This window comes from Staurois parvus, unplaced genomic scaffold (genome assembly GCF_062004578.1).
Source record: "Staurois parvus isolate SC_StPar_1 unplaced genomic scaffold, SC_StPar_1.0 ptg000354l, whole genome shotgun sequence".
In the NCBI taxonomy this organism is placed as follows: Eukaryota; Metazoa; Chordata; class Amphibia; order Anura; family Ranidae; genus Staurois; species Staurois parvus.
In genome coordinates this window covers 3115422-3692137 of record NW_028318150.1, presented here as the reverse complement: position 1 = coordinate 3692137, position 576716 = coordinate 3115422, and the positions used below count along the sequence as shown (strand labels likewise).

General features: G+C 42.1%; 1 protein-coding gene, 1 long non-coding RNA gene and 1 other non-coding gene across 6 annotated transcripts; 2 read left to right on the top strand and 1 right to left on the bottom strand.

Annotated features, from left to right (window-relative positions):
- Positions 1 to 202107: 202107 nt before the first annotated feature.
- LOC149456614 (uncharacterized) lies at positions 202108 to 210120 on the top strand. Of its 3 annotated transcripts, none has more exons than XR_016313845.1 (4): positions 202108 to 202265; positions 206857 to 206927; positions 208448 to 208563; positions 209926 to 210120. It is a non-coding gene; the product is annotated as an uncharacterized LOC149456614 (long non-coding RNA). The 3 variants fall into 3 exon arrangements; XR_016313846.1 differs by having other exon boundaries at positions 202109 to 202333; XR_016313844.1 differs by lacking the exon at positions 202108 to 202265 and adding an exon at positions 202328 to 202351.
- On the top strand, positions 207951 to 208081 carry LOC149456615 (small nucleolar RNA SNORA13). Its single transcript, XR_016313850.1, has one exon. It is a non-coding gene; the product is annotated as a small nucleolar RNA SNORA13 (small nucleolar RNA).
- Positions 210121 to 220655: 10535 nt separating the features above from the next.
- Positions 220656 to 571053, bottom strand: EPB41L4A (erythrocyte membrane protein band 4.1 like 4A). Of its 2 annotated transcripts, XM_089684738.1 has the most exons (23): positions 570804 to 571053; positions 463551 to 463655; positions 422298 to 422349; positions 419486 to 419564; positions 416938 to 417035; positions 396435 to 396555; positions 357326 to 357413; positions 345094 to 345182; positions 339546 to 339609; positions 300427 to 300518; positions 296939 to 297016; positions 295984 to 296105; positions 291288 to 291378; positions 283284 to 283367; positions 272997 to 273104; positions 271110 to 271160; positions 260895 to 260972; positions 243408 to 243527; positions 239621 to 239668; positions 237100 to 237168; positions 236638 to 236748; positions 222736 to 222817; positions 220656 to 221617 (listed from the first exon to the last, which is right to left on the bottom strand). In XM_089684738.1, the coding sequence occupies exons 1-23, from the start codon at positions 570900 to 570902 to the stop codon at positions 221495 to 221497; spliced, it is 2052 nt and encodes a 683-aa protein (XP_089540864.1). In that variant the 5' UTR covers positions 570903 to 571053; the 3' UTR covers positions 220656 to 221494. The 2 variants fall into 2 exon arrangements, with proteins under 2 accessions (XP_089540864.1, XP_089540865.1); XM_089684739.1 differs by lacking the exon at positions 463551 to 463655.
- Between the last annotated feature and the right edge of the window lie 5663 nt (positions 571054 to 576716).

The following is a 576716-nucleotide window of genomic DNA, read 5'->3' as shown; positions in this document are numbered from 1 at the left end:
TGTCCTAAATGGATACTAGTAACATGGGCTGTATATGGATAACACATGTGAGATAAAGCTTACTGAGCAAACTTGTACATCATTCATGAGGTTCTACCGCACAAAAAAGTAACTGCAGACATCATTCCAAACGCACATGTAATATTATCAGAAAAAAAAACCAGGTGCATATTAGAGTTACAATGTTAGGTAAGGGTACTGAGGTATCATTTTCACTTAATACTCCACTATGGATCGATTTACAGTTCAAAACTCAAGTATGCAGATGCACTGTGGTGGGCCTGAAGAGGGATTAAATACTGTATGTCTGTCATTTTAATGAACGTTGTAAACTTGTCTCTTTCAAACACCTGAAAAAAAATTTTGCATTGATACCTCACTGTGCTGCCACGCAGCTTTACTGTTTAGCAGTTGTTATTTACATGTTATGTTATAATGTTATTTGGTATCATCCACACACCCCTGCTGTTTCTGACTAGTTGGTTGCTTCCACTCTCCATTTCCTGTTGTACCTTCATTTTGTTTAGTGGTTATCAAGATGCTGTAGAGAGAGGAGGCTATGTGACATCACTGGAAATTTACCTATGAAAACACCTTTATGTTCATACCTTTGTTACCTTGAAGCATAAAGAAGCATTGGAAAATACCTCTGAAGTTGTTATTCATTGAGTAAACTATCTGTTAAGGCGATCATTCAACTTGCTGCACACATTCTGACAGACTGGGTCTAAACGAATCTCACCACAAGTACAACCGATGCCAAGACAAAACAGTAAATTTCCAGTAAATCTCCATGAGAATTCATCACACAGCCATCTCTGCAGCTTCAGAACTGTGAGTAACCATTCTCCTGTATGAAGAACAGTAATCTTGTCTGTGCACTGAGTGAAGCATCCAGTGTGAGCCAGGCTGCTGCTCTAGCTGCCTCATTGATACAAATATTCAGCTCCCCAGCTCAGCCTGCTTGCAAATAAAAGTAACTACCTACAGAGCTGAGCTTCTGCAGATTTCCAACAAGACACTAAAACTACAGCACTTGTCATTATGTCTGACAGAGACCCCACTTATGAGTCACCTGCATGTAATCAAGATAAAACAGACACCATGCTGCATTCTGCTCGTCCTGTTAGAGCCCCTCATCCATCTTTGAAGGCAAGGGAGGCTTATGATGCAAGTAAGGAAGAGACATACAGTAACCTGACTGCATTATGGGAGAAAACCTTAAGTTGTATAACAGCCAGTAATGAAACTAGCAGCAATTCTGAGCAGTTGAACACTGACCTCTCAAGGGTTAAGAAGGCATTTGAGAATTATAAAAGACTTTCTGAAAAGTACTCTTCCCTTTTGTCACATTCCAATGTAGAGGAAGCTTCACTAGAGTTAAAGAACTTTATTGCTACTGACAAGCAGAGACATATCACTTATATTGAAGCAAAGACACAGATAGAGGGTAGATTAGCACAACTACATGAAACTACATCCTGTATATCTGCTTCTTCCAGACACTCAGGAAAATCAAATAGATCTGCCCGCTCATATCATAAATCATCTTCTAAGTCATTGCGGTCCTGCTCTGTAAGGTCAACATTGAGCGACCAAATACTCAAAGCTCGCCAAAAGGTTGCAGTAGCCCAGGTTCAAGCCACCTGTTCTGAAAGAGAAGCAGCCTTCAAGGCAGAAGCTAAATGCAAGGAAGCAGAAGCTAAATGCAAGGAAGCAGCCTTCAAGGCAGAAGCTAAAAGCAAGGAAGCAGCCTTCAAGGCAGAAGCTAAACGAATACAAGCAGAATCAGAGGCCCAGCTAGAAATCCTTCAGAAGAATAGAGAAAAGGAAGTAGCCTTAGCAGACTTATCCGTCTTGGAACAAGCCCTTTTAGAAGAAGAAGGAACATATTGTCCCAGCTTGGCTGCTTGTCAAGACCCTGTTGAAAGGACCCTACAGTTTGTCTTAACCCAGAACCACGATGATACAGTTCCACCTACAGTTGGAGATTCTTCCCATAATCATCCAGCAAGTCAATCGGAAGGCAACAAGTCGTCAAAGCAAGCTGACCAACCAGACGCACCTTCCAACAGAGACACTCCACAACTACCGCGTGTCACAAATTTAAGTGTACCAACCTATCCAGCTCATGTGCCACCACAACCATATGTGAATAGAGATTACAAGGGCACAACAGAAGACTACGGAGTGAACTCTATACCTCCTTTAATACAGTTAACTTCAACTTCAAACGCACAGAGATCTTCAGACACCAGACCCTTACCTGGATTGAACCCATCTGCAATACCTTTCTCTCCACCTATCAGCCAGCATCAGATACCAACCATGATCCAAGATGGTGCACCATCAGTATCACCTGTGGATGTAAAAACTGAAAGGGTTGATATTGCAGAGTTCAGTAAGTACATGATTCGGCGAGAGTTAATTACTACTGGACTGTCTAGATTCGACGACCACCCAGAGAACTATAGGAGTTGGAGATCTACATTTAAGGCGGTAACCAAGAACTTGGACATTGAACCTCAAGCAGAACTTGACTTACTAATAAGGTGGTTGGGGCATCAATCTTCAGAACAAGTAAAGAGACTTAAATCCGTCTACATTTACAACTTTGAAGCAGGCCTCAATGCTGCCTGGGAACGTCTGGAACAAGACTATGGGAGCCCCAAAGTCATTGAATCTGCCTTATTCCAGAGACTAAAAGACTTTCCTAAGATTTCTGTTAAGGACAATCATAGGCTTAGAGAGTTAGGTGACCTCCTTCATGAACTTGAAATTGCTAAGTCAGATCCTAGTTTGCCAGGTCTTAGCTATTTAGACACTGCTCAGGGCGTAAATCCTATTGTAGCAAAGTTGCCTAGTTATCTCCAGGGAGAGTGGACTAGCGTAGGATCGAAGTATAAATATGAACACCATGTTTCTTTTCCCCCCTTTTCCTATTTTGCAGGGTTCGTGAGGAATATCGCAAGAACCAAGAATGACCCAAGCTTCCTGTATCCAGATACAACCATCTTTCCTTCAACTACTTCAAAGGGTATTGCCACCAACAGTAAATTCAGGGACTTCCTATTGCCGTGAGGAAGACCGCTATCACGTCCAACGTCTTGGCTACAGACACTAAATTACAAGATACCAAGGCAAGTAATCTTGATCAATAGTGTCCCATTCATGATGCACCACATTCTCTCTCCAAATGTCATGCATTTAAGGACAAGCCTATTGAAGAACGCAAGACATTTCTCAAAGAACATAATATCTGTTTCAAGTGTTGTGCATCTTCTGATCATTTCGCTAGAGACTGTAAGATCGCCATCAGATGTTCCCTGTGTAACAGTGCGAGGCATGTGGACGCACTCCATGCAGACCTGTTCAAAAGGAAACCTTCACCCGGCAGCAACCCCAAGACCACCTCAGATGATGGCGGGGAGAGAACTGAGCAACATGCCAACCCCGTAACCACAAGATGTACAGAGGTGTGTGGAGAAGGGCTTCATAGCAAGTCTTGCAGCAAGATATGTCTTGTAAGGGTTTTTCCTGAAGGATGTCCACAAAATGCCATAAAAATGTATGCCATACTCGACGATCAGAGCAATCGCTCGTTGGCAAGTACAGAATTCTTTGACTTATTCAACATTCATGGAGAGGCCTGGTCCTATACCTTGCAGACATGGGCAGGAAGGGTCAATACTTCTGGAAGAAGGGCCCATGGCTTCATAGTGGCATCAGAATATGAGAACATAGAGTTTCCTCTTCCTACTCTAATCGAATGTGATCAATTACCGAACAACAGAGAAGAGATCCCCACACCTGAGGTTGCACGTCATCACCCTCATTTGAGCCACATTGCTAAATGCATTCCTACACTTAGCAAGGATACGAAGATCTTGATTCTTCTAGGGAGAGACATTCCTAGAGTTCATAAAATAAGAGAGTTATGTAACGGTCCAGATGATGCTCCTTATGCCCAGAAACTTGATCTTGGATGGGTGATAATAGGAGAAGTTTGTTTAGATCGATCTCACAAGCTCTTGGATGTAGCTTCTTACAAAACTAATGTGGAGGGATCATACACCTATCGATCGATGAAATGTCCATTGCACTATTATGTGAAGGAAAGACTTGATTTCAATCCTGAAGTTCCATATCAAGTACTCCAAGGCATTACTTGCAAGCTCACTTCTCACAAGGATCTTGGTGATGCAGTGTACCAGACTACTTGTGATGACAACAAGATTGCTCCTTCGGTCGAAGACAAGGAGTTTATCAAGATTATGAATGAAGAGTTCTTCAAGGACAACTCCAACAGTTGGGTAGCTCCATTACCCTTTTGTGTACCAAGGCTTACTCTCCCTAACAATCGAGAACAAGCTTTAGCCAGATTTGCTGCACTTAAGAGAACTCTACGCAACAAACCTGAGATGCAAGAGCACTTTCTAGCATTCATGCAGAAGATTCTAGATAACCATCATGCCGAGCCAGCACCAGACCTTGAAGAAGGTGAAGAATGCTGGTACCTTCCATCCTTTGGAGTCTACCATCCTCGTAAACCGGAGCAAATCAGAATCGTCTTCGACTCAAGCGCTCAGTTCAAGGGAACTTCTTTAAACAACGTTCTTCTAACGGGTCCAAATCTAACGAACAACCTTGTAGGAGTGTTGATACGGTTCAGGAAGGAACCCATTGCCGTGACAGCTGACATCCAACAGATGTTCCACTGTTTCGTAGTCAAAGAAGACCACAGAAATTATCTCAGATTCTTGTGGCACCGCAACAATGACATTAATGATCAGGTGATAGATTATCGAATGAGAGTCCATGTCTTTGGCAATAGTCCATCTCCTGCCATGGCAACTTATGGACTGAGAAGAACAGCACAGGAAGGTGAAAAGGAATTTGGATTTGCCACCAGGCAATTCATTGAGAGAGATTTCTATGTAGATGATGGTCTGAAATCCTTCCCAACACCTGAAGAAGCCATCAATCTGATAAAAGGAACTCAACAGCTCCTGTTGACTGCTAACTTAAGGCTTCATAAGATCGCATCTAATAGCAGTGAAGTAATGAAGGCTTTTAATCCAGAAGATCATGCTAAAGATTTGAAGGAGTTGGATTTGGGAGTAGATGCCCTACCCACGCAAAGGAGTCTCGGTCTTCTCTGGAATGTAACTTCAGATGCATTCACCTTTCAGGTCTCTGACACCAAGAAGCCATTCACCAGACGAGGAGTCCTGTCAACTGTCAATAGCTTTTACGATCCACTAGGCTTTGTGACTCCAGTTACCGTCCAAGGGAGATCCATACTTCGTCAGCTTACTGAGAGAGTGACAGATTGGGATGCCCCTCTGCCAGTAGACTTACTACCTAAATGGGAGAAATAGAGAGACTCCTTGAAAGTATTGGAAGAACTTAATATCCCACGCTGCTATTCACCTACTTCAACTTCAAGAAGTCAGAGGAAAGAGATTCATATCTTTTGTGATGCGTCCACCGAGGCTATAGTGGCCGTGGCTTATCTCAAGATCATAGATCCCTCCGGGAGATCCCATGTCGGATTTCTTCTAGGAAGAGCCAAGTTAGCTCCAAAACCGGCTCACACTATTCCAAGATTAGAATTGTGTAGAGCAACCCTAGCTGTCGAAGTTGCAGAATTCCTGCAAAATGAAATGGACACTGAAATTGATCAGGTTAAGTACTACACTGACAGCAAGGTCATACTTGGCTACATATGCAACAGTGTAAGAAGGTTCTATGTGTACGTGGCTAACAGGGTAGAACGAATAAGAAAAATCAGTAGACCTGAACAATGGAACTATGTCCCGACTGGTTTGAATCCCGCCGACATTGCCACGAGGTCAGTGCCAGCAGTTGTCCTCACGCAAACCATTTGGTTTACAGGACCCAAGTTTTTAACAGATCAGTCTTCTACAAACTCAGAAGAAGATATCGATTTCTACCTGGTGGATCCAGACACTGATCAAGAAATCCACCCTGAAGTTATAACATTGAGTTCTAACATCTGCTCAAGAAGAAACTTGGAGGTAAGACAGTTTGAACGTTTCTCTTCTTGGAAAAGATTGGTGAAGACTATAGCAAGATTGAGTCATATTGCACAGATTTTCCACAAGTCCAACCAGACATCGTCTTGTCATGGATGGCACACTTGCAAGGAGTCACCCAATGCATTAGAGTATGAGAAGGCAGAGTTAGTCATCATACATCGTGTGCAAGAAGAAGTCTTTGCAGAAGAGATTAAGTGTTTGAGAGGCAATAGACCAGTCTCAAGGGGTAGCCCACTATTCAAACTGAACCCAATAATCGACAATGAAGGCATGCTTAGAGTTGGGGGACGACTGAATAAGTCAAACCTGCTAAGAAGGGAACAGAACCCTTTGATAGTACCAAGAAACTACCATTTGGCAACCTTGATTATCCGGCATTACCATGAGAGAGTCAGACATCAAGGAAGACACTATACCGAAGGTGCCATCAGAGTTGCAGGGTTCTGGATAATTGGAGTGAAAAGACAAATAACCACGATTATTCATAACTGTGTCAAATGTCAGAAGTTAAGAGGTAGACAGCAGTGTCAACAGATGGCTGACCTACCTGCAGACAGACTGAGTGAAGATGCACCCTTTACATATGTTGGAATCGATGTGTTTGGACCATGGATAGTAATGGCCAGAAGAACTCGTGGTGGTGAAGTCAACAGCAAAAGATGGGCTGTAATGTTCACTTGCTTAAGTGTAAGAGCTGTACATATCGAAGTGATTGAGTCAATGGACACTTCAAGTTTTATCAACGCTCTAAGGAGATTTCTTGCTCTAAGAGGTCCTGTGAAGTTGTTGAGATCAGATTGTGGAACTAATTTCATTGGTGCTTGCAGAGAGTTACAGATACACCAACAACAAGTTGGAAATTATTTGAGTGATCAAGGCTGCGTATGGAAATTCAACCCACCACACTCTTGGCACATGGGCGGAGCATGGGAACGCATGATTGGGATGGCAAGGCGCATACTGGACTCAATGTTGCTTGACGTGAGTTCTTCACGCCTTACTCATGAGGTGCTCACCACATTCCTTGCTGAGGTTGCAGCAATAATCAACTCAAGACCATTGACTGCCGTATCTACAGACCCAGAATTTCCGACTATCTTAACTCCAGCTACATTATTGAGCCGGAAGATTGGACAGATTCCAGCGCCAAAAGGTATTTTCTATGAAAAGGACATATATAAACGTCAGTGGAGATACGCTCAATACCTTGCAGATCGTTTCTGGGACAGATGGAGGAAGGAATACCTCACACTTCTCCAAGGACATAAAAAGTGGCAAACCCAGAAGCCCAACTTAAAGGAAGGGGACCTAGTCCTGCTAAAAGACCAGCAAACTCACCGGATCCAGTGGCCAGTTGGACTTATTAAAAAGCCATTGCCAGTGATGATGGAAGAGTCCGAAGTGTGGAAGTTAGGATCGTTAAGGACGGAGACTCAAAAACCTTTCTCAGACCAGTCACTGAGATTGTCCTAATTATGCCTGCTTCTAGTAATTCTGATTCAGTGTTATGTGAGGGAGTCACTTAAGACCTCTAATATAGCTAACTTGCAGATATGAGAAGGTTAGATAGTATTTTACTGTATGCAATGTTAATAGTATTTTATAAGAAAAAAAAATAATTGTGTAGTGGTATCTCTCGATACCAGACGGGGAGTGTGCTGCCACGCAGCTTTACTGTTTAGCAGTTGTTATTTACATGTTATGTTATAATGTTATTTGGTATCATCCACACACCCCTGCTGTTTCTGACTAGTTGGTTGCTTCCACTCTCCATTTCCTGTTGTACCTTCATTTTGTTTAGTGGTTATCAAGATGCTGTAGAGAGAGGAGGCTATGTGACATCACTGGAAATTTACCTATGAAAACACCTTTATGTTCATACCTTTGTTACCTTGAAGCATAAAGAAGCATTGGAAAATACCTCTGAAGTTGTTATTCATTGAGTAAACTATCTGTTAAGGCGATCATTCAACTTGCTGCACACATTCTGACAGACTGGGTCTAAACGAATCTCGCCACAAGTACAACCGATGCCAAGACAGAACACTCACTCTTAGACATGCTGTTCAGGCTACAATGGGATCATGGACTATGACTATACAAATTTTTTGTGAAAGTCTACTGTGTAATGAGCATAGATGCAGACTCAACAACAGACTCCCGCTCCCTTTGCAAAGCCTAATCATAGTGGTCCAGAAACTTCCCTTCCTAACTGAAGAAGGCTTTGAGGAAATGGAGGACAATTTTTTTCTATAGTTGTCAGCACACAGGATCTTCATTCACGATTCTACTTCATGCAAGGACTATATTATACCACCCTACAAAATGCATGGGGCTCAGCCCAATGCCACTGCTGCAGATGTTCTCTATGTTTATTGATATCTAAACTTTCACATTTATTGGCAACACATACTCTGCATGTTAACAAAAACTCTGGGCTTTGATCTATCATATCTCCTAGAACTCTACCTGCTCTCAATATTACTGAACCATATTATGAACAACTAGAAATGCTTTTCTTATACAGCTAATAAGGTTTTTGGTGTTCTATGCCAGAACGGTGATCTTACTGAAATGGAAGTACACTTCTCATCCCAGCATAAAGATGTTCATTAAATAGGAATTCCAGGTATAAAAATTATATGTTTACATATGTTACACATCTAGCTTGGATCAATGTAACTATACATATACCATACTTGGCTGATCCCTCTGGAAGCTGTAAATCACTATAGTTGACACAGATATTATAATAATCTCCACTAGCTTCTGGGTCCCATGCCGAATGGCTACTCTGCTGCATTGTGAACACAGGAGTTCACCCCTCTCCCCCCCCAGAGATCACTGTGCATGTTCCCAATGAATGAAAAGCATTCTGTGATTGGAGGAAGTAAAGAATATGATGTCACCACCCACCTCTCCACCTCATCCAATCATTCATTGATAAAATGCAAAGCAATCTTTGAATGACCCAATGGCGAGCTAGTGATCTCCTTTGTTTAGAATGCAGCGGGGCAGCCATTTGGCACGGGACCCAGAAGCAAGTAGAGATCACTGGAGTAGCAGTTACTGCCACTATGATTTCCAGCTTCCAGAGCAACCGGCCAGGTATAGTATATGTATAGTTACATATAACTATGTAAAAATATACCAAGTACATGAAATAAAAGCAAACTGGAATGTGTTGCAACGATGCTAAACTTTATTGCTGAGTTTATCTGTCTGGTACTGCAAAATAAATAAAACACCTTAAAAAAAAAAGGGTCTGTGTCAGAAAAGGATGGATGATGGGGTTATGTCTGCATATTCTTCCATGCAGTGTAATGACATTTCTACTTCTGAACAACCAAAGGTGCAAAAACCAGTAAATTTGTCCTGACTGCTTGGAAAGGACAGTGTCAAAGACCATTATGTTGCTAGGAGACAAGGAGCAATGTGTATTTTTTCCTAATTATACTTTCCAATCCCGTGGACATTTAACCCTCTTGGTGTGTCAACTCCGATATTGCAGCAGAATGAGCATATCACAGAAAACAGAACTAAACAAAGCTATCACCAACTGCCTGCTGTATTATTAAAATGTCCCTGAAATGCTTGGTGCTGGACAAGAACTTATCAGACTTGAGACAGAAAAAGGTTTTAAAGTGTTAGGCAAATAACGAATATTATGGAACCTAATTAGCTCAACATTTTTGTATGTGCAGTTTGCCTTTTCCCTGCAGAATTTCTGAAAACTTCTAAGCCTATAAAGTCCAGAAAATATACTGTAAGTCTGAGGCCCATCCCTGAACCCATCATCTTCTCCTAGAGACAATTCAATGTTAGCTTATGCAACACTACTCATCTTTCAGAATCTCTATTCTGAGGAACATAGCTTCCTTATGTGCATAAACACCAGCAGCCAGCAATAGAATGATGTCATTTAATGCCTTGCTGCCAGTTGGTACAATTTACATCCTTCTGGACTGTGTGTGATTGACATGTTTATAGCTGGTTTATATGGTGGGGCACAAATCCCAATCTCAGGCACATCCTGCTGTCAAGCAAAGTTTTTGAAAGCGACATTTATTGCTTTGTGTCAAAATTATGTATGAGAGGACTTGGGTTTACCAATCTGTAAATTATTCAGCTGAGGATAGTAGGCAAACATTAAAAGTGAGCAGACTCTTGTAGAGTTCCCTTTGGATTCATGGGTGGAGGAGGGACCTAATTGTGGCAGGACAGTGCTGAATTTTGGGTTAGGCAAGTATTGATAGGGGAGAACGTTTTACTTTTGAATAGTTAAGGGTGTAGAAGGGCATGAGAGAATAGTATAGGTGAACTAAAGGTGAGGGGTGGAGTAAAGGGTGAGCCATCTTTTGGCACCATTTAAGGTGGGAAAACAAAGCAAATTATCCCACCCGTTAGGCCTGTTCATCTTTTAGTTAATTTCCAAAAGTGTAGGTTTGGGGAGGAGCAGGGACGTATTTACTACAAGGCAAACAAGGCATTTGCCTAGGGCAGCATTTTTTCAGGGGGCAGCAGAATATTTCAGGGGGGCAGCGCTGTCCCCCAAAAGAAGTAATGAAAGAAAGGACACATGCAGCATGGGGACCAGGTGGGATCTGTGAGAGGCTGCGGGCTGCTTGATGGTGTATGCAGAGCATGACTCTTGTTCCAGGGCATGTCCGGAGCTGTGAAGGAGGATTGTCAGTGTATGGGGGGCGATTGTAATGTAAGGCTCTCTCGGGTGGGGGGGGGATGGGGGGGTGTTGTTGGTCAATGTCAGGCTCTTATTGTGGGGGAAGGGGGTGTTTGTCAATGTCAGGGTCTCTCCAAGGGGGCAGGGAGGGGGGGGAGCTGATTTTTGGGTTGCCTAGGGCAGCATGAAAGCTAAATACACCACTGGGGAGGAGTGATACACATGTTCAAGTTAGGGGTTAGATGATGCAACTTGGACAGTTCTTGCTATATTTGAAGTAAGACATAACTAACATTTTTATTTCAGTTAGTTTTTCTGGATGGTCAGGTCCCTGACAGTGCTATATGGCTACGATGAAGATCTGTCTCTCTGCAAAAGCAAAGGGTTGGAGTGGATAGAATAGAGACAGTTATTGAATGTATCCAGTCTGTACAGTTTTAATAGGTCATTGTACACCTTCATAAGCACTGACTGGTGTTTTTGGCACTTGTCAGGGACCTAGGTGACTATACTTGCTGTTATATATATTGTTGTCCAATTGTTATTAGCAGTTAACCGAATATTAGAAATTAACTGCTTAGAGATGGATAATGTTATTTACTATGTATTTTCTCTTATTAAAGTGTTACTAAACCCAGAACCCTGCATTCACTATATCTGGTCACCCACAGTACACAGAACATGGAAATGAAATTATTTTACTAAATACAGTGCCTTGAAAAAGTATTCATACCCCTTGAAATTTTCCACATTTTGTCATGTTAAAACCAAAAACATAACTTGATTTTATGGGGCGGAGGTTCACCTTCCAGCAGGACAACGACCCTAAATATACAGCCAGAGCTACAATGGAATGGTTTAGATCAGGGGTATTGAATTAAAATTCAAAATTCAAGGAGGTCTGGTCACTAAAAGTTTCTTCTGGCCGAGGTCCGAATGGGGTGTGCCCATCAGTGTGTGCCCTTACATTAGGTGTCACCATCAGAGTGCAACTTTACATCATGTATTCCCATCACATCAGGTGTGCCCATCAGAGTGCTCCTTTACATCAGGTATCCCCATCATAGTGCCACCTTACATCAGGTATTCCTGTCAGAGTGCCCCATACACTCAAAGTACCCCTTTCCATCATATTTCTCCATCAGAGTGCCCCTTTACATCATATTCCCCATCAGAGTGCCCCTTTCTATCACATGTGCCAATTAGACTGCCCCTTTCCATCATATGTGCCCATCAGAGTGCCCCTTTCCACAGCATGTGCCCATTTGTGCCCCCTTAACATAAACGATGCCCATCAGAGTGCCCCTTAACATAAAATGTGCCCATCAGAGTGCCCCTTAATATAAAATGGGCCCATCTGAGTGCCCCTTAACATAACATGGGCCCATCTGAGGGCCCCTTAACATAAAATGTGCCCATCAGAGTGACCCTTAATATAAAATGTGCCCATCAGAGTTCCCCTTAACATAAAATAAGGGGCATGCTGATGGGCACATTTAATGTTAAGGGACACTGTGATGAGAACATTTATATTAAGGGGCACTCTGATGGGTACATTTTATGCTAAGGGACACTCTGATGGGCACATTCTGTGTTGTGCTCATCAGAATGCACCTTAACATTAAATGTGCCCATCAGCATGACCCTTTAACATTAAATGTGCCCATCAGAGTTCCCCTTTAAGACCACACCCTACCTTGAGGGCAGACAGGGGCTGTGCCGGGATCCTTGCTGAATGATGCTTATGTACAGGCAGGGAGCGGGAGGTGGAGAGGCAGTGAGCTGCAAGGGGGAGGACGCACATGCGATGTCATGTTGCCGTGATGCCCACCCTGCTCAGCGGCAGATCTGTTATTGCAGGCTGGCGGTCCAGAAAGGTTCGCTGCTGGGGCCGTTCTCAGACCGCGGTCCGCCAATTAGTGATTGCTGGTTTAGATCAAAGCATATTCATGTGTTAGAATGGCCCAGTCAAAGTCCAGACCTAAATTCAATTGAGAATGTGTGGCAAGACTTGAAAATTGCTGTTCACAGACGCTCTAAATCCAATCTGACAGAGCTTGAGCTATTTTGCAAAGATGTCACTCTCTAGATGTGCAAAGCTGGTAGAGACATCTCCAAAAAGACTTACAGCTGTAATTGCAGCGAAAGATAGTTCTACAAGGTATTGACTCAGGAGGGATGAATACAAACGCACGCCACACTTTTCAGATATTTATTTGTAAACAATTTTGAAAACCATTTATCATTTCCCTTCCACTCCACAATTATGTGTCACTTTGTGTTGGTCTATCACATAAAATTCCAATAAAATAAATTTCCATTTTTGGTTGTAACATGACAAAATGTGTAAAATTTCAAGGGGTATGAATACGTTTACAAGGCAATCTATAAACTGCTAAATGCCTTTTCTCATCAGCAGTTAGAGTAGTTTTGTGACTTCTATCAGTGTCCAGCAGAGCACTGATTAAAGCTTGTAGGAGGAGTTTTCATTCTGCTCTAGGAGGATACAGGACCCCTGTCCTCTGTCTGGACAGTGCTGATTGGCCCTGTGCTGATTACATGCACTCTCCCAAGGAAAAAAAAAAAACCTCGCTAGCAATACACACCAAACTGAGCATGTGCAGAGTGACTCCACACACTATGTCCTATCAGGAGATAAGAAGGGAAGGATCAGAGAAGTCAGGATCAAACAGAATTTTTACACAATGTGGAGGATTAACCCCTTAGGTTCCACAATGAGTATAACAAGCATGCTTTACTGCATAGACAGACTGATTTTACTGTTGTGGGTTTAGTAACATTTTAAAGTATAACTAAAAGCAAAACTTGTTTTTTTTTAGTTTTGGATAGAGTGGAGAGGGATTAGTACATCTGAAAGTTTTTTTTGCTGTCTGTATCCCCGTTAAACAGATTCACCCTCTCTATTTGACCTGTTTACCATTATCATTGAAAGCGAAAGTAAAAGAAACTCCCAAATTTTTGGTTGTCCCTAGAAAAGTAATAGAGGGGGCATCTTCCAATGAGTACACTAGTTCTGGTGACCTGGAGAGGGCGTCCTCTTACCACTCCCATTCGGGACCCCTGATAGGGTAGATAGGAAGTAACGAGCTGGGAGGGGCATGAGTGCCTGACAGGTCTGCGGTGACAGCTGGCAGGGGAAGACCAGGATGCAGGTAGCAGTTTGCAGGTGAGCAGGTGCAGCAGCAGAGAGGTGTAGCTGAGATGCGGATGACCGTGGCAGCTCGTAGCCAGGGATAGTCACAGGCAGGAAAGGTAGAATAGTCAGGCAGGCTGGGTCAGGATCAATCAGACAGATCAAGCACAGAGGTGTAGGCAAGCGGATAGTCAAAGGGACAGCCGAGTCGGTGCAGGCGGAGTTCAGTCGTAGTCAGAGTCAACCAAGTGGATCACAGGAGTCAGGATACAGGAAGTAGTAGATCAGAAGGCACCTTTTTTTTTTGTAGCAGGGGTTTAAATAGCCCGCCTGTGCATGTCAGCGCGTGCACGTGTACGCACTCCGGTGCGCGCAACCATGTGCGCACCAGCATGGCCATCAAGGTCCCGGCGTTGGCGCACAGATGTGCGCAGTTGCGACATTCTTCCCTGACAGATTTTCTCTCACTTCCTTTTTAGTTATCAGACATAACGTGAAGGAAAATCTCCACAATTATAACCCTCCCTTGCTCTATCCAAAATGGAAAAAAAAATGTTTTGCCTATAGTTCTACTTTAACGTAAAATTAGTATACAGCTGGGGCCATTAAATTCCAATAATCTTACTTAAAATTTGTTATTGAAAATTGCCAGTTGTATTGTCTATTTAGGTGGGTAGGGACTTGGCCTTGCACTTGCTCAGCATATTTATGTCATTTGGCATGCGATCAAATTCAAAATGGAAAGTGTTTTTAGGAATTTTGTTTCAATAAGGCCATAGTGGCATCACTTAAAGGTGACCTCATTAAAATCACTGTCATTCTTATGTTTTCAGTACACTGATGTAGTTACTATTTAATTTCTCAGAAATAAGAGATAAACTTGGCTGCAGTTGTTATATAGCTAATTAGCAGGTAAGAGAGAGGAAGTCCTGTGATACAAACCAATCACTCAACTAACTTTGCTGAAACGGTGCACACTATTCTCAAAACTTCACATTCCTCAGCTGATAACACCAGAAAATCACCCTAATACAGTGGGAAAAATAATTATTTGATCCACTGCAGATTTTGTAAGTTCGCCCACTTACGAAGAAATGAAGCCTGGAATGGACTCTCTATCAGCAAGAAGCTTGGTGAGAAGGAGACAACTGTTGGACCAATTATTCGCAAATGGAAGAAATACAAAATAACCATCAATCACCCCCGGCCTGAAGCTCCATGCAAGATTTCACCTCATGGGGTAAGGATGACCATGAGAAAAGTGAGGGATCAGCCCAGAACTACATGGCAGGAGCTTGTGAATGATCTCAAGGCAATGGGGACCACAGTCATCAAACAAACCATTGGTAACACAATACGCCATCATGGATTGAAATCCTGCAGCATCCACAAGGTCCCCCTCCTCAAGAAGGCACATGTACAGGCCCGTCTGAAGTTTGCCAATGAACATCTAAATGACTCAGAGAAGGACTCAGAGAAAGTGCTGTGGTCAGATGAGAGCTCTTTGGCATTAACTCGGCTTGCCATGCTTGGAGGAAGAAAAATGCTGACTATGACCCTAAGAACATCATCCTTAAAGTCAAGCACAGAGGTGGAAACATTATCCTTTGGGGCTGTTTCTCTGCTAAAGGTACAGGCTGACTTTGCTGCATTGAGGGGCCAATGGACGGGGTCATGTATTTGAAAATCATGGATGAGACCCTTCTTCCCTTAGCCAGAACACTGAAGATGAGTCATGGATGGGTGTTCCAGCATGAAAATGACCCACAACATACCACCAAGGCTAAAGGGAGTGGCTCAAAAAGAAGCACTTGGCCTAGCCAGTCTCCAGACCCTAACCCTATAGAAAGTTTATGGAGGGAGCTGAAACTTTGAGTTGCCAAGTGACAGCTATGAAACCCTAAGGATTTAGAGAAGATCTGTAAAGAAGAATGGACCAAAATCCCTCCTGAAGATGTGTGCAAACCTGGTAACCAACTACAAGAAATGTCTTAGATCTGCACTTGTCAGCAAGCGTTTCTCCACCAAGTACTAAGTTATGTTTTGTTTGGAGATCAAATACTTATTTTACTCACGGAACTGCAACTCGATTTATAACATTTGTATTGTGTTTTTTCTGGATCTTTGGTTGAAATTCTGTTTCTATCATTTAACCGTTTCAATACCGTGCAATTTTACACATTCCTGCCCAGGCCATTTTTCAGGTTTCAGCGCTCTCACACTTTGAATGACAATTGCGCGGTCATACAACATTGTACCCAAACTAAAATTTTATAATTTTCTTCACACAACTAGAGCTTTCTTTTGGTGGTATTTAATCACCGCTGGGGTTTTTATTTTTTGCTAAATTAACAAAAAAAGACCAAAGATTTTGAAAAAAAAACACATTTTTCTTTGTTTCTGTTATAAAAGTTTACAAATAAATAATTGTTCTTCATAAATTTAGGCCGAGATGTATTCTGCTACATGTCTTTGGTGACAATAACCCAAATTAGGATGTATTTTTTAGTTTGTAGGAAGGTTATAGAGTTCACAAACTATGGTATAGATCGAATATTGATCAATCCTGAAGTACTGACAGCCAATCTAATTTCTTGAGGTCCAAGAATGTCAGAACAGTACAGATATCCCACAAATGACCCCTTTTTGCAGAGTAGACAGTCTGACGTACTGCATAAGAGGCATGGCGAGTTTTTTGAAGTTGTATTTTTTTGTCATAATTTTTCGGAAAATTAAAAAATTAAAAAAATTATTTTCACTATTTTTTTTTTACATACTGTCACCAGTGCAGTACAGCGTCATCATATAACTGGTATGGCGGTTAACAGGGACACTGACTGGTGACAGTATGGAAAAAATATATATATATATTTTTTTTTTTAATTATATTTAATTTTTTATTACATTTTTCTTTATTTTTTTTAAGATTTTTTTTCATATTTTACTATGACCAAAGTAGTACAATGTTACCATAGTAACATTGTACTACTTTGGGTAAGTGATCAGTATTTTTTTTTTTTTTTTTTACACAATTTGCTTATAGCAAAGAATTACTTTGCTATAAGCAAGCATTTACCTGAATGAAATTGATTCATTCAGCTTTTTTTTTTTTTTTTTTTTCTTGTGCTTAGCTGTGATTTTGTCACAGCTAATCACATGACATGTGCATGTGATTAGCTGTGACCATTCACAGCTAGGCACTAGTATACAGTGGATGGCATCATGAATGAAGCCATCCATTGTATACAACTGTCATGTGACCTGCTGTGATTGGTCACAGCAGGTCACATGGTACCAGCAACGGGAGCCGGTACTCGGATCTGTCATCGGCCGTGTCCGAGGTGCACGGCCGGTGACAGATCGCAATGCTGCGCCGCTCTGCATTAGCGCAAACTGCGCATGTGCGGGAGTGAGGAGACACATCTGAAGCCGCCAAATGGCCATTGGCCAGGCGGCTAATGGTTAAAATACACCTATGATAAAAAAAATTATAGACCCTTCATTTCTTTGTAAGTGGGCAAACTTACAAAATCTGCAGGGGCTCAAATAATTATTTTCCCCACTGTACATATTTTGAACCAGTGAAATACTGTCATACAGTGTGGGAAATTATTTCCTAGTTCTGTCTCTGCATTATGCATGCAGCTAGAGGAAGGGTGTTGAGGTATTTTTTCTTTTAATTAACTGAAGGAAGGGGTGTGGGGTGATGGGAGTGGAGTAGAGAAAGATAGAGGTAAGAGTAGGGGCACCACAACATCTTCCCTGTAGCAGATTTGATGATTTCTTTATTCTCAACACATTCTCCTCTCAGTATATTTGTGGACAGATTCCTTTTTACCTGAATATTTTGCATTTGTTATTCACTCATTTAGAGAATCATGCAGTCCTCACCAGACAAGATGGTACTTAAGGCAGGCATTATTACAGTCAGAAAGTTAATTGGTTTGCTGCTGTCATTTAAATCATTATTAGTCTTCCTTTAGCCTCTTCTTTTTTTAGTTATTGTGAAGCAAATGTAATTAGCTTGAACATGGAGTGCGGGTGGTGTTTATTATTTCAATGCTGGCACAAAGATAATAACTATAATAAAAGTATGTGCACAGATTCATTATCAAGTTTAAACTAAAGATCTAGAGCCATTTAATCATAGTCTCCTTTTTTTTGTGCCTAGAGATTTACTTTTCGTTAGGGAAAAGGGTGTGCAAGCCCATGTGTAGAGGGATTTAACAAGATTACTAGAGGGCAAAACTCTCGAAAACAAAACTTGTAAATAAACCATTTTGTGATTTAAAGCCTAATTCCAGATTTATGTTTCTTGATTAAAGTTGATCTCCTGGCTCCCCCCTTCCAAAACCTAACCAATCAAAATGCCTTTATTACTCAACTAAAGCTGCAGCCACGTGACACTCCAGTCCAAAATCTTTTTCTTCTTTTATTTATCCTTTTTAGGTGTCATAGACACTTCCTACTGGTAGCCCAGTGATAGAGTCCTAGGATCCAGAGGAGGAGTATGGAGTTGTGATGCTAGTGTTAAGGGACAGTTTGGGGCACATCTGCAACACTTGATTACCGGTCCTGAGTACCTGCAAGCGCTTCTGGTGAAGAACTCGGAAGGTGGACTTAGATGAGTATATTATTTTACAAGGTAAGAAAAAGAAAACAGACAGGATATCTTTTGGGGGGCGAGAGAGGTTTTATATTTGCCTAGAGATAAGCCTTAAATCTGTCTTCTATCAAGAACACAGTTGGTCATTGGGTTAAGCCACAGATCAGTAGAAAAGTAGATTTGCAGGACTGAAAGGTGCTGATTAATATAGCACCTGCTGATTAATATAGCAGCTACACAGCCAATCCCCACCCAGCCCGTCAATTAACCTCACTAGTTAGCTGTGCTCAGCCCAACTCCCATCTGAGAAATATGTTTGTTCCAGGCAATGTTCAGTTTGTATTGATTATGCTTGTTTGCTGCCTGCCCTGACATTTAGGGAAAATGGGCACTACAACCTCCCCACACAACAGCTCCATCCGGTGGTCAGACCCTGAGGTTGCCGACACCTCCAACATACCAGAATAAGAAAAGGGATGGTTGGCACTCAGGATGACATCCATAAAATAGTATTTCTGTATTGAAAAGACATATACAACGCAATAAAAACATACGCATTTCAGACATTATTCCTTAGTCATGGCCATGACTAAGGACTAATGTCTGAAATGCATAGGATGTTTTTACAGCATTGTACATGTCTTTTCAATAAAGGAATACTACTTTTTGGGTGATATCCAGCGTGCCAACCATCCCTTTTCTTCCCCTGACGTTTGGTCTGTTCCTGTTTCTGTATCTGCCTGTAGACTCTCTACCACGATCTGGTTCCATTCCCTAAGAAAGCTGCACAGATGTGCCCAAGGGCAACCTGGTACCCGCTCCAGTAAAGCAATCCCTTGCAAGGTTCTCTGGTGAAGACCTGGTAGACTCTTTGTCACAGCCCAATTTATGGCACACAAGCTCTCCAGCGTGCACATAGAGTCCACTATTCAATATTGCTAGAGGGTCAGTTATTGGTCAGGCAGCCTTCATCATCAGATCCTTAAGCTGGCCTTTCTTTGGTGCTGGTGCCAAGGCCTGCTCTAGGTCCTCCAGTTCACCTGTTGCTACTGGTCCCTCTATTTTTGTTGCTTCCTCTATCTAAATGGTATATGTTATATCAACTATTTTAATAACAGTGGTGTTTTCCTTTACTGAAACAACTTCAGTGGCAATAGCAAAACGATAAAAAACCTCATTCATCCTCCTTTATTTCCTTTGTGGAAAATTAGTGTAAATGTCTTGTGACATTTTCATTTAGGTATAGTAGTACATCAAAAAATATAGTTTTTTTTTTTTTAAAGTATTACTAAGCTTTTTTCACACTAGGCTGTTTCTCTGGTAACTGGCTTTCAACCATATAATTCCATATCCTATGCTTACTGTTTTTATGCTTATTTTAAATTGCCTTTGTATTCTAAACAGTGCATTACAGAGCTATGTAAGAATATCTGAAAATATAAGCACATTAAATACAATCATACAAAAGAAGACTGTTTAAAGTGAATATTGTGATTATAATAAAAACAACTGTTCATATACAGTACAGAAAAAAATCTGAAATTCTTGACAAACTATTAAGTAGCTTCCGTGAAATATGGCATGTAGTACTAGAGGTTTATCACTGTACCATTGTGTCTGCTGATCAGGATTGGACACAGCTCAGTAAGCATGTGCTTAGGGTTGTGAGAAGGTTTTTTTTCCACCATGCTGAACATTTTCTGCAATTGAAAATAATCAATTCAAAGAATTGTAATAAAAATATTTATTCTACTTTTAGGTAGAATTACAATGACTATAAAATGTGGAGCATATACTGTATGTGCTTACAAAACTGGGAGGAAGGGGTGGTAAACTCCCCCTATAGTAATAGGGTATTAGGCTCCCATTGTTAATCACTTAGCCAGTGGTTCTCTCTTTCCATTAAATGTCCCCACCTGTCCTTTTTTCATCTGTGAGGGGATGTTCCTATGCTGCACTCTGGGAGCTCAACACTGGACTAAAGCGTCCATAGACACATAGATTGTAAGCTCTAATGAGCAGGGCCTTCTGTCACAAGGGGGACTTCTCTCAGCAGGATAGGCCCTGAGAGGAGGCATCCTTTTCATTCAGAGGAAAGATTAGACAGCAACCATTTGAGTTTTTTCAAGACTTGTGCTCCCCCTGGGGGGAAACAATGCTGCCTTGACTTGGGGAAGAGGGCTAAGAGTACAGAGTTTCCTCCAGAATAGAGTACCTTGCTGATGACAAAAAATGTGTCAGCTCCATGGAAGCAAAGTTTAATGCTTGATGAACTCCTGTTTAACTAAGGATATTCATCCTTGTTGTTGTTGAAGATATATACCTTAGTAAAGATTTGTTATATACACAACTACATTTCAGTTGTGAGGGAGAATTCAAATAACCTGCCTGAATATTGGTCAGGACCTAGCCAGTCTCTGGTGAGGTGTGCCCAGATGGTGGCTGGGAAGCTGATACTGTAAATAGCGTGGAGCCCTGGAGAGAAGGTCTTTCCCCAACAAGTAGAGTTCCAAAACTCAGGGGGCTATTGCCCCTGAGGTAGCCCATGGACTGTGTTGCTGTTCTGTGAGGTCTCAGCAGTGGCAGGGCTGGGACCTGAAAATGATGTGAAACTGACTGCAGGACTTCACCAAAGGGATTTGGTCTAGAGTCAGACTGTCTCACTCACTGGATTGTGTCTGGAGGAGGCTGGAAGGTGGCAGCTGTCCTGGGTACTTGTCAGTAATGATCTGGAATTGATTCCTGTTGAATGTGTGCTTTTAGGATGTACGTGCCAGAGGTTGCTTGAACTTGAACCTTCTCATAGGGTTTCAGATACTGGCCAACTCCTATCTGTTTATTGGAGATGGAGTGAATGGACTGCTTGCTTGGGTGACTGGCAGCCTCTGTGCTGTTTGGGAAAGAACTGGTTAATATCAGCGGTCCCAGCGTTGTTAGTGCTACCTAATGACAGCCCAATAGGAAACTGTATGGATGGGGCTTTGTGCCATGTTATGGCACTACCTGGAAATAGAAGATCCTTACCTTTCCGAATGGATTGTCATTTGGCTGTGACAAGAATATAACTTAACTTTAACTCAGAACGAGTATGCCGAAAAGTCCTGACTTTGGAAAACTGCTGGCAAACTGACAATAAACTGAAAGGTTAATGTGTTTCTTGCCTTTTAAAAATTGAACTGTTGGTACTGCACATACGTGACCTAGAAAGAAAAAACTGACAAAAAACTGATTCATTTATGTCTACTGAACGAGTCATCATTTGAATTTTGGTCATTACATGATGGCAATATCATTTACTCTTACGACCATGTGTTTGTTTTTCGAAAACCCTTTGTCCTGCCTTCTCTGCAGTTATGAAAGGGTTACAGAGGGTAGCAGGCAGTATACCCTTTGATGTCCACACAGTAAAGAGTCGATGATTGATAACCGATGATCTTTTACTGATAACATGTGATCATAGTACATGAAATGTGAATGAATGTAAATGCGCGGTAAAACTGGAATACAAACAGAATAAACAGACATAAGTACATATCTAACTACCTAGCAATATGCACAACATTCCTCAGTACATAGGAGGGGTACTTACAGACTTTGGGGGTCTAATCAAGCCCATATATGAAGAGAGAACAGCATCCCACATCTACTTGCATAGTAGAATTTCTTCAGTCTGAAGAGATGAGGTCACTTCCTCCCAAGTTAGCAAATAGGTTGTCCCTAGCCTTAAAGGGGACAGACACTGCTGAATGCTAAAGAATGCCTTGTGTAATACAAGGCATCACACTCCCCACCTGGCATAATAATGATATGCCACTATTAAACTCTTGGAAGGAGTAAAACGACTTCCGTGATGGGTCTAAGGTACACCTTAGGGGTGCCCCGTTTTACTACTCTGACCTCTACTTTCTTGACTCTGCTATCACTACTAGCATCAGTCCCCACAATGAGTCCAATTGGCCACTCGTTCCTGTGGGCCTGAGAGTCTTTTAGTAGAACAACATCTCCAACTTGTAAGTTGGGCTTGTCAGCTTGCCATTTGTTGCGTGGTTGGAGGGTCGTCAGGTACTCCTGTCTCCATCTCTTCCAGAAGATATCACATCTGATAATGGTGACATTGGCTTGCTCAAGATAGTCATTGTTACCCTGGTCAACACTGGCTGTTTTGCTGAAGGATCTGGCCAAGCAGATGAGTTTCCCTATGGCACGGATGAGTGACTTCCAGCTGGAAAACCTTTCGAACCTACATGAGCCAAGACCTTCTCTGGTGGTTAGAGTCTTGTAAACTGCAACTAGAGGTCTTACCTCTTTGTCTTTGTCTGGTTCTACAAGCTGAAAAGTTCCTTTCTGATCAGTCTCTTCAGTTTCTGGTCCAGTCAAGAAGGATGGACCTGTGAACCAGTTAGTCTGTTTGAGGACAGCAGCTGGTACCAGTCTAGTCCCATGGTCAGCAGGGTTCTTGTCTGTACTGATGTGATGCCACTGTTCTGGACTTGTACACTTTCTGATACGTGTTACTCTGTTTGACACGTATGTGTAGAATCTTCTTGAAGCGTTGTGGATATAACCTAAAACAATCTTGCTGTCTGTGTAGAAGTTCACTGCATGGATCTCGATGTCCAGTTCTGCAATGAGTAAGTCTGCTATCTCCACAGCTAGGACAGCAGCACAAAGTTCTAAGCGTGGGACCGTGTGAGCAGGTCTTGGAGCCAGTTTGGACTTTCCCAAGATGAATCCTGCATGGCTTTGTCCCTGAGTGTCTATGACTCTAAGGTAGGCTACAGCTGCTATAGCCACGGTGGATGCATCTGAAAACACGTGTATCTCTCTTCGTTTTGTAACAGACAAAGAAACAGAGACGTATGGTCTTTGGATGCTAAATCGCTCAAGCTCCAGCAAAGAGTCTTTCCACAACTTCCACTGCATTTCTTTCTTTTCAGGTAGAGGTGTGTCACAATCACTTTGTTCTAGCTCAGTTGTAATCTCTCTCAAAAGAGCTTTGCCTTGCATGGTGATGGGTGCTACGAACCCCAAGGGATCGTAAAGACTGTTGACCGTAGACAAGACACCTCGCTTTGTGAAAGGCTTCTCTTCCCTGGATACTCGGAAGGTGAAGCTGTCAGTTTTCAAGTCCCAACTAAGCCCTAAGCTTCTTTGAAGGAGTGGTGAATCTGTACCTAGATCTAGGTCTTTGAGGTCTTTTGTACGGTCTTCTGCTGGGAATGCTTCCATTACTTTGCTGTTGTTGGAAGCCACTTTGTGCAGTCTTATGTTAGAGTCTGCTAGCAAGTCTCTAGTGCTTTTCAAAATGTCAATGGCTTCTCCACTACTGGAGAAGGAAGCAAGTCCATCATCTACATAAAAGTTTTTCATAACAAATTGTTTGGCTTCAGGGTTGTGTCTGTCACCTTGCTGCGCTGCTCGTCTCAAGTTGTAGATCGCGACAGCTGGTGAGGGACTGTTCCCAAACACAGGTACTTTCATCCTATACTCTATGATACCTTTGTTGAGGTCGTTGTCTTCATACCATAGGAACCTCAGGTAGTCTCTGTGGTCTTCAAGGAAACAGTAGAACATCTGCTGTACATCTGCTGTTACTGCAACAAGTTCTCTTCGGAATCTGATAAGGACTCCAAGAAGTGTGTTGTTCAGGTCTGGTCCGCTGAGAAGTACATCATTAAGGGAAATACCTTCATGCTTTGCACTGGAATCAAATACTACACGTATCTGACCTGGTTTTTGAGGATGGTACACTCCGAATATTGGCAAGTACCAGCGTTCTTGTTTTTCATGCAGTGCTGGTGCTTTTTCAGCTTGATCTTTGTCAAAGATTTTCCGCATGAATTCTTGGAAGTGTTCTTTCATGTCTGGCTTTCTTTCAAGAGTGCGCTGCAATAGCGCAAGGCGTTTCTCTGCTTGCACTCTGTTGTTGGGAAGACGATGCCGTGGTGTACGGAATGGTAGTGGGGCTACCCAACTGCCTGCTTTGTCTTTGAAGACTTCTCTGTCCATGATCTCAAGGAAGAGGTTATCTTCAACAGATGGTGCTAGTTTGTCATCATCTTGAGTTCTCTCAAACACTTTGTGGCCTAGCTGATCTGAATCTTCAGCTGAGCCTGTATCTTCCAGGAACCTCTGGATGTTCTGGGGATGTGTTGGGTTAGATAGTTTCTCTTTAATCTCCATGCTCTTGTTACATGGGCAAAGACATGATGTGCGACCGTTCTGCAGCAGATTTGTTCTGTAGACATTCACCTTTGCGGGTTTGTGAAGTCCGTCCAGACATACATTTCCAACGATAACCCATCCAAGATCAAGACGTTGAGCAAATGGTGCATTGTGCGGCCCATTGTATTGTTCTCTGACCTTGTGCACTCTCAGTATGTCTCTTCCTAGTAGAAGGACGATTGCAGCATCTGGGTTGAGTGTTGGGATCTTGTCTGCTATTCGCACGAGATGAGGGTAGTGACGTGCCACTTCAGGTGTGGGAATCTCTGACCTGTCATCTGGTATCATGTCACATTCTATGAGGGTAGGAAGAGTCAGCTGCGTCTTTCCATCTAATGACTCGATGGTGTAGTTGTTTGCTCTTCTCCCTGATGTCTCTATAACTCCAGAACATGTCTTCAAGGTGTATGGAGTTGAACTTCCTTTGTCACCGAAGAGGTCGAAGAACTCTGTCTTTGCTAGAGACCTGTTGCTTTGTTCGTCTAGGACTGTATACATCTTCACTGCCTTTTCTCTGAGACCGTTGGGATACACTTTGACTAAGCATATCTTAGAGCATGATCTAGAGAGTCCTGGTTCTGTACAGATCTCAGTACACTTTGAAGTTATCGCTGGTGTTGCACTTTCTTTTTGCTCCCCACCATGATCTTCTTGAGTTGCTGGAACTTCTGATCTCCATGGTAGTGGTCCTGGGTGCAGTGCTGACAGATGTCGGTCATTGTTGCATTCTGTGCACCGTATTTCTCTCTTACAGTCTTTTGCAAGATGTTGCATTGAGGCGCAGCATCTGAAACAAATGTGATTGTCTTTAAGGTAAGCCTTGCGCTCCTCTAATGTCTTACTTCAGAAACTGCGACATTTTCTTAGTGGATGAGGCTTGTTGTGTATTGGGCACTGTTTCTCTGGATCCTCAACTTCCTTTCTTGTGTTGTCTTCCTAATTGGCTGCAGCCTCAGGCGGGACTTCTGTCTTCCGCACAGACACTGTTGCTCTGCGTTCTTTGTAGTGTACTGGTGGCTGCTTCTCTGTCCTTGGGGAGCTTGCAACTCTCTTGTTCAGGAAGGCGAAGCTTGGGTCATTGCGTGTCTTAGCTTGGTCTACAACTAGAGATGAGCGAAGAAATGAAAAATTCGATTCGACTGATTCGGCGAATTCGTGGACAATATTCGATTCGAGTCGAATAAATTCGCTGTGAATTTAACTTAAAAAAGGGTGTTTCTAGGCTTCAGAGAGACTTAATATTAGTGCAGAACACTGTACCTTTAATTTAAATGCCCTTGGAGTCTGCTGGGGAAGAGAAATAATACTGTCTGTCAGTATGACATGCAGATGAGTGCCGTCGATCTTAGAATCACTGCACACTTCACTCCTTTGGCCAGTCACGGGGCCAAAACCAGTGTTTGGAGCCACAGTGTGGCGGTGGAGGCAGCAGCAATGGGAGGCCATACAGCAACCTATGACAAAATGGAAACCAGCAGGAGCGTGAGGAGACCTGAAAGTGGCACATGGCAGAGTGGGAGCAATGGGAGGCGGTACAGGGACCCAGGTCACACTGTGGGCCCAGCAGCAGCGTGACCAGGCGGTACGGGGGCCCATGGCCGATATGGGGCTTGGTGGCACCTATGGAAGGCCTGTAATCTGCCAGCAACCTATGACAAAATGGACAACCGCAGGAGTGTGAGGAGATTTCAAAGTGGCACATGGCAGAGTGGAAGCAATGGGAGGCCGTACAGGGACCCAGGTCACACTGTGGGACCAGCATCAGCGTGAACAGGCGGTACGGGGGCCCATGGCCGATTTGACCTCATTCATCCCATAGTCCTGCCGACTCACGAATAGCGTGGCCTCCTCAAAGGGCCTGAGCAAGCGCAGGTGTCACACATGAGCTGACAATGGCTGACATCTAAGTTACACAGGGAGTACCTTTATCCGCTTTTAACATCAGGAAATCTGTGATGGCCTTTAGCTGTTCGTAAAGGCGGTCTAACATATGTAGGGTTGAATTACACCTTGTTGCAACGTCACAGCATGAGGAGTCGGTACGGGGGCCCATGGCAGATTACATGTCTGGCAGCAGCAATGGGAGGCCCGTAATCTGCCAGCACCCTATGTCAAAAAATTTAACACACCAGCAGTGTGAAGAGACCTGAAAGTGGCACATGGCAGCAGAGTGTGGCGATGGAGACAGCAGCAATGGGAGGCCGTACAGGGACCCATGAGAGACTCTGGACTTGGCAGCAGCATGAGGAGGCGGTATATAGGGGCCCATGGCAGATTAGGGGCCTGGCAGCAGCTATGTGAGGCCCGTAATCTGCCTGCACCCTATGTCAAAAAATTAAACACACCAGCAGTGTGAAGAGACCTGAAAGTGGCACATGGCAGAGTGTGGCGATGGAGACAGCAGCAATGGGAGGCCGTACAGGGACCCATGAGAGACTCTAGACTTGGCAGCAGCATGAGGAGGCGGTATATAGGGGCCCATGGCAGATTAGGGGCCTGGCAGCAGCTATGTGAGGCCCGTAATCTGCCTGCACCCTATGTCAAAAAATTTAACACACCAGCAGTGTGAAGAGACCTGAAAGTGGCACATGGCAGCAGAGTGTGGCGATGGAGACAGCAGCAATGGGAGGCCGTACAGGGACCCATGAGAGACTCTGGACTTGGCAGCAGCATGAGGAGGCGGTATATAGGGGCCCATGGCAGATTAGGGGCCTGGCAGCAGCTATGTGAGGCCCGTAATCTGCCTGCACCCTATGTCAAAAAATTTAACACACCAGCAGTGTGAAGAGACCTGAAAGTGGCACATGGCAGCAGAGTGTGGCGATGGAGACAGCAGCAATGGGAGGCCGTACAGGGACCCATGAGAGACTCTGGACTTGGCAGCAGCATGAGGAGGCGGTATATAGGGGCCCATGGCAGATTAGGGGCCTGGCAGCAGCTATGTGAGGCCCGTAATCTGCCTGCACCCTATGTCAAAAAATTTAACACACCAGCAGTGTGAAGAGACCTGAAAGTGGCACATGGCAGCAGAGTGTGGCGATGGAGACAGCAGCAATGGGAGGCCGTACAGGGACCCATGAGAGACTCTGGACTTGGCAGCAGCATGAGGAGGCGGTATATAGGGGCCCATGGCAGATTAGGGGCCTGGCAGCAGCTATGTGAGGCCCGTAATCTGCCTGCACCCTATGTCAAAAAATTAAACACACCAGCAGTGTGAAGAGACCTGAAAGTGGCACATGGCAGAGTGTGGCGATGGAGACAGCAGCAATGGGAGGCCGTACAGGGACCCATGAGAGACTCTAGACTTGGCAGCAGCATGAGGAGGCGGTATATAGGGGCCCATGGCAGATTAGGGGCCTGGCAGCAGCTATGTGAGGCCCGTAATCTGCCTGCACCCTATGTCAAAAAATTTAACACACCAGCAGTGTGAAGAGACCTGAAAGTGGCACATGGCAGCAGAGTGTGGCGATGGAGACAGCAGCAATGGGAGGCCGTACAGAGACCCATGAGAGACTCTGGACTTGGCAGCAGCATGAGGAGGCGGTATATAGGGGCCCATGGCAGATTAGGGGCCTGGCAGCAGCTATGTGAGGCCCGTAATCTGCCTGCACCCTATGTCAAAAAATTTAACACACCAGCAGTGTGAAGAGACCTGAAAGTGGCACATGGCAGCAGAGTGTGGCGATGGAGACAGCAGCAATGGGAGGCCGTACAGGGACCCATGAGAGACTCTGGACTTGGCAGCAGCATGAGGAGGCGGTATATAGGGGCCCATGGCAGATTAGGGGCCTGGCAGCAGCTATGTGAGGCCCGTAATCTGCCTGCACCCTATGTCAAAAAATTTAACACACCAGCAGTGTGAAGAGACCTGAAAGTGGCACATGGCAGCAGAGTGTGGCGATGGAGACAGCAGCAATGGGAGGCCGTACAGGGACCCATGAGAGACTCTGGACTTGGCAGCAGCATGAGGAGGCGGTATATAGGGGCCCATGGCAGATTAGGGGCCTGGCAGCAGCTATGTGAGGCCCGTAATCTGCCTGCACCCTATGTCAAAAAATTAAACACACCAGCAGTGTGAAGAGACCTGAAAGTGGCACATGGCAGAGTGTGGCGATGGAGACAGCAGCAATGGGAGGCCGTACAGGGACCCATGACAGACTCTAGACTTGGCAGCAGCATGAGGAGGCGGTATATAGGGGCCCATGGCAGATTAGGGGCCTGGCAGCAGCTATGTGAGGCCCGTAATCTGCCTGCACCCTATGTCAAAAAATTAAACACACCAGCAGTGTGAAGAGACCTGAAAGTGGCACATGGCAGAGTGTGGCGATGGAGACAGCAGCAATGGGAGGCCGTACAGGGACCCATGAGAGACTCTAGACTTGGCAGCAGCATGAGGAGGCGGATTTTAGGAACCGCTTGACAACCAGATTGAACACGTGAGCCATGCATGGCGCATGGCACAACCTTCCTTGACGCAGAGCAGACACCATGTTCTTTCCGTTGTCAGTCAACATGGTTCCGATTTTTAGTTTGCGCGGAGACAGCCATCTGTCGATTTCTCTGTTCATTACACTCAGCAGTTCCTCCCCTGTGTGACTACGTTCGCCAAGGCATACCAGGTGCAGCACAGCGTGACACCGTTGCGCCCTGCACATGTGATATGCCGGTCGGGTAATGGGACTTGGCACGGGGGTGGCGGCTGAGGACACGGCGGAAAAAGAGGTGGTAGAGGCGGACATGCTTGCTGGACCAAGGACGTGCAAACGTGGAGGCAAAAGCGTCGTGACCTGTCCAAGTTGCTGGTGCGGCTGTGCCGGCACCACGTTCACCCAGTGGGCCGTAAATGACATGTACTGTCCCTGACCGTAGTTACAGCTCCACACGTCGGCGCTGCCGTGCACTTTGGCAGAGACCGACATGCTCAAAGACTGGCCCACCATCTCTTCTACATGTGAATGCAGGGCTGGCACTGCCTTTTGGGCAAAGAAATGACGGCTTGGCACTCTCCACCGCGGCGCGGCACAAGCCATCATTTCTCGGAAAGGTGCTGAGTCCACCAGTTGGAAAGGGAGGGACTGCAGCACCAGCAACTTGGACAGGAGGACGTTCAGCTTTTGCACCGTCGGGTGCGTGCTCGCAAACTGTTGTCTCTTGGATACGGATTCCAAGAAAGACTGTTGACGGAATCCGAGAAGAGGAGTAGCAGGAGAAGGAGCATCTGAACGAGCGGAAGATGCCAATGAGCGACAACTCCCCTCAGCAGAGGTGTTGGAGCCTTGACTGGCTGATAGAGGGCGATTGACGACGTCGGGTGACGGAGCAAGTAACGGAGCGGGTGATGGAGCGGGGGCTGGGGCAGGCAGAACCGCCGTATGTTTATCACGGTTTTCCCAGGCCACCGAATGGTGACGCTGCATATGCTGACGCAACGCTGTAGTCCCAACATGGGCCCCCTGGCCACGCTTGCATTTCTGGCCACATAGTCGACATACGGCTACGTTTACTTCCTCGGGCGGCTTGAGGAAAAATTGCCACACCACCGAGTAGGAAACTTTGCCCCCGCTACTCTTCACTGGCTGACTGCTACTTCCTCCGTGCGCACCGGCACCACTACTGGCCGTGGTGGTAGGCTGCAGTGGAGCTGGTGCTCTACTCCGTGGACGTTTGGCTCCACTGACACTGATGCGACCCTGCTGCTGTCTCCTGGGCAACCCACCGACTGTTTTGCTCGCTGCCAAGCTGCCACCCTCTTCTCCTGATGATGCGGAAGAAATTGCCTGATGACGACGAGGCTGCCAAGTGCGATCAACCTCCTCATCATCAAGTAGGGTCTCCGCCTCACTACTAGCCCCCTCGGCTGCGTCTGGGTCAGGAGACAGACCTGTCTCTAGACCGGCTACCGAGCCACTCTCCTCGCCAGTACTTGTTCGCTTGGCTGCTGAAAAGGCCGATGTCTCCCCCCGTTCCTGACCGCCCTCTGTTAGCTCTTCCTCACTGTACAGTGGGGCTGAGCCCACAGCATGCGATACTTCGCTTGGTGAGGGAACAGCAAAGGACAGGGGCAGGTAGAGGACACGTGATTTCAGTGGGCTTGGTCCCGGGCCATGCCAACTAACGGTTGTGTCTGACGTACCCACCGACCGTTGGCTGTAGGTGTCAGAGGTGACCTGGGAAGAGGAAGACGACCGAGCCAACCAATCAATGACGGCAGGGTTGTCGGTGGAGACACGACCGCTGGATGACACCGGGAGCACTGGCCTCTGGCTGCGAATACTGCTGCCTCGACCCCTTCCTCTGCTGCCACGTCTGCTCGCTCCTAAAACATTGCCTCCTCTGCCACTCCTCTGCATGTTGTCTGACATACTATTTAATTCAACGATTAGGTGTCCCTGAGTAACAATTCTCTGGCACTCAGTAACAATTCTGTCTGTCCCTGAGTATGAATTCTGTGGCCCTGAGTAACAATTCTGTGTCTGTGCGAGTAACAATTCTGTGTCTGTGCGAGTAACAATTCTGTGTCTGTGCAAGTAACAATTTTGTGTCTGTGCGAGTAACAATTCTCTGGCACTCAGTAACAATTCTGTCTGTCCCTGAGTAACAATTCTCTGGCACTCAGTAACAATTCTGTCTGTCCCTGAGTAACAATTCTCTGGCACTCAGTAACAATTCTGTCTGTCCCTGAGTAACAATTCTCTGGCACTCAGTAACAATTCTGTCTGTCCCTGAGTAACAATTCTCTGGCACTCAGTAACAATTCTGTCTGTCCCTGAGTATGAATTCTGTGGCCCTGAGTAACAATTCTGTGTCTGTGCGAGTAACAATTCTGTGTCTGTGCAAGTAACAATTTTGTGTCTGTGCGAGTAACAATTCTCTGGCACTCAGTAACAATTCTGTCTGTCCCTGAGTAACAATTCTCTGGCACTCAGTAACAATTCTGTCTGTCCCTGAGTATGAATTCTGTGGCCCTGAGTAACAATTCTGTGTCTGTGCGAGTAACAATTCTGTGTCTGTGCAAGTAACAATTTTGTGTCTGTGCGAGTAACAATTCTCTGGCACTCAGTAACAATTCTGTCTGTCCCTGAGTAACAATTCTCTGGCACTCAGTAACAATTCTGTCTGTCCCTGAGTAACAATTCTCTGGCACTCAGTAACAATTCTGTCTGTCCCTGAGTAACAATTCTCTGGCACTCAGTAACAATTCTGTGTCTGTGCGAGTAACAATTCTGTGTCTGTGCAAGTAACAATTTTGTGTCTGTGCGAGTAACAATTCTCTGGCACTCAGTAACAATTCTGTCTGTCCCTGAGTAACAATTCTCTGGCACTCAGTAACAATTCTGTCTGTCCCTGAGTAACAATTCTCTGGCACTCAGTAACAATTCTGTCTGTCCCTGAGTATGAATTCTGTGGCCCTGAGTAACAATTCTGTGTCTGTGCGAGTAACAATTCTGTGTCTGTGCAAGTAACAATTTTGTGTCTGTGCGAGTAACAATTCTCTGGCACTCAGTAACAATTCTGTCTGTCCCTGAGTAACAATTCTCTGGCACTCAGTAACAATTCTGTCTGTCCCTGAGTAACAATTCTCTGGCACTCAGTAACAATTCTGTCTGTCCCTGAGTAACAATTCTCTGGCACTCAGTAACAATTCTGTCTGTCCCTGAGTAAAAATTCTCTGGCACTCAGTAACAATTCTGTCTGTCCCTGAGTATGAATTCTGTGGCCCTGAGTAACAATTCTGTGTCTGTGCAAGTAACAATTTTGTGTCTGTGCGAGTAACAATTCTCTGGCACTCAGTAACAATTCTGTCTGTCCCTGAGTAACAATTCTCTGGCACTCAGTAACAATTCTGTCTGTCCCTGAGTATGAATTCTGTGGCCCTGAGTAACAATTCTGTGTCTGTGCGAGTAACAATTCTGTGTCTGTGCAAGTAACAATTTTGTGTCTGTGCGAGTAACAATTCTCTGGCACTCAGTAACAATTCTGTCTGTCCCTGAGTAACAATTCTCTGGCACTCAGTAACAATTCTGTCTGTCCCTGAGTAACAATTCTCTGGCACTCAGTAACAATTCTGTCTGTCCCTGAGTAACAATTCTCTGGCACTCAGTAACAATTCTGTCTGTCCCTGAGTAAAAATTCTCTGGCACTCAGTAACAATTCTGTCTGTCCCTGAGTATGAATTCTGTGGCCCTGAGTAACAATTCTGTGTCTGTGCGAGTAACAATTCTGTGTCTGTGCAAGTAACAATTTTGTGTCTGTGCGAGTAACAATTCTCTGGCACTCAGTAACAATTCTGTCTGTCCCTGAGTAACAATTCTCTGGCACTCAGTAACAATTCTGTCTGTCCCTAAGTAACAATTCTCTGGCACTCAGTAACAATTCTGTCTGTCCCTGAGTATGAATTCTGTGGCCCTGAGTAACAATTCTGTGTCTGTGCGAGTAACAATTCTGTGTCTGTGCAAGTAACAATTTTGTGTCTGTGCGAGTAACAATTCTCTGGCACTCAGTAACAATTCTGTCTGTCCCTGAGTAACAATTCTCTGGCACTCAGTAACAATTCTGTCTGTCCCTGAGTAACAATTCTCTGGCACTCAGTAACAATTCTGTCTGTCCCTGAGTATGAATTCTGTGGCCCTGAGTAACAATTCTGTGTCTGTGCGAGTAACAATTCTGTGTCTGTGCAAGTAACAATTTTGTGTCTGTGCGAATAACAATTCTCTGGCACTCAGTAACAATTCTGTCTGTCCCTGAGTAACAATTCTCTGGCACTCAGTAACAATTCTGTCTGTCCCTGAGTAACAATTCTCTGGCACTCAGTAACAATTCTGTCTGTCCCTGAGTAACAATTCTCTGGCACTCAGTAACAATTCTGTCTGTCCCTGAGTAACAATTCTCTGGCACTCAGTAACAATTCTGTCTGTCCCTGAGTAACAATTCTCTGGCACTCAGTAACAATTCTGTCTGTCCCTGAGTATGAATTCTGTGGCCCTGAGTAACAATTTTGTGTCTGTGCGAGTAACAATTCTCTGGCACTCAGTAACAATTCTGTCTGTCCCTGAGTAACAATTCTCTGGCACTCAGTAACAATTCTGTCTGTCCCTGAGTATGAATTCTGTGGCCCTGAGTAACAATTCTGTGTCTGTGCGAGTAACAATTCTGTGTCTGTGCAAGTAACAATTTTGTGTCTGTGCGAGTAACAATTCTCTGGCACTCAGTAACAATTCTGTCTGTCCCTGAGTAACAATTCTCTGGCACTCAGTAACAATTCTGTCTGTCCCTGAGTAACAATTCTCTGGCACTCAGTAACAATTCTGTCTGTCCCTGAGTAACAATTCTCTGGCACTCAGTAACAATTCTGTCTGTCCCTGAGTAACAATTCTCTGGCACTCAGTAACAATTCTGTCTGTCCCTGAGTATGAATTCTGTGGCCCTGAGTAACAATTCTGTGTCTGTGCGAGTAACAATTCTGTGTCTGTGCAAGTAACAATTTTGTGTCTGTGCGAGTAACAATTCTCTGGCACTCAGTAACAATTCTGTCTGTCCCTGAGTAACAATTCTCTGGCACTCAGTAACAATTCTGTCTGTCCCTAAGTAACAATTCTCTGGCACTCAGTAACAATTCTGTCTGTCCCTGAGTATGAATTCTGTGGCCCTGAGTAACAATTCTGTGTCTGTGCGAGTAACAATTCTGTGTCTGTGCAAGTAACAATTTTGTGTCTGTGCGAGTAACAATTCTCTGGCACTCAGTAACAATTCTGTCTGTCCCTGAGTAACAATTCTCTGGCACTCAGTAACAATTCTGTCTGTCCCTGAGTAACAATTCTCTGGCACTCAGTAACAATTCTGTCTGTCCCTGAGTAACAATTCTCTGGCACTCAGTAACAATTCTGTCTGTCCCTGAGTAACAATTCTCTGGCACTCAGTAACAATTCTGTCTGTCCCTGAGTAACAATTCTGTCTGTCCCTGAGAATGAATTCTGTGGCCCTGAGTAAGAATTCTCTGGCACTCAGTAACAATTCTGTCTGTCCCTGAGTAACAATTCTCTGGCACTCAGTAACAATTCTGTCTGTCCCTGAGTAAAAATTCTGTGGCCCTAATAACGTTTCTGTGGCCCTAAGTAACAATTCTCTGGCACTGAGTGAAAATTCTGTCTGTCCCTGAGTATGAATTCTGTGGCCCTAACTAGCGTTTCTTTGTCCCTAAATAACGATTCTGTGGCCCTCATTAACAAGTCTGTGTCCCTGAGTAATGGTTCTCTGTCCCTAAGTAACTTCTCTCTGTCCCCAATTCTCGTTTCTGTGGCCCTAACTCTGTCCCTGTCCCTAGTACAGAGCGGTCTGCCTCTGTTCAATGACTGCAGGCAAATGAAGATTTCCAAAATGGCCGCTATATATACCTCGACCATTACACAGTGCTGGCTGGCTGGCTGCTGATTGGCTGATGCGATCACATGTCGTTGAGGAATGCATTATGGGGCAGCGCGCCTTGTCTGCGCGCCTTCCCCGACATCCCCGCTCCGTCGCCGCACATGTCAGCCGCCATTTTCGGAAAAATTTCGATTCGCGCGTCCGAATTAGGCTGTTTTTCGGATTCGGCACGAATCGAAATTTTTCCGATATTCGACTCGAATTCCACTTCGGATACTTCGATTCGCTCATCTCTATCTACAACGAATTCAGCGAGGAAGACAAACGGTGGAAATGCAACTCGATAGTCTTTCTTGTATCTGGATGCTTGAGAGACCCACCTTTCTTGCAGGTTGAAAGGGAGCTTCTCGATTATGGGCTCTACTCCACGTGCTGTGTCTAAGTATAAGAGACCTTGCAGAGTTCCACTAGTCTTTGCTGCTTCTATCTCTAGGAGTAGGTCTCCAAGCTCTCTCAGCTTCTGATTGTCTTTGTTTGTCATTTTTGGGCAAGTTTCAATTTTCTTTAAAAGTGCTTCTTCTATTACTTCAGGTGACCCATAGCAGTCTTCCATTCTCTGCCAGACCATCGCAAGTCCTGCTGTTGCATCATGGACATGCACTGACCTGATTCTTTTGGCCTGCTCTGAGGACTCTGGTCCTAGGTATTTGGCGAGTAGATCGAGCTTCTCTCTGTCTGTCAGCTCTAAGTTTTGGGTGCTGCTTAGGAAGGATGACCTCCAGGCCCAGTAGTTTTCAGGACGATCGTCGAACTTCAAGAGACCAGTGCTCACCATCTCACGGCGCATCAGGTATTTCGACACGTCTGTAACCCTTGCTGTGTCAGGTGCGTTTGTTCTGGGTACAAACGCGGGACTACTGGCTGATAGTGACTGATGGGTTCGTTGAGGTATTTGACTAAGTCTATTTTGGTCAGATGGTTGCTCTCCTCTATTGTAGTCTAGATCTGGTTTTGCACGAGGAGAGGTTATATCGCCATCTACTTGGTTTCTTAGCGTGTTGGCGGTTTGGTATCTGAGCCCGTGATTGGTTGACTTATCACGTGGCAGTTCAGGTTCAGTCTTGTAGTGATGCGTAACATCAAAGCTGTCTGCTCCCAACTGGGTCCTTGATGGTTTCGGTGCATCACTAGGCTGTTTATCAGGGTACAGGGTTGCTTGTGATTGCACATACTCAAGGGTGCGTTGGAATGTACTGAGAGGTGTTATCAGGGTTTCCAGTACATCGCTCTCTACAAACTGAATATCTGCAGCTCTCGCGAGAACTTCGGCTTCAGCTATGGCTGCTGCAGCTATTTTCTGTTGCTTAAGTATGTGTAAAGAGGCTTGTACTTCTGCCTTTCTCCTAAGCATTTCTGCTTCCCCTTCGGCTTGCCTCTTTTTTATTTCAGCTTCCCCTTCGGCTTGTCTCTTCTTCTGCTCTTCATCTAGGTAGCCTTGCTCTTTCATAAGCTCTGCTTCCTGTATGGCATAGGAGGCCATGGCGCATGCGGCCTCGGCCTTGGCTTGTGCCCTGGCGGCGATAGCGCTGACTGAAGACAAGTTTGTGACGCTAGAATGTCTGGAACTTGTATGCTTACTCCTGGCTGCCCCAGCACTGACTGACGATAGGTCTGTGACGTTTGAATGCCTGGAACTTGAACGCTTAGATCTGGCGGTTTCTGCTTTGGATGACGACAGATCCGATTTGTTATAAGTTCTCGGCGTGCTGCATTGTGACCTAGTTTCCAGCGTACTGTGCATATTTTCTTCCTGTTTGCACGAGATTTTAGGAAGGGTTAATTTAGTGATATCTTTCATAAAGCGGAGTTAGTTTCACTTTGCTATGCCTTAGACTGGCTGTGCTGTGGGGATTTCACACACACGTGCTGCTGTATTAACAGTTAAGAGTCTTTTATGTGTTGTGGGGCTTGCTGTAGATTTTTCACACAATGTGCTCTGAAGTAACCGTGTAAGTCTTTTTACTGTCCTGCCTTCTCTGCAGTTATGAAAGGGTTACAGAGGGTAACAGGCAGTATAACCTTTGATGTCCACACAGTAAAGAGTCGATGATTGATAACCGATGATCTTTTACTGATAACATGTGATCATAGTACATGAAATGTGAATGAATGTAAATGCGCGGTAAAACTGGAATACAAACAGAATAAACAGACATAAGTACATATCTAACTACCTAGCAATATGCACAACATTCCTCAGTACATAGGAGGGGTACTTACAGACTTTGGGGGTCTAATCAAGCCCATATATGAAGAGAGAATAGCATCCCACATCTACTTGCATAGTAGAATTTCTTCAGTCTGAAGAGATGAGGTCACTTCCTCCCAAGTTAGCAAACAGGACGTCCCTAACCTTAAAGGGGACAGACACTGCTGAATGCTAAAGAATGCCTTGTGTAATACAAGGCATCACACCCTTTCTAATGATTTTTCGGCTAGTGTATGGCTAGCATAATAAGCCAGAAGGCCAGGGATTTTTCATGTCATTGGAATGCCAGTAATGGCAGTGTTCCACAAACACTGTATATATCAGCACTGGTGGGAGAGAGTTATTTTCCTGTCAAGTATAGGCAAGCTGTGCAATGGTGTAAGTTCTTCAGTGGTGTGAGGTCAACATGAGATCCCTCCTACATTTTATGGTAAACTGCTCAGTAAAAGTGTGTGAACCTGTTATTAAAGTGTATGTAAACCCTAACAATGAACTTATTTGTTCCCTTTGGTCTGTGAAATATACAATTTAACTTTTTTTTTCATATCTGCGATACCTGGTTGCTTCTGCCAGAAATCCAGTGAGCAAATAACTTCTCTGCCTATGCTGTATTTTTAACAGTTAGCATTGTTCTCCACTATCTCTGCAGACTATGTTACTGGCAGGTTCAACAGGAGAATATAAACAAAGACTAAAAAAGAAAGCAAATGCATCCACTACATCTAAGGACTGATAACATGCAATATATTTAATTTTTCCTTCAGGTACTATTCACAATATTGTGTTGCGGTAATGCATGTATTACCATAATGCATGGCAGTGCATGATACATGCATTTGTGTGATGTGGTGGCATCCGTTCTTAATAACACACCCGATACACCCTACGGATAGATGTCTAACAGTATAGAGGTACGTTGTAGTTTTCTGCCCGAAATGGTACATGGGCAAATGCAAGACACATTAAGACACACATAACAGTGTGAATGGGTCCTTCTGATTAGATACATTCTAATATTTATTGTGCCAGCCCACATATGCACCCACGCTCAAAGCTAAATCAGATTTTTAAATGCATTCTTTGAATTTGAAATAAAATGATAAGCAGAAATAAAGCTGCCATTGTTCAGGGAGATTCTGCACATCTGTCAAGACCATTAATGACCAACCGCTCTGCTGATATTGCTTTACTGAAGTCAATTACCATTCACACTTTTTAAAGATTAGTCTGTATCTAGTTTAAAATCCTGTTACTGCACCAGCATTTATTGTATTATGACTGATAAAATTATATACTAAAATTAGAGTAAATACACAGAGTAAGTCCAGGTTCACAGTTGTGCATGCGTGTTTGCGTGCACACATTGTAGGTTCAATTGAATGGGCTGCTGTACCCGTGAGAAGTGGTAGAAGCTGAGAGTATTAACAAACCTTCAGATATTTTTCTTAGGAAGCAGAATATAAAGAGCTATGAGAATTGTTACAGAATAAAAATCACACAGATAGGTTGAACTGAATGGACTGGTGTTTTTTTTCCAACCTTATAAACAGCAGATTGTTTTCTAATTTCAATATTCTGTATTAGGCTAGGTTCGCATACAGTCATGCCAAAAAATATTGGCATCCCTGCATTTCTGTCAGATAATTTACCACTTTGCCCATAAAATTGTTGCAATTACAATTGTTTAGGCATTCTTATGTTTATTTCTTTTGTTTGTTTTGGCATAACATAAAAAGTGGAGAAACAAAAAGCCAAATCTGACACATTCCACCCAAAACTTTAAAAATGGACTGGATAAAATTATTATGAGTATCTTACACCTCTCTACTGGAAATATTGACCACTCTTCTTTCACCAACTGCTCCAGGTCTCTCAGATTAGAAGGGTTCCTTTTCCCAACTGCTATTTTGAGATCTCTCCACAGGTGTTCTATGGGATTTCGATCTGGATTCATTGCTGGCCAGTTCAGTACTCTCCAGGGTTTTGTCTGAAACCATATCTGAGTGCTTTTTGATGTGTACTTTGGGTCATTGTCCTTCTGTAAGACATATGACCTCTGACAGAGACCCAACTTCCTGACACTGGGCCCTACATTGTACCCCAGATTCTTTGGTAGTCTTCAGATTTCATTGGAAACTGGAGAAACCTCTAACCATCAAAGAATGGATCTCCAACATTAATAAGGCTAAAAATTGGTATTTCTTACAAGATTACAAGTCTACAAGATTTGGACAGTGATTGAATTTGGGGCTGAAAGGACACATAAGAGTCTAGGATTACACCTAGTACCCTGGCATGAGGAGAGGGACTGATAATTGTATTATTAATCTTGATGGAGACGTCAGGGTAGGGGGCACGGGCTGGAGGGAATAGTATGAGATCCATTTTGGAAAGATTTAGTTTGAGGAAGTGGAGTGACATCCATGCTAATATGTCACTTAGTAGGTTAGTAATGCGAGAGGAGACTGAAGGGGTGAGGGGTAGAAAGATAGATTTGTGTGTCATCAGCATAGAGATGGTACTTAAAGCCATGGGAGTTTATCAAGTGACCAAGGGAGGAGGTGTAGATGGAGAAGAGAAGGGGTCCAAGGACAGAACCTTGAGGGACCCCTACAGAAAGAGGAAGTGGAGAGGAGGAGACAAAGTTATAGAGAACACTGAAGGAGCACTGCAATAGGTAGGAGGAGAACCAGGAGAGAGCAGAGTCTCGGAGACAAAGAGAGTGGAGTTTTTTGACGAGGAGGGGATGGTCAACAGTATCAAAAGCTGCAGAGAGGTCAAGTAGTAAGAGTATGGGGTAGTGGCCATTGGTTTTAGCAGTTAGTAAATCATTAGTGAGTTTTAGTAGGGCAGTTTCAGTGGAGTGTAGTGAGCGAAAGCCATACTGTAAATGGTTAAGAAGGTTGTTTTCAGTGAGACGATTGTAGAACTAAGCGTTCTAAGAGTTTAGAGGTAAATGGGAGTAGGGAGATGGGTCTTAGGTTGTTCAGGTTGGTGGTGTCCAGCGAGGGCTTTTTAAGTATGGGAGTGATCTGTGCATGCTTTAGAGGGGTGGGGAAGGCACAATTAGAGAGGGAGGGATTTAAAATGTGAGTTGGGGAGCATAGGACAGAAGAAGAGGGTGACCGTAGTATTGGAGAGGGGACAGGATCCAGGGGGCACATGGTGAGACGGGCTTCTGAGAAAACGTTAGTGACCTCTTCAGTAGTAGCAAGGTCAAAAGAGGAAAGTGTTGAGGGAGGTTTAGTATAAGGTATGCTAAGCGGGATAGATTTCTGTGTAGCAGAGATGCCCCTACGAATTGCATCAATCTTGTTTTTAAAATGATTTGCAATCTCAGTGAGTTACTGGGTGGAGGTGGAGAAAGTAGAGAGTTAAAAGTACAGAAGAGACGATGAGAACTGGATGACAAGGTATTAATAAGAGTGACAAAGTAGGCTTGTTTGGCATCATGGAGGAAAGAATTGTATGTCAAGAAAGCAAATTTATATAGGGTGAATGTTTGCTGAAATTTGGTTTTATGCCACAATCACTCCAGAGGGAGGGATTTAAAATGTGAGTTGGGGAGCATAGGACAGAAGAAGAGGGTGACCGTAGTATTGGAGAGGGGACAGGATCCAGGGGGCACATGGTGAGACGGGCTTCTGAGAAAACGTTAGTGACCTCTTCAGTAGTAGCAAGGTCAAAAGAGGAAAGTGTTGAGGGAGGTTTAGTATAAGGTATGCTAAGCGGGATAGATTTCTGTGTAGCAGAGATGCCCCTACGAATTGCATCAATCTTGTTTTTAAAATGATTTGCAATCTCAGTGAGTTACTGGGTGGAGGTGGAGAAAGTAGAGAGTTAAAAGTACAGAAGAGACGATGAGAACTGGATGACAAGGTATTAATAAGAGTGACAAAGTAGGCTTGTTTGGCATCATGGAGGAAAGAATTGTATGTCAAGAAAGCAAATTTATATAGGGTGAATGTTTGCTGAAATTTGGTTTTATGCCACAATCACTCCAGTGCACGATTATTTTGCTTAAGAAGTCTGGTGTCGTCAGTCTGCCACGGGTGTATTGGTCGGGGCCTCATACTTCGTGTAGTTAAAGCAGCAAGTGAGTCTAGTGTGGATGAAAGTGAACTGTTGTAGAGAGCAGTGGCCAGGTCAGGGCAGGACAGGGGAGAGATTCTGTCATAGAGGCGGTCAGTTGCAGAGTGGAAAATAGAAGGGTTTAAGTTGTGAAGGTTTCTGCAGGTAATTGTTTGCTGCTTGGAGGGATAGGTGTTTGAAGACAAGGACACTGTGAAGGTAATGAGATTGTGATCAGAGAGAGGAAAGGGGGTGATTGTGAGGTTGTAGGGAGTGCAAAGATGAGAGAAAACAAGGTCTAATGTATTCCCATCAGAGTGAGTGGAGGACTGCATCCATTGTGTTAAGGCAAAGGATGAGGTTAAGTTGAAGAGTTGGAATGTAGCTGGGTTGTTCACATTAATGGGGATGTTAAAATCTTCAAGAATGATAGTGGGTATATCAGAGGAGATAAAGTAGGGTAGCCAAGCAAAGAAATCATCAAGAAAGTGTGACACCGGTCCAGGAGTCCAGTAGATCACTGCAATCCTCAGAGAAATGGAAGAAAACAGCCGAATGCAGTCAGTCTAAGATGAGTGAGTCCAGAGAAGGCCTCCATTGGAAAGTTCTGCGGGAGAAGCAGAATCTGCTGCTTGAAGCCAGGTTTCTCTAATTGCTAGTAGGTTAAGGGAGTGGGAGACAAAAAGATCATGGACAGAGATGAGCTTATTACAGACATAGCGGGTATTCCAGAGTGCACATGAAAAAGGGAGGGTGGTTTTTAGGAGCATGGGGATTGAGATTAAATTGAGTGAATTGCAGCTATTCCTGGAGGAAGGAGAGTGCCTGATGTGGGGGTAAGATACTGGAGGACCAGGGTTTGGGAAGATATCTCCAGAGGTTGGGAGAAGAAGGAGGGTGAGGAAAGTAAGATGGGAGAGGGATGTATAGGAGTACACATGCCTTCCTGTCCTGGTGTTTGGGTCAGCAGGTGAGTAAAGTATTAGCAGGAGGTGATGAGAGCAGTAGTAGGGAGATGGTAGAAGTGAGGGTGATATGTATAAGCTTTGGGGTAGAGAGGTAAAGAAATTCGATTTTGAGAACAGAGGATAGTAATATGAAAATAAGGAGTAGAGGGGGCATATTAAAAGGTACATGGAGTGAGAATCAAACTTGTAGGAGATGTTTCCCAGAGTATTTGCTTGCAGTCCATCCAGCGTGCAGTAGAGTTCTTTGTTGTATCTTCCTGCTGCTTGAGTTATCCTGCTTTATTTAAACTGTTGTGTTCAACTGCTGTTTTGCACTCCAGCAGAAAATGCACTGCAAAGCAGAGAGGACATGATCAGGGGAATGTGTTCAACTGCTGTTTTGTACTCAAGCAGAAAATGCACTCACGCAGGACAATGCCCCGCCTGCAACTGTACCCCCCATCTGGGGGTGCTAGCAGTGATTCTGTTCTGCTCGCCTAGTCTGCCACTGACAGCAACCCTTCTTTCCCTGCATGACAGGTGATATCAGTTCTGGATGACTGGTCCAATCCTGATATATAAAAGACCAGGCCACTTGCAAAAATAATGACATTATTACATTGTTGTACTGAGTACTACATGTGCGTCAGCATTAGCATTAATATTTTGCTTATGTGAAAAAATATTTGCTATGAGCCCTCCACCCTCACCAATAAACTTAGGGAGTAACTTCACTTTTAAGAAAAAACAATCCCCTCTTGAGAAAAATCAACCCCCTTTTGGTGATCTGTGTACATTGCGGGAATTTTAACAAACTCTGTAGCGAATTCCTACCCTTTGTTGTTCTAAAGTTATAACTATTTGTATTCTGTTTAACCAGGCTGACTGCACCCTGATTCTAAATAGGAGGATCTGGTTCATTATATTCAGCTGGTGCACTCTCATTCCAATTCCTATTGCAGGGGGTACCTAAAATTTGATCAATATCTTATGCAGGCCATACGTGAGTTGAAATCCGTAATAATTTTATTTCATAAATCGTAACTAAGAATTTTTGTTTGAATTTCACACCATTAATGGGCTGCAGCATCAGCCAATTTTCGTAAGGTCATTAAATTTCAGTGATCGGGCATGTTAGAAATTTTATGAAAAACAAATGAATTTTTTAACCAATGATGGGAGAATCATGTGAGAAATATAATCAAAAAAGAAATGATTGTGAGCTGTGACCTGAAAAGAAAAGAAGATTCACAGCCATGAAAATTCTTTTTTGTAGCAACATGAGGTGAAATTGAAGGCTTAGTTGGTCAAATTTCGAAATCAATGATGGCACCATCGGATTACAAAATGCACAAATTTTCCAACTTTCTAAAGAAAATTTGTTCAGAATTTGAACCATGTGAGGCCTGCATTAGTGCAGACTTAACTATAACCATTGAGCCAATCAAACAAGGAGGAAATTACATTTTATGGGGATTTCTGCACACCAACAGTTGCCATGTTGCACTAAAAACTGAAAAGGACAGGAAATTTTTAATAACACTAAATTACAACATTCCTGTGTGGCAATTGTATTTTATATTTGTTTATTTGCTGTTTTTTTCCATGAATGTGGAGTTAACCTTTATATATAATAATATAAATACTTTAATCATAGCACAAAGCAGGTTCTCTATTTCATTCAGCAATAAGTGCAACTAAGTGTGGAGGGTGTTATTGCAGGTTAGAGATCTAAAGCCTGGAGCTCCTATGCAATATAAGCAGCTCTCTTATTAGATTTGATTAGATGTAGCATGAAAAATGGTAGTGTGTAATATGTTGTAAATGGCTTTCTTATATTGTTGTGCTTTAGCCTTTTCAATGTAATTTCTTTATCAGCTTAAAATGTTGCAGCTATCTGTTTTTTCCTGGCATTGTCACTATGTTATTATCATGATGAAAGGTAGTTTTGCCAATTTTCACTTTTTAACTTGTCAACCTTTATTAGATGAACAAGGTAAATTGCAGCACAACAAATATAACTATTTTGTCAATCTTTATACATTTTCCCCTTTACTGTATATCTTTCATAGCAGATTAGTGAGCATGTAATCTCACAAAAGACCATGCATACCAACAAACCTTGTAACAGACCAAATACAGTTCAGTAGGAAACGAATCCAGGTTGTCTAATGATGTTAATGTTGTTAAAAGAAGTCACCAGGATACCATAAGCCAGTGTTTCTCAAACTTTTTTCAGTCAAGGCACCCTTTAAAATTATGGACAGTCTTGAGGCACCCCATTCTAAAATAGGGTGCCTCAAGACTGTCCATCATTTTAAAAGGTCACCCCATTCTACACTGTGAAAAATTATTCTAATAGTTTTATATAATGCAGCAACATCCACACATGCAGGACACCCAACACTTTTCTTTCAAAACAAATACACTTTTGCACACTGGTACTGAGTAGTCTTCCAATGTTTCTCTTCTTGTCAGTTTTTCTCCATCACTGAGCTAATGTGACCCCAACACTGATGGAGAGGGGCAGGGGAGGGTCAAACCAGGATGCTGTGCAGGCAGCTGACATCCTTCTTATCAACCGATAATGTCATTGGTTGTCAGGACACCAGTGACTAGAAGGTCGTAATGGTGCACAGTAGAAACTCATGGCTTTGTGTAACTAAAAGGCAGTCTTGTTCCACCCGCTTCCTTGTATTTAGGTTTTGGGCAATTTTTAGACATTTTGCCAAGGCACCCCTGAAGAAACCTCAAGGCACCCCAGGGTGTCTGGGCACCCTGGTTGAGGTTTAATACTTAACCTGGACCTTTCTTTATACAGTGTTGAGCTGACAATCCTTATTTGAAATTTGCATATAACTGCCCAATCATATAGCTCATGTTTTCCAGGCTCTGGTCCCAAATCACATTTCTTCATCCTTTAAAACATCCACTAGAACCAGACCTCTTAGCAGACCTGTCTGTTGTACCAAAATTACGATACAATGAAAGAAATATTAGTCAAGTGTTCCTTAATGGTTCTTTAGTGATAAAAGGAGAGGGGAAAACAAGTACAACCAATGCAAATGCATAGTTCCTGCTTAAAGTATATGTAAACCCTCACCTTGTAAAACAACTCATTTAGTTTAAAATAGAAATGAAAGGCCAAACATATTAAAAAATATGTAAATATATTTTTCCCTTTTTTATAAGTGATCACATATCCTCTGTTCTCAGCTCAGCTCAGAGAGGTGGGTGATGAGAAACAGCAGAGCACTAGTCTTCCCAGTGAAAGGCTGTGCAGGGGGGGCATGTCAGCAAAAGTCTGATCATTGGAGGAGAGCAGGCTGAGTTCTCAGCTAGAACCTATGCTCCCATGCCTAGAGTGGTTAGTTTTTAATAGGAAAGCAGAGGGACTGGCAATTACGCCTGGTATTTCACACAAAGGAAGCAATACAAAGGGAGCAGAATGCTTTTTCATACAAGTAAATGGTGCAGCAGGCGCATATCAGGAATATGAACGTTTGGCTTGGTATATTCTTAAATAAACTGATGCTACAGTCTACTGCTAATTTTCACATAACTGCAATACAGGAGCAGTTTATTTCTATATGGTCTATCTAATATGGCTAATACTATCGCTCAGAAATACGATACTGCATCACAGATCACAGGACCACATTTCTTATAGTGTACTCTGTCATTGGTGTTACTGGTCTGATCTGAGCAGGGTTTGAATATGAAATCTGACTAATATATGGTAGAGTAAATGTAGGCTGTATAGGAAATACAGGCAGTTAATAAAAAATATTGTGCTGCAAATCATATAGGTTACTGTCGGTATGGTGGGAAACCTGCACATTCATTATCCTTGAGCCTTGGGATAATTAGCCTGTATGACTAGCATGGGCTCATATTGTTAAGGAGAGGAGTTGCACTGTTTTCTTTTGGTATTTTTGCACTGTTTTCAAACATTTAGGTAAGAATTGAAAAATAAATTCAATGCTGAACTATGCAACTTTGTACTTAAATCAAGTTACAAAAGAAGCCTCTCAATACTCTACTGTCTTCAAGCCTCTGGCACAAATTCCTCATCTGGCACACTTTTGGATGTGTCGGTTCCTTGTCCCCCACCCCACTGTGGCCACTAGTTTCTCCCAGTGGTCTCTACATCACTATTGTTTTCAGGAATGATGTAGGGACTGCAGACAGATCCAATATACACAATGGGGGTGACAGTGTTGGCTGCCTGCCAGAGAGGTTAGTATTGAGGGACTTCTATTGCAGGAACATTTTATTACATTTGTATATTTAAGTGATATAGTTGATTTAATGGCACTTTGGGCACATTTTTTCTGCATTAATTCCACTCTATTCTAATTATATTTAGGTCTTCAATTTTGTAAATATGTACCTTTATGTTTTAAACAAGTGCATTAGGATTTGCAATGCCATGATGAGGGTCTTAAGGACCTTTCCCCTTCATCACAGTGTTCAGGCCTGATAATTGGTAATTTAGCCGTAAATGTTGCCTTCTGGGAGGAAGATTAAATTACTTCCCAATACCTGGAAGCACCAAATAGTTCCAAGGACCCTGAGAAAGGAATGGAGTGAAGGTGGGGGTAGGGGCAGCAAAGATGAGTAACAGTTTGTGGGGAGGTAGACGTTTAAGTGTACTTTTCACTGTCAGGTTGTGCGAAAAACATATAATCTAATTTAATGTATTAATGAAATAAGTTATGTCCTTTTTAATAATTATGGGCTGAGCAACAGCATATTGTGGTGAGCAAGTTGCATAGTAATGAAGAGAACTTCTACATTATACACACTTTTTTCTATACAGCAAATTCAGTGATTTACAGCAGAACAACCAACACAGTCTCTAGAGATGAGCGAAGAAATGAAAAATTCGATTCGACTGATTCGGCGAATTCGTGGACAATATTCGATTCGAGTCGAATAAATTCGCTGTGAATTTAACTTAAAAAAGGGTGTTTCTAGGCTTCAGAGAGACTTAATATTAGTGCAGAACACTGTACCTTTAATTTAAATGCCCTTGGAGTCTGCTGGGGAAGAGAAATAATACTGTCTGTCAGTATGACATGCAGATGAGTGCCGTCGATCTTAGAATCACTGCACACTTCACTCCTTTGGCCAGTCACGGGGCCAAAACCAGTGTTTGGAGCCACAGTGTGGCGGTGGAGGCAGCAGCAATGGGAGGCCATACAGCAACCTATGACAAAATGGAAACCAGCAGGAGCGTGAGGAGACCTGAAAGTGGCACATGGCAGAGTGGGAGCAATGGGAGGCGGTACAGGGACCCAGGTCACACTATGGGCCCAGCAGCAGCGTGACCAGGCGGTACGGGGGCCCATGGCCGATATGGGGCTTGGTGGCACCTATGGAAGGCCTGTAATCTGCCAGCAACCTATGACAAAATGGACAACCGCAGGAGTGTGAGGAGATTTCAAAGTGGCACATGGCAGAGTGGAAGCAATGGAAGGCCGTACAGGGACCCAGGTCACACTGTGGGACCAGCATCAGCGTGAACAGGCGGTACGGGGGCCCATGGCCGATTTGACCTCATTCTTCCCATAGTCCTGCCGACTCACGAATAGCGTGGCCTCCTCAAAGGGCCTGAGCAAGCGCAGGTGTCACACATGAGCTGCCAATGGCTGACATCTAAGTTACACAGGGAGTACCTTTATCCGCTTTTAACATCAGGAAATCTGTGATGGCCTTTAGCTGTTCGTAAAGGCGGTCTAACATATGTAGGGTTGAATTCCACCTTGTTGCAACGTCACAGCATGAGGAGTCGGTACGGGGGCCCATGGCAGATTACATGTCTGGCAGCAGCTATGTGAGGCCCGTAATCTGCCTGCACCCTATGTCAAAAAATTTAACACACCAGCAGTGTGAAGAGACCTGAAAGTGGCACATGGCAGCAGAGTGTGGCGATGGAGACAGCAGCAATGGGAGGCCGTACAGGGACCCATGAGAGACTCTAGACTTGGCAGCAGCATGAGGAGGCGGTATATAGGGGCCCATGGCAGATTAGGGGCCTGGCAGCAGCTATGTGAGGCCCGTAATCTGCCTGCACCCTATGTCAAAAAATTTAACACACCAGCAGTGTGTGAGGAGACCTGAAAGTGGCACATGGCAGAGTGTGGCGATGGAGACAGCAGCAATGGGAGGCCGTACAGGGACCCATGAGAGACTCTGGACCTGGCAGCAGCATGAGGAAGCGGTATATAGGGGCCTATGGCAGATTAGGGGCCTGGCAGCAGCTATAGGAGGCCCATAATCTGCCAGCACCCTATGTCAAAAAATTCTACACACCAGCAGTGTGTGAGGAGACCTGAAAGTGGCACATGGCAGAGTGTGGCGATGGAGACAGCAGCAATGGGAGGCCGTACAGGGACCCATGAGAGACTCTGGACCTGGCAGCAGCATGAGGAGGCGGTATATAGGGGCCTATGGCAGATTAGGGGCCTGGCAGCAGCTATAGGAGGCCCATAATCTGCCAGCACCCTATGTCAAAAAATTCTACACACCAGCAGTGTGAGGAGACCTGAAAGTGGCACATGGCAGCAGAGTGTGGCGATGGAGACAGCAGCAATGGGAGGCCGTACAGGGACCCATGACAGACTCTAGACTTGGCAGCAGCATGAGGAGGCGGTATATAGGGGCCCATGGCAGATTAGGGGCCTGGCAGCAGCTATGTGAGGCCCGTAATCTGCCTGCACCCTATGTCAAAAAATTTAACACACCAGCAGTGTGAAGAGACCTGAAAGTGGCACATGGCAGCAGAGTGTGGCGATGGAGACAGCAGCAATGGGAGGCCATACAGGGACCCATGACAGACTCTGGACTTGGCAGCAGCATGAGGAGGCGGTATATAGGGGCCCATGGCAGATTAGGGGCCTGGCAGCAGCTATGTGAGGCCCGTAATCTGCCTGCACCCTATGTCAAAAAATTTAACACACCAGCAGTGTGTGAGGAGACCTGAAAGTGGCACATGGCAGAGTGTGGCGATGGAGACAGCAGCAATGGGAGGCCGTACAGGGACCCATGAGAGACTCTGGACCTGGCAGCAGCATGAGGAAGCGGTATATAGGGGCCTATGGCAGATTAGGGGCCTGGCAGCAGCTATAGGAGGCCCATAATCTGCCAGCACCCTATGTCAAAAAATTCTACACACCAGCAGTGTGTGAGGAGACCTGAAAGTGGCACATGGCAGAGTGTGGCGATGGAGACAGCAGCAATGGGAGGCCGTACAGGGACCCATGAGAGACTCTGGACCTGGCAGCAGCATGAGGAGGCGGTATATAGGGGCCTATGGCAGATTAGGGGCCTGGCAGCAGCTATAGGAGGCCCATAATCTGCCAGCACCCTATGTCAAAAAATTCTACACACCAGCAGTGTGAGGAGACCTGAAAGTGGCACATGGCAGCAGAGTGTGGCGATGGAGACAGCAGCAATGGGAGGCCGTACAGGGACCCATGACAGACTCTAGACTTGGCAGCAGCATGAGGAGGCGGTATATAGGGGCCCATGGCAGATTAGGGGCCTGGCAGCAGCTATGTGAGGCCCGTAATCTGCCTGCACCCTATGTCAAAAAATTTAACACACCAGCAGTGTGAAGAGACCTGAAAGTGGCACATGGCAGCAGAGTGTGGCGATGGAGACAGCAGCAATGGGAGGCCGTACAGGGACCCATGAGAGACTCTAGACTTGGCAGCAGCATGAGGAGGCGGTATATAGGGGCCCATGGCAGATTAGGGGCCTGGCAGCAGCTATAGGAGGCCCATAATCTGCCAGCACCCTATGTCAAAAAATTCTACACACCAGCAGTGTGAGGAGACCTGAAAGTGGCACATGGCAGCAGAGTGTGGCGATGGAGACAGCAGCAATGGGAGGCCGTACAGGGACCCATGACAGACTCTAGACTTGGCAGCAGCATGAGGAGGCGGTATATAGGGGCCCATGGCAGATTAGGGGCCTGGCAGCAGCTATGTGAGGCCCGTAATCTGCCTGCACCCTATGTCAAAAAATTTAACACACCAGCAGTGTGAAGAGACCTGAAAGTGGCACATGGCAGCAGAGTGTGGCGATGGAGACAGCAGCAATGGGAGGCCGTACAGGGACCCATGACAGACTCTGGACTTGGCAGCAGCATGAGGAGGCGGTATATAGGGGCCCATGGCAGATTAGGGGCCTGGCAGCAGCTATGTGAGGCCCGTAATCTGCCTGCACCCTATGTCAAAAAATTTAACACACCAGCAGTGTGAAGAGACCTGAAAGTGGCACATGGCAGCAGAGTGTGGCGATGGAGACAGCAGCAATGGGAGGCCGTACAGGGACCCATGACAGACTCTGGACTTGGCAGCAGCATGATTAGGCGGTATATAGGGGCCCATGGCAGATTAGGGGCCTGGCAGCAGCTATGTGAGGCCCGTAATCTGCCTGCACCCTATGTCAAAAAATTTAACACACCAGCAGTGTGAAGAGACCTGAAAGTGGCACATGGCAGCAGAGTGTGGCGATGGAGACAGCAGCAATGGGAGGCCGTACAGGGACCCATGACAGACTCTAGACTTGGCAGCAGCATGAGGAGGCGGTATATAGGGGCCCATGGCAGATTAGGGGCCTGGCAGCAGCTATGTGAGGCCCGTAATCTGCCTGCACCCTATGTCAAAAAATTTAACACACCAGCAGTGTGAAGAGACCTGAAAGTGGCACATGGCAGCAGAGTGTGGCGATGGAGACAGCAGCAATGGGAGGCCGTACAGGGACCCATGAGAGACTCTAGACTTGGCAGCAGCATGAGGAGGCGGTATATAGGGGCCCATGGCAGATTAGGGGCCTGGCAGCAGCTATAGGAGGCCCATAATCTGCCAGCACCCTATGTCAAAAAATTCTACACACCAGCAGTGTGAGGAGACCTGAAAGTGGCACATGGCAGCAGAGTGTGGCGATGGAGACAGCAGCAATGGGAGGCCGTACAGGGACCCATGACAGACTCTAGACTTGGCAGCAGCATGAGGAGGCGGTATATAGGGGCCCATGGCAGATTAGGGGCCTGGCAGCAGCTATGTGAGGCCCGTAATCTGCCTGCACCCTATGTCAAAAAATTAAACACACCAGCAGTGTGAAGAGACCTGAAAGTGGCACATGGCAGCAGAGTGTGGCGATGGAGACAGCAGCAATGGGAGGCCATACAGGGACCCATGACAGACTCTGGACTTGGCAGCAGCATGAGGAGGCGGTATATAGGGGCCCATGGCAGATTAGGGGCCTGGCAGCAGCTATAGGAGGCCCGTAATCTGCCAGCACCCTATGTCAAAAAATTAAACACACCAGCAGTGTGAGGAGACCTGAAAGTGGCACATGTTTGAGGCATGATTCATGGCGGATTTAGTCAGTTGTGTCAGGAACTGGTGGTTTGAAATCCAGACTAATCCACGCCTGATTCATTTTCACAAACGTGAGTCTCTCCACACTTTGGGTGGACAGTCGTGTCCTCCGCGGAGTTACAATACCTCCTGCCGCACTAAACACGCGCTCCGATGCCACGCTACTGGCCGGGCATGACAGCCTTTCAAGGGCAAATTCAGCTAGTTGGGGCCAAAGGTCAAGTTTCGTTGCCCAGTAGTCAAGGGGATTGTCTACCTCGGTTGGCAGGGTGCTGTCCAAGTAGGCCCAAGCCTGTTGTTTGAGCTCCTGCTCCAGGTCCACCTGATGCTGCTGCTGCTGCTGCGGCTGGTTAGTAGTTTCCTCACTGCGCTGGTGAAGAAAGCTACTCATCATCGACTGCAGACTGAGGCAGCCACTGCTGGTGGAGCTGCCACTGCTCCTACCACCCCACCCCTCCCCTGCTGCCATGCCAGCGGAACGCGAGCGCACAGGGCCCACAGTGTCTGAGGATGGACGTTGGCGCACAAAGGCAGAGACCAACTGACTACATAGGTGGTTTTTATAGTACGTAATTTTGGCCTCCCTCTCAGCAGGTGTGAAAAAGGCCACCATTTTGGACCGGTAGCGAGGGTCCAACAAGGTGGACAGCCAAAAGTCATCCCTCTGTCTGATGGTTATTATTCGGCTGTCGCTACGCAAGCAACCGAGCATGCTATGGGCCATTTGTGCCAAGGAATGCGAGGGACTCCCTGCCTCCATCTCCACAGCATACTGCCACGGTGCGTCTGGGTCCTCTGTCTCCTCCTCCTCCTCCTCTACCAGATGCTCCTGCTCCTCCACTCCTGTCCGCTGAGTGGAAAAACCACCCATTTCACTCAATAATTCCTGAGCACAAATGTCCTCCTCTACCTCCTCCTCTTCTTCCTGTCCTGCCCCCACAGGGGTCATGTGGCGTTGAGATCTGTGCGCCACGTCTACCGCACCCTGACCAGCCATTGTTAACAGCATTTGTTCCAGGACGTGCAACAGAGGAATGACGTCGTTCATCCCATAGTCCTGCCGACTCACGAATAGCGTGGCCTCCTCAAAGGGCCTGAGCAAGCGGCAGGTGTCACGCATGAGCTGCCAATGGCTGACATCTAAGTTACACAGGGGAGTACCTTTATCCGCTTGTAACATCAGGAAATCGGTGATGGCCTTTCGCTGCTCGTAAAGGCGGTCTAACATGTGTAGGGTTGAATTCCACCTTGTTGCAACGTCGCAGATCAGGCGATGCTGTGGAATTCCGTTCTGCCGCTGCAGCTCAATGAGGGTGTTCTTTGCGGTGTAGGAATGGCTGAAATGCATGCACAGTTTACGTGACATTTTAAGGATGTCTTGCAGTGGGATGGTGGATTTTAGGAACCGCTTGACAACCAGATTGAACACGTGAGCCATGCATGGCGCATGGCACAACCTTCCTTGACGCAGAGCAGACACCATGTTCTTTCCGTTGTCAGTCAACATGGTTCCGATTTTTAGTTTGCGCGGAGACAGCCATCTGTCGATTTCTCTGTTCATTACACTCAGCAGTTCCTCCCCTGTGTGACTACGTTCGCCAAGGCATACCAGGTGCAGCACAGCGTGACACCGTTGCGCCCTGCACATGTGATATGCCGGTCGGGTAATGGGACTTGGCACGGGGGTGGCGGCTGAGGACACGGCGGAAAAAGAGGTGGTAGAGGCGGACATGCTTGCTGGACCAAGGACGTGCAAACGTGGAGGCAAAAGCGTCGTGACCTGTCCAAGTTGCTGGTGCGGCTGTGCCGGCACCACGTTCACCCAGTGGGCCGTAAATGACATGTACTGTCCCTGACCGTAGTTACAGCTCCACACGTCGGCGCTGCCGTGCACTTTGGCAGAGACCGACATGCTCAAAGACTGGCCCACCATCTCTTCTACATGTGAATGCAGGGCTGGCACTGCCTTTTGGGCAAAGAAATGACGGCTTGGCACTCTCCACCGCGGCGCGGCACAAGCCATCATTTCTCGGAAAGGTGCTGAGTCCACCAGTTGGAAAGGGAGGGACTGCAGCACCAGCAACTTGGACAGGAGGACGTTCAGCTTTTGCACCGTCGGGTGCGTGCTCGCAAACTGTTGTCTCTTGGATACGGATTCCAAGAAAGACTGTTGACGGAATCCGAGAAGAGGAGTAGCAGGAGAAGGAGCATCTGAACGAGCGGAAGATGCCAATGAGCGACAACTCCCCTCAGCAGAGGTGTTGGAGCCTTGACTGGCTGATAGAGGGCGATTGACGACGTCGGGTGACGGAGCAAGTAACGGAGCGGGTGATGGAGCGGGGGCTGGGGCAGGCAGAACCGCCGTATGTTTATCACGGTTTTCCCAGGCCACCGAATGGTGACGCTGCATATGCTGACGCAACGCTGTAGTCCCAACATGGGCCCCCTGGCCACGCTTGCATTTCTGGCCACATAGTCGACATACGGCTATGTTTACTTCCTCGGGCGGCTTGAGGAAAAATTGCCACACCACCGAGTAGGAAACTTTGCCCCCGCTACTCTTCACTGGCTGACTGCTACTTCCTCCGTGCGCAACGGCACCACTACTGGCCGTGGTGGTAGGCTGCAGTGGAGCTGGTGCTCTACTCCGTGGACGTTTGGCTCCACTGACACTGATGCGACCCTGCTGCTGTCTCCTGGGCAACCCACCGACTGTTTTGCTCGCTGCCAAGCTGCCACCCTCTTCTCCTGATGATGCGGAAGAAATTGCCTGATGACGACGAGGCTGCCAAGTGCGATCAACCTCCTCATCATCAAGTAGGGTCTCCGCCTCACTACTAGCCCCCTCGGCTGCGTCTGGGTCAGGAGACAGACCTGTCTCTAGACCGGCTACCGAGCCACTCTCCTCGCCAGTACTTGTTCGCTTGGCTGCTGAAAAGGCCGATGTCTCCCCCCGTTCCTGACCGCCCTCTGTTAGCTCTTCCTCACTGTACAGTGGGGCTGAGCCCACAGCATGCGATACTTCGCTTGGTGAGGGAACAGCAAAGGACAGGGGCAGGTAGAGGACACGTGATTTCAGTGGGCTTGGTCCCGGGCCATGCCAACTAACGGTTGTGTCTGACGTACCCACCGACCGTTGGCTGTAGGTGTCAGAGGTGACCTGGGAAGAGGAAGACGACCGAGCCAACCAATCAATGACGGCAGGGTTGTCGGTGGAGACACGACCGCTGGATGACACCGGGAGCACTGGCCTCTGGCTGCGAATACTGCTGCCTCGACCCCTTCCTCTGCTGCCACGTCTGCTCGCTCCTAAAACATTGCCTCCTCTGCCACTCCTCTGCATGTTGTCTGACATACTATTTAATTCAACGATTAGGTGTCCCTGAGTAACAATTCTCTGGCACTCAGTAACAATTCTGTCTGTCCCTGAGTATGAATTCTGTGGCCCTGAGTAACAATTATGTGTCTGTGCGAGTAACAATTCTGTGTCTGTGCGAGTAACAATTCTGTGTCTGTGCAAGTAACAATTTTGTGTCTGTGCGAGTAACAATTCTCTGGCACTCAGTAACAATTCTGTCTGTCCCTGAGTAACAATTCTCTGGCACTCAGTAACAATTCTGTCTGTCCCTGAGTATGAATTCTGTGGCCCTGAGTAACAATTCTGTGTCTGTGCGAGTAACAATTCTGTGTCTGTGCAAGTAACAATTTTGTGTCTGTGCGAGTAACAATTCTCTGGCACTCAGTAACAATTCTGTCTGTCCCTGAGTAACAATTCTCTGGCACTCAGTAACAATTCTGTCTGTCCCTGAGTATGAATTCTGTGGCCCTGAGTAACAATTCTGTGTCTGTGCGAGTAACAATTCTGTGTCTGTGCAAGTAACAATTTTGTGTCTGTGCGAGTAACAATTCTCTGGCACTCAGTAACAATTCTGTCTGTCCCTGAGTAACAATTCTCTGGCACTCAGTAACAATTCTGTCTGTCCCTGAGTAACAATTCTCTGGCACTCAGTAACAATTCTGTCTATCCCTGAGTATGAATTCTGTGGCCCTGAGTAACAATTCTGTGTCTGTGCGAGTAACAATTCTGTGTCTGTGCAAGTAACAATTTTGTGTCTGTGCGAGTAACAATTCTCTGGCACTCAGTAACAATTCTGTCTGTCCCTGAGTAACAATTCTCTGGCACTCAGTAACAATTCTGTCTGTCCCTGAGTAACAATTCTCTGGCACTCAGTAACAATTCTGTCTGTCCCTGAGTATGAATTCTGTGGCCCTGAGTAACAATTCTGTGTCTGTGCGAGTAACAATTCTGTGTCTGTGCAAGTAACAATTTTGTGTCTGTGCGAGTAACAATTCTCTGGCACTCAGTAACAATTCTGTCTGTCCCTGAGTAACAATTCTCTGGCACTCAGTAACAATTCTGTCTGTCCCTGAGTAACAATTCTCTGGCACTCAGTAACAATTCTGTCTATCCCTGAGTATGAATTCTGTGGCCCTGAGTAACAATTCTGTGTCTGTGCGAGTAACAATTCTGTGTCTGTGCAAGTAACAATTTTGTGTCTGTGCGAGTAACAATTCTCTGGCACTCAGTAACAATTCTGTCTGTCCCTGAGTAACAATTCTCTGGCACTCAGTAACAATTCTGTCTGTCCCTGAGTAACAATTCTCTGGCACTCAGTAACAATTCTGTCTATCCCTGAGTATGAATTCTGTGGCCCTGAGTAACAATTCTGTGTCTGTGCGAGTAACAATTCTGTGTCTGTGCAAGTAACAATTTTGTGTCTGTGCGAGTAACAATTCTCTGGCACTCAGTAACAATTCTGTCTGTCCCTGAGTAACAATTCTCTGGCACTCAGTAACAATTCTGTCTGTCCCTGAGTAACAATTCTCTGGCACTCAGTAACAATTCTGTCTGTCCCTGAGTAACAATTCTCTGGCACTCAGTAACAATTCTGTCTGTCCCTGAGTAACAATTCTCTGGCACTCAGTAACAATTCTGTCTGTCCCTGAGTATGAATTCTGTGGCCCTGAGTAACAATTCTGTGTCTGTGCGAGTAACAATTCTGTGTCTGTGCAAGTAACAATTTTGTGTCTGTGCGAGTAACAAATCTCTGGCACTCAGTAACAATTCTGTCTGTCCCTGAGTAACAATTCTCTGGCACTCAGTAACAATTCTGTCTGTCCCTGAGTAACAATTCTCTGGCACTCAGTAACAATTCTGTCTGTCCCTGAGTATGAATTCTGTGGCCCTGAGTAACAATTCTGTGTCTGTGCGAGTAACAATTCTGTGTCTGTGCAAGTAACAATTTTGTGTCTGTGCGAGTAACAATTCTCTGGCACTCAGTAACAATTCTGTCTGTCCCTGAGTAACAATTCTCTGGCACTCAGTAACAATTCTGTCTGTCCCTGAGTAACAATTCTCTGGCACTCAGTAACAATTCTGTCTGTCCCTGAGTAACAATTCTCTGGCACTCAGTAACAATTCTGTCTGTCCCTGAGTAACAATTCTCTGGCACTCAGTAACAATTCTGTCTGTCCCTGAGTAACAATTCTCTGGCACTCAGTAACAATTCTGTCTGTCCCTGAGTAACAATTCTCTGGCACTCAGTAACAATTCTGTCTGTCCCTGAGTAACAATTCTCTGGCACTCAGTAACAATTCTGTCTGTCCCTGAGTAACAATTCTGTCTGTCCCTGAGAATGAATTCTGTGGCCCTAAGAATTCTCTGGCACTCAGTAACAATTCTGTCTGTCCCTGAGTAACAATTCTCTGGCACTCAGTAACAATTCTGTCTGTCCCTGAGTAAAAATTCTGTGGCCCTAATAACGTTTCTGTGGCCCTAAGTAACAATTCTCTGGCACTGAGTAACAATTCTGTCTGTCCCTGAGTATGAATTCTGTGGCCCTAACTAGCGTTTCTTTGTCCCTAAATAACGATTCTGTGGCCCTCATTAACAAGTCTGTGTCCCTGAGTAATGGTTCTCTGTCCCTAAGTAACTTCTCTCTGTCCCCAATTCTCGTTTCTGTGGCCCTAACTCTGTCCCTGTCCCTAGTACAGAGCGGTCTGCCTCTGTTCAATGACTGCAGGCAAATGAAGATTTCCAAAATGGCCGCTATATATACCTCGACCATTACACAGTGCTGGCTGGCTGGCTGCTGATTGGCTGATGCGATCACATGTCGTTGAGGAATGCATTATGGGGCAGCGCGCCTTGTCTGCGCGCCTTCCCCGACATCCCCGCTCCGTCGCCGCACATGTCAGCCGCCATTTTCGGAAAAATTTCGATTCGCGCGTCCGAATTAGGCTGTTTTTCGGATTCGGCACGAATCGAAATTTTTCCGATATTCGACTCGAATTCCACTTCGGATACTTCGATTCGCTCATCTCTAACAGTCTCCTTTGGGGAAATCCTTTTGCAACAGGGATCATTTTTTTACAGCAAGCAAAAAGTACTATATGTACAAAGCATTCATTCCAAATTTAGTATCTCCACCTTACTCTTAAAATTTAATTTGCCACTAATAAACTGCACGGCAGTTGGAATATTCTGTTAGTTAAGTTCTATTGTTCTCATTGACAGAGGCTGGCCCTATTCCATATGCATTGCTTGTCTGGCTACTGAAAATGATACTACACTGTTTATTTTAAAATCAATTTCTAATCCCATTTTCCCTGATGCCTTTGCCCTACTGAGCTTATTCATTTTAATTTTAACAAGTTACCATAACATTCATCAGGAGGGTTAATGGTCTGATTTAGTAGGTCACTGGCATATAAAGATTAGGTGTCACAAATCAGTGCCCCTTGTGCTAAAAGGTTTACTGCTTATAAGATATGCTGTATATACAGGGATACCTTGGTTTATGAATTTAATGCATTCTGCGGAAAGTTTCGTATTGCGAAACATTCGTAAACCGAAACGTGGTTTCCCATAGTAATGCACTGAAAACCCAATTAATCCGTTCCGGAGGTCAGAAAAAAGTAAAACAAAAGTCTTTTACCTGTTCAAAACGCTTTATAAAGTGCACTTTAAAGGCATAAATACTGTACAGGGACATGATTAAAAATTAATTTGTGAATGCACTGAAAATCAATTAATCCATTCCAGAGGTCAGAAAAAAGTAAAAAAAAAAGTCTTATCTGTTCAAAACTCTTTATAAAGTGCACTTTAAAGGCATAAATACTGTACAGGGACATGATTAAAAAAATTTATAAATACATTGAAACCCAATTAATCTATACCGGAGGTCAGAAAATAAAAAAAAAGTAAAAAAAAGACTTATCTGTTCAAAACTCTTTATAAAGTGCACTTTAACCACTAGCCTACCGGGCACTTATACCCCCTTCCTGCCCAGGCCAATTTCCAGCTTTCAGTGCTGTCACACTTTGAATGACAATTGCGCAGTCAAACAACACTGTACCCATATGAAATTTTTATAATTTTTTTTGTGACAGATAGAGCTTTCCTTTGTGGTATTTAATCACCTCTGGGTTTTTTATTTCTTCTTAAACCAAAAACCACTGAAAAGTTTGAAAAAAAAAGTTTTAGTTTTTGTTATAAAATTTTGTAAATAAGTGATTTTTCTCCTTCATGATGTGTGCTAATGAGGCTGCACTGATGGGCACTGATAGGCTGCACTGATGGACACTGATAGGTGGCATTGATGGGCACTGATGAGGAGGCACTGGTAGGTGGCACTGATGGGCATTGACAGGTGTCACTGATGGGCACTGAAAGGCAGCACTGATACATGGCACTGATATATGGCACTGATAGGCAACACTGATAGGCGGCACTGACTGGCACTAATAGGTGGCACTGACTGGCACTAATAGGTGGCACTGACTGGCACTGATAGGCGGCACTGATGCGCACTGATAGGCAGCAATGACTGGCACTGATAGGCGGCACTGACTGGCACTGATAGGCGGCACTGACTGGCACTGATTGCCAGCACTGATAGGTGGCACTGATTGGCATTGATAGGTGGCACTGAAAGGCAGCTCAGATGGGCACTGATATGTGGCATTGATGTGCACTGGTAGGCACTGATGTGGCACTGATGGGCACTGGCATGAGGCACTGGCATGAGGCACTGATGGACACTGACAGGTGGCACTGCTGGGGCTACACTGATCATCAGGGCACACTGATCATCAGTGCCCTGATAATCAGTGTACATGTCCCCTCCACGGAAAGCCTATTACCTGCTCTCCTCTCCTCTCGAGCTGTCAGTGTGACAGCTCGAGAGGAGAGAAATGCCGATGACCGGCATTTCCCTGTTTACATGTGATCACCTGTGATTGGACACAGCTGATCACTTGACATCTTCAGCTCTTTCCGTGATCGGTGATCCGCTGTGTCCGATGGACACAGCGCAATGCCGATCGCCGTGCTGCACGCTCCCTGAGCCGCGCATGCGCAGTGAAAATGGGAGGACGTCATATGACGTCCTCCCAGAACGAGAGAACCACCTTGCGCCCTTCATATTACTATATGGCGGGCAGGAGGTGGTTAAAGGCATGGGGCCGGAGCTGTAAATGCTTCATATTGCAAAAAAAATTTGTAAACTGAGGCATTATTTTCAATGGATTTTCATTCGTAAACAGAAAATTCCGTTAACCAAGACGTTCGTAAACCAAGGTACGCCTGTATATTAGTGAACTACACAGCACCTGTTGTTATGTGTCACATCCCTGTATGTGGAGCATGAGATGATGAGGATGGCCTCTTGCAGAGTGCTCATCTGAGCATCCCTGGAAGTTGAGGCAGGCTTTGTAGGGGTGATGGAAAAGCACAAGTGCAAGGGCGCTGACACTGCAGGCTGGGACTTGAGCGCACTGGTGTCAGGCGAGCAGGGGTATAGCTGGTAGTACATTGTGCATACACCAAATTCAACTAAAAGTGGAGTCATATCACAAGCCTGGTTCAGTAACAGCTGAGCGAGAAGGCTCCAAATTGTAGGCCGGGTCAGAGTGGGATGCAAGCAGAGATTGTCAATGTGCAGGCAGTGTGGTACAAAGGCAATGGGCAGACTCTTGGTCAAAAGTCTAGGCCAAGGTTGGTAACCCAGAGAGGCAGCAAATATAGGCAATCCAAAAGCCCATCTGGCAGAAGCCAGGTCAATAAAAAGGCCAGTATGAATATCAGGATCAGAAACAAAGGAGCAAAGACTGAAAGACCATTCAACAATGATCCAGTGCAGAGCTTGGATTTGAATATCCCACTTGGTGCCAGAGGACATGTCCGCACATCTGGGCCTATGCTATAAAGTGTGCATGAGCAACATTGCTTGCGTACTTAGGGATCTATGCACGCAAATTTGCACACTTATGCACACGTGCATTAGCCTGACAGTTGGCACAATATTCCTGACATCATGGCAGATTCTATTTAGTTCTTTGTTGAAATATACTGGATGTTATAAGTTTGTGTTCCCCAAACTTTCAATATTCTTGTAACACTCTCAGAGTTTTTGGAATGCCTGAGTAACCCCTGTAATCTTGTTGCTATTATAATTTCCCAGCTTGTTATATATATCACTTATCTTCATTCAGACAGCTGGATGTTTCAGCTCCATCTCCCTCCTGTTCCATTAGGTCTCAGGTGCAGGTCCCATTCTTTTGTGTGCTCAGCCACTGATGGCTATTATGCTGCAATAGCAGCCTGCATCTTATTAGTACACAGGTGTCTCCAAACTGGCTATAACCCTAATTGAATACAACAATTGTGGTGTGTGGTTTAACCCATCTTACTGCCTCTTGTGTTTGGTAGATGGCATTTGAATGAGCATATACTTTCAAAGCAATGGCTGTCAGACAGTGAAGGAAGAATATGCCTACATATACTCTTCATCACAGTGCTTGAAAATCTTATGGGGATAGACCATGCACAATTTGGATTTTTACCTCCACTGGTATGTGTCCTACACTCAGGTAAACACTGCTTTAACTAAACAATAAATTACACACCATGGAATCAATTGTTCTTCAAAACTGTATCTTTGGAACATGACTCTTATTAGCTCATTTTATCCAAGTGTAATCTGGACTATAGCTAATAACTGCTGTGGAACTTCTTACTTTGTTGCTGATATATTATCTTTATGCAGTGTGGACAGGGTTAAACTGAATATGTACTAGTGCAGAAGTGCAGCAGCCATTTTTATGGAGACCACTTTGCAGTGCTCGTATATGGAGTTTCCCCAGTGCAGGGGGCAGCTATCTTGACTGGTTCTGGGTCAATCCTGAAAGGACAGTGATTGGCTGCTGCAATAAAACAAGTAGAAAAGGGTCTACAGGCTGCTGAGAGGACGGGAGAGGAGTGTCTTAAAGAAGATAAAGTGAGAAAAAAAGAGACTGGATTGCTGGCTGCACATAGAGACTGGACTGGACTGAATGGAACCTTCCATAGCTGAACACAATTTAATGCGGTCTCAGAGAGACTGAAATCTTGGACCTTTTCTCAGAGATGGGAACTTTCTCCCTGGGAAGGTATGAGGTGTGATTTGGATGCCTGGTGAGATTAAAATGTACTAAAGAGCACTCCCACTGCTTGTAAAAAGTGTGACTGTCTCAGTAGAACTGAAAAAGAGAAATCACAGCAACTCCTATTTCTATATGAAGCCTTGAACTGAATCCAAGCACATGTCCTGAAACCCAGGAGAGGGCATCCTGGGCTTGGTAAGAGACTAACATTACACAAGTTAATCTGTTGTCTGATGAAAACTATTATACTATCTTCAAGGGCCCCAACTTTGCCAGCCAACATTTTTTTGTTTTCATTTACCGGTCAGTGGGATAAAACATGGACTGTTATAACAAGTTAGGACTGTCTTCATACACCGTTGCTAGGAAAAAGCAATTCAGTTCTCTCAGAGTAACATTATTGTCTTATTGACTATTTGCATAAGTACACTCTTACTCTTACACTCTTAAAATCCTCTCTTCATTTAGGCTATGCTTGGCCTAGTGAATTCTTTGAACTATATCAAGGTGTGTCAGTAAGTGCTGGGTGAGTGAGGTGTGTCTGCAGACAGTATAGTGGCTCCTCTGGGGTTAATTAAACTTTTTTTTTATGCTGGTAAACTAATTTAGATCTATTAGTTGTGCTATAGCCCTGGATAGATGATAGTTGAGATTTGCTCACTTGATTGTTTGTCTTGTTTGGGATGAACCCAAGCAAGAAGGGTGATGTGTAGGGTTGTGTTGTGGTCCTAGGCTGCTCAACCTCTGGTATTAGTGGTGAGGATGTAATTCATCACACAATCAATATGTGGGTATGTGATCAGGAGCTCCTAGTACAGAACATCAATATTGCTGGCACTGGAAGCTGTCAACTCAGCTACCCATACCTACACGCCAGTCTCTACAGGTGCACAGTGTGAGTCAAACTACAACATTCTACCCAAGATGAAGAAAATCCACATCTACCAAAATGTAAAGGCTGTATATTATTCTCCTAACCAATAAATACTTAAAACAAATAACAAATCAGCCATCAGCTTTGTATTAAAGTGTTACTAAACCCACAACAATAAAATCAGTCTGTATATGCAGTAAAGCATGCTTGTTATACTCACTGTGGCAGCTAAGGGGTTAATCCTCGCATTGTATAAAAAAAATGTTTGATCCTGTCTTCTCTGGTCCTCCCCTTCTTCCACAGTTCCCAGTCCATCTCCTGATAGAAAAGAGCCTTGGGAAAGCTACACATGATCAGTTTGGTGTGCACTGCTAGAGAGTTTTTTTTTGGGAGAGTGCAGACAGAGGCTCAGGTGTCCTGCAGCCTCATAGGGCAATCAAAGGAGAATGAAAACTCCTGCTACAAGCTTTAACCAGTGTTCTGCTGGACACTGATAGTAGTCACACAACTGCTCTGACTACTGATGAAAAAAGATATTTAGCAGTTTATATTTACCAAAATAATTGCATTTCCATGTTCTTTGTACTGTGGGAGCCCAAATATAGTGAATGTGGGGTCATGGGTTTAGTAACACTTTAAGCACTTCTCACCAAACTTTCATAAATAAAATGAATTGTCTAAAGTGATAAACTGTACCTTCCTGATACAACCAAAAAATAGTTATGTAAGTGGAGAAGGGAGATGGGGAGGCCATAATGAAAAACGCTGTCATTACCATTTATCTCATTCTATTCCATCAGACAAATAGTAGTAGAAGGTATTGAGGGCCTCCTATGAAAACAAGATGAGTCTCTGTCGTTTTATGTCTACGTATGTCATCTTATTGAGTACTCAATTGATTTTATCAAAGAAGAACAATATGCAAAACACAGTTACTCCTGTAAATAGTTTTTACTGTTTTACTAAACCTTCATATAACAAGACAGAAATATATATCATACAAATATTAGGAAAATAGCTGACTTCTAATTTAATCTGAGATTTGCAGCAAAGAATTTAGTTTACAAATTATAATAGAATTACTTAATGCTGTTTAGAATCTTTTCAGCACAGCAGCTAAATCAGCCTATAATAATGTCCTCCTACTTCTGTTTGAAGGTTTTCATCAATAAAACACAAAAGCTGTGTCCGTGGGTTTGGATTAGCAGTCCTTACAGGTTTTTAACTAAAAAGAAAAAAGTTAGATAATTTGCTGCTTTGTTGCTTGCACTGAAATGCCAGGAGCATCAATATCTATTTATGGTTTTAGTATTCTTTTTACTAGAGTTGAAAATCATTAATATTTTAGAAAATGTGCAAATTCTGCCACTTCAGTTGAACTTGATTTCCCATAATGCTTAGCTAGCTTGCCCGGGACACAGTAGAATATATTTACATGAAGTTAAAGGAATTTTTTTTTCAACAGATTTTGTGACATTCAGCTCCTGAAAAGAGACATAAAGGTATTTAAAGAGAACCTCTGAGCATAGAAATTATGATTCTTTTATTGCTGATATGATTCTAAAGGAGCAGATTCTGTTATCCAGATCCTGATTTCAATACTTAATGAGGTTGATTTACTAAAGGCAAATACACTGTTCACTTTGCAAGTGAAGTTGAACCCTTCAAGGGAAGAGAACATTTTTAAAAAACAGAATTTTATGTTTGCACTTGATTGGTTGATGGAAGGCAGCAGAGCTTCACTTTATTCAGTGGTTCTGAAGCCTAAACATTTTTTACCTTAATGCATTCCTTGTATTAATGTGAAAAATGTTTAGGCATCGATTTTGGCCCCTCACACACCCCTTCCCCCCCTTACACTTACCTGAGCCCTCATTTGATCCAGCGCTGTGCATATCTGCATGTCGCTTCACTTCCATGTCTCACTTGCTTTGCTCTGGCGCCAGGAGCCATTGGCTCCCAGTGATGTCAATCAAACCCAGTGAAGAGGCAGCAAAGCTGAGTCCCGCTGTCTGTGTCAATGGACGCAGCGGCACAGCAAGCGGCTTCCCATGGGAGCACTGGACTGAGAGGAAGAGCCAAGGACCCAAGAAGAGAAAGTTCAGGGTCGCTTTTTGCAATTCCATTGCAGGTAATTTTTTTTTATTTTTTTTTAACTTCTTCAGAGGATTTACCCCCCTTCCTGACCAGGCCTTTTTTTTTTTTTTGCGATACGGCGCTGCGTTACTTTAACTGACAATTGACGGTCATGCAACGCCGCACCCAAATTAACTTTACGTCCTTTTTTTCCACAAATAGAGCTTTTTTCCAGTGGTATTTGATTGCCTCTGCGTTTTTTATTTTTTGCGCTATAAATAAAAAAAGACCGACAATTTTGAGACAAAAACAATATTTTTTACTTTTTGCTTTTAAACATGTCCAGTAAATAAAAACAAAAAATCAAATGTTGTCATAAATTTTGGCCAAAATGTATTCTGCTACATGTCTTTGCTAAAAAAAATCCCAATACGTGTAAATTAATTGGTTTGCGTGAAAGTTATAGTGTTTGCAAATGGTGGTATATATACTGGGATTTTTTTTTTTTACTAGTTAGCTGTGTGCTGTTTCACTATGGGGGTTGTGTGTGTACTTCACTGTAAGCACACTGCTTTGTATGGCTCTGCTATGCACCCGCATCAGCAGAGAGATCCCCGCTGAGCAAACAGATGACAGCTCTATGTCCTCTCCGCTGCTGCAGAGCGGACACAGAGCAGCTTGCTCTCCTCAATGGGCAGTCTAATGAAAACGGACTGCCTGTCCGTTTCCATCTGACCCAATCTGACATACAGATGGGGAATTGGATCCCCATCCATCCCTTTTTTGCGGGTCAGATCGGATTGGATGTAGGCAGGTGTAAACGAACACATCTTCCATCTTCACCCGATCTTGCTTCTGAGTCTGTGGGCTGAGGCCGCTTGAATGGCCAAGCCCCAATGACGTCACTCCAGTGCATGCGTGCCGGAGTCATGGCCAAGTCACCGGCTGCCAAGCAAGTGAATATCTCCTAAATTTAAGGATACAGTTTCTGCTATTGTGACCTGGTTGATTGCTCAGATGCAGTGTTGTTCCACTTTAAAGAAGTTCCTCTTTAAGGTAGCTTCAGAATAAATGTTACTCCACTATTTTTATTGTGCACTAATGCAGGCCATAGATGGGTTGTTTATCGGCTGAATTTTCATCCGCACGAAAAATCGGCCGATAATCACGCCGTTAGTGGGGCCGGCCCGTCTGCCGTTTTTCGCAGATCTCCTCATTTATTTTTATTGGTCATGCTGGAAAATCTGTGAAAAACAGCCGTTTTTCGTGGACATGGGTGGCAGCATCGGCAGCGGGGCCGACCGATTTTTCGTTTATCGGCCAAAAATTCGGCCAATAAACGGCCCATCTATGGCCTGCCTAAATCATATGAAATTGCAGTATTTCTTTTTTTTTTTTAATTATTGTGCTGAGGCTTATATGTGAGAAAGGGTGTACAGGGGAAAAAGGGGCCAGTATGTACAGGAGAGGTTCAGTGTGTGAACAGTGGGTGAATTTAATTTGGGATAATTCCAAGATTGTGTTCTTTTGTTGTTTATAATAAGACTATTAAGCCATGCCTAATAGTGTAAATTAACCACACCCACTTTTTGCCAAGGCGCATGTACCCAATGTGACCCTCATTCTCAAGTTCTAAAGTTGCGAGGTAAGGTTGAGGATATATTGAAAAGGACAATGACAGTGTACTCATTCTTTAAATGCCCCCAAAGAACATATTGTGGCAGAGAGTGAAGCTGGCCATACGCTAGTAGAGTTTTCTTTGAAATGCTTTATTTTAAGAATGTTTTATTGATTTATTAATCATTAGAGGAGGATAAAATGGAAAAATTCAGGAAAATGTGGTGTAGTTGGGTGAAATTTAAAACCTCTGAAAGCTACATGGAACTGGGGGTAAGGGAGGAGATATTAGAAACCAGGAGAGAGTTCTAATTTTGATTTTGAGGGAGAGTAATGCTGGAGAAATAGAGAAAGTAGAGAAATAAAAGAGGGCATAGATTAGGAAGAGGATGTGGATGGGGAAAAAGGAGAAGGGTTCAGGGGGAGGAGGTTTTAGGGGGATGAGAATTGGGTATATGTGAATAAGTTTTGTAAATTTGTTGTTTTTGTATTGAAATATCAAATAAAAGTTAAATAAAAAAAAAAAAAGAAAGCTTTTCTCAAACCAAATAATTTTTAACAGAGAATGTAGTTTTCACTCAGGAAAGCTTATTCCCCCAAAACCAAATATTAAAAGTCAATGTACTTTGGAACGTTATTTGTGTGGTGGTTTTTCACAAAGCAGCCCTGATCCTCCTCTTCTCGGGTCCCCTGCGCTCCTGGCCCCTCCCTCCTGCCAAGTGCCCCCAGAGCAAGCAGATTGTTTTGGGGGCACCCAAGCAAGCTCGCTCCTGAGCTACTGCTCTCGATTCATACACAGAGCTGTAGCTTGGCCACTCCTCCCCCTCTCTCCTCATTGGCTCATTGGCTGTGATTGACAGTAGTGAGACCAACAGCTCCTGCTGCTATCTTAGCCAATGAGGAGGGAGACTCACTGACAGCTGAGGCTCTTGTGTATATCGCTGGATCGTGATGTGGCTCAGGTAAGTATTTGGGGGGCTGGGGGAGCTGCTGCACATGGAAGGTTTTTTACCTTCACGCATAGAATGCATGAAGGTAAAAAACCTTCAACCTTTACAACCATTTTAATGACAATGAGAATTTTTGTACGAATGTTTGCACAAATGTTCGTTTGAAAATCTACTTGTGTATAGCCAGCTTAAGGAGGATTATTGTTATCCATATAGAGGGACTTATGTTTTAGGTGCCAATAGATATCCCCACACTTGCATGTTTAAGTGCCACCTATGTATGCCTGCTTTTATGCCCTCCACTTCTTATTTTGACACTTTTGGTTTGGGGGGCGAACGGGTGCCTTGTTTTGACAGGCACCGAGACTCACTTCTGATCAGATTGCCATGGCAATTCCACCAAAATTTCTCTGGCTCTCTAGCCTTTAGCCACAGCGTCTTGCTGCACGGCCCACCTCTGGCCTATGGATTGGGGTTCTCCTGACACCCGATAGGAGCTGACCTGACTCCTGGAACTGAGACCTGAGACCTCTGTCTCTTGGCTTCCAGCTGGGCCGTCTGACCCCTCAATGAGGCCTTCCAGACCTCCACTGGAAGAGGTCTGCAAACTGGGAGCTCTGATCCATCCTCAGACCTGAGTATATAACGACACTGCACACCTGCATAGTCTGGCAAGTTGCAGGACTCAAGATTGAATGTTCCATTCCAGAACTGCAAAATCCAGAGAAAGCCACACACACAAGCTTTCTCTGCCCTGAAAAACGTGTCTGAAATATCGCATTCACCCTAACCATGAATCCTGCGTCACATTTTCCTATCTTCTCACAGTGACAGAGTATCGTCCTGTCACACTATGTAAAAATATCCATACCTGGAATTCTTCTATAAATATGGATTGAGACCTTGTGGATTTGGAGGATGGATTGGAAGCCATCTTTTTAAAGATCTCTTTATGCATGTGCCTTGAAGTGGGAAGTTTCACAGAGATCTCTAAAGAATGGTTTTGCAAGGAGTAACGGCTTCCTGAAACTACTTATTTTTAAAGGTGTAATAACTTATTGGATATGCAGCACACTACACCATGACTGTGCTATGTCCTAAGTGGTGCTAACTGTTATTACTTTCTTTGACAGTTAGAGAGCTGTAAATGTAACTTGTAAGTGTCTTCTAAGCAGTTTATGTCCAAATAAGCATGCATTTAGTGTGATAATTACTACCTATTAATTGCTAAGAAAACTCTTGTGTCTGTTGAGACTGTAAGAAACAAGCTCATTCAAAGGGTTTCAGAGGCAAGGTTATTAAATAAGAATAGTGAATAAGAAATAAAAGCACAGGAGAAATAGTGGTCTCACAGAAACTCTTGTTCATGATATTATCTGTGATAGTGCTGAAAAAATATGACCATACAGTACAGTATGAAATAAAGTGCTGTACTAGATGTCTGGTTTATGCACCAGAATAGTCTGTAGTTTGCAGTACAATATAGATAATGCTGAAATGCTTTTATTGTTTATTCACAGGTTACAGCTAAACTCCAAGCAGATATACAGTAAAAATGCCATTTAATGCAGTCATTTTCTAATAAAATAGATTTAAACCTTAAGTGGGGTTCCAGTCTCCTAGTCAAAATTATACTAATCACACCATTGAGGTTGTTGTAATTCATCATAACCGCAATGGATATTGCTGCCGATGTGCACATTATAATTACTTACTAAATGATCATTTCTCTTTTCTCCCTTGATTCTGGCTACAATCATGGAGGATGTGGGCAGCTGAAGCTGGCCTGGCTTCATTTCCTGGACTTCGTGCAGCTGGCTACCCAGCATGCAACTCCTGATCTCTCGCCTGCGCAGTAACGACGCTACGAGGTGTGCTTTGTTCCGGTCAGGAGATCGCTCGATGGTACACACATTAGATACCCAAAGAATCCTGGGATTAATGACGCAGAAATCCCAGGAGTCAACAGGCAAGGCTGATCACGTAGTCACCTAGGCGGCCGCAACTGGAAGCCTACTGAAAAAAAGGTACTTTCTTAAGAAATTGCACCATATAGGTATCCAAACATTACATCACTATGGGTGCACAAAGGCTGAAGGTTTTTTACCTTCATGCATTCTATCCATGTATGATCCCAATCCAGAGATGTGCACGAGAGCAGCGGCTCTCCCAGGTCTCCCCCTCCCCATTGGCTAAGACACAGCAGTGGAAGTCATTGTCAATCACAGCCAGTGAGGAGGGAGCGGGGGGCAGGGCCAAGGACCACCAACGGGGGACCAGAGAAAAGGAGGATCGGGCAGCTTTGTGCAATACCCTTGCACAAAGCAGGTAAGTATAACATGTTTTTTTTTTTTGTTTTTTGTTTTTTTAAAGCTGAAACTCTATATCACTTTAGGGCCAAAACCAAACATGTAATATTTCAAATATCATCAATAACAAATAAATACATGAAAAATAACAATCTCCATGTGTTGTCAATCAATCAGTCCATATAAAAATAAATATAGCATATATCATTAAAATCTTAAAGTGCTATTGTGCAATTTGTGCCATAAGTGAAGGTAAAAAGTCTGTCATCATTATATATACTCCAAGGAGAGTATGAACAAATAAACTGGAATATCAGAAAGAATTGTCCATTTAAAACGATAAATCCTTTGTCAAAGTGCAGTAGTGCATGTGCCTTTAAGAACATCCACCACTTCTTATGGGTGCGCACTCACCAGAACTCTGATGTATACAGGCATTGGTTACAATTCTCTCACATCTGGGTGCAGGGGTAGTGGGGGTTAATCCAGCATCCTCTCAGAACCAGTGGTGCCTGCCTCTTTAAATCTGCAGAAGATTTGCTCAACCACAGGAGCCAAAGGGATTTCTCATATAGTGTAGTATTTATTAGTAATCCATGGTAAGTAACATAAATCAATATAAAAACAGAATTCTACGTGAAGAAATAAAACAAGTACCAAAATGGCTGCCGTTCCTTGCCCAGGAGTCGACGGCATGACGTCAGCAATGTGGCTCCAGAATAATTGACCAAAGATTGCAAAAAAGGATCATTTGAATGATGGCTAAAGAACCTCGATCAACTTCCAGACAAATTCAAGCTAACTTTAAGGTACAGGGTACAACTCGTCAGGTCAGTGTCAGGTCACACTATATGTCACCCTCTGAATAAAAAGGGATGCTATGGTAAGAGACCCAGGAGGACCCCACTGCTACACAGAAACATAAAAAAGCCAGATCGGAGTTTGCCAAAACTTACCTAAGGAAGCCAAAATTGTTTTGGGATAATGTGATGTGGACAGACAAAACAGAATTACAGCGTTTTGGTACAGCCCATCATTCTACTGTTTTCAGAAAAAGCAATAAGGACTTTGAAGAAAAGAATACAGTCCCTACAGTCAAACATGGTGGAGGTTCACTGATTTTTTGAGGTTGCTTTGCTGCTTCAGGCACTGGATGTCTTGACTGTGTGCATACCAGTGTGCAGTCTGAAGACTGCCAAAAAATTCTGGTGTACAATATAGGGCCCAGTGTCAGAAAGTTTGGTTTTCACCAGAGCTCATGGGTCTTACAGCAGGATAATGACCCAAAGCACAAGTCAAAAAGCACCCAGAAATGGTTTCAGACAAAGCGCTGGAGAGTACTGAACTAGCCAGCAATGAGTCCAGATCTCAATCCCATAGAGCACCTGTGGAGAGATTTCAAAACAGCAGTTGGGAAAAGTAACCCTTCCAATCTGAGAGACCTGGAGCTGTTGGTGAAAGAAGAGTGGTCCAGAATTCCAGGAGAGAGGTGTAAGAAACTCATTGATGGTTACAGGAAGCGACTGATTTCAGTTATATGTTCCAAGGGATGTGCTATCAAATATTAAATTGAGGGTGCCAATAATTTTGTTGAATCCATTTTGGGGGGTTCGCATGGAATGTGTCAGATTTGGCTTTTTGTTTCTCCACTTTTTTGTGTCATACCAATACAAACAAAAGAAATAGACATGAGAATGCCTAAACATTTGTAATCATAACAATTGTCTGGGCGAAGTGGCGCATTATCTGACAGAAATGCAGGGGTGCCAATATTTTTGGCCATGACTGTACTTGCCTATCCTATATATGCAGCCATCAAAATTACACTGGCAAACGAAATTCAGCAAATGAGATTCACACTCTGAACTGTTTCTTTGTTGTCAATTTAACATACTTTCAATGTATATATATTTATACACTGGCAACTCTGCACTATTCACTAACAACCTCATTAAATTATTATAGCCAAAGCCTGTCAGATGTGTAACATACAATTTTATTTCACTGTCTAATGCAAATTGTATTCATAGGCCCATACTGACTCCAGAAGCCATTACAAGTATCTTTATGTTAGACATCTTGTGATGCCATTGATTTCACTAATAAAACACATGTAACCCCATATATGTGAGCATTTCCCTGTAGTTTTGATTAACTGATTTTTTTTTTAATGTGGTGCACCACTATGATAAAAGGAGACTGTATAGCAGTGTTTCTCAACTGCAGTCCTCATGGACCCCCAACAGGTCTTGTTTTCAGGATTTCCATTATTTTGCACAGGTGATTTGATCAGTTTCACTGCCTTAGTAATTACCACAGCTGTTTCATCTGAGGGAAATCCTGAAAACATGACCTGTTGGGGGTCCATGAGGACTGGAGTTGAGAAACACTGCTGTATAGTCATAGAACATAGCTTCACCACCTTTGCCTGTGTCTTCGGCCTCTTCTCACTCTCTGGAAATGAAAAATGACCTGTGAATGGAAGAGGAAGACCTTTTTTTCATCCAACTGTACACCATTCACAGATCATTCATGGAAGGCTCTTCTGTGATGACAGAAATACCTCAAGGTTCACACATGGGAACTCTTGAAAAACTGAATTTGAACTTTATATGGCTTTATCATCAACTGTTGTTTATTTAGCCACACCCAGCATACACGTCATGCCCCAAGGCTCCTTCCCAGCCCAAGAGTGCTGTTTGCTATGAGAGGAACCTACAGGTTGCTGGGGATAGAATTTAGGATGTGAAAAAGGGGATACTGCTGAGTCTTATTCAACACACTAAATCACTCATCACCTGTTAGCAGATCGATTTATGCACCTAGTCCATGCCTAAAGATTCTGCTTCTTGCCTCTGGTGATTAAGCCTAGGTTCATTTAGCTTTTATAAACCAGCCCTTATGTAGCCCCCTCCTAGGTAGGCTGCTAGGTCAATTTAGTGTTCAGCTTGCTCTGTAGTTAGAGAACCTAGAGTTGATTGCTTGGGTCTGTTCCTGGATTCCCAGGTGTCGAGATTGATTATTTTCCCCTGTCTTCATTGAGAAACTTCCAGAATTTAGGGAGGGAAATGCAAATTTCTCACCTGAATATTTGCTACCCTCTGGCTAAGCCCTGGGGAGGTGTGCCCAGTAAGTGGTTGAGGAGAGCTGGGGGGAAATAGGCTGGAAATTGTTCAGACTTGTTTTTTCTCTGGAGGAAGGGGAACTGTGTGGTTTTTACCCTGGAGGAAAGGGAACCGTGTTCTTCAGGAGGCTGCTAAGCGCTAAGGTTTTCCTGACTCGCTTCTGGACTACTCCCTCCCTTGGATTGAGCCCATTGCATTGCTTCTACCGGGATTCACGAGTAAAGCTCCTTCTCCTGAGCTGCAGTTTATCTATGGTCCCCAGCTGTGGATGTTATAAACTGCTTAAGAAGGTATATGGTAGATATGGTAACTATTACCAAGGTTAGAACAAGTTATAAGGCAGTCTGACTGCTTTGTTGCTCCAGGATTTCTTTGGCATGCCCAGATATGTGAAAACCAGTCCCTGGAAATGTCCCTGGTTTTTAGTACTAAACTATGTACTGCGACTCATAGCGGGCAGTTATGAACCTATGAATCGATTTTTGACTAGTAAGAGGATGTTGCATCTTCGAACATTGTGTACTTCTGCCACAAAGACAAATCACACTTGTGGTGATCCAGTTTCTAGGTTTCTACTCTGATACGTCTTTTTACATGTAGCAATCATTTGTGATGGAACTGCAAATGGCGCTCAAAAATAGCATAATAATTGCAGCCGCAAACCTTCTGTGTGTGAATTAAATCCCTGATAAACAATATCAAATGTTAGAAGGGCTTCTTAGCCAAGTCAATTTAATCACTTCGGCACTAGAGCAATTTTTTTATTTTTTGCACACATGTAAAAATCTGAATTGTGGTACAAATTACTTACTTCCCAGAACATTATATATTTTCTTAAAGGAGAGACTTTGTAGAATAAAAAGAGATAGTAGTTGCAAATTCTTGCACAATATTTGCACAAAAACATATTTTCAGGAAATAAATACAATAAAAAAAATTTTAGTGCATACATACACATTATAATACTCAATTTTGTGGTAAAATATAAAAGATGGGGTTGCATCAAGTAAACAGATACCAAACATGCCAAGTCTTAAAATTGCATGCATCCATGATATCATGAAAAAATACAGTACTCAAAAATCTCCATAGATGATGCTGTAACCACTTGAGCTCCAGGAGGTTTCACCCCTTTCATGATCAGAGCAAATTTTGGACTATTCAGCACTGTGCTACTTTAACTGGCAATTGCACAGTCATGCAACACTGTATGAATATTACATTTATATCATTTTTTTTTCACACAAATAGAGCTTTCTTTTGGAGGTATTTAATCACCACTGGTTTTTAATAATTTTTCTTATAAAAAAGACTAAACAACTTTAGAAAAAAAACAATATTTTCTACTTTCTGTTATAAAACATATCCAATAAAAAAGTCAATAATTTCCTCATAAATGTAGGTTAAAATGTATTCTGCTACATGTCTTTGGTAAAAAAAGAAAACAACCCACAATAAGTGTATAATATTTCATTTTTGTGAAAGTTTTTTAGCTTCTACAAACTATGGTATTTATACTGAAATTTACACAGCTATGTCTCTTAGATTGTAAGCTTTCATGAGCAGGGCCCTCTGTTTCTTCTTGTACCAAAATGTATTGTAACTGTAATGTCTACCTTCATCTTGCAAAGTGCTGCGCAAACTGTTGGCATTATATAAATCCTGTAAAATAATAATAATATTAAAAATAATAATGACGCTATACTGATAATGGTGGTGATCAGCAACTTATAGTGGGACTGTGATAGTGTGGGGGGAAATCTGGCACTAGCTGATGCTGGCTGGGAGGTACATTAACCTCTCTAGTGGTCTGATTATGTCAGTATTTCTGTGCTCAAAGCGGTACATTTTTTTGCATGGAAATATGTTGTTTTTTTATTGTAGGCCTGTAATTCTTAGATATAACTCACTGAAATCTGTTCAAACAAGAGTCTAGTAAACATCCCGGGTATGATAAAATTTTAAACACAAAATCATAAATTATAATATAATAAATAATCATAAAAAATAATAATATAATAAAAATACACAGCAAAATATCCCAATACAATATCCCAGAAAAGTTATCCACCTCCACCCTTGAAGGCCAAACAAACGAAAATATAAAACTTTTCTTTTTAACAAAAAAATAAAAATAGATATATCAATATATCCAACCGTACAAAAAAGTGTCCAAAATATCAAAATTGTCAAAATTAGTCCCCACAAATGTAAACCATTGTATTCTTTCTTCTTCAAACTTTCTTTCTCAACACCCGCAAATCCTGATGACAATAAAGCTCAAAAGAAAAAAACTTGACATAGTGTCATACCTTTTAAATAATAAAAACACACGTGCCACTCTCTGTGAAACATGCAAAATCTATATAAGCGTGTATACTCTATAGGTGAGTATCTATATACATACAAATAATCTAATGTGTACCTAAAATAAATATATAAATGAAAGACACTCACATAAAGTGTCAGCTGCACAATAAGTGAAAACAAACTAAAAATTGTCACTGCAAAAATGTGTATCACCACACTCTGTATACGTCAGTGTACACCTTAAACCCAAGCCAGCAATCTCCAACTCAAGTGCTGATGGATAATTACCCTATATAAGAAATGACAGGGCATAACACCACTCTGGGTTAACATCTCATCATTCAGGTTTCAGGTTTCATCCAATGTTAGGGTTATTCCTCCATTTCCCTCATGAGAAAATCCACAATTACCAATGGTAGATCAAACACAATCTTCCTTTATTTAGCAAGGGACCCTTCTGAAAAAGTCATAGGAAGTGACGAAACGCGTCAGAAAACACGTGACGTCAGACATATCGACACTGACCGGAAGTGCGATCGCGGCCATCTTGGAAGTGGGAACATGCGGCCAATGTTTCCCTAACTTGTCTGCACCTGTATCCCTGTGAGGAGGAGCTGCTTCACCCATATCTTAATGTAAGTTGCTAAATAAAGGAAGATTGTGTTTGATCTACCATTGGTAATTGTGGATTTTAAACCCAAGCCAGCAATCTCCAACTCATGTGCTGATGGATAATTACCCTATATAAGAAATGACAGGGCATAACACCACTCTGGGTTAACATCTCATCATTCAGGTTTCATCCAATGTTAGGGTTATTCCTCCATTTCCCTCATGAGAAAATCCACAATTACCAATGGTAGATCAAACACAATCTTCCTTTATTTAGCAACTTACATTAAGATATGGGTGAAGCAGCTCCTCCTCACAGGGATACAGGTGCAGACAAGTTAGGGAAACATTGGCCGCATGTTCCCACTTCCAAGATGGCCGCGATCGCACTTCCGGTCAGTGTCGATATGTCTGACGTCACGTGTCCCTGACGCGTTTCGTCACTTCCTATGACTTTTTCAGAAGGGTCCCTTGCTAAATAAAGGAAGATTGTGTTTGATCTACCATTGGTAATTGGATTTTCTCATGAGGGAAATGGAGGAATAACCCTAACATTGGATGAAACCTGAAACCTGAATGATGAGATGTTAACCCAGAGTGGTGTTATGCCCTGTCATTTCTTATATAGGGTAATTATCCATCAGCACTTGAGTTGGAGATTGCTGGCTTGGGTTTAAGGTGTACACTGACGTATACAGAGTGTGGTGATACACATTTTTGCAGTGACAATTTTTAGTTTGTTTTCACTTATTGTGCAGCTGACACTTTATGTGAGTGTCTTTCATTTATATATTTATTTTAGGTACACATTAGATTATTTGCATGTATATAGATACTCACCTATAGAGTATACACGCTTATATAGATTTTGCATGTTGCACAGAGAGTGGCACGTGTGTTTTTATTATTTAAAAGGTATGACACTATGTCGAGTTTTTTTCTTTTGAGGTTTATTGTCATCAGGATTTGCGGGTGTTGAGAAAGAAAGTTTGAAGAAGAAAGAATACAATGGTTTACATTTGTGGGGACTAATTTTGACAATTTTGATATTTTGGACACTTTTTTGTACGGTTGGATATATTGATATATCTATTTTTATTTTTTTGTTAAAAAGAAAAGTTTTATATTTTCGTTTATAATAAAAATACATTTAATTCAATAATGTAATCAAACCAAAAACACTGAAATTTGAAATATAGCACCAAGTTCCCACATCACTGAGCAAAGTCGCAAAATTGTTTTCAGTGTCTGATGACGAATTTCCCCACAAATCATTATCACTCAATTCTGCAAGTGGTTCTAATTTACTATCATTGTTCTCTAGCTGGTCTAAAACCGCTTTTGACCTAAAGGGACACTTTTTGGACACCATGGACATTTCTCAGTTTCCAGGCAGAAAGAATGGTAAAAATGCAGGCAGGGCACAGGACAAAGCACCAGGGACAAAATGTATGTGAAATCGTTTGATACAGTAATGTAATACTATGAGATTTTAGTGTATTGAGTGAATGTCACATTTTTGCATCTTTGAATTTCCCGCCGGTTTCGTCCCTCGTACGTCCCGTACGTCCTGATGCTTGCAGGGAATGGAACCCGGAAGACGGACATCGGCATTGACCGGAGGACATGGCCGGGGACGCTGCTGGGGGGACATCGCGGGAGCGCAGGACAAGGTAAGTGCTGGAGGGATCCCTGAGCAACACTGCAGGGTAATCCTGAGTGTAGCTTGGGGTTACCACTTCTGGTACTGAAAGTTAACCCCGAGCTACACTCGGGAATACCACCAGGGGGGTTAACTGACTAACTGACACTGACATTAATGCTCTGATCAGTGCTAATTCTGTACTAATGACACTGGCTGGTAAGGGGTTAACATCTAGGGAAAATCAAAGGGTTAACTGTGTGCCTAACCATGGGTAATGTGTGTAATATATGCTGTTTTAACTTTACTATATGGTTGATTTTTCTCACTAAGATAAAACAGCCAGATTGCTGTTCCCAGTACGCAGAGTTCTGTGTTCTGTGTGCGACTGAACACAGCCAACAGCTGACGTCAGCCAAAATTAGCTGCCAAACTCGTGCTGTGTCCAATCCCAGCACGGGTCGGCAGGGGACGCTCATGCTCATACCCGAAGACCCGTAAGAAGGCAGGCACGGTTATATATGTGACTGTGCCTGCCCAAGTCTCCCTGCTGCAGTAAATGTACTGTGTCGGGGCAGAAGTTAGAAGCCTTTACAGCACATCAGTTTAGAGTTAAGTGTGAACACTTGTATTAGAATTATTGCTCTCACTCTTTGTGAGTTTTTACATGTACGTTATTTTTTTTAATGCAAGGGGCACTATTTTGCTAAATATGTTGCAATTTCCGACAGTTTTTTACACTGCAACTGAATAGTCTCAAAAGATGGAACAAGATTGATAAATGACCTCTATAACACAAATGCATGATCACACAATCACATTGTTACGAATCACGGCTGAAGATCCGAGCGACTATATTCTTTTCAGCTGAAAGGATATATTAATTTCAATTTAATCAGCTAGAGTGTATGTAGAAACAAGTGTGGTCTTTGCCCTTTCTCTGATCTGTGCTGCGTTATTTGTTTCCATGGTAATTGTAACTTCGCCTAATAAGTCTATGTTGCAACTAAAAATATATGAACACGAAAACAGCCGTCCTACAGATCTGGAATAGTCATCGTTTAAAGTCTTTACAGCGATGAATGAAGCAATTCATAGTATTATTTTTCTTAGGAACCCACTAAGATAACAAAAATGCACTCAAACATATCAAGATATAGGACAAAAGACATCCTTGTTATAAGGAGTGTCTTCATCAATGTTTCACTATGCCACTAGTAGTATTCCCCTCCAGAGGCGGACTAACCATTTGGAAACTCGGGCACTGCCCGAGGGCCCGGGGTCAGTAGGGGGCCCCATGAGATGCCCCTGGTACCTTTTTCATAGGCTTTTTTGAGTTTGGGCAAGGACACAGGGGCCCCATGATCCCTTATTGCCCGGGGGCCCCATGAGTTGTCAGTCTGCCCCGTTCCCCTCACACTAAGGCCAGCCATAAATGGGTAAATTTTTGAACGATGTTTCATTCAAAAATCAGACCTAAGAATAATCAGCCAATTTTTGATCTATTAGTGGGGCAATGACACCGGCTGATTTTTGTGGTTCCTCTCCATTTTGTTTATCGGGCATGCTGGAAAATTCATGAAAATTGACCAATTTTTTAAATCATTAATGGCACCATCGGATTACAGAACAATTTTTTCCATTTTCAATCGAAAAATCGTTTAGAATTCGACCCATATATGGCTTGCTTAACCCCTTGATGCCGAGCGCACGCAAATATGTGGCCTCTCGGCGCCTGGACCTTGACGCCGAGCGGCCGCATATTTGCGTGCAATTAAAAAATACATATATGTTGTGAGCGCTTGCCCTGCGCGCTCCCAGCTCATATGTCTGTGACTCACGGAAAGGTCCGAATCTCTCCGATCGGGACCTTTTCCGATCATGTGACTGCCGTGACGGCGAATCATGGCGATCACATAACCCTAAAACCCCCCGCCTCCCAGCTTCTGAAACTCTTAAAGGATCAGGAGGTGCCGGCGCTAAGAGGTTAAGGTGGACTCTGCACACCTTTAGGCCCCTTTCACATGGGCATGAGCCATCCCTGCAGAAATGGAGCAGGATAGAACCGATGTCACTTTTGATGTTGCATTTATCAGAGCTTTTGGGACCCATGTTATATCCAAAGCTGTAAATATTTTATTTTTTTATTTTCTTGGGGTGGGGTCAGCTTCAAGCATGCAGAGAACAACTGGACAGCATGAGCAACACACCGCAAAGTATTGCAGATGTGGCAAAATTTTGCTAACAGTGAGAGGGGCCTAAAACTTGAGCCCACTTGCAGTGTACACACATAGCACTGTTCTTTTACCCCCCCCCCCCCAAAAAAAAAATATTCTGTATTTACTCTGCCACATTCCAAGATACACAGACAAACCTCAGCACAATCAAAGTTGCAGAAATTGACACTCTAGCATTCTATATGGTTTTTTGCATACCTACTTTGAAGAAGAACTTTGTTAACATAATCAGTGACTACTTAGCAACTAGCAAGTGATGTACAATTCAAATAGTGTAGTGGTCAGGTGTTTATAATGTATTTAGAATACAGTGCAGTGGTCAGGAGTATGTCATATATTGCCGATCGTATGGAGTGCAGGGCTGCATACTGCGTAGGGCTCAGGAGTGCATATTGCACAGGGCATTTGGATTTCTATCCAGTACAGAAGTCCCCCCCAGGACAGTTTTTTTTCCTTCTCTTTGCCAGTGTAGCTATCCCCCCTCCATAACACACTCACCAGACTAGGCAGTTCAGAGTGACTGGAGCTGTGGAGGAGTTAAGGAGAGCTTTCCTCACTCTGTGCTACCTTTCCCTGAGATCTGACAGGTGTCAGGAGCTGCTCCTGTTTCAGATGCTCAGCGGCTGTCGGCAATAGCTATCTGCAGACAATCTGGGGGAGATTTGGACCCCTTAGCTCCCCCTTATCTATTCCCCTGATTAGATCTATGGGCGTCCGGATGTAAATAGATATGTGTCCATTTGGATCAGACTGCCTCAAATCTATCACATTTAGGTCCAAAAATTGTTGAAATTCAGAGTTCGTGTATTTTGTGCAACAACTACATCAGTATTCAGTAGATAAATTCTTCAACCAGTAGATGGCAGTGTTTATAGGTTTGTAGCTGCATCTATGGGAAACTCTATGTAAATGTATGCTGGCCTTTTCTTTTTTTTAAATTCACAGGTAATTGGATGTAACTGGTTGCAAGTCCATTTAAATCCAACTACCTATAGACTAACGTGGAACTTTTATTCAGGTCTGCTTGAAAAACTGTGAAAGGGGACATAGGCTCCATTCACACCAATGCTTTTTGTTAATGCTTTTTGCTTTTTCAGAAATGCATTACAGTCCATGTAACATGGAACATGTTGACGTTATGCTTTTTTGAGCTGCTGCATTTTTGGAAAGGGTCAGGGACTTTTTTAAAAGCAAAAAGCAGCTTTTTTTCTACAATAGTATTCAATGGAGAAGCTGATGAAATGCATGGTAGTAAGTTTTTGCCGCGTTTTGCATTTTTATTCTGCCCAGCAACAAAAAAAATTCCACTTTAACAAAAAAAAAAGAGCTGAACAAAACGGAAAATGCAGTAAATACACATCAAAAATGCGTGTAGAAAAATGCAAAATGAACTGCAAAAAGCATTGTAACACACAAAAAGCAAACTGCATAAGTGTTAACGGAGCTTTAAAGTGGTTCTAAAGGCTCAGGGTTTTTATCTTTATGCATTCTATGTATGAAGGTAAAAAATATTCTGTGTGCAGCGGCCTCCCCAGCCCCCCCAATCCTTACCTGAGCCATGTCCCCTCTGAAACAGCGATGTTCACAATAGCCTTGGCTCTATGGGGACTCTCCCTTCTTGTTGGATGAAACAGCAGCGGGAGATCGCTGCAGTCAATCACAGCTAGTGAGCTAATGTGATAGCGGGGGGGGGGGGGTGTCCCAGCAGCAGCTCTGTTTCTTATGGACACATAGAGCAGCCGCTTGGGAGCAAGCATGTAGGGCAAGCAGCTTTCTCTGGGGGCACTGCTTGAGGAGGGAGGAGCCAGAGCGCTGGCGGGGGACCTGAAAAGAAGAGGATCGGGGCAGTTGAGTGCAAACCTACTGTACAGAGCAGGTAAGTATGAAATGTTTGTTATTTTATGGAAAAAAATGAAGGTTTAGTATCAGTTTAAGATTTCTATGCAGAACTTCCTTGTGAAAAGAATACTTGCTCAACTGTCAACTACCAGCAGCCGACAATAAGCATACAATACAGTGCATATATAGTAAGTGTGGGCTTGTATGTGTTCCAGTTTGGATCATTTTGGAAAGGACAGGACATGATTCTACGTGGATGCTGGCAATGTAAGAGGAAGGTGCAGAAAATAAAATGAAATGGTATGTGTGGTACTTAGACACTGCGAAGGTTGTGACTGTGGTACACAGTTGATAAAAGTTTGCGAATCTCTGATCTGTATGAGTTTAATATACAAGAGCAGTAGTATATAGTAAAGTATAGTAATCCATGGTAACCCAACAGAAATGACTTTCACTGATCGTTCACTAAAATTGAACTTTATTGATTACTACAGGTTACAACCAGAGGTGTATTTAGGTTTTGTGCTGCCCTAAGCAACATAAAAATTGGTGCACCCATGCCCTTTACCCGAGCCTTCCACTACCACTTCCCCCCATACACCAGCCACCATCCCCCATGGCGAGAGAGAGAAAGACCCTCACCTTCACAGCTCTGGACATCCCCAAGAATGAGAGTTGGGCTGTGCGTACACCGTCATGAACCCACAGCATCTCTCGGAACCCATGCCGTGTGTGTCCCTTCTTCTGTCCCTTCTTCCAAGGGGCAGTGCTGCCCCCCCCCCAGAAAAATGCCACCCTAGGCAAATGCCTTGTTTACCTTGTGGTATATACACCCCTGGTTACAACACCAGGTCTACATTTATACTCCCTGACACATTAATCCAATTTTTTTTGCCACCCCCTCCTTCCTCAGATGGCTGGCTAACTAATCCCATTTAACATACATGAAGATTATTTAGTGAAGAGTTTAGATTGATGGAGAAATTCTCAATTTACATTTTTCTGCTTTTTATTTCATTATCAAAATGTATACACTTCTCTGTGTTTTAAGGTACACATTCCTACACATCTGTAACATCTGACCATCAATAAACAATACCTAACTAAACAAATTTTCCTTTTTTCCCACTTAACTTTAGTACTGCTTAATGCTGTATTTGCACAGATCGACTTTGGGGAAGCAAATGCACAGACTTTGTAATAAAAACGATAAATACTATGAAGTGTTGACACGGGGAATGTACAGTATGTACGATAAGCATATCTCTCAGGATTCCATCTTTAAAAGTCATTAGATCGTCTGTTCTACCCTAGAGTTTTAACAGACAACTGGGCAGCTCTTAGACATCCGCTGAGGAAAAATGTCAATTTCCAGAGGTTACAAGCAAGATTCAGTGAATGTGAATCCCAATCCAAGGAAAAGTATACTGTGATTTGTATAAGCAAATATTATAGTTATTATGCATTTTACCTCCAGGCAGATATAAAAGACACAAATTAAAGCAGCCCTGTAATCAATAATACATCAACAAAAGTATTTTAATGTAAGCAGTGTAAATAACTGAATTTGACTTGGTGTCAGTCCCTTGCTGCCTATTGTACGGTCTGTACAGCAACTGCAGCCACTGCTCGGTGTATTATGACAGCAGCGGGCGCCGCTTTCAGAATACCATATCCTGGCGTGGGGGATTCCTCCATCCACCTCATTTGTGTGGAGGAAGGCATCTGTTAGTCTTTTTTGTTCGGCCCACTAAGGACTCATGTACACGTGGCATTTGGAAAACTCTTCTGAACGATGGAAACTGACTGCTGAAAAACGTAGGTTTAAAAATGTCAGTTTAGCTGCGTTTGCATACCATGTTGCAAATGCCCAGAATGCACTGAAAAATAGTAAAAAATTAACTATTTCAGACATTTTAAGAGGAATAGAGAGAGCAGAAGCAGAGAGAGCAGTATGTGTTGAGATTACCTGTCTTTTCTGGTTGTATTCACTATGGATCCCATCATGAGCATAATGCAGCACGTTCTATCATTTTTTCCTTCACGCAAAACCTGGAACTGACTGCGCTGGTGTACCAGGTCCATTTGAATACATGGAAAATGCTTTGCATGCATTTCTGATGATGAAAAAAGGCTCTGGACAGCATCTGGACATGGAACAGTTAAAAAACACTTCTTATTATTATTATACAGGATTTATATAGCACCAACAGTTTGCGCAGTGCTTTAAAATATACAGGGAGACAGTAGAATTACAATACATTTCAGTACAGAAGGAATGTGAGGGCCCTGCTCGTGGAGATTACAATCTAAAGGAAGGGGGAGATGATACAAAAGGTGATAGCTGCGGTGGATGATCTGTTGGAGGTGATTCAAGTACAGTTCTTAGGTGGAGGTGGGGTAGGCTTCCCTGAAGAAGTGAGTTTGCAAAGATCGCCTAAAGGCAGACAGGGTGGGGGCTGACCGGACATGCTGTGGTAGGGAGTTCCAGAGGATGGGAGAGGCTCTGGAGAAGTCCTGGAGGCGAGCGTGGGAGGGGGTGATGAGGGAGCTAGAGAGGAAGATATCTTGGGAGGAGCGGAGTGGGCGATTTGGACGATATCTGTGGATGAGGTTGTGATGTAGCTAGGGGCAGTGTTGTGGATGGCTTTGTAAGCTGTGGTTAGTATTTTTAATTTTATACGTTGGGTTAGTGGAAGCCAAATGAAGGGATTGGCAGAGAGGGGCAGCAGTCGCTGATCATTTGGTAAGGTGTATGAGTCTGACAGCAGCATTCATAATAGATTGAAGGGGGGATAGCCTGTGTAACTGTAGACCAGTGAGGAGGGAGTTGCAGTAATCGAGGCGGGATATAACCAAGGCATGGATAAGTTGTTTTATGGTGTTATTGGTCAGGAAGGGGCGGATTTTGGAAATGTTCCGGAGGTTGAGGCGGCAGGATTTAGCCAGTGAGTGGATGTGGGGCCCAAAGGAGAGGTCAGAGTCTAGGATTAGACCTAGCACCCTGGCATGAGGGGAAGGACCAATGGTTGTGCTGTTGATCTCAATGGTAAAGTCATGAGTGGGGGATCGGGGAGGAGGAAATATTACAAGCTCAGTTTTTGAAAGATTGAGTTTGAGGTAGTGAAGTGACATCCATGCTGATATGTCGCTTAGTAGATTTGTGATACGTGAGAAGATTGAGGGGGTGAGCTGGGGAGTGGAGAGATAGATCTGGGTGTCGTCAGCATAGAGGTGGTATTGGAAGCCAAGGGAGATTATCAGTTGGCCCAGAGAGGAGGTATAGAGAGAAAAGGAGGGGCCCAAGAACAGAACCTTGGGTACCCCAACAAAAAGGGCAAGAGGAGTGGAGGAGGAGGAGTTGTATGTGACACTGAAAGTGCGCTGAGAAAGGTAAGAGGAGAACCAGGAGAGAGCAGAGTCACGGAGGCCGATGGAGTGGAGGTTACTGAGGAGGAGCAGGTGGTCGACTGTGTCGAAGGCAGCAGAAAGGTCAAGGAGTATGAGTATAGAGTAATGGCCATTGGTTTTAGCAGTTAGTAGGTCATTAGTGAGTTTTAGTAGGGCAGTTTCTGTGAAATGTTGTCGGCGGAAGCCAGACTGTCGGGGATCAAGAAGGTTGTTGTCGGTCAGGTAGCAGTTCATACGGTTGTGAACAAAGCGCTCAAAAATCTTGGAGGCAAACGGGAGCAGGAAGATGGGTCTTAAGTTGTGCAAACAGGTGGAGTCCAGCGAGGGTTTTTTGAGAATGGGGGTAACCAATGCATGTTTGAGTGGGGAGGGAAAGGTGCCCATGGAGAGTGAGAGGTTGAAGTTTCTAAATGCAAACGCTTATAAATGCGGTTAACCGAGTTTACAAGCGTTTACAAGCGTTTGGCGTCTGAAAAGCCAGTAAAATCTACTCCTGAATGCAAGTTTGGTGCGTTCAAAAAAACGACTGTAAACTCAACTGCCTGTAAATGACTGTAAACGACTATGTGTACATGGACACATAGGAAAACATTAGAGAGAGTTCAGAGGGCTGCTGAAAAAAATTGCTGAACAGATCCTGAACGTCAGTTTAGGAGTTGCAGTGTACATGAGCCCTAATAGTCTGTGGACAACTTTACTTTACTTTTACCTACTTTTACCTACTGTTTTTTTACCTCCTGGCTGAAAGAGGCACTGGGGATGTAACCGGGGCCTCACAGATGCATTCTGGGAATGCTACATAACCAGTGCCAGGAGGCAAACCCAAAGTTCCAAGACGTAAAGGAAGATGAAAATGGCTATGATGAAAAGAATAGGGAGTAAAAGAAAAATAATATGCAAAGAATAGAAAGCCTGCAATTATCCATAAGTATCTGCTTGTAGTTTATCATTACTAAACATTTGTAAAGGTGCCTTTGCCTTGATTTTTTTTAGAATAAAGGTGATGTTGCTCTTTAAGGTAAACCCACATGCCTAAACCAAACATGTTGTTGTACATGTTCATGTAATGCCAAAATGTTGTTTTTTTTACATTTCCTGGTTCCAGGTAAATGATCCCTAGTGACACTATGAAAAAAAGTTATAGCCACAGGTAGTTCCTTTCCAGGGTTGACAATGGTTACTCAGGTCAGCTGTGGCATTGTCACGCTGTCCTACACTCTCTCCTGAGCTGGAGTACCCGTGGTCACATAGCCTACATATACAACGATAAAAATGAGCTGCTTCATGTACATTTATCATTTAACATTTGCTATACTAATATCTGCATATTCATTGATAAGACTATACTTTCACTTTAAATTAACATTTATGTAGCCACTTATTAAATTGTAGGTTCTGTTTAATGAAAAATGAATGATCTATTAAAGACTGCCTATGAATATTTAGATAGTTGCATAATATAAATCTACTGGATATAGTAGTGTATATATACATTATACTGTATATACAGTATGTTGAGAATGATTAGAGGATATTAGAACATACACAGCTGAGGACAGTCTCTAATCATTTCAGTTAGCCATGCTAGATCCTGTGAAAGAAAGATTAAAGAAAAGAAATGTTGGGGTTGTTAGCATTACATATATCAAAATTCATATTAACCGCCTATCTATCACACGAAAATCCTTGTTCAATGCTTGCAGAATGTCCAAGTTGCCCTTTTAGTCACCTCAGTGCACATTTAAACATCAAGAAGACATTCAGGATTAAAGAGCTCTTCAACCCCTTGAGAATGTGAGAACAGCATGAGCTCCAATTGAAAGAGAACCGCAGGATATGCAGAACTATGGATAAGAGTACGTGAGTGTAACACTTATATTAACACTTCTATGTACCCCCAATTTTCTGATTTTATGCATGAAATGTTTTAACTCATATTTGTATCCATATGCCCATGATCTAATGACATGTACTCTCTTTTTGTAAAACGCTGCGCAAACTATTGGCACTATATAAATCCTGTATAATAATAATAATATATTAAATCATCTCTGTATCCACAATCTTCTGATTTTATGATGTAAATCACCATTGTTAGGCAAGACATTCCCCCAATCCTCTTATATTATAATGTAATGTATTAATGTTCACCTTTGGAACATGTTACATGTTCAACCCATATTTAGGTTGAAACACATAACATGTTCCAGATTCTCCAGCCTCTCCCCCCATTCCCTCCTCCCTGTAGCCCTCTGTCACAATTTAAAAGCAGCACAGCCGTGTGGGGCTCCACTAGGGTTGCCACATCATCCCTTTAAAACTGAACACATATTAATTACACAGGTTTTCTGGCTAATTAATGTGGTAAATAAGCTCACTTAGTGCCTTATCTGCAATAAATTAGCCCCAGAACCTGTATAATTAATATGTGGTCAGTTTTAAAGGGATGAGGTAGCAACCCTTGGCTCCACCCACACAGTCACATCATTCATTCACACAAGGTACAGGCAGACAGGGTACTGAGAGGCTGCAGGATCCAGGCCATCAGCAATCTGCTGATCGTGGGTACAATGCCTTACAGGCTGCAGTGAAAAAAATAATAATAAATGCATATTGTTATACCTGCAAAATGATGTGCATTTATTATTTTTTTTTGTAAAAGGTTAACTTCGCCTTTAACTCATGTCTGTACCCCCAGTACTCTTTATTATGATGCAATGTATTAACTTCTTTCTCTACCCCCAGGCCTCTGATGGAAATGTAAAGCCGGCCCGTAACTGACCTCTAATGTTGATGGACAGAATTTTTCATACCGTTTATAACTCTATGGGACATACTAAAACTGGAGAGTACAAAATCTGGTGCAGCTGCGCATAGAAAGCAATCAGCTTCCAGCTTTTTGTTTTTTTTGTCAAAGCTTATTTGAACAAGCTGAAGTTAGAAACTGATTGGCTACCATGCACAGCTGCACCAAATTTTGCACTCTCCAATTTTAGAAAATCAACCCCTCTGTCCCTCTATGCTGATAAATGGGGTGCATGGTCTTCTTATTGACATTTATTTTTGAACGGATTCAGTATATTTTATTCTATAAAAAATCTAATTTTTAAATTTAGGCCAAAATGTATTCTGCTACATGTCTTTGGTAAAAAAAATCCCAATAGGTGTATATTCATTTGTTTGTGTGAAACTTATAGCATCTACAAACGATGATATATACAATACACTGGAATTTAGGCAGCTATGACACTATACTGGTAATGGCAGTGATCAGCGACTTATAGTGGGACTGTGATAGTGTGGTGGGCAATCTGGTACTAGCCGATGTGATAATTGTGCATATAGATATAGACGCTGACAACCATATTTGTATCATACTCTACAAATATCATTCTCACTCCGTCCAGTCCCCCCCCTCTTTGAATGGAATGTGGTCTCTGTGTGTGCACTGGGGTCACAAGTGCATAAGGCACAGCTGGATAAGCTTCATGGTTGTAACCCCAATTAAGCCTGGTGCCAGAGGGTCTGACCAACACTTTCATCTGCCCGTTTGTAAAACTATAACTCAGTCGGTCACTTGACATGTAAGCTTTACCTCAGAGTGGCCATAATAAGTACATTCCACATGAGTCACTTTTCATACAAATTCATAAACTTCAAAAGGAACAGGGCACATTAAAATAAAGCATATATTCAGATAGGTAATTTTAATACGAGTCACCCGACACCTTACACCCCTAGGTAGCGTCTCCAAGAGAGTAGAAAGCAATATATTTTTATCCGGAATGGTAGGATATGCCATATTTGGTGTCTGGACGTTCAGAATATGATTCTGCATATTAATCTGCCAGTGGCTAGGATGCTACATGCACCTATTGAAGGTTATTGACCATGGTATAAACTTGTGAGGGATTTGGTCAAAGCCTGGGTCCCCACCAAACACCCCTCCCCAAATGAGGCGATTGGCCCTTGGCTTCAGGAGACACCCGCAGTTGGGAGACTAGAAAAAAGGCTGACCTGCCTGCAGTACAAAAAAGAAGAGCTTCTTCCTTTTAACACCAGGAACCATCTTTGGGAGCAAAGGCAACCTTTTGTTCGGACACTTGGACTCTGCTTAAACCAAGGACTTCTGCAAGTATCCTACCTTCTGAAACTTCTTTCTTTTATTTCTCTGTTGTTTTATTGCTCTCTCTATATTTATATATATATATATTTGTTACATCTTTTTCTGTAAATATTTTATTTGCACCATTTTGACCTTTTTAGTAATAAACCCTATTTTCTGAAAAGTGTTGAAACTGTCTCTAAAGCTTTTAATGCAAACTAAAAGAATCCCTGTCTCTGAAGAGTGCTACTGTATGTTTAACCCTCTGCATACATCTGCCTGCGGTGGCAGTGTGTATACAGACGCTTATTCAAACATCATAGTGTTACTGCTAAGATTTTTGAGTTTCCTCCTTCTCTGTAAAAAGGTGGCGGTGGCAGTGTGAAGGGTTAATTGCGAAATTAACCTGATTCAGTATCAATCGCTCTCAGGCTGCTGGCACATAGATTGTGGTCCAGCGAGCTGGAAAATCTTTATGTAGGGTGCAGCTGAGAGTGGCATTGTTACACAAGTGGCAGCGTGGCCTCAGATTGGCTGGCCCTTCGGTCACAAGTTGGTGAGAAGGGCTGGGGTCTGACGCTGTGCCCGTCACAGCCGATGCTGGCCGGGAGGGACACTAACTGACTAACTGATACTGACATCAATATTGACACTAATACAGTGATCAGTGCTAGTACTGTACACTGTCAGTATACTAATGACACTGGCTGGAAAGGGGTTAACATCTAGGGACAATCAAGGAGTTAATTGTGTGTCTAACAAGTGTAATGTGTGCTGCTGTTACTTGCAGATCTTGCTGTTTTTTCTTTCTATTTTTCAGGGACAAGAAACAGCAAGATCGCTCCTCTGTTTACACAGAGTCCTGTATGTTTGTCGTCACAGGACTCTAGGTTGTGAGTGGACACAGCCAATCAGCAGGTTTCAGACAAAGTCATTGGCTAAAAAAATCCCACTGTGTCCAATCACAGCATCGGTTGGCAGGGGGCGCACATGCGCACCCACAGACCTGGAAGAAGCCAATCATGGGTATATACGTGACTGAGCCTGCCCGCACCACCCCGCTGTCAAAAATGTACAGCAGGAGGGTGTCAAGTGGTTATTACAGGTACTTATTAATAAATAACATAATTAGGGTTTATTTTCCTAAAAATTGGCAGAATGATACTTCTCTTTTCACTTTTTTGTTTGCTTTGTCTTAATACTGATTTTATTCTGAGGTATATGCATATGCAGTCTACACCATGTTTTGTGACACTGTTTTGCCTATTTATATATTTTCTATAAGCTTTATCACAGCTATATCACCAGCTGTTTTGTTTTTTGTTTTGTTTTTTCACTTTTCTATGTATTTGGATTATCACTATTGTTTCAATGTTGTCACCAAAAAAAAGGTCTGTAAAAGTTTCAAAGATGCAGCCCCAATGTGCTTCCAGCAGTGTTACTCTTAAACTTCCCAGGAATTCACAAAGTCCTACTTGGAAATTTTTTGGGGCCCAGTAATTGCAGTGGCATATACCAACTCATAGGGGGGCCCCAGCAGTGGGGCTGTTGAAGCAATTTAAACATAGGAACACTCTGTGTATGTGAAGGTAATGTTTAATTAAAGGTAAGAGAAATTGCAGTTGACCCTGACCTAAGGGAAGTCTTTAGTCTAAGCCCCGGTTCACATATATGTGGCCTTGCGGGCCATGTTTTGCATGGACACGAGAGCCCATTCATTTGAATGGACTCCCGTGCCCCGTGACATGCAGGGAAGAAGTCCCTGCACTTCTTCCGAAAACGCAGCCCGCACGGGAACCTTGGTTCCCAGTACGGTTGCTTTTTCCAGTGTGGGCGGCGTGCCATTAGAACTAATGGCACCTTCCCAGCGGATCTGCATTTCTTTGTACGGGTGCTGCGGCTACATGGATTTTAGTGCGGATCCGCAGCGGTACCACCCGCACAGATGTGAACCTAGCTTTAAGCAGCTGTCATTAGGTCCACAATAAGGCTAGGTTCACATCTGTGCGGATGGTGCTGCTGCGGATCCGCAGGAAAATCCGTGCAGCCGCACCACCCGCACGGAGGAATGCGGATCCGTGGGTAGGTGCCATTAATTCTAATGGCATGCCGCCCGCACTGGAAAATGCAACCGTACTGGGAACCGAGGTTCCTGTGTGGGCTGTGTTTTCAGAACAAGTGCTGGGACTTCTTCCTTGTGTGTCATGGGGCACGGGAGTCCATTCAAATGAATGGGCTCTTGTGCTTGCGCAAAACGTGGCCTGCACAGCTGCCTATATGTGAACTGGGGCTAAGAGTCTTCAGGATTGTCACTAGTCACAGGTCCTCTGATGGTCACAGATGTCTCTTGCTTTTTCTGTGCAGCAAACAGCATGTCCTCTTGCCTATCTACCTGCGGTCCCTTATCAATGCCTCCAGGTTTGGGACATCTTCCCCCTTTCCTGATCTTTCAGGTTCTACAGAAGAGTACTGAGGTCAATTGAACAATTGAACGATAGGCTATTCCTGGCGTCAGTCAGATTGTCAAGTCAGGTGGTGCCAACTGGGCCCACCCATGGCTAAAGTGTCAGTCAATTCAGCAGGAATCAGTTGCATTTCAAGCTGTGTATGGATAACTTTACACAGACTTCATATGACTGCAGAAAATCCCAGCGTGTCTCCTCAGACAGATGTGGTTTCTATTTCTGCTACAAAAACCTAGAGTAGTTTATAATAGGGTTATGCAGAAATTGTGTGATGAATCACTAATAAACATGTAATGATATAAAATAGGAATATGACTGTTGATGTTATTATTATCCTCGCCACCGCAATGCATATATGTGGTGGCCTTAAAGCCCATCCCCCTCACATATGCGTACATGGGTTCCAACATGTACTGAGAGAGCGCTCACTGCACAATTCCAGCACACAGATCAAGCTATTACCAACAGCTCTCAGTCTTTGTGAGTGGGAACCAACAAGAAGGGGCTGCTGGGAGGTGGCAGGTAGAGGTTTATATTATTACTACTACTAAAGCTGTTGCTGAATAAAAGGGGGAGCTAATGAGGAGAGAGTAGGCTAAACTACGACTTTTATACTACTTATCTTCAGGGCAACTATGCAATGTCTGCAAGCTTCCTCGCCGTCAGATTCTCCCTGATTGGGGCCTTGAGAGAACTTGATTGGTGTGTGAGATGACACAACTCCTGCCCATTTGTTTGGTAATTAATTCATCCCAGCACCCGACAGATGCTGGTAAAGAAGTTGGTGAGGAGGAAGGTAAGAAACCTTTATTGAAGAGAAACATATAGTAGTATTTCCCTTCTGTAATTAAAAAAATAAAACCTTCCTGTTTGCGATTTTTTCCATTTCAGGCCACGGGAATAAAAATGAACACATGCAACAGGTCCCCCTCGACACCGTAAGGGTCAAATGCTTGTTTTTGTAGTCAGAAAATACCCACCTTATTCCTCACTCCCACAAGCTTTCTCTCTGCTGCCTGACTGGTCCCTTGATGCCACTTCTCCTCGCCACTCCGCTGCTCACAGGCTCTCCAATGTTATCAAGTACAATGCTGGACTCGTCAAATGTTAGGATGTTAAGGGTCTCACCCACAACCTGCAGCAGAGAAGGGCACTGGCTGCCAGAGAATGGGGAAATAGGCAAGTATTGATATTTGTTCCTTTACCCCTAAACCAAACAAGCATTTAACTCTTCCAGTGCATGGGGGGGGACACTGCAAGGGTTAATATTTTTCCCCTGAAGTATGACTGCCGATTGTGCCCCATCAGAAAGATTTCCCTAACCCGCAACAGCCCTCCATGCCCTTCATGTTCCCTTTCCCTTTGCCCTCATTGTGATGGTGCGTGCCGTCAGACCCCAGCCCCTCTCACCAACTCGTGACTGAAGGACCAGCCGATCTCGCACTGCGCTGTCACTTGCGTAACAATGCCACTCTCAGCTGCACCCTGCACAAAGATTTTCCAGCTCGTGGGACCACAGTCTATGTGCCAGCAGCCTGAGAGGGATTGTTACTGGGTCAGGTTAATTACGCAATTAACCCTTCACACTGCCACCACCACCTTTTTACAGAGAAGGAGGAAACTCACAAATCTTAGCAGTAACACTGTGATATTAGCATAAGCGTCTGTAATACACACTGTCACCACAGACAGATGTATTCAGAGGATTATTACATACAGGAGCACTCTTCAGAGACAGGGATTCTTTAGTTTGCATTACAAGCTTTAGAGACAGTTCAACACTTTTCAGAAAATAGGATTTATTACTAAAAAGGTCAAAATGGTGCAATTAAATACTTGCAAGAGTCCTTGGTTTGAGCAGAGTCCAAGTGTCTGAACAAAAGGCTGCTTTGGCCCTCAAGGCTCTTAGGTGGTTCCTGATCGATGTTAAAAGGAGAGCTCTTTCTTCCCCAGGCTGTTAGTCTTTTTCTATCATCTCAAAGGGGTGTCTCCTGAGAACAAATGACCAATCATCCAGTTTGGGGATGGGTGTGAGGCAGTAACCAAGGTTATGAACAAATCCCTTACAATTTCATACTACGGTCAATAACCTTCAATAGGTACATGTAGCATCCTAGCAACTGGCAGATTAATATTTAGAATTATATTCTAAATGCACAGATACCAAACTTAGCATATCTTTGCCACTGTGGATAAAAGAGACTGCTTTATTTTCTTTTGTAGGTACTGATATAGTCATGCAAGGTCTCATTTGATTAATATTAAAATGACCTATCCGAATATCTACTTTATATTAATGTGCCCAGTTCCTGCTGAAGTGTATAAATTTGTATAAAAAATGACTGTGGAATGTACGTGTTATGGCATGCTTTAGCTCTAATGGCCTAACAGGTCATGACTGACTGAGTTATTGTTTTACTATCGGGCAGAGGAAAGTGGTTTTTCAAGGAAGATCCACTGGGACCAGACTAATTAGTGGTTTACAGCCATGCAGCTCATGTAGCTGTGTTTATTTAAGATAAAAGGCACTTTTGAACTTCGTTCACTTACAGCCTCACATTCCATTCAAAAAGGAGGGAGGACAGGACAGACAACATGGCCGTGACCTAACAAGATGGCTGTCAGTGTCCATGTCTCTATTTCTGTCAAGGTCCTACCTTTCCTCAGGGCTTGTGCTGCTCCATGTGCTGGCATCCATCTTAGGTGTCTGCAAAGCATTGTGGGATCCTTTATGCTTTCAGCCTCTGAGGCTCCTCCCCCGGGAGGTGGCGGCTTATCACATATAAGTCTGCTGTTTGTAGCTGTCCATTGCATTTGTGTCCTGTCTGTTGCACAGCAGCAAGCTCCTGTTTAGTTTCTCATTGCTCTCCTGGATACCGACTCGGCTTTGGCAAGACTCCTTCCTGGCTTCTGACCCCGGCTCTGGCAACCATCCTTCCTGGCTTCTGACCCCGGCTCTGGTGATTATCCTTCCTGGCTTCTGACCTCGGCTCTGGCGACCATCCTTTCTGGCTACTGTCCTACCAAGTCATCCGCTGTTGCTGTTGGACTTGCATAGACGCTGTCTTGTTTTTCTATAATAAACCTACTTTTTATTGCACCTCCTTGTGTGTCTGGCTCCTCGCTCCCTGACAATTTCGCACAATCGTCACACTCATAACCTTCCATATCCCCCTCCTCCTAACGCATACCTCACAACCTGATCAATTTTCTATCCCCACATAATCCCTTTCCCCCTATTTTTCTTATTTCAAGTGTTACTAAACCCAGTGTAAGGGACCACCCGGCGGTACCACTAGCACTCCACTGAATAGGCGTTCCCAGCGCACGGAATCTAAGTCCCAGGGTGCTTGTTCACCAGGGCCCCTGATGGTGGGGATGGACTTGGAGCACCCCGAGACCAGGTCGTGGCTACTGGGTAAACCCGTCAGTGGTAGTGGTATACGCCGAGGGCTCCCACGGGGAAGAGCCTGATATGAGGAGGTCTGAAGACCCCACTGGGAGGGACGGATGGATGGCTGAGCAGGTGCAAAGTCAGACAAGCCGGGTCGATAACAGAGAGGACGGTACGGTACAAGGCAGCGGGCAGAGAATAGTCGGGTCACACGCCAGGTCAGCAACAGCAGGTCAGATCCAATAGGGGGCATTCAAGAGAGAGGTCAGGCAAAGCAAGGGTCTGGGCAGGAGAATACAACAAGGTCAGAGCACAATCCGGGTCAGCAACTTACAGTTCACAGGTTCACAGGTTCAGGATACAGAGGAGACCAGAAGGCACTGAATGACAGCTCAGGGCCATTTAAATAGCGTGGGTGCACTAGGGCCCTGGTTGCCATTGTGCTACATGCTGGGGTCCAGTGCACTCCTTTGCCTTTAAGAGGGGTGGCTCCCTCAGGTCCACCTGCCCTTGATCTATCCATTAAATGCATGTGCCTCTACTATGGGGACTCATAAATTTTAGAGTTAGGACCACAGATGATCAGGGTGCCGTGTCGTGGCTCTGTGGCTTACGTATGTATTTGCAAATGTGTGCTAACTAAACCCCTGTTATAAACGCATACTGTTAGACAGGTTAATTCGGTTGTTAGCAAGCTGGCTGGCAAGTTGTCCAAGAACATTGTTCTCTCCCCCTTTTTTTCACTATGTGATGCCTGTTTATGTGTCCTTGCTTCATAAGCCAGTTATAGACTTGGGCGGGTGGCCACTTTTATGCATGTTTGAGTTTTTGGTACGTGGGTGCACTAGGGCCCTGGTTGCCATTGTGCTACATGCTGGGGTCCAGTGCACTCCTTTGCCTTTAAGAGGGGTGGCTCCCTCAGGTCCACCTGCCCTTGATCTATCCATTAAATGCATGTGCCTCTACTATGGGGACTCATAAATTTTAGAGTTAGGACCACAGATGATCAGGGTGCCGTGTCGTGGCTCTGTGGCTTACGTATGTATTTGCAAATGTGTGCTAACTAAACCCCTGTTATAAACGCATACTGTTAGACAGGTTAATTCGGTTGTTAGCAAGCTGGCTGGCAAGTTGTCCAAGAACATTGTTCTCTCCCCCTTTTTTTCACTATGTGATGCCTGTTTATGTGTCCTTGCTTCATAAGTCAGTTATAGACTTGGGCGGGTGGCCACTTTTATGCACATTTAAATATCCCGCCCTGCGCTGTCATTGGTGCCACGCGCGCGCGCGCGGTCCCTACTGCGCATGCGCGAACTCACTCGCCGCGGCCGGCCAGGTCCCAGTGCCCGCATTCCAACACAGGGCGGTGCACTGCGCCGAGCCCATCGCGGCGGCAATCCCCGACATTGCCTCCCCCCTACGGGCAACCTCTGGGTGCCCACCCGATCTCTCCACCACGGGTGGTCACGAAGAAACCTCCGGACAAGTCTGGGTGCATGGACATTATGGGCTGTGTGGCAGGCGCAGCACCCTTTGTTGCCTTGTGCGCTGTGGCATTAGAAAAATTATGCAATTCCTGTTTCTTTGTTTGATTAGACTGATTTTACTCTGTAATTCCTCTAATGCCTCTCTATGGATGCAGTAGGTTTAAAGAACACAACGAGTACTTTAGTTAACTTCTTTAATAACTTCAATCTTCTTCATATAACTGCTTACAATGGCTTGTTTCATTTATCATACAGTAGCTTATTTCTTTCATATTACAATGGTTTGATTCGATAGCTTATCTCGATAGATTCATTAGATTCGATAAATTCGTTCTGTATATTTCGATAGATTGATAAATTCACTTCGATTTATAAATTCGTTAGATTACTCTACAGTGACTTGATTCGTAAGTTCGGTGGAACTACAAGTAAACACATACAACAGTTTTTAGACACAGATCTACCTGCACTGTTAAACAACAGAGGAACACACAAGTGCATTAAATACCTATTTGGCCTTCTCTACTTCCATGGAGCTTCACTGATTGGAACTTTGTCTGTTTCCTCCTCTGTCTGGTGAGCATGTGTCTCTAGAAAATCCTAGCAGGGAGTTTTACACAGGCACAAATGTGAAACTGGCTGGGATTGGTTAAAGCTCTGTACAGTGTGAGGCTGTCTGTGATTGGCTCACCTTTAACTAACTCTTAAAGGCATATTTTCCTTTTCTGCTTCTGCTAACACAATTAATATAAAAATGTCATATAACAATCAATGACATAAATCACAGCAATGATTCTGCTTTTGGCTTTAACATATGCACATATACACTGTACTGAGGTTATTGGCAGGTTTGGTATACACATATATGTGAACCATATTAACAACCTAGGACTGGTCTTAGCTGGCCAGCTACAGGCTGGTTCCCAAGAATTGTCCTCAGGGCCATAGCCCTTCCATTTAATTAAAAATTGGGTCTGGCCCCCCTCCTTCGGCACTTCAGGATTGTTTCAACCTCGAATTCTTCTTGTCCTTCGACCGTTATGGCCTCTGGAGGTCGGGATTCCCGTTCTGGGAAAGCATCTGGGATCACTGGTTTCAGCAAGGACACATGGAAGACCGGGTATCTCTTGAGTGTGTCAGGGAGGACAAGTTCGTATGCTACCTCGTTGACCATCCGCTTCATGCAAAAGGGGCCTATAAATTTAGGCCTTAATTTCTTTGAGGGGCAAAGCATCTTTAAGTTGGATGTAGACAACCAAACCTTCTCTCCGGGCCGCAACACCAGATCTCCTCTTCGTTTCTTGTTAAATGCCTTCTTGTAGTCTTCTTGGGCCCGAACGATGGCTTCCTGTAGCTTCTTGTTGTTCGAGGAGAAGAATGTCAATGTATCCTGTGTTGCTGGAACTGGGCATTCAGGGACCAAGTCCGGGAGGAAGATAGGGTGAAACCCATAATTGTAAAAGAACGGGGACTGCCCCGTTGCTGAATGGCATGCGTTGTTGTACGCGAATTCCGCCAAGGGTAGAAGTGGTATCCAGTCATCCTGAGCAAAGGATGTATAGCAGCGCAGGTATTGCTCCAGAGTCTGGTTGGTTCTTTCGGTCTGTCCGTTGGACTGAGGGTGGAATGCAGAAGAGAGGGACAATTGGATGTCCAGGGCTTTACACAGAGCCCTCCAAAATCTTGAGGTAAACTGAACCCTTCAGTCTGAGACAATGTCTTCAGGAACCCCGTGCAGTCTTACAATCTCTTGAATAAATACTCGCGCAGTTTCGGCTGCCGATGGAGTCTTCCTTAATGGTATGAAGTGGGCCATCTTAGATAAACGGTCCACGACCACAAGGATTGCTGTGTGGTCTAGTGACGGTGGAAGCTCGACTATAAAATCCATCAAAATTTTCTGCCAAGGCCGTTCGGGAATCGGTAAAGGCCGCAGTAGACCCCAAGCTTTGTTCCTTGATGGTTTGTTCCTCTGGCAGGTGATGCAGGATTTTACATAGTGCTTGCAATCTTTAGCCATGTCAGGCCACCAGAAGGAGCGTCGGAGGAGCTCTAGGGTCTTGGCTGGGCCAAAGTGCCCTGCCATCGGGTGGTCATGGCAATGTCCCAAGACCAGGGTTCGGGTTTCCTCTGGCACCATAATCCAATCTTCCTTCCATAGGAGTCCCCCCTTGTTCTGGAGGAGCACCCCGGCTGGGATGGATATGGCCGTGGATGCCTCCATTATCTTGGAACGAAGGTCCATCTGGAGCGCCAAGAAGTTTCCCGAAGACAGGATAGTGTCGGGCACTGGGACCTCCTTGGCGTCCTCGTACATGCGTGATAACGCATCTGGCTTCGTATTCTTTGATCCAGGCCTGTACGTAATGTGGAAATTAAATCTTGAGAAGAATAATGCCCATCTCACCTGTCGTGGGCGTAAGCGTTTGGCGGTCCTCAGGTACTCCAGATTCTTGTGATCTGTAAATATCAAGATGGGGTGTGAGGCACCTTCCAGCAGGTACCTCCATTCCTCTAACGCTGTCTTAATAGCCAGAAGTTCACGATCGCCGATATCGTAGTTCCTATCCGCCTGGGTGAGTTTCTGTGAGAAGAATGCTACAGGATGGAGCAATTCCCTGGTGCCCTTTCGCTGGGATAGAATGGAACCGACTGCATTCTCTGATGCATCCACCTCCAAGATGTAGGGTAAGGCGGCATCAGGGTGGCCCAGGATGGGTGCCGAGGTGAATAGCTTCTTCAAAGCTTCAAAAGCTTCCTGCGCCTCTGGCGTCCATCTGAACCGAGTTCCAAGCTTGGTTAGCTGAGTAATGGGGGAGACCAGACCCGAGAAGTTCTTGATGAACTTGCGGTAAAAGTTTGCGAACCCGACAAACCGTTGGACGCCTTTCCTGTCTGTGGGTTCAGGCCAATCCAGTATTGCAGAGACTTTCTGAGGGTCCATCGCGACCCCCGCGGTGGAGATAATCAGGCCCAGAAAAGTAATGCTGGATTGTTCAAAGCAACATTTGTCAGCCTTGGCGTACAACTCATGCTGCCGCAACCGCCCCAATACCCTTGCTACATGTACTCTGTGCTCCCCCAGAGAAGGTGAAAAAATCAAAATATCGTCTAAGTAGACGATAACAAAGACATCCAGGAAGTCCCTAAAAATGTCGTTCACAAAGTGTTCAAAAGTGGCCGGTGCATTGCACAGACCGAACGGCATGACCAGATATTCAAAGTGGCCAAAACGGGTGCGGAATGCCGTTTTCCACTCATCCCCCTCCCTTATGCGAACCAGGTTGTATGCTCCCCTTAAATCCAGCTTTGTGAACACCACTGCAGCCTTTAAACTCTGGAATAACTCTGGTACCAATGGCAGGGGGTAACGATTTTTGATTGTGACTCTATTCAACTCCCGGTAATCAATACACGGTCTCAAGGTCTTGTCCTTTTTTTCTACAAAGAAAATCCCCGCCCCTGCCGGATAGGTAGAGGGGCGGATGAATCCCTTCTGGAGGCTGTCCTCGATGTATTCCTTCAGGGCCCCCAATTCGAGCTCCGAGAGGGGGAAGATCCGCCCAAAAGCAATCTCTGAGCCAGGTAACAGGTCAATAGGACAGTCATACGGGCGGTGGGGGGGTAGAGTATCTGCTCCCCGTTTACTGAATACATCAAGGAATTCATGGTAGGCTGCAGGAATGACCTGCCTCAAGTCGGCATCCCCTTCTGAGCACACGAGGACCTGGGGAACCCCCGGGCCCGAAGTGCGGCAGTGTTCCCGACAGTATGAGGAAGGGAACGAGACTACCCTGGTTTCCCAGTCAATCTGGGGGTTATGAGCCCGTAACCACGGGAGCCCCAGAATGACTGGGAAAAGGGGTGATGCGATGGCATCCAGGCGGAGGAGTTCCTGGTGTTGGCTGGCAATGGTGGTGGTAATGAAAGGGGTCTCCTGGTTAACCACCCCTGATCTTATCCGGGACCCATCGGCCAAAAATATGTTGAACCCTTTTTCTTTTGGTTGGAGGGGAATACCTTGCTGGTGAGCAAAGTTAATATCTAAAAAACAGCTGCATGCCCCCGAGTCAGTTATGGCTGTCACTTCCACGGTCCTTTCTGGAAGCTGAAAGGAGAGGGGCACAACTAAGTATTGGGAAGAATTAACATCGCCAACAGTCAAGGAAGAAGAGGTGCACTTACTCAGTTTCTGCGGGCAGGATCGTACCATGTGACCAGCTTCACCACAGTAGAGGCACAGGTTCTGGGAGCGTTTGCGCTGGCGTTCCTCTGGAGATAACTTAGGTCGTGCCAGGCCTAGCTGCATGGGTTCAGAAGTATCTTCAGGCGGCGGGTTCTGGAAAGGTGACCTAGTGGATTGGCTAGGACCCTGGAAAGACCCCCAGGTACTTCCACGACCCTGACCGGACCTCTCAAACCTGCGTTCCCGCAGTCTACGGTCAATCTTGATGGTTAGTGCAATTAAGTCTTCTAGTGCCTCAGGCATTTCTACCCAGGCGAGCTCATCTTTCAGGGCCTCTGACAGGCCCATACGGAACTGATGCACTAGAGCAAACTCGTTCCAGCGGGTGTCCCCCATCCAACACCTAAAATCGGAGGCGTATTCCTCTGCCGCTCATCGGCCCTGCCGAAGCGTGTACAAGGTCGCTTCGGCCGAGGCTGCCCGCTGTGGGTCATCGTATAAGATGGCCATTGCGTCAAAAAAAATGTTAACTGAGCCTAGGTGGGGGTCATTGTTCCCTCTCAGTCGGTGGGCCCAGTCTTGGGGTTCACCCTGCAGGAGGGAGATGACAAACCCCACCTTCACTGATTCCGTCAAAAAGGTACGAGGTTGCAACTCGAAATAGAGAAGGCAGGAGTCACGGAACGACCTGAAGCGTGTGCGGTCCCCATGAAAACGCTCTGGTAAGGTTACTCAGGGTTCTGCCATAGGAAGTGGTGCGGGAGCCCCTGCAGCGGGCTCATGGGCCGCTACGGGCGGGGGTGCGGGGACCGGGGCCTGTGGTGCAGGGACAGATATAGTGCAGGCCTGGAACCGATTTTCAATCTGTAAACATCTGTCCTATAATACGTTTACGGCTTGTGTCAGGGTAGCCAGGTGCCTGCAGACTTCCTCCAGCGGTGAGGGTCCTCCTTGAGGCTCCGTCATGGCCTTCTGGTACTGTAAGGGACCACCCGGCGGTACCACTAGCACTCCACTGAATAGGCGTTCCCAGCGCACGGAATCTAAGTCCCAGGGTGCTTGTTCACCAGGGCCCCTGATGGTGGGGATGGACTTGGAGCACCCCGAGACCAGGTCGTGGCTACTGGGTAAACCCGTCAGTGGTAGTGGTATACGCTGAGGGCTCCCACGGGGAAGAGCCTGATATGAGGAGGTCTGAAGACCCCACTGGGAGGGACGGATGGATGGATGGATGGGTGGCTGAGCAGGTGCAAAGTCAGACAAGCCGGGTCAATAACAGAGAGGACGGTATGGTACAAGGCAGCGGGCAGAGAATAGTCGGGTCACACGCCAGGTCAGCAACAGCAGGTCAGATCCAATAGGGGGCATTCAAGAGAGAGGTCAGGCAAAGCAAGGGTCTGGGCAGGAGAATACAACAAGGTCAGAGCACAATCCGGGTCAGCAACTTACAGTTCACAGGTTCAGGATACAGAGGAGACCAGAAGACACTGAATGACAGCTCAGGGCCATTTAAATATCCCGCCCTGTGCTGTCATTGGCGCCACGCGCGCCCGCGGTCCCTACTGCGCATGTGCGAACTCACTCGCCGCGGCCGGCCAGGTCCCAGTGCCCGCATTCCAACACAGGGCGGTGCACTGCGCCTGCGCCGAGCCCATCGCGGCGGCAATCCCCGACACCCAGGACCCTGCACTCACTATTTCTGGTCTCCCACAGTAAACAGAACAAGTGCAATTATTTTAGTAAATATAAACTGCTAAATACCTTTTCTCATCAGCAGTTACAGCAGTCTTGTGACTTTTATCAGTGTCCAGCAGAGCACTGGTTAAAGATTATAGGAGGAGTTTTCATTCTTCTCTAGGAGGATGCAGAACCTCTGACCTCTGTCTGGACAGTGCTGATTGGCCCTGTGCTGATCACATGTACTCTCCCAAGAAAAAAAAAAAAAGCTCTCTAACAATACACACCAACCTGGGCATATGCAGAGTGACTCCACCTCATGTCTTATCAGGAGATAAGAGGGGGACACTGGAAGAAAGGGAGGATCAGAGAAGCAGAGAAGTCAGGATCAAACAGACTTTTTACACATTGCAGAGGATTAACCCCTTAGGCTCCACAGTGAGTATAACAAGCATGCTTTACTGCATATACAGACTGTTATTGTTTATTGTTGTGGGTTTAGTAACACTTTAACTCTTTCCTTATTCACTACACCTCTGTTGCACATACAGTCTCACTCCACAACAAAATTTTCATTCACCATGCTACACCCTCTCCCATACATGAGACTTCACACAAACGTATACCTTGAAGATTAACAAAAAAGGTTCCTGTAGTCAAACACAATGACTGCTGCATTGAGAATGTCTTCAAGTGATATAATGCTTACTGTTAGAACTCCATACAATTACCTTCAATTGTATGCGGTGCAGTAAATTATCTCATTTTCTGATCTCTCATGCCAGGACTTATGAGACATCTCATTACTTACAGTACAAGACTCATATTGTACCTCATTAAAGCTTTTATAAACACAATGTAAAAAAAGCTTTCCCTTGGATCTTGTATCGGGGACAGTAATCACCTAGATTTGAAGGGTCGAGAACAGTACCGAAAACCCTACAGAGCCTCTAAACCAAAAAGGAAAAAAACAATTTTTTCTGGAATTACACTTTAAACATAGCTTGTGAGGACAGAAACATGGGAGACGCCATTGGCAATTTATTTATTTATTTAAGGTGTCAATTTTACGCAGCGCTTTATATATATACAGTTGCAAGAAAAAGTATGTGAACCCTTTGGGATTACGTGGAGTTTTGCATGAATTGGGCATAAAATGTGCTCTGAACGTTATCTAAGTCACAACAATAGAAGAACACAGTCTGCTGAACATAATACTACACAAACATTAGATGTTGCCATGGTTTAATTGCACATAACATGTAAACATTCACAGTGCAGGGAGGAAAAAGTATGTGAACCTTTGGACTTAATAACTGGTTGACCCTCCTTTGGCAGCAATAACCTCAACCAAACATTTCCTGTAGTTGCAGATCAGACCTGCACAACGATCTGGAGTAATTTTGGACCACTCCTCTTCACAAAACTGTTTCAGTGTAGCAATATTCTTGGGATATCTGGTGTGAATCGCTCTCTTAAGGTCATGCCACAGCATTTCAATCGGGTTGAGGTCAGGACTCTGACTGGGCCACTCCAGAAGGCGTATTCTGTGCTGTTGCAGCCATTGTTTTGTTGAATTACTTGTATGCTTTGGGTCATTGTCCTGTTGCATCACCCATCCTCTGCGGAGCTTCAGTTGGCGGACAGATGGTCGTACGTTTTCCTGCAAAATGTCTTGATAAACTCTGGAATTCATTTTCCCATCAATGACAACAATCCGTCCAGGCGCTGAGGCAGCAAAGCAGCCCCAATTCATGATGCTCCCTCCGCCATGTTTTACAGTGGGGATGAGGTTTTGATGTTGGTGTGCTGTGCCTTTTTTTCTCCACACATAGTGTTGTGTGTTCTTCCCAAACAACTCAATCTTGGTTTCATCTGTCCACAGTATATTTTGCCAGTAGTGCTGTGGAACATCCAGGTGCTCTTTTGCAAACTTCAAACGTGCTGCAATATTCTTTTTGGACAGCAATGGCTTCCTCCGTGGTGTCCTCCCATGTACTTCATTCTTGTTTAATGTTTTCCTTATTGTAGATGTGTCAACAAAAATGTTAGCATGTGCCAGAGATTTCTGTAGGTCTTTAGCTGACACTCTGGGATTCTTCTTTACCTCATGCAGCATTCTGCGCTGTGCTCTTGCAGTCATTTTTACAGGACGACCATGCCTAGGGAGAGTAGCAACAGTGCTAAACTTTCTCCATTTGTAGACAGTCTGTCTTACCGTGGACACATGAACATCAAGGCTTTTGGAGATACTTTTGTAACCCTTTCCAGCTTCATGCAAGTCAACAATTCTTGATCGTAGGTCTTCTGAGAGCTCTTTTCTGCGAGGCATGGTTCACATCAGACAGTGCTTCTTGAAACCAGTAAACCCAAAACAGGTGTGTGTTTTTTAAGGGCAGGACAGCTGTCAGCAACACATCCAATATCATCACACTGATTGGAGTCAAGGTTGGCTCACTCCTGGCTCCAATTAGCTCTGGGAGAAGTCATTAAGCTAGGGCCTCACATACTTTTTCCTCCCTGCACTGTGAATGTTTACATGTTATGTGCAATTAAACCATGGCAACATCTAATGTTTGTGTAGTATTATGTTCAGCAGACTGTGTTCTTCTATTGTTGTGACTTAGATGACGTTCAGAGCACATTTTATGTCCAATTCATGCAAAACTCCACGTAATCCCAAGGGGTTCACATACTTTTTCTTGCAACTGTATATGGATATATATATATATATATAGTACATTCACATCAGTCCCTAACCCCCAAGGGGTGTATAATCTAAGGTCACATTCACATTCATCCATATACTATGGACAATTTAGACAGGATCCAATTAACCTACCTGCATGTCTTTGGAGTGTGGGAGGAAACCAGAGTACCTGGAGGAAACTCACACAGGCACAGGGAGAATATGCAAACTCCACACAGGTGGTGCCGTCGTTGGGATACGAACTAACGACCCTAGTACTGCCAGGCGGAAGTGCTAACCACAAGCCACTGTGCCGCCCTATTTGCAAGTTGTGTGCCTGTTGTCTTGATAATTCACTACCTAGGCAGTTACTAACCTGGACCATACTTATGGGTCAATATTTCAGCATTTTCTTCAGATCAGGGGGTTTACAGGAGGCTGAAATCAAGACAGATTCATGTAAATATACTCGTAAACAAAAATACAGTTATTGATTTTCAAATAACTCAGAACTGAAAAAATAAGGACATTTCAGAGTTACTCAGCATCACCCCATTAATAAATGTGATTATTATAAGCTTACAACCTATAGTAATTATATTGTGGATCATTTTGCAACAATTCTTATTTTATACACACAATAAACAAAGGAAATGGCATAATCAAGAGTTTGTTATTTATGCCAGTGTATGTAGTTTCCATATACACGGGATTTATGAGGAATATTTGTGCAGTGAGAAATCCTGTTTGTAAGCGGGTTAGAATGTTAGTTAGGTGCTGCCCCAGACTGAAGGATTATGGCTAACTCTGCTCCTGGGTTTTTGGTTTTGGCAGAATATTTGGGTTCGACCCACTGATCCTGTGTGTATAAAAGGGGACAGTGGTCTGGAGCCCAGGGTCCAAGATCCAAACCCTGAGTCCTGGTGTCGTGGAGCGTGAACCTGCAGCTAAACTGGGAGCCGTTGCAATGTAGAAAGTCATCGGGACCTGGGGTTCGCCCTGAAGACACCAGCCACTGGGGAATTTCACTAATGGACCTTTATTCTGGTGGACTCTACCTTTGCAGGTATGCCGGGCAGCACTTCAGCCTGAGTTAGGATTAGGGAATAGGGATTTAAGAAGATAACTCTTCTCATTTTGGACTTTATATTGTTTGCACTTTATTCAGTAAAGCATTGAAACTTTGCCTTCTGCCTTGTCTGAAGTAATTTAAAAGAAGTGTATTGCAAGTAACCAGCACATTTAAAGTCATCTTAGTGCAAGTTCTACATGTGGTTGCCATGAGCAACAAAGATAGATTCAGCAAGCAGCCTGTTGATAGCGTGTACCTGTTATAGGTGGAACTGCCTCTAGCTGTGAGGAAGATGTCGGCACTCCCGGTGTCAGGGGCTGCCGCGGCTTGTGGCTCGGCGCAGGCGCAGTGTGCTGGCTCGTGCTGGTGTGCGGGCAGTAGGTCCTGGCCGGCCACAGCGGAGACGGAACTCGCGCATGCGCACTCGGGGCCGCAGGTGCGCGCCTGGCACCAGACGACAGCGCAGGGCGCAGTATTTAAATCCGCCCTGCGCTGACACTGATTGCCGTTTGGTCTATCCTGTGTTCCTGCTCCTGTACTCCTTGCTATTTGATCGTTGCTGACCCGGATTGTCCCTGACTGTGCTGTATTCTCCTGCTTTGACCCCTGGCTTACCTGACCTCTCTCTTGGATGCCCCCCATTGGATCTGATCTTCTGTTACTGACCCGGCGTGTGACCCGACTATTCTCTGCCTGCTGCCTTGTACCTCGCTGCTCCCACAGTTACCGACTCAGCCTGTCTGACCACGCTTCTGCTCATCCATCCATCCATCCATCCGTCCTGCTCGGGCCCATCCGCCTCTTCACATCAGGCTCTCATCTTGCAGATACTTCTGGTGGACCCCTCTACCACAGGTGGGTGTACTCAGGGGCCGCGACCTGGTCTCAGGCTGCTCCAAGTCCATCCCCACCATCAGGGGCCCTGGTGAACAAGCAGACCGGGACTTAGACTCCGCGCTATGGGAAATCCTATCCTGTGGGTTGCTAGAGGTCCCGCCAGGTGGTTCATTACACTCGGAGTGGAACTGCATTGTAGAGGTTCCCATCCTGTACAGAGGTACGGAAGTCCATGAGTTAAAGTCAAGTGCACGTGTGGAGACCACGCAGGGTGTACCTCGGGGTTCTCTCTGCTGCTGGGGCATAGTAGTGGAAAACGCTGGACAGGTGGCTGTGGTCTGTGTTTGGCACGGCTCGCCTAATTACAAGCTACAGTGGGAAGATGTACAGTTACATATGTCACGGATCCCAAGATCACCGCCACCAACATGCGATGATCCCACGATCGCGACGTCTAATATGTCACGATCGCAGCGTCAGACCCCAGACCTTCTCACCAAACTCGTGACTGAAGGACTAGCCAATCTAAAACCACGGTGTGACGTGCGTAAAACAATGCCACACCCTGCTGCACCCTGCACAATGATTTTCCAGCTAATGGATACGGATCGACGTGCCAGCAGCCTGGATCAATTGTTACTGGGTCAGGTTAATTAGGCAATTAACCATTCACACTGCCACCACCTCCTTTTTATTCAGAGAAAGAGGAAACTCGACATTCAACTATAACACTATAATGGTTGATATAATCAACTGCATAACCCGGTCATAATACAGGCCTGTTATACAGAGGGTTAAAACAAACAGTAGCGTCTCTTTAAAGGCAGGGATTCGTAAATTGCAATTAAGAGCTATAGAAACAGTTCAACACCTTCAGAAAGAGAGATTAATTATTAAAAGGGTCAAACAGGTGCAATAAAAATATTTACAGAAAAAAGATGTAACTAAGATATATATATAAATATACAGAGCATAACAGCACAGCAAAGAGATAACAGAGAGAGGTTAAAGAGTTAAGGTACTTGCCATTAAGCCTTGGGTGTAAGCAGATCACGTTTCTGAGCAGAAGGGTGCTTTTTGATCTCCCTATGTTACAATGGTAAAGATGGGAGAATTCTTCAACTACCTACTCTTAGGTTTGACAGCCTGTTTTAAAGTTTCCCAGCAGGGGGTGGTACTGAAGTAAAAGACCAATCCCCTGTTTAGGGAAGGATCATCAGACGGAACCCTAAACTGGAGTCAACACCTTTCATAATTCATATTCTGGTCCATAACTTCCCATCTGCACAAGCGACAGTCCACCCGTGGGTATATTATCATGCAGACAAGCCTGGGGATTATTTAGATATGAATTATGAAATTATATATTGCACGGTTCACGAGTTCTATGTTTCGGCTTCCCTGATGGCCCGAGATAAGCGAGTGACCCATCAAACTGTTTGCCTGCTGATTGGCCATCTGACGAGGTGTCCGGTTTTTATGTAAGCCTCTCATATTCCAAGATATGAGACATAGGGGAAAAATTGCTTTGAGAAGTCTTCATCTAATTCTGTCACCTACGATGAGCTAGGTTATTAGCTCAGAGTCCCTTTGAACTCTTGGGAAGGCTCCATTATCTTGTTACGAGGTGTGAAATTACAGAGGTACTTTGGTCAGTGAGACTCCAATTCTCTTGAGAAAGGTGGCCTTATCTTTTCCTAGGTGAGAAAGGATACAGCTTTCACAGACAGCTTGGCACCTAGCTGGAGATGCCTTGGCTGGCCAGTGACCCATAAACAGTACACATACACACACATACTGCCATATGTCACTGTGCCTCTCACAGAGGGTGGGGGTAGGAAGAATAAGGGAGAAATAGCTACTCTTAGCAAGATGGGCATTGGAGAAAATGGCATGAGAGTAAAGGTACCCTATATGTGTGAAGTAAAGTGATCTTGTTACAGGTGTCTAGCATAGTGCAGAAGAACCCACCCTGGGGGGTAGTCCTCGCATGTTACCCACACTTGTCGCCCAACGAGTTAATGGGGAACATGAAGGAAGGTGTGTCATTAGCTACCCCTGCCCTACCGACATGTTTATCTGAATTCTGAAAGTAAATATGTTTTTGCCCAAAAGAACTCATTGGATTAGCCTATTTCTTTTCTGTTATGTTCAGTTTAAGTACTGTATCTTAACAAGGGCTGTATTATGATGTTATACCTGTATATAATATATATACTGTATATATATTTGTTATACCTGTATTATGCTGCTACACAAAACAATTTTCTGTAATCTGTCATATACCATTACCATGTATTAGAAGAGTACATAGCTATCTAAACAACTGTATTTCAAATTTAAAACATAACATTTTATAGTGAACCTGTGCTTTGACCATGCAGTGAAAAATGACGGGATCGCTTTAATAGCGACCCATCAGCAGCTTAGTTATACCTTAATTTTGCTCCTCTTTCAGCTGCCTGGAGCTTATATAAGGCTGAGGGGTCTCCTCTATGTGACAGCACTGGCTGCCTAAGTGCCCAATTGTCAGCTACCAACATATACCAATGCAAAAAAAAAGTTCAACGGGGAGTGGGTCTTTCAAAGAGTCTTAATGGGCAATAATAAAACTACACCATTCTTTTAAATAATATGCTTGGAGGATTCCTTAAACCTGCACATAAAGTGGCACACCTGTAGGATGTACTCTCACAAAAGTGACATTTAATAAAAAAAAAACCAAAACATTGCCATTAAATGGCAGTTCCTTCACCAGCTTGCTTTTAGAAGACCTGCAGCTGGAGACAGTACTGGACTGATTTTAGGAGCCAGGTAAGTGTTTAGGGGCTAGGAAGAACAGGTAGTTAAACTTTTTTTACCCTAATGAAAGGAATGCATGAAAGTAAAAAAACAAAAACAAAATTAGACCTTAAAACCACTGTAGGCCCTGTAGTAAAATTACAATGTCACCTTTGGAGTGGTGTGATCCAATTGTGAAGTCCATAGAGTTGAATGTAAATTGTAAAATACTTATTTTTACATCACATGCAATTCCAGTGTGTTTTTGCCAAGTCTCCTATGTGTTACTGAGCTGATTGAAAGAGAGAGATCTGTAGCTGAAATGCACTGCAGGTGCTCCTTGAATCCTACTTGAAAACTTAAAGAATTTGCACTGCTTCAATGTGTACCTAGGCTTATCTCGCACACAACCCTTTTTCAAAACGCACTGCATGTGGACTGCATAGGTGTGAATGGCCTCCATAGGAAATCATTTTATTTTCAATGTCATGCAAATCACTGTGGTCTATAAGTAATCCAAAACCACATCAGTGTGAACCAGGGCTAACAGGCTCTAATTCATCCTGTTTGTAGTTGGGTTTCTTTGTTCCTGAATATCTAACATCATGTTCACAGCAACTGAAGGGCTGTGTCTGACACAAGAAAAGGTTTTTAAAGCAAAAGATAAGTTTAAATTAGCCTTCCTTACTGACTCCCAAAGTGATAACATCTGCAAATGTTTTGCAGGTGAAGCAAAATCTAATTTTGCTAATGCCTGTAAATGACAATTATCATTCAAATTATGGGATAACCTTCTCATGTCCATGGGCATCATAAATGCAACAGTGGGCAATCTGATATTTCTGCATAAAACAAAAAGTGAAATATCACTTTCTGGCGAAATTACCATTTGAATACAGTTTTTACCTTTTTACTAACGTTGAAATCATCTGGATCAAACAGCTTTTATGAGGAAATAACCTTCCACCCTTAATATGAAGACTCATGTATTCCTGTGACCTCAAGGGGTTGAAATATAATAATAGTTGTCAAGATCTTTGTTCATGATCTAATATAATGTAATGTGAACAATCGCTCTTCATGTCAGCCAGATTACAACACCCAAGTGAATGGTTCTTTGCATGTTATACAGTGCTGCATTACATGTCAACACTGTACACATACAGAAAATAAATGATGGATAAATCAGTAATTTTTCTTATCACTCTGAAATTTTATGTAAAGGTACACGTCTGAAAGAAAACCCCATAATAAACCCAAAATACATAGATACAGCATGGCCTGCCTGCTCAATATGTTTGTTCTTACCTAAGCCTTGCATTAATGCACTAATACAAAGTTTTTTTGTTTTGTGATCAAGTGATTTGAGAACCCTTATTTGTCATATAGAAGAGCCACTTCCAAACACTTGTGGCACTACCTCCTTAGGAGTTGTAAGAGATTTGGGTCCCCCTATAGTCCTGCACAGCCAGGCAACACGCATTTCCTTCACTCAGACTTGCATTAGAAGACAGCAACCATCCTTGAACTTTGGTTTGAGGTTTTATTAGGGCGTTTAGAACTTGGATAGGGTAAGGGGTGTATGGGATGCCCAAGGGAAATGGTAAACTGCTGCATGGTACCATATACACACACACATATACACACTATATTGCCAAAAGAATTGGGACACCCTTCCAAAACTTCCAAATCATTGGATTCAGGTGTTTCAATCCCCTCCATGGCCACAGGTGTATAAAATCAAGCACCCAGGTATGGAGACTGTTTCTACAAACATCTGTGAAAGAATGGGTCGCTCTTAGGAGCTCAGTGAATTCAAGTGTGGCACTGTGATAGGTTGCCACCTGTGCAATAAGTCCATCTGTGAAATTTCCTTGCTACTAAATATTCCACAGTCAACTGTTAGTGGTATTGTAACAAAGTGTAAGCAACTGGGAACAACAGCAACTCAGCCACAAAGTGGTAGGCCACATAAAATGACAGAGTGGGATCAGCGCATGCTGAAGAGCACAGTGTGCAGAAGTCACCGTCTGCAGAGTCAGTAGCTAAAGACCTCCAAACTTTGTGTGGCCTTCAGATTAGCATAACAACAGTGCATAGAGGAGATGCATCCAAGCCTTACATCACCAAGTGCAATGCAAAACATCGGATGCAGTGGTGTAAAACACGCCTCTAGAACTCTAGAGCAGTGGAGACCTGTTCTCTGGAGTGACAAATCACGCTTCTCTGTCTGGCAATCTGATGGACATGTCTGGCAGTTGCCAGGAGAACGGTACTTGCCTGACTGCATTGTGGTAAGTGTAAAGTTTGGTGGAGGGGGTATTATGGTGTGGGGTTGTTTTTCAGGGGTTGGGCTTGGCCCCTTACTTTTAGTGAAGGGAACTCTTAAGGCATCAGCATACCAAGACATTTTGGACACTTTCATGCTCCCAACTTTGTGAGAACGGTTTGGGGATGGCCCCTTCCTGTTCCAACATGACTGCGCACCAGTGCACAAAGCAAGGTCCATAAAGACATGAATGAGTGAGTTTGGGGTGGAGGAACTTGACTGGCCTGCACAGAGTCCTGACCTCAACCCATTAGAACACATTTGGTATGAATTAGAGCGGAGACTGCAAGCCAGGACTTATCGTCCGAAATCAGTGCCTGACTTCACAAATGTACTTCTGAAAGAATGGTCAAACATTCCCATAGACTCACTCCTAAACCTTGTGGGCAGCCTTCCCTGAAGAATTAAAGCTGTTATAGCTGCAGAGGATGGGCCAACTCAATATTGAACCCTGCAGACTAAGACTGGGATGCTATTGATGTTCATGTGAGTGTAAAGGCAGGTGTCTCAATACTTTTGGCAATATAGTGTATGTACAAGACTTTACAGCAAAGTTTCTCTTCTGGAGAGCTAGCCAGCATCTCCTGTAGTACCCCCCCAGACCGCAGATGACTCCTCTCCTCTTCTAGCTAGGCCGCTCCTCCCCTGCCACACAGGTGGTCCTCTCTCAAGTGGCCTGTAAAGTCCCATGTTTTTAGCCTTCCAAGGTCCCCTGCCTGCAAGTGAGCCCCTCTCCCATCTCACAGGCTTTAGCCTCCAGCCTTACATCCTTCTCTCTTCCACCCGCACTCTTCTCTTGCTGAGCAGGTTGAGCTACTCTTAAAGGTTGTCCTGGCCCCTTGCCAAGTCTCCTGTTGGGGATTGGCCAGAATCCCCTAAGAGTACAAGCCAGCCACTCCTCAGATCTGCTCACTGCTTCTAGACCTTTCTACAAAGTTCTAGAGCAGGGGGGAATTCCAGGGGGGCTGGCCTGCAGAGCTTTTTAGCCCTGACCACAAATTGACCTCCCTCTGACTGTTGCATCAGGTTGCTACTTAGCCTCTGCCTAACAATTAGTATCTAGCTCCCCTTAGCTATCTAGGAGGGTGCTACACACTATTACTGAAACTTCTTGCTGTCTCTGACAAACAGAAATCCTGCCTTAAAAATGAAGATACTAAAATGTTTCTCACAGCCACCAACTTATAACTAAACTCACCTTTAAAGTGTGAGTGAGACTGGTGATGCAGGAAGAAAAGAGGCCTGGGGTAAACATATGGGCTCCGTAAATCTCCCCATGTGACAAGGAGCTGGGAACCCTATCACAATTATGGTGGTACAGTCCATTGATAAAAGAATACTGTAGAAAAATCCTTAAATTCTTAAATTTAATTAATTTAATTTCTTCTGTGTCTCTCTCAAACCCATGGAAAAGTCTATTGAATATGACTAATGCCCATATCATAAAACACTAGAAAAAGATGTTATCCCACTTGTGTAAGAGTCTAATACTGGGGCACTAGAAGTCAACCAAACCTCAGTGCCAATAAAATAGGCTTGGTTGGCCTTCAAGGACTTAGACACGTATAGACATAAAACCTAATATTTAATGTTTCCTCGGACTTATTGTCCTCCAAGTGACATTTAGCATATATAAAGACAACAAACATATTGTGGCATACGTATTTGTTACATAGGAATATAAGGTGGTGAATGAACCTCCCTAATCATTCCTTCCCCTCTACATTTGTCTGCATGTTTCTGTCCGTTTGAGAACTCAAAGATGTTTTACATAGTTTTCATATTCTATCTTGCCATTGCTTCAAGGGATGTATGCACAACTGTAAACTTTTCTCCAAAACAGAGTTCTGAAAATGTGTCATATTTTACATGATAAAGGTGGAAAAATTCAATAAAAACTTTATTGAAAAAAAAATATAGCTAGTATTGTGTGTTTTTAATTGAAAATGCAAACATATTGTTTTTTTTATTGCGTGAAAGAGCATCTACTCCTTAATATTTACAACAAATCTGTTGCAAAGTAATGGTCCACATCACATCTTTGCAAAACCTTAATGTCTCCCTGATGGACTCTAGAGCCCTTTCAAATTTAGATCTTCAGGTTAAGCAGCAAATATCCATGCTCCCCCTCCCATCCCACTATATATTTCTCAGTGCATAAGCCAATTCTCAGGCTTGTTCATATGTGAACGATGTAAACATGCGTTGCTTCGACATGCATTTTTGAAAGACTGAGTTGACTTGAACGGCAAAATTCAGTAAAACACATACTTCAAGGCAATGCTTTGGTGTGAATATGCCCCCTTGAAAGCAATCAATTTTATTAATGACAATGCATAGGGTATTAGCCATGGAGACTAAAAGGCTGTACATATATACTGACTTTAAGGGCCAGTTCACACTACATGCGTTTCAGTTGCATTTTTTCTGCATCCAAAATGCACAAAAGGTAGGTTATATGGTTGTCAGTGTCATAGTTCACATCAGTGCTTGAAGTTCCAGTGTGTTCTGGTTGCAGAAAAAAAAGTAGAACATGCTGCATCTTTTCTGCACAGAACTGCACTGGAATGAGTAAAATGCATCAAAAAAGCACTGGAACGCACAAGTCCCTATTTAAATTGAAGAAAAAGAGAGGGGAAAATTAACTGGACTGTATAAAAAAATGCACTGGAATGAGACAAAAACACATCAAAAACGGACCGGAACATGTAAAAAATGTGCATATGAATGTATCTGGACCAGGGGCGGACTGACCATTTGGAAACTCAGGCACTGCCCGAGGGCCCAGGGTCAGTAGGGGGCCCCATGAGATGCCCCTGGTACCTTTTTCATAGGCTTTTTTGAGCTTGGGCAAGGACACAGGGGCCCCATGATCCCCTATTGCCCGGGAGCCCCATGAGTTGTCAGTCCACCCCTGTCTGTCAGTATATCTGTTTGCCTGTTCGGGGTGTATGAGCAAGCAGATATACTGACAGGAAGTTTCAATAAATTCAATGACCATTTCCAAATGGTCAGTCTGCCCCTGCTGACAGATCTACAGGAGACCTGCATGGCACCAGCGATCTGATTACCACTGGTGCAATGCTTTACAGGCTCCTGCAACAAAAAATAATAAATGCACATTTTTTTTACCTGCAAAAAAATTGCATTTTTTTATTTTTAATTAAAAGGTTAATTTTTTTTTTTTACATTTCTTGTTTCAGTTGCTTCCTGGTTTCTGGGCTAGGCCGAAACTATGTCATACATTCCAGGATTCTTCATGGACATTCTTTTCTGTCACCTGCAGTTTTCTCAGCTAAGCGCACCCTCCTGTCTTCATGCCTGGGCTAAGGGCAGGTGAAGTCCAGGAAGTAAATGCTACATGAATTATCTGTCCATATTCAAGATGGCCTTGGATAGGGGGTTGTTTTTCAGAGTGATTTCTCAACAAAATAAAGCATACAGACATGGATGGACAGGTGATTATGGTTTGAATATTAAAAATGAATTAAATAGCATTTTCAGTTAGTGGTGCTCAGATACAGTTATTTTACACTTTAACATCCGTGAACGTAAATATCAGTAAAGGTTGTATTAGGTCCCTTTGGTTGGCTGATGGGGCTGAGTTTATTGAATATATTTAAAGGAAATCTGATGCTGATAGAAATACATGGACAGGTTTTTTTGGGCAGGAATTTTAATTTCACATGTTGCATGCTTGTTCTAGGCAATTTGTTGACATTTCTTCTCTGTAAAATTATTCCTAAAACAAACAGCTCTGGATGTTTATTTCATTTTTTCTTTTTGTCTTTGTATTTTCATTTTTGCTTCTGCATAATTTTAAATGCACATGCTTTAGTGTTTCTACCATTCTATGCCGCTAATGGATCAAATGTTCTTCTGCTAAGTGGAGTGATCATTATCATATTATCAACACAGCATAGCCATATGATGTACAAATGTGAACAGTTCTGATAGTACCATAAAAATATCATTTTTCTAACCTGAAATGCAAACACGATGTAGTGTTTGTACTGGGCCATGGTCTTGAACACATACAATATTGCAAATTTCCCATCCAGTTAAAGTGCTGCTTAAGAGCAAAAAAAAAAAAAGAACTAGATCTAGGTACCCAAGTGTTGCTCCATAACCTAGAAACCAAGAGAAAACAAAAATTAATTAGCTATGTACCTTTAAAAGTTAGTTTAACATATAACTTGTGTAAGATAAATGTATATTTTTTATTAATAATATGATTATTATAGGCAAAAGTGCTTTAGAACAGCATCCAGACCTGTTTTGCTTCTTCTCAGCAAAAACTAACTGGGATGCTGTTTTAAAGCTCTTTTGCCTATCTGAAGTATGAGAGGCAATATGATCTGGTGAGTTACACTGGATTGGGGTGATTGGTGGTAGTTGCAATGTAATAGCTGTAACTGCGTATTAAGTTGTAATAGTTGCAACTGCATATTTGTAAGTTGTAATAGTTGTAACTGCGTATTAGGCACATGAAAGCTGTAGGCGACATCCATCTTGCCCAGGTCTCAGCCATTTTTGTCATGAGAAGAGGCATAGCCCAGTGATCTACCCCCTCCATCCTCCTGCAATCCATGGAATACATAGCCTTAACTTTTAACACACTTCAGAGAGCCTGTTATCTCAAGTTAGGGACAGCAGACACCAGCACACAGGCCAGAGCTGTAACCTGCAAAAAAATGTACATTTATTATTTTTTTTGTAAAGGTAAATTTATCCTTTAAATATGAGATATCCTCCTTGCAGCTCACAAAACCAATAAAGAAAATATACAGCAAATAGCACTCGTCTCACAGATATTATAAAAATTCTAAACACACACATGTCAATAAAAACGCCAATATACTCCAATCCACAGGGCTCATTCATAAAATATATAATGTTCCATAAACTATAAATGATAAAATGATAGCTGTTTTAGCTCTTCCATTTATTTCTGTAGCACTTTTTCCACTGGAAAAAGTGCCCAGTGGAAAAACGTACAGACTAATGCAGGCCATAGATGGGTCGAAAATCAGCTGATTTTTCGGCCGGAAAAAAAATCGGATGATTTTTGCACCGTTAATGGGTTAATTGGTCGGCTGTATTTCTGGATTTTGTCAGATTTTTTTGATCGGTAAAGTTGGAAAAAAATCGGCCAATCTTTTCACTGATAAAAAATCTGCGCTTGAGCCGTGACCTGCAAGAAAAAGCAGAAAAAGAAGAAGAGGAAGAAGGCGAAGAAGAAGAAGAGAAGGAGGAAGAAGAAGAGGAATAAGAAGAGGAAGAAGAAGAGAAAGAAGGAGGAAGAAGAAGAAGAAAAAGTAGAAGAAGAAGAGAAAGTAGAAGAAGAAGAGAAAGAAGAAGAAAAGAAAGAAGAAGAGAGAGAAGAAGAATTCCAGTCCACTATTATGCAGGCCATAGACGGGGAGAAAACCGTATGGTTTTATAACAAAAAAACAAAAAATTGGTCGTTGAATAGGCCGACGTTACCACCAACAGTAAAACAAAATTGGCCGATTTTCTTCCTGTCTACGGCCGGCATTTAATTACTTCTGTCCCTGCAGAGAGCCCCGCTATTATATTTGACATTAAAAAGTATTGCGGTTGCAACAATGTATCTATTTGTATCCATTTCGGATACAGATGGGTTTTTCGGATACAAATAGATACATTGTTGCAACCGCAATACTTTTTAAAGTCAAATATAATAGGGGACTGGAATTCTTCTTCTGCTTCTTCTTCTTCCTCTTCTTCTTCATCTTCCTCTTCTTCTTTTTCTTTTTCTTGCAGGTCACGGCTCATGCGCAGATTTTTTATCGGTAAAAAGATCAACCAATTTGCCCATCATTGTCGCGAAAATCAGCTCATCGGCAAAATCGGCCGATTTTCTTCCAACTTTACTGATCAAAAAAATCTGACAAAATCCAGAAAAACGGCCAACCAATTAACCCATTAATGGTGCGAAAATCTGCCGATTTTTTTTTTCGGATGAAAAATCGGCCGATTTTGCGACCCATCTATGGCCTGCATTACTTTACTAAAACTGGAAAGTGTAAAATCTGGTGCAGCTGTGCATGGTAGTTAATCAGCTTCTAACTTCAGCTTGTTCAGTTAAGTTTTGAGAAAAAAAATGAAAGCTGATTGGTTTCTCTTCAGAGCTGCACCAGATTTTCCACTGCATGATGCACCAGAGAGCAGGTTGGTGTGGTGGCAAAACAGACAGTGGTGGTGGTGGTGGTGGTGGGGGGGGGACCCATACAGAATTTGAAAGCTAAAATTCAGGCAAAATCAATATTTTCCAAATACAAGAGCTATGTGTATTGTTACTTGAATCCTGGTGTCCTTTCTGTATTTCTCCTAATATGTACATAAATTTCCTGTTATAAAGGCCATTCAGTGCCACTCTTGCCTTGTGCAGGATGGCATCATGACAGCATGTAGCATACTGTAAAGTATTGGAAAAGTAATAATAGTATAGAGTAGCATCAGTATAGTTTGGAAGGCAAAAATATCATTTTAAAACTAGTGATTGGCAAATGTGTGAAATGGATGACTGGTTGAAAAATAGAAAATAACAACATGCATTAAAGGAGTGGGGTTTTTTTTTTGTTTTTTTTTTAAATAAGAGTCATCCATTGCATGGCATTTTAAATCATTTTCATTAGTCACTAAACCAAATGACCCATACCTGGGATGCCAGTGTCCATCAGTGTGAGTGAAATGACAAAACCTAAAAGCAAAAAAAAAAATACTATGTTAATGTAAATGTTTTGCCAAATGATTCCACATGCAAATTGGACATAAATGTTTAATCTGATTTTTTGATTAAGTGCAGAGAAGTTAAAGAAACATAGATAATGCTAAGCCATTTTAAATTATTTAGTTCTTACTTTTCTGTTAAACGGAATTCCATTTACACATCAAAAACAAAGTTGTTCTTCTCATCCACCATACGGAACAGAAAAAAAGGCAAAAACTGTGTGAGTGTGATTATGTCAAAAGCCTTTTAGGAGTTAGCAAAATGTTACTTAATGTAGAATGATGGAAAATGAACAAAAATGTAGAAATATTAAATCATCTTTTTCATCTCCATATTTTTTTATCTAATGTGTGTTCCAAAGCAAGGAAGGCGTTGTTTATATAATAAGCGGACTTTGCCAAATAGTTAATTATTTATTAGAAGAATCCACACAACCCTGTTTTGTGTGTTAGTCCAGATTTTCAAACAGTTGAGCTTAAAAAAGAAGGAACTCTGTGTGAGCTGAAGGTGAAACCTTAAAACTACCAACAACCAAACTGTCCCCCGTAGAATGACCTCATTAAACACTGTTACCTGCATGCTATTAACAGAAACCCAACCAAGACCAACATTTATCATTTATTTTTAAACTTCCGTATAGTATTTTCCCTCACTGTGCGATCTCCTCCTCCTTTTCTGAAAGTGTATTTCCACTTTTGCAACCAAATTGAGATAACACCTATTTTATATTTGTTACATGTTCACATTCATATACCATAACTTAAAATTAAAAATAATTGTAAAAATCAGCTTTTTTTTAGATGCTCTTTTCTGATAACTCCAGCAGTTAAAAATTCCTACTAAAGCAGTAGATGGTTCGAATTGCGGACGGATCAGCAGTGACCGCTTGAGATTTGAATCATCTATGGGCAGGCTGATTGTACCCAAATCGATTGTTGTACGGTTCTGGTACAACCAGCCTGTCAGATTCTTTCATACAAATTTGCCATCGGCTATAACCGCTAGGAATAATCACTATGGGGGATGCCCCCCGCCGCTGAGAGAACACAAAAGCTCTGTGGAAGGGATTACCCCGTCAACACTGACTACGTTGTTTGGGGGAATAGAGCAATTTTCTTTTCTGCAACCCATCTATGGCCGGTTTAGTCTTCTTAGTATATGAGGGAGCTGGGGAACTGTGTTTACTATAAATAACGGTGTCTGAACTGTGCTGGCAGATCTCATTATTAGTTGTAAAGATTTTAGCACTATCTGACATGACAAAGGGTTAAAGATTTAGAAGCTGGACTTCTCTATTGTCTGTTAATAAGAGGAAACTCAGCCTTTCTATTGAGACAGGAATACTCTGAACTTGCAGTAGGTCATAAGGCAATAGAAATATATATTTTTTAATTATTTTAGATATGCAGTGTGAATGAGAACACATAACAAATACTGTATATAGTGGGGATTTTCCCAAATTAACTGCAAAAGTGGAGATATACTTTAAACCAATATAATATTCCAAAATATTATATTGCAAATACTAATTGTTAGATGTAATGGCTACATTAGTTTTCCTTTATTTTCACCTGTTGATCCAGCCAGTAAATTTGCTATTTTTTCAACAGTCCAAGCTGTCGAGAAAAAATGTCAGTTAGAGGGTTGAGACAAACCAGTTCGCACTGTCAGGTGTGCTTACAATGGTTTATCTTTTATTCATTTATATATAATATATTGCAGCTTACCAATCCTTGGATGTGGTGACTTCATTCATTTTTCTTTTTTATGATTTTTTTCTTTCACTTTCACATTTCACATTTGGTTCAATGTTAACACACATTAATGTGCTTACCACTTCAATATGCTTTTTGGTGTGTTTTTGATGCTTCTGTGATACTTCTGTCATGGTTTTGTGAAGCTTTAACCACTTGCCTTCCAGAGGATTACCCCCCTTCCTGACCAGGCCATTTTTTGTGTTACAGCGCTGCGTTACTTTAACTGACAATTGCACAAAATTGCACCCAAATGACATTTACATCCTTTTTTTCCTGCAAATAGAGCTTTCTCTCGGTGGTATTTGATTGCCTGGACATTTTTTTTTTTTTGCACTATAGAAAAGAAAGACCAACAATTTTGATAAAAAAAACTATTTTTTACTTTCTGCTATTAAACATTCCAGTAAAAGAAAAATTAAAAAATCTAATTTTGCATAAATTCAGGCCAAAATGTATTCTGCTACATGTCTTTGCTAAAAAAAAATCCCAATACGTGTAAATTAATTGGTTTACGTGAAAGTTATAGTGTTTACAGATAGTGGTATATAAACTGGAATTTTTTTAGATATTTGTTGTATATATTAGTAATGGCGGTGATCAACAATTTATAGCGGGACTGCGGCGGGCTTTCTGAAATGGGTAGGTAATGACTTGGTGTCACTGACATCCCCAGTGACACCAATACAGTGATCAGTGCTAAAAAAAAGCACTGACACTGTACTAATAGCACTGGGCAGGAAGGGGTTAACATGTGGGGCGATCAAAGTGTTAACTGTGTGCTGTGTGCTTAACAGTAAGCTGTGTGTGTGCTTTCAACTGTAAGCACACAGCTTTGTATGGCTCTGCTATGCAGAGCCATGCAAAGCAGTGTGCAGGAGCTGACAGGAGAGAGAACTTTATTGTTTACATACAATTCTCTCCCTCCATCGGTAATGCTCAGCGATCACTGGGTGCCAGTGGGTAATCACCGGACGGGACCCCGTGATTGACAGCTGAGAGCACGAATGGCGCGGGTAGGATGCGCGGCTCTCACTCACCCTTTACCCAGAAATGCAAAATCATGTATATATAAGTGATTTTGTGCACCCCTGCCACTCTGTAGCAGTATATCTTCTATAGGGCGGCGGGAAAGCGGTTAATGAAGCTTGGCAAATGCCCTGTGTTTTGATTTTATATGTGTTTTAAAAGGTCCCAGTAGAACCCCAGCTCAGTAGTACCCCCACTCAGCAGATCCCCAGCTTTTTAGTACCCCCATTTAGCAGATTCCCAGCTTATTAGTGTCCTTGTTCAGCAGATCCACTGCTCAGTAGTACCCCCAGCTCTGTTGATGCCCCACTCAGTAGTACCCCAAGGTTTGCTGATCCCCCCTCAGTAGTATCCCAAGCTTTGCTGATTCCACCCCCTTACTAGTAACTCCCAGCTCTGCTGATCCCCCTCACAGTAGTAACCTCCAGGTCTGTTGATCTCCCACTCAGTAGTAACCCCCAGCTCTGCTGATCTCCCATTCACTAGTAACCCCCAGCATGCTGATCCCCCACTCAGTAGTAACCCCCAGCTCTGCTGATCCCCCACTCAGTAGTAACCCCCAGCTCTGTGATCTTCTGATTTGCTGATCCTCCTCTCTGTCAGGGATCCGGGTATGACCAGAAGTGTGTGGACTGACACAGGGAAACGCAGGCTTCAGGTATAGTAAATAATATAATTTATTAAGACTAACAATACAAACGCAGTGCAAAACTAAACATAAACACAGTGCAAACAAACTAAACCAAACCTCCAACAGATAACAAGCATACAAGAGTAGTCAGGCAGGCCGGGTCAGTAGCAAATGGAGTACCAGGAGCAGGCGGGAGAGTGGTCAGCAATAGCCGAAGTCAGTACAGGCAGAGTTCAAGCAGAGTCAGGACAGGAGTAACAGGATCAGGAAACCAGGGCCAAGCGAACAGTACAACAAGGCACTGACTGCAGGTCTGGCCATCCTTTAAATACACCACCTGCAATCAGCCCAGGCGATGGCTAATTGCAGGAGTGAGCCTCTGGTTGTTGAGAGCACCCGCTGGCCAGCCCTGGTACTGCAGCCCACAAGGCAGGTGAGTCCCACCACTATTGGCAAGTCCATTCCTGACACTCTCTCTCCAGTCCCCTCTCACTATATTACTCCTATGCTGTGCATCATGTGTGACTTCTGCTAGTTTCTCCTGCTCCGGTCCCTCAGCTCTGCTGATCTTCTGATGCTCAGTCCTCTCTCTCCGGTCTCAGCTTATCTTCCATTATAGCCTTCCCATGTTGCGAGTGTGCTGTCTGTTAGTTGCTCCGTTTGAGTGTAGACCCCATTCACCTTCCTTCTGCTCCACGCTGCATACCATGTGTGAAATCTGCACCAGACACTTCCAGCATATGTACACATGAACCGGTAGTGACTGCTGATGATGTATTTCTGCTTTGCTTGTTGGTTTTCCAGGGCATTCTATGATATTTTATACCTGCAATACCTCCAAAACAAAGCAACTTTGAATAAAAGCCTCTTAATAGCTGCAGGTGTTGTTAGCGAGCATTGCGAGCGAGTGTTCTATAGTGGTTTTGGAGATGCTTTGAAGGGCCAAGAAAGCAACACAGGGTATCATTTTTGAAACAAAGAAAATACAACAGTGTGAACAGGACTTTAAGGTAACCATTTTTTTTAGTGACAGGTGTTTTGATTGGCATTCAGAGTGCATTAATCTAAACACCAACCTACCCATGCCCTTCGCTCCTCACAGGACCTCCTACTCTCTAGCTCCCTGGTCTCCTCCTCCCATGCCCGATTGCAAGACTTCTCCAGGACTTCCCCCATCCTCTGGAACTCCCTACCCCAATCCATCAGACTGTCACCTACCCTCCTCACCTTCAGGCTCACCCTGAAAACCCACCTCTTCAGGGAAGTCTACCCCACCCTCACCTAACAACTGACCTCCTCCACTCCTCCCACCACTCCATCCCCTACAGCCATTTCCTCCTGTACCACTTTCCCCTCCCTCCTAGATTGTAAGCTCGAAAGAGCAGGGCCCTCGAACCCCTCGTGTATTGTATTGTTACTGTTTTGTCTCATGTTCTGTCCCCCTTGCTATTGTACAGTGCTGAGCAAACCCTTTGGCACTATATAAATACTGTATAATAATAATACTAATACTAATAATTAAAAAAGTGTGTCCAAAGCCACAGTTTGAAGCAAGTGTAAACAAGGCCTTATTTAACCTGGTGATCCTGTCAGTAACACACTTCCTGTCTTAAACTGGGTATATAGGGATCTAAATTTGTCTGCCTTCCAGAAGCCAGATCATTTGACCAGCTTCAGTTTTTTCCTTTTGGGATAAAGGTTATACAGAAATGAATAAAAGCTGACCATTGTAAGCACCCCTGTCATTGGTAAATGGTTTCATTTGGAATATGCAGTTCAGTTTTGGGCACCAATTCACAAAAAGAACATTGGGGAACTGGAGAAAGTACAGAGAAGGGCAACCAAACTGATAAGAGGCATGGAGGAGATCAGCTATGAGGAAAGATTAGAGGAACTGAATTTATTCTCTCTTGAGAAGAGGAGATTAAGGGGGGATATGATTAACATGTATAAATACATCAGTGGTTCATATAGTGAACTCGGTGTAAAGTTATTCACCCTGAGGTCATCACAGAGGATAAGGGGGTACTCTTTACATCTGGAGGAAGAGAAATTTAATCTCCAAACACGGAAATGTTTCTTCACAGTGAGAGCTGTGAAAATGTGGAATAGATTCCCTCAAGAGTTGGTTCTGGCCAGCTCAGTGGATTGCTTTAAAAAAGGCCTGGATTCTTTCTTAGATACACAGAATATAACTGGATACTAACATTTATAGGTAAAGTTGATCCAGGGAATACAGGTGAAACTCGAAAAATTTGAATATCATGCAAAAGTTAATTTATTTCAGTAATGCAACTTAAAAGGTGAAACTAATATATGAGATAGACTCCTTACATACAAAGCAAGATAGTTCAAGCTGTGATTTGTCATAAATGTGATGATTATGGCTTACAGCTCATGAAAACCCCAAATCCACAATCTCAGAAAATTAGAATATTACATGCAATCAATAACACAAGGATTGTACATAGAACAATATCGGACCTCTGAAAAGTAGAAGCATGCATATGTACTCAGTACTTGGTTTGGGCCCCCTTTGCAGCAATTACTGCCTCAATGCGGCTTGGCATGGAAGCTATCAGTCTGTGGCACTGCTGAGGTGTTATGGAAGACCAGGATGCTTCAATAGCGGCCTTCAGCTCTTCTGCATTGTTCGGTCTCATGTCTCTCATCTTTCTCTTGGCAATGCCCCATAGATTCTCTATGGGGTTCAGGTCAGGCGAGTTTGCTGGCCAATCAAGCACAGTAATCCCACGGTCATTGAACCAGGTTTTGGTGCTTTTGGCAGTGTGGGCAGGTGCCAAGTCCTGCTGGAAAATGAAGTCAGCATCCCCATAAAGCTCGTGTGCGGAAGGAAGTATGAAGTGCTCCAAAATCTCCTGATAGACGGCTGCATTGACCCTGGACTTAATGAAGCACAGTGGACCAACACCAGCAGATGACATGGCTCCCCAAATCAACACAGACTGTGGAAACTTCACACTGGACTTCAAGCATCTTGCAGTGTGTGCCTCTCCATTCTTTCTCCATACTCTGGGTCCTTGGTTTCCAAATGAGATGGAAAAGTTGCTCTCATCAGAAAAGAGGACTTTGGACCACTGAGCAAAAGACCAGGTCTGTTTTTCTTTAGCCCAAGTAAGACGCTTCTGACGTTTTTTGTTGTTCAGGAGTGGCTTGACAAGAGGAATACGACATTTGAAGCCCATGTCCAGGATGGTGTGGTGGCTCTTGATGCACTGACTCCAGCCTCAGTCCACTCCTTGTTAAAGTCCCCAACACTTTTGAATGGCCTTTTCCTGACAATCCTCATCCCTGCTGCTTGTGTACCTTTTTCTTTCACACTTTTCCCTTCCAAATAACTTTCTATTAATGTGCTTTGATACAGCGCTTTGGGAACATCCAACTTCTTTTGCAATTACCTTTTGATGCTTTCCCTCCTTATGGAGGGTGTCAATGATGGTTTTCTGCACAACTGTCAGGTCAGCAGTCTTTCCCATGATTGTGATTCCTACTGAACTAGACTGAGAGACCATTTAAAGGCTCAGGAACCCTTTGCAGGTGTTATGGCTTAATTAGCTGATTAGAGTGGGACACTTTGAGCCGAGAATATTGCACCTTTTCACAATATTCTAATTTTCTGAGATTGTGGATTTGAGGTTTTCATGAGCTGTAAGCCATAATCATCACAATTATGACAAATCACAGCTTGAACTATCTTGCTTTGCATGTAATGAGTCTATCTCATATATTAGTTTCACCTTATAAGTTGCATTACCGAAATAAATTAACTTTTGCACGATATTCAAATTTTTTGAGTTTCACCTGTATCTGATTGCCTCTCGGGGGATCAGGAAGGAATTTTTTTCCCTGCAGGAGCAAATTAGATCATGCTTTGCTGGGGGGGGGGGGGGGGGGGGGTTGCCTTCCTCTGGATCAACTGTGGGTGTAGGATTATAACTTTTTTTTTTTTTTTTTTAATGGTTGAACTGGATGGACTTTTGTCTTTTTTCAGCCAGACTAACTATGTAACTATGTAACCTTCCAACTGCTACTTTGTCTGTTAAAATAAGTTGAAAAATACCAGACTTGCTGGCTAGATCACCAGGTGAAAATAAAGGAAAGAAAGACAAAAAAGAAAATTAATAAACTCACCACATCTAATGATTGATAAAATTCAATTTAATATTTTTTTGTTCTTGGGTTTAATACCACTGTAGGTCACATTAATATACATATACAGTATAGTGCAACACTCTTTCCCCAGATTAACAATGCTGCTGTCCAAAGAAGCTCTGTTTATTCTCCAACCAGAGTGGAGACACCATAAAGGTTTAGTTCACCTTTTCAGAAAGAAATTAACTAATGAACTAACACCCTACCCACCCCTCAGGGTCCTGCTGCATTTATCTCTGTGGGTTATTAGCACCATGCACCCGTGTAGCAGTTTGAGTATTTGAAATCCCATGCTAGAAGACAGAAAATCAAAAAATTCCATTCCTTTTCACTGCAGTCAGGTGACTGAAAAGTTCTTTTAAATGCTTTGTATAGGTGTATCCACTTTGCTGACCGAATACGCCTGTTAGGTTTATAGCCACCTTTATCCTTTATTCTGAGGAACTATTCCCATGTCCATGGGCACAGTATTTTGCATCCCAGAAGGTACTGAAAAAACATGCTGTCTGCTTTGATTGTAGTTTTTAAGTGAAAGCAGCACATGGCACTTTGTCCGTTTTGGCACCCCGTGCCTGCAAAGTGATTATGGTGCCAAAGTTCACAGCCTGTGAGGAGCTTTTCTGATGTTCACTGAGCAAAGTATGTGCCTGTCCAGTGGAGAAAATCTTTCAAGAGGCTGATTTCTCCAAGAAGTCATAACAAACCCAATATGTGGGCAACACTACCCTGTTCTTTGTGTGCCTTATGACCTATCCTCTAGTTCATCTTCATCTATCCTCACACATCCTAGTCAAAGCCAAAATAGACAGCATCAGCATTCCATATACTTCCTCTGTAGTTTAGCTACTAAAGTGACTACAATGGCCACTGTTAAAGAATACACAAACCCAACATGAGAGCATGAGAGCACAGTAAGGTCAGTTTTCTGGCAGTGCTGGGACCTAATCCAAAGATCAAGCTTGTGTTGACATGCCCCCCCCCCCCCCCCCGCACAGCCATTCACTGGGAAAGTCAGTGTACAGCTGTTTCTCCTCCCTGAGCTCATTATGCAGCTGAGAACAGAGGGTATGTGATCACTTATAAAAAAGGGAAAAGGGTAATTAGAATGTTTTTTATATGTATACACAAATGTATTGCCTTTCATTTCTTTTTTAAACTGAATAAGTTATTTTACAAGGTTAGGGTTTACATATACACTCACCAGCCACTTTATTAGGTACGCTTTGCTAGTGTCAATAAAATATCCCCACACCATTACACCACCACCACCAGCCTGAACCGTTAATACAAGGCAGGATGGATCCATGCTTTCATGTTGTTTACGCCACATTCTAACCCTATCGTCTGAATGTCACAGCAACCAGTCTGCCCATTCTCCTCTGACATCAACAAGGCATTTTCCTCCACACAACTGTAAATTTTCTCTTTTTTGGACCATTATCTGTAAACTCTAGAGATGGTTGTGTGTAAAAATCCCAGTAGATCAGCAGTTTTTTAAATACTCAGATCAGCCCATCTGGCACCAACAACCATCACTTGTTATTTAAATCCCCTTTATTGCCCATTCTAATGCTCGGTTTGAACTTGAGCAAGTCGTCTTCACTACGTCTAGATGCCTAAATGCATTGAGTTGCTGCCATGTGATTGGCTGATTAGCAACTTGTGTTACCAAGCAATTAAACAGGTGTACCTAATAAAGTGGCTGGTGAGTGTACTTTAACCATTTAACGCCCGGCCTATGGCCAAATGGCATACGCAAAAATGTATTAGCTTTCCGGGGGGCTGCCATATGGCTTCCTGCCGCACATGCGCAGTTCGTGCGCTTGCAGAGCCGCGCAGCGGCGCGATCTGTCACCGGGCGTGTACCTCGGCCACGGCCGATGACAGATCTGAGTACCGGCCCCCGTTGCCGGTACCATGTGACCTGCTGTGACCAATCACAGCAGGTCACATGACAGTTGTATACAATGGATGGCTTCATTCATGCCATCCATTGTATACTAGTGTCTAGCTGTGAATAGTCACAGCTAACCACATGCACATGTCATGTGATTAGCTGTGGCCAAATCACAGCTAAGCACAAAAAAAAACCCTGAATGAATCGATGTCATTCAGGTAAATGCTTGCTTATAGCAAAGTAATTAAAAAAATTATAACAAAAAAAATACAACTTCAAAAAACTCACCATGCCTCTTATGAAGTACGTCGGACTGTCTACTTTGCAAAAAGTGGTCATTTGGGGGATATCTGTACTGTTCTGACATTCTTGGACCTCAAGAAATTAGATTGGCTGTCAGTACTTCAGGATTGATCAATATTCAGATCTATACCATAGTTTGTGAACTCTATAACTTTCCTACAAACTAAAAAATACATCCTAATTTGGGTTATTTTCACCAAAGACATGTAGCAGAATACATCTCGGCCTAAATTTATGAAGAACAATTATTTATTTGCAAACTTTTATAACAGAAACAAAGAAAAACGTGTTTTTTTTTCAAAATTTTCGGTCTTTTTTGTTAATTTAGCAAAAAATAAAAACCCCAACGATGATTAAATATCACCAAAAAAAAGCTCTAGTTGTGTGAAGAAAATTATAAAATTTTAGTTTGGGTACAATGTTGTATGACTGCGCAATTGTCATTCAAAGTGTGAGAGCGCTGAAACCAGAAAAATGGCCTGGGCAGGAAGGTGTAAAATTGCCCGGTATTGAATTGGTTAAGGACACTTAGAGACTAAAGTGATTTTAACATCTGAAACTATCTTTTTTACCAAGAGAAAAAGATTTGAGATTCATTGTTAGAATCACAAATTTAAAAAAATTTAGGCTTAAAGCATATCTATAGTAAAACTTTTTTTTTACAAGTTTTGGATAGAATGAGGGATGGTTGGAACTTCTGTCAGCTTTTGCTGTTTCTGTTTTGTTAGGGATATTTCCCTTCATTTTCTGCCCTGAAAAGACATCAGGAAGTGAGAGGAAATCTTTGCAAAGTGAGGGGAAATCTCTTCTTAAACAGTTGTCACCAGAACATAAAACGATAAAATTTTGGATTTCCCCTCACTTTCTGCCCAGATGACAATGGTCACTGGGACAAATAAAGAAGGCGAATCTTCCCAGTAGGAACATCAACAAAAATCTAAGTATAGATGATAGCCAGGACATCCAAAAATAAAAGCGTAGTCCTTGTTGGACTTTTGCCCAGGCCATCAGTACAGGACAGTCTAAGGCACAGGTGTCAAACTGGCGGCCCTCCAGCTGTTGCCAAACTACAAGTTCCATGAGGCATTGCAAGATTGACAGTTACAAGCATTACTCCCAAAGGCAGTTTCACAACAGCTGAAGGGCTGCCATTTTGACACCCCTGGTCTAAGGTCACCCTCAAATATTTCCCCCTAAAGAATGCCCTGCACTCATTTTTTTTCTCTTTACCTTGTTCCTGTAGTGAGAACAGTGAGCTTATTACTTTGTGTGATCTCCTCTGCTTTGAAGAAGTCTTGCAGGGGAAGCTGCTGGGAATTCAGTACTTCATTGATGTAGGCACACCTTCCCACTCCAGGTTTACTACTCCCAAGAGCTCTTTCAAACAAAGTGAACAGAAATCAATTTATGCATGTGGATTGAGAAATAGAAGCTGGCAGAGCTGACAATGTTGGTTTGCAGTTACAGTCAAACTGCATTTCTGGCAGATCAACCAGAAATTTCCAGTACTTGCAACATTTTTGAAAGGATAATGGGGAACATGGGGAAATGTGCATGTATTGCAGTGATATATCGATTATGTTTTTTTCTCTGACTTGCAGTAGAAGTATAATAAATAAAAACAACGCGATAAAAGTACCGAATAAATGCTCTCCCTAAGCAAAGATGGGAAAGCTGATAAAGATGAAAAATGGTCTGTATGTTGTATTGTATTTCAATTAACCTTTGAGTATTTGACTTTAATAAGATTGCATCTCTTCTGTTTCTAGGCTTTTGCTTGGTGAATTTTGGCAGCAGATGTAGGCTTTATCTTGGCAGGCCTGCATACCAACTGTTCATTGTGGTATATTGTGACAGATGGAGGGCATTGAACTGAGATCTATCCACTCCAGGTGCCCAACTCTACGGATATTTAAAAAACCAGTGATCCATGAACTAAGCTGATTGCATGTCACACAGGATAAGGAAAGAGAAGTCTGTTTGGAGCCTAGTATTGAAACTGAGCCATTGTGTTAAAATGAAAAATGCTTATAAAAAATAAAATAGAAAACACTATGATTCTGAAACTCATGTCAGATTGATGTCACAAAGTCATTGCTGATCATAGGAAACTCCAAGTACAATGCCAGCTTTATTCAAATAGAAATATGGCAATCTTCAGATAACACCACAGAATGCTCCATTGCCATGTTCCTGAAGCTGCTTTTAAAATACACTAGACATGAGAGAAATATGGGCTAATGGCATTGCTGACTTTTATCTGAAAATGTTACTAGTATTTTCAAATGGAGAGGTTAGAATTTGCAGACTTCATGTTTCCTCATGAGGAGTTGTCGACAACATTTCAGGGCCTGTAAGATGAAGCTTTTTCCAAAAAGTAAAGTAATTGTTTGTTATTTCATAGGGAAAATTGTTTATAGGCTTACAACAGCTATAGAAATACAAAAAAGAACCCCCATAACTTTTATTTTCAGGAGACCTATAGTATATCTCTATCCAAAACTTAGTTTTGGATGGATTAGGGAAGAGATTATAATCCTATCAGATTTTTAATTCTGCGTGTGTCTCCACTGAGGATATAAATCCTATTTGTCCTAAACAAAAAGTGATGGGAGATCTAATATCTTCTTCTATTCCTATTTCTGTCATCAGAATAGGAATAGAAGGTAAATCTTCCAATGGGGACACTTGTACTAGTGACAACTGGTTAAGCCACACGTTCCACTAATTTTGAGATGTTTATTTTCACTTCCTGTTGCATCTTCAGGACAAGAAATGAAGGGAAATCCCCCAACAGGCACAGCAAAAAAATAGACAAGCAGGGGTTTTGACTCCTCTCTACTCAAAAACTTAACAAATTGAAAACTATAAGTGTAACACCCTCTTAGATAGGTGCTAGGATTAGTTAGATTTAGTGCTGGCTCACTGTTCAGTGGAGTTGAGTGTGTTTTGTTAGGTAAATTTAGCTTGCCTCACTCTGCCCAGTGTGGCTGTAATTAGTGTGTTAGGCAAATCTAGCTGTGCTCACTGTATCCAGCACAGATGATTACTTAGGTCAGTTCAGTGTTCTCAGCTGTTAGTCTGATGGCTCCCTCTGCTTCCAGAGAGTGGTAGAATTCTAGGTGAGAAGCTATACAGATGGCAGTAGGAATATTTATGCAGCCCTGGCCAATACCAGGGAGCAGGGCCCTGAAGATTCTGGGTAACTGCATAAATCGACTTCTGTGTCTCTTTCTGCAGAGAATCAGTCCATCCTGGAGGGCTGCTCCAAGGCAACACTGCCATGGGGTTGCTGCTTGTGATGCCTCAGGTGGGTGACCTGAGGGCGGCCTGGAATCTGAAGCTACAGAAAGCTGACTGAGAGGCTGTCTGCTGAAGATCTAGTCTGGTATCAGTGGAGAAAGGTGTTACTTGGAAGTTGGATGAAAGCAAGCAACTTTCCCTGGACACTTTGTGAGTACAGACTGTTGTGAGAGATCTTGGCTTTTGGGCTTTTTGTGCTACAAAGTCAGCTGTGAGTTGTGAAAAGGGAACATCGGTTGATGTTCTGAAGAGCTTAGTCTATCTAGTTCTCTGTGAAGAAATTCTGCTCTTGTTGCGCTAAAGGAAGAAGCTTGTGTGCTTTTACTGATTCTATTACAAAGCCAAGTCCACAGTTTGCTATATTCAAGGACTTCTGCTTCAGCTCTGCATTTTACTGTTTCTGCTTCAAGCCAAGTCCACAGTTTGCTAAATGCAAAGACATCTGCTTCAGCTTTATAAAAAAGTGATCACTGTCCTCAACTTGTACATAGTTTCTGTTTATGGAGTATCCCACTCAATTCCCTCAACCCTATCCAAGTTCTCCAAAAATAAAAACAACAAAAACAACACCCCTAAACTGGTTATTGTGGTAAAGAGTGACAGTGTTCATGTAGATGGCTGCAGGGCAATCTACTGGTAAAGATCCTTGGCAAATTTACAATGGTTCCTAAGGGAGTAAGCTCTATGTAATGAAAAAATTGGCAATGCAAACTCTTTAATACCAGGAATTGTCCAAGTGACAACATTATGACCACAACAGCAAGTGAGGGGAAATCTCCCCACTGTGCAGCAAATGGCTTTAACACCTGTCAGAGGTTCTAAGTTTTCTCTAGAGCTGACTGTACTTAAGTTCAAAATACATTCTCTCAACTTCATTAAATTTGGGAGAATAGGTTTAGTTCTCTCATATGGTAAGTTAGAAATTAATTTCATTTTACCTAGGGATATTATGGAATAAACATCAAAATGAATGAGGGCAATAATAGTTCCAAAGTGCCTTCCTCCTAGAGACATTAATCTGAAACAAGTTAGCAGCATTCATTCAGGTCTGGTGCAGAAGGAAGAAATCGGAATTCTTTAATCGCATCTATGTGTTTACTTTAGTAATTTACTGCTTAATAAACACATTTGATCTGCTGTAGATATGTTGTATTAGCATATGTAATCAACAAGCCTCTTTGTGAGCTGTGTATTTTAACGGATCAAGAGCAAATACCCTTTTCCCTTTAATAAACTACCCCTGATTTTCGACAGGGAACTAGCTAAACTTTACGTAAACTCTGATGCAATGCAAAGCCCTCTGGTAACTCTAAATATAAATGTTTCACACAATATTATGAGTGTTTTCTAGATATCAAGCAAATCATAATGGTATTTTTCTTGGGAAAGTGACCAAGGACTTAATCTGGGAGTAAAGCTGGACCCTCAGAGCCCATGGTCCTAATGACATCTAGATATGATGATGTTTGGTGTTATAAGATGGAAAGTAACAAGGACTCTTAAACTGGGGTTAGAGCTACTATAAGTCCTTAGAGTCCATGATCTTAGTAGTTTTAGTGCTTTAAGTAAAAATCCCCTAGTTGTGAGGTTACAGATAAAAGTATTCCTTACATAAAGCTTGGTACTTGGCAGACAGCCCAGTAGACACACAATGTTTGCTTTTCATCTACAAATAAGTAGAATTTTAGTATCACCATTTATTTTTAGATTACAGATTTCAAATAGGTTTTAGTTAAATCTGTTAAACGTATCTGACATTTCTGTAATATCTGGATTGTATAAATGGTTTCGACTTTATTGCCATCATTTTTGGTAACGCTCTGAGTGTCCATTGTAGAGGGACACCATCTGCATGAGATTTGTTTGTTGACCCTCTGAGTTCATGGGCTTTACCCACAATCCAAACAAATATTGATAGGTTAGTTGTTTTTATCCAGAAGTGTGTTTGTATCATGGTTGTAGAGACATTAGGTTGCAAATTATTGGTCTATGTCCTGTGGAATATGTCTGAACTATCCAAATTAGCAAAATAAATAATACACTGTCAATACAGGTTACACAGAGGGAAATAAAACCTCTCCAACCTCCGTGCAAAATAAATTCAAAATTCTGGGCAGATATTGTGGTCAGATAATGATTGGACATGAGGAGATCAGATTGCCAACTCACTTCTTTTCTCCAGCTAACCTCTGCAGTCACTGCTTCCTACTAAACCCTAGCAATAAAAATCTATATTTTGCTCTGTTTTGGTCAGGTAAATATATAAGTGAAAATGTTTTGTTATATTTGCTTGATGCAAAAAAAAACCTGTTGACCAGAAATTCAGAATTGTCCTATGTTTTGTGCAATTTTCCTGTGTAAACAGTTCTCCCATTCCTCATATTGGATTACAAAACAATTAGTCCCTAGGTTGTAAAGATGAGGAGAAGGGGAATTTCACTGTTAGCTAAAGGCAACAGTGCAGGGTTAACACTTTTTCTTTTTTTTCTACATTACAGGACACAGAACAGGCTATAGATCATGACTACCTGGGTTTTGTGCCACTTATAGGTGAATTGCCACTGCCAGAAAAAAAACAGACAGGAGGTCCCCCCTATATAAACCCTCCCACTCAGTTATTTTGCCAGTGTCTAAAAGATGATGGTCTATGACAGGCCTTGAAATTTCTACTCGCCTGCTTGCATTGGCGAGTGGAAATTATGGTGGGGGCGAGTATGTCCCCAGGGACGTCTTGCTGAGCAGGCTCGGAACTCCGTGCCGGATCTGTCACTCGTACTGGGAGCCGTCAGACTGCTCAATAGTTGAGCAGAGTGAAAGCAAAGGAAGGAGTGTGTGCTGTGCTCTCTGCCTCCCCCTAGAGTGCAGTACTCGGCTCTGTGAGTGAAGGTAACGAAATACTGCAACTTTTTATAGGGCTGTATGTTTGTTTGTATGTGTGTGTGTGTGTATTTGTATGTTTGTGTGTGCATTTGTATACGTGTGTACGTGTGTGCGTGTATTTGTATGTGTGTGTATGTACTTGTATCTGTGTGTGTTTGTGTGTGTCTGTGTATGCATGTACATGTGTCTGTGTGTATGTACATGTGTGTATCAGTACATGTTTCTGCATGTATGTACATGTGTCTGTGTGTGTGTACATGTGTCTGTGTGCGTGTACATGTGTCTGTGTGCATGTACATGTGTATGTGTGTGTGTTTGTGTGTATGTATATACATGTGTCTGTGTGTACATGTGTCTGTGTATGTATGTACATGTGTCTGTGCGTATGTACATGTGTCTGTGCGTGTGTATTTCTGTATATGTACGTGTGTCTGTGTGTATGTCCATGTATGTTTGTCTGTACATGTGTTTGTGTGTGTATACATATGTCTGTATGTGTGTTTGTGTACACGTGTCTCTGTGCGTGAGTGTAAATGTTTTTTTGTGTATATGTACATGTCTGTGTGTGTGTACAGGTGTCTCTGTTTGTGTGTGTGTATGTACATACAGTTGCAAGAAAAAGTATGTGAACCCCTTGGGATTACGTGGAGTTTTGCATGAATTGGGCATAAAATGTGCTCTGAACGTCATCTAAGTCACAACAATAGAAGAACACAGTCTGCTGAACATAATACTACACAAACATTAGATGTTGCCATGGTTTAATTGCACATAACATGTAAACATTCACAGTGCAGGGAGGAAAAGGTATGTGAACCTTTGGACTTAATAACTGGTTGACCCTCCTTTGGCAGCAATAACCTCAACCAAACGTTTCCTGTAGTTGCAGATCAGACCTGCACAATGATCTGGAGTGATTTTGGACCACTCCTCTTCACAAAACTGTTTCAGTGTAGCAATATTCTTGGGATGTCTAGTGTGAATCGCTCTCTTAAGGTCATGCCACAGCATTTCAATCGGGTTGAGGTCAGGACTCTGACTGGGCCACTCCAGAAGGCGTATTCTGTGCTGTTGCAGCCATTGTTTTGTTGAATTACTTGTATGCTTTGGGTCATTGTCCTGTTGCATCACCCATCCTCTGCGGAGCTTCAGTTGGCGGACAGATGGTCGTACGTTTTCCTGCAAAATGTCTTGATAAACTCTGGAATTCATTTTCCCATCAATGACAACAATCCGTCCAGGCCCTGAGGCAGCAAAGCAGCCCCAAACCATGATGCTCCCTCCGCCATGTTTTGCAGTGGGGATGAGGTTTTGATGTTGGTGTGCTGTGCCTTTTTTTCTCCACACATAGTGTTGTGTGTTCTTCCCAAACAACTCAATCTTGGTTTCATCTGTCCACAGTATATTTTGCCAGTAGTGCTGTGGAACATCCAGGTGCTCTTTTGCAAACTTCAAACGTGCTGCAATATTCTTTTTGGATAGCAATGGCTTCCTCCGTGGTGTCCTCCCATGTACTACATTCTTGTTTAATGTTTTCCTTATTGTAGATGTGTCAACAAAAATGTTAGCATGTGCCAGAGATTTCTGTAGGTCTTTAGCTGACACTCTGGGATTCTTCTTTACCTCATGCAGCATTCTGCGCTGTGCTCTTGCAGTCATTTTTACAGGACGACCACGCCTAGGGAGAGTAGCAACAGTGCTAAACTTTCTCCATTTGTAGACAGTCTGTCTTACCGTGGACACATGAACATCAAGGCTTTTGGAGATACTTTTGTAACCCTTTCCAGCTTCATGCAAGTCAACAATTTTTGATCGTAGGTCTTCAGAGAGCTCTTTTCTGCGAGGCATGGTTCACATCAGACAGTGCTTCTTGAAACCGGTAAACCCAAAACAGGTGTGTGTTTTTTAAGGGCAGGACAGCTGTCAGCAACACATCCAATATACTGATTGGAGTCAAGGTTGGCTCACTCCTGGCTCCAATTAGCTCTGGGAGAAGTCATTAAGCTAGGGCCTCACATACTTTTTCCTCCCTGCACTGTGAATGTTTACATGTTATGTGCAATTAAACCATGGCAACATCTAATGTTTGTGTAGTATTATGTTCAGCAGACTGTGTTCTTCTATTGTTGTGACTTAGATGACGTTCAGAGCACATTTTATGCCCAATTTATGCAAAACTCCATGTAATCCCAAGGGGTTCACATACTTTTTCTTGCAACTGTATGTCTGTATGTAAAGCTACATGTATGGGTGGTTTGGTTAGGTTCAGGATTATGTGGTTATTATGGATGGTAGAGTATGAGGCATTTCAGGCACTGCTGGGTTGGATAGAAGGTAGGATATGCTTGGTAGAGTTATGGTTTTGTAAGTGAAAGATTATGGGGGGTTATGGTTATATGCGGTGCATGGTCTGAGTATGATGGAGTGTTTAGGGGGACATTGGAGGCCCTGATGTAATGTGGGGGGACTCTGGGGACCCTGATGTAATGTGGGTAACATTTAACAGTGTTATTTCATGAGGGCGTGTTTAGGGGCGGAATTAGGGGTGTAGCAGGGTAGGGGTTGGGTGGGGAAACTGATGGCGAGTAACTCTTAAGGCCTGGCTAGTAGCTCAGGACTTGAAATTTTAAGCCATGAACTATGAAATGCAGCTCTCTGCATAGTAATACCAGTTTCTCAGGTGATTCCAGCAGGGATCAGGAGATTGGTAGGTCAGATCTATTTCTATAGCTTGAAGGCTGAGATGGATGGTTCCCCTGGGATCCCCATAGTCTGTTATTACCTAATAGATCCTCTGAGCTGGGGAGGGTAGCCAGGTAGACGCAGTCATGTTACTTAGCCAGTACAGTTGTAAGATGTCTTCCATAAAGTGAGGAAAGGACAACAAATCTGGGAGGGTCCAGAGGACTCTCTGATGTAATCCTGCTGAGTCTTCTGATAGACCAGATGTGGCAGATACATCAGAGACACTGCATCTGTTTGGTATTGTGGCCACTGCAGAGGCATACTGTGTGTCACTAAGGAAAACTTGGCATCTGCCTTGGTTGGCTTGGAGGAGAAGATTGGTAGCATGCTTGCCTCTATAAGGCAGGGTGGTAAGATGTGACAGCATTCCACTTACCTAGATCCTCCTTTAGTGGTGGATGAGGAATGGTTAGATAGATGAGAAGGAATTAGGGGCAGAGATTGAGGAGGGTCAGATAGTAGAACCCTAAGGAAAGATTCAGTGATTGTCTGACTCTCAAGCTTAGAGGATGATGGTGCATTCACTTTCTGAGATAATTTGCCTTTGTATGAGACTGCTGGGAAAGATGGTCACCACATTAGTAGAGGTTCTGTATGCTCAGTTCCATTCCAGGCCATTACAGAGGAATGGCCCATTGCAGTACAACAAGAGGATTCAGTCTCTGGATTGTTGAATGTTCATAAGTCCCAGTACAATTCCAGCATTGAGCTCGTGGATGGCTCCTCACAGGCTGGAAGCGGGGAAATTGTTTCTTTCAGTTGCCTGGATGGTGGTGACTACCGATGCAAGTCTGACAGGTTGGGGAGCCATTCTGGGGTATATTTTGGTGCAGAGGATGTGGTCTCCCCAGGAAAGGATTTCACCCATCAAATTTACAATTTATTTCAGATTCATTGACATTCATTACTATCGTGATTCAGAAATTCAGATACATCAAAATTTCTGAATAATGAAAATTTAGTCCAAATTTCAATTTGTAACGAAACAAATTGCAGATGCCTACCACTCTGTGGATCAGCACCGGTCCTCTTCAGATCATTCAATTTGAACTCAGGGGGTCAAGGATATTTAAAGAGTAACTCCACTGTTGTTAAGAAAAAACATTCCCCTTGGGTTATCTATGTACATTGCAAGGATTTTAACAAACTTTGTTGCAGATTCCTACCTTTTGTTATTCTGAAGAAATAGCTGTTTGTTTGCCTGTGTCCATGTGCAGATTGAATCTGTATGGGAGTGATTTTGTAATTCTCAATCAGCTGCTGCACCTGCGGGCTCTAATGAAGAAAGTGGCAAGGTATGCATTTCTTTAGACGCCATTTCCCTTTGAAAGCATCTCACCCAAAATTCCATTTTTTTTTTTTTGCAGGGGATGCCAAAAATCTAACTTGTATCCTAATTTAGACTTCTGGGAGTGTGGATGGGATTTTCAGGATGCATTCTGTACACCATCTGTAGCCATATTGCATTGTTACAGAGAATGACAGCGCTGAAAATTGCAAAGGAAAGGTAAGCTATATTATTTTATTTTTTTTTAGCCATTTTTTTCTCACAAAAGTTGAGTTACCCTTTAAGATTTGTAACTGTGTTTACCAGCTGCAAATGCACTCATCTCTAACAATATTTCTTATACTGTTCTTTGTTCATTAGAATTTTAATAAAAAGATGATGTATCTTTTATCTAATAAAAAGATGATGTATCTACGCAGGCACAGGGAGAACATGCAAAAACCAGGCAGGTGGTGCTGTGGTTGGGATTTGATCTAGTGACTCTGGTACTGCCAGGTGGAAGTGCTAACCATTTAGCCACTGTGGTGCTGTATTATCCTTACATTTTACAGCAAGTGCTACATTATTCCTGATATATATCCCAGCTATTATTCCTCTGTGCTGGCTATGCTTAAGACATCACAGACAGTTACCCTGGATACTCAATGTCAATTGTGAGAAATCACTTGTCCCTATCCCTATTGTTCCCGTTGGCTGTTTGGGTATGACAACACAGACAACGAAGGCTAAATATGCTTCACAAGGTGCCAGTGTATGCTGGCATAGCACATGCTGCATAGAAATCATGCATAAAATAGCAGCCCACAGCACTCTGCAGCTAGAATAATCAATAAAACACGGATGCCAGACGGAAGAGAATTTACTGAATGTGCTTCAGCAGCATGCCAGAAACAATCAACCCAGTAAAGAATGATGTGTCCTCATTTGACCTGTTCTGTACTTCAGTCGTCTTCCCCCTAAGGAATCTCTCTCTCTTTCTAATCTGCCACATTGATAGAACAATCACTATTGAAAAAATGTCCTGTCCTTATCTGACCTGTAATATTGCATATATTGCATAGTTCTTTCCATTCAACCTATAAAGGTATTTGTTTAGCCAATCTCTTTATCTCTCTGATTCTTTCTTTTCATGTTGGTAATACTCTTTATAGCTCTTTCACCATCCTCTCGTCACTCAATATCCTTTTTCTTCATCGCCCTGTTACATCCATCTGCTTCTGCTATTGGACTAGAGCTGTCCTCAAATGACCCGTCTCTGTCAGCCGTACTAAAGAGAGACTTGTGGCTGGGAATTCTAATGATGGGAATTATGCAGCAGGAAAGCACTATGCTTTCTTATTCTGATAACCTTCATTGCAGGCTTCACACAGGCTGCTGGAGTTCTTTTGTTTCATGCCCGCTTACACTTAAATGCTTGCTAGAAACCCTGGCATAGACATATAGCTGCAGAATTAAAGTGCGCCCAGTCACCTGCACTCTGCGGCACAGCATGGCACTATTATGCCTTGTCAGCTTCCTATGGCGGTTTTATTCCCAGCCTCTGCTAATGTTTGTGCACATTGTTTGGCATTGTAGCAGATTAGGAGATTATAAGCATATGGGTTTGGAATGGAATTATAGTGAATTAAAACGCATTAGAAGTTATTTTGCATAAGCTCTGAAGGAGGTAATACTAGATGTAAATGAGGCAGTGAATGTGTTAAAAGACAAGTGGTGATGTATATGCAGTGAATCCTTATCTCAATTAATTTATGCAACTGTAGGAGGAAGAAGAGAAGGAAGAAGAAATATGACATGTACAGTAATCCATAGCAACCAATCAGAAAGCATCTTTCGTTTTGCTGTCCTAGATTGTTAGGAAGGGTCAAATGAAGCATTACTATTTGCAATGCATTATTAGGCCTCTTTCACACGGGCGGTTGTTCTGCCGCTTGTAAATGCATATTTTTTTATTTTGACATTCCAACACTCCTGGCACAGAGATCACTTGCGTCTACATGCAGCTGCGGTAGTAAATTCCTGCCTTTTCTATAGCAACTGTTAGCTTATTTTTTTCTTTGTACTGCAATTAACTGCATTTATGTACAGATAGCTGCGGTAGATCACTCCTGGACACAGTCAACTGTATTTTTCCTAAATGCATAAAACTGAAGGTTATTTTCTTTATTTGTTACAGGTACTTATATAGCACTGTCAATTTACTCAGTGCTTTACATATATATTGCACATTCACATCAGTCTCTAACCCTCAAGGGGTATACAATCTAAGGTCCCTAATTTGCATCCATATATACACATACTGGGGCCAATGTAGACAGGATCCAATTGACCTACCATCATGTCTTTGGAGTGTGGAAGGAAACTGGAGTACCTGGAGGAAACCCATGCAGGCACATGGAGAACATGCAAACTCCAGGCAGGTGGTGCTGTGGTTGGGATTTGAACCAACGACCCTAGTACTGCCAAGCAGAAGGGCTAACCATTTAGCCACTGTGCTGCCCACACTGTATGTTATGAAAACATTGCTAAATGCAGTGTGTGAATGGAGCCATAGGGATGCATTGCCTGCATTTAGCAGCAGTAAATAAGTTCCTCTAACCACAGCTAAAAGCTGAAATTGTGGAAGGGGCCTTAAAATGTATCTATGCTCCAAATATAAAATCAGATGTTCATTTCCACATTGGATTTCAATTATTTCTAGCCTACGCCTAATAATCTCAATGATGGGCGCGCACAGTGGCTTAGTGGTTAGCATGTCTGCCTTGCAGTAAGATGGGTCATGGGTTTGATTCCTGAGTGGAGTTTGCATGTTCTCCCTGTGCCTGCGTGGGTTTCCTTCGGGTGCTCTGGTTTCCTCCCACACTCCAAAGACATGCTGGTAGGTTAATTGGATCCTGTCTAAATTGGCCCTAATATGTGTATGTATGAATGTAAGTTAGGGACCTTAGATTGTACACCCCTTGAGGGTTAGGGACTGATGTGAATGTTCAATATATATGTGTAAAGCGCTGCGTAAATTGACAGCGCTATATAAGTACCTGAAATAAATAAATTGTGAAGTTCCCCACACAATTACTTCCTTGAATGCAGCAACACATTCACCATGCCCAGGAGGCACTGCTGTGTCACACATTTCACAGAGCCTGCTATCTGAACTACGGAGGTACTGAGAGGAGGAGTTTCAGGTGGTGGAGTCACTAGTGACAGGCAGCAAAGTACCATGGGATATATAGTTCTTACAAATTGAAAGTTAACAGCAGGAGAAGCTGCAAAGCATGCAGGAAATCAAGGAAGTTGTGGAAAGGGATTCTCAGCAGACAGGCTGAACTCACAACATAAAAGCAGTTTTTTTCAAGTAAGCTTATATTGAAATGGCAAAAATAACTATTTTTGTATTGATAAAACAATGCTGATGTTATAAAATGAAAGTGTATCCTGTGATCATAGAACTCCTTTGAAGAACTATTTGCATCTAAAATATTCCCGTATGATAAAAACATTATAATTTTACAAAACCAAATGCAACTCCAGTAAAGGAATGATGACCACATGGCTTTAATTGTCAGAAAATTTGTTTTAAAAGCTTCAATATTTTTTCCTGTGTATGATCACTCCTCCTCCTCCTCACCATGAGAAAGGTTCAAGTTTATGGAAGGGTCATATTGACTGACTCTGGATAGTATCCAGTCACATATTGTTATACTGACACATGCATAATGGGTGTGTGGGGAGGTGTAGCGGCAGTAAAAACAAAGGGGATTATTTACAAAAACTGGAGGGTGCAAAATCTGGAGCTGCTCTGCATAGAAACCAATCAGCTTCCAGGTTTTATTGTCAATGCATAATTGAACAGACTCAAGATAGAAGGTGATTGGCTATCATGTACAGCTGTATGTGATTCTGAGTGCTCCACTTTTAGTAAATCTCCCCCAAAGAGTCTGGTTGCAATAAAACTGGGAACTTGCATTGAAGAGAATGCCAAACTAAAAACACTCCAGTGGGTAGGCGCCGCTTTGGAGAAACACTCACAGTTCAGTTGAAAATCAAGGCAGCAGCGGGAAGAGATGCACAGATAGCATCTCTGTCCGAGGGCAGAGTGTGACCTGGATGGTCAGGTCCCAAAGGGGAGGCCTACAAGAAGATAGCAAACCCATAGACTGTCCCTACTCGTCAGGAACCTTTCCCTGCCACTAATCACTTTCCCTGTTAGACAGGGTCTCTCTCCCTATTCTACCCATGTTGCAAAAATGTGCATCAAAACCCAGGGGTAGGGACTTTTAAATACCCTATTGACCCAAAATGGCCACCAGGGTTCACATAAATGCAGTGTAGGCAACCAGAATGCTGCTCCATGACCCAGGAAACCATAGAGAAGCCAGGTTTCCCTTGACTTCCTCTCCAGGCTGTAGCATCACTCTGTTGAGTGCCACCTACAGTAAACATGCTAAGAGTCACCTACAGTAGAGAAAACAGACTGCACCTGCCTACATGTGTATTTCTTACTCCCAAAGAAGCTGCTGGATAGTTGTGTTCTCTAGCCCTTCCCAGTGGTAATCTGCCCTTAACTGGACCCAACAACTTTCCAACACACCAGTAGTAATGCAAAGGGTTTTTGTGGGGCCAGAACTATCACACTACACCCTGAGGCTCCTCTCTCAAGGTTGTGCCTGTATTTTGTGTTTTCTGGGGTCCTCTAGCTCAAAACAGGAACTCTTTCTGCACCCTGGTTCTCTTTCTAGGCTCTCTGCAGCTCTCTCTTTACCCTGTATAGTCCCTTGCTCTCTGTCCCGGCAGCTCAGTCTACAGCACAGTTTCTCCAGGCTCTGCCCACTCTGTCTACGGCAGTCATAGTCACTCTGCTGTTCAGCTCTGCGGCCGCACAGTCTCTCCTCCTTAGGTCAGGCTGCCCTGCTTTCCCCCTTTTTTACCAGCACAGAATCTGGCTAAATTCCAACCTCATAAAGGCCAATTCCAGTCCTCCTTTGGTCTTCAGCAAAATGGCTAGCATCCCCTTTCCTTCCTCCTTTACTGAGGACAGTTCCCCATCACACCTGACACTGGGTTAAAGTCCAGCTGGGATACATGTGCAAGACATTCCTGCCATCTGCCTATTTCTGAAGCGTGGCTGTCTGGATTATTCAAATAAGCCTCATTACTGCTGGCATAGAATTACATGTTGGCATATTTAAAGTGAACTGCTACCAATACATCTCACCTGTACTTTGCTAGTGGCCTGTTTTGAATGGTGGAAACTTGAGCTAGAAGACAAACCGTCATTACCATATCTAATTCAAACAAAATTATTGTGCCCCTATGTGATCTGTATTACTCCTAGACTGCTCTACAGACCTCTAAACAAGCATCTATCTATTTTAAACCTACTACATATAACAGTCAAAGAAGGAGGAAACAATACAACTGAAACGTCCAGTGTGCCACCACTGTAAACCTTCTGCATGGGGCTCCTCATAGTTTCTGCTTCTGACAAGGTCAGAACACCTAGACATAGTACAGACAGCAGCAAGAGAAAGCATATTGATGCGACTGGGCTTACAGGTGGTTGTGGACAGCTGAGACCATATAGCCTGTAAAGCAATGATAGGTTGAGAGGAGCTACAGCTGTCCACATGTATCCACACATCGAACAGTGAACCGTGGTTAAGGACAGATGTCTGACTCCGGGTGCACACCGATGCATTCAGAGATGGACATTTAAACCCTTGCCAACCCAGTGACAGCAATGCAATTTCTCTTGCTGCTATCCATACCTGTTCATCTGTGTGAAGGAGACCTTACTCCCCCTCCTTGCAAATAATGACAGTCAAGGCTGGAATTACATATTAACAAGATGAATTCTTCATTGTAGCTCTTCAACATCTACAGAGACATCTGTTACTTCTCAGTTACTTCTATTGCACATACTCTAGTAACATTTTAAACAGCCAAGCTCTAATGTCCACACCTATGTCCACACATTTGCATGGTTCCTCTGGTCCATACTCTGCTCAGCTAAGGAGGGTAAAGTTCAGCACTCCGCCCCATTCCCGTCCTTGTCATAAGAAGAAGGGGTCCTCTCTCTGTCTCCTTTGTAGAGCCACACCACTGCACAAACTCCCTATGGCTCCTCTCACCTGTGCTTAAAGTGTATTTCCATTTTTTGCAGTAAAATTTGAAAAAACCCCACTGTATGTTTGTTAAAGTAAATTTTTTTTTATACAGGCGTACCTCGGTTTACGAATGCCTCAGTTAACTTAATTTTCGGTTTACGAATGAAAATCCAATTAAAATAATGCCTCGGTTTACATCCATAGGATGCTTTTTTTTTTTTACTTTTTTCTGACCTCCGGAATGGATTAATTGGTTTTCAATGCATTTACAAATTAATTTTTAATCATGTCCCTGTACAGTATTTATGCCTTTAAAGTGCACTTTATAAAGAATTTTGAACAGATAAAGGCTTTTTTTTTACTTTTCTCTGACCCCCAGAACAGATTAATTGGTTTTCAATGCATTCCTATGGGAAATCGCATTTCGATTTATGAATTTTTTGCAATACGAAACGTTCCGGACAACGCATTATATTCATAAACCGAGGTGCGCCTGTATTTCTAACCATTTAGAGGTTTCTCAAGAGGAGGACTCGTGGCTGACTGCAAGGTTTCTTGAACAATATTACAGTAACCCAGTACCAGATCTGTCCTCATTGACATACAATGCAAGGAGACCAGTCCAGACCAGGGGCGGACTGACCATTTGGAAACTCGGGCACTACCCGAGGGCCCGGGGTCAGTAGGGGGCCCCATGAGATGCCCCTGGTACCTTTTTCATAGGCTTTTTTGAGTTTGGGCAAGGACCAGGGGCCCCATGATCCCCTATTGCCCGGGAGCCCCATGAGTTGTCAGTCCGCCCCTGGTCCAGACTCTATATTTAATTATTTGCTAGGACAGACAGGATTCAAATCTAGTTACAACTGATAATGAAGTTCAGCCTGCACAGTACAGACTGGGTTAATTATGGCAAACACAGCTGCCTAGCTTCCTCAAAAACAAAAAGAATTACCTAGTATTTTCCTTGCTTGGAAGGCCCTACATAGATCATCTAAGCTGCAATTTTTATTTTTTTTAAATTATGCTATGTGAGAGGGGACATGTAGCAAATATTAAGTAAGTGTTAATCCCAATTTGCCTGCAAATGTAGAAATACACTTTAACCACCTTCCGCCCGGCATATAGTACAATGACAAGCTCAAGGTGGTTCTCTCATTCTGATAGGTCATCATATGACATCCTTCCATTCTCACCGCACATGCGCGGCTCAGGGATCGCCGGAGTGCTGTGTCCCTCGGACACAGCGGATCACGGAAAGAGCCAAAGATGTCGGCTCGGTCATGTGATCAGCTGTGTCCAATCACAGCTGATCACAAGTAAACACGGAAATGCCGGTTATCGGCATTTTTCTCCTCTCGAGCTGTCACGCTGACAGCTCGAGAGTAGAGCCGGTAATCGGCTTTCCGCAGAGGGGACATGTACACTGATCATCAGGGCACTACTGTGAAGGGGGTGGGGGGGTAATGTGAAGGGGGCCTGAGAACACTGCTCTGAAGGGAAAACTGTGATGTGAAGTGGGGGACTGTGATGTGCGGGGAACTGAGGACACTGATATAAGAATAGGATTGTGATATATAAGGGGGGCTGTGATGGGAAGGATCTGAGTCTTCACACAAACATGTGATTCGGACCTCTTACTGATCAGACCTCTGTAAATTTTAATTTAATACCCCTGTTCTAGACAAAGGGTACTCAACCTTTGGCCCTCCAGTTGTTGAAGAACTACAAGTTGTAGTTCTGCAACAGCTGGAGGGCCATAGGTTGAGTACCCTTTGTCTAGACTATAGAGTGGAATGGACTGCAGCACTGAATTAGCAGTCTCCACTCTTGGAAAGCATGCTGGAAAGAGTCACGTGATATCAGATTTAGCTAGATGAAAAAAAGGTTTGCTAAAGTTTGTTTTAAAGAAACTTTAGAGTTGATTTACTAAAACTGGAGAATGCCAAATAGGATGCAGCTCTGCATAGAAACCAATCAGCTTCCAGGTTTATTGTCAAAGCTTAACTGAACAAGCTGAAGTTAGAAACTGATTGGCTACTATGCACAGCTGCACCAGATTCTGAGTGCACCAGTTTTAGTAAATCAATCCCAATGTGAGAATGGGTGTGAGCATTTTGGGGAGGGGGTGTGTGGTTGCATTTGTCTGAAGTTGGACCATGGGAAGTGATTTCACAAATTCTAGATTTAAAACAACCTGCTTTCCAGTATGGTCTAAACTCTTACCTAGAGGGAATGTATAGATTGTTTGGATTTGCTTCCCTTTTTTTTTTTGCTGTTTCTTTTGACAATGTAAGTCAGTTGGTTGGTTTATGAAATGTCTAGAGACTGTAAACTTAGTAAAATGAAAGTTCATATTGCAAAGTGAACGTTCATTGAGCTTAGTACTTACGGTGAAGCAGTGTTCACTTGAAATACCCAGGATGTCCAAAGAAAAAACTGTAGATTTGATTGCACATGATGGGCTGATTAAAATGAACCTGGTTTTACCTTACTTACTAAGCCTTTAGTTCAGGATCAGAGAAAAATGCCATGCAAGTCAGTAGCACCTCTGAGAAGAGCTACAGATAGTGTGGGTTAAAATTTCTTCTGAGTATCTTCACTAACTAGATAGACAGTTGGAATGTCAAAGGTCTGCAAAGCTGTGTTCGCTCCAAATAGAGTATTCTCTGAGAAAAGTAGCATTTCATAACTAAAAAGGTTATTTGAAGTAGGAAGAATGTTAGGCCATTGTCAATGCATTGGCTCTAATTTCTGATCAGTTCATTCCAAGCCAAAGCTCTTGGAAGATCTCGAGCCTCTGTCATCTTTGTTTTAATTTTTGTGTGCCTAATGGGGACTTTCATTTACCTCCCTGTGACAGAAAATGATGGGGAATCTCACCAAGGGGAACAAAGGCAATAAAAAAAAATACTAGACTAGGGAAGGGTTAGGACTTCTGAAAATGTGTGAGCCTTCTTGTCCAAGTGACAGCCGCAATCCCAGTACTGATATTAGCATGTAAGACACAGGACAGCAAATTCCTATTGACTTCAATGAAGTAGTGTAGATGACAGTTCAGAGGCTGCATTAAACCTGCTTTGTGCTGATTGCCTTTCTATAAATACACCAGGTTCTACTGAGGTGCGTTTGGAGGCAAATCAGGTGTGATATTTTGGGGGCCCAGATCACTAGCCAACTGTGTCCTTGTAAAAACAAACAGTTTTTATTTCTCAAAAAAGGCAACAAAACAGCTTGTTTTTATCTATAGACAAACAAAATTGTCCATAAACTCTGGTACAAAACAAAACTTCGGTTTCCAGCATAAACCTGTCCTACAACAGGGTTTAAAATCCCCAACTTTCCAGGGGTCCAGGAATGGTCACAATACCACAGCAGCATCTCAGCAATCTAACAGTCTGCAGCTTCCTCACCATTGTGTCCTGGTCCAAAAACACCTAATGGATATCTGCTAGCTGCTTCCTCCCTTTTCAGACCTCTCTTGCAGGCAGTTTTACCTCTTCAGGTCCAGGGTACCCATAGTCAGAGTTGGAGGCTCTTTCCTACCCAAGATCTCTCCAAGCCTCCAGATTCTGGGACCCAGGATTTAATAATCCTGGGAAAACTGCAGCTGAGCTCTAACTGATCACCCTGAAACACCTCACCCTGCACAGGCCAGAGTCCCTGAGCACTGAAAAACTGCTTCTTTTGTCATCCCACCTAAAGTGACCACAATCCAAACAATGGTGAAACATATCTATCATCCAGGACCCATCTTTGACATCCTGTACACAGGTCAAACACAGCCTTTGCATGTAAAATGTTGCATTTTGCATTCAAACACATGCATTTGACTGGCGCATCATTTGAAAGGAAAGGATGTTTGTCCACGTAAGCCTTAATGAGTGCTAACTGGAATTGAGCCTCAATTTCTTTGTCTCTTACTTAGTTATCTTTCAATTTAATGATGGCCATACATGCCTAAGTTTTATTGTCTGGTCGATGTGTGATTCGACTAAATCGGTACACAAACGAATGGGCATAACTTACCTTCCAATCAATTTAGACTTGACCTAGATCAAATTGAGTTGATCGTCCAGGGTAGAAAATTATCGATTGTTTTGCATTGGATACTTTGTTCATGAACACAATCATATTTTGATTAAGCAGATTATGAGATTACATGGTGGAAACAGAGATGAGATTGATAAATTATTATTGTACCTTATGATCTTATCTTGAATATTGATTAAAATCCACTTCCCCATGTGTGGCATATTGATCAAATTGGTTGTTGAGTATAGATCAATTATTCCTATCAAAAGAGATTGATCAGAGAAGAACCTGGTCATCACTCAAAGCATGTATGGCTACCATGTCTACAAGGTGACAACACTGCTGTGCTATTTCACTGCACTGGCGTCCTATTACAGGAAATGGAACAATGGTGGATCTACTTACAGGATCGACAGGCAATAAAACAATGTTATAGGAGGGACTCCGAAAAACAAATATGCTTTATTAATGCTATTGATACATCAATATATGAAATTTTTTATTTTGTCTATAATTACACTTTAATGAAAACACTGTAATAATAAATTAAAATATGCACTTACTAAAAATACACTATAATCTCTCTTAAATGAGGTTTACATACAGTGCATTCAAAAAGTATTCACAGAGCCTAACTTTTGCCACATTTTATGTTACAGCCTTATTCTAAAATGGAATAAATTCATATTTTTTCTCAACATTCTACAAACAATACCCCATAATGACAATGTGAAAGACGTTTGTTTTGAAATCTTTGCAATTTATTAAACATAAAAAGCGGAGAAAACCACATGTACATAAGCATTCACAGCCTTTGCCATGACACTCAAAATTGAGCTCTGCTGCATCCTGTTTCAAATGATTATTCTTGAGATGTTTCCACAACTTGATTGAAGTCCACCTGTGGGAAATTCAGTTGATTGGATATGATTAGGAAAGGCATAAACCTGTCTATATAAGGTCCCACAGTTAACAGTGCATGTCAGAGCACAAACCAAGCCATGAAGTCCAAGGAATTGTGCATAGACCTACAAGACAGGATTGTATCAAGGCACAGATCTGGGGAAGGGTACAGAAAAATTTCTGCAGCATTGAAGCACAGTGGCCTCCATCATCTGTAAATAGAAGAAGTTTGGAGCCACCAGGAATCTTCCTAGAGTGGGCCAAAATGAGCGATCGAGGGAGAAGAACCTTAGCCAGGGAGGTAACCAAGCACCCAATGGTCACTCTGAAAGAGCTCCAGCATTTCTCTGTGGACAAAGGAGAACCTTCCAGAAGAACAGCCATCTCTGCAGCACTCCACCAATCAGGCCTGTATGGTAGAGTGGCCAGACGGAAGCCACTCCTCAGTAAAAGGCAAATAGCAGCCCGCCTGGAGTTTGCCAAAAGGTACCTGAGGAACTCTCAGACCATGAGAAAAAAAACTGTCTGGTCTGATGTAGAAAAGATTGAACTCTTTGGCCTGAATGCCAAGCGTCATGTCTGGAGGAAACCGGGCACCGCTCACCACCTGGCTAATACATCCCTACAGCAAAGCATGGTGGTGGCAGCATCATGCTGTGGGGATGTTTTTCAGTGGCAGGAACTGGGAGACTAGTCAGGCTTGAAGGAAAGATGAATGCAGCAATGTACAGAGACATCCTTGATGAAACCAGTTCCAGAGCGCTCTAGACCTTAGACTGGAGGGACGGTTCATCTTTCAACAGGACAACGACCCGAAGCAACAACCCACATAAAGGAGTGGCTACAGGCCAACTTTGTGAATGTCCTGGAGTGGCCCAGCCAGAGCCCAGACTTTAACCAAATTGAACATCTCTGGAGATATCAGAAAATGGCTGTGTACCGACACTCCCCATCCTGATGGAGCTTGAGAGGTACTGCAAAGAAGAATGGGAGAAACTACCCAAAAATAGGTGTGCCAAGCTTGTAGCATCATACTCAAAATGACTTGAGGCTGTAATTGGTGCTAAAGGTGCTTCAACAAAGTATAGAGGAAAGGCTATGAGTTCTTATGTACACCGGATTTTTTTGTTTTTTATTTTTAATAAATTTCAAAAGATTTCAAAATTAACTTCTTTCACGTTGTTATTATGGGGTATTGTTTGTAGAATATTGAGGAAAAAAATTAATTTACTTCATTTTGGAATAGGGCTGTAACATAACAAAATGTTGCAAAAGTTAAGCACTGTGAATACTTTCTGGATGCACTGTATATATGTATATATTTACTTTTATAAAAAAAAAAAAAAATCAAAACAATCTGTATGGATTTATGTCTCTTTTCTATTTTTTTCTATGCAGTTTCATTATATGTTTGAAGCCGGATAATGCAATTTGATTCTCACTACACAATTTATTTCCCTTCAATTCATCTGAATCACAAGAATATTATATGCATTGTGGATGCAGAATGCGTTATCACATCTTCTACTACATGTAATTACATGAGTTAACCATACAGAAATAATCCTAGACCTATCTGAAAATGAACAGCAATACAATACAGTGAGCGTGCACTGGATATTTCTTGTTTGTACTACCAGTAAATGGAAAAAAAAGCATCAAAAAAGGAATTTCACCAGTATACATTATATATTATAGAACTAACGCTAAGTATAGCCTATATTTAGATTTTTGCTCCAGTCTGATTAAAAATATTGCTGAATTAGATGCAGACTAATGCCCCGTACACAAGATAAGAAAATTGTACGAAAAATTTCGCAGAACCACTGATCGAGCGATTTTCTCTTCGTTGATGAGCAGGATGTTTTAACCGATAACGATATTGTGAACGAAAAAATCAGGTTTAACAACAGGGAAAAATGTTGTCGTTTTGCATATGAACGACTGATTTTCTATGCGGTGGTATGACGGTCGTACAAAAAAAATCTATCAAGCGCTATCAAGCATGAGCGAAAACAGAAGATGACTCGGATAATTATGGCCAAAGAATCTTCGTAAACACGAATGAAAAATCCAAATGTTAAAGTAGATTGGCCTAATAAGATAATGAAACCAGAATTCTGCATATTATATTTTATGTATCACTATTTATGTATATAGATAATGTGATAAACTGTATTATACTCATTGCTGTTAATTGTTGTGTATATCGTTCGTTCTGGTCGGAATGGCATGGCTACAAGGTCACACGCACACTGCATCACTTCCACTTGTACGGAAGACTTCAACACTACGTATTGCCTGACGAACGATTCTTTTAGATTGGTTAATGTGCGCCATGATTTTGATCATCGAACGCCTCTAGGTCATCGGATGACCAATCGGTTGATATTCTAATCATGTATTCCCACCTTAGGACAGCCCATAAATAAGTCATTTTTTTTCATTCAACCAACGGGTTGAATGAAAAAAAAAATGACTCATTTCCCCCTTCCACACATTCAGTGTAAGTGGGGGAATCCCCCCACTGAGCTATAGTATTCTGACAGTGGAGAGACTTCCCTGCCGATAGAATACTCTGATCAGCACTGCTGGCTATAGCCGGCAGCACTGATCGATCATGGAAAATCCAAAAGGGCAGTTGTACAGAAGTCAATCGGTATATCGACTTCTGTACAAGCAGCCGGCCCATATATGTATTGAAATTCGACCATTCCCTGATGAACTGGACAAATTTCGATTCATGGATGGCCAGCTTTGCAATGGACAGGCTATTATGTGCTCCAGATATAGTAGGTAAGCCCCATGGCACTAAATATTTCTGTTTGTGCCATGAAAAATGTTCAGAGGTAGAAATATGATACAGCTTTCCATACAGTTTATGGATCTGGGATCATTCCAGCCCAAACTGAGCAAAATATTTATTTTACAGTAAAACAATGTTGGAAATCTTATGTGGAGGACAAGACTGGCTTTAGTTAGCATTCACTTTAAGCCATGATGCCACTTTCATTCAGACTCAGCTAGTTTGTCAGCTGTGATCCAGTATTGTCCCTGTCTCTCTTGCTTTCAGCTGCAGTGTTAGGATTTTTTCCGCTGCACAGACTCAGCCCCTGGGGTGACTGAAATAGAGACATGCTAATACTCAACCAGCAGCTCATGTCATGTCAGGGGAGGAGAGATTACAGCGTTTAGACTATGCTGGTTTACATGGCATATGAAGCAGTTGTCAGAAAACAGAAGCCATTTCTTCTTTAAAGTGACCGTGAATTCTGTGGAATACAAAAATCCTCCCTTACAGTGAGGCTGCCCCCTTACTGCAGCATGCTAAATGCTCCTTTAGGTCTAGGAAAAAGCAAGTTTACTTACCTGATCCCCTCTCACATAGGTTCCCTCATGCTGCTACATCAGTGCTTGCAGCCTCTTCCCTCCTACGGTCCAGCAGTCTCATGCTCCTTGACATCATTCGGCACAATGCAGGGCCCCTAGCCGTGCATTGGACTCGAGGATGCCAAGGTACAGGCTACATGCTGGAGTGTAGGGAGTAGAGGAGAGCACTGGCTGCTGGGAAAGTGGAGGATAAGATAAGTAAAACTGCATTTTCAGTACCCTAGACGTAATTGAGCATTTAAAGTGTTACTTAACCTAGGACCCTGCATTCACTCTATCTGGTCTCCCATAGTACAGTACACAGAACATGGAAATGCAATTATTTTAGTAAATAAAAACTGCTAAATACCTTTTATCATCATCAATTAGAGCAGTCTTGGGACTTATATCAGTGTCCAGCAGAGCACTGGTTAAAGCTTGTAGGAGGAGTTTTCTTTCTGCTCTAGGAGGATGCCGAACCCCTGACCTCTGTTTGGACAATGCTGATTGGCCCTGTGCTGATCACATGCACTCTCCCAAGAAAGAAAAAAAAAACCTCTCTGGCAGTACACACCAAACTGAGCATGTGCAGAGTGTCTCCACAAATATATCTTATCAGGAGATAAGAGGGGGGCACTGGAAGAAGGGAAGGATCAGAGAAGTCAGGATCAAACAGCAGTTTTACACAATGCAGAGGATTAACCCCTTTCGGTTCCACAGTGAGTATAATAAGCATGCTTTACTGCATATACAGACTGATTTTACTGTTGTGGTTTTAGTAACACTTCAACTCTTGCAGTGAGGGCAGCCGCAATGCAAGGGGGAATTAAAAAAGCAAAATGTTGCCTGGAAAGAAAAGGTTTTACCACCTATCTGTTCCTCTGTCCATGCTGCAAAGAGATACCACTGGCTGAAGAATGTTTGGAATCAAAGACACTTTTGGGTGTTTTAGATGCCTGATCCTCCACTGTACTTTGTGGTTTATCCGCTGGCATCTATGTCACTACTATATTCTGAAAAATAATGGATGCACTTCAGCTAAAAACTGGACCTCTTTATTAACTGTAACCCATAAAGAAGGTACAAAAGGAAGGATGAGATCCCTTATGTGTTTTATGTTAAGCGCTTAATCATCTCTCTACCTAATGATTAAGTGCTTGTTATCGTGCAGCATATAAAAGGTCTCATTCTTCCTTTTGTACCCTGCTATATGGATTTCAATTACTTAAGATACCCAGAGATACTTGCCCCTGATGATCAATATACTCTTAGGAAGCTGATATGGCCGGTTCAGTTAATATGCTATCCTGGAATGTGAGGAGTCTCAACTCCAAGATAAAAGGTTTGCTCTTCTTTATTATATTAGGCAATATAAACCACATATTATTATGTTGCAAGAAAGTCAACTTAATGGTTCCAGGGTTCTGGAACTGAAATACCCAACTATTGCTCAGGCATAGCTTGCTGTGTACTCTAACTATATAAGAGGGGTCTTCATCCTACTCACTAAATCCCTAAACAGTCACATTCACACAATCAAATCTGGCCCAATGGGTAGATGTGTAAATTTAGTGTTGGAATTCTCTAGCACTAGTTTTGACATTGGTAAATGTATACAGTGAGTAACATAAGTATTGAACATTTTTCTCAGTAAATATATTTCTAAAGGTGCAATTGACATGAAATTTTCACCACATGTCGTTAACAATCCATGCAATCCATACATACAAAAAAAACCAAAACAAATAAGTTCAGAAATTACAGTTGTGTCCAAAATTATTCAACCCCCACTGAAATTGAGTGTTTTGGCCAGTTTGACATTGCTTTTGATCATTCAGTCATCTTGCTTACATTTACATTAAAGAGGCACTTGTAGGTCAGACAAATATAACATAACAGTTATAATGAAATAACCACAAATGTCTTTTCTGTGCTCACAGCATTATCAGTTTTATTCAACCCCCAAGTGACATTCAATCTTAGTACTTAGTACAGCATCCTTTTACAGTTATAACAGCTTTTAAACGTGAAGCATAGCTTGACACAAGTGTCTTGCAGCGATCTACGGGTATCTTCGCCCATTCTTCATGGGCAAAGGCCTCCAGTTCAGTCACATTCTTAGGCTTGCGCACTGCAACTGCTTTCTTTAAGTCCCACCAGAGGTTCTCAATCGGATTTAAGTCTGGTGACTGCGATGGCCACTCCAAAATGTTCCAGCCTTTCCTCTGCAACCATGCTCTAGTGGACTTGGAGGTATGCTTGGGATCATTGTCCTGTTGAAAGGTCCAACGTCTCCCAAGCCTCAGGTGTGTGACGGACTGCATCACGTTTCCATCCAATATCTCCTGGTACTGAAGAGAATTCATGGTACCTTGCACACGCTGAAGCTTCCCTGTACCTGCAGAAGCAAAACAGCCCCAAAGCATGATTGACCCTCCACCATGCTTCACAGTAGGCAAGGTGTTCTTTTCATCATAGGCCTTGTTCTTCCTCCTCCAAACATAGCGTTGATCCATGGGCCCAAACAGTTCTAATTTTGTTTCATCAGTCCACAGAACACTATCCCACAACTTTTGTGGTTTGTCCACATGGCTTTTGGCATACTGCAGTCGACTCTTCTTATTCTTTGGAGACAGCAAGGGGGTACGCCTGGGAGTTCTGGCACGGAGGCCTTCATTACGCAGTGTGCGTCTTATTGTCTGGGCTGAAACTTCTGTACCCACATCTGAGAAATCTTTTCTCAGTTCCTCAGCAGTCACACGGGGACTTCTCTCCACTCTACGCTTCAGGTAGCGCACAGCAGTCGAAGTCAGCATCTTCTTTCTGCCACGACCAGGTAGCGTTTCAACAGTGCCCTTTGCCTTGAATTTGCGAATGATGCTTCCTAAGGTGTCTCTTGGTATGTTTAACATCTTTGCAATCTTCTTATAGCCATTGCCCTTCCTGTGAAGAGAAATCACCTCTTCTCTTGTCTTCCTGGACCATTCTCTTGCCTTCACCATGTTTGTAACCACACCAGTAAATGTCTAGAAGGAGCTGAGTATCACAGTCATTTTAAAGCTGCCTAATTGGTGCTTATTATGCTTGATTGCTGCTCGGTGACATCCACAGGTGTTTTCAATACCTGATGGAAAGCACCTGTATGAACCTCTGTTCTTCAGAGTGGTAGTCTTTAAGGGGTTGAATAATTGTGGCAATGAAGAAACCACATAAGAACCATTTACTACTGTATTACATAAACAATTGATGTCATTTTAGTTGCATTTGGGTAGTTACAACGTCCTTGTAGGATTTGATTCTGAATACAATTCCAAATGTACACTATAGTCCCTAAACCCCTTTACAGCATTGGGGGTTGAATAATTTTGGACACAACTGTAAGTTATGTGTAATAAACGAGAATGACACAGGGAAAAAATTTTGAACACTAACTGAAATTTATTTAATATTTGGTACAAAATCCTTTGTTGATAATGACAGCTTCAAGATACCTGCTGTATGTAGAAACTAGTCGCATGCATTGCTCAGGTATGATTTCGACCAATTCTTCCTCACAGTCTTCAAATCTTGGAGATTCAGTGGGCATCTTCTATGAACTGAGATCTTTAGTTCTTTCCATACATTTTCTGTTGGATTCAACTCAGGAGATTGGCTGGGCCATTCTATCAGCTTTATTTTCTTTCTTTGCTTGAGGTGATTGTAGCCGTATTAGTGCATTTGCAACAGAAACAATTGAGTACTGTCCGTGATACTTTTTTTATTTGCACTAACATACAATTTTGAGGACAAGCTTTCGGGGTATGTCCCCTTCTTCAAGGTCCAAGCAGTACTAGTCACAAAGTTTCAGCAGAATGTTAGAAGAAATATATGAAAGAAATATTCCAGCAACCACCAATACTGGCCTTCAGACAACCCCCCAACCTCAGAAATAAACTGATCAGTTGGAAACTTCCTCCTGATTATGAGGTCACAAATAATGGAAGCAAACCCTGCAATAAAAAACGCTGCAAACTGTGCAACCAAATCAATCCATCAAAAAGTGTCACACGCTCAAAAGGATCTTCAATATCTCCGGATCATACAGCTGCACCTCCAGTAATGGTGTGTACCTTATCCAGTGCAGAAAATGTAGCAAAGGATCTTATGTTGGCGAAACAGGACAGAAGTTGCAAACAAGGATAAATTTGCACACACATACCATCAAGGAACATAAAGAATATGACTTTTGCACACCTGTGGGACACCATTTCGCACAACAAGACCACACAATGGAAGACCTCAATATTTTAGTTCTTAAAAGGAAATTTCAAATCCATTCAGGAAAGAAAAACTTTTGAACTAAGAATGATAATTCTATTTGACACAAGAGATAAGGGCCTGAATTTGGACATGGGATTCCTCAATCATTATCTAACAGTTTTATGACTATCACCTCAAGCATGACTCCCTCTGTAGTGCTGTCTCCCCCCCAGTCTTTGCTTTTGCTGTGTGTTATCTCTAGTCTCTTTTTTTTTTTTTCATCCCCCACATCTCTTCTAACATTCTGCTGAAACTTTGTGACTTGTACTGCTTGGACCTTGAAGAAGGGGACATACCCCAAAAGCTTGTCCTTAAAAATTGTATGTTAGTGCAAATAAAAAAAGTATCACGGATAGTACTCAATTGTTTCTGTATTCTTTCTTTGAAACCAATTGAGAGTTTCCTTGGCTTTGTGTTTGGGATCATTGTCTTACTGAAATGTCCACCCTCGTTTCATCTTCATCATCATGGTAGAATACCAAGAATGTCTTGGTATATTTTTCCATTCATCCTTCCTTCAATGAAATGAAGTTTGGCAGTACCATATTGCTGAAAAACAGACCCACACCTTGATGTTTCCACCTCCAAACTTCACTGTTGGTATGGTGTTTTTGGGGTGATGTGCAGTGCCATACTGGTGCCAAACATGGTGTGTATTATGGCATCCAAAGAGTTCAAATTTGGTCTCATCTGACCAGACTATATTCTCCCAGTATTTCACAGGCTTGTCTAAATGTTTTGCAGCAAACTTTAAACGAGCTTCAACATGCTTTTTCTTCAGCAACGGAGTCTTGTGTGGTGAGTGTGCATACAGGCCATGGCGGTTGAGTGCATTGCTTATTGTTTATTTTAAACAATTATACCTGCCAATTGCAGGTCTTTCTGAAGCTCTCCACAAGTGGTCCTTGGCTTTTGGACAACTCTTCTGATAATTCTTTTCACTCCTCTGTCAGAAATCTTGCGAGGAGCACCTGGTCACTGCTTTATGGTGAAATTATGTTTTTTCCACTTCCGGATTATGCTCACTGGAACATTCAGAAGTTTAGAAATCCTTCTGTAACCAATGCCATCAATATGTTTTGCAACAATAAGGTTGCTAAGGTCTTGAGAGAGAGATCTTTCTTTTGCCCATCATGAGATGTTCCTTGTGTGACACCTTGGTAATGAGACACCTTTTTATAGGCCATCAGTTGAGACTGAACCAGTTTATATTAATTTGCACTGACAAGGGGCAGGATTGCTTTCTAATTACTGATAGATTTCAACTGGTTCTTTGCTTTCCATGCCTTTTTGCACCTCCCTTACCTTATGTGTTCACTACTTTTTCCCTGTGTTATTCCATTTTATTACACATAAGTTCTGAACTTATTTGTTTTGGTTTCTTTGTATGTACGTTGTAACCGACATGTGGTGGAAACTTCATGTCTATAGCAGCTTTAGAAATATCAGTTTACTAGGAAAACTGGTGGCATGTTCAATATTTATTTTACCCACTGTATATGCCCCTCAATTCTGCATTGTGCTTTTGAATGTTATTATGTCTATAGCTATGATTGAGGCAGAGGGTGTATTGCTTGTGGCTGGAGTCTTTAATACAGTGCTGGATCTAGCTTCCACGAGGTTTCCACAGGTATTGCGTACTGTGACAACAGTGAGTCAGATGTCACCAAGCTGCCACTGATATATGATGAACAAAGGATAAACCCACACCATGCTGCCACTAATATGAGACTATGACACTTTCAACCTCACTCTACACAAAGATTTTCCATCTCACAGGATCCCAATCTAGGTGCCAGCAGACTGAGAGTTATCAACCTTGGGTTTAGTGAACTACGCATTTAACCTGCCAAACACCAAACCACTGCCACCGTGTTTTATCGAAAACATAAACGATTCCCAATATCTGCAAATAATTATGCCTTTTAAGAAATGTCTGCAATACACACTGCCACAACAAACGGATATTTCAGAAATGTATAATATAGTATTGCTCTTCAAAGAGACATAACTTTAACTATTTAAAAAATATTTAACAAGAGAAGAGGTAAATAACTTGATTGCAGAACATTATTAAAGAGCTTTCAGAATAGCCAAATTGCAGCTACATCTAATTGGACGCAAGCGCTGTTCTGCCGACAATTTTCTATTTTTCAATTAAAGAATGTTGGATGGGAGATTGCCAACAAAGCCACCTACAGTTTTGCTGCATGCATGGCCAGCTTTAATCTAAGAGACGTCTGTTTGATTGAAGTCAATAGTCCATGCAACCTCCAACCACATAAGTCGCTTTCAGTGTTCCTGGTACCCAGAAAGTGAATGGCTTTGCCTAGACCGGAGACTTAAAGAGCAGCAGACTTTATTTAAGGCAAAAATACCTACAAAAAAAGGTACCTTTTTAACTCAAAATCATGGTGTGATTTGGCACATTTCGTGTAAAACAGTTCCCAGTGCAGGAGACAAAGGTAGGTGTCAGAAGCAGTCGTCAGAATTAAATTTAGACTGCACAATGTTTTTGTAACAAGGAAAGGCTATGAACTGTTAACTGTACATATCTGTCACTGCCATTATAGATCAGTGCTTGCTTCTTTAAAGTGTATCTGTGGTCAAGATTTAAAATCATATATTTATTTTTACATTTTATTTAATTTATTTCTAGCCTACTCCTATGGTCTTGACGTCTGTAAACTTACTTTGTGAGGAATCCCACACATTTCGTGCTTGAATTCTGTGAAACGTATTGTCTGTTGATAGACACTTTTGTGTCATACATTTCACAGAGCCTGCCTTCTAACCTGCAGAGGTGCGGAGAGGAGGAGTTCCAGGAGGTGGAGTGCTGATTTCCGACAGCAAGGTACCATGGGATATGTAGTCCTTAGAAATTGAAATTTAGCAGCAGAGGAGAAGCTGCAGAGCTTGCAGGAAATCCAGAAAGATGTGGAAAGAGACGGCCAGTAGACAGGCACCAATCCCAGCATAGTACCTCCCAACTTTTGAACTTGACAAAGAGGGACATGATATAAAGGGCCAAAAAGTGGCATGCATAGCACACCATGGTGAAAAGTGGGTAGGAAAAAATGGGCATGGCCATATGGGTGTGGTTTAAAGGTATACCTGCAACAGCTTTGAAAAGAATCCCTTTCGGTTGATTTATCATAATAAAATCAGAAACCCATCCAAGAAGGTATTTGTAGTTGATTTACTAAAACTGGAGAGGACAAAATATGGAGCAGCTCTGCAAAGAAACCAGCTTCCAGGTTTTTTTTTGTGTCAAAGCTTAAAGTGGAAGTTTAGCCAAAACCTAACTAACTCTGAACCAGGGGTGGACTGACAACTCATGGGGCCCCCAGGAAATAGGGGATCATGGGGCCCCTGTGTCCTTGCCCAAACTCAAAAAAGCCTATGAAAAAGGTACCAGGGGCATCTCATGGGGCCCCCTACTGACCCCGGGCCCTCGGGCAGAGCCCGAGTTTCCAAATGGTCAGTCCACCCCTGCTCTGAACCTACATGCAGCCACATTTCTAAACCTGATGTCTCTAGCCCTGTAATGAAGAAATTGATGTACTTCCCTTTTTTGCATCCGCTCCGCTCCAATCCCATGCTGAGCTGTCAGTGGTGGCTTCAGTGTGTGGGAGTGTGCAGGAGAGGCAGCCAACAACAGAAGCTCCATAGTAACTCTACGGGTGACGTCACTTCCCAGGCAATTCCCAGCCGTTGTCTGTTCTCTCCTGTACACAGCATCTACTGCATAAGATCGGACCGGATCGCCTTCAGAAACGGTATGTATAGCGATTTCTTCTTTACAAGGCTAGATTTAAAAAGTAGCAGCAAATATTTATGGCTTTGGCAAACCTTCCATTTTTATTGAACAAGCTGAAGTTATAAGCTGATTGACTACTGTGTACAGCTGCACCAGATTTTGCACTCTCCAGTTTTAGTAAATAAACCCCATTGCTCATTATTATAATTATTTATTTATTTTTTAGCTAGCTACAACTTTTAGTAGAGTCTGTTTATAGTGCAACAACCCAACAGCTCATGAAGAGAATATAGTTATAAACACTAATTACACTGAAAACACATTTAGGATAAAATATATCTGAAACATTATTTGACACTGACCTTTCTGCTGAGTACTGCATCACATGTTGGGTCTACTCATTGTATACTCCACACACATATGCCACAGTCCTTTTACCCACAAAATATACCAACAGCCTACCTTAGAGTGCAGTGGTCATGAGTATGAATTACACAACGTAGTGTCTATCATGCATGACTTAGGAGTGCATAAAGCCGTAGAATACATAGGTCAGTAGTAGGTGCTGCAGAGTGTGAAGGGGGTAGGAGTATATAATCAGTGGTGTATTTACTGCAAATGCTGCCCTAGGCTCCCTGCCGTCAATCACCCCCAATCCCCCGCCGCCGCCACCCACCATGTCGGGGATGTAGCTGTAGTGTGTGTAGTTCTATATATACGCTGTTTGGGGTGTAGTATCAGTCCAGTAGTGTGATTATCTCTCTCTCTCGCTATATATATATATATACAGTTGTGTCCAAAATTATTCAACCCCCAATGCTGTAAAGGGGTTTAGGGACTATAGTGTACATTTGGAATTGTATTCAGAATCAAATCCTACAAGGACGTTGTAACTACCCAAATGCAACTAAAATGACATCAATTGTTTATGTAATACAGTAGTAAATGGTTCTTATGTGGTTTCTTCATTGCCACAATTATTCAACCCCTTAAAGACTACCACTCTGAAGAACAGAGGTTCATACAGGTGCTTTCCATCAGGTATTGAAAACACCTGTGGATGTCACCGAGCAGCAATCAAGCATAATAAGCACCAATTAGGCAGCTTTAAAATGACTGTGATACTCAGCTCCTTCTAGACATTTACTGGTGTGGTTACAAACATGGTGAAGGCAAGAGAATGGTCCAGGAAGACAAGAGAAGAGGTGATTTCTCTTCACAGGAAGGGCAATGGCTATAAGAAGATTGCAAAGATGTTAAACATACCAAGAGACACCTTAGGAAGCATCATTCGCAAATTCAAGGCAAAGGGCACTGTTGAAACGCTACCTGGTCGTGGCAGAAAGAAGATGCTGACTTCGACTGCTGTGCGCTACCTGAAGCGTAGAGTGGAGAGAAGTCCCCGTGTGACTGCTGAGGAACTGAGAAAAGATTTGTCAGATGTGGGTACAGAAGTTTCAGCCCAGACAATAAGACGCACACTGCGTAATGAAGGCCTCCGTGCCAGAACTCCCAGGCGTACCCCCTTGCTGTCTCCAAAGAATAAGAAGAGTCGACTGCAGTATGCCAAAAGCCATGTGGACAAACCACAAAAGTTGTGGGATAGTGTTCTGTGGACTGATGAAACAAAATTAGAACTGTTTGGGCCCATGGATCAACGCTATGTTTGGAGGAGGAAGAACAAGGCCTATGATGAAAAGAACACCTTGCCTACTGTGAAGCATGGTGGAGGGTCAATCATGCTTTGGGGCTGTTTTGCTTCTGCAGGTACAGGGAAGCTTCAGCGTGTGCAAGGTACCATGAATTCTCTTCAGTACCAGGAGATATTGGATGGAAACGTGATGCAGTCCGTCACACACCTGAGGCTTGGGAGACGTTGGACCTTTCAACAGGACAATGATCCCAAGCATACCTCCAAGTCCACTAGAGCATGGTTGCAGAGGAAAGGCTGGAACATTTTGGAGTGGCCATCGCAGTCACCAGACTTAAATCCGATTGAGAACCTCTGGTGGGACTTAAAGAAAGCAGTTGCAGTGCGCAAGCCTAAGAATGTGACTGAACTGGAGGCCTTTGCCCATGAAGAATGGGCGAAGATACCCGTAGATCGCTGCAAGACACTTGTGTCAAGCTATGCTTCACGTTTAAAAGCTGTTATAACTGTAAAAGGATGCTGTACTAAGTACTAAGATTGAATGTCACTTGGGGGTTGAATAAAACTGATAATGCTGTGAGCACAGAAAAGACATTTGTGGTTATTTCATTATAACTGTTATGTTATATTTGTCTGACCTACAAGTGCCTCTTTAATGTAAATGTAAGCAAGATGACTGAATGATCAAAAGCAATGTCAAACTGGCCAAAACACTCAATTTCAGTGGGGGTTGAATAATTTTGGACACAACTGTATATATATACATACACACACACACATACACACTTGCTGGGGTGTAGTAGCAGTCCAGTAGTGTGGTGTTGGGTATCTCCTGTGGTGTTGGTGTGATGAGGGGGGTAAAGAGGAGATCTCGGTAGACTTTTATGGTTGGGTTGCTCAGGAACCTTCAGAGCGGTGGAATGAAAAGTAATTTAGCGGGTACACACTGAGCATGGTAGCTGGGGCGGCTTTATCTGGGGTGTGGGTGAATGTGCGGATCGGGGAGGAGGAGGACTTGTAGATGGAAGAATACATGGCACTACAGTCCACCACCCGATTCAAGTAACCTTACCTTCCGGAATGAAAGAAGCATCCGGCCATCCAGCACCCTACAGCAGCACTCCATCTCCTTAGGTCCTCACCAGGTCTCCAACTCTGCCACTTGCGTCCCTTATTCCAGGGGGCAGCGCCGCCCCCCCCATGGAAAATTGCCACCCTAGACAAAGGCCTTGTTTGCCTAGCAGTAAATACACCGCTGTGAGTGCATAGAGTGTAGGGGACGGGTGTGTAGTACACAGACTACAGCGCTCAGAATTATGTTAGTATAGAGTACAGAGATCAGGAGTGCGTAATGCATAGAATGTAGTAGTCAGGAGCGCATGACACATTGATTGTAGGGACAAAAATACATAAAGTACAGACCCCTTCCCCACCCTCACTCACTAGCTGTAAAAGAGAGATGCAGCTGCAGCAAGAAGTACTACCCTTGGCTGTGTAATGTTACTGGAGTGAAGGAGGAACTTCCCTCAGCTTTGTATTTGAATAAACTGGTCAAGCTCAATCATATGCAAATCCCACCACTGGCTCATTCATATGCAAATCATACACCTCTTCAATTGTATGCAAGCACCATGAATGAGCTGTGGCCACAATGTACAGGGTAGAGATTTTGAGCGATATTCTGCACAATCTGTGACTGTTGGGAGGTAAATACAATATGAAAGGAGATTTTTCAATTAGGTTTATATTGGGTTGCCAAAAACAACCATTGTTTATATTATTATTTCAATGCTGATGTTATAGAATGAAAGTGTATAAAGTCAAGTCCTCCAAATTTGCTCACACATCATCGTTCTTACATTGTTACCATCCTCCTCATAACCTCCCTGATTTTAGTGCACCGCTGTATAATTCATAATACTCCAGCTGATCTGATATCTGTTGTTTTGAATACCACGGATGGTTAGGCAAAAGTCAGTCCTTGGTTTCAATGCTAAATTTGTTTTGTTGTTAGGTTCAACCATGAACTATTTTGTTATCATTTTGTAAAATATCCAGGAGAGAAAACTACTGCAATGAAATACATATACAGACCTGAGATTCTACATTGGCTTGCAGATGTTGCTTAGACAAAACAGTGTGATTAAGTGAAAATGGCACAGGCTGATACCATTAAAGAATTAATTAAGGGAGAGAATGGAGATAAGACCATTCCACGGCTAAAATAACATTTTGTTTTTCACCAACCTGACTATAAAAATTATTATCGTTAAAATCATTTTGTTTCCCGCCCATCTTTCCACCTCTGTATCACTGTGGCTAGATTCAACCAAATGAATTATAGGGCAAAGTGTATGAGGGGTGTTAAGAGGAGACAGTGGACTCACTATAGTTCAGAAAACAACCAAGAAATCCAAGAAAACCATCTCTCATTTCTCTTGTTTTTTTTGTCTCTAGAAAAGTAGCCGTGGCTATAAAGCAGATATCATCCTTCCTCCAAAAGAACATTCTATTCCTTCATATTTTCTGTACCCACTTCAAGTTTGGACACTTTCACCCGCTTCTAGTCCAGGCCAATCTTCAACTTTCAGCACTGTTGCACTTTCAATGACAATTGTACAGTCATGCAACATTGTACCCAAGTGAATTTTTTTTTCACACAAATAGAGCTCTCTTTTGATGGTATTTGATCACCACTGAGTTTTTTATATAAATGAAAAAATACCAAGAATTTTGAAAAAAAAAAAATTTTTTTTGCTTCGTTTTTGTTATGTTAAATAATCTTTCTTCACAAATTTAGGCCAACATGTATTTTGCTAATTTGTTTGAGTAAAATAACCCAAAACAGTGTATAATAATTACCTTGTGTGAAAGTTATAGAGTCTACAAACTATGGGATATATACATCTGAAAATTGACCAGTTGAGACCCTAAAATGCTGGACGCTGGTATGACATATGGCAGTGATCAGTTCGTTGGTATGAGGTATGGTGATGACCAGGACGCTGGTATGGTGGTGATCAGCATGCTGGTATAAGGTACAGCATTGATCAGTACACTGGTATGGGTTATGGAGGTGATCAGGATGTTGGTACGGTGCATGGCAGTGGTCTGGGCATGGGTGTGACACATGGGGTGATCAGAACACTGGTATGGGCTATGGCAGTGATCAGGATGCTGGTATGGCATATGTGGTGATCTGAACATTGGTATGGAGTATGGCAGTAATCAGGATGCTGGTATGGGGTATGGGGTATGGCAATGATCAGGGTGCTGGTATGGTGTATGGCAGTGATCAGGGCGCTGGTATGGTGTATGTAGGTGATCAGGGCGCTGGTATGGTGTATGGCGGTGATCAGGGCGCTGGTATGGTGTATGGCAGTGATCAGGGCGCTGGTATGACGTATGGCGGTGATCATGGTGCTGGCATGGGGTATGGGGTGTTTTTGTGCGCACAGGTGCTGGTAGCATGTTTAATTAGGACTATACTCCAAACACCTACCAACCTTTATATAAGACCCCTGGACACATACCGACCTCTATATAAGACCCCTTGACGCCTATCGACCACTATATAAGACCCTCCAATACCTACCTACTTCTAAATAAGACTCCAGACACCTACTTACCTTTATATAAGACCCCCTGACTCCCCCTCTATATTTAGAGACCCCCATCCCTCAGGAGAAGAAGACTTCTGAACAAGAGGAGTGCATGGGGGCAGTTAAAAAAGCCCTCTCACATCCACCCAGGAATACATCCATCCTGGAGTTAAAGAAGACTCTCAGCTAAACAGACTGCAGGGGGGTTGTCATAGAGGAACCCGACACAGACCCCCTGTCCAGGAGAAAGAGACCACCAGCAGGGGCTGATAAGAGGGTACCCCCACACAAACCCCCCTTCTCTAGTAAACTGAGACCCTCAGCAAGGAGGACTGCAAGGGCCAATCAGAGGGAACCCCTACACATACCTACCCCCCTGCTCACACTTCTCCAAAAAAAAAGGAGACCCCCAGCTAGAAGGATTGCAGGGGGGTGATCAGAGGGGACCCCCACACAAACTGCCCTACCCCCCCCCCCCAGGAGCAGGAGGTCCCTAGCTGTGAGGATTACAGATAGGTGATCAGAGGGGACCACAACACAGACCTCCCCACCCATCCTTCTCCAGTAAAAGGAAGACACCCAGCTAGGAAGATTGCAGCCAGCTGCTTCAATCCACCTGCCCCCAGCCGCACAATGGAGAATGCACATAGACAGTATGCTGTGAGCAGACACTGTACGGACATTGGAGCCGATGGCAATGCGAATGGGAGAGAGGAATCTGTCAGTCCCGGAGCAGGAGGAAATCCCAGCCACACTGTCCTGCTGCTGCTGTTCCTGCTTCTCGCATCCACTATTCCATCCCGGCGGCTAGTGGGTCTAGAGCAAAAGCAGGGAAGAAGGAAAGCCTGTGCAGTGAAGCTCAAGTGTGCTCCCCCCAACTCCTCCATATAATAATGTTCCACCCAGGGTAAGTGCCACTTCTGGCCACCACTAGTCATCAGCAACAACTCACTGGTGGGGGCCCAGGCCCCTCAGAATGCCTGGGCCCCCTACATGTGTATGAGCTGTCCCTCCCTGATGGTGGCTGACACAGGCATGTTAGCTCGCATCGGCGCTGCTTCCAGTCCGCCATTTATAGGCAATGGGCGGATGGGAAGCAGTTAAACAGTTACATGAAAATAAGCAGAGCTTGTTAAAAAGGAGTCATTATATAAATGCACCTAGGCCAGCTTGATGTCTAAATATAGCCCTGCACATACTTCGGATTATTTATTTTGGATGGGTATTGGCACAGAGTTCAGCTTTTTACACTTCCTCCTCTTCTTGTTATTGACTTTCTTCCATTCTGACCTACTACAGTCCTGAAATCTCTTCTCCTATACATGTTATGCTGTCCTAAATGGTTAGCCGACAGCTAGCTAACAAACTGACAGAAGCAGCATTGTGGGTCATTCCAAAACTGAATTTACGTCTGTAAATAGTTCTGTTAAAAAGGCATGTGTGTATCAAAGGGGGGAAAGAGGTGTTTTTCTGTAAGCTAAACTGGAACTGCTTCCTGTTTCAGGATTTCAATAGACTGCAATTGCAGTGAATGCCCAATAGATGGCTCCCTGCTCAACACAATGATGTGAATACAGAACACTCCCCGCCTGGTATAGATATATAACACTACTATATATCTTTGGATTACTGTAACATTTATCTAGGTAGCTCTTTATTCTGGTAAAGGACTACTAAATCTGAGACAGGACAGAGGTATGCGTTAACAGTCCCCTCATTGATGATTTTTGTCTTCTACTTTGTGAACTTTACCATCACCACTGGGCATTATTTTCATATTGAGACCAATTGGCCATACTTTGAGGGTTTTTCAACAAAACAAGGTCTCAATTTTGAACATTTTGGTTTCTTCTTATTCTTGTTTGGAGGGATGACAAATACTCTTGCTTCCAGCATTTCCAGAAGGTATCAGCAAGGTTCTGAACCTGCTTCCACTGGCACTTGTAAAGATCTTTTAATGTGAACTCGCCAGTTGGTGCTAATAATGCACAAGCCTTCTGAGTCAAGAGTTTTGCTGGTATAAGAATTACTAGTCTCTCGGGCTCTGTTAAAATGGAAACCGATGGCCTACCATTCATTATGACTGTAACTTCGACCATCAATGTAGTGAAGACTTCATACGACAATCGAGGGTTTTTGTTTTGCATCAACATTGAGTCTAGAATATGTCTAGCTATGGCTCTCATTAAAGACTTCCAACTTGAGAATCTGAGAAACCTGTGAATGGTTGTTCATGCACTTTAGTTGCCAAAGCTGTCATTTCAGATCTGATCTCACAATCAGAATTTGGTTCTAAAAGGTTAAATACCTCGGCTTCAGGTGGCTCTCTTGTATCTTCATGATGTAATAAATCTACGCCTGAGAACCAGTTGGTATGTTTCAAGTGAGCTGCTTGAAATAGTCTGCTACTGTGACTTGCTGGGTTCTGACGAGTAGCAAAATAACACCACTGACCAAGCTCAGTGGATTTTCTAATGCGAATTACCCTGTTTGAGACATACACATAAAATCTTCTGGAGGTATTGTGAATATAGCCTAACCCAATTTTGCTGTCAGTGTAGCATTTAACTACATCAGGCTCAAAGTCCATTTCTGCAGGAATCAGTTCTGCTAGCTCAACTGACAAAATGGCTGCAAATAACTCTAAGTGCCGGTTGACATATATGCAGATTGGATGCGTTTTGAACCACATCCAATCCACATGACATAGGAAAATCATTGCTTCCTATGGTGCCTGTTCACATATGTCCATTGCACTGGCGGTGCGGATTCAGTTCGGTTTTAAAAAGAGCCATGTATGATTTCTGAGCAGTGCGGTCCGGTTCAGGTGCCTATTACAGGCTATTGTCTTCTATGGGAAACATTTCTAAACCGCATATGTGTGAACAGGATAAGATCCTGAGCTAATCCTGTCCTGAACCTGATGTAAACCTGATGTGAACAATTTCTGTATCAATTAGCTGTGAAACCTGAGCTTCAATCCGCACCGCACATGTGTGAATCATCTCTAAATGTGGCACTGTGTGGGCTGGTCTTGGAGCTAGTTTAGATTTGCTCATAATAAAGCTTACATGACATTTACTATTACTGTGTATGACTTTGAGATACACTACAGCTGCTATCTGTAGATGTTAGCAACAGTGGCACATAGGGTCTGGAAATACTGAGATCTTCAAGATGAATCAAATCTTCTGCCCATATTGTCCATAGTAATTGAGCATGTTTTAGTAGGTAAGAAAACATTTTACCACTAATGGTAAACACATTAAAGAACTATGGTTTGGCAAATGAGCGATTACTTTGATCATCTAACACTGCATATATTTTCCCAGAACAGTCAGGTTTGTTGAAGGGGTATACAGTCACTAAACAAATCTTGGAACATGATCTGGGCCTTGTCCCTTTCTCCGTACACTTGGATACAACAGTTGATGGGGTATGTTCATCTTCCTCCCCACCTTTCAGTTTGTTGGTTACTGGAGTCTTTGCTGCCCAAGGGGCTGGACCTGGATGCAGTGCCGAGGTATACTGGTCACTACTGTGCTCTCTGCATCTTATATTGACCTTGCAGTCTTTAGCAATGTGTTTGGTGGACGCACAACATCTGAAGCAGATAGCATTTTCCTTCAAGTAAGCTTTACATTCATTAATGTGCTTGCTTCTGAATTCATGACACTTTGACAGTTGTGTGTTTTTTTTATGGATTAGGCATGAACTGTCTGGGTCCATGGACTTCTTTTCAGAGTTGTTAAGATGTAAAACTGCATCAGTGGCTGACACCTCTGATGGTCTGCTGCCATGCTTCGCTGCTATCTTCTCTGTGTTCGCAGACATATAGTTACTGCATATTGAGAATATGAAGTTTGGATCATTTCTAGTCTTTGCTTGGTTGACGATAAACTTGTAGAAGAAACTGAATGGTGGGAAGGAGACATGGCAATATTCCTTGTACTTGGAGCCTTGAGAAATCCAGTTATATTGCAGACTGTATGGAAGCTTTTGAATTATTGGAATAATCCCACATGCTGTGTATAGGTAACCCAATCCTAGTAAGTGGCCTTCGGTCTTGACTGCATTGACCTATAACAACATGTCACCAAGTTCTCTTAACTTTAGGTTGTCTTTGTTAGAGATTTTAGGGAAGTCTTCCAGTTTCTTCAACAGAGCGTTCTGAATACCTTTAGGGCTGCCATAACAGTCCTCTAATCTCTGCCATACAATGTTAACTCCAGCAGCTGGATCATGAATTCTACAGACCTGATTCTCTTGGTCTGTTGAGATGACTCTGGTCCGATCCACTTTGCTAAAAGATCTAACGTCTCTCTAGCTGTAAGACTGAGCTCTATGACGATGCCTTGGAAAGATGCCTTCCATGCCTGATAGTTCTCTGGGCGATCATCAAATCTTAGTAGCCTGGTACTCACTAACTCTAGCCAAATTAGATGCTTTACTAGGTCAGTTGTCCCTGAGGATCCTAACAGGCCATTTCCGAAGGAGGATACATGATAACCCATGTCACATGATGGATACTGAGGATTAACATCATCTTTGCTTTCTTGAAGGTGTACCCTTGGTGCTGGGACAGTTTCAGAGTTAATGTGAAAAGTGGGAGACAGTACAGCCAGGTTCAGCAGGTAGCAAGCAGCGTAGTACAGAGGGTCAGGCAGAGGGATGGTCAGGGTCACAAGCCAGGGATCAGAACAGGTAGCAAGCAGCGTGGTACAGAGGGTCAGACAGAGGGATGGTCAGGAGCGAGCCGGGATCAGAGCAGGAGAAGTCAGCAGCGGTTCAGAAACAGGATGCAGGACAGAAACAGGATACAGGGCCCAGGACAAACACACCACCAAGGCAGAGTCTGCAAGTCTGGCCATCCCTTAAATACACCAGTATCATCAGTTCCAGGTGTTAGCTGGCTGAAAGGTTGAGTCTCTGATTGCTGGGAGCACCCGCTGGCCATCCCTGGTACTGCAGATCAAAAGGCAGGTGAGTCCCACCATTGCTGGCCAGTCCATTCCTGACAGTACCCCCCCCCTCAAGGAGCGGCCTCAGGACGCTCCAAACAGTCCTAGCTGGGCAAAATGTTCCACCGCCCGGGTCTGGTAACTGGCGGGATATCAAAGACTGGCACACCGGGCAGCGGCAAACCGGGCTGGACTCCGGGCAGAGGCACACCGGGCTGGACTCTGGGCAGAGGCACACCGGGCTGGACTCTGGGCAGAGGCACACCGGGCTGGACTCCGGGCAGAGGCACACCGGGCTGGACTCCGGGCAGAGGCACACCGGGCTGGACTCCGGGCAGAGGCACATCGGGCTGGACTCCGGGCAGAGGCACATCGGGCTGGACTCCGGGCAGAGGCACATCGGGCTGGACTCCGGGCAGAGGCACATCGGGCTGGACTCCGGGCAGAGGCACATCGGGCAGGACTCCGGGCAGAGGCACATCGGATTACCAGGCGAAGCAGCAGGCAGCGGGCCACCAGGCGGAGCGGCGGGCGCCGGGCCCCCAGGCGGGGCGACAGGCATCGGGCCCCCAGGCGGAGCGGCGGGCGCCGTGCCCCCAGGCGGGGCGACGGGCATCGGGCCCCCAGGCGGGGCGACGGGCATCGGGCCCCCACGCGTCATCTGGCAAGGCAGTGGGCTCCGAGTCAACAGGCACGACAGTGGGCACCGGGTCATCAGGTACCGGATTGTCTGGCTCGACAGCGGGCATCGGGTCACCAGGTATGACAGCGGGCACTGGGTCACCAGGCATCAGGTCATTTGGCTCGACAGCGGGCACCGCGTCAACTGGCAAGGCAGTGGGCTCCGAGTCAACTGGTATGACCGCGGGCACTGGGTCAGACATTGGATCGTCTGACAGGACAGCGGGCATTGGGTCACCAGGCATCAGGTCATTTGGCTCGACAGCGGGCACCGCGTCATCTGGCAAGGCAGTGGGCTCCGAGTCAACAGGCACGACAGTGGGCACCGGGTCACCAGGCATCGGATTGTCTGGCTCGACAGCGGGCATCGGGTCACCAGGTATGACAGCGGGCACTGGGTCACCAGGGATCAGGTCATTTGGCTTGCCAGCGGGCACCGCGTCATCTGGCAAGGCAGTGGGCACCGGGTCACCAGGTATGACAGCGGGCTCTGAGTCAACTGGCACGACAGCGGGCACCGGATCAGGCACCGGATCATCTGGATCAACAGCGGGCACCGAGTCAACTGGCCCAATAGGATCGCCGGGCTGGATCAGTCCATCACGCTGAGCAGCGGCATCAGGCTGAATGCAGGCATCAGGCTGAGTAGAGGCATCAGGCTGAGTAGAGGCATCAGGCTGAGTAGAGGCATCAGGCTGAGTAGAGGCATCAGGCTGAGTAGAGGCATCATCCGGCTGAAGAGAGGCTTCAGGCTGAAGAGAGGCTTCAGGCTGAAGAGAGGCTTCAGGCTGAAGAGAGGCTTCAGGCTGAAGAGAGGCTTCAGGCTGAAGAGAGGCTTCAGGCTGAAGAGAGGCTTCAGGCTGAACCACGGAAGGCAGGTTCACCGGTTTAGATACTGGCAGGATGGTATTGGTTGGAAAGAATTTTCGCTTTTTTCTGGTTTTAACTACTGGAGCACTGCAAGTAAATGCAGGTCTGCAAACGAATGGAGCAGCTGAAAACAGAGAAAAACTGGAGGATGGAACAGGAGAGGGAGCAGTTGCTACAGAGGGCTTTTTTACAGGGTTAAAGGCAGGATAGGTGCAGCGAGTGGGAACAGGGTACTGACATGCGGTAGATAGCCAAGTATACTGGGCTGTAACTGGAGGAGCTGGTGGGAATACAGGAGTAGAGTTAGAAGCAGGACTGGGTTTTTGTAAGCTGACTGAGGCTGGGTGCAACAAGTCTGTCCATGTCTGCAGTAGGGGTTGAACAAAGCTGAGCTTACACAAAGCCTGTCTGGTCAATGACTGCACTGCGTTTATACAATCTCTTAGTGTCTGTGGTGAACATGCAGAATAACGCTCCAGAAAGTAATCCACATCATCCTCTAATAACCACACCAGGGACTCTACCTGGTCTGCACTAAATGGTGGCAAAAATTCATCCCTGCATTCGGGGGAACCAGATGAAACCAACTCAGCACAAACCTCAATCAAAGGCTGCACCTCAGAGAACTCTGTGCCCTGATCTACTAGAACATGAGCGAGCCGTATACATTCTAGTAGTTGATCCCGGGGATACTCCTTCAGAGTTTGATAAGCAAACTCCCTGTCATCAAACACTAGCAGAGATAAATACACAACCTCATCCAGATCCATCCTTCCCAGCAACAAGCCAAGATGGCTTCCCTGTGCAGCCACTTCTGGTCAGGAATGGCCTTGGTGTAATGTCAGGGCTCCCAGGTGTGACCAGAGGTGTGTGACTGACGCAGGGAAACGCAGACCTCAGATATGTTATAAACAATATAATTTATTAACACTAACCATACAAACATAAACGCAGTGCAATACTAAAACATAATACAGTGCAACCAAACCAACCACCCACAGATAACAGTACATACAAGCAAGCGTCGTCAGGCAGGCCGGGTCAATATCAATAGGGCAGGTAGGTACAGGGGGAGCAAGCGGAGATTGGTCGGGGTCACAGGCCAGGTTCAGCAGGTAGCAAGCAGCGTAGTACAGAGGGTCAGGCAGAGGGATGGTCAGGGTCACAAGCCAGGGATCAGAACAGGTAGCAAGCAGCGTGGTACAGAGGGTCAGACAGAGGGATGGTCAGGAGCGAGCCGGGATCAGAGCAGGAGAAGTCAGCAGCGGTTCAGAAACAGGATGCAGGACAGAAACAGGATACAGGGCCCAGGACAAACACAACACCAAGGCAGAGTCTGTGGGTCTGGCCATCCCTTAAATACACCAGTATCATCAGTTCCAGGTGTTAGCTGGCTGAAAGGTTGAGTCTCTGATTGCTGGGAGCACCCGCTGGCCAGCCCTGGTACTGCAGATCAAAAGGCAGGTGAGTCCCACCATTGCTGGCCAGTCCATTCCTGACACATACTGTGTCATTAACTTGGTCTGGAGCATGTTTCTGTACATATTCCTGAGTCCCTTGCACTGAATTGTAATTTGCTATTTTTTCAAGATCTTGGAGTGGATCTCCTTTGCAAACTAATCACAGTTTTGTATACCACAGCTTCTGCCGATGATGCTGCTGCTGCTGTCTGCCTTTGAGTCTTCAGAACAAGCATACTAGCTTCTAGCTCTTCTTTCTGCCTCAAGGAGTTGGCTTCTAACTTGGTTTTCTGCCTCAAGGAGGTGGCTTCTAACTCTGCTTTCTGACTCAAGTCAGCTTCTTTTTTGAGCATATAAGGATTTTGCTTGCTCTGCTTATGCCTTTTCTCTTGCTCTGAGGCCCGGAGAACTGGATGATGATCTGCTGGAATGTACTGAATATCTGGCGCTAGACATGTGAGACCTGGTGTCAGGGCTCCCAGGTATGACCAGAGGTGTGTGACTGAAGCAGGGAAACGCAGACCTCAGATATGTTATAAACAATATAATTTATTAACACTAACAGTACAAACATAAACGCAGTGCAATACTAAAACATAATACAGTGCAAACAAACCAAACCAAACCACCCACAGATAACAGTATATACAAGCAAGCGTCGTCAGGCAGGCCGGGTCAATATCAATTGGGCAGGTAGGTACAGGGGGAGCAAGCGGAGAATAGTCGGGGTCACAGGCCAGGTTCAGCAGGTAGCAAGCAGCATAGTACAGAGGGTCAGACAGAGGGATGGTCCGGGTCACAAGCCAGGGATCAGAACAGGTAGCAAGCAGCGTAGTACAGAGGGTCAGACAGAGGAATGGTCAGGGTCACAAGCCAGGATCAGAGCAGGAGAAGTCAGCAAAGGAGCAGAAACAGGATGCAGGACAGATACAGGGCCCAGGACAAACACAACACCAAGGCAGAGTCTGCAAGTCTGGCCATCCCTTAAATACCCCAGCATCATCAGTTCCAGGTGTTAGCTGGCTGAAAGGTTGAGTCTCTGATTGCTGGGAGCACCCGCTGGCCAGCCCTGGTACTGCAGATCAAAAGGCAGGTGAGTCCCACCATTGCTGGCCAGTCCATTCCTAACAGTACCCCCCCCTCAAGGAGCGGCCTCAGGACGCTCCAAACAGTCCTAGCTGGGCAAAATGTTCCACCGCCCGGGTCTGGCAACTGGTGGGATATCAAAGACTGGCACACCGGGCAGGACTGGCACTCCGGGCAGCGGCACACCGGGCTGGACTCCGGGCAGAGGCACATCGAGCAGAGGCACACCGGGCAGAGGCACATCGGGCAGGACTCCGGGCAGAGGCACATCGGGCAGAGGCACATCGAGCAGAGGCACATCGGGCAGAGGCACATCGGGCAGGACTCCGGGCAGAGGCACATCGGGCAGGACTCCAGGCAGAGGCACATCGGGCAGGACTCCAGGCAGAGGCACATCGGGCAGGACTCCAGGCAGAGGCACATCGGGCAGGACTCCAGGCAGAGGCACATCGGATTACCAGGCGAAGCGGCAGGCAGCGGGCCACCAGGCAGAGCGGCAGGCACCGGGCCCCCAGGCGGGGCGACAGGCCTCGGGCCCCCAGGCGGGGCGACAGGCCTCGGGCCCCCAGGCGGGGCGACAGGCATCGGGCCCCCAGGCGGGGCGACAGGCATCGGGCCCCCAGGCGGGGCGACAGGCATCGGGCCCCCAGGCGGGGCGACAGGCATCGGGCCCCCAGGCGGAGCGGCGGGCGCCGGACCCCCAGGCGGAGCGACAGGTCTCGGGCCCTCAGGCGGAGCGGCGGGCGCCGGACCTCCAGATGGAGCGATAGGTCTCGGGCCCTCAGGCGGAGCGGCGGGCGCCGGACCCCCAGCTGGAGCGACAGGTCTCGGGCCCTCAGGCGGAGCGGCGGGCGCCGGACCCCCAGGTGGAGCGACAGGTCTCGGGCCCCCAGGCGGAGCGGCGGGCGCCGGACCCCCAGGCGGAGCGACAGGTCTCGGGCCCTCAGGCGGAGCGGCGGGCGCCGGACCCCCAGATGGAGCGATAGGTCTCGGGCCCTCAGGCGGAGCGGCGGGCGCCGGACCCCCAGCTGGAGCGACAGGTCTCGGGCCCTCAGGCGGAGCGGCGGGCGCCGGACCCCCAGGTGGAGCGACAGGTCTCGGGCCCTCAGGCGGAGCGGCAGGCGCCGGACCCCCAGGAGGAGCGACAGGTCTCGGGCCCTCAGGCGGAGCGGCGGGCGCCGGACCCCCAGATGGAGCGACAGGTCTCGGGCCCTCAGGCGGAGCGGCGGGCGCCGGACCCCCAGGTGGAGCGACAGGTCTCGGGCCCTCAGGCGGAGCGGCGGGCGCCGGACCCCCAGATGGAGCGACAGGTCTCGGGCCCTCAAGCGGAGTGGCAGGTGCCGGACCCCCAGACGGAGCGACAGGTCTCGGGCCCTTAGGCGGAACGACAGGTCTCGGGCCCCCAGGCGGGGCGGCGGGCACCGAGTCACCAGGCAGAACAGTGGGCTCCGAGTCAACTGGGATGACCGCTGGCACTGGGTCAGACATTGGATCGTCTGGCTGGACAGCGGGCATCGGGTCACCAGGCATCAGGTCATTTGGCTCGACAGCGGGCACCGCGTCATCTGGCAAGGCAGTGGGCTCCGAGTCAGCTGGTATGACCGCGGGCACTGGGTCAGACATTGGATCGTCTGACTGGACAGCGGGCACTGGGTCACCAGGCATCAGGTCATTTGGCTCGACAGCGGGCACCGCGTCATCTGGCAAGGCAGTGGGCTCCGAGTCAACAGGCACGACAGTGAGCACCGGGGCATCAGGTACCGGATTGTCTGGCTCGACAGCGGGCATCGGGTCACCAGGTATGACAGCGGGCACTGGGTCACCAGGCATCAGGTCATTTGGCTTGTCAGCGGGCACCGCGTCATCTGGCAAGGCAGTGGGCTCCGAGTCAACTGGTATGACCGCGGGCACTGGGTCAGACATTGGATCGTCTGACTGGACAGCGGGCACTGGGTCACCAGGCATCAGGTCATTTGGCTCGACAGCGGGCACTGCGTCATCTGGCAAGGCAGTGGGCTCCGAGTCAACAGGCACGACAGTGAGCACCGGGGCATCAGGTACCGGATTGTCTGGCTCGACAGCGGGCATCGGGTCACCAGGTATGACAGCGGGCACTGGGTCGCCAGGCATCAGGTCATCTGGCAAGGCAGTGGGCACCGCGTCACCAGGCATTGGATCGTCTGGCTCGACAGCGGGCATCGGGTCACCAGGTATGACAGCGGGCACTGGGTCACCAGGCATCAGGTCATTTGGCTTGCCAGCGGGCACCGCGTCATCTGGCAAGGCAGTGGGCACCGGGTCACCAGGTATGACAGCGGGCTCTGAGTCAATTGGCACGACAGCGGGCACTGGATCAGGTACCGGATCATCTGGATCAACAGCGGGCATCGAGTCAACTGGCCTAATAGGATCGTCGGGCTGGATCAGTTCATCCTGCTGAGTAGCGGCATCAGGCTGAATGCAGGCATCAGGCCGAGTAGAGGCTTCAGGCCGAGTAGAGGCATCAGGCCGAGTAGAGGCTTCAGGCCGAGTAGAGGCTTCAGGCCGAGTAGAGGCATCAGGCCGAGTACAGGCATCAGGCCGAGTACAGGCATCAGGCCGAGTACAGGCATCAGGCCGAGTACAGGCATCAGGCCGAGTACAGGCATCAGGCCGAGGAGAGGCTTCAGGCCGCGTAGAGGCTTCAGGCCGCGTAGAGGCTTCAGGCCGAGTACAGGCATCAGGCCGAGTAGAGGCTTCAGGCCGAGGAGAGGCTTCAGGCTGAGGAGAGGCTTCAGGCCGCGTAGAGGCTTCAGGCCGAGTAGAGGCTTCAGGCTGAACCACGGAAGGCAGGTTCACCGGTTTGGATACTGGCAGGATGGTATTGGTTGGAAAGAATTTTCGCTTTTTTCTGGTTTTAACTACTGGAGCACTGCAAGTAAACGCAGGTCTGCAAACGAATGGAGCAGCTGGAGACAGAGAAGAACTGGAGGATGGAACAGGAGAGGGAGCAGTTGCTACAGAGGGCTTTTTTACAGGGTTAAAGGCAGGGTAGGTGCAGCGAGTGGGAACAGGGTACTGACATGCGGTAGATAGCCAAGTATACTGGGCTGTAACTGGAGGAGCTGGTGGGAATACAGGAGTAGAGTTAGAAGCAGGACTGGGTCTTTGTAAGCTGACTGAGGCTGGGTGCAACAAGTCTGTCCATGTCTGCAGTATGGGTTGAACAAAGCTGAGTTTACACAAAGTCTGTCTGGTCAATGACTGCACTGCGTTTATACAATCTCTCAGTGTCTGTGGTGAACATGTGGAATAACGCTCCAGAAAGTAACCCACATCATCCTCTAATAACCACACCAGGGACTCTACCTGGTCTGCACTAAAAGGTGGCAAAAATTCATCCCTGCATTCGGGGAAACCAGATGAAACCAACTCAACACAAACCTGAATCAATGGCTGCACCATAGAGAAAACTGTGCCCTGATCTACTAGAACATGAGCGAGCCGTATACATTCTAGCAGTTCATCCCGGGGATACTCCTTCAGAGTCTGATAAGCATACTCTCTGTCATCAAGCACTAGCAGAGATAAATACTCAACCTCATCTAGATCCATCCTTCCCATCAACAAGCCAAGATGGCTTCCCTGTGCAGCCACTTCTGGTCAGGATTGGCCTTGGTGTAATGTCAGGGCTCCCAGGTATGACCAGAGGTGTGTGACTGAAGCAGGGAAACGCAGACCTCAGATATGTTATAAACAATATAATTTATTAACACTAACAGTACAAACATAAACGCAGTGCAATACTAAAACATAATACAGTGCAAACAAACCAAACCAAACCACCCACAGATAACAGTATATACAAGCAAGCGTCGTCAGGCAGGCCGGGTCAATATCAATTGGGCAGGTAGGTACAGGGGGAGCAAGCGGAGAATAGTCGGGGTCACAGGCCAGGTTCAGCAGGTAGCAAGCAGCATAGTACAGAGGGTCAGACAGAGGGATGGTCCGGGTCACAAGCCAGGGATCAGAACAGGTAGCAAGCAGCGTAGTACAGAGGGTCAGACAGAGGAATGGTCAGGGTCACAAGCCAGGATCAGAGCAGGAGAAGTCAGCAAAGGAACAGAAACAGGATGCAGGACAGATACAGGGCCCAGGACAAACACAACACCAAGGCAGAGTCTGCAAGTCTGGCCATCCCTTAAATACCCCAGCATCATCAGTTCCAGGTGTTAGCTGGCTGAAAGGTTGAGTCTCTGATTGCTGGGAGCACCCGCTGGCCAGCCCTGGTACTGCAGATCAAAAGGCAGGTGAGTCCCACCATTGCTGGCCAGTCCATTCCTAACACCTGGTCTCTGAAGTTTGATGTGCAATGTCCACACTCATATCTGGATCCATAATGTATGAATTAAAGTGGAGTACAGTCCTAAGTACAGTTTTCATGTGGATTCTTTCACTTTTAAATGAAGCTCCTTATCTTTGTCTGTATACATATGCTTTTTTACTGTGGAGCTCCTCTATCTTCGTCTGTATACAGATGATTTTTATTGTGAAGATTCTCTATCTTCTCCTGTATACAGATGCCTTCTTACTGTGAAGCTCCTATCTTTGCCTGTATACAGATATCTTTTTACTGACATCTAATGGGCATTCACTGCAATTGCGGTCTATTTGAATCCTGAAACAGGAAACAGGAAGATTCAGTCGCACATCAGTCCAGTTCCAATTCAGAAGAACCCCAGTGAAGGCCTCCTTCCTCCCTTTGATACTTCCTGTTTCCTGTTTCAGGATTTCAATAGACTGCAACTGCAGTGAATGTCCAATAGTTGGCTCCCTACTCAACACCATGATGTGAATACAAAACAGATATCTTTATCTATATAATCCATATCTCTTTTCCAAGCATGTTAGCAAACAGCATGATCAAGGCATGCAAATGTTATTAATGACATTTTAAGGATAACTTACAAAATAAAGAATATTAAAAATTAACAATCAGATTTAATAATTATAAGAAGTATTATCATATGAAGGTTGTATTGTTGTGTTGTGTTGTGTGCTAGGCATTTGGAGCAGTGTTTCTCAACTCCAGTCCTCATGGACCCCCACCAGGTCATGTTTTCAGGATTTTCCTCAGATGAAACAGCTGTGGTAATTACTAAGGCAGTGAAACTGATCAAATCACCTGTGCAAAATAATGGAAATCCTGAAAACATGACCTGTTGGGGGTCCATGAGGACTGGAGTTGAGAAACACTGATTTGGAGACAAAACACAGGAGACATGCTTGCTGCACCCAAACTATATAATCAAACACCAACAGAATTAACATGGCCCAGGCTCACACCAAATCAACAACTGCAGACTGTACACATCATGTAATGTCTTCTGGTGTTCATCACATTAGGTTATCTGGTCCTCTCTAAAGGGATTGTGCTTCTCTGAGCCCAAGCTGCAGGCTGTGCCATTAGCGTTCATGTACACTAGCATTACGCCTCGATCATACAATGTGAATATCGGACAAATGATCATCTTTTTTTTTTGTATGCTAGTCTATTGAAAATGAAGAGGTTATTACATATTGTAATGCATTCTTTCACTTCCAAGCATGTGTGGTCTTGGTCACTCTATTTAGTTACAGCTAGATTGCTTTTCTTATCTGGATAAATAAATGTAAATTTACTCTCAGCACCTGCTGCATAACATATGAAGCTGCATGTTACATGTTCAAAGCACACATGAAATGGCATAAACACATTTTAATAATGCATGCAATAAATGGCACTTTTGTAAACATTTTTTTTCATAAAATCCATTGCCATTACTTCAGAATCTCAAGATTGGAGTGGAATGCAGATGCAAAATTTAGAACACTGCCCTCTGTCAAGATATTGTAGTCAACTACACATTGGTTGTCATACAATGAAGCTGCAATCCATCAGTCAAAACGACTCCTACTAACAGTATATTATATTCATTCATCAATGGCTGGATGTTAAATAGCACTCATTTGAGTATGGTTTGTATAATAACCTCATCTTTTAGTGTATATGATTCATGCAGTTCAGGTGCCTAGAGTATGAACCAGATTTAGGCTATCCATACACATACACTCACCAGCCACTTTATTAGGTACACATGTTCAATTACTTTGTTATACAAATTTCTAATCAGCCAATCACATGGCATCAGAATGGTGAAGAAAGGAGATTTAAGTGACTTTGAATGTGGCATGGTTGTTGGTGCCAGATGGGCTGTTCTGCTTATTTCAAAAACTTCTGATCTACTGGGATTTTCATGCACAACCATCTCTAGGGTTTACTCATATGGCCCATAAAAGAGAAAATATCCAGTGAGCAGCAGTTGTGTGGATGAAAATGCCTTGTTAATGTCAGAGGTCATAGGACAATGGGCAGACTGAATGAAAGGCAGCAATAACTCAAATAGCCACACGTACAAACCAAGGTATGCAGAATACCATCTGTGAATGCACAGCACGTCAAACCGTAAAGCACAAGGGCTACAGCAGCAGAAGACCACTCCGGGTGCCACTCCTGTCAGCTAAGAACAGGAAAGGGAGGCTACAATTCGCACAGGCTCACCAAAATTGGACAATAGAAGAGTGGAAAAACGTTGCCTGGTCTGATGAGGCTCAATTTCAGCTGTGACATTCAGGTGGTAGGGTCAGAACTTAGCGTAAACAACATGAAAGTATGGATCCATCCTGCCTTGTATCAACGGTTCATGGATGTGCAGCTGACAAATCTGCAATGACTGCATGGGACTATTATGTCAATATGGACCAAAATCTTGGAGGAATGTTTCCAACACCTTGTTGAATCTATGCCACAAATAATTAAGGCAGTTCTGAAGGCAAAGGGGGGTCCAACCCAGTACTAGCAAGGTGTAACTTATAACGTGTCCAGTGAGTGTACATATTAGCATAAATCTGCTAATACCTGGTGCCAGTGTAACACTCATTCCTTGTACACAATTTTAGTACATACATAGTTTAAGGATCATTTACCTTTTTCATGGACAATGTCAAAATCGATTCAACATAGAAAATCCTTTTTGGACCTGGCCTCTAGCCATGCTCAGGTTGATTTGCATTGGTAGCAAATACTGGATGTTGTACTTCCAGCCTGAGCTTCATTATATGATCCAGTCTGATTTTATCATCTTCTTTAGATTTACCAACAACTGTTGATTGAGAAGGCCTAACTCACTGGGTAATTAAAGTATATCGCAGGGATTTTGTCAAACTTTGTAGCAGATTCCTACATTTTGTTGCTCTGAAGAAACAGCTGTTTGCTTGTCCTTTGCAGACTGAATCTGAATTGGATGGCCTAGTTTATTATAGTCACCTGGTGCACCCTTGATGTTATAATGAGAAAAGCTGCAGTGTCTCCATCTCTTTGGAAGTATTTAACTATTAACCATTGCAGACTTACGGGAAAATAAGTGTGCCAAACACACAAGCAAGAGATGACATTTCTGGGGAAGTTCTGTACACCAACCATGTACAGTCTGCCTCCAGGTTGCCACGCTACATAGAGTTTTACAGAAAATTACAGTGCTGCAGATTGAAAAGGTACTTTAAAATGCAACATGGCGTTTGTAGCAACAGTATATAACATATATTTTTTTATTTTTGCGATATTTGTTTCCACAAAAGTGGAGTTACCTTTTAAGTTTGCTAATCAGTTATCTAACTTCTGGGTCAAGTTGTGGAATCTTTTATCAACATCTTTACTGTAAATGATTGTCCAGCCATGTGTTAATGTAATAGATATGCTGATATGCAGAGGCAGTTCAAGATGTAAAAAAAAATGGTAGTTCATTATCATCTTAAATAGTCAAAGTCTACTTATTACTTCTACATAATTATTCTTCTACTGTACATGGCCACACAAGAGAGAGATGTTTGAAATACATGACCTGTAAATAACTTCTATACACCCACTCATAAAAAGTGTTGCATTCCATTCAGTGAAGATTCTGGTTAAGTCAGCAGATATCGCTGTGTATCTCAGCTGATAGCTGTGTTTTCTAGGAATTCACATAAACGTATTTCCTCTTACTATGGATAATGGAAAAGTACTCCTCACCTTCTCACAACAGAGTGGTAGTTATGTTGGTGGTTATGCCTATGTAAAATGCCTTGTCACTAGAACAAAGGTTTTGCCCTTGCTAACTAGAAAAGTGTACATTTTTGTTTATTAAAAATCTTACAAACAAACAACATAATAAAAAAACATATTTACATATATACAGAATAAATAAAATATAAATATATATATTTAAACAAAAATAGCTTACTTCAGCATAGAAAACAGGAAATGGCTTTTTTGCCTTGAAAAAACATAATCAGAACCAATCATATTTTATTATTATTATTATCTTTATATTGCATCTCTATTGTATCATACCCAAACTTTAACTAAACACGCTCTCAAGCTAAGAAACGAATAAACATTTATCCCATGCATGCACCCTTTTTTCAGAAATCTGATCTTACAAAAATCTAAGGGATGTGAAAGGACAGAAAGAGAAGCCATGCACCCAAAGACTGACAGACAGCAATTACGGGGACCTGACATTCCTCTACGTCTTTGTCCAGGCTACCAGCCACCACTTGTCCTTCTCAAGACCCTGAATCTTCCCAACCTCACCCAGAATGTTCTCCACCACCACCTTGACAGGAAGGACTTTTTTGTGAATGGAAACCTAACACCATGCATTCCACATGCAGTAACGGACTACTAAGTTAACTAGAAAAAGAGTCTCAAAATCAAAGTCCGGGTGAGTTTGAAAGGCTCAGTAAGACCATTCCGCATAACTCAAACGGTAAAGGAAAGGGATAGCCAGATCCCCACCCATCCGCATATAGACTTCTATTTTGAAGGGGCACTGATGCAAGAAATTATTATTATTATACAGGACTTATAGCACCGACAGTTTGCTCAGCGCTTTACATTATGGATGGTCCATCGTCTCCTCCACCTCACCACACTCCACTCTTGGACACTTTGGTTCTCCACAGAGCGATGCTTCAGGTTGCCTTTCACATAGAGTCTGCCATGGAATGAGAACCAGGTCAAATCCAGAAACTTTAAAGGGATTCTCTCCAATACAGCATTTTTTGAGAGTATTTATGATGTGGGTTTAGTGACACTTTAAGTGGTACATTTGCATATATATCTGTACAGACCACAAAAAGAGGGTCAAGGAGGAGACAAAGGGGAAAAAGGGATTTGGTTCCAAAAGAGGGACAGTTGGAGGTATGTATTTAAGTAGGCTCCTACTGCCTCACTGTTGTCTGTTCAAAACTGACATTTCTTTAATCCCTGGAATACCTAATACGTTGTCTGTTTCAACTAATGTATTAGATAAAAGCAGAATCTCTTGACTTTATGTGGAATTTTTTTTTTTTTGGCTAGAACAATGAAATTCAAGAACCTCATACCTTTTAACATCTTTTTCAGTACCCTTACAGACCTGAAGGTGCATCTATACCACTTTTAGGCCAGTGTTGAGAGCACCTCATCTCACCTTGTGCACTTCCTTATTTCAATAACCAAATGTGACAACAAGGACTCACATGTGCAATCCTCTTCAAACAATTATGTCACAGGGTTACAGCACTAAAATTGGGCATTTGTTGCCCCCAGATGTCATAAAAGATAATTGTGGTGCCATGTACTTTCAATATTCCCACTCACCGGATGACCTCATAAGATGAAATGGTCATAAAACACAAATAGTAAGAAACATCTCTTCAAGAAGCAAATCATACTGTGTTGTTTTCGAATCATCACCTCCACCATGAATCAAGATGTACACTCATCGGAAAAACAGACCTCACAGCATTCATAGAAGTCAATTTGTGCTTAGTTAACTCAACAAATACAGACACAGGGTTTTCTATGGTTGGAAGAAACTACCATTGGTAATATGCCTTCTCGCCTAAAAGGTTGAATCAGTTAACTCATCAAGACATAACTTGCATCAAGTTTCTTATTTGCCCATAAAGCATGACCAATAGAAAGTACTGGTGTACTTCAAGTTCAGTTGTTGAGCCAATCAAGAAGAACAGTAACCACATGCATTCACCCTGAACAAATATAAATAATGCTTGTTCATGCCAATGTACGTATTATACAATAGCTGATGCCCATTTCAGATCTTTATGTAGCACTACCCTGTTAGCAGTCGCTAAAGTTTGGGTCCCCATATAATCCTGCACAGCCAGGCAACAAACATTTCCTTCACACAGACTTCCATCATTCCATCAGGAGACAGTAACCCATGATTCCGGCCCAAAACATGACTCCACCACTGCCTTGCTGATATCGCAGCCTTGTTGGAACAGGGTAGCCGTCCACCAACCATCCACTACTCCATCCATCTGGACCATCCAGGGTTGCACGGCACTCATCAGTGAACAGGACTGTTTGAAAATTATTTTTCATGTATTTTTTTTGCCCAATGCAGCCATTTCTGCTTGTGAGCATTGGTTAGTGGTGGCCGAATAGAAGGTTTATGCACAGTTGCAAGACTCTGGAGAACTCTACACCTTGATGTCCGTGGGACTCCAGAAGCACCAGCAGCTTCAAATATCTCTTTGCTGCTACGTAATGGTATTTTAGCAGCTGCTCTCTTGATCCGATGCATGGATCTGGCAGAAATCTTCCTCAATGTGCCTTTATCTGCACAATCCCATCTGTGCTCTGAATCAGCCACAAATCTCTTAAAAGTGCGATGATCACACTTAAGTTTTCATGAAATATCTAATGTTTTCATACCTCGTCCAAGGCATTGAACTATTTCACTCTTTTTGGCAGCAGAGAGATCCTTTTTTTTCCCCATATTGCTTGAAAATGGTGCTCTGCTTAATAATGTGGAACACCCTCCTTTAGTAGTTTTTCCTTAAATTGGGCTCACCGGCCAATCTAATTATCACAGGTGTCCGAGATTGTTTTCAGTGATCAAAAGAGCCCTGACACACAATGACATCCATGAGTTAAACTAAAAAACAAAATGTTTAATCTTTGTGACACTTAAATAGAATTTGCATAATAATTTGGAACACGGTGTATAACTCCCCCTAACTAACTAAGAGGGTGCTACATTTATTATTACTATAGCCATACACCTCTTTCTGTGAATTGGGCCTCTGAACTATGTTGTCAGAGTTAATAGCACTTACTGATGTGTAAGGGATTTATCACTTCTTAAAACATATACTCAACTTTAGTCAGTACTTTGGGTACAGATGCAGGATCCCTGCCATTTAAATGTACAGCTGAGGTGGTTTGGAAAAAGCCTCCCTCCCTAGCCTCACCTAACTGTAAATAGACACCCTGCAATCCTACAGAATGGGGTGAAACACATCAGAAGAGGGTCTGGTGGAAGGAATTGTGCTTGTATCTGTTATACCATCTACAGCTGAATAAAGTTTATGGAGAAAAATAAAATGGATATGATGGAAGTGGGACTAATTTGAATTTCACAGACAGATGAGGATGTGGTGGCTAGACAAAAAGTTTAGGAAGTCTTATTGGCTTCCCTCCCCAAAGATCACAAGGAAAATAATTACTGAATTAAAATCTGCTTCTGATTTGGAAATATGCTCTCCTTTAAAAAATGTGTTGCGTTTCTTTGACATGGATATACAAGGCACCTTATAAAAATTGTTTCATTTGCACAAAACATAAAAGCTTGCTGTCATTTTTTTTTTCTTTGCTACGCCAAGTAAATTTGCTTTAGTGGGAACAGCAAATTAAAAACAGATAACACTACTTACGGAAAAGGCAGGATAAATAAATACACTTGTAATAATTATGACTACTTCCCCACAGACAGATGTGTTCTGTATACTTCCTTCTTTACCACACACAAATGAGTTCTGTATACTTGTCTCTGTGCAGAGACAACACTAAACATTTTTGTGTGTCCAGGCACTGCCAAGTCTATATCTGTTCAAAAAAGCTGAAGTCACTGTCAATGGGTGGATCATATTCTCTGGCCTCTACTGCCATCTATTGGAAAGAGGAAAGGGACGAAAGGAAAAAGTTACATGAATACGTGCAATGATTTCCATGTTTTCTTATCACTATAACAATTGACGCTCCTGAATTTTTTATCAATCATTTTTGTTTTACATGTTATGCATTTAACTACATTTTATCATATTACTGTGATCAAGCCCAAAGCTTCAGTATACGTTTTTTTTCTACCCTTAAAGCAATGTCACAGAAATTAATTTTTGCTAAGAAATCATTCAAGTATCTTGTGGGATTCTCAGCATTGTGCAGAGGAATTGTATTTGGTCACATCCTTAAGTTTAGGGAAGATGCATTTATGGTATGGTGATGTTATGAATATACCATCTCAGCTCGCTATGGAGATTGGAGTTACATAGTTACAAAGCTAGTCTGGCTGAAAAAAGACAAAAGTCCATCCAGTTCAACCTTTAGAAAAAAAAAAGTTATAATCCTATACCCACAGCTGATCCAGAGGAAGGCAAAAAAACCCAGCAAAGCATTATTCAATTTGCTCCTGCTGGGAATAAATTCCTTCCTGATCCCCCGAGAGGCAATCAGATATTCCCTGGATCAACTTGTACGGGGGTAAAATTATATCTCCCTCTCTGGAGTCTATAAATGTTAGTATTCAGTTATATTCTGTGAATCCAAGAAAGAATCCAGGCCTTTTTTAAAGCAATCCACTGAGCTGGCCAGAACCAACTCTTGAGGGAGTCTATTTCACATTTTCACAGCTCTCACTGTGAAGAAACCTTTCCGTGTTTGGAGATTACATTTCTTTTCCTCCAGATGTAAAGAGTACCCCCTTGTCCTCTGTGATGACCTCAGGGTGGATAGCTCTACACCGAGTTCCCTATATGAACCACTGATGTATTTATACATGTTGATCATATCCCCCCTTAATCTCCTCTTCTCAAGAGAGAATAAATTCAGTTCCTCTAATCTTTCCCCATAGCTGATCTCCTCCATGCCTCTTATCAGTCTGGTTGGCCTTCTCTGTACTTTCTCCAGTTCCCCCATCTTCTTTTTGTGAATTGGTGCCCAAAACTGGACTGCATATTCCAGATGACATCTTACTAATGATTTGTACAGGAGGAAAATTATATCTCTCTCTCTGGAGAATATACCTCTTTTAATACAAGAGAAGATTTTGCTCGCTCTAGAAGCCGCAGCTTGGCATTGCATTTAGATTCTGATCTACCAGAACTACCAGATCCTTCTCCACCATTGATTCCCCCAGTTGTACCCCCCCCCCCCCTACTATGATGCATGCATATTCTTAGCCTCCAAGTGCATAACCTTACATTTATCAACATTAAACCTCATTTGCCACATAGTTGCCCAATTAAACAGTGCATTGAGGTCGGCTTGTAAATTGGAGACATCCTGTAAGGACGATATTCCACTGCACAGCTTGGTGTCATCTGCAAAGACTGACATGGGATTTATAATCCCAGACCCTATATTGTTTATAAATATATTAAAAAGTAAGGGTCCCAACACTGAACCTTGGGGTACACAACTGATGACCCCAGACCATTCAGAGTATGAATCATTAACCATTACTCTCTGAATACGATCTTTTAGCCAGTTTTCTATCCATTTACATACATATTTTTCCAAGCCTGTAGACTTTACATTGCACATTAGCCATGTGTGGGGAACTCTGACAAACACTTTTGCAAAATCCAAGTATACCACGTCCAACACCACCCCTCTGTCCAAGGTTTTGCTCACCTCCTCATAAAAAGAGATTTGTTTGACAATTCTGTCTTTCATGAATCCATGCTGTCTGTTGCTTAAAATATTTTCTCCCAGCAAGAACTCATCTATGTGGTCTTTTATTAAACTCTCCAGTATCTTCCCAACTATAGAAGTTAAGCTAACAGGTCTATAATTACTTGGTAAAGATTTTGGCCCCTTTTTAAATATTGGCACCACATTGGCCTTACGGCAATCCAGTGGTACTATGCCAGACATTAAAGAGTCCCTAAAAATTAGAAACAATGGCTTTGAAATGACAGAGCTCAATTCTTTAACGACCCATGGGTGTATGTCATCCAGTCCAGGTGCTTTATTCACCTGTATTCTGTCTAAATATTTTTGGATCATATCAATTGTGAGCCAATGTGGATCATCTGGAGCTGTGTCAATACCATGCCCATTATGGACAAGAGTTCCCCCATACTCCTTTGTATACACAGAGCTGAAGAAGGTATTTAATAAATTTGCCTTTTCTTTGTCCCCAGTCACCCACTCTAGATTATTTTTTAAAATGTCTACATGCTCGGACCGGACCTATTATTAATATATTTGAAGAATTTTGGGGGGTTAGTCCTGCTATCTTTTGCAATCTGTCGTTCGTTTTCAGTTTTAGTGGCCTTTATATTCTTTTTCATATTCTGTTATATTCTTTGTAATGTTTAAATGATGATAGAGTTCCTTCATTTTAATATTTAATAAAATCTCTTTTCTTATTATCTATAGCTTTTTTCACTTTGGCCGTAAGCCACATAGGTTTAGCCTTTTAAACTTGTTGCCAATGGGCATATATTTTGCAGTGTGTTCACATACAGTCTTTTTGAAGAACTCCAATTTCTGTGTTTTGCTCATTGGTGCCAATATTCCCTCCCAGTCTAAGTCTTGGAGAGCAACTCTCAGCCTTGGAAAATTAGCTCTCTTAAAATTGAGCGTTTTTATTTTTCCTATATGTGCTTGCTGTTTACAGCTAACAATAAATGAAATCATGTTATGGTCACTGCTACCCAGATGTTCTTTTATATGGACATTTGTAATAAGCTCTGCATGGTTTGAGATTAACAGGTCCAGCAGAGCATCATTCCTAGTTGGGGCCTCTATGAACTGTACCATAAAATTGTCCTGTAGTAGGTTTAAACATTTTTGCCTTTTAACTGTTCCTGCAGTGCCATTACTCCAGTCAATTTCCGGGTAGTTAAAATCCCCCATTATTATCACTGTCACAGCCTTTGCAGCCCTTTTGATCTGTGCAAGGAGCTGAGTCTCCACCTCCTCATTAACACTGGGAGGCTTATAACAAACTCCAATGATTACCTTTGTAGTAAGCACCCCACTTCAGCCTCATCACACTCTCCATCAACTAGGTCCTCTTTCACACTTGCTCTGAGATCACTTCTCACATAGAGACAGACACCATCACCTTTCCTTTTAACCCTGTCTCTTCGAAAGAGAACATAGCCAGGAATATTAATGGCCCAGTCATGTGAAGAATGAAGCCAAGATTCAGAAATACCAAGTAAATCATAGTTCTGTTCATATACCAAAGCTTCCAACTCCACCTATTTTGCTTGGCAGACTTCTGGCATTGGTGAACAAACGCTTTAATTCATTGACTCCTTGTGCACATGTATTTTGCATATTTTTTATTTTTATACAAATGGTACCAATTCCACTGGATGTTTTTAACATGGGAACCTTCTTTTCATCTGCCATAGCCCTCCCCCCATCTTTCCCTATTCCACCCACCAAAAGGTACTGACCCTTGTCTGATCTAACTACCCCGTTATAATCTAATTCTCCCTCCCCCCTCGATCCTAGTTTAAATACTCCTCCTGATTTTCCATAAACATCTCCCCCAGCACAGCAGTCCCCCTTCCATTTAGGTGCAAACAATCTCTAGCATATAGGCTGCACCCCAATGAAAAGTCGGCCCAGTGCTTTAGAAACCCAAATCCTTCCCTTTTACACCAAGTCTTTAGCCATGCATTGAGTTCTCTAATTTCCCCCTGTCTTTCCTGAGTTGCGCATGGCATAGGTAGTATTTCAGAGAATATCACCTTGGAGGTCCTTCCCTTCTTCTTGCAGCCTAGTTCTTTAAATTGATTCCTAAGGAGTCTCCACCTTCCATGTATTCTGTCATTGGTTCCAACATGGACCAAGACAGCTGGGTCATGCCCAGCCCCTTCCAGTAATTTATCAACCCAATCCACCACATGCCAAACCCTGGCACCAGGAAAACAGCAAACCATTCGGTTGAGGTGACCCTGGCGACAAATTATTCTATCAGTCCTTCTGATTATAGAATCCCTTACTACCACCAGCTGTCTAGGCCATTCTGCACTACCCTCACCACCCCTCCCAGATGGTCTGTCCACCTGGCTGTTAAGGATAGCAGTGACATCCAGGGCAGCCACCCCTGAGCTTGCCACCCCCACATCTTCAGCCAACTTGGCAAATCTGTTTGGGTGCACAAACCCAGGGCCAGCCTTCCTTTTCTGTGAGCCCTACCACTCCCTCTCGTTACAGTAACCGATCTTCCTACCTGATAATCCTGATTAGGCCCTCCACATCAATCCCATTAGCTACCTGCTCAGAGAGCAGAAGACCCCTTTCAAGGTTGTTGGTTCTGTCCAGGGTTGCAACTTGCTCCTCCAGATGTCTAACGCAAGTTTCCAGAAGGGCAACCTGCTCACATCAGTTGCAGTGGTATCCATCCTGGAGCTGTTGCTCCATTGTTGCATACCATGGAGTGCCCTGGTTGTTTTTTACGTTGATCTGTGTGTTGTTGCTTATGTATCAGGGTATGCCCAATGGACTCTGTTTTGTATACTTATACGAAAACTTAAATAAATAGAAGTTTGGGAAAAAAAGAAATCGTTAAAGTGAAAATAAAATATCTACGGGCAATTATAATGTAATTGAAAACTGGCTTATTTTTGTAGTTTTTAGCAATTAAGTTGTTTGCTATATATTTATTTTTACATTCCGGAAGACTGAAAAAGAGAAAGATAAAATTCGGTCTAGGTCACTAAGGCGTACATATCATTATTTTATTATTTGAAAAACGACATTGTTGATGCTAGATTCACCTGCAAGTGGCTAAATTTAATTTACTCTTTCTTCTATAGTACTTTGGGCACCCCAGTCCCAGCAAATAGTTTCTTGTCAGTTACATGGAAAGTGTTTCCACTCTCCATGTTGGATTTCTAATTTATATCATGGGGCTACAAGGTGGGCAAAAACAGGCCAGGCAATCTTCTACTACAATCCCTCAAGTCCATGTGAATGCAGTAGCTGCACAGAAAAAGCAGCTCATTCTAATGTGACAGGCATGTGGACACAGGTGAGCAACCCTGATGTCAGGAATGGACTCAGCACTGGTGGTGGGACTCTCCTGCCGTGTGGGCTGCAGTACCAGAGCTGACCAGCGGGTGCTCTCAGCACTGGTGGTGGGACTCGCCTGCCGTGTGGGCTGCAGTACCAGAGCTGACCAGCGGGTGCTCTCAGCACTGGTGGTGGAACTCACCTGCCGTGTGGGCTGCAGTACCAGAGCTGACCAGCGGGTGCTCTTAGCAGCCAGAAGCTCACAATCAGCCAAACCTGGGGCTGATTGTAGAAAGGTGTATATAAGGCATGACCAGGCCTGTGCTCTGGGCCTTGGTGTATGGTTTCCCATGAGCCTCTGTACCTGTATCCTGTGTTCCTGCTTCGTTGCTGACCCGGCTTGATCCTGATCTCTGTTGACCGTCTCCTGTTCTGACTACTGGCTCATCCCTGACTATTCTTCTGCCTACTCCTATGCTGTTTGACCTCCTGTTGCTGTACCTTGGCTTGTGACCCGTTTACTCTTTGCCTGCTGCTCTGTACTGATCTGCCTCCACCGTTACCGACCCGGCTTGTCTGACCACGCTAACTACTCTGCCATCCATCCATCCTGCACTGATCCAGCCGTACCTGCACATACCTCTGGCGGATCCCTCTACCACTAGCAGGTGTACTCAGGGGCCGCGACCTGGTCTCAGTCCTGCGCCAAGTCCATCCCCACCATCAGGGGCTCTGGTGAAAAGGCAGACTGGGGCTTAGACTCCGCGCCCTGGGGAATCCTGCCCTGAGAGGTACCACCAAACGGTCATTACAGAACCCTACGGCCGGCCTGACCGTTCCACCTCTCCAGCCCTGACTACGCCTGTGTTCCTGCACCTCCTAAAGATTAGTGGAAGGTTGGTTTGTTCACTGTGCGTTTATATAGATATATATCTGGGTGGCTAATAATAAACTGTATTATATTACCTGCGTTTCCCTGTGTCAGTCCACACCTTTCTGGTCACTCCTTGATTCCTGACATCACACCAAGGCCTTTCCCGACCAGAAGTGGCTGCACAGGGAAGCCATCTTGACTTGTTGTGAAGGATGCATCCTGATGAGGTTATATATTTGTCTATGCTAGTCTTTGATGACAGGGAATATGCCTATCAGACTCTGCGGGAGTATCCCAGGGATCAGCTGCTAGAGTGCATACGGGTCGCTCATTCCCTAGTAGGTCAGGACCTAGAGCTCTCTGAGGTGCAACCATTGATTCAGGCTTGTGTTGAGTTGGCTTCATCTAGTACCCCTGAAAGCAGGGATGAATTTCTTCCTCCATTCAGGGCGAGTCAAATAATATTACTGGTATGGTTGTTGGAAGATGATTCGGATTGCTTCTTGGAGCATTATTCAGCATGTTCACCACATGTGCTAGAGAAGTGTATAAACGCAGTGCAATCTTTGACCAGACAGGCCTTGTGTAAGCTGAGCGTTGTCCAACCCTTACTGCAGACATGGTCAGACTTGTTACACCCAGCCTCAATCAGCTTGCAACGAACCAGTCCTGTTTCTCATCTGTCCTCTGCTCAAAGCTCTTTTCCTGCATTCCCAACAGCACCCCCAGTGACAGCCCAGTATACCCAGCAATCTACCACATGTCAGTACCCTGCTCCCACTCACTGTACCATCCTGCCAGTTGACTCGGTGCCCGCTGTCGTGCCAGTTGACTCGGTGCCCGCTGTCGTGCCAGTTGACTCGGTGCCCGCTGTCGTGCCAGTTGACTCGGTGCCCGCTGTCGTGCCAGTTGACTCGGTGCCTGTTGACTTGGTGCCCGCTGTCGAGCCAGATGACTTGATGCCAGTTGACTTGGTGCCCGCCGTCGTGCCAGTTGACTTGGTGCCTGCCGTCGTGCCAGTTGACTTGGTGCCTGCCGTCGTACCCAGCAATCTACCACATGTCAGTACCCTGCTCCCACTCACTGTACCATCCTGCCAGTTGACTCGGTGCCCGCTGTCGTACCAGTTGACTCGGTGCCCGCTGTCAAGCCAGATGACTCGATGCCTGATGATTCGGTGCCTGCTGTCGTACCAGTTGACTCGGTGCCCGCTGTCGTACCAGTTGACTCGGTGCCAGTTGACTCGGTGCCCGCTGTCGAGCCAGATGACTTGATGCCTGATGATTCGGTGCCAGTTGACTTGGTGCCCGCTGTCGTACCAGTTGACTCGGTGCCAGTTGACTCGGTGCCCGCTGTTGAGCCGGATGACTTGATGCCTGATGACTCGGTGCCCGCTGTCATGCCAGTTGACTCGGTGCCCGCTGTCGAGCCAGATGACCTGATGCCTGAGGACCCAGTGCCCGCTGTTGAGCCACATAACCTGATGACTTGGTGCCCGCTGTCGTGCCAGTTGATTCAGTGCCCACTGTTGTGCCAGTTAATTTGGTGCCTGCTGTCGAGCTTGGTGACCCGGTACCCGCGGTTCTGCTAGATGGCTTGGTGCCCGCTGACGTGCCTCTGCCCGCTGCACAGCCCGACATGCCAGCCCCTGATGTCCAGTTAAACTGGCCCATAACTGATACCCAGCCTGCTCCTGGAAATCCTGTGCCCAGTGACCTGCCTTCCTGGGTTCTCCTACACAAAGAGAAGTCTACCAGCAGGAAACCCAGCCAGCCGGTTTACTCCGGCAGTAGGATATTCAGCCAGTTACCTGACCCGGGCGGTGGAACATTTTGCCCACTAAGGACTGTTTGGAGCGTCCTGAGGCCGCTCCTTGAGGGGGGGGTACTGTCAGGAATGGACTCAGCACTGGTGGTGGGACTCGCCTGCCGTGTGGGCTGCAGTACCAGAGCTGACCAGCGGGTGCTCTCAGCACTGGTGGTGGAACTCACCTGCCGTGTGGGCTGCAGTACCAGAGCTGACCAGCAGGTGCTCTTAGCAGCCAGAAGCTCACAATCAGCCAAACCTGGGGCTGATTGTAGAAAGGTGTATATAAGGCATGACCAGGCCTGTGCTCTGGGCCTTGGTGTATGGTTTCCCATGAGCCTCTGTACCTGTATCCTGTGTTCCTGCTTCGTTGCTGACCCGGCTTGATCCTGATCTCTGTTGACCGTCTCCTGTTCTGACTACTGGCTCATCCCTGACTATTCTTCTGCCTACTCCTATGCTGTTTGACCTCCTGTTGCTGTACCTTGGCTTGTGACCCGTTTACTCTTTGCCTGCTGCTCTGTACTGATCTGCCTCCACCGTTACCGACCCGGCTTGTCTGACCACGCTAACTACTCTGCAATCCATCCATCCTGCACGGATCCAGCCGTACCTGCACATACCTCTGGCGGATCCCTCTACCACTAGCAGGTGTACTCAGGGGCCGAAACCTGGTCTCAGTCCTGCGCCAAGTCCATCCCCACCATCAGGGGCTCTGGTGAAAAGGCAGACTGGGGCTTAGACTCCGCGCCCTGGGGAATCCTGCCCTGAGGACCGCTAGAGGTACCACCAAACGGTCATTACAGAACCCTACGGCCGGCCTGACCGTTCCACCTCTCCAGCCCTGACTACGCCTGTGTTCCTGCACCTTCTAAAGATTAGTGGAAGGTTGGTTTGTTCACTGTGCGTTTATATAGATATATATCTGGGTGGCTAATAATAAACTGTATTATATTACCTGCGTTTCCCTGTGTCAGTCCACACCTTTCTGGTCACTCCTTGATTCCTGACACCTGAACACAGACAGAAGCGTTCAAGGGCTGCTCACTTGAACCTGCAAACCTGTTACATAAGGATGAGCTGAAATGTGAGTTTTGAAATGCAAGAAGAGTTGAAATTGAAACGCTACACCACCCCTAAGAGGTCCAGATACAACTTTATTCCATTAAAGGTCAGTTGTATAATGCGAGGAGTAGCCAATGTGTTCATATTGTGGGTTCATATTTATCAAACAATAGTTTAAGCACAGAATTTACTGGTTATTTTAATAATTTAAATATCACTTTTTCTTGGATTGAACGTGTAGAATGATATTATCAGAATCATCTACACCATCAAAATTCAACCACACTGTAGAACAGCCAAATCACTCAGGTGTACTGTATCTTTAAAAGCTCTACAGTTTTGCTATAGGCTGGTTATCTTGTAATGTGTCCTACAACTGTCATGGTCTCTGACCACTTGCTGCTCTCTTCTCAAGGTCTTCTCTTGTACTCTCCCTTACAGAAAGGTCATTACCACAGCTGGGAATCTGTCATTTAGCAATGGAATTGTGACATGCACATTGGAAGGCATCAGGTCATCATCACAGATACTGGATTTACATCACTGGATGCCATTATTGACATGTTGATACTTCTGGGGACATTAATACATTTTATTTTGAAAGCAGGTAAGTATTGTATGCATTTTGTTTCAATTAAAGGACTTTTTCATAGTGTGTGTTTATTTCCTTTTAACTTTTTGTGGAAATGGGCAATGAGTACTAATATACCGCTCTAGTCATTCCTCTGGGAAGGGGCAGATATCTAGTTGCTACCTTCCTATAAAAGGGTTGCAGATTACAACATAAGTCTCTTTCATGTTACCCTCACCTCCTTTGTGGGGTAACTGATGTGGGGATGAGGTCCTTTTGCCTCAACAAATACCTTGCAGGATGGGATACTTTGTCCTTTTCCCCTGCAAGGCTCTCCCCAATGTTGTAAGGCATGTGGCCTGGCCTGGTACAGGAAGAGGGGAGTGCATGCTTGATGCCCTCCATTGCTTGGCCACCCAGGCTGCATTTCTGGATATAGATCTGGCATAATGTAGTCAATGTCAAAATTAACAATGGTGACTTGGTGTCTTTTATCCATTACCACCTGTCTGATATATGGCAACATATTAACATAAAAGAGAGAGAATCATTCACAATCAGGGGTGGACTGACAACTCATGGGGCCCCCAGCCAATAGGGGATCATGGGGCCCCTGTGTCCTTGCCCACACTCAAACCACACCCAAAAATGCCTATGAAAGGTACCAGGGATATCTCATGGGGCCCCCTACTAACTCCGGGCCCTTGGGCAGAGCCCGAGTTCCCCAATGGTCAGTCCGCCCCTGTTCACAATGCAATTGCTATTAAAAGGTTATGGTAGGTAAACATAAGACACTGTGATTTATTGTAATAAGAGGCAACAGTGAATGTAATTTGGAATATTAGTGTTTTCTCCACTGGCACTGTAATATCATATCAGGGTTAAAAGAGAATAGATGTTTGCAAATCTCGCTGTCATCACCTGTGTATTCTGTAAAAGCAACTTTGCAGGATTTGGAGTAATTGTTAGGCATCTTGGCTGATCAAGTGTTTTCTATTCTAATATGGATCAATGCAGAACGCTTCCTGTTAAGGGTCTCATCAGTGCATAAAATGTCCGATGTAATGTGCTTACATCAGCTGATTTTGTTTTATTTTACACTTTCCCCATCTTCAGTACTGTATTCAGAGCTGGCGTCTTAAGCCCTTGGTAGAACATAATCAATGACTTAATGATGAATAATACATGAGAACAAAAATAACAGCTATTTTCCACTTGTAATGTCCTTGCAACATGCCAAGTGCACTAATTTCAATGGTTTCTGACTCCTGAGATACTTTGTAATGTCTGATTGACTTAGCATTAGAGCAAACATAGGCAGTATATGTAGAGGTTTTTCTGTGCACCCATCTGAACGCATAAAAACGTGTGATTGTGCCCAGTCTTGTGGTGTGGTATGTGAATTATGGCAACTGGCCTTTAGCTGCATGAAAATGGCAATATCTTACAATGCAAGTTAAATTGTTATACAAACCATGTTATAAAGGTTGGCTCCCATTTCTAGTAACACCTCCTATTGAACTATAGAAAAAACAGACCTTACTGGTACCAAGAAGGACATACACCATTTAAAAACAATGTAACATCGATTTATTAGTTAAGAAAATATACATATTAACCATTTCAATACCGTGCAATTTTACACCTTCCTGCCCAGGCCAGTTTTCAGGTTTCAGCGCTCTCACACTTTGAATGACAATTGCGCGGTCATACAACATTGTACCCAAACTAAAATTTTATCATTTTCTTCACACAACTAGAGCTTTCTTTTGGTGGTATTTAATCACCGCTGGGGTTTTTATTTTTTGCTAAATTAACAAAAAAAGACCAAAAATTTTGAAAAAAAAACACATTTTTCTTTGTTTCTGTTATAAAAGTTTACAAATAAATAATTGTTCTTCATAAATTTAGGCCGAGATGTATTCTGCTACATGTCTTTGGTGAAAATAACCCAAATTAGGATGTATTTTTTAGTTTGTAGGAAAGTTATAGAGTTCACAAACTATGGTATAGATCTGAATATTGATCAATCCTGAAGTACTGACAGCCAATCTAATATCTTGAGGTCCAAGAATGTCAGAACAGTACAGATATCCCCCAAATGACCCCTTTTTGCAGAGTAGACAGTCCGACGTACTTCATAAGAGGCATGGCGAGTTTTTTGAAGTTGTATTTTTTTGTCATAATTTTTCGGAAAATGAAAAAATGAAAAAAATTATTTTCACTATTTTTTTTTTTTACATACTGTCACCAGTGCAGTACAGCGTCATCATATAACTGGCATGGCGGTGAACAGCGACACTGACTGGTGACAGTATGAAAAAAATTTTTTTTTTTTTTTTTTTAATTTTTTTATTATATTTAATTTTTTATTACATTTTTTTTTATTTTTTTTAAGATTTTTTTTCATATTTTACTATGACCAAAATAGTACAATGTTACCATAGTAACACTGTACTACTTTGGGGAAGTGATCAGTATTTTTTTTTTTTTTTTTTACACAATTTGCTTATAGCAAAGAATTACTTTGCTATAAGCAAGCATTTACCTGAATGAAATCGATTCATTCAGCTTTTTTTTTTTTTTTTTTTTGTGCTTAGCTGTGATTTGGTCACAGCTAATCACATGACATGTGCATGTGATTAGCTGTGACCATTCACAGCTAGGCACTAGTATACAATGGATGGCATCATGAATGAAGCCATCCATTGTATACAACTGTCATGTGACCTGCTGTGATTGGTCACAGCAGGTCACATGGTACGAGCAACGGGAGCCGGTACTCGGATCTGTCATCGGCCGTGTCCGAGGTGCACGGGCGGTGACAGATTGCACTGCTGCGTCGCTCTGCAACCGCGCAAACCGCGCATGTGCGGGAGCACGCCAAATGGCGTGCACCCGGAAAGCTGCAGCGCTTTTCAAGCCGCCAAACGGCCATTGGCCGGGCGGCTAACGGTTAAAGTCTGTATCGGGGATATTTTACCCCTTCTAAACAAATGACTACAACAGAATCATGACATGCATGACACTCCTGAATATATTTCCTGAGGTCGACACCTTTCACAAAGATAGCTTCTTTAGGACCTCTTTTCTTGAAAGGAGTGAGCAATTTACTTAGAAAGATATCACTTTTACAGTCTCAACCATAATTAAAGTGTTACTAAACCCAGTACCCTGCATTCACTACATCTGGTCTTCCAGAGTAAACGCAATATAGAGATGCAATTATTTTAGTAAATATAAACTGCTAAATACCTTTTCTCATCAGCAGTTAGAGCAGTCTTGTGACTTCTATCATTGTTCAACAGAGAAATGGTTAAAGTATGTAGGAGGAGTTTTCGTTCTGCTCTAGGAGGATGCAGAACCCCTGACCTCTGTCTGGACAGTGCTGATTGGCCCTGTGCTAATCACATGCACTCTAACAAGAAAAAAAAAACCTCTCTAGCAATACACACCAAACTGAGCATGTGCAGAGTGACTCCACACGATATGTCAATATATCAAGCATGCTTTACTGCATATACAGACTGAATTTACTGTTGTGGGTTAATAACACTTGAACACAAATGTAAAATGTAAAGTGTTACAAAACCCACAACAGTGAAATCCATCTGTATACACAATAAAGCATGCTTGTTATACTCACTGTGGAACCTAAGGGCTTAATCCTCCACGCTGTGTAAAAAAGATGTTTTATCCTGTCTCCTCTGATCCTCCCCTTCTTCCAGTGCCCTCTTCTTATCTCCTGAAAAACATAGTGTGTGGAGTCACTCTGCACATGCTCAGTTTGGTGTGTATTGCTACACAGTATTTTTTTTTCTTGGGAGAGTGCATATGATCAGCACATTTAGGAGATATTCATTTTTCCTACAGGTGAGCTTTATTATAAGCTTACCTATAGGTGAAATTTTAAAAAATGAGTTTACTACCACTTTAACTTGCAGGGGCAAGTTTTTTCTAGATTTTTGTTTTGTTTTTGTTTTTTGCAGTTTACTACCACTTTAAACACAGTTTAGTGAAGTTATAAACAAGTTTAGTTACTGTCTGAACACATATTCCTGTCTCAGTAAATGTTGTTACTGCATGAGCTGGATGCATTTGGAGTGGCCGTAATTACATGTCACATAAATTGTATGTAATGCCATCTGTTGGATTACTAGTTTATGTATGTTACATACATTTAATAATAAAACATAGTACTAGTGAGCAGCTGCTGGTTTAGAAGACACCCATGGTCATGTCTATGCAAACTCTAACAGTAGATTCAGGGGTGGACTGACCATGTGGGAACTCGGGCACTGTCCGAGGGCCCGGGGTCACAAGGGGGCCCCATGAGATGCCTCTGGTACCTTTTTCATAGGCTTTTTTGGGTGTGGGAAAGGACACAAGGGCCCCATGGTCCCCTATTGCCCGGGGGCCCCATGAGTTGTCAGACCACCTGAGTAGATTGCTTTTGGGTATTAAATAGATCATCAAAGAATCAGAACTTAGAAATAAAATGGTTTTGTAAATGAAAGTGCACAGGCACCACCTGCTGAAGAGTCCCAAGTACTGCACTCTACATTCACTTCAAATGAAATTCCACTTTATGGTAGGTTCAAACAGAAAAAGCAGTATCTGTGTGCAGAACAACATGTAGAATGAAAATGTTCATTTAAAAAAAATGCATCCTAGATCTAAGGTTTATTTCCACAGCTGTACAGCCACTACGGACATTTTATTCATTTACACGTCTCCTCAGCTCGCTGCTCTCTAATTGGCTCAGTCTTGTATAGCCCGCCCTCCCACATGGTACCGCCTATTATCCCCGTCCGCAGCTCACATGGTACAGTCCAAGACGCGTAGTATTGGCGTTTGCTCGTTTCCTCTTCCTTTTAGCTGGGATCGGTCGCGGAGCTGCACGTGGTTTTGTTCTCGGAGACTCCTGGTCGGATAATGGCGGTCGGCTCCCGGTACCGGTGTTCCCGGCCTGTGAGGGCCCCTGCCCGGTGAATTCCTGTGTTACCTCCCGGCGCAAGTGAGTCTGTGTGCGGGCTTCCGACCTGTTACGTGGTGTTCAGCCTGGGAGCCCTCACCCTGAGCTCGGTATGCTCCATGTGCAGTGTACGTGGGGTGCCGCAGGGGTGCATGCAGTAAGAGGGCTCTTCCTCTCTCATCGGCCCATAGACAGGACCTCTGGGTTGGGAATGGTTATTGGAGACGGTTACAAATATTTGCAGGGTCTCTGAATTGATTTTGATTTGTAATTCTCGCTGGTTCTCTTAGGTGACCTCACTCCGGAGCAGGGGCGGACTGGCAACTCGTGGGGCCCCCGGGCAATAGGGGATCATGGGGCCCCTGTGTCCTTGCCCAAACTCAAAAAAGCCTATGAAAAAGGTACCAGGGGCATCTCATGGGGCCCCCTACTGACCCAGGCCCTCGGGCAGTGCCCGAGTTTCCAAATGGTCAGTCCGCCCCTGCTCCGGAGTGTTCTGTGAAACAAGCTTTGGATGTGCCGTGCCAGGAATTGATACCGGCGCCTCAGAACGTGGCTCAGAGACAAGGGGTCTTGTGCACCAAAACCCACGAGAAGGTGCCGGGGGCTTCGTCCTGCGTCTGTCACATGTAGGGCAGCCCATTCACGTGAAAGCACTGCGTCGTGTAATAAACACCAGGAAAGTGTGAGTGAGGTCTTAGGCTACATTCTCACGTGTGATTGGCAGCGCGTCTTCAGTAACACACCGATGCAGGGGCGGACTGACCATTTGGAAACCCGGGCACTGCCCGATGGCCCGGGGTCAGTAGGGGGCCCCATGAGATGCCCCTGATACCTTTTTCATAGGCTTTTTGAGTTTGGGCAAGGACACAGGGGCTCCATGATCCCCTATTGCCCGGGGGCCCCATGAGTTGTCAGTCCGCCCCTGCACCGATGTCTAACATGATTTCCTATGGGTCACGTTCACATGTGCGCCTTCCACCTGTGCTCAGGGACTCTTGCCCTCAGCATGGTCTTCTTGGTTCAATATTATTATTATACAGGATTTATACAGCGCCAACAGTTTGCTCAGCACTTTACAATATAATGGGAGACAATACGATTCAAGAGGGCCCTGCTCCTTGGAGCTTACAATCTAACACTTCAAACGGAAATGCATGTAGGTGCATTTTCCTAAATGACAATAGATACCTCCTGGCAGTGTTAACACATCCCAAAAAATGCTTGTGAAAAAACAGCTGCAAAGGTATGACTGTGTGCCCCCTCTGATCCAGCGATGTTCTCGACAGCCTCTGCTGTCTGGGGACTCTTTCTTCTCATTGGCTGAGAAAGCAGCAGGAGCCCATTAGCTCCTGCTGCTCTCAATCACAGCCAATGAGCATGGGGGGAGCAGGGCCAAGCCATGGCTCTGTCTTATGGACGCATAGAGTAGCAGCTTGGGGGCAAGCACACAGTGTCGCATCCAGGGTGAGCGGCTTTCTCTAGTGGGCACCGCCGAAGGGGGAGGAGCCAGGAGTTCCGGTGAGGACCCAAAGAGGAGGTTCGGTGTTGCTCTGTGCAAAATCACTGCACAGAGCAAGTAGGTATAGACATGTTTAAAAAAAAAAATAAAAAAGCTTTAGTGTCACTTTAACCTCTTGCCCTCCCCAGGATTTACCCCTCTTGCTTACCAGGCCATTTTTGCGATACAGTGCTGCGTTATCTTAACTGACAATTTCGCGGGCATGCAACACTGCACCCAAATTAAATTTACATACTTTTTTGTTCCCCCCACTAATAGAGCTTTCTTTCGGTGGTATTTGATCATCTGTGTGTGTTTTAATTTTTTGCACTATAAACAGACAATTTGGGGGGAAAAAAACCCTATTTTTGACTTTGCGTTAAAACATATCAGTAAAAGAATTTAAAATATTGAAATTCGGTATAAATTTAGGCCAAAATGTATTCTGCTAAATGTCTTTATTAAAAAAAAAATCCCAATACGTGTAAATGATTTGGTTTATGTGAAAATGATAGCGTTTACAAACGGTAATGTATATATACTGGAATTTTATTTATTCTACTAGTAATGGCGGCGATCAGCGACGATTCATAGCGGGACTGCGGCAGGCATTCTGACACTGGGGGGGGGGGGGGGGGTGGCGGTGGCGACAGACTGCCACTGACATCCTCAATGACACTAATAGTGATCAGTGCTAAAAAAGGGGGGGTTATCATCTGGGGCGATCAAAGGGTTAGCTGTGTGCCACTTTAGTGTATGCGGTTTGTTTTACTAGGGGAACATACTGCTTTGTATTGCTCTGCAGAGCAGTGTAAAGCAGCATGTCTGTGCTGACGGTAGAGATCTTTGGTTTTTACACACAGACCTCTCTCCTTTTACTGTTCTTCTGCGGGTGTCGACGGGGAATCTCTGGCCGGACCCGGTGATCAACAGCTGTAGCCGCCAATGGCGGCATGCGCACACACCCCACAGGTGATTTTGCACAGCCCTGCAGCAGTAGTTCTGCTATAGGGCGGAGGGGAATGGGTTTTCTCCTGCCAGGAGGCACAGGAGCAGAGCAAACTCCCAATGTGCATGAGACCTAAAGCATCTGCACAATCTTCATCAACTATATAGCACAAGGACCAGCCTGCCTTGATACAAACAATGGATGCCCGCCATCAGAATGCACTGGTCATGTGGGGAAAATGACGGGGTGGTTGTGCAGAAGTCAGTTCTAAGACTACTTCATTACAGACTTCTGTACAGTCATAGTGCCCATACGTGGATCAAAATTTGGCCAGTTCAGCAGGGACCAGTCAAATTTTGATCCATGTATGGTCAGCTTTATTCCTTGCACGCGCTATGAGTTAACCACTTGCCTACGGGGCACTTATACCCCCTTCCTGACCAGGCCAATTTCCAGCTTTCAGCGCTGTTGCACTTTGACAATTGCGCGGTCATGCAACACTGTACCATATGAAATTTTTATCATTTTTTGGTGACGGAGCTTTATTTTGGTGGTATTTAATCACCTCTGGGTTTTTTATTTTTCCTTAAACCAAAAACCACTGAAAATTTTGAAAAGTTTTTTCTTAGTTTTTGTTACAAAATTTTGTAAGTGATTTTTCTCCTTCACTGATGTGCGTTAATGAGGCGGCACTGATGGACACTGACAGGCATCACTGAAAGGCAGCACTCATATATGGCACTGTTAGGTGGCACTGATGGGTAACACTGAAAGGTGGCTCAGATGGGCACTGATATGTGGCACTCTGGGGCACTGGCAGGTGGCATGGATGAGCACTGAGCTGGCACTGGTGGACACTGTCAGGTTGCACTGCTAGGGCTATACAGATCATTAGGGCACACTGATGATCAGTGTACATGTCCCATCCTAGGAATGCCGATTACAGGCTCTCCTCTCCTCACGAGTTGTCAGAACGACAGCTTGTGGGAAGAGAAATGCCAATAATCGGCATTTATGTTTACATGTGATCGGCTGTGTCCGAGGGATGCATCGTACCGCCGATCGCCGCGCATGCGCGGTTAGAATGGGAGGATGTCATATGACGTCCTCCCAGAACGAGAGAACCGCCTTGCGTCCGTCATTTTACTATATGGCGGGTGGGAGGCGGTTAACCTCCCTAGCGGTATTCCCGAGTGTAGCTCGGGGTAGAGTTTCAGTACCAAAAGCAAGAACCCCGAGCTACACTCAGGCTTACCATGCAGCGTTGCTCAGGGATTCCCTGCAGCACTTACCTTGTCCTTCGCTCCCGCGATGCGTCCTCTTCAGCGTCCCCGGCCATCTCCTCCGGCCGATGCCGGCATCCGGTCCCTGTGACGTCGGGACGTACGGGCGCTGGAACTGGCGGCAAATTTGAAAATTTTAAAAACTGACTTTTTTTTTTAAAACGATTATTGCATAGTAAAACATTGCTGTTTCAAAACATTTCACATACATTTTGTCCCTAGTGCTTTGTCCTGTGCCCTGCCTGCATTTTGACTGTTCTTTCTGCCTGGAAACTTAGAAAAGTCCGTGGCGTCCAAAAAGCGTCCCTTTAGGTCAAAATTGGTTTTAGACCAGCTAGAGAACAGCGATAGTAAATTAGAACCACTGATGATCAGTTATGATTCGTGGGAAAATTTATCAGACACTGAAAACGATTCTGCGACTTTGCTCAGCGATGTGCGAACTTGGTGTTATAATAAATTTAATTCAATAATAATCAAACCGAAAACACTGAAATTTGAAATATATTTTTTTATGAGTATTAAATTAGAATTTATGATTTCTTGTTTCAAGTTTTATCATATTCAGAATGTTTACTAGACTCTTGTTCGGACAGATTTCAGTGAGTTATTCCTAAATTGCAGGCCTACAATAAAAAAACTACATATTTGCATGCAAAAAAAAATGGTACCACTTTCAGCACCAAAAATCTGAAATAATCGTACCGCTAGGGAGGTTAAAGTGCAACTTCAATCAAAGTATGTTTCTGGTCTCCCCTCTCCCTTTATCACCTTTCAGTGCCTTAGGAACTATGCTAGGGTGTTCCCATTCAGTTACATCCAGGGCCATTCTCCTGATTGTATGAATGCTGCTTTTGTTGTCCCAGACCAGAAATCTGATTTTTATGCTTTCTTTTTTAGGATGACGATAGAAGATATGGTTCTGTGGATGAGGCCGATGTGGAAAATTGTCCCTGTAGTTTGTGCTGCATGTAAGTTTATGGTAAAGCTAAATAGAACTTGAGACAACACTGTACCTGGCATATGCGGTCTTCTCATACTGCAGGTCCAGCATCACCAGAGACCACATAAATTACCAGTGCAATTACAGACTGATAGTTGAAGGAAAGGCGGGGGGGGGGGGGGGGGGGGGGTACAGGGAATATGTACCTATGCTCAGGCAGCTCAAGTGTGTTCAGACAAAATGGAGTCATATTTTGTGAAGTCACTGGTTCTTATTATACATAATGGCACAGCGTAGACTATATAGCAATATATGTGCTGTACATGCACATCATTACATTGTAAGGAGGTTACAATCTAAGGTCACTATCTCGCATGCTTACATACCCACACATAGTAGGGCCAATTAACTTACCTGCATGTTTTTGAGTAGTGGTGCACCAAAATAAAAATTCAGGTGCTGAAACTGAAAATTCAGGATGTACTTGGCTGAAAACCGAAATGTCTGTGTATTTGGGGAGGTTCAAATAATTTTTTTTTATTTTTTTATTTTTTTGTACTTTGTTTACTTTAGTAAATTATTGCATTTAAAAACCAGCCATGACATTTAGCAGCGGCAAGTGAGGGATTCTGTCCGTATGCACTGTTACCTCACTGTATACACTGCTTACCGCCTCTCCTGCCTTTCTTCGTCCTTCCCAACCCCCATCCCCTCCCCTGTCTGCAGTACACCAGGGCAAATAGTCTGCCCCTCATTGGGGTTGGGTCCCTTTATCTGCACCTGTATCGGCTCGTTTTTTTTTCCTATCTCCAAAATGCCTATAGGGCTATTTTCGTACAAAATTTTTCAGCTGCTGAAATTTCGGTGCATCCCTAATTTTGAAGTGTGGAAGAAATCCAACATAAACACATGGAGAAAATGTACATAGTGTCTTGAATAGAACTTAAAGTGGTGTTTCCAGTCCTGCAAGTCAGTAGTGCTAACCACTAAGCCACAGTAATGTTTTGTGACATTTGTGTACCATATGTTTTACAGAAATGTTTGGTTCTTTTGCCTTTGTGTTGCACATTTACTTTGAAAGTAGTAAATGAGGTGTCAGAAAAGGCAAACATAAAACCCACCATAGCCTGCTACACCTTGTGATATCTCAGCACTCGGTTGTTTGGCTCTGCTGGAATAACTTTTTAAGGCATGAACAGCACAGTGTTGTAAATGCATCTGTCCCAAGTTTGTCACACTACACAAAAGTAAATTCTAAAATCTGCCTTGCTATGGCTTGATGTAACAAGTGTTTTTTGATATTTTTTTTTTTTTTTTTTGGTGTGCAGTGTGACTAATTTTAGAGTCTGCTTCACTCCTTTCCCTGTAGAAAGGTCTTTCCAGACATGTTGCGAGTCTCACATTGCTTAGACACGCTGCTTTCCCTGCAGTTCGAGGTTACTTGAAGCATGGGAACTGCTGGTGAGACTTGGACGTATTTGGGAAACATGAATAGTAGACTCATTGTCATTATTGTGATCATCATGTGTATGTGTGTTTATTGAACAGGAAACATACTGAAGAGGCCCCAGACTGGCACAGCACACAATGTCTTTGGATAATGGCACCTCAATGGATTGAAGATTATTGGATTGGAAAATTCAGTGAACAGAGACTTTGGACAGGTCATTAGTTCTTAATGTTCTCCTGTTTTCTTCATTTAATGCCTGTGCTCCTAAAGTAGAATTCTAGTCAGATCCTAACTATACCTAAACCTAACTATACCTAAACCTGCTCCCACCCCCATTCTAAGTCTATTCTAACTACCCTGTAAAGGAGAGGTTTATACTTGCCTATTCTGAGGGCACTCCAGTATAGTCATATGATCTCTATAGTGACTGGCTTCTGTAGAGAGGAGAGATCGCTGACAGTGGTTGCAGAGCCTGGGCCGTGACCTCACCCATAGGCCACTATGGGGCATGTGTTGTCTGCTGTCCCCCCTCCACACCAAAGCCAGTGCTGGGACCCAATCATGTAACCGGAGAGTCTTCAGAAAGTATGGGAAAGTAAGCAAGTATAGACCCCTTTCCTTTACAGGGTTGATAGACTACACCTAGATTGAGGGTGGGAGCATGTTTATGTGTAGTTCAGGATTTAACTGGAATTCTACTTCAAAGAAAATTAAGTATTGAACCTTCTATGTATTACATAAGTACAGTGTATGACCACAATGAAACTGTTACTGGGCAGTGTTGCATGGAATCCTAGCAAACACCAGGAGTTTTATATTCATGATTCTGTCAGTGCACTTGTTGCTTCATAACTGTACTATTTCCCAACAAGCCATGTCTTCATGTCCTAACAGCAGAACATGTGCTGTATGAAGAGATGGTTTATTTGGCAATGTCATTTTATCTGCCTTGTGTGGATATACACCAGACTACTGGTGGGACATGAACAAATTTGGAAACCGTTTTTGCAGACACAGCTGCAAAACATGCCAGATACCCTCTGGTTTTGGAGTGTTAGATGGACAGCTTTTATTTGAAATACAATTACCGCTACATTTGTTGGCATGTATATGTCGTCTGTGTTCCAGGGATCCTCTGGCATTCTGCTCTGTTGCAGAATAAACCCTGAACTAGCAGATGTTGATTTCTTGCCGGGTTTCCCTTTTGGTCCCTGAATGAGTCTCTTGCAGGATTGTCATTGCATATGTCATCTTGGTGTCTGAAAAAATGTTATAAGCAAAGCAGTTAACAGCGTGATTGTGTACGTTGTATCATAAAGGCTGTAATAAAAGACCTTGCACTTGCTGTGAAGTTGTAATGCAAAGCTTTAGTTGAAATGTTCCATGTTAAACATTTCACATTGAACAATGTGTAAAACTGCTGCTCAAGCAAGGGAAGTTCCAAAACTGATTTTGGTGTTACTAAATATTGTACCCATGCTAGCAGTTGTTTTGTGTTCAAGAGCTTTTATTTTTACTAGTGAGATCCATGTTCTGAATTCTTAAACTCTCCTGACACTTTCCTTCTTTTCCACAGGATTCTGGATCCTTCTTCTGATGACACTATTGCTTTAACATCCACGGGGTACACTGCAGTATATACTGGTTTGCCACAACCAAGTTGATGGACCAAACTGTACAGTGACATGTCTTTAAATGGTGGCAGAGAAATATGTGGTTTCATCAATGTTTTTTTTGTTTTAAAGTATAACAAATAAAACAAACAAATATACCTTTTTGAGTACTTTATTAATGTAGAAAGCTATAGAACACAAGTAGCTGTTTTCATTTATATGGCTGATTTTATTTCTGATTCTACATGACCAGGAGTTTGTTAACCTTCCTGTAAAGCACCAGGTTCACATTACAGCCTGTCGCTTTGCCCACTGAGGGGAAATAATCAGTTGTCTTGTGACGCACACGCCTTTGCCAGTCAGTGGTTGGGGTACCAATTCATTTCTTGGTTAGCAGTGAAGTTTCATGTTCCTATATAAAGTGATGTCTTCCTGTGCACCTGGATGACCAGAATTACAATTTCTTTGCCAGATAAAGGGGTGCACTTTTATTTCAACTCTATTTAGAAGTTTGCCTGGAGTGTCACTTTAATTTACTTACCACTTAAAGAATTCCCATATGCTTATTTACAGTAGTTGGAGCTTAGAAGCCTTTTGGCTGGAGCACAGAAGTATACTCTACATTTACCTCGTCTTATACATTTATTTTTGAACCCAAGTGATCTTGAGAAACAACCCAGATGTAAGTTTTTGAGCTTTAAAAAGTATTCAGTCTCTAAGGTTTACAGTGTGTGAACCAAAACGACACCACTGTAAAAAAAAAAAAAAAAAATCTGAGTAGAGATGGAGAATAAGTGTGGGAAATCTTGTGTAGTTAAGCTGTAATATAAAATGTTTAACATGTCTGCAAAAGTGGCAGTTTTTGTTTATTACCCTGCCCCTGCAAGTGCAGAAAAATACCTATTCTGTTAGAAGTGAACTTAGCGGTTAATTCTCGTTCACATAGGGGCATGTAAAATAGGCAGTTGAGCTGTGCTTTACTGCCCCTTGATCTTAAGTTGCAGCAGCGGCCAGATGGAGTTGTTATACATGGCACAGTGGGATGCTTTGCAGTTAAAATACCCTATGTTGTGTTCAGCAGGCAATACTGAACGTGACCTATTCAAGTGGATGGAGCTGTGCTGCAACTGTGTAATACATGGTGGTGCAGCTTTAGGATTAAAATGGGTGGCGAGGTCAATTTATTGCTTGTCAACCGCCCTCTTAAAAGTGGTTTGCCACAGATTGCTTTTCACAGGGACCAGCCATTTTTAAAGCCTGTTGTGGACTGAGTTATGTTGGCCCTTCCAGTGCTTTTGTTTGACTATTCAATAATTCCTACTCTCCTCTCATAAAGGCTAATTCTGTATTCCAAGATGAGAGCTAGGATGACTAAAATAGCCTTGTCGAGATGACGCAGGAAGTAAACACAGGCCACCTGAAGTTTGTGGCTCAAGAGTGCGTGAACTCTTGCACAAGGGGTTAGTGGAAGAACACGTTTTGTGGACTTGGTGGAACAGCTGCTACAGGATTTGAAGTACATCTGTGATGAGGCTGGATTTAGGATCCTTTGTCTAGGCTTGATGCTTTCTGTGGCCATCTGACAGGTTGCCTGACCAAACATTTAAGAAACCACTTATGGATCTGCCATGCACAGGGGTTTGACCATTTGGTGCAACGCTGTACTAGATCAATAACCTCAGAGGACAAAAGGGAACTTTTTGCACCTCAGCTAAGGAAGACTAAGGATTCTTGTTGGAATCTGGGGCTAACCTTTTCTGGTACCAAAACTTTTATTGGAAAAGTTTTAGAGCATACAATCTGTACACTATGACAAACATATTTCAAAATGTTTCCCTTGCACACGGGTAATTGAATAATAGCAAAAGTAAAATATCAAAAAGTTGCTTGGAGCCAAAATACTACACTGAAGTTCAATAAGGATCACATACAAATCAAGGTTAGAAAACATGGCATGGGTCAGGCATCCTAACCCCTATTAATATGACCGTGTGCATATACAGGTGGGGTGCCAAGAGCCCCATGAGAGTTCTGTCACCCACCTTGGCTGGGGGGAGGCATGCAGTTTCTAGATGACATAGAAGGTAAATAGTGGAAAGAGAAGAGAGGGGAATAGTGATAAGGAAAGGTTTGTGGGGGGGGGGGGGGGGTCAAGGAGCAGTTGCCACAAGGGACAAACCAGAAAGCATGCCGTCGACCACCTGGGAGAGGCAATAAGTGTCCAATTAAAGATGGAGCAGCCTGGTAGTAAACGAGACAGGCCGGTAGTCAAGCCCCGGCTGCCAAGTGGAGAGAAATTTGTTTGTCCTCCAGCACTGCCGTCAATTTTTCATTTATAAAGAATCCTTGGATTCTGCACTTGATTTCTAAGCTGTAATAAGCTTTAGTCTGTTTTGTTGCCATAAAGAACAAAATGAGGGTGTGTGACCACTGCCATATGTCTTTGAGTGGTCTATTGAGAAGGGCTTCACCTGGATTTTTCTGGATATTAAGTTGTGAGAATAGATAATGTTATATACTCTGGACCATAAGCTGTGAGCTACTGGGCAAGACCACCAGATATAAAGCATGGTCCCTTCAGCCTTGCAGCCTCTAAAGCAAAGTGGGCTATAGCTGCAAATGTATTTCGCTATACGCACCGGGCTGAAATACCACTTTGTTAGGACCCCATTCTCTAGAGTTTGCATTTTCTGGGAGCATTTTGAGATCGTCTGCCAAATCGGCGCCCAATCCGCTTCAGTTAAGAGACTTGCACAGGTTCCTTACCCAAACAATACACTGATTGTAAAGGTGCAGATGCGTGACCTTGAACAGAGGCATAAATCGAGGACAAAGTTCCCTTTGGTGCAGATTTCGATCTGCAGATGGACTCTAAGATTGTCAGACTTGGGTGACGTGAGGTTTTGGACCAGAGGAGTGAGAAAATGGTGCAATTGCAAGTAGCAGAAGAGTTTATTGGGGGGGAGTGGTGGTTTTCCCTAAATTGTTAAAGTGCGGAGGCCTTTCACACGCCTTTTAAAACTGTTAGAGATCCACCATGAGAAAGCAGGTTTATCCATTATCCCTAGAGGGAATAAGGGGCAAACAGCTGTAATAATGGCAAATGAGGGGACATCAAACCCACAGAAAATTTGAAGCTGTCCCAAAGTGTGGACGAAAACCGGATTAAGAAGTTTGGGACATGAAGCCAGGGAAGGGAAGTTAAAGGTACAGAAAGAGCGTCCATAATATCAATCAGCCCAAAGGGGCAACAAGGCCTCCCTCAAATTTTAGGGTGGTACAGTAAGTGGCAGGCCAAGCATGGACAGGCTGAAGCCCTGGTAAAGATTAAGATATCCCGTTGTATAATGCGCAGGATGTGAAGTGGTATACAAATGGGAAGGGTGCAGAAAGGATACAGCAGTTTCGTCAAATAGGTAATCTTGATGGCGTGGGTCCGGCCAAACCAGGAGAGGGACATATGGCTCCATGAGTTTAACAGATGTCGTAGGTTTTGGAGCACAGGTGGAATGTTAGCTAGAGAGAGTGTCCTAGTATGGTTTGACAGATGCCCAAGTAAGGAAGCGCTGTAACCCACTGAAATGGGAATTGAGATTGGATCTGCGTCTGAGTAGCTGCTGGAGGAGTCACATTTAGTGCAGTAGATTTTAACGTGTAAGCCTGAAAGTGGCAAAATGTGAGAAGCATTGTCAGGGTCGGGAGAGCGTTCAGGTGAGGTATAGCAGGATATCATCTGCAAACGATGTTTTATGGTGGATATCGGCTAGTTCTAGACCCTTAATATCGGGATGGTTGTGAATGTGGATGGCCAGAGGTTCGAGTGAGTGTGAAAAGGATTGGTGAAAGTGGACAGCCTTGTCAAATGCCCCCTTATATAGGAAATGGGGGGCGTGACCAACTTGATATCGGTCCATCGCCGAAAGGGTGCTGTAAAGAGTAGAAACACATTTCAAAAAGTCTTCCCCTAACCCCCATCACAAAACTAAGCTGAGGTACGACCAGGACATGTTATCAAAAGCTTTACTCATCAACTGAGAGTAGCATGAGCTCCTGCTAACGTTGGCATGTATAGTGATTGGGTAAGAGTGCATCTAATGTCCGGGGCTTGCCAATATGGTCCGAAACCTACCTGATCTTTGTGGATCAAGGTTTGTATCAGCTGGTTCAGGTGGGTAGCCAGTCTCAGTATTTTGACATCCACATTAAGAAGAGATATGGGGTGGTAGTTTGACCATGTTTGGCTATCTTTTCCAGGTTTTGGGATCATTACTTTGTGTGCTTTCAGCAAGTCGGCTGAAAGTTGGCCTCCATTTTTAAGCTGATTGAAAGTCTGTGTTAATATAAGGGCAATGATATCTGAACTTTTTGTAAAATAATGCTGTGAAACTGTTGGGGGCTGCGCACTTGTGTGTTTTGTACATCTGTTATAGTGTTCCTTACTTCGGCATCGGTGATATCTGCTCCCATTATCATTCTCTGGTTGTCTGAGCTTTGTGGGATTGGGGTCTCATTCAGAAAAGCGGAGATCGCTTCTGTCGACACTGCATGTGTTCCTGCATATAGTTTGGCATGGTGGTAGTGGAACTTATCAACAATGTGTTTGAGATTAGAGGTGCTTATGTGTCGTTGAGTTTTTAAAGTGTAGAAATGTTGCCTGAGTGTGAACAGACTGAGTTTGTTTGCAGGTATGGAGCCAATCTTGTTCCTATTGGAATAAAATTTCTGGTGCAACCAACACAGCAGACAGTAAGCTTCGTCCTTAAGGCTGAAGTTTAGATCGGTACTGAGTTTCTCGACCCTCTATTTCGGGATGAGGGTGAATGTTTAAAAAGTTGACTGGCAGCCTTGTTCTGTTTCCAGGGTAGCCTTGTGGTGTTCCCTATGGCATCATGAAGCCAGCTGAATGAAGTGGCCTAGGATGACCGCTTTGTAGGCTTCCCACAGGGTTGTTGGAGAAGATACAGAATGGTTGTATTTTGATATCCTCCACCACTTGTGAAAAAGAGAAGGTAATAGTTAAGACTCCATGACGGTGCTCGAAATGGGTGTAAAGGGGCATTACAGTATGCAATTGCCGGGTCATGATCTGACCAGGGCACCGTCGAAATAATCGTGGCAGAAAGCTGAGGAAGAAAAGGGCACAAGGATGTGATCAATACGAGAGCGACAAGAGTGCGGATGAGAGAAATATGTATAATCTATGGATGTGGGGTGAAACTCGCGCCAGGCATCTGTTAAATTGTTAATCAATGAGGCAAATGTTAGAGGGTGGGGAAGAGGCAAAGGAGCCCAGTGGTGACTTGTCCATAGAGGGATTATTTTCGATGAGTTTGCAACACTGAGAGTAGGTGAGAGAGAAATTCTCTCTGATTAGGGGCATAGTATGTGCATAAGGTCATCTCAGAGTCATGAAGGTTACCTATTAGGATCAGATATCAGCCCTGTGGGTCTGCAATGACTCTGTGTACCTGAAATGGTAAGGTGTTGTGAATCACAATGAGGATCCTGCGTTTTTTTAACCGGTGCAGCGGCATGGTAGCTACGAGTGTATTGACCATCGAAGAAGCGTGGCATATCTGTAGAAGTCAAGTGCGTCTCCTTAAGAGAAGGTATGTTTATTTTACTTGAACAGGGGTATTTGAAGACTTTTCACATGTTTTTGAGGCGAGTTGAGACCTTGGATGTTCAGTGTCAGCCAGTTAAAGCCAATGGCACTTTGCAAGGGTAAGAAGGGAGAAGGAAAAAGTGCTAAGTCGATCCAGTATCCTGAAAGGAAAGAAAAATGTGTCCAGTGAGAAATGTGGATGTACCTAGTGCATCACTGGGAACCCTCTGTACCATGAGGCATGAAGTCCTGTGTGTTAGGTTCAAAAGGGGGTGGAATGTAGCACCCCAGGCAACAACACCGCCACCATTCTGCAAACACAGAGGAAGGCAGGGAGAGGAAGAAGGGGGAAAAAAGGGTGAGATTGCACTAAACCATTTTCTGGGTAATATCTATCATTACTCCAGAGCTGTGAGGAATGCATTGGAACATGCAAGTCCCAGTGCCAAAGTGTTAAATGTGGTAGGGCTGGCAACTAGTTGGGCCCTCAAGAACTTATGGGGGGAAGAGAGGAAAGTAGGGGGGAAAGGGAGTATATACCCCAGCAGAGCATTAGGGAAGGGAAAGAGGTAGTCACCCATGGTTCTTGAGGTCTACAGAGTCTGTTGGCGCTTCAAGACACAAAGTTCGTCATGAGCATAGAGCTTCGGGAGAATATTACACCACATATTAGCAATATGTATCACATCTAGTGTTAGATGATTAATAGTCAAAAGATAAACCCAAGTGGGTACTTCCGTGTGATCCCGATCCGGTTCTTTTGGGGAAGGGAAGAGGAAGGATTATGAGGGGGATCTGGGGAGAGGAGCAGAACAGGATCAGGGAGGGCCACTCCTGAAGAAAGACCCACATGTCGGCAGGCCCCATGATGAGTGCCCACGGAAAATAGGATGGGTGGGTATGTCAAGGTAGGTAAGTTCTTTTTTTTTTTTTTTTTTTTTTTTTTTTTGGGAAACCCCAGCAATAGCGGATGGAGCAGCTTTGTAAAACCTGAAGTAGGGGTTTCATGGATCACAATTTGAGAAGGGTGGTCTGGGAAAGATCAACAAAAATTTGGTATAGGTGACCTTGAAAAGACAGTGCCCTAGATTATTTGGCTGCCTTCACCCTATCCTTGGTTCTGTAAAAGTGGAATTTGAGAATTGTCTCGGAGGGCCAGCGGGCAAGGGCACAATAAATCCTGTCCATTTCTGAGCGGTCTACAAGAATGGCAGGAGCCAGTTCCTGCAGAAGGGAACTAAGCCCTGGAGGTCTAAGATGGTTTCAGGTAGGCCTCTAATACGAATATTGCTCAGCTGGGCCCAATTCTCAGCATCCTCCAATTGATTCCGTAATGTATGGTGTTCTGCCTGAAGTTGTTTGATGTCAGGCTCATGCCCATCTAGAATGGTCATTGAGTCATCAATTCTATGTTCTAAGAGGGTTGCACGTTCCCCCACATCTTTGATTTCTTTAAGGCGTTCATTTGAAAGTTTGCGGGAAACCTCCGCCAGTTACTCCTTGACTATATTCCTTATCTTACCCAGGAGGGAGGTATTCTGGTCGGAACGCGTGGGTTGTAGGGCCGATGGAAACTGCAATGAGCTGTCAGCCGAGCCATTTGATTCCCCAGTGAGTGCCTCGCAATTTTGTCAGCCAGAGGGACCAGTGCAGATTTTACCAACTTTTTGCGCTGCGGCTTCAGCTCAGCGAAATGCTGAGTTCTGGGCTTCTCTGTCGGACCCATGACTACCCACCCATTCTGAGGCAATCAAAAAGCTAGTGGTGCTGTCAGTGCGGTGATCGAGTGCTGATCGCTTCGGCGGGAGGGGATAGAACGCCTGAGGAGTACGGCGATATCCTACATCTTGGGCAGCCGCACGCATTCGCCCGCCTGGGGCTAACCTTTTCAACCCACTGTACAGTGATTTGTTTTTTTTTTCTTGTGAGGAAATTCATACACAGGGACTAAATCCTCAAAGCCCTCTATCTCAGCATGAGGGGGGGGGGGTGCATATGGTAGTCCAAGTCCATCAGGTCATGGTGAAACCCTCCTGAATGAAGATTTGCCCCCATCTGTTCAATGTGGGGGACAATTGCTAGTTATTGACTATTGCAGACTATTGGTTAATCAAGATGTTGGACAAATGGGTTCACAAACTGTCAATCTTGGGATACTAACTGAGTTTCACACATCCCCTTGCCCAGACGTTTTGCCAACAACCTGCAGCTTTCTCCTCTGTGATTACTAGATTTACATCTAGCCATAGAGGGACAGTGATTATCAGATTCATGGCTAGCTGTTGAGGGACACCTGGATGGGGGGAGGTGTTTCCAGTTCTGTCTGCAGAAAAGTTCTAGGGGTTTTAGTCAAATGTTTTCAGGTGCCCATGGTGGATCTCAGGGTGTTAGTTTTCAAGTTTAAGATGGAGTAATTAAATTTGGTAGTAGAGCCCATTAGGAGAGAGGAGCTTTATCTGTTTGCAGCCTTGCCCTTTGGCCTAACTATGGCTTTTCAGGTGCTAGTGTTTGCCACCCTGAAGTTGAGAGGGCTACCCGGATGATCTTCTATTGCAGGTGGTGTCCTGTTCGAAGCTCCAGCGTTCACCCTGTCCATAACTATTTGGATGGTGCAAATTTCAAAAATTCCTCATTGATTGTTTGCTGAAGAAACCTGGGGCTGATCTTGATCCCAACCTGGTAAAGGTGTTTCCTCTGTCAAGAGTACAGAAAAAAACAAGTTCAGGTCTTCCTACTGTTTGCTCACAGGTGGTAATCCATTCAGAATTGCAAGCGAGTTAGCAACACCCACTCTAGTACATTGCAGCATGAGATCCTCTCTCACCTGCCAGTCATCTTTAGTTTTGTAGTTTCTCTCTATCTGCTAATTGGAAAATAATTTCTACTTTTGCCCTAGAAAATAGCAACAATGGATGCAACCTGCATGGCTTAGAAGGGAGTACTAGGTCTCAAGTCCACTCATGGTTCTTGAAGCCTGGAGAATGTTTGCCTATCAATGTGTTAGAACTTCAAGCAGTCAGATGGGCTGTGCTTTGCTGGATGCACCTCCTGGAATACCTGCATGCACATGTGCAGTCAGACTATGCCACAACAGGGAAGAATATATAAACCATCAAGTGGGAACCAAAAGCACTGGAAATGTCACTTGCAGAAGGAGACCCCAGGTGTTAGCTCTCTCTGCAGTACACAAATCAGGGTAGCAAACTTTCAAATGAATTATCTCAGTCAAAAGGGTATTGATCAGGGAGAGTGGGCCCTTTACTAGGAACTCTTTAAAAAAAAAAAAAAAAAATCTGTCATACATACCCTGTCAGCAGCTTTTAACAATGTTGACTTTACTACCACTTTGAAGTGTATGTGTAGCCAATCTATCCAGGTCCCTGTTAGAGGGATATCCTTTCATTTACTGTTCAGATGGCAACAGTTTTACCAGACAGGAAGTGGGGGGATCTCTCCAACAGCAACACAGAAATGCCTGGTGGACATGGGCAGACATGGGCCATGTCCACCAGGCAACTTCCTCAATGGAGGTGGAAAGCAGCGTGTTACTTGGTTACAGAAGCAGATTGTGTAGGTCTGATCTGCAGCACTGTTTTTGTTCTACTTTGGAGCAGTGTGAAAAAAGCACATCCCTCAGCCAGATACGTGCTGGAGGAGATGCCCACCAGCCCTGACACACAGATGATTAAGGATTCGGACTGAGCACATTTTGACCTATAAGTCAACACCTTAGTTGGACTGTCACTTTTTATTGATCACTGTGTATATTGATCACTTGAAATATTTTTTGTTGATTATTGTATACATATATGTTTATGTGAGTTACAATATTGAAAGGTGTTTACCTATTGTTTCTTTTCTTATCCTTAATTATTTTAATATTAAATTTATGGTTTGAACCCATTTTTATTGATTGCACACTTTTTACAGTGGTAGATATTGTGTATGTATCCTTTTTTGAGCAAGGTTCTGTTTGGTGTTTACTATTTCACATTTTTTTATTTTGCATTATCTTCCTTATGCACTAGAGTGCAAATGGGTGGGGTTATCTAGCACATTTTTTTTGTTTTGGAGACTTACTAATGTATAGCGCAGTTCTGTAGTCCTGCCACACAGAAAGATAAGACTTGTTCTAGTTTGTGTGACAAAAGCAAATGTCACAACTACATGACAGTTAAAGCTGAACTTCTGGGGCTGTCCCCGTACTTAAGAGGTAAATGCTTGTTAAAGTGGTTCTAAAGGCTAAAGGTTCTACCATTCTATGCATGAAAGTAAAAATTCTTCGGTGTGCATCCCCTTCCCCAGCCCCCCTAATACTTACCTGAGCCCGATGTGTACAAGAGCAGCAGCTCTCCTGGGTCTCTCTCCCCTCATTAGCTGAGATACAGCATTGGAAGCCATTGGCTCAATCACAGCCAGGGAGGAGGTGGGACTGAACCATGCTCCTAGTGTCCCATAGACACAGAGGCGGCATAGAAGCGAACACGCACGAGTGCCCCCAGAGCAAGCAGCTTGCTCTGGGAGCACTCGGCATGGGGGAGGGGCCAGAAGTGCTGCTGGGGAACACAAGAAGGGGAGGATTGGGGCTGCTTTGTGCAAAACTATTGTATCATTGCAGGTAAGTACAATTTATGTTAAAGTAAAAAAACAGCCTTTGGAACCACTTTAAGGTCTTGAGGGCTAAGGAGCATCAAGAGACAGTTTAACTTAACCAATCCTTGGCTCCTGTAGACTCTCTCCAGCCTGTAAGACTGGTCCCAGCAGCCCCTGGATTGGACATGAAGACACCAAGAGAAATTCCACTACTGAGACATAGGCAGTAGAAGAGAGTCCTGAAAGCTGGCAGGGGAGTGGAGGCAAGGGTAAGTAAAACTGCTATTTGGGGATCCCTAAACATACTGTAAAGCATTTACCACTTGCAGTGTGGCGGAAGCTCCACTCTAAGGAAGCATTTTTCTATTCTCTTGAGATGTTCCTTATTATAGTATTGTCAATGGGGTTTGTTACGGTGCTGAAATACACAGATACAAGATGAAATGTCTGATGTACATCACACAAATCCTTATCCAGTCTTAAATGAAATGACAGTTCATCACAAATGAGTTGTATTTAACATGTGAGCTACCACTCCAAGTACAGGGGTACAATTACAAAAAACTTCCATACTGTACATTCACAGAAACCTAAGCTGTTTTTTTGGTTTGCTACCCTGGTCCTGCCCATTACGTAATTCTATGACATTTACAACCATTCTTAGGCTTTTCTTAGATAAAACCAAGACACTTTTTTGGCTGGGTGTTTATTTTTAAATACTTTGGATTCTTAATACTGCAGGAATAAAATAAATTCAAAAAACATCCTTAAAAAATCCACTTTTACAGATAACGTTCCACTTGGTATACAAGAATCTACAGGCCAAAAGCCTGGAGCCACTAAACTCTAGAAGTAGTTGTAGTAGTAGTGTGACAAACAATTGTATATTTAAAGTTCAACTTCAAAGGCATAAAAACATCAGGTGATGGAAACAACTGACTTTCATATTCAAATGGATGCAGTGTTCAGACAATGGCATAGGAGCAGCATGTATGGTGATGTAGTCTATTGTAATATTGGCGGTGATGTGACACAAGCTTTGCTGAAATCTTCCTTTTAATACTTTCTCCACGAATAAATCCAACTTTCCAGTTTGAACTCCGATTTCCACACAATGATGAATACCAGCCTTGCTTGTATTTTTTCCCATTTACAAAGTCTGCCAACTTCCAGCTAAATGGCTTTGCTGTTTTATGGTCACTGTGGTTCAGTCTCTGGCAATGCCAAATAATTTAAAGTCTAAAATGTCCCATGTTGTCAGGGAAATAAAGTTCCTGAAGGCGTTTGATCCCCAGGGTGACATAAATAATGACCTTCACTAAATTCATCGGTGTTCAAGATTCTGACTTGAGGCGTAAGGACTGCACTGTTTTTACTGTCTTTACATTGTGTTTTCCGTCTCTGCTGTGAGGGGATGGAGGAGTATCAATCAGGCTGTCCTTGGATCCATTTCTTCTCTGAAAAAAAAGAGAGCAAGACTAAATGCAATATTTTACTTCACAACTAAACACAAAACATCTAAATCAAATTACTACCCGCATTTCATCCTCCAACTCCAATAAATAACAGGCAAATATATATAGTGCCATTTGTACAACGGCTTTGCTTTCCACTTTCAACCATAATGTATATTATTGCTATACAAGTTATTTTGTTATTTAACGTTAATTAAAAAAAAAGCCTTCCTATTTTTATGTGCAGCTGCTGTAATTTTTAAAAACTGTCAAAAAATTAAATAAGATTACATTTACAAATAATTAGGCTTCCTTTGCAATAGACGTTTCATTTTTGTGAGATTCTCATAGTTACATACATAGTCTGGCTGAAAAAAAAGTCCATCCAGTTTAACAATTAAAAAAAAAAAAGTTATAATCTTACACCCACAGTTGATTCAGCAGAAGGTTAAAAAACCGAGCAAAGCATGATCCAATTTTCTCATGCAGGGAAAAAAATTTCTTCCTGATCCCCCAAGAGGCAATCGGATATTCCCTGGATCAACTTTACCTATAAATGTTAGTATCCAGGTATATTCTGTGTATCTAAGAATCCAGGCTGGAGGCTTGTCCTCTTCTGAATCTTTCTTCATAAGAACTTGAATGAAAATTTTGGATTGCGCTCAGGCCCCTATGTCCAAATCTGGTAGGCACACACTATTGGTGCTGGCTCGGAGTAAGAGCTTGCCCTGGCTCTACACATACAAACTAGAAGAAGGACCTCCTGATTGCCACAGCCCAAAGAGTGAATGAGTGAAAGAAGCCTAGCTCCGTCCAGGTCACGCTATGACGTATTTTACCCCATTCCCATGCTTATCCATGACTAAGCCCTGGGGTTAGGAGAAATGTGTCAGAGATGACTTGGATGGAGCTAGGTTGAGCCTACTTTCACTCACATGACCGCTGGGTTGCTTTGGAGTGCAGCAATCGGGATTTCCTTCTTCTAGTCTTTCCATATAAGAACACTGAGATTTGCTTAGGTATGTAAATTGCAGCTGACACCATATAGCTAATATATCACTCTTGGCTATACCAATCCTTTCATTCTTGGATTAAAAGGCTATTATATGCAATTTACTGACCTGCTGAGAAGAGGGACCACTGGAACAATGTGTGTCTGAGGCTCGTGTCACAGTTAGTGGAGGCAGAAGATCATTTTTCACACTGAGAAAAGAAAGTAGATTGGATGATGCTGCATAAACGTGAACAGGTTTTCAATCAATGTAAATAGGGTAATGTAAAAAGAAAGAAAAACGATATGGCGGAGTAATCTTTTATAAGCAATCTTTCCCCATAGAAGGACATTGTAAAATTTAATTATCCAGATATTTCTGCCCACAAAACAGGCAAATATTTTGTCCTATGTGAGGAAACAGCTGAGATTCGCTTGTGCTCAGAACAACTGCTATTCACTCGTAAGGATATCACATTCCTCCACAAACCTTCCCAACAGCTTTGCAAAGCAATTTATAGGACTACAATTATTATTTTTAAGCACTCATTCACAAACTTTTTCACATTTTGCAGTGTTACAACCTAGACAATATATTTAACTGAGATTTTATGTTACTGGTCCACAAAAAGTCAATAATGGGGAAAAAATATTATTTTACAATGAAATAAAAACTCTTTGCTGTAAAACCTTTAATAGGCTTTCACTTCTCAAAATTCATATAATTAAAGCCCATGTGGTTGCAGTGTCACATGATTTCAGAATAAATGCACCTGTTGCTGGGAGGCTCCAATGTTTCTTAAAAAGCAAATAGAAACAGAAAACAATATGAAGGCCAATGAGCTATCAAAACAAGTCCAGGATAAAGTTCTAGAGGAGCACCACTCAGGCTTGACTTATAAATGAAATAAAATACCAAACTTTCAACATTTTACAAAGCACCCAAAAATCTATTATCAACAAATGAAAATAATACTACACAACCATAATCTGCCTAATGAAGCCTTCCACCAAAACTCTGTGACCTGGTAAGGGGGACATGAGTTTGAGAAGTAACAAAAAAATCCCTCTGAATGAGCTGTACAGATCCAGAGATGAGATAGGCAATACTGTCCATAGGGCAGTTACAACCAAGATGCTTGACAAATTTGGGCTTCATGGAAAAGTACCAAAAGTAAAACTATTACTGAACAAAAACCCATTTTAAATACTTTTGGGGTTTGCTTGAAACCATGTGGGAAACACAGCAAACATGAAGACATTCTCTAGGGTTTGGTGAGACCAAGATTGAACTTTATGGGCTTCACTCAAAACACTGCATGTAGTAGAAAGCCAACACGGCCCATCTCCCTGAAAACACCATTCACACCACGAAGAATGGTGGTCATAGCATCTAGCATGTGGATTAATTTCATCTGCAAAGACTGAAAAACTGGTCAGGATGAGGGCAACATGAATGGAGATAAAGTTCCTATACTTTACAATTAACCTAAGGCTGAGGGGAAAGTTCTCCTTCTAGCAGGTTAGTGGCCTGGACCTCTTTTCAACTGTAAATATTTGGCAACATTTAAAGTGAATCCTTACAGAGTTTCCAATGCTATCTTCAAGAAAACAGGCAAAGAAGAACACTTGCATATATCATTGCCTCTTTGTTTTGATAGTTTACCACATTCCCACTTCATATGTTCCTTCTGTGACTTTTCTATAATGATAAATAATATCATCAGTTGCTGGCTTCTTCCCAGTTCCCTGTGCCGACTCATTGATGTGAGTCACTAATCACTGATCACTAATCACTGATGCGATGTGCCAGACCTTGTCAATGTGCAGTATGAGATTTTGCATCTTTTGTTATGTAATGCTAAACGTCATCTAAGGAAAAAAATGCCTTTTCCAGGAGATTATGCGAGATCTCACAACGTGTACAGATTTATCTGGAAGGCACAGATGACGAAACGTTCTCAGGATGCAGCTGTGATATTCTGGCTATGTCACCAATGCCTCAGGGAAACCAGGAAGTACCATCTAATTACATGTAAGTGGACTAAGGAATATGTTTAATAAAGTGTGATCTGGCTTGTCTTTACAAATCAAATTGCAGCTCTTCACCACGTATACAATTCTCTGAGGAGAGCCTCTTTATTAACATTTATACTTCTCATCTCTGATTGAGAAGAGAAATGGAGTATGCGGTGAATGACCACAATGTGTAGAATAAGTTAGATTTTAAATACTCCTCAATGAAAATTAAAAACATAGAGGTGGGAAAATAAGAGGAATGAACATAAATTCCCATTGCAGAGAGACATTTCATGGATAATTGTATTTTTTTTTTTTTTATTATTATTATTATATAATTATATCAAGACATTCCTGTGACACTTGTATCTGAGTGTTTGTGGCTATATAAATACATTCTGGTACATAGTTACATAGTCTGGCTGAAAAAAGACAAAAGTCCATCCAGTTCAACCAAAAAAATAAAAAAAAAGTTATAATTCTACACCCATAGTTGATCCAGAGTTAGGCAAAAAACCCAGCATATTCCCTGGATCAACTTTACCTACAGTGGGGCAAAAAAGGATTTAGTCAGCCACCAATTGTGCAAGTTCTCCCACTTAAAAAGATGAGAGAGGCCTGTAATTGGCATCATAGGTAGACCTCAATTATGAGAGACAAAATGAGAAAAAAAATCCAGACAATCACATTGGCTGATTTGGAAAGAATTTATTTGCAAATTATAGTGGAAAATAAGTATTTGGTCAATATCAAAAGTTCATCTCAATACTTTGTTATATATCCTTTGTTGGCAATGACAGAGGTCAAACGTTTCCTGTAAGTCTTCACAAGGTTGGCACACACTGTTGCTGGTATGTTGGCCCATTCCTCCATGCAGATCTCCTCTAGAACAGTGATGTTTTGGGGCTGTCGCTGGGCAACACGGACTTTCAACTCCCTCCAAAGGTTTTCGATGGGGTTGAGATCTGGAGACTGGCTAGGCCACTCCAGGACCTTGAAATGCTTCTTACGAAGCCACTCCTTCATTGCCCTAGAGGTATCATTGTCATTTTGAAAGACCCAGCCACGTTTCATCTTCAATGCCCTTGCTGATGGAAGGAGGTTTGTACTCAAAATCTCACAATACATGGCCCCATTCATTCTGTCCTGTACATGGATCAGTCGTCCTGGTCCCTTTGTGGAGAAACAGCCCCAAAGCATGATGTTGCCACCCCCATGCTTCACAGTTGGTATGGTGTTCTTTGGATGCAACTCAGCATTCTCTCTCCTCCAAACACGATGAGTTGTGTTTCTACCAAACAGTTCTATTTTGGTTTCATCTGACATTCTCCCAATCCTCTTCTGGATCATCCAAATGCTCTCTAGCAAACTTCAGACGGGCCCGGACATGTACTGGCTTAAACAGGATGACACGTCTGGCACTGCAGGATCTGAGTCCCTGGCGGCGTAGTGTGTTACTGATTTGTAGCCTTTGTTACGTTGGTCCCAGCTCTCTGCAAGTCATTCACTAGGTCCCCCTGTGTGGTCCTGGGATTTTTGCTCACCGTTCTTGTGATCATTTTGACCCCACGGGGTGAGATCTTGCGTGGAGCCCCAGATCGAGGGAGATTATCAGTGGTCTTGTATGTCTTCCATTTTCTAATTATTGCTCCCACAGTTGATTTGTTCACACCAAGCTGCTTGCCTATTGCAGATTCAGTCTTTCCAGCCTGGTGCAGGTCTACAATTTTGTTTCTGGTGTCCTTTGACAGCTCTTTGGTCTTCACCATAGTGGAGTTTGGAGTGTGCCTGTTTGAGGTTGTGGACAGGTGTCTTTTATACTGATAACAAGTTCAAACAGGTGCCATTGATACAGGTAATGAGTGCAGGACAGAGGAGCCTCTTAAAGAAGATACAGGTCTGTGAGAGCCAGAAATCTTGCTTCTTTGTAGGTGACCAAATACTTATTTTCCACCATAATTTGCAAATAAATTCTTTCCAAATCAGCCAATGTGATTGTCTGGATTTTTTTTCTCATTTTGTCTCTCATAGTTGAGGTCTACCTATGATGCCAATTACAGGCCTCTCTCATCTTTTTAAGTGGGAGAACTTGCACAATTGGTGGCTGACTAAATACTTTTTTGCCCCACTGTATAAATGGTAGTAACCAGTTATATTATGTGTAGAAGAGCCACAGAAATGTTCTGATATGAATGAAAACACAATTATTTCTGAATGGTCCCTCTCCAATAGGAGCATAGCAATTTGTAGGATGGCGGTGTGTGTGTGCGTGCATGTGTGTGTACAGCACCACCCTCAGAAAGCACCATGTATATATATTTATACACACACAAATACTGTATATACATATATAACACATCCTACATTTTACAAGGGCTGCCAAGCTGTGACAGAGGACATAATTCCTCTATTTCCTCCCCACATCGTAGAGGTTTCCCTCTATTGCCACCTTTGAGGTAAAGAAGCAGAGAAGGCGATAATTTACACAAATGGCCAATCAGGCACTTACATCGCACCTTAAAGCGGAGTTCCACCTGGAAAAAAAATAAAAGTCAACAGATACAAAAACTGCAGCCACTTACCTGTTCCTCGGTCCAGCGGTGTCCTCACCACCACTGGTTTCACCAGCCGTCTCCTCTCCCTGGCGCCGCATCTTCAGTGTGGGCACCCGACTGTGACAGCTTGCGGCTCCACAGCCGGGTGCCCAATGCGCATGCGCGAGTAGTGCTGCGCTTTGTGAATGGCCCCGTAGTCCCACAAGACTACAGGGAGAGGGAGGACAACTTCTGCTTCCAATCGCCTTAGGTGATCGAAGTGGGAGCGGGTCAAATTCAGGTACCCGCTCCCCAAAGGTGCCAATCCTTATAGGGGAGCAGGGGACAAAGGCTCAAAGTGGAACTTCCCCTTTTGGATGGAGCTCCGCTTTAATAACTACATAAATCCGTGCACAAGGGTTGCGGTTTATCTCGCTTTCATAAAACAGACACCTAAGCTTTGGAGTTCGGGTAATTTGGAATCAGCATGCAAAGCTGCATGCTCTACTGATTTTTATTGCAGAGGAAAGGTCCACTTTATAAATTGCTGCTCATCAACACTCTATTCAGTCTGTGATATGAGGGAGAGATTAGGAAATGGTGTTGGATCCAAAATTTGAAGAGGCGTACCACAAAAGACACACAGCTGTAATTGCAATCAAAGGCAATAACAAACAAGTAATGGGTTGGAACTTGCTTTTATGTTTAACTTTTATGTCATTTTGCACCTTTTGGCTTCCAAGCTGCAACACTAGAAAATTCCAAGGCGGAGAATACTCATATAGCGCCAACAGTTTGCTCAGCGCTTTACAATATAACGGGAGGCAATACAGCAACAATACAGTTCAATACAAGAGGGATAGGAGGGCCCTGATCCTGGGAGCTTACAATCTAGGAGACATCTCTATTTTCAGCAATGATTCTGTAAGTTATTATATGTCTTTACTAAACAAAGTGTGGCAAAGGTTTACAATCCTACCATTTCTATGTAGAAAACAGTTTAACCACTTGCCTACCGGGCACTTATACCCCCTTCCTGCCCAGGCCAATTTCCAGCTTTCAGCGCTGTTGCACTTTGAATGACAATTGCGCGGTCATGCAACACTGTACCCATATGAAATTTTTGTCATTTTTTTGAGACAGATAGAGCTTTCTTTTGGTGGTATTTAATCACCTCTGAGATTTTTATTTTTTCTTAAACAAACCAAAAACCACTGAAAATTTTGAAAAAAAAAAGTTTTTTCTTAGTTTTTGTTATACAATTTTGTAAATAAGTGATTTTTCTCCTTCAATGATGTGCGCTAATGAGGCAGCACTGATGGGCATTGACAGGCATCACTGATGGGCACTGAAAGGCAGCATTGATACATGACAGGGATAGGCGGCACTGACTGGCACCGTTAGGCGGCACTGACTGGCGCTGATAGGTGGCACTGACTGGCACTGATAGGTGGTACTGATGCGCACTGATAGGCGACACTGATTGGCAGCACTGATTGGCATTGATAGGTGGCACTGACTGGCACTGATGGGTGACATTGCAAGGCAGCTCAGATGGGCACTGATATGTGGCATTGATGTGCACTGGTATGCACTGATATGTGGCACTGATGGGCACTGGAATGTGGCACTGATGAGCACTGACTGCTGGCACTGATGGACACTGACAGGTGGCACTTTTGGGGCCATACTGATCATCAGTGCACACTGATCATCATTGCCCTGCTGATCAGTGTACATGTCCCCTCCACAGAAAGCCGATTACCGGCTCTCCTCTTCTCTCGAGCTGTCAGCATGACAGCTCAAGAGGAGAGAAATGACGATAACCGGCATTTCCGTGTTTACATGTGATCAGCTGTGATTGGACACAGCTGATTACATGACCGAGCCGACAGCTTCGGCTTTTTCCGTGATCTGCTGTGTCTGAGGGACACAGCGTACCGGCAATCGCCTCGCTGCGCGCTCCCTGAGCTGCGCCATTCGCGGTGAGAATGAAACGGCGTCATATGACGTCCTATCAGAACGAGAGAACCACCTTGTGTCCGTCCTTGTACTATAGGGCGGGCGGAAGGTGGTTAAAGTATTACTAAACCCTTGTGTAAAAAAAAAAAAAAACCATGTGCCAGTTAAATATAACCAAGGAGGGGAGAATGTCACCAGCACGCCGAGGATCACCAATATGGGTCCAAAAGTGTTTTTGTTTTTTTTTATAATTAAAACTTTTATCAAATTTTTCATTACAACGGAAAAACATAGGAAAACTCGACAATATAGCATATTCATATAAGAAAAAAAAACCCACAAGTTTTAATAAACAATCACATACGTAGTTACAGCACGGCAATGTTTCGGAGTCACGCAGGACCCCTTCATCAGGCATGTGACAACGTGATCAGGGGTCCTGTGAGACACCAAAACGTTGCCTTGCTGTAACTATGTGATCGTTCATTAAAACTTTTGGACCCGTATTGGTGATCCTCGGTGTGCTGGTGACATTCTCCCTGGCTGATTCTGTTCGGTTCCAGTTGACAGTCGCTGCACTTATACACACAGCCATTTTTAACGCAGGAACCTGTGCGTTGGGATTCTACAGTTAAATATAACCAGTCGCAGACTATGGATGTGCTAGTCCAAAAAAATGCCATCATTGCAGGGGCGGACTGACAACTCATGGGCCCCCCGGGCAAAAGGGGATCATGGGGCCCCTGTGTCCTTGCCCAAACTCAAAAAAGCCTATGAAAAAGGTAAAAAGGTACCAGGGGCATCTCATGGGGCCCCCTACTGACCCCGGGTCCTCGGGCAGTGCCCGAGTCTCCAAATGGTCAGTCCGCCCCTGCATCATTGTACATAGAGCATGTGTAACATGTCCAGTCCTTCTGCCCTTCTGCCAGGACCTCCCCTGTCCCAGTACTCTACAATTCAGCTCTGATTTGATCTGCAGAAGAAGTCACCTGACAAGTAAAAAAGTTTTTTGTTTTTTTTTAAATGAAAAGTTCCTCTGTTGAACCTCTTATTAACCCTTAGTTTATGCTAATCAGCCCAGATTACCTCCTTATTCTCCTCCATTCAATTATCATTTTCCTGCTAATTTGTTTTTTATTTTCTATTTTATCAACAAATAATATTTAAACTTTTTTTGTTTTTCTTTGTTTTGTTCGTTAATATTTTTACTCCCTTAACATATATTTACAAATTTCACACTTAAAAAAGCGCAAAATTGATTATTTCATTTGTGAATAACTTTGCAATGCTTTGTACCAGAATCATAATTTTAGTGTCATTTTAAACAGGACAAATGACAGAATAAAATGATGGTCAGTAGGAAGAATGCTCCTTACACTTGTGGTCACTGGGAAGAATTACCCTCACAAACACCTAAAAAGACCTTTGGTGTCACTGGTTACTTATCTGAGAGGCAGGAATTACGGTTGTTCAAGGAACCTCTAGCAACCTCTGAAGGAACCCAAGGGTTCCATGGTATCTTGGTTGAGAAAGACTGGTATAGAGTGGGAGGGTGCCCACTTACAGAAGTTTTCAGAAGGCATCTGCCTAATGGTGGTTGGTGTCCCCCCTGTACAATGGGGATCAGTATGTCCTCTGTATGACAACAAAAAGCTAAAAAAAAATGCAGCACAACCCTACACTTCTATAAAATTGTACAAATGGACTTGTAAGTGCAAAAGTAAAACCTATTTATGACTGAATATCCAGTGCAAATCAACCAATGTATTGCAATATTGTAGTGATGGTGTCACCCTCTCTGAAAAAATATTTTGAGAAATTGCATAATTCACAATAAATGTAAAATTGAAAAACATTTTAAATATTTTACATTTATTATGATTATCTATATGTTTCATCACTATTTGCACATTTCAGCTCTGCAATATTTCTTACCTTTTGTCGAGAGGGTGACACCATCACTACTATGTTCTACTACACTGGTTGATTTGCATCTTTGCTATTATTATTGTACGGGGTGTTACCAGTGTTTTCACATTGCAGCTCTGCAATTAATCAAAATGTTTCAGCAAGGAGGGTGACACCATCACTGCTATATTGCAATACATTACTTGATTTGCACGGATATTCATATATAGGTTTTGCCATTGCACTTATATGCCCATTTGTACAGTTTTATAGAGGAAGTGTAGGGCTGCGCTGCATTTTTTGCTTTCTCATGATTCAGGTTGGATGGGAATGAACACATATCACAAATAGTATGATCACATATCAATGCAAGCAGCTAAGAAGATCCTGTCATTATTGCTTTTAGATTCTTTTGGTTGCCCAGTAGTTTTATTTGATTTGGTATGTCCTCTCTAAACTGGAGCTCTGCATATTGAGGGTCAGTGTGCCCCTGTATAATGGTAGTCAGTTGCTCCGTATACTGGTGGTCAGAGCTTTCTTCTCAAAGAATAGGTGCAGAATATGAAACCTGCTCCCACCACAATACAAATGACCCCCTCTCTATCCCCACAGAGGGGGAGAGCATTCCGCATCAAATGCTGGTTCTGGCTAAACTGTACTAAAAGTGTGAGGGTCTTAAAGGGACATGTTAAATACCAGGAGTGCAGTACAAACTGGGTGCAGAGTTCAGGAGTACACCATGCAGAGTGAAGGGTTCACAAGTGTGTAGTATGCTACTTACAGAGTGCAGGGTTGTGGAACATTCTACATGCACACTGTATGTTTTACTGCAAAAGTACTCTATATAAAGAGTGCAATGTTTAGAAGTGTGCTACATACAAAGTGCAGGCTACACACGCAATACAAGGTTCAAGAGTGCGCTACGCACGCAATGCAAGGTTCAAGAGTGCGCTACGCACGCAATGCAAGGTTCAAGAGTGCGCTACGCACGCAATGCAAGGTTCAAGAGTGCGCTACACACGCAATACAAGGTTCAAGAGTGCGCTACGCACGCAATGCAAGGTTCAAGAGTGCGCTACGCACGCAATGCAAGGTTCAAGAGTGCGCTACGCACGCAATGCAAGGTTCAAGAGTGCGCTACGCACGCAATGCAAGGTTCAAGAGTGCTCTACGCACGCAATGCAAGGTTCAAGAGCGTGCTACGCACGCAATGCAAGGTTCAGGAGTGCGCTACGCACGCAATGCAAGGTTCAAGTGTGCGCTACGCACGCAATGCAAGGTTCAGGAGTGCGCTACGCACGCAATGCAATGTCCAGGAGTGCGCTACGCACGCAATGCAAGGTTCAGGAGTGCCCTACGCACGCAATGCAAGGTTCAGGAGTGCGCTACGCACACAATGCAAGGTTCAGGAGTGCGCTGATCACACAATGCGGGGTTCAGGAGTGCACTTCGCACACAATGCAAGGTTCAGGAGTGCGCTGATCACACAATGCGGGGTTCAGGAGTGCACTACGCACACAATGCGGGGTTCAGGAGTGCACTACACACACAATGCAGGGTTTAGGAGTGCGCTGATCACACAATGCGGGGTTCAGGAGTGCACTAAACACACAATACGGGGTTCAGGAGTGCACTACACACACAATGCGGGGTTCAGGAGTGCACTTCGCACACAATGCAAGGTTCAGGAGTGCACTACGCACACAATGCGGGGTTCAGGAGTGCACTACACACACAATGCAGGGTTTAGGAGTGCGCTGATCACACAATGCGGGGTTCAGGAGTGCACTACGCACACAATGCAAGGTTCAGGAGTGCACTACACACACAATGTGGGGTTCAGGAGTGCACTACGCACACAATGCGGGGTTCAGGAGTGCACTACGCACACAATGCAAGGTTCAGGAGTGCACTACACACACAATGTGGGGTTCAGGAGTGCACTACACACACAATGCGGGGTTCAGGAGTGCACTACACACACAATGTGGGGTTCAGGAGTGCACTACACACACAATACGGGGTTCAGGAGTGCACTACACACACAATGCGGGGTTCAGGAGTGCACTACACACACAATGCGGGGTTCAGGAGTGCACTACACACACAATTCGGGGTTCAGGAGTGCACTACACACACAATGTGGGGTTCAGGAGTGCGCTGCTCACACAATGCGGGGTTCAGGAGTGCACTACACACACAATGCGGGGTTCAGGAGTGCACTACACACACAATGTGGGGTTCAGGAGTGCACTACACACACAATGCGGGGTTCAGGAGTGCACTACACACACAATGCGGGGTTCAGGAGTGCACTACACACACAATGCGGGGTTCAGGAGTGCGCTGCTCACAAAATGCGGGGTTCAGGAGTGCACTACACACACAATGCGGGGTTCAGGAGTGCACTACACACACAATGCGGGGTTCAGGAGTGCGCTGCTCACAAAATGCGGGGTTCAGGAGTGCACTACACACACAATGCGGGGTTCAGGAGTGTGCTACGCACACAATGCAGTGTTCAGGAGTGCGCTGTGCACACAATGCAGTGTTCAGGAGTGCGCTGTGCACACAATCCAGGGTTCAGGAGTGCGCTGTGCACACAATGCAGGGTTCAGGAGTGCGCTATGCACACAATGCAGGGTTCAGGAGTGCGCTGTGCACACAATGCAGGGTTCATTCGTGTACTACATACAAGTGTGGGAAGCAGAAGGTTGAAGAATGCCTGTCACGAGAGGACACAATCTTTTTTTTCCATCCATTCTTCTTGTATTGTGACACCAGAAATGTTTATGTTAAATATAAAGCAAGGATGAATGGATGGATGAACGGAACAAACAGACATCCTACATTCTTTTCTCTCTGTCAGAGTCAGAACCATGACTTGTGCTAACAGAAAGGAATGCAGGATGTGTGTGTTCTGTCTTTTCCACGGAGGATCTTTACCTCAAGCCTTGCCGGTGTCAGAATACAGCCTGGATGGATCGGATAAATGATCTTCTCTGGAGCTGCTCTGCTGTAGAACCCAGCCTGTTCTCTTCCTGCTGGCAGAAGCTGTTTGTTTCTCTTTAGACCAAGTGTAGGCAACCATAACTCACTGTATGTCCCAGCAGGGACTGAAGAATCTGTCTGCCTCTTCTATCTGCCCCTCATAGCAGGCAGTGCTGTCAGTGTCTCCTCCTCCCATCCAGCTGGAGGTAGGTGGGGGAAGAGGGCAGGTACAGTGCTTTCCTATTGGCTGAGAAGGCAGTAGGGGCTGTGTATCAATCCGCTTCTGAAACCAGCCTGCCAGGACTCAATAAATGTCATTGGCTTTTGCAGACAGAACTGCTGTATCCCTCTGCAGGAATAAAAGAGTCCCCAGCTTTCTACCAGCAACAGAGGTAGTGCAGGCAATGATTTATTAAAATAAAACCCACTGTAACACATACAAGTAATGGCATGTACATTTTGAGGGTACTATGGAGGTGCCTAAAGAATTATCTGACCCTATTCTACATGTCAAGTTTATTTGCATCTGCTTCCAGCAATGTGCACGCCTGCCCCTCAATTCTGCAGAAATTAGCCTGCTTATTAGAAGGAGGCGACTGCACTGCGCCAGTTGCTTCAACATGTAGTACCTTAGCCTGTAATGGGAATATGTCATAGAAGGGTGGCTACATTTGACCTATAGTTATCCTATATACACTATATAGCCAAAAGTATTAGGACACCCCTCCAGACCATTAAATTCAGGTATTTCAATCCCCTCCATGGTCACAGGTGTATAAAATCAAGCACCTAGGCATGCAGACTGCTTCTACAAACATTTGTGAAAGAATGGGTCCCTCTCAGGAGCTCAGTGAATTCAAGCGTGGTATCGTGATAGGTTGCCACCTGTGCAATAAGTCCATCCATGAAATCTCCTTGCTGCTAAATATTCCACGGTCAACTGTTAGTGGTATTATAACAAAGCAGAAGCAACTGGGAACAACAGCAACTCAGCCACGAAGTGGTAGGCCACATAAAATGACAGAGAGGGGTCAGCGCATGTTGAAGCACACAGTGCACAGAAGTCACCAACTGTCTGCAGAGTCAGTATAGCTAAAGACCTACAAACTTCAAGTGGCCTTCAGATTAGCACAACAACAGTGCATAGAGAGCTTCATGGAAGAGGTTTCCATGGCCGAGCAGCTGCATCCAAGCCTTAAATCAACGAGTGCAATGCAAAGCGTCGAATGCATTGGTGTAAAGCATGAAACCACTGGACTCTAGAGCAGTGGAGACGTGTTCTCTGGAGTGATGAATCACGCTTCTCTGTCTGGCAATGTGATGGATGTGTCTGGGTTTGGTTGCCAGGAGTACGGTACTTGCCTGACTGCATTATGCCAAGTGTAAAGTTTGGTGGAGGGAAGATTATGGTGCGGGGTTGTTTTTCAGGGGTTGGTCTTGGCCCCTTAGTTCCAGTGAAGGGAACTCTTAAGGTGTCAGCATACCAAGATATTTTAGACAATTTCATTCTCTCAACTTTGTAGGAAGAGTTTGGGGATGGCCCCTTCCTGTTCCAACATGACTGCGCACCAGTGCACAAAGCAAGGTCCATAAAGACATGGATGAGCGAGTTTGGGGTAGAGAAACTTGACTGGCCTGCACAGAGTCCTGACCTCAACCCAACAGAACACCTTTGGGATGAATTAGAATGGAGACTGCAAGCCAGGCCTCCTTGTCCGACATCAGTGCCTGACCTCACAAATACGCTTCTGGAAGAATGGTCAAGCATTCCTATAGAACCACTCGAAAACCTTGTAGACAGCCTTCCCAGAAGAGTTGAAGCTGTTATAGCTGCAAAGGGTGGGCCAACTCAATACTGAACCCTACGAACTAAGAGTGGGATGCCATTAAAGTCTGTGTGCATGTAAAGGCAGGCGTCCCAATACTTTTGGCAATATAGTGTATATGTAGCCACTCTCAAAAAGGAAGTGTATGGGGCAGTTATTTTCAATAAATATTAAGACACACAGGAGCAACCATGGCTAACTAAACATATGGCACTCTACATTTTTTCTATTGGGTTAAGGAACACTTTAGGTGTCCTTCATGTAGGTGATGTTGGTGCATGATGATTTCTTTGGCTGATCCTTCACATCTCCTTTATATGTTCATTGTTCTCGAAAACTGAATTTTAATCATTCACTGCCCACACTAAAATATGTTATATGCATATAAATACAGCTCCAGGTGGGATCACACTCTGGACTCCATATCTACTGTCGGAGTGCTAGATGCTGGCTCATTTTAATATAGCTGTTCACAACTGCATCTCAAGGGCATAGCCACACACAAGGATGCAACAACCTTGTTTTCTTTAATAAATAACCATCAGGAACACACTCACGTGTTTCACGCAAGGACTTAACGCTTAATCTTACTGGAATGATACACTACTACTTCATAAGTGACTTTCACCTGTCACCCTGGTATTATGGATTCTCTGTGAGCTTTACCTTACTGGAACAGAACAACAGTGGTACTACACCATACTGAGTGGCTTTTTCCCATCATCACATTAAGTAGTATAGATTTCCCCAATCGTACTGAAATATTAAGTACTACTACCCCAAGAAACTTACTTGACTTCTGACAAGACAGATCTTTCACCATCTGAGCACTGGGACCTCCTGTATTGGCGAAAGCTGCGGGGGGAATGGGAGTGTCTGATGCGTATGGGGTCACCTTGAGTCCTAAAGATGATGGAAGCAAAATTCCACACACATTGTTAAATGAAAATAGCCGTGCTTTAAAGTGATCACTAAGCATGTTACTTTTAAGTGAACAATAAAATTATTATTATTACCATCATTTTCTACTTGAAGACACCAACACATTACACAACTCTGTACAAAAAGTGAACACAATGAAAAATATACAGTATATACATATATATTCAAATGCTTAAATACTTTTTGACTCTCACACATCTGCATATTTACATATACAACATAACATGATTTTGTTTGGAATTCAATTTTTCAGTTCACTGTAAAACAATCTATATAAATCCATTCTGGTGCATATAAGGTGAACTGGCTTACTCTATTTTCATGTATGGTATTTCCTTTAATTGTTCTTCAGATAAGCCTGAGGGATCAACAAGTTCCTTCCTGTAAAATGAACAATTTGCACAAATCAACATTAACGGCTCTCTCCATGTCAACATTCCAAATGAGCTCTTAACTGAAAATGGAATAAAATAACTATAAATAGAATATAATTGGGTGTAATTGTGCAGTGTTATTAAAGAAGAACTGTGTCCGCTCATAAAAAATAAAATATGTGCTAAAGCACCTATTTGTAAGTACATCTGCTCTTACAGTTCTCTTAGTCCTCTTGCAAAATCACACAAATACGTATTCAGCCTGTTAGTTAAATCCTCCTAGTACAGCTTCCACTGATGGTGTGGGAATGATGCTGCACTGCTCCTGAATTCAGAGCACAGTTGCCACTCTCATGTAGACTGTGCTTGTTAGCACTACCTTTTCTGTTTGAAAAGCCTGTAGGTTGTCAATCAGCACCTGACCTAGTCCTGACAATACTTTCTGGATTGGAAGCACTGCCTCTGTACAGGAAACCTTCCCACTGTGATTTGCAGTGTCTGGGAGAAGCATGTGAGACACAAATGAAAGTGTGAACTCTCCTACATGTTTATTGGGTGCATTTAGTACAGCCCTATGCAGACCTCCTATGCTGGTATGTAAACCCTAAGGGTCGGTTCACACCATGGCCGCACATGAATCGCACAGTAACGTGCTGTGCATTTCTGTGCAAATCACACTGCATGCAAAACTCACTCCATTTGCGATCTGCAGCAGATGTCAATACAAAGTTAACAACACCCCAAAGCAGTGCGTTTGCCCGCACCTGCCCACACCGGATTGCATTGTACTTTTGTAATATGCAATCTGGTTGCTGTGAGTTTTAAAAAGCAGTGCATTAACTACTTTTGCTGCAGTGTGGTGCGATTTTAGCCCATTCAAAGCAGTTTCTTTGCCCGCACCTGCCCACACCGGATTGCATTGTACTTTTGTACTATGCAATCTGGTTGCTGTGCATTTTAAAAAGCAGTGCAATAACTATTTTTGGTGCAGTGCGGTGCAATTTTCACCTATTCAAAATGAATGGGCTGAAATTGTACCTCACAGAACAGCATGTGAATCGCAAACAAACACAGTGCGTTCCTGTGCGATTCATGTGCAAGCATGGTATGAACTGGCCCGACACAGACACCAGACTATTTATTTCAACAACAATCTTCCCATAGAATTTTATGTGTATTTAACATATTTTAGGCATGTTATTTCCCGTAAAAGCATCCATTATTTAGACATTCTAAAGTCCCAAGACTGCTGTGGGGTGTGGCCTGGGAGGAATTATAACTGCAGTTCAAAAAACATCCCAAAATTATCTCAAAGAAACTTATAGTCAGGAGTTTGCATCTGTTTTACTAAAAAAATATAATATAATAGAACTTTTCTTTGGCATTCACACAGATGATAACTGAATGGCATTTAGTTTGGTAAATCACTGTTTATCATACAAAAATAGCTGTTTAAAGTGGAACCCCACCTAAAAGGGGAAGTTCTGCTTGTTGGCATCCTCCCTCCATTTCCACATTTGGCACTTTTTGGGGAGGAGGGGGAGTGGGTACCTGGTTTTGACAGGTACCCGCTCACACTTCCGGCTCAGCGATGTCCGGTCCCTCCTCCTTACCCCATCACAGGTCCCAGAAGACTGCGGGACCAATCATAATGTGCAGCACTGCTTGCACATGCACAGTGGGAAAGTTGGAAGCTTTCACTGCCAGTTCCCTTAGTTAAGATGCCAGCACCAGCACCCGAAGCCAATTAAGGAAAGCGGCTCAGGTTCGGACATCACCGGACACCTGGACCTGTAAGTGTCCTTATATTAAAAGTCAGCAGCTACAGTATTTGTAGCTGCTGACTTTTAGTTATTTTTTGAGACTGGAATTCTGCTTGAATTACTTTTCTACTTAATCTTTTTTCAGCCTTTGCTGCATCTCAGTGCTGCTGATTTCTTGCAGCCTATCTGCAACCACTGTTTACATGCTGTCCAGTAATGGCTGCATGCCATGGCTCAGGCAACTTTTTCTAATAATGACAACAGTGTGTCATCGCTGTGTAAAATGTGTTCAAACAGCCACCTGAGGTCTCAGTCAGAAGTGTACGCTACAGGGCGACAACACAGGAGCCTAAATGGAAGTCAGGGATAGAGTGCTGGCACCCTATAACAGGAAGTGCCTGAACAAGGACCTTCATTACAAGAATTCATCAACTGGTTTTACCAGGACAAGAAACCGCAATTACAAATTTTGCTTGTGCTGTCCCTTGAAATTTGATTTGAATGTGAACCATCTATCAATTTATGATGGCCTTCTATTAATGTGATTATTCATGGGTGGATGGATTTCAGTCTTCCTGTTATTATACACAAAATCATAATAAGATACCGTGTGAGGCTGAACCTTTCCATGTTTGAGATAGAAAGAAAACACTCATGGTTGTCCAGAAGACTTATATCTAACTAATAAATACTTACTGAATATGTTTCCATAATTCTTCCTTGGCCTGAACATCTGGGCTCCGCCTGATTTATAATAAAATAAATAAATACATAAATAAATCATACATGGTATATGGTTATATACTGTATATAGGCATAATTTACATGTATGTTCTTGCTTGTTAACATTTTCTTTTTCAATTTTTTAGGTGTGGTCATGTGATCTCTAAGCTTCGCCTTCCCTATGTCAGTAGCCGCTGCAGCTGATGGGTGGGAGCTCTGGGTTATGGCAATGAAAGCCAATAAGGTGACCTCATGGCTCTGGGAATTCAGTTCTGTTGTCAAGCTGCTCAATGACACAGCAGAGCCATAGCTTACTTATTTTAGCCTTTAATTGGACAGGCTGTGAAATGTATTTGGAAAATGGACAATGATGGCAGCCATTAAACCGATGGGATCCAGTCCAGTAAAGCACACTTATCTGTATAAATTACCCTTTGATGTTGATGCCAAGTAGAAGTTAATGCTTGTATATGGTGGATAATGTAAAGACAGTAAAAAAAATACTAACTAAAGAAACATCAAAGTTTTGCCTAAAATGTGTATATGAACTATTGAAAAGAAATAATATGCTATATCCTTTACCACAGTAGCTAGAATTGCAAGAAAAATCCAGCTAGGTGTAACACAGGTCAACGTGACAAAACTAAATAACCTAATTAGAAGCCAACGAACAGGACAACCCAACCACTGGGCCAGGATGACCAGAGTAAAATGAGCAAACAAAATAACCACTCTCTGGATAGTAGCTGCTATTCTCTGCTTGAGTGAATCACAGTTTTAAAGAATCAGTTATCAAAATATAGGTGTATACCTATATTTTATTAAAAAAAATTAAAAAACAAAGCCGTAACTTCATGCAAACAGCTAAATACAGTTTAAAAATGTACTTGTGACCTGTTGCTTAGCAGGATTTGTAAGTTTAGTTCTCACAGGGGTGATTGAAGAGAACTACAAATGTTTAACAGGTAAAAATGTACATGTGTTATTCAACTGTGGACTTAGCCATTAACCTGGAGTTATACTTTAAATGAACACGAGGATTGGTAGAGCATGTTCACTTTTTAAATTGTATGTTCACTTGCAACGTGAATGTTCAGTAAGTTTAATGAATGTGAAGATGTGCTCACTTCAATCATTCAATTGTGCAAGCAAAAATCCAATTCTTTTTTTTCCCTTTGCTCATGATTTAGTATGCAATGGGGTTGATTTACTAAAACCAAGTAGGCTATTCACTTTGCAGCAAATTTTCCCCAGAGCTTAGTGAATGAGATAAATCCTGCTTCCATCATCTAATTACGTGCGAGCAAAAATGCTGTTTTTTTATTTTCCTTGTATAAGACTGGGGATTTCCTTGCAAAGTGAAACTTCACCAAATTCACTTGAAAATTGCAACGTCCCTTAAAAAGTGAACAGCCTATTTGTCTTTAGTAAATCAGTCTGGTAGATCAACCTTTCGTAAACCAGCCTATTTTCTTTTAGTAAATTTACCATACCATAACATACAGTGTTTCTTCTGCAGACACGCTTGTGACATAGAGGCCCAGTGTTAAAAGGTAGAAAACACGGAGGTAGTACACAAAAATCAAATACATCTGGAAGTGTCAGATGCTAAAGACTCTACCTCTACATTTGCTCTTCAAGAGAGGCTGTATAGGTAAGTTATGCAATATATGCTTTCATTGCTTACATTTTTTTTACTATTAGAATTGCCTTTCTAAGCCTGTACTAATTATCTACCTAGGAATGCAAAGAGGTTTTGCAGAAGGCACTCTAAGCTGCATGCGTATTCCTGCTCAGTGCTGCTGGCATTGACAGTCTGCCACTACTAAAAAACAAATGTGCAGGTAAAGGGCACTTCTGCAAATGCCCTACTAACCAAAATGCAGTACTTGATGATCGATAAACCTTGTACTGGTATATGCAGAGAGAGACTAGCCCTGTACAAATACAGATGTTCAAGGATTGTAAATGACATAGTATTTTCAAGAGAACTGGAACAGTGGACTGGGCAAGCCAAAAGTGCTGAGCTGGTAGGAGTGGCGCCTTGAAGGGCATCTATTCTAAAAAAATGTTCATCATTTCAAATTCACAAGCATATGAATGTAATACATTATAACGTCTAATATATCAGAGGAGGAGTACATCATGAAGTCTAATAATTCTGGCTATGAAAAAATGGTTCCTTTTTAATAAAGCTTATTGTAAATTAAATCCAACTGCTCCCTTGCGTATGCAGGGTCACCTGTCAATAAAAAATTACAGATCTGTAATCAGTTGTTGACAGGGGAGAACTATTTTGTATATCAAAGCAGATAAAGTAAAACATTCTATGTCTATACAGGTTTAAAAATGGAGGACACATGCCCCTGCCAATATCAACACAGAAGAAGGAAGTAATGTCAATTACATTTTTGCATGCATTGTCTAGTACATGTATTAACACGCCTTATGAATATACTAGCAGTTACATAAATGTGTCAAAGAAAGTGCAAGCATATTATCCGATTGTGCTAAAGACCGGGAAATGTACAACTCCCATCATTGGGGGTCATGTATCTATCAGAAGCAAGCACAATAATTTGTTTAGTGAATTAAAGCTTAGTTTAAATTCAATAATTTCTGATGATCAGGTTTAGCACCCTCCTAGATAGGTGCTAGGTTAGTTAGATAGAATTAGTTATGTATTTGGTAGGTAAATTTATTTGTAACTTGTAGTCAAAGTGGCTGTAAATATTTGCTCGGAAAAAGCGTAGTTAGCACACTGTACTTGGTGAGCTGTGATCATTTAGTTAGGTCTGCTCTTTGTGCTCACCTGCTCTTAGTCTACCTAGCTTCCTCTATACCCAGGTTTCTGGATGATAAAGGTTTCTGGATGATAGGTGTGGCGTTATACAGATGGCAGCATGAATACTGACACAGCCTCAGCCTATCCAGAGAGAGGGGCTCTAAGGCATGCTGTGAAACTGTATTTATTCAGTGAGCACATAGAGTTCTGGGTCTTTGCTGGATTGGATGGCCCAAGTTTGGGACAAGGCACATTTCACTCCCAGGCATCTACTGCCATGCAGCCTCAGGCGGGTGACAAGAGGGCCTGAATACTGAGACCTGGTTATGCTGACTGAGGGGCTGCCTACTGAAGATCTTGTCTGGTATCATGGAGGAAAACATCCAGCTGTTCTTGGACCTTGTGAGTACAGACACCCCTAAAGGATCTTAGAGACTGTGTGCTGTTTAACCCCCTGTGGTGCTAGGGAGTCAGCTGCGGATCTAGCTAAGGGAACACTGGCTGGTGTTCCGTAGAGCTTTGTTCACCTTGCCTACCTTTAAAGGGACACTGTTCTGAGGTGCTAAAGAAGTTACTGCTACTACTACTACTACTACTTTCTACTACTTTCTACCACTGCCTTAAAGGTGAAGTCCATTGTTTGATTCCAGCACTGACTTTGACATATCTTGCTCTGAAGATAAAGCCTCAAGTGTACATAGTTCCTATATTTGGAGTATCCCACTCTTCTTCCTCATCCCTATCCAAGTTCTCCAAAAGTAAAAACAACACTCCTAGAATTTGTTATTGGAGCAATGTGTGAATGAGCCTATGTGTCTGGCTATGGGACAAAGTAACTAGGGGACCTGGACAGTACTCCTGTGGCTCCTACAGGAGTAGCGCTACACACAGACAACCTGAAACTATATGAGAATTTCAAAAACAGAAGTGTGTTTTCATGAAGCTTTAAATGCAGCTAGAATACACTTAACGTACGATCGAGATCGATGTCTGGATCTCCTGTAGTTCGGGTCAGCCTGGTTCTTTTCCTTTTGTCTTCTTAAAACAGCTTCCCACTGTGGAGCAGAATCCACCATGTCATTTTCCTGCCGTAACCTGCAATAAAAATATTCTTTATGTTTTCAGTGAAGTGTAAGCAAGTGCAGTCATGTGACTAATGTACTACTGCTGTGTAATTTTGCTCCCACACCCACCGGGAACCAATAAAACAGGGCATCTCGAGTGCTCAGAGGAATACAGGAAATCTGGTTTGCAGGAAACAATTTCACTTTATTTATAAGCACACCAAAATAATAGAGATGTCAATTTACACTTTGGATCAATGAACCATATACATTACATTTGGACTGACACTGCTGGAGTGTTTAGTTGCTGCTGGTTTGAGTCATCTGTAGGTCTATTAGATTTCTTCAGGGTTCTACCAGCAAGGTCTCCCCAAAGGGGTTCATGAAATACTTACTGGACATGTTGGACACTTTAAATTATCTTTAAGCAGATTGTAGAGTTGGCTAAACATTGTACACACTCTTTTACATCAAATGTTCTTGTTTGTTTTGTAATATGTTTTGAACAATTCAACCTAAACATAGTAGTTGAATGATGTAGATTGGTCAGGCATAGCTTACGTAACAAGTACTTCTAATGAGTTGGTCATTGTATCCTTCCTTGCTTTGTACCACCCAGACTGGCTTAATTAACTTCTTCATGACCAAGTGTCAATGAAACCTAGATGCCCAGACAAATTGTTAAAATGTTTAAAACGTGTTTTTTTTTTATATTGGCACATTAGCAGTTTTTAAATCAGTTTTTACTCACTGTATTGCACTGTGACAGCGTGGGCTGCCAGCTTCAGCTATTATTGTGCCTGTCTCTGTGCAAGACACAGCAGGAACTGGAGCAAGTAGCTTTGTTGGTAAACAAACCTATGTGATCACCATGATTGGTTGTGGTTGTTACAGAGCTCACATGATCAGGAACCACGCTGATTGGCTTCCTATCATCAGCTTAGACCAGGGGCTGTCAGCTTCACACTCTAAGTTATAAAACAAAATGCAAATGAATGCCCTCTCAGGACAGGGAACCATGCCAAGGAACATTAATATACAAATTGTGGGCATCAAGATGTTAAGGCAAAGTAAGAACAGGCACAAGCATTGTAGATCCCACTGGAGATGTTGGTATTCAGAATAAACTACATGTTCTGGACTACAGACATTATTAGCAACATAGATAATGAAAAGTTGGATGTGTGTTGGAGATCATGTATCACTAGTGACTGAGCAAAATTTGAGCTTGGGTCTGAATACTGGGTGTGTGGTCAAGGTAGTATCCTATAAAATCAATAAGTGCAGAGCTAAAAAATTTGTTATAATCGTGATGAAATAAATAAATACAAAATGTTAAGTCCTTCGTTATGATAAGAAGCACAATATATTGCGTGCAACTAAAAAAGTAAAAAAACAGAAAAAAGTTCATATAATGGTGAAAATCTGACACCAGTCAGAAAATGGTGCTACGTGAAGATCCTGTTGCCCAAGTGATATCTGAAGAATTTCATATGATTATACTCCATTAAGTTCATGCAGGAGATATGGTAAAAAAAATGCGCACTCACCAGATGAGCATAATAAATGTGCAATTAGTATAAAAAAAATGATGTGTATCTAAGCATATTCTTCCACAGACTGGAAGTATGCTTAGATACACATCATTTTTTATGAACAGAGAAAAATATGTGTGGGAAATCCCTCTGTTGGAGTTTGTTCTGAGAATACCTATTATGGAGGTAGGGGCGGACTGACCATTCGAGCACTCAGGCACTGCCCGAGGGCCCGAGGTCAGTAGGGGGCCCCATGAGATGCCCCTAATACCTTTCATAGGCTTTTTTGGGTGTGGTTTGAGTTTGGGCGAGGACACAGGGGCCCCATGATCCACTATTGCCTAGGGGCCCCATGAGTTGTCAGTCCACCCCTGTATGGAGGATATATAATATTCCACAAAGCTTGTGTGATTCTTAATGTTAAGAGTCCAATATATCTGGCTCTGCATTGAGCTAAAAAACTTTCAGGATCCTATCCGGAGAACGGCTGCAGGGCAGTCCCAGGTCCAGAGGAGGGAGTCTCTTTCCAGGCTGCACACGTGGCCCACTTTAAAGGTGGCTTCTGGCAGATCTTACAACTATCATATAATTCTACTAATTACGCATTTATTATTCGCATCGGGTGAGTGCGCATTTCTTTTACCATATCTCCTGCAAGAACTTAATGGAGTATAATCACATGAAATTCTTCTGATATCACTTGGGCAACAGGATCTTCCTGTAGCACCATTTTCTGACTCGTGTCAGATTTTCACCATTATATGAACTTTTTTCTGTTTTTTTACTTTTTTAGTTGCACGCAATATATTGTGCTTCTTATCATAACGAAGAACTTAACATTTTGTATTTATTTATTGTTTTCATCACGATTATCACTAATTTTTTAGCGGTGCACTTACTGATTTTATATGTTATTTAAGGTCTTTGGGTTCCTTTACAGTGCACATGCTGCTGATTCTATTGGAATCCTGAATGCTCACTGTTTTCTTCATCATAAAGGTAGTATCCTACTGATGGAGCATGCCCTGTTCACCTACATTCACTACTGGTGGAAGAATCATTCAACAGTGAAACAGGAAGATTCACTACCTAAATCCTTTTAATACTATATAGCAGGGGTTTCTAAACTGTGGCCCTCCAGCTGTTGAAGTACTACAAGTCCCATCATGCCACTGGGAATCTTACTTGTGGCTTTCAGAGTCTTGCAAGGTCTCATGGGACTAGGAGTTCCTCAACACCTGGAGGGCCATAGTTTGGAGACCCCAGCTATATAGGATTGAGTGTTAAAAGGGATTCTGGGAATGATTCTGCTTCACCAATGTAAAGGATATACACCCTTCCTCACCTGCATATCTTTATTTAGTGTATGAGCTCTAACATTTGCTAAGTTAGTAGGAGATGGCCTTTAGTCATTTCTTTGTTGAATTCAATGCTTTGTGTTAAACTTGAGGTTTTAAAGGCACACTCTAATCATATAAACATTAAAATGAATCAGGGAACATCTGCTGCGTGCCTCTGGTTTTCCTCTTGGCATTCATCCTACATTGCTGGGTGCCCCTCTTACTAAACCCTTACTGTTGCTGGTATCCTTCTCGGTATATGTAGGTCACTGTGCTACAAGCACTGATTTCCAAACTTTTAAAAAAAGAAAGGAAGTGAATTACCCCTGGAAGACCAGAGTTTGCAGGGCTCTGTGAGAAACCTGCTCAACATGGCTGCAACAGATTATACAGAAGTAAGGTAAACCGAGTGGACATTTTGACCTCAAAACAGTGACAATGTTTCATGGATAGCAAACACCAATCACTGTTTTTACATTTTTTTCCAGGAGTTTTTCTTTAATTTGAATTCAAATTTTCTAAATTCAATATAAGCGTATGGCTGTAATCAACACATGTGTACTATTTGTGCTGTTCAGCTCATTTCTGTGCCAAATTCCTACTGTTGCAGAACTGCAGTCAGTAAGGGTGACAGGATGACCTGACAAAAAATTAACAGACATGTCATGGGGATAAGCAAGCAAGAAATCTATAATGACATTAATGTGCATGGGTTTACACTTGAATTCACCCAGCTACAACATGGGATGACAACTACCTGCTGTGACCATGAAAGATTAAAAAGGCCTCCAACACGCTCACATTATGTGCTAAAAATTATTTACAAAAAACAGGCTTTTTCTCCTGCCCTGTTCTCAGTGGACAAATGAGAAATATGATTAAAACAAAAAGTATTTGGTTATAAGTTCACAACATGATGTCATACTTTAAAATCTAACCACATCCAAACATATACAACTATGGAATGGCATTAGCAAAACAATTTAGGACATATGGCTAAACAGTTCCTATCATTAAAATGGGAAGTATACAGAGGAGGTACTCTGCTTAGGAATATCTTAGATTTAAAAGAGAATTTTTTTTCCCCCCTGATTATACTTACCTAGGTGGATGCACCATCGGTCTGATGCTGCATCTTTACCCCACCAGCTCTAAGTATCCGTTCACATATATGCATATTACCAACACAGGATTAGAGTGAGCGCACAAAATACAGTGCAGGTGACTTCTTTGTGATATATAAATGAAGTGTGCTTGCACTTATCAGAAGCGCAAAGATTATGCGCATATAATGAATCTCAAATCATAATCTGGGTCCTGGTAGTCTTCAAGGGTCTTGTCATCACAGGGGTAGAGGGGGGACACCAATGGTTCACACACATCAGGTGGCTCTCCAAACCACGTAACGGACCAATATCATGTGTAGATGATTGTGAGTATGTTTCCTTGAGCGATATCAGCTATTTTTGGTGGTTCGCACCAGGGGGTACTACTCCAACCTTAAGATGGCTTAAAAAATGATAAAGCCACCAAAACAAAGGTGTAAAATAGTGTAGTACGTTTATTAAAAGCATAAAGAATAAATTGATAAAATTGACATAAAGTCCATCATAAAAATCAACATCTGGATGTGCATAAGAACACATTGCACTTACTCTGCTTTTATAAATATAAATAAACAGCGCAAACATAGACCTCTAAATCAAATCAATATATAAAGTGCATAATATATAATAAAAATTATATTAGTAGTGAAAGTCCATCATAATAATAGACAACAAAAGTTTGTGAATCACAAAAAGTTCGTGCAAAAAGATCAAAAATTCTTCAAATGCAAAGAAAAACTTCCACCTTCCACCCGTGCAAACCAACATCAAATACACTCACCAGATTTAGGTGAATGAAACGCCTTTTAGGAATTTTTATGGGATCCTAAACCCTCTTTCGTATCCACTCTATAGGAATCCTCACCATCAGTATAGGTTCCACCATACAACCGGGGAGAGAAAATCTCAGATAGTGTGATATTGCAAATTACCGTTTTTAAATGAAATCAAGGATTAAGGCCACTCACATTTAAATCACTTTAAATTGGCATATTTATTAGAACAAGCTTCTTCCAGATGGACAATGAATGTCAGACAACCTCCTCAGGAATCTCACATCACAGCTCCAGGATACAGCAGAAGCTCCACAGAGAACAAACATGCACAGATCCCAAAAGATGGCCGCTGGAACGCACCGCTCAGCGTGCGTTCCACTCACCGGAAGTGACGTCAGACGTACGGGGTAAAGACCGGAAATGCGTCAACGCATTTCGCCCCTCCCATCGGGCGTTCTCAAGACCCCCCCCCCACACGCTCCCTGGAGCACTGGGCTGTGGAGAGGGAAGGAGACACTGTCTCAAGCTCTCAGCAGATCGCTGACAGGCTGAGCCAGGTGAAGCTCCAGACTCTAGGTCAATCACAGCCAGTGAGCAAATGAGAAGACAGAATGGACACATGGAGCAGCGGCTGGGGAGAGTGCATGCTCAGATGCCCCCATAGCAAGCTCCGTGCTGTGGGGGCATCCAACAGGAGGGAGGGGCCAGGAGCAGCGGCGGGATACCTGAGAAGAGGAGGATCCAGGGTGCTCTGTGCAAAATTGCTGCACACAGCAGGTAAGTATAGACATGTTTGGTTTTTTTTAATGTAAGCCTTTAGAATCACATACATGTTTTGACAGCATTTGTGAAATGATATTTGGAATAAATGATCTCTATTAGACTTAGGCCCCATGCGCACTGGGTGTTTAGCCCGATGCATGTTACTCTAGTGTTTAGATATGAGCAGTTCAGCCCGTTGAAGCAGTCTGTCAAACTTTATGAGATGCTGACAGCTGATGTGGCTGGATGTTACTGGACAGTGCACCTAGGTGTACTTGTGTTTAGGGCAGTATGAGTCCAGGGACGAATGCCCAGAATGCAGACTTCTTGTGTTATAAGCACTAGCCCCTGGGTCAATATACATGCATATCACAGTGGTCTAATTCCTTTTTAAAACATATGTCATATGTAGTGGGGATACTTTACTTTTTCAGAATTATTTTTAGAGATATCTTTGGCTCAAATATTCGCAAGACCGAATCAGATTAGGAACAGAAAAGTATTCTTGGTGTGGAACTTGGTGTGGAGCGGTTAGGAAAGAGGTGCCATTATTTGAAGGTTTGACAGATGGATACCAGAGTGACACTTTCAAGAACATCAGAGAATGATAAAAGCTATTCTCTAGCAAGACAAAACAGACATGTCCAAAGATATAGCAATGACAAATATCACAGCAAAAATTACTTTAAAGCAGGGTTTTCCAACCAGGGTACCATGGAATTACTAGTGAGCACAAGTGTAAGGAGTATTCTTCCCACTGACCATCACACTAATGTATCATGAGTTGTAGATATGGACATTTTTAGCAGGGGTTCCCTGAGACTTGAAAATTATTTCAGAGTTCATCTGTGCTGAAAAGGTTTAGAAAGGCTGCTTTAAAGTATAATTAAGGGTTAAAACTCCTTGCCCTTTTTTTTTCATCTCTGTCCCATTGGGGAGATTTACCTTCACTTCCTGTCCCATTGCCAAAACAGGAAGAGAGAGGAAATCCCTGCAATTGAAGGGAATCCCTTGCTCCCCAAGGTCATTAGCCCCCATTGGAAGATTTCCCTCTATTATGTTTCTGGGGAAAACCCAAAATTTATTTATTTATTTCAGGTACTTATAAAGCGCCGTCCATTTACGCAGCACTTTACATATTGTACATGTTGTACATTCACATCAGTCCCTAACCCTCAAGGGGTGTACAATCTAAGGTCCCTAACTCACATTCATACATACACATACTAGGGCTGATTTAGACAGGATCCAATTAACCTACCAGCATGTCTTTGGAATGTGGGAGAAAACCAGAGTACCCAGAGGAAACCCACGCAGGCACAGGGAGAACATGCAAACTCCAGACAGGAGGTGCCATGGCTGGGATTTGAACCAACGACCCTAGTACTGCCAGGCAGAAGTGCTAACCATTTAGCCACTGTGCAAAATGTTCACTTTCAATAATGGTAAACAGGGCAAATAAAGAGGGTGAATCTCCCTCCGCACAGACAGCAATAAAAACCTAAAAGGTCTTCTAATATCTCTCCACTCTATCTATAACTTGAAAAAAAACTTTCCTTTAGTTATGCTTTAAGTAAATACAAAATGTCTTTATAAATGTCAAATATTGAACAAAAATAGCATAAAAAATCACACACATACATAAATAACTTTCTTCAACATGTAAAAAAAATACTACAGAATTGGTGGAATAAGGGTGTTCATACAGTATCTCCCAGAAGTGAGTACACCCCTCACATTTTGTAAATATTTGATTCTATCTTTCCATGTGACAACAGTGAAGAAATTACACTTTGCTACAATGTAAAGTAGTGAGTGTACAGCTTGTATAACAGTGTAAATTTGCTGTCTTCTCAAAATAACTCAACACACAGCCATTAATGTCTAAAAAGCTGGCAACAAAAGTGAGTACACCCCTAAGTGAAAATGTCCAAATTAGGCCCAATTAGCCATTTTCCCTCCCCGGTGTCATGTGACTCGTTAGTGTTACAAGGTCTCAGGTGTGAATGGGGAGTAGGTGTGTTAAATTTGGTGTTATCGCTCTCACTCTCTCATACTGGTCACTGGAAGTTCAGCATGGCACTTCATGGCAAATTACTCTCTGAGGATCTGAAAAAAAGAATTGTTGCTCTACATAAAGATGGCCTGGGCTATGAAAAGATTGCTAAGACCCTAAAACTGAGCTGCAGCATGGTGGGCAAGACCATAAAGCAGTTTAACAGGACAGGTTCCTCTCAGAACAGGCCTCACCATGTTGAGTGCACATGCTCAATGTCATATCCAGAGGTTGTCTTTGGGAAATAGACATATGAATGCTGCCAGCATTGCTGCAGAGGTTGAAGGGGTGGGGGGGTCAGCCTGTCAGTGCTCAGACCATATGCCACACACTGCATCAAATTGGTCTGCATGGCTGTCGTCTCAGAAAGAAGCCTCTTCTAAAGATGATGCACAAGAAAGCCCGCAAACAGTTTGCTGAAGACAAGCAGACTAAGGACAGGGACAGTAACCTTGTTCTGTGGTCTGATGAGACCACGATAAACTTATTTGGTTCAGATGGTGTCAAGCGTGTGTGGCGGTAACCAGGTGAGGCATACAAAGACAAGCGTGTCTTGCCTACAGTCAAGCATGGTGGTGGGAGTGTCATGGTCTAGGGCTGCATGAGTGCTGCACTGGGGAGCTACAGTTCATTGTGGGAACCATGAATGCTAAAATGTACTGTGACATACTGAAGCAGAGCATGATCCCCGTAGACTGGGCCACAGGGCAGTATTCAAATATGATAATGACCCCAAGCACACCTCCAAGATGACCACTGTTTTGCTAAAGAAGCTGAGGGTAAAGGTGATGGATTGGCCAAACATGTCTCCAGACCTAAACCCTATTGAGCATCTGTGGGACATCCTCAAACGGAGGGTGGAGGAGCGTAAGGTCTCGAACATCCACCAGCTCTGTGATGTCGTCATGGAAGAGTGGAAGAGGACTCCAGTGGCAACCTGTGAAGCTCTGGTGAACTCCATGCCCGAGAGGGTTAAGGCAGTGCTGGAAAATAATGGTGGCCACACAAAATATTGACACTTTGGGCCCAATTTGAACATTTTCACTTAGGGGTGCACTCACTTTTGTTGCCAGCGGTTTAGACATTAATGGCTGTGTGTTGAGTTATTTTGAGGGGACAGCATATTTACACTTTTATACAAGCTGTATACTCACTACTTTACATTGTAGCAAAGTGTCATTTCTTCAGTGTTGTCACATGAAAAGATATAATAAAATATTTACAAAAATGTGAGGGGTGTACTCACTTCTGTGAGATACTGTATATGTGTGTAATTTTGTATACAATTTTCATTCAATATTTGACATGTATAAAGATATTTACTTAATTTAGCTTAGATGTCTTGACACACCATGTGTGTCCTGTGAAAGCAGCTTCCCTTTGACTGTTATTCTAGTCACCTTTTTTGTTTTGTAATAATACACATGCTTTAGGGACAGCACTGACTTAGTCAGTTGGCAGATTTCTACAGTTTCAACCATTTTACCTCTTTATCAGTAATGAAAACTGAGAGGGGTTCTAATTAAAACATATTTAAATTCTCAATTCTTCCTACCCAGTAATGCATTTCTTTATGTGGAATAACAAGAACAAAAAAAAACAAATATGTGACAAAACATTAGTGCAAATGAGAGCAGATATAATAAACATTCAGGCTTCATATTCTAACAGCTTTATAGATACTGAAAATTGACAAGCATTTTCCATGCTGTTCACATTTATGAGCTGTTCCTTTGCAGTTTGTTACTTGAACTAAATGAATTTATCACAAAGCTGTCAAGTATTGATCACAATGAGCCAAGAGCTGGAAGAAAATAGCTCTGTGGGGACCAAATGTGAACATAAAAGATGAAATGATGCACTGCTGCTGCCAATTAGATCATTATATTGCAGATCAATAGTCATTATTTAGCAGTGAAATAAATCATCAATGAACCCTGAATTAGGAGAAAATCCTTTTTTCCTGTAAAGGGTCGATCACACCTGTGGTCTCATATTATTTAAATGTGCAGGATTCAGTTTCATTCATTGTGATCTGCAAATACAGTTTTGGTGAGGCTGTCAAAGAAAAGCATCATCCCTTGGGGCAGATACGTAAAGATATACAGTACTTTATGAGGCACAATGAAACAAGTGCACATGAACACAAGGGTTCGATGTGACTGGAAAATTGCAGTCATATGGCTGAAATAAAAGATTTGTACCCTTGTTTAAAGCTTTCTAAACTGGGCCTATGTGTGAAATCTTTCCAGAAAAAAAACAAGAGATCTGTCATTGCTGTCTTTCTTCTGAAAAGCTATCTCCTTGGATGACACATTGACCCTCTGCCTTTAGTGCTTCTGAGGTTACAAACCTGGAACAAAAATGCAGATCAGTTCTGACTTCACTTGCTCTGGGCTAGTGACTCAATGTACTGAAACCACTGGATCAGAATCATATCCAGATGGCAGCCAATAGTGCCTCAAAAAGTACTCAATCCCCTTGAAATGTTCCACATTTAGTCATGTTACAACCAAAAACATAAATGTGTTTTATTGGGATTTTATGTGATAGGCCAACATAAAGTGGCACATAATTGTGAAGTGGAAGGAAAATGATAAATGGTTTTCAAAATGTTTTACAAATAAATACCTGAATCTTGTATTCAGCCCCCCCCCCCCCCCCGAATCAATACTTTGTAGAACCACCTTTCGCTGCAATTCCAGCTGAAAGTCTTTTTGGGGATGTCTCTACCAGCTTTGTACATCTAGAGAGTGAAATTTTTGCCCATTCTTCTTTGCAAAATAGCTCAAGCTCTGTCAGATTGGATGGAGAGCATCTGTGAACAGCAATTTTCAAGTCTTGCCACATATTCGCAATTGGAGTTAGGTCTGGACTTTGACTGGGCCATTCTAACACATGAATATGCTTTGATCTAAACCAGTGGTCTCCAAACTGTGGCCTAGGGGCCAGATACAGCCCTTTGCTTGCTTTTATCCAGCCCTTGAAGCATTATTCCTCCCACTGCAAGCAACAGTGTAGCATAGTTTCTCCCATTGATACCAATGATGGGGCACTATTCCTCCCACTGACACCAATCATGGGGCACTATTCCTCCCATTAACACCAATGATGGGGCACTATTCCTCCCATTGATTCCAATGATGGGGCACTATTCCTCCCCATGATGCCAATGATGGGGCACTATCCCTCCCATTGATACCAATGATGGGGCACTATTCCTCCCATTGACACCAATGATGGGGCACTATTTCTCATATTGATACCAATGATGGGGCACTTTTCCTTCCATTGACACTAATGATGGGGCACTTTGCCTCCCATTGATGCCAATGATGGGGCACTATTCCTACCATTGATACTAATAATGGGGCACTTTTTCTCCCACTGACACCAATGATGGGGCACTATTCCTCCCACTGATACCAATGATGGGGCGCTATTTCTCCTATTGAAACCAGAGATGGGGCACTATTCCTCCCCCTAATACCAATGATGGACACTGTTTTACTCCCACTGAAGCCGGGACAGTTTCCCATTGGCCACGGTCCAGCCCCCCCTACAGTTTGAAGAACAGTAAACCGGCCCTTTGTTTAGAAAGTTTGGAGACCCCTGATCTAAACAATTCTATTGTAGCTCTGGCTGTATGTTTAGAGTCTATGTCCTGCTGGAATGTGAACCTCTGCCCCAATCTCAAATCTTTTGCAGACTCTAGCAGGTTTTTTTCTAAGATTGCCCTGTATTTGGCTCCATCCATCTTCCCATCAACCCTAACTAGCTTTCCTGTCCCTGCTGAAGAAAAGCATCCCCACAACATGATGCTGCCACCACCATGTTTCATGGTGGGGATGGTGTGTTTAGGGTGATGTGCAGTGTTAGTTTTCCGTCACACATAGCGTATTGCTTTTAGGCCAAAAAGTTCAAATTTGGTGTCATCTGACCAGAGCACCTTCTTTCACATGTTTGCTGTGTCCCCCACATAGCTTCTCGCAAACTGCAAACGGGACTTCTTATGACTTTCTTTCAACAATGGCTTTCTTCTTGCCACCCTTCCATAAAGGCCAGATTTGTGGAGTGCAAGACTAATAGTTGTCCTGTGGACAGATTCTCCTATCTGAGCTGTGGATCTCTGCAGCTCCTGCAGAGCTATCATGAACCTCTTGGCCACTTCTCCAATTTATGCTCTCCTTGCCCAGCCTGTCAGTTTAGATGGATGGGCATGTCTTGGTAGGTTTGCAGTTGTGCTATACTCTTTCCATTTTCAGATGATGGATTGAACAGTTCTCTGTGATGTGTTCAAAGCTTTGGATATTTTTTTTTTATAACCAAACTCTGCTTTAAACTTCTGCACAACTTTATCCCTGACTTGTCTGGTGTGTTCCTTGGCCTTCATGATGCTGATTGTTCAGTAATGTCCTCTAGCAAACCTCTGAGGGCTTCACAGAACAGCTCTATTTATACTGAGATTAAATTACACACAGGTGGACTCTATTTACTAATTAGGTGACTTCTGAAGGCATTTGGTTCCACTAGATTTTAGTTAGGGGTATCAGAGTAAAGAGGGCTGAATACAGATGCATGCCACACTTTTCAGATATTTATTGTAAAACATTTTGAAAACCATTTACCATTTTCCTTCTATTTCACAATGTGTCACTTTGTGTTAGTCTATCACATAAAATCCCAAGAAAATACAGTTACATTGTTGGTTATAACATGACAAAATGTGGAAAATTTCAAGGAGTATGACTACTTTTTCAAGGCACTGTACAGTGGGGATCGAAAGTTTGGGCACCCCAGCTAAACATTTGTATTAATGTGCATAAAGAAGCCAAGGAAAGATGGAAAAATCTCCAAAAGGCATCAAATTACAGATTAGACATTCTTATAATATGTCAACAAAAGTTAGATTTTATTTCCATCATTTACACTTTCAAAATAACAGAAAACAAAAAATGGCGTCTGCAAAAGTTTGGGCACCCTGCAGAGTTAATATCTTGTACTGCCCCCTTTGGCAAGTATCACAGCTTGTAAACGCTTTTTGTAGCCAGCCAAGAGTCTTTCAATTCTTGTTTGAGGTATCTTTGCCCATTCTTCCTTACAAAAGTCTTCCAGTTCTTTGAGATTTCTGGGCTGTCTGTCACGCACGGCTCTTTTAAGGTCTATCCATAGATTTTCAATTATGTTGAGGTCAGGAGATTGTGAAGGCCATGGCAAAACCGTCAGTTTACGCCTCTTGATGTAATCCCCCGTGGATTTCGAGGTGTGTTTAGGATCATTATCCATCTGTAGAAGCCATCCTCTCTTTAACTTTAGCTTTTTCACAGATGGCATCAAGTTACCATCCAAAATTTGCTGAAATTTTATTGAATCCATTTTTCCTTCTACTCGTGAGATGTTCCCTGTGCCACTGGCTGCAACACAACCCCAAAGCATGATTGATCCAACCCCATGCTTAACAGTTGGACAGAGGTTCTTCTCATTAAATTCTGTGCCCCTTCTTCTCCAAACGTACCTTTGCTCATTCCGGCCAAAAAGTTCAATTTTAACCTCGGTCCACAGAACTTGTTTCCAAAATGCATCAGGCTTGTCTATATGTTCATTTGCAAAGTTCAAACGATGATTTTTGTGGTGAGGACGTAGAAGAGGTTTTCTTCTGATGACTCTTCCATGAAGACCATATTTGTACAAGTATCTCTTTATAGTGGAATAGTGTACCACAACTCCAGTGTCTGCCAGATCTTTCTGGAGGGATCGTGCAGTCAAACGTGGGTTTTGAATTGTTTTTCTCACAATCCTGCGAGCTGTTCTGTCTGATATTTTTCTTGGTCTTCCAGATCTTGCTTTAACTTCCACTGTTCCTGATGACTGCCATTTCCTAATTACATTCCGAACAGAGGATATTGACATCTGAAAACGCTTTGCTATCTTCTTATAGCCTTCTCCAGCTTTGTGAGCGTCACCTATTTTCAGTTTCAGTTTTCTAGACAACTGCTTAGAAGAACCCATGGTGCTGATTGTTGGGGCAAGGTCAGATGAGTCTGGGCATTTAAAACCTTTGAGATTGACATCACCTGGTCTTCCCAGACGATGATTGAGAACAATCCAGGACACTGGCAGGTCTCAGCTTTGCAAAGGGGGCAGTGCAAGATTAACTCTGCAGGGTGCCCAAACTTTTGCAGACTTCCTTTTTTTGTTTTCTGTTATTTTGAAAGTGTAAATGATGGAAATAAAATCTAACTTTTGTTGACATATTATAAGAATGTCTAATCTGTAATTTGATGCCTTTTGGATATTTTTATCTTTCCTTGGCTTCTTTATGCACATTAATACAAATTTTTCACTGGGGTGCCCAAACTTTCGATCCCCACTGTATGTATTTCTCTCAATTTCCCCCACTTTACCCTATCATTTATTTTAGAAGTTGACATGTAAGGTGAAAGGCAAGGTTCTCTGTAAAGGTTTTTACTACTATCAGAGTCCATGTGCAGAGATTTCCCCATAATTCCTGTCCTAGTAGCAATGTTGTCTCTTGGATAGGTAGTGAGAATAAAATCTCCAACGGGAACAAAGCTGACAAAGACTCTAGACTCCCACCATTCTTCTAAAAAAGTGTTTTTATTCCTGTTATGCCCTGTGTTGTCAATGACATAGTAAATTTTCCCAAACACACTAATCAAACCTGAGAGAGAATCTAACTCTTCCTCATTGTAATAAAAATATATAAAATATACTGTAATATAATGTATTGACTGGATTGCTGAAATAATTGTGACTGGATTGTTGAAATAATTGCCATCCTACACAATGCTATAATTCTTTTGTGTGTTTTATATATATATATATATATATATATATATATATATATATATATATATATTTATTGTGTATGTGTGTGTATATATAGCTACATACAAAACAAATTAGTACTTTTAAAACTACCCATTTTGAACAGGTTACTATTTTTATATGTATGGGTGCTTGGAATACTGAAACATTTAAAGTGGAGTTCCACTCAAAAGTGGAAGCTCCGCTTATTTGCCTCCTCCCCCCTCCACTGCCATATTTGGCACCTTTTGGGGGGGAGGGGGGAGGGGGGAGCGGGTACCTGGTTTTGACAGGTACCTGCTCCCACTTCTGGCTCAGTTTGCCGCGGCGAAATGAGCCAGACGTTCGGCACCCTCCTCCCTCCCGCAGTCTCCTGGAAACTTTCACAGGTCCCACTTGACTCCCGGACCAATTAGGAGGCGCAGCGCAACTCAGGCATGTGCAGTGGGCACCAGGCTGTGAAGCCGCAAGCTGTTACTGCCTGGTGCCCACAGTTGAGATGCCAGCGCTGGGGAGGAAAGAAGGGGAGAAGGGACGGTGCGGGTGAGTACATCGCTGGATTCTGGGACAGGTAAGTGTGTGTTTATTAAAAGACCGCAGCTACAGTTTTTGTAGCTGCTAACTTTTATTAAACACGAAAACGGCTGGAACTCCACTTTAAGAATGTTTAATATAAACATCTTTTGGTATACATACATATTCTTTTTACAGGAAAAATTAAGTCACAAGGTGTCTTTTGTTATTATTTTAGAGCACAAAAATAATTTAAAAACAGAAATAATAATATTATATTGAACAGTGCTGTCAACATAACACCTCTATTGAAAAGGTTGAGTAAAGTGTGTTCCGTTCCTGTACCACTAGATGGCAGACACAAGCTTTAACAAATGACAAGTGCAAAGAATGACAAGTACAAGACAAGTGCAGGTAGGAGCATATCACAGGAAATCAGAGGAAGTTCATGTAGATCTAAAAGGTGGCTATATAGCTTCTTTGCCAAAAGATGTGCTTGAAGTAGGCCCATAGATCTTCAGATTTGTAATGAGGTTCAATAAGGTTGCTTGATACTAATCTCATCTACATGCAATTCATACATTTTATACCAGCGCAAAACCATCTGTTTTATTTTCTAATTATTATTATTATTATACAGTATTTATATAGCGCCAAAGGGTATGCTCAGTGCTGTACAGTAGCAAGGGGGACAGAACATGAGACAAGACAGTAACAAAACAGTACACGAGGGGTTCGAGGGCCCTGCTCTTTCGAGCTTACAATCTAGGAGGGAGGGGAAGGTGATACAGGAGGAGATGGCTGTGGGGGATGGAGTGGTGGGAGGAGTGGAGGAGGTTGTTAGGTGAGGTCAGGTGTTAGAGGTGAGGTTGGGGTAGGCTTCCCTGAAGAGGAGGGTTTTCAGGGTGCGCCTGAAGGTGAGGAGGGTAGGTGACAGTCTGATGGATTGGGGTAGGGAGTTCCAGAGGATGGGGGAAGTCCTAGAGAAGTCCTGCAATCGGGCGTGGGAGGAGGAAGAGTTTTTTAAGAATTACATCGTATTGTAAAGTGCTTTATACAGCAAAGACTGTAAGGTAACTAACGCAAAACAAGTATTTTATATAGGTGTAAGTGATTTATATGTTTAACAAACTATGTTGTATATGTATGGGATTCTGGAGCTGGAGTCCAACCATATTTAGGAGTAGCAGTGTTCTATCAGGTTAGCCATCGATTACTTTCCCACATTTTGAGACGTTTATACCACTTTTTTGCTGCATTTTTATCACACTTGTGGACTTAGAAACCACACCAAAAACACACTACGGGTGCGTTTTTGATGAGTTTTCCACTGATTTCAATGGGGAGGTGCGTTTTTTGATGCCTTTTTTTACCACACTAAACCTGCACCAATAATGCAGCAAGCAGGACTTTCAGAAATACACCTGAACCGCAATGGATCCAGTTCCCTAGGAATACATGGTCACACATTTTTCTTCTGCTTTTTTTAATTGCAAAAGCGGAAGAAAAGCAGATCAGTGTGAAAGGCAGCAAGTTTGAAGTTTAAGTAATACCATTTACTGACCTCCGTGATCCGGTAGCGAAACGTCAGGGCGTGCAGTCTCCTCCAAGACGCATTTTGTACACAGCGTACGTCCTCCAACTGAGGACGTACGCTGTGTATGAAACGCGTCTTGGAGGAGCCTGCATGCCCTGACGTTACGCTGCCAGATCACGGAGGTCCGGCGGCCACCATATTTACCAGCTGGTCAGTGCTCATAGCAGCTTTAGGCTGCTTTATTGTTTTTTACCGACTTAAGGATTTGCATTTTAAAGAATTTGCTGCATGTATGTGTATTTTATCATTTTATATGTTGAATACATTTTTGGATCATAACATACTACACTATGGGCATCTCCCTTTGTCGCTCTTTGGTGAGCTTTTAATTTCCCAAAGCCCCCTCCACCTGGTGACCATTTCTCTATTTAGAAGAGGTTTGCATCCATATCCTTAAAGGGGACCTCCGGGCACAACGTCACTTTGATGTTATCCTTCCACCCTGGGCTGTTCTCTCCAGTACCATCCTTAAGAGGGATTCCGGGCAGACCGTCATTGATTTATATACTGCTCATTATCTATTCGTATCTGGTGAGTGTGCACTTTAACTATTTGTTTGCCGCTCACAAGGATTGTTGAATAACAGAATACCAAGATTTCCAGTGTCACCTTGGGTCATAACTTCGAATATATATATAATTTTTAATATATTTATGGACTTTTAATGATATTATCTGCTGTTTATTGAATATAGATTTTATTGAATATTTATAGCGCTGCACAATTTTTAATGGTTGGGGCCCAGTATGACAAAGGTTCTTTGGCTACAGGTTCCTGAGCTGTAAATCTGGTCCTGTCTGTACTATATACAGTATCTAAAAATATAATCAGATCGCTAATGGCAGCAGCAAAACATCATAGCAGCAACATATTTAGATGTCTTACCTGTTCCGTTTTTTCCTGTGCTCCCTGTTACAATTTTCAGACTCACTGCCACTACTAGTATTGCAACGTGACCTCGATCTGCATTTTAAATGAGAAAAAGCAAACTTACAAAAGTGGCACAAGATTATAAATATCTGATTGGCTGCTGGCTATCTGATTGGCAAAAACACAAATTTTCCTTTCATCCAGTTTATTTTTACTTCAGCAATGTTTCCTTTGTTAATATAATCAATTTTTATTTCTTTAAAAAGTATTTTCATACACATTTTATAGAACACAAAAGAAATCCCAGATCCCATTCACACTAGGGTGTTTTGAATCGCGGGTAGAATCACCGCGATTCTGCCCACGATTTCAAAATGCTCTGCTAAAATGACAAATCGCAGAACTGTGTGTTCAGGTGCCATTTATTGTAATGGAATCTGGAAACGCGGTGTGGTTCTGCCATGATAAATTGTGCTGCAATCGCGGAGGCGCATGTCGCCCAAAAGAGGTTACTGAATTGCCTTGGTAACCTCCTTAACTTGTATTAGCAGGTGCATGTACCTACTACCATCACATGTTCCCCTTGCCAGATGTATCTTTATAAAAAAGATACAGCAAGCAGTAGCTTAGTAGAGAATAAGACTTGATAAATTGTTACCAAACTACAATTGCGCTATCCCAGTCACATGGAAAATGACACACTCTTCAAATGTACAGTACATTAGGATCAAAATGGTGTGCTGTTGTCATTTTTACACATTATTTGCCAGTTTGTACAATACAAAGAGATGTTTTTAGTGCAGTGAAGGTTGTATCACGCGGCAATGATTACTCCTGGAAATACAACATTTGGCTTCTTTCCAGAGAAAGTGCCTTTATGGAAGGATTGTCAGGTATCTCTTTACAGAAAGCTGCAGAATTAAAAAGATTACAAATGTTTTAAAACTTTTTAAAGCTTTTTAAATTAGAGTAATATGATACTGCTTATATGAGATTATAATCATTGATTTTTTTTCTGCTTTAAATAATTACTTACCTGGAAATGATAATTCCACACCTATATGCAATATTGTGGTGTGCCATCTAAATGTTTGATAGTGACACAAAATAAATTATGCAAAGTAAATTGTGAATTGGGCAGGGAAAACTATAATCACTGATGAAAATGTTCAACATACTATATGCTAAACTATCTTACCTGTCTGACCTCACCAAAAGGTGCCTAAACCCAATCTCCCACCTCTGCAACAGGCGGTAGTAAAGGCTCAAAAAAAAAAAATCATCCCCTGAAGGTTAATGTCATGAAGTGCTAGTGCTGGGAGGGTTCAGCAGACTAGCAAATGAAAGATTTACCTATAATAGCAATCCCTCCAGCGGTGACCTGTCACGGCACTTCCATCTCCACCTGGCCTTCATTCCAAGTTTGCGGGCTCTGGCCATTTAAATGGCTGAGACACAATAGCGTCATTTCCACACATGCACACGAGAGCCACAATCGCGGCACAGCACTCTCAATCAATGGCACACCTGAGTGCTGTCCATTGAGAGCATAGTGTGCATGCACCAATGTCATCACCGGCTGCTACAGATATGAATATCTCCTAAACAGTGTATCTTTACAAGATATTCACCTTATTATAATCTTACCTGTAGGTACAAGTGACCAGGCAGTGTTTACTACTACTTTAAGGGCTTGTTTACACGTGCGTCAGTACCCTGTGTTTATGTGGCATTTATTCAGGATTTTTAAAGCCTCATAACCTCTTCAATGCCTGCCATGAATATTACACTGAATACCACACAGTGCTGTACACACAGCTGGCATTGTGTTGTGTTAAAAATGAATGACTGTCAAATCAGTGACTGGCAGTCGATTGCAATAGTAATGCTCTGTAACCGAACCTTAACAGCATCTATATCATTTATGGCATGTTAGTGAAGCATTTAAAAAGTGCAAACTGGGCAATGGTGGTTCCTGTATCCCAGAACACAATGAAAAATAATAGAGAACTAGGACAGAACAGCTCCAGTCACTTCTGGTTGTACAGAGCAGCCATGTGGTAACACTATTGCTTCTGTGTGCAGGCAAAAGCATCAAGCCAGTCAGCAATACTGACAGTGCCAGGCAGGAGCAGAACCATTGAGCATTAGCTTGTGTCAGCAAAGTTCAGCTGGGCCAAGCCAAGTGTCAAATAGACAAATCCATCTAGCAGAGAATTCACAATAAAGTCTGCCATAACACTCCAACCTAACCACACCTCGAAGATCATTTCCTCTACATCACTTCTCGATTAAGCACTTTGCACTAGAAAAGCAACACTTTCATTGGTATTTATCAATGATTCTTGAAGCTTTCTCAACACTTCATAAACACAACAAAAACACGTCATAAACACATCATAAATGCTATATGAGAGTTTATGAGCATTTGCATCGTTCTTTATAAAGAATACAAGTGTGAACGAGCCCTAATACAGAATAATGTTGGCCATACACAGTTAGAAATTTGTTCGAAAAAGCATTTGATATGCTCGATCATTCAACTTTTGAAATGTTAGTGGCTTAATTTCGATTATCAATATGCAAAGTTTTAACCATCATGTCGGATATTTTGAGTTAAAATGACTGTTTTCCAAAACATTAGTAGTTCGAAAAAATCTACAGTGCCTTTGTGTGTTAAAATGTAACCCTGGAGGTACAAACAACGAAAAGAAAGATCTTTCTTTTAAATACAGTTAGCAAGTGGGAGGGTTCACAAAGGTCAAAAATCTCTGGATCATTTCCAAAATTCGACAAAAAATTTACCATTTATGTTGTTAATGATCGATAACATGTCGACAATTGGGGGAAATATTTAGATACAATGATGGAGTTATTGAATGACAGATCTTTATAAATCCGACCATTTTTTCAAACAGTTTTCTAACCGTGTATGGCCAGCATAAAACAGCAAGACTACGAGAATCAATCAGTGTACTGAAAATCACTCAATTTACCCCTTTCCCAAGTGAACCTGGTATGAAGGTAAAATATAAAACACTTATCTAACCCCCTAAGGACCCGGGAGATCCTAAATCTGAGCACAGGGTGTACAAAATCCTCAAATTACAGGAAAGCCATTATGGAGTCACTGAATTGGAACATTAAATAATTCCTGAGCTCCTCCCTCCAGTGTTTTACTCCAGACAACCTGTTTTGAGTACAATGCGTCAAAAGTGGCTGAATGTTAGCTTGTTTGATTGAAAGGACATTGGAGTGTGACCTTGGAATTATTTTATGAGCAGGGAAATCAGCTGTACTGAGCCAGGAGTGTGCTGGCACTTGTGGTGGAAAGTGGTGTTCACAAGGATCTTGAGCACAGCATCTTCTGGGTATATAAACTGACTGACTTGTAACAAGAATACAGATTAGGAGTTGCCGCCTCATCCCTTTAAAACCGAACACATATCAATTACACAGGTTCTGTGGCTGATTAAGGTTAAACTCACCTAGTGCTGCAACTGCAATAAATTAGCCCCAGAACCTGTGTAATTATTATGTGTTCACTTTTAAAAGGATGAAGTGGCAACCCTAATTAGCAGTGCAGTTTGACCTTTTAGATTTGCCAGCTTGCTTTAGTTCAATGGGTTGCTTTAATAAACTCTGATGCAGCTGTGCATGGTAGCCAATCAGCTTCTAACTTCAGTTGTTTAATTAAAGGATAAGTTCACCTTTTGGACAAAATAAAAATAAATGTGCATTTTTTTTTGCAGTTAAAAAAATGTGCATGTATTATTTTCGTCCAAAGGAGCCTGTAAAGCATTGCACTAGCGATCATTAGATCGCTGATGCCATGCAGGTCTCCTGCAGACTTGTCAGAATATGTGCTTGCCTTATGGAATGTATGGTCAAGCAGATATTCTGACAGAAAGCTTGAATGAACTACCATGGAGCTCCACAGCAGCGTGTTAATTCATTGAAAACTACAAGCCCACAGCTGCTAAGGCTGCCCGGGACTTGTAGATACTAGGGTTGCCACCTAATCCCTTTAAAACCAAACACATAATAATTACACAGGTTCTGTGGCTGATTAAGGAGGTAATTAAACTCACTTAGCCCTGGTTCACATATATGCGGCCGTGCGGGCTGCGTTTTGTGTGGGCACGAGAGCCCATTCATTTGAATGGACTCCTGTGCCTTGTGACACACAGAGAAGTCCCTGCACTTCTTCTGAAAACGCAGCCCTCACGGGAACTTCGGTTACGTTTTCCAGTGCGGGCAGCGTGCCATTAGAACTAATGGTACCCACTCACGGGTCCACATTCCTCTGTGTAGGTGGTGCGGCTGAACGGATTTTCATGCGGATCCGCAGCGGCGGCACCCGCACAGATGTGAACCAAGCCTTAGTGCCATTTCTGAATTAAATTAGCCTCAGAACCTGTGTAATTAATATATGTTTGGGTTTAAAGGGATAAGGTGGCAACCCTAGTAGGCACTCATTTACAGAACTCTGTGATTGAGTGACGCTGCCATGTGGGCGGAGCCCCGCACAGCCACGCTGTTTTCAAATCTGACAGATAGTACAGGGAGAAGTCTCCCATACTATCTGTCAGAGGGAGGGGGAAGGCAGGCACAGCTATGGGAACATGTTACACGTTCCACCCTAAAAATGGGTGGAACGTAATATATTCCAAAGGTGAACTTATCCTTTAAGCTTTGACAAAAAAAACCTGGAAGCTGTTTGGTTTCTCTGCAGATCTTCCAGTTTTGCACTCTCCAGTTTTAGTAAATCAACCCCAATGTATTGAAGACAGAGGCTCAACATAACAGTCAGGCACAACTAGGAATCTCAGGAAGAGGTCAGCAATGGCAGCCCATTACATAAGCCTGTACACCCAACATTACAATGCATCCCTTTGATGGAACACCCTCCTTGCTGCCTCTCACATACTGAAAGCCAGTACTAATATGTGTCTCACAGCCACCAATGGATTCATACTTGCTTTTAAAGTTTAAATTTGATTGGTGATACAGAAAGCAAAGGAAGAGAAAATGACAGCACAAACTAAAAGAGGTGCATTGTACAGTCCTCCTAGAGACCCTGTGAGGTGGTCTGTGCTGCAGACACAGTGGATCACATAGAACTATTGAAAGTAAATTAAGTGACAATTCTGATTTTAGCACACAGTACACTGGAAAACACTAGTAGTTTAGTTACTGATTTCACTTTTCATCTTAAAAATCGTTTTAAAAACAATGTAATGCATTGACCAAGTCACATCTTACAGGTGCACTTTTAAAACACACATATCCTATTCATCTAGTTCTGGTGCAATTTAAACTATTCGCGATTAGACATATAACATGTAAAATACATTTAAAGTGTATCTTTTTTTCTAGTTTTAATTGGCGTAGGGATTGGGGAAGGATAGAACCCCTGTCAGGTTTTACTACTAACTGAGGCTCTGTTACGAGAACTGAAGGAAGAAATGTATCCAACAGCAACAGAGGCAGAAGTAAAACGGGGAATGCTAGAACCCCTGTCAGCTTTTTATTGATGTCTGTTTCCCCGTGGAAGACTTTCCCTCTTTTCCTGTTTGGTAAAAAAGGTGTCACCAGTGCAGGAAGTGAGGAGAAATTTCTCTAATGAGCCCTAGATAGTAGTAAAACTCTGAAAGGAGTTCTAAACTTTTCCCACTTTCTCCAAAACTAGAAAAGAGTTTGGGTTATAAGTACACATAAAAAGAAAAAAAAAGAAAATAACAAAAAAAAATAATATCAGTTAAGCCAGCCATAGATGGTGCGATTTTCTTTCTTGCATCCACAGGTTGCAGGAAAGATAGAAGAGCAAAGAAAATCCGGTCGGCTGCATTCCAATTAATCCACTTTATTAGGCATATGATAAAACCAAATGACAGACAGTGGGAGTACAGCGGGGGACAAGCAGGTAAACGCTTTCATGCTAAGAGCAGCGCTTAATTACATGGGTAATGATTAAGCGCTGCTCTTACAGTGAACCGTGTTTACCTGCTTGTCCCCCACTGTATTCCCACTGTCTGTCATTTGGATTTATCGTATGCCTAATAAAGTGGATTGATTGGATTGCAGCCGACCAGATTTTCTTTGCTCTTCATTGTGCAGCACACGAACTGGGCTGGCACCTATAGGAGGAGTAGTGCCTGGAGATTGGGAGCCTCCTCACCTGGAGCAGTGGTATATATATTGCAGGAAAGAAAATCGCTCCTTTTTCCCATCAACACAATCAATGTTGATAGGAGAATCCCTCCCTCTGAGTCATTGTGTTCTCCCAACTGAGGGGGCATGGGGGGTTGGAGGGAGACGACCCTGCTGGGAGAACACAGTGATTACTGCTAACCACTATATCAGTCGCTAGCAATAATCATATGTAAAACCCGACAGGCTGATTGTACCCAAGTTAATTGACCAATCAACTTGGGTACATTCAGCCTCCCCATACATGCAAATCTTGGCCGGTCCCTGCTGAACTAGCTAAGATTTGAACTGTCTATGGCCGGCCTTACACTGGACTTTAAAACAGAGTCATATGAAATTTAAAGAGCTTTTTCAAACCATGTCAGTTGGGCCATATTGATCTGCATAGAACACAAGGGAATATAAAGTAGAAAACAATTGCTTTATACACTCACCGGCCTCTTTATTAGGTACACCTTTTCAATTGCTTGGTAACACAAATTGCTAATCAGCCAATCACATGGCAGGAACTTAATGCATTTAGGCATGTAGATGTGGTGAAAATGACTTGCTGAGGTTCAAACCAAGCATCAGAATGGGGAAGAAAGGGGATTTAGGTGACTTTGAACATAACATGGTTGTTGGTGCCAGACGGGCTGGTCAGAGTATTTCATAAACTGCTGATTTACTTGGATTTTCATGCACAACCATCTGTAGGGTTTACAGAGAATGCTCCAAAAAAGAGAAAATATCCAGTGTGCGGCAGCTGTGTGGATGAAAATGCCTTGTTGGGGTCAGAGGAGAATGGGCAGACTGGTTTGAGATGATAGAAAGGGAACAGTAACTCAAATAACCACTCATTACAACCAAGGTATGCAGAATACCATCTCTGAATGTACAACAAGTCAAACCTTGAAGCAGATGGGCTATAGCAACAGAAGACCACACTGGGTGCCACTCCTGTCAGCTAAGAACAAGAAACGGAGGCTACAAATCACACAGACTCACCAAAATTGGACAATAGAAGATTGGAAAAGTGTTGCCTGGTCTGATGAGTCTCGATTTCAGCTGCGACATTCAGATGGTAGGGTCAGATTTTGGTGTAAACAACATGAAAGCATGGCTCCATCCTGCCTTGTATTGGTTCAGGCTGCTGGTGGTGGTGGTGTAATGGTGTGGGGGATATTTTTTTGGCACACTTTTTTTTAGTACCAACTGAGCATTAATTAAATGCCCTGGCCTACCTGAGTATTGTTGCTGACCATGTCCATCTCTTTATGACTACAGTGTACATATCTTCTGATGGCTACTTCCAGCAGGATAATCCACCATGTCACAAAGCTCAAATCATCTCACACTGGTTTCTTGAACATGACAATAAGTTCAATGTACTCCAATGGCCTCCACAGTCACCAAATCTCAATCCAATAGAGCACCTTTGAGATGCGTTGTGGGAGATTCACATCATGGATGTGCAGCCTACAAATCTGCAGCGACTGCATAATGCTATCATGGCAATATGGACCAAAGTCTCTGAGGAATGTTTCTAACACCTTGTTGAATCTATGCCACAAAGAATTAAGGCAGTTCTGAACGCAAAAGGGAGTCCAACCCGGTACTAGCAAGGTGTACTTAAAAAAGTGGCCGGTTAGTGTACATGACCTATTCACATCATAATACAAGATTGAGTAAGCAGCATAAAAATGCAGCATTTTTTGTTTGTATGCAAAGCATGGTACTAGTTGTCATCTTGCGGTAATGCCTGACAATGCACTGCAGTGCTCAGAGCGTAATGAAGTGTGACATTGCAATAAAGTTAGGAGAAAAGTAAACAATGCAATGCATTGGGGTGGATTTACTAAAGCCATATAGACTGTGCACATTGTAATTGCAGTTGCTTCTTAGTAAATGATGGGAAGCTCTGCTGACTTCCATCCTCCAAGCATGCGCAAGAAAAAAAACTTTTTCCTTGCAAGTGATTAGGTATTTTTTGTAAAGTGAAGTTTTACCTAATTTAATAAGCTTTGAAGCAACTGCACTTTGAAGCAACTTTAGAAATCAACCTCACTGTAACAATGCATCACATTCTCCCACAATGCACACCAGCATGAACATATTATAAAATGTAGACTGGTATGAATGAGCCCAAGAGCTCAACCAATCAGATTCTTAGACAGAATATCTATTTGGTAACAGAATTATCCTTGCATTGCACTGCTGGGGTAGAGATTGTTAGCAAGGTGCTGATATAGGATCCAAGGGCAGGACCGTGAAAATGACAATTTTACTGCTAAATGGATATGGGGCTTTATCTTTGAAAGGCATCATTGTATAGAACTCATTATCAGCTTTATATATCCTCCAGAACAATATCTTTGGCATATAACAATACTCACTTGTATTCACTATACAAAATACATGGAAACAAGCACTGCTGATATCTGAGAACCCTTTCTCTGTAATCTATTATATCCATTTACCAGATACAGAAACATGTCATATCACAGGCTCAAACATTATGCATCAGAGTTACGCATCGGCCACCAAAGCGTGTGTAATTTCCTCGCATGGAGATCAAATCCCGAAATGATGGTATATTGTCAGGGATCACATTCTTCATTGTAATCTTATTTTTGTTCCTCATTTGGTGTTTATTGGAAACTTTAGGTTGAATGTACAAGCATTATCAGTTCTAGCCAACCTACACTTACAATCCAATACAACCTACAGCTGTAGAATAGATGGGTGTTGGAAACTTGTATTAAGATGTTAACAATATCCTATTACTGCAATGAGATATTATAGTTTACAAGGAGCTCTAGACATACAGTAGGTATATTTATAAAGCAATGAATCTAACATTTGCAAACATTTATTTCAGGTGAATCTTCCTGCAAGTGTTTTAAATGACAGTGACTGATTCGCTACCAGTTAATGTTTGGTGAAAGTCACCTTTACTGCTTTGTAAATATACCCAATCTGAAACAGTCTGAAACAAGTTGGCACCAATTAAAACACTTGTAAAAATACTCTATGACAAAGCCCCAAAGGCAGGACGAAACTTGTAAGGGAGGCATCAATGAGCTAAAGCAGAGGCTGTTCCTCACTGATATTTTGCATTCAGCTGTTGGTGTGCTGCATCTTCACACTATATAGACTGCATGCTTCCTGGATGAGCATCCAAGATACCAGCATCCTTTTCCTGAAGTGGCAACCTCAGCATTTACAGCAGCACTCTAAGCTATAATGGGTCACTTGTATTGTGTAGTTAACAGTTTGGGAAAAAAGGGAAAGTACACCTGTTACCTGCAGAAGGACAGAATGAACTTGAAAAGAGAAATAGAATGCCAATTCAAGCCAACTCTCAAAAAGTTTTTTTGCTCCTTTCATGGGTCATTCATGTGCAACAATATTCAGTAGAATTCTGGAACACTATCTACACTACCCAAACTTTAACAAAATGTAAACAAGGGCCTCTTGAACGTTTGAGCCATTTCCTCAAACTGCATGTGTTTGCTGATATCAGAAATCATGGGACCTCCTGTTTCCATGTTCTACCCTTTCACTTTCCATATTTCTTTTTTGCAATTTGCACAAAAGGCCAATGGCAATGAATTTGTATTTTCTGAAAGTGCAGGAGAGAAAAAGAGCAAATGCTGCAGGCTGGATTTTAATAAACATCAACCAACAGAAAAACATAAAGGGAAACTGTACCCTAGAAAATCAAGGTACAGACTTTGCTAGGCTTTGTCTGCACAATGTGGTTTCTGTCTGAAACACAGGTCAGCTAGGACAGTGGAAGTACTATGTTCAAATATTTTACAGCAAAAATAAAAGGAAGAACAGATTTTCTAGGTGCTTTTTATGTAGGAAGTGTTATAAAATCATACCAGCCATGGGTCACTGGGGTCACTGATAAGAAAAATTTTCAAACAATATGCTGCTCTTTGCAGCACTGTATTTTAAATGTAATTTTAATTTTCCCATTGTTTTAATGTTGGATCAAGAGAACTTTTATATTTCTGTAAATGTTCATACCTCCGCCTGTGCTTGAGATCTTGAGAGTCCTCACCACTGTTTTGTCGGTGCCTGCATAAAATAATATTAAAGTTAAATAGAGACACAAAAAGGCCTCTCCTATGTAATGTATTAGGCCCATGCCTGCGATATGACAATTACAGGTTTTGTCTGAGGGTTGTGTGAGAGTCTGTAGGTCTAATCAAACCAATTTATTTCATTATTAATATTTAAAGAATCTGTTATATTTTATATACTGTAAATCGGGGTCAGCAACCCATAGATCCCAATCTACCAGTAGACTGTGGCCAGATGACTGGTAGCTCACATTCTGGGCTTGCTGACCCACCACCCCAGAGCATCAAACAGAGTGAAATGCAGAGGGACTACTTGTAAAGTTGGAGCTGTAGTAGAGCACAAGAGCCACATACGCTGATGTCTCCTCTGTAGTGCTGGCTCCTGTCCCATGCCATGCAGAGTGATACCAACTGCACTCCACCTCTTATCCCGGTTAGTGGTCTCCAGAGTGGTGCCAGCAGCAGGAAAGAAGAGATCTTCAGGTCAGTATAAAGCAATACACACATAATAGTATAAGGCTGCTTTCATACTGATGCTCTGCGGTTTACCCACACTGCTGGTGCAGTGCAGTGTACCTGTAGCGTTCCTGTGCTTAGCCATATAAATCTAATATATCCTGCAAGTTTGGTGCACTTTCTCAAAGTGCATCAAAACTCCTGAATGCAGGATCTTCTAAAACCTGAATACTATCCACTAAATTTACATGTGAACGACCCCTAAGGGTGCTGCTGCCGAATGTAACTAAGGTCTCATTCACAAGTGCAGCTGGCACTATTGCCCTTGGGAAAAGTGATCTGAGTGTGTTTGACAGGTGGTGAGGAGGTGATATGTTGCCTCCTCACCACCTGATTTAAACCCACGATTTCCGTACAATGTACGCAATTGCGACACAGTAGTATGGCAATTATAGGTTTAAATCAGGTATGAGGAGGTGACACTGTGCCTGGTGATCTTGGACTTCTCCCATGTTGCTAAGGTAGATCTGCACCTCTTTAAGTTTGCCTACCCCTGCTGTATATAATAGGTCAATCATACCAGTTCTATTTAAAAAATATAAATACTATACTAATACACTTTCCTGTAGTAAAGTCTTACTTAAAACTAAATTTACTGTGGGAGGTGCAGTATAACATAAAGGGGTTGATTTAGCTGAAGAGTGCAAAATCTGGTGTAGCTCTGCACAGAAACCAATCATCTCCAGTTTTTTTGCCAAGGCTTATTTGAACAAGGTGAAGTTAGAAGCTGATTCAATACTATGCACAGCTGCACCAGATTTTGCACTTTCCAGCTTTAGGAAATCAACCCCACAGTATGGCTGTGCATTGAAATGGTATGTAGGATATGGCCAATGGAAAAATAATGGAACAGAGCACTCTTTATCCAGCAATCTCTCTAAAAGTGTATGATTTTCTAGGTTATATTAGAACATAGTTCACAAATAGAACATTGTATGGTATACTGGAAAACAGCAAACACAGACTGATCACAAGCTGAATTTTATATATATATATATATATATATATATATATATGAGACTCATGAAATAAAACAAACTAGAGAGTTCTTTTTTCACCACAAAGCATATCTTCCATCTCTTGCCTGCTTTTGTCCATGTAATATATAGATCAGTTGTATTCAAAAGCATTTTGTATTGTATGCTGGGGAGTGAACCAATCTCCACTTATTAATTTAGTCAGAACTAGTATCACTCCTCCAGCATGGTGGTGAAACTTGTCTTAAAGTAATTTGAATAGTTATTACTAAGCTTAAGTGCTGCATTACACATTCATCTTACAATACAGTAGGCGTAGTCCACTTTAAACTACTTACCTCCTGATATGCTGCCCTGACTCGTTGTCACTTCCAGACTGATTGCGCCTCCGTGGGCTGGGAAACTTTGGCGATTTGGTGCGGTCACTAGGAGAATTGTAAAGGCCACTAAAAAGGAATATGGAAATAAGAAAGGTGATGAGAAGTTAATGTTCCGCTGACTATGCTAAGTATGCAAATCACTTTGGTACAGCTATAATAGCATACTGCCTACCATGTAATTGGATCTTTATAATAGTATTCTGTAAAATTGACATAGCTGACCCTTGAAATTGAAGGCTCGGAGAAAATGCCTCTAAAAACAAAGCATTTTACTAAGTTAAAACCCCTATTCAGCCAGGCTTAGCACAGAAACGAGACTTGCATGTAACTCTGCTGATCACACAGCTTAGTTCCAATGAAACAACAGAACAAGGCATCTCAACAATGGTATTCTATAGTAAGTGACTTCAGTGCAATAATATAACACAACATCAATGGCAAATAAAATAGCACCCAAGGACATCACGGTTGTCAAGGTCAGTAATTGATGTAATGGGCAAAACCAGGAAAGTTGTCCCTTAGAACAAATGTTTTTATAATATTAAGCTGGATGTGTACATGATGTTCCTCATCATTTGTTGTAAAAAAAAAAAGTCAGCAATGCTCAGTGTTTATTTCAGGAATATATGTTTTTGCAGCATAAATGATATGTGATTTATATCATTGCTACTGGGATCCATTATCCAATTCACAGGTTCAGCACAAAGTGTAGAGAAAACACAAAGGCCATATTAGCTATAAAGCATATTAGGGCCTGCGACCAAGGCTGCAGTACAGAAGAGCACCAGAACATATGTTCATTTTCTGTCCATTTTTTCTATTGTGTTTTCCATGTATTGTCACCTTCACACAATGTATATCCAGCAGCTGACCTGAAGTGGGTCTGAGTAAATGACATGGAGTATAGTGCATTTGGGTTTCAGTATACTCAGTCACGAAGGATAAGTGGGGAAATGGATGCAGCCTATATGGAAGGGTACATCATCAGCCTTTGTATTTTATGAACTCATTCACAAAATACAAAGAGTTCAGTGAATGGGTAGCAGAATGGAGTGGGGGGCTACTCTGTGTGGTTCTCTCCTGTCAGGGCCTCAGTGTCTCCTAAGTCCAATGAGATGGAATACATCTCAGGTGTACCTTGCCAGTGTACCAAGGATTTATTTAGTACAAACACATGATTATTGATTTGGAGTGTGGCTTATTTTGCACCTGTGATTAGTGTGCCTGAGGTGAGCTGAGGACTGGCACTTGGGATGGAGCAGCTGTGGGGACTGTTATAGTGAACAGAGTGTGGATCTGTCTTCATTTACTTACCTTATTTATCTGCTGCACTTTTTCCAGCAATGGGAACCCTTTATTACAAGCAGCTTGCTGTGCAGCAAATCAGCCTTACTGCAGTCCCTCAAATTGGGTGAAGAACTGTGAGGACCCTTTGATGGGCCTCCTTTTAACAAGGACTAGGCTGTGGACACATCACTAGGAAGTGAAGTGGGTGATGAAAGAAGTACTCCCTGTGACAGACCCAACTGGGACAGGGGCTTTTCTCCCACACTACAATCCAAAAGAGAGGATAGGAGGGGTGAAGCCTATTGCATGACTGAAGTTTCAGATAAAAAACTAGGGAACTTTTAAGGAAAACAAAACCCTTCTAGAGGCAGGTGGTATGAGAAAGGAACCGAAGTTAAGCTTTAACATAACAGAATGGGGCTATTATATTGTCAGAATGAAACACAGATTCCATGATTAGGTAGGCTACAATGCCTATAGGTAGTGCCTTTAACTTTTTTTAATAACAAGAAAAATAATTGGTGACAACAGGATAATCAGTGCCATTGACATTTAGAAGAGTGTCAAAGGGTTAGTGTGTAAAATATATCACACAAGCACAATTGCCTGCCAAGACATCGAAATATGTACAAATCAACCAAAAGTTACAATAATAAAAACACAGCAATTCATACAGTCATCAAGGTTAAATCAAGACAACCATAGTCACAAAAGTTTCTAGTATAGAACATTTTACACAACGTGATACAAATTTATGGGACTCGAGAGCCTTGAAAACTCCAACTGCTGTGTAGAAACAAATCTGTTTTCACTGTCATTTTGTCCCGTAATTTTTGACACATTGCACTAAAACAGCTTTTAAGGGTCTAAGTCACACCAGAAGTGTTGGCTTTTTTTTTTTTGTAGGAGCAGTTCACACTAGTGTGTTGCACTGATGTGCACTGCCCTTCACACAAAAAAAAGTGACAGGCCCTAAATTTTTCAACACAATATATGTAAGCGCACTGCAAAAAGCATACAGTCATGGCCAAAAATATAAATATTGGCACTCCTGCATTTCTGTCATATAAAGCACCACTTCTCCCAGAAAATTGTTGCAATTACAAATGTTTAGGCATTCTCATGTTTATTCCTTTTGTTTGTATTGGTATGACACAAAAAAAGAAACAAAAAGCCAAATCTAACACATTCCATGCAAAATCCCAAAAATGGAATGGACAAAATTATTAGCACTCTCTACTTAATATTTGGTAGCACACCCCTTGGAAAAAATAACTGAAATCAATCACTTCCTGTAACCATCAATGAGTTTCTTACACCTCTCTACTGGAATTTTGGACCACTTTCACCAACTGCTCCAGGTCTTTCAGATTGGAAGGGTTCCTTCTCCCAACTGCTGTTTTGAGATCTCTCCACAGGTGGTCTATGGGATTGAGATCTGGACTCATTGCTGGCTAGTTCAGTACTCTCCAGTGCTTTGTCTAAAACCACTTCTGGGTGCTTTCTGATGTGTAATTTGGGTCACTGTCCTGCTGTAAAACCCATGACCCTGACAGAGACCCAGCTTTCTGACACTGGGCCCTACATTGTAACCCAGACTTTTTGGGTAGTCTTCAGATTTCATAATGACATACACACGGTCAATCCAGTGCCTGAAGCAGCAAAACAACCAAAAAACATCAGTGAACCTCCACTATGTTTGGCTGTAGAGACTGTATTCTTTTCTTTAACCCCTTCATGCCTAAGGGTAAAACAAATCTAAATGCCTAAGCACAATTTTGCAACGTTGACATGTGTTAGTAAAACCGTACATATCATCACAACTACTTTGTACATCCAGATGAATTATACCTTGGTTTTTTTTCAGGACAAATTGGGCTTTCATTTGGTGGTAAATAGTAATGGATATCTCCTGATTTTTTTTATTATCAAAGGAAAACTGGCCCAAAACAGTAAAAAAAAAATAATTTTTTTATTTAGCTGTGTGTTTCTTGTTACTACCATAACCTACCACCAAAAAACAACCCAAAATAAATTCTTGAGCTTTTGACGATCGCAGCGATATCATATATGTATGTTATTTGTTGTTTGTACCCCTAGTACAGCTCAGAAACAATAGTGCGCATTTTGTTTTTGTCTTTTTTTTTAACCTAAAACACACTGACACTGACATTGACACTAACATCACATTTAAAAAAAAAAATCCTGACCTTTGACCCTGACCTTTTGACCTTTGACCCTGACCCAAACACTAACCCTGGCACTGAACTAGATCAAACCTTGATTAGGTATTTTTTGTTTATTTTTTTATTTTTTAATATTTATATATCTTTTTTCTTTAACAAACATTTGGTTTTTCGCTCTATGCCAGGAGTTAGTGAGATACAATGTATCTCTCTTCTCCATTCATAGAGAGAGAAAAAAACAAGGGGTCCGGGCTGTACAGTGACTGATCACTGTGATAGCCAATCAGAGGCTATCACAGCGATCATGTGACCCAGGATCGGGGGTCCCAGGTCTGTTAGAACGGGACCCGGGGCTCTCAGTGACACCGCAGTCTTTGTGCTGGGAGCATGCTGTGCGGCGCGATCCCAGCGCAAAGACAGGTGTGCAAATATGCGGCTCCACGAAAAAAAAGCCCAGTTCTGTGAGGCTGCATATTTGTGTGACATCGGCGTCAAGGCGTTAAAAGCCTCATTGCTTTTTCTGAAAACAGCAGAATGATGGGCTTTACCAAAAAGCCATAATTTTGTCCAGTCCAGTAATTTACCAGTCGTTAGATGTGGTCGCTGCATTGCTTTTCTTTTTTTCCCTCTGTTTTCAACTGGTGATCTTGCAGAGCAATAGCACTTAACAAAGCTCCTCCTCCAATCCCTGCACTGCACAGAGCCTGGGCACCCAGCAGATCTCCTCCTCCCCACCCAGCACATAGCTGAGATTGGATTCCCCTACAGATACAGCCTTGATCTGCACAGTATGTAGCTGGCTACATCAGCTGCGCTGTAATTCTAATCTGGGATTTCATAGGTCAGAACAACAACAGAGCAGCCAGCTACATACTGAGCAGATAGAGGCTGTGTCTGTAAGGGAATCTGAACTGAGTTATGTGCTGTTAGGGGAGGAGGAGATCTGTTGAGTGCCCTGTGTGCCCAGAGTGAAGATGACAAACTGTGCCCCCCTCACCAATGTGTAAGCATCATGTCTCAGCAGAAATCACAGCAAAAACAGCACTAAGGCTGTACAATCTTCTTTAGATTTACCTCCAACTAAGCAGTGCAAGGGCCTGCCTGACTGAATAAAAATTGAAAGTGTTGTTTAGTTTTGACCTCATATTATATGGTTTTTGGTAAATTTAAAGGAAAATTGCACAATAAACACGTACAGCCATCTTAATCAGCACGTCACCACTAAGCATAAATTCAAAAATCTCCCTACACAAAAATGCAAAAATCACCACTCCTCCCAGATCAAATGCCCCCAAATCCTCCTCCTAGCACCACCCCTTTCAAATTACCCTTCCCAGCATAACAACTCCCACCCCCGCACACACACACACACACACACACTTTAAATGCAAAGAAGATATAGAAAACCCAATAACACAAAAGCCATTTGTCTGAAACCGAAACATTTCCTAACACCATGTGATATAAAGAGGTAACTAGTTTGGAAACAAAGTTTGAATGTTCTGATTTGCCAAACCAAAAGATGTTAATGTTCCTTAATGGTGACAGTTAGAACAGGCTGTTCTGTAACCTTGAGCTGTTTGAATAACAAATATAGAAAAATAAACAACTTGTAAATCTCAGTAGCTCTAAAAAAAAACCCTAATCCCAGAGAGAAAATAATTATAGTAAGTACTTTAAAAAGAAAGAGGTTAGCAGCTGAGGCTTGTGAAGTGGGGAACAACAGCGCTCCTGCAAAAAAATAATCTCTTATAAATATACAGTGTGTTAGTTTTGTATTTGAATATTTAGCATGCTCATGCAAATGTTTCAGAGCAGATATTTGCTGTTTTAAACTCCTGCCCTAATTTACAAACGTTTTGAATACTGGACAGAGGTGCATTGGCTGAATTGTTATTTTGGATCTCAGAGTTCTTTTGGTTGGTGGCTCACCATACCAACGAAACCATATATCTTTTCCTTATTGTTTTGTCCACACTAATAAACAGTTGCTTGCCGGCTCTTTGGTAAGATCCAGATTCTAACTTGAAAAGTCTAGGTCCATAAAGTTTTGACTTTTTATATAGGTGTTTATGCAACGCCCACAATTTATGCAGTGCTTTACATATATATTGCACATTCACATCAGGTCCTACCTCAAAGGAGCTTACAGTCTAAGGTCCCTAACTCTCACTCATGTATACACAATACCAGGGCCCATTTAGACAGGAAGCAGTTTACCTACCAGCATGTCTTTGGAGTGTGGGCGGAAACCGAAATACCCGGAGGAAACCCACACATGCACAAGGAGAACATACAAACTCTTACAAAACTCACGCCACTAACATGTATACAGTAATATGATTAGGTATTCTTTGCAAATTGAAGCTTCGCCTAATTTACTAAGTTCTGGAGTTTTAGTTCCAGGAAAAAGGTCTATATATGAATAAAAAGCATGCCAATATTTATTATGCTAGGATCAGGTGTCTGAAAGTCATTCACACATAAATCAACACAATGCATAAACCATGCTACATGCCCTGGCCATCAAGCTATACCACAACTCTGGTGCTTCAGGGATTAACAAAGCTTTGTTCTTCATTCTTTCATTAAAAAGAGGTAATACGCCAGTGCTTTGCTCTTCAGAACTTTCCACATTAGAAACTTGCCAGCATGAAAATGTTCAGCAACTAACTGCTGACCCCAGGCGGTTTGTATCGATTTTTACTGCCAGAGGCAAAATTCTAAGCCTCCCCTCCCCCACTAAGACATCCTCTGTATATAAAGGCATACATATAATTCACAGAATTTTGTGTGAAAGAATGTACTGCATGGCATGTGTTGTCACAGTTGTGAATGGTATAGAACAATTTGTTTTAAGCTGAAATAGAAACAGGCAATGACAGGTTAGCAGAAAATGTTCCAGACTAAAAATACAGTAATCAAAGAATTCCACTCTAAATTCTATATTTCCTGAAAATTTCATTTCTTCACTCACTTGTCATCTAAAGTTGGCACCATCTTTATCTTTGCCTTCCCCTGACTTGCAAGGGTATCCCATTCAGTAGGGAATTAGGGAACCCTCCTAGCATTTAGAGCTTCAATCTCTCCCATCCCTAAGATGCTAATATTGACAAATATGACGGAAGGGACTCCGTAACCACATAATAATAAAGAAAGTGGTACCAAAAAAAATAAAAACTGCACTGCTGTACATCTCCTAAAAAGGACCATTCCCATCACTGTATTTCAGTTGCAACGCATGTATCAGTGCTACAGCTCATCAAGCAATGTTTCTTGCATTGGGGCCCATTCAAAATAAAAAGGCTGTGGCAATACAGCACAACATAACATGAAAAAAATGCCTTGTGGTGCATGTATTTCTACAATGCTACACAGTGTGAATTACAAGTACAAATAGTTACTGGTGGGTGGTCAAGTCTGTTATCAGTCAGTGCAGCCATGATACAAGAGTGCTGTAATCAGAGAATGTCACTGTAATGCCAATGATAGCTGCTTACCAAAGTCATTGCCCAAGACAGCTGCACAGTACTGGCACAAGTTTTGTAAGAGTTTGCATGTTCTCCCTGTGTCTGCGTGGTTTTCCTCCGGGTACTCTGGTTTCCTTCCACACTACAAGGACATGCTGGTAGGTTAACTGACTCCTGTCTAAAAATTGGCCCTGGTATGTGAATACATGAATGTGAATTAGGGACCTTAGATTATAAACTACTTGAGTGCAGGGGCTGATAGGGGGCTAATATAGACACCCGTAATAAATAAATTAAATAAATAAACTACAGGGTACCTTAGTGCCACATATTACTTGAGAGATTGCCATAAGAGTTACCAGAGAGCACTATGCATGCTGCATATTACCAGCCATGTACCTAGGAAGCCTGTTTTTTAGCTGGAAAAAGCCTCAGCATTGGTGGCAAAGAGAAATTACTGTTCCCAACAGCTTCAATTTAATATTAAAGGGAATGCATAGTATTATCTTTTTTTTTTTAGATAAACATAGATTGCTGTAAATAATCAATGTTTGGTAATTTTACTACTCAGTTAAAGTGAAATTATTTTCTTGGGAGTTCATTGAGGAACACAGAAAGTCTTTTACCTTCAGGTTATACTGCACTTACAGAAAGATTATAGGCCAGCCTACCGGTATGCCTCAGTTTAGTAGCATATCAGTACCGAGAACATATTCAAAAACACAGAAGGGTGGGACCGGTGTCCCTCAAAGGACTCCAAAATAAGGATTACAATATTCCAATTATCTTTCTAGTCCATTGAAACCAAATCAACCTACAGGTCCATCCTAGGATTACCTAAAAAAAAGTAAGTAGCTGAGAGACAGGGAGACTTACTGCTTAAATCACAATCAAAGAGAGAGAAGACTACTAGGAAAGGACCCAGCGAGGGTGGATTAAAGTAGAATTACCTTCAAGGAGTCCAAATGAAAATAGAAAATGCAAAGAAAACCAAATTTTGATCCCACATAACTACAAGGGGCAATTGGGAGAAGTTGTCTGGGAACCCTCCATACAAGGTCTTAAACTAAGGGATGGAAGGTTAACATTCTTAACAAAAAAAACAGCAAAGAAGAATAAGGACTTAAAATGTATCTCCACTCAAAATGTAAAAGCATATATTAATTTCCACATTGAATTAAATAATTTCTAGCCTACTCCTACCAATCTGAATGATCTTGAAGTTTGCAAACTCACTTTTTGAATAATCCTACACATTTACATCCTTGAATTCTGTGACACATAATCACTATGTCCAACGAATATGCACTGCTATGTCACACAATTCTGATTTCATACAGATGACATTAGGTGTAATCTGTACCACACACCCTTATATACTGTTTGAGCATAAATTTCAATGAAAAAATATAAAAAACTGGATTTTTTTTTGGTGCTTAGACTCACATGAACAACATTAGAAACACCAACACTGTTACAAAATCTTAGACATTATTAAGTACAAAACTGTTTAAAACCATAAAAGTATGGAGTATACACTTGCTAATCTTCTGAAAAGGATCTCACATCTCGCAGACTGATATCTCATTGTATAGAGGTGTTATTTTCACACATATAGTAATGTAGTCTATCTGCAATTTATGGACACGACTCCCCAACAATCTGTTGCACTCATGGAGCAACAGTCAGGAGCACTAACAGTATATTTGCCATGATCAAACCAGAGCAAGAATTACCAGAAAGCCCCCCCCCCCCTTCAAGTCTGCAAAGTAGATAAGGAAGAATTATAGAAGGAGAAAAGGCCTAGTTCTGGACCTAAAGATCTGATGAGTATTTACTGCTACTGCTACAGAATATCTGCATCTGGAGTCAGACATGTCCAGCATTAAGTTGAACCAGGCCCAGGAGCACACTGTATAAACTGCTTTCCATGACAAGATGTCTGCAACTGACATGAACATAAAGAACAGGACTAGAATCTGAAATTCTACCCAGGTCAGGAACCAAAGTACCTCTCTTGTAACAGCAAGATCTCCTGTTCTTGGAGTCATGCCACCAATATGGCATTGTCCAACTGAATCCAGAGCAGGTGACCTGTCAACGGGATGATCCAGAAATGTAGAAACAACCACAGCCCCTGAAACTCCAAGTTGTAGACTGTGATATGTGATTTCTCTGAAGATCAGGTCCCCTGCACTGACAGGGTGTCCATGCCTTCTCCTCAGCCCAACAAGCTGGCATCCATTAAGATCCTCCATAAGGTGGCAAAAAGCACTTACCCAACTCCACACCTGGAAGGCTGATCCACCTGACTAGGGATTACGTCATTCTCAGGGCTAGACAAAATCGGTCTGCACAGAAATTCAGCCAACTTGTCACATGACAACGGAGTGCAGTGCTGAGACAGTCATGTGTGAGGCTGGAGAAAGAAGGATTGCCTGTAAGAGGATTCCTTACTGACCCACAGCTCTCATGCAACAGCTGAGGGGAGGTCAACTCCCAGACTGAAGGGCACGAATATGAGATTGGATAGACTGAAGATTATTCTTTGGAAGAAACATTCTGGTCTAAGCTGCCTGCAGGCAATGAGACAAACCCAGGGTCATCTTCAGGAGCCAACCAAATTGTTGAGACATTAGGACAATCAAAGAAATATTGTCCAACAGAGTCCATGCTGATTGTTTTCTCCACTTTTACCTGCAAATATGTAATTATTATAAATACCTTTTAAGTGATCACATACCCTCTGTTCTCAACTGCATAGAGTTGTGAGGGTGGAGAAACAGCAACACCTTGATCTTCCCAGTAAATTCTATGTGGGGGGCAAGTCTGATAATGAGAGGAAAGCAGACTGTGTTCCCAGTACAGCTAGAGAACTGACCTCTAATGCCTAGTGTGGCAGTTTTTGATAGGAAAGCAGAGGTACTGACAGGAATTTAACACAAAGGAAACAATATAAAGAGAACAGTATAATATTAACTGTACCAGGCAATGGTAACATCATTCCACTATGCCACCAAACCTGGCCCTCGCTTTCTGGGACCTAAAGTGCAATCTGTGGCAAGACCTTCACCTCATGGAAGACAAGATACTGGCTGATCTAGGAAAGAGGATTCCTCACACCCCATCACAGGGTAGTGCGCTAAGGTGTGGACACAATCTACAGCACTTTAGCACATAACCTACTTTTGTGTAGCCTTCGAGTATTTTGTTCCCTAACTTCCACATATCACAGTGAACTGGTCTTTTCCAACATGACTAGCATATTTATATTATTTCTCTTGTTTACATCAGCAATTTACCTTGGAGAGCCATTTTCTTCCCATGGTGCACTGGACTTACTTCTTTGGACATCTGGGCTGTTTTCACATTTGACCTTTTTTGAGCTGTAAAACAGAATTGTAATCAATGCAATAAGGTCAACATTATTGATAATATATTGAGAATTAATTTGATGATTTATTAGCATGATATGCTATTCTTTGTATTATTATGTGAAACCTTTTTTCTTTAGGTTAATGTTTCTGAAAGTGTGGTATAGATGGCAATGGTTTATATGTACCCAATGCAAGCTATACAATCCAACTGATTAGGTAAAAGCATCTTGCAAAAGGAGAAATCCCGCATTCTGGATGGGGCAGTGGACTGGGAACATTAGTATCTAAAGACTTTCCTAGCCACTATTCGATGACAGCATGCCCATTTGATGCCCTCCAAAACCAATGGGGATACAAAACAAAGGCCCTTTTACTGCTACCAATGTAGACAGCAGTATGGTGACAGCAGGGAGTTTTACACATACTCATGAAGGCTGCAGCTGCTGGAATTGTGTTTGAATCTGACAAGCCGACTGTTGGCTGTCAGATGGAGGCAATCCAGACCATTTCCACACATCCTTGTGTTAGGACTTTTTGTCCCCTATTTGATGAAAAAAAAAGTTAAGTAAAAAAAATAAAAAAGTGTAAAAAATTAAAGTTCCACCCAAGCTCTTAAAATCCCCTCTCATGCCATTTCACAGGTGAACAGAATTTTAAGGTTGGACATGTTGGGTATCTATTTACTCGGTGCAAGAGGCCATTCAAGCAAAAGCAGGTGACAATAATTGGTAGTTGGATTACCGATGTCTAAAAAACAACAGTAAATAGTATACTTGTACGTATACTATATATGTGCGGTTAAAATATATAGAGAATTAATTGTACAGCAAGATGTAACATTATGTTCTGTGTTTCATATCCTATAAAAGACATTTTTTTTTTTTGGTAATCAAATGATTCTGGTGTTGGTCTCACTTTCATCACCCCCAGAAAGTCTCTAGGCGTTCAGTCACTCTAAGTTACAAAGTTTCACTGCCTAAGCCATTGATGCAATGTTCACTATAGTAATGATGTCATTTACGTCAATGAAGCATTTTCTATGCCTGTTGGCTCTTGTTAGAGGAAATTAATACATTTGGAAGAGCTTGTACTGAACTGAAAAGTCATTAGCAAAACAATTACACTCAAAGGAACAATAAGGACATGTGTGTTGCTGAGGCAGTCGTTGAGAAATTCTACACTTTTGAAGCTTTGAACATATGAAATAAAATACCATACATATAAAACAATTCTTCTATGCTTTCTAATAGCCCCGAGAACCTTCTATAACCTGGTGGACAAATTGCATCAAATCAGTTTATAAAAAAGAGATAAAAGGACATATCCCTAACACAGGTATTAGCAAGATCTGCCATGAACTCCAACTAAAGTTGAATGTAATAATGTATTCGGTACCATTTTAGAAATGTTTTTGACTCATGTGCCACCTAATGTTAAAGTGTTACTAAGCCCACAACAGTAAAATCAGTCAGTGTATGCAGTAAAGCATGCCTGTTATACTCACTGTGGAACTTAAGGGGTTAATTTTCCACATTGTGTAAAAAGGCTGTTTGATCCTGACTTCTCTGATCCTCCCCTTCTTCCACAGTCCCCAATTCATCTGCTGATAGTACAGAGCCCTAGGAGTCCCTCTGCACATGCTCAGTTTGATGTGTATTGCTAGAGAGTTTTTTTCAGAAGTGTGCATGTGATCAACACAGGGTCAATCAGCAAGCTCAGGAGTAATGCAGCCTCTTAGGACAGTCAGAGGAGAATAAAAATTCCTCCTACATGTTTTAACCAGTGCTTGGCTGCTCACTGATAGAAGTCACAGGACTGCTATATACTGCTGATGAGAAAAAAAAGTATTGAGCAGTTTATATTTACTAAAATAATTGCATTTCCATGTTCAGTGTTCTGTGGGAGACCAGATAGAGTGAATGCAGGGTCAAGGATTTAGTAACACTTTAACTACAGACATTATGAGGAGGTTGACAATGCAGAAATAATTTGACCACAGAAGAAACGTCTTGTGAGATCCACCATTCAAAAGTCTCCTTCATCAGTCACAGTGTTGCCACCACCATATCAACACTCTTACCAGAGCCTGAGACCCCATATTAAAAGAGGTCAAATAGTGCTTGCAATCTATCATCAGACCAGATGATTCAAAGTCTCTCTCAACAGGATGGATGATGAACCCACAGCTGAGCTTTAAATGATATGGAGATCGGTCGCCAAACTCTCCCAGCAGAACCTTCAGGTAGAATGGGAGGGGTTACTTTCCTGGAACAGGTGGTCTGATGCAGTCTTATAGATGGCAAAGCAGGTCAAAAGTATGATCCATGACCGAAGCCCTACAGTGCTTCACTGCCTGCTCTCTCAGCTCCTTTAGAGGCTATTTAGCCTCTTTTAATGTGGGGTCTTAGGCTCTCGTAAGCGTGTTGATATGGTGGTGGCAACACTGTAGCTGGTGAAGGAACACTTTTGAATGGTAGTTCTCACAAGTGATTGCATTTATATAAATCACTTTGAGACTTTTTAGGTGGACTTGTTTTTCAGATATACAGTGTATATTGTTTTGCATGATTTATATAGATACAACAGTGCAACACATTGTTGGTAACTACACTCTGCTTGCTCTATTATCTTTTTCTCTCCTTCTTTTTCACTTTTCCATATTAACGGCAAAATATGTGGCTAGTTATGGGCTAAATTGTGATCCATGCAATTTTTTCTTATTACTATAAAAGAAATAAAAGTAAACAAGAAATGATGAACTCTATAATTCTATTCAGTATGAGATTTTCTTTGAAGCAGTGCAGTTGATCTTCACTGCTGATTTTCAACAGATGACGATGAAAACACTAGGACTTTATCATGAACATCTTTATCACATTTTACAGGAAAAGGCCTGTGTACACCCAGCACTAAGCAGCTAATTAGAGAACACATGTGTATGCTGAGGATTTAGCAATCATTCCTAAACTGTCATTACACAAGAGGATCTGATAACTGAATAATCAGACTGTGAAAGATCCTCCATGCACCCAGCATGTATATCCACTATTCAGAAAGTGTCAGGCAATCTCTCCATTACTGCCAGTAAAGTAGTACCATGTGGTGCCAAGTTATCTCTAATCATCTCTATTTTATCAGCAGAGATGAAGAGAAAATTTGACAAAAAAAAAAGATTCTAACCCATCTGTTCAGCTGCAGCCCTGGTGCTTGTCTCTGTATACCATCAATCATATAACACACACAGAGAGACTAATGCACCACTGGCCAAATTGTAAAACAATATTTTTCTATGACCACTGACAGTTCAGAATGTGCGGCGATATTGTTTCTATAAGGGTTTATTTTTTCTTCCTTCTTGTAAAGAATGACTGCTTTGAAGATGCAAATCTGTGGTATAGAAATTCGATATTTCCATTCATGACACTTACTGGGAATACCAGCATCTGCTACAAAACACTTTATTCTCATTTTCTACTGTCTTGTTCCTTTTGTTCCTGAGCTTATTATGTAAAAGCACATCTTCTTCCACTGTTTATGAGAATATCATGCCATCTAGGTCGCATACCTGCATGATTCCTATTGAGTTCAACTGCTGTTGGTTGTTCTTTGTTTATAATGCTTAGCCTCTTCTGAATTGTCTTTCTGAGGATAATGAGCATGTAAAAGTGATTACACGGTATGAGTGACTATTCTATTCAGTTAGTAGGATGCAGCCAGTACTGACGTCGCCTGCCTTCTATCAGACAACAAGTACTGCCAGGAGGGACTAGTAATGAATCTCATTGCTCTCAGTTTCTGTCCTGTGTCTCTTCTCATAATGGGCAAATCTGAGACAGCTGAGTAATAATAAAATTCTAACATATTTTATTCCACCAAAGAAATTTTCCTTCTAGAAAGTGAATGTATTCTGAACAAATCCACCCAAGGCTTTGTGTATGGTGTACTTTATTATTAATCCTACAACTGTCTAGATTCCTATGTCTGCAAATGTCAAGGTACAATATGAAGGACTTTCATCACTGTGCAAGGAATAAAATGCAAGACAAAATCAGATGTCTTTTTCTTTCCTACCTTTGTGTGGGCTTGTATTGTATTGCTTTAAATACTTCTTCATTTCTTTTTATGTAAAGAAAAGTAAAGCTACTGTGGTCTGGAGATTCAATTTTCTATTGAAGACAAATTGTCTATTATTGTATGATTATTCTTTAAAATTTAGGAATGTGGAAAGCATATGCAGAATATGACATGACAATAGCATATACAGTACATGAACAGTGTTTGCTTGCAATCTGTGTTTAGATTCTTGAAACTGGAAACTAAAGTTTTATGAACTTCTTTTTAAATAAATGGATCGCTGTCAATGCCTAGAGGGAGGAGAAAGACAGCATAGATACATCACATTTCAGTGACATAAGGTGCCACTGTGGATTGGTATTCCCACCATTTAATCTTATGGTGCCAAAGACAGTATCTAGATTTTCACAACTTCCTTAAGCCTCGCACACACAATGAGAATATCGGATGAATGATAGTCATTCTTTTTTTTTTTGCATGCTAGTCTCATATCGGTAATCCAACTACCAATTATTTTCTACTGCTGCCAACACCCTACTAGAGGCAAGAAGCTATCATCCACGTTCACTGATTTCAGGGATTCCAGTGGGACAGTTTTTGAGATGTCGGAGAAATTGCTCAAACATCAATGACTTTAGAATGGAGGCTCAGGACCTCTATAGAAGATTTAGAGAAAGGGGATATTCCCACTCCCAAATTAGAAATGCTCGGAGACGGGCATATCAAACTGACCGCGAGGACTTATTATCTCCTAAAAAGGATGTAAAGGCTAAACCGAGTGATCAACCTGTTAGAATGATAACCCAATTTGGAGCCCAATGGCAAGATGTAAAATTGATATTAGAAAAACATTGGAAGATTCTAACTCAATGCCCTAGGTTGAGTAAGATTGTAGGTGAGCGCCCCCAGATGGTAGCAAGAAGAGCACCAAATCTTGGTGACCTCCTTATTCATTCAGATTATCAACCATTAAAACAAACAACATGGTTAAAATCACGTACCAAGGGGATGTTTAAATGTGGAAAATGTCAAATCTGCAAATATGTGGATCGTACGGATTCCTTTTATGACTCAGGAAATAACACTCATTATAAGATTCAGAGTCTCATAAACTGCTCCACAGTGAGAGTATTATATATCTTAACCTGTCCCTGTAAAAAGATGTATGTTGGTAAGACTAAAAGACAACTCAAAGTACGAATAGGTGAACATCTTAGAGATATTAGATCAAATGACCCTGACAGTAATCTTGCCCAACATTACGCCAAATATCATGGAGGTAAACTGGACGGTACAAAAGTAAAAGGTTTCTATGCACTGCACTTCCCACAAAGGAGAGGTGATTTTGACAGAGAACTGCTTAAAAAGGAGAAACATTGGATATATAAACTTGATACACTGTACCCTAAGGGGTTAAATGTGGAATGTGACCTCCAAGTGTTTTTGGAAAAATAGGTTTATAGGACTATGTACCTGCTTATTGCCATGCGGTGGGCAATTTACGGCATTTTTTTGTATTTTTTTGTCTTTATAAAGGGTTGGACTTTAGATTAAATAACCCCAAAATAAACCTATATATATTGGGAATATTAACAATAGTATGGATGATCTTATGGTATGAGCCTCAATATAGCTCTAAAAAATGTAAAAGGATTGATTATCTGGTTAATTGTCCCTTAGTACCTCCTCTTTTTGAATAATAACCACACCATAGGATGGTTGCCTGAGAATTGGGGTATTTTTGTTGCAATGACCCTTATGAGAACTCTCAGGTTATATTGCCATCTTGTGGTGTCTTTTGGTAATTTACATTGTCTCCTAAAAAACCTGATTCAATGAATAGAATTGTTGATTCTCTGATTTATATCGCCATCTTCTGGTTAAAATGTGATAAAAGCGTTAATTGACTGGTATATTTAATTCATGATCTTTTGATCAATATATGCATTGTTAAAATTGCTAAGCCTCTCCCCTCTCTGTTGTCTCCAGCCGTCTGTCTTTTTAATTATATTCAACAAAGACCAGCAGCTGTGCTAAGTATTTAGCCCCCTTTTTTTCTTCCATTAGGAACAATTGCAGGTTAGCCTTTTTGCATAAATGGGTGGGTCTTTACCCACTATAAATAGGAAATTGAAATGCAGTTGTTTCATTGGTCCTGACGAAGCTGAGTGAGATACGCCCATCGGCGAAACGCGTTGACGTCATACGTCAGATACGTCACTTCCGGTCATGCGCATTAGGTGGAACGCACGCTGACCCATAAGGAGGAAGCCATCTTCACTTGCCATGAGGCAAGTGTGAGCAGCACAAGCGCCAAGAAGGGGCTGGAACCCGCGGTATATCGGCGGATGTCAGCGGTGGTTCCTAGGCCTCTGTGGCCGTGTATGGTAGTACCCATGAAGGACATCTCTTTCATTCCTAATACCCACAGCACAGGTGGTGAGTGGACTGTTACAGGACATTAGATATATGGTCCTCTGTGATCTATATGACCTATATATCTTATTGAGTGTAAACTCTGTCAGTGACTTCCCACATATTATTTGTCTCACCACAGGATGGGGACATCATGGTGCTTTGTATAGGATACAGGATATACCACATATATCTCAACAGGCAGAAGATCTTTTGGGATATGTCCTGTTTTCCCTACGAAAGGTGGTGTGTAGTCCACATATAGTGGTGAAGATACCATTTCAAGCAGAGTGCTGCTTTTTGCATCTTTTCTTCCACCCTGGGAATAAATGGGGCATATTTTCATTCAAGAGCTCTAGGATACAGCTGTTTATATTACAGATGAATGGGCCCCAACCACTTGTGCCGGCACAGGAATGTATTGCATCATATATTTGACATTTATGTCTCCCTCCATACAGGCCTGAGGCTTGTTGTTCTCTTTTTGACGCATATTGTGCTTGCTGTATTACATACATGTGATATTTATATCCATAGTACAATTTTTGGATTCCCTGATTGGGACTCACCATAAAGGTATTGTTCTATTTATAATATTCAATATTATGGTATGCCTATGGTATAATTTTTGGATACACCTCTTTTGGGAAGTGTTCACCTATGTGTCTGTGCTACAGGGACATTAGACTCCTGCAGTCATTTTTTCTGTTGCACATGCATTTAGACCGGTCTTGGTATCATTTTATATGGTTTTAGGTCTGTGTGTATTGTCTCATACTGAGGTGATGGTAAACCAGGGCGAACGCCCATATGTCATATTTATATATGTGTAATAAAGCATCATTTTTGGAAATTTTTCTGAGTGTCACGTTCTGTTCATAATGTAGCCGCTTTTTCTGTGAATTTCTTTTCACAAATCCCCTTTTTTTGAATACCAATTATTTTCACCTGCTTTTGCTTGAATGGCCTCTTAACCTTTTTTGCAGTTTTTGTGGTTTTTGTTTACATTTAAAAAATAGGTTTGGGCCTGAATATTAACACACAAAACATTATATATTTTGTGAAAGCAGACACCTTAGAGAATAAACGCAATAGATTATTAATTTTTTGGTCAACTATAAAAGATGAGGTTGCGCCGAGTAAATAGATACCCAACATGTCCAACCTTAAAATTGTGTTCACCCGTGAAATGGCATGAGATATATACAGATGTGTATCATGTTTTACTACATGCACACATTTTTATGGATAACCTGGAGCAGGATGAAAGTATGATTAACATTAACAAGCATTAATGATCTTTCTGATTGGCTGGGCTTCACACTTACAACACATATACTGGCAACTCAGCAAATCAACACCTGCAGCTTTCAATTTGTGCATTAGAAGGTGAATCACCAATTCATCTGATGATTCCTGAACTCTCACAATTGAACTTACCTCTTTATTGGGGATGGGGCAATGATTTTTGTGGTGCCTTCATTTTCTCCATTTTCCAAGTTTGTTGATATCTGCTCTAAATTATTTGAAGCTGTAAAAAACACATTTTGATGGTAGTTTCTTTGTTGTCAGACATTTCAAAGGAATATTAATGCTATATTACATCTATTCCAGCATGTGCACATTGTCTACTCAAATCAGCAATGCAAAATCCAAAATGCCCCTCGGGGCTATAAGCACAAGACAGAGATGAACAGGTTCCTTTGAAGTAGTTTGTTCTCTGCTGATATAGCTGTATTGTCAAGCTGGTGTGATTTCTGGAAAATTGTGTTGGGCTAGTGAGAAGAATATGCTGAAGTCAGCAGTGACTGTAGACTGTTTTGCAGAATTTAATTCCTCGGATGTTCCATTCACTATCACAGCTCAAAGCCATTTTATTCTGGATCCCTGAAAGAACTAGATTCTCCTTCTAGCTGTGCTCAAACTATACACAATGAGAGTTGGGCTAAGAACTGGAGGATGTGCTGATGGAGCATGTTTCATTTTCACATATGTTGCTTAGTCAAATACTTTGAGATGCTGATGTTCAGAAAATCAAGTGATTGTCAATAAAGTTACAATGTACAAAAGCGGTCCTCACTGCAGATCATATATTTTAACTACAGGAAAGCAACTCAATACACAGTTGTGGTTGAAATACACATCTATAAATTGTCTTAAATTGATGATTTGATGAAAAGGTTGACTTTTGTCATTCCCAGGATTGCTGGGTTTGGAGAACACAGAGCAACCTAAACTGTCAAAGAACAGTAGTAGGTAATCAGAGCAGTGCCTATATTTCTCTCATACCAGCTTTCCTTTCATTCATATAATATGGCCACTGCTCAGATAAAATTGAAGTCCGGAAATTAAACTAAATCTATCGTTGCAGTGGGACCCTCCCTGCACTGCAAGGGTTAAATGCTCACTTGATCTAGGGGTCCAGAGACAGGGTGTAGTACTTTTCTTATTCCTGGCTCAGACAGGCTCCCTCACTCCATGTGAACGTTCTAGTGCTGTTGCTTTCCACAAGCTCAGCCCCGGTTGCATGCTAGTCTCCTTCACACACAGTGCAGGGCTAATAGCATGCTGAGGGTCCACCTACAGGCAGGACCTTCGAGAAGAGAACAGCGTTGTAGCCTGCCAGACCGAGGGATAGGGTAAGTAATACTCTTTATTCCTGCACCCCTAGACCAAACGAGCTTTTAATCCCACTGCGAGGGTAGATTTTGTCCAATTTGGTCAAGCTTTAACTAGGAACTGGCAGCTGAAAAGAAAACGTTCCTATTACCATTACAGCTTGCAATTTGTGGCTTTAAGATAAGAAATTGCCACTTCAATGAAATATTAGGCACTTTACAGGTGCCTGCACATTGTTTTCTATTTCTCATAGAACATTCTGATCTGCAAATAATGACCAGCTCTTGTGATTGTTGGCTTTAACATACCCCCTTCTCTTCACTACAGCCTATTTAAGATGTCAATCACCATGACTGGAGGTGGTAGAGGGTTGGCCAGAGCAGGTAATCATAACATGTGGCTGTTATTTGCATATAGGGATCTGCTATTTCATGCAATTGACAATTCGTTATGAGGAAATGAGGGATGCAGCACAACACTAGCTCAACAGGTGGAGAGGAATGTGAATGGCCTCAGTCTTGAGCTCCTTCTGAGCTGCACCTCTGATGCATTTCGCCCCACCCATCGGGGCTTAGTCATAGACCTCTGAAATGCATCAGTTCACTCAGCTTCAATGGCAGTATCTGTCCTGGATACCTGGCTCTAAAGGCTTTAATCACAGCACCCTGCTGCCCACCTCTAGCCTATAGATGGGGGTTCCCCAGACACCATGTCTCCAGGAACTGAGACATCTGTCTCTTGGCTTCTGGCTGGGGCCTCTGACCCCTTGATGAGACCTTCCATCTCCCTGCTGAGAGTGGTCTCCAACTGGGAGTCCTGAGCTATTCTCACACCTGTGTATATAATGACACCTCACAGCTGTGTACGCCAGATTGCAGGTTTCTAGAAAAGCCAGACACAGGATTGAATGTTCTGATCCAGAGTTACAAAAACCATAGAAAGCCCACATACGCTTGTGCCATTAGTGTGCTTGCCTCTTACAAAATCTGGCATAAACTGCCTAATCACACATTGGCATGGCCTTGCATTGCCACACTATATAAGAAACATCTGCTGGAAAAGTGACTGCAGGGCTCAATCTCAGTCTTGCAAATCTCAGTTTACCAGGTCAACTGTGCTTATACTTATCAGACAATGTTTTCACAGAAACTGTATATGCTGTCATAACCTTTGATACTGCATCTCGCGACATGGCAAATAAATTGGCAACTTCACTCCCAGAGGCACCAGCTAGGTGGGCACAAACAATTTGCCTTCTTTGAAGCTGTGTAAACTCTGACATGACTCAGTATTACTAGCAGCACATGCACTGAGTGGCGAAAGTGAGGTTTTCCTATTATTAGCTAGGTGTCTCATCACACAGCGGAAGCAAAAGAGTGTTACATCCCTTCCACTTTCATAGCAAAACATGTCATCACTTTCACACTTGCAAAACAAGTAGTGCAGGGTTTCTCACCCAGAGTTCCATTGAACCCTAGCGTTCCTCCACAGGTTGTTAGGGGTTCCTTGAGCAATGAGCAATTTCTGCCTCTCCGATAAGATCCCATGGATGCAATTGATCTTTTTAGCTGTCTGTAAGGGGATAATTCTTCCCAATGACCACAAGTGTAAGGGGCATTCTTCCCACTGACTATCAGATTAATATACAGTCAGGTCCATAAATATTGGGACATCGACACAATTCTAACATTTTTGGCTCTATACACCACCACAATGGATTTGAAATGATAGGAAGAAGATGTGCTTTAACTGCAGATTGTCAGCTTTAATTCGAGGGTATTTACATCCAAATCAGGTGAACAGTGTAGGAATTACAACAGTTTGCATATGTGCCTATCACTTGTTAAGGGACCAAAAGTAATAGGACAATTGGCTTCTCAGCTGTTCCAGCTGTGTGTTATTCCCTCATTATCCCAATTACAATGCGCAGATAAAAGGTCCAGAGTTCATTTTAAGTGTGCTATTTGCATTTGGAATCTGTTGCTGTCAACTCTCAAGATGAGGTCCAAAGAGCTGTCACTATCAGTGAAGCAAGCCATCATTAGGCTGAAAAAACAAAACAAACCCATCAGAGAGATAGCAAAAACATTAGGCGTGGCCAAAACAACTGTTTGGAATGTTCATAAAAAGAAGGAACACACCGGTGAGCTCAGCAACACCAAAAGACCCGGAAGACCACGGGAAACAACTGTAGTGGATGACCGAAAAATTCTTTCCCTGGTGAAGAAAACACCCTTTACAACAGTTGGCCAGATCAAGAACACTCTCCAGGAGGTAGGTGTATGTGTGTCAAAGTCAACAATCAAGAGAAGACTTCACCAGAGTGAATACAGAGGGTTCACCACAAGATGTAAATCATTGGTGAGCCTCTAAAACAGGAAGGTCAGATTAGAGTTTGCCAAACGACATCTAAAAAAGCCTTCACAGTTCTGGAACAACATCCTATGGACAGATGAGACCAAGATCAACTTGTACCAGAGTGATGGGAAGAGAAGAGTATGGAGAAGGAAAGGAACTGCTCATGATCCTAAGCATACCACCTCATCAGTGAAGCATGCTGGTGGTAGTGTCATGGCGTGGGCATGTATGGCTGCCAATGAAACTGGTTATCTTGTATTTATTGATGATGTGACTGCTGACAAAAGCAGCAGGATGAATTCTGAAGTGTTTCGGGCAATATTATCTGCTCATATTCAGCCAAATGCTTCAGAACTCATTGGACGCCGCTTCACAGTGCAGATGGACAATGACCCAAAGCATACTGCAAAAGCAACCAAAGAGTTTTTTAAGGGAAAGAAGTGGAATGTTATGCAATGGCCAAGTCAATCACCTGACCTGAATCCGATTGAGCATGCATTTCACTTGCTGAAGAAAAAACTGAAGGGAAAATGCCCCAAGAACAAGCAGGAACTGAAGACAGTTGCAGTAGAGGCCTGGTAGAGCATCACCAGGGATGAAACCCAGCGTCTGGTGATGTCTATGCATTCCAGACTTCAGGCTGTAATTGACTGCAAAGGATTTGCAACCAAGTATTAAAAAGTGAAAGTTTGATTTATGATTATTATTCTGTCCCATTACTTTTGGTCCCTTAACAAGTGGGAGGCACATATGCAAACTGTTGTAATTCCTACACCGTTCACCTGATTTGGATGTAAATACCCTCAAATTAAAGCTGACAGTCTGCAGTTAAAGCACATCTTCTTTGTTTCATTTCAAATCCATTGTGGTGGTGTATAGAGCCAAAAATATTAGAATTGTGTCGATGTCCCAATATTTATGGACCTGACTGTATCATGAGTTGTAGATATGGACATTTTTAGCAGGGGTTCCCGGAGACTGGAAAATATTTTAAGGGTTACTCTGTGTTGAAAAGGTTGAGAGATGTAGTGTTTCAATTTTTTTTTCTAACCCCTGTATATTTTTTAATATATATTTTTTTTTTGGAACAAGTCTCCTCAAAACCATTGTGAATTTACTATTATACAGGATGCAATGTAACATAAGGATGGCTTGGTACCTGGCTGCTGAGTAAGTGCTGATCTTTTGGGATAGGTTTTGCTTCGGTTCCTCTCTACTCTTTGGTCAGCCCTTGGAAGCTGGATGGAAAGATCTCTGCTCATTTGGGAAGCAGTCCTACCACTAAACAAAAGGTAAAAAAATTACAACATATTTTCAAAACATCTCAGCATATGATAAAACAAACTGATTAATAGTCTATATCCATTCTTTCTAACTCAATAAGAAAATAAGAGCATAAGTGTCATTGTTACTAGTAGCAACCAAACAGGTTTCACCTGGTATCATATGGAAAACTGCATCCTGACTGATCATGAAGGCAAACCACTCAACTTTTATTCCCATTTTCTCTCCTCTGCTTTAAATAAAGTAGCCCCATATTGAATAACTTTTAAGATTTCTGAACAGTTACTGAACAGGATGTTGAATTATGTGCCACACTATAACATAAAGTCAAGTGCTCCCATAGCCGGATTTAGTGCATGAACACTGATGCTCTGCATCACCACCACAATATTATGAATCCAATTACTAACTCAAATACAGTTCCTATTGTTTCTAAATGATACATAGAAACACAAATGTTAATGGTTTCTTTGTCACAATACTTAGCTAGCCTAAGCCTCCTTTTCACGCCCACTTCTCATCTCATAATGTGTCTATAATTATAATATAAACAATTCCTGGTCAGGCATGATCATCATAATTAGGTTAATGTGTTGTCCAAACTTAACACTGCATATGGCAAAGAGGTCTCTGAAAACATTTACATAATGCAGACGCATTTTTTGCTTGGCTGACTTCCCATGTGAGGTCAGACAATGAACTATGCGGAAGGGTACAGTGTGCACTGCATATGATATCACAATGAGTCACTGTCGGTGAACAAAGTCCAACCTATTATACAAGCACATGCTTTGATATGCCATGAATAAATGCTTGTTTATTTAACCCACCTGTACCTATGCCGGGATCCCAGAGAGCCAAGTTTAGTGAGCTTCCTTGATAAAGTACTTGTATCATTTTCTGGGATCCTTAAATGTGTAAGAAATATACATTATAATTACATTTATAAATCATTTACCAGCTTTCAAAAAAAAAACATTTTTAAGCATGCATGTATTGAGTATTAAAAGAGAGATATTTTAGTATAGTGTTCACAGAAAGGTTTCTTCACAGTGAGAGCTGTGAAAATGTGGAATAGACTCCCTCAAGAGTTGGTTCTGGTCAGCTCAGTGGATTGCTTCAAAAAAGGCCTGGATTGTTTCTTAGATACACAGAATATAACTGGATACTAACATTTATAGGTAAAGTTGATCCAGGGATTATCCGATTGCCTCTCAGGGGATCAGGAAGGATTTTTTTTCCCAGCAGGAGCAAATTGGATCATGCTTTGCTGGTTTTTTTTGCCTTCCTCTGGATCAACTGTGGGTGTATGATTATAACTTTTTTTTTTTATGGTTGAACTGCATGGACTTTTGTCTTTTTTCAGCCAGACTAACTATGTAACTATATAGTAAACTTGCAGCAGGTTTACAAAAAGCAAGCTAACACTAAGGCTGGCCATACACTATACAATTTTCTGTCCAATTTCTGCCCAATTTCCTTTAGATTTACCTTCAACTATGTAGTGCCTGCCTAATTGGATACAATTTAAAGTGTTGTTAGGTTTTACCTCCTATTATATGCTTTTTGGTAACTTTAAACCAAAAATCTCAAGAAAATTGTATAATGTATGGCCAGCCTAAGAAAAATGAATAGTGTAAAGCTTAACTCCAGAAGGGTATAAAAGATACACATGAATGCAGCATTGTATTCATTGATACTTTTGGTAAAATAATAATACAGCATATAAAACTGCCACTTTAGCCATTTTGTAGTTTAATGTTATTTAAAAAAATACCTTTCCATTTCAATCTAAAGCTGGTGTAATTTTTAAAACAGTCAAAAAATCAATGCAATGTGGCAACCTTGAGGTGTTCTGTACACAGATAGATAGATAGAAATGTAATTTCCTGCTTTTGTGATTGGCTCACCGATTTTTATTCAGCTATTTGTACTAGGATACAAGTAAAAGTTTTGCATACAATGCTATATGATTTGGCAAGGCGTGATGTGATAAAATGCAGCAAATGCATTTTAGCGCAGCCATATGCTGCGTTGCAGTGTGAATGGGACGCATAGGAAACAATTGTTTCCTGTGTGTCCCTGCAGTGACAGACGTTTTACAATACAGTAAAATGTCTGTTACTGCACATAATGTGAATTAGCCCTAAGAGTTACTTAACTACAGCAGAGATAGTGGGTCTCCTACCCTGCCAGAGAGGGCTGTGCTGTGGGGTAGATCTGTGTAATTTTCAGGACTGGATGGACAAAAATAAAAATCCTTTGGCAGAGCTCAGCTTTAACTGTGGTTCCCAACCCCACGATCTGATATTTCAGTTCCCCAAAATCCCTATGCAAATATTGACTTTCTTAGGGAAGCAATGACGATTAAAATCTTACGTGTTGATCTACTGAGTCATGTAGTAAAGTATCTCTGCTTGTCAAAAGAAATGCTAACCAATTCTCAAGAAAATCAAATGTTCATCTCTGGTATTATTATTGCATGTTTGTTACACCCCTCCACAAAGCCCAATTTGTTGGAGGTTCTACTATGCACCTCATTTGCTACTGCCTCCTATGCTGTGAGTTACGTCCTCTGCATGTGTTCCACTGTATAAAGGAGACCTAATGACATGCCCCCTCTCCCTACCTACATACCACCTGCTCTGCTGTGATTTGAGTCCTGTGTATGTGTTTTCCCTGTGTACAGGAGACTCTGCCCCTGAATATTGTCCCTCAGCTGTGAGCCTGAGTCTGCTGTATGTGCTGATCCCCCTCCCATTGATGGAGATGAACTAGCACTGTCAATCAGCACTATTTAGTTATATTTCTCCTGCAGAGCCGTGTGGTCGAGCAGCAGTTGGGGGGGGGGGGGGGCTGTCGACTATGCCAGCTCTGGACCACAGCAACTGTTAAACCAGGACACAGTGCTACAAGCACATATGTATGGTAGGATTTGGTATACCCACATTGAGAACTGTTAAGGCCAGGTTAAATTTACACCTTAGGCTAAGGTTTAATGTTATAATTAGGTGTTATGGGGCTAATATAATGTTAGGTTATGGATTAAGTTTAAGGGATTGGTTCACCTTTCATAACATGTTACACCCATACTCAGGGTGTAACAGGTAATATGTTACTGTAGCATCGGCCCCCATAACAGTCCCACACCCCGATCCCCCCTTGTGACAGCGAATGGGGATCTTCTCCTCCCATTCACTGTCACAATTTTAAAAAATGCAGCTGTCCGGGGCTCCGCTCGCCCGGCTGCATCATTCATTCATTTACAGAGTTCTGCAAATGTGAAAGTACAAGTACCGACAGCCTTTGCGACTGTCAGCTTGTAGCTCTCAATCAACTATGAACAATGAACCAGTAGTTCATTAAGTCTTCCTGTCAGTGTGAAACTGTCTGCTCGTGCCATGCCTGTAGGAGTTCTGCAAGGCACCCGCGATCTGCTGATTGCAGGTGCAATGCTTTCCACGCTCCTACAAAAAAGCATAGTAAATCAACATTTTTTACCTGCAAAAAATGTGTATTTATTATTTTAAAAAAAATAGTTTTCTTTTTTTTTTTTTTAAAGGAAGATTGGGTTAAGTGTTGAGAGAGAGGAGGTTAAGCGTAATTAAAAGGTTAAGGGAAGTTTTAAGGAGTGAAGGTGAGGGAAAGATATATGTATTGCTTAGGTTAGGATAAGGCTGGGGAACAATGAATGTTGGAAGACACTACTTTAACTTGTTCCAAAAGCCACACATCAAACAAGTTAACATATACATAGGCAATCTGTCAATTAAACCTTAAAGTGTTACTAAACCCAGGACCCTGCATTCGCTATATCTGGTCTCCCACATTAAACACAACATTGAAATGCATTTATTTTAGTAAATATAAACTAAATACCTTTTCTCATCAACAGTATATAGCAGTCTTGTGACTTCTATCAGTGTCCAGTCAAGCACTGGTTCAAGCTTGTAGAAGGACTTCTGACTTTCTGTTTGGACAATCCTGATTGGCCCTGTGCTGATCACATGCACTCTCCCAAAGAAAACAAAAACCTCTCTTGGAATAAACACTATACTGAGCATGTGCAGAGTGACTCCTAGAGCTCTGTACTATCAGAAGATGGACTGGGGACAGTAGAAGAAGGGGAGGATCAGAGAAGACAGGATCAAACAGCCTTTTTACACAATGTGGAGGATTAACTCCTTAGGTTCCACAGTGAGTATAACAAGCATGCTTTACTGCATATACAGAATGATTTTACTGTTGTGGGTTTAGAAACACTTTAAACACAACCCTGCGTAAACAAACACAAATACTTTTAGGCCTGACAACTCACCTGAAGAAGGTGTGGTGCTCCACACAACATTTCCAGAGATGTTTACAGGCAACTTTGTTGCGAGTTTCAAAAAAGAAAGAGGTTTCAGTGCACTGGAATATGAAGACAAAGAAACAATGAATTCCAGAACTTACAACTGGAATGACAATACCTGCATACCACTGACTTATCTGCCACTTTAGACAAAGTTTTAATAAAATTCCAGGGAAGTACGATGGGCATTTATTCCTCAAAAATAAGAAAAAACATAACCTCTGCCAAATTAAACACAGCATTTTTGTTGGCAGCTGCCCATGCATAAAGCTGACAATATGTGCAGGTGTTTGATAAATTAAACTGAAGAATGTGCACTCTGATCCTTTCCACTCAGAGGACTTCATATTATACAACTGCCCAAAAGCCACACATAATGGTGACCGGAACAAATAAAGAGGGCAGATCTCCCAGATGGGCGGCCTGCAGCAAAAAAATCTTACCAACTCCATCTAAGACTAAAAAAACTATTTTAGTTAGTTAGAGAAACACATTAGGTATAGTAAACCAATGTTATGGAGTTGATTTACTAAAGGTGTAGAGCTTGTTCTTTTTGCAAAGTGACTTTAACTTTGCAAAGTGAAGTTTCACTCAGTCCAATAAATGCAGAGGAACTAGGTGAAAATTCAATTTGCATTGAATGACCATGATTATAGCTTCACCCCATTCACGAAGCTAAGTACAATAATTCAGCTGTGCTAATTTCAATCAGCCAATCATGTCCAAGCACAAATTTTTTTTTTCCTTGTATATGGTTGGGTATTCTTTGCAAAGTGAATTTTCACTTATATCAACATGTGACCTCAAGTTTTTAATGTCTTTAAGTGCCAAGGATAGTAAATTAGTTCATTATCATTACTGTTTCCTGTGGCTTAACTAAAAAAAAATTAGTTCAAAGCTCCTTACTTCCTGCAGCGCCTGTATTTTTGCTCCCCATAGTTATCAAATAAATGTAATTCCAGCCAAAACATTTCCCTTACTGCCGTCTCGGTTTTTGCCAAGACTCAGTCAACAATCAATCAAAATCTGACAGATGTTCTTTCCTCGCTCTACTAAAATTGTAGTAAAGGAGAGTTTTTTTCTTGTGTCCTGTCCAGATCTATCTCCTGTTCCCACTCTATAAATTCCTCTAGTTTACTCATCAAGGATTATACAAGGAATCTTGATATATACTGTATATATAAATACATGCACCTATACATTCTACATATATGGTAGATAGCTAAGAGCCTTGTAATCAAACTACACCTAAATTATTCTTTAGCAGCATCATATTGTTCAAAATGATACTGTTCCTATCACAAAGAAATATTGTGATCATTCACTTTAGATAACTCCAGAAGTTTTCTGACGCTGCAGAAAGTTTTTAAGGAACACTGTGCTTAGGGCCCTTACCTTATATTTTTCTTAAAATTGTACATTTTCTCAGTTTAAAAAGTTGATATGTTTTCTATTTTCTATTTCAATAAAATATGGGTTTATGAGATTTGAAAATCATTGCATTCTGTTTTATGTAGATTTTACATGTCGTCCCATCTTTTTTGAAATTGGGGTTGTATTTGGCCATAGATTAACCTGTTGATTACTTCAGACTTTCATATAAACAACATGACACCCATATGTATTATATGAGTGAAAAGCCGGCCATACATGGATTGAAATTCGGGCTGGTTTACCAGGGACCAGCCAAATTTGGATCCATGTGTGGGTAGGGAAGTTGTAAAGAAGTTGGTATACCGATCAACTTCTGTACAACTGCCCTGCTGAATTTCCCCCACTCGATCAGCACTGCAGGCTATAGCTTGCAACGATGATCATTGTATTCTGACAGCGGTGAAGTCTCTCTGCTGTCAGAATACAATAGCAGGGAGGTTTCCCCCATTCACATCCAGTGTGTGGATGGGGGAATCATGTCAGTTTTTTTTAATTAAACCAATTGGTTGCTCTGGCCTCATCTATGGGCTGCTTAAGCCTGCAGTACAAAGTAGCCAAGTATCTCAAATGAAACCTGCTACCCAAACATTTGAATGCTGCTATTTCTCCCAAGTCAGAGTGGGACAAGCAGTTATTATTTGATAGATAAATATCGGAGGATAGACAAAGTATGGTTCGGTATAGATAACAATGAAGATGCCGTACATTAGTCTATGTCATACTGTTACAGAAATGTACAAAATCAATGGGACCTCAATGATTTACCGGGCTGGCAGTACTGTTTAAAAGGGAATGTGTTTGGTGGTAGCATGAGTAGAATGGGTGACAGTAGATATCTACCTTAGGGCACCAAAATGGTCATGCAAAATGGTCTGACACATATGTATTCATTATTTTATGTTGTATATAGCTACCCTATTACTAATATTTGTTTGTGAATTTAATTAGTCTATCACGCAAAGTACTCTTTAATTTCAGGCTTACTCATGTTTTGAGTAAGCACCTACAAAACAACTTTTATGGCTTTTCTTATTTTTAGTATTTTCAAGATGTTTTCTCCAGTGTAATGTACTTTAATCATAGATGATTACACTGCCTATATTTAAATCTGCTCATTAGCAGAAGCTGAGTTGTGTAGCATTATTTTTGTGTTTTAATTTTTGGAAGAGGAGAGTAGTGCACTGGCCTCCTTTATGCAATTAAATAAAACAAATCTTTAATTAGAGGAAATTACACTTTCATCAAAAGGACTTCATCCCAAAATATGTTGTGCATAGATTGCCTGAGTAATTAACAAATATTTCTCGCAGTGCTTTGAATTTATGACTAACAGCTAGTACCAAACACCTAAATCCCACATGAAAATGTGTTACGTTGATTATTTTATTCAAGTGCTTATTTATGTGTTTTTGAAGATAAAACCCTTAAAAAGGCTGAGAAAAACAAGCAGCAAAGTTAAAGGGAAACTTTTATTTCATAGTTTGTAAAATGTAGCAGGGTATTTCAAAGTACAATGTAGTATTCATAGGAGTAGCTAATCCTGCTCCATGCTTTTGTTACAGGGTGACAGAGTTCTCAATCCTAAATTGGGCTGAGGCAGCACCATCCTATCAATAAGCACATCAAAACTTCTGTCCAAGAAGGATTTTAATGTGCAAAACCCAGCTCAAAGATTAAAAGAGAAGTATGGGTTTGGTTTTTTTTCCCAAATTATAGTTACCTAGGTGGATGCTGCATATGTACCCCGCCAGCTCTAAGGGTGAGAACTCAGCATTTATCTGACCACTGATCACTGAGTTCTTATCGCCGCTGTGAACAGTGAGTGGTGACTGTCAGTCACCACTCTCTGCTCTGCCCCCCCCAGTACTCAATGGAGCGCTGGGCTGTGGAGGGGGAGGGAGCGGCTGGCTCAAGCTCTCAGCAGTTCACTGAGAGCCTGAGCCAGGTGTTGCTTCAGACTCTGGGGTGGAGGGCTGACTAAAGTCAGGATCTTTCCCCAACCTGGACCAGCTCAGTTACGTCAGCCAACAGTGAGCTTCAGCCCACTGTCAGCTGAAAACGGATCACAGGTGTGCAGAACGAACTGCACTCCTGTGATCCACATGAGAAGTACACCCAAAAGAGCTTTGGCTGTACTTGTCCTTTAACTGAAGCTTGACAGAACAATGAACCTATGCTCCCTTCAAACAAAAAAGTAGAATGCACTGAGGTAAAAAACTGCTTGACTTTAAAACCACTTTAATGTTATCAGGATATCCTGTTCAGACCTGAAATTATAAAGACACTATACAACAGGCATGTCCAAAGTCCGGCCCGCGGGCCATTTACGGCCCGGGGGTCGGTTTAATACGGCCCTCCAACAGCCCTCCCTGCTCTGTGTAATGTGGCCCTCCCTTCTATGGCAGACAGTCTTCTGCTTGAGAGCAGAGGGCAGTGCATATGCCTGACTGCGGCACGTTCTCCCTGGTCTGTGTAAATGCGGCTGTCGCACGGCCCTCCCTTCTGTGGCAGACAGTCTTCTGCTTGAGAGCAGTGCACATGCGTGACTGCGCCGCGCTGGGAGCGATAGAGGGCGGTGACGTCAGGGCCGGGCTTGCAGCGTGAAGTGTGTTTCTCTTCCCCTCCCGGCTGCCGAGCAGACTCCAGCTCCAGCTACCTTTTTCACCCTTCACATTAGTGCAGGTAAGTGTTTTTTAAATTTATTTTCAATACATTCTGAAAACTCAGCTGTCAGTTGATCTTAATGTTATGAAATGAAAAGTATGTCGTTTGCAATTAACTTGGCATAAAATAATTTATTTGCATTTAATTGTAATGGTTCAAAGAATGTTCGGAAAAATGTTCGGCCCTCCACCATGTTCACTTCATCCAATCTGGCCCTCTTTGAAAAAAGTTTGGACACCCCTGCCATACAAGTATAATACAAGTACAGTTTAAAGTGGCATTAAATCCTAAGTTTAAACCTTTCCCTACAAGTAAGTTTATAATAAGTCTTACATGTAGGTACTGTGAATAGCTCCTAAACTTGTAAATATTCACATGAAAATAGTAAATATTCACATTGACACCAGTTGAAGATGTGTGTGCTGTGATTGCAGAGCACCATGCCACGATGGTGACTCCCATGCACAGGAGTGACATCTTGAGGTCTGGGCATTCAAATGGTCGGCAAGCACGAACCCACCTGGCAAAGAAGGATTTGCCGGGAGCTGTGACAAATCAAAACTAAAGGGCTCTGTTTGAAAGATAAGTCTGTCATAATGTGCTAGTATGTGGTGCATACTAGCATAATATGGCATAACTCTGCAGGAGGCCCATTTTAAAAATATGATATGAGCCATCCTTTATTAAAGCTTTCCTGATGAAAAACCTCTAAGTGCATCAATTATGTTAATTTTAGTAATTTCAGTCAAAATCTTTTCTTTGTCATAATTTGCCCACCTGCATTTGCTTTGAACAATAGTCTGATTTCAGAGTTAGCTTTAAACTAATAAATGTTTGCACCTGGCTGCAGTAGCTCAGGCTTTCATGTAAAGCAGTAGGAACTCTTACTTTTGGCATCAAACGTATTAGACTTACATGCATACTGTTTAGACTTGTGAACTGCTATTAAACCAGTCTAATCATTAAATCTGACCTTTTTGTAAAATCTCTTAAACACTCTTATGGCGTGTGTGCCAAACCCTATGCCAAGTCAACAAATGTTGGCTGAAGTGCAGCACAAAATTAAACAAAATAAGCTAAATACATTTGGATATTATAATTTTATAATTAATGTAGAATATGACACTTTTACTAAATTATGAGAAACACTTCTCCTTTAGCAACAACACAGTGATGGCAAGTCTCTAACTACTGCCTGCAAAATCTATAGACATGAGATCACCCAAAAGCGAAAGTTCCACTTTTCCATCTCCTTCCCATATTTGAAATGGTTTTTTTTTAGGAGAGAGGAGCGGGTACCTGATTTTGACAAGTACCCAATCCGACTTCCATGCTGACCACCCCCCTCCTTCCCCCGCAGCCTCTTGGGACATGTCACAGGTCCCAGGTACTGAGGGACCATTCACGGGGTGCAGCATGGCTCGTGCATGCACAGTGGGCAGCTGGCTGTGAAGCTGCAATAAGTCACTGTCAGCTGCCCACAGTTAAGATGCTGGTGCCTGGACCCGAACACCGGCAAAGAGCCGGCTCAGGTGAGGACATCACTGGATCCTGGGACAGGTAAGTGTGTGCTTTTTAAAAGTCAGTGGCTACAGTATGTGTAGCTGCTGACTTTTACATTTTTGTTTACAAGGTGAAGAGCCTCTTTAAGGATCAATGAGAAGAATAGGGCCCATAATTACCGGAAGTCTGCAACAGCTGGTGCTCACAATGCCAAGATCTCAGTGACAAAAGCTATGGATCCTTAATTTTTTTAGGGGCAACAAACTGTTAAAAATGTCCTTATTTTTCCCTATGTCTTTTCTTATATATGAAATCTGAAAAATCAATGTAAAAGAACATTAACTTTTCATAAAATTATTATTTTTTTGTACAAAACTGTGTGGATGGAAATTTTGTGGACATGGGAGGAGAAAATTAAAATGACCCAAGGTGTTGCATGAAGCTGCATGCAGTAGGAATTGTGCAGTGAGTGCTCCGCTTATCACATACACTCTCATGCATCTTATAGTTGCCTGCTGCACTTCATCCTGCTATTTATCACAGGCCACTGTTTTCTTACCCTTCACATCATTAAAGAAGGTAAGATTCAAGAAGGTAAGCTGCCTTCTCACACACCTACAAATCCGCATCGGATACAGCAAATATTCTTGATGCCAAATCTACTTGCCAGAAGACACAAACCTCCAAAATCTAGGTTAAGATATCCTTCATCCAAAAAGATCTTCATAAGCTTCAACACAGAGTGGCAGAATCTGAAATTTGCCTGAGCCACATGGAGGAGCAACTCTGGTCATTACAAAGGGCATTTAGACAAATGCGTCAGCAACTACAAACTGTTGAGCAGAAATAGAATGACATCAAGAACAAAATGCGCTATGGCAATCCTCAATTCATTGGCCTGCCTGAGAGGACTGAAGGATTGGGTCTGGTGAAGTTCCTTGATTTCCTCATGTATACCCATATGATAATTTTTTCCCCTCTGTGCACATGGCCTCCAATCCCCCACCTCCCGTGGACCCATTGCACACTTTTATCATGAAAATGCTCAATTGGAAGTGCAGAGATTTGATCCTTGTGAAAGACCCTGAGGGATTATTGTTGAAGAGGAACAGAAAATGGCAGCTGAATTTCAGTGGAGACTGTAGGAAGCTCTGGCCCGGTATGATGGCCCTGTCTCAGCAGAGGGCAAGCTGAACTGGAAGGATTTGATTCGAATAGAACTGGGAATAAGGCCCTCAAAGAGGTTTAGGTTCTCTGGAGAGAATTACTTCCAACCACAGAGCATCGAATTTGTGATCAGTTTGCATTGCAGATGCAGTTCCTGGGAGAGAGACCCCAGGATGAATGGATGTCAGAATTAGAAAAGTTGGCCCAGAAGGAGACATGGCTGGACAAAGTGTATCAGACCTTACAATAGTATGCTGTACAGGAGTACCTGTTACTGGCTGATGACGATCCTTCAGAGGGTGAGGATTATGGTGGCCTTTATCTTTTGTGGGAAGCCTATGAGGACATTAAAGAATTTGGGAGTGCTGAAGTGTTTCGCTACTGGGACATCCGGGACAATCGAGAGTATCTGCTGGAGGCAACGGAGCAGGAACCTGAACTGACACATATCTGTATCTTGAGTCTGTGTGTTTCGAGGAGACATGGACTTGAATATGAAGTATATCTACTCCAGAAGGTCCCTCAGGCATACACCTTCCAAATAATAGAGCCCTTGTCAAATATCAGGGCCCATAATCAGTAGGCAAGAGGCTAGCCTGTAATCCCCTCCAAAAGACCCTGTCCCAGTTAGGTCTGTCACAATCCTGATATTTACAAGGGAGAAACTGAATATTCCAATTCACAATGCTAAGATAGCAGTGCTCCAAAACGTTTCTGCAAAAATTCAGCTTCAGCAGACAAAGTTTTTAGAAGCTAAGTGATAGGTGCAAATGTTTGACATTACATACATGATGTACCCTGCCTATCTTCAGATACTGGGTAGGGATCATACACATTTCTTCAAAACCCCTTCAGATGTGATTCAAAAGATTTAACAATAGAGATCCAAAACCTGTCTAAGGTGATGACGGTTAAAAATTTACCTGTAAGTACTATTGTGCTTCTTTTATATGTCTACCTACCTCCCATTTACCATGGAAAAACATATTATTGTTGAGGCTCTTTACTCCCCTGTATACCCTCCCCCCTCTCAACTAACTCTAATCCATTTTGCTTTCAATCCTTCAAGTGTGTGACTTAGCCCTCTCTAAATTACACTGGCGATAGATGGATTTCTGCTGAACCAGCTGAATTGCGATCTATCTATGGGCAGGTTGGTTGTACTGAAGTTGGTCGGTAGATACAACCAGCCTATCAGGTGTTTTCATGCAAACACTGCTGGCAGCTATAGCCTCCAGCAGTAATCATTGTATTCTGACAGCGGGAGCATTTTTCTTTCCTTCAAACCATGCTTGAAGGATAGAAATTTGCATAAACTATGGCTTGCATTAAACCTGACTCCCTCTCACAGGTTTACCCCTCTCTGGTACAATAAACAACTTTTATGAGCTTCTCACAGTCCCAGAACCATAACTGTGGATTGCTCAGGATATCCACTACAGTCATGGCCAAAAATATTGGCACCCCTGCATTTCTGCAATTGTTGCATCTACAAATGCTTAGGCATTCTCATTCTAAGGAATGCCAATATTTTTGGCCATGACTGTACGTATATCACATACTGAATGATGATGCGATTAAATCCTTTCATCAATTAAAGGAAGAATTTGTTCTCCCTACTTATATGCTGATTTGTTATCTTTAGTTACAGCATGCAGTCAGACCATAATATGCAACTGGTTGTAGAAACCTTTCTACCATTCTTGTGAAGAAATATATTTGTAGTTTCACATGAAATAAACTGATCTTTACCATTTGTCAGTTGCTTCCTATACCTAAGGCTGTAGCTACAGCACGACTGCCTAAACAGCTGAGAAGGAGACTTGGGAGAGTTAACAGAGGAAAAGTGGGCTGAAGCCCCTAGAAGCCCCTAAAAAACCATCGCTCCCAAGATGCTTGACAAGCAACACAATTATACATCTTACATGCATCACACCTGATGCCTGTTAAAACCCTCTAAATCTATTTCTATCAAAGTCTTTTATGTCCAAAATAAAATAATGTGCAGAGAACCCTCTTCCATTTGTTACTAACGTGCCCAGCCATTCATGGATGTCAGATAATTCAATTTGTACATGCCAAAATGGGCTAATTGTCTACATGAGACTCTATTTAAACCTTGTAAATAAATTGTAAACATTTGGCTCCAGGTCGCATTATCCTCTAAAGAGTGGGCAACCCAATGGCTAATTGGCTAGCAGCATCACTTGGCAGCACTTGGTTTGAATCCCAACCACAGCACTACCTGCATGGAGTTTGCATTCTCTTCCTGTACCCGCTGGATTCCTTCCACAAAGACATGCTGGTAGGTTAACTGGCTCCTGACTAAATTGGTCTGAGTATATGTGTGTATGGATGTGAGTCTGGGACCTTAGCTTGTAAATTCCTTGAGGGCAGGGACTGATGTAAATGTACGATGTAAAGCACTGCCTAAATTGTCAGTGCTATAGAACTACAGTACTTGTAATAAATAAATAAGAGTCCTGATTAATACTACCCTAAACAAATACTACCCTTCCTCTCAAAAAGGAGATGTCCCTCCAAGCTTCAGAAAATATGGGCCAGACAGTTATCGCAGTTGAATACCTGCACCACGTTGGATGATGTGCTACTAAATACATGACCCTCTCCCATCTCAATTTGCCTATCAATTGAAATAAGTTATTCTTAGTATCTTTATGTGTTTTATACCCAGTCCCATTGTAAAGGCCATACATTAAGCAATTTTCTTTCCTGAAACCACGGGTTGCAGTCAAGAAAATTGCTTAATTTCCCCATCAACACATTCAGTGTTTATGGGGAGAATCCCTCCCACTGAGCTTTTGTATTTTGACAGCGGGATGTTTCCCAGCTGTCAGAATACAATGATCATAGCCTAATGAAAGAAAAACAGTCCATCAAGCCATCAACTTCAGTACAACCAGCCTGCCAATACATGGACTGAAATTAATCTGGTTCCTGCTAAACCGCCCAAATTTCCATCCAACTTATGGCTGGCTTAAGGCTATTTTGTAAACATTTATTGAAATGCTACTATGAAGCAGTTGCACTATAAGAAAAGAGGCACTGGAGGTATATGCTCTTTTTTTTTTGCTATTACTTCGCTTATGATGTGTTGATAACATTACGGATGCTGGCAAATAATCATTCATGCTGCTAAGGTTTACTGAACCATGGACTTACACACCCCTCGATTTTCAATGCTTTTTATACTCTATCGTATTGTGCATTCATGCATTTACTGTATATTAGAATGCTATGTAATTAGTCTATATTATTCATTTTGCATTATAGTGTATTTTCCTCCCCATTTTTTATTTCTGTACTCCTTTATATTCCCCCTATTTAATTAATAAACACATTGAACATGAAAAAAATTAAACCATGATGAAAGCATAGGATCAAATGAAGCCCTGATGCTCCAGCAATCTAAACAGGTGTGTTGATGGATAGATCTTAGATAATACCCACAGATCTGACTGCACTGTGATGTGTACTGCCCTCTGATGGCAGCTTTTCAAATGTGGATATCGCTGTAGCAATTGCAGAGTATAGCTAAGCACTTCATTGTATACTAAATGGGGCAATCTTTTCTAGGAAACCTCATATGAATTCATGTATAGTATATTTAGGATGGGAAAACAAGTGCTAGCAGCATGGCGTTTTATTCTACAAGTAAAATGATGCAGTACATCAACTGAAAATTACTCATGTGCCTAAGCCCCAGTATGACAGTAGGAAGCCACAAAACCCATTACTATAAATTATAAAGTACACGTGAACTGTAAGCAATTATTATTAACGCAGTGCAGTTAGTGAAATAAAATGATGTTGTATGAAATCGTAGCTGAAATAATATAAGGTAACATTGCAGCAACAAGCTCTTAACAATGCTGTATCAATCAGCTGCATAATAACTAACATGGAGGGGATGATAAGGAGAATGTGAATGGAAATTAATTTGAGAAAATGAGTTTGAGTTAGCAGACGGCAACGCAGAAAGATCGCTGAGGTTAAATATTAATAGTGCATATTAAAACCATGTCTATTCAATGCACTAGCCAAGATAAATTGTCAATTTGGTTTCTTGTTGGCTGCATAGTACATATATAGTATTCTTTTGCCAGGAAACAAATCACTATTCATATTCACTGTAACAAATAAAAGAGAATTGCACATACAAATCACATTTTATTTTATATAAAGTCTACAGTGTCTCAAATGACGTTTTAGCTACAGAGCCGTTCTTAAATAATAAAGGAAAGTATCAGAATTTCACTGATACTGAGAATGGAAAGTTGATTGGTTGCTATCTACATTTAGTACATAGATGTACAACACATCAAAGTGTGCCTGCCAAGCTTGACCCTCTTTCTCCCACCTAACTTTGGTGAGAATACCAATTATATCAAAAACAAATACCAAGTCTCAGAACGCAGTGACAATCTTGACCTTTATAGGCAAAGTCAGTATTTACATAATAATTCAGCTATCTATATGTTTTGGATCTTTTGATTGTTTTCATTTTTTTTAAAAAACACAACCTTACTGTATGTATTTTCTTATTCTCAACTGGAAATAGCTAGGTTTTTTACAGGTCCACTTTAAAATGGCTTTAAAACTTTGCATATATCCACTTAAAGTGGTTCTAAAGCCTCAAGGTTATTTACCTTAATACATTCTATGCATTAAGGTAACAAACCTTCTGTGTAAAAAAATCCCCGCCCCCCCCCCCCCGAGCCCCCATACTTATCTGAGCCACATCGCAATCCAGCGCTGTGCATGAGAGCTGCGGCTCTCCTGGCTTTGTCCCTCCTCACTGGGCAGATCAATAGCAGCAGGAGTCATTGTCAATCAATTCCAGTGACGAGGGAGCGAAGGCGGGGCGGGATCTCGCTGTTTGGGTCAATGAACGCAGCAGTGGGATTCAGGAGCAAGGCTGCACAAGTCTCCCTATGGGAATAAGCTTTCTATCGGCGGGCACCAGCAAGTGGGGAGAAGCCAGGAGCGCCGGCAGGAGACCCAAGATTCTATTGCACAGAGCAGGTAAGTATAGACATTAATTGTTATGTTCATTATCCTTTACACCCACTTTATTATTATTATTATTATACAGTATTTATATAGCGCCAACAGTTCGCTCAGCGCTGTACATTACAATGGGAGAACACATGAGACAGTACAATAACAATACAATGTGATACGTGAGGGTTTAGAGGGCCCTGCTCCTTGGAGCTTACAATCTAGGAGGGAGGGGATAGTGGTACGGGAGGAAAAGCTGTGGGGGATGGAGTGGTAGGAAGAGTGGAGGAGATCGGCAATTAGCAGGGGGTGGGGTAGTCTTCCCTGAAGAGATGGGTTTTCAGGGTGCGCCTAAAGGAGAGGAGAGTAGGTGATAGTCTGATGGATTGGGGTAGGGAGTTCCAGAGGATGGGTGATGCCCTGGAGAAGTCCTGGAGGCAGGCATGGGAGGAGGAGACCAGGGAACTAGAGAGAAGGAGTCTTTTGAGGAGCAGAGAGTGAGCTTTGAGTGGCATTTGGATATTAGGTCGGTGATGTAGTTTGGGGCAGAATTATGGACAGCTTTGAACTTCAGTGTTAGCATTTTGAATTTGATCCTTTGGGCAATCAGAAGCCAGTGGAGGGATTGGCAGAGGGGGGTGGCAGAAATAGAGCGGTTGGTAAGGTGGATGAGTCTGGCCGCCGTATTCAGGATCGACTGAAGTGGGGATAGACTGTGGTGAGGCAGGCCAGTGAGGAGGGAGTTGGTGTAATCAAGTCGTGATATGATGAGGGAGTGAATGAGTTGCTTAGTGGTTTCTGGGGTTAGGAATGGGCGTATTTTGGCGATGTTGCGGAGGTGGAGTCTGAATGAGTTTGGTAGCGATTGGACTTGGGGCTGGAAGGGTAGATTGGAGTCTAGAATGACACCAAGTACTCTGGCTTGCGGGGTGGGCCTGACGGTGGCATTGTTGGACGTGATGGAGAAGTCAGTGGGGGGGGGGGTGCGCGGGCTGGGGGGAAAACTAGGAGCTCGGTTTTAGAGAGGTTCAGTTTAAGGAAGTGGAGAGACATCCAATCTGATATGTCGTTCAGTAGGCTAGTGATTCGGGCGGAGACTGAAGGAGTGAGGCGAGGGGTCGAGAGATAGATTTGCGTGTTGTCGGCATAGAGGTGGTAGTTGAAGCCATGAGAGTCTATCAGTTGGCCAAGGGAGGAGGTGTAGATGGAGAAGAGAAGGGGCACGAGGACAGAGCCTTGAGGGACCCCAACAGAGAGGGGGAGTGAGGGGGAGGTGGTAGCGTTATAGGTAACGCTGAAGGAGCGTTGTGATAGGTAGGACGAGAGCCAGGAGAGAGCAGAGTCTCTGAGGCCAAGGGAGTGTAGTATTTTGAGGAGGAGGGGGTGGTTGACTGTGTCGAAAGCCGCGGAGAGGTCGAGGAGTAGGAGCACTGAATAGTGGCCATTAGCTTTGGCGGTTAGCAGGTCGTTGGTCAGTTGGAGTAAGGCAGTTTCGGTGGAGTGTAGGGGACGGAAGCCGGACTGTAGGGGGTCGAGGAGGTTGTTGTCGTTGAGGTGGGAGCTTAGGCAATTATAGACTAAACGGTCAAGGAGTTTGAATGTGAATGGCAGAAGGTTGTTCGGGTCGGTGGGGTCCAGTGAGGGCTTTTTAAGTATGGGAGTGATGTGCACGTGCTTCAGAGGGGAGGGGAATGCGCCAGAAGAGAGGGAGAGATTAAAGATGTGGGTGAGGGAGCGTAGGATGGAGCAGGAGGGAGATTGTAGGAGTTGTGAGGGGACAGGGTCGAGGAGGCAGGTGGTGAAGTGGGCTTCAGAGAAGACCTTAGTGACCTCCTCAGTGGTAGTAAGGTCGAAGGAGTGGAGTGTTGAGGGGGCTTCAGTGTGAGGAATGTTAGGTGGGGTGGAGGTCTGAACAGTGGTGAGGCCAAGGGAGAGGGGTGTTGAGGGGGTTGCTGTGTGAGAGGAGATAGGTGGGGTGGAAGTCTGGGCAGCGGCGATGTCCCTGCGAATTGTGTCAATCTTGTTTTTGAAGTGATTGGCAATCTCGAGGGCGGTAAGTGGGGTACTGGGTGGAGGTGGGGGCGGAGAGAGTAGAGAGTTGAAAGTAGAGAAGAGCCAGCGAGGATTGGAGGAGACTTTAAGTGACTAACCTAGGGTGATATACAGAAATAAAACAAATTCTTCTACATAGGTTTTACCTGTTTACCTGCAGCTCTCTCCCTTATCCGTTCAAAGTACACAGATCAAAGGCTATTTGTTTGTAGTAGAAGGCAGGGGGTGGGGATCTGACATCAACTACTGCATAGCTTGAGAACAGAGCTTCAATATAATCTGAGAGCTGAGTGGAGAGAATGGACACCCTCCCTACACAGAATCAGAAGGAAGACATACACAGATGAGGCTATCAGTCATCTGCTGTGTCCTTTGGGGGGCAGAGGCGTGTATGGCTCTCACCCAGGATGCTGTGAAGTTGGCATAGGCTATTATCAGTGACTCATGCAGATAGCAGAGGGAAGAGACAGCAGAGAGAAATGACACTCATGCTTTGGATTGAGGCTAGTACACACCATAAAAGGATATGCTTTGTTCATTTTTCACGTTACAGGTTTACAACCACTCTTAACACACTGGCTACACACACTTTCAGCTAACCTATAATGGACTTTGAAATTGGTTTCTTTTCCAAAACATGGCAGAGATTCTAATTATTCCACACCTAATTTAAAAAGGGGCACTTTTCTGTCTGGAGAGATTTCTCATAATTTTTTGTCCCTGTTCTGTCCTATCAATTAAAGAGAAAGTCAACAGTCTTTGGATAATGTAATTATAATAAGCAATAACCAATTTTGAGAATCATTTGCAATTATCAGGTCATGTAATATTTTCTGGTAGGTGGTAATGAGTACCTCTTGCAGCTGGAGCCAACTTGTAGAAACGTTCCATTGGCTGAACAAGGGAAATCACTTGATTTCCCCATCCATGCTAAACAGTGTGGATGGATGAATTTGCAGTGCCGACTACTGTGTTCTGACAGCTGGCACCTGTGGCTGTCAGAATGCCTTAACAGTGTCTGCAAAGGCTGATGCAGACCCTGTTTGATGGTGAATGTTCCATCTGTCTCCTGTGACAAAAGTTTATTCATCTTTCAATCGGGATTTTGTTGAGCTGAGTAATGCCAACAGGGCCAGCCACTGGACAAATTTCCTCCAATTTAGCTTGTAAGGACTTAATTTGATTGCACCCTCATTTTTTTTTAAATGCAGTCCTAGACACACAGCAATTTAGGTACATTTCTCCATTTGGAGTCAGGTCTCTACCTTTGCTGTTTTGGGTTATATACTTTATTTATACTGGCAATATGACCTATTGCCTATTGTTTGAGAGAGAAGGGGGAAAATCCCGTAGACTGTCATTACTACCATGCTGGATGCTACTACTGATCTGTACAGTGGGGAATAAACTTTATTAAATGTACAATGTCAAAGCCAGTACTATATTGCTGAATGTGTCTCTGTCAAGGCTTTACATTAGCACTTTCTATGCAAAGTTATTTCTTATGTCTAAGACAGCCCATACATGAATCATTCATTTTTTTTTTCATTCAACCTCAAATGTGTGGATGGGAGAATCCTACCTGCTGAGCTTGTCTATTCTGGCAGCGGGGAGACTTCCCCGATCTCAAAATAAACTGATTGAGCACCAAAAATCCGACAGGGCAATTGTACAAACATTGATGGGAAGATCGACTTCTGTACATCCACCCTGCCATTATATGGATCGAAATTTGACCACCTGGAACAGGGTTTATCACCCGAGACACAGTGCGGTTTCCGCAAAGAGCGTGGCACTGTGGACATGATCTACGCAGCCCGACAGCTCCAAGAGAAGTGCCAAGAGCAGAACCGTGAATTGTACACCACCTTTGTGGATCTCAGCAAGGCTTTTGACACTGTCAGTCGCAAAGGTCTGTAGCGCATCATGTCGAAGTTTGGATGCCCTGACAGATTCATCCTAATGGTACGTCAGTTCCATGACGGCATGATGGCTCGTGTTTTGGACGATGGAGAAGTTTCAGAGGCCTTTCCCGTTACAAACGGCATCAAGCAAGGTTGCATGCAGGCACCAACCCTGTTCAGCATAATGTTTTCATCCATGCTGTCAGACTCCTTCCAGAACAATTCCTTGGGAGTTAGCCTGAGATACAGGACTGATGGGAAACTGTTCAACCTAAGAAGACTCCATGCTGTCACCAAGGTAAAGGAGGCTGTGCTACGAGACCTCCTTTTTGCTGATGACTGCCCTGAATGCTGGATCAGATCAGAAAATGCAAGTCAGTGTGGACAAATTTGCAGCCGGATGCGACAACTTCGGCCTCCTCATCAACATAAATAAGACCAAAGTGATGAATCAGCCAGCTCCGAAAGCCCAACACCAAGAGCCTACCATTACAGTTAAAGGACAAAAGCTGCAAGCAGTGGACCGATTGACATACCTTAGCAGCACCCTATCCCGCACAGTGACAATTGACAGGTCACCTGCAGATTAGCCAAGACAAGCTCTTCATTTGGCAGACTACTGACCAATAAGCCTTGCCACAAAGCTCAAAGTCTACCGAGCAGTAGTGCTAACTAACCTGATGTATGCCAGTGAGACGTGGACTTTATACAGGAGGCATGCTAGACAATTGAACTACTTCCACATGACCTGCCGCCACAGACTTCTGAGGATCTGTTGGCAGGACAAGGTGCCAAACACAAAAGTCCTCTCCAGAGCAGGCCTGCCATCAGTTCACACCCTGCTGATGAAAGCCCAGACACACTGGGCAGGCCATGTTACAAGGATGCCAGACCACTGCATCCCTAAACAGCTCCTCTATGGTGAGCTGTCTCAAGGAAAGCGATCGCACACGGGGGACAAAGAAAGCAATATAAAGACACATTGAAAGCCTCCTTCAAGTCCGTGGATATTGACATCAACTCCTGGGAAACCCTGGCACAAGATTGATCGACATGGCGCACGTTGATCCACCAAAGCTACCAGACATTTGAGGAGAGAATAAAAACCATAGCAAAAGAGAAGCGAGCACTTCGCAAAGCCAGAGCTGCAAATGCTGCAATTGTGGTGCCCACAAATGTCTGCCCGACATGTGGCAGAACATTTCATGCCCGTATAGGCCTTACCAGCCACCTACGGACACACCGTGGACAGCTCACTATGTGTTAGATGTCAAGGTCCTCTTCGAACACGATGGACAAACATCATCATCATCATCTGGATAGAAATTTGTCCAGTCCCTGCTTAACCAACCTGAATTTTGAACCATGTATGGCCGGCTTAAGAATTGCATACATACAGTTAGGTCCTCTTCGAACACGATGGACAAACATCATCATCATCATCATATGGATCGAAATTTGTCCAGTCCCTGCTTAACCAACCTGAATTTTGAACCATGTATGGCCGGCTTAAGAATTGCATACATACAGTTAGGTCCTCTTCGAACACGATGGACAAACATCATCATCATCATCTGGATAGAAATTTGTCCAGTCCCTGCTTAACCAACCTGAATTTTGAACCATGTATGGCCGGCTTAAGAATTGCATACATACAGTTAGGTCCATATATATTTGGACACAGGCACAATTTTCATACTTTTGGCTCTGTATGCCGCCAGAATAAATAAAATGAACCAATCCAAATGAATCTTAAGTGCAGACTTTCAGCTTTAATTCAAGGGATTGAACATAAATATCAAGTACAAATTTTAGGAACTGCAACCATTTTTATAGACAGTCCCTCCATTTTCAGGGGCTCAAATGTAATTGGACAAATTAATATAATCATAAATAAAATGTTAATTTTTAATATTTTGTTGAGAATCCTTTACTGGCAATGACTGCCTGAAATCTAGAACCCATGGACATTACCAAAGACTGGGTTTTTTCCTTTCTGATGCTTTGTCAGGCTCTTACTGCAGCTGTCTTCAGTTGTTCTTTGTTGTGGGTCTTTCTGCCTTTAGTTTTGCCTTCAGCAAGTGAAATGCATGCTCAGTTGGGTTGAGATAAGGTGATTGACTCGGCCATTGCAGAATATTCCACTTCTATTACTTCGAAAGCTTCTGGGTTGCTTTTGCAGTGTGTTTTGGATCATTGTCCATCTGTGCTGTGAAATGCCGTCCAATCAACTTTTCTGCATTGGGATGAATATGGGCTGAAAGTATATCTCTAAACATTGCAGAATTTATCCGGCTGCTTCTGTCTTCTGTCACATCATCAATAAACACCAATGACCCAGTGCCATTGGAAGCCATGCATGCCCGTGCCATCACACTGCCATGTTTTACAGGTGACTTTGTGTGCTTTGATCATGAGCTGTTCCAAGCCTTCTCCACACTTTTTTCTTCCCATCATTCTGGTACAGATTAATCTTAGTTTCATCCGTCCAAAGAATTCTTTTCCAGAACTGGTCTGGCTTTTTTAGATGTTTTTTGGCTAAGTCTAATCTGGCTTTTCTGTTCTTCAGGCTTATGAATGGTTTGCACCTTGTGGTGAACCCACTGTATTTGCTCTCATGAAGTCTTCTCTTGATTGTAGACTTTGACAATGATACGCCCACCTCCTGGACAGTGTCCCTCACTTGTGTGGATGATGTGAATGAGGTTTTTTTTTACCATAGAGAGAATCCTGTGATCATCCACCACTGTTGTCTTCCATGACGTCCATGCCTTTTTATGTTGCTGAGCTCACCAGTGCATTCTTCTTTCCTCAGAATGTACCAAACTGTTGATTTGGCCACTCCTAATGTTGCTGTTATCTCTCTGATGGATTTGTTTCATTTTTGAAGCCTTACAATGGCCTGTTTCACTTGCATGTACAGCTCCTTTGAATGCATGATGTAGGTTCACAGCAATAGATTCCAAATGCAAATACCACACTTAGAATCAACTCCAGACCTTTTACCTGCTTAATTGATGAAGAAATAACGAATGAGTAGCCCATGAAACAGCTTTTGATTCAATTGTCCAATAACTTTTGGTCCCTTGAAAAAGGGGGGTTGGCTACTCTTAAGAGCTGTAATTCCTAAACCCTTCCTCCAATTTTGGATTCGAATTAAACCTGGGAGTGTGCACTTTCAGCCCATATCCATTATATAACTATAGCTTGAATAAGTTTTGGGAAATACCTGAAAAAACTAAATTTGTGCCTGTTTCCAAATATATATGGACCTAACTGTACAATCACAGAGATCCACTTGCTTAGGTTTTAAATTTAGGAACTACAAGGCTCATTGTAAAGCAGGAAGGGTTTCATGTCATCTGTTATATGTTTACAATAGGTGTGTTCACTTATTTATTCATAGCTACATTTTACACTCTAATCTGTTATCTTCTGTCAGAGGTTTTGACAATTGTGTCAAGTTTTATCCAGGTAAGTAAAAGCTTAATGCCTTCCCTAAGAATGTAGGCATATATACAGCCTCCCGGAAGTGGGTCTTTATCCGTGGGGCTTATATATGTGTATCTTTCTTTGTACTGGGAGAATGCCGCACACTGTGCTCTCAGCACAGAGACCGGGCTTTCACCGAGAGCCCTGGGTCTCCTACTGATTGGGACTCCCGGTTCCGGGTAACCGGATAGTCTCTGATTGGCTATCGCAGTGCTCAGTCAATGTACAGCCCGCCATATGTTTATTTCCTCTTCTGAATGAATAGAAAGATATATTATATCTTCCTCTTCATGCAGAAGACAAAGACGTAAACAAACAAAAGTGTGTAGAAAAAAAATAAATAAAAAATAATAATAATAACAAATTGAAAATAAAGAAAGAAAATAGCTAGATCAAGGTTTGATCTAGGTCAGTGCAGGGTTATTGTTAGGGTCAAGGTAAGGGTCAAGAGTTAAGAGCCAGTATATTTTGGGTAGGATTAGAAAAAAAAAAATTTAAATAAGTATCAGTGTCAGTGTGTCTTAGGTACAGTTGGCTAAAAAAAAGCAAAATGCAAACCATTGTTTCTAAGCCCTCATGTGGGTACAAACCAGAGAAAAACATATATATATGTGGTATTGCTGCAATCGACAGGAACAGGAGAATTTATTTTGGGTTGTACTTTAAACTATGGAAATAGCAAGAAATCTACAGCTACATTTTAAAAAATGTTTTTATTGCTAATTTGGCCAGTTTTCAGGAGATATTAATTATAATATACCATCAAAAGAAAGCATAATTTGTCCTGAAAAAAAACAAGGCATAGTCCACCTGGATACACAAAGTAGTTGAAATGATATGTACAGTTTTACTAACACATGTCAAAGTTGCAAAATTGTGTTCAGGCATTACCATTTGTTTTGCCCTCAGTCACTAAAGGGTTAAAGTGTAACTAAAAGTAAAACTTTTTTTTTGGTTTTGGATACAATGGAAAAGCATTAGAAAACCCACCAGTTTTTATTTCTGTCAGTGCCCCCGTTAAGGAGATTAATTCGCTCTATTTGTCCTGTTTATCATTAAAGTGAAAGTAAAAGAAAAATACCAAATTGTGGGTGGATATCAGCACACTAATAGAGGCAAAATCTTCCAATGGGGACACTAGTCTTGGTGCCCCTGGTGACACACATTGGGACTCTTTAATGTTGGAGGGATTCCATTTGCTTCCTGCGTTGGCTATGGGACCGATAAGTAGAATTCTCCCTAATGGGATACACAGCATTTATTGAGGGTCACAATAAAACCAGGTCTTGCAAAACAGTTCCTCGTTGCCATTGGCAGAGGCCACAATTTCCTCCATAAATTCAATCTCATTCACTTTATGCAGCCAAAGACTGATTGGGGGAGCCACTGTTTGTTTTCAGTATACAGTGATGCATGCTTTGGCTGCATTTAAAAGATCGATCAAGGAACGTCTATAGCATTTTGCTGGATCATGCTCCAGACTGACATCAGTCAACTTGAAACAAATATCTCCAACCTGTTTCCAGAAGGCATATAAGAATGGAAAAAAAAACAGAAAATATGTAATATGTCACCAACATAGTGAGAAAAGCTTGTGTAAAGTTCGGGGTACCCTATACCATCAAATGTTGTAATTTGCTGTAATTCATTGCTCACCACTCTTTGCTTATGCAATGTAAAAAAAATGTAAAAATATAATTTTTTGGTATTTCATTTGTGATGCTTACATATCTGTTTCCCAAACTGTAACATTTCTGCAAATTAGCAACTATATGCAGTTGTTTCTAAAAAAAAAGAAAACTGGAAAGAAAAGACTGTAAAGCATGTTGCTAGATTATTTTGGAAGTGCCTGCCTCTGTACTAGATGGGCTTTTATATGCCTGTTGTAATTAGCGTGTTCTAGAAACAAAATGTTTGCAGCTGACGAACGAAGAATGTGTTTCCATTTAGCACATATGCCAGCTCACACTTGGTGCATTCACTAAAACAGGGAATGATTCCAAATTCAATAATGATTCTGTAGGCAATTGTAGGTCATTATCGAACAGTAAATTCCTAGGCATGAATGGTTTGTCTACTGGAATATAATATGATATATTGATTCACTAAACCGTGAACTAAAGTGAAATGAAGTGAGGTATGTGCAATTCAAATGTCCTATCACTTGCTGGAGAATTGGAAAAAGGACAGAGCTTCTACATGACTTCTCCATGGATCAATGTTTAAAACATACAAAAGTGCCCATGCCTTAACATTTTAAGCAAGAGGAATACATTGGTTATATTTTGTGTGCAGCAATGCAATCTATTTTGTTCCCCTAAATGGTTTCACTCTTTGTTCATTTAGTAGGGGAATGTTTGATTCAGTAATCTAAAAAACACCAAATAATTATAGACCAGAGGTTGTTCACTTAGCAAAGTGAATGTTCACTAATGCATAAGATGATCCAATTATTCTAGGAAAAAATGTTTTTGTGATTTTTTTTTTAATTTTCCTTGCATGTGATTGAATATTCAAAATAAGCCCACACAAAGTGAACAGTTTCTATTTCTTTATTAAAACAACCTCCAGTGTGTTGCCAGCAGGTGATCTTCTGTGTTTAGCACCCTCCTAGTTAGCTAGGGTGGGCTCTAGTTCACTTGTTAGATAGAGGCTGAGTAGCAGCCTGGCCAGGTGGGTCAAATTTAGGTCAGGAGCTGAGAGGCTCTGCACACTAGCTCTCTGAGACTGCCCTCTTCTCTGGAACTTTGGAGGAAGATCTAAAAACAGTGGGAGGAGGTAAGGAGTTGCTAGTCTTCACGCTTAAAGGATCCTGGCCATTCCCCAACAGGAGGCTTGGCAAGGGGCCAGGACAGCCTTTAACAGTAACTGAGCATGCTCAGCAAGGGGAGAGTTTGGGTGGAAGATGAGGAAGTGAGGCTGGAGAGCAGGAGCCCGGGAGGGGGCTCAGATGGAGAGGGGCTCACCTACAGGCAGTGGAGCTTGGAAGGAGGAAAGCTCAGGACTTTACCGGCCCCCAGAGCGGGGACCACCTGTGCAGCAGGGAAGGAGCAGCCCAGCTAGAAGGCCTGGTAGCAGCCACCAACCCAACAGCAACACGGGAGAAGAACTGAGTGAGTAAACCTGCAACCCCTAGGCCAGTAAGGGGAAAGAGGCACTCTGGTGAGAAAACTGGATTAGCTTTTTAACTAATCCAGTTAGCACTGCAGTAGTAGGCACTGGACCCCCTGCCCAGGGAATCACCCAGTACATCTGGATGAGGATAAGATTCATCTGGGTTCTGGGGTGGTACTTCAGAAGATGCTGGCTAGCTCTCCAAAAGAGACTGCTGTAAAGACTTGTACATAGTTGCTAAAGAGTTTGTCATCTGTTGCCATTACCCTTGGGCATCCCATACACCTCTTACCCCATCCAAGTTCAATTCCCCTAATAAACTTCAAAACAAAGCTCAAGGACTGGTTACTGTCTCCTGGATGGAAGTCTGTGTAAAGGAAATGCGTGTTGCCTGGATGTGCAGGACTATAGGGGAACCCAAACTTCAGCAACTCCTAAGGGGGTATTGCTACATGTACAAATCTGCCAGCAGCAAGGCAACATACTCCTCAAATGTGAAAAATGCGTTATGGTGCACAACAAAGCATAATCCCTGGAATTCACAAATACTGGTGCAAAAAGATTTAGCAAAAGTGGCTTGCATGCATTCTAAAAGTGGTGCAGCCTGCGACAACTTCATGTACTGTACCTGTCTAGAAGGCACGTGAGACACTTTCGCAAAACCTGTTTGTGCAATGGTTTCTCTCCATGGTTGTTTTTAATTAGATCCACTTTCATATGATACAAACTGTATTTTATTCTGAATTTAGCACAGACATTGCACCACAATGTGAACGTGTTGAATTTTAGAACTACCTGATTTTGAGGCACAAGTCGCTCTCCGAACCAGACAAACATATCACCGATGCTTCATGAATTTGGCACAACAAGAGGAGTTAATGCCAGAAAAGTGGCAATGCAGCTTTATTGAATTCCCCCCTCAATGTTCCTGTGTGACAGGTTCTCTTTGAAAGGAAACTGTAAATGTTTGTAACTGTTCCTCTCACCTATGCAATACCATCAATAATATATGAACAGCAAGGAAATAAAAATGTATGTTTCATCCAAAATTATTTTTAGGTAAACTTTAAAGTAACACACAAAAAATGTGTGTTCGCTGATAAAACACTTAGCTTAATTTCTAATTCAGCTTCACGAATAAATATTTCTTAATTTAAACTTGCATGAAAGAGAAATGTCATTGTTTGCCTCTTTGTGAAAATGTGTACAACTGGACTGATATTGCTGCTGAAAGAAGAATAATATTTAAGTAGGAAGAGTCATTTTGACTAACTTTTCCCATTCCTAGCAGTTATTTGTACATGTTTTTGCATTTAGAAGGTTAATATGTTTGTTCATGAACCTTCATCTGAAACATTGCCTCATGTGTAGCCACTGTTGCCAGGTAACTTGCAGATGGGTGTCATTTGGTAGTCAAAGTTATGTGACTGCACCACTGGCAACACACTCACCATACAGTATAAGCCAGCAGTAGATCATTTGCTGCTTCCTGAGTTGTGGTTAGGTTTCAGCAGGGTTTCAGGTGATAGGATTTTCCCATGTGGTATACTTAGGAAGCAGGACAAAGCAAGTCCCTGAGGAGCCAAAATATAATAAATGCACAATTGGACCTTAGTTATCATATCTGATTACATGAGAATCAAGAAATTAAGCTGTTAAATTCAGAAAGTCAATTGGTAGAGTAGAAATAGTAATGAATAGAGCAAACCATGGTTAAAAATAATATACTTTTTGTTCACAGCAACCAATCAAAACATATGAAAAGTGACAACAGAAAATAAATTGGTAAAAAAGAAAACTATACTCTACATACTCTAGGTAACTCCAAATGAGGCTTAATTCAGGTAACCTTATCCAAGTTTTGACAAGCCTTCCTTTGGTCTTCTCTAATTTCTCCCTTCCTCTCCTTCATCACTATAACTCACCCTCACAGCCCTCTTCCCTTCTTCCCACCCCCACCCCAATTCTACCAGTTACTGAGCTGAGAGGTCCATTATGGACAAATTGATCGACCTGCATGTAAACCCTTTCCCTCACACCCCATTTTTCCATTGAAGTTAAGGTTGCAGATTGTGTTAACAACTGAAAATTTTCTACAGAGTAGTTGAGTCAACTGGTTAATGTAAAAGTCGTGTTCACCCAAAAGGGGAAGTTCCACTTGTTTGCATCCTCTCCCCTCCCTCCTCTTTACCGTTTGGCACTTTTTTGGTGGGGAGGGGGCAGTTACCTGGTTTTGACAGGTACAGTACCTGCTCCCACTTTTGATTGGATTGTCTTGTCGATCCGAGCTGAAATTCGCCTCCTCTTCCCTCGCAGCCTTGTGGGACACATCACAGGTCCCAGAAGACTGCAAAACCATTCACAAAGCGCAGCGTGGCTCGCACATGCACAGTGGGAAACTGGCTGTGCAGACATAAGGCTTAGTTAGACCAGAAGCCAACTGAAAAATCAGCTCGGGTGAGGACAGCGCTGGATCCCTGGACAGGTAAGTGTCCTTATATTAAAAGCCAGCAGTTACAATATTTGAAGCTGCTGACTGTTAAATCAGAGGGGAGACTGGAGAATCACTTTAATATATCTTGTATATGTGGAAACAACAGTGATTACATTGTTATAAAAATGTTTTCCATATGGTTACGAAATTACCTTTTTTTATGGAGAACCCTGTAAACGATACTGCTCAGCGAGTTAAATATAAAGTGTTTACAAAAATGAGGCTTAACGTTGAAGGCTTAACGGTGAAAGATTGTGTGGCCTTGGATGATGGCCTGGCTTTCACAAATATAGTAATAATATTTGCAGTTTTAAAGCCTCCCCATGAAAAAATGGAAGAACACTAGAAGGAATTTCACCTTGGAACATATACCATTATGACAACATTCCATCTATTCAGAAAAGATCGTTTGAGTTTCTGTACACAGTGCCCAGACATTGCTGTGGGCCAACTGTTAATGCACCTGTAAGTAATTCTCTGTCCTTGCTAACAGGTATTTCTGGTAACTGTTTGCCTTTTAAGGAATTTCATAACACATGCCAGGCATAACTTGTGCAGGGAAGCATGAACTGCCAGTTTAACAGCCCAGGGCTTGATGATTAACTTAAAAAAATTGGCAGGATGACTCAAGAAAGGAAGGGAGGGGTGAAAAGAAGGAAGGAAGGGAGGGGTGGGTGGAAGGGAGGGAGGGGTGGAAGGAAGGGTGGGTGGAAGGAAAGGAGGGAGGGGTGGAAGGAAGGAAGAGGTGGGTGGAAGGAAGGGAGGGAGGGGTGGGTGGAAGGAAGGAAGAGGTGGGTTGAAGGAAGGAAGGAAGGAAGGAAGGGGTGGGTGGGTGGAAGGGAGGGAGGGGTGGGTGGGTGGAAGGAAGGAAGAGGTGGGTTGAAGGAAGGAAGGAAGGAAGGAAGGAAGGGGTGGGTGGGTGGAAGGAAGGAAGGGAGGGGTGAAAGGAAGGAAGGGTAGGTGGAAGGAAGGGAGGGGTGGAAGGAAGGAAGGGTGGGAGGAAGGAAGGCAGGAAGGAAGGAAGGAAGGAAGGGAGGGGTGGAAGGAAGGAAGGTCAGATTCACATGACTCAAATCAGAAGAATCAAAGCTGTTGGCTGCTCTGTGTTCAATTTCCCGCCCACACATCCTCTAAAGCTGCACGGACTGGAGTGTGGGTGGAAACGGGGAGGCAGAGCCGAACCAGCCTCTCTCCCCTCTTCTCCTCTTGGTGCAGTGGATAGGGGGAGGGGATGGGCACTGAGAAGCACACAGCAGGAGAAAGAAACAGAACGATCAGATATGATCTGTGCAGCGATGGGGCAGTGACAAGTAGCAATCTCCTGTATGGCTTTCAATGATGCAGCTGGTAGCCGAGTCTCCTCCTCTCCCTCCCGTGGCTTCTGGCTGCTTCATTGAAAGCCATACAGGAGATCGCTGATGTCACCGCTGATGTCACCACCCCCACCTCCACCCCTCCCACACACCCCTAGTCCTGGTGCTGCTTGCCCCCACCTTAATTCCACTCGCCCAATTTGAGCAGGCGAGTGGAAATTTCGGCGTTGCTGTTACAAGGGTAATTTAATACTAGAGATAAAACATGTCAGAAAAAGATCAACAAACATGCCATATCCCCTTGACTGTAATACAACTTAACCACTTCAAGTCCGGACACTTTTACCCCCTTCCTGTCCAGGCCAATTTTCAGCTTTCAGTGCTATCTTACTTTGAATGACAATTGCGCGTTCATGCAACACTTTACCCATATGAATTTTTTAGCATTTTTTTTTAGACAGATAAAGATTTATTTTGGTGGTATTTATTCACCACTGGGATTTTTATTTTTTTTTGCTATGTAAATGAAAAAGTCCAAAAATTTTGAAAAATAGTGTTCTCATAAACATTGGCCAAAATTTATTCTGTTATCTTTTTAGTAAAAAAAAAATAACCCAAATTAGTTTATAACCAAAAATTATAATTTTTAAACATTTTTTTTACATTTTTATTTAATTTTTTTATATTATTATTTATGTGGTTTTTTTTTTAACATACTGTCACTCTAGCATGGTGACACTGTACTACTTGTGGAGGGTGATGAAGATTTTTTTTTATTTTTTTTTTTTACACTGATTGCTTTTACACCCATAAAGGCTGTAAAAGCAATCATTTCTTCTTCTCTCTGGCTGCATTCTTGCTCTACTTTGTGAGCTGTAATTGGTCACAGCTTGTCACATGGTACAAGGCTGTTGTGAATAGCCTTGTACCATGTGACCTCTGTGATCATTTACAGATTTCACACGTAGTAAGCAATGATGTCAGAAGTGACATCTTGCTTATTACTCTGCATATGATCACTGATTGGCCAATCAGTGATCACATGATCGGGACCTCGCACAGAGGTCCCGAACGACGATCGGTGTTCCACTGGAAGACACAGCGGGCACCGGATCGAGGTGCTGAGTGCTCCTAGGGAGGCCATTTATAAACGGCCACCCGATCCTGCACTGCCACCGTCTGGCCGTTTATATACAATGGCCAGACGGGAGGTGGTTAAAAAACCTACAACTGCTGGATATAACTAGATATAACAATGAACATTTGTCAGCACAATTAAATATTAAAGCGTATCTATGATCAAATATTTAAAATTATATTCAGTTCCATAAAGAATTTCAATTATTTCTAGCCTATCTTATTGGTCTGAACAATCTTTAAGTTTGTAAACTTAATTTGTGAAGATCTCTGCACATTTAATGCTTCCTTTAATTCTACGGCACATATTCAGTATGCTCTGAGTAGGCACTGTAGTGTCACTGAATTCATAAAGCCTGCCTTCTGAACTACAGAGCTGCTAAGAGGAGGAATTTCAGGGGACGAAGTCAGTACAGGAATTACTGCCTGCAGGCAGCAAGATACCATGGGATATGTAGCCCTTAGAAGTTGAAAGTAACAGCAGAGGAGAAGCTGCAAAGCATGCAGGGAATCCAGGAAGTTGTGGAACGAGATGGCCAGCAGAAAGGCAGAACTCACAATATTAAAGATTAAAGTGTTACTAAAGTAAAAAAAAAATTATAACATGTCACACTCACCTGCTCTGTGGGGTAGCATTGCAATCCTCCTTTTCTTGGGTCCCCCACCGGTGATCTTGACTCCTCCTCTTCTTTGTGTGCCCCCATAGTAAGCCATTTGCTTTGGAGGCACACAGTGTCTGCATGCTCCCAGGCTGTGTGTCTATGGAGCCACTCTCCATAGACTTACACTGTGGGACTTAGCCCCCCCCCAACACACACGCACTTTTCCTCACTGCATTTGATTGAGTCACTGCTGATCAAGTGCTGTGTGCAGAAGAAGAGAGGGAGAAGAGAAGCAGCCACAGGGAAGGGGAAGGACAGGGAAATAGAAAATGTTTTTTACCTTAATGCAAGGAATGCATTAAGGTAAGAAATATTTTTAGCTTTAATATCACTTTAAGCAAGCTTATATTTAATTGCCAAAAATGACAATTGTTTGTATTGTTATTAGAGTGCTGATGTTATAAAATAAAAGTGTATGCTCTGACCATAGAACTTCTTTATGCTACGATGTAACCTGCAGGCTATATCTGAAGCATCAAGATAACTAAAGAAGTCTTTGTAAAACTGTAAAACATTCACTACAATGGGTATATACAGACACAAACTATAATTGTAATGATCAGCAGCATAAACTGATGGCCAGATATACTATCCAACAACACTGCACTGATATACACTCACCAGCCACTTTATTAGGTAGACCTTGTTAGTGCCAAGAAAATATCCCCCACACCATTACACCACCACCACCAGCCTGAGCCATTGATACAAGGCAGGATGGATTCATGTTTCATGTTGTTTACGCCAAATTCTAACCCTACCATCTGAATGTCGAAGCAACCAGTCTGCCCATTCTCCTCTGACCTCTGACATCAACAAGGAATTTTCCTCCACACAACTGCTGTTTACTGGATATTTTCTCTTTTTCGGACCATTCTCTCTAAACGCTAGAGGTGGTTGTGTGTGAAAATCCTAGTAGATAAGCAGTTTTGGAAAAACTCAGGCCAGCCTGTCTGGCACCAACAACTTTGCCACATACAAATTCACTTAAATCCCCTTTCTTCCCCATTCCGATGCTCAGTTTGAACTTCAGCAAGTTGTTTTCACCACGTCTAGATGCCTAAATGCATTGAGTTACTGCCATGTGATTGGCTGATTAGCAATTTGTGTTACCAAGCAATTGAACAGGTGTCAAACAATAAAAGAGAAAATTCCCAGCTCAACTTACCAACCAGTTTGCAAACAAACCGAATTGTCATATCTAACACCCCTTCAAGGAGAGGTGGGCTCCCTCAGGTTCACCTGCCCTCAGTCTATCCATTTATTCATGTGCTTCTACTATGGAGGCTCTCAAAGGTTAGAGTTAGCAACTGCAGAATATCAGGCTGCCGTGAAGAGACTCTGCAGCTTACACATGTATTTGCAAATGTGTGCTAACTAACACAAACTGTTAGGACAATTCGGTTTGTTCGCAAGCTGGTCAATAAATTAAGTTTGGAATTTTCTCTTTTATTGTATGACATGTGTCACCCTTCCATGTTCTCTTTGCTGTGAAGGTCACTTATAGATTGGGGCAGTGGCCATTTTTTGTACAATTGAACAGGTGTACCTAATAATGTGGCTGGTCTGTGTACACTGTAGTTGTAATAGTGTACAAATTCAGTCTTGTCCAGGAGCTTGCCCAAACACTCACATTTCTTCCAACATCATAGGGGGCACAAACATGCATCTCCTTTGTCCTCTTCTCAAAATGACCACACTATGCTTTGAGAGCACTAGTTTCCAGTCAAGACATGAACTTCTCTAAAATGGAGCCAACAAAAACAATTGGCTAAATGAGTGCATATCAAGTAAGGGAAAAAACTCCCAAAAAGACAGTTCTGCCTTGCATGTAAGTCCCAAGCCCTTTAGACTGCAAACCACAGAGTGAATATGTATTGCTAAGTACTGCCCCCAATGCCCACACTTACACATTTATTTTAAAGTGGGGTTGAATATGCAATTAGACTACATGAATAACATCTATTCATGTAATATAAAAAGTTCTGGGCTTTTTGTTTTTATAAAAGTTGTTAAAACTGTATCACAGGTCATTCTTTATGGTTTTCTATATACAAATCCTGTACATCCCAGTAGACTGCTATCAATTGTTACAAAAAATGGAAAGGGGGGGGGAATAAACATAGAGAGACACAGACAGAGATATGCATGGGGTGAAATCACACAGACACAGAGGGGTTTATTTACTAAACCTGGTTGACTCAGAATCTTGTCCACTTCTGCATAAAAACCAATCAGCTTCCAGGTTTTATTGCTGAAGCTTAACTGAACATGCTGAGGTTAGAAGCTGATTGGCTACCATGCACAGGTGCCCAAGATTCTGAGTCAACCAGGTTTAGTAAATACACCCCAGAACCTCAGCTTCTAGACCCCAGGTTCCAATGTCCTATGTGTAATTCACATGAGCACTGAAAGTACCAGTGGGAGCAAGGCTCGATGAGAGGTCATACCCTGTAGTAGAAGTAAATATGTGAAGTGTACAATATTCAGAGTTTCAATATATTAACAAGTAAATCTGTAACTAGCATGGACCCAGAATGACATAGTAGAATCATTTTATTTTATTTATTTCAGGTACTTATATAGCACAGTCAATTTACACAGCGCTTTTACATATATATTGTAAATTCACATCAGTCCCTAACCCTCAAGGGGTGTACAATCTAAGGTCCCTAATTTATATTCATACATATACATACTATGGACAATTTAGACAGGAGCCAATTAACCTTCCAGCATGTCTTTGGAGTGTGGGAGGAAACTGGCGTACCTGGAGGAAACCCATGTAGGCACAGGGACAACATACAAACTCCAGGCAAGTGGTGCTGTGGCTGGGATTCAAACCATCAGGCGGAAGTGCTAACCATTTAGCCACTGTGCTGATTAATACCTATTGTCCTTGTTCTTTGTAATCCCCTGTGAAACTCTTTACATTCATCAGCAACTCTATCTGTACAACTATTGTTATAGTATTTGTTCTCCAATATATGCTAGGTAAATTATTATTTCATACATAAAAAGAAATGCTCTACAGAGCTAATTTAACCTTGCTGTATAATGTGGAAGGCTGACCTGGGGTAGACTGGAAACTTCAAACTCATTTAAGCACTCAAGCATTACAGGAGAGAAGACTGGCCAGTGTTAACTACACAGCAATGAAGAACCCTGCCAAGCGGGACATCCTCCCTAATTCCTTGTAACATACCTCATTCCTTCTGTGCTATTTGCTGATCTTGGTATGTGCCAGGCAGCTCTGTGTGCATTTCTACAAAGCCAAATAATTCCTAGCTTAATCCCCAGGCAAACAGCCTTTAGCTCAGGTCAAAGACAGCACAACTATTTCAGAGATGTATTATTTGGGTGTGGGATAGACACACGTGAAGGTCAGAGGGGGGAACTTTAAGCAAGATAACAGACGGTTTCTGAATTAAAACAAAATAGTAAAGCCAGATAATATACTGCACATTAATAGGTGTTGGAGCAGCTCAGGTTCACATTCTGTTTAGTTCACCTAGGTTTATCCTTATTTTGGCAACCTGCATGATGATCTGTCTGAACAGTCAATAGCAACTAAATGCTGAACAAAATGCCTTTACCAGTAGTAACAGGTAGTCAGAAACCATGCAGTTTTTCACATAATGTTGTACAGATTGTATTATCAATTTGGGTAGTCTTAATAAGTGAGGCCACACACAGTGTGATTCAACTGACCTGGGCATTACCAGCAACACATGAACAGTGCAGAGTTTAACACCTGAACAATAAAAGGTACTCATTCATTGCTTTTTGCAGTAATACTCCACCATGATGAAATATATTTGTAAACTGATGGCCACAAGCATTTTCTGGGTCAGAGTAAAAAGTGCAACCAGGTCCAAAGGGTCCAGTGATGATTGGCGTTCTCTTACAATTCCCCTTTTTGTAAGACTGCTCTGCTTTTCCATGACAGTTTTAGGCCTATGAAACACTAGCAACTGATAAATAAGGCAAGGAAACCACTCACAGGTTTCTACGGTAGTGCTGCCTTGCTGGCCAGATATGTAAGGTGTTGCTCCCTTGCTGGTGGAGATTCTATAATATTTGGTCCATTAAAGGAAGCTGGTTACTTTGCCCTCTCTAGAGAACTTGTCACTACACGTTTTCACCAGAGACAAGATCAGGAGTGTATCATAGGCATTAACCTGGCATAGACAAGCAGAGCTCTCATAGAGGAGAGGGGGAGGATTTCTCTGTGTCATAGAAGGTGGTCAGACTGTAGTAGCAATTTTGGGAAACCAGGAAACTCTGGACACGGACCTTAAGGAAAACAAGTGATTTATTAAAAACAGCGCTATCTGACCCAGCCGGGCTCATGCCTGCAAAGCCGAGTGAATTGTTTCCACTTCTTATAAGCGTATATACCAATGATTACGTCACAATGCATATTTTTCCTCTTTCACTTTCTACACATTCAAAAGACTTTCTAAACTCTGCAGAATATAGCCTTGAATTCCAGCTACAGATAACGGTGCTAGCTACAGGCTGGTACACATTACTTTACAGGAAATAAGGGAGAAGGAAAGTGGTCTGAAAACCTTGCTTTGCAAGCAGATACTGTTAGAAATGTTAAAATTTAAAGGGGAACTCTGCAATATCTGGGTGCTGTCACAAGACAATATCTGGGTGCTGCCACAATCCAATCACCCACAAGCATATGTGCTGGCCCATGTGTTCCCAAACTTTAACAGGTGCATCAGGTGACTGCTTGTGGTTAAAGTGGACCTCCCACCAAGTCATTATTTTCCTAGCCCTTCATAGGCAAAGCACAGGTTCACTTTAAGCTGCTTCTCCCTTACTGCACATCTGCTGTGGTAAGGAAAGATGGTATTTGTTAGAAAGATAAAAACAGCTAGTAATATGTAGAAACCTTGCATTAGACATGCCTTATCACTAAAGTTCTGCAAGTATCTAGCATAAACAATTACAAACATAAGCACGAAAAATGAACTTGTCTCTTCTACTTTTCATCATGCCACCCTCAGTCATAAGCACTTCTGTTTACCAGTGAGTAATCCGTTTATGCAGAAGCCCTGTTACATCTGTATGTCAGTTATGAATTTATTATAAAAAGCTCCAGGCTGCAACACTTTGTCATGTACTCTGCAGGCACAAATAGGCCTCTTTTCATTTCGAGATTTCTAAATGGATGTAGATAAAATTTCCATTTCAATCTATTCTCTGTTATGATTACAGTGTACCGGACAACAAGGAAAGCATGGGATTTTCTTCCCATTAACTTGTTCATTACTGCTTTGAATGAAAAAAAAACACCCTTGTATTGAAGGTTTCAGTAACACAGATGATACAATATTTCTGGGAGAAAATCCTCCTTTATATGTTACAATAACTGTTTTTGGTGTAATAAAAATAAAAAGACTGACATGGGTTAGTTTTGATTGTCTAAGTCAAAGAGGATCTAAACCCAGTCACTAAACCCTCACAATGCAATTGCAAAAGTTGTTTTTAATCTTTTAAAAAAAACCCTTCCTGACCAGGCCATTTTTTGCGTTACAGTGCTGCGTTATTTTAACCGACAATTGTGCGGTCATGCAACGCTGCACCCAAATGAAATTTACATCTTTTTTTTTCACGAATTGAGCTTTCTTTCAGTGGTATTTGATCGCCTGTGTGTTTTTTATTTTTTGCGCAATAAAAAAAAAAGACCAACAATTTTGAGAAAAATACAATATTTTTTACTTTTTTGCTATTAAACATGTCCAGTTACAAAATTTAAAAAAAATAAAATTTAGTCATAAATTTACACCAAAATGTATTCTGATACATATCTTTGCTAAAAAAAAATCCCAATACGTGTAAATTAATTGGTTTGCGTGAAAGTTATAGCATTTACAAATGGCGGTATATATACTGGGATTTGTTTTTTAATTTTTACTAGTAATGGCGGTGATCAGCGACTTAAAGAGAGACTGTGGTGGACATTCTGACACTGGGGGGGATCTGAGGATCTGACATCCCCAGTGACACCAATACAGTGATCAGTGCTAATAAAAAGCACTGACACTGTACTAATGGCACTGGGCAGGAAGGGGTTAACATGAGGGACGATCTAACGGTTAACTGTGTGCTGTGAGTGTTTTACTAGGGGGCGGTGTGTGTGTGATTCACTGTAATCACACTGCTGTGGATGGCTGTGCTGTGCACAGTCATCCACAGCAGTGTGCCCGAGCTGACAGGAAGGAGAAATGTTAGTAAACAAAACAGTCCTCCTCCCCGTCGGAGATCCTCGGAATTCACAGCCACGGCTGTCAATCACCGGGCTCTGGGCGGTAATTATTTGCCGGTGCCCGGTGATTGACAGATGGGGCCACAAATGGTGGCGTGGGTAGGGCGCACGCACCTCACTTGCCCCCCCTACCCGGAAATGCAAAATCATACATATATATGTGATTTTGCGCACCGCTGTCGCCCTGTAGCAGTATTTCTGCTATAGGGCGGTTGTCAAGAGGTTAAAATAACACCTTGTGATCCTGGCATTAATGTCCATGTTCAGTTACATCCTGTTATGAGGTGATAACTGTCTCCCAGTCATGCTTCTGTGTTGTCACCTTGTTACATACTGTAGACCCCTGATGGAGACTACCAAGGCAGGCAGAGTAAAAATATGAAATTCCGCTCAAACCATAGTCAGATCTGTTTCTCTTTGAGCTTTGCAGATAAGAGTTCCAGAGCTGAAGAGATAACCAAATCAACCTGAGTTGAGGCATATTAAGGAGGAGGAGAACTTCTCTGACAAGAATGTCCCTTGAACTAAGAGGGTATCCTGAACTTCTCCCCAGCCCATTAGGCTGGTGTTTGTTGTTAGAAACTTTCAAACCAGTGGAAGAAAGGCATTTCCTGATTCCAGCATCAGACTCGTGACCTACCAGGCCATGACAACCTTAGCCTTGCTGGTCAGGTGTATGAAACGATCGAGAGACTGCACCTTCTTGGCCCATGATGCCAAACTTTGAGTTGTAATAGTCTGGAGTGAGACTGGACATATGGGACTGCCTCAAAGTAGGTCACCATCAGGCCCAAAACACTCATGCAAAAGCATAAGGTTGGTTGGCTCCTGGATGGTAGAACCCAGTCGTGGGAGTGGAAAAGATGGAGTTTGTCCAGGGGAAGGAAATCTTTCACAGGGTTGAATTTAAAATGATGAAAGTGATCAGACCGTTCCAGCATTGATTTCTAAAGATTTAGAATACACTTGAATCTCTGTAGGTCTGTACAGTCCGTTGGAAATTGGTTGACTGCTCCTTTAGAAGACAATTGCCCAGATATCCTACTGAGAGCAAGGCAGGGTGAGAACTTGTGCTAACAACTTGAAGTGACAAATCAAAGGAAACTGCAACAAATAGTTAAATGTTTTGTCCACACAGCAAAACACAGGGAGCACTGATGCACCAGGAAGATAGGGACATGTAAGTAGGCATCCTTGATATCCACAGAAATCAGAAAGTCTCTCAGATGAAGGTAATGACAAACCTTTTGGATACTATATATAATGTTTGTACCCAAATGAAGGTGTTGAGAACCTTCCGCTTCAGTAAAGGGAAGATGCACTCTTTTGCTCTGGGGACAATAAACAGGTTTGAATACAAACCCTGAAACCTCTCCTGTTCCAAGACAATGGCTATGACCCCTTGAGAGAGGAGCTAAAGGGCAGCATGAAGAACCGCCAATCACTGGGTGACACTGGTCAGTTGGACAGGATGAAGGGTGGAGGTAGAGAATTAAATTCTAGTTTGTGGCTTCTTGATATAACATTAAGGACCCAAATGTCTCAAGTGTCCTAGGACCAGTTTGTCACAAAGGCCAACAAATGTCAACCCACTCTGACAAGTGATGATGCACCTTCATTTTGAAAAAAGCTTGTTCATGGACTTCAAGGACTGGGGTTTCTAGGATTTATGGCAAATTTACGTCTTTGCCTTGGACTTGGAGGATTGGGAAACATGAAAGGAGCTTCTAATGTCAGGACAAAAGGGTGCTCTTAAATTCAGTGGCATTTTATAAATTTGTCCAGGGTTTCACCAAAGAGGCATTGCCCTAAAGGGCAAGTGCAAAAAGTGCTTCTTTCACTGATGCTCCACTGAACATCATTTGAAATAAAGGGTTCTCTGCATGTGCACCGAAAGAAGACTTATTCTGGATATCAAGCAAATAATTCTATAACTGCCAATCCACAGTAGAATAGAGCCATGAGCATTAGCTCCACTTGTTGGAGGACAGAAGAGTCCATGGTGATAGAACCAGGATCACGGTGATAGCGATGACCAAACAAAATCCATCTGATCTGCCCTAAAAGCACTTACGGGGAAGAGAGGAAAGAGTGAGGATTTCAAATTCCCAGACTGGGAATGGGGGGTGCTGATAGCTCGGCAACCCCAGAGGTAAGTACAGTGGGGACGGGTGGGGAAGGCATCCAGCAATAGCTCACCTTTACATTTTTTCTGTAAAGTTGAACTAACACTTTAACTGAGCAAGATGAAGATAGAAGCTGATTGGTTACCATGCACAGCTGTTCCAGACACTGTGTGCTCCAGTTTTTAATACATTTCTCCCAAAGTCTATCTCAGGACACATCTCTGGACTATATACTGTATGTCTTCTTCTTATATGTTGCATGAGTTCATGACAGTTAGGCAATATTCTAGATGTATTTATGCCATGTTTACATTGTAATTGCCCCATGTTTGAGCAGTGGTAAATCCAGTTCAGGATGTGCACGTCTTAATGTCTTACTGTATTTGAGCAGTTATATGTTTTTGGTGCATTTCTGTATTGTGTAATTTATGGAAAGATTAAATAAAAGTGAAAATAAAAAGAAATCATACAGCACACCATGCTCCTATGTGAAGTACTAAGGCCTCACCCTCATTTCCTACATTGTGGGCATCAGGCAGGGCTGTCCTTTATCCCCCTTTGTTTGTCCTAGCAATCGAACCTCTAGCCCAATGGGAAAGCAGTGAATTACCTTATCTGGGCATTTATCTGACAAACTTCTTATCCCCACTCTTTGAGGCTGACTACCCACCCTTTTTTCACAACTCAATCTCCTTCTGCAGACATGGGCTGACTACTCTTTCATGGCTAGGCTGCATTGTGGCCAAAAAAATTACATACCTACCCAAATTGTTGTACTTGTACTGAACCCTATCTACCTCGATATCAACTTCTACCATGCGTACAATTCACAATCAGGTAATGCATTTCATATGGTGCAATCACAAACCTAGACTTTCAAAGCACATAATGTCCAAACCTGGTCAAAAGGAGGCCTGGGTGTCCCAGATTCTTTAAGATACTTTTAAGCAGCACAGCTGGTCCAACTAAAGAAATATCATGGTAGTCATGAAACTTAGCTATGGGTCGCATTGCAGGCAGTCTACTGCACCCCACTGTTCACATATAACTTTCTGTGGCTACACTCACAAGATGGATGTTCCTTGTGACATTATTTACAAATGTGGGAGGACCTTAAGTACTCTGGGGGTCTGCTCTTCCTGCACCCATCACTGCTATTAATTTTAAGTAATCCTGCCTTCACCCCAGGTTTTGAATCACCACAGGCTTTCAGGCATTCCCCAGAATTGATCTCCCTTCTATATAACATGTGTATCTCCAAATTTACTCCACAGCCTTTATATTACATGGGCATTTGGGAAAAGGACATAGAGATACACCAATTGATAAGTGGGATCAAATCTGGCAAGCCAAAAAGTCCAGCTCCTGGGATGCAGAGGCAGACAAGACCAAACATAAAGTATTACTAAGGTGGTATATGTTGCCAATCAGGCTAGCTCGTGTTAACCCTGGTGCGCAGCTGACCTGCTTCTGTGACTGTTCAGACCTAGACACATTCCTCCATATTTGGTGGTCCTGCCTGGTGGTACATAACCTATGGTCACAGGTGTATTCTCTCCTTGGAACTCTATTACAGAAACCCTTACCAATGATACCATAATAAGAACTTCTTAACCGGAATCCCAAAGGGAACACTAAGCAGCCATTCATTCTTGTGACCCACGTCTTGACCGCCACAACACAGATGATAGCATTAACTGCTACCATATGTATATCAGAGGTTAAATCCCAGATGCAATGGGTGATGATTAATGAGGAACTTTCAGCTAAACCCCAGGACACTTTACCTAGATTCTAAATTTGGGAACAGTGGGTCACTCAATTTCTCCTAAGGGACTTTGATTGTCTCCCCCTGGAAATTTCATTTTTGATACTACCATACTGGAAAATTAGTATGGACTGTGAACCCAGCAGGCCACTCTTTCTCTCATCTCCCTTCCCTTTTCTGTCTTTCATAGTATTTTTATCTCTCCGTAAGCACTTCATTTTTCTCTCTGTTTAGGTTTTTGCCCTATCATAGGTTCCTTAATTTCATTACTGATACCTAACATGCAAGGAATGCATCCAGTAACAATTCCTAGGTTGTTTACATGTTTCTAATACAAGGCTGATGAACCTTACTTGCTCTTGTATATTTGTGAGCTGTGCACTCTAGTGACCTATGTAATACACCAATTTATGCTTATTGGATACTCATTGAAGTGCTTATTTGTATATTTTATTCTCTATTGATTTACATAAAAGACTGCACAAGAAAAAAAAAAAAGAAATATATGAATGTTAAAAAAACAGTGCACTGCAAAAGGCCTTTCATTCAAGCAGTCACTGCTGGACCTCCCCATCCTCACAATGGCAAATGACCACACACTGACATTTGTCAAATTCTGCTTCTCTCTTCCAAAGGAAATAATTTTTTTGTGATAATAAATCATAATCATGCATAAGTTCCAGCATGCTGGAAGATTTCTATTACAAACATCAGTCAGCTGTTGTCATATCTAGCTCAGTTATCAATCAGATAGTGAATCTATACCACAAATTCAAACTATTGCAAAAAAAGGAAAAATTTTAAAAATATTTATTTATACACGCAATGAGAAACATGTTGCTGAAACTAAATTTGGTTGTATAATTTATACTTTTACAGCACAATACAGCAAGAATTAAAAAAACACATGCAATTCAAATTATGTATTGAATGAACATTTATTTCACTTACATCTTTTCCAAGGACTCTTAGTTCAAACTGTGTCTCTTTAAAATGAATTTTTGTGATTCTAGGCCTACAAAGAAGATCAACTTTCTAAGTAAACAGTTATGCAAAAGAAAACACACATAAAAGAAACATAAAACACACAACTGAAATGTCTGTTAGCGTTGGTCAGATTTGATTTTGTACATTACTTCTGTAATAAAGACACCATTTACACTGCTGTGTTTCAAGTGGATCTTTACCTCCTTGTGGCATGATACTCTCTGCATGCTGATGTGAATTCATGCTATAGTGATATAAAAAATATTTTCTCTATTACTTACCTTTACTGGGTTCCCACTTCCTGGTTTTTGGCTTGTGATGTAGCCAGGGCCTCCCAGATGCCCCTGAAAAGGCTATGTCACCAGCGCCTTTTGGGAAGATGTCAAGCCCTAAATATCCATTAAAAATGTTTTTTATTTCTTTATAGATTAGAGTTATGTATAGAGCATGCACAAGATGAGGAACATGACATCATGCTCCTCATCTTTCACTATATTACACTCATCTGTTTGAGAAAGGAAAAAATATCTTTCTCAGAAAGTCTTTTTTTTCCAGCAGGGTAGTGCGGTACAGCACATATGCAAGATGCGGCACTTCCACCTTTTCCTTTGCTGGCGAACCAATGACATCATGCTCCTCATCTTTCACATGCACTATATTACACTCATCTGTTTGAGAAAGGGAAAAAAATATTTCTCAGAAAGTATTTTTTTTCCAGCAGGGTAGTGCGGTACAGCACATATGCAAGATGCGGCACTTCCACCTTTTCCTTTGCTGGCGAACCAATGATATCATGTGCCTCATCGTTCACATGCACTATATTACACTCATCTGTTTGAGAAAGGGAAAAAAATATTTCTCAGAAAGTCTTTTTTTCCCAGCAGGGTAATGTGGTACAGCACATACGCAAGATGAGGCACTTCTACCTTTTCCTTTGCTGGCCAACCAATGAGATCATGTGCCTCATCTTGTGCATGCACTGAAATGAATGGGTTTTTTTTTTGTTCAAATGGTGATGTGGGTTTCCAATCACCAGTTGCACAGTGGAAACTGTCTGATGAAGAGGCAGGTAGATACCACTAAGTTTATTTGTTTTAGTTTGTAGAATGTATTTAGATAGTTAGGTTTTCTAGGTTAGGGGGTCCACTTTAAAAGCAGATCTGTCACAAGACCAAGCAACCAAATCTCATCTTATCATAAAAAAATATGTAAGTGGTTGTCCTTATTGAAAACCACATGCCAAAATTATTAACAGATCCAGAATTATGGTCAGAAGAAATGATATGCAAGTAGTGACTTTCGGTATTAAAAGTCAATTTTGGACCTGCTCCTTCTTCTTTCTGAGCCTCCCTCTTGAATGTAAAGGGTTGTTAGAAAATGTGTTTTGATTGACATTTTTGTCAATGATTTTTTGTGATACAATATCAACATATATATAAAAATAACAAGAGCAGGTGCAGGTTTAACAACAAACATCTCCAGGAGAGTATTATGTAAGAAGCAAACCTGATGTTGAAATGCTGCTGCTATCTCACTAAATAAATATCTGCATTCCATTCTCAAGCACCAGAAGAGAAAAGCAAAACAAATGGTGCTGCAATGTAAAGCTAACTTTTAGCTGCTAGGGGCCAGTTATGAATATGCCCAACCACTGAGACTTGATATACAGATCACGATGAACTGCAGAAAAAGGGGTGAATATTTGTGATTATATGTCCCCTACATATTGCCCTTGGGCATATTTGTAAGACATAATTAGGCTGATTTACTAAACCAAAAACTCCAAATGTTTGCATATGAGAAAAAACAAACTTTGCAAGAGCATTCGTGCCTGATCCAAGAAAGATTTCACACCAATATCCTAGGAAGTAAAGTGCGTTCTTCTTCCAATATAGTTTCTGAGCAAAATGTTTCCCATGCAAACACGGCTATATGCACACACGTTTGTGTGCAGAAATGTCAGAAGTACATGAATTAAAGAAATGACAGGGAGGAAAGTGTTTCTGGAGGGCGATTGCTGGCTTTTCATTGGTGCAGTTAGACAAGTGTCAGAAGCCATGGTAAGAACAGGTATCCAGCATTACCGACCAGATTCAAAATCTATCCCTGAAACCAGCTAATGAGGCAGCCACAAAATGCATGCTTTTACAAATTCATCTTTCACATGCACACATTTTTGTGAGTCAGGTTTCTTTAAAAAAAACAGCCAAATCTATATACAGTCATGGCCAAAAATATTGGTATTCCCACAAAAAGTGGAAAAACAAAAAGCCAAATCTGACACATACCACACAAAACCCCAAAAATCAATCACTTCCTGTAACCATCAATGAGTTTCGTACACCTCTCTACTGAAATTTTGGACCACTCTTCTTTCGCCAACTGCTTTAGGTCTCTCAGATTGGAAGGGTTCCTTTTCCCAACTATTCTGTGATCTCTCCACAGGAGCTCTATTGGATTGAGATCTGGATTTATTGCTATTGCTGGCCAGTTCAGTACTCTCCAGCACATTGTCTGAAACCATTTCTGGGTGCTTTGGGTCTCTGTCCTGCTGCAAGACCCATGACCTCTGACGGAGACCCAACCTTCTGACACTGGGCCCTACATTGCACCCCAGAATTCTTTGGTAGTCTTCAGATTTCATAATGCCATGCACACGGTCAAGACATCCAGTGCCTGAAGCAGCAAACCAATCACAAAACATCAGTGAACCTCCACCATGTTGGACTGTATTCTTTTCTTTAAAGGCCTCATTGCTTTTTTTGAAAACAGTAGAATTATGGGCTTTACCAAAAAGCTGTAATTTTGTTTCGTCTGTTCACAGCACATTCTCCCAAAAGGAATTTGGCTCACTCAGGTAAGTTTTGGCAAACTCCAATCTGGCTTTTTAATGTTTCTGTATCAGCAATGTCTTCCTGGGTCTCCTACCACAGCGTCCCTTTTCAATCAGATGGCGGCATACAGTGCAAACTGACACAGTTGTACCCTGTGCCTGAAGATCACCTTGACCTTGTCTGGAAGCTGATCAAGGTTTTTTAGCCACCATTCGAACAATCCTTCATTGCAATCTTTCATACATTTTTCTCTTTCGTCCATGTCCAGGGAGATTTGCTGCAGTGCCATGTCCTGTAAACTTCTTGACAATGTTGCACACAGTGGACACAGGAACATTAAGATCTCTGGAGATGGACTTGTAACCTTGAGATTGTCCATGTTTTTCCACAATTTTGTGTTTTCAAATCCTCAGACAATTCTTTGCTGCTGTTTCTCTTATCCATGCTCCATGTGGCACACAGAGACACACAACAGGAAGGTTAACTGGTTGCCAGTGTGATTTCTATATTGTCAGCATCGTTAATTGATACAGATGAGATTAATTACAAATTACAGGAACATCACAAACTTGGAATGCAATTATTTATTACAATTTTGAGAGGGTACCAATAATTTTGACCAGTCCATTGTTGGAGTTTTGGGTGGAATGTGCCAGATTTGGCTTTTTGTTTCTACACTTTTTTGTGTCATACCAATACAAACAAAAGAAATAAACATGAGAATGCCTAAACATTTGTAATTGCAACAATCTTCTGGGCGAAGTGGTGTATTACCTGACAGAAATGCAGGGGTGCCAATATTTGTGGCCATGATTGTATATATATATATATATATATATATATTTATATATATATATATATATATATATATATATATATATATAAAATGTATTTAAAAAAAAAACAAAAGAAATACAGTCAAAAACAGATTTTTTAAAGAAATTTCTTCAATTGGTGTTTTCATTTACCGATTCAAGCCTTTCTCTCAATCTACAGAGGAATCCTACAAGCTTTAATGGTCTGCTTTTACTTGAATTATAGGTTCACTTTCAGACAAAGTACACTTATTCTTTTTGCCTTTCTGCCATAGCTTAAATGATCCTAAACTCCCCCTGCACAGATTTATACTTACTGACATCCAAGGGCTCAATGGGACAGTTTATATCCAGTGATGAAAGGCTCACTCTCCTAGCAGCACCTGTGCAATACAGCTCCATAGTCTTCTTCCTCTACCTCAATCTTTCAGCCGGGAGAAGGCCCCATAGAAGTCTACAGGGATTTACTGCGTAGGCCAGGAGAGGAAGTCCTTCACCACTGAATGTAAACCACACAGGTCAATACCTTAAGTATACCTCTGTGAAGGATGAGGGTGGGATTATTTATGTCAAAGCGAAAAAAAGATAAGGTGTTTTAACCAAAAGTGTACTTATTCTTTAAAGGGGACTTGCACTTTGCCCTGATCAAGTAAAGTCCTCATGCACACTGGATGTTTTTACAGCTACTGTTTTTGTCTTCTGACATTTTTTTCTACAGCTATGAAACCCCCCCAGCAGGTTATCGTATGTGTCCATGCACACATAGACTGTAATCAACGTTTTTTGGCTGGGACAATTTTTGGCTGGGAAAAAAACCCAGGACTAGTGGGTTTCTAGAGGAGTTTTTTAGCTGTAAAAACACTCTAACGCTGAAAAACAAAGCAAAACACGATAAAAGCGTTTTGGGACCTTTTTTTTTGTTGCGATAGAAAAAACGCTAAAAACCGCAAACGTGTCAAAAAGCCACTAAACACTAATGCAAAAACGCTAAAGAAAAGCTGAAAAACTTACGTCTTTAACATGACTTTACCCAGATAATGTTACCAGCGTTATCAAAACACCCAATGTGCATGAAGACTTACTGCACCAAAGTGGACAACTGCAAGGTCAACAATTTGTATGCAGACCAGCAACAGCATGCACACTGTTAGCTGAAAACACAGCACAAGTAATCAGGTTCTGCTGTATGCAAAGGAACTACCATTATGACAAAAGGAGAGAGCAGATTGAACAGATAAATGACATAATTAGTGTGCTGCTGCACCTTCATTGACTAATAAGCAGGCTTGCCGTTTTATTAACCATGCTGTATATTAACACTACAGTGGAGATGAAGGGACTGACTATGCTGTCTTCAGGGGTGCCTGGGTCAAAAAACTGGCCCAAAAGAACTTCAAATCTTAAGGCATGTAAAACAGTTCCCATATATTGCATAGCTCTGTACTTAGCTGCTTGTCTGTCTTTTGGTTTTAAAACCAAAAACAAATCCCTTTTCAACTCTTTACCTGGCCAAAGCTAACCTAGCCCACCGTACCCCTCTCCAGATCCATACTTACCTCGATCGGACTACTGTGTCCTTAAATGTTTGTTTACAGGAGGCACCCCAAGTCTTCATTGTCCCAGCTGTGCCTGCATAGTGCATTAGCAAAAATGTCTCGTGAGGCTTAAGAAGCTGGGGGCACACCCCCATAGGAGTCTAAGGGGAGCTACTGCGAAGACATGACCAGGACACAGAGCTGCAACTATTGGATCAAGGTATGTATTTTGGGATGACAGGTTAGGTTTGAGTCAAATAAAGGGGACACAAACAGTTAAATGCACTGTACTTTTAAGTTATGAGAAACAATTTGTATGTATACTTACCAGAAATACTTCCCAACTTGCTTTTTAGCTTTGTATACCACCAACCCCACAGGGGTTAGGCCTAGAAAATATTCAGAGTTGTTTTCTCCCTGCAAAAAAAAAGACATAAACAGGTCTTCAAAACAACATAAAAATATGACAGACTGCCACGGCAACCCCACTTCCTTCAAAACGTCCCTTCTTAAGCTGGCCATGCTTCTTAAGCTTAAATTTTGGCTGATTCCTTGACAAACTTCAATTTAAAAATCTAAGGAGCTGGGTGGAAAAAAGTTGGTTGAACAGAGACTGCAACCAATCAGCAGTCACCATTCAGGTATTCTGACAACTGTGGGTACCAGCTATCAAAATACAATAGCCAGCATCAACAGATTCATCCATCCATGCTGCTTAGCATGGATGGGGGAATCTATGGATTTCTCTCATTCAGGATAGACAAAATAAATGATTACACGTATGGGCAACCTTAGCAAGGAGCCCTTTGTTGTCTTCCCACAGTTCAGGGCCTGCCTGATTTATTTCAATGAGCAAGGCAACAACTTGCCCTTCCTGCAACATGGACAAATGAAGTCCAATAGACGTTGTAGACTACTATGGCAAAGGGTACTGACTTAATCATCATTGACCACACTAGAAAACGATCTACCATGAGATGGAGAAGCAATTCTCAGAACCCTTCATAAAGTGGACATTTCCTCTTTAAGTAGCAAGTTTACCCAAAATTTGAATTTTCACTTTGGGAGTATGCCAGTAAGTTAAATCACCCAGCAACTCAAGCATTGAGAAATCCACACTGAGGTTTAAGGCACTGCCTCCAGTCATTACAAAGCCAAGCAGCCATGACTCACTCCTCTTGATGCATTCTCTGAAAAACAAACAGAAAATTGGGCAATAGAGAGAGGCCATGGATGGGCAGTGTGAGGAAACCTCTGGTGGAGTGACTACACCTGGGAGATAAAACAAGCCGGAAAGAATTTAATTTATCACTATCCTCTCAAAATTTAAATATCACAGTGAAATTACTATTGAAACCAATGCCAAATATAGCATTACAAACCAGCAATATAAATGATTAACATACAAGGAATTTAACATATTTTAATTACTTTTAGGCATAGAATATACCCAGTGGCAATTAATAGTAATGCTAAGTAAGTGAGTCCACTATTCATCAATATAAGTCATAGCTTTCATTTCATAATTATTCCCTTTCAGAGCTGCAGCTTTTCAGCACATTCACTAAGCTAAGCAAATGTATAATAATATACCGTACTATTCCTATGATTCTCAGGGAAGAAAAAAACTGCATTCATATTATGAATACCTAAAAATTACCTTCTCTTCAAGTTCACGGTCTATGAAGAATTAAATGAGGTTAAAAAAGCAGTAACAGTGGCAACAGAGGAAAATCCCTGAGATAATAGTAATGAAATGGAAATATTTACTTTGGAGGAAACTTCATATCTGTAATTGAATACATGGCATACATTTATTCTGCGCTTTTTCTATGAGAAAGAAAGGACGCATTAAAATTATTTTATAATATTATAATTTAAATATTCACATCTGCAGCTAAGAGATCAAGTATAAAATAAATAAAAGCAGTCTATTAGGGAATGCTATTCACTTCCTTGGACTTGTGACATGTGGTACAAGAGAAAAGAATCGACGATCTGTAAAACAATTCACCTATAGAATATTCAGCGTGAACACGCTGAAAAAGACGACACAGTGGAACAATTGTTAACAGCGGTTTCAAAGCTATTCAGGGTAAAAGTTGCTATTTCTCAATGAAAGAATTCAGTATGTAAGCTATCTAAAGGGAGGCCATAGCAGTACAGATGTCTCTCTGAAAACACCACATTGGAAGATATCAGCAAATTGAGCACTAAGCCCTCCAAGACAAGGAATGTAACATATTTCAATTACTATTAGGAGTATAACTTACAGTACATTGGAGCAAATAATACTAAAAATAAGGGGTCTATTTATTATAGTGGTTCTAAAAGCATAAGGCTTTTTACCTTAATGCATTCTCTGCATTAGGTAAAAAAAACCTGTGTTCAGCTCCCTCTTCCTCATCCTTATACTTACCTGAGCTCGATTCAGCTCTGTGCGCGAGAGCAATGTCTTTCTCCGCTCTCTCTCTAATTACTGGACATGGAGGCAGCCTTGGAAGCCATTGACTCTTGCTGCTGGGGCAGGACCGAGCCATGCATGAGTGTTACCGTAGCAATGCTATGCTATGGGGGAACTCGGAAGGAGGGAGGAGCCAGGAGCACGGGCGGGGAACCCCAAAAAGAAGAGGATCGGGGGGTAAGTATAACATGTTTGTTATGTTAAAAACAAAAATTGTTTTCCTTTAGGCACTTTAAAGCAGCGAACTTTGAAAAAATCCTCCCTGCAAGGTAAAGGCATAATGAGCACATTATGAAAGACTTAGCTTGAAATGAAGCCTCCATCCTTCCAGGTTTGCAAGCTGCAGACACGTGAATGGCCGGGTGTGCTGTTCCATCATAGCACATGCACCGGTGACACCACCTACTGCCAACCAAGCAAATGTCTCCTAAATGGTGCACGTTTAGGAGATATTAATTTAACCTACAGGTAAGCTTTATTATAAGCTTACCTGTAAGCAAAAATAAAAATCCAGAGTTTACTACCACTTTAATGTTTTCGCCCACAATTCACACAACTTTCACGCAAGATTCCCACATTTTTTAAGTAAATCTTATGTGAAAATTATGTGAATCCTGGGTGAAAACATTGAAAAACCGCCCTGCCCCCCACCACACCTAACATCCCGCACACTATAACCTCCCCAACACTCCGCTCCTTCAGCCTTGCTACCACTGAGGAGGTCACTAAGGTCTTCTCAGAAGCCCATCTCACCACTTGCCCCTTGACCCTGTCCCCACACAACTCCTCCGGTCACCTTCCATCCTACGCTCCCTCCCTCACCCACATCTTCAATCTCTCCCTCTCTACTGGCGCATTCCCCTCCCCCCTAAAGCACGTGCACATCACCCCTATACTCAAAAAACCCTCTCTGGACCCCACCGACCTGAACAACCTTAGACCCATCTCCCTGCTGCCATTTACATTCAAGCTCCTTGAGCGCTTAGTCTACAATCGCCTAAGCTCCCACCTCACTGACAACAACCTCCTCGATCCACTACAGTCTGGCTTCTGTCCCCTACACTCCACCGAAACCGCCCTACTCAAAATCATTAATGACCTGCTAACCGCCAAAGCTAATGGCCACTACTCAGTCCTCCTACTCCTCGACCTCTCTGCGGCCTTCGACACAGTTGACCACCCCCTCCTCAATGAACTACACTCCCTTGGCATCAGAGACTCCACTCTCTCCTGGCTCTCCTCCTATCTATCCCAACGCTCCTTCAGCATTACCTATAATGCTACCACCTCCCCCTCTCTCCCCCTCTCTGTTGGGGTCCCCCAAGGCTCTGTCCTTGGGCCCCTTCTCTTCTCCATCTACACCTCCTCCCTCGGCAAATGAATACACTCCCACGGCTTCAACTATCACCTCTACGCCGATGACACGCAAATTTACCTCTCCACCCCTCACCTCACCCCTTCAGTCTCCGCCCGTATGACCCACCTATTGAACGACATATCAGACTGGATGTCGCTCCATTTCCTCAAATTGAACCTTTCCAAAACCGAGCTCCTAATTTTCCCCCCAGCCCGCGCCCCCCCCCCCCCATTCTCTCCATCACGACCAACAATGCCACCATCAGTCCCACCCCGCAAGCCAAAGTCCTAGGTGTCACTCTAGACTCAAACCTGTCCTTCCAACCCCATGTCCAACTCATGCAGGCTCAACCTCCGCAACATCTCCAAAATACGTACGTTCCTAACCCCAGACACTACTAAACAACTCATTCACTCCCTTATTATCTCACGTCTGGACTACTGCAACTCCCTTCTCACTGGCCTACCCCAACACAGGCTATCCCCGCTTCAGTCTATCCTGAACTCAGTGGCCAGACTCATCCACCTTACCAACCGCTCCACTTCTGCCACCCCCCTCTGTCATTCCCTCCACTGGCTTCCGATTGCCGAACGCATTAAATTCAAACTACTAACATTGACATACAAAGCCATTCATAACGCTGCCCCAAACTACCTCACAGACCTGATAACCAAATACCACCCAACCCATACTCTTCGTTCCTCACAAGCCCTCCTACTTTCTAGCTCCCTGGTCTCCTCCTCCCACGCCTGACTGCAGGACTTCTCCAGGACTTCCCCTATCCTCTGGAACTCACTACCCCAATCCATCACACTGTCACCTACCCTCCTCACCTTTAGGCGCACCCTGAAAACCCATCTCTTCAGAGAAGCCTACCCCACCCTCACCTAACAGCCGATCTTCTCCACTCCTCCTACCACTCCATCCCCCACAGCCACTTCCTCCTGTACCACTATCCCCTCCCTCCTAGATTGTAAGCTCGAAAGAGCAGGGCCCTCGAACCCCCCGTGTATTGTTTTGTTACTGTGCTGTCTCATGTACTGTCCCCCACTATAATGTACAGCACTGAGCAAACCTTTTGGCGCTATATAAATACTGTATAATAATAATAATAATAATAATAATAATAAAAACAGACCCATAAGTAACTGTGTTTTGTTTTTTCTTTTTTTTTTTTTTTGTTACAGTATTTCCATCCAACAGAAAATGTGCAATATGTTCAGCCTTATGGTTTTTACAAGGAGTAAAGAGATAGACCTGACTATAGATCACATTCCACACACAAGATTGCCAGGTTCTGGAACACTGAAAGTTTGAATAAAGCAGACAATTTGACACTGGTCAGCAACATAAAAGCATTAACTTATATCCTGGAATCCCTAGGGCAAGGAGTTGCAACTTATGTTGATACCAGCCTTCAAGTGCTGGGCAGGGTACTTTGAGTTGGATTTCCCAATAAAAGAGGGTACTTCTTCCAAAGCACCAATATTAAGTAACAGATGGGCACTGTGTTTATGTGTTGCCTACCTGCCTGGTCTCCCCCTCACTTGTGAACTAGTTTTAGGGTTCCTCTGGACTGCTAAAAAGTTTAGTATGCATGTGGGGGAAATGACACTAAAATTTATATAAACATGCAGACACACTGAAAAAAAGTGGTTGGAATGGATGAAGTAGAGAAAGGTCAGAATCCTTCTCCCACTGCCACTGGGGCCCCTTTACTTGTCACCAAGAGATAGGATCAACCAGGTAAACCAGAGCATCTGCAGTAAGAAATAAAATACAGATATGCACAATCACACTGAACTAATTTTAAAGAGTGCAGTATTTTGTTTATTTTTTACCTTTACAAACACTTTAACATCTTAAAGCAAAGAGAAAAGCCATGTATACAAGCCCTAATAAGAGTGCCAGGAGGAGTTATGGATGACAAAAGAGGATTATGGGGAAAAGAAGCAGGTGAATGGGGAGCTTTGGAAGCTTACTTATGACACTTTTATGTAAGTAGTAAAAAACCCACTGCAACATTTATATCCCCTAATATTTACATTGGACACACATAACACAATGTGAAAATACAACATGAAATCTCTCTAATAATGGGCTGTCTTTTAACATTTTAATGTCAGCTAAGTGTGCATTGTTAACGTAAGAGAACAAATAATCAGGGCTTGCCTAGTGATTAGTACATTCGCTGCGTTTTATGAAAGGTAAAAAACAAACAGGCATTCGTATGGAAGGCTTCATTCTGGAATGTCTACAAACATGGTTCAGGAGTGCCTGGCTGGTAATATGTGGGCTCTAGGTGTGAAATGCTAGAAACATATCACTGCTATAGAGACCTCTGATTTCCGTTACAAATATTTCTGAGTGTCCAAAGCTGCAACGTTAGAGGGAGACAGGGTTAAAATATTTTATATGAACAGAATTTTACAAATCCCAGTAGCTGTATGCTGAATGTATTTCTAAGAGCTTATTCACAATGTGTGCTGTGACCTGCGTTTTTCTGCTTTGGATAAAGAATAAACTGTAAATATGCAGGTCATAAAAAATAGAATGTGCTGGAGCCGGTGCTGCACTAGACTGCATGGTAAAACTCTGCATTTTGCTGTACAGGCTAGGGTGCAAGTAACCTACAGCAATTTAGGTATTGCTCATCCACAGCTGACTATGCTAGTTGCCAAAAGCCCAAGGGCCCTTTCACATCAGTTCAATCATGAAAACAAAATACATTCCTTTGTACATTCATCTTTAGTTCAGTTTACTTCCGTTTTTCATGTTTCTGTTTTTTGAGTTGTTGAAACAAATTGTAAAAGTATAAACACAAAATATGTTTCTTGCCTAGAAACAGATGTAGACATCATTCATTGACATCCATTTATGTCCACAAAAGTGGAAAAGGACATTGTTGTTGTTTTCGTCTGCAAACATATATGGACTAGGATGTAAGAGGTTGTAGCCCGCCCATAGACAAACATTGTTCAGTCTAGATCTGTCTGAGAAACTCATGGACAGCCACAGTGTGATTACCATAGTTAAAAGAGAAGTATAGGTTTCCTTAAAAAAAAATGATACTCACCTAGGTGGATGCAGCATTGGCGCTGCATCTATCCCGCAGCTTCTATGACTGAGAACTAAGCAATCAAAGACCGCTGATCGCTCAGTCTTCCATCTGTCCTTCCAAAGTCCTTGGAGTCATTCTGGACTCTAACCTCTCCTTCCAACCTCATGTCAAATCACTTACAAACACATGCAGGCTCCACCTCCGGAACATCGCTAAAATACGCACCTTCCTTACCCCAGACACCACTAAACTACTCGTACACTCCCTGATTATCTCACGCCTTGACTACTGCAACTCCCTCCTCACCGGCCTACCCCAGTGCAGGCTCTCCCCGCTTCAGACCATCCTGAACTCAGCGGCCAGACTCATCCACCTCACCACCCACTCCACCTCTGCCACCCCCCTCTGCCTATCCCTCCACTGGCTCCCTATCGCCCAACGCATCAAATTCAAACTACTCACTCTGACCTACAAAGCCCTTCACAACACTGCCCCTAACTACCTCACCAACTTGATTCCCAAGTACCACCCTACCCGTACCCTTCGCTCTTCACAGGACCTCCTTCTATCTTGCTCCCTGGTCTCCTCCTCACAGGCACGTCTGCAAGACTTCTCCAGGTCCTCCCCCATCCTCTGGAACTCACTACCCCAATCCATCAGACTGTCACCTTCCCTCCTCACCTTCAGGCGCTCCCTGAAAATCCACCTCTTCAGGGAAGCCTACCCCACCCTCACCTAACTGCTGCTCTCCTTCATTCCTCCTACCACTCCATCCCCCACAGCCACTTCCTCCTGTACCACTACCCCCTCCCTCCTAGATTGTAAGCTTGAAAGAGTAGGGCCCTATAACCCCTCGTGTGCTGCTTGTAGGTGCTGTAATGTTTCATGTATTGTCCACCCCTCTATTGTACAGCGCTGAGCAAACCCTTTGGCGCTATATAAACTAGATGTAATAATAATAATAATAATAATCTGTAGAGAGCCCCCCCCCCACTTTTCTCCTCACTAGCTCTGATTGACATTGCTGCTGCCTCTCTGTTCAATGAGGAAAGAGAGAGCTGAGAGAGCGACCACTCTTGTGCACATCGCTAGATTGGAGTCAAGTAAGTATTTAGGGGGACGAGCTGCTTGCACAAAGTTTTCCACCTTAATGCATAGAATACATTAAAGTTAAAAACCTTCTTCCTTTAGAACTACTTTCAGTTTAGGACAGATTGGTGAAGGGAACTGGACCTCACATTTGTATATTGTTTTATAAGGACGTAAAGGCCTTTTTGCGGATATGGTTTTAATAAATTCCCTACTCATGTTTGGTATTGTAAGCTGACAGAACTGTGTGCATTTTGGTTATTATAGATAGCTTTTAAGATCAAAAATGTTTAACTTTTTAATTGCCTTATATCAGCTACATGTAACTTCCTGTACCCCATTAAAAAGATGAGCAGAAAAAAAATTATAACAAGAGGGGATAGCAGAATCAAAAGTCAGCCCAAACAATAAGCCAATGCTGGATCCAGCTGTAGTGGTGAATCTAAACATCCCTCACCTGGCTATGCTGCATGGTAGGGGAGACTATTACAAGACTGATTGCACAGTATTACAAACCCTTTGACATGTAAAACAGTAGCCACATAAACTGTATATTTCCAGTTCAGAGTTTTATAGCACATATGAATTAATTTACAGCTTGTCTCTTGTGGTTTATGTCATATGTTTTCTCCATTTGTTGTGTCAAAATTCACTTCAGTCTTTATTTTGACTTGATTTAGCAAAATTAGCTTGTTTTATATTTTACATTCAAGACACAGAACGTGGTTCATAAATGTCAGACAATTCTATACACCAAAACAAATGAGAATGAAACCGGCAGAATGGTCTATTTTACGTTATATATGTTTATAATTACATTGTATCTCTTTCTCTTTATTGTGCTTTAAATGTAGCTTAGAAATATATCATTGTTATCGATTTCTAAGTCCAATTACTGCTTTTTTTAATACTTAACAGACTCTTGGTATAGTAATTACAGTGCCATTATTAGTCAGATAGACATGGGACCCTGACATGCATGAATTCAATGTTTCATTATTCACAGCACTGAGGCATTTAGTGATGGCTTATGAAATCTATCTCAATCTCATATGCAGTTCATTACAAAAACAAAGTCCCCCTTTCTCCTTCATGAATGCTATCGTCTTGTATAAATTAAAGCCAGAAGTTATTTGGATCGCTGTCAGAATAAAAAGTCATAGTGAAATTAGCACTCCTAATCTGCACTCTTATTCCAGGTCAGGGCCACAGAAAGTACTGAAGCCACCGGATACACATGACAGCTAGATCACTGGCATTTTCAGATGAAGAGCTTAGCAACAACAGCCTACTGATTCTCTCTGACACTTCATTTTACTTTGCAATAATTATTATGAAGGTTATCATGTGTTTTTACTGTATAGAAAAGTAGATCATATTTGTTTCTCTATTGCAACAAAAACACACAAAAAATAAAATTTATGCACACGAAAAACATATCATAGCTTCTTAGAAGTGCACACCAGGATGTGATAACAGCCATTTGAGAAAGCAGTGGAGAGAACAATGATTATACATTGTTAGTACAGTAACCAAGAACAGCCTTATATCTATAAACCATAATTAATGATTACTGTGTAAGACCATATACTGGCAGATCTTGCAATGTGATTGAAAGGCAGAGAGAGATTTGTCCTACCTCCCGCTAATCAAACAAGTCACAATCAATTTCCCCTACTAAGCCAATGTTTTATTGCATCACAAGTGAAATTGAAGCCCAGCTGTGGAGAACTTTAAAATTATCCTTTGCACTGAGGCTGTACCCGCGCTGCAAGGGTTAATTGCTTGTATTTACTTCCCTGAACCTCTGCGCTGCTAGACTGTCCCTCTCAGCATCCTTTCCCCCATGTTCTAGTGGTCTAAGGTCCTGACATCATTAAGACCAATGCAGGGTCCATAGCCCTGCAATGGACATGATGACATTGAGGGACAGTCCACCACCAGAGCGTGGGGGAATTTTGCCTGCCAGAGGAGCAGAGGATCTAGTAGGTAAAAGCACTTCTCTACCAAAAGCAAGCTATTAACTCTAGAAGTACAGGTGCAGCCCCACTACAAGAGATAATTTTAAAGTTTCCTAGATTTGGGTTTTAACCATTTTGTTGCCAGAACCATTTTTGCACCCATGTTTATAAAAGTAATTTTAGGTCTGAAGATTACATAAAATCCTCAAAACATTATATATTTTCTGAAAGCAGACACCCTAAAGAATAACATAGTGGTAGTTATATCACACAATATTAGCGAAACGGTTTATGAAATGCAAAATCTCAGTAACAAATACCCTAAAGCTAATTTTGAGGGCACACAAACACAATGAATTACCCTATCTTTGGTAAAATAAAAAAATATTAGATTATGCAGAGTAAATAGATACCCAACATGTCAAACATTAAAGTGATTCTAAAGGCTTATTTTTTTTTACGGAAAAAATAACAAACATATGTATACTTACCTGCTGTGTGCAGTGGTTTTGCACAGAGCAGCCCGGATCCTTCTCTTCTTGGATCCCCCGCAGGCTTTCCTGGCCCCTCCTTCCTGTCGAGTGCCCCCACAGCAAGCAGCTTGCTATGGGGGCACCCGCTGCTCCATGAGTCCATTCACACAGCCCCAGCTCAGCCCCACTCCCTCTCTCTATTCATTGGCTCACCGGCTGTGATTGACAGTAGTGGGAACTAATGGCTCCTGCTTCTTTCTCAGCCAATGAGAAGAGGGAGTCCCGATATAGCTGAGACTCCAGTGCACATCACTGAATCAAGAGGGGGCTTAGGAGAGTATTAGGGGGTGCTGGGGGAGATGCTGCACATGAAAGGGCACTTATACCCCCTTCCTGCCCAGGCCAAATTTCAGCTTACAGCGCTGTTGCAATTTGAATGACAAATAAGCAGTCATGCGATATTGTAAATTGAAATTTTTATCTTTTTTTATTTTCCACAGACATAGAGCTTTCTTTTGGTGGTATTTAATCGCCACTGGGTGGTTTATTTTTTGCACTATAAACAAAAAAAATGCAAAAAAATGTGTTTGTTTCTATTATAAAATTTTGAAAACAGGTAATTTTTCTCCATCACTAATGTGTGTTGATGAGGCTGCACTGATAGGCAGCACTGATGAGCACTGATGAAGTGGCACGGATAGGCAGCACGGATAGGCAGCACTGATAGGCGGCACTGATGATGCTGCACTGATATGCAGCAATGATGGGCACTGATAGGCAGCACTGATGATGCTGCACTGAAATGCAGCAATGATGGGCACTGACAGGCGGCACTGATGGGCAGCACTAATGGGCAGCAATGACTGATGGCACTGACTGGTGGCACTGCTGGGCACTGATGGGCAACACCGCTGGGCACTGATGGGCTGCAATGCTGGGTGGCACTGATGGGGGGCACTGCTGGGCACAGGTGGGTGGTATTGTTGGACACTTGTGGGTGGCACTGCTGGGCACTGATCATCAGTGCCCTGATGATCAGTGCCGATCTGTTCTCTGACAGCTGCCGGTTATTGGCAGTACTTTACTCACGCTGTGACAGCGTGTGGGAAATGCAGCCGATAATCGGCAACTGTATTTACCTGGTGATCTGCTGTGTCACTGGACACGGCTGATCACATGGTAAAATGCAACTGTGATTGGCCTTTTACCACATCACGTGATCAGCTGTGTCCTTAGCCGTAACCGTCATTCAGCTATAGCGTGGTTGCCAAGTGGTTAAAATTGCATGTGCCAGTGAAACAACAACAAACTTCAGTACCTTATATTTTCCACAGGAAATGATTTAAAAGGTCATTAGCTTGGAGTTAACTGTGTATAATGGGTCTAAAATGATTACTCTCTCTCCAGCAGGTGCGTTATGTAACGTGTTTTTTTTAATTAAACTTTTATTTTCCACATAAGTGCCTTATTTGAGGAGTTTTTTGGTGACAGGTTCTCTTTAATGAGAAATCAGGGGTCTAAAAGACAGTTCAGTAACAGGGGTGTGTGGCAGCGATCCAGCAGCTGCACAGCATCCAAATCGTTTCCATCTGACAGCCTGCTCCTACCAATATAGGTTGGCAGCAAAAGGGTTAAAGAATTGTTCTCTATTCTTTGGAGAAAAAGAATGATTTATAATATCACATATGTTGTACAGCACATAGGGAAATCAGCATGTGATAACCAGTGCTTCTCCCAGAAGTATTCATAGCAACATATTTATAAAGTGGTGAATGTGACCAAACATTCACTGTTGGTGAATCTATCACTGCCATTTAAAACACTGAGAACCAGGAAGATTCACCTATGGTGAATATTTGGAGAATGTCAGATTCACTGCTTTATACATATACACCATAGTTCTCTGCAGTGAACCCCTGTAAGACAATGCCTATACCTGATGTAGCTCTTGAATTTACCAGCCATATAGTCACCCAAAGAACTGAAGGAAAGGAAAAGTCAAAGCGCCAAATCATCCAAATGCTTGCTCTCCTTTTTAACCTGCACTAGAAAAATGGTAGATGGAATAGGACTGGTTGCTGTAGGGAAAACCTTCACTTTTGCTAGCCCATTTCTAAATAGAAACTACTTTATTACACTGAAGAATAGGACTTACATAAGCAGGATGAAGGTCAACTCCATACATTTCAAGTGATTTGGCAATTCCCAAGTAATTTGATTCAGCTACAGCTGGGACCTGTCCCCTAGACAAACAGAAAAACATGATATTAAAAAAGATCACCTAACTCTATTACAGTATTACATGACATGCAAACAAAAACATTTAGGATCGAACAATATCATAATGGCCTTTGTTGTAATATTAAAGTAAGATGTCAAATGATGAGCAGTCGACAATCAAGAATATTTATTACTTTGATCACTAAAATGGAATTTGTATTATGTGGACCAGGCTTTAGGACTCTGTAAATCTGAGTTCCTGATCATAGGAATCACAGAAATATATGTGTGGGTGGTGGAGGGGGAGGCAAGCGTGGTGCTTAGACATAGGGGCTGATTTACTGAAACTGGAGAGTGCAAAATCTGGGGCAGCTCTGCATAGAAACCAATCAGCTTCCAGGTTTTATTGTCAAAGCATAACAGAACAAGCTGAAATTAGAAGCTGATTGGCTACAATGCACAGATGCACCAGATTTTGCACTCTCCAGTTTTAGTAAATCAACCCCACTGATTTCTTGTGTTGGAGTCTCCAACAGGCAAAGGTGCCAGTTAGTGATTCAGTACTGCATTATTCATCCAAAACTGAAATATCAGTCTCTGGGAGAAAACTTTACTTACTTTTCTGCAAGGACCCATTGCTTTACTCCATAGAATAATATACCAAAATTAGTATTTGTAAATCACCTGCAGCTCTTCATGTGAATTACTTGCTCTGCTTTTGATGTAAATTTTATCACACTTAGTTCTCTAGAGCCTCATTTTCGTGTAATTGCATGTTTTCTGTACCTTAATGAAAGGTATTGATTTCACGAGGTGTTTTGTTCCCATGAACAGCAAGTGGCATCTGCTTCATCTGTCTTCCCACAATGCATATAGAAACAGTGTAAAATATGTGGCATTTTTCTCTGCCACTCAATATTCCAATCTACCGATTGGTGGAAACACCATTTTATAGTGAACAAAAGGCTCTCCAAGCTTCCAGCACCCTTATTAACCACATTTTAGTTCAGAAAAACTGTCATTTAAAGTGGTTTTTCCCAACAGTCTTTCAGTCAATGCACCCTTTAAAATTCTGCTCAATCTCGAGGCACCCATTACAAAATGTAAAAAGCTAAACTAATAGTTTTATAGAATGCAGAAACATCTGCACATGTGGAACACGTCAGAGGTGATTTATTCATCCAAAGCAAATACACCCGTGTACACTGGTACTGACTAATATTCCATTGTTTCTCTTCTCCCTCAGTTTTACTCCATCACTCAGCTAATGTGACACCAGTGCTGATGGAGAGGGGCAAGGGAGGGGCAAACAAGGAATGCTGTGCAGGTGCCCGATGTCCTTCTCATCAACTGATGGCATCATTGTTTTTTTATGTCGGCGGCTAGAAAGTTATAATGATGCACAATGAAAACCTATGGCTTTGTGTAACTAAAAGGTAGGCTTGATCCACCTGCTGTTTTGTATACAGTTTTTGGGGCACTTTTTAGCCATTTTGCCAAGGCACCCCTGAAGAAACCTGAAGGCACCCTGGTTGAAAAAGGCTATGTTAAAGCACTGTGCAAATGCCTCAGTTTATTTAGTAGAGGTCTCCTCAAAATATTTAGGAATATGATTTATGTCACAACAATGATCCAATTTATTTATTTCCGGTATTTTTATAGCACTGTCAATTTAAGCAGAGCTTTACATATATATTGTACATTCACATCAGTCCCTAACCCTCAAGGGGCATACAATCTAAGGTCCCTAACTCACATTCATACAAACACACACTAGGGCCAATTAACCTACCAGCATGTCTTTGGAGTGAGAGAGGAAACCGGAGTACCTGGAGGAAACCCACGCAGGCACAGGGAGAACATGCAAACTCAAGGCAGGTGGTGCTGTGGTTGGGATTCGAACCAACAACCCTAGTACTGCCAGGCAGAAGTGCTAACCATTCAGCCACTGTGCTGCCCACATGTTTAGGTTATTAATCTGAAATATGCTGATCTGGAGTACCAGCTTTTCCAGATCTGCATATTTGTTCAAAGTTAGTGACTTAGAAAGTATTGAAGCCAGAAGGGTTCAGCAATGGTAGTCCCCATACTAGAAAGTATATATAAAATCTGAATTTTACAGGGGACCTATTAGGATGGATGTTTTCCTTCATGGGGACTGCCATAGCACCATAGAAGTAGTGCTAGTTCCCAAGCAGAGAACATCTGGGTAAGACCAGGACTAGTGATATGCCGGTCCTTAAACTAGGAATTCAGACAGATGCAGCCTCCAGCAAAGGACAGAGTCTTGCCAGGTTTGCAGCATTCCTGACAAGTTCCTTGCAATGACAAGTTCATTTGCACTGTGCAAATGCCTCAGTTTATTTAGTAGAGGTCTCCTCAAAATATTTAGGAATATGATTTATGTCACAACAATGATCCAATTTATTTATTTCCGGTACTTTTATAGCACTGTCAATTTAAGCAGAGCTTTACATATATATTGTACATTCACATCAGTCCCTAACCCTCAAGGGGCATACAATCTAAGGTCCCTAACTCACATTCATACAAACACACACTAGGGCCAATTAACCTACCAGCATGTCTTTGGAGTGAGAGAGGAAACCGGAGTACCTGGAGGAAACCCACGCAGGCACATGGAGAACATGCAAACTCCAGGCAGAAGGTGCCATGGCTGGGATTCGAAGCAATGACCCTAGCACTACCAGGCGGAAGTGCTAACCATTTAGCCAGTTTAAAAATATTAAAGTATCTTGCGAGCCAAAATCAAAGAGTCACCCTAATACACGAAACTGGACAAAATATGTCCTTAATATGGTAGGATCGCAGACACCTAACACATAACTACCACTGTGTATAATTAATCTAATCCTATTGTGTTGCGCTCCTTAAAAATTACATATGATCACTTATCCATGCCCTGAACATATGACCATATGTCCATATGAAGACAAGTGAAAAAAGGGAGTCAGATTGTTCGCCAGACGGTGGGTGCATGCTTCAAACAGTCAGCGGAGGACTCGGTTTATATTTGATATGCCTTATATTGAATACAACACATGTGAGTGCATTACTTGGAGATAATAAAGCCATACTTTTAAAAAGGATAAAACACCATGTTTAGAATTTTTTTCCTATATGTGGAGAGACGTATGGAGAGGAGAGTATAGAGGACTTGGGTCCTCGTGAGAAGGGATCAATCCCAGAGGGAAAAATCAGTGATAAAGGATATCCACTATTTAAAAAGGAAAGAGTCTTAACCAAGCAGGTTCCATAAGAGGAGAACCAAAAGCGCATATAGCCTAATTATAGGCAGATAAGGAGGTGAGCTTACATCTGCACTAATGGGAGGATTCACAAACAGTCACGGATTCACATGCAATCACGGATTAAAGATTAATTAAAGCAAAAAGTCACTATATATATTTTTTATGTTATACGGGACACTGTTTTCACACAATATTAATTAAGTATATATGTATATTTATTTAAAATAATTTTATTTGAGATTTATATTGTTTCTTTTCACTAAAAGTGATGAATTATTGATTTAGCTATTTTTTAATCACGGATATATATTAAGAATTAATTTGTTTTTTAAGTAAATTAAGGGATTATTATATATGAAATTTGGTTAAAGGATTTAATTTAGCCAGTTTGCTGCCCATCTAATGGAGCTGATCTCATGGTCATAGGTGAGTATTTTATTTTGTGTGTCTGGTCATTCAGTTAGGCCTGATAGCAAAGCTCCAGGTGGCAATCATGGCTTGTTATATCTGATATCCCAAATGGAGATGACCATTCTTCCTACTTGCTAGAATATCTCCCTACAACTAGAGAAAACCAAAAGGGGAAACTACTGTGGTCACCTACAGATGGGAATTGTGGCAGGTCCTGTTGCTGCACTGGCTGACGGATGTATGGATTAATTGGTGAGTTAAAATGATTATTTTTAAAATGTTCATTATGACAGAGAGATTTTAAACCATAATAAAGAAAACAATCCCCTTTCTGCTACATGTGTCACATGATGTTGGTTTTGGGTAGTCAACCTTTAATGTTGAAGACCAGTGTGAATTTTAACATGGGCAATGTTGACGCATTTAAAACAATTTATTTATAGCCAAGCTTTTTTTCTTTTTAATTGTGTTTTTATAGTATAGAGTAGAGAACAGTTAAACCTTCTGGCATGCATCTTGTTGCGAAGATTTCCTTTCACTTCCTATCCTGCAGATGCAAGAGAATGTAAAAGGAAAGCTTTGCTCTGATGATGACTGTAAAATGTATATTTCCCATCTCTATGGTTCAGTGACAACGGCTGCCAAAATCTATAGGAATGGCCAGTAATGAAATCCATCAAAGACCATGGTATTGTTAAAAACAATGAAAATTGTGGGTGTCGATATTTGTGATAGAGAAAATGATAGAGGGACTAAACTGTTACTTGTATGTATATACAAAACAAATTGACTTTCCAGCAGGGATAGGAACTTTGTGCCATTAAAGTAGTTCTTATTTGCAAAGCTGCCAAAATACTGTGTCTCTATACAGATTATTGTGCTCTGGCATTCACAAGCTTTTCAGGAGTTTAAGAGAGAGCCCCTTGAAGGCAGTAAGCATCCCCAAGATCACAAGAAAGGCATAATTCAGTCTCCATTTAGTTATACAGATTACCCTTTCCTGTGCTTCTCTCACATTGCCATACTTCAATCCACTGCAGTACCACCTCTATCGTTTCTGTCATTTAATAGGTACAGTATGTGATCATGATTACCTTTCTTTATACCTATCAAAGTAGGTGTATATCTTTTCACTCTAATCAGGTTCTTCATACAAAAGATGGCATAGAGACCACGAAAAACAGGTACGCAATTATTATAAAAAATGACAAACAAAAACAACAACCCAAACAATGCATAATCTCACTATCTGGTTAATCATATTTCCTCAGTTTGAAACAAAATAAACCCAATTAATCCAATTATAAAGATATTGCAAAGTTCATAGAAATCCCAATTTTACAAACCCCTGTTGCTCAGGTAATGCCCCTAATGATTTTATAACCTAGGTTATAGCAAAAAGTCCTTTTTTTTCGTGTATATTTCTACACCTTGGAAGTAACGGAACACACATAATGTGATGTTGTTTGAAAGAAATTTGTATTTTGTCACAGATGGGCAGATTTCTCTTCAAGAGCAACAAGGCAGGGAGATCTCTGATTGACCCAAAACACACAAATAATTTCTTCCGCTGTGAGATGAGACACCTAGCTAACAGGTGGGAAGCCTCACTTCCGTCATTCACTATGTGCGTAGCTAGTAATACGGAGTCATGTCAAAGCTTACGGAGCTTCAAAGAGGGCAAATTGTTGGTGCCTGCATAGCTAGTGGCTCTGTGACTAAAGTTGCCAATTTATTTGCCGTGTTGCGAGGTACAGTATGAAAGGTTATGAAGGTATATACAGTTTCCACGAAATGTCGCCTGATAAGCATAAACACAGTCAACATGGTCAACTGACTGAAAAAGCCAAAAGGACACTGTGACCCGAAATAAGAAAACAACTGCTGCATCAATCTCAGTCCCATGAAGACTGAGATTGATAATCAACATCTGCCTTGACACATTCCATGATGATTAGAACCACGTTATCACTGTGGCTTTCAATGCTGGAGAATGTTCATGACATTCATTAGAACTAAGGAAGCCACAGTGAATGCCCTTAAAGGAGAAGTGCAGCCAAAGCTTGTTTGGCTGTACTTCTCCTAAGAATCACAGGAGTGCAGTTCGTTCTGTACTCCTCTGACCCATTTTCAGCCGGCAGCGGGCTAAAGTCAGCTGTCGGCTGATGCCAGTCAGCCAGTCCCGGCTGGGGAAAAATCTTGACTTTAAAATTGGAATCCACCCAGATGTCTGGCCTGGCTCTCAGCGATCTGCTGAGCCAGCCCCTCCGGCCCCCTCCACAGCCCAGTGCTTCAGTAAGCGCTTGGGGGGGGGCAGAGCAGACAGTTGTGACTTACAGTCACTGCTCTCTGCATAGAGCAGCAGGGAGAACTGAGCGATCAGCAGTGTCTGATCACTCAGTTCTCACCCTTGGAGCTGGTGGGGGCAGATGCAGCATCGGGTTGATCCTGTATGATTTTATAAAAAAAAAAACATACTTTTCTTTTAACATTACAGTACATGTCTAGTTGGATGTAAGCAACTACTATTATTTTTACAGTTTCAACAGTGGAATACAGTTATAAAATATGAAAATATGGCAAGAAAATCGAAGATTAACAGTTACATCTATATCTTTATAATCAATTAAACTATTGTCAGTTTGAAGAAAACCCCTCAAAAATATTATACTTCACAATATGCTCATGATTGTCTGCAAAAGGAAACCTTTAAAGTTGAACTACAGTGCGCCTGAGCACCAGAAACAAATAAGCTATTTAATTTATTTTTAATATTCAAAGCAAAATCACCCATCCATCCATGTTTCCATGCTGAATTTTGCTGAGAAACCCCCCTACTCAGGGGCGGACTGACCATTTGGAAACTCGGGCACTGCCCAAGGGCAGTAGGGGGGCAGGGTCGGACTGACCATTTGGAAACTCGAGCACTGTCCGAGGGCCCGGGGTCAGTAGGGGGCCCCATGAGATGCCCCTGGTACCTTTTTCATAGGCTTTTTTGAGTTTGGGCAAGGACACAGGGGCCCCATGATCCCCTATTGCCCGGGGGCCCCATGAGTTGTCAGTCCGCCCCTGCCCCTACCCCAGTACTTCTGTTCATAGCCATCTTGAGTAACGGCATATGATTAATGCAGCATTTACTTTCTGCAGTCCATCTCCCCCTAGCTAAGGCATTCAGGTAGGAGGGTGTCCTTAGCTGAGAAAACCCCTCCTCGTCCCCTAAAGACTCCTGGGATATATGACACCATTTACCTAGGCATGGAAACCAGGAAGTAACTGAAGAAATGTAAAACATGGTTTAAAACAAGTAGATATGCTGCTAGCATTAGTAAATACAGGTGTACCTCAGTTTACGACCACCTCGGTTAAGGTAATTTTTGGTTTACGAATGAAAATCCACTGATAATAATGCCTCGGTTTATGAATTTTTTCACAATATGAAGCAAGTTTCCGCAGGATGCATTGCACCTGCGAGGTTTATAGCGCCGCCCCCGTGCATGCTGGAGTCTGTGGGTAGCACGTGGCGTCGAGTGTGGAGGTGTTGAAGCAGTTTTTGCATCGAGTTTTGGAGCCATTCTGGAAACCTTTTAACATGCCCCTGTGCAGTATTTATGCCTTTAAAATGCACTTTATAAAGAGTTTTGAACAGTTAAAAATCTTTTTTTTTTTTACTTTTTTCTGACCTCCGGAACGGATTCATTGGTTTTCAATGCATTCCTATGGGAAACCACGTTTCGGTTTACAAATTTTTCACAATACGGGAACGCATTAAATTTACAAATTTTTCACAATACGGGAACGCATTAAATTTGTAAACCGAGGAATCACTTTAGACAGGAAAGTATATCATAAGGATTACAAATAGTCAATGTTGATTGAGAGAGTGAAGTTCTGCTTTACATTTTTAAGCACTATCCCTAGCTATAACAGCAACTGCGCCCCATGAAACCACCTAATATCTGTGTAATGTATTTAGATATATAATGATTTTATCATTGCATATTTGGGAACTTTGCCAGTAACATTTTTCCAGATAAAAATCCTGAACATCTAATCATTAAAAAAAAAAACTTGGAAGACTTGAGAAAAAGTAACAACTTGTCTGTGAACATTTGTTCCAATAAAGTGTTCTTTGCATCGCTGCTGTCAGGGCAATTTGTTCTGTCTTGTGTACAATGAGATTAAACTGCACATGATCCATGGCAAATGCAGGTTTCCAAACAAAATGTTGCCATGTTCTCTGAAGCATATATCTTCTTCAATAGAATAGACGAGATGTTCTTGTACACATATTACATTAAGCTTATATGGTTTATTTCCCAAGATGAATAGGTAAAAGAAGATTACCTGGAAATAAAAAGTAATAACACTTCTACATAAAGAACCAGCAGCATGAATGAGAATAAGGTAAAAAAAAAAAAAAAGCTTCCTTTGTTAAGCTAAAACTCATGAATTTATGAATCTAAATCTGCAAAAATCATGCTTGTACAATTTATAATCTATATCTCTGGGGAAAAACAAATAGAAGAACCACATTAAAATTATATAAAGCGACAGGAGTAAAAAATTAAAGAAAACTCAACTGGGGAAAAATATTTATTTTTACATTCAAAGTTAACTTGTACAGTTTACTATCTTACCTTGAGATAAAAATGATGACTTGCCAGTCATATCTTGCCTGTTTCCCTGGCTAGTGGATGAGATTTTTAAACTGTAATGCTTTCTGCCTGAATGTAAATGTTATTGCATACATAAAATAGGTTTGTGTTTGAGAGTGCTAGTGCATAGCGCCTTATAAAATTCTATTTCATATAAAGATATTTCTGTCTTTTCCCTACTGTATGTAGCACACAACTGACAGGACAGAACTGAGAAATGGCAAGAAAGGTACAAATATGCTGTAAGTTATGCTGCTGCAAAACCTAAAGAGGAAAGTGCTCAGCGCAGGACATTTTAGTGCTCACAGATGCCATGGATAGCCAGAAAGACACAAAGGTAAAGGAGACACAAGTCTTTAGAGTGATATTAAGCTTCAGCTTTAAAAACAAAAAAAAGCAAAGATGTCATACTTACCTGCTCTGTGCAGTGGTTTTGTACAGAACAGTCCCTTTCTTCTTCTTCTTGGGTCCCCCGACAGCACTCCGAACTTAACCAATTCCTCCAAAAGCAAGCACCTTGCTATGGGGGCACTGGTGAGTGCTCGCTCCCGAGCCTTGCTCTATACGTCCATAAGACACATGGAGCCGTGTCTTGGCTCCACCCCCGCCCTTCCTCACTGGCTCACTGGCTGTGATTGACAATGAGACAAGCTATGACGAAAGGGAGTCCCGGGATAGCAGAGGCTCTTGTGCACATTGCTGGATTGAGAGGGGGCTCAGGTGAGTATTAAGAGGGGCTGGGGGGGATCAGAAGGTTTTTTTTACCTTCATACATAGAATGCATGAAGGTAAGAAACTTTCAGCTTTTACATCCACTTTAAAGTGTAAAAGTGCTTTCAGTTCAATTACACTTATATTGGTAATGCCCCTACACTTTACAATCTGACTGTGCAAACACTGGATTTACCATATATATAATATGAGGACATACCTGAACTATGAAAACAATTCATATCCAGCATGGTTGGATCTAGGGGGGTGCTGGGGTGGGCTACAAGCTATTAGAAGGATTTTGAGCTTTATTCACATAAATTCATAAATTGTACAGCTAGTCACAAGAAAAAAGTATATAGTAGTGTAGAATAATACAGCTGTATTCCAGGAAACCAGATACTGTAAATACACAGATGAAATGCATTCATAGGAAAGAATTTGCAATGTTATACAACCCATCTTGTGATCCAAGCATCCCTGCCAGTTGGCATACCAGAAGACTTCCACACAACCTTTTAGCAATGTGTGCCACAATCTCCAGTCAGTCCCGTGGAGATTTGTACTCCATCAGAATGTAATCTCTCCAGGGGATTGAATAGAGATTATATTGCACGTGTGTGGGTCCAACTGAAAAGACTCTGACAGGAGGCTGTACAATGCTAAGGACAACAAACAGACAAGATCTTGGACTTTCAGGGTGAGTATAATGGTGACATGGCCCTTTCAATTAGTGATTCAATTACACAGAATCAGCAGCATGCATGTCATGATTGTTGGGTCTGTTGGATTTATATTACTCTACTACACCTGCTAGTAAATTATTTGCCATGTAGAAATATCATTTCTACCAAAAACAGTGATTGATCAGGTTAGTGATGTCTGACTGCTGTTATTTTGAACATAACTGTATGTTATGCTATGGCAGCCCCTTAAAGGGCTTTTAATGCACCCCAGAGCAGCAAAAACTGCAATCAACATTTTACTGGGAGCACACTACATGGAGGCACAGGTACAGGTGCATTGCCTTAGTGCACTATGGTGCTGTTCAAAATAAATAGCACCATAGCACACTAACACATAGAATGTCTGTTCCTGTGACTTCAGGTAATGCACATGGCAAAGCAGGGCACTGATGCAATACAGAGGTATTAACAGAATGAAATGGTCACCTTTCAGCATTGAATTATCAGAGCTGCTATTGCTCAGACAATAGATGGTTAAGGGTCACCTGAAATCTGACAGCAGCCAGTGCATCTGCTTGACCACAAACCCGTGTGTACAGTGTGCAATATGTGAGACCAGGCATTTGAGAAGGCAGCAACTGTCAGACTTTATATTTCACTCGCTCCCTGATAATGGAGCTAAACCACTTCAAGTCTGGACACTTTCACCCCCTTCCTGTCCAGGCCAATTTTCAGCTTTCAATGCTATCACACTTTGGATGAGAATTGCGCAGTCATGCAACACTGTAACCATATGAATTGTTTAGCATTTTTTTGAGATAGATAAAACATTATTGTGCTGGTATTTATTCACCACTGGGATTTTTATTTTTTTTGCTATATAAATGAAAAAGTCCAAACATTTTGAAAAACAAGTGTTTTTCTTATAAAATTTTGCAAATAAATATTCTTTCTTTATAAATCTTGGCCAAAATGTATTCGGCTATTTTTTTAGTAAAAAAAATAATAACTCAAATTAGTTTATAACCAAAAATTATAATTTTTTAAACATGTTTTTTAGGTTTTTTTTTTTTATGTTAGCACAGTGGCTAAATGGTTAGCACTTCCAACTGGCAGTACTAGGGTCATTGGTTTGAATCCCAGCCACGGCACCACCTGCCTGGAGTTTGCATGTTCTCCCTGTGCCTGCGTGGGTTTCCTCCGGGTACTCCGGTTTCCTCCCACACTCCAAAGACATGCTGGTAGGTTAACTGGATCCTGTCTAAATTGGCCCTAGTATGTGTATGTATAAATGTGAGTTAGGGACCATAGATTGTATGTCCCTTGAGGGTTAGGGACTGATGTGAATGTACAATATATATATGTGTAAAGCGCTGTGTAAATTGATGGCGCTATATAAGTACCTGAAATAAAAAAATAACTGTTTTTGTTTTTTTTTTAACATACTGTCACCTTAGCAGTACAGTCTCACCATAGTGGGGGGTGATGAAGATTTTTCTTTTTTTTTTTTACGCCGATTGCTTTTACACCCATAAAGTCTGTAAAAGCAATCATTTCTCCTTCTCTCTGGCTGCATTCTTGCAGCCATTGAGAAATACTGTGAGAGCTGTGATTGGTCACAGCTTGTCACATGGTACAAGGCTATTGTGAATACTCTTGTTCCATGTGACCTCTGTGATGATTCACAGATTTCACTAGTAGTAAGCAATGCTGTCAAGAAGTGACATCTTGCTTACTACAATTCATGTGATCACTGATTGGCCAATCAGTGATCACATGTTTGGGACCTCACACAGGGACCTCACACAGGTCCCAGGGAGCGCACACAGGCAGGGAAGCGGGAGGACATTTATAAACGGCCACCCACTCCTGCACTGCTCCAGTCCTGCCGTTTATGCACATGGACCAAATGGGAAGTGGCTAAAGAATATGTTACCCCTACACTTCATATTCCTGACATGTGTCTCTTCTACCATTTGATTTTTAAAAATCCTGTTCTCTTTGTATTACTTTTTTTGTGAAATCCCTGATGATACTGCCAGTCCCCTCCTTCCCTATTTCAAAGTGACATCTATCCCAGCATAGTCAGCTACTGGCTGTGCTGGGAGAGCAGCCTGCCTGTTCTTCAATGATCATACTTGACATGTGCTGACAACCCCCACCACACAGCCATTCACTGAGAAGCTCAGTGTACTGCTGTTTTTCCACCCCACCTCTCTAATTCCCTTAGGCAGCTAAGAACAGAGATTATGCGATCACATATTTAAAAAAAATATATATTTATCCTTTTTTTTTAAATTTATACACAAATATTTTGCCTTTCCTGGCAAAGGAATGGGTTGTTTTGCAAGGTTAGGGTTCACATATACATTAAGGCCTCATGGACACTAGGCTTTTCTACAGCTGCAGTTTTGGGCATAAGGGATTTTTTTTACAGCCAGAAAACTCCCCAGCATGTTATCCTATGTGTCCAAGCACATATAGGCTTTTATTAGTGTTTTTTGGCATGGGGCGTTTTCAGGCTGGAAAAAAAACTCTGGAACTACTGCATTTGAAGTATTTCAGGTGAAAAACGCTCTAATAATGCAAAACTCGGCTATCCGCCATTTATATGAATTTTTGAGTTATGCTATAAAACACAGAGAAAACTCAAATGCTGAAAAACGCTAAACAAAAGTGACAAAACTCACGTTTTTACCACGGCATTCTACAGCTAACTCTACTGGCGTTTTTATCATTTCCAGTGTGCGTGAGGCTCAAAGTAAGCAAATCTAAATAAGAGGAACAGTTTCCAACAGAATTTAGTAAGTCCACAATAAAATCCAAATGTATAGATTCTTAAGTCTAGTTGAGACTGCAACTACAGTAACCTATTTACCATTATGCATGCTTTGTCCTCTACCTAGCCTTGCAACTGACACTGCTAAGAGCAATGAGAGCCAACTATAGTGTGTAAGCATATAGGACAAACAGAAAGACACCTTTATCAGACCAACCGCAGAAAAAGAATTCGACAAAACAACAAATATATTTGCTAAAGAGAATTATTTTATTACATTATAAAAACATTCAAAAATAAAGAATTTTAATTATACAAATATGTATCTTCAATCAGGTAAATTTGACATATTTAAATATCTCCCACTTGCCTTCAGCTAAATGTGAGCACTCGGCAGCATTCTATTCTCCAGAAGCTGCTCTAAATGGATCTGAAACAGAGAGATCACCTTGAGAGGTGCAAAGGTCATTTTATTAAATCAATAACCGGCCTATAAAATCTGAGTAAATCAGAACTTCTGAACTGCATACTTGTTTCAGGTCAGTGACTCATGAAGCTCCAAAGCCATAAAATCAAAATGACACTCCAACAGCAACACAGACAGAAATAAAAACATATTCTTTATGCCAAAGTAGAAGTTTAGAACCCCCATTAGATTTTTATTGCTCCCTGTATCCCTGTTGCAGATTTTCCAAACTTATGCAGGCCATAGATGGGGAGAAAAACTGCAGATTTTTCTTTTAAAAAACGAAAAATCGGTCGTTCAAGTGGCCAACGTTACCATCAATGGTAAAAAAATCGGCCGATTTTCATCCCGTCTAGAGCCGGCAAAAAGTGTCCCTGCAGAGAGCTCTGCTATTTCTTTGACAGTTCTCTGACAGTTCCTTGACATTTATAGAGGTTGCAACAATGTATCTATTTGTTTCCATTTAGGATACAGATGTTTTTATTCAGAAACAAATAGATACAATGTTGCAACCGCTGTAAATGTCAAGGAACTGTCAGAAAACTGTCAAAGAAATAGCGGAGCTCTCTGCAGAGACACTTTTTGCTGGACTGGAATTCCTCTTATTTTCATCCTACTTCTTCTTCATCCTCATCCTCTTCTTCATCATCCTCATCCTCTTCTTCTTCATCATCCTCATCCTCTTCTTCTTCTTCTTCATCCTCATCCTCTTCCTCATCCTCTTCTTCATCATCCTCATCCTCTTCTTCTTCTTCTTCTTCTTCTTCATCCTCATCCTCTTCTTCTTCTTCACCCTCATCCTCTTCTTCTTCCTCATCCTCTTCTTCTTCTTCATCCTCATCCTCTTCTTCTTCTTCGCCCTCATCCTCTTCTTCTTCGCCCTCATCCTCTTCTTCTTCATCCTCATCCTCTTCTTCTTCTTAATCCTCATCCTCATCCTCTTCTTCTTCATCCTCATCCTCTTCTTCTTCATCCTCATCCTCTTCTTCTTCTTCTTCATCCTCATCCTCTTCTTAATCCTCATCCTTTTCTTCTTCTTCGCCCTCATCCTCTTCTTCTTCCTCGTCCTCATCCTCTTCTTCTTCTTCATCCTCATCCTCTTCTTCTTCATCCTCATCCTCTTCTTCTTCTTCTTCATCCTCATCCTCTTCTTCTTCTTCATCCTCATCCTCTTCTTCTTCATCCTCATCCTCTTCTTCTTCATCCTCATCCTCTTCTTCATCCTCATCCTCATCCTCTTCTTCTTCTTAATCCTCATCCTTTTCTTCTTCTTCTTCATCCTCATCCTTTTCTTCTTCTTCTTCATCCTCATCCTCTTCTTCTTCTTCTTCATCCTCATCCTCATCCTCTTCATCATCCTCATTCTCTTCTTCTTCTTCATCCTCTTCTTCTTCATCATCCTCTTCATCATCATCATCATCATCCTCATCCTCTTCTTCTTCTTCATCCTCTTCTTCTTCTTCTTCATCCTCATCTTCTTCATCCTCATCCTCTTCTTCTTCTTCATCCTCTTCTTCTTCATCCTCATCCTCTTCTTCTTCTTCTTCATCCTCTTCTTCTTCTTCATCCTCTTCTTCTTCTTCCTCTTCTTCTTCCTCTTCTTCTTCTTCATCCTCTTCTTCATCCTCTTCCTCTTCTTCTTTTTCTTCTTTTTGTCTTCCTCTTGCAGGTCACTGCTCATGCGCAGATTTTTTATCGGTAAAAAATTGGCCGATTTGCCCACTAATTGCCGCGAAAATCGGCCGATCGGCAAAATCGGCCGATTTTTTTCCAACTTTACCGGAAAAAAAAAACGGCCAAAATACCGAAAAACGGCCGACCAAATCGCCCACTAACGATCCAAAAATCGGCCGATTTTATTTTCGGCCGAAAAATCTGCCGATTTTCGACCCATCTATGGCCTGCATTACTGTCTGTCTAAACTGTTTACAAAGTGCCAGTAAATGAATGGAAATCTATCAATAAAAAAAAAAAAAAAGATTTGGGCTGGACTTACACTTCAAAGTATACACACACCAGCCACTTTATTAAGTACACCTGTTCAACTGCTTGGTAACCCAAATTGCTAATCAGCCAATCACATGGCAGCAAGTATCCAGACATGGTGAAGATGACTTGCTGAAGTTCAAACCGAGCATCAAAATGGGGAAGAAAGGGGATTTAAGTGACTTTGAACGTGGCATGGTTGTTGTTGCCAGACGGGCTGGTCTGAGTATTTTAAAAATTGCTGATCTACTGGGATTTTCACACACAACCATCTCTAGGGTTTACAGAGAATGGCCTGAAAAAGAGAAAATATCCAGTGAGCGGCAGCTGTGTGGATGAAAATGCCTTGCTGATGTCAGAGGTCAGTGGAGAATGGGCAGACTGGTTCGAGATGATAGAAAGGCAACAGTAACTTACAGGTGAAACTCAAAAAATTTGAATATCGTGCAAAATTCATTTATTTCAGTAATGCAACTTAAAAGGTGAAACTAATATATGAGATAGACTCATTAAATGCAAAGCAAGATAGTTCAAGCCGTGATTTGTCATAATTGTGATGATTATGGCCTACAGCTCATGACAACCCCAAATCCACAATCTCAGAAAATTAGAATATTGTGAAAAGGTGCAATATTCTAGGCTCAAAGTGTCCCAACTCTAATCAGCTAATTAAGCCGTAACACCTGCAAAGGGTTCCTGAGCCTTTAAATGGTCTCTCAGTCTGGTTCAGTAGGAATCACAATCATGGGAAAGACTGCTGACCTGACAGTTGTGCAGAAAACCATCATTGACACCCTCCATAAGGAGGGAAAGCATCAAAGGGTAATTGCAAAAGAAGTTGTATGTTCCCAAAGTGCTGTATCAAAGCACATTAATAGAAAGTTATGTGGAAGGGAAAAGTGTGGAAGAAAAAGGTGCACAAGCAGCAGGGATGACTGCAGCCTGGAGAGGACACCTGTATGTCAATATGGACCGAAATCTCAGAGGAATGTTTCCAACACCTTGTTGAATCTGTGCCACAAAGAATTACAGCAGGTTCACACTAAGGCGGTGCGGGAAACACTGCGAATCCTGTGCGATTCCTGCACTGCACTGCAATTGCATGGCAATGATAAATTAATGACACCCCAAAACAGATCGCAAAATGGGATGCAATTATCAGAAATCACATCACATAGGTGAGAGAACACCCATGCATCTTAGTGTGGTCCCAGACTTAGGGCAGTTCTGAAGACAAAAGGGTGTCCAACCTGGTACTAGCAAGGTGTACCTAATAAAGTGGCCGGTGTGTGTATATACATCCCAATCACTAAATGTATGTATATCCCAATCACTAAAATTTCATGTAAACTTCACCATGTCCTCTCCTACTCCTCTTACTGTTGGGGTCCCCCAAGGTTCTGTCCTTGGACCTCTCCTATTCTCAATCTACACTTCTTCCTTGGGTCAGCTGATAGATTCCCATGGTTTCCAATATCGTTTCTATGCTGATGACACACAAAACTATCTTTCTACTCCTCAGCTCACCCCATCAGTTTCCTCCAATTTACTAACAGACATATCAGACTGGATGTCACACCACTTCCTAAAACTAAATCTATTCAAAACTGAGCTCATAATATTTCCTCCCCCACGTGCCTCTTCCCCTGATTTCTCAGTCAGGATCAATAGCACCACTATCAACCCATCCCCGCATACCAGGGTGCTAGGCGTAACCCTGGATTCTAAACTATCCTTTCAGGCCCACATCCAATCCCTGTCCAAATCATGCTGCCTCAACATCCGCAACATCTCCAGAATATACCCCTCTTTAACCAATGATACCACAAAGCTCCTAATTCACTCCGTGGTCATCTCTTGCCTCGACTACTGCAACTCCCTCCTCATTGGCTTACCTTTACATAGGCTATCCCCCCTCAAGTCCATCATGAATACTGCCGCCAGGCTCATCCACCTTACCAACCATTCAGTGTCTGCTACCCCTCTCTGCCAATCTCTCTACTGGCTTCCACTCACCCAATGAATAAAATTCAAAATACTAACAACTTGCAAAGCCATCCACAGCTCTGCCCCCAATACATCACTAACCTGGTCTCAAAATATCACCCAAACCGCTCTCTACGATCCTCCCAAGACCTTCTGCTCTCTTGTTCCCGTGTCATCTCCTCCCATGCTCGCTTCTTCCATCCTATGGAACTCCCTACCCCAATCTGTCCGGTTATCTCCTAATCTATGCACCTTTAGACAATCCCTGAAAACCTTTCTATTTAAAGAAGCCCATCCTGCTTCTACCTAGTAAACTGCCTTTTATTTCCTCCATCAACTCATCCCCCCACAGCTATTACCTTTTGTATCACTCAACGCTTCCTCCTAGATTGTAAGCTCTAATGTGCAGGGCCCTCTGTTTCCTCTTCTACCAAATTGTATTGTAACTGTAATGTCTACCTTCATTTTGTAAATCGCTGCACAAACTGTTGTATAAAATATATGATATTATTATATAAATCCTGTATAATATTAATAATAACAATAATAATAATGTTAATCTAATATCAATATCAAAAGCCATTTTCAATATTTTAAGTCTGCAACTTTCATTAAAATAATGACTGGTGATTCTGCCATGAAGGTACCTATCGGAGGCTTCCTGTTTTAGGGTGATATCCCGTCCACCAGTTGTTCACAGACCTCCAATGGAAACTACAAGTGGCCTTTTCAACATACATTAAACAGACATAGTACACTGCTGTCAAATACTAGCATAAAGCCCTATGTAAATGTATGGGTCAGTAGTATGGCCTCAAAGTAGATTGCTTACCACTACTATAATGTTCAGTTGTCCACATCTGGGAAGATGTCAAACCAAGGGCAAACAGGCTGATTGCTAATGTGTCTACTAAATCAGTCCTCTCACTACAAGTAATTTGCTCATAGAAGGTGGATCTGTCAGGCAGTTTGTGCATTTACTCTGTATGGCATTCTTATACAGAAAGTGACCTATGAAAGTTCAACAAGAATAAGCCATTCACATGCCATGTTAACCCTCATACACACGATGAGAGTATCGGACAAATGATCAATCATTTATTTTTGCATGCTAGTCTCATATCAAAAATGAAGAGGTTACTAAAGTTACAAAAATTCTCGTACAACAGAATACAACTTTGACAGTGAGATAAAGTATTGTATTATACTATAATGTATTATTTTATTTCTGAGCATGCGTGGTCTTGATTTTTTTAGGATGACTACTGTATTGATTAAGCGAAAATCGTTAATTCTGGTACCATACGAGAAAAAAAATTTCGGTTGCACCTTTGGATAATTTCACATAAACTATCGTGATCGGCTCTTAAAAGCTGTGTACTTACAATCAGATTATTGTACGATCGCTAAGAAAGCGGTACTTTTCATCCGATTTTCTGATCGTATGTACTAGGCATTAGTTTGGCACACCCAGAATTGCCAGAAGTCTTACAAACTATGTGGAAAAATCTAGACCCGAAGGGAAGAATGCACAATCTGGACGTGTACGTGAAGCATCTATGATGGGATCTAAAAAAAAAAGTTTATATAAAACTATTTATATCATTTAGTAAGGCTAAGTTATATAAAATGGAGGAAACATAAACAAAGGGGATTATTTACTAAAACTGGAGTGTGCAAAATCTGGTGCAGCTCTGCATAGAAACCAATCAGTTTCCAGGTTTTATTGCCAAAGCTTAACTGGACAAGCAGAAGTTAGAAGCTGATTGGCTACCATGCACACTGCAACCAGATTCTGAGTGCTCCAGTTTTAGTAAATCTACCCCATTGTGTCTACAGCAACTAATGAAAATTACATTTCCTTATCAACCTGCACTACAAAAAAAATAACCTGTGATCAGATTAACCACCTCCCGCCCACCATATAGTCCAATGACGGGCGCAATGTGGTTCTCTCGTTGCCAGTTATCAGCATTTCTCTCCTCTCGAGCTGTCACGCTGACAGCTCGAGAGGAGAGAAGAGCCGGTAATCGGCATTCCGCGGAGGGGACATGTACACTGATGATCAGTGTGCCCTGATGATCAGTGTGGCCCCAGACGTACCATCTGTCAGTGTCCATCAGTGCCAGCTGTCAGTGCCTACCAGTGCACATCAATGCCACATATCAGTGCCCATCTGAGTTGCCGTTCAGTGTCACCCATCAGTGCCAGTAAGTGCCACCTATGAATGCAAATCAGTGCCACCTATCAGTACTGCCAATCAGTGCCAGTCAGTGCCGCCTATCAGTGCACATCAGTGCCGCCTATCAGTGCACATCAGTGCTAGTCAGTGCCACCTAACAGTGCAAGTCAGTGCCACCTAACAGTGCCAGTCAGTGCCACCTATCAGTGCCATATATCAGTGCTGCCTTTCAGTGCCCATCAGTGATGCCTGTCAATGCCCATCAGTGCCACCTACCAGTGCCTCCTCATCAGTGCCCATCAGTGCCAACTATCAGTGTCCATCAGTGCATCTTATTAGTGCCCATCACTACAGCCTCATTAGCTCACATCAATGAAGGAGAAAAATCACTTATTTACAAAATCTTATAACAAAAACTAAGAAATAACAATTTTTTTTCAAAATTTTCAGTGGTTTTTGGTTTGTTTAGGAAAAAATAAAAAACCCAGAGGTGATTAAATACCACCAAAATAAAGCTCTATCTGTCACAAAAAAATGATAAAAATTTCATATGGGTACAGTGTTGCATGACCGCGCAATTGTCATTCAAAGTGTGAAAGCGCTGAGAGCTGGAAATTGGCCTGGGCAGGAAGGGGGTATAAGTGCCCTGTAGTAAGCAGTTAAAGTAGGAGGATAGATACATCGTGCTGCTTGAAAAACAAGGAAGGAAAAAAATGACAAGTGGATGAATTCTCCATAGCAACAAGTTCCATTTTTCATCTGCAAAAGTAGAAACTTGATTGGTTGTTCAACATAAAAGTTCCAATTTTTTTCAGCTCTTATAAATCAGCTGTTTCCGTTTCTTAGAAATTCACCTGATTGGGTCTAATTTAAGTCTAAAACCTGGAGCAGAAGTAACCTTGTCACCCAAACCAACTAATCAAGGCTTTATCGTTCACATTAGATAAAGAATCTGACTGGCTGCACTGGGCAGCAGTTCTACTTTCATAATTTTCTTTGTTGCGCTCTTCATAAATATGTTATTTACTTGTTCTGCATTCTACTAAATTGGTTACACAGCCTGGGTCTGATTAAATAAAATCTGAAATGCCAGACTAGGGCTACACTGGCGATTCAATCACTAAAAAAAATTTTTAACAACACATTGGCGGTTATCTCATTAACAGCACCTTGCTTTCAGTGTGCTACCCAAGAGGCAACTGCCAACAAATAGTTCATGTATAACCAAAATATTCTTTTTAGTATTGGATAGCGTGAAAGGGAATCAGAATTTCTGTTCAACGGTTACAGTGGCAATTGTCAAAGAAGGCATTTCCTTCCTATTAGAAAGATTTCCTCGTATTTTCTTTTGAGTCTACAAGACAGGGGAAGGCATTTCCTTCCCGTTGGAGATATTTTTCCTCATTTCCTCTTACATCTACAGGACAGGTGAAGGCATTTCTCTCTTGTTGGAGTGATTTTCTCTCATTTCCTGTTGCATCTACAGGACAGGAGAAGGCAAATCCCTCTTGTTGGAGAGATTTACCCTCATTTTTTGTAGTGTCTTCAGGACAGAAGCAGCCATTTCCTTCCTGTTGGAGAGATTTCTCCTCATTTCTTGTTGTGTCTACAGAGAAGGAGAAGGCATTTATTTCCTGTTGGAGAGATTTCTCCTCATTTTGTGTTGCATCCACAGGATGGGAGAAGGCATTTCCATCATGTTGGAGTTATTTCCTCTCATTTCCTGTTGCAATTACAGCACAGAAGAAGATATTTCCCTCCTGTTGGAGAGATTTCCCCTTTTTTTTTCATCTACAGGACAGGAACAACCTTTTTCTTCCTGTTGAAGAGATTTCTCCTCATTCCCTGTTGCGTCTACAGGACAGCAGAAGGAATTTCCCTCCTCTTAGAGAAATGTCCTCTCATTTTTAAGTTGCATCTGCACAAAGGGAAATCCGCCTAGTGGGAAAGAGATGGCAAAACATCTGATAAAGTTTTATTAGGCCCCCACTATATCCAAAATGTAAAAAAGTTGCTTTTACGGGACAAAAGAAAGCATTTCCCTCCTGTTAGAGAAATTTCCTCTGATTTTTAGTTGTATCTACAAGAAGGGAAATCCCTCTAATGGAAAAAGTTGGCAAAAAATCTTTTTACTAGTTCCCCAACTCTATCTAAAATAAAAAAAACAGTTTTGGCTTTACATATACCTTAGATCTCCTAGTATCAAATAGATTTAATCATCTGTGTAGCCCTAGCCCAAATAAAGTAGATAATGAGCTGAGGTGAACCTGCGTGAGGATGTTTTCTATCATGAAAAAAATGTTTAAAACGCACTTCAATTTACATCATTTTCAACTACAATAGATCCTGTCCTGAATCACTTTACCTATTTTTACAGTTCAGTAAATCATGGACGCTGGTAACTAGTTTAAACTAAATTACACTGAAATTGTAACAGCAGATCTAAGCAATTTGCACTTGGTGTTGTACAATGTTACCCAAGGCTCTCTATGGCAGCTAGTCTGACAGTGCAATATGAGGGGTACCTTTTTGTGTGATAATATTGCATGAGATTATTTTACAAAAGAAAACCGGACTTACACATGCCATTGTAATATGCGGTCAGTTTTAAAATGATTATTATATTCTACAGAAACAATTGAGTACTGTCCGTAATACTTTTTTTATTTGCACTAACATACAATTTTGAGGACAAGCTTTCGGGGAGTGTCCCCTTCTTCAAGCTCCAAGCAGTACTATACCCGAAAGCTTGTCCTCAAAATTGTATGTTAGTGCAAATAAAAAAAGTATCACGGACAGTACTCAATTGTTTCTGTCGCAAATGCACTAATACGGCTACAATCATCTCAAGTATTATATTCTACAATTTTAATTTAGGTTCAGAAAGATAAACCTGGATGTCAGTACCCAGGAAGGTCTTCTGAAACAGACCACCAACTATCAGATGGCGGAGAAGAGTGAAGATATGTAATGAGGAGCCTTCATATGATACTGGAATGTTCCGGATGTGTCCTCTCTAGAATCTTAGGCATGATATCTGTAGAGGTCATCCAGACCATCCCGGATGTTTTCACTCCTATATCTGAAGGCTAACTGTGTAAGCTGACACTAAGGGCCAAGTACCATATTTGCTGACAAGACACCAAGAGTGGAGATGTTACCATAACAAGCAAACAAATGTTTTAGTTTACCTTACTGACTCCTACTATAAAATGCCTTACCTCTGATCTGCTGTTCTAGGCAACAACCACAGTTTGTCTCCTTTCCTTTGGTTATACACTTGATGGCCAGTGTGATCTTTCTACACATACTCATATATATGTAAATATGAGTGTGGGCCCATGATGGCACTTTACCAGTATGCAAGAGTCACTGTAAGTGCCATGTCACACAAACCTTCCTTCCACCATCTAAAAAGCTGCAGAATTTGACTCGTTAAGAAGGGAGCAGCAATGGAGCAACACATCGCTGGTTTGGCCAATGAGAGCACAACAGGGAACAGGTGAATGCTTTCCTAGCTATCTTTATAACGCTGCTATTGCAACATGGTCTGCTGAAGACCACACTATCTGCACATTTTTATCCCGGCCACTGCATCATGATAATCTTCAGTAAAGCACCAATACTAATATACATAAACACTGCATATATATGGGCTAGAGACCCCTATTATCACCAACAGACACAAGCCAATGTGTCCAGCTAATGGCAGGGCATGATTGGAACTGTTGTTCCACTAAGCTTTTGAGTTGATTATGAAACTGAGCGAAGCCAGCAAGACTGAGAGGTCCTCCAGACAGCAAAAACAGCCATAATGAAGACATTTAAACCAGGTTTTAGTATTAGGATCCACGAATTTAAAGAAAAAATTATTACAATCTTCAACTACAGTAAGGGACAACCATACCAGCATTCTAAACACCCCATACCAGCATCCTGATCACTGCCATACCAGTGTCCTGATTACTGCCATACATTATACCAGTGTCCAGCATTTTAGGATCTCAACTGATCAATTTTCAAATATATCCCATAGTTTATAGACTCTATAGCTTTCATACAGACTAAATAATATAAACTGTTTTGGGTTGTAACTGTATTTGTAGCAGAATACATTTTGGCCTAAATTTGAAGAAAGATTATTTATTTGCTAAATTTTCTAACAAAAACTAAGCAAAAATTAATTTTTCCAAAATTTTCAGTATTTTTTCATTTTATATATCAAAAAATTATCGAATACCACCAAAAGAAAGCTCTGTCTCAAAAAAAGTATACAAATTTCATATGGGTACAGTGTTTTTCAATCACGTAATTATCACTCAAAGTGTGATAATGCTGAAAGCTGAAAATTGGCCTGGACTGGAAGGGGGGTAAAAGTTTCCAGACTTGAAGTGGTTAGTGATATTATTGGCAAAGAGATATATAGTATATGGTGGTTATGAAATTCTAAAAATAAGATACTTCTTGCCAAGTTGTATTTGTCTAATATGTAGTTTTACTCTGTTTAAACTATGCAGTCAATATTTTGAAATGATTCATAAAAATGACACTTCAACGTTTCACTGGATTTATTTCTTGACTTAATACTTTTGTAATTACTTTGCTCATCCCTTACTCTGGAAATTTATGGAAAGCATACAGTGGGGATCGAAAGTTTGGGCACCCCAGCTAAAAATTTGTATTGATGTGCATAAAGAAGCCAAGGAAAGATGGAAAAATCTCCAAAAGGCATCAAATTACAGATTAGACATTCTTATAATATGTCAACAAAAGTTAGATTTTATTTCCATCATTTACACTTTCAAAATAACAGAAAACAAAAAAATGGCATCTGCAAAAGTTTGGGCACCCTGCAGAATTTATAGCATGCACTGCCCCCTTTGCAAAGCTGAGACCTGCCAGTGTCATGGATTGTTCTCAATCATCATCTGGGAAGACCAGGTTATGTCAATCTCAAAGGTTTTAAATGCCCAGACTCATCTGACCTTGCCCCAACAATCAGCACCATGGGTTCTTCTAAGCAGTTGTCTAGAAAACTGAAACTGAAAATAGTTGACGCTCACAAAGCTGGAGAAGGCTATCAGAAGATAGCAAAGCGTTTTCAGATGTCAATATCCTCTGTTTGGAATGTAATTAAGAAATGGCAGTCATCAGGAACAGTGGAAGTTAAAGCAAGATCTGGAAGACCAAGAAAAATATCAGACAGAACAGCTCGCAGGATTGTGAGAAAAACAATTCAAAACCCACGTTTCACTGCACGATCCCTCCAGAAAGATCTGGCAGACACTGGAGTTGTGGTACACTATTCCACTATAAAGAGATACTTGTACAAATATGGTCTTCATGGAAGAGTCATCAGAAGAAAACCTCTTCTACGCCCTCACCACAAAAATCATCGTTTGAACTTTGCAAATGAACATATAGACAAGCCTGATGCATTTTGGAAACAAGTTCTGTGGACCGATGAGGTTAAAATTGAACTTTTTGGCCGGAATGAGCAAAAGGTACGTTTGGAGAAGGGGCAAAAAATTTAATGAAAAGAACCTCTGTCCAACTGTTAAGCATGGGGTTGGATCAATCATGCTTTGGGGTTGTGTTGCAGCCAGTGGCACAGGGAACATCGAGTAGAAGGAAAAATGGATTCAATAAAATTTCAGCAAATTTTGGATGGTAACTTGATGCCATCTGTGAAAAAGCTGAAGTTAAAGAGAGGATGGCTTCTACAAATGGATAATGATCCTAAACACACCTCGAAATCCACGGGGGATTACATAAAGAGGCGTAAACTGAAGGTATTGCCATGGCCTTCACAATCTCCTGACCTCAACATAATTGAAAATCTATGGATAGACCTTAAAAGAGCAGTGCGTGACAGACAGCCCAGAAATCTAAAAAAACAGACTTTTGTAAGGAAGAATGGGCAAAGATACCTCAAACAAGAATTGAAAGACTCTTGGCTGGCTACAAAAAGCGTTTACAAGCTGTGATACTTGCCAAAGGGGGCAGTACAAGATATTAACTCTGCAGGGTGCCCAAACTTTTGCAGACGCCATTTTTTTGTTTTCTGTTATTTTGAAAGTGTAAATGATGAAAATAAAATCTAACTTTTGTTGACATATTATAAGAAAGTCTAATCTGTAATTTGATGCCTTTTGGAGATTTTTCCATCTTTCCTTGGCTTCTTTATGCACATTAATACAAATTTTTAGCTGGGGTGCCCAAACTTTTGATCCCCACTGTATATTAAAGTGGTAGTGAACTCGTTAAAAAAAGTTCTCTGCTGCAAAGTAATATCATAATGTGCTAGTATGAATTGCATACCAGCACTTTATGAAATACCTTAGAACAAGGCCCTCCAGTGGCGCACTGTCACCTCTGTAGTAGGCTTCCGTCTTCACCTGGTCTTCCTTCAAGGTTCGTGGCTTGAATGGCTGAGCCGCTGATGACACCACTCCCGCAAATTTCGACCATGGCACACAGCTCTGAAGGAATGGCAAAGGCATGCCATTCCTTTAAAGCGCATGCTTCGGTATTGTCACTGGCTGCTCCGTAGAATATCTCCTAAATGGTGAATGTTTAGAAGATATTCATTTTACCTACAGGTAAGCATTATTATAAGCTTACCTGTAGGTAAAAATATATAAAGTGACTTTACTACCAATTTCAATGTCCTTTATTCATTGTAGGAAAACTTCCCAGTTACAATAAACATGGAAGAGTATCCTGCCAATACAGGAGGTAAGCTATGCATGCCTATAAACAAATTGACCATTATTGTTTCCGACCACCATAGTTGTAAGTAGACTTTTTTTCAGGATCACGGCACTGGATAGTGGGAGGTATCACGCAAATTATTGCTTTACACACCAGTGACCAACTAATGAATCCTGAACCACTGAGTGAAAATGCAGATTCGTCTTCTAAATTATTCTAGCCTGGATGAAGCTGCTTTACCCGTGAGAAAAAAGCTTACCAATATGTCAATACTTCCTGAAGTCAAGTAACAGAAATTTCGTTTTTCTTAGCAAGATATGATAATAGGATTTTGCAGTGAATATAGATTTGTTATTCACAACTGAGCAACTTGGAAATGAGTTCAGCTGTTGTAAGTTAACCTGGCAAGAGTGATGTGCTCTGTCTAAATAAACAAAACTTTACTTGTACAAAGAGTGATGACAGGCCATGCAAAGATAAACCAGTTAGGGATTCCCAGAGCACATAACATCATTCACAGACACACTTAGGGTATTACAGCTGTTCACACATCACACTTTTTATTGTTGCTAATAACAAGACATTCTGGGTCAAAAGCCTATTAGTTTAATGGCGCTAAAAGACAGTAGACGTGTGACAGGTCTTTTCACCTAGCAGCAATTTAGAGCATCTGGCACCTGACCTAATGTAATGTAAAATATTTATTTGATCCCCTGCAGATTTTGTAAGTTTGCCCACTTACAAAGAAATGAAGGGTCTATAATTTTTATCATAGATGTATTTTAAATGATAGAGACAGAGACAGAATATCAACCAAAAATCCATAAAAACACAAGATACAAATGTTATAAATTGAGTTGCAGTTCAGTGAATAAAATAAGTATTTGATCCCCAAACAAAACATAACTTAGTACTTGGTGGAGAAACCCTTGTTGGCAAGCACAGAGGTAAAACATTTCTTGTAGTTAGTTACCAGGTTTGCACACATCTCAGGTGGGATTTTGGTCCATTCTTCTTTACAGATCTTCTATAAATCCTTAACGTTTCTTGGCTGTCGCTTGGCAACTCAGTTTCAGCTCCCACCATACATTTTCTATAGGACTGGGAACTGGCTAGGGTACTCCATGACCTTATTGTGTTTCTTCTTTTTCACTCCTTTGATGCCTTGGCAGTATTTTTTGGATCATTTTCATGCTGGAAGACCCATCCACGACTCATCTTCAGTGTTCTGGCTGAGGGAAGTAGGTTCTCATCCAACATTTGACAATACATGGCCCCGTCCATTGGCTACTCAATGCGGCAAAGTTGGCCCGTACTTTTAGCAGAGAAAAACCCCCAAAGCATAAAGTTTCCACCTCTAAGCTTGACTGTAGGGACGGTGTTCTTAGGGTCATAGTCAGCATTTTTCTTCCTGCAAACACGACGAGTCGAGTCCATGCCAGAGAGCTCAATTTTGGTCTCATCTGACCACAGCACTTTCTCCCAATCCTTCTCTGAATCATTTAGATGTTCATTGGAAAACTTCAGATGGGCCTGTACATGTGTTTCTTGAGAAGGGGGACCTTGCACTGCAGGATTTCAATCCATGATGGCGTATTGTTACCAATGGTTATTTTTGTGACTGTGGTCCCAACTGTCTTGATATCATTCACAAGCTTCTCCTGTGTAGTTCTGGGCTGATCCCTCACTTTTATCATGATAATCCTTACCCCATGAGTCGAAATCTTGCATGGAGCTCCAGACCGAGGGCGCTTGGTGGTTATTTTGTATTTCTTCCATTTGCGAATAATCGCTTCAACAGTTGTCTCCTTCTCACCAAGCTTCCAACCTTGTGCAGGTCTACAATCTTGTCACTGAAGTCCTTTGACAGCTCTTTGATCATCTGCCCATGATGGTGAGGTTTGAATGGAAGAAAGAGATTCTGCAGACAGGTATCTTTTATATACATAACAAGTTGTCATTAGGAGCACTTTCTCAAATTGACAGGACTAATCTGTATACCACATGAGCATATAGCCAGTCTGTGGGAGCCAGAATTATTGTTGGTTGGTAGGGGTTCAAATATTTATTTTACTCACTGAACTGCAACTCCATTTATAACATTTGTATCATGTTTTTTTCCGGATTTTTGGTTGATAATCTGTCTCTATCATTTAAAATACACCCATGATAAAGAAGTATAGACCCTTCATTTCTTTGTAATTACAAAATCCGCAGGGGATCAAATAATTATTTTCCCCACTGTCGCTAATCAAAGAAATGGCCAGCATGGCAAAAATTACCCCAAAAAGATTTACTGAGTTTCCTTTATAAACAGCAGAAAGTGCAAAAAAGAATATCCACTTACATTTCATGGCCACATCTGACCCTTTCTCAAGGTGTCAGACATGTCTGTCTCTAAGGGAAAGGGGTCCAGCATGGCCTCAAATCGTCACTGGATATGTGGTTTTTACGCTTTACATTTCTGCACTTTATAATGGAACAGCAGTAAATCTTTTTGTTCAAAATGACTTGTATTATTTAGGAAACAAATTCATGTTATATCTGTGACATGAATGGCAGAGTGCTTAAAGCACTTGTAAACCCTTCCATACACCCAGTGAAGTGACTGGCCTCAATTGATACACATAGATGAAACAAATCCTCTTACATAAGTTGTACCTGTTTATCTTCAGCCATCTCTTCTCCACAGCCTCAGCAGCACTCAATAATCACTTTATCAGATATAGGCAGTTCAACTATCTATATGCTTTAATAAATCTTTTTGAGGTTCTGTTTTTTTTCTTTATTATTATTTATTCCCCCTGTCATGGGCAAGTAGTAGCCTATAACAACTAATCAGGAAACCTCTTTTACTTTTATGATTATGCTAAATGTAAGGTATTCAGCAGTCTGCATTTTTGAAATGATTATACTATAAAAAGCATCATAAGGGCTCATAAATATGTCATGTTGATTTAGAGTTTAATATCATTTCACATATTTTTTTATTTTCTTGAATTAGCCCAAGGACATTTGAGGTTAAGTATATCTCAAGGTTAAAGAAGAGTATTGTTATTAATACTACATTGGCCACTCACCAGTAAAATTTCATTTGAAAATGTTAATTTTTCAACATTCGATTATCTAATGGTTAGTGGGGTCCTATCGGCAATTGTGTTCAAGTGGAGTTATGAGAAAATGCTTTCAAGCAAACAAAATTTGAACTGTGAATGTTGTAGATGATGTAATGTGCATGTTTTAAGCACAGATGATGTTGTAGATGATGTAATGTGCATGTTTTAAGCACACAAAAAAACCTGTTTAATATGTCTGGAATTGCATTCCAGCAGCAGCTCTGGATAATATTTTAAGGACTTTTGAGTTGACTTATATGATGGCAAAAGCAAATGTTATATTTTCAAACAAAATTCTGCTAGTGTATGGCCAACTTTAGATGGCTAGAGTTCCAGGGGTTGAAGATATGAGTGGCTTTTATCATCAAATTCCAAGCTCCATTGCAAGCCTTTTGTTAGTTCCTTGTCATACTGTCAGATTTTAAGCTCCAAGGAGCAGAGCCCTCAAATCCCTCTTGTATTGAACTGTATTGTTGCTGTATTGTCTCCTGTTATATTGTAAAGCGCTGAGAAAACTGTTGGCGCTATATAAATCCTGTATAATAATAATAATATTATCAGTGAACCCAGCAATACCCATTGGGATTGATTTATTAAAATTAGAGAGTGCAACATCTGGTGAAACTGTACATGATAGCCAATCAGCTTCTTACTTCAGCTTGTTCAATTAAACTGTTACTAACCCACAACAGTAAAATCAGTCTGTATATGCAGTAAAGCATGCTTGTTATACTTACTGTGGAACCTAAGGGGTTAATCCTCTGCATTGTGTAAAAAGGCTGTTTGATCCTTTCTTCTCTGCCCCATCTCTTGTTGAAATGAACACCTGATACAAACTGAATCCATAGTCACATGCACATGCTCAGTTTGGTGTGTCTTGCTAGAGAGGTTTTTTTTTTCCTTGGGAGAGTGCATGTGATCAGCACAGGGCCAATCGACAGAGGTCAGTTGTTTCACATCCTCCTAGAGCACAAAAAAAACTCCTACAAGCTGTAACCAGTGCATTGCTGAAGTCACAAGATTGCTCTAACTGCTGATGTAAAAAGGTATTTATCAGTTTATATTTACTAAAATAATTGCATTTCCATATTGTGTGTACTGTGGGAGACCAGATACAGTAAATGCAGGGCCCTAGGATTAGTAACACTTTAATCTCTGGCAAAAAAAACTGTACCAAATTTTGCATTCTCCAGTTTTAGTAAATTAACCCCCTTTCATAAAAATGTGCCTGTGTTGATGCATATTTACTTCACAAAACAGCTCAACTGCCTATGCAAGGGTATTTCACAACCAAACATTGGCTGGACTGATGTATTTAAACAATGTTCCAATAATTTCTAAAATAATTGTGGCATTCAGTTCTATCTAGATGCCACCATTCTTGTTAGTGGAAGGCAAGCATTTGACTGGTATTGTTAGATAATAAACCATTTTCCTGCACAACATATTCCACAATTACTTTTATATGTATCCCTTTAACATGAGAGAAAACACACAAACAAAGGGACTTTTTTGAACGCGAAAAGTTGCATTTTTGGTTGCGTTTGCGCAGTTGCGTATGGAACCGCTGCAGAAAAGCATGTATAGGTTTATTTATGCATTTTTGATGCGATTGTTTTAAATCTGCCTAACAACAAGAAAAATCTTAAAAAAAAACCCACAAAATGCGGTAAAGACGCAAATGCAATAACGCAAAACGCAATGCAGAAACGGCTCAAACACAACCTGCATACAGTAGGTATGAACCCAGCCTAAAGAACAGATGTGTGTCATATATGCTTAGATTTCTCTCATTTAGCCTCATTCGGTTAGAGAAAACTGCACTGCTGGTTATTGTATTAGACAGCCGAGGCCAACTGAATCCCCAATCAGTGACTGATTAGATGCAGTCACTGTTTGGCCCACAATTTTCCAGCAAGATCCTTCGATTTTTTAAATTGATTTTGTCAAGCTGGCTTGTGCTGCCAGGGACAATCACTGTTTGAATTTCAGCCTATTCAGCAATGACTGACTGAAATTCAAGCTGTATATGGTCAGCTTAAAGTGTACTTCCAACTTAGTTAAATTTGAGAAAACTCCACCTTATGTTTATGTGTTCCCACTCACACAGCAAACCTAAAACAACATTTCAAGAAATATTTCTTACCATTTAGATGTTTCTGAGAAGAAGGCAGTGATTAAATATATTTTAGGTTATGCTATGTTAATGGGAACATGTAACAAATATGAAGAAGGTGTTATCCCAAATTAGCTGAAAAAGTGGAACTACACTCACCAGCTACTTTATTAGGTAGACCTTGCTAGTGGCAAGAAAATATCCCCTACACCATTACACCACTACCAACCTAAACCATTGATACAAGGCAGGATGGATCCATGCTTTCATGTTGTTTACACCAAATTCTGACCCAACCATCTGAACGTCGCAGCAACCAATCTGCCCATTCTCCTCCGACCTCTGACATCAACAAGGCCGCTCACTGGATATTTTCTCTTTTTCAGACTATTCTCTGTAAACCCTAGAGATGGTTGTATGTAAAAATCCCAGGGGATCAGCAGTTTTTGAAATACTCAGACCAGCCTGTCTGGCACCAACAACCATGCCTCATTCAAAGTCACTTAAATCCCCTTTCTTCCCCATTCTGATGCTCAGTTTTAACTTCAGCAAGTCGTCTTCACCACATCTACCTGCCTAAGTGCACTGAGTTCCTGCCATGTGATTGGCTGATTAGCAATTTGTGTTAGCAAGCAATTGAACAGGTGTACCTAATAAAGAGGCCAGTGAGTGTATGTACTTATGGCATAGAGCTTCTGCTATTAGTTTAGATAGAGATTGTAGAAAGTAAGAACTCTTGGTGTTACTAATGTGGTCCCAATCGAATAGGGAATTTCTATTTTTTTTCACCGGCTTTGCAAAGACACATTTCAGTTTACTACATTTCTTCTTACAATGGTGCTGTGTGTCAGCAAATAACCAAATCCGTTTTTGGTAGTGAGCAAAGGTAACAAAAGTAATATTTCTTCCTTCTGTGGAAGCTGCCATTTTACTTGTAGCTGTACTGCAACATGCATTATTCCCATTGTATATGTAGATTTTGTAAGCCAACTTGCCATCAAGCCCTGATCTAACATACGTCTAAACAGTTATTGAAGAAAAATACATTTTACTAGCCCTGAGGCCCTTTAGCTGATTGACAGTCTTTTCAGATGGTAAGCAAAAGCATAGACTGTTAACTAACTACATAATAAAAGCAGCGAAAGTTGAAATGTCTAGGGCACATAACAGTGATATGTTCTATTCCAAGGTGACTGCACATCAAAGAGAGAGGTGAATCTGAGGTGAGCACATAGCTACAGGCAGTAATGGATATTGTGTCAGCCTTCCATTTCTTCTTGCTTAAACTTCTGACAATGGCTGTGATTAGTCAGCATCACACCAGTGTTCAGCCAGCCTGCATGGCACAAGCTCATACAGCTCATTTAAATGAAGAGTAGTGGACGCAAGTGAGGCATATCAGAGACACAATGCACTGGATATGAAAAGAAAACCCAGCATGGATCTTCAAAAAGGCAAGATAAAAAAGATCAGTCATTCAGCGGAAATAAGATCCCATGGTATCAGGGCCAAAATACATAGCATGCAAATTACAAGCCTAATCATTTGAGAATTACACCGCTGAAAACTCAAATCTCAGATCTGGCAAGGGTATGTTCAAAGGAACAGGTCTCCAAACTGTGACATATCTAGAGTCTAGCGATTTCAAGTTTTGACCAGTCTCCACTGGCCTTTGCTGCATTCGTCTCAGTCATAAGTTCACAGAAGGAGTTTCTAAAATGTGGTCCTAACTGGCCACAAACTAATTTTAAAGTCAGAAGGTGCTTGTTCCCAGTCAGCATCTGTGAAATTGTCACATTTCATGTCTGTAAATATTCAAAAACATTTCTAGACATGTATCGTTTGACTTTTCTAAGGGAAAGAATCAAATTGCCTGGCTTGCATTTTCAAGGCTTATCGTTATTTTTTAGTTTATCCAATGCCAGAACCGACTTTCTGTTTTCCTTCTTCTAAGAATTATGGTTATCATAATAACAAAATAACGAGATGAGTTATAAGATAGACTTAAAAGAAACCAAAATGTCCTCAGCTACAGATCATAGAGCCCCATAGTAAAATTTGATGGAGCTCCCCTGGTGACCTACCAACTTTTCACAGTGTGTCTAAACCAAAGACAGGTAGCAGGAGAGTTGTCAGCATAGTCAGTACACTATCAGGGACTAGAGCTGTGGACAAAAGTTGTCAGGGAAATAGCGGACATCAGTGCAGGGAATTGGCTTTTAAAATACATTTTCCTGCTAACTGTCCTAAATTCTAATCTCTACCACGCTTCCACTGCCACAGCAAGCAAGTGCTGAAAGAGGTGGTATTGGCAACAATAAAAGGAAAAATCAATAGTTATAGTGTTTTTATTGAGTTATAGTAGCACTACAAATGACCATTTTCTATAAGTGTTAGTACCCCTGCAAATAATTCCTATATAACCCTAAATAAACCCTTTTTTAAACTACAAACAGCTGTCAGTTTTAAAGAGGATTTTCAGTGGCCCCAAGAAAAATTAAGTCAGCAGCTGATTTTTTAATGTGACATTAAAGGCAACAAAAAAAAACAACAAACATGTTATACTTACCTGCTCTGTGCAATGGTTTTGAACAGAGCAGCCCCGATCCTCCTCTTCTCGGGTCTCCCACCGGCGCTCCTGGCCCCTCCATCCTGCCAAGTGCAGATTGCTATGGGGGCAGTAGCCTCCCTAGCAGTCTGATTATGTCCATATTTCTGTGCTCAAAGTGGTACATTTTTTTGCATGGAACATGTAGTTTTTTTTATTGTAGGCCTGTAATTTTTAGGAATAACTCACTGAAATCTGTCCGAACAAGAGTCTAGTAAACATTATGTTAAAATTTATGTTAAAATTTGAAACACGAAATCATAAATTATTATTTAAGAAATAATCATAAAAAATAATAATATAATAATAAATTTAATTCAATAATATAATCAAACCAAACACACGGGGGTTACCGCTTGTGGTGCTGAAACTTTACCCCGAGCACTCGGGAATACCTCCAGGGAGGTTAAAGCAAGCTCGCTCCTAAGCCGCTACTCTGCGTGTCCATTCAAACACAGAGCCACTGTACAGCCCCGCCCCCTCATTGGCTCACTGGCCAGTGGCTCCCGCTGTTGTCTCAGCCAATGAGAGAGCCCCCAAAGAGCTGAGTCTCTCGTGCACACCGCTGGTTCGTGATGGGGCTCAGGTAAGCATTGATGGGGGCTGAGGGGGCTGCTGCACACAGAAGGTTTTTTACCTTTATGCACAGCATTCATGAAGGTAAAAAAAACCTTGAGCCTTTACAACCATTTTAAGGTTTTTCATACAAATACACAACTGTTTGCACAGGAAGATCCAATATTGGGAATGAGGTAAGCCATCACAGAAGTAGGTAAGCTGCTGAATTTTAATATAAGGGCACTTAACTATCCAGGGGTTCAACACTGTCCTCAATCAAGCCGGATTCATCACCAGTCTTCTGGTCCCTGGCACTGGCATATTTAGTTTGGGGAGTCGGCTGTGAGCCCTAGTGGCTTCATAGTTAGCTTCCTACTGTGCATGTGCAAGCTGCACTTTGCTTTTTGACTGGTCCCACAGCTTTCTGGAACCTGTGACATGTCCCAGAAAGCTGTGGGAAAAGAGGTCTGAACTGGGAGATGGTAATTGTCAAAACAAGGTACCTGCTCCCCAAAAACAAAACATGTGTCCAAAGGTGTTAGAGGAGGGGGGGGTGGAGGCAGAAAAGTGGAACTTCCCTTTTTAGGTGAAGTTTCACTTTACGTTTAGGAGACACTCTGGGATTGTTACAGCCCAAGGAAGAATGTGGTAGGCATAAAGCGGTAGGCATTTCATTTCAGTGCTGGCCAGCATGACCAGAAGCTTTGACGGCAATAAATCTACACCACCAAGACAGCCAAACAAATTCTTCTTACTGCATAGCCTGCAGCCTCTGCAACAGCAACCTCTGAAGTCCTTAATAATACCATGATAGATATTTGTTATCTTCACACATTCACAAATTTTCTGTTTAAATTGCTGTAACAGCACCCCTAATACCTTCCCCTTCCACCACCAGGACACATAGCAGCTGCCTGGGCAACTATTGGTATTCTTACAGCATGGGATAAAAGATATATTTTAGCAAAGTGGGTAGAGCCACGCAAATTATTCCTTTTTGCCTTTGGGTCCCCAGCACAGAGCTGCTTGTTTTACATATTATAGTATTACAGGATATAGCCATTTATTTTAAACAGAATATATCTGCTCTATGCATTGTGATGGGCGTCACTTTGGGTGGGGGGCCCATAGAACACAGCTCACTTTGGAGAGGTGGGGAGACCCCTGTCTCAGCTCCCCATATCCCTCTTATGTGTAAGTCACCCTGTGCCTGTTAGGGGTGCAGGGTGAGATGTCCTGATATTGTGTAGGCATGTATAGGTGGTTGTATCGCAGTGTTGTATTGTGTGTCTTGCTTGGGAGCAAACTATTATGGGATGTATGTGTTTGTGTACTGGCTTGGTGGGGGGTGTTTCCGGCAGCCCTTCCCCCTGATGGGACTGTCTGCTGATGTGTTTCTGGTTACTGGGTGTGTATTGCCCTGCCCTGTGTATATATCTTGTCTTTGTGTTAAAATAAAGTAGTCTATTTCCTGATTTATTTCAAGACTGGTCTCGTCAAGTCTCATATGGCCAGTGGTGGTGTCCGTGGATCTGTGTTCGGACAGGGAAGCGGGAGTCTAACGGAAATACCCTAGTGCAGTCGGGGTCCGGCTCCATTACATGCATACTGTACAATATCTGTGTTTTGAAATCATAGATTCTTCTTTTTTTAATATTCTTTATGTTTTGTTTTTTTTTAGTTATCTTTTTATTAAGTACAAAACCACTTTAATAAATATATTAAACTTAACAGTCACACGTTTCTTTACAAAGTTTCCAATATATCCCCCCCCCCCCTTTCAATTTCCATTTCTTTAAATATTCTGTAATATTCTTTATTTATGGAGTTTTCATACAGACAGGAGTTAAGCTGCATTTTACAACAAGAAGCTAAAGAAAAGCAGCAGACAGTTACAGCCTTATGGTGTGTACAATAAGAGTGCATCAGTCAAAAAAATCATTCATAACATTGTTATAAGCAATCATTTCATAGATGGGCAATCGTAGATTCTATATAAGCATAGCAAGGCTTGTGACCCAATGACCTACCCACATATAGACTGCTTTATGTGCACCAGACTGATAGCAAGAGATTTCAGACCACATAAGACTAACAGAAAAGGCCAAGCGGATTAAGAAGTATCTGATGTGCTTTGACCTAGCAATAAAACAGACAACTGGCTGGGCTCCAAGTGCGTCAGCCCTACCTCTAGATAGCCATTCCAGTGGAAGGTCTCCCACAATATCTTTAAAACAAATTTTAAAAGCACTGCTCATACACTGTGAGGAACAAAAACATGGTAACATTAACAAAATGTAGTCAGAGCTCCATATAAAATGGCTAACTTGAACACCTAAAAGTAAATGTTAGAAAATTCCAACCTTAAACAAATGGTTTTACCTCTTTGTATCTTTTTTTATAGGTTTAGAGCCAATGACCTCCACTCCTCATAAACTTGTGTCAACACATTAGCTTGTTTTCTATACATCCTTGTTAAAGGCTAATAAATCTGAAACACCAAGTCTTTCTGTGGGTGTCATAAAATGGCCAAATTAAAACCAGCAAGTCAAGGTTATGCAGCAGTCAGTACATATTAACACTGCACAGCAGAATATGACTGTCAGTCAGTACAGAATATTACCAATGCAATGTGTAGTGAGAAAATAAGAGAAGGCAATACAAACATAAGTAGATCTAATGCTTGTGGGTTTTACTGTTAGAAAATTATTAGGGTCTGTCAGACTATTTTGTTTATGAAAATCTTACCATACAATTATATGTGCACTTGACATATTTTATGCGTTATTTAGATGTAAAAGCCTCCCGTGTGTAGACACCAAAAAGCATTGAGACTGCTGCTGAGCACCACCATATTGGATGTGACATCAGCAGCCCACAGGCTAAAGCCACACTCTCTAATATTCCCACTTGCAGCTTCACCCACCAGCTAAAAGTTATGTAGGGAGGGGAAGACTAGAGGAGCTTGGTCAGCACAGACAGCAATTAGACCCGCCCAGAGTAGGAGAGCAAGGAGGGAAGGGCTGTGCTAGGGAACTGACTCTCCTGGAGTGGTCCAATTTTATAGCAAATTCAAAAGGCCATTACAAGTGAATAAAATAATTTAAGGAAAGAAAAAAGACTGAAAATATGCATTTAAAATATTTAAGAAAGCATGGCAACACTGCAAAAGTTATATACAAAATCTGCTTGCGCTCTTATGTTAAATGATCAATAAATAAGCACATATAGCTGCTAACATCTGATCCTATACCAATAGATCTGATGAAGTGTAAAGAATAAAGCAAAAAATGATGTAGAGCTAAAACAAGAAATAAATGAATACTCTGTTAATGAATCATATTAAGCACATGGTCAATATAACAAAGTAACACACTCCTTAACATGTAAAAGGAAAAGTAGTGCGTGATGGAACTAGATAAGTGAAATCTAAAACACATGTGAAACCCCTGCACACAGTGCACATATCAAAAAAGTCCAGTGATCCGTATCACATTCCTTCCGCTCATGCAAAATCAATGGACTGTGTATGGACCCACACACTCGGAAGTGCAATCCAAAGCCGGCTGAAATGGCCTCTCACCTCCTATCTGCGACCCTGCAGGGCCACAGAGCATGTAATATCACCACTGGATCAAGATAACCTTCCTCTTGGGTAGGTGACTTGAAGATATGTCCCCAGTACACTGATTCCACCTCTCCTATAATATCCTTAATGGTCAGATGAGCAGGATGGATCCCAACTCAGATCCCAATAGGATGAAAGAAGAAGACATCCTCCATAGTGTAAAACCGCTTTAATTTTGCTTAAAACTGTGTAAAATGCACACTTACATCAGCAAGATGAAAATACAGCTTGTTCCCATACCATGGGTGAGAGGCCATTTCAGCCGGTTTTGGATTGCACTTCGGGGTGTGTGGGTCCATACACAGTCCATTGATTTTGCATGAGCGGAAGGAATGTGATACGGATCACTGGACTTTTTTGATATGTGCACTGTGTGCAGGGCTTTCACATGTGTTTTAGATTTCACTTATCTAGTTCCATCACGCACTACTTTTCCTTTTACATGTTAAGGAGTGTGTTACTTTGTTATATTGACCATGTGCTTAATATGATTCATTAACAGAGTATTCATTTATTTCCTTTTTTTGCGCTACATCATTTTTTGTTTTATTCTTAACACTGCATAAGTCATAATGGTATTCAGTAATACTAGAAAAGGGTTTCTGACAGCAATAACATCAGTGACTGCTGATTACTCAGTTCTTGGTCTTCACTGAGCAGAGAGCAGTGACTGTCAGTCACCAGCTCTCTGCTCTGCTCCTCCAATGCTCATTGGAGCACCAGGCTGTGGAGGGAGTGGGGGGCAGCTGGTTCAGGCACTTAGCGGCATGCTGACAGGCTGAGCCAGATGTCAATCAGGCATTTGGTGGATCCAGACAATATGGTCAGGATCCTTCCAGAGTCTGGAGAAGCTCTGTGACCTCAGCCAACACCAGGTTTTAGCTGGGTCACAGGAATTCAGAACTAAGTGTACTTCTGTGACCCAAAAGAGCTTTGGCCATACTTCTTTAAATTTCAAAATGGCAGTTGGAACCTCAGTGTGAAATCTGACTGGTGGTTGAAGGTAAATAACAACAATCCTAAGTAAATAACAAGAAATGGATGCATGTTGATGTCATAGACATATATAGTATAATGATACCACATTTGCAGAAGCCAATTTTTCTTCTTTTACCAGAGCTCAAACATGACAAATAGATAATAAACCAGTAAAAATGCTGAAGCACTTACATTAACGTTTTGTGTATTCGCTCAATGGCATCTTCCAGGTCTTCTTTCTGGTCAGGCACAAAGCGGTATTCTGATACATATCCCGCAGTGTTCTTAAATGGATCGTAGTCACCGAGTTCCGCTAGAAGAGACAGACGATACAATTAATTTTTTAACATTATTCAGTGTTATCATTTCCAGGGAAAACAGACACGCTGCCTGCAGGCCTCTTCAAAGAGCATGTTGCAGAACTGATAATAGGAAATTGGGATGTCTCCATTAGCACCTTTTTTCACATAAAATCACCTCAGTACGGAACAGAGAACTATACAAACAAAGCAGATGCCATGACAATCGGGTGAACAGTGAATATAAAATAAAGCCAAAGAAGCGACAAAACCATCATTTGGTAAATTGAGTTCACTTTAATAACTGCTGTGGGAGAAAATGAACGTATACTGTCATTTTTTCTGTAAAGTAGAGAAGTCATTTTTGTGCTACAAATAAAAGTGAAAGAAACTGATATGATGATACACCAATTACCTAGACAGCAAATTGAAGATAAAATCAATGTAATTTTGAAATGCTGTCTACAAAAACCTAAAACTGAAAATATTTCATATTTTCCCAACATAAAGGGTAACTCCACTTTTCTGAAAAAATATGGCAACTAGAAAAGAATATATAGAATATACAATTGTTACACAAGCCACACTGTAAACGGAATGTTATTAAAATTTACATTTCCTTGAAAATTCAATATGGCAACCTGGAGGCTTTCTGTGCACAGTTGGTGTAGAGAACTTTCCCAGAAATGTCATTCCCTACTTGTGTGTTTGGCTCACTGATTTTCCCAGATGTCTGCAATAAGAAACAAGTATACTTCTAGGCATCCTCTGCAATAGGAGTTATATTTTGGTGGGATACTCCTTAAGGGTTAATTACTTTTAAAGGGATGCAGGCACTGTAACTTTCCTCATTACAATACTGTAAGTGCACCAACTGATTAGACTGAATACAAATGCTTCAATTTAGGAAACAGACATCCAAGTATATAGTAGAAGTGGTTCTAAAGGTTTTTTTACCTAAATGCATTAAGGTAAAAAACTTTATGGATGCAACTCCGCCTTCCAGGCCCCCCTTATACTTACCTAAGCCCCATCTCGATCCAGTGAAGTGCATAAGAGCAGTGGCTCTTCTTGGTCTCTCTCTCCTTATTGGCTCACACAGCAGTGGGAGCCACTGGCTCCCGCTGCTGTCACTCACAGCCAGTGAGCCAATGAGGAGAGAGCTCTGTATGTGAATGGACAATGTCCATTTGCAGGAACATGAAGTAAGCCTGCTTGAGTGCCCCCATAGCAAGAGGTTTGCTATTGAAGGTACTCGACATGGGGGCGAAGCCAGGGCTGCCAGTGGGGGACCAAAAAATAAGAGGATAGGGGCTGCTCTGTGCAAAACCATTACACAGGCTAGGTAAGTATAGCATGTTTGTTATTAAAAAAAATGTGACAACCTTTAATATTACTTTAACTGTTAGTAAGTAGTTATACCCAGAGCATGCCTGCAGATGCAGCAGCAATCAGCTGTTTTGTAATAGTGATTTGGTTGGCTTTACAGCCACCTGATCAATTTTACAGTGCTCCTGACACCATTTGTGGTGCTTCACATGCTCTCTCTGTCCTTCCAGGACCCCAGCAAACAGCAGGGATGGTATCACACAGAGAAGATGGAGGAATATCCCCTCTTCAATCTCCTCTACAATTAATGACCCGAGGAGCAACAATTATTTCATCACTTCTGGCTTCAGAGCTGTCATTCCCTGGCTGTTACAGCCATGGAAGCAGCTCAACATCCACAATCTGTACTTGGTTAGCTGCTTTGAAGGGCCGGGCAGACATCAGGGGTCTAACAAGCCACTGATGTCTGCATTATGAGTACCTGTCGCTTGGCCAAAGCTATCACAAAAGGGGCTGTTATCCTCCTTGTGATAGCAATACATTTAAATTAAAATAAATAAATAAAAATAGTTTTAAAAATCTAAAAGCACCCCTGTCCCCCCACGCATACATGGAAATGAGAACATACAGTTGCAAGAAAAAGTATGTGAACCCCTTGGGATTACGTGGAGTTTCGCATGAATTGGGCATAAAATGTGCTCTGAACGTCATCTAAGTCACAACAATAGAAGAACACAGTCTGCTGAACATAATACTAACAAACATTAGACGTTGCCATGGTTTAATTACACATAACATGTAAACATTCACAGTGCAGGGAGGAAAAAGTATGTGAACCTTTGGACTTAATAACTGGTTGACCCTCCTTTGGCAGCAATAACCTGAAACCAAACGTTTCCTGTAGTTGCAGATCAGACCTGCACAACGATCTGGAGTAATTTTGGACCACTCCTCTTCACAAAACTGTTTCAGTGTAGCAATATTCTTGGGATGTCTGGTGTGAATCGCTCTCTTAAGGTCATGCCACAGCATTTCAATCGGGTTGAGGTCAGGTCTCTGACTGGGCCACTCCAGAAGGCGTATTCTGTGCTGTTGCAGCCATTATTTTGTTGAATTACTTGTATGCTTTGGGTCATTGTCCTGTTGCATCACCCATCCTCTGCGGAGCTTCAATTGGCGGACAGATGGTCGTACATTTTCCTGCAAAATGTCTTGATAAACTCTGGAATTCATTTTCCCATCAATGACAACAATCCGTCCAGGCCCTAAAGCAGCAAAGCAGCCCCAAACCATGATGCTCCCTCCGCCATGTTTCACAGTGGGGATGAGGTTTTGATGTTGGTGTGCTGTGCCTTTTTTTCTCCACACATAGTGTTGTGTGTTCCTCCCAAAAAACTCAATCTTGGTTTCATCTGTCCACAGTATATTTTGCCAGTAGTGCTGTGGAACATCCAGGTGCTCTTTTGCAAACTTCAAACGTGCTGCAATATTCTTTTTGGACAGCAATGGCTTCCTCCGTGGTGTCCTCCCATGTACTCCATTCTTGTTTAATGTTTTCCTTATTGTAGATGTGTCAAAAAAAATGTTAGCATGTGCCAGAGATTTCTGTAGGTCTTTAGCTGACACGCTGGGATTCTTCTTTACCTCATGCAGCATTCTGCGCTGTGCTCTTGCAGTCATTTTTACAGGACGACCACGCCTAGGGAGAGTAGCAACAGTGCTAAACTTTCTCCATTTGTAGACAGTCTGTCTTACCGTGGACACATGAACATCAAGGCTTTTGGAGATACTTTTGTAACCCTTTCCAGCTTCATGCAAGTCAACAATTCTTGATCGTAGGTCTTCTGAGAGCTCTTTTCTGCGAGGCATGGTTCACATCAGACAGTGCATCTTGAAACCAGTAAACCCAAAACAGGTGTGTGTTTTTTAAGGGCAGGACAGCTGTCAGCAAAACATCCAATATCATCACACTGATTGGAGTCAAGGTTGGCTCACTCCTGGCTCCAATTAGCTCTGGGAGAAGTCATTAAGCTAGGGCCTCACATACTTTTTCCTCCCTGCACTGTGAATGTTTACATGTTATGTGTAATTAAACCATGGCAACATCTAATGTTTGTGTAGTATTATGTTCAGCAGACTGTGTTCTTCTATTGTTGTGACTTAGATGACGTTCAGAGCACATTTTATGCCCAATTCATGCAAAACTCTACGTAATCACAAGGGGTTCACATACTTTTTCTTGCAACTGTATGCATAGGTACGTCATGCATATATACAGTGAAGGAAATAGTATTTGATCCCCTGCTGATTTTGAATATTTGCCCACTCACAAAGAAATGATCAGTCTAAAAATCTTATGGTATGTGTATTGTAACACTGAGAGACAGAATAGCATATAATCGCATGCATATAGCAAATTGTAGTCAAGCATCCAACATGTTTTAAGATCAATAGACTGCTCTTCTTCAGGGATGCAGTAGCTGACTATAATACATTCTAAGGTATAGAAAAACAGTACATATAAGCATTTTTTAACCTTTGCAACATGACATTGTATTTGTTACGTGAACATATAATGACCCATATGTTCTAGATTTTTTAATATGGCCACATAGGTGCATTAAAAACACGAATACTGTGGACTGCTGTTGAAATAGCCACCAGGATAGAACCCTAGGGTGCCAAGACCGCTGAGCTTGCCGTCAGGACATGGGTGGAAAATTCCCCAGTGCTATTGGAGATTATATTTAATAATTAATCAATGTAATAGTGTATGAATAGATTGGCCAAAAATGATCTTAGGTACGATCAGTACATTTAAATTTAGAAGACTTACAATATGCAAAATGCTTGAGGCCTTAAGAGGGTATAAGAGCACTTATAGACTCGGCTTGCGATAAAGAGCAAACGTGGATCAAAGAAAAATGGCTCACTGCATGAAGGGCAAATCCAGAAGAAACCAATAATGACACTTGTATTCAATGGCAATAAAAATGAAAAAAAATATAAAAAAGAATATAACAGAAAACATTATGATTATCTAGTGATCAATTTTTATCCTGAAATAGAGCAGTGAGAGATAGTGCATAGCAAAATACCTGCATAAATGGCGATGGTATATACAAGCAGTGTGGTATGTTCAAGAGCAGCCAGATAAAGATGAATGTACATCTGCAGCTACTGTAAATAAATCCCATAAGGGAATCGATATTCCACCAATAAAATGCAAAGCAGAGTGGGGACTTTGTTGTAAGCCAATCCCAGTCCACCAGCACCCCCCCCCCCATAGGTGCAGCAAGCGTCCCACTGGATTGAATGACATCACGCATCATGTCATCCATCGCAGGAAGGAGTGATGCCGTCAACCCGAGTCCTAAGCGAGGCCTGGACCACAAAGTGTGGACAAGCCTCGATCCAGAAGCATGCCAATGACCAAAGCCCAAGAAAAAGCCATAGGCGATACAGGGGATCAAAACACTCCAACTGGTGAAGAAAACAGAGAAGTGCAGCAGCATATATAACCAAGACATATCCCATATATACAGAAATAGCAAACATATCTATCAGGGAGAGAAGAGAGAAAGAATAACTAGAAACAATAACCATGAAATGGGATAAAGATAAGGGCAAGAAGAAAAAGGGGAACATTGAGGGAGACTAGGAACCAATCCTACCTAGAGATAGCAAGGAAAGAGTGTGTGATATTTATATCATTATCAGTCTTATGATAGCCTACAGGAAAAAAGGTATTCCCATGTTGAATAATCAAGAATGTAACTAGAAGTATATACAAATTATCTATAACAGGAAGGATATAATAGATAGAACATGTTATTCTTCCCATCCTCTAGACATGAACCCATCTAAGAATGGTCTGAAAGAAATGGACTCATTTAATCCTGGGGGTGATGTAGCTTCATGTTTATACATCCATCTGAGTTCACGCTGGAGGAGAATTTTATTTCAATCCCCTCCATGTAGGCCCAGATGTACCCTATCAAGAATGAGAAACCATATTTTAGGGCACATCCCCCTATGTATGCCCCTAACGTGTCATCCTAGTGGAAGGCCTTTGTTACAAGATCTCATACTGGAGATGTGGCGGTATGCTCACCTCCAAAACCCCAGCTTGGTTTTGCCAACATACTATTACAGTCACACTGAAGTAGATAGATTACCCCTTTCATTTTACAGCTGGAAAAATGTTGGGGTTCAAATCTCAGGCCTTGTGGTAGTATGTTGGATTTGCGGATGTCCATGAACTGGCAATAGTTACAACCCCCACATTTGGAAGTTTCAAAGTGTCTGCAGGGATCCCCTTCTTTGCAGGCATGGTGTGTTGATCCAGGAGCCATGAGTCACATGACTAATAACCGAAATTTCTTTATTCACCTTGACCAGAGTAAAACTGAAAAAAAAACACCACAGATAATGTGCAAATGATAGAATCAGAAGGAATTGGAAACGGTTTTCTTTACTGTCCTACTTCCCAAAGTGTCACCAGAAAGATAGATGTGAAAAAATTACTTTATATCCCTGCTCCTGAAACTAATTTTTTGTCAGTGAAACAGCTCACAAAACAAGAATGTAGTAACCTTCCAAGGTGACAGTTGTGCCATCACAAAAGAGGATATCTTACTTGCAAAGGCTAAAATTACAGATGAACTGTATCAGCTGAACTGCAATAAAGTGGTTAATACTGCCAAGGAAGAAAAACATTCAAACTGCATTCACACATGGCACAGACAACTTGGGCACAGACGTCTTGACTAAAGAAACTAACTGAGAATGATTATACAAGCCTAATAAAAATTAGTCCATGTGATCAAACAATGAAATGCACCAGTTGTAGAAAAGGGAAAATGACAAGAAAAGCCTTTGCAAAGCAGAGTAACAGCAGAGCTAAAAAACCTCGGACTTGCATCATTCAGATCTTTGCGGTCCAATGAAAAAGTTGACTCGAGGAAAGAAATGGTATTTTCTCACTTTTATAGATGATTACTCCAAGTATACTAAACTATAACTGTTACACAACAAATGTGAAGTACCAGAGATACTTGAACAGTATTTATCAAGTAAGCCACAAATCTGGCAAAATGTTGTGTGTATTGCGCATAGACAATGGAGCTAAATATACAGGTGATAATACAAAGGTGATTCTCAGAAAACATAGCATAATGTCCTATGTACACTTCTGAATGATGGAAACTGACTGCTGGAAAGCGTAGGTTAAAAAATGTCTGTTTAGAAATGTTTGCATAACGCGTTTATGCGCGTTTGCGTTTAGAAGCTTTTTTTAAAGATAAGCACAGGAGAACCTCCCAAATGCCCAGAATGCACTGGAAAGTGGTAAATTGTTAACTATTTCAGACTGTTTCAGAGAAATACAGAGAGTAGAAGCAGAGAGAGCAGTATGTGTTGAGATTAGCTTAGGTGTGAGTTGGCCATTAACATTTCTTTTGTTTCCAAGGGTGGGAGAGGTCTGAGGTGTGAATTGGTCATTACAATGTGTGACAAGCTTGGTATGAACATCCTGTGTTCAGTGTTTTGTCCATTTGAGTACCTTGAAAATGCTTTGCATGCATTTTTCATGGTGAAAAAAGGCTCTGAACAGCATTGGGACCTGGAAGAGTTGAAAAAAAAAAATTTAAACACAAACACTTATAAAAGCGATTATCTGCGTTTACAAGTGTTTTGCGTTTGAAATGCTGATAAAATCAACTGCTGAACACAAGTTTTCTGCGTTCAAAACAACGACTGTAAACTCAAATGCCTGTAAACGACTGCAAACGAAGATGTGTACATGGACACATAGGAAAACATTAGGGTGAGTTCAGGGGCTGCTGAAAAAAACACTGAACAGCTCCTAAACATGAGTTTATCAGCTGCAGTGTACATGGGGCCTAATATTTCGAACTACTGTACCATACAACACAGAACAAAATGGGGCTGCAGAAAAATGAACCGTACTCTGTGTGAGAGTTGAAGAACCATGCTTTTTGATGCAGATATGCCAACCACATACTGGGGGGAGACAATTATATCCACATGCAAAATCGACTACCAGGAAAATCAACTGAGAAAACTCCATATGAACTGTGCAATGGAAAGACCCTGAATTTGAACCATCAAAACATTTTTTGCACATGTGCACATCCCAAAAGAAAGATGTACAAAATGGGATGCTCACGCAAAGGAAGGTGTACTTGTGGGGTACAGTGAATCTCAAAAGGGATACAGAATTCTACACCAAGACACAAACAAGGTAACCATCAGTAGAAGTGCAATTGTCAATGAAACGTCAGTGTGTTGAGAATTTCATGAAGTAACACAAATGTTTCAAACTGGGAGACATTCAACATCAGTATCACATGAAGATAAGCAACAAAGTGACACAGACAATCTAAATATTGTAAAAGAAAAAAACAGGCCACAAGAGGCTTCAATAAAAAATCCACCAATCATTCATGGTATGAGAAGCAAAGACTTCCAACCCATGAGAAAAAAGTGGATCAGAGCTGCTGATGAGGAGATGACATCTCTTAGTGAACTGCAGACATGGACACTTTCAGAGTTACCTCATGGTAAAAAGAGATTGCAGATGCTTTGACAAAATGCTTACAAGAAACACATTTAAAGAACTGAGATCCGAAATGGGACTAATATAAAGAGCAATTGTTGAATAGGGGATTTGAATAGAGTGTTCATGTATTTTGTGCAACAACTACATCACTATTCAGAAGAGAGATATTTTTCAGCCAGTAGATGGCAGTGTTTATATGTTTGTAGCTGTATCTATGGTAAGCTCTATGTCTTTTCTCAAAATAAAGTTTCATGTTTCCTGGTTGCAGTGAGGCAGAAAAGCACATGTGGACTGTGCACTGTCTGTTCTCTAGGGCTATATACAGAATTTCTAACAATTATACACAGCACAGGCTGTATTACAAACCACAGATATCTGTCATAAATGTTTCATCAATGTGGGTTCCTTTCTTCATATGCTATAGACCTGTCCCAGATTACAGGAATATAGGAGAGGAGCTCCTAAGAAAAACCGATAACCTTGAAGAGACTCACTATGTCAATTTGTTCATCTTTTAAGTTTCCTTTCATGAGAAATATTAAAAAAAAAGGAAATCTACTCTACTTTGTACTAACACTCAATAAACATTTCACTGACAAAAAAATGAATCAGTTGGGCTAAAAAGCAAATAAAGCCTTATAAAATACTGTTCAGTACTTTAACACTATAGATGACACTGAAGACAAAGCCGCACCACTTTTTAAACAAAATATATACATTTCTTTGCAAATTCAGTATGATATAATAACAATGCACAGACTTAACCACTAAAACAATTCATATATCCTCAGTCTTAATGAGAAGCACCTCTTAATCAATATGTCCTGTTAGTAAACAATATAGTACACCATTCTCTCAAGAAAAAAAAATGCATACACAATGAAATATATAATTATGGACACAACAATGCAAATGGCGTACAAAAAAGAACCGCCAGTTGGAAAAGATCCTGGTCCTATCACATCCAATCTGTAATATCAGCATCCTAATAAATCATGACCCCCACAATGCTGAAATAATAAACATAAAAACTTCTCAACAAAAATCAAAAGCATGGCATAGTTCAAGTTGATTATACAGTGGGGATCGAAAGTTTGGGCACCCCAGCTAAAAATTTGCATTAATGTGCATAAAGAAGCCAAGGAAAGATGGAAAAATCTCCAAAGGCATCAAATTACAGATTAGACATTCTTATAATATGTCAACAAAAGTTAGATTTTATTTCCATCATTTACACTTTCAAAGTAACAGTAAACAAAAAAAGGCGTCTACAAAAGTTTGGGCACCCTGCAGAATTTATAGCATGCACTGCCCCCTTTGCAAAGCTGAGACCTGCCAGTGTCATGGATTGTTCTCAATCATCGTCTGGGAAGACCAGGTGATGTCAATCTCAAAGGTTTTAAATGCCCAGACTCATCTGACCTTGCCCCAACAATCAGCACCATGGGTTCTTCTAAGCAGTTGTCTAGAAAACTGAAACTGAAAATAGTTGACGCTCACAAAGCTGGAGAAGGCTATAAGAAGATAGCAAAGCGTTTTCAGATGTCAATATCCTCTGTTCGGAATGTAATTAAGAAATGGCAGTCATCAGGAACAGTGGAAGTTAAAGCAACATCTTGAAGACCAAGAAAAATATCAGACAGAACAGCTCGCAGGATTGTGAGAAAAACAATTCAAAACCCACGTTTGACTGCACGATCCCTCCAGAAAGATCTGGCAGACACTGGAGTTGTGGTACACTATTCCACTATAAAGAGATACTTGTACAAATATGGTCTTCATGGAAGAGTCATCAGAAGAAAACCTCTTCTACGTCCTCACCACAAAAATCATCGTTTGAACTTTGCAAATGAACATATAGACAAGCCTGATGCATTTTGGAAACAAGTTCTGTGGACCGATGAGGTTAAAATTGAACCTTTTGGCCGGAATGAGCAAAGGTACGTTTGGAGAAGAAGGGACACAGAATTTAATGAAAAGAACCTCTGTCCAACTGTTAAGCATGGGGTTGGATCAATCATGCTTTGGGGTTGTGTTGCAGCCAGTGGCACAGGGAACATCTCACGAGTAGAAGGAAAAATGGATTCAATAAAATTTCAGCAAATTTTGGATGGTAACTTGATGCCATCTGTGAAAAAGCTGAAGTTAAAGAGAGGATGGCTTCTACAAATGGATAATGATCCTAAACACACCTCGAAATCCACGGGGGATTACATCAAGAGGCGTAAACTGAAGGTTTTGCCATGGCCTTCACAATCTCCTGACCTCAACATAATTGAAAATCTATGGATAGACCTTAAAAGAGCAGTGCGTGACAGACAGCCCAGAAATCTCAAAGAACTGGAAGACTTTTGTAAGGAAGAATGGGCAAAGATACCTCAAACAAGCATTGAAAGACTCTTGGCTGGCTACAAAAAGCATTTACAAGCTGTGATACTTGCCAAAGGAGGCAGTACAAGATATTAACTCTGCAGGGTGCCCAAACTTTTGCAGACGCCATTTTTTTGTTTTCTGTTATTTTGAAAGTGTAAATGATGGAAATAAAATCTAACTTTTGTTGAAATATTATAAGAATGTCTAATCTGTAATTTGATGCCTTTTGGAGATTTTTCCATCTTTCCTTGGCTTCTTTATGCACATTAATACAAATTTTTAGCTGGGGTGCCCAAACGTTCGATCCCCACTGTACAGTATCGTCACTATTATACATTTTCAAACCCAAATAGACCAGAGCAATTAAATATTTATTATGATTGTCAGCTCTGTCTAGTGGCTATAAGGCAGCACTTTCCTGATTCTATTCTCTGTGAATGAATAATATTGGACCTGGAGAGAAAATAGTCAAATAATATTCAGTGTTGCCCCCAAAGAATGAATGGACAAGCAGTTTCATAGGATGGATAGCTCTGAAAAGTTTTCATAAATGCACTCCTTGGCATGAAGATATAGGCCAGTCAGCTCTGGGCAAAACAATCAGGATGTCACCCTTCTCAAAAATAAAATGCATTTTTATGAAAGGATAAAGGTAAGCACTCTTCAATATCTTAATAAATGTTAGGCGGCTAGAGCTTACAATACCTGTGCTTATCAGTCCTTCCTACCTCAATAAAATGTATATATAAAGGGATGAAAGTGCAGGAGCTGTTTTCAGCGCTTCTTAGGCTAGATTTGTACTATCTCGTGGATTGACATTTTAGCATTATTTGCTGGAGATGCACTGGAAGGTTGTTTGTGCAAGATAAAAACACAGCTTCAAAGTTCTATTTATTTGAAGAAAAAGCTTTACGATTGAAGAAGGTTAAGGCTGGAATTGTATTATAGTCGAGTCTGAGAGAAGAGAAACTTTCGTGTTTTGAATCTTCTTTTGAAGCATCCGTCCTTTCACACTAGCTTTTCTTTTTTGGGTGAAGGTACCTCAATGATAGGTTGAAGGGAATGATTGCAGATAAAAATGGAAGTTGTTTATTTGTATTTGCTCCCTATTGTATGTTTGTTTGCTCTCTTTCAAAGACGGATTGTATTTTGCAGCTACTTTCTGCCCACATAAATATGTCTCTTTTTGTTATCTGATGCAGGAGAGCGCTATCCTCATTGAAATTCCTCATGTTTGTGTCCCTTCAGCCACCTAGCCAGGCTGCAACGTGTGAAGATAGAATATGACAGCATATTATAGACTTTTATTTTCACAGGAAAGCAACGTGGAGCACAGTGGTATGACCATTTCTTAGATATGTATTATATTAAATGGGTTGTGTGCATTTAAACATTTAAAACCTCCTTTACCTGTATACATTGTAAATTACCATCATAAGTTATGAAATCAGGAGATATCTATGGACTACTCATTACTGAAATAATAACAACTTTCCCTCCAGAGGATCTACCCCCTTTCCTGACCAGGCCATTTTTTGAGATACGGCGCTGCGTTACTTTAACTGACAATTGCACAGTCATGCAACGCTGCACCCAAATTACATATACGTCCTTTTTTCCCCACAAATAGAGATTTCTTTTGGTGGCATTTCATCGTCTCTGCACTTTTTTTTTCTTTGTACTATAAACAAAAAAAGACCAACAATTTTTAAAAAAACTATATTTTTGACTTTTTGCTATTAAACATGCCCAGTAAAAAAAATGTAAAAATCAAATTTCATCATAAATTTAGGCCAAAATGTATTCTGCTACATGCCTTTGCTAAAAAAAAATCCAAATACATGTAAGTTAATTGGTTCACATGAAAGTTATAGCTTTTACAGATGGCGGTATATATATTGGAATTTTTTTTTTCATTTTTTTTTACTAGTAATAGAGCCGATCGGCGACTTATAGCGGGACTTTGGTGGGCATTCTGTCAATGAGGGGAACTGATTTGATGTCACTGACATCCCCAGTGACACCAATACACTGATCAGTGCTAATAAAAAGCAATGACACTGTATTAATGACACTGGGCAGGAAGGGGTTAACATCTGGGGCGATCAAAGGGTTAACTGTGTGCTGTTTTACTGTTTGCTGTGTGTGTGCTTTAGACTGTAAGCAGACTGCTTCGTATGGCTCTGCTATGCAACAACAACCGACGGTGATACTCGTCAATCGCCAGGTGCCAGTGGGGAATCACTGGCCGAGATCTGATGATTGGCAGCCGAAGGCCGCAAATGACGGCGCGGGTAGAGCGCGTGCGTGCCCCCTATCTGGAACTGCAAAATAGAGTATATATATATGTAATTTTGCACAGCCGAACCGCCCTGTAGAGTGGCTTGCTCTGGGGGCACTTGTGCATGCTCTCTCCTGAGTCGCCTTTGTTTGTCCCCGCTTGCTCCTCACTGGCTGTGATTGACAGCAGTGGGCGCCAAACACTCTGCTGTGTCTCAGCCAATGAGGAGAGAGAAACCCGGGAGAGCTGAGGTTCTCATGCACAACACTGGATTGAGATCGGGCTCAGGTAAGTAAAAGGGGTTGTGGGGGAAGCAGCACACAAAGTTTTTTACCTTCAGGAATAGAATGCTTGAAGGTAAAAAAACCTTCAGCCTTCACAACCACTTTAACAACTCAACACAAAAAGGAAGACAAGTGTCCACATGGGAGCTGAAATCTATGCTGGCATGGACAACAAACAAGATATTAACCTCTTTTTTTTACAGAAAGGGTTGCTGTTTTGCTAAGCGTCCTATGGTTTTCTATTAATTGGACATTTTACCTATTCTACATAGTGGAGTCCTCATTTTAAATTCTCTGGGAGATCTCAGTTCTAAATTCTCAGGTCTACCTCCCTTTTCTACACACACTAGGCTTTATGAACAGTCCATGCTGGATCCTCTATTACTTCAGCAGATGAAAGGTAACATGGGATGCAGCCAATGCTCTGCAAAAGTCACATACTGTATATTACAGCTGAGCATGAGATCCAGAAAACTGCAAAGTAAATCAGTAGGGGGACAAATTAAAAATTAAGTGTAAAGCTACAAGCGACTTAAAAATGAGACTTTGATTTCTAGCATCTACAAACATACAAATATCAAACTCTAATAAACTCCATCTAAATTAACAGTTTATTAGTATCCTAAAAAAAACATGTAGAGTGGGGTGCTTATATATTTGGTACACCTTTGCACTTTGGTGCCTTTCATTGTTTTATTAACTATTTTATTTTATGTACATTTTTGCTGCCCTTTCTGATAGGTTCGTGCCACTTTTGTACTACTATCTTGTATTTTGAAAAAAAAAATGTTTTCAAGATTGAACATAAAAAACATGTAGAGGGCATCCACGAAAATAATCCATAAAACAACATCTACATGTTATATTGACTATTTAGCTATCATATTTAACCAGTACATTGTAGCCATTGTCCATGGGTCTACGCGTTTTGATAGAGACACTTTTTCAGGTTGCAGGATATGCAGCCTTTGCTAGTTGGTACAGAAAGCTTGCTTAAGCACAATCTGCAAAAAAATCATATAAGTACTACAAATATACATACATTATATAGTATACTATAAGTATATAATTTATGTATATAGTATTTACATATATCTCAAATTAGCATAATATCAGTCTTTATCAATTTATGTGCAATTAGTATCCAATAAAACAAAGAACATTGTCTGTCTCCTACTTATGAATATACATATTATTTGTATTATTATTATTATACAGGATTTATATAGTGCCAACAGTTTGTGCAGCGCTTTACAATATAAGGGAGACAGTACAATTACAATACATTTCAGTACAGAAGGAATGTGAGGGCCCTGCTCGTGGAGCTTACAATCTAGAGGAAGGGGGAGATGATACAAAAGGTGATAGCTGCGGGGGATGATCTGGTGGAGGTGATTCAAGTACAGTTCTTAGGTGGGGTAGGCTTCCCTGAAGAAGTGCATTTTCAATGATCGCCTATGATTTATTGTAGACTGTGCTTACAAAAGCTTTCTGTATCAACCAGTGAAAGCTCTTGCAAATCTTGGGTCCTGAGGAAGTGGCTCTATGTCATGAAACGTGTAAACCCTTGGACAAAGAAACGCTATAATGTGCTGGTTATACGTGATAGCTAGATAGCCAATATAAAATGTAAATATTGTTTTATATACTGTACATATATGGGATTATTTTGACGGATGCCCTCTATATGTTTTTGTATGATACAAATAAACTCTTGTTTTAGATAGAATTTGTTAGCGTTTGGATGCTGGAAATCAAAGTCCCATTTTTGTAGCCCGTTATCTACTAGACTAAATGGATGCCTGCACCCAAAACTTTATATAGGCGTCCTCACCAAATTGCTACTTGCGTATAAAGCTAAAAATCATTTATAAAGCAGGTGAGCTCTTACTTTTATCTCACTCACAAGCTTCCATCTTTCACAGGGTAAGCCAGTTGCCTCACATGACAACATTTTGGCCTGAACTACAGTGTAGGATCCTGTACATGTCCCACAGCTCCATAGCTGGAAATATTTGCAAGGCAGACCAATATTGGAGTAACATGGTTTAGGTGTTCCAACTCTCCTTCATTTAAACCATATTCCTCTTTTTTCCTCAGTTCCTCTTTTTGGTCTGAAGTACAGACCTACCTGAAAAAAATGCATCATTTAAAGTGGAACTCCAGGCAGAGGCATTTTTTATTCATTTCCAGTGGTGAGATGTATGCTATGTCAGGATCGCTTCTCTGTCCTTCAATATCTACAGCTCTAGCTATACTGCTGGCCTGCTTAAGTTCCACTTCAACAACAGAAGTATTATACTACACTAATCATTTCATCCCACCTCTATATTCTTGCATCTATTGGTTTGGAAAGGTAATATGAAGAAAAATTAGCTGGGAAAAAAGCACTTTTGGCTAAATCAGTGTTTCTCAACCTTTTTTCAGTCAAGGCACCCTTTAAATTTATGGACAGTCTCGAAGCACCCCAGTCTCAAGACTGTCCATAATTTTAAAAGGGCCCCCCATTCTAGAAAAACAATTCTAACAGCAACATCGACACATGTAGGACACCCAACATTAGAGGTGATTTATCCTTCCAAAGCAAATACACTTTTGCACACTGGTACTGACTAGTATTCCAGTGTTTCTCTTCTCCCTCAGTTTGGGGGTATACAAAAAAGCAGTTACCTTTTCTGGACAGATAAACCGTGGGGATATGTGCATGTTTTAGAGATGTACTAAATATGCTTTGCTTTGTTTTTGTTTATTTTGCCTTCATATACGATTTATTCCTTACAGATATATACTTCTACCATACAAGATGTATTGCCACAAATGCATGCCAAGTGCTCCCTTTTACTATTTATTTATATAAGTCCTTGTTATAATTTAAAAAGGGACTACATTGGTGAATGTTACGTTTAAGCACTGTTTTTGCATTCGTTTTTTTAATTATATGTATATACAAGGCGTTGCTATGACAATCACTTTTCAAAGCAGGCCTTTTTGTTGGCTAACAGCCTCTGTGGGCTAAATTACAATGTTGTTTCTGCTAGGAAAAGGAGAGGGGTGTCACACCTATGACTCACATTGTCTATTTTAGCAGAGAGTCTGTAAAATAAGAGAACTGCTTAGGGTTACACCTGCAAGTGGTAAATAATACATATTAGTATATATAAATATATATATATATATATATATATATATATATATATATATAGCATTATTTCCTATTTGCCTTACATTTACATTAATATTGCATAATAATTATTTTATCAATGGTCACATGCCATGGAGAAAAGACAGAGAACATTGTGTGATCTAGTAAAACAAAGGCTGTCTTTATTGTTTTTATTTTTTTTTTGTAGTCTGCATAATGTCATAAATGTGAATCACATTTAAATGCATTCTCTGAGTTACCATGGTATTTGTTATACAGCTGAATGGCACAGACACCATACTGAGCAGTATTGGTAAATGGACAGGACATATGACACTACAAAACACCCTGCTTAACCATCAACATGATCATGAACAATCATTAACCACTTCATGTCCGGACACTTTCACCCCCTTCCTGCCCAGACCAATTTTCAGCTTTCAGTGCTATCACACTTTGAATGACAATTGCGCGGTCATGCAACACTGTACCCATATTAATTTTTTAGCATTTTTTTGAGACAGATAAAGCTTTATTTTGGTGGTATTTATTCACCACTGGGATGTTTATTTTTTTTGCTATGTAAATGAAAACGTCCAAACATTTTGAAAAAAAGTGCTTTTCTTATAAAATTTTGCAAATAAATACTCTTTCTTCATAAATCTTGGCCAAAATGTATTCCGTTATCTTTTTAGTAAAAAAAAATAACCCAAATTAGTTTATAACCAAAAATTATAATTTTTAAACATTTTTCTTTTACATTTTTCTTTTTTTATATTATTATTTATGTTTTGTTTTTACATACTGTCACCCTAGCAGTACAGTGTCATGGTGACACTGTACTACTTGTGGGGGGTGATGGAAGATTTTTTTTTTTTTTTTTACACTGATTGCACACATAGTAAGCAATGATGTCAGAAGTGACATCTTGCTTATTACTCTGCATGTGATCACTGACTGGCTAATCAGTGATCACATGATCGGGTCCCGTCCAATGATCGGTGTTCCACTGTGTCCAGAGAACACAGCGGGCACCGGATCGCGGTGATGCGCGCTCCCAGGGAGCGCGCACAAGCAGGGGGCGGGGAGGCCGTTTATAAATGGCCACCCGACCCTGCACTGCCACCATCCGGCCGTTTATATACAACGGCCGGACGGGAGGTGGTTAAACAAACATAGCCTCCAAAGCACATTTTGCTGATCATTCTTATTAGATCTAAGACCTGGTTTACACTAGTTCGATTTTGGATGTGACTTGAATCACACAGAATCACATACCAAAGGAAATCACATTGTTTTCATGTCAATGTGACTCAGCATGGATCGACTTTGGAAAATGTTCCTGTACTACTTTGGTGCAATCCCAGTGTGATTTCAGCCCCATAGAATATACAAACCTTATCAAAGTTGCATCCAATGATCTTACTTCCTCGGAGGGGGGAGTGGAGGGTGGCTAGCTTCCCTTTTACCCCTACTTTTATTTCTACTCCCCCCAAATTCCCCCTCCCTTAAAAATATATTTTTTTTTCTTTTCTTTTTCTATTTTTTCTCTTTATCCCTTTCTCTTTTCCCTTCTCCTGTGATCTTCTTTCCTCTCCACCTGCTCATTTTATTTTCTGTATTCTGAACTGTTCTGCTTCTTTAAATCTTTTTGTTCTGTTTGGTACACTTGATGATCATAATAAGTAAATCAGTTAGCGCTGTCTTCCCTTCCCACCCTTTACACCATTCGATCCCTTTTTTCCCTTAGTATGGTGAATGTATTGGTTTGGTATGTTTACTGTAAACCAAGTACCTCAATTAACATGGGTGACATATAGATTTCTAAGCATGGAAACCCCTTGGGATAAATGCTTATGCACTGTTTATGTTTTTTACATATCTATGAGCACAGTGTTACCCAGAAAACTAAAATTTCATCATAAATTTAGGCAAAAATGTATTCTGCTACATGTTTTTCGTTAAAAAAAATCCCAGTAAGTGTATATTTATTGCTTTGTGTGAAAGTTATAGCGTCTACAAACTATGGTATAGATAATGGAATTTACACAGCTTTTTCTTTCTGACTGGCCATCACATTTCTTGAGGTGCTAAAATACCAGGATAGTACAAACACCCCCAAATGACCCCTTTTCGGAAAGTAGACACCCTAAGCTATCTGCTGAGAGGCATATTGAGTCCATGGAATATTTTTTTTTTCCACAAGTTTCTGGAAAATGACACAATCATTTTTTTTTTACACAAAGTTGTCATTTAAATGATTTATTTATCGCACAAGCCATGGGTATATGTGGAATTACACCCCAAAATACATTCTGCTACTTCTACCGAGTATAGGGATACCACGTGTGTGAGACTTTTTGGGAGCCTAGCCACATACAGGAGCCTGAAATCCAATGACCACTTTGAAAGTCTGAAGGTTCGAAACTTCCTCATTACACTTCCTCACTACCTATCACAGTTTCGAAGGCCCTGAAATGCCAGAATAGCACCAAACCCCCCAAATGACCCCTTTATGAAACGTAGACACCCCAAGGAATTTAAAAAGAACCATGGTGAGTATTTTGCAGATCTAATTTTTTCTCACAAGGTTTTGAAATAGAAAAAAAAATAGAAAAAATATGTTTTTGTTTTTTTTCTTCATTTTCCAAAAACTTGTGGCAACAAATTAGATCTGCAAAATACTTACCATGCTTCTTATCAAATTCCTTGGGGTGTCTACTTTCCAAAAAGGGGTAATTTTGGGGTGTTAGGTGTTATCCTGGCATTTCAGGGCCTCCGAAACTGTGATAGGTAGTCTGGAAGTGTAATGAGGAAATAAAGCCCTTTAAAAGCCTGAAGGTGCTTATTGGATTTGGGGGTCCTGTACTTGGCTAGACTGCCAAAACGTCTCTGCAGCCATGCTCCCTGTCAGTGATTGCCGGGACCCGGCGGGTAATGACCGGCCGGGACCCGGTGATTGACACCCACGGCCGCGATCAGCAGCACAGGTATGGCGGTCGCGCGCCTCGCGCGCGCCCCCTACCTGTTTTGAAGAATGACGTTTTAAACCGTTGTTCTGCGCAGCGGTGCCGCTGCGCAGAATGACATTTTAAAACGTCGTTCTGTGCAGTGGTGCCGCCCTGCGCAGTATAAACACTGTGGCTGGTCGGCAAACAGTTAAGGTAATACCTCAGCTGTGCTTGAGGAATTGTATATATTGTTTATCTATCATACGCTAACCTGTATATTTTGTTCTAAATACAGAATGTAAGTATGTATATATATATATATTAAAGTCTGAAACACATTTGCATTACATATGAAGGCCCTGTTTCCTGTTTTGCAGTGATACACCATGGTTCTGTTTTACTGTTTATCCTCACAATGCATGTCATGGAGCTCCATAGCGCTGTGGAAGTTCACTGGAAACTACAAGCCGACAGCTGCTAAAGCTGGAACTTGCAGTTCATTCATTCACAGAAGTCTGCAAATTAATGACTCGGTCGTGTGGGCGGAGCCCCGCACGGGCACGATGTTTTCAAATCTGACATATTACGGGAAAATTCTCCCCGTTCTTCTGTCATGGGGGGGAGAGTCAGCAGGCGGCAGCTGCAGCAATGGGAACATGTTACATGTTCCACCCTAAAAACACGTGAAACATGTAACATGTTCCCAAAGGTGAACTTAATGTCGTAGGGTTGATATACTAAAGAAGTAGAGAATTTTTTTTTTTTAATTTCATTTGCACATGACTAAAAATTTCTAGCAAACATAGTTGTACCTTATTCACTAATCCTATACATTATATCCTTCTTTCGTAAATTAGCCGTTTTATGTCAACAGTGATAAAAACACATCTAAACCCAAAAACAAAATATAATATGTATCAGCTTACCAACCTTAGATGTAATGGCTGCATTAGTTTCCTAACTTGTGGGGGTTTTTTTCACTAGGTGATACAGCCAGTAGTGCACTTCATGTCCTAAGGTGACAATGCTCACTCATCATATTGTAACTGCGGAGAAGGAGTGTTGTGGCTCTAGGCTGCTCTCCTGATTTGGACTACAAACACTTCACCCTCTCCTCATCTCCATTACATAGGGAATTCACAGAACTCCCATAACCGTAAAGGAAGGTGACAGAGGAGTTTAGATTTTTACTATGATAGCTTGCACCAGCAAAAGGAACACTTCTCATTAAGAGTACGTCATATCCCTTGTGCTGTTTTTTTTTTTAATTTACCTAATCTTAGTCTTTAAAACATTCTATATGTTATAATTATATGCTGTGCCTTTAAAAGGTTAACAGAATAACATGATATAGTTCTGATATTTTTGTATTAAACAGGAAACCAAGCATGTTCATGAAGTTTATACAAAATGTCTAAGTTGCCATGGTAATTTTCTTTTTAGAGGTACTTACACTGGATGGCATAGGCTCCAAGCTGGGCAGCAATGTTAAACGGACAGGGTAGACGACCTTGCAAAACATCTTGCTTAACCTGCAGAAAGAACTGATACCTAGAAGAAAGAAAAGTTCCCTCTTCAACATATACAAATAATATACATGAACAAAAGTAAATAAAGAGATCATTCATTCACTCATTTATATAAGTGCAAAGATGAATTCCATATCTGAAATGTGTAAATATTTGTAAGGGAGGAAATCCATCAGAAATAATCAGAGCATCCAAATTTATTTATTTATTACAGGTACTTTTATAGTGCCATCAATCTATGCAGCGCTTTACATATATATATTGTACATTCACATCAGTCTCTAACCCTCAAGGAGCGTACAATATAAAGTTCCTAACTTACATTCATACATACACATACTAGGGACAATTTAGACAGGATCCAATCAACCTACCAGCATTTCTTTGGAGTGTGGGAGGAAACTGGAGTACCCAGAGGAAACCCATGCAGGCACAGGGAGAACATGGAAACTTCAGGCAGGTGGTGCTGTGGTTGGGATTTGAACCAATGACTCTAGTACTGCCAGGTGGAAGTGCTAACCATTTAGCCACTGTGCTGCCCATAGCCAAATTACGTGAAATGTAAAATAAATAGGCACACAGTGTATGTAAGTCTACTATGGAAACAGCAGTTTTTTTTTGTATGTCCACTCAAATATCGACAATCATGAATTTATTGTAAAGGTAATATTACCAATTTTTAAACGGTAGTTTTACTAATAACTTTCATCTAGCCCGTGTTCATAACTATTCATATTCAATATATTTACAAGGTGCATCTTTTCCCTTTCATTGAAAATTGTTGATCAGGGCATTGTCAAATCTGTTTATTGGAATCAATTAACTATGCATTAAAGCATGGTACTCTATATTTATGTATGTATTCAATTATCATTAGGCAGAATGAGCTGTGAGCCAACATCACCATCAGACGCAATCAAATTCTGATTTACAAACATGAAAACAAAGGCCATCCAGCCTAAATGAACATTTGTCACCCTCCGGTCGCTCATTCCTTCCTTTTATATATGGACAAAATAAGAAAATAAAAATCCCCAGATGGGCCCCAGATCACCTGTTATACAAAACTTGGTATAACTAACGCTATATCAGATCAACTCAGTCATTTTGTATCTACCTATTACTCTGTGTGCCAAACAACTACAGAAATGTCTGCTTTATTTGCTTCTAAAAAGACCGCTATTGTGCAAGGGGACCGGTCTTGCACTCGGAGGATCAGCGGATTAGGTAAGTTTATCTTTGCTTTCCGAGCCTAGACAAAAATGAGTATTTAACCTATGCAGTGTGGCACAGCACAGAAAATAGTAATTTTGCCCAGAATTCTTCTTTAACCACTTGCCTTCCAGGCACTTTCACCCCCTTCCTGTCCAGGCCAATTTTCAGCTTTCAGCACTGTTGCACTTTGAATGACAATTGCGCGGTCATGCAACACTGTACCCATATGACAGATAGAGCTTTCTTTTGGTGGTATTTAATCACCACTGGGTTTTTCTATTTTTTTATAAACAAACCAAAAACTGAAAATTTAAAAAAAAAAAGTTTTTTTCTTAGTTTCTGTTATAAAATTTTGTAAATGAGTAATTTTTCTCCTTCACTGATGTGCGCTAGTGAGGCTGCAGTGATGGGCATTGATAGGCTGCACTGATAGGCACTGATGAGGAGGCACTAGTAGGTGGCACTGATGGGCATTAACAGGCATCACTGGTGGACATTCACAGACATCACTGATGGGCACTGAAAGACAGTATTCATATATGGCACTGATAGGTGGCACTGATAGGCAGCACTGACTGGCACTGTTATTTGGCACTGACTGGAACTGTTAGGTTGCACTGACGGGTACTGATAGGCGGCACTGACAAGCACTGATAGGCGGCACTGATTGGCAGCACTGACTGGCACTGATAGGTGGTACTGACTGGCACTGATAGTTGGCATTGAAAGGCCGCTCAGATGGTCACTGATATGTGGCATTGATGTGCACTGGTAGGCACTGATATGTGGCATTAATGTGCACTGATGGGCACTGACAGGTAGCATTGATGGGCAAAGACTGGTGGCATTGATGGACACTGACAAGTGGCACTGATGGGGCTACACTGATCATCAAGGCACTGATCATCAGTGCCCTAATGATCAGTGTAGATGTCCCCTCTGAGGAATGCCGATTACCAGCTCTCCTCTCCTCACAAGCTGTCAGCGTGACAGCTCATGAGGAGAGATATGCTAATAACCAACATTTCCTTATTTACATGCGATCAGCTGTGATTGGACACAACTGACCACATGACAGAGCTAAAGTCATTGGCTCTTTCCACTGAACGGTGATCTGGGGGCGCAAACGCACGGCTAGAGTGGTAGGACGTCATATGACGTCCTCCCAGAACAAGAGAACCACCTTGTGCCCGTCATTTCCTTATATGGCGGACGGGAGGCGGTTAAATATCAGAATATACAGTACATGTAAATTACCTGGTTATCTCTTCTTTTAGTTTACAAGGATCTTCTGCATAGAACTTAACACCAAAATACAGAGTGTATGGAGGACCAGCTGAAAGTAGATATAGCAAAAATATCATAGTTATTCTTACGTCATACAGTAAAGCGCTGAAAAGCAATTGATTTTGTATCATTTTATGCTACACATATAAACATATAGTATACTACAGTCTAGTAAACTTTCACACGGAAAATAATAATTTCTCTGAAAGTGAAACAGAAAAGATGGAAATCCCCAGGTATTAAGGCCAAATGAAACACAATTCACCTTAACCAGACAATGCCAGATAACTGCAGCTCAACACAACACAACACAGTCATATACCTAGACAAATACATCACATACAGCATTTAACAAGTCTCTGGTCTAATTAAACTGTCTCCAGCTTCACATGGTCGTTCCAACACCCCAAACCCCTTAAATTAATTGGTAGATTGAAGCCAACAACAGTCTTTAGAGGGTGTTCAGTTTGGCAAGCACAATCTTGCTGCCAAGCAATCATTTGAGTTCATAGTACAAACATGTTGTACACTACAATACTATAGCACTAATGGAACTGATACATCAGTGTCTTAAGCCAGAATTGTGTATAATCAATAATGTATTGATTCACGGCAATTCAAATTTTCATTCTCCAATTTTAATTTTCCGGTGAAGACTTGAATCTGAATGGCTCCTTTGAGACACTAGATAAACATGAAATACTGTGTGCAGATGAGCTCATTTATCAAAGTGTCTGAGGAAAGAGGTGTTTCAGACATTCACTGTTGCCAGATTAGATTCTCCCTTTCCACCATGGGAAAATTAACGGAAGTCTTACTGATAGCTACAGGAACACACTGAATGTCACAGACATTTTATTTTAAACTGTAATTTCAGCAAAAACTGATATTTAATAGCACAACTATTAACCCATCCCTGCATGCCAGGGTGCTAGGGATAAACCTGGATTCTGAACTATCCTTTCAGGCCCACATCCAATCCCTGTCCAATCATGCCGCCTTGACCTCCGCAACATCTCCAGAATATGCCCCTTTTTAACCAATGATACCACAAAGCTTCTAATTCACTCCGTGGTTATCTCTTGCCTCGACTACTGCAACTCCCTCCTCATTGGCTCACCTTTACATAGGCTATGCCGCCTCCAGTTCAACATGAATGCTGCTACCAGCATCATCCACCTTACCAACCATTCAGTGTCTGCTACCACTCTCTGCCAATCCCTCCACTGGCTTCCACTTGCCCAATGAATACATTTAAAATACTAGCAACAACTTACAAAACCATACACAACTCTGCCCCCAGCTACATCACCAACCTGCTCTCAAAATACCAACCAAACCGCTCTCTTCGACAACTCTAGAGATCAGTGGTCATGTGTTTGCGGAGTTCTCACCCTTATAACCGGCGGGGGACAGATGCAGCATCGGACCGATGCTGCACCCACCTAGGTATGAATAATTTGGGGCAAAAAAAAGCACACTTCTCTTTTACATAAAAATACCAGACCTGGGTGGACCATTCAGAATGCACCCAAGGAACTTGTACTAATAACTGGTACGATTAAATTAGAACGATGGCCTCTCCTAAACATATATGTGCTGCAGCACCTACAGTTTTCTCTTAGCCCCCCCTGCAATGTCCAAGAAAAACCCAATACTCCACCGAGTGAAGCCTACCCAATGCTGATTATTGTGATGGAGTGGTAATAATTCCACATGAAAAGTACCAAAGTAGGATGAAACAAACGTTGGCTGCATGGCTATCACACACATTGTATGTACCGGTATCACATACATAAAACATTCTCAACACCTGCACACTAACTACATTATATACTACTGACCCCTGCAATCATTATGTTTTATTTTAAAACAGTTGTTGGTTGCTCAGTGCTCACTATTGGGTTGATTTACTAAAACTGGAGAGTCCAAAATCTGGTGCAGCTCTGCATAGAAACCAATCAGCTTCCTTGACTTTTTGTTAAAGCTTAATTGAACAAGCTGACGTTAGAGGCCGATTGGCTACCATGCAGAGCTGCACCAGATTTTCACTCTCCAGTTTTAGTAAATCAACCCCTACGTTATTGATTTTCCTGCAGGTAGGCTTTGTGTAGAAAAGCATATTAATGGAAGAGTTTCATTTTTTTTAAATTGTATTTATCAGCTGAATGCTGAAAAAGTCAGCAAGTCCCATGCGGTACACTTACTTTCTCTAATGACTGTGAAGCTTTGCCATGCAAATGCATATTGCTTTTTTGGATGAATTTATCACTTATTTTGGAAACGCTGGGGCCAGTAAATTTAACATTTGCTCTATTACATTACTAAGACCCTCTACAGAATGGGATATCCAGTTAATTTTTACTTGGGATTGATGAACTGTCTGTTGACTATATTATTTTGCTTATTAAACTTTCTGGTCATCATGCTTTTTATGGTTGGCATCTTTTATGGTAAATAAATGAATACTTGATACGTCCCACTCTGGTATCAATGGTACTGCATCTTGGCAACTGCATCCGATGTTTTAAACATGATGTGATACATATAGCACAACACCTATGGCTGGTTAATATTTGAAGTTGACTGCATCTGTCAAGTTCTGATTGCTACTCTTGCTCCTTGCACAATGTATAGGTTTGCTTCAGGTGTTGCTTGCCCACATCTGAAAACACTGGCCAAAGTTTGCCACTTCTGCTAAAGATCTATGCACTCTTCAGTTTAATCAAGCAATTAGGTTTGCTGCTGTACATCATGCATCTTAGAAAAACACAATACTTACTGCTAATCAGGTCTTTGTGTTCAGTGATTGTCTTTGCAGGATCCAGCCAGTACTGCAAAGAAACAAAACACAAACATGTTTTATTCAAAGACACAATTACCTATAATGCCCCATTCTTACCATAAACTGTACTTTTTAACTAAAAAAAAAATATTCATTTAATTTGTTCATAACAATACTATAGTATAGTCATAGCAGAACACAATGGTTCTAAAAAAGTCAAACTGCAGCAAACATTGTCATATTGTTTCTGCACTCTGAATGTTGGACTTGCTAATCACTAAGGCCTCATGTACATTGGACTTAAAAAATGTTGCTTTTATAGATGTTTGACATTTTTTTCAGCCAGTAAAAGCACCGCTATGTATGCCTATGTGCTCATCCATACAAAGGCGTTTATAGGCAAATTAGAAGAGAAGAATTTATAGGCTGAAAAAACACACCAAAGGCACACCCAGGAGAGGAGCTGAACAGCAGAAAAAATGCTGAATGCACCTAAACGCATGTAAATGTGTCTAAACGAGCTTAAACGCTAAATGCATTTAGAAGCATTTGAGTGTTAATGCATTCCAATGGGCAAAAAAAATTTATATTCTGGCCAGTGGAATCCAGTAAAATTCAAATGCTTGATGTGCCTAAACTAATCTAAATGCATGATCCATACATGACTTTAGGCACAGTTTTTTGCAGCTTTTCTCCTGCCAGGAGTTCTGGTGTTCAGAGGGGTAAACAGAATCCCTGTGAGCATGAGGCCTAAAAATGAGAAAATCTTTTAATATAGCCAAGGAGTGATGGAGACAAAATTAACCACGCTAAACAGTTCTGAAGAATGGAGAAATCCGTCCACGAGTACAAAAAATACTGGAGTCTTTCTACTCAAGAAGATATTTGCTTGTCTCACTTTTATCACAGATCTGAAAAAATACAGGGTTCATTGCTTATTTTAACCTCCCTGGCGGTATAATTATTTCAGATTTTTGGTGCTGAAAGCGGTACCATTATTTTGCATGGAAATTTGGCGTTTTATATTGTAGGCCTGTAATTCTTAGGAATAACTCACTGAAATCTGTCCAAACAAGAGTCTAGTAAACATCCCGGGTATGATAAAACTTGAAACACGAAATCATAAAATATATAATTTAATAAATATTCATAAAAAATAGTAATATAATAATAATAAATTTAATTCAATAATATAATCAAACCAAAAACACTGAAATTTGAAATATAGCGGCAAATTCACATATCACTGAGCTCAGTCGCAGAATCATTTTCAGTGTCTGATGACGATTTTCCCCACGAATCATTATCACTCAATTCTGCAAGTAGTTCTAATTTACTATCACTGTTCTCTAGCTGGTCTAAAACCGATTTTGACCTAAAGGGACGCTTTTTGGACGCCATGGACATTTCTCAGTTTCCATGCAATAAGAACAGTAAAAATGCAGGCAGGGCACAGGACAAAGCACTAGGGACAAAATGTATGTGAAATGGCTTGATACAGTAATGTCTTACTATGTGATTTTAGTGAATGTCACTTTTTGTAATTTTCAAATTTCCCGCAGTTCCGTCCCCCGTACGTCCCGACGCTCGCAGGGGACGGAAACCAGAAGACAGATGCCGGCATAGGCCAGAGGACATTGCCAGGGACACTGCAGGAGGGACATCGCAGGAGCGCAGGACAAGGTAAGTGATCGAAGGATCGTGGAGCAGCTCCGCATGGTATTCCCGAGTGTAGCTCGGGGTTACCGCTTGTGGTGCTACACTTCGGAATACTGCCAGGGAGGTTAAGATAGTCGTAAGGGCCATGCAAATCATTTCTTTCTGCCCCGTGGCCAAATGTACATCAGAACTGTTGATTTATAGTATATATACAACCTAATATTATAAAGCAATTCATTCTAAATTGCATACAGCTTTTTCAGGCTACTTGGTCTAGTGTATGGAAACCATGGTTTCTGTAGAGTACGGCTTGATGATGGACACAGTGGAATGCAGTTTGGAATAAATGGCTCTATAAAAATACCCTGATAGGAAATGTTAACCCTTCCCAAATCTAAAAAAATAATTTGGCTATATATACACTTTAGGGTATTCTTAGGACATGCGTCTGCATTCACATACAGTATCTGCGCTAACTGGTCACTGTTTAATGAATCTCTTTACTGCGGAGATGGCAGTGCTCTACCAACTGAAAATGTTAAAGGGTCAGTCCACCTTGAATTGATGTTTTACTGATGAGCAGGTGTTGCACATTGAAATTAACCACTAGCTTTTTCTTTTATTCTTCAGATTCCAACAGTCATATCCTTGCACATGAAATCTGCTTAGTTGTTGCAGCCATTAACGATTAATTTCAGACTTGGATATTTTTGCATAGTTACACTGGTCCAGCTTGGTCTAATATAAGTATGCATATTGTACACCTGGCTGATCCCTGTGGAATTGAAGAATCCCTGTAGTAGCCCATATTCACTGAATACAAGAGGTTCATTGATTGAACGACGTGGAGTTCATAACACCCTGCCTCTCCACCTCGTTCAGAGAACACTTTGCATTAATTAGGGAAAATGCAAGGTGTTCTATGAATGGTGCCTGAATAAACCAAACAACCCCCTGTGTTCACTATGCAGCAGGGCTACACGGAATCCAGAAAAGTGCGAGAATCTATGTAGTAGCAGTAGCTACTACAGTGATTCTTTGCTTCCACAGGGTTCAGCCAGGTATGGAATATGCATACTTACACTGATCCATTCAAATGGACAAATATAACTTTGAAAAAATATCTGTACCTGCAATTCAGCTTTACGTTGTTTACAACCCTCATTGTTCCCTGGTATACTTTTGTTATAATAGTTATTTATTTATTTCAGGTACTTATATAGCGCCATCAATTTACGCAGCGCTTTACATATATATTGTACATTCACATCAGTCTGTAACCCTCAAAGGGTGTACAATCTAAGGTTATAATAGTTATTACAAATGGAGGGCTGAAGCTGTTCTGCTGCAGAAAGATATAGACTTCATAGCAAGCAGATCCCAGTGGTGTGATATTTACTGGATACTCGTAGCCCAACAGCAACAAGTCAGAATAAAGGACTAATTCCTATGGCCAATGCACTTTGCTCTTGTTTTTTGCGCTTTTTTTTTTTGCTGAATAAATCTGAAAAGTCAGTAGATGAGCCAGCACTGTAGTACCCATCCATAACAAAAAACTCTCAGCTTTAGGGGGAGCTGCCCTTTAACTTGGGAATATTAATATATGATAAAGTCAAGTAATTTGAAATACATTTTTATATTATCTTTTGCATTTAAACATAATATGATAATACTGGATGCATTAAACAACCAATTTGAAGAGATTATCGAGAGGAAAATGTAATTAGCAGATAAAAAGCTAATTATGGCAAGAAGATTGGAATTAATTTCACCCTGGTTATGTCGGTGAAAGGTGAACTCCTAACCATCAATATCTTTCTTTGCAGACTTATACAGTGCACAGTAATGCAATGTGTCAGCGTAGAGCGAGAGGTAAGAGGAGGACCTGTCTATCTCCTGATCGCCCGTCACATAAAACGTACACTGCATGACAAAGCGCAGGCCTTCACACAGCACAGAAACATACAACAAAGAATGAGGGGATCCATTACAGACCGGGGCACAGACTCAACACCAAGTCTCATTCATCAGCATGTTATCAAATTGTGTTGTAAACTTCTCATAAAGACACATGATGATTGCTAGAATCAACCTATACAGATGGGATAAGTTATCCAGTCATCTTCGTTGGATGGGGTTTACATGAATAGTCCCCTGATAAAGCAGCAAGACAAAGTGCTATAGTGTTCCTTGATTTAGTATTCTGGCTCAGTCAAGCAGACACAAAAACACACTTATGAGCTGTTTAAATGGCCAGAAAAAGAGGAAAACAACCCCAACCCAACAAACAGAGGCGTCTGTGCAGCCTCAAAGCCATCTGGGAAAAGAACGCAGAAAAGGCTGCCTAGCTTAGAACACAGGTCTCGTTTTCAACCATCTACTACTGATTTTTTGTTTACTGTAACATTGACATTTTGTAATGTGACATTATCAGACTCTAAACAGCCTTACATCCAATACTATAAAAACATCTTCATTAGAACAAAGCTGAGTTGTGTGAACACAGCAGAACAAGCAAAGGACAAGCTCACTTTAAGGAGATAATCATGAAAAAACAGACAGTCCACCTGCAAGACAAATATACTTACCCAGGTACGCTTCCCGATGCAGCATGCCAGCCGGTCTAAGCTCCAGTGTTGGCTGGCGTTGGATCTCACTCGTGGGAATGATGTCATGACATTGTCACAAGACAGTGTTTGGATCTGATGAATGGCCACATGGAGGGTTCCCTCAAACCTGGTATCACATCTCCTTTATCTTGGGTCATGTATGGCATCCTTAAAAGAGAAGCATTGTTTTGTTTTTTAAATCATACTTACCTAAGTGGGTGCTGAAACAATCTGATATCTGTCCCACAGCAGCTCTAAGGCTGAGAACTGAGCGATCAGACACTGCAGATCACTCAGGTCTCCTTGCTGCTCTGAGCTCACTGGAGTGCTGGGCTGTGGAGCGGGCAGGTATGACTGGCTCAGGCTCTCAGAGACTCCCTGAAAGGCTGAGCCAGGTGCCGCTTCAGGCTCCTGTGGCAATCCCGACCATATGGTCACAATCTTTTCCCAGCCTGAAAGCCCACTGTCAGCTGAAAATGGGCCAAAGGAGTGTAGAACGAACTGCACTCCTGTGATCCACAGGAAAAGTACAGCCAAACAAGCTTTGGCTGAACTTCTCCTTTGAAGAATAAATTCACCAATCCAATTTTACAATTCCCACCCCCTGAACCCTATTACCTTGTCTGCTGGGTTGTCCACAAAAAACAAACTTGCATGCTTAGCAAATCAATCGTTGTCTGGTGTATGCCACTGTATGTATATCTGGTGCGCTCCGGGCCTTGTGCCACCATCTTCTCATGTGATGTTATCAGGGGGCTAGTGATCTATCCTGGTTCTTGCAACCAGCCCCTGATGACGTGCTGCAGTGCATGTGCAGTAAGCAATGTAGTGGGGATTGCATTGAAGCCTCCTGGAATGTATGATATCAGAATCTTAGGTGCCTTCAGGCAGGGAGGGGGAAAGACATCATTCTCACCTAGAGCCCTTTAACACCTATTTGGCATAGATCATGTTTCTCATTTGTATTTTTGGTATGTTTTATTTTAAGGAAGAAAAAGAAAAAAACTTTCAAGAATAGAGAACTCTCCAGATGGGCAGATGGGCTAATACCGCATGCTTCATGCATTTACCACTTCAGTAGGATTCCTATATGCACAATAACACACAAAAAACACAATCTGCAGGAATTTTCATAAATATACTGCACTGTGGCACAAATAATGTAAAAAAAGGCTGAATTATAATCATTTTTTGGAGTATGGGAACTGCATTTCTAGAGGCAGATTGCATGCGGTTTACTAGAGAAACACTAAGAAGTGAAAACACCCTGATTTTAATTATTTGACTTATTTATTTTAGCATGTGTCAATGAAAATGGCCATCTGATTGGTTACTTTGGACAGCACACACAGTTCTTGTTTTAGACACTGATAAATGAGGAACATGACATGAGTAGTGTATTACAGTACATTCCAGTGTGTAGGATTACACTGAGGCCACAAGACAAAGTAGTTCGTCTTCAGTCAGACAATTAAGTGAGGTGTCAAACACAACACGTTATATCAGCACTTCATCCTGCTGCCTTCATGGCTGATGAAAGGCATGAAAAGACAAGATTGTTGCTGAAAGCAGTGACTAGATATGTAGTACAAGATAGTGTTCACTTTCTCTGTCTGCGCATTGTTTTCTTTCTGTCACCAGTGATTATAACCGAACAAACATCCCTTCAATCACTGCAATACTTTATGGGCACGGAGCTGTGACGCGCACGGAGAGGAAAACAAACCATTTCAGAATATAAATCTATACCTGTACCAGTGGTGGTCAGCTTTTATGATATAGGGGGCCTTAAAGTGTTACTAAACCCAGCATTCACTATATCTGGTCTCCCACAGGACACAGAACATGGAAGTGCAATTATTTTAGTAAATATAAACTGCTAAATACCTTTTCTCATCAGCAGTTAGAGCAGTCTTATGATTTCTATCAGTGACCAGCAGAGCACTGGTTAAAGCTTGTAGGAGGAGTTTTCATTCTGCTCTAGGAGGATGCAGAACCCCTGACCTCTGTCTGGACAGTGCTGATTGGCCCTGCGCTGATAACATGCACTCTCCCAAGAAAAAAAAGCCTCTCTAGTAATACACACCAAACTGAGCATGTACAGAATGTCTCCACACAATATGTCTCATCAGGAGATAAGAGAGGGACACTGGAAGAAGGGGAGGATCAGAGAAATCTGGATCAAACAGCATTTTTACACAATGCAGAGGATTACCCCTTAGGTTCCACAGTAAGTATAGCAAGCATGCTTTACTGCATATACAGACTGATTTTACCATTGACTGCAGACATGCAACAGGAGATGGTCAGAGACAATGGGCATGCTACAGGAGATGGTCAGACTACAGACCCGATACAAGAGATGGTCAGAGTCTACGGGCATGCTACAGGAGATGGTCAGAGACCACAGGCATGCTACAAGATATAGTCAGAGACTATGGGCTGCTAACATCAATCACCATCAAGCACAAGGCTTGGATTCACCTTTCGGCCTCACACGAGCGTTCCATATGTCCATTTTTCATCTGTCCATTTACGGGTGAAAAATGGACCCCCATGTATTTCTATGGCCTTGCGGATGTAAACTGATGAACATCTTTTTACATCCGTTAATGTCCGCATCCGTTAACATCCGTATTTTTGAACGGAAAAAAACCCTATTTTTCTTCCACATAAAAACCCACAACGGACGAAAAATGGGTATCAGTGGATTGTATGCAGCCCAGCAGGTAAGGAAAGGGGGGGGGGGGGCGAGCGCTCCCCCCCCCTCCCCTGAACCATACCAGGCCACATGCTCTCAACATGGGGGGGATGAGTTTTTTGTCATCAGCTGTCAGCGGGGCTCCCCACTGACAGCTGAATGTAAAAAAAAAAATCAATCACGATGCCCGCCGCCGCCGCCGCCCGAACAAAGAAAAAAAAACAAAGGCTCCGCACCAGACGCTGGCTCCCACCGTGTGACTGCTCCGATGGCTTGGCAGGTTTTAAATATGTAAGGGGCAGGGTGCGGGTGACAGCGGGCATCGTGATTGACATTGGATCTACTGTGGGGGACATTCTTTTATTTTCCTTCTTTTAATAAAGGACTTGTCAAAGAATGTCTCCTGTCTTTTTTCACACTACACTTTTTTTGTGAATGAGTAATGGTACCATGTACCCCTAACTCATTCACATGGGGGGGGGCCAGGATCTGGGGTTTCCAGATTCCGATAAGCCTCTAGCCCACAGACCTCCACAACCACAGCCCAGGGTTGTGGGGAAGAGGCCCTTGAGCCCCCCCACCCCAAAGCACCCCCCCATGTTGAGGGCATGTGGCCTGGTATGGTTCAGGGGGGGGTGCTCGCTCGTCCCCACCACCACCACCACCACCTTTTCCTGACCAGCCGGGCTGCATGCTCGGATAAGGGTCTGCCATACTTTTTTAAATTTTGGCGTGAGAGTTCCCCTCAAATTCCAAACCAGATCCGAAGGGCTTGGTATGGATGGAGGGGGGGACCCCACGCCATTTTTTAAATTATTTTTTAATTGCCGGCAATTTTTTTTTTTTTTACATTCAGCTGTCAGTGGGGAACCCTGCTGACAGCTGATGACTAAAAAACGGATGAAAAAACAGATGCAAAAAATTTAAACTCATCCGTTTTTTCTTTGAAAAAACATGACTGAGCGGAAGAAAAAAACAGAACGCCCGTGTGAAAGGACCTTTAGGCAAAGTAGGCCTGTCCCCTTAAGTAACAAAGTGGACTTTTCTACTTTATAGTTATCAACGACATTTTTTTCACTGTTATTAGTAAAAATACAGAAAACACATATAAACTTATTACACTTTGCCAGAAAATTCTAAACAAGTTAAGAAAAAAAGGGAACAAAATTCCTCTAGCAGAGACGTGCTTTGAAGGTCATAAATTCCATGCCTAAATGTTCAGTGATGGAAAACCCGTACTGATAATGCATTAAAGCGGAGCTCCACCCAAAAGGGGAAGTTCCGCTTTAAGCCTTTGTCGTTAAGGATTGGCACCTTTGGGGAGCGGGGGGGAAAGTGGGTACCCGAATATGACAGGTACCCGCTCCCACTTCCGCTGCGACCGCCTAAGGCAATCAGGAGCAGAAGTTGTCCTCCTCCATCCCTCTCCGTAGTCTTCTGGGACACGTGACAGGTCCGAGAAGACCTACGGGACCATTCACAAAGCGCAGCACTACTCGTGCATGTGCAGTGGGCATCCGGATGTGAAGCCGCAAGCTGTCATAGCCGGGTGCCTTAACTGAAGATGCCAGGCGCCGGGGAGAGAAGACGGCCCGTAAATCCAGCCGTGGTGAGGACACCACTGGACCAAGGGACAGGTGAGTGGCTGTATTTTAAAAGTCAGCAGCTACAGTTTTTGTAGCTGCTGACTTTTATTTTTTTTTTATCCAACTTACTGAAGGAAGTACAACTGTCCAACACTGATTCTGACTGTGAAAATTATTTCAAATCACTGTCTACTCTATGTGGTGCACCCATACAGTAGAAGTACTGTAGTGCCTACTTCAGTGATTTCCAACTTCTGCAATGATCGGCCACGTATGCCACATACCTACTTATATTGGTCCAAGCTGGACCAAATGTAACCATGTAAAAAAATTGCCATACCTAAACTTCAGCTTTAGCCTAGGTTCTGGACTGCATGTGAATCGCACCGCATTCCTATGAAATTATTATGCAATTCTGTGCACATCTGCACCAAAAAAGTGCAGGCACCTTTTTTTTTTTGCTGCACTAGAACTGGATCGTATGGTTGTTTATAACAACACGATCCGGTTCAGAAAAAATGCACTGCGTTTGCGACCTGCTTTTAGGGTGTTAATTTTCAAATGACACCCGCAGAAGTTCTCAAAACACAGTGCGTTTGCGATGCGGTGTGAGAAACGCACAGGAATCACTGCGTTTCCTGCACTACATACTGTATGTGTCAACCGGGGCTTGATGTAATCCAATTCTGAAATTATACTTTGCCTTCTAGATCCAAAAAATGCTTCACAAACACGTGCCACTGAGCATAAAATGGCCTTACTATATAAACGTTTACCTATATGGAAAATTCTCCACAGCAGTACTTTAATTTCACTGTATGATACCCTCGGGATATGTTAATATGAGATACAATATCTTGATACGTTTGGTCATGTTTCGATAAGAAAAAGTGGGAAAACATTGCCCAACCTGGTCTTTCAAATCAGTGCAGCTGCATGAACCTGAGAAGCCCACAGAAAAACATTGAACTAATCCTAAACAGATATAATCTTTTCATTAGTAAACAGCAATTCAACGGTCACTCCATGTAAATATGCACCCAAGGGTGCTTCAAAAGAGCCTCTGTTTGTATAGAAAGGAAGAGGAATTCTACATTCAGCAGAGATTTGAGAACATTAAGGCTTTGTAACAGAAAGTGAAGGAAGGGCAGCTTGTATCAACAGAAATACAGAGATAAATCAGGGATTGATCAAGGGCTGACAGGAGAAGTATTTCTCAAACACTTTAAAGTAGTATTAAATCCAAAAGCAAACTTTATTATATTGAATATACCAATTCTTGGATGTGATGACTGCATTGGTTTTCTTTATTAGGCTCTCTTTCCTTCATTTTCACATAGTGATCTGGCATGCAAGTCTCTTGTTTTTCAGAAGAACAGACTATCCTGCAGATGTAGCAGTTAAAGGGATGAGACAAACCATTTACCAATGACAGTTTACAATAATCTGCTTTTATTTATTTTTGTAAAACCTTTAAAACAAACGAAAAAAAAAACAATTTACTGTAACTGTTTACACAGTATTAACTAGACTGTGGCTTCAATTTATTAGAGTATCTAAATCTGCTAGTCCATCTAACACTCCCCTCCCCCCAGATTAAGGGCTCATGTACACTGCAGCTGATAAACGCACATTTAGGAGCTATTCAGTGTTTTTTTCAGCAGCCCCTGAACTCTCCCTAATGTTTTCCTATGTGTCCATGTACACATCTTCATTTACAGTCGTTTACAGGCAGTTAAGTTTACAGTCGTTTTTTTGAACGCAGAAAACTTGCATTCAGGAGTAGATTTTATCAGCGTTTCAAACAACAAACGCTTGTAAACGCGTGTAGAAGCGTAACTCTTCCATTTCAAGATGCTGTCGAGAGCCTTTTTTCATCATGAAAAATGCATGCAAAGCGATTTCCCGATACTCAAATGGACCTGGTACACCATGCTTTGAGGTTTTACATGAAAGGAAATATGTTAGACACTGCTGCAATAATTTCTGCACAGGAATGAGCTGGAACACATCCAAACACCACACAAAAAAAAAGAAAGACAGCTAATCTCAACAAATACTGCTCTCTCTGCTTCTGCTCTTTCTATTTCTCTCAAAATGTCTGAAATAGTTAATTTTTTAAATGTTTTTCAGTGCATTCTGGGCATTTTGGAAGGTCTCCTGAGGTTATCTTAAAAAAACGCTTCTAAACGCAAACGCTCATAAACGCGGTATGCAAACGTGGCTAAACAGACGTTTTTTAATCTACATTTTCCAGCAGTCAGTTTTCATCGTTCAGAAGTGTCCCGTGTACACGGAGCCTTACAATGTTACTGTCCAAAGGTACCCCTCTGTGCTCCTTCCTCCACAGAGTATGCACTCTAATACAGGAGGTATGTGATTGGCCAGATCACCAGATAAAAACAGTGGAGAAAAAGCCTAAAAAAGAAAACAAATGCAACCACCACATTTAATGATTGGTAAGCTGCAAGCTATTGCATTTTGGGTTTTGGGTTAATACAGCTTTAAGGTGCTTGTATGTGGGGAGTAGCCACATCATCACCTTACTGCAATTCAACTTTGTGGAGCACAGAAAACACAAAGGTTTTACTGTTAACAAGGCACGTCAATTTATTGTTATAGGAAACATATTTGCACCAATACAAAAATTATGAGATTCAATTGCAAATGTGTCTGACACTCATGTTTTATTAAGAAAAAAAAAAAGCACAAGGTTGGCTCGATTCACACCAATCTTTAAAGGACAAGTTCACCTTTTCCTCAATATGTTTATATAAACAGCAAATGTCAATTTAATCACTCTACATTGCTTGGCACCACTTATTATCAACGTTAGGTATGTAAAACTATATTGCAGTGTATACACATGTTGAACAAATCTGGATATATAATTAAATGTATTTACATACTAAAAAATACCTATTTAAATGCCTGGCTAATTGTAATTGTACTTTATGTAAGTGATTGTCCACCGGGGGGGGGAGTATTTGTGTTTTGGGTGTTTCATGTCCAGACATGCAGCCGTGGGGGCCGCGAAGCATGGCCGATGGGTGTACCACAGAGTGCTATTGGTTCCCCCTCTGCCATGCATTGCGGCCCCTCTAAGAGGGTAGAGAGAGATATCCTCTTCCCCTGCCCTCGACTGCGCACCCTTCGGTTGTGGGGTCCGGCTCTCAGCTGGTTCCTGCGGCTCTCAGCATGTGCGGTCTTCCCAGGTCAGTTGTTGACTCTAGGGGGATCGCTTTCCCAGCGCGCATGTGCGATCTTCTCGGCCTGATCGTGTGACGTCACACGCCGCCGACATGCAGCGTGCGCGTCCAGATCAGGGCTATTTAGGGTCAAGCAATGTGATGATGGTCTTGTTAGCCACATTTGTGGTTTGATCACCATAGGAGGATCCCAATGTGTCGTGAGGATTCCAGGTAATGGACAAGGCTATATTACCTGAGATCAATATCGCTCTTCATTCCTTCTTTTGGGGCCTAATCCTATTGTTTACAGGGGCCGACCATATTACAAGGGAAGGAGGTTGATCATTTGTTTTTTGTTTTTTTGCTTTTCACAGTGCTACCCACGCCAGGAGGTAAAGAGTGGACAGGCCTGCAGACTTCACCAGTGTCTATTATGTGTAGTTGGGATCATCTGGTCTGTATCATTGACTAAGGGGGGACCCCGCAGTAATTTTGTAGTTTGACCATCACAGGAAGATATAGTGCACTGTTAGGATTTCAGGTAATGGATAAGGCTATAACAGCTTTGACTAACATCCCTTTTTTTTTTTCTCCCTTCCTTTATTTGGGCGCCAATATCCTATTGTTTATAGGGGCTGACCGTATTGTTAGGTAAGGAGATTATTTGTTGTTGCTCCTCACAGTGCTACCCGTGCCGGGGAGGAGAAGGGTATGTGCCCGTAGGCCTTACTTACTGTGCCTGGCTGGGATTGGACAGTCTGCATCAATTGACCGAGTTAGACTACATCATTGAAGACCAGATATTTTGAATGCTCACACTAAGTGGAATCTGCACTGTTGATAACCAGATCAATATATTTTTCAAGGTATTTGTATTCATTTAACACCTTCCTGCCCGGCCTATAGCAGATTGGTGGGACACTCGCCTTTGTGACTGGGCGTCATACCCATATGGAAGAACAATATATTTGAAATATATTTTTAAAATATTTTACAAATAGTTTTCCTAAATATATTGACATATATTTGAAATACTACAATTTTGGCCATATTCAGTATATGTCAAAATATATTTCAATATTTTTATATATATATATATATATATATATATATATATGCACTGTATGTTGAAATGTGTTTTTATTACAAAATATATGAAAAATATTTAAAAAAAAACATTTCAAATAAACTGTATGTCTTTAAAAAATACAAATCTACATTTTTTAAATACATTTACAAATATATGTAAAAATATGTTAAAATTACTTTTTTATAAGTTAAAAAAAGAAGAATATATTTTTAAAAAATATATTTTTCGAAATTAAAAAAGTTACATTTTGACAGCTAGCAGGGGGAGAAGATCGCCCACTAGCTGTAAAAGCCAGGGAGCGGGCACTGGTCCTTTCATAACATTTTACATGTTACACCCTGAATATAGGTGTAACATGTAACATGTTATGAAAGGTGAACTTATCCTTTAAAGTGGCTAAAAGGCTGAAGATATTTTATCTTCATGCATTCCATTCATGAAGGTAAATAAAGCCTTTTGTGTGCAACTTCCCCCACAGCCCCCCTTAATACTTACCTGAACCCCCTCTCAATCCAGCAATGTGCATGAGAGCCTCAGCTGTCCTGGGTCTCTCTCTTTTCACTGGCTGTGACACAGCAACAGTAGCCATCATCTTCCACTGCTGTCAATATGGACGCATAGAGTGGGGCTCAGGAGTGAGCACACTCCAGTGACCCTGCGGGCGGGGGACCCGAGAAGAGGAAGATCGGGGATGCTCTCTGCAAAAACATTACAGAGAGCAAATAAGTATAACATGTTTGTTCTTAAAAATAAACTGAACCTTTAGAATCACTTTAAAGTTCTGGAGCTGCACAGTGCTTCCAAAGGGTAAAATCAACTTTATGGTTTAGCACAAGCTAAAGGAAAAGGACCCCGGAGAAGTGAGCACCTGCGAGCTGGAGCTGAGGATTGCACAGGCTTTAAAAGCAGCTTCATCTTTTGTGAATAACAATAGCATAAAGCATGCTTATTTGTATTCCTGCGTGTTATTTGACTTTTTTTAAATGGATAGCTGCATTTACCATAGGCATTTTATTTTATCACTATTTGAAGTAGTTTGTATGGAAAAGTCAATACACAAGATTGCCACCTGGGTCATCATTAAAATAATGTTACCTTGTGGCTAACAATAGCTCTGAGATTCATTGAGATGTCCTTTAAAGAGGAATGAAAAGGAACTGTCTGGGGCAAAGATAAAAATGACAGACTATGCACAGCCCTCTAAGCTGAGCTGCATACGTGCAACCTCCCTGTAAATGGAAACAAACATACAAACAGTAGGTGTTATCCCAATATGGCTGCAAAAGTGAGAATGAATGTAGTGCTCACCCCTAAAGAGGCACAGTTCCATGTACAATACAGGGTCAATCTACAGTCACAATCCAACAATACAGGGTCAGTCTACAGCAGTCTTTTTCAACCAGGGTGCCCAGGCACCCTGGGGTACCTTGAGGTTTCTTCAGGGGTACCTTGGCAAAATGTCTAGAAATTGTCCAAAACTTGAATACAAGCCAGCGGGTAGAACAAGCCTGCCTTTTAGTTACACAAAGGTACAGTTTTCATTGTGCACCATTACAGTGTTCTACCCGCCGGCGTCCTGACAAACAATGACGTCATCAGTTGATAAGGAGTATGTTGGTTGCTTGCACAGCATCCTAGCTTGACCCTCGCCTGTCCCTCTCCATCAGTGCTGGGGTCACATTAGCTCAGTGATGGAGAAAAACTGAGGGAGAAAAGAAACATTGGAATACTAGTCAGTGCCAGTGTGCAAAAGTGTGTTTGCTTTGGAAGAATAAATCACCTCTAATGTTGGGTGTCCTACCTGTGTGGATGCTGCTGTGGTCTAAAAAACTATTAGAATAGTTTTTCACATTTTAGAATGGGGTGCCTCAAGACTGTCTATAATTTTAAAGGGTGCCTCGGGACTGTCCATAATTTTAAAGGGTGCCTTGACTGAAAAAGGTTGAGAAACACTGGTCTACAGGATGTCTTTTTAGAATTTATTGCCGAGTAGTTTGAACTAGGAGAGAGGTTCAGGATATTCCAAAACGATCAATAGGAGGGCAACTTTGGGCACAAATCCTAATAGCTAAAGACACATAGGAAATTCCTACAGTAAATCTTCCTCACAATGCGCAGGAGCTAACTGCCACCCAGCTTCCACAGGCAGTTCCTTAGTGAGGGAGATAAAAGATCCTTCTCCAGACCAGGATTTTAGGACAGTGCCCTCCAGCAAAATCTATTAACAATCTTCTCCAACCCCTCATCTCAGTACTTGCTGAGGTCCAGACTGCAATGCTTTACTCACTATAGCTGTCTCCTAGGGGCAGCAGCCCTAGGAGAACTGCAACCCTCCCTGAAGAGGACAGAACACTCTGGAAAGGCCTCCTGAACATTTAACACCTCCCCATCCACTGTCTGGATGCCTCCTTCCAGGGATTCAATGAGGCATGATAAATATTCATATTGGACATTTGACTGTCCTTGCCCTGTATTCCTGAAGCCTCTCCAAGAAACAGGTAGGAGAAATCAAACACCCAACTAGGAAACCCTGACTATACAATAGATTACTGCTCCACTGACTAAACTGGATTTAGTCTAGCAACCTAACTAGAAGAGGGTGCTACATGAAAAATGTTGTATTATGGTAACTGTATGTGGTTTATACTTTTAATCCACCTCACCATAATGTTTCTGAGTGCTCCACAAATCCTACTCCACAGAAGTCATTGGAGTTGAGTTACTAAAGGCAAATTTGGGAATTTGCCCCAGAACTTAGTGAATGCGGTGAAACCTCACTTTCCATAGAATACCCAATCACGTACAAGGAAAATATAAAAAACAGCATTTTTGCTTGCATAGAAATGGATAATGGAAGTTAGCAGAGCTGTACTGATTCACTAAGGCAGGGGTGCTCAAACTGTGGCCCTCAGAACCCTCTGATGTGGCCTTCCACCTCAAACCAGGAAAGTGCACTTCTATTATATCCCGAGGGTTTGGTGTGCTTTCAGAAAGTACACCACACGCACAAGATATGATAGAGGTCTATGGAAAAGCGGAGCTAACCTGCAAGAAAGCCGCAGGTGCACGGTGCAGGTAAACTGTAGCACATTAGTGTAAAAGCAGCCTTATAGGGGACTCAGGACAGTTAGGGCTCATTTACTTTTGTGGCTTGGGACTGTTAAACCCTATAGCTGAGACGCGTTTTGCCACACCTCTCCAACCACTATCATGTGTGTACTATCAGGGGTCGCAATGGCAACCCTGCTCAATACTCCAGGGTGCCCATACGACCTCTTTGTCAAATTATTTTTAAACTTGGATAGGAGGGGCAACATATACAGGAACGGATCCTCTCCATTTTCCGTCTGCGGCCTCCGTCTTTTCTTCCTCTCCTCCCATCGGCATTCAGCAGCTGCAGGAGGAAAATGTTCACTATGCTATTTAAAATTAAAAAAATTCAAAATTCAGAACCATTCCATTTCATTGTGGCCCGCCACTGGTTACCAAATCACTTAAGTGGCCCTTCAAAAGGCTGAGCCCCCCTGCACTAAGGTCTGGGGCAAATCCTTTGAAAAGTGCATCTTCCCTTACAGCCTATTTACCTTTATTAAATCAACCCTATTGTTTCAAATCACTGCATTGATGAGGGCCAACAAGCCAGAGACAGCTGTGTGCAGTTTAGGACAAATGCCTCTACAATATTATGCAGGCCATAGATGGGTCGAAAATCGGCCGATTTTTCTTTAAAAAAACAAAAAATCGGTCGTTCAAGCGGCCGGCGTTACCAGCAACGCTAAAAAAAAAAAAATCGGCCGATTTTCATCCCGTCTACAGCCGGCAAAAAGTGTCCCTGCAGAGAGCTCCGCTATTTCTGACAGTTCCTTGACATTTATAGTGGTTGCAACAATGTATTTGTATCCATTTAGGATACAGATGTTTTTATTCGGAAACAACTAGATACATTGTTGCAACCGCTATAAATGTCAAGGAACTGTCAAAGAAATAGCGGAGCTCTCTGCAGGGACATTTTTTGCCTGACTGGAATTCCTCTTCTTCTTCATCCTCTTCTTCTTCTTCCTCCTCTTCTTCTTCTTCGTCTTCTTCGTCTTCCTCCTCTTCGTCTTCCTCCTCTTCGTCTTCCTCCTCTTCGTCTTCCTCCTCTTCTTCTTCCTCCTCTTCTTCTTCCTCCTCTTCTTTTTTTCTGCTTCTTTTTGTCTTCCTCTTGCAGGTCACTGCTCATGCGCAGATTTTTTTATCGGTAAAAAGATCGGCCGATTTGCCCATCATTGCCGCGAAAATCTGCCGATCGGCAAAATCGGCCGATTTTTTTCCAACTTTACCAATAAAAAAAATCTGCCAAAATACCGAAAACCGGCCGAACAATTAGCCCACTAACAATCCGAAAATCGGCCGATTTTATTTTTGGCCGAAAAATCGGCCGATTTTCGACCCATCTATGGCCTACATAAGGCTGTATTTGTGCTGCAAATGAGCACTTCTGAATTCACATTCTGTCATAAAAGAAATTATTTGCATAGTTCCACCAACTTTCCAAGTAAGAAATAAAACCTAAATTTTTGAGATTCAGACTGGTTCAGTGAACTGCTTTTTGGTTCCTTTTGGCCTCCATCAGAGTAATCTCTCTGGTAATACGTTGCCAAATTCTTAGGCATGTAAACAACCATTTTTCGTGGTGAGATACAAGATTTTATACCCTAGTTTTTAGGGTAACCTAAGCATAGTGTATACTTGTTAAATACTAACAAAACAAAGTCACAATGCTATGTAGTGAATAAACGGAATATTGGGAATCCATATTGACAGTCTGATGTCACCTTAATTGACCTGATTGTTGATGTTAATTATAGGCAAATTAAGTCAAGCCTATTCATGGCTGGACTTCAAAAGTAACAGTGAGCACATTAAACACTGACTGCAGCACAGCATGACAATCATTGTGTCAAGCTGGTAATTATGAGTTACTACTAGAGGGTATTACAGACCAGCACTGCAGGTGATGTTTAAAAGATGGGTTTACCAACCAATTCTAATCACTAGCTACCTTTGATGAGCTTAAGGCTGTGTTTTTGTTCTGTTTCTGGTGCGTTATGCACCTGTGAAAAAAAAAAGTGACTCAAAAAAACTCAACAGTGGGTGTGTTTTTGAAGCATTCCCCATTCATTTCAATGGGGAGGTGCACTTTTGGTGCAGTTTGTTTACTGCACCAAATATGCACCAAAATGCAGAAAGCAAGACTTTGAAAAACACAGCAGACCCACAACCTACCAGTGTGAAGAGTTCCATAGGATTTAACAATCATGATTTCTCTTCCGCTTTTTTTTTTTTTTTTTTAAAGCAAAATCAGTAGAAAAATGGGTCAGTGTGAAAGCAGCCTAGCATTTTCAGAACATCATTAAAGGCAATCAATAAATTCTCTGATGACCTGTTTCTTTTATACAGGGAATGCTCATCACATTCTCTCATATACAGATGACAACTACAGGTAGCATTTACAAACCAGTATATAAAATACAATCATTAAAATATGGAACAACCAGCAAGAAAAAGCGTGAAAGTATAATCAAAATATACTGTTGTGTAAATGCAGTAATTTTAATATAAAATATGAACTTGCTATGCACTGTAGTAGTTAAGAGTCAGCAATAACAGGACTAAACATGACAATAGATATTTCATAAAAACCGGTCGGATTAGGCGATTGAGATGTTTATAGGCCTTGTATCCATGTTATGCAACCACTACAGAGAAATGCAATGTATATTCCAAAACTAAACAAATTAAATATTTATAATTGTGTAGCTTGGAATAAATATTGCATTTATCTGTAGTGGTCTACATTCCTACAGCTAATCAAACCCTGTACTGTCACAATTGTACAAACAAACATGCACATGTGGATACCATACACTTCTATTCAAACTGAACTCTAGCCTTATCTTCATTCTTTTGCATAGTTGTACAGGCTCCTCTGCAGTACTGAAATAGCTTACACTTCATTTTACTGCACATTGGAAGTTTCTCACTTACAGTGTACTGTACAACAGAAATTGCAGCAAGTCAGACAACACCTGCCTCATTTCCTGGTTGGAGGACATCTAGCATCACACAGCCTTACTAAAGCTGATCCATCCTTTCCTTCACTGGATTTCAGTTGTTTAAGTATGGGGGCTCAGCATCATATATGGGTGTTACCAGGGGCGGACTGACCATTTGGAAACTCGGGCACTGCCCGGGGTCAGAGGGGGCACCATGAGATGCCCCTGGTACCTTTTTCATAGGCTTTTTTGAGTTTGGGCAAGGACACAGGGGCCCCATGATCCCCTATTGTCCGGGGGCCCCATGAGTTGTCAGTCCGCCCCTGCACACTGTTTTCATTAACATATGTACAGCACTCTGCCAGCCTCTCCCAACAGCCATGATCTGCCTGCATTGCCTAGGGAAGCACAAAGGCATAGTGATGATGTCACTGGGTCAAATATAGGGTGTTGAATGAAAACCGAAAGGTTTTATTTAACACTTTCATTAGCATTTTGATGAGGGGATAAGGGGAACTAGGGGAGGCAAAATAAATGCAGGCTTAAGATAACTATGCAAAGTGTTTCAATTAAGGCACCCTTTAAAGTTATGAACAATCTGGAGACACCCTTTAAAATTCTGGACAGTCTTAAGGCACCCCATTCTAAATTGTAAAAAAGTATTCTAATAGTTTTACCTAATGTAGCAATACCCACACATGAAGGACACCCAAAGTTAGAGGGGGTTTATTCTTCCAAAGCACTAAAAACATATAAAGTAAGTGAGCGCCTTCCAGTCTATCAATTCCCAGATTACAGCAGCTGTACACAAAAGGCACCATATAAGACCTCTAAAACAGATAAAAAACATAAACGTGCAGCGCTGTTAAAACCAATAAATAAATACATATATAAACATGTAAGAAAGTGCACACAAATATATAAAGTGACACTGTGCATCTATGTAGCTGTTTTGACGCCTTACCGCCGGCACCACAAGGGGTCCCGGCGGCAGCTTGCAATCGGTCAGTAATCTATTTTATTTGCTTTTGTCAGGAATGGACTGGCCAGCAATGGTGGGACTCACCTGCCTTTTGATCTGCAGTACCAGGGCTGGCCAGCGGATGCTCCCAACAATCAGAGACTCAACTTTGCAGCCAGCTAACACCTGGAACTGATTATGCTGGGGTATTTAAGGGATGGCCAGACTTGCAGACTCTGCCTTGGTGTTGTGTTTGTCCTGGGCCCTGTATCTGTCCTGCATCCTGTTTCTGAACCGCTGCTGACTTCTCCTGCTCTGATCCCGGCTCGCTCCTGACCATCCCTCTGCCTGACCCTCTGTACCACGCTGCTTGCTACCTGTTCTGATCCCTGGCTTGTGACCCTGACCATCCCTCTGCCTGACCCTCTGTACTACGCTGCTTGCTACCTGCTGAACCTGGCCTGTGACCCCGACCAATCTCCGCTTGCTCCCCCTGTACCTACCTGCCCTATTGATATTGACCCGGCCTGCCTGACGACGCTTGCTTGTATGTACTGTTATCTGTGGGTGGTTGGTTTGGTTTGGTTGCACTGTATTATGTTTTAGTATTGCACTGCGTTTATGTTTGTATTGTTAGCGTTAATAAATTATATTGTTTATAACATATCTGAGGTCTGCGTTTCCCTGCGTCAGCCACACACCTCTGGTCACACCTGGGAGCCCTGACATTACACCAAGGACAATCCTGACCAGAAGTGGCGGCACAGGGAAGCCATCTTGGCTTGTTGCTGGGAAGGATGGATCTGGATGAGGTTGTGTATTTATATCTGCTAGTGTTTGATGACAGGGAGTATGCTTATCAAACTCTGAAGGAGTATCCCAGGGATCAACTACTAGAATGTATACGGCTCGCCATGTTCTAGTAGATCAGGGCACAGAGTTCTCTGAGGTGCAGCCTTTGATTGAGGTTTGTGCTGAGTTGGTTTCATCTGGTTCCCCCGAATGCAGGGATGAATTTTTGCCACCATTTAGTGCAGACCAGGTAGAGTCCCTGGTGTGGTTATTAGAGGATGATGTGGGTTACTTTCTGGAGCGTTATTCCACATGTTCACCACAGACACTAAGAGATTGTATAAACGCAGTGCAGTCATTGACCAGACAGGCTTTGTGTAAGCTCAGCTTTGTTCAACTCCTACTGCAGACATGGACAGACTTGTTGCACCCAGCCTCAGTCAGCTTACAAAAACCCAGTCCTGCTTCTAACTCTACTCCTGTATTCCCACCAGCTCCTCCAGTTACAGCCCAGTATACTTGGCTATCTACCGCATGTCAGTACCCTGTTCCCACTCGCTGCACCTATCCTGCCTTTAACCCTGTAAAAAAGCCCTCTGTAGCAACTGCTCCCTCTCCTGTTCCATCCTCCAGTTTTTCTCTGTCTCCAGCTGCTCCATTCGTTTGCAGACCTGCGTTTACTTGCAGTGCTCCAGTAGTTAAAACCAGAAAAAAGCGAAAATTCTTTCCAACCAATACCATCCTGCCAGTATCCAAACCGGTGAACCTGCCTTCCGTGACTCAGCCTGAATCCTCTACTCGGCCTGAAGCCTCTACTCGGCCTGAAGCCTCTACTCGGCCTGAAGCCTCTACTCGGCCTGATGCCTCTACTCGGCCTGATGCCTCTACTCGGCCGGATGCCTCTCTTCGGCCGGATGCCTCTCTTCAGCCGGATGCCTCTCTTCAGCCGGATGCCTCTCTTCAGCCGGATGCCTCTACTCAGCCGGATGCCTCTACTCAGCCTGAAGCCTGCATTCAGCCTGATGCCGCTACTCAGCATGATGAACTGATCCAGCCCGACGATCCTATTAGGCCAGTTGACTCGATGCCCGCTGTTGATCCAGATGATCCGGTACCTGATCCAGTGCCCACTGTCGTGCCTGTTGACTCGGAGCCCACTGTCTTGCCAGACGACTCGGTGCCCGCTGTTCCGCCAGACGACTCGGTGCCCGCAGTCTTGCCAGACGACTCGGTGCCCGCAGTCTTGCCAGACGACTCGGTGCCCGCAGTCTTGCCAGACGACTCGGTGCCCGCAGTCTTGCCAGACGACTCGGTGCCCGCAGTCTTGCCAGACAACTCGGTGCCCGCAGTTCCGCCAGTTGACTCGGTGCCCACTGTCGTGCCTGGTGACTCGGTGCCCGCCGCTTCGTCTGGGGGCCCGAGACCTGTTGCTCCGCCTGAGGGCCCGAGACCTGTCGCTCCATCTGGAGGTCCGGCGCCCGCCGCTCCGCCTGAGGGCCCGAGACCTGTAGCTCCGCCTGGGGGTCCGGCGCCCGCCGCTCCGCCTGGGGGCCCGATGCCCGCCGCTCCGCCTGAGGGCCCGAGACCTGTAGTTCCGCCTGGGGGTCCGGCGCCCGCCGCTCCGCCTGAGGGCCCGAGACCTGTAGTTCCGCCTGGGGGTCCGGCGCCTGTCGCCCCGCCCGGGGGCCCGAGGCCTGTCGCCCCGCCCGGGGGCCTGTTGCCTGTCGCCCCGCCCGGGGGCCCGTTGCCTGTCGCCCCGCCCGGGGGCCCGTTGCCTGTCGCCCCGCCCGGGGGCCCGTTGCCTGCCGCCCCGCCCGGGGGCCCGTTGCCTGCCGCCCCGCCCGGGGGCCCGCTGCCTGCCGCTCCGCCCGGGGGCCCGCTGCCTGCCGCTCCGCCTGGTAGCCCGATGTGCCTCTGCCCGGAGTCCTGCCCGATGTGCCTCTGCCCGGAGTCCTGCCCGATGTGCCTCTGCCCGGAGTCCTGCCCGATGTGCCTCTGCCCGGAGTCCTGCCCGATGTGCCTCTGCCCGGAGTCCAGCCCGATGTGCCTCTGCCCGGTGTGCCTCTGCCCGGAGTCCAGCCCGGTATGCCTCTGCCCGGAGTCCAGCCCGATGTGCTTCTGCCCAGTGTGCCTCTGCCCGGTGTGCCTCTGCCCGGAGTCCAGCCCGATGTGCCTCTGCCCGGTGTACCGCTGCCCGGAGTCCTGCCCGGTGTGCCAGTCTTTGATATCCCGCCAGTTACCAGACCCGGGCGGTGGAACATTTTTCCCAGCTAGGACTGTTTGGAGCGTCCTCAGGCCGCTCCTTGAGGGGGGGGTACTGTCAGGAATGGACTGGCCAGCAATGGTGGGACTCACCTGCCTTTTGATCTGCAGTACCAGGGCTGGCCAGCGGATGCTCCCAGCAATCAGAGACTCAACTTTGCAGCCAGCTAACACCTGGAACTGATTATGCTGGGGTATTTAAGGGATGGCCAGACTTGCAGACTCTGCCTTGGTGTTGTGTTTGTCCTGGGCCCTGTATCCTGTGTCTGTCCTGCATCCTGTTTCTGAACCGCTGCTGACTTCTCCTGCTCTGATCCCGGCTCGCTCCTGACCATCCCTCTGCCTGACCCTCTGTACCACGCTGCTTGCTACCTGTTCTGATCCCTGGCTTGTGACCCTGACCATCCCTCTGCCTGACCCTCTGTACTACGCTGCTTGCTACCTGCTGAACCTGGCCTGTGACCCCGACCAATCTCCGCTTGCTCTCCCTGTACCTACCTGCCCTATTGATATTGACCCGGCCTGCCTGACGACGCTTGCTTGTATGTACTGTTATCTGTGGGTGGTTGGTTTGGTTTGGTTGCACTGTATTATGTTTTAGTATTGCACTGCGTTTATGTTTGTATTGTTAGCGTTAATAAATTATATTGTTTATAACATATCTGAGGTCTGCGTTTCCCTGCGTCAGCCACACACCTCTGGTCACACCTGGGAGCCCTGACAGCTTTCTTGCTGTATACATACCCATTGTGTGGAATAAACATCCTAAGGCAATATTGCACTACTGGCCTCCTCTGTTGTTTCTTTCTGAGCTCCTGTGGGAGCCAGGTACATCCGCAGAGTGGTTACCATTTGGGAAGGCTAAGTGCAAACCGTGGGATAACGAAGGAGGCATTGACCAGATCTGACCAGACCTTTTTGATGAGATGTCTGAAGTCTGATGTCCTTATATCATACAAATGCGCAAAAAGGTTGCATATCTGGTGAGTGCTCAATCTACACTTTAATTGTCTCACCTTATCCACAATCTGTGTCTTTTGGATACCAGAAGATCATTTGAGATCTCGTTCACGCCTGCACTCTGGACTTATGTTTTAGACACAGTGTTTTCTTTCACGTTTATATTGGCCACATATTCTAGTGGCACATACATAGATGCAGTGTCACTTTATATATTTGTGTGCACTTTCTTACATGTTTATATATGTATTTATTTATTGGTTTTAACAGCGCTGCACGTTTATGTTTTTTATTCTTCCAAAGCAAACACACTTTTGCACACGGATACTGAATAGTATTCCAATATTTCTCTTCTCCCTCAGTCTTTCTCTATCACTCAGTTAATGTGACCTCATTACTTACAGAGAAGGGCAGAGGAGGGTCAAACAAGGATGCTGTGCAGGGACCAACATCCTCCATATCAACTGATGGCATCATCATTTGTTAGGAGGCTGGCAGCTAGAAGGTTGTAATGGCGTACATTGAAAACCTATGGCTTTGTGTAACTAAAAGGTAGGCTTGATCCACTTTCTGACTTGTATACAATTTTTGGGCAATTTTGCCAAGGCACCCCATGGTGCTTTGGCACCCTGGTCGAAAAAGGCTGCTCTAACCAATGGGAATACCGACAACAGAGCATACTGTACATAAAAAAGACTAAATTAAGAGTAAAGATTCTTCTAGGTCCAAAAAGGATTGCCTTTTATGTGAAGATAAGAGTGAGGACAGGCACCTACAGACCTCTGATATGTACCTCCAAAATCAAGCTGCAAAGGGAATGTATCTCATCAGTTTATAACCAGCTCCCTTTGTACACAATACGTAAATCTAATTTGCTACAGGAGGATGACATGCATATGACAATTTAAGGTCATGGTTGCATTAGGTTAACCGGATAAGTCATAGATATGAGTTCAGGAAAAACATATGCAATATTTTGTAATATACAATAAAATAAAATGACCCTATGTGTATTCAGCATTTAATAAGATTTTATTAAATACTTGACCTAAGTCATTTATTTTAATAAGGCCCTCAGAGTTCACCAAACTATGACCAAGCCTACAACAGCCATGTTGTAATTTTAGTATGTTTAAAATTAAATGCCATTTTCACACAAACCTACTATTCAATGATGTCCAGCTGCCTACCAATATAGTAAAGCCGAATTTCAGTTTAAAAATAAAAAAATGCATTGTCCAGCAGTATTAAAAATATTAAAGAAGCACTAGCTTTATACCCTACCTCCAGCAATGTCCCCCGCAGACTTACCACTTTGTAATCCAGTGCCAGTCCTCTTCCTGTTTGAGCAAAGGGCCTGCATATCATTAAATTCAGAAGAGGACTGGCACTGGATCCAGGAGCAGCCAGTCTCTATGGGACATGGCTGGAGACAGGGTATAGAAGACCGAGCTGCTCTGATTTAAAATTTGTGTTTACATTTCCTGTTAGCTGAGGATATAAGGGACGCACCCCCTGAAGGCACATCATGAAGCCTGCTTGTACTCACAGGGGAATACTACTAGGAATAGTGCTGATGTCATTACATGGTGCCATTCTCTACATCATCCAGGGCTGCCCCCTAGCAGAAGAAGAATTAGAGGACCGTGAGATCATGAAAGCAAACCTCAGGAAAAGTTTTAAAAGCATATATAAAGACAGAGGCTAAATGAAGTTTAGCCAAAACTTTTTTCTATGGGTAGATATTGTTAGAACCTATAGAAATCTTTTTATTATTATTTATTTATTACAGGTACTTGTATAGCGCCGTCAATTTATGCAGTGCTTTACATACAGTATATATTGTACATTCACATCAGCCCCTAACCCTCAAGGGGTGTACAATCTAAGGTCCCTAACTCACATTCATACATACACATGACAATTTAGACAGGAGCCAATTCACATACCAGCATGTCTTTTTTCCCAGTGTCCCTCTGGGGAGGATTTCCCTTTATTTCCTTTCGCAGTGACACTCTATGTGGCAGGGTGTCACCATGTAAGGTAGTAAAATCTCCCCAGTTAGGACGCTGTGGAGATCACACACATTCAAATCTAACTGCAATCTTCTTTAAATCTGCCTACAACTATACATTGCTACATTACTACATTGGTAAATCTCAAGTTAATTATATAGTCAGATTGAATAATGGGCTTCACCCTTTCCCACCATGCTACAGCTAAATCTTTATGACCCTATATATAATGGGTGTGATAGTGCATTACTGAACACCGGCATTCCATAACTGTCTATGATCAATAACAAACCCTGATGACTTTTATTGTTCTACATCACAAAGGCAATCATCTGATCACTCATCGTGCAAAGTTCCAATACACTTTACCAAGTCACTGCTCTCAATTATAAGGAATAATGGAATGGGAAAGTGTTGACCACAATGTATCATTTTTCTATAATGCAGTACAAAATGAAATTCATGCGACACACAATTTTTTTCCTACAAAATCCTGTATATTAGCAGAGAATATTCATAAACATGACTATAAAAAGGTCACCAGGGACTACAGCACTAATGTCCTGACATGTCAAATGAATAACTCTTCATCTGAATTCCATCAGCCTCCAGCCAGGCATTATCCAGTATTCTTTGCTGGTATTTGTCTAATAACAGGTGGCTGTACAGCTCATTTGACAGACCTGCTGGTATGGCAGCTTTCTAGATATGGCTTTATGCCCTCGAGAGACACATTCACTGAGCCTTAAGAAACTTTCAGCTGAAGCAGGCAGAGAGGTTGGGAGTTCCTTGCTCATTCTAATTCCAGGTCGGTTGCAATGTTATCTTACTATTTTGGAAAAAAAAAATGTATGAAATAGCAAAATAGATGCTCAGGGTTTAGCTTTTTAAATTACCCAAAATTGACTCTTATTAACATTCCTAAGGCCAACAATCCCTAAGCTGAATATGATTTTTGGAATTTACAGAAGCCAATTCAAGCATTATGACAAGGTAATGTACTGCATACACTGGGAAACAGGCGATTTGAAGCAGAAAAGTAGCAGTGTTGGCCATAGGCGTGTAACAAAATTATACTTTTTATAACCATAAGCATGCTTGAAAGCTTCTGTGACCAATTAAGAAAGGCTGCTCTCACTCTTCCCATAGAAAACAGAGTCTCTGAATGTCTGAAAAATGTCAAAGGTGAAAAAAGCAGAAAAGTGTGCAATGTTTTGGGGTTTTTTTACAGACACAACTAGGTCTCTGACCTTTTGTTAAAACCAATTAGCACTCCACATAGTTAGCACAAGGCAAGTGTTGTCCTGTGTCAAGGACAGAAAGTGCAGACAGAACCAACGTTTACCTGAAACTTGTGTTTTTATATTTGATATTTGCCTTACCATGTGGATAAATCTAGAGGCAGGATTGACAGTGGATAGATGTTTCTGTAACTTGCATTTATCTCATTGCATTATCACCTGCTTGTCAGGGTCTGGAGACACTGTAACTGTGTAATGAGCATAAACGTACTCAAGACTTCAAAGCAATACAAATACATAAGTAAATGGACTAGAAGACAAGGTCGAAAACAAATTAGCAGGCACCAGCAATGTAGGCCCCTTTCACATGAGACAGACTTGAAAAACGGACAGGTGGACCTGATTGGACACTCCATTGCTCTCCATGTCCATTTATACCGTCTGCATCCGATCCGATCTTGTTCGCTAAAAACAGACAGATAGGGATCAGCTCCCCATCTGTCTGGCGGATCGGATGACAGTCGAGTGGAAACGGACAGGTGTTCAGTTTCCATCTGACAGCCCATAGAGGACAGCGGGCTCTGTCTGCTCTGCATAAGCAGATCCCCCCGCAGAGCGAGTGGATCCGCGGATGGGTCCACCCCATGTGAAAGGGGCCTTACATCATCTCACTATATTATTTACTGCTTGTACAGATTAGTGAAATCGAGAGCTTTTGTTTTGACACAAGTTTCCCAAAAAATATAGACATTTCTTTGAAACACATTGAAATGTATAGGAAATGTGAAATGAAAGTACTACGGCAGCCTTACCTGTTTGTCTCCCATCTGCTTCTGCCTCTCGTGCTTACTGGAAAACCGAGTTGCTCTGTATTTTGTCCCCTTACCTTACCCACAGTATGCCTCTGACATTTTATTGATGGGCATTTCAGCAGGCATACTTCCTACCTGCAACAGCCCAGACTCCCACAAGATCTGCTGACTATCTTAGTGCTCATTCACACATATGCAGTGTGGATTGAAGCTCAGGTTTCACAGGATTAGATCAGGTTCAGGACAGGTTTAGATCAGGTTCAGGTCAGGATTTTATCCTGTTCACAACTGATGACATATGTGGTTTAGAAATGGTTCCTATAGAACCTGTAATCTGCAGCTGAACCGGACCGCAACTGCTCAGAAATCAGACATGACTCTTTTTAATTTTGCACTGAATCCACACTGCCAGTGAACCAGACATATGTGAACAGACACCATAGGAAGCAATGTTATTTCACATGTCATACGGATTGGATGCAGTTCAAACAGCAACCAATCCGCATATATGTGAACCGGCACTTAAGCAGGCTACAGACAAGTTGAAAACCAAACAAAAAATCTTAGACTTTCATAGTTTGCCAGCTGTGACATGCAATTTTTGTGTCACAATTGAAAGTGCCTGATCCAACATGCTGGATTTTGTATAGAAAAGGAAACAAATGATGGCACAACCATATGCGCCATTTTCAATTTTTGATCGACAGAATATTCGGTTTTTTGACTCATCTATACCTGGCCTTAGACTGTCTTTAATGTCCCTAGGCTTCGGGGAGCGTCAATCACAGTTGATGAGTTCTATGTGGTGCACACAACTTTTAGTCAGTTTCATCAGGATGAGAAAGGGTTACTGCAGACCCTGTCCCTCTGCACAGAAAATACTACCCAAAACTCAAGAATTTTAGCTAACTGTGAATGGTAAAGCTGGTCATATCAAATCAAACACATTCCCCCATACATACTAAACAGCATGGATGTGCGACTCTCCTGCTGTGGCTACTATATTCTGATAGCTGCAATCACTAGCTGTAAGAATACCCAAACAGTGCCTGCATCTGAATGGATGCAGGAGTTGTCTGGCCAACAATTTTCCACCTGGGTCCTTCAATATTTCATTTGAAGGATTCTGAGTGGGAAGGAGCCAACAGGCCCACCCACCAATTGATTTACTAATGAATGAAATTCAGTCAGTGTATGGACAACGTATAGTGGAAATTTACCCATAAACATTTATAAAAAATAATGTTCTTTAGCAAGGAAAATACACTTCACATTAATAGTTATGCTACCAAAATCACTGTGTGCTGTCAATTGCCTCCAATATTACTGCTGTTTCTTCTTGCTGGAGGCTGCCATTTTACTGAATCCTGTGCATCAATAAATCTTTAGGCCATCAGGAGATCACCCTTTACAAATTCAGCACAGCGACGAAAAAATAAAAAGCATCTGAGCATGTGCAGAGCAGGGTGATCCAGTGCATTACTGGATTTCAAACAGTATAGGCACTTATTTTTAATATTTTACATAGATATACCTGCAAAAGAGACAAGCCTGAAGTGATCTAGCAGGACTTCATTTTCTGACTAAAGTTTCACTTTAAGTTGTTGTAGTGCTCTCAGTGTGGATGCATTCTTGTTTCTCATTGAGTACAACTAACGTACGTGTGTTCATTATTGTATTAGGTGATAATGTGCTCTGTATTATCACTTGGAAGGGGGCACAGACTGGTGTCTGTGCAGAATGATCTGAGTTGCAAATACATGTAACATACAGCATCATTTTACTGTCCTCTTACCTACCGTGTTTCGGCGATTATCGGCAATCACTGACAGAGAGGACGGCTGCAGTGTTAACCAGTGCATGTTCTGGTTTTAATTTATAATTTATGATATTACCAACTGGTGCTAGCTATATAGGAGGCCAACCTTGCTTTTCTATCAACAGTAAAGCTCACTAGACTCTGGCCCATTGCAGCCTGTGTATAAAGCCACATGAACATTGAGTGTCTAGCCCATGTTTGTCCAATACCGGCATAGCATATCTCAGCCTGTCATTGACTTTGACAGGCTGCAGGCAGCTGGGTTGGATGCTGCACCTGTGCCTTCGGGAACACTAAAACAACAGGACTGGTTATGCATGGGCTAAATACCCAGTGTGGATGTTGTCTAAGAGGCCTTACAATGGCCACAGAAATTTTATTTGCCTTCATTTTTACCAAGTTACAGTATTGAAAGGCTTCATATTCCACCTACCCATCCTTTCACCACCCTTCCAGTCAAACAATCTGAAGGCACAGTCTAGTAACTCACCCATGTCAATAAAAAAATTCAAGTGTCCTCCCTCATAAATATTATCGTTAATGTATCATTAATGTGATGTTTTGGTGCCAGGATAGACAATTCTGGCACCAAATTATTGTGCATCCTATTTTAAAGTGTCACGTAGCAGTCTGCTGGGGCTGCTGACATCAAACAAGATGGCAGCTCCAAGCAGTGGCCTCAGGAGTTTTGAATATCTATGGAAATGGAGGATTCTACAAGTACCTACAGCCAACCAAAGGCGGCTTGAAATTTGTCTGGTTTAGTAGGAACCAAATTTTGATCCATCTATGGGCAGGCTGGTTGTACTGAAGTCAATCTATTGATCGACTTCAGTACAACCAGCCTGTTGGGGTTTTACGTATGTTCACTGATAGTAGCTTTAACCAGCAGCAGTGAACTATGTATTCTGATGGCGGGGAAACCTGCCGCCGTCAGAATACAATAGCACAGATGGAGGGATTCCTCCATCAACACTGACATGGGCCAGCAGCTGAAGGAAAGAAGAGTGCATAATCTATGGCCAGCCCAGCATAAACATGTTAAATGTACATGTAGTTTTATGAAAACTTTGCTGTTGAAATTAATGGTCTTGTGACATGTATCTAGGTACTACCTAAAAAGTTACAGAGCAGTCTAATATCATGTGGGCTTATATAGTATCAAATCATAGATGGCAACTCCAGTAACTCATAACAGCCATTCAGCAACCAAGACTCTTTTACGGATTTCAGATGTCTGAAATTTAATCTGAATGACCACCTTACCTCATTGCGACTCTTTGTACTGCCTTATCAAATAAATGCCATGGTACTCTTATGAACTAGGAAACAGTTCTGTGATTAAGTATTTATTGCTCCAAAGTTGAAAAGCTAAAGTGGTTTCTGCTAGGTTTATCTGCCATCAGAGTGCAATCAACTTGGGAAGTGACCCTCATTGTCGGTTTTGCCAAGAACTTTGACATAACTCAGGCTGTACAATCATGCTGTGCCACAAATGACAATTAAACTGTCAGCAGAAACATTTACAGCATGAAGCATGGGAAGCAGTACAAATGAATGAAACCATCATTTCTAATGGGACTTCCAAATGCTCAATGAAAGGCACGCTTATCTTTTCAGCAGTGGTGTATGAAACAAAAATCACTACGTATGCGTGTATTTTACATAGAAAGTATAATTTTTGAATTTTATATTAACTATGCATTTGCCACAAGGTTGATTCTCTTATGCCTACAATAAAGCAGGGCTTGTAGATGTGAAGCACATCCATCCAAACCTCATGTGGCTTAGTAACACATTTTTGAGAACATTAAAATATTACAGACTGCAGAGCACTTGGCTGTTCCTGCATAGTTTGTGAGTTTTTTTATTGGTGAAAAAGTGCATTGTGTGCTTATAGTTCACCCTATACTCACTGTTCACTTTATTAGGTACATCTGTTCAATTGCTTGGTAACACAAATTGCTAATCAGCCAATCACAAGGCAGGAACTCAATGCATTTAGGCATTTAGATGTGGTGAAGACGACTTGCTGAAATTCAAACCGAGCATCAGAATGGGAAAGAAAAGGGATTTAAGTGACTTTGAATGTGACATGGTTGTTGGTACCAGACAGGCTAATAGTATTTCAAAAACTGCTGATGTACTGGGATTTTCATGCACAACCATCTCTAGGATTTACAGAGAATGGTCAGAAAAAAAGAAAATATCTACTGAGCGGCAGTTTTGTGGAGGAAAATGCCTTGTTGATGTCAGAGGTCAAAGGAGAAATGGGCAGACTGGTTGCTGCAACATTCAGATGGTAATGTCAGAATTTGGCGTAAACAATTTGAACGCATAGATCCATCCTGCCTTGTATCAATGGTTCAGGCTGGTGGTGTAATGGTGTGGGAGATATTTTCTTGACACTAGCAAGGTGTACGTAATAAAGTGGCTGGTGAGTGTATATGGGTGTGTACACCAAGAGCTAAACTGCTAGTCTGTTCTATCCTTCTAGTTGATTTTTGTGCTGAAATGGCCTTTGAACAACCTACTCCTCCTGCATCCTAAATCAAACCATGTGGCAACCTTTTGGCAATTTCAAATCTTGGACTAATTGTGGAATTTAGTGCTTTAGGGGTTGTCCCATGCCCCTCAGACTTCACAAATCCAAAGGAAAAGGACAACTGCACTCCAAAGAAAATTCAAATGCTGATAACTGTATTCATCTGGACAATTTGAACAGAGTAGGAGGTCCAAAAGGGAAACTCTCTGTTCATATTGCCCAGATGAATAAAGTTACCAGCATCTGAAGTCTCAAAGAAGAGATCAAAATTTTATTTATCAAATCCCAGCAAAAAAAAATTGTGGGTTTCCCAATCTTCTAATTCCTAATGGTCTGTGCAACTAGGGACGTGGCAGAGTTTGGGCATTTGCTGCATATGTTTTACTGAAAGGTGTCCCTCTTTCTCATCTAAGAAAATTGGGAGGTAGGGAGTTTGCATGTTCTCGTTATGTTTGCATGAAGTTTCTCCCATCGCTCAATAACATCCAGATGGGTGAACATGCTTCCACCCAAAACTGGCCCTTGTGTGTGTGTATGACTATAGTATATACATTACATAGGAAATGTATTCATGAACAGGGATTGATATAAATGGATCAATACTCATTAATAAACAAATGAATACCCCTGTCCCTTTTTATAGGGTGCAGCAAAGAAATCCCATGACTCAGCACAGAATGGACTGTCATTATGATAAATGGGCAGCCCTTAGCACGTGGCTAATCATAATGCAAATAACAGGCCTCCTCATATGCCCTGCAACATCAAGCATTGCTAGAATTCCACACAACAATTAGCCATATGCTTTTCAGGCAAACATATGATAGACTGCTTTGACAATCAAATTTCCTGTCCATCTCGTTTCTAAGAGGGAAACATCTGGAGGGATGCCACAGTTCATCAGCTCCGCACATTGCTTCACAAAAGAAAGCTTTCTGAAAGACTAAAATAACTTACAACTATAGACATTTCATTACTTGAAAATATACATTAACATTTGCTGACTATCTTAAAGCAGAATTACAGGTAAGCAGCTATACAGTATATACAGCTAAATTGTAATTGATCGTTTCTACCTAGAAAATAATTCATCATTCTGTTAGGCAAGTCCTGTGATTCAGGCACCCTGACAGACAGCACAGAAAGGTCATAAGTCCTTCATGCAGACTACAATGCATTTGAGCAGCACAGCCTTATCTAGGACCCACCATTTGATGTGACTAGCCAAAGAAGGAACAGAAGTACATAAATTAGGTTATCATGCTGCTCTATCTTACTGTCAAGAAACTTTAATTATTTAACAAACAGTACTATGTAATATACTGAACCCAATATACTTGGAATGTGTCCCTTAGTGCAACTGTGCATTGGATCTAGACAAATTGAAGTACATCTGCCATATGTATGAAAAAAATACATGTCATTTTCTTTACTAAAACCATAACTGGGTTGAATAGTGAAGCAAGCCTCTCTGGAGTTCAGCTTTAATCACCTATTATAGATTCATGATAATAGGGTTAGAGTAGACTACCCAAAGTAAATATGTGATTTTATTTTTGTAGATGCTGGAGAGTTAAACTATTTGGGATTTTTTTCTTACCTCCAGGGTATGTTACTCGTAGGATCTATGCATATGAGCTTCTGGATTTGCAACATGTTGTGGGTATTGCAGAAAGATGTCTGTCCACACCAGCACAGTGTAAACAAAATGGGGAAAACCAAATATAAATATAAATGGCTTCAGCTCATCCTCCACCTAAAAGAGAATCCTCTAACGCATTTCACCCAGGTATGGCTTAATTTTAGAGGCCAGTCCAGTGGTACCATTTTCTTCACTTTTGGCTACTTATGCCGTATTATTATAGGGTCTAACACTTCCTGTTGTTTTTTCATTTATTGTATATAATGCATGATACAACAGGAGTTAATTCAATATGTAAAAGTAGGTAGAAACACCAAAAACTCCCATTAAGAGAGGCAGGGAGATCTCACTGTTTAAATATCAAAGACATATAAAAGGTTAGGGGCTGACTCCATTCATCAGGCTCCCTTTAACATAATATATCACTTATGGTTGGCTAACACAGAAGGACAAAACATGCACTCTGGATGGATAAATGCCAATCAGCTGGTTGGAAATCACATGACTGATAATAAAGGACAGTTTCTTAGGACAACTCTGAGAAAGCTGTTCCCATCCATGGCAGCTGATAGGTCCAACAGACTCAAAGCAGGTTACAATTACTTGATCAATGAAGTACAGCAGCACTTTACCAACTCAGAAATTTTTTTATTTTATTTTTGATGTGAAATCCTGTAACGTCCATATTTTCTAACCGATAAACTTCATCTGAGTGTCTGAGATGGATTTAGGCAAAACAGTCCCTTAGAAAAAGTAGCAGTTTTGGTCTCATGTATCTCTTGTGTAGCACCCTTCTAGGGGGGGAGCTAGTTGCTAATTTTTAGATAGAGAGGCTGAGCAGCAGCCTGGGAAATTAGTCAGCAGGGTCAAATTTGGGTCAGGGCTGAGAGGCTCTGCAGGTCAGTTCCCTGATACCTCCCCCTGAGAAGGGGCTGGCCTGCACACTTAGAGGACTCTGGCTAATCCCCAAGCAGGAGACTTGGCATGGGGCCAGGGCAGCCTTTAAATTTAACTGAGCCTGCTCAGCTGCAGGAAAGTTCGGGTGGAAGATGGAGTGAGAGGAAGAAATGTATGAGCCTGGGAGGGGACCTAGTGGGAAGGGGCCTACCTACAGGCTTGGGAACTTGACAGGAGGATCTCTCAGTCTCACCAGTCCCCAGAGGGAGGACTACTTGTTGAGGCAGGAAAGGAGCCAGCCCAGCAAAAGGCCTGAAGGCAGCCACCAACCTAAACCAGCTCACAGGGAAGAGACTGAGTGAGTAATCCTACACCCCCTGGGCCAGCTAAAGGAGAAAAGAGCACTCTCTGGTGGGAAACATGGTTAGCTCCTTACCTGGGACTGTTTATCTGAAAGTGGCAGGAACTGGATCCCTTTGCCCAGGGATTCCTCCAGACAGCTGAGTAAAGAAGAGGATTTATCTGGGGTCTGGGGTAGTACACTAGGAGAGGCTGGAGAGCTCTCCCAGAAGAGTTTTGCTGTGTAAAGATTTGTGAACAGTTGCCAGGAAGTTGTCCTCCGTTCACAGTTCCTTGGGCATCCCATGCATCCCTCAACCCCAGCTAAGTTTATTACCCCTGATAAAATCCAAAAAAACAAGTTCAAGGACTGTTTACTGTCTCTGGAATGCAAGTCTGTGGAAAATGCGTGTTGCCTGGCTGTGCAAGACTATAGAGGGACCCAAATCTTCAGCAACTCCTAAGGGGGTAGTGCTACGCTTGCAATTGCAACAAGGAAGCCTCTGAAACTGCATCAGGCACCACGTGCCTACAAGTGTATCTTTCCATGAAAGTGACAGATAAGTACACAGCTTTGACCAATTGTGCTATCTTCCAGTAAGAAAATGATGGTTGTAGCTGGCCCCTTGGATATCCACCTGGTCCTAGGCTTCTGGGTAGGTTCCACTGTGGATGATCTGACCCTGCAGCATGGGCTTTGGCTAATCTTAAAATACCAGGGCAACAATGCACATGTTCAGGTCCAGTGGGATGGGCCTACCTCAGAACTGTAAAATCCCCAGAAATTTGCAAAAGGCCATGGCATGTGTAGACTTTTCAGCCAGATAATTATCATGATGACAAATTCCTTTAATTATGATGGTGCCGTTGTTGGGATCCGAAGATCCAAAAACACAAGATGGTGGTCAGAAGATTCAGCAGCTGAATGATTGCTTTTCTGGATGATCACAGATCAAACATGCATGTTCATATCGACTGAGCAAAGTACATGTTTTACTGGCTCTGGCTTCAATATATTGAGAAAAAAAACATAACTGAGGGAAATGCATCCTAGACAGTCGATTCTTTCCCGAGATCTTTACATTAAAAATAAAGGAAAAACTTTATTTTTAGTTTTGGTTGGAGTGAAGAGGTATTACAACCCCCGTCAGTTTTCATTGCTGTCTGTGCCCCCATAAGGGAGCTTCACCCTCTCTATTTGTTCTGTTTACCATTATCATTTAAAGTGAAAGTAAACGAAAATCACAAATTTTGGGTTACATAGTTAGTCTGGCTGAAAAAAGACAAAAGTCCATCCAGTTCAACCATTAAAAAAAAGTTTTAATCCTATACTCACAGTTGATCCAGAGGAAGGCAAAAAAAACCCAGCAAAGCATGATCCAATTTGCTCCTGCAGGGAAAAAATTTCTTCCTGATCCCCTGAGAGGCAATCGGATATTCCCTGGATCAACTTTACCTATAAATATTAGTATCCAGAAAAGTAATAGAGGGAGAATCATCCAATTGGCCACAAGTTCTAATGCCCTGGGGTTCCCCAAAGAATTCCCCTAATTTACAAGGATTTCCATCACTTCCTGTTTCGCTATGGGACAGGAAGTGAAGGGAAATCTCCACAATGAGACACAGCAAAAAAAAAAAATCTGACGGGTTATAACCCTACAAAATGAAAAATAAAGTTTTGTCTATAAACCTTTGATGGTTATCTAACCGCAGCAGAAAAAAAAAAGACTAAGTGGGGGACTACGTCAGGCAGATGTGCTAGAATTTTGGCTCATTCTCATGTAAAGTTTATTTTAAATACTTTACAGAGCCAGCAGCCATGCTAATGTGAACCTAAACCTTCTTGCTAGCCTAAGCAATTTACCAGACCCCACTCCACCTGCTATCCTACATTTAATATACCATGCAAAGTCTTAAATCATTTTCCTAAACCAGCTCTGGGCTCTGTTCAGCAGCCAGCACCAGAGCACAGCTGTGGTTTTCTATCACGGTCCATGGGATACAACTACAGGAAAAAATGACTGCTGACATTCGATGTTCTTAGTTATCTCTCCCCAACAGCCTGCTGATTGGACAATGAATAGGCATCAGCACACTGATGAAGTCATCCTTGTGTTTTCCTTCCCTATAAGTATGTTCATAGACTTACAATAATAGTGCTGATTGGCCCAGAATGCTGATCTTCCCTCTTCTAGTTTAAGCCCTGTTATTTGGAAGATTAAAGGGAGCTAATATAGACACATTTTCACACTTTATAAAATACACTCACCAGCCACTTTATTACGTACACCTTGCTAGTGGTAAGAAAATATCCCCCACACTATTACACCACCACCACCAGTCTAAACCGTTGATACAAAGCAGGATGGATTCATACTTTCATGTTGTTTAGGCCAAATTCTAACCCTACCATCTGAATGTCGCAGCAACCAGTCTGCCATTCTCCTCTGACCTCTGACATCAACAAGGCAGTTTTCTTCCACACAACTGTCACTCAGTAAATATTTTTCAGACCATTATCTGTAAACCCCAGAGATGGCTGTGCGTTAAAATCCCAGTAGATGAGCAGTTTTTGATATACTCAGACCAGCCCGTCTGGTACCAACAACCATGCCACATTCAAAGTCACTTAAATCCCCTTTCTTCCCCATTGTGATGCTTGGTTTGAACTTCAGAAAGTCATCTTCACCATATCTACACTCCTAAATGCATTGAGTTGCTGCCATGTGATTAGCTGATTATCAATTTGTGTTACCAAGCAATTGAACAGGTGTACCTAACAAAGTGGCCGGTGAGTATACATTTTATGAATACTGACTAGAGCAAAGATTTGTTTGACTTTGTGACCAAAGTTTTTATTTGAGTTATATAATAATGAACACAAAAGTTAAGAAAATTAAAAATACCAGATACTTTACATAAAAGCAATATACTAGCTACTTTAACCACTTCAATACTGGACATGTTCACCCCCTTCCTGACCATGCTGATTTTCAGATTTCAGCACTATCACACGTTGACTGACAATTACACCGTCATGCAACACTGTACCCAAATTACATTTTTATAATCACCTCCTGATCATGGATCCAATGCTTTGCAGGCTCCAAGTAAAAAAAAAACACAATAAATGCACACTTTTTTTACCTGCAAAAAGATGTGCATTTATTTAATTTCATTTTTTTTCTATCTTTTAATTGAACATGCTGAAGTTAGAAGCTGATTGGCCACCATGTACAGCTGCACCAGATTTTGCACTCTCCAATTTAGTAAATTTTAGTAAATCAACCCCACAGTATATACACACACACAAATAATGTACAGTATTTATTAGGGATTATTATCAGAACAACTTTGTGACATAACATGCCAAAATTGTAGATAGAAAATCTGTCAATAAAACACCAAAAAAACAATTTTTGAATCGCCAAAGAGCTTGTGAGGTGCCGATATATCTTGACACAGCAGAACGGAAAATGCAATATACAGTACATTCTATGGCCCTGTGGTGTCAGCAAAACATGTATGGAGCACACCACCAATTCCCTTGAGTGCTTATCCCATGAGTTATGGGGTAAATACACTTTACAAGACCTGTGTCTTCCCTTGCTGTCTGTTTACTAATGAGCAAGCATGTCCTGTGTCTTTGTTGTCTCTCACTCAAAGGGAGACTGGGAGAGCAAAGGTCTCATTAGAGTCTTCAAAATCAAGCATTAACAATAAACAGGAATATTTACATTTTTATTGTAAAGACCTGTTAGTGTAAAGTTTGATTTAAAAGCAGAACATAATAAGTAGATTCCATTAGCAAACAGGTCAGAGCCTACAACCACAAAATAAAACTGTATCCGGATTTTGTTAACAGCGACGTCAAAAATAAATATCAAGGGCATGGACCCTGGGGTCTATTAAAGGGTCAGTCCAACAGATCAGCAGCATAGAATCTGAAGCCCCTTAAGGCAGGGGTGGGCAACTGTGGCCCTCCAGCTGTTGGTGAACTACAAGTACCATCATGCCTCTGCCTTCATGCTTGTAACTGTCAGTTTTGCAATGCCTCATGGGACTTGTAGCTCTACAACAGCTGGAGGGCCACAGTTGCCCACCCCTGCCTTAAAGGGGGGTCCTTTGGAAATACAGATCAGCATCATGGAATCTGAGGTCTACTATGGGATCTATCAGAGCTACCAATTAGCAACACGAAATTGAGGGTGTACTCAGGGGTTGTTGTTTTTTTCATTAAACAGGTACCACAAAGTTTTTTTGTTTAAACTGTGTAACCATTATGATACTAGTCCATTATGCTCTGATGGTTTAAGATTAAAGTGTTACGAAACCCACAGCAGTAAAATCAGATGCAGTAAAGCATGACTGTTATACTCACTGTGGAACCTAAGGGGTTAATCCTCTGCATTGTGTAAAAACGCTGTTTGATCCTGACTTCTCTGATCTTCCCCTTCTTCCATTGCCCCCCCTTATCTCCTGATAAGACATATAGTGTGGAGTCATTCTGCACATGCTCAGTTTGGTGTGTATTGCTAGAGGGTTTTTTTCTTAGGAGAGTGCTTGTGATCAGCACAGGGCCAGTCAACACTGTCCAGACAGAGGTCAGGGGTCCTGCACCTTCCTAGAGAAGAATGAAAACTCCTCCTACAAGCTTTAACATGTGCTGGACTGGACACTGATAGAAGTCACAAGACTGCTCTAACTGATGATGAGAAAAGGTACTTAGCAGTTTACATTTACTAAAATGATTGCAATTACATCGTCCGTGTACTGTGGAAGACTAGATATAGTGAATGCAGGGTCCTGGGTTTAGTAACACTTTAAGTTCAGCTTCCTTTGGATTTTTGGGAATGCTGGAGGAACAGTATGAACTAGTAGAACCTGGTTCAAAAATGTTTGATCCTAGGGCAGTCCCAGCATATGTGTACTCAAGTACCAGCTGCTCCACAACCCTGAAAACAATAGTCTGAGGTGCCCCAAACTATTGGGGTACTATAAGGGGTATCATATATCATCTAAGCAATACTTTATACTTTGCCTCTTTGAATAATGAGTTCAGCAATCAGTGTGCAATTATGTCCACTGGTGGAAAACATAAGGCGGAAGACACACAGTTACCCTCCTGAAAAGGAACCATTGATCGAGGATACTATACCCTTGGAGAGAGGATCGTGAAGGCATATATGTTCAAAATGGCTATAAGTTAGAGGCAAATCTGTATGATTCAGAACAGATTGCATATGGTTTTGAACTTGAAGATTTAAAAAATGTCTGCAGATGAAGTGTGGTGAGAGGACTGTAGCAAAGAGAGGTTTAGCATATCACACATTAGCAAGTCATATGCCTGGCAGAAGCCTGTTCTGGTTCTACATGACTTTTCATATCCCAGGAGAAAGAGGGGTTTTTAGCGAGGGTCACATGGGGCATATGAGAGTCCCATATTTTCAATGAATGCTTGGGAACTAGACTGGTGATATGCTTCCATAGACCAGGAGCAGTTCATAGAACCATGTCCATAGGCACAACCAGGTACGCTTCAATGCTGACCTATAATGGTGTATTGAAGGATGTATGGTGGGAAATTAGAGGAACAATTTGTGATGCTCAACAGTAGGTAATCATATGCAGAATCACCAGACTCTTAACCTAGAAAAAATGCTAAATAAACCTCAGACACTCCTGCTAGATTGAATTAAGATATGCAATGACATATAGACAGGGAGAACATTTAAAGGGTGCAGCAAGTCAACCTATCCTACCCAACCAAAATATGTGGTACTTCTTCACAAATTCAAGGGTGGATGTTGTTTTTCTCAGAAAAGATGCATGACTAGCTGCATAACATAAAAAGTCTTTCAGCCAACGCAAAACTACATATGTGTTTTAGTATTTAGGTGTGTGAAACAGTAAAAAATAAATTAAATGAAATATGCAAATACATTTCTGAATGGAAATAATGCATATGACAAGGTGCTATTAGTAAACTGTATATTCAGATTCCTGAAGTTGTACTTCAATACATATGGACAATAGATATCACAGACAAAAAGGTTATGGTTGGACAAGCAGAATGTCCAGAGTCACTCACCGTCTGATGGTTCCTGTCACAGTAGCGGAGCCCAAAGTAATCTATCTCCACAAGGTTTAGATGACGGAATACGTAGTCCAGGACAACTGAGCCTTTCGTTGACTTCTGTGGGAAAGAATTTACAGAATCTATTGAGGAAAATATTCTGGGTTGTCAGTGTCATTCATGTGTTCACTGGGGCTTTGTGAGAAGAGAGGGGATGTTTTATTGACCCGGAGCTACATTTGGCCTACTCACAGCAAGAAACTATGGGCTTTGTGCTCCTAGCTTGTATTCACTTTACAATAGGCATGAAACACAAACAAAGGTGCTGCTTTTGTGCTTCACTGCTGGGCCTGACAATTGACATCTCTCTGTTTAAGTGCGTTTTCATTCCCATTCTATAAACTCGCATGTTCAGGCACAAAAACACCTGCTGCTGCACTGCTGCATGGGGGTTCTGTGAATGGAGCCTGTGAAGAGCCTGGCATGACCACATTCTTCAAATGAAAACAAATACTACTAGGAACTTTAAATATATTATGAAAATTCAACGTGGTAATGCTTCAGGAAAAGAAGCCAACAGCAAACAGATTCCACACAGTTGCTTGTATTCAACTCATTCCAGTATATGGGACCTACTACACTCTTATACTTAAAGCGGAGCTCCACCCAAAAGGGTATGTTCCGCTTATCCTTAATGGGGAGCGGGACTGCTCCCCCGCTCCCCATTAAGGATTGGCACCTTTGGGGGGTGGGGGGGAAGCGGGTACCCAAATTTGACAGGTACCCACTCCCACTTCCGGTCCAAAGTGGAAGGTGTCCTCCCTCCCTCCCTGTAGTCTTTTGGGACACGTGACAGGTCCGAGAAGACTACAGGACCATTCAGGAAGCACAGCGCTACTTGCGCATGCGCAGTGGGTACCCCGGCTGTGAAGCAGCAAGCTGCCACAGCCGGGTGCCCACACTGAAGATGCTGGCCTCCTGGAATACAGGATGGCCAGTGACAGGTAAATGGCTGTTTTTTAAAAGTCAGCAGCTACAGTTTTTGTAGCTGCTGACTTTTATTTTTTGAGAGGGTGAGTGGAACTCCGCTTTAATGTGTACTATTGGTTAAAATGTCAAATCATATACATTGTATCTGTTATTTCTAGCCTACTCCTATTAGCCTGAATACTGGTGAAGTTTGTTAACTTACTTACAACATTAACCCTAAAAAGTTACCCTGGGTGAAGTTCCTTGGTCTTTGTGTGTTGCACTCTCATTGGCTGCATGTACATTTGTAGAAGGAGAACACACATAGAGGAAATGCCTACAAAATTCCCTAGGTCCTGATGCAGCCTTTCTCAACCAGCCTTTCTCAACCAGGGTGCCTTGAGGTTTCTTCAGGGGTGCTTTGGCAAAATGTCTAAACATTCCCCAAAACTTGTATACAAGCCAGTGGGTGGAACAAGCCTGCCTTTTAGTTACACAAAGTCACAGGCTTTCATTGTGCACCATTACGACCTTCTAGCCGCTGGCGTCCTGACAACCAATGACATCATCAGTTGATAAGGAGGATGTCAGTTGCTTGCACAGCATCCTAGTTTGACCCTCCCCTGCCCCTCTCCATCAGTGCTGGGGTCACATTAGCTCAGTGATGGAGAAAAACTGAGGGAGAAGAGAAACACTGGAATACTACTAAGTACAAATGTGCAAAACTGTATATAATAATAATAATAATAATAAAAAAGTGCAGCACTGCACTTTTTTATTATTTTCTGTTTGGTGGAGACGGAGGGTTTGCTACATTGTGCTAGCTGCTTTTTACATTTGTTCCTTGCGCTCACTATTCACTTTATTATTATTTATTTGAAAAATTGTATTTGCTTTGGAAGAATAAATCACCTCTAATGTTGGGTGTCCTACATGTATGGATGTTGCTGCATTATATGAAACTATTAGAATAGTTTTCACATTTTAGAATAGGGTGCCTCAAGTCTGTCCATAGGTTTAAAGGGTGTCTGGGGACTTTTAAAGGGTGCCTTGACTCAAAAAAGGTTGAGAAACATTGTCCTGGTGGTACAGAGAGCACACAAAGAATGGCAATGTAGCAGGGCAGCTGGGGGACAGTTTAAAAATAAAGCTCCAAGAAGGAAATTTGCAAAAAAAAATAAAAATAAAATACATGCAAGTTATATTATTAGTTTACAATTAAAAAAATAAGTTTCATACCACTTTCTATTTACAACATTTTTAACTGTTTTATATTTATATGTAATAATTGTAGAATTATTTTACAGATAAGCAGTTAATACAGAGTGCACTCACGACACCTTGGGGTTTATTTACTAAAGCTGGAGAGTGCAAAATCAGACTCACTTCTGCATAAAAACCAATCAGCTTCCAGGTTTCATTGCCAAAGCTTCATTGAACAAGCTGAGGTTAGAAGCTGATTGGTTTCTATGCAGAAGGGAGTCTGATTTTGGACTCTCCAGCTTTAGTAAATAAACCCCCTTATGTCAAGGGAAGCCCTACATGGCCCAACACTCTAATCAGGTCATGTATAGTCACACATATCCAGTAAGGTTATCTGCTGGTCAAATAGCTGTCTAAACTCTAGGAAGTGCCACCTGTTTAATATGAAACTCAATGAGGGTAATGATGGGCTATACTAGATGCAAAATAGGATACAGCCAGAGACTCAATAACATCCAGTTGTGGTTGTATTTTTTTTTTAGCTTAAAGTGGAATTGCACTGCACCTAAACACCCCAAATCAAAAATGCTATTTAATTCATTGTTAATATTAAAAGCAAGCTCCCCCATCCATCTATGTCTCCATGCTTTACTTTGCTAAGAAATCATGTTGAAGAACACTCCCTGGCATTTCTGGCAGTGGCCATCTTGAGTAAGGGCAGATGATTCATGTAGAATTTACTTCCTGGAATCCATTTGACCTTAGCTCAGGCATTGGCTGAACTGAGAACCCCCTCCCCTCCTGAAGACTCTTGGGATGTGTTGCATCATTTGCCTAGGCATGGAAACCAAAAAGTGACCGAAGAAATGTAAAAAAAAAAAAAAAACAAGTAAATATGATGTACTTTCCTATCCATTTACTAATGGTAGCAGCATAAGGATTAAAAATAGTCAATGTTGGCTGAGAGAGTGATGTTCCACTTTAAAGTGTAACAATAATCATTTTTATTTTGTAGTTTTGGATAGATTGGAGAGGGATTGGAACCCCTGTCAGTTTTTATTGCTGTCTGTGCCCCTTAGGGTTTTCCCCAGAAAATTAACAGAAGGGAGATTTTCCAATGGGGACACTAGTTCTGGTGACCTGGGGGTCCCCAAGGAATTATCTTAATTTGAAGGGATTATCTTTCACTGCCTGCTTTAGTTATGGCACAAGACGTGAAGGTAAATCTCCCCAATGGGACTCAGATGGCAAATAATAAACTGACAGGGATTAAAACCCTCCCTTACTCTATCCCAAATGAAAAACAAACTGCCTATAGTTCAACTTTAAAGGCGAGTACAAATACGCTTACATGTTTCGACCTAGAGGCCCTAATCATAGCAATGATGGGCTGTAAGATCAGCAAAATTGGATCTTATCATGGAATAATGATGGAAGGTTACAACCTAAAATCATATAAATGGATCTACAGTGCTCATTCAAGACGTCTCCATGCTCTACTCTGAATATGTAACTTGATTATCAGTATAAACAACACACATCCGAATAATTGGCTCCATCCGACAAATCTCACTAACTCTGAGGTGACAGATTCACTTTAATCTATTCGCTGTCAATGTGCAAAGCCAAAATGATTAATGTGCTTTCTTCTAAGTGCAGATCAATGGGTTTCATTTAATATAAAATTATTAATTATCCTGTTTTCATTTTCAAATAAATTATTCTGGAATTTACCATGTACTGGGCTCAACCAATACCTGGTTATGGTGTTATTTTTAACCTGTAAATAATATTCCTTTTCGGCTCATGTTGACCATTACCAGTGTCTGTAAATGATTGTCTTTCAGAATGCTTTCTCTTCAGATCTAATAAATCTTTCCCCTTTTACTTTTGAACACATTGAACTGTTTTGGATCTACCTGCCATCATGGTCTTGAACACAGCCTTTTTATACCTCTTTACCATCAAAAGAAAGCACGAGTTATATAGAATATATTACCAAATAAGTACGTTTCTATAGTAGAGTCTTATCGAATGAAAATTCTTTAAAAAAAACCTTAAAGCCTAAATTCACCTTTTATAAAAATAAAACAAAAACTTTTTTTTTGCAGGTAATATATTGGAGCCTGTAAAGCATTTTACCCACAATCAGCAGATCCCAGGTGCAATGTGAGCCTTCTGCAGACTCTCAGTACACTTTCTGCCCATCCCTCCTGTATTGGCAGGCAGTTGCTGAAGTCCAGGAAGATAAATGAACTACAAGAGTGCTCACCAGTGCCCTCGCAGTTCATTGGGAACGTCAAGACATCTCCTGCAATTGAACATGTAGTTCATTTATTTACAGAACTCTTTGAATGAATGACGTAGCTGTGTGCGCGCAGCCCTATATGGCTGCGCTGTATTTAAATTGTGACATTAGGTGCGAGAAGAAGATCCCCCACCCACTGTCATAATGGGGATTCGGGTTGGGGAGCAGCCGACAGGTGCTTCAGTAAAATGTTATACGTTACACCCTAAAAAAAGGATGTAGCATGTTACTAATGGTGAACCTATCCTTTAACCACTTACGCTCCAGAGGATTTACCCCCTTCCTGACCAGGCCATTTTTTGGGTTACAGCGTTGCGTTACTTTAACTGACAATTGCACAGTCATGCAATGCTGCACCCAAATTAAATTTATGTCTATTTTTCCCATGAATAGAGCTTTCTTTCGGTGGTATGCAATTGCCTGTGCACGTTTTATTTTTTGCGCTATGAAAAAAAAACCTGACAATTTTGAGAGAAAAACTATATTTTTGACTTTTTGCTATTAATCATGTCCAGTAAAAAATTTTAAAAATCAAATTTTGTCATACATTTAGGCCAAAATGTATTCTGCTACACGTCTTTGCTAAAAAAAAAATCTCAATACGTGTAAATTAATTGGTTTATGTGAAAGTTATAGCATTTACAAATAGCGGTATATATACTGGGATTTTTTATTTTATTTTTTATTTTTACTAGTAATGATGGCGATCAGCGACTTATAGAGGGACTGTGGCGGGCTTTCTGACACTGGGGGAACTGACTTGGTGTTGCTGACATCCCCAGTGACACCAATACAGTGATTAGTGCTAATAAAAATCACTGACACTGTACTAATGACACTGGACAGGAAGGGGTTAACATGTGGAGTGATCAAAGGGTTAACTGCGTGCTGTTTTACAATGGGCTGTGTCTGTGCTTTCAACTGTAAGCACACTGCTTTGCATGGCTCTGCTATGCAAAACCATGCAAAGCAGTGAGCAGGAGCTGACAGGGGAGAGATCTGTATTGTTTACATACAGTTCTCTCCCTCCGTCGGTAATGCTCCTCAATTATCGGGTGCCGGCGAGTAATCAACGAGCGGAACCTAGTGATTGACAGCCGAGGCCGCGAATAGCGGCTTGTGTAGGGCGCGTGCAGGTCGCACGTGCCCCCCTCTCCGGACATATATATACGTGATTTTGCACACCCCTGCTGCCCTGTAGCAGTATATCTGCTATAGGGCGGCAGGAAAGCGGTTAAAGGATACCTAAACCCCAAAACAAAAATGTAATAAAATGCAGCTTACCAGTCATTAGATTTGATCAAATTAGTTTTCTTTTTTCAAGCATTTACAGAAAATATTCTGCATGTACAGAAAAATACCATAGAGCTTGGCAGAATTCCAGTATCCTTCTAACTGCCTGTGTGATGACCTGAAATCTTGAATAATGCTATCAGCTTTCCCAGCTATCTTCTGTTAACTACAAAGCACCTTGCTCCTAAATAAAGATGAAAAAAGGGGGGAATAGTTTGTAGCCCCATTCAGAAGAGCAGCCTAGTTTCAGTGCTACGAATGAGCACTGTCATTCTAGTACAGGAAGTCCTGGTAGGATCACCAGGTGAAAATAAAGTGAAGATGAAAACTTGAAAGGGAACCTCTAAAGACTGGTAAGCTACAATATATACGATTTCTTGTGTGTTGCGTTTATATATGCTTTAATCCTCTGTGAGTGCAAGGATTTCAGTGTATGATGGATTTTCCTAACATCTTCACTTATCGCGGCTAAATGGTTAGCACTTTTACCTGGCAGTACTAGGGTCGTTGGTTCGAATCCCAGCCACGGCACCTCCTGCCTGGAGTTTGCATGTTCTCCCTGTGCCTGCGTGGGTTTCCTCCGGGTGCTCCGGTTTCCTGCCACACTCCAAAGACATGCTGGTAGGTTAATTGAATCCTCTCTAAATTGGCCCTAGTATGTATGAATGTAGGTTAGGGACCTTAGATTGTACGCCCCTTGAGGGTTAGGGATTGATGTGAATGTACAATATATATGTAAAGCGCTGCATAAATTGACGGCGCTATATAAGTACCTGAAATAAATAAATAATGCAGATAACCATGGTTCACACTGCTACAGCAAATCCTGACATTTTACTGCAACAATATACCCATCGTTCAGCATTTAGCAAACACTTGCTCACAGTTCAGATATTACCAACGTCACAAGGATTCTATATTATTGTGTAGAGCTGTAAAAATATAACTCCTGCTAAAACATTTTACTGGTTTTGGGTAACGGGGAAGGGTTAGAACCTCTGATATGTTTTCCCCATTAATAGATTCAATTTCATTGTCCCTGATGTCAAATGTCAACAGAATATGAAAGGGCAATCTTACACAAGGGATGCATTTACTGGAGACAGTTGTCAATGGTACTATTTCACCAAAACAGGAGGTAAAAGAAATCTACTTAGTGGAAACACAGACAGCAATAAAAACCCGAGAGATGTTTCAACCGATGCTCACTTTATGCGAAACTAGAATGCTGTCCTGTTCTATTTTAATAAAACTGCAATGTGTACTTCTGCCTCTTCTGCCCAACACTTGTGTATTCATTAATGAAGAATATACAGAAGCAGGTAGTGCCAGCAGTACTCATAGCATTGCAGGAACTTCTTGTAGTAGACATCCCTTTGTTCCTCCACCCCATAGCAGCCATTTGCCACTTGTCAGATTGGATTTATCAAAGTTGTCAGGTGAAACCTGAAGATCTATTTGAAGAACACATGACTTTTTTCTGACCTGCTTGGTCTATGGCCAGCATGTTAGAACGAGTGGGCCACTCACATTAAGCTGACTCTTGTCAGCTTAATGTCCTTTATGAAAATTGTTTAACTCTGGACAGCTATATTTACTGTAATTCAGCCTGGAAATGGCATATTATTCAGCTGTGAAATAGACGGCATTTCAAGCACAAAGCTCTTGAAGTGCACGTGAATCAGTAATATGTAATCAGCATGTACTTAGTGATTCCAGGGTTGAAGTACTATGAAACTTTATAGCAGAATACATTCATCCTAGATATCCATCAGCAAGGCTTTCAGAGCAGAACAAAGGCTGCTTCACAGAGCTAAAGTATAAATAATGTTTCAATATTAGTGGTATAAGGGAAAATGTACGGCTATAGGAACAAAGAGTACATCTATATCAAGGCTCATACATGCTATACAAATGCTATACAAATCAACAAGCCACTAAAGCTGAGCGAACACTATTCTATATAGGAGCAAATAATCAGGACACTGTAAGATGGAGACAGAAAGATATTTTTAAAGTCTGGTTATGAAGAGTGACTCTGAACACTCTAGATCAGTGGAAGTCAGCTTGGTAAATACAGAGGGTCTCAAGTGGATCCCCAAAGGTACAGAGGGCAACACAATAAAATATGTACTTAAATTACAATTTAGGCTTATATGGATAAAAATTAGTACAGCAGGGACAGATTTTAATTGCTACTTTACAGTGTTTGACACTCATTCATTCACATCACCCAAAGTATTTTTTTGGACATTGCCATTAAAGTGTTCTTAAACCCTTTGTATCAAAAACATGCCTCCATTCTTTAGTTGCTGGCTGTGTGCTTTCCATTAGCAGCCTGATATTTCTTTACATTCAGCCTTTTAATATCTCTCTTCTCCATTACTGTCTATAGTAGCGTTTCTCAAACTTTTCTCATTCCTGGCACCATTTAAAAGCATGCAAGATCTCGAGCCACCCCAGTTTAAAATTGGAGACTCCCCATCACATCAGACGTCCCCTTCAAGTCAAGTCTGGCTATCAACCTGCCTGCACCATGGCAACTCATGAGCCTGATCCAGGACAGAATGTTTTTTGTGCTCAAAACACCAAAGGGGAGCCCAGACGGCACCCTGGTTGAGAAACACCGGTCTATAGAGTGGTTCTGTACCCTTGTAGGGTCCCCCTGGAGCCACCCTTACATTTGGGCTCCTGGTTTTACTGCATCCTATGTGGGCAGCTCCTAAGCCCTGCATTTAAAGACATACCAGTGCTTTTTCTTCAATGGCTTTTCTTACTCAAAATCACTAATGACCTGCTAATCGCAAAAGCTAATGGCTAATGGCCACTACTTAGTCCTCCTACTCCTCGACCTTTCCGCGGCCTTCGACACAGTTCACCACCCGCTCCTCCTTAATAAACTACACTCCCTTGGCATCAGAGACTCCGCCCTCTCCTGGCTCTCCTCCTATCTATCCCAGCGCTCCTTCAGCATTACCTATAACGCTACCACCTCCCCCTCTCTCCCCCTCTCTGTTGGGGTCCCCCAAGCCTCTGTCCTTGGGCCCCTTCTCTTCTCCATCTACACCTCCTCCCTCGGCAAACTGATACACTCCCACGGCTTCAACTATCACCTCTACGCCAATGACATGCAAATTTACCTCTCCACCCCTCACCTCACCCCTTCAGTCTCCGCCTGTATCACCCACCTACTGAACGACATATCAGACTGGATGTTGCTCCATTTCCTCAAATTGAACCTTTCCAAAACTGGGCTCCTAATTTTCCCCCCAGCCCCCCCCCCCCCCCCCCCATCCTCTCCATCACAACCACCAACGCCACCATCAGTCCCACCCCACAAGCCAAAGTCCTAGGTGTCACTCTAGACTCAAACCTGTCCTTCCAACCCCATGTCCAATCGCTGGCAAACTCATGCAGGCTCCACCTCCGCAACATCTCCAAAATACGTACGTTCTTAACCCCAGACACTACTAAACAACTCGTTCACTCCCTTATTATCTCACGTCTGGACTACCGCAACTCCCTTCTCTCCAGCATATTCTGAGCAACTTCCCTGAACGTTGGGTCAGGTGGCGCACGATGTAATCTTTACATCATCACTTCACAATTCAGTACTGTCCCAACAGCCACTGTAAGAAAATTATTATTATTATACAGTGTTTATATAGCGCCAAAAAGTTTGCTCAGCGCTGTACATTATAGTGGGGGACAGTACATGAGACAATACAGTAACAAGACAATATACGAGCTTACAATCTAGGAGGGAGGGGATAGTGGTACAGGAGGAAGTTGCTGTGGGGGATGTAGTGGTAGGAGGAGTGGAGGAGATCGGCTGTTAGGTGAGGGTGGGGTAGGCTTCCCTGAAGACATGGGTTTTCAGGGTGCGCCTAAAGGTGAGGAGGGTAGGTGACAGTCTGATGGATCGGGGTAGTGAGTTCCAGAGGATGGGGGAAGTCCTGCAGTTGGCCGTGGGAGGAGGAGACCAGTGAGCTAGAAAGAAGGAGGTCTTGAGAGGAGCGAAGAGTACGGGATGGGTGATATTTGGGTATCAGGTCGGTAAGGTAGTTTGGGGCAATGTTATGAATGGCTTTGTACGTCAATGTTAGTAGTTTGAATTTAATGCGTTGGGCAATCGGAAGCCAATGAAGGGAATGACAGAGGGGGGTGGCAGATGCAGAGCGGTTGGTAAGGTGGAGGAGTCTGACCGCTGAGTTCAGGATAGACTGAAGCGGGGATAGTCTGTGATGAGGTAAGCCGGTGAGGAGGGAGTTGCAGTAGTCGAGTCGTGAGATAATATATACTAGATAGTATATACATATATACTCTGATCTGGGAATCCACCACTTCAGGCTTCAGTGTGATGGTAAGGATTGGACCCAGCACACTGGCAAACTCTTTGTATGACTTTTTACCTGTGCTGACTCTGAGATGTGACAGGTGCATCAGAAGCCACAGCTGATTTCTTTTCTTGGCGCCGAACACTTAGCTGGGCAAACACTGGCCTGACACTAGATTGTAGTGCAAAAAGTTAAAAAAAAAAAAGCTGGAATTGGGCTTTGGAGGAAATCTGCACTGAGAGGAATACACAGGCTGACCTCCTTTTAAAGCTCCTGGCTGTCTCTGGCTTCACTGACCTGGAACAAGCATACTAATTTGAAAGCCAAAGTGAAGTCTTGATCTGCATACCTGTTCTAGGTCAGCGACTCTGACTTTCCAAAATGGGAAGTCAGCAGTGGCAGCCCCATATATCTCCCAGTACAGACATTGAGAGATAGATATGGAGGCTGCCATTGCCAACCTTCTTCTAAGAATTTTAGTTGGCTTGCTGTCTGTAGCTTAAAGGCTTAAACCTGAACTCAAGGAAAACAAACATCTTCCCTTGTATTTAGGCTGCCCCTTCATTGCAAGGGTTCAATGATTGTTAAGTCTAAAGTACCTGAAAAAGCAGTTTTACTTTCCCAATCCTCCGTTCCCGCGGGCTCCTTCCTCTTCTCCCCTACAACCCGGCAGTCACAGGTCCTCTGACGTCATCAAGTACAATACAGTGCCACAGCCTTTCATTAGATGTGGGGACGCAAAGGGACAGTCCACTGCCAAAACATAGTAGGGTAGTGAAGAGGGCCGGCTCCCAGGGGATCAGATAATTAAAACTGCTTTTTCCAGTAACCTTGACCTAAATGAGCATTTAGGATTTGTAGTGCTGAAAGGAAAGATTTTTTCTTTCCCTGGAGATAAGCTACTTTATGTGCAAGGTAAAGTCTACAGGCTTGGAAAAAATAGGCTTGTAAATGGATAGAAAACTGGCTAAAATACCATATTCAGAGAGTAGTGGTTAATGATTCATACTCTGAATGGTCTAGGGTTGTTAGTGGTGTACCCCAAGGTTCAGTGTTGAGACCCTTACTTTTTAATATACTGTATTTATAAACGATATAGGGTCTGGGATTAAAAGCATAATTTCAGTCTTTGCAGATGACACCAAGCTATGTAGTGGAATAATGTCCTTACAGGATGTCTCCAACTTACAAGCCGACCTCAATGCACTGTTTAATTGGGCAACTGTGTGATAAATGAGGCTTAATGTTGATAAATGTAAAGTTATGCATTGGTGATAAAAATATGCATACATCTTACATACTAGGGAGAGAACAACTGGGGGAATCAATGGTGGAGAAGGATCTGGGTGTTCTGGTAGATCAAAAGCTTAATAATGGCATGCAATGCCAAGCTGCGGTTTCCAAAGCGATCAAAATCCCTTTTTGTATTAAAAGAGGTATAGACTGCAGAGAGAAAGAGAAACATCATTTTGCCCTTGTAGAAATCATTGGGAAGACCTCACCTCATTCAATATTGGGTACCAGGTCACAAAAAGGATATTGGGGAACTTGAGAAGATGCAGAGAAGGGAAATTAAACTGACGAGAGGCATGGAGGAGCTCAGCTATTAGGAGATTAAGGAGGGATATGATCAACATGTAAATACATAACTTGTCCATATAGTGAACACAGTGTAGAGTTATTCACCTTACGGTCTTCACAGAGGACAAGGGGAGACTAAATGGTTTTCAACATTTTTTACAAATAAATACCTGAAAAGTGTGGTGTGCATTTGATTTAGCCCCCTTTACTCTGATACCCCAAACTAAAATCTAGTTGAAACAATTGCTTTCAGAAGTCAACTAATTAGTAAATATAGTCTACCTGTGTGTAATTTAACTTCAGCTCTTCTGTTCTGTGAAGCCCTCAGAGGTTTGTTAGAAAACATTAGTGAACAAACAACATCATGAAGGTCAAAGAACACACCAGACAGACCAGGGATAAAGTTGTGGAGACGTTTAAAGCAGGGTTAGGTTATAAAAAAGTATCCCAAGCTTTGAACATCTCACTGATCACTGTTCAATCCATCATCCGAAAATGGAAAGAGTATAGCACAACTGCAAACCTACCAAGTCATGGCAGTCCACCTAAACTGACATGGTGGGCAGGGAGATCATTCATCAAAGAAGCAGCCAAGAGGCCCATGGTAACTCTGGAGGAGCTGCAGGGATCAACAGCTCAAGTGGGAGAATCTGTCCACAGGACAACTATTAGCCATGCACTCCATAAATCTGGCCTTTATGGGAGAGTGGCAAGAAGAAAGCCATTGTTGAAAGAAAGCCAAAAGAAGTCCCGTTTGCAGTTTGCGAGAAACCATGTGGGGGACACAGCAAATATGTGGAAGAAGGTGCTCATCAGATGAGACCAAAAGTTAACTTTTTGGCCTAAAAGCAAAAAGCTGTGTTTGGCGGAAAACTAACACTGCACATCACTGTGAACATACCATCCCCACTGTGAAACATGATGGTGGCAGCATCATGTTGGGGGGATACTTTTCTTCAGCAGGGACAGGGAAGCTGGCCAGAGTTGATGGGAAGATGGATGGAGCCAAATACAGGGCAATCTTAGAAGAGAACCTGTTAGAGTCTGCAAAAGACTTGAGACTGGGGCAGAGGTTCACCTTCCAGCAGGACAACGACCCTAAACATACAGCCAGAGCTACAATGGTAAAATGGAATGGTTTAGATCAAAGGATATTCATGTGTTAGAATGGCACAGTCAAAGTCCAGACCTAAATCCAATTGAGAATCTGTGGCAAGACTTGAAAATTGCTGTTCACAGACGCTAGATGTACAAAGCTGGTACAGACATACCCAAAATGACTTGCAGCTGTAATTGCAGAAAATGTGGTTCTACAAAGTATTGACTAAGGGGGGCTGAATACAAATGCACGGCTTCCTCTGGATCAACTGTGGGTATAGGATAGTGTATATGGAGGTTTTATATCAGTGTGTGTGCATGTGTGTCTTTTTTTTCCCTCTGTTGGTTGAACTGGATAGACTTGTATCTTTTTTAAACCAGATCAACTATGTATCTATGAACATTGAGTAAGTATGACAGCCACGTAGAACAGGGGTGTCAAACTGGCGGCCCTCCAGCTGTTCTGAAACTACAAGTCCCATCAGGCCTCTGCCTTTGGAAGTCCTGCTTGTAACTGTCCATCTTGTAATGCCTCATGGGACTTGTTTGGCAACAGCTGGAGGGCTGCCAGTTTGACACCTGTGACCTAGAAGATGAGCAATGGCAGCCGCTCAGTACAGGCCTGTGTAAAGGCCTTTGTAATACAAATCAAGCTTGTGATGAAGGGAGAAGGTGGGATTAATGCAATCCTGTTCTTCTTTGCCCTGCATGGGTACACTCTAGTTTTCTGGATAGCAATAACATTTTGCTGATTGATTCTACTTCTAGCACAAAACTGCCGAGTAAGTGCAAATTTAGCAGTATACGTTTGTACTCTACACAAGTAATGTTCTTGCAAAAAAGATAAGATCTCTCTTTACAGGTGACAGGAATGTCAGTTGCGTAACTGTAATGACACTTGAAAGAAAGTGTGTTGTATCCTCCACATTTGGTGAAGATGAAAAGATGAATAAGGGTAACACATATCCTCAAAAAAGTTAAGTCTGTCCATTGAAAGATTAAATCAAGTATCAAGTTCATGCTCAAGAATGGATAGGTCCCTGATCTGTGAAAGGACTATAAATGGAAATGACTTCCAAGAAACTCATTTAAGATAATCTCAGTCTCTGTCTCCTGCAGCATTTTTTCATTCTTGAACCACTCCACCAAGCTTGCAATCACTGACCATGTCCTTTATCATGTCCACAGTCACTAACCATCTCCTGTGGCATGGCCATAGCTTTGACAATTTTCAGTAGTATTGTGTACACTCAGTACCGGGACTGGTTTGTACAGGGCCCAGGGCAAGGATGTTGAACTGCACCCCCAGCCATGCTCCTAATGCAAGCAGTAGAATGGGTGTACCACCCTGTGCCCATTCTCAGCCACCTTTACACAGGCTGTACCTGGTTACCCTGGAATGTCCACTACATGTTTGTCCAATTGCTAGCTTTCTAGCAAATAGAAGTTGCATATGTCCAGTGTATTTTGTGTATTAGCTGTGGGCAGATAGAGTTGGGAGTGGGCAGATGGAGTTGGGAATGGGCAGTTGGACCATACGTGGAATCAGTAGCTGTCATTATGGACATGAATCTGCTCCCTGCTGATTGCTAGCCACTGATCAAGGGATTGCATGTGCTAAAGTGGCGCCCACCCTACCACTGCACCCGGGGCAGCTACCCCTCTTGCCCACCCCTTGTCATGGCCCTGTGTGCACTAAGTATAAAGTGCAGCCCTATGGTAATCTAGAATGCCCCTTCTGAGAAAGTCTTTATCTAGTAAACTGCTGTAGAGAAGTAAAAAAAACACAGTGCGTAGCTTTCAAAGCTTGACTGGCAAACACAACACAACCTTTTGGCCTTTCAGGCTTTGTCACATGTGGAAAAATGTTATGTGCTCATCAATAAGGCCCTGAAAGCTACATCAGCTTCCCTCCATGTACTTCCGATCAGCCTTTGTGCAGTTTATATGACTGCCCCAATGTTTTAACTTTTCCTCTCAAATGAAAACTCCCCCAGAGAAAAAAGTGAGGAACCTCCGTAATTATGACAACATGTCTGTGCACACTGCTACCTTTCCTTTCACTACAAATTATTACAGGGCCACAATGGGATGGCTTGTAACATATGGATGGCAAAGCTATTGAGATCCACATGACATGTGTTAGAAAGAAAAGCATTAAAGATTAATGTGGCATTTCTTGTTATCTCCCTGACTGGGGGAATACAGACTCAGCTGTACAGCCCTTTGATAGTGATAGAAAGGTATTAATGGGGAAATGAATGCCATCCTTTGCAGATGTGCCTGTTGCTAAGTGAGCGAAAACATACCACCCCTGCTTCATCTCATCAAATCAAACTTCCACAAACTTAATTACTACATAATGAATTTGCCATTGCAAGTGAAATGCAATTTGCCCTCAGCAAGATAACAAAAAAAATCAGCGTGTAATTTTTGAAACGCCACAATGTTCCGATTTCCAGAACACAATTTTTTCCTGCTAGACTTATTCACCTTAGTGTGTCAACTAATTATGCTTGCCAAAGGCAATTACCCCTTATGTGAATCCGTCAATTTAAAGTATGTATAGAACAGTTCCTTCGCTTGAAACTGTACAAAAACCACTTAAGGCTCGGCTGAAGAATTGTTTCAAATTAAAACAGAATAATCACCCTCCTAAAGATGGATGTACATCACAGATCCAGCTATTACTGACCATAAGACATCCACATATGGCCAAATGGACCTGACTCTCTGAAATCTGCCTAGGACCTGATCCCCCACAACATTCCTGCCACAAGGGTGACAAATTCTCCATTTTTATTTTTTTTACATTCTGCCAACATTATATCTGCAGCTTTCATGAAAGAATACCAGGTGATCCTGCTGTAAAAGCACTTTCTGTTATAGGGTGAGAATGTCCTATCCTTGTCTATGAATTGTGCTTCTGCATTGTAACCCTGTCATTTGGCTTTGCGATGGTGACTACAAGTGGCTATTTCAATACACTATATGCAGGCATTGTTGTCATTATCAGGAAACCAGCCCTGAGAAATGCCATTTATCCTTTCCATTGGAAGCCCACGTGAGAGGGTGACAGCACAGGAGCAAAATTGTGAGACAGGGATAGAGTGTTGTCTCTTGGCAGTAGGAAGTGCCTAAACAAGGACCTTTATAGCAGGGTTACAGATTTAAAACAGGATAATTGCAGTGCAAGATCTAAGGTGCTTCTGACTGCTTGTCTCAAGACATTTGGAGTGAAGTTTGGTGATGTCACAACTGTGCTGCTCACGGCATTCCTTGTTGGAGGCTCTGAAATGAGGAAGTAAAGCCCTGCCTACCAAGATGGCTGACTCTGGGCAATGACACAGTGCAGAGCCAGGCATGGTAAGTTAAGCTGAGTATATACTAGTAGATTTTCATTCAAAAATTTTCATTTGAAGAGCATTTGACTAGTGAGGTCTAATCAACATTTATTTTAGACTGCAGTGATGAGAAAACTTGAAGGGGCAGAATGGAAGATTTTTCTCAAACGAACAAACCTATAACAGTGGTTTTCATTCAGTAAAGTCCACGCACTACAAAATCGAATGTTAAAGTGTTGCTAAACCCACAACAGTAAAATCAGTCTGTATATGCAGTAAAGCATGCTTGTTATACTCACTGTGGAACCTAAGGGGTTAATCCTCCCCATTGTGTAAAAAGGATGTTTGATCATGTCTTCTTTTATCCTCCTCTTCTTTCTCTGTCCCCAATCCATCTACTGATAGAACAGAGCCTTGGAAGCAAGCTGCACATGTTCAGTTTGAAGTGTATTGCTAGAGGTTTGTTTTTTTTCTTGGGAGGGTGTATGTGATCAGCGCAGAGCCAATCAGCGCTTTCTAGACAGAGGGTTAGGGGTTATGCAGCCTCATAGGACAATCAGGGGAGAATGAAAACTCCTCCTACAAGCTTTAACCAGTGCTCAGCTGGACACTGATAGAAGTCACAAGACTGCTCTAACTGCTGATGAGAAAAGATATTTAGCAGTTTATATTTACTACACTAATTGCATTTCCATGTTGTATGTACTGTGGGAGACCAGATATACTGAATGTAAGGTATTGGGTTTAGTAACACTTTAAAAGCAGACTAAAATTTCACGTTTTTTCGATTGACATTCATCAAGCCATCAACTGTACTCAGAATTTATGTACAAATGTTTGTATGAATATTTGTATGCACGATCATTTGAAAATCTACTAGTGCATATCCAGCTTTAGTAATTGGGAAAGATCAGCTGCAGGGAGTCCAAAGTCAATAATGATACCTAGATCTTTGCACTCTGGTTTCCTATTTTTGGGCACAGCTTCCAGACTTCAGTTCATCTTTAATCAAGTGTGCAAGATGCTTTTACCTTTTTATAATAGGAATTGATACTTGTCAGCCACTTCCAGTTGTTAAAGTGAATAAAAGGCAAACAGCTAAATACACAGCTGAAATACATAAACATTCATTTACCTGTTTTCCCAGTGTGCAATTTCAGCCTGTTTAGAGTAGAGCATAACTAAATCGTGATGATATGTATAGATGTATGATCCATAGTTATGCCAATCCCATCATTTTAATGCTGAGGATATATGTATAGTCAGTAATTATACTGATGTTATGCATCTGTGCGTTTAAAGAAGGGATTATACATTTATTTACTGTCATCACATTTATTATTTCGATATGTGATCTAGAGCTTAAATGTTTTCCTTTTTGGCTGTATTTATGCTACTATTTTTGACATGTGGGTCCTACTGTCACTTTATAAAAAAAAAAAAAGTGTTTAGAATTTTTCACACTAAGGGGGTATATTTATTAAAAAATTCATATAGCAATTTGTCCATCAAAACTGTATGTGAGTTTGTGTTGCGCAAATTGGGTATAATCGACTGTTCTCAAGCTATATTCTCTGCAATTTGAATATATGAATGCAGAAAACACTGCAGTATGGGAACTAGATGGCACTGAGGAGCATATAGTCAGTGCCATCTACTGGTCATGATGAAGTATTTTCTGCATTCACACATTCGAACTTCTGGGAATATAGCATTAGAACATTTGTTTTTCTCTAAAGAGTTTGATTTGACCCATTCACCTTTGCAAATTTTTTATACATACACTCTTAACTGGTAATGCCGTAAGAATAAACTTGCCAATAAGGTCAATTGTTGAAGAAACTATAAGAAAGAGGGACAGTGAATGAGAGAAGAGTGACAAAAAAGAGCTAGAAAACTAACAAGAACAAACAAGAAAATGAGCAGAAGAAAATATATTCTCTCAAAAATAAAACTATAAAAAGTCTCACTTGGCATAATAACATTTATAGTTTCGTAAAGGATGGGTGTCATGAGATAAACTTGCAGGGTCAATGCTAAGTACTTAGTTGCCTGGCTTTGATACTGATCATCTTGTGTCAATATGTTGTACATTCACATCAGTCCCTAACCCCTCAAGAGGTGTATAATCTAAGGTGCCTAACTTACATTCATACATACATATACTATGGCCAATGTAGACAGGAACCAATACACTTACCAGCATGACTTTGGAGTGTGGGAGGAAACTGGATTACCTGGAGGAAACCCATGCAGGCACAGGGAGAACATGCAAACTCAAGGCAGGTGGTGCTGTGGTTGGGATTCGAACCAACAACCCTAGTACTGCCAGTCAGAAGTGCTAACCATTCAGCCACTGTGCTGCCCACATGTTTAGGTTATTAACCTGAAATATGCTGATCTGGAGTACCAGCTTTTCCAGATCTGCATATTTGTTCAAAGTTAGTGACTTAGAAAGTATTAAAGCCAGAAGGGTTCAGCAATGGTAGTCCCCATACTAGAAAGTATATATAAAATCTGAATTTTACAGGGGACCTATTAGGATGGATGTTTTCCTTCATGGGGACTGCCATAGCACCATAGAAGTAGTGCTAGTTCCCAAGCAGAGAACATCTGGGTAAGACCAGGACTAGTGATATGCCGGTCCTTAAACTAGGAATTCAGACAGATGCAGCCTCCAGCAAAGGACAGAGTCTTGCCAGGTTTGCAGCATTCCTGACAAGTTCCTTTTAAGGTACATTTGCTGTACTATTATGTTGTCCTGACATTACAAACCATGAACCTGCTTATTCAGATATTGGTCATATTTCGTTTTTTAATGTCATAAACATCTCCAGAGCACAACACTTGAGGCCTGGTGTCAATGGTTTAGAATATGTTTCATTACAAGTCCCTTGGACTTTTAGAGCCACAAGTGAGGTAGGGGCACATCTTACTGGATGGTTCTGCAACACAAATATCAGGAGAACTGAAATCATGGAGCAGATTTACTAAAACTGGAGCACTCAGAACCTGGTGCAGCTGTGCATGGTAACCAATCAGCTTCTAACTTCAGACTGTTCAATTAAGCTTTGGCAATAAAACGTGGAAGTTGATTGGTCTCTACACATAGTTGCACCAGATTTTGTACTCCTTAGTTTTAGTAAATAACCCCCATGTGACATTTTAAAGCCTATTTTTTTCTCAGTGTATTCAGCTAGTCAGGAAAAGTTATACTGAAAACCTACAGTGATTATAAAGCCTAAACAGATTTTTACCTGAATACATTCCTTACATTAAGGCAACAAATGTGTAGACATGAGTATCGCCCCACCCCTCCGTTTTACTTACCTGAACCCTCATTTGATCCAGCGCTGTGCCCGTTTGCAGCTTCTCTCCACTTACTTCCTGGTCTTTTGGGCTTTGCTGAGGCTGCTGTCAATCAAAGCCCATGACGATGGAGCTGGTGCCACGTCCCAATGTCTGTGTCTACGGATGCAGACAGCGGGGCTTGGGAGCGAGCACACAGGTGGGCCCCCACAGGAAGTGTTTTCCTATGGAGTACCACCAAGAAGAGGAGGAGCCAGAAGCGCTGGCAGGGGACCTGAGTATAAGATGTTTGGGGCCACTATGTACAATTCTGTTGCACAGGGCAGGTAAATATAAACTTGTTTATTTTAAGAAAATATATTTGCCTTAACAATCACTTTAAGGTAGTAGTACATAGTTACATAGTTAGTCTGGCTGAAAAAAAGACAAAAGTCCTTCCAGTTCAACCATTAAAAAAAAAAAAGTTTTAATCCTACACCCACAGCTGATTATTATTATTATTATTATTATAATACAGTATTTATAAAGCGCCAATGGTTCGCTCAGCGCTGTACATTACAAAGGGGGACAGAACATGTGACAGAACAATACCAATACAATGCAAAACATGAGGGGATCGAGGGCCCTGCTCTTTCGAGCTTACAATCTAGGAGGGAGGGGATGGTGGCACAGGAGGAGATAGCTGTGGGGGATGGAGTGGTAGGAAGAGTGGAGGAGGTCGGCAAGTTAGCAGGGGGTGGGGTAGGCTTCCCTGAAGAGATGGGTTTTCAGGGTGCGCCTAAAGGAGAGGAGAGTAGGTGATAATCTGATGGGTTGGGGCAGGGAGTTCCAAAGGATGGGTGACACAATGGAGAAGTCCTGGAGGCGGGCATGGGAGGAGGAGACCAGGGAACTAGAGAGAAGGAGGTCTTGTGAGGAGCGGAGTGTGCGTGCTGGGGGTACTTGGATATTAGGTCAGTGATGTAGTTCGGGGCAGTGTGGTGGACAGCTTTGTACGTCAATGTTAGGATTTTGAATTTGATCCGTTGCGCAATCGGAAGCCAGTGGAGGGATTGGCAGAGGGGGGTGGCGGAAATGGAGCGGTTGGAAAGGTGAATGAGTCTGGCAGCTGTATTCAGGATCGACTGAAGTGGGGATAGCCAGCGGCGAGGCAGGCCAGTGAGGAGGGAGTTGCAGAAGTCGAGTCGTGATATCCAGAGTTGATCCAGAGGAAGGCAAAAAAACCCAGCAAAGCACGATCCAATTTGCTCCTGCTGGGTAAAAAACTCCTTCCTGATCCCCCGAGAGGCAATCAGATATTCCCAGGATCAACTTTACCTATAAATGTTAGTATCCAGTTATATACTGTGTATCTAAGAAAGAATCCAGGCCTTTTTTGAAGCAATCCACTGAGCTAAATACAAGCTAAATAGAAGTCTTGTTAAAAATGTTGCCTCCTCCTATATCATTTAAAAAAAAGGTAATAAAAAGGTAAAAAAAAACCCAGTACTTGTCATTCCTCCCACATCCCTAAACACTTACCTGACACCTCTCAGGCACCAGCATTGTCCCCACTGGTTTTCCCCTCTTCCTGGATTCATAGGCTTCACTAAGAGCAGCAGGACCCATTGGCTCCTGGAGCTGTCAAATCCTGTAGGAGGGATCGGAGGGGGGTGTGGCTAAGCCACACCATGTGTGTCTATGGACTCACATAACCCAGCTCAGAAGTTCACCCACACGGATGCCCTCATAGCACGCGGCTTGCTATGGGGGTACTTGGAACAAAGAAGTGGAGAGTGCTGGCAGGGAAACCCCAAAGAGGTAAGGGACGGCTCTATGCAATATCATTGCATGGAGGAAGTAAGGATTTATTTTTTTTTTATTTTAATAAAAAAAAACTTAGGCACCTTCCACATGGGGCAGACATCAACAAGAATCCACTTGCTCAGCAGTGTCTCTGTCTGCAGATCCCAACTGAGCACACGGATAGTTGGTCTGTGTCGGTTCTGCTTATGCAGAGCGGAAACAGACACAGCCCGCTCTCTCTATGGGTGTTTGGATATAAACGGACCACCTATCCCTTTGCACCTGACTGCCATCCGATCCTCTGTTTTAGCAGATTGGATGTAGACATGTGTTCTTTCACACTCGCCGGTACATAGAGGAGAATGCAGGGTCTAATCAGGTCTGCCTGGAAAACTGAGAGATGGACCGGATTGGTCTGCTCATGTGAAAGAGGCCGTAGATTACAATATCACTTTAAGTTTGAGCTATTGACCTGTGTACACAACATTTTTGTTCCCCAAGAAAGCAAAGCAGCTTCCTAAACAACTAAACAATGTATATCAACTGGACTAAAAAAAAAAAATATTCTTACATTTTTTAAGCCCTGAACACAATAAACAAAGAAAATATATATTTACTCTGTGATTCTATGGGTCAGCTATCTGGCACCATGTCTGATACACCTGAATGCCTTTTCCAAATTATTTGTTGGCATTTTTTTTTTTACACGGTCTTTCCTCCACCCTCCCCAATAGCCTGGGTTTGGAACTGGCATGCAGATTGTGATAACACGCATGCACAGCCACTTGTACACACATACTAGGGCCAATTTAGACAGCAGCCAAGTAACCTACCGGCATGTCTTTGGAGTTTGGGGGGGGGGCAGAGTACCTAGAGGAGGCCCACAAACACAGGGAGGACATTCAAACTCTATATATTTATTGTCTTGACAGAAATTTAAATTAAGGACCCTAGTGCTACAAGATATACGTGCTACTACTAAGCCACTGCAACACTGATATAACATAATTTTTTTACCTACGACAGATGAAACAGCAAAAGTAAGAGCAGGGGTTTTTGCTCCTGAGGTCCGGTGATGGTAGAGCAGTATGGTGTCAGCAATTACTTATTCAACCTTTGAACCTCTGCTCCAAGGCAGAATCCAAGCCTCTGCAGCACTCAGCTTTCAGAGAAGATGTACATGGCTTTAAATTAAGTGTCTAATGATCTTCTTGCCATTATAATTTATTACAATTTTAGAGATTACAGAAATACACACAGCAGGAGGAGGACACCCACAGAGCATATCATCTCAAAATAGGAAGTCAAATGATAGAAATTAGCCATGCTTTGTTCCCATTTGTAGTTTTTCTTTTTCTAAACTCTAAGCAAGTTACGAGAGATTAATTTTAAATTGCTAATGTAACTCTTAGTAGGGCTGAAACTCCCCTATCTTTTAGCACAATACCAACTGTTATAAGCCACACCATTTCAACCACACCCATAAATTACAGCAAAGCTTTCTTTTGCTAAGACATGTACCAGAACAGCTTTTCTAACCTATTCACCTTTTTAAAAATGATGTATTTTATTTTGGTAGTCCTGTTTGTCTTTTGTTAAAGTGGCTCTATAGTCAAAGGTTTTTTGTTTTTTTTTTACCTTAATGCCCCACTATTTGTCCTGCCCACCCTCATTCTTAAACACTTATCTGGCTGCTGTCACTGTTCCAGAACTTTTTCGGCTGCAGCACAGCTTGCTTTGCTTTCTGCTTTTACAGGAGAGACTGAGGGCAGCAAGAGCCAAGGGATTCTGCTGCTGTCAAAAAAGTCCTTTGATGTGGGAGCGGGGACATGGATTACCAGTGCTGGGTGTGTCTATGGACACAGACAACCCAGCTTGCTAAGGAGGTACCTGAAAGAGGGAGGTACAGAAACTTAAAAGGTAAAGGAATTTTTTATGTACTATAGATGCGCAGAGCAGGTATTTTAACAAAAAAAACAGTCTTTAATATCACTTTAAAGTGTTCCAAAACCCACAACAGTACAATCAGTCTGTATATGCAGTAAAGCATGCTTGTTATACTCACTGTGGAACCTAAGGGGTTAATCCTCTGCATTGTGTAAAATCACTGATAATTTCTTCTCTGATCCTCTACTTCTTCCAGTGTCCCCCTCATCTCCTGATAAGACATATCGTGTGGAGTCACTCTGCACATGTTCAGTTTGGTGTGTATTGCTAGAGAGGTTTTTTTTTCTTGGGAGAGTGCATGTGATCAGCACAGGCCCAATCAGCACTATCCAGACAGAGGTCAGGGGTCCTGCACCTTCCTAGAGCAAAATTAAAACTCCTCCTACAAGCTTTAACCAGTGCTCGGCTGGACACTGATAGAAGTCACAAGACTGCTATATACTGCTGATGATAAAAGATATTTAGAAGTTTATATTTACTAAAATAATTACACTTTTCTGTTCTGTGTACTGTGGGAAACTAGATATAGTGAATGCAGGGTCCTGGGTTTAGTAACGCTTTAAATACTCAACACAGTTCCTTACAAAAGTAGAAATGTAATGAGAAACAGCTATGAATGTAATGGCCTCATATTTCCATGCATACCAGAACACTATACCTGTCATTAGCTCACTACTAATTCAATGCCTCCATAGTGAATAGATATACAGATGAAGGAAGTATTCAAAAGGCTACAGTTATAAAACCTATACTTATTTAGTAAGATCCATATTACTTCATTAACTAATTAGACAATGCATTGTTGCAGCAATTTTATACTTTCCATAGAACTAACTACTTTATGTTACACAATATTTACTATATTTAGCATACACATGTAAGGACATGTCCGCAAATAATAATGGTAACAACGGGAACAATTTGACATTTGCTGTCCCTTTCTGAAACATAATAGGCTCAAGTCACAAAGTAAACACACCATGATAAGTATTCTTACTTAAAAAAGTGACAGTCATTTCAGTTGAGGCCGATAAAACTTGAAAATTACAGTCACATGGCTAAAATAGTGTGTCTTAGGCTTGTGTTAAAGCTTTGTGAATTGAGCCTAATGTCACATTTCTAAGCTATGAAAAATGATTCACGGTCCACATGTACCAATTTTCAAACACCCCAGTGTATACAATGAAATTCAGATCACATTTCCTATTTGGCAGTTCTGTGATCCGTTTGAATCCAGCTTCTGTTAAGTTACCTAGGACACAGGGACATGAAGTATAAGGGTAAATGGACCAAACAATAGGTTTTAAATTGTGTATGTATGACACAACGACTTGAAAGTATAATAGCATCTAAGTTACAATACTATTCAGCGTACTGGGATGGGCATAAGATTAAAGCTGGTGCGTCATTTGAGGCTTTCCCAGGTTTCCTAATAAGAGCAGGATAACAGAACAAGAAAGCAGCCAACCACGGCTACCTGGAAAACTTTTGTCTTTCCTCCCATAGTATATCTCGCATTTTTTAAATCTAGATGCTAGAATGCCAAATGTCCATTTGGAACAATGGTGTCATTATTTTTAATATGATAATGCAATGTTGCTAAGAATAAATGTAAACATTAGTGGCAATATGGAGATCCCTTTATTCACAACATACATGGTGAAACAGAGATGTGAGTTTACAAAAACGTTTTGTTACCAACAGTATTTAGATGCAGTAAAGCCTGTCAAGAGGAGGGGTCAGGTGAATACATCTCTGTGGGTGGCAAATGCCACTGGCTATGAGCAGCCAATGTTGTATGGCTGAAAAGTGTTCTTACTGGCTGCTAGCTCATCATCTATCAGATAGTAAATTAGACTCAGCACCAGACTCTCCCAAAATGGTGGCCACTGAAGCCCACTCTTGAACACATGCACATTACTGCTCACAAATGTGGGGTTGTGCCTCAGTGCTAATGTAAAGCAGACAGGTGATACCAGCATAAACCATGGATTTGGAGGGTTGGTTAATGTTTGAAATTCTGCTGTGTTAGGGGTGTAGTGTTCTGCTTGGGGGTGGGGGTTGCAAAGTCATGCTAAAAAAGGGATATGGAATATGCACTATGATTGGTGGAGCTAGGAAAGCTGCCGTGTTGATGTAGCCTCTGCTGATATCATATAATACCCTTAAAATAAGCTATGAAATTTTGATTATCCCTACAATTTGGAGGTATCCTTTGTGCTCTCACTGTCCATAGATTATATGTTCTATTGAGAGCTTTGGAGGGTTGTCTACTCTGAGCCCATTACCACCAGCTTTGGTTTTATACCTGCACCTATAAAGTCAAATACGCAAATAAATCAGTTTGCCTCTAATAATAAAAATATTAGTAATAATACTTATATTTATATAGTGTCTTTCTCTATGAGGACTCAAAGCACTGATCAAATTGGTATTGGGATCTTCAAAGAGAAGGATTGTGTTGCTGTATGCCTGGGTGAATAGATGTGTGTTGAGTCTTTTTTAAAAACATCCATAGAGGTTGCTGCCTGGACAACAGACGACAGTGACCATATTATGGATGCTGCATGACGTAATGCACAAGATCCAAAAGATTTTAGGATGACTCTGGACACATGTAGTTTTTCCTTTCTCTGAAGAGTGATGGGAGCACATGCAACCAGAGGTTCTGTCAGATTGCACAGGCTTTATAACTAAGTAAACCAATTTTAAAGGATATCTTCCATTTAATTGGAAGTTCATGTACAGAGCAAAGATTTGCGGTGATGTCCTACTACCCAGTCAGCAAATTCTCCTTATACTTGAAAAAAAGAGTGCGCTGTCTCTTAAATATCCCAAAGTGCAATTGTGCATACAATATCAAACCATATTAATATAGAGAAAATATATAATGTGAGCTCAGTATATGCTATAATCTAAATACATATAAAAATAACATCACAAATAAGGTTGTGTCAAAACACCATAATCAATGTTCCAAAAAATATAAATAAATCAAGAAATAATAATTAAACCTAGAAGAATATATATTTGTACAGATGGACAAATGTGTGTATAGACAATAGTAAGCTAGATGCCTAACTATGTCAAAAACACACAAACATAAAAGGTGTATGTGATATAACCCAGTACTCCACTCTCAAAATAGAAAAAACATTATAAAAGTGTATATGCGTACAGATGGACAAATGTACATATAGACAAAAGTTAAATGAACACACATAAATATTGCAAACAAAGTTGAATCTCCTTATAGTTCCCTATTCTAAACTGGTTCCAGGCACATGGGAACATTATATTGATCCATAGGAAATAATTTCAGCATAGTTACTATAATATGTAAGAAACAACTAATTTTCCTGGAAAAGAAGCCACAGAGAGAACCAGAATTCATTAAACGTTACTTCAGCACTGACCTCTGTTTACCATTACTCTGGATGCAAAGAATTCTCCAATTACTAGATGAACTGGCATATAGGATCTGATTTGCAAGGATTAATGTTTGACTCCAGCAACACATAATTAACAAAGCTTAACCTCACTGTGCTATATCCTCTCATTACAGTGATGCATAATGAGATATCACAGAGATCTTCAATAAAAACAGCATTATGTGAGATCCCTAATCAAACAACAGAAGGCCAAATAAAATTATTAAAACATCTGAGGCAAAAGTGGCATTTATTAAAATAATATCAACAGATAACACACAAGATTTATAATTAAAGGGAAACCCATGATTTAAAAATAGTGTATAAAATACACTTGGTGCCAAACCCATAACCCACTACTTGAAAGTCCAAAAGCAAATAGCTTCCAGGTCCAGTGTCAGATTAAACTCTGTGGAGGCCCCTAGGCAGTCGAAAATTTGCAAATCTCCCCCCCCCACAGGTTTCTTGAAGTTTCTTGTGCGTGTGCCCTAGTGGGATAACATTGAACTATGTAGTGTGCACGCCGGCCGCTAGATGAAGACAACCATCACCATTGTACATTACAGATATGTAAGATGCACCAAAGTTTTTTACAAACTGAAAGCTGAAAGAAGATATGCTTTCGAGAGACAAACTAATGTGAAGCTGATGTTTATGGTTTATGTACGTTAAGCTCATATTGGGTACATTACATGAATACAACATTTTCCCTATAGAGTCTTTAACCTCCCTGGCGGTATTCCCGAGTGTAGCTCGGAGTAAAGTTTCAGTACCACAAGCGGTAACCCCGAGCTACACTTGGGCTTACCATGCGGCGCTGCTCCGCGATCCCTCAGTCACATACCTTGTCCTGCGCTCCCACGATGTCCCTGCTGCAGTGTCCCCGGCAATGTAATTCGGTGGATGCCGGCATCTGTCTTCTGGGTTCCGTTCCCTGAGACGTCGGGACGTACAGGGGACGGAACGGCCGGAAATTTGAAAATTACAAAAAGTGACATTCACAAAAATCACTAAAATCACATAGTATAACATATCAAACCATTTCATATACATTTTGTCCCGAGTGCTTTGTCCTGCGCCCTGCCTTCATTTTTACTGTTCTTTCTACCTGGAAACCGAGAAATGTCCAAAAACTGTCCCTTTAGGTCAAAAGCAGTTTTAGACCAGCTAGAGAAAAGCAATAGTAAATTAGAACCACTTGCAGAATTGAGTGATAATGATTCGTGGGGGAAATTTGTCATCAGACACTGAAAACGATTCTGCGACTTTGCTCAGTGATATGCGAACTTGGCGCTATATTTCAAATTTCAGTGTTTTTGGTTTGATTATATTATTGAATTAAATTTATTTTTATTATATTATTATTTTTTATGATTATTTATTAAATTATAATTTATGATTTCGTGTTTCAAATTTTATCATACCCGGGATTTTTACTAGACTCTTGTTCGGACAGATTTCAGTGAGTTATTCCTAAAAATTACAGGCCTACAATGTAAAACGCCAAATTTCCATGCAAAATAATGGTACCGCTTTCAGCACCAAAAATCTGAAATAATTATACCGCCAGGGAGGTTAAGGTAAAGTTTTTGTCTCTTTGAGTTGATTAATTTTTCTATTTTTTGTAAATCATTTAAGAAATTTTCATTGTAGTTTTCAAGATCAAATCACTATTATTTTGATCTGTTGTTGCAGGGCCCTTAAACAGCATGGGGCCCATAGGACGATCCCTACTCTGCCTATTTGGTAATCAAGCACTACCCAGTTCCCAGGCACTAAGACCAGGAAATCAGCAGGTGTCTGAAATTTTTCCTTAGGCTACATTTAGTAAGAGGTCTGTGGGAGGAAGATGCAGTCTGCTATTAACTTACCTTAGGTGATTGTTAAACCTGGGTGGGAAATCACATTTTACTTTAAAGTAGAACTCTTGGCAAATAGCTAAATATCTTGTGGTCTGTGAAAGGTTTTCATTTACCGAGGTCGTAGTTAAGCTAGCAGTAGTTATGCACATCCAGCTGGCCATTTACTACTAGATAAAATATATTACTGAAATATATGTATAATACCAAAGAATTTGCAATTATGTCTATCAAAGCACAGCTCTGCCACACCCCATTGCTAGATACATAAAATAGGTATTTCCTGGTTTAGTAAGCAGCATCCTTTATTACCTATCCACCTCTAGCTTGGGTATTGGACAATAAATCCATGCCCAATTAGCTGGAAACAGTGATCCTCCATACTGTGAATTGAGGCAGAGGTGTGTAACTCACAAAAACTGAACAAAATCCTACAAATCCCCTACTAGGTAAAAAAGCTCCCATATACAGTATGTGTTCAACTGAGCATTTAGCCGATTGCCTGGAGCTCAGCTTTGATTAATCTTTTAAATTTACTAGCGTTTTGGGGCTATTCAGCACATGAAAGTTACACGGCCTGCATACAACAGCAGCACCCATTTTCCTTCTAGTGCATCATATTTTAATGTGGATTTCCTATCCAATCAAAGAAAAGAATTTCTTTAGTTCTTACACACACAGTAACAGGAAGTGTGTCCTAAGAGAACCCTGGAAACCACCACTGCTGACCTCGCCTTTAAAAATTCTAGTTGCCTGGCAGTCATGTTCACCCTCATACTTCTAATTCTAAGTCATTGACTGGGGCTGGTATCTAGATAAGTACTTCTAACATTCCTGATTTGCACACTTTTTCATACTGGTAAAGTGGCCAAAATGTGAATTAAATTAAGAATCCATCATGATAAAAATTGTGGCTGTCATCAATGATTATTTTCTAAAGATGCTTATTATTTGACTATTATGGTTTAGCATTCTCTAAGTAATTGACTTTGAAAGTGCTAAAGCTTAAAAAGTCAAATAATAAGCATCTTTAGAATAAAAATCATTGATGAGAGCCACTGTATTTCTATCATGAAGGATTCTCAATTTAATTGACATTTTTGCAACTAAACCAGTCCAAGTAGAGGTATTCCTAGACATTAGTGTCCTTAAACTCCATCAACTCAAGTGTACTCATTACACTGGCAATAAATACCCACAGCAGGTGTATTTATAGGCAATCACTATTTTTGAGCAGACATTTGTTACTGGGGATACATGTAAAAACGTATTCCAACAAGTGGTGAACTTCATTTTCAACATATTGCTTTAAATCACTGAAGCTACTATACAAATACATACCCAGTCCTCATGTCACTTTGCTACTGCATGGTCTTTAAAAGGAAACTATCAAGCATGGCTGATAAAAAAGGTATAATCATCCCATCATTCAGTCTTGTTAAAAAATATTAACAATATGTGTCCATTAGATTGCTGATGCTGCAGTCTGCCACTGCAACCTGTATGCTCTATGATTAAAGTCTAAAGTGCATATTATAAATCACCTTAGGAACGTCCCATCAGACATTTAATCATGAAACATCAAATGTTTTATATTCTGCATGAGCAGTTTGTCATGCTCCTCTTCCCTTAATAAAGTCAAGCAACACAAGCAGATGTCTTCAGGACTCCAGATAAAAAGAACTACAGACAGTGGATTATCAAAACGCTGGACAAGAGTGATGCAGTAGGCTTTTGATCACCTGCTGCTGTGTGATGTCGGTCAGATAGTCAGATCTTCAGAGAATGCCTGTTCAACTCTATCGAAATGTTTTTTGGCATGACCTGTTTTAATAGAAATCTAACATCTGCTTCTGACTCTCCTAGGTAATTAGCCCCCCCCCCCCCTTATGTCTTGGCCTTTCAGGCCCTAAGAGTAAAGCTGACCATACACAATTAGAATTTCAGCCACTTTCCTTGAATCAGCTAAAGTCTGAGCCATGGGTGGCCCTGCCAACACCACCTGACGTGACGAACTTTGATTGAGAAATCGAAGGAGCAGGGCAGAAAAAAGTCAGCCAAACAGTAACTATAACCAATAAAATTGGTCGACAATCACTGTTTGAGTATTCTGACAGCCACTGGTGCTGGCCATCAGAATACAATGCCTGGCAGCAGGGGAATATTCCATCCACATTGTCTAGTGTGGGATTCTATTGATTTCTTGTGTTATGCTAAGCAATATATTTATGGCCTGCTTAAATTGTACTCCTACTATTGTTTGTATTGTTTGGCATACTGGAGGACAAAGATTGGCATCCCACCTGGGTGTGCAAGCTATGTCTGTTAGGGAAGCAAGAAAGCTGTACCAAACCCAACTTTTGAGGGTGGAGAACTGAGACAGTTTTTTTGGGTGCTATTTTGGGTGAGGAACAGGGACAGCAGGCTGCAAAAGGCAAGTACAAATAAGTGCTTGATGAGCGCAAAGGGTTGAGTTATTATGGGGCTGGGGGAGGAAGAGGCAACAGAGAATGTGATTAATGCACATATATATATAGTATCAATCATATTTGAAAGTCTTCATGACTTAACCAATGAATGTTATTGAACTTGAAGCAGACACACAGGAAGAACATTACTAAGAAGAGTGTGTGGGAAATGGCCACTCTAGAATGGCAAATGTAGAGGAAGGTGGTTCATGATTCATGAGGGTGTAAAGATGTGTGCAAGGATAATTCAGTGCCGAAAGGAAGGTGGAGGTGATCTTCTAAAAGGAGAGCAGATAGAAGGGGAGAGCAACAGTGGGAAGTGCATCCATTCTGAAAGACAGCCTTCCATTGCTAATGACAGGAAAGGAGGGATTGCTCTTCTCTTTTCAGAAAAATGTAAAATTTATATAGACATAATGGGGTTGATTTACTAAAACTGGAGAGTGCAAAATCAGGCTCACTTCTGCATAGAAACCAATCAGCTTCCAGGTTTTATCACCAAAGCAAAGTAAAGGTTAGAAGATGATTGGTCTCTATGCAGAAGTGAGCCTGATCTTGCACTCTCCAGCTTTAGTAAATAAACCTCAGAATATCTACTGAAAATTAGTCAGGTAATAAAAGACAAATACATGACTTATAGAGAAAACAGGAAGTGTGTTTTTAAATGAAAATTTAGAAAACATAACTAGAAATGCAAAGCTGAGCTCAAAGATAGTTCTTTAATTCTGGGACTTGTAGCTGGGAATGGGCGTAAATAAGGACAGGACTGTCAGTAGGTTTGTTTGGTCCAGCAGGCATGAATTGGAGTTGCAGACTAGGAATCTCTCAAGCTGTAAATTATGGTGATATAAAATAGGAAAGGGGAGGCAGAAATAACCAGGACTCTGCCTGTCAATCATCATTGAGTTGTCTTAGTGGGTGAGACAGACCAGGAGTATGAGACTCCCAGGTTCTTCCAATACAGCCGGTAGTTATGTAATTACATTTTCACAGATAAACAATCAACTATTATGAGGAAGTTACAGGATACGGAAAGGAACATGCACAGTGTCCACCATTCTTACATAAAGAAAGGGCACTTTGGCCATATTTTGCATGTGTCATGGTTTTATTTTGTGGTGGTTTCACAGAAGTGCAGTTGGTTCTGTACTACTGTGACCCGTTTTCAGCAGACAGCAGGCTAACGTCTGCTGTTGGCTGGCGTCATTCAGCTGGTCCAGACTTTGAAAAGATCCTGATCACACTGTCAATAGCCACCCAGAAGACTGAACCAGGACCTGGCTCAGCCTCTCAGCGATCCGCCGAGTGTATTAGCGAGCCCGTCCTGCCTACTTCATAGTCAAGCACTCCACTGAGTGCCGAAGGGGCAAAGCAGAGAGCCAGAGACTGTAAACTCAGAGCGGAGGGGAAGAACTGAATGATCAGCAGTGTTTGATCGCTCAGTTCTCATTGCAGAGCCAGCAGGGAATAGATGCTGCATCAGATCAATGCTGCATCCACCTAGCTGAGTATATATTTTTTTTTAAGTCCATACTTCTCTTTTAAAGGTAAGAGATCACCTTTCCAAAAATGTTTTACCAATTCTGCCCAGAGTTCAGCACTAAACTTGCTGGGCTATCCCTGAAATGAGAAAGTTAAAGCATGCTGGAGAAAGTGCAATATAGTAGTATAACAAGAGAACAACAAATTCCTGCTGACATGTCCCGCATGACACCCACATACGTAGCCTCAGGAAAATGCTATTAGACTCATATTATCTAATACTTTTACCTGTGCTGTCAAGTCTGACACTGAGAAGAGATGCAGGGTGTATACCGGCCTTTGTGAACATGGGAACCTAAGGATGCACTCTGACATTTTTTCTTTTTAAGTGTAGGTTTACACAGTTTAAAGTGATACACCCTATAATGGGAAAAATGAGCCTAGGACTATGCACTGTAATCTTGCCATAAAACTCTCTCTAAATTTAGACATACACAGCTCATCATCCCCTGATCCAGCTGAAATCTGTAATGTCGGGAAGGGCTGCTCAGTGCACAGACAGACATGCTTGGGCAATATGAGTACACCTGTCTATGCACATATCTGAGGGAAAAATAAAGATCATTGAAAGGTCGGATTGTAATTACATGTTGACACCCCCTAATAACTAAAACAGAATAAAGCCAAATGTACTGTATGAAGACAGATATATATATAAAGTTCATGTTATATAAAGGGGGTTATATAAAGGGGGTAGCCGCACAAGCAAAATTCATAAGTCAGGTCAATCAAGCAACATGTAGAAATATTGTCCTTCCTGTGTGCATGCTATATGATTACCTCTATTTACCCATTGATCTGAATTAAGCATACACCAATCTACTAGTCTACTCTTCATTGCTGCTTTTCCATACCTTTTGTTGTATCTAAAGTTTGGTACAGATTACAGAGAAAATATAATGGTGAAAAGTTGTTTTTAAACATTTATATATGTTTTTCTTTACTTTATACTGTATGTAAGTTTTCGTTAATAACAAAAACAAATAAATAATACAGGACAAATAATTCCCAGAACACTATGGGTTAGCTAAAGAGACAGCACAGAATCTCCTTTCAGGCACAATGGCCCTCAATGAAACCACAGATTGAGCTGCTTGAAAAGAAACTAGTTACGAATTAAGATTTATTAAATTCTGTCTGTAATTTCTAGCTTAAACTATTGATCTCTGTAAATAACAGGCTTTTCAACAGAAGAATGAATAGACATAACATTATAAAAAGGAACCTGTTGGTCCAAAAGAAAATGTAAACTCTAAATATGGAAATGTCATATTTACCTGCCATAAAATGATGAAAAAAATATTTACACATTTTTATCTTCTAGTACTCTTTTTAACAAATATATACAAAAATAAATAAAACATATACAAAACCACTATATAATCCCCTAAACCAAAGTTCAAATTGTTCAATGCAGTGTAGCCTTCCTTAGGTAGTCCATACATTAGTCAGCTTTTGACTGACCCAATTCCCCCATCCACACATTTGAGGTAGATGGGGGAATCCTCACACTGAGCTATTGTATTTTGATGGCGGGGAGACTTTCCCACCCTCAGAATACACTAATCGGTGCTGCAGGCTTTGAAGGCCTGCAACACTGATCAAGTGGGGAAAATCTGACAAAGCAGTAGATTGCGTTCTGTACAACCGCAGTGCCCATATATGTATAAAAATTTGGCTGGTCCCTGTTGAACTGGACGATTTCTGATCCATGCATGGCCAGCTTCAATTTACCTATGTACTCTCTTTGATTTAAGGTCCCATAGACAGCTCGAATTTCAGCCAATTCCTGCAGAAATTCATGTTGTGGGTGGCCCTGAAAGAGCCACCCAGCTAGACAAAAGTCAATTTAATAACTGGCTGAGCTGAGTAAAAAATTATCATTTAGAAAGTAACTGCATCCTACTAGATGCATTTACTGCTGGACAGCTCCGGTAGCTGTTGGACCCGCCAATGCCTGAACAAAATGGAGATTCCTCCCTCCATGGAGAATCAACTGATTTCCTCTCATTCTCTTGCAGGCTTAACAACCCAACACTCAAACAATCAACTCTTTTTTCAGTTGAACTGGTGCCTAATTAACTTACCCCTCCCCGTCAATATCATCTGCAAATAGCTGAATCCAAATCCTCTCCAGCTAGGTGATAAAACCTATAAATTCAGAATACTCCTAGGGGAAGCTCAACTAGCAAAGAGAAGTTTAAAACTAGCTATACACACAGACATCCAATAGCTTCAATCTAAATTTGATTTTCCACTATAAAGAAACAGGACACGCCTGTTTTTGGATGATTATAGTGGAGAGAAAGAAACCCTGATAGAACGCAGCTTAAAATCCGATCACTATCGATCAGATCAGATTGCTTAATAGGGGTTCCTCGTTGCAAAAAGGTTTTCATTCCTTTACAGTTTTTTTTTAAATATACTACATGTACTGAAATACGTAAAATGGATTAAAGTTTGAAGATTGATCAGATTCAATAATGGTAGCTTGCCTTCAATTTTTCAATCACTTTCAACTTTAGAAATGATCAAAACCTGGTTCAAAGTTGTTGAAATTCCCTTGAATTTGCTACAAGCATGAATATAGTATGGTAATAAAAGTGAGCACTGTAAGATAAGCAGCTGGACACTCAAGGAAACCAAGTAAAAACCTTGTCATAAACATGTAATGAAAAAGTGCAGTGCTAAACAATAAAAATTAATATCAATAAATAATGTCCCCAATAATAAAGGCATATATCAGTGACAGTCTATATAGTGAAGACAATGTGGTATAATGATCCAATCCAGGGGCAGTGCTCCCAGTGATAAGGTAAGAATTACGCACTCACCAGAAGCGTAATTCAAATAAACAATGTGTAAATCAACACGGATCTCCTTCACAGATAAAGGTCCGGACTGGAACACAGGGTAATTCTCTCTCAGGGTGGCAAGGTTATGAGCCCTCAGAGATGTAGGATGATCCAGCTGGCCAGAGGTCCCTTTAAGAGATAGGTGGGTACAGATGCCTGCTTACAGGAGCTTTCCTCTCTGGATATGGTGGACAAATGACTGGATCGCAGCAGGGCTCGTTATATGTTACAGTTTTCCTGGGAGTCGCATCCAAATCAGCAGCTGACCTCTTTGATGCATATCCAATTGTTATTGCGTGTAGTGCCAGAAAGTAACAAGCCACATGCCTCTTCATCTTCTCTTAAGTAAAGCCTGTGTTCACCAGTTGTCACCAAAGAGATCGGGTGTCAGTGCAGGCAGCTCCCCCTCCGCATCCTCACCAATGGGCTGCTCCCCACATCAAATAATCAGAGTAGTCCGGATGTGACCCCCCGGCCGGCCACATTGTCTTCACTATATACACCGTGTTCCAAATTATTATGCAAATTCTATTTAAGTGTCACAATGATTAAATATTTTGTTTTTCAGTTTAACTCATGGATGTCATTGTGTGTCAGGGCTCTTTTGATCACTGAAAACAATCTCGGACACCTGTGACAATAAGATTGGCCGGTGAGCCCAATTTAAGGAAAAACTACTAAAGGGTGTTCCACATTATTAAGCAGAGCACCATTTTCAAGCAATATGGGGAAGAAAAAGGATCTCTCTGCTGCCGAAAAAAGTGAAATAGTTCAATGCCTTGGACGAGGTATGAAAACATTAGATATTTCACGAAAACGTAAGCGTGATCATCGCACTATTAAGAGATTTGTGGCCGATTCAGAGCACAGACGAGTTTGTGCAGATAAAAGGCACATTGAGGAAGATTTCTGCCAGATCCATGCATCGGATCAAGAGAGCAGCTGCTAAAATACCATTACAATGCAGCAAACAGATATTTGAAGCTGCTGGTGCCTCTGGAGTCCCACGGACATCAAGGTCCTCCAGAGTCCCGCAACTGTGTATAAACCTTCTATTCGGCCACCAATAACCAATGCTCACAAGGAGAAAGGGCTGCATTGGGCAGAAAAATACATGAAGACTAATTTTCAAACAGTCCGGTTCACTGATGAGTGCCGTGCAACCCTGGATGGTCCAGATGAATAGAGTAGTGGATGGATGATGGATGGCCACCCTGTTCCAACAAGGCTGCGACGTCAGCAAGGCAGTGGTGGAGTCATGTTTTGGGCCGGAAGCATGGGAACAGAGCTGGATGGCCCCTTTAGGGGCCCCGAAGGTGTAAAGATGACCTCTACAAAGTATGTGGAGTTTATGACTGACCACTTTCTTCCCTGGTACAGAAGGAAGAACTATGCTCTCCGTAATAAAATCATCTTCATGCATGACAATGCACCATCTCATGCTGCAAAAAATACCTCTGCATCAATGGCTGCTATGGGGATAAAAGGAGAGAAAGTCATGGTGTGGCCTCCATCCTCCCCTGACCTCAATCCTATTGAAAACCTTTGGAGCATCCTCAAGCAAAAGATCTATGAGGGTGGGAGGTAGTTTACATCCAAACAGCAGCTCTGGGAGGTTATTATGACATCTTGCAAACAAATTCAAGCAGAAACTGTCCAAAAACTCACAAGTTCAATGGATGCAAGACTTGTGAAGCTGCTATCAAATAAGGGGTCCTATGTTACAATGTAACGTGACCTGTTAAAATGTTTAAAAAGTTAAAATGTTGTTAAAAGTTTGATTGAAATAGCTTTTGTTTGCAAACACAACAAATGACAATTTTCAGTTCTTTACAACCTATAAAGTGTTTTGAAACTTACTGTGCGTAATAATTTGGAACAGTGCATTGTAAGTGTTTTATGTTTAAAAAAAATACTGTTATCATTAGGAGGTTTGTTCAATAAAATGTGAATTGTACTCTTAATAGTTGATAACATGAGAATTATGCTGACTGTTATTTAGATCAATTATTTAGGTAAATGAGAAAAATATAATTTGCATAATAATTTGGAACATGGTGTAGACTGTCACTGATATATAGTTGTATGTGGTTCAGTGAGCGCTAACGAGCGACAGCAGCTGATACACTAAAAAGGAAAACCATAAACCTTTAATAGAATATAAATGTAAGTAGTGCAGCGCTAGAAATGAAATATAAGAATATACTAATAGTGATGTATAAAATAGCATAAATGTATAACAAATATTAAAGCAACACAATATATCCTTAAGAAATTATAGCAATGGTGGAGCTGTATCGAACACCTTCACTAATATTGTAATATAGTAGTATAACACACAGTGCAAGTGATAGTCCAAAATGACTAATGGTAGTAAACCGCAATATGACTGAAAATGGTGACTTGGTAAAATCCCAGTGAAACCTGTAATCCGGTGCCGTGCAGGAATAATAGGTGAATTGCACACTCACCAGAGGCGCAATTTAAGTGCGCATTTGTGTCATATACACCAGAGGTCCCTTCGGTGGCCTGGAATGGATGACTCCGTGATGAATGATGGAACATCTGGGGGTCCCCTTAATGAGTCTGGCTAAAGATGGGATCTGCTGATTACAGCACTCCTCTGGGCCCTGGGATGGTCACCTGGTAGTCCTGGGGGGTTAAATGCTCGATATAGAGCAGAAAGGAGTACCCATAGTGTACTATCTAAGTTGAACCAAAAAATGAATTTATTGAAGATTAAAACAGAAAAGACACACTTCTTAGGTACTGTAGTATAAAACAATCCTCGTGCACAAAGGATATGATAAAATTTAATACAGCATAACACTGACCAGCTGGTAAAACAGGGCTGTGGCGCTTACCCTTCTGATGATGTACGTGTGATACGAAACGCACGTCAAGGAGAAGCCCTTGCTAGCCGTGACGTCAAGCCGTCGGATCAGGGAGGTCCGGCGGCCCCCCTGTTTTACCAGCTGGTCAGTGTTATGCTGTATATAGACTTTCATGGTTATCCATGAATTCAAAATGAACAAAACTAATGCTGATCTTTATTAAAAAGGGGCTTTACTGAAAGAAGTGCAGCAGAAACATGTTTACAAATTTCAGACCAAGCAGCTCAACCTAACTTTACAGAGAGGAATTTCCACCATACTAGTAAAGAATATGTAAAACCAAAATTTCATATTCCTGATTTGTGCCTGCTGTACCGTGTACTTGTATCAAAAACTATCCTGTTCTCTTTGTATTGCTGCCTTTGTGTGAAATCCCTGGTGTTCCTGCCAATTCCACTTCTTTCCTATTAAAAAATGACCACACTAGGCCTGAGAGCACAACATGGTCAGTTCTCTGGCTGTGCTGGGAACTCAGTCTGCTCTACTCCAATGATCAGACTGTCCTGACACCCCCCTCCCCCCTTCGCACAGCCATTCAGTGGGAAGACCAGTGTACTGCTCTTTCTCCACCCTCTCCTCTCTATGCAGCTGAGAACACAGAGTGCAGGATCACTTAAAAGAGGGGGGGGGGGGTATGTAGAATGCTTTTTAACCAATACACAAATGTTTTGTCTTTCATTTCTGTTTTAAACTGTATGTGTTGTTTAACAAGGTAAGGGTTTACATATACTTTAACTCTGCTAGCGCTATAACCTCAACCAACCCATCCTAACCAACGTATGTTTTCTTCACAAGCACTCCCTTCCCAATAATAATCTATTCAGGGTCTGTGGCTCTTGAGCATGCTATGTCATGGCTTCGCCTCAATTTTGTCAGCTTCCTCAATGGACTATGAATAAACATCACCACACTGGTGAAGTCCCTCCTGTACCTCTCCTGCAATCCTGCTAAGAAGCCTCCATCTCCCACCCACAGTTCCAGAAACGTTCTAGGATGACAGCAATGTAGAATTGTATTAGTTTAGGATACGGACACTTCCAGTCCAAATTCTGGTGTGCAAGGTGTTATTGAAAATAATATAATGATAGATTTTGGATAGATATATTTGGCAGTATTTAAAATGCAATAAAGTGGAATTCCTGCTTACACCTAACTAGCCTTAAAACTCCCCCCTCCCCCCCAAACACCTATGTTAACTAACTTGTGTAAGAAAGATGCATATACAGTACTTACCTGCCGCTCTGGTCAGGTCTTTTTTACACAGGTTAGTTAGAATAGGTGTTGGGGGGGGGGGGGGGACAGTTTTAAGGATAGTTAGGTGTAAACTTTAAATTTACTTTCATTTCTAAACTGAAATAAATGTTTTCAGACAAGATTCACGCAAGTTTTACTGTGGATTGTGTAAACGTATTTATAAATCAACCCCACAGTCTTTACACAGATTCTTCTGCTGAGCATTTGATGTTAGGTAAGTATAAGAAATTTCCTTCATTTTTTTTATGTTTCTGAATATCTCTGTATATGAGCTACAGAGGGTTATACAATTAAGGATCCAGACAACTTACTTGATTGGACAAATCTACATGAACATACTGTACAGTATGTCTTTAAATCAAAGGATTATCAAATGATCAATCTATACAACTTTGCAAACCAAAATGTTTGTACACAATTTTTAGAGCACATACGAGGTCTTTATTTTGGTAATTTGGCTTAAAAAAACCCTGCATATATTTTTTATAATAGGCAGATAAATTGACAAAATAGTGAAAAAAATATTTTTATTTTATTTAATGAATAGCAAATTTTATGAATAAATAAATGCCACTATTAATTATATTACATAATGTATAATATTATAACTACATTTCCTCTCTATTTATCTATAGAAAAAACAAATCACAATAAACTTGATTTTTCCAAAAAAGGGACAAGTTCAGGTTTTTGTTCTATATTTAAGGGAACAGTAAAAAAAAATAGAAAATATTTTTTTTTTAAATTGTCAGATTTTATTAGTGAATAAAATTTTGGGCTCTAGACTCCCAAACATAGAAAAGCGCAATAAGTTGGCCCATACTGTAAAATTTCACCAAACAGGAAGAACATACTTACCATTCTAGATAAAATAGGTTTCTATACATGTGGCAGATGCCCAGGGAATCTCCACAGTAAAGTTCATTAAAAAGTAGCATGCCATTTATGATAAATATTATTAAGGGCAAGTATCAGATAAAGTAGTTTATTTCTTTTATTTCAAAGGAGGTGTTATATATGTTGCAATGGTCATATGGCTGCAGATACATAGGCCGCACTACATGAAATTTGGCTAAGTGTATTAGTGACCACCCTTATAATATTAAAGTAGAACTAAAGGCAAAACTTTTTTTTTTATTTTTGATAGTGTAAGGGAGGGTTATAACCCCCATCAGGTTTTTGCCTTCTGTATCCCATTGGGGAAATTTCCCTTCACTTGCTGTCCCATAGCCAAACAAGTATTAGGGGGAAATTAAAGAGAATTCCAGGGTGTTACCAGGATCGCCAGAACTAGGAAGGTTTCCCGTGTATTCCTGTTCTGGTGCCAACCCAAAATTTAGAATTTTAATTTCATTCTCAGTGATAACAGAGTAAACAGCACAAATAGCATGAAGCCTTCATGTACACTAGCCTACTATGACTGCAGCCACGGGAAAACAGGAAACGTGGCAAAAGCACAGCAAAACTGCATGTTTTTGCTATCCTGAACAAGATTTTTCCGCATTCAGGAGAGGGAGGTTTTTACTTCACCTAAAAGTGGCAGCTCCTAAGCTCTGCTAAAAGCCTATGTGTACATGAACACATAGACTTTTATGAAGCTGAGTTTAGGAGCTTTGGCAAAAAAACATCAAAAGCTCCTAAACTCAAGTTTAGGAGCAGCTAGTGTACGTGAAGCCTTATCTTTCTCCACTCTATCCAAAACTGCAAAAATAAGTTTTTCTCTTAGTCATACTTTAAAATAGGGTATAAAAACCATAACGTGTTGGACAATTAAAAAAAAAAAAAACACCATTCGACCCATGTGCACTGGCTTAAAATACACTGCTCCTAGAGGAGTTTAGCATTTTGCCTGTAGAAGTAACTAAAGTTATCCTATGTGTCAATGCACATTAGATTGTTTAGAGGCATATTTTAAACTTTGAATTTAGAGGCAGAAAAAAAATCCTTCTGTTTTGTGTTTTTGAGAGCAATTTTCTGGCAGAAAAAAACACTAAACATGCCTAAATGTACAAAAAAATGCTCAAGAGCACAGCGTGCATGAACCCTTAAAAAATCCAAATGGGTGCCAAACAGGATGGAGAGGAGGAAATGTTAGGTACTAATCATCACAAGCTGAAACAAAGTTAATTTATACAACTGTTACTTTGCCAACCAAGGAGTTAAATATATATATACACACACTATATTGCCAAAAGCATTGGGACACCTGCCTTTACACGCACATGAACTGTAATGGCATCCCAGTCTTAGTCCGTAGGGTTCAATATTGAGTTGGCCCACCCTTTGCAGCTATAATAGCTTCAGCTTTTCTGGGAAGGCTGTCCACAAGGTTTCGGAGTGTGTCTATAAGAATGTTTGACCATTCTTCCAGAAGCACGTTTGTGAGGTCAGGCACTTATATTGGATGAGAAGACCTGGTTCTCAGTCTCCGCTCTAATTCATCCCAAAGGTGTTCTATTGGGTTGAGGTCAGGACTCTGTGCAGGCCAGTCAAGTTCCTCCACTCCAAACTCACTAATTCATGTCTTTATGGAACGTGCTTTATGCACCGGTGCGCAGTCATGATGGAACAGGAAGGGGCCATCCTCACAAAGTTGGGAGCATGAAATTGTCCAAAATGTCTTGGTATGCTGACGCCTTGAGAGTTTCCTAAACTGGAACTAAAGGGCCAACCCAACCCCTGAAAAACAATCCCACCATAATCCCTCTCCACCAAACATTACACTTGGCACAATGCAGTCAGGCAAGTACCGTTCTCCTGGCAATTGCCAGACACATCCACCGGATTGCCAGAGAAGTGTGATTTGTCACTTCAGAGAACACGTCTCCACTGCTCTAGAGTCCAGTCATGGCGTTCTCTACACCACTGCAACCGAGTGGTGCATTGCACTTGGTGATGTAAGGCTTGGATGCAGCTGCTCGGCCATGGAAACCCATTCCATGAAGCTCTCTATGCACTGTTGTTGTGGTAATTTGAAGGCCACATGAAGTTTGGAGATCTTAAGCAATTGGCTCTGCAGACAGTTGGCAACTTCTGCGCACTGTGTGCTTCAGCATGCGCTGACCCTGCTCTGTCATTTTACATGGCCTACCACTTCATGGTTGAGTCCCTTCCACTAACAATTGACCGTGGAATATTTAGTAGCAAGGAATATTCACGGATGGACTTATTGCACAGGTGGCAACCTATCACGGTACCACGCTTGAATTCACTGAGCTCCTGAGAGCTGTGTTTGTAGAAGCAGCCTGCATGCCTAGGTGCTTGATTTTATACACCTGTTGTCATGAAGGTGATTGTAACACCTGAATGCAATGATTTGGAGGGGTGTCCCAATACTTTCGGCAATATAGTGGCAATATAGAACCTGAAATGTACTTTGTATATCAGGCATTGTTTGCTATGAATTCTGTTTTTTGCTTTTATGTTTTAACATGTCAAAAGAGAGATTGGTTATGTAAGAAATAATGTAAAACTCTTCTGCAATCCAATAGTTAATGGAGTATCTAGACTTTGCTAAAACACCTGGAATGTTTTAGGTTATGCAATTAGTAATTTGTAGTATGCCATTTTTATAATTACAGTATATGCATGCAACTACATGCATTTAGCCATTGTGCACATTGCCTAGCCCCATTCTTTGGCAAAGTCTTTCTATGAAAAAAAGTTAGAAGTTGAAGTTAGGTACACATCCAGAAGGTACCCCTGGAGCAGAGGAAGACATGTGTGGACAATACTACACAGATCTGAATGGTAAACGTGATTTCAAACTGATGTGGTTTTCAGTGAGTGTAGTTATTTACTTGATTTTATTTCAAAATTACAGCAGTAATATATTATTGGAGCCTTTTTGTGTATTGCGTGGAGTGGAAGATTATATGAAAAGAAACAGGATCTAAAATAGCTGCAAAGCACTGCAGACCTGTTTATAATAAGGTCATGGCTTTTCGGTTAGTTTTTTGTGTGAGCACGAGGTGTAGAATCACAGTGAGAGTAGTGTATTGTTCATGAAGGTGCAGCAGTACAATTTCACAGGAAGATATACACAGATTGTTATTTACTTGACATTTATTTATTTATGTATTCAACAATTGAAAAATAATTTTAAAAAATTTTTTTTAAAAGGGTAACTCCATTTCTGTAGGGAAAAAATAGCAACTAAAAAAATAATAAAGCATATTCATGTTCTACACAAGCCATATTGTATCGTAATGTTATTAAAAATTATATTTCCTTTTTGATCTGCAGCCGCATAGCTGGTTCCCCAGAAGTGTCATTTCCTGCTTTGTGATCGGCTCACTGATTTTCCCTGAACTCTACACCAAGATACAAGTCACATTTTAGGCATCTTCTGCAACAAAAAAAATCATTTTTTTGTGAGATACTCCAAAAGGGTTAATCACTTATAAAAGAATAATAAAAATAATAACAAACCTTGCGCTGATCAAATATCATACACCAAATAGTGTAGCTGCCCCTTTAAAGTGCAAAAAATCACACTAATCTTCAAAATGCAAAAGAATATAAAGTGGCGCTTTTGTGATTATGGACAAATGTGCTATAGGCCTATACAATAAAACTAGTACATACAATACACCTAGTAATTCCATTTTAAATAAACCAATAACTATAGACAAGAGGCCATTCACATAAATGAAATTAAACATCCACGTGTTCACTGGACAGATAAAGCAAGATGTAGTGCACAGATCCAAATGTATCTTATTCCACACCACCATGCAAAGAGTAATCATATCGTCATTAAGTGCTCACTCACTAAATTCCTATTCCCATTCTTTTTACAAGAAGTTCACATTGCGCTTTCGGTTTAGGCTGAAACATTTCATCCTCTCATGCTCCACAAATGTCTGGTCAGCCTTGGTAGATGTCAATGGAATGCAGCCACTCTGCTCAGCCAGCGTGCGCACCAGTTGCCAGATGTAGCTGCCCAAAACTGACATCACCGGAAATGGAAAGGCAGCCGAAGACTTCGCCTCTACCTCTTTTGCCAATCAGGCACCCTTAGGAAGGTCTCAAAAGAATATTAAGAATAGATAGGCTGTGTTAAAGGATTGGGAGTGGCCTTGATACCTACTTTGTACAGAATTTACAATCCCTACTTACCAAACTCACATGTCTCATGGAAGTTCCTTCCCTTGTCCCCAGTGGGAAGGATAAATCTCAATAAAATTATTTTCTGCCAAAATTCCTTTATTTTTTAGGAACACTCCAGTACCTATCCCTCAATCCTTTTTTATTAAACTAGATATGACAGACTCAACAGAGACAGGGTCTTTTGGAGGAGACTGCAGCCTAGCCTCTTGCCTACTGACTACGGGTTCTGGTGTTTGAGGGGACTCTATTGTTCGGGAGCCATGTGACTGGGGGACCTTTTGGAGTAGTTTTACTTCAGATTCAAATCCATGTCTCCCCAAAACACACAAATTCTGAGAACTGGAGGATCAGGATACAGATTTGGGGTCTCTGTGCACAAACCAGCATTGACTGCTTCAAACCTCCTCCTAGACTCAGAGACTCTAAGCAGATGTTAATATAAATCAGCTCAAAACAACCTGATACTAACATCTCTTGCTGTAATATGTTTATTATTGTGTGATGTGTTTACTGTGTCTTTTTCCGATAAGTGTTAATTGAGTCACCTATTGTTTCTGTCTGTTGGCTAGTCCTCCTGGAGGTTCTTACTTGATGGGATTACTCTTGTGTCAACTTGACCTCCTTACCTAATCAGTGTGGGATGTTTGGTATCCCAATGTGTAATATTTTTTGTATCATTCATGTGGGGACTGCCCCTATTTCTGAAGTGCATAAAAACCTATATTTCTGTTCTATAAAGAGTTCCAGTTGCACCTACGCTAGTGTTGTCTAATTCTTGGGTGCAATTCCCAGCTATAATACCTTGGTCCTGTGTCCCAGTAGCAAGGAAGCAGTTCTCTGTCGGAAGCACCCAGGCAGGGTGCCAGGCGGTCCATCACACTAAACAAGACATTTCAGCAAGACAAGGATCCCAAACACAAAACCAAGGAAACTCTCAATTGGTTTCAAAGAAAGAAAATAAAGCTGCTAGAATGGCCCAGCCAATCACCTGATTTGAATTCAACAGAAAATGTATGGTAAGAACTAAAGATCAGAGTTCATAGAAGAGGCCCATGGAACCTTCAAGATTTGAAGATTGTTTTGTGTGGAAGAATGGGCCAAAATCTCACCGGAGCAATGCATGCGACTAGTTTCTCCATACAGGAGGCGTCTTGAAGCTGTCAATACCAACAAAGGATTTTGTACGAAGTATTAAATAAATTTCAGCTAGTGTGTTCAATACTTTTTCCCTGTGTCATTCCATTTTATTACACATAACGTAATTTCTGAACTTATTTGTTTTGGTTTCTTTGTATGTATGGATTCCATGGGTTGTTACTGACATGTGGTGAAAATTTCATGTCAATAGCACCTTTAGAAATATATTCACCTAGAAAAATATTGACGTGTCCAATACCTATTTTACCCACTGTATGTGATAGTAGGGGAGCCATTATGAGATTTCAAGACCTCAAATCCAAATACGCCCTTCCCAATATGGTTTTTACATTTCTGCATTTGAAGCATGAGCTTTCACCTCAATTTTCTTTTCAGATTACTTTGGAATCAGATCCTATAGAGTATCTGCTCATCTCAAGATTAATGGAAAAGCCACTTTCCTCACTCTCTTTGAGACATGTACTTGCTCACACTCCTGATTTACAATGCTCTTTACAGAGATAGCAAGCCAATTTACCTGATCTCACTGAAGAGGATTGAGATGACTTTGTCTCTACTTATGCAAATGAAATTCTTTCACAGAGCTTATTATACCCCATAATGACTTTCTTGTATTTGCCTGTCTTCCAATTCACTTTGCATCCTCTGTGGTGTCTCCACCACCACCTTCCAGTCCACTGATTCAACCATATAAGTTCTCATTGGTTAAGGTCCTTCAGATGACTTGTGAAGAGAACTTAGAATTAGATCCCTCATTCTTAATATTCGGAGAAATGGAACATATGATCATATGTCAAATTGTTTCTACACTGTGTGACCTTCTACGTGAAACATAAACTCCTACTTCCCTTGAAACTCCCTACTCCTCCTACCTTATCTACTTGGTACTTGGAGTTGGAGTTGTCTTTTTTGATTTTATATACATGGATGTTGCTAAAACGTATCCAAAGCCCTTCTGTATATCTTATTTTTTGGTATGGTATGCTGACATGCAGGCCCGTTTACACGGAATTGTCAAAGTATGCTAATACCTTTGACATGTATTTCTACTGTACCTGCCAGTATAATTCTCAACCTTTTCACTGGTTAAAAAAAAGAATAGACAGGGTGTGCCTGACTATTTTTATCACATTTTCAGTATATCAGAATCACACAACAAATTCTTTATAAATAAACCCCTAAATGCCATTCAGTAACAGTTGGTATTTACTTTAAGTACAGGAATAGTTGCATTAAGTGATATCTTTATATTACATTTGTTCTTGTAGTTTAGCTACTATGAACTATGCTCAGGGTTGCCCACATCCCAGAAGACCAGATGTGAAGAAGATGAAAGCTGGCATCTAACTTGTATAACTTTTTTTTTGTTTTGCACAAGTTTCCCCTTTCCTTAAACGTGCTTGCTGGCTCCAAAAATCTCAATTAACAAGTTGACCTCATACTGTATTTTTCTTCTGACCTTTCATTCTTCAACCTTGCGTTCCTCAAGTCAATTCTACAACTCTTCAGGCCTCAACATCAAGGTAAGGGCATCCTGTACTACTATTCAAAGACAAAACCCTTCCATCACTCCCACATTTTACAAATGACTTGACAGCACTGCCAGTAAACGTAATGCTTTCAAGTTCTGCACAATAAAACTTAGACAAAATATAATTAGTTACACTATTTTTTTTATCTTAAGCCTTCAGCCTTCTTTTTTTCCTCTTTTTTTGTCATTCGCCCACCAAACCATTAAAACTTTTACTTCAAAGGGAGCAATTAAAAGTACATAGACATGTAACTGAATGATTTTATGCATGGCTAAAAAGTTAAATGTAAAAAGCTTATTTTAAGAGGTCTGAACAAATGCTCCAATTAAGAAATATCCACTTCAAAAATAATCCCCACTGTACTATACAATCTCTTTCTTCATTCAAAATAATATCAATTGTTAGAAACGTATTCATTTTATACGCCACTTGGGCACTGACAGAGTGCTATACAGATAATTTATATTACTTAATGTCCCTTCCTTAAAAAAATGAAAAGCAGAAAATGGATTTCGCCCCTTAAATAATGTCAGATCAAGTAGCAAATAATATGTCCTCAATGTTAATCTGTCATTTTAATAAAACAATATTTCATAATTTTGTATCTTTGACATTTTTCATTTTCATACTACAAAAATGTAAAACTTTTCATTATTTCCCCACTTCTTGGGGAAGGGAGAAGTAAAGTCTGCAGTGCACCGCTCAATTCTTCAAGTAATGCAATCAATTTAAACAATGCTATTGATAACCAGAGCAGAGAATGTGGGAAAGCCAGCTCCGGGTTGGTAAAAGCTTGACCAGCAAGGAGTGCCAGAAACTGGGAAATACTCTGTGGGGGAGATTTACTAAAACTGGAGAGTGCAAAATCTGGGGCAGCTCTGCACAGAAACCATTCAGCTTCCAGGTTTTGCTGTCAAAGGTTAACTAAACAAGCTGAAGTTAGAAGCTGATTCACTACCATGAACAGCTGCACCAGATTCTGAGTGCTCCAGTTTTAGTAAACCCCTGTGTGCTTAGGTTTTCATTTAATTAGGTCACTATAGCTAGTAGTTAGTATTTAATTAGGTCACTACAGCTAATAGTTAGCCACCAACAGGGTGTTTTCACAACTTTTCACAGCTGCAGTCAGGCCTCGTTCACACCTAGCGATTTGGGATCACTGGCAGAATCGCCACAATTCTGCCCGCAATTCCAAATTGCACTTCAATCCTGGCAAAATGCACATGTGTTTGTGTGCCATTCATTTTTAATGGCACCTAAAAGCATTTTTCCCACAAGTGTCGAGTGATTTATCACATGGTAATCGCTGCAAACTGCATCGTGCAAAGCTTGTTGTCCAGTTGAAGCTCTTGCTCCTTTATGGGCGACAAGTTACGCACCATGTGGTTTGCCGTGACTGCCATACAATAAATTGCACGACAATCGTAGCAGAGACTTCATTACATTTTAGGTGAATGCCACACAAACACTCATGGTGCATTTTGCCAGGATTGCAGCAATTCCAAATTGGTAGATGTGAACGGGGCCCCAGTTTTTTTGGCAATACACATCTGCCCTGACAAATTTTATGACACTATAATATCTGGAATAAGGTGACTATGTTGTCTTTGTTGCCTATGTATCAATAAATTCTATGGGTGTGTTCCTGGCCATTTGGAGGAACTGGTGAAACTGCTTCACATGAGTGGTAAAATAGCTTCAACCTTACTACACAAGTCCAGTGGAATGTGACTACTACAAAATAGCAGCAAAAAAGTCATTTACCATGCAAACTTAATATCTAATTTAAAGTGATTGTAAAGGTTTAAATGTTTTTTTTTTTTTTTTTTTAACAACAAACATGTTATACTTACCAGCTCTGTGTAATATTTTTGCAAAGTGCAATCCCAATCTTCTTCTCAGATCCCCTGCAGGCGCTCCTGGCTCCTACACCCCCCGCCGAGTGCCCTCATAGCAAGCCGCTTTCTATGGAGGCTCACATTCATGCTCTCTCCTGAGCCCAGCTCTGTGCGTCCATAAGGCACACGGAGTGAGCTAGGTAACCCGCTCCTTCCTCACTGGCTGTGATTGACTGCTTTGTCTGAACCCATGAGAAGGCAGAGAGCCTCTGCTCTCGTGCAGATTTTGCTGGTCGGGCTCAGGAAAGTATTAGAATGGCCTGGGTAGTGTGGGGGGGGGGGGGGGGGGTGAAAGCATGCAGAAGGTTTTTTACATTCATGCATAGAATACATGAAGGTAAAAACTTTCTGCCTTCATAACCCCTTTAATTATTATCCAAAAATATTTCATATACATCCACTACTTAATGGCTCTGAAATCTATCTTTCATGAATTATTTCTTAATGTCTTTTTCTGCCTACCTTTCTACAAGCTCTGCCAAACCTCTCCTTTTCCCACTCACTTTCGTTTTGAAGGAGCAGTACACATTAGTTGTAGTCATGCCCACTGCTCTATGCACACTTCAGATCCCATAGCACATTTTCTCTAGTCCAGTGGCTCAACCCACAAGGCATAGGGAGCTTCAAATGCAGCCCTTGACATCACAAGAGAGCCACACATAATATTCCCTATATGTAATGCTAGAAAACTGTGTGGACAAGCTACAGGTTTGGTTGGAGACTGGGGACATGCTGCAGAACATATCATATGAGGTTAGTAAAAATCATTGCTGTTACTTTAAAAATCAATGTACTTACTGACTGCTGAGGTCTGAGGGCCGCACAACAAGTAACAAAGGGCCACATGTGGGTTCCCCTCAAAATCCATACCAGACCTGAAGGGCTTGGTATGGATGGGAGGGGGGACCCTATGCCAATATTGGCTGACGCGTTGAGGACTTGCCTCTTGAGTTGGCTCTGAGGAAGAGGCAAGTCTTCGAAAGCGTCAGCCTGTCAGAAGTCCAGAGTTCCCATTACGGACACACACATAGTGTGGATTGGACTGAGCGGTAACTATTTGATGTACCTTTGACTGTATTGTCATTTTGTGAGTACAATACCTACTTTTATCATTTAATAAACACATTTTTTAAGGTAATGCACTAGGCTGGTGCGTCCTCTTTTTGTTTTTTTCTATTTTAACACAAGCAGCAGGATAGCATGCATCTCTGAAAAGCGATCTGTATTTGCATTTGAGACGCAGTTTAACACCCATTAACAGGAGTTCAGGAGGCAATGCTGCCACCTCCTGAATGCCTGTATTTTTCTTCAATTCTGGGGAGTACTACATTGAAACACCATACCACAACAATGGGCCAAGCATTTGTCACTCGGTTGCAGCACAGTGCCATTGACTTCAACTGCAGCTTCTGTCTCTGTCTTCCTGCACTGAGAGGAAGGTGGAAAAGCAGGTGAGGTGGAAGGTGGAAAAGCTTTGTAATGTTCTTGCCTTGGGGCCCCTAGAAATAAGGGGGCTCTGGGCAATTGCCCAGTTTGCCCACCCCAAACACCAGCCCTGACCAGTGCCACTGTTTGCAAGCACCCTGTCAATCTGACATAAAGAAAGAAGTCATAGTGGAGGACAGGTTGTACCATGTTTAGTTACCAAACCCCATCCAATCAGTACTGTTTTCTCTGAGGTATATGGGGGTCTTTCACCACCTAATCAGGATTGTTTTTAGCTGGCAGCTCACAATATTTGTTAGGTAGTATCTGCCTGCATTAGGATGCATTGGCACCCAAATACAAACAGCAGATTGTATAGATAGCACAGACCTATATGGTGACTGCAGATGTCAGTGCTCAAAATAATATTTATTATACTCTTCTGATGCTGCCTAGTTTATTCAAGGTGAAAGAGGACTACAGAACGTCTGAGCAAGAGACAGGTAAACGCTCCAGTGTTTTGTTTGCCAAACTGCAAAGTATGTTATATATTTATTTGCAATAATATTTTTAAAGGCCAGTTCACACAAGAATGCAGTGCTAGAAAACCACGTCCTGTGCACGTTTCCCGTACTGTGTTCAAAACGCACTGCACTTGCAATCTGCAACGGGTGTCAATGCAATGCTAATGACATCCCAATTGCAGGTCACAAACACCATCACGCTTGCCTGCACTGGATCGCATGGTATAGAAATATCTGATCTGTGTCATGTAAAGTAGTGCATGCATGCACTATTTTTATTCCAGTCCATCGCAATTTCAGACCGTTCAAATGAATGGGCTGAAATCACACTGCACCCGGATTGCATGTGAATCACACTGAAATGCACAGTCACAATGTTTCCTTGCTTCCTATATATTTCATGGCTGCCAAGCAGAACAGGAAGGTAAAGGAAATCTCCCCAAAGACAACAATATAATAATTTATCTAGTACAATGGAGAAGGGTTACATCCTCTGTCAGGTTTTTATCACTGTCTGTGAACAGGGAGAGGTGAACAGTCACAAGTGGGGATACAGAAGATATTTTAAATCTGTAGCTGTTTGGAGTGCATACTTCACAATCTAACTTTTGACTTTCGCTCCGGCAGCTACAGTATGTGTATTTGGGCACTTTTTGTGGCACATGTGATGTAAATAAAGTTTTAGTGAAAAAAAAAAGTCAAAAAAGCAAAGTTACTCCTAAGCCCCCCCCCCCAAAACAATTTGGAGCCTGTCCCCATGTGCACACACACATGAACATAAACACGCCCATTGGGGGCACCTAGGTGTGAAAACATCACTTGCAGCCCACATATTACATATCACCATGAACTCTGGAATGAAAGCAATAATTCCAGGGCCACTGCCACCTCACAGTTAACTCTAAATTGAAGACCTGTAGGGACTTTTAAAGCATCGTCTATTATTATTATTATACAGTATTTATAAAGCGCCAATGGTTCACTCAGCGCTGTACATTACAGAGGGGGACAGAACATGTGACAGAACAATACCAATACAATGCAAAACATGAGGGGATCGAGGGCCCTGCTCTTTCGAGCTTACAATCTAGGAGACTATGGAAAATATAGGGCACCGAAGTCCATTGTTGCTTTGCGGGTGCACACACATTTAAAGCTTGAGATTTTGAGTAATATATTGCACAATATATTTAGTATGTGTGCCCTAAAATTCACTTTAGTGCATTGTTTACTAAAATGTTGTGCTTGATAAATCAGTCTGCAAATATCATGAGAAATAAAAAAATTGGAACTCCGCCATTTTATTCTCCAGGGTGTCTGCTTTCAGAAAGTATACAATGTTTGGGGGTTTTAACTAATTTCAGACCTAAAATGAATATTTAAACGTGTACAAAAATGCAAAACCCTCGAAGGCAGCAAAAGGACTAAAGGCAGGACAAGAGATGGGCTTTAAGAAGAATGATAGTCTAAATGTATCTTTGTTAAAAAAAAAAAATAAAAAAAATAAAGCTTGAAATGTGTTGTTTTTATTCTATTATTATGGATATATTTTTCAGAGCATAAAATGAGATAACCAATCAATAAAATACCCAACACAAGTCTGACAAACAAAGCTCTTAGCAAAGCTCTAATGGTAGTTTCACATTAGGCTGTAAATTAGAGACGCTGGATTTGGCCAAGCTTCAAGTCTATGCAACAATATCATAGACATGAGTGTGTATAAGACTAGTCCACGCTCTAGTGTACTGTAGACTGTTATTCATAACAGTGTTGCTTGATGTGTTAGATTGTGAAACAACAATGTTAAAGCGTTTCAGGCACAATATATTTCTTCTTTCCCATTGGACAGAGGTAAGTTAGCATACTTACCCCCAGCTTCCATACTGCTAGGGGTCAAGTCACCGTCCTTCTGATGAAAGCTTGTGGAATGCTTGTAGTCCACCTCTCACAAGATGACACTACAGCACAGTAAAGTAGTGTCTTCTCAGATCTCACCTATTCAGCATGCTCGGGGATTTCACTAGAAGGATGGTGACGTTACCCTTGCCTAGACCAAGCAGTGGCAAGCTGGAGTAGATAAGTGTATTAAGTAACTTTTTTTATCCTAGGGGTGTTTTTCTCTTTTTGAGAAATTGAGATGTGGGGGCGCATTAAATAAGTAAACCTTTCTTTAAACTTTAAAGTTGATCCAGGGAATATCAGATTGCCTCTCGGGGGATCATGAAGGAATTTTTTTCCCTGCAGGAGGAAATTGGATCATGCTTTGCTGGGTTTTCTTGCCTTCCTCTGGATCAACTGTGGGTGTAGGATTATAACTTCTTTTTTTTATGGTTGAACTGGATGGACTTTTGTCTTTTTTTTAGCCAGACTAACTATGTAACTTGGTGCACAGGGGATAAACCCCCCCCCAGTGTGCATTTGGCCTCAGAAAATAAACATTTCCGCTCGTAGTTCTTGCCTAACCAGCATATGTTTTTTTGGAGTAAGGCAAATGATCCTCTCTATTCCCCAACAAGATCTGGTTTACCCACCATTATTTTCCAGCCAGACTAACTATGTAACTTTCCATTTTAAAGCAAGGTCTACATTAATTGTACACTGACCAGGTTGGAGGTGAAGGGATAATAGAGGAAGTGGAAGATACGGGGGTGTCACTCACCTGGCTGTGCAGTGAGGCAGATGTACAGTATGTAAATCATAGTACTGGCTACATAACCAAACGCATCCTTTGGCAGGTGAAACAGTAATAATTTATGTATTTAACCACTTAGCGACAATTCGCCCACAATCTACTGTGGACAGGTGGCAGTTTGTAGGCAAAGCGACATGCGGGTACATCGCTGCCTACTTCCGGGTGATTGTACACAACGGGAGCCTGTCAGTAAGTCCCTGGCTGGGACCTGGTGACTGGCTGTGTACAATAACAAACCAGAGCTCTGTGTTGGTAAACAAAGCTCTGTGTTGGTAAATAATCACAGACTAGAGCTCTGTGTTGGTAAACAGCACAGAGCTCTGTACATAGGGAGCAATCTGTAAGTTTCTCATCCCTGCAAAGCAAAGCAAGGATGAGAAACATAGAGATAGTTTAGTAAAAGCAGCATACTTTACACACATCACACATAGTTAGGCACACATTTAACCCCTTTATTACTCTAGATGTTAAACCCTTCCCAGCCAGTGTCATTAGTACAGTGAAAGTGTACAGTGTCATCACTATATTAATGTCACTGTTGATGTCAGTGGCAGTTAGTCAGCGTCAGTTAGTGTCAAATTGTTCGCCCCACTCCTGCAGTTGCATTATAAGCCACTGAACACCACCATTAGTATTAATAAAAAAAAATTCCAGTATATATACCAGTGGTCTCCAAACTGCAGCCCTGGGGCTGGATGCGGCCCTGTGCTTCCCTTTGTCTGGCCCTTGGGGCACTATTCCACTCACTGACATTAATAATGTGGCATAATTCCTGCCACTGACACCAACAGTTGGGCACTACTCTCCCCTCCCCTCTGACACCAACGATGGAGCACTATTCTTCCCACTGACACCAATGATGGGACACTATTCCACCCACTAAAACCAATGACGGGGCACTATTCCTTTCATGAACACCAATGATGGTGCATTGTTACCAACACCAGGACATTTTCTACCCTCAATGGCCACAGTCCGGTCCTTCTAAATTCTGAATGACAGTAAACTGGCCCTTTGTTTAAAAAGTTTGGAGACCCCTGATATCTACCATAGTTTGTATGGGCTTCACACAAACCAATCAATGTACACTTGTAGGGATTTTTTTATCAGACATGTAGCAGAATACAATTTGGCCAAAATTTATGAAGAAATTAGATTTTTTTTTATTATGTTTTATAGCAGAAAAGTATTTTTTCATTTATAATCGCAAAAACATTAAAAAAAAAAACAGTGGTGATCAAATACCACCAAAAGAAAGCTTTATTTGTGTGAAAAAAAATTATATAAATTTCACAAAGCTGAATAGCAAAAAATGGCCTGGCCACGAAGGGGTAAAACCTTCCGGAGCTGAAGTGGTTAAAGAGCAAGTCCACTTTTGTTGACAAAAAACATTCCCCTCTAGGTCATCATTCTACATTGCAGGGATTTTAAAAAACTTTGTTGCAGATTTCTATCTTTTATTATTCTGAAGAAATAGCAGTTTATTTGTGTCCATGTGCAGAGTGAATCTGTATGGGAGTGCTGTACCTGCAGGGCTCTAATAAAGAAAGTGGCAGGGTCTGGATCCCTGTAGATGTGACTTCCCTTTGGCAGTATCTCACCAAAAATTAATTTTTATGTTGCAGGGGATGCCCAAAATCTGACTTGTATCTTAGTGACAACTTCTAGGAAAATCAAAAAGCCATTCACACAAGCAGGAAATGACATTTCTGCGGGTGTTTCATACACCATCTATGTACAGAATACCTCCAGGTTGCCATATTGCATTGCAATTTGCAGAAAAGGACATCACTGCAGAATGAAAAGAAAAGGGAATTTTTAATAACATTCAATTACAATAGACTAGTGTCACAATTGTATATGTTATTTTTTTTTTTTTTTTGGGGGGGGGGGTTTCTCCACAAAAGTGGAGTTACTCTTTAAACTGTCTTTAGCAGTTCACCTGCAGTTTATTTTGGCTACATCTGAAAAGGTTTATTTTGACTGGAGTATCCCTTTAATCACAGTGGTAACCGTTCTCTTATAGCTAGAGGTTGTCTATCACCCAAATATAAGCCAATTATTTATTTATTCTTACAAAATGTATATTATGCTAATCAAGATGAACTCAATAAATCAAAGACTGCCTTTCTTGACATTTTGCTTTCATATCAGACCATCTGAAAATCCTTAATGATTAATCAATACCACAGAATGAGCTAGCAGAGATTGATGCTGTAGAACAATAGATAAAATTATATTAATCTATTTATCTACTTGCATTAGACCAGGAACCCATTTATCTTCACATATACAATACTAGCTCTATATACTTACCTAATTTCATTCAAGACTAAAATGGAGACCTTTCAAGATCTCTAGAATTTTGTTAGCAACCTGAGACACAATCTACTAGCTGAAGCATTGCAAACAATTACAGCTTACAGGGCATACGAGTAAGCGGATAAAGAGGACAGGTATGCACCAATTCCACAATAAATGCCTTACTCTATATTAATCACATTTTAGCTCTGGGGGATACAACTTATCAACAGGGACTTCAGGAACTTAAAGTGTTACTAAACATACAACAGTAAAATCAGCCTGTATATGCAGTAACCACTTGCCTACCGGGCACTTATACCCCCTTCCTGCCCAGGCCAATTTTCAGCTTTCAGCGATGTCACACTTTGAATGACAGTTGCGCGGTCATGCAACACTGTACCCATATATGAAATTTTTATCATGTTTTGAGACAAATAGAGCTTTATTTTGGTGGTATTTAATCACCTCTGGGTTTTTTAATTTTTTGCTAAACAAACCAAAAGTTTTTTCTTAGTTTTTGTTATAAAATTTTGTAAATAAGTGATTTTTTTTTTCTTCACTGATGTGCGTTAATGAGGCTGCAGTGATGGACACTGATAGGCTGCACTGATTGGCACTGACAGGTGGCACTGATGAGGAGGCACTGGTGGGTGGCACTGATGGGCATTGACAGGCATCACTGATGGGCACTGAAAGTCGGCAATGACTGGTGCTGTTAGGTGGCACTGACTGGCACTGTTAGGCGGCACTGATAGGCAGCACTGATGGGCACTGATAGGCAGCACTGATGTGCACTGATAGGTGGCACTGACTGGCACTGATAGGTGGCACTGATTGGCAGCACTGATAGGTGGCACTGAAAGGCAGCTCAGATGGGTACTGATATGTGGCATTGATGTGCACTGGTAGGCACTGATATGTAGCATTGATGTGGCAATGATGGGCACTGGCAGGCGGCATGGATGAGCACTGACAGGTGGCACTGCTGGGTCTACACTGATCATCAGTGCCCTGATGATCAGTGTAGATATCCCCTCTGAGTAATGCCGATTACCGACTCTCCTCTCGAGCTGTCAGCGTGACAGCTCGTGAGGAGAGAAATGCCGATAACCAGCATTTTCCTATTTACATGTGATCAGCTGTGATTGGACACAGCTGATCACATAACCGAGCCGACGTCTTCAGCTCTTTCCATTGATCGGTGATCCGCTGTGTCCGAGGGACACAGCGCACCACTGATTGCCGCACTGCGCCCTCCTGGAGCCGTACACGCGAGGTTACAATGGGAGGAGGTCATATGACGTCCTCCCAGAACGAGAGAACCGCCTTGCGACCGTCATTTCCTTATATGGCGGGCGGGAGATGGGTAAAATATGCTTGTTATACTCACTGTGGAACCTAATCTGCTGCATTGTAAAAAAAAGACCATTTGATCCTTTCTTCTCTGTTCCTCCCCTTTTCAAGTGACCACCACTTATCTCTAGACTGAACTGTAGCCATGCACTTGCTCAGTTTGGTGTATATTGCTAAAGAGGTTTTTTTTTTTTTCTTGGGAGAGTGCATGTGATAAGCACAGGGCCAATCAGCACTGTCCAGACAGAAGTCAGTGGATTTGCATCCTCCTAGAGCAGAAAGAAAACTCCTCCTACAAGCTTTAGCTAGTGCTCAGCTAGACACTTATAGAAGTCACAAGACTGCTCTAACTTTGAATGAGAAAAGGAATTTAGCAGTTTATATTTACTAAAATAATTTCATTTCCATGTTGTGTGTACTGTGAGTGACCAAATAAAGTGAATGCAGGGTCTTGGGTTTAGTAACACTTTAATATGTACAGTCTGAAGGAAAGAAGGGAAAGGGGAGACATGACTTAAACCTTTAAATATATCAAGGGGGTAAATAAGGTTCAGAAGGGCAGTATTTTCAACAGAAATCCAAAATGAAGAACACGGGGACATGACCTTAAACTAAATGGAGGAAAGTTCAAAACTAATCTCAGAAAATATTATTTTACTGAAAGAGTAGTTGATGCTTGGAATAAACATCCAGCAGAGGTAGTGAGTCAGTTAACAGTAAATAGCTTCAAACATGCTTGGGACAAGCATAGATCTATACAAAAAAGCTAACAAAAAAACCAAAAACACAAATTAAAAAAAATGGGTGGACTCAATGGACCACTCGGCCTTTTTCTGCTGTCACTTTTCTATGTTTCTATGTTAATAAGGCTACATTCACACCTGAGTGTCATGTTTTCAAGTGTTTATGAACTTTTTTTGAAGCAGAATTGCACGTTTTTGCAGCTTTTGTCAGGCATTTTTCAACTAGATGTTTTTTATGTGGCCAATGAAAAGCTGAAAAAGGGGCAGGGACTGTTTGAGTTGAAAACGTTAGACAAAACGCTTGAAAAAAAAAATGCTCATGTTGAGCTTTTCAGGCTTTTATATTCCAGTCTATGGGGACAAAGGCACTCAATTCTGCCTGAAAAGTAGCTTGTGTACTTTTTTAAGCAACAAGCATTTTGCTACAAATTACAGAATGATCAGATGTGAACAAGGGCTATTAAAAATAGGTTTTTGCTTGTTGAGCGTATTTGAGCTTCAAGCTACAAAACGCTCAAGTGTGAACGGGGTCTAAAATTATATATTTGTTTCTGTAAACTTAAAGTGAATCTGTGGCCAGGCTATGAACATTTAGGCTCCATTCACATATAGGCATTTTGAATCGCAGGCAGAATCGCTGCGAATCTGCCTGAGATTTCAAGTGCGCTATTAAAATGTCAAATCGCACATCACCGTGTCCAGGTGCCATTCATTTCAATGACACCTAAAAACGCAGCATCATTCTGCCACGATTGTTGCATGACAAACCATATTGCAACTGTGCAAAACAAATCAAATGACGTGTGCCGCCCAAAAGAGGTTCTGGAACTTCTTTTTGGTGACACGCAATGTGCAACTTGGTTTGCACAATTGCAGCACGATTTGTTGTGCAACAAGCATGGCGGAATCACACCACGTTTTTAGGTGCCACTGAAGTGAATGACACCTGAGAATGCTGCTGCGTGATTTGACAGCGTGTTTTGAAATAGCAGCCAGAATAGCTGCGATTCTACAGAGCCTAAGAATTTCCATATCCTATAGATAAGGCTTGTGGACACCTGACCATCAAGATTATGAGTGCTTTCAGTGAAGAGTACTATTAATGCTAAAAAAAACAAAATCAGTTTGGACATGATTTCAACCTTGAGAAAAAAACGACAACCCCAATCAGAACATATATTTAGTGAAATGAATAAATAAATTTCTAGGCAGCTACCCCTTTACATGAAATTGCACCTATCATAAATAAGAAGTGAATAAAAGTGGTTGCTTACCAAATGTGATAATACACATTTTTTTTTCAAAAAATGTGAAATAGAAGATTTTTAAAAAACTCACCTGAGTTTATGAAAACTCACCAGATTAAGTGTTGGCCGAGTCAATCCGGTGAGTTTTCATTTTGGCCATACACGGTGGTGGAACACAAGCGGATTTGCAAGATTTGGTTATCGGTTGGACTGTCGCGTCAGGTTGGTATTTGGAACTTTTTATAATTCACCCTTTTTTCTTCTGTTTCACATTTTTTGAAAAAAAAATGTTTTTGGTTGTATGATAATTGATGTTTATGTTATTTGCATATGGGATGTTTTTGTATGAATTATTATCACAGTATATTTGGTACACGCCCACTTTTATTCACTTCACATTTATGATTACAACCTTGTGGTAACGGTTTGAGGGCAGTGGATGAACAGGAATATGGACTGTGAGCAAGGTCTTCTTGCCCATCATCAGTACCTGACCTCACTAATACTCTTTTAGTTCAATGGACACAAATTCACATAGACTCCGATATCTTATTGAAATTCTTCCCAAAATAGTGGAGATTGGTATAGCAGCAAGAAGGTAAGGAACTCTATTTTAATGTCCATGAATGTCCAACAAGCCCATATAGCGGGATGGTCAGGTATCACATGTAGGCCATATAGCCTATGCTTAACCAGCAGTAAATGAGCATTGGAAGAAGCTTTCACTGATCTCTCTAGCTGCAATGCACCCTCAAATGTGTTATGGTTTGATGAAACCAAGGTTGAATTTTTGGCCATAATTCCAAACGATATGTTTGGTGCAAAAACAACACTGCACATCACCAAAAGAACACCATACCCACAGTGAAGGTGGTGGCAGCATCATGCTTTGGGGCTGTTTTTCACCTGCTGGAACTGGGGCCTTAGTCAAAGTAGAAGGAATTATGAACAGTTCTAAATACCAGTCAATATTGGCACAAAACCTTCAGGCTTCTGCTAGAAAGCTGAACATGAAGAGGAACTTCATCTTTCAACATGACAACAACCCAAAGCATATATCCAAATCAACAAAGGAATGACTTCACTAAAAGAAATGTTTTGGAATGGCCCAGCCAGAGCCCAGACCTGAATCCGATCGAAAATCTGTCGGGTGATCTGAAGAGGGCTATGCACAGGAGATGCCCTCGCAATCTGACAGATTTGGAGTGTTTTTGCAAAGAAGAGTGTGCAAATATTGCCAAGTAAAGATGTACCATGCTGATAGACTCATACCCAAAAAGACTGAGTGCTGTAATAAAATCAAAAGGTGCTACAACAAAGTAATAGTTTAAGGGTGTGCACACTTATGCAACCATATTATTTTAGTTTATTTATTTTTACTTCCCTCCACCTAAAAGATTTCAGTTTGTTGTCCAACAACAAATTGTACATTTTTTAGGTTACATTAAGGGTGGAAAAAGTTCTGAAATGATTGAAATGAAACCTGACATTTTAACAGGGGTGTGTAGACTTTTTATATCCATAGTACAACACAAGCTTTTGAAACTCTGTATGACAAAACAGGCATGCTAAGAAACAAACAGCAACTAACAAGACTTCATGTGACCTCTGACCCCAAATTAGGATGAAGGGTCAGACTCTGAGACAAAGGGAAAATATTTAAGATGATCATTTAAGAATGAATGTTCAAACTCTTGCGGTTTGACAGGTTCTCTTTAAAAGTCATTTTGATTCCTCAGCACTGTCTGGTAAATGAGATTTAATCCTAATTTTTAGACTGTCAAGTACTGGAAATAAATCATCTTTTATAAAAATTAATGACCTGTCTATAAAAAAAAAATCTTTGAATAGTTTAAAGGGAGTTTTTCACCCTCAAACCTTTCATAAAATCTTCTGAAGGGGGAAACGAACCGTTAAATTAGCTTCAGTAACTAAATGCAGTGGATTAAAACTTTTACTTCAAAAACCTGCATACATTTTATTAAGGGAATACACTTTAAGTATTAGCTTTAATAAACGCCAAGGGAAGCCAAAGATCACGGCGTTGAAAAAGAGATAAAACTTGGCTATGAAGTTTTCAGCAAAGTTTCTTTCATGGTGACATCAGATATGTAATACACACTAGCCTAAACAGGTTGACATATCTTTGTTCATAAATAAAAGCTCTGTTCAACAAGACCTGTGTGTATGGTCTGTTCACGTCTATCTGCATTATTAATAGATAGGCATATGTGTTCCATGTCAATAAAGATGAGTTCAGGTGCAAGAAAATAAGCAAGGTGTAGTGAGTGCTTGGAGATGAAAAAAGCTGCTAGCACTAAAGGTGACCAACCCACAATAAAAAATAGAAAACAAAATGTGCGGCGCTAAAGTTGCTACATATAAATTGTATATAGCAATTCGCAATTATAAATTACAAGTGAATCATATGATACCATTAAGAACCGTAAGGTATACTATGTTGATGGTAATAACATACATCAATAATCACCAACAGTGAAAAAGTGCAAAGTGACTAATATACAGTGTATTAGCCCTGTTTCACACTGGATGAAACTTGGCATGCGATTTGCATGCCGTGCGACTTGCAAATTGCATGCCATGTCACACCCTATTGTCCACAATTGGAGCTGTCATATCGGTGCGGTTCCGATTAGGTCGGAGCCGTATCGATTTCAAAAGTAGTACATGCATTACTTTTGGTACGATTTGCACTGACATCTGTATCAGATGTCTTGCAAATCACACCTGAAATCGGCAGGTCCCCCAACTTTGAAATTGTGTGACTTCACTGTAAGTTGCATGATTTCAAAGTCAGGCTTGATGTCAACAGAGGGTTACAGTCCAGTAACTGATGAACAAAGATCAGTGACAACAATCCAGTGGTGACACCACTTCTGTGGGACCTTCACCCCTATGCACTCACCAGAAATCTGCCAAACATACGCCCAAAATGATATACTGTGTAATGGCCTCCTTGGCTCCTTCCTCACAGCGGACTCCAACCGAAGTGACAGAGATGCTCCTTAATAAAAAAGTTCCAGATTGTTTTTTCCAGTTCCATTGTGTCTGTACCAGGGGTGGACTGACAACTCATGGGGCCCCTGTGTCCTTGCCCAAACTCAAAAAAGCCTATGAAAAAGGTACCAGGGGCATCTCATGGGGCCCCCTACTGACCCCAGGCCCTCGGGCAGTGCCCGAGATACTAAATAGTCAGTCCGCCCCTGGTCTGTACTCTGCACAAGTTCTGTTAATAGATGAAGGCCTACACACCCTGGAAAGCTGAGAAGACCAGTAGAATCCTCACAAATCATCTGCTGGGGGGAGATTTCACAGCTGCCACCCTCCCTCCAGGGTGGCAGCCGTAAAATCTCCCCCCAGCAGATGATTTGTGAGGATTCTACTTGATTCTACTTGGGGAGATTGGGTGGCAGCCGTAAAATCTCCCCCCAGCAGATGATTTGTGAGGATTCTACTTGTCTCCTCAGCTTTCCAGGGTGTGTGAGCCTTCATCTATCAACAGAACTTGTGCAGAGTACAGACACAATGGAACAGGAAAAAACAATCTGGAGCTCTTTTATTAAGGTGCATCTCGGTCACTACGGTTGGAGTCTGCTGTGTAGAAGGAGCCAAGGAGGCCATTACACAGTATATCATTTTGGGCGTATGTTTGCCAGATTTCTGGTGAGTGCATAGGGGTGAAGGTCCCACAGAAGAGGTGTCACCACTGGATTGTTGTCACTGATCTTTGTTCATCAGTTAATGGACTCTAATATATATTAGTAACTTTGTACTTTTGCACTTTTTCACTGTTGGCGATTATTGATGTACAGTATGTTATTACCATCAACATAGTATGCCTTACGGTTTTTAATGGTATCATATGATTCACTTGTAATTTATGATTGTGAATTGCTATATATAATTTATGTGCAAGAAAGCATGCAAATTAGTAAACATACAAATAAAGAGAGGACACAGAAATCCAGAATGTAAACATATATGCTCTGAGAAAAAGGGGTGAGACCCCTGAAACACGTCAGGCATACTGTGCCTCACCCTCCCATGGCTGCAGGAGGCATTATATGGAATTCCATGGCTGTGCAGATTAAGGCTCGCCAAACATTAGTCATTTTCTTTCATTCAAACAAAAGAAAATTGACTCAATTCCCCCATCCACACACTCGATGTGGATGGGGGACCGCTGGCTATAGCTGGCGGTGTCGATTGAGAGAACATTTTCCAACAGGCTGTTTGTACACAAGTCGATTGATATATCGACTTGTGAACAGCCAGCCTAACAATATATGGTTTGAAATTCAGCAGGTCCCTGCCGAACCAGACGGATTTTGATCCATGAGCCAACTTTAGTCAAACAGCACATAATGGATTTTTTTCAATCAAAGTATAGATTTTTTTCTTTTTACAATAAATGTTTGGCATAATTTTTGAGGACAGTGCGCTGTGTATCCTCTGTTTATATCCACTCTTAGATCTCCCTGTGCGTGCATGAGCTGCCAGTCAAGCAATACAATGGAAGTACTGTAGTAGAACACTGTGTCAAGGCCTGGGTCTGAACCTGGGACCTCTGCTGTGTATGATGAAGTCTCTTCTTGCTGAGCCACCTGGAATGCAGAACAGCTCCCTGAACAATTCCTTGAATGATCTTGCCTTGACCTTGTTGTGTACCTTGAACCCTTTGCTCCTCCCATGAACTTTCTGATTTAAGTCATGTTTCTGCTCTTCCTGCTTGCCAATTATTGTGCCTTCACCAACCAATATCTTGCGCTTGTCTCTCCCGCTGCTGTCTGTACCTTCTGTACCATGAACATTCTGATTTAAGTCATGTCTCTGCTCTTACTTCTTGCCAATTATTGTGCTTTCACCAGCCAATATCTCACACTTTGTCTCTCCCACTGCTGTCTGTACCTTCACTACCACTTGTTACCGACCGTTGGCTTGTTCCTTGACTACGCTTCTGCCTGATCCCAACCTGCAACCACCTGTTACTGATTTTTGGCTTTTTTACTGCCTACGCTTCTGTTTGATCCCTACCTGCTATATCTGCTACTGGACCCTGGCTTGCTACCCTCCTGGTGGGACAATCCTGAGGACCACAACCTGGTACTAACACACAGCAAAACCCATCTCCACCATCAGGAGCTCTTCTGAATAGCAGTTAGTGCTTAGACCCCGCACCTCAGGTGAGTCCATGTCATCTGCCAGGGTGACCTGCCTATATAACTATCCTGCTGGTTGGTGAGAGCCCCTCTGCTGCTATAGCTACTGGTCTCCGAGCCTGTCCCCTAACTATGACACACTGATCCATGACTGAAGTCATTTGTCATAGTCTTATCAGATACCAGAAGAGCTGTTGAGTATTATACTGGTTAGTAGGTCTTCAAGAAGTATGTAGAGAATACTGCAGTCACTCAAGATACCCTTTGAACTAGAATGACTTTAGACATATATATCTAATAGGTGCCATTAGGAATGTTCTTCTGTGCTCCATAGAAACCTGGGTATGCACTATATGCAAATACTGACTCAAGATCAAGTCAGAGATCAGGAATGGCTCCTTCCCATAACACAATTCCTCTCTATGAACTTGTGTGCGTGGGCATTTGCCCGCCCATGAGTTCATACATTCTTCATATAAGTACATATGAATGCTAAAATAGCTGAAATGCAAATTAAAATCATAAGCACTTCAAAAGCATGTTAAAAGTAGGTCATACAACTTAAAAGCGTTCTGTATTGAACTTGTATTGCATCTGAAGGCCACACACACAACTCCTACAGCTTGCTAACATACGGGAATTTACCTTTTGGAATGTAGGAGGTGCCAGCTTAAAGCATGTATGAATATTCTCATTATGTGCACCCAGGTTCAGGAGTTCCTGGGGTCTGTAGACAAGATTTCTCTGGGAAAAATGTATTCACAGGCATCTCGTGGTACATGCTGTTAGGCTCAGCTTCAAAGTAAATTTGTCATGACAGAAATTACATTCATGAATTTTTTTACCGGCAGCTAGTTACCTGGCAGTGATGCTCATTCTACAACTAATACTTGCTTCACCGACTTGGGACAAGTATGCATTTAGACTTCACTGGCTGCATGCCAGGGTAAGGGTAAATGATGAACTAAGCAATAAAACCATGACAATGGTGGCCATTAAAACAGCAACTTCTAAAATAATCCAGTGATGGTGGCCTCTGTATTTATATCATGATAGGTTAAAGACAGGTCCACTTTAAAGGATCCATGTGTACAGAGGTTAAAGTGTGAAAATGGTATGAAACCCTCTCCTGCCTGGAATGCGTCTCAGCAGCAAGTGATACCATGCAGTTCTTTCTGCCTCTTCAGTGTTTCGTCTCTAATGGAAAGTCATTAGTGTCAAATCAATTTCATCCCTCTGATTGTATCTCCAGCAAGTATTAAAATGATGATTAAAATGTGTTTTGATGGAGTTCACTGAGGGTGTAAATAAGGACTGGAAAAATCATCCTTTTTAAAAGGATTGTGCTTGGTAACACAAATTGCTAATCAGCCAATCACATGGCAGCAGCTCAATGCATTTAGGAATCTAGATGTGGTGAAGACAACTTGCTGAAGTTCAAACCGTGCATCAGAATTGGGAAGAAAGAGGATTTTAGTGACTTTGAAAGTGGCATGGTTGTTGTTGCCAGACGGGCTGGTCTGAGTATTTAAAAAACTGCTGATCTATTGGGATTTTAACGCACAACCAACTCTAGGGTTTGCAGAGAATGGTCTGAAAAGATCCAGTGAGTAGCAGTTGTGTGGAGGAAAATGCCTTTCTGATGTCAGAGGAAAATGGGCAGACTGGTTCAAAATGATAAAAAAGCAACAGTAACTCAAATAACCATTCGTTACAACCATGGTATGCAGAATACCATCTATGATTGCACAACACTTTGAACCTTGAAGCAGATGGGCTACAGGAGCAGAAGACCACACAGGGAGCCAATCCTTTCAGCTAAGAACAGGAAACGGAAGCTACAATTCGCACAGGCTCACCAAAATTGCACAATAGAAGATTGGAAAAAACGTTGCCTGGTCTGCTGAGTCTCGTTTTCAGCTGCGACATTCAGATGGTAGGGTCAGAATTTAGCGTAAACAACATGAAAGCATGGATCCATCCTGCCTTGTATCAACAGTTTATGGATGTGCAGCCGACAAATCTGCAGCAACTGTGTGATGCTATCATGTCAATATGGACCAAAATCTCTGATGTTTCCAACATCTTGTTGAATCTATGCCACAAAGAATTCAGGCACTTATGAAGGCAAAAGGGGGTTCAACACGGTACTATCAAGGTGTACCTAATAAAGTGGCTGGTGAGTGTATATTTGGAAAATGGCCATTTATAAATGTGATAATATTTAATATTATTGGCAATGCAAGTATACCCAAAAAACACGCAGAGGTGTATGTATAAAAGAAATCAAGGATCCTTATTCCATTTTCTATTTCGCACTAAAGAAATGACAGCTAGAGAACAGTTCATTATTATGGGCAATATGATGTTCTTAGCACAATTTTCATACATAAGGAGCAATTCACTAAAAGCTTTCCATTTTTGGTAGATGCGGATGTGTTATACTTCCTTATCCTCCTCGTGGACTCTTTCTCAAGTCCAAAAAAAACAGCTCTGAAGGTAAAGTGGTCAATGTACAGTATAAGTGTTTAAGATTTCCTTTTCTCCTTTTCTTTTGAGAAAATTATGCTTTAAAAGAACATAATACAAAGTTGCAAAGTGTATACACGAACCAAAGAGTAGTGACAAGACCTTCAGCTTTCTGCTATATCTGTCATGAATGACGTCGACCAGGATTCCTGAATTGCACAATTCTCGGCAAATCAAACAAACTTGTAAGTAAATATGCAGGTGAATCAACCACTGACAAATACCCAATTCTCCTGATTCACTCATCACTACCTGCTTTTCTGCATGTTCCTCAGTGGTATCATTAATATGAAAGGAAAATTGATCATACAGTTTTTTTAGTCTGCTCTTTACGCTGATCATCGCTTTGGTTTTACGCTATGGCGTAAAACCAAATCCCAACAAGCGTTCACCCGCTATAAATCTGCCTTCTTAACGTACACTTCCTCCCTTCACGCTGCCAAACAAGCCTACTTTATTACCCTCATTAGTACCTTCTCCTCCAGTCCTCGCCGGCTCTTCTCCACTTTTAACTCTCTACTTTCTCCGCCTCCACCTCCACCCAGTACCTCACTTACCGCCCACGAGATTGCCAACCACTTCAAAAACAAGATTGACACAATTTGTAGCGACTTCGCCACTGCTCAGACACCCACCCCATTTAGCACTCCTCACACAATAACCCCCTCAACACTTTGCTCCCTTGAGCTCACTACCACCGAAGAGGTCACTAAGATTTTCTCCGAAGCCCGCCTCACCACCTGCCCCCTGGACCCTGTCCCCTCACAACTCCTGCGGTCCCCCTCCTCTTCCATCCTATGCTCCCCCACTCACATCTTCAATCTTTCCCTCTCCACCGGTACCTTCCCCTCCCCTCTAAAGCACACGCACATCACTCCCATACTTAAGAAACCCTCCCTGGACCCCTCCGACCTGAACAACCTAAGACCCATCCCCCTACTGACATTTACCTCTAAACTCCTAGAACGCTTAGTCTCCAATCGCCTGAGCTCCCATCGCACCGACAACAATCTTCTCGACCCTTTACAGTCCGGCTTCCGCCCCCTACACTCCACCGAAACTGCCCTATTCAAACTCACCAATAACCTACTAACTGCCAAAACCAATGGCCACTATACTATACGCCTACTACTTGACCTCTCTGAGGCTTTTGACACGGTTAACCACACCCTCCTCCTCAAAAAACTGCACTCTCTTGGCCTCAGAGACTCCGCTCTCTCCTGGTTCTCCTCCTACCTATCACAGCACTCCTTAAGTGTTACCTATAATGCTGCCACCTCCCCTTCACTCCCTCTCTCTGTCAGGGTCCCTCATGGCTCTGTCCTCGGACCCCTCCTCTTCTCCATCTACACCTCCTCCCTTGGCCAATTGATAAACTCCAACGGCTTCAACTACCATCTCTATGCCGACGACACACAAATCTATCTCTCTACCCTTCACATCACCCCCTCAGTCTCCAATCGCATCACCAGCCTACTAAGTGACATATCGGACTGGATGTCACTCCACTTCCTCAAACTCAACCTTTCCAACACTGAGCTTCTAGTATTCCACCCAGCCCGTGCCCCCCCCCCCCCGACTTTTCCATCAAGATCAACAATACTACCATCAGCCCCACCCCTCACGCCAGGGTACTAGGTGTAATCCTAGACTCCAATCTGTCCTTTCAGCCCCAGGTCCAATCACTGACAAACTCATGTAGACTTCACCTCCGCAACATCTCCAAGATACAACCGTTCCTAACCCTGGAAACCACTAAGCAACTTATTCACTCCCTTATTATATCACGCCTTGACTACTGTAACTCCCTCCTCACTGGCCTACCTCATCGCAGGCTATCCCCACTACAGTCCATCACGAATGCTGCTGCCAGACTCATTCACCTTACTAACCGCCCCTCTCTGCCAATCCCTCCACTGGCTTCCAATTGCCCAACGGATAAAATTCAGAACACTAACACTAACGTATAAAGCTGTTCATAACACTGCCCCTAATTACATCACCGACCTTGTCTCTAAATACCACCCAAACCATACTCTCCGCTCCTCGCAAGACCTCCTACTCTCTAGCTCCCTTTTCTCCTCCTCCCATGCTCGTCTCCAGGATTTCTCAAGGGCTTCACCTATCCTCTGAAACTCCCTACCCCAAGCTATCAGACTATTGCCAACTCTGCTCACCTTTAGGCGCACACTGAAAACCCATCTCTTCAGGGAAGCCTACCCCGCCCCCAGCTAATACTGGAATCCACTACTCCTCCTACCACTCAATCCCTCACAGCTAATTACCTTTTGTACCACTATCCCCTCCCTCCTAGATTGTAAGCTCCAAGGAGCAGGGCCCTCTAATCCCTCTTGTATTGAACTGTATTGTTACTGTGCTGTCTCCCTCCATAATGTAAAGCGCTGAGCAAACTGTTGGTGCTATATAAGTCCTGTATAATAATAATATGTATGTATGTAAACTGTGACTGGACACAAATGAAAGTAGACAGTCAGTCCAAAGAAGGAACCAGGAGGTAGAATACTTTCAAAGTGGATTTATCAGTAAAAATCACACTACCCATGAATGAACAAGGTGTCAGAATTAGCAAACTATGGGGATGATTTATTAAAGGCAAAAAGACTGTTCACTTTTTAGGGGAAAGTTGAACTTTGCCAGAAAATTTGCCCTAGAGCTTAGTGAATGAGTTGAAGCTCTATTGACTTCATTCAATCATGTGCAAGCAGAAATGTTGTTTTTTATCTTTCTTGCACATGATTGTGCATTCTTTGCAATGTGAAACCACCACATTCACTAAGCTCTTGCTTAGTGCAACTTCTCTTGCAAAGTGCACAGCCTCTTTACCTTTATTACATCAACTCCTATATATTCTTGACTAACAAGTTTTCCGGCATGAATAGACAACACTGTTATAAGCACTAGCTAGAAGTGCCTTTACATACCCTATTTAGTTTTTAGTTTACGAAGGTTTAAGTCATTCTATTTGGCAAAGCTTTGCCCTTTCTGGTAGTGGTATGCTTGCTCAACCTATACACATTCTACACATTACCACTGGCCAGTGATGCTGCTACAATATTGATGGGCTTACAGAAATGTAGAGGATGTGGAAGTGGGCAAGCAAGCTTCAACACTACCAGTAAGTGCTGGAGCATGGCCTGGTAAGAACATCCTGGTACTTGAGTGGAGCTGGATGATGGCAGCGGCAATGGCAGTGTGGGGGGGGGGGGTATTGTGTTATGCTAAACCTACTGCTGTTAAGTGGCAGGCAGCAACTTTTTGGCTTCTTTAAAACAGAAGTATGGGCTTTTTTCCCCCAATTATACTTATATAGGTGGAGGAAGCATCAGTCCGATTCTGCATCTGTCCCCCACTGGCTCTAAGTATGATGACTACCATATAGCCAAGTTCTCACAGCTGCTGCAAGCGGTAACTGTCAGTCAGCAGCTCTCTGCTCTCTCCCCTCCCCCGTGTTCAGTGCTAGGCTGTGGAGAGGGAGGGAGCGGCTAGCTCAGGCTCGCTGAAAGGCTGAGCCAGGTGCCGCTCCAGATTTTGGGGTGGACTCCAATTTAAAGTTGCATTCTTTCCCCAGCCTGGACCAGCTCGGTGACATCAGCAGACAGTGGGCTTCAGTCAGACGTCAGCTGAAAACGGGTCACAGCAGAGCAGAACGAACTGCACTCCTGTGATCCACAGGAGAAGTACAGCCAAAAGAGCTTTAGATGTACTTCTCCTTTAATACCTAAATAGGAAATGTGGGCCTCTTTCCAACAATAAATGTGCAACCTGAGCAACCAAACATGAAGTCCCAGTGAGGACACATGGGGCCAAGAATGGGGAACGCACATCATAGAGTGTGCAGTTACCAACAAAACTGGCTACAATGATGGCCATGTTTTGGCAGAAAGGGAGAAAAGGTAAGTAAAAGCATTGGAAGGTGCCTAACACAAAATGATTGTGGTTTGGGGATTTTTTGTTTAATGATGAGTTTTATTTAAGTCAGGAGACATGCCATCCTTTTACTATAAAATAAAAAGCATAAAAAATTGAGATGCAATTAGATTTGACAAGTGGCTCCTCGGATTTGTGCATACATGGAATATGGGAATGCATACAGGACTACATAGTAGACCAAACTAAATTGTATCAAATCACTAGCTACATGCACTGTTCGCATTACAGAGCTCTTAGTATATAGAGGCTTCTGGAACAGCTGTAGGCTAAAAGGTCTGCTAAAACAAATCCAAAAGCAGCTTCTGATAAATGGCTATACAAAGTATACACTATATTGCCAAAACTATTAGGACACCCCTCCAAATCATTGGATTCAGGTGTTCCAATCTTCTCCATGGCCACAGGTGTATAAAATCAAGCACCTAGGCATGCAGACTGCTTCTACAAATGTTTGTGAAAGTATGGGTCGCTCTCAGGAGTTCACTGAATTCAAGCGTGACCATGATAGGTTGCCACCTGTGCAATAAGTCCATCCATGAAATTTCCTTGCTACTAAATATTCCACAGTCAACGGTTAGTGGTATTATAACAAAGTGGAAGCAACTGAGAACAACAGCAACTCAGCCACGAAGTGGTAGGCTACATAAAATGACATAGTGGGTTCAGCGCATGCGGAAACGCACAGTGCACATAAGTCGCCAATTGTCTGCAGAATCAATAGCTAAAGACCTCCAAACTTCATGTGGCCTTCAGATTAGCACAGTTGTGTGTAAAGAGCTTAGTGGAATGGGTTTCCATGGCCGAGCAGCATCATCCAAGCCTTACATCACCAAGTGCAATGCAAAGCGTCGGATGCAGTGGTGTCAAAGCACGCCGCCACTGGACTCTACAGCAGTGGAAATGTGTACTCTGGAGTGACGAATCAAGCTTCTCTATCTGGTAATCTGATAGACATGTCTGGGTTTTGCAGTTTCCAGGAGACCGGTACTTGCTTGACTGCATTGTGCCAAGTGTAAAGTTTGGTGGAGGGGGGATTATGGTGTGGGGTTGTTTTTCAGGGGTTGGGCTTGGCCCCTTAGTTACAGTAAAGAGAACTCTTAATGTGTCATCATACCAAGACATTTTGGACAATTTCATGCTCCCAACTTTGTGGGAACAGTTTGGGGATAACCCCTTCCTGTTCCTACATGACTACACACCAGTGTACAAAATAAGGTCCATAAAGACATGGATGAGCGAGTCTGGGGTAGAGAAATTTGACTGGTCTGCACAGAGTACTGACCTCAACCTGACAGAACACCTCTGGGATGAATTAGAATGGAGACTGTGAGACAGGCCTTCTTGTCCAACATCAGTGCCTGATCTCACAAATGCGCTTCTGGCCAAACATTCCCACAGACACACTCCAAATCCTCGTGGACAGCCTTCCCAGAAGAGTTGAAGCTGTTATAGCTACAAAAGTGGGCCAACTCAATATTGAACCCTAACACTGGAATTCCATTAAAATTCATGTGCATGTAAAGGCAGGTGTCCCAATACTTTTGGCAATATAGTGTATATTAAAGAATATTTCATTCTCCCAGGACTTCTCTTATGAAATTATACTGAAAAACATTTTCTGATACCGTAGCTTTGTAAAATAAAGGTCCACTTTAGTTGTACTGATTTCAAGGGGATAGGTTAGTGATTAATGTAAAATAATGTACTACTGAATTTGAGATCTTTGATTTTTTGTACCTTTGAAATTCTAATATCATATGTTAAAATTATTCTAACAAAAGAGAACGAAGTGAGATACAAAAATGAGATAGTAACTTTTAAAGCTTCTAAAATGAACTGCTTTGCTTGCTCTGAAGATTTCACATCAAGATGGAGTCATGAAGCCAACAACAGCAAAGTGAGACATCGTAAGTAGATTTGTTTGTAATGAAGGAAAAAACATTCTTCACAATATGATCATGCCCTGGACTGGACATAGTTACTCAATAGGTCAAAGCAAAAATATAAGACAACAGGTCGCCCATACTGTTAACATAACACTATTAGGCTGACAATACACAGTAAGAGTTTATTTCAAATGTTCATGAGGAATTTCTAAAAAATAATTTGTCAGAACATTCTTTCATGCCATCATTGAGTCAAATAATTTTGTTAAAAAACACATGCAATTTCATCCAGACCTGCTACTTGAAAATAATTTCAGACATATTAAAGTGGAACTTTAGTCAGAAAATTAGGAACTGTTAGATCACTTCATACTGGCCTCTTTGGCAAGTACAACTATGTAAAACATTAAAAATAAGTGCCTATACTGTTTAAAATCCAGTAATACACTGTACCACCCTGCTCTGCACATGCTCATTTGCTCTCTAACTTTCAGCACTATGCCAAAAACGTACAGGCCAATCTGCTAACAGCCTAAAGATTTACATCTGCTCAGGGGCTCTGGGCTTTAACAAAATGGCAGCCTCTGGAAAGAAGAATCAGGAACAATGCTGGAGGTAGCTTATAGCATACAGTAATTTTGGTAGCATAATTATTAATGTGGAACATACAGTGTGTTCCTTGCTAAAGAACATTATTTTTATCAAGTTTTGCTTTAAGCAGGTTTTTTCAATATGTACGATTTTCCCCAAACAAAAATTACATTTACAGTTAAAATTCCATTTGAGAAAAAAATTCCATCCTGCTCTGAATTTTCTGTTCACTACAGTTGAAAATGAACATCAATTTAACCCCAATAACAATTAAAAAATCGAAACAACATTCTGAAAAAGAAACGTTTTCAAATATATTATGCTCGTGTATAGCCACTTTTAGTTTAATTAAGGAATATAAACAAAAGTAAACCTGTCACAAGCTCAGGCAAGACATCCTGAAGATATGATAATAAAAAGTAATTGCATTCATAAGAAGAAGGCCATATGTTGATGTCAATGGGCAAATCATTTAATATAATTCTTTTTACTGAAGTGTTTTAATAAAGATTAGGTTAGTTATAGAAAGTCATGGAAGTCATTACAAAAACGGTAAAACAAATTGTCAAAGACACTGTGCCTGGAGCCGATTAAGGAAATAACTAATATCAATATATTTTTAAATACAGTTAAAGGCTAAGTTCACCTTTTAAATACAACTGACTATGCAGCCAAAGGGTCCTAGTAAGTTTTTAAAAAATGAGCAGCTTTAAAAAAATATTGCTTAATGTAATTGCTATACCTTGGATATATTTTATTCTTTTTAATTTAGAAAATGTATCAAGACAAGCAAGACTTTTAGTTTCAGGAAGGAGAAACATGAAAATAAAAATTTCACAATGATGCTTTCAAGTCACTTTTTAAAAGCAAAATATAGATATCATCACTGAGCCACCTGTTGTCAGCCGTGGCGGTAATCCTAGAATGTTTTTCCACCACATAGAGACACAAGCTAAGAGCGATCAGTGCAAATGATAAGAGAACCTGCCTTGTGTCAGGATGAAAAAACATGATGCATTCACATTTCTGCTTTGGAGAGTATGTGCTTTTTCAAACACACATTTCAATGCATGTTTTACATGCAGTGTAATGATGTTGTTAATGGAGTAAATTACAGGTCACAATTTTAAAACAAACAAAGGGCTCCTCTGTGTTTAACAACATTTCGGTAGAAATTGAACATGTCCAATACTTACAGTGCCTTGAAAAAATATTCATACCCCTTGAAATTTTCCACATTTTGTCATGTTACAACCAAAAACGTAAATGTACTTTATTGGGATTTTATGTGATACACTAACACAGAGTGGCACATAATTGTGAAGTGGAAGGAAAATGATTAATTATTTTCAAACTTTTTTACAAATAAATATCTGAAAAGTGTGGCATGCATTTGTATTCAGCCCTCTTTACTCTGAATACCCCAACTAAAATCTAGTGCATTTAGAAGTCAACTAATTAAGTAAATAGAGTCCACTTGTGTGTAATTTAATCTCAGTATCAGGGGCAGACTGACCATTTGGAAACTCGGGCACTGCCCGAGGGCCCAGGGTCAGTAGGGGGTCCCATGAGATGCCCCTGATACCTTTTTTGAGTTTGGGCCAGGACACAGGGGCCCCATGATCCCCATGAGTTGTCAGTCTGCCCCTGCTCACTATAAATACAACTGTTCTGTGAAGCCCTCTGTCAGGGCCTGGATTTGAACCTGGGTCTTCTACTGTGTCAGGCAGTAACTCTTCTCACTGAGCTACCTGGAATGCTGGACAGCTCCCTTGACAATCGTTTGGATGATCCTGCCTTGGCCCGGTTTGTCTTGAACCTTGAACTCCTTGCTCCTCCCATGAACTTCCTATAAAAGCCATGTCCAGGCACTTCCTCCTTGCCAGATTATTGTGCCTTCCAGCCAATATCCCGCTCATCCGTACTGCTGCCATCTATATTGTTTGTGACCGACCTTTTGCTTGTGACTGACTCCGCTTTCTTCTTATCCCTAACTGTTTAATCCGCTCTGTGGTTTCCAGCCTGCCCTCTCCCTGGTGAGGTGATCTTGAGACTGCGACCTGGCATTCACACGCAGCCAAATCCATCTCCACCATTAGGAGCTCTGGGGAAGACCGGTGGATACTTAGACCCCACACCTCAGGTGAGCCTGCATCATTCCCAGGGTGACCCGCTGGTGTACCAATCCTGCTGGTTTCAGGTAAGCCTTACAACTGCTGTAGCAATTTGCCTTTGAACCTGACCTTATACCGTGACACCCTGAGAGGTTTGTTAGAGAACATTAGTGAACAAATAGCATCATGAAGGCCAAGGAACACACCAGACAGGTCAGGGATAAAGTTGTAGAGAAGTTTAAAGCAGAATTAGGTTATAAAAGAAATCTCTCATCCGAAAATGGAAAGAGTGTGGCACAACTGCATAACTAACCAAGACAAGACTGTCCACCTATACTGAAGGCAGGGGAAGGAAAGCATTAATCAGAGAAGCAGCCAAGAGGCCCATGGTAACTCTGGAGGAGCTGCAGAGATCCACAGCTCAGGTGGGAGAATCTGTCCACAGTACAACTATTAACTGTGTATTCCACAAATCTCGCCTTTATAGAAGAGTGGTAAGAAGAAAGGCCATTGTTGAAAGAGAGCCATATGAAGTCCTGTTTGCAGTTTGCGAGAAGCCATGTGGGGGACAACAAGTGGAAGAAGGTGCTCTGGTCAGATGAGACCAAAATTGAAAATTTTGGCCAAAAAGCAAAACGCTATGTGTGGCGAAAAACTAACACTGCACCCTGAACACACCATCCCCACCGTGAAACGTGGTGGCAGCATCATGTTATGGGGATGCTTTTCTTCAGCAGGGGCAGGGAAGCTGGTCAGATGGGAAGATGGATGGAGCCAAATACTGGGCAATCTTAGAAGAAACGCGCTTCAAATGTTACCACCTTCAATATTAGTGATTAATAGTGGTGCATTATGTATCTATAACACATTAAATCCTAATTGTCAAACCCAATTCCTTATCTTCATTGCTGCTCATTACAAACATATTGCACACAAAATATTATAAACCTCTAAAAAAATATTACAACAAAGTATATGTGACATCAAATTATAGTGCCCAAATTAAACTCCATAAATAATAAGTCCCGTGAAAAAAATTATATATAGAAAAGTCCAAAAAAATCTTCCACAATGTGAGTCGTCTGTTACTGCAATTCTCAGTGAAAATTCAATTAAACCACGTGCTGTGCCCGACATACACCCCCTCTCAAGTGTGCACTCACCAGAACATCGTCTTTATTTAGCCTTATTACATAGATTCCAAATGCTGGGACCACCAGTACACAGCCTTTATAAATTCCAAATGTTGAGATCAGGAGGTTCCTCCAATAATCACCCATGATATGAATGGCAGCCAGGATCATAATATATACTCCTCTCCATAGATACATAGAAAGAGAAAAAAATGCGCTCCAATCGTGTATTACGCAAGGTAAACTTTAATAAGCCAAATATTGCACTTACAGCAATTAAAACTTAGGTAAGCCTTTAAAATATAGCCTTTCAGTGACTCAGATACCGCTGGTGCTCTCACCACCTCCGGATGTGCCGGAGAGAACGCAGTCACATCACTTCGGGTTACGGATCTGCGTCACTTCCGGTCCGCCGCACTGTCACACTCTGACGCGTTTCATCATTTCCTGACTTAATCAAAAAGACTTGCAGCTGTAATTGCAGCGAAAGGTGGTTCTACTAAGTATTGACTCCGGAAGGATGAATACAAATGCACGCCACACTTTTCAGATATTTATTTATAAAAAAATTTTTAAACCATTTATCATTTTTCTTCCATTTCACAATTATGTGCCACATTGTGTTGGTCTATCACATAAAATCCCAATAAAATACATTTAAGTTTTTGGTTGTAACATGACAAAATGTGGAAAATTTCAAGGGGTCTGAATACTTTTTCAAGGCACTGTATAAAAACTCAATTCATATGAGTGGCAGGCTCTACCGCCCCTCTGAAAAGCAATATGTAGGATCGCTTTTTTTGATTTGCAGAGGCGATTTAGCATGGATTTGTAGGCATTCGGAAGGCGGTACTGCAGCCTCCTAAATGCAATTTTGATTTTTTTTTTTCAAACCCAATGGGGATTTTACATTGAACTACCACACTGCAACCACCATAGCTACATTTGGCATGCAGTTGTGGCACAATCCCATTGACTACAATGCCTTCGTTTGACGGGTGGTGCTGCCTGTCAAACTTGACATGCTGAGTTAGAATTGCTGTACTGTAGGTTGCCCATGCAAATATAGCCTAAGAACATACCCAAGAGTAAAGGTGGGAGCATGGGTTTAATTTGAACTCATCTCTAACCCAAATTCCTGCTTTTTTGTATTTCATTGAACTGCGGGCTAGGTCAGTCCCCACCCTGCAGCTCACGGAAGCTATGGGGTGGGAAATGACCTAGTCCAATTCCAGTTAGAGATGAGTACATGAGATGCTCAAGCTCATTTTTACCAATCCATTTTGAAATTTTCAAATGAGTTTCAGACTTGTTTCTGTTTTAAGCAAGAAAGGACAGTTCATGTGACAGAGGTTGTGGTTGCCACGATCCCTAACCCAATCTACCAACTGGTTTCCGTTGATGTGTTTTGGCACTATAGAGGAGCGCCTGTCATTCATCACTGACTCCAGTGTCTCCAAGTGTGACAGAGGCTCCTGAATTAATGTCAGGGGTTTTAGTGGCTCTGAGTGCTCTGAAGCGCGATATCAACAAACTGCTTCCCACTAAAACGTGAAAATTAGAATGAAACAAAATAGCACCAAACTCAACAAGTTTTACAAGCATTTTAATATGAAGAGTATGAATGCATGCACAGCCGTCATGTTTTTCATGAATTTCAGACTGAAAATTAATTGAAAAATATTAGTATGAAAAGTGGGGAAAAAAGATTTCAAAATAAAGTGCTACAGGAAAAAAAAATCCAAAAGTTTTGTCCACAAACTTTGGCCCATTGATATGCTAAATATTTTGAATGATTAACATTTTCAGTCTTGAGTAATTTTGTAAATGGCAGATAATATGTTCAGAGGCTTTTTATTTGCAAATTTCTATCTTTAAATCTTAATCAAAGATTGTCCCCAGTGAAACGACGACGTCTTAAATGTTAAATAAAAGCTTTCCTGCTTCATTCCAAGTGAGACCGTGTCAATGCTGATGTATGATTTGCTGCATCCAGCTGAAGGCCTCACCTTTGAAGTGAAGTAGTTGTACATCAGGTTGTATGAGTCAGTGGGGAAGTAAATGTCAAAAGAAATTAGGACAGTCTTATTTACTCGGCAGTCCTGCATCTCAGCTAATGGATTTATCAGACAACAAACCAGACTCGATACGAGTATAGTGGGTACAGAATGTCAATAACACTCCGCTGTAAAAAATAGAGCAGGGATAAAAGAAACACTCCAGAGTTCATCCACACTTCACACTGGCTTCTGTCTATAAACATCAAACTCTGTTAACCTAGATGATGCCAGAATCGCTGCCTGCGACAAGAAGGGCGCAATCCAGCATGGAACATGGCAGCAGGATAGGAACCGCTGTGGGCAACACAGGAACAAGGGCAAAAAAGCTATATACTAACATAAATCCTAAATTTATAAATGCATTATAATTATCTTGAGGTCCTTGTCAGCATACTTTTTTTTGCCTTTTTATCTTAACCACATGAGTCCTAGAGTCACGTTGCCATTATGAATGCGATCAAATGGCTATGAAGCCCCCTTCCACCTGACAGTTAATAGTCAGCTTAACAAATGTACACAAACTCCAGAATGGTATCGCAGCCAGGAGTGTGTTTAACTGACTAACAACTGACTAACGGACAATGACATCAATAATTACACTAATAGAGCAGGGGCGGACTGACCATTTGGAAACTCGGGCACTGCCCGAGGGCCTGTGGTCAGTAGGGGGCCCCATGAGATGCCCCTGGTACCTTTTTCATAGGCTTTTTTGAGTTTGGGCAAGGACACAGGGGCCCCATGATCCCCTATTGCCCGGGGGCCCCATGAGTTGTCAGTCCGCCCCTGTAATAGAGTGATCAGATATAATACTGTACACTGTTACTGTATTAATGACACTGGCTGGAATGGGGTTAACATCAAGGGGCAACCATGGGTTTACTGTGTGCCCAACAAGTGTATTCTGTGTAATATGTGCTGCTTTTACTAAGAAATCGGGGTGTTTTTTCTCCCTGCTTTGAAGGGAGAAGAAACAGCCAGATCACTGATCTGTGTACAGAACCCTGTGCATTTGTAAACACAGGAGTCTGTGCTGTGCTGTGATTGGCTACAACGGATCAGCAGGTCTTAGCCATAAATCATTGGCCATGACCTGCTTACAAAATCGCACTGTACCCAGTAGATTGATAGCCATGGATTAGAAGGGGGTGCGTGCCCTGAACCTGGAAGAAGCTGGATCACATACACCTACGTGATGTAGCCTGGCTGTGCTGCCCACCCGCAGTAACTGTACTGCAGTTGGGGGGACAAGCTGTTAAATATCGACTGAGCGAGACGAAAAATTATCCGCTGAACAGTGACTCCATCTAATCAAATGGGGTATATGGGTAGCCAGCAGGGTGGATAAAAATCAATGATTTTTTTTTAAAAATCAAACAAAATCAGATTTTTTTTATTTAAATCTGATTTTTTTTTTAAATAAAATGCTTTTTGAGGAAAATATATTACCATCCAAAGGTTATTCCATCATGAAATAAAGATTAGTTTTTTAATTATGTAGAATAAGGCTGTATATGTTTAATTTTTTTGGTAAATTCCATGAATCCATTCACAATGTCATGCTCTTCAAGAGGTTTTTGTAAGATTATTGGGCAGTTTCTCTGCCTACAAGATATTATCACAGATGCTTGGTTTACTTTTGCAGTTCTCAAAACTGAATTCGACTCAGCGGAGATCACATGCCTCTTCACAGCAAAAATGTTATAACATGAACAGAGTTAAGAAAAAGACCTTAATCCTAACTTCTACAAACCTATGAATACAGAATCAACCCCTTCAGTGCTAAGTTTCAAGAAGTTCAGTGAATAGAATAGAAACAATATTTTTCTGATTGTTTGGAGTGGAATAGATCTGCACAAGAAGAAAGTGAAACGAAGTGTGAGGAGGAAGGGGCTGACAGTCTAAGTTTCTTAAAATATATATATTTTGTTTAGCCAAATTAGTTAACAAACATGGATGTTTGTTTAAGCAAATAACATATGCTGGAATGTTATTGTTTCAGTTGAATAAATCTATTTAAATTGTTATTATTAACCTCCTTAGCGGTCTGATTAATTCAGATTTTTGGTGCTGAAAGCGGTACCATTATTTTGCATGGAAATATGTAGTTTTTTTTATTGTAGGCTGTAATATTTAGGAATAACTCACTGAAATCTGTCCGAACAAGAGTCTAGTAAACATCCCGGGTATGATAAAATTTGAAACACGAAATCATAAATTATAATTTAATAAATAATCATAAAAAATAATAATATAATAATAATACATTTAATTCAATAATATAAACAAACTGAAAACACTGAAACTTGAAATATAGCGCCAAGTTCGCACATTGCTGGGCAAAGTCGCAAAATCGTTTTCAGTGTCTGATGACGAATTTCCCCACGAATCATTATCACTCAATTCTGCAAGTGGTTCTGATTTACTATCGCTGTTCTCTAGCTGATCTAAACCCACTTTTGACCTAAAGGGACACTTTATGGACGCCATGGACATTTCTCAGTTTCCAGGCAGAAAGAACAGACAAAATGCAGGCAGGGCACAGGACAAAGCACTAGGGACAATATGTATGTGAAATGGGTTGAAACGGCAATGTTTTACTATGAAAAATGTGTTTTGAAAAAAATGACATTTTTAAAAATTTTCAAATTTCCCGCCGCCGCCGGCGGCGCCCGTACGTCCCGACATCACATGGACCGGAACACAGAAGCCGGATGCCGGCAACGGCCGGAGGAGATGGCCGGGGACGCCGCAGGAGGGACATCGCGGGAGCGAAAGACAAGGTAAGCTCTGCAGGGACTCCCTATGCAGCGCTGCATGGTAAGCCCGAGTGTAGCTCGGGGTTACCGCTTTTGGCACTGACATTTTACCCCGAGCTACACTCGGGAATACCGCTAGGGAGGTTAAGGTAATGATTATTTTTCTCCTTCCTAAGTACAACAGAAAAGTTGTCCAAATATGAATGATTAACCTATTAAACTGGGGATAAAAAAAATAATATGAAAAGTTGTTATTCTAAAAATCTTCATCTACTTGCATATTAAAGTTATACCAGCAAGAATTAGTCTTTATGTAGAAAACTATGATTTAAATCAAGCCTTACTGACTAGTGATTTAAATCGTGATTTAAATTGTGATTTAAATCAGTTTGATTTAAATCAAATCCACCCTGGTAGCCAGGCAGCCACAGGTGTTTGAATACAATAGCCAGCAGTGGAGACTGATTTTATAGGTACAGGGAGTAATGTAAAGCTGGAGATGCGGCTTTTAAACACTGTCCACACAGCTGAACCACAAAAGTAGGAATCTTGCATTCAAAACTGATAAGAAGCCCTGGGAAGGTGGGGGATGGGTGTGCTTTAAAGTGAACACTTTAAAAAAAATCTGCAGGTTAAAGAGGAACTACACCCCGGCTATATTACCCTCCCTGTCTCATTTCTGAGCCGTCATCTTCAAAATCCAGTGTGCCAACATACACAACACTGCACTCTACTAGATATCTGGGACCTGGCCGAAACCTGCAGCATGTCTATGCACAAACAGGGAATTCTGTACATGCACACGAGAGCTTGTATAATCCCGAAGTGTGCACATACGCCCTCATTAAAACACAGCCTCCTGGGATATGTGACATGGCAATCATAGGAGGCAGTGGGGGTCCAGACATAATTCTCCCCTAGGCTAGAAAGCAGAAAGTGCTATTTGCAGCATGGGAAAAAGTAAACAAAAAACTTAAAAAAAAAAATAATGAAACCTTTTCTAGTTCAGTAATAGGGAGATGGAGGAACCAAAAGAGGAAAGGTTCTTGTAATGAGTGAAGGTCTGCTTTGACAACATTGGCAAGGTTATTATGATCAAGCTGATCACATTAATCTCAATCAAACCTGTAGTCATATTATAGAAGGGAAACTGACACTTATAAACAGTACCTCCAGGTAAATGCAGATTTTTACTTGTTTTTGTTGCATTCACCACCCATTTCTCCCCATTGACCTATCACAATGATGGGGTGAACCTGGAAGTAGAAGGAGTCAAAAAACATCATGAGTGGTAGGCAGCGGTTTGCACCCTGATTTTTGCAGCTCCAGGGGCACTCTACAACAGATCCACGAGTACGCATCTGGATGTGAAGAATACCGTATGGTTAGCTTAAAAGCCTACATCTTTTGTAGTTGTTCAACAATCTCAATATTTATGATGCAAAAATGATTGTAATGGGCAACCCTGAAAGAACAGCATTGTCACAAGGCTCAAGACAGATCGTGCTGCAATATACAGTACTTCCCCATAATAAGCAATGGGGAGGTCATCCAATTCGCTGTGAGTAAAAGATGCGTACGTATGGTCAAAAGGGGACAGTATGACAGTGATTTATAGCCTTTAGGTTGATTATCAAATGCCATCCACTGGGGACAATATCCCCTGCAGACAAATCATCAGTTCGTGTACACATACCCTATGAAAATGTAATGCAGGTCTCCAACTAATAGCCTAGGAATCACATATAGCTCCTTGGTACATTTATTGCGGTTAAAGTGGAACTGCACGGCATCTGAGTACCACAAACAAAAAATGCTATATAATTAATTTGTAATATTTGAAACAAAGTCCTCCATTCATCCATGTCTCCATGCTTTATTTTGCTGAGAAATAATTTTGAAAAACACCTCCTGGCATTTCTGGCAATGGCCATCTTGAGCAAGGGCAGATGATGCATGTAGCAGTTACTTCGTGGAATCAGGCATTGGCTGAGCTTAGAACCCTCCCTCCCCTCCTGAAGACTCCTGGGATGTATGACATCATTTGCCTAGGCATGGAAACCAGGAAGTAAATTAAGGAATGTAAAAGAAAGGTTAAAACAATTCAATATGATATACTTTCCTACCTATTTACTACTGCTAGAAGCATAAGGATTAGAAATAATCCACGTGAACTGAGCGAGTGAAGTTCTGCTTTAATTACATAAAGCAAAAGAAAAAGCTCAATGAACTTTACAACACATTTTCTAAAAAATCTATATTACAGATGTAACAAATCCCCCTTACTACAAGCATGTGCAACGTAGCAAACATAACATAACAGTGGGTCTGTTCCAGAGTCGTTACAAATGCACGATGTATACACATCTCCCAACAGGCCTGATTGTTAGTTCAAATTGAAAGAAGAAAACAAAATAGACATTTATTTTTCCATTTTTAAATCATCAAGCAATCCTACCTAGACTGGACCTGTGTAATAGTTTGCTGTCTGTCCTATTAGGCTATGCATTTAATGAATTTCTCATACACTGGGGTTGGAGAAGAGACAGACATGAAAGAATAGGTACCTCTATTCATTTTGGCTGCTTTAGACAGAAAGTCCCTTGTGGGCCAGAACAATGGGGGTCTCATCTGTAAAAACCCTGGAGAAATTACTAATCAAATATAGCAAGGTGGCAGCAATTCCAAACACCAGTTAATTTATGACTGGATTATGGAGAGGTCTTTGTTCCTGCAAGGCCCAAATCAGTGGCTGCCTGAAGACAGAGTATACACAATGCCTTGTACAGGCTGCTTTTATACTGAATTTGCATTTAAATAAACAGCCCTGTGGAAAATGGACACAATGTCAACAAACACACATGCAGGCATACATTAAAACGAGGAAGTAACCTTTCTACACTATTTTCCTGGGAAAAAATAGTATATTATGTATTTTAAACTTGGTATGTTTATCAGTGATGAGATCTATCAAAAAGGAGACTGTTACTTCATTTTAAAGTGATATTAAAGTTTTTTTTTGTTGTTGAAATAAAACAGAATACTTACCTGCTCTGTGCAATGATATTGCACATGGCGGTCACTTACCTCCTCCTTAGCAGTTCCCCCCTGGCAATATCCACTTCTCTTTGCTCCGGGTGCCTCCTTAGCAGGCCTGGTGCCAAAGAAGTACCAGTGCGCACACACTCTTGAGCTGGGCTGTGTGAATTTATAGACACACACAGCACCAATAAGTCACACACCCCCTCCCTCCTCACAGCCGCAGGAGCCTATGGCTCCCCTGCCCTCAGTTTCTCTTGTGAGTGCTGCAGCCAGGACAGCACCAGGGCAAGGACAGGAGTCAGATAAGTGTTTAAGAATGGGGGAAGTAGGACAGTTAGTGGGGAGTTTTTTTTCCTTAATGCACAGAATACATATGTATGTAAAAAAAATTAGACTTTAGAACCACTTTAAGATGCTATTAGCCCCACTAGCACACTGCTTTGGTCTATGAGAGAAACCGAAAATTCATTGTAAGAGAAAGGTGAAGGACCAATATAAGCATCCCTGCCTAGTTCTAGCTTTATAACATAGACAAAGAGAAGGCTGTGTAAGATAAAAAGTAGTCCACATCAATCCTGGGGTTTCTATGTTCCATGTTCCTGAAAGGCAGAATACCCAATTTACTAAGGACCCAGCAAGCACTGATACCACCATTTGTTTATAATCAGCTGTACTGCAGTTATTTTAAAGCCCAAGACTGGGAAACATTAACGTCTTCCCTCCATTGCAGTGGAGCTGTGCCTACACTGCAAGGGAGAGCTGACCATTTCTGTGTAGGGGAGGGAAACGTACTCTTACTTACCTGATCCTCTGCTCCCCTTGAAGATGGCGCTCCCCTCTGCTCTAGAAGTGAACTGTTCCTCAGCCTCCTCAAGTTCAGTGCAGGACCACGGTCCCTGCAATAGTCTTGATTACATCAGAGGGCCTGGGACTGATGTAATCAGCCCAAGACTGGGAAAAATTAAAGTCTTCCGTCCATTGCAGTGAAGCTGTGCCTACACTGCAAAGGAGAGCTGACCATTTCTGTATAGGGGAGGGAAACACACTCTTACTTACCTAATCCTCTGCTCCCCTTGCAGATGGTGAGCCCCTCTGCTCTAGCAGTGAACTGTTCCTCAGCCTACTCAAGTCCAGTGCAGGGCCACGGTCGCTGCATTAGTCTTGATTACATAAAAGGGCCTGGGCCTGCTGGAGTGCAGGGGCAAGATGCTGCAGGGACTGGTCTAGTGATGTAGAGAACCCTGCTGGAGAAGATGATCAGGTAAGTAAAAGTACTTTTATATAGAAGCCAGCAGGTAACTCCTGCAGTGTTGGCACAGCCCCACTGCATGGGAGCGTTTTACATTTACTGGAGTTCAATGGGGTTAATTTACAAAAACTAGAGAGTGCAAAATCTGGTGCAGCTCTGCATAGAAACCAATCAGCTTCCATTTTTTGTTTTTTTGTTTTTTCTCAAAGCTTAATTGAGCAAGCTGAAGTTAGAAGCTGATTGGCTACCATGTACAGCTGCACCAGATTTTCCACTCTCCAGTTTTAGTAGATCAACCCCAATGAACTCCAGCAAATGTAAAAAACAAAAAAAAAGCTCCCTTGCAGTGGGGTTGCATCAAGGTCTTTTTCATGTTTCTAAGTGTCAGGTTCTCTTTATGAGATTTTGGAGAGATGAAAATATAAAACCGCGCACACTTTCCTGCTGAGCCATATATCTAAAGCTACCCATCCAACTATTTATTCAGAAGATCTGGCCAAACCTGCCTAAGGGTAAATGTAAATTATTTTGATGTTTTGCAGTAGAAGCAAGCATCCAGATGACAGGGAGGGTAGAAGTGTTTCGTACAATAGCTGTATACCTTGTGGTCTATCTAGGAAAACATTGTGGCAAACATAAAATATAAACCAGGCCATGTATGGGTACAAGTCAGTGTTTGGCAACCTCTTCAGTTTTCCCTGGGTCTACATTGATATAATCAACTCATACACTTTTTTTTTGCAGCAGAAACATCCAGACATTTCAGGGCCCTAAACACCAAACACCGTTAGCAGTTGATACAATAATCACCCCCGGTCCTTGACAGGCTGCCTGCCGGATGTTGCACCTGTCCCTCCTGGGTGCAATAAGCTGCCAGGAGGAACTTACTGTTCCTTGATGGCCAGCAAAGGGTACTTAGTTTTCTTTGGACTGCTACAGTTTTCTCTCTATCAGCCGATTGTGGCTACCAGATTTATCTATTCAACCTGGAATTTTTTTAAATCTTTTGTTCATTCCTTTCTACTGATCTTCAAAAAGAATTTTAAACACCTAATCATGAGATTCCTTGCCTCGCTACCCCACCTACAATCACTCTTCCAAACACTGTCCAAATCCACTTGCTCTAGAAATGACCTCAGATAGTCATCTACACTAGTAGCCTTCACAATCTCATTCATACTATCATGATTCTGGACCAGGAACGCACTCATGGAATTTCAAGAATTGTACTTTCACCCGCCCTCCTAATTTTCTAATATCTCAAAGCTTAGGAATTTTAAGGATGTTCCAGGATTTTTTGAAAGCTATTATACATCAGCTATTTAAGGCTACGTTCACACTTGCAAAAAACTCTAATTCTGACACTAATGTGAACCAACACACTTAATAATAATGCGTATTTAAGGCGTGTTAACAAAAACGCACCCAAGACACCCTCCAGGTGATTTATTGATATTTGATAAACATTTGTCAAATACACTGTAAATACCACATAAATGCATCATAAAGTTACAGGCACATTTAAAGCACATTACTATAGACTTGAATGAAAGGAGCTGACAAGATTCAACTCTTCCCAGCCTTGACATGTGGCTTCATTTTTGCTGCATAGCGATGTAAAGCAACACAAATGCTACATGTTTTTCAAGCTCTGTATGCTGTCCATATTATAAGCTGTAGGCTGCTCTGCTAGGCATTCAGGGAGCAGCAAAAATGCAGCCCATACATTTCTAATGTCAGTGTGATGTGGGCCTTAATAGTTAAGTACAACTTTATATCATTTAAAGTGTTACTAAACCCACAACAGTAAAATCATTCTAATTTTTCCAAGAAGGTGGTAGAGGGTGCCTACTGTCTGCTGTATAGTAGACGTTCACGTTCGGCTCTCCTTCTTTTGTTACTTTGCATCATAAATATACCAATCTCTTGTGGTACCCAAAGAGAAGTTTAAAATCCCACACAACACTGATCTACAGTACCTTGCATTGGACAAACTGAAAATAGCAGGTGGCTATGAAAATTTCATACCCCATCCTGGAAAAATTAGTAGGTAAGCCAGATGATCCAGGCCAGGAATTCCATTCTTTCTGATTATCATTGAAAGCTATTAGAAACTTACTTGGTAGGATATTGCCCATACTCATATTTCTGTTTCCATATGACCGATTGGTAAAAACCAGCAAGCAACATTAAATTCCGAATGACACCCTAAACTACAGAGAAGTGACTCTCCAATGCTATAGGTTACCATTAGATCTAGCATCCAGTGCCCAGATCCCCACACAACATCTTCCCCAAAATCTTATGAAGATGCAGAGTATTTCCATTAGGCTAAGCAGTCCCCAGGGCTCCAAAGTAACAGTGGCTGGGTTTGGTAACAGGTCTTTCAGAGGCAGGGGGCAACGAACACATTTGTCTCATGCCTGCAGGTAATGTTTACGAGGCTAACAGTTAGAGTCACTCAGGGGTACAGAATAGAATGGAATGCAGCATGGCAATACATTTTATATTCTGTTCAGATAGTCTTGTGACTTATACAGCTCAGCCAGACAATACCTGGTTCAGGATTTACATTTATATAAATAAAAATAAAAAAAATAGTGTTTTTGTAAATTAGATTGCAAGTAACATCTCAAGAAAGTATTCTGTGATCTATTCAACTGATCAGTGATGCGCAGAAGCGTAGCCTTCAAACGCAAGGCAGCAGCTAGGCTCCTCATTTACTGCAATTCCTAAACAAGCTAAAAGCCACATGCTGGGACAATAACATGTCTGTGATATACAATGCTGGCAGCACTGTTACATCAACTTTTACCTACAGTGAAATATAGCAAACATTCTAAATGTTAGCAGGTTAATATACACAATACAAACATGTATCCATTTTAAAATAGATAATGACTATTTGTTTGCCAAAAGTTTGTTTAAAATTCTATAAAGTAACAATAAAGTGTCCATTAAAGAGATCTTGTCACCTGGACCATTCAGGAGATTCCACAAATGGGAGAAATAAATCTTCCCCCAAGTGATGGCGCTCCTCCCACCAATTGGCAGGCCTGAGCACTGTCATGTGGGAAGGAAGGCAGTGACATAATCTCACTATGGCCAATACTTCTCTTCTCGTAACAGTAGAGCACATACTTTTGCTATTACTACTGCTATTACTTACTTTGCTATAGCCCACTGTCAGCTGACATGGCAAAGTTGCTCTAGGCTCCGGAAGAACCGTATTGTCATGATCCACCCAGCTTCCCGATTGGCAGCTGGCTCTGCCTCTCAGTGCTGAGAACCAAAGCCAACTGAGCCCACCCCCTCTCCAGCCCGGTGCTCCAGTGAGAGCTGGATGAGCAAAGCGGAGAGTGGTGACTGGCAGTCACTGTTCTCTGCTCTGAACCGAGAACTGAGCCATCAGCAGTCATGTGATCATGATGCTTCTGCACTGAGGTATAAATGTAAGTTTATTCAAATACCCCAAATGACTCCTTTAAGGCTGAGCACTGAATAAACTATATTAGTAACTGATAATTTAAAGTAATAGTAAACCTTTGTTTTGTTTGTTTTTAATTAAAAGAACAAACATGTCTATACTACCTGCTCTGTGCAATGGTTTTGCCTCCTCTTTTAGGGTCCCCCGCCACCGCTCCTGGCCCCTCCTCTTCGGCAGGTGCCCCCACGGAAAGCCGCTTTTCATGGGGGCACTTGTGCATGCTTGCTCCAAACCTGCCCTGTCTTGTACACGTTGCTTGATTGGTTCAGGTTCAAGTAAGAAAAAGGGGGGGGGGGGGCTGGAGAGGAGCTGCAACAGAGAAGGTTTTTCACCTTAATGCATAGAATGCAATAAGGTAAAAAATCTTAAGCCTTTAGAACCACTTTAAACAGCTTTAACCCCTTCACGCCTAAAGGTAAAAGAAATCTTAAAGCCCAAGTAAAATTTTACAACTTTGACATGTGTTAGTAAAATTGTACATACAGTCAGGTCCATAAATATTGGGTCATCGACACAATTCTAACATTGTTGACTCTATACACCACCACAATGGATGTGAAATGAAATGAACAAGACGTGCTTTAACTGCAGACTGTCAGCTTTAATTTGAGGGTGTTTACATCCAAATCAGGTGAACGGTGTAGGAATTATAACAGTTTGCATATGTGCCTTCCATTTCTTAAGGGACCAAAAGTAATGGGACAATTGGCTTCTCAGCTGTTCCATGGCCAGGTGTGTGTTATTCCCTCATTATCCCAATTACAATGAGCAGATAAAAAGTCCAGAGTTCATTTCAAGTGTGCTATTTGCATTTGGAATCTGTTGCTGTCAACTCTCAAGATGAGATCCAAAGAGCTGTCACTATCAGTGAAGCAAGCCATCATTAGGCTGAAAAAACAAAACAAATCCATCAAAGAGATAGCAAAAACATTAGGCGTGGCCAAAACAACTATTTGGAACATTCTTAAAAAGAAGGAACGCACCGGTGAGCTCAGCAACACCAAAAGACCCGGAAGACCACGGAAAACAACTGTGGTGGATGACCGAAGAATTCTTTCCCTGGTGAAGAAAAGACCCTTCACAACAGTTGGCCAGATCAAGAACACTCTCCAGGAGGTAGGTGTATGTGTGTCAAAGTCAACAATTAAGAGAAGACTTCACCAGAGTGAATACAGAGGGTTCACCACAAGATGTAAACCATTGGTTAGCCTCAAAAACAGGAAGGCCAGATTAGAGTTTGCCAAATGACATCTAAAAAAGCCTTCACAGTTCTGGAACAACATCCTATGGACAGATGAGACCAAGATCAACTTGTACCAGAGTGATGGGAAGAGAAGAGTATGGAGAAGGAAAGGAACTGCTCATGATCCTAAGCATACCACCTCATCAGTGAAGCATGGTGGTGGTAGTGTCATGGCGTGGGCATGTATGGCTGCCAATGGAACTGGTTCTCTTGTATTTATTGATGATGTGACTGCTGACAAAAGCAGCAGGATGAATTCTGAAGTGTTTCGGGCAATATTATCTGCTCATATTCAGCCAAATGCTTCAGAACTCATTGGACGCCGCTTCACAGTGCAGATGGACAATGACCCAAAGCATACTTCAAAAGCAACCAAAGAGTTTTTTAAGGGCAAGAAGTGGAATGTTATGCAATGGCCAAGTCAATCACCTGACCTGAATCCGATTGAGCATGTATTTCACTTGCTGAAGACAAAACTGAAGGGAAAATGCCCCAAGAACAAGCAGGAACTGAAGACAGTTGCAGTAGAGGCCTGGCAGAGCATCACCAGGGATGAAACCCAGCATCTGGTGATGTCTATGCATTCCAGACTTCAGGCTGTAACTGACTGCAAAGGATTTGCAACCAAGTATTAAAAAGTGAAAGTTTGATTTATGATTATTATTCCGTCCCATTACTTTTGGTCCCTTAACAAGTGGGAGGCACATATGCAAACTGTTGTAATTCCTACAACGTTCACCTGATTTGGATGTAAATACCCTCAAATTAAAGCAGACAGTCTGCTGTTAAAGCACATCTTGTTTGTTTCATTTCAAATCTATTGTGGTGGTGTATAGAGTCAAAAATGTTAGAATTGTGTCGATGTCCCAATATTTATGGACCTGACTGTATCATCACAACTACTTTGTACATCCAGGTGAATTATACCTTGCTTTTTTTCAGGACAAATTGGGCTTTCATTTGGTGGTAAATGTTAATAATAATGTCTCCTGATTTTTTTTTATTACCAAAGGAAAACTGGCCCAAAATAGTAAAAAAAAAATCATTTTTTTAATTTAGCCGTGTGTTTCTTGTTACCACCACAGAACAACCCAAAATAAATTTTCCAGCTCTTGACGATCACAGTGATACCATATATGTGTATGTTATTAGTTGTTTGTACCTGTACTACAACCCAGAAACAATAGTGCACAGTTTGTGTTTTGTTTTTTTACCTAAAACACACTGACACTGACACTAACTGATACTGATAGCAATTTAAGTAAAAAAAAAACAACCCTGACCTTTGACTTTGACGTGACTCAAACACTAACACTGGCACTGAACTAGATCAAACCTTTACTTTACAGGTACACAAATATGCGGTCCCATGGAAAAAAGCCAAGTTCTGTGAGGCCGCATATTTGTGTGACGTCGGCGTCAAGGGGTTAACTAGCATTTACACAATATTAGACCTTAAAGTGGAAATTCACTCTCTCAATCCACATTGACTAATTGTAATCCTTTTGTGGCTAGCCTTAGTAAATAGATAGGAAAGTATATGATATTAAGTGGTTTTTAACCTTTCTTTTTTACATTTTTTCAGTTACCTCCTGGTTTCCAGGCCTAGGCAAATGTAGGCATACATCCCAGGGGTCTTCTGGAGGGGCGGAATGGGTTTATTCGCTAAGCCCACCCTCCTGTCTGTATATCTGAGCTAAGGGCAGATGGATTCCAGGAAGTAATTACTATACGACTCGCCTGCCCTTATTCAAGATGGCAACGGCCAGAAATGCTAGGGGGTGCTTTTCTAAGTGATTCCTCAGCAAAATAAACCATGGAGACATGGATGGATGGGTGACTTTGCTTTGATTATCAAATCTGAATTAAATAGCGCTTCTGGTCCTGCTTAGATACAATGTAGTTCTGCTTTAAAGAAGAATCATCACTATTTTTTTCCGTCATTTAGTTCCTCATAGGAACAAGTACATGCAGCATTTTGTTCCATCATCGTAGGTGACCTGTGACTCTAGCTGTGATATAGGACAGGACAACCCTCCCCCAATTGGTGCATGCCCACCCAACACCACACCTGGCAAGGAGTTGGCTACTTTACTTTGCAGTGCCTGTCCCCAGATCCCTGAGAAATGCAGAAATAGGCGATGTGTGTCAGTCCCCCATTGCTCTGCATAAGGGACGTGGTTAAAGGGGTACCACCATTCCTTTTGTATGGGGCCCAGGACAGCAGGGGGGCCCAGGCAGTTGGGTGGTTTGGATGTGGGCAGTGAGGGTGATTGGCACGGCGGGGGGGCAGTTACTGGAACTGATCCCCTATATGGCTCTCTGCAGCAGCTTCTTCTCCTCTCCCTCCTGCTGGCTTTTAGCTGCTGCAGAGAAAGACATACAAGGAATTAGTTAAAGTCATTTCCCCCAGCTGCACCCATCATCCTCCCTGTGCACCATACATTTCCCCCTGCTGCCCCGGCCCCGTGTGCCCCCCCAACAGTGCTACTGGATTCCCAGGTCTGCTTTCAACCGGCAGCTGCAAGCACACAATAGGATCCTACAGGGTGGAGGGCCCGGTAAATATGTCACATTTACCAGCCCCTTCCTGAACATAATAAGTGATCAATACCGATCACTCACTGTGTTCATTCATAGCTGAAGCATAGTAAGCTTTTTTTGGGGGGTGGCTATCAGGGTGGCTGTAGGGGCCCCGTGGTTTCTAACAGCAGCCCTGCTCTGCATTCCTTGTGCCAATGCTGGCCTCAGGCAAGTTCTGAAAGCCAGAGATAGGCGCTACAAAGAAGAAACAGACATCTCCCTGCTAGCTGCGGGGCTGGGGGGTGCACTGTCCAACATCACAACTAGTGTTTTAGCACACCTAGGATAATGAGACAAACAAATACTTGTACTTTGTCCCATCAGGAACTAATTCATGTAAAAAAATTGTAATAGTTCCTATTTAGGCATCTATCAGTTAAGGCCCTGAAGTGCTGAATACAGACCTTTAAAGGAGCCTGTCATGGGAGAAGCATAGCAGCTACCATTGCTAACCTCTTCTTCTGATAATGCAAGTTGCCTGGCTGCCATGCTGACCATTTTGTGTCAATAAATTGAATCATTAATCAAGATCTGGAACAAGCATGCGGATAAAGAGTTCTGATGTTTATCCAACTTTCCTAATCTGCATTACAGTCACAGGCTTGGCAGATAGTTTTCCAAGATTACCTGCAACGCGGCAGTGTTAGGCCTCATTCACACTGGGCTTTTTAAAAGCGCCGGTAGTGTTAGCTGTATAAAGTCTCATTAAAAATGTGAGTGTTTCTGCATTTTTTTGTGTTTTTGCATTAGCGTTTAGCTGCGTTTTTCTGTGTTTAGCGTTTTTAAGCAAAAAAAACCAAAACACATTTTTGCCGCGTTTAACCACGTTTACCAGCGTAAGAGCATTTTTACAGCTTCTGCTGAAACCCACTAGTTCTGGGTTTTTTCCAGCCAGAAAACGTCCCTGCCAAAAAATGCTGATTAAAGCCTATGTATGCATGGATACACAGGATACCATGCTGAGGAGTTTATTGGCTGTAGAAAAAAAATTCCAGAAGCCAAAAACAGCAGCTGTAAAAATGCCCAGTGTGCATGAGGCCTTAAAGTGTTACTAAACCCAGCACCCTGTATTCATTATCTGTGGTCTCTCACAGCACACAGAACATGGAAGTACAATTATTTTAGTAAATATAAACTGCTAAATACCTTTTCTCATCAGCAATTAGAGCAGTCTTGAGACTTCTATCAGTGCCCAGCCAAGCTCTGGTTAAAGCTTGTAAAAGGAGTTTTCATTCTGCTCTAGGAGGATGCTGCAGAACCCTTGACCTCTGTCTGGACATTGCTGATTGCTGACTGTGCCAATCACATGCACTCTCCCAAGAAAAAAAAAACCCTCTCGCAATACACACCAAACTGAGCATGTGCAGTGTCACCACATAATATATATCTTATCAGGAGATAAGAGGAGGACACTGATAGAAGGGGAGGATCAGAGAAGCCAGGATCAAACAGAATTTTTACACAATGCAGAGGATTAACCCCTTATGTTCCACAGTGAGTATAACACGCATGCTTTATTGCATATACAGACTGATTTTTGTAATACTTTACAGTCAACCTTGCTTCCCTCACCCAGCAGGCTCCTCTGGCATATACTCTAGGTCACATCAGATTTCCCTATCAGTAGCCTGACCCCACGTCCCAAGGTGCACACCTATCAACCTAGCTTTCCAGGACAAGAGCCTAGCCAGTCTCCTCCTAGCATCACACCTAGATACGTCACCCACCACACTGATATGCCTGGCTATTTTCTTCTTGGTAAGCAGGACAGTTTTAATCTTATAGGTAGTTTCTATTAAATCAGTTAAATTCTGGTGCTTCATCTTGATTATTAAAATATATGATTTTAAGATCACCTAGTGTTCCTCGACATTTGGTATTGTATCATATGGAGCAGACATTATTTTCTATAGTTAGATAAGGGGAACAAATTGCCATAGGCTTGTCAATCACCAGTGGCAATGCTGATAACAGTAATTACAGTAGTGAAAGCAGGCTCAGTCAACATGAAAGGGTCAACTCTGCTCTGAATTCAGTGGCAGTGCAGCATTGTTGCCACACTGTCACAGGACGCATTAAGTAGACTTCACTGGCAGGATCAATGGTATTTGTGGGGCTTTGCAAGAGTACCAAGAGAACACTGTAAGTCAGTGTTTCTCAATTCCAGTCCTCATGGACCCCCAACAGGTCATGTTTTCAGGATTTCCATTATTTTGCACAGGTGATTTGATCAGTTTCACTGCCTTAGTAATTACCACAGCTGTTTCATCTGAGGGAAATCCTGAAAACATGACCTGTTGGGGGTCCATGAGGACTGGAGTTGAGAAACACTGCTGTAAGTGAAGATGCACTTATAATTAAGTGCTGCAGCACATGTTTATGGAAGTCCATAGTTCTACTTTTAATGGATGTGTCAATGCTGTTATGACTCAAACAATTGGCTTCTTATAGCACAGCTGAAGGCTGACATAGCTAAATATGTCAAAAGGAGACTAGAGCTCCCCCAACTGGATGGATAGAAGACAGAGCAGTGGATTTATTTATTTATTATTTATTTCAGGTACTTATATAGCGCCGTCAATTTATGCAGTGCTTTTTTACATATATATATTGTACATTCACATCAGTCCCTAACCCTCAAGGGGCATACAATCTAAGGTCCCTAACTTACATTCATACATACACATACTAGGAACAATTTAGACAGGATCCAATGAACCTACCAGCATGTCTTTGGAGTGTGGGAGGAAACCAGAGTACCCAGAGGAAACCCACACAGGCACAGGGAGAACATGCAAACTCCAGGCAGGTGGAGCCCTGGCTGGGATTTGAACCAGTGACCCTAGTACTGCCAGGCAGAAGTGCTAACCATTTAGCCACTGTGCCGCCCCAATTTGGATTTACTAAAGGGAAAACTGTACACTTTGGAAGTGCAGTTGCACTAATTTTCCCCAGAGCTTAGCGAATGTGCTAATGCTCTGCTGATTTCTATCTTCCAACCATGTACAAGAAAACTGCTGTTTTTTTTTTCATTTTCATTACAATAAACATATTGTTTACAAAGTGAAGTTTCCCCGCATTCACTAAGCTGTGTGGAAGCTCTGGAAAAAATGAGTACAAATGCACTTCCAAAGTGCACAGTCTATTTGCCTTTAGTAAATCCACCCCAATGTCTTGAACTACTTTCCGCTTCTTAATAATAATGTCCCCAGTATCCCTACCTAGTCTTGATTCAATTAGAAGTGCTTTACATAAGCAACTGTAAATCAATAGAAAAGTTGCTAAGGATCCCTCCCCATCACTTTCCCTTAATTTGCACACCTCTTCCACAATCACCTTACTGAAGGCATCCTATGTACACTCACACACTGAAAAGAGCTATAATTACCATACTCAGTAACACCTATACAAGACTAGGCTTTGTCCCCTCAGGGAGATTTCCACTCACTGACACATACTTGTCAAACAACTCCTAAGTATAATAAAATAGAAAGAGACCAGGAGGGCAGGTTCCATTGTCTGGGAATCCTGTGGATTTACATCACACACCACCAGCAGCAAAACCATCATGTCCAGAGGTGTTATGCATATGTCAGGATGAGTAGGATGTGTGCAGACACTAACACCTGCTACTGAGGGCTGGAAGCATGTTTTATGATGCACATTAACAAATGCAGACAGAACTATTTTAAACAGATTGTATTGTTTGTTTTAGATAATGGTGTGTACAAAAGATCAGCTTTAATTAAAAAAAAAAAATCTATAAAAACAATGCTCACCCCTAGTGGACGAAATCTTATCCCAGTAATTGTGAAGCAGTGAAGCTGAATATGTCAAAATGCTGAGCTCCCTCTAGTGGTTATTCTACATCTCTACTTTTAGTGGCTGTCAATATCTCTCCAGGACACAATATTGATGCACTGTAAAGTCTGGTGGATCAAACCTCTGAGGGCAGTGGGGGATGGGGGGAGGGGAGAGACCAGAAATTGGACAATTCTGAAGTATTAGATTCTGCAGATTTTTCAGGCCTCAGTATTGCTGTGATACAGCCGAGGCTGGCTGCATGGACAAGGTAAAGTATCAAACTGAACTCCACACCAGCGTTTTTCAACCACTGTGCCGCGGCACACTAGTGTGCCGTGAGATATTGTCTGGTGTGCCGTGGGAAAAATTCCAATTTCATCTGTAACATGTGGCTTCGGCTCACAAATAGACCAATCATTAGAATCTAATGATTCAGTGGTCGGCAAGCCGCGGCTCGCGAGCCACATGCGGCTCTTTACCCAGTCTAATGCGGCTCTTCTGTGTGCCGGGCGCCTGCTCCCCTCCCTCCTCTCGGTCGGCCGCTCCCCTGCCTCCTCTCGGTTGGCAGCCCCAAAAGTCCGCGCGGACCTTTTAATCCGGCTTGCGGATGTGGCTGTCAGGATGTGTGTAGGCGGGGCAGCGTGCCGAACGTGAGGGGAGGGGAGCTAGGCTCCTCTCACAGTCCGCCCTGAAGACCCGAACGGCGCGGGAAGACAGCGAGAGGAACGCAAAAGGTAAGTGAATTGACACGGGGGACTTGGCTTACTAGAAGGGGGGGGGGGGGAATAGTACTGTGGGGGATGAAATACTATATGAGGGATGAATTACTTTATGAGGGATGAAATACTATATGGGGGGATGAAATACTATATGGGGGATGAATTACTATATCAGGGATGAATTACTATATGAGGGATGAAATACTATATGGGGGGATGAAATACTATATGGGGGGATGAAATACTATATGGGGGGATGAATTACTATATGAGGGATGAAATACTATATGGGGGGATGAAATACTATATGAGGGATGAAATACTATATGGGGGATGAATTACTATATGAGGGATGAATTACTGTATGAGGGATGAAATACTATATGGGGGGATGAAATACTATATGAGGGATGAAATACTATATGAGGGGATGAAATACTATATGGGGGGATGAAATACTATATGGGGGATGAAATACTATATGAGGGATGAAATACTATATGAGGGATGAAATACTATATGAGGGATGAATTACTATATGAGGGATGAAATACTATATGGGGGGATGAAATACTATATGGGGGGATGAAATACTATATGGGGGGATGAAATACTATATGAGGGATGAATTACTATATGAGGGATGAAATACTATATGGGGGGATGAAATACTATATGGGGGGATGAAATACTATATGAGGGATGAATTACTATATGGGGGGATGAAATACTATATGAGGGATGAATTACTATATGAGGGATGAAATACTATATGAGGGATGAAATACTATATGGGGGGATGAAATACTATATGAGGGATGAAATACTATATGGGGGGATGAAATACTATATGAGGGATGAAATACTATATGAGGGATGAATTACTATATGGGGGATGAAATACTATATGAGGGATGAAATACTATATGGGGGATGAAATACTATATGGGGGATGAAATACTATACGGGGGATGAAATACTATACGGGGGATGAAATACTATACGAGGGATGAAATACTATACGGGGGATGAATTGCTATGGGGGATGAATTACTATATGGGGGATGAATTACTATGGGGGATGAATTACTATATGGAGGATGAATTACTATATGGGGGATGAATTACTATATGGGGGATGAATTACTATATGGGGGATTAATTACTATGGGGGATGAATTACTATATGGGGGATTAATTACTATGGGGGATGAATTACTATGGGGGATGAATTACTATATGGGGGATTAATTACTATGGGGGATGAATTACTATGGGGGATGAATTACTATATGGAGGATGAATTACTATGGGGGATGAATTACTATATGGGGGATTAATTACTATGGGGGATGAATTACTATATGGGGGATTAATTACTATGCTTACTATGGGGGAATATTACTATACTTACTATGGATGACACATACACATCATTCATCTACTCTTGGTCCGGCCCCCGGGTCCAATTATAAAATACTTTATTATTTCATAATAAAGTAATTATAAAATAATTTCTTTGTGTTTGATTCCTATTCAAGAGAATTACTTTATATATAGTCAATATAGGCACAGAGGTAAATTTTTTTAACATTTTCTAATGGTGGTGTGCCTCGTGATTTTTTTCATGAAAAAAGTGTGCCTTTGCACAAAAAAGGTTGAAAAACACTGCTCCACACAAACAGCTAAATACACAACTTGAATACAAATTTCTGAGTCGTTTTGCTTGCCAAATGGTTTGTATTTCTGTCCACCCAGCCTCAGGATTAAACTGCTCTGTGCAAACACTGTCTGGCAGGGAGAGGACCCGATCCTTCAGTTTCACTTTCACATACAGGTACAGGGGCAGACTGACAACTCATGGGGCCCCCGGGCAATAGGGGATCATGGGGCCCCTGTGTCCTTGCCCAAACTCAAAAACGCCTATGAAAAAGGTACCAGGGGCATCTCATGGGGCCCCCTACTGACCCCGGGCCCTCAGGCAGTGCCCGAGTTTCCAAATGGTCATTCTGCCCCTGTAAAGGTATCTTCCCCACCCCCACCATGTCACTGGTCAGTGAAAGGAGAAGCTGCATATTAGTGGGTTCATCTCTGTCACTCTGCTCTCTTCTATCCGCATGACTTTTTGCACTGGAGAGACTCCTTGTTCTGCTTCTCCCTTCCCCAGTCTGAGCTTTGCTGTACGGAGTATAGCTGTCATACTATATTTATAATAGTCTGGGCACCACCTAAAGAACAGATATTCCAATTCCTCCTGGATCCTGGTGAACCTGTAATTGCTCATTTGTTATCTAACCACACATTTGTAACAATGTGATACCTCTGTAGCTTATTTCACATTCACAAAGCTTACAATATAACCGCTTCCAGTAACATACATATACAATTTAGTGTCACAATAAAAATCAGCATTCTTAAAACAGGAACTTCTTGGCAGCATTTCAATCAGCGTGCATGTTACGGCATCACATACCAATCTGCCTGCTTCAAAATATTCCATGACAGCTCAGCAAGGACGGCTGTACCAGGGAACCCTGTCATCAGCATGACTGCTGGAGAGGACTTACACCATGAATTAAATACTGACAGACACCAATTTAATGGGGGGGGGGGGTGTAAGGCTAGGTTCTCAACTACGCAGGTTGCGTTTGAGCCGTTTCTGCACTGCATTTTGCACCTACGTTTTGGACGATTGGGATGCATTTTGTGTATTTTTTTTTTGTAATTTTTTTGTAATTTTTCTTGTTGCTAGGCGGGTTTAAAACGCATAAAAAAATGGGGCAAAAATGCCTTAAAAACCGCAATACATGCTTTTCTGCAGCGTTTCTATTGAAGTCTATAGAACCAAAAACACAACTTTTTGGGCTCAAAAAAGTCCCTGACCCTTTCCAAAAACACACCGGGTGAAAACATGCAGATGTCAACATGTGCCATAGGAAATCATATTAAATGAACTGTAGTGCGTTTCTGCAAAACGCAGCAGAAAACGCTTAGGTGTGAACCTAGAGTTAAACTAAACTCCAGGCAAATGGCTAAATACCTGGATAGAATACATATATGTGAGCTGTTTTCCCTGCCAAAGGATTTGTATTTCTGTCCATCCAGTCTCGAGATTTATTTATTATTTATTTATTTATTATGGGTACTTCTATAGCGCTGTCAATTTACGCAGCACTTTACATATATATTATACATTCACATCAGTCCCTAATAAAGCTCAGCCTAATCTATCAGGGCAGGAGACCTGATCTTTCTCTCCTGCAATTTAGTAACACTGATTGGTCTTCACTCTCCAACAGTCTGTAACTGGACAGTGAAAGGAGAAGCAACCTATGATGAGCTTATCTCTTGGTCCTCTGCTCTCTCCTCCTATCAGCATGCTTTGTGTTAGCACATGAAAACTGCACCACAACTGATAGGCTCCTAGTGCTGCTTCTCTTCCACCCATTCTGAGCTCAAAGAGACTGTACAATCGTTTATGAGTTTTCCTCAATGCAGCAGTCACATATGACAGGCATCAATGGAGGTAGTTTATATGTACATGGCACATGAAAAAATGTTTTTTTTTGCTGGAGTTCAGATTTCTATGGTGGAGAAGATTAGGTTGAATGTATAAGGTTTTATTTATATCTCCCAGATCGATGTCTCTGTGTTTATATAAACCAAATACATATGGTTAGTAAGTATGTATTTCAAGTAATATCTGCATACTGGAAGCACATGGCTGAATCTGATCACCTTATAGAACACAACCAACCAGGGGCAGACTGACAACTCATGGGGCCCCCAGGCAATAGGGGATCATGGGGCCCCTGTGTCCTTGCCCAAACTCAAAAAAAGCCTATGAAAAAGGTACCAGGGGCATCTCATGGGGCCCCTACTGACCCCGGGCCCTTGGGCAGTGCCCGAGTTTCCAAATGGTCAGTTCGTCCCTGCATCCAATACATACAAGAATAAAACAGAGCACATACAGGTCACATTCCTAAGGGCTCTTTCTCATTTGTGGCAGCCCTCTGAAAAGTGATCTGCGGTGGATCATTTTTAGAGGGCATTTGACAGGCAGTGAGCAGGCCTGTCCTAACCCTAAAAAGGCTGAACTACCAGGTTACAAACGTGTACTACAGATGGTTGCAGTGAAGTCCCATACACTTAAATGGGTCTCAGTCATCTGAATGCGACAAATGCTTTCATTTTTGTCACAACATGTGTACAGCCCTGAGTGGCTGCATGGCCTTCTTTAGTTGGGCTCTAAAATTGCAGCTCAACCACCTGCTTTTACTGCCCACCAGCCGCCTGTGTGAACGAGCCCCTACATAGCTGGGATCATTTGAGGACAATTGATTTTCGTACTTCCTATTTTAGGGCTTGTTTTCTACAGATGCTGTACAAACGCATATACAAGAGAAATGTATTCAAATGAGCCTGGTTTACACCATGGAGGTGCTTTCATGAGTATTTAAAAATAATTAGCACAGCGTGCTGCATTCTGTTTGCACATCAATGCAATGTAAATGCAACTTGGTGAAAAAATAATAAATAACACCAACAAACACATTAACAAGGCACATGGGGAAATACACACTGAATGCAGGGGTTGTGGAGTCATGGAGCCCTTGTACCAGATCTAGTAGGCAGTATGTAGGGGAAGCTATGTACTAGAAGTAGACACAGGTGATAATATAGTTGTCTGTACAGTAACCCCAGGACTTTATATGAGAAGTACATGTAGGTGATCACATAGGTGACCCGACAGGAAGTCCAGGTAGGTGATCATACGGGTGGCTGTGCAGTGACCCCAGGACTAGTATATGAAGGGTAGATGTAGATGACCCCAGAACAGTATATGAGAAGTACAGGTAGGTGATGATGTAGGACTGTATATAGGTGTATAGTAGGTGATGGTATTGGACTGTATATGAGTAGAGGTAGGTGATGATCTAGGACAGTCTATGAGAAGTAGAGGTAGGTGATGATCTAGGACTGTATATAAGAAGTAGAGGTAGGTGATGATCTAGGACTGTATACAAGAAGTAAACGTAGGTGATGATCTAGGACTGTATATGAGAAGTAGAGGTAGGTGATGATCTAGGGCTGTATATAAAAAGTAGAGGTAGGTGATGATCTAGGACTGTATATGAGAAGTAGAGGTAGGTGATGATCTAGGGCTGTATATAAGAAGTAGAGGTAGGTGATGATCTAGGACTGTATATGAGAAGTAGAGCTAGGTGATGATCTAGGACTGTATATAAGAAGTAGGTAGGTGATTATCTATGACTGTATATGAGAAGTAGAGGTAGGTGATGATCTAGGGCTGTATATAAGAAGTAGAGCTGGGTGATGATCTAGGACTGTATATGAGAAGTAGAGGTAGGTGATGATCTAGGGCTGTATATAAGAAGTAGAGCTAGGTGATGATCTAGGACTGTATATAAGAAGTAGGTAGGTGATTATCTATGACTGTATATACAAAGTAAGGGTTGGTGATGTCTAGGACTGTATATGAGAAGTAGAGGTAGATGATGATCTAGGGCTGTATATAAAAAGTAGAGGTAAGTGATGATCTAGGACTGTATATGAGAAGTAGAGGTAGGTGATGATCTATGGCTGTATATAAGAAGTAGAGGTAGGTGATGATCTAGGACTGTATATGAGAAGTAGAGCTAGGTGATGATCTAGGACTGTATATAAGAAGTAGGTAGGTGATTATCTATGACTGTATATGAGAAGTAGAGGTAGGTGATGATCTAGGACTGTATATGAGAAGTAGAGCTAGGTGATGATCTAGGACTGTATATAAGAAGTAGGCAGGTGATTATCTATGACTGTATATGAGAAGTAGAGGTAGGTGATGATCTAGGGCTGTATATAAGAAGTAGAGCTGGGTGATGATCTAGGACTGTATATGAGAAGTAGAGGTAGGTGATGATCTAGGGCTGTATATAAGAAGTAGAGCTAGGTGATGATCTAGGACTGTATATAAGAAGTAGGTAGGTGATTATCTATGACTGTATATACAATGTAAGGGTGGGTGATGGTCTAGGACTGTATATGAGAAGTAGAGGTAGATGATGATCTAGGACAGTATAAAGGAAGTAGAGGTAGGTGATAATCTAGGGCCGTATATGAGAAGAGGTAGGTGATGATCTAGGACTGTATATAAGTAGAGGTAGGTGATGATCTAGGACTGTATATGAGAAGTAGAGGTAGGTGATAATCTAAGACTGTATATAAGAAGTAGAGGTAGGTGATGATCTAGGACAGTATATAGGAAGTAGAGGTAGGTGATGATCTAGGACAGTATACAGGAAGTAGAGGTAGGTGATGATCTAGGACAGTATACAGGAAGTAGAGGTAGATGATGATCTAGGACAGTATACAGGAAGTAGAAGATGATCTAGGACAGTCTATGAGACGTAGAGGTAGGTGATTATGTAGGACTGTATATAAGAAGTGTATAGTAGGTGATGGTATTGGACTGTATATGAGTAGAGGTAAGTGATGATCTAGGACGGTCTATGAGAAGTAGAGGTAGGTGATGATCTAGGATGGTCTATGAGAAGTAGAGGTAGGTGATGATCTAGGACGGTCTATGAGAAGTAGAGGTAGGTGATGATCTAGGACAGTCTATGAGAAGTAGAGGTAGGTGATGATCCAGGACAGTCTATGAAAAGTAGAGCTAGGTGATGATCTAGAATAGTCTATGAGAAGTAGAGCTAGGTGATGGTCTAGGGCAGTCTATGAGAAGTAGAGGTAGGTGATGCTCTAGGGCAGTCTATGAGAAGTAGAGGTAGGTGATGCTCTAGGACGGTCTATAAGAAGTCACAAAACCTTTCTAATAAACTCAAAAGTACAAGGAGCGTAGCGCTGCACTCCTTGTACTTTTGGGTCTATAAGAAGTGTGCAGTAGGTGATGGTCCAGGGCAGTCTATGAGAAGTGTGCGATGGTGATGGTCCAGGGCAGTCTATGAGAAGTAGAGGTAGGTGCTGGTCCAGGGCGGTCTATAAGAAGTGTACAGTAGGTGATAATCTAAGACAATCTATGAGAAGTGGAGGTAGGTGATGATCTAGGACGGTCTAAAAGAAGTGTGTGGTAGGTGATGATCTAGGACGCTCTATGAGAAGTAGAGGTAGGTGATGATCTAGGACGCTCTATGATAAGTGTGTGGTAGATAATGATCTAGGACGGTCTATGAGAAGCAGAGATAGGTGATGATCTAGGATTGTCTGTGAGAAGTAGAGGTAGGTGATGGTCCAGGACGGTCTATGAGAAGTAGAGGTAGGTGATCATCTAGGACGCTCTATAAGAAGTAGAGGTAGATAATGATCTAGGAAGGTCTATGAGAAGCAGAGATAGGTGATGATCTAGGACTGTCTGTGAGAAGTAGAGGTAAGTGATGATCTAGGATGGTCTATAAGAAGTGTGCAGTAGGTGATGATCTAGGATGGACTATGAGAAGTGTCGGTAGGTGATGATCTAGGACAGTCTATGAGAAGCAGAGGTAGGTGATGATCCAGCACAGTCTACGAGAAGTAGAGATAGGTGATGGTCTAGGGCATTCTATAAGAAGTGTGCAGTAGGTGATAATCTAGGACGGTCTCTGAGAAGTAGAGGTAGGTGATGATCAGGACGGTCTATGAGAAATAGAGGTAGGTGATGATCTAGGATGGTCTATAAGAAGTGTGAGGTAGGTGATGATCTAGGACAGTCTATGAGAAGTGTGTGGTAGGTGATTATCTAGGACGGTCTATGAGAAGTAGAGGTAAGTAGGTGATGGTCCAGGGTGGTCTATGAGAAGTAGAGGTAGGTGATGGTGCAGGACGGTCTATGAGAAGTAGAGGTAGGTGATGATCTAGGACAGTCTATGAGAAGTAGAGGTAGGTGATGATCTAAGACGGTCTATGAGACGTAGGTGATGGTCCAGGGCAGTCTATGAGAAGTAGAGGTAGGTGATGGTCCAGGGCAGTCTATGAGAAATAGAGGTAGGTGATGATCTACGACGGTCTATGAGAAGTAGAGGTAGGTAGGTGATGGTCCAAGGCAGTCTATGAGATGTAGAGGTAGGAGATTATCTAGGATGGTCTGTGAGAAGTAGAGGTAGGTAGGTGATGGTCCAGGGTGGTCTATAAGAAGTAGAGGTAGGTGATGATCTAAGACAGTCTATGAAAAGTAGAGGTAGGTGATGATCTAAGAGGGTCTATGAGAAGTAGAGGTAGGTGTTGGTCCAGGGCGTTCTATGAGAATTAGAGGTAGGTGTTGGTCCAGGGTAGTCTATGAGAAGTAGAGGTAGGTGATGGTCCAGGGCAGTCTATGAGAAGTAGAGGTAGGTGATGGTCCAGGGCAGTCTATGAGAAGTAGAGGTAGGTGATGATCTAGGATGGTCTATGAGAAGTAGAGGTAGGTAGGTGAAGGTCCAGACTAGTCTATGAGAAGTAGAGGTAAGTAGGTGATGGTCCAGGGCAGTCTATGAAATGTAGAGGTAGGTGATGGTCCAGGGTGGTCTATGAGAAGTAGAGGTAGGTGATGATCTAAGACGGTCTATGAGAAGTAGAGGTAGGTGATGATCTAAGACGGTCTATGAGACGTAGAGGTAGGTGATGATCTAAGACGGTCTATCAGAAGTAGAGGTAGGTGATGATCTAAGAGGGTCTGTGAGAAGTAGAGGTAGGTGATGATCTAAGACGGTCTATGAGACGTAGAGGTAGGTAGGTGATGGTCCAGGGCAGTCTATGAGATGTAGAGGTAGGTGATGGTCCAGGGTGGTCTATGAGAAGTAGAGGTAGGTGATGATCTAAGACGGTCTATGAGAAGTAGAGGTAGGTGATGATCTAAGACGGTCTATGAGAAGTAGAGGTAGGTGATGATCTAAGATGGTCTATCAGAAGTAGAGGTAGGTGATGATCTAAGATGGTCTATCAGAAGTAGAGGTAGGTGATGATCTAGGACGGTCTATGAGAAGTAGAGGTAGGTGATGATCTAAGAGGGTCTATCAGAAGTAGAGGTAGGTGATGATCTAAGAGGGTCTATGAGAAGTAGAGGTAGGTGATGGTCCAGGGTGCTCTATGAGAAGCAGAGGTAGGTGATGGTCCAGGGTGGTCTATGAGAAGTAGAGGTAGGTGATGATCTAGGACGGTCTATGAGAAGTAGAGGTAGGTGATTATCTAAGACGGTCTATGAGAAGTAGAGGTAGGTGATGATCTAAGAGGGTCTATGAGAAGAAGAGGTAGGTGTTGGTCCAGGGCAGTCCATAAGAAGTGTGCGGTAGGTGATGGTCGGTAAGTTTGCGGAGTGTGCTGGGTGTGTACTGCCATTGTCTGCTCCCCATACGTCGCTCCATCCCCGGCTGTCAGTCATGCAGGGATCGGAGGGACCGGAGACTGGTGCGGCTCCCCGCACCCAGATGACAGGTAGCGGCGTTCAGTCCTCGGCTCCCGCACAGCCCCAGGCACAGGACAAAGGAGCGGCCGGGCACACTTACCTTCACCCCGTGCTGCTGGCTGGTCAGTGACAACTTGGACTCGTCCAGTAACAAAACTTCACAATAGAATTCCTCCGGCACGGCGCAGAAGCAGCCCATGGTGTGGCGGAGAGGAGGTGCCGGGCTGGGCGCTGGGTGAGGGGGCGGCAGGTGCTCAGTGGAGGGAGTCCGGGGCCCCCCCTGCACTGCCCCGGCGGGCGCTCAGCATGTTCTCCGCTCACAGCGCGCACTGGGGTTGCCAAGGATATAGACCCAATCTATGGAATAAAGAACTGAGGGGGCGGGGCGCGGTCCTGTACGTCACTGGAGAGGCGGAGTCATTTCTGGCTTTCCATTCTGAATATTGTGATTGGACGGATACCTTCAAATAGACGGCTGTAGTCGGTGGCATGGTTTGTGTGCCCTCTGCTGGATAAAAGCAGGTACTGCACAGGACACTATAGGCGAATATTTGGCTGAATTTACTATAAAATACAAAGTGATGAGATTGCAGAGCGTGTATGGAGGCGGAGCACACTTGAGCTTCCTCATTTATTTGGGGTGCTTTTTTCACACTCGTTTATACCTGCAGTTTTTTAGTCCAAGCCTTTATTAAGAAGAGGAGAAGGTGCTAGGTGTGAAAATGCACAAAAAATGCTTGTTACATGTAATCATTGCACTCCCATTGGAGTAGATGGAAAGACTAAAACAAAGTTGAAAGGTGAACTCCAGATAGTTCATTGATTCAGTTTGGACCATGGTCAGTATACGTATTCCATACCTGGGGACGGCTGTGGAAGCGGAGAATCACTAAGTAGTCACCTCCAAGCAGCTTGCCCTTTTACAAAGTGATGAGGACGAGCATCCCCCTCTTCCCCCACTGATGAGGACCAGCGTCCACATCTCCCCCCCACTAATGAGGACCAGCGCCCCCTCTCCCCCCACTGATGAGGACCAGCGTCCCCCCTCTTACTGCTACTGAGGACCGGTGCCCCCCTCTCCCCCCACGGATGAGGACCAGCGTCCACCTCTCCCCCCACTGATGAGGACGAGCATCCCACTCTCCCTCGACTGATGAGGACCAGCGTCCACCTCTCCCCCCACTAATGAGGACCAGCGCCTCCCTCTCCCCCCACTGATGAGGACGAGCATCCCACTCTCCCCCCACTGATGAGGACCAGCGTCCACCTCTCCCCCCATTGATGAGAACCAGCGTCCACCTCTCCCCCCACTGATGAGGACCAGTGTCCACCTCTCCTCCCACTGATGAGGACCAGCGTCCTCCCACTTACCGCTACTGAGGACCGGTGCTCCCCTCTCCCCCCACTAAGGACCAGAATCCCCCTCTCCCCCCACTGATGAGGACGAGCATTCCCCTCTCCCCCCACTGATGAGGACCAGCATCCCCCCTCTTACTGCTACTGAGGACCGGTGCCCCCCTCTCCCCCCACTAAGGACCAGCATCCCCCTCTTCCCTCACTGATGAGGACCATCATCCACCTCTCCCCCCAACTGATGAGGACCAGCATCCCACTCTCCCCCGACTGATGAGTACCAGCATCCACCTCTCCCCCCACTGATGAGGACGAGCATCCCACTCTCCCCTGACTGATGAGGACCAGCGTCCACCTCTCCCCCCACTGATGAGGACCAGCGTCCACCTCTCCCCCCACTGATGAGGACCAGCGTCCACATCTCCCCCCACTAATGAGGACCAGTGCCCCCCTCTCCCCCCACTGATGAGGACCAGCATCCCCCCTCTTACTGCTACTGAGGACCGGTGCCCCCCTCTCCCCCCACTGATGAGGACCAGCGTCCACCTCTCCCCCCACTGATGAGGACCAGTGTCCACCTCTCCCCCCACTGAAGAAGACCAGTGTCCCCCCACTTACCGCTACTGAGGAACGGTGCTCCCCTCTCCCCCCGCTAAGGACCAGCATCCCCCTCTCCCCCCACTGATGAGGACCAGCGTCCCCCCTCTTACTGCTACTGAGGACCAGTGCCCCCCTCTCCCCCCACTAAGGACCAGCATCCCCCTCTTCCCCCACTGATGAGGACCAGCATCCACCTCTCTCCCCCACTGATGAGGACCAGCATCTACCTCTCCCCCCACTGATGAGGACGAGCATCCCACTCTCCCCCGACTGATGAGGACCAGCGTCCACCTCTCCCCCCACTGATGAGGACGAGCATCCCACTCTCCCCCGACTGATGAGGACCAGCGTCCACCTCTCCCCCCACTGATGAGGACCAGCGTCCACCTCTTCCCCACTGATGAGGACCAGCGTCCACCTCTCCCCCCACTGATGAGGACCAGCGTCCACCTCTCCCCCCACTGATGAGGACCAGTGCCCCCCTCTTCCCCCACTGATGAGGACCAGTGCCCCCCTCTTCCTCCACTGATGAGGACCAGTATCCCCCTCTCCCCCCACTGAGGACCAGTGATTCCTCTCCCTCTACTGATGATAACCAGTGCCTCCCTCTCCAACTGTGAGAACCAGTTCCCTCCCTCACCCCCCACTGAGGACCCGTGTCCCCCTCTCCCCAAAATGAGGACCAGTGTCTCCTTTCCCCTCATTGAGGAACAGTGCTCCCCTCTCCCCCCACTGCTGAGGACCAGCATCCCCCTCTCCCCCCACTGATGGGGAGCATCGTCTCCCTCTCCCCTTAATAAGGACCAGTGTCTCCTCTCCCCTCGCTGGGCACCACTGACCTCCTCTCCCCCCACTGAGGACCAGTGCACCCCTCTCCCCCCACTGCTGAGGACCAGCATCCCCCTCTCTCACACTGAGGACCAGTGCCCCCCTCTCATCCTACTGAGGACCAGTGCTCCCTTTTCCCCCCACTGATGAGGACCAGTGTCTCCCTCTCCCCCTGCTAAGGACCACTGCCCCCTTCTCCCCCCACTGAGGACCAGTGTCCCCCTCTCCCTCCACTGAAGAGGACCAGTGTCCCCCTTTCCCCCCACTGAGGACCAGTGTCTCCTCTCCTTCCACTGATGAGGACCAGTGCCCCCCTCTCCCCCTCTAAGAACCAGTGCCCCCCTCACCCCCCACTGAGGACCAGTGTCCCCCTCCCCCCCTAATGAGGACCAGTGTCTCCCCTCCCCTCAATGAAGAACAGTGCCTCCCTCTTCGCCCACTAAGGACCAGTGCCCCCCTCTCTCCCCACTGAGGACCAGTGTCTCCTCTCCCCTCACTGAAGAACAGTGCCCACCTCTCCCCCCACCAAGGACCAGTGCCCCCTCTCCCTCCTTGAGGACCAGTGCCCCCCTCTCCCACCACCAAGGACCAGTGCCCCTCTCTCCCTCCCCCCCCCGAGGAACAGTGCCCCCTCTCCCCCTTCTGAGGACCAGTGCCCCCTGTTTTCTCCATGGAGCATTTTTTGCTCCCGCTGGCCATTGGTGCAGAATTGATTTGCTAAAGGCAAATAGGCAGTGCACTGCAAGTGCACTCCAAATACACTGAAAGTGCAGTTGCTGTAGATCTGAGGGAAACATGCAATGAAAATAAAAAAACAGCATTTGTGCTTGCACATGATTGAATGAAAGAAATCAGCAGAGCTTCACCTCATTTCAGAGCTTCCCCTCGGATCTAAAGCAACTGCACTTGCAGTGTACAGTAAATTTACCTTTAGTAAATCAACCCCATTGTGTTGTACATAAAAGATTGCATACCACTGTACATTACATGCTGACCAAAGTGCCTATTGTTATGTGTGTCTGTGAATCCAGGTTAACTCACTGATGATTGTTACATGAAATATTTGTGTGGGGGGGTGGGGTAAATATTGCATGTAATTTAAAAAAAAAAAGTAAATCCATGAAAGTAAAATTCCCTGAAATTTATTCAAAATCTTAGGTAAATACCGCAAAATAATAGATAAATCATTAAAGTCAATTCACTAAGAAAAAACACAATTTGTTATTTATTTCATGGTAAAGGCAGTCAATATTTCAGGAATATACACAACACGAGGGAGCTGGCATCAGCCAGTAAGGTAAAACTATACAATGTTATCAGTGTGGAAATGTTCAGCCCTGAGCTCAGGAATATTAATAATCTGTATTATTTCACTAGACGTAGATGGATCTGTGAATGAAGGCATACGAGAATGTTTACATAGTTTCACAATATTTCTTTCATAAGGCAATCTTCCCCTGGTGCAGTGTTTGCCCGTGAAAACAAAATTTGTGAAAGTATCGCTAATTTTAATTGCTAAAAATCGCATAACTCATGATTTTAGTGACTTGACTACATTTGAGATAAAAACCACATGAGAAAAAAAAAGAATGCTGTATTTATCTCTTACCCCCGGTTCACATCTGTGCGGGTGGTGCCACTGCGGGACCCACACAAAAACCCGCAGCCACACCGCTCACACAGAGAAATGCAGGACCCACGGAGGGGTGCCATTAATTCTGATGGCACGCCACCTGCATTGGAGATCGCAACTGTACTGGAAGCCGAGGTTCCTATGTGGGCTGCGATTTCCAAAGTAGTGCAGGGACTTCTTCCCTGTGTGTCCAGGGGCATGGGAGTCCATTCAAATGAATGGGCTCTCATGCCTGCGCAAATTGTGGCCCGCACAGATGTGAACCAGGGCTTTGGGTATATTCTCACCCAGTACGGTTGCGGTTTCCAGTGTGGGCAGCGTACCATTAGAACTAGTGTCACCCATCCGCGGGTCTGCATTTCTCTGTGCGGGTGGTGCGGCTTCATGGATTTTCATGTGGATCCGCAATGGCACCACCCGCACAGATGTGAACCTAGGGTGATTGCCAAAGCTTAATTAAACAAGCTGAGGTTAGAAGATTGGCTACCATGCAGGGGCAGACTGACTATTCAAGCACTCGGGCACTGCCCGAGGGCCCAGGGTCAGTAGGGGGCCCCATGACATGCCCCTGGTACCTTTTATAGGCTTTTTTGGGTGTGCTTTGAGTGTGGGCAAGGACACAGGGGCCCCATGATCCCCTATTGCCCGGGGGCCCCATGAGTTGTCAGTCCGCCCCTGCTACCATGCACAGCTGCACCAGATTCTGAGTGCTCCAGTTTTAGTAAATCTATCCCACAATGTCTAAGGCTGGCCATACATTATACAATTTTGAAAATGTTGCTTTATATTTACGAAAACCATATAATATGAGGTCAAACTTAAACAACACTTGCAATTATATCCAATTAGGCAGGCCCTTGCACTACATAGTTGAAGGTAAATCTAAAGGAAATTGGCCAGAAAATTTTAAGAAAATTGTATAACGTATGGCCAGCCTAAGGCTAGGTTCACACCTATGCAGTTTGCGTTTGATTTGTCTCTGCAGTGCTTTTTGCGATGAGTTTTGTAACATGTGCCTTTGATGCATGTTCTCAGCACACAGTTAACTCTTTGATCGCCCCTCACATTAACCCTTTCCTGCCCAGTGCCATTAGTACAGTGTCAGTGCCTTTTTTAGCACTGATTACTGTATTGGTGTCACTGGGGTGTCGCTGGGGTGTCTACCACAGTCCAGCTAAAAGTCGCTGATCGCCGCCATTGCTAGTAGAAAAAAAAATCCCATTATCTATACAGCCATTTGTAAATGCTATAACTTTCACGTAAAGTAATTAATTTACACGTATTGATAATTATTTTTTTTAGCAAAGACATGCCGCAGAATACATTTTGGCCTAAATGTATGATTAAATTTGATTTTTTTACTGGACATGTTTAAAAGCAAAAAGTTCTAAATATTGTATTTTTTCTCAAAATTGTGGGTCTTTTTTTGCTTTTAGCACAAAAAATAAAAAACGCACAGGTGATCAAATACCACAGGAAGAAAGCTCAATTCGTGGGGAAAAAAGGAAGTAAAATTTCATTTGGGTGCAGCGTTGCATGACTGTGCAATTGTCAGTTAAATTAACGCAGCGCCATAACGCAAAAAATGGCCTTGCCATG

Bases quoted from the DNA above. Each gene is read 5' to 3' on its own strand.
- EPB41L4A (XM_089684738.1), bottom strand. From the start codon at position 570,902: ATGGGCTGCTTCTGCGCCGTGCCGGAGGAATTCTATTGTGAAGTTTTG. The intron at 417,036-419,485 runs GTAATTTACATG...TCTTTCTTCTAG, and splicing joins CTAAAAGAAGAGATAACCAG to GTATCAGTTCTTTCTGCAGG. The intron at 291,379-295,983 runs GTACCAAGCCAT...TGTTTTTTACAG, and splicing joins AGCACTTACTCAGCAGCCAG to CTTCAAATAATTTAGAGCAG.